The sequence below is a fragment of the Panthera leo genome, chromosome B2, assembly GCF_018350215.1.
Source record: "Panthera leo isolate Ple1 chromosome B2, P.leo_Ple1_pat1.1, whole genome shotgun sequence".
Taxonomy (NCBI): domain Eukaryota; kingdom Metazoa; phylum Chordata; class Mammalia; order Carnivora; family Felidae; genus Panthera; species Panthera leo.
This window is the reverse complement of record NC_056683.1, coordinates 89,864,840-90,441,555: the sequence shown is the minus strand read 5'-3', so window position 1 is coordinate 90,441,555 and position 576,716 is coordinate 89,864,840. Positions and strand designations below refer to the sequence as shown.

The 576,716-nt window shown below is 36.1% G+C and overlaps 2 protein-coding genes, 1 long non-coding RNA gene, 2 other non-coding genes and 1 pseudogene across 7 annotated transcripts; 5 read left to right on the top strand and 1 right to left on the bottom strand.

The window, feature by feature from the left end:
* Positions 1-24,042: 24,042 nt before the first annotated feature.
* LOC122220732 lies at positions 24,043-25,862 on the top strand (annotated as a pseudogene).
* A 74,593-nt stretch (positions 25,863-100,455) lies between these two features.
* On the top strand, positions 100,456-457,302 carry ASCC3 (activating signal cointegrator 1 complex subunit 3). The gene is made up of 42 exons (XM_042939446.1): positions 100,456-100,704; positions 119,804-119,934; positions 122,852-123,002; positions 138,196-138,755; positions 166,241-166,361; positions 170,531-170,735; positions 171,458-171,599; positions 172,405-172,530; positions 198,618-198,818; positions 199,272-199,412; positions 238,049-238,213; positions 248,768-248,944; positions 251,774-251,845; positions 291,140-291,274; positions 312,376-312,567; positions 312,869-313,093; positions 319,571-319,690; positions 322,586-322,750; positions 324,653-324,739; positions 325,617-325,793; positions 329,492-329,717; positions 330,976-331,130; positions 333,526-333,624; positions 335,448-335,616; positions 338,326-338,546; positions 340,027-340,112; positions 341,541-341,707; positions 341,816-341,961; positions 342,085-342,205; positions 344,869-345,011; positions 358,449-358,586; positions 358,664-358,784; positions 359,762-359,894; positions 362,845-362,970; positions 373,911-374,022; positions 374,219-374,353; positions 426,218-426,442; positions 446,910-447,061; positions 448,986-449,133; positions 453,111-453,320; positions 455,411-455,586; positions 455,668-457,302. Exons 2-42 carry the CDS (start codon positions 119,845-119,847, stop codon positions 455,813-455,815), a joined length of 6,609 nt encoding a protein of 2,202 aa, XP_042795380.1. The 5' UTR covers positions 100,456-100,704; positions 119,804-119,844; the 3' UTR covers positions 455,816-457,302.
* On the top strand, positions 426,655-426,762 carry LOC122220791. The gene has a single exon (XR_006202974.1). It is a non-coding gene; the product is annotated as a U6 spliceosomal RNA (small nuclear RNA).
* A 115-nt stretch (positions 457,303-457,417) lies between the features above and the next one.
* Positions 457,418-481,597, bottom strand: LOC122220215. Its single transcript, XR_006202736.1, has 3 exons — positions 481,546-481,597; positions 480,594-480,679; positions 457,418-457,489 (listed from the first exon to the last, which is right to left on the bottom strand). It is a non-coding gene; the product is annotated as an uncharacterized LOC122220215 (long non-coding RNA).
* Positions 481,598-481,748: 151 nt separating this feature from the next.
* Positions 481,749-558,615, top strand: SIM1 (SIM bHLH transcription factor 1). 3 transcript variants are annotated; one of them, XM_042937366.1, is made up of 13 exons: positions 481,749-481,833; positions 484,431-484,582; positions 492,965-493,581; positions 502,965-503,047; positions 506,488-506,577; positions 507,085-507,193; positions 507,338-507,423; positions 508,107-508,306; positions 508,503-508,609; positions 509,274-509,421; positions 532,771-532,939; positions 554,747-555,149; positions 557,624-558,615. In XM_042937366.1, the coding sequence occupies exons 3-13, from the start codon at positions 493,407-493,409 to the stop codon at positions 558,352-558,354; spliced, it is 2,301 nt and encodes a 766-aa protein (XP_042793300.1). In that variant the 5' UTR covers positions 481,749-481,833; positions 484,431-484,582; positions 492,965-493,406; the 3' UTR covers positions 558,355-558,615. The 3 variants fall into 3 exon arrangements, with proteins under 3 accessions (XP_042793300.1, XP_042793302.1, XP_042793301.1); XM_042937368.1 differs by lacking the exon at positions 492,965-493,581; XM_042937367.1 differs by lacking the exons at positions 481,749-481,833; positions 484,431-484,582 and adding an exon at positions 488,491-488,531.
* Positions 530,140-530,243, top strand: LOC122220805. Its single transcript, XR_006202986.1, has one exon. It is a non-coding gene; the product is annotated as a U6 spliceosomal RNA (small nuclear RNA).
* Positions 558,616-576,716: the final 18,101 nt, after the last annotated feature.

Genomic DNA, 576,716 nt, shown 5'->3' with positions numbered 1-576,716 from the left:
AAATCTAACCTTCCAAAGGGAAGGGCCTCTAACTATTATCCTTTGAACTAGGCTTTCTAAGCAATTAGGTCTCCTTAATGACTTAGCCCCATTCTGACATAGCAATATACTTTTCAGAGTTCAATGAAATAAACGTGTAACTTGGAAAGGAATTTGTCACTTAGACAAACCATGAAAATCTCCAAAATTTAACCTTAAATTGTCTAGGACAATGATGGGTACTTATAGCTATGGACCATTCTTTTTTTATGCTAAAATACAAACAACATCATCTTCAAACTTAGTTATTTTGTTAACACTAGTGAAAACTAAATCATGAGAAATTTCATCCTAAATCATGTATTTTTGTGTCTCTGAAGAACGATGATAGCTCATAGGGAAACATAATTGAAACATAATTGAAAACTTGGAACCGATTCTACATGTTTTCTCGTATTTTTCCCCACTAAAGATTTAGGTTTGAGTTCTATTTCCTTTGCTACTTTCACCTGCCTAAAGTCATAATCTTCCAATTGTAACATAAAAAACCTTTTTTGTAACAACCAGCTGTGATACCTCAAACAGAGGACTACACTTTGAGATTCGAAAAAGCAGCAGGAAATGGCTGTCTAAAGTTAAGGAAAATAAAATCTCCCAGCAAAGAACTAAGCAAGACAAGTTCAGAGAACATAATGTAGAAACAGAAATGACCTTCCAGAGAATGTCTAATTTTCCAAAAGAGATTTCATAGATTTTGTTAGACCCTTTCACAAACTACAATCAGCCAGGATTCATCTTGGAAATAATGACAAAGCTTCAGAATGCAGAGAATTTAAGGTCCAGGAATTGCTTAAAATTCACAGTTCTTAAAGAATCTCATATCCCAAATAGAAATCTCTTGGAACTAATTTCTTAAAAATGATCGAGTAAATATTAGTAAGTTAAATTGTGAGATAAATATTAAAGAAATAGACTACCAACAATAGAAATGTTATAACATTCCACTATGCTGCCTCTATCTATTAAAAATTTTTTTAACAATCATAGAATTGGCAGACTAAGTAACAAAAATTGACCTTTATTGAAATAGGAAATAATTTTGAAATGAAGAAGCATTTAAATTAGGTTCTTTAGAAGATATAAAAAAAAATCCTAAATTAACAGCTGCAAGATATTTATTGCTCAAAAAGAATACTATCCAAGCTATTGAATGGCAAAAGATCATTAGAATACTAAAAACAAACAAACACACACCACACACACAAAAAACCCAAAACTAGATTGTTATAGGAATTAAAAGAAATAACATACATGAAAGTACTTTACAAATATGGCATATTCATCACATGAAATGAATTCTAATGATTTTGGGGGAGTTGACACAAATGATCACACATGCAGATTCTGGGATATTTCACACAATCATCAGATTTTGACTCTTTCAATCCAAATGTATTATCCTCTTTTTTTAATTTGCTCAGGAAACATTTTCTTTTTATCTTCAGTACTACATCTCTTGATAATATTTTTAGGACATTATACCAGAGGAGGTAAGATCTATTTGTTTCTGATCTTCTGATCTAGCTCAGCTAAAGGCTTATAACTCTTAGTTTGGATTTCCCTGAAAACAGAGTCTGACATGAGAATCTGTATATGGGTGAGTTTATTGTGAAGAGAAAGACTGAGAAGAACGACAAGTTAATAAAATAGTGAGTTGTTGGGATCACTGTTATAGGCATCAAAGACTTGCTTCTACCAGGACTTCTGTGAAATATATGGAATTGCCCACTTGAAGAGCCACTAGACTGAAACTTCTATTTACTGACCCTACCGTCTCTGGGTTAGTGGTCCCCCCAGAGCATTAAGTCTCTCATACTTCCAATCTGTTATTACACAGAGACAAAAAAACTTCTACTGCATTGGAAAAGATCCTGGGGTAGAAAAAGGATGGACACACCAGGGTTCTCTTAGGATAGGATGCTGCCACTATGAAGCGAATCTGGGCTCACATGAACAGTGCGCAGCAGTTAAGACTATGTTTTCTGTTACTGTATGTTAAATAACCACAACCAGCAGCTTAAAACAACATCCATTTATTAGTCTGCAGTTTCTAAAAGTCAGAAGTCCAGGCATAACTAGATTTTCTGCTTACGGTCTCACTGTACTGAAATCAAATTTGGTTGGGACTGTGATTCTCATCTGGACTCAGGATCCTATTCCAAGCTCCCTGGTTATTATCAGAATCCACTTCCTTCTGGTTGTAGGACTAAAGTCTCTGTTTTCCTGCTAGCTGTCAGCTAGAGACAGAGTTGGCTCCTAGAACCCGCCCAAGATTTCCTTGTCATGTGAACCAACCACCCTAGGTAGTTCACAAGATGGATGTGTGCTTTCTTCCAGGCCAGTAGGAGTGCATCTCTCTGACTTCCTTTTCTGCCAGCAGGGGAGAAAACTCTACTTTTAAAAGATTCATGTGATGTAGTCAAATGAAATCCTTATTTTAAGGTCCACTGATTAGCACTTTAACTGCAATGCCAAAATCCCTTTACAGCAGTATCTAGATTAGAGTTTAATTGAATAATTGGGAAAAGGTGTGTGCACCAGGAACTTGGGGATCATGTTAGAATTCTGCCCACCCCAGACTGAAATCACAGATTGTTTGAGGGGATGTGACAAGGGACACCAAAAGCATTTGTGATAGCAATTTCAGAGAGTGAATTTGTTTTTCCCTAATCTAGGTAAGGGAGAAGCCAAAGCCTAGCAAGATGGGTCTGAATTAAGAAGTATCCATTAAGTTTAGTTTAGGGAATTAACTGGTCATATTTTTCTGGTACTTAAATAAAAAACCAAATAGAGTAGATCTCAACGTCCATCATAACCTAGGCCTTCTGTTATTTTCTATGATATCTTCTACATGGGGTGCATAAACAGGTACATCTGTTAAATAAGAACTATGCCATAAAACAAATTGCTCTGAAGAGCTGTACAACTACTAAAGGAGGTGAAGTGAGATATTTTTTTAAGATTTACTTCCCATTTATCCTGTATTGTGAGCATTATTTGAATGAATTACAACAGACTCAATTAATTTTTTCATACATAATTGTTACATTTTATCTAGCCTATTAAATCTAACATTTAAATTAAAAAACCTAGTTACTATAAATTAAATATCTGCCAATTTTATGGCTATAAGCACATGCTAATCTTCATGCTGGAAGATGAACCATGCAGATTGCAAGAATCCAAGTTATATTTAGAAGCACATTACTAGAGCTGGGTATTCAAATTTGAGTTCTGCTAGATCTTATATGAAGTTCTTCGCCATTTTGTAAAAAGTGCATTCAATAGTGCTAACTATAATTTAACTACTGAAGAGCCTAGGTGACATTACCTATTTCTATGCAGACAATAGTGCTGTGTTTGTGGTTACTACACACAAAAGCAGCACTCTTATTTTTCTGAACTCATTTCCAGTTTTATATGGCATCCCTGGTAATCTGTGCTGTGGCTTCCTGAGCAACTCTCTGAGGTAGTGATGAGCAAAAGAGAAGCAAATAGAAATAGAAACCACAGAGGGCACCACTCTTACTCTCAGTGCATGCCGATCATTGTACTGCCTGCCAGGTTTGAAAGAGGGAGTATCACACAAACTTCCGAAGACTTACTATATACCAAGTGCTATGGTGAGAATTTGATTTACATGCTTTATCCTCATTCAATCTTCTTAGAAACTTTAGGAAATAGATACTTGCGATACCCTTATTTTACAGACAAGGTTACAGAAAATGTGACTTGCATATGGGCTAATCACATTGCAGAGCTAATAATATGCTAAGAAGGATCCAAGTCCAGGCAGCCTAACTCCACAGCCAGTGTTCTGAACCGTTATGCAATAACATCATAAAGGTGGTGAGTAAATTTTCTGAAATTGCTATTCAATGTCTAAAAAAATTAGTGAATTTTTCACTCAGGTCCTTAAAACTAAGACGACTGGAGGATACAGATTCATGAGGTACTATAAAATGCCCCACATAAATATGCCACCAAGTACAACTTGATATGAAGTATTTGAAGACCCCAAGGGTTTTTTTCCTCTTATACAATATGCCATTTATTGAGCCATAGACAGAACTTCTTTAATCAAGTGTTGATTTCCCAAATGAAACAATAACTATAGAATTATTTTCTATTTAAAAATTAAAAAAATGATTACGAGAGTAACTATATCAAGATCATACTTTATTTTCTATTCACCTTTTTCTTAAATGTCAGTCATTTTTGAAAAATAGGACAAAAAGTATCTCATATTCCATATACTCCTACTTGATGAGTGCTCAGACTTCTGGGTCCTATTTCCCCAAACTCACCAGCCAGTTCTCACTACCCTAACTCATGCAAGATTCATGATGGATTTTAAGGGTAATCATTTATTTACAAAGGCAAAAGATAGAAAACTACTAAAATGCACTCACTAGTATTTATCAGAGAGGTTACCCTCTTGAAGGTTGGTGCTTATTTGAAGGAAACAAAGTGTCTTCAAAAATGAAAAGACTACTACATGGTGATTCATAGCTCAAGTGACTTGATTCACATTCCCTAAAAGTAGAATGTTAGTCAAAATGTTTAAATTGCCCATGTGGATTTTATAGGCTAACTGAGGCTAAGAACTGAACCACTGAAATTCAGCATGGATAAATTTCACCAAACTGCTTCCAAATTTAGTGTTATAAATTTCCAATTCACATCTTACACAATTTTGCATAATATTAGAGAACCAACATGTAAGCTTATGCAACTCCTCCTTAAAAGGATCCTGATATTCCTGAGAAAATAATGCTCCACAACTAGAGAAGATAACCCATATTCTATGTTGGTATTAATATACAATCATAACATAAGAATAAAACTGGGTTTTTGTCAATTTTCTCAGTAAAATATTGACATATTCAAAACAAGAATTATAGAATCAGTGAAAGGAATACAATATTTTAAGATACTTGCAATTAAGTTCTTAGCATAAGTGATCCACACTATCAAAAAACCTTATTATGCATGTAATTTTTATAAGTCCTTATTATAGATTCTACAAAGAGATAGTGATCTTTTAAAGAGAGTATAATCTACTAAAAAACCATTAATATCATAGAGCCATGAATGTTATGTATAAGAAAATTATCTCTTTAAATGAAGCGTAAAAGTTGTTTTGTTTTAATTTTAACAGTATTTTTTTCTTTAGAGCAGCAATTAGTTCAAAGTACAAACTCCAAAATATTATACTTAGCTATTATAGTGAATGACAAATAAACATATGTCAAATATTAAATTATAGAGGGATGCCTGATAACCCATAATTTATTGCATTTTGAGAGACAGCAAAAGTCTTCTGTAAAAGACAACTGATGGATGATTTTCCCATTTAGCTTAATATTTATACATTAGGTATAATTCTAGTACCTCTGTTACTTAATGCCATATTAATCCTTATTTAATCATTTTTCTGGAGATACCTAAATCAGGAAGGAGCCATACTTCTGATTCAAGCTCCCATCCAGAAACTAAGGAAACAATCCCACTAAGCAAGTCCAAGTCAGAATACAAAATCAAAAATTTTTTAAATATCATAAACTTATGTGTGTGTGTGTGTGTAGAGACAGAGAGAGAGAGAGCGCATGCACCTGAGTGGTTCAGTTGGTTAAGCATCCGACTTCAGCTCAGATCATGATCTCATATTTTGTGGGTTCAAACCCCACATTGGGTTCTACTTTGACAGTGAAGAGATTGGGACAGTGCGACTGCTTGGGATTCTCTCTCTCCCTCTCTCTCTACCCCTCCCCACTCTTGCTTTCTCTCTCTCACACAAAATAAATGAACACACTTAAAAAAAGAGGTGGGGGGTGGTGCTGCCTGTGTGGCTCAGTCAGTTAAGCTTCGGAGTTCAGCTCAGGTCATGATCTCATGGTTCATGGGTTCAAGCCCCACATTGGGCTCTGTGCTGACAGCTCAGACCCTGGAGTCTGCTTTGGATTCTGTGTCTGCCTCTCTGTCTGTCCCTCCCCTGCTTGCACTCTGTCCTTCTCTCTCTCAAAAATAAACACAAAAAAAATTTTTTTAAAGAGACAGAAATACACATATATTTAAAACTGAAAAAGCTAATGCAACAGATATTATATGTTCTTCAGTAGGCAGACAACCCTGGATGATGGCAAATTTGGTGTTTGTGGTCTTGGGCTTAGAGGCCAGGCCTGTGTTTAAAAAGAGATCTCTGCCTTCATCTTCATATGGTTTCCTTCCTGTGTGTGTCTGTGTCCAAATTTCTCCTTTTTGTAAGGACACTAATTATATTGGATTAAAGGTACACTCTACTCCAGTATGACCTTAACTGATTACTCAACTGCAATGACCCCATTTCCAAATAAGTCACATTCTGGGGTATGAGGCGGGGAGGGGGGAGTTAGAACTTCAACATACAAATTTTGGAGACAAACAATTCAGACCATAACAGTTCCCAAAGGGAAAACAAATCTCATGTAGGCAGGTGTGGTGTTTTGTAATACCGCCCTTCACTGAGATGATTTGACCACACAGTGGTTGGTGTGTTGGTGTGGTCGTTTTGCTGCTCTACTGTCTGCTGATGTGGGCTGCTCACTGTATTCTAATTGTATAGTTAACTGTATAGCTAGCTTTCTGATCTGATGTTTTCTCCAAACCAGCATCTTTTGACCATTCAAGGCTCCCTTCATCCCTTGTATGAGTACCTACATATCATCCCTTATGAATACCTACATATCATCCCTTATGAGTACCTACATATTCCACTGGAAAACTAGGAAGATCTTCTCTGAGCAGTGGTTGCAGCTCTCTGGCAGCTCTAGCAGTTACTGACTTCTTTCTTTTTTAATGTTTATTTATTTTGAGAGAGAGAGAGAGAGAGAGAGAGAGCGCACAAGTGTGGGAGGGACAGACAGAGGGAAAGAGAGATAATCCCAAGCAGGCTTTGCTCTGTCAGCACGGAGGCCAATACGGGAATCGACACAGGGCTCGAACTCATAAACCATGAGATCAAGAGTCAGATGCTGAACCAACTGAGCCATTCAGGTGCTCTGCAGTCTCTGACTTTTTATTGCAATTTCCACACCCTTTTTAAGGAGTTCAACAACTTCTTCTTTAGAATTAGCTAGAAATAGAATTTTCGGTTTTTCTTTCTGTGTGGCAAATTCTCCTCACCTTAGGGTTTTTGTTTTTTTATCACTAAATATTGTTCACTCACATTTCTGCTCTCAGGGATTACTTGTCATTACCAAGGTGATATATTCCTGCTTCAGGATGTTTGTTTGTGTTTATGCTGCTTTTAACAGCATCATCACTGATTGATTGGCTCTTGAGCTAGTTAGTCTGTTAACCTCTACTTCACCAAGGCCATCCCAGAAGATGATAGGGCATTTTTCTTGCAAATGGCCACACCCATCTTTCCAGGCACCACCAAACTAAACTCAATTTGTTCTTAGCTTCTAAGATCCATTACAAAATAGCAACTACGAGCATGTGTTACTTATGTATTAAATTTCTCTTGATATTAAGGGGGCAAGATGTCTGGACCTGAAATAACATGCTTTTTTGTGTGTGTCTGTTTATGGGTATATCCTGTTTTTCAGATATAGGAAATTTAAACATCCAATATTACAGCATTTATAAATATATATGTGTGTAAAATAAAATAATAATAATATATGATATAATATATATTAAACATCTGGAGTTCCATAGATTCCCTCAATGATTAGTTCCAGTTAATACAGATTCTTATGGAGAAGCAGAATAAAAGTTTAAGTGCTCAAGCTGTAGGGTTTAGCAAATCCAGGTTTAAGTCTTATTTCTGACACTGCCCTTGACCTTGAGGAAGTTAATCAACCTCAGTAACCTCATGTGTAAAATGAGAAATAAAAATAGCATTCACACATAAGCTTGTATTTGTGTAAAGCAGTGTTTCCAAAACTTTCTTAGTGATAAAAATCATCTGGAACACATTAAAAACACAAATTCCAAGACCCCTTCCTCCAGGGAATAGTATTTAGAAGACTTGGGTGCAGGGCTCCAAAATCAATATTTTCAGTAAGTACCCCAAAATGATCAGTAAATATTACTGTATTTCACAGTTTATATCCCATTCGGTCAATGTTAGTATTATTTCTGGTTATCAAAATTCATTCCTGAGAGACCCACAGGGTGGAAACTGGCTACTCCGTCTTTAATGTGGGGGTCCATGTCTCACATTTCCCATCCAGATTCTACAGCCTGTGTAAGCCCAAATCACTCCTTAGGTGTTCTGTGAACATAACTGTACATGCTCTGCTATCTCATAGGTAGTAGAGTCTGTTTGCTCCTCAGTAAACTAAATGGAAAATTCAACAGCCCCTTCACCTATTTCCACAAAAGCTACAACAGAGTGTTAATGAGAATAGAACACCTTAGTAAAGAGCAGGGATCTTGAGAAGGAATCACATAGTACTTTCAATGGAATATTACTTGGCAATGAGAAAGAATGAAATTTGGCCATTTGTAGCAATGTGGATGGAACTGGAGGGTATTATGCTAAGTGAAATAAGTAAGGCAGAGAAAGACAGATACCATATGTTTTCACTCATATGTGGATCCTGAGAAACTTAACAGAAGACCATGGGGGAGGGGAAGAGGGAAAAAAAAGTTACAGAGAAGGGAGGGAGGCAAACCATAAGAGACTCTTAAATACTAAGAACACTAAGAACAAACTGAGGGTTGATGGGGGATAGGGGAGATGGGAAAGTCGGTGGTGGGCATTGAAGAGGGCACTTGTTGAAATGACCATTGGGTGTTGTATGGAAACCAATTTGACAATAAATTATATTTAATATAAAAACAAACAAAGATCCTTACTTGACATTCCATATATATTTTCTCATTTCATAGAGAACTCAGTCTTTTTTTCTAAAATTTTCTTCAATTCTCAGGGTCTTCAGTTTCACCTTTCAACACTAGATCCTAATAAGATATTTTTTCTAGAGTTCCCTCCCCCATAAGCCAGGATTCTTTTTGTTGGAAGTTACTAAAACCAACAAATTAACTTAAGCCACAAAGCGGGATTTACTGGCTCATATAACTGGCAAGTTGAAGGTGGATGTTAGAACTGTGCAATCAAGATTCTCAATGACTGACCTGCTTCTCTCTGGATGTTGGCTCTTCTCTCAGACTTGTCCATGTTGTAGGAGATATGGCATCTGGCAGCTAGGAGTCATATCATTAGAACTCACAGTTCAATGGAACAAGAGATCCACTTAATATCTGTTATTGTCATTCTTCAGAAGCAGGATGGATCCCTACCCAAAGTTTGGATCAGATGTCAAAGACATTGCACTTATACACCATGAAAGTATGAAAAAGTCTAATTACTTACTTACACAGAAGGCTTTCTGGGTAGACCAGGGTAGAGTTTCCAAGCCAGTCAAAAAAATGGCTTGAGAGAGCAAGGAAAGGATACTGACTTGAGGCCTTTACTATGATTAGGAGGTGGGGCCAGAGTGAGAGTTCCTGTGCTGGGCAGAAGCTTATGTGGTTTGAATCTTCCACAAGCACTAAAGAAGAAGCACTGGGCTTTCTTACCTTGCCCAGATGTGATGCAAGAGGGATAAGAGAGAGTGAGGCTTAAATATTTGTCAGCAGTCAAACACCAAAAGATGGAGTCAGACTCTATTATAATATCTCTATTTGAGTCACCTGTTCAAATGTCAGAATCATCATTGCATCAAGAAGAATACGATCTTGGGCGCCTGCGTGGCTCAGTTGGTTAAGCGGCCAACTTAAGCTCAGGTCATGGTCTCACGGTTTGTGGGTTCAAGCCCCACATTGGGGTCTGTGCTGACAGCTCAGAGACTGGAGCCTGCTTCGGATTCTGTGTCTCCCTCTCTCTCTGCCCCTCCCCAGCTCACAGTCTGTCTCTGTCTCTTTCAAAAATAAAATTAAAAATGTTAAAAGAAGAATACGATCTTGTGACAGATGTTGTGCTCGTATCTGTGCCATAGGGACAAGATGCTGAAATTGGAGCCCCACCAGATCAAATGTATTGGTGGGGAGAAAATGTGGAGATGCTCTTCTTCTAAGAAGCTGAGGGAGCACACTGAGCAGAAATGTAAACAAGTAAATAAATAAATAAATTCATACCATACACCAATAAAAAGATTATAGAGCAACCTGATAGGATAAAAAGAATGAGTCTCCATCTTGTTATGTGTGGCTGGTAGCACAAGTAATCAGCAGAAGTGCATAATACAAAAAGCACTGAGATTTGGATTCAACATAAAGTAGGTAGGAATGTAAGCCCTTTCACTAGCTCTGAGAACTTGGCAAAAGTAAGAGAAGAAAAGGGAAAGAGAAGAAAATAAAGACTTTTAGAGAGTATCTTACTAAGTGCTAAGTAGCATACTAACTGTTTTACAGGGATTATCTCATTTAACCTCCATAAGAATCTTATGGTTTTGGTTATAACCTCCACTTTATACATATAAAACTTAATATTAGACAAGTTAAATAACTTCCCCAAATACTACCACTAGAAAGTTATGGATCCCAAATTCAACTCAAGTGCAAAGCCTACATGATTGACCACCATGGCTTAACTTCTATAAACCTTAGTTTATTCCACTATAAAATAAAGATAAAACTTACTGCACAGATTTTTTTGTGAAGAGTACATTATACAGAGAGCATTCCATCAGCATCTAACACAGAGTAAATACTTCACAGCCATTCATAAGTTTCATCTCCTCCATATATATATATATATATATATATATATATATATATATATATATGATGGTAGTTGAGGTTGAGAGACATGGTATTTGCTAAGGTCAAAGAAACCTGAATACTTTGGTTAGATGTCAAATAATAAAATGTTCATATTTGGCCAAAAACAATTATCATCATTATAGTTTACATTTCTTCGATATAATAATATATGTAAAAGGTATTGTTATAAAATTTTAGATAATGATTATAAATTTATTATTAAAATTTTTGCAGCCAAAATTTAAAACTTTGACATTTATTATCAAAACAATTATTGATCAGGAGCACCTGGGTGGCTCAGTTACTTAAGTGTCCGACTCTTGATTTCAGCTCAGGTCATGATCTCACAGTTTGTGGGTTGGAGCCCCACATCGGGATCTGCGATAACAGCATGGAGCCTGCTTGGGATTCTCTTTCTCCCCCTCTCTCTGCCCCTCGCCTGCTTATTCTCTCTCTCTCTCCCTCTCTCCCTCTCCCTCTCAAAATAAATAAAACTTAAAAATAAAACCAAAAAACAAAAACAATTATTGATCAATCCTATCAGCTTCCTGATGGCTCCAGATGTTGCTATGCTGTATATTTTTGATAACTTGAGAAAGAAGAAGTTTATTTTACAAGATTTTCATTTTTCCTCTAAAGCTTTCCTCTTTTCTTCATGCTTTTCATACTTTACATCTGATTTTAGAATGGTTAGTCAATACTGTGTAGGCTGTGCAGCAACAAATCAACTCTGTAACGTCTGCTTTTCAGCCAATCCTCCCAAAAACAATTCTAATTTTATTTTCATTATATGATATAAAGCAGATTCCATCTCCTGTTCATCTTTACTTCCAGCTTTAATCTAGTTCTCAAAGAACTCATCTTTAGGCCCAAACATTTATCAAGACGTTTTCCAGATTAAGATAATTCTCTCTCTGAGATGAATTTTTGTGGTAACTGTTAAGGTAATATAATTTTTCTATCTCTTTAAAAATAAAAATAAAAATAGCAGAGAACAACAATAGTGCTATTATCTCACAAGTAGCAGTCAAAAAATCCACCAATGGGGTGCCTGGGTGGCTCAGTCAGTTGAGCATCTGATTACTTTTTTTTTTTTTTTTTTTTTAATTTTTAACGTTTATTTATTTTTGAGACAGAGAGAGACAGAGCATGAACGGGGGAGGGGCAGAGAGAGAGGGAGACACAGAATCGGAAGCAGGCTCCAGGCTCTGAGCCATCAGCCCAGAGCCCAACACGGGGCTCGAACCCACAGACCGTGAGATCGTGACCCGAGCTGAAGTCGGACGCTTAACCGACGGAGCCACCCAGGCGCCCCTGAGCATCTGATTCTTGATTTCAGCTCAGGTCATGATCCCAGGATGGTGGGATGGAGTCCTGTGTTGGGCTCAGCACTGAGCGTGGAACATTCTTAAGATTCTCTCCCTCTGTCCCTCTCCCCGACTTGACTCTCTCTCTCTAAAACTAAAATTAAAAATAAATAAAAATAAATAAATACATTCAGACTTACATTTGAGACCAACATTTAATTCATAATGTATTAAGTCCAATACAGCCAGATCTTCCTCAGACACTGAAGAATACCACTCTTTTGATTGAAGAGTCAAGAATAAAAATTAGATATTAAGATGATTATATATATGATACTAGTAACATAGAAAACACGGAAACAATTACTTTTCATCATGTGGCATACTGTCTTTCTATTAAAGCAGCATAAGATATTTGCTCTTTCAATATCATATTCATCTTTTAGTCAACTAAATTTCCTTTTGTTTATATATAAACTTCCGCCAAGCTAATGTTCCCCAATCCTGTATTTCATACACAGTTTTTTAACCCACTCTTCCAATTTGGGGCAATTCTCAGGTCTGATCCTTTCATTTTAAAATGTGTGAACTGTAATTAAGTATGAAAAACATGATTAAATCTACGTATAAATAAAAAATTGTATAGTCAGTTCTTTTTCCTCTTTTACTATCTATGAGATACATCTAGCTGTTATGTGGAAGAGGGAACAGAAATTTCTATGTGATTCCATGGGATAGAAATAACACTATATGGCTATGAGCTACAGGAAGATAAATTTTAGCTCTATAAAAGGAAAGCCTTTCTAGTATTTTTGAAACTATACAGTAATGTAATGAGATAGTAAATGTTCTGATTCAAACATTACCAGAAGTGTTTGGCCAGATGATCCTCCTAATAGAAACAATAATGATGATGGGGTGCCTGGATAGCTCAGTCAGTTGAGCATCTGACTCTTGATTTCAGCTCAGATCATAATCCCAGGGTCATGGGATGGAGCCCTACATTAGACTTCATGCTGAGCATAGGGCTTGCTTTAAGACTCACACCCATAGCCCCTCTCCTTCACTTGAGCTCTCTCTCTTTTTCTCACTCTAAAAAATAAAAAAAAATTAAAATTAAAAAATATTTTAAAAAATGATGATGATGATGATAATTAGCCATACTATACTGAAGTCAAAACATACGCTATCGTTAAGAGATGCAAAAAAGAGCAGTGCTTGGATGGCTCAGTCAGTTGAGCATCTGACTCTCAATTTCGGCTCAGGTCATGATCTCACAGTGGTGAGTTCAAGCTCCCACTGTGAGGCTCTGAGCTGGGTGTGGAGCCTGCTTAAGATTCTCTCTCCCTTTCCCTCTGCCTGCCCCTCCCCCACTCATGTGTGCTCTCTCAAAAAAAGAAAAAAATAAATTCAAAAAATGAAGACTTTATTTACTATAATATGACTCTCTCTGTGAGCTTTGGAGCTCAAATTCCTGATGATGGCATTGGAGAACAGTTTCTTCTGGTTTAGTAAAAATATTTTTTGGTATAAATTCTGTTAGCTTTTAACTTCTTTCAAATGGATTTATCATCTTTTTTCCCTTTCTCAAGGTGATATCTGAGTATATAGTTGAGCATAAGAATACACAGAGCACCAAAGCTAAAGAGCTTCTCCTTTTGTGCTGTGTTCCCAGTTCTCACTGGACTATGCTAAGATGTGCCCAATGCTGTCTGGTTACCAGGTGTCCACAGTAGCCATTTACTGATATGTAGGTGGCCCTTTCTGGCTTGGTGGTTACTATACTGAAGCCTGTGGATGAAAACTGTGATCTCTGTCATAGTTTCCTATCACTCTGCAGTTTCTCTGATCTTGCCTTAGACCTCTTCATATCCACCAGTTCTCTCAAAGTTTCTTGTCTACTCTGAAACATATGGGAATTTTAGATCCTCAGAAAGTCCCATTCAAGCTGAGGGCAACTCAAAGAGCAATCTTGAGATCATCTAATTAGTACCTCCTTCCACTGATGCTACTTAACTGATGCTTCTACCACATGAGATGCTACACTGTACCAGATATATAGCCTCTCTGTATATTGCAATCTAGGATACACATGAGAAAATTAAGCATTGGTCTGAAAAAATTTGGATTCATACAAATATATCTGGTATTTTTACCTGCCTCTTCCCATTTCCAGGGTTTCTCTCCCAAAGAAAAAGGTGGCCAAGACCTTGCCTCTTACTCCTTGATCTTCTTAGGACTTTTTCTCTGCTTCTTTTTATCAGTCATCTATTTCCACAGTAATGCCGTGTAATAAGTCATCCCAAAAATTAAGCAACTTAAAACAACCATAATATATATTTATTCATACATCTGAAGGCTAGCAGTTGGGGATTGGTGAACCTAGACAGGCTTGGTTGGCTTAGGTCTGAGCTGAAGTGTAGATCCAAATGAGCTTCTCCTGTCTCTCATCCTCATGGGTCCAGTGGACTAGCTAGGCCACATTCTTCTCATGACCATGAGAAGTACAAGAGGTCAAGCGCACATGGCAAGCTTGTTTTTATGTCACATCTGTTAGCTTCCCAATAGCCAAGTACTTTCCACCTACTATAAGGCCAAACCAAGTAATATGGTCAAATCCAATATGCATGAGATAGTGATGTATACTCCGTTCATTGAGATGAGGAGGAGGCAGGTGAATATTATGCAAACAATAATCTAATAAACCACCCTCCTCTTTCCAATACCACAAAAGTTCTCTATTTCCTCTTTCTGCTTGACAAGAAGAGACAGGTGACATTGACACTCCCATTTACCTTTCCAAAGAAAAAAACATTGGGTACTATTTCAAATATATCGTACCCAAAGCAATTACTAATATAATTTAGTTCAGGCCTGAAGTAAGCCCTTTACTAGTTCAAATCATTTAATTCTTAACACAACCTAGTGTAACAATTTATTAGTCCCTATTTTACACCTAAAGTTCAGAAACTTGACCAAGGTCCTGCAGCCAAATGAAAGAGACAAAACTCAAACCCAATTCTAAATGTCTCAATAATGTATCATCAGTAAGAATTCAAGTTCAGCAAGGAAAGCTAGCAAAATGCTTTGTAATCCCTGAAAATATACCATCATGAGAACACTAAGTTTATTAAACTTAATGGCTAAATTTTAACATTTCCTATAGACTTATTGTTTCAATGAGCATTCATCATATCTTCTTAGTGGTCATTGGCATGCCACTAATTTGTTTTGCTTAGCGACCTCATATTTGCTTCAAAATTCATGGTTCATGAGTCAGAAACTAGGACATTTCATTATTTAGCATCATCTAGTCTCCAGATATAAGGCATTGCTATCTGTCATGGTAACTTTATGTCTTAATTTGAAAAAATCAATAAGAGCAATAGGGGCAGAAGTCCTAGCAGTAACAGATCAGGAATGAAATGTACTTGTGCAAAACAAATAACAAAAGGGCCTTCTGAAAGATCCGCATACAAACCATAAAATACCAGAAGTCCCCAAGTCTGCCACCATAAGTTATTACTATCATAAGGTGTGATATCAGTAATGACAACAGCAATGATTCAAGTTAATTGAATTCTGAGTTCCCTTATTGTTATCTTCACACCCAAATAGGTGCTCAGGTCTCTCTTTCTCTAACTGAAATCATCTATATAAATACCTTCCACTCTCTCCTTCCAATGTGAATAATATGTAAGAAATAAAACCAAATTTTTCTTTCTGTAAGCAGTTCAGAATGGCAGTTCAAATGGCTGAGTGAGTCTTGGGCCTTTTGCTCACTTTTTCTGTAAAACTGTTTTCAGTTCAAAATAGTACTTTTCATGTTATGTATCAGGCATTGACCTAGACTCTGGAATACAAAGGTGAACAACAGATAAAGGTCATCACTTTGTAGAATTCCTATTCTAGAAAAGAAATATAGATAATAAATAATAAACAAGTGAAAGATAGTTTTTTATATAGTGATACTTGCTATGAATTATTATGTGATGATGGTTGGGAAGGGAGTGGAAACTTTAGGTTGGGTATTAGGAAATATTTTCTATTACTGAATATCAATCAAGACAGCCAATGATGTTTTTCAGTAACAGACAACCTCCAAATCTCAGTCAGGTTCTCTGTTCCAGGTCAGAACAACCCTCCAAGGTAAATAATATTTGTATAATGATTCAACAACACAGGTTGGTAGGGGGCTCCACTTTTCTGCTACTGCACCATCTAAGGTTGCCCACTTATTCACCTGATATGGCAGGGAAAGAAAAAGTGAAAAGCAGCATAATCAATAGATTTTCACTATCACCCCCCTCACAGTCTGTTGGCCAGAACCAGTCACACAGCCATGCCCAACACCAACCATTCATTGGTACTCTGCCCTTGAGATATGTCCTTAAACTTGGTATATAAGGACCATCTTGCCCTGAGCACTCCCCTCTTTGTGTCCCCAACTTCTGTCCCTCTTAAAGCAGGGTAAAGTGCATCCATTTGTCATACTTGCTTCCAATTCCTAGAAAGCTCTTCCTGACACAATTCACATCCCTCACTTTCTCAGGGAGAATTTGTATTTGTGTTTCATAACCCAGAATACTTGTCATCTCCTTCAGATAATCTTCTGTTACTCCCTAAACCTCAGTCAGTGTCCCCTTCTACACTCCTATTCTACCTACATTTAACTCTGTTATTTGTCACTGCATTACTTATTTCTCTGCAAGGGTCTCCATTATACTGCAAATTTATAGACAGCATGACTATGTCCTCCTAATTAATGTAACTCAAAATAGGTTCTTAAAAACATAAGAGATAGTTGAATATTTGTTGAAAGGAAAAATGGGGAGAAAAAATTAAACTAGAAGAAAGATACTGGGTTTTTAAGTGTAGTTAACTAAGTAACTTTCACACACAAAAAAATGGAATCATGAGAACAAGCAGGTTTGATGCAAGAAGAAAACTAGAATTTTTTTGAGTGATATAATATGCCAAATACTAAGTATATTTATAAGTATATCATAGATTTTCAGTTAAGGTTTGGACATAATGAATTTGAGATACTATTAGAATAATCATGAGAAAAGATAGTTTAGACTGAAGTCCAGTTGTCATGGATGCAAACACACAGACTTGAGCGTCATCTATACAGGTGATGAATGGTGCATAGTGTGGATCTATGCATCTCAAACTCTGCATGGAAATACTTGATAGAAATGGATTCTGGTCAAGAGCCAGAAAGTATTGGGTAATAGTGAAGAAAAAGCACATCTGACATCCTGAAGCAAGACATAGCTGGGAATTCTAAAGGGTATATTCTATGGCAAACAGGAGGTAATGAAAAAGTATGGGGGGAAAAAAAAGAAAAAGTATGAGGCTCAGGTTAGTTCCATTATACTTTTTATTGGTGTTCAGCTTGATTTTGCTGTCCTGACTATGCCCCATATCATTTTTACTTTCCCCACAATTCCATTTTGCGTTAAAGATATCACCATTTCCGGAAACAGTTCAATGATATCTTTATGATGAAGAGGGAATGAATCATGAGGATTAAGAGAGAAAAGGGAGGAGTGAAAGTGAAGAGGGAAGCAGGAGGCAGAAGAGGAGATTTAGCATAGAATCTTAAGAGGCAAAATATTTTGAAGTAGGAGAAAAATAGCCAAAGGGCTAGGGAAGAAACAGTTATGCAGTATAATCAGGGAATGGAGTATAAATTATACATAAATCAGTTATGGAGTATAATCAGGGAATATTTCTAGTGATTATTTCCAAATTCATTAAATGAAGGAGTTAGAGGAAGAGCAAGGGAAGAGGGAAAGCCAATAGGAATAAATGTAAATTAGTTATTACTTGCTTAATGATGAAACAAATAATTTTCAATTTACAATTAGCTACTGGGAATTCTCTGAAAAAAAAAAACTGTTTTATTTACCAACTGAAATGCTGCTTCCCTGGTTTGATTTTTCATATCACTCATTTTTGATGCAAGGACTAGTTGACTATTAGGAAAAATCTGGCAAATATATTTGCTGCATCTGCCTCACTGCAGAAGAATCACGTGTCACTGGAACAGTCAGTTCAGTATATAGTCTTTTAGTTTGTGATGACAGTCCCTTGAGATGAGTGCTTGAACCTCTCTGTTTCATGCCATTAGTAGAACCATATGGGTTGTATTTACCTGCAGGCAGGAAATCTTTTGTCCATGTCAACTGAACTCCAGTCCTGTAAATACTGCTGTCATGTGGGGTTTCCCTTTCAGTTTCTTTGGTTTTGATTTCACTCACCCAGAATTTGCAATATACTGACTCATTCTGGGATAAAGTTTATTTTTTTCCTAAAATCTAAAAACTCTCGAGTTTGCATTTCTAGAAAGTATGTGACCAAATTGTCTTTTAAGTACATTCTGCAGAATAGTCAGGGTTTTTGTTTGGTTGGTTGGTTGTTTTTTATTTCTTTGTCTTGTTTTGTTTAACTCAGGAATAAAGAGAGTCAAACAGTTTTATTTACAGTGAAATTTCTAAGATTTTTTAGTATACTAATCCCCCACCTGACATTAAATGTTTCCATAAGTTATTTGAACTTGGCACTCTTTTCATAAAATACATTTTGGGAAATATTAATCTAGCTTAAGGCATCTCAGTGCAGATTTAATTAGGAAACAGACTTAATTTCTGTCTTTGTAAGACAGACATTAAATTATAATTAATTTAGTAATTCTGAGTGGGCAAATTACTGTAAGAAAAATACAGGGAATCTAACCTAGTCTGGGAGGTGAGGGAAGGTATTTTTGTGAAAGGATTTTTAAGCTAAGACTTGTAATACAGGTTTGAGTTTTTTAGATAAAGAACATTCCAGGTAGAAGAAACCGCAAATGCTATGCCTCTGAGGCAGGAAAATCTATGGCCAATCTGAACAATTGATAACAATCCAGGAGAACTGAAGGGTAAATGACAGCCTTAATGAAACATACTTTCTAGCTGGTAAGGAAGACATGTTCTATACTTTGCCCTTTTAATTCTAAACCATGAGGAATCACTTTTTCCAGCAAATGATGAACTAATTGTTCAGGACTGACACACCACTAAGAATAACCTAAAGAGCAGGAATAAACATAAACATCATCTCTTTGAAAGCACTGGAGAGATATCAAAGCAAACCCTACAGGAACACAACTCCAATGGGGGAAAAGGGGAAGGAAGTTCAGAGAGGTGAGACAAATGTTGAGAACCTCTTAACCTGGAGGCATTAGCCAATTCGAAAGATTCAGCTGAAAGTTTGGAAGCTTAGCAGAGCACTCAGCAGTGTCACAAGGTTTGGGGAACAAAAACTATGTCCAAGCCCTCCAAAGAGAAGGGATACCATCAAAATACAGAAGGCCTTCATTTGGGAAAACTAAAGGTCTATATACCCTATATCTAGAGTGAGTGTTAAGAAAGGCTAACTCCCAGCTTCAAATCAGCTCAATCTTTGTTTAGAGTGACCTACCCTACCCTAACTTCCTACCAGAAGCAAAAGTAAATTTTCTCAGAAGGAATAGATCACCATTTCAAGCCTCAAATTACCTCCACAAATTGTAATTCACAATGGAAGTAGCTAAAGAAGAAAATACAGACTGAAGAAGAAAAAGGAAAAAAATATGGAAAATATAGAACACTGCCCAAGGAACATTTGGGGCTTGGAAAAAATGTCTAACATACCTTGAAGTTTCAGCATGAAAGGAGGGAGGAATGGAACAAAAGCAATAATTCAATAGCTAATGGCCAAAAATCCTTTTTAAAAAATTTTTAATGTTTATTTATTATATTTGAGAGAGAGTGCAAGTGGGGGAGGGGCAGAGAGAGAGGGAGACACAGAATCTGAAGCAGGCTCCAGGCTCTGAGCTGTCAGCACAGAGCCTGATGTGAGCTCTAACTCATGGACCACAAGATCATGACCTGAGCCAAAGTTGGACGCTTAACCTACTGAGCCACACAGGTGCCCCTAACCAATTATCTTCTAAAACTAATGAAAAATATTAAGCTACAGATATAAGATGTACTGTAATTCCTGAGCAGTATAAATGCAAAGAAAACCACATCTAGACATACTGTAGCAAAATATAGAAAACAAAAGATGAAGTCGATCTTAAAAACTAGAGAGAACAGAACACATTACTTCCAAAGATTCAACAATAAGATTGAGAGCTGAATTCTAAACAAACAAACAATAGAAACTAAAAAATATCTACAAAATGTTGGGTGGGGGGGGGAAAAACCCCTGCCGACCTAGAATTCTATTTCCAGCTAAATATTTACTCAAAAATGAAGATGAAATAAAAACGTGATCAAATAAATAAAAGCTGAGGGAATTACACTCTACTAGACCTATACTAAAAGACACACCAAATAGGGTTTTCAGGCAGAAAAATAAGTGGATGGAAGCATGGAAATGAGAAAAGGAATGAGAACTAATAGAAAGGATAAATGTGGAGGTAAATCTAAATAAAAACTTACAGAATTAAACAAAAATTATGTCTTGAGATTATATATACAAACATGTATAAACATATATATAAAGATAGGGCAAAAATAACACAAAAATCTAGGGGATGTTAAATAAAATGTTCCAAGTTTCTTGCATTGTCCAGGAAGTGATAAAACAATAATACTACAGTTTACAAATCAAGAATGCATGTTGTAAAATGTGTGTCAATTCTAAAGAAAAATAAAAGAGTACATAGTTAAGAATTGACGAGAAAATAACTGAGTTAAAATTCTTAACTGAACTTTTGTTTCAGATACATACAGAACTTTCCCTGCTACTTTAAAGAGCTAGAAAACTGGACAAATTATATAAAATAACGATTTTAAGGCATTAGAATAAAAAGCGGCACTACACTGTGATCCCTGAGAAAAGGAAAATAAATGAGTAGGAACTACTATCCCTGGATTTCCATATGGAGTCATTTTCAAGATTACAACATGGAAGGATTTAACCAAACAGAATATGGATGTCTGACTGAATTGAGGAACTAGAAATCAGAGTTTGAGGCAACTGAGGTTGCTGGCAGTAGTGGGACAAAGTACCATAGAAAAGTAAGATATGCAGAAAAAGAGATCCATACATCTGCATAGGATCTCTTGAATGGGCTGCTAAACAACAAGCTGTATATAGATAGGGTAAGAGTGGACAAGAACAGGCAAAAACTATCAAGAACCAGCTGAGCCATTCCAAAGCTCATGCAGGGTTGGGAGACATTCGAGTTCCAACCAGTCATGGTTAAGGAGCTCTTCTGATTATCCAGAGCATTCAGTAAGATTCCAGAAGCGTCATGACTTAGCAACAGAACTAAACTGGCTCTAGAATAAAGACTAGTTTCAATCTACTTTCTTTTAAAAAGATGAAAAGAAAAAAAAATAAAATAAATAAAAAGATGAAAAGAAATAAAGGGGAAGAAAAGAGATGAGAAATTTGAAAGAATGAAGATGATCCACAAGAAAAGACACAAATCTCATCAGAAAGCTGTGCCAACACCAACGCTCTCTGCTGAAGATGTACTCTGGGTCCTCTAGGACAAGGTAAGAGCAGTATTATTGGTAAAAAAAAAAAAAAAAAAAAAAAAAAAAAAAAAAAAAAAAAAAAAAGTTAACAGATTGCTTAGAGCACCACTATCCAATTAAAATTTAGTGCATACCACATATATAATTTTAAATTGCCTAGTGGCTACATTGAAAAAAAAACAGATAAAATTAATTGTAATAGTCGATTTTATTTAAATCGATAACAAAATACTACTATTTCAGCATGTAACCAATAGAAAATAAATTATTATTGAGGTATTTTACATTTTTTTCTTACAAACTCTATGAAATACAGTGCATATTTAGACTTTCAGCAATCTCAATTCAGACTAGCCTCATTTCAAATGCTTTACAGCCATGTGTAGCTAATGGCTACTATTTTGAACAGCACAGACCTAAAGTTGAAAAGTCTGGAGTTGTTAGCTATATACAGGAGTTGTTTAGGAAAGCCAGTTCCTGGGGACCTTGAGCCCATAGGAAATTGTAGCCCCTCCAACTGGGGATAGAAAGTCATAATTCCCTTGGGAAAGTAATCATAGGAACTGAGTTTGGATTCAGCCCTTTTTTATCTTCCAGGGTGATTTCTGGGCAATCCTGTTTGTTATATCATAGAATAATATTGTTAATATCTAAAATATTTAATTAATGTGTCTGTCCCCTTTCATTAAAATAATGTAGCTCTTCCAAAAACTTCATTAGACCATGAGATAAACAGGAACAACCCACTGCAAGAATGTCCAATCTTTCAGAGTCACTGACCACCAGAACTCATCAATGGGAATTATATGCACACTGATGAAGATCATTTCCATAATGGATTATATTTAATAAAGGCACATCATTTATTGGAAAAATTCACCTACTTTACTATGTCTATAGATAGTATACTTATACTATTTTCTACTATCTATGGTATACTATCTATAGACAGTAGTAAAATAGTAGTCTAATAACTATAAATAGACAATGAAAGGGGGTAGCTCCCAGGTATAAAACTGCGTGTGGGGAAAATTTATAGATCTTAGTCACCAAAGGGAGATAGGTCTTTGGTCTCTAACAGTAATTGGCCACATTTCAGTTAAAAGCCACAAAGTCAGAATTACTCAGAAGGCTTGTTTGGGTAAGTGCGTACCATATGGATATCGTCTGGCTAAGGATTATAGAGGTCCTAAAGACTATGGTTAAGTCTCTCTCATCAGTACATGTGCTTGCTGAGTCTCTGAAAGTTTCCTTTCAATTTGATGTTCAGGCATTCTTTAGCAATTTTCAGATTCCTTAGACTGCTTCCTTAACCTGTCTATTTTAGGAGTACACAGGAAAAATAACACAGCATTTCTTTAAAATGAGCATCTAAAACCTCTTCAGTTACTTTCACGGGATTCTTTCACAGAGCCGGGATGCTCAATTCAAGGCTGTGGAAAATGCTCCTTTCTAAGTGGCTTTCGTTGGAAAGTTCATGCAGCTGAGAACCTAAGCACACCCCCAGGTACACCCCCAAATATGACTATGTAACTTTGAACTGGAGGACTGATATCTGCATACTTTTGACTTCAATGCAACAACAGGGGTCAGGAAAAACCTAATGAGGAAATTACTGCAAAATTATTAGCAACAAAGACATCAACAACAATTCTGGTATACAGTATCTATTGAATGCTTATTACATGCAGACATTGATCTAAACATGTCACATTTCCCTGATTCTACTTGTACAACAACCTTCGAAAGAGGTACTCTAAGTTTCCCCTGAGGGAATATTAGGGAGGAAAGTAACTTATCCAAACTCACCACACTAGTAATGGTAGAACTGGGGTTTGGACCCAGACAATCTGATTTCAGATCTCATGCCACTTCTTGCTACACATACTTACTAACTCTCACTTGTAAAGGAGCTAAATCCCACTTACACAGTTGACCTTTGAACAACGCCAGGGTTAAGGGCATCAGACCCTAAAATTCTGTGCATAACTTTTGACTTCCCAAAAACTTAGCTACTAATAGCCTATTGTTGATCAGAAGACTTACGAATAACATAAAGTCAATTAACATACATTTTGTATGTTATATGTATTATATACTGTGTTCTTACAATAACATAAGGTAAAGAAAAGAAAATGTTATTAAGAAAATTATAAGGAAGAGAAAATACAATTATAGTACTATACTAATAAAAACTCTGTGTATTGGCAGTGCTCTCAGTAGTTCCAGGAATCTGCCTCTTGCTTCAACAGTTTTCAAATGGAATAGACTTAGGGATATCCCTTCTTCCAGCCTCCTACCATCATTCAACACCTTTCCCATTTGCAACTTTTGGAACCATCTTCTCAGCCATCCTCTGCCTCAGGACCAGCCAACACCATTTTTTGAACTTAGCTCCTTATTGCCGATCAACCATGAGCTCTCAGATGCCTCAGAATTATTCCACTGGGGTGAATTCAGGCCACCATTAACCACTGGTCAGCATGCATCTGCAGGCTTCCTACACCTACCTTTCTCTGCTTCTGTTTCCACAGTGGCAATGTGACTCTGGAGGGCATTGGCCACTTCCAGAGTTGGCTGAGGAGAAGCAGGAAGGCACCAACGAAAATCAAAGTGGCAACTGCACCCTCTTCCAGGATGTACAGAAGTTGTCCCAAGATAAGTGGGTAAAACCCCAGAAGCCATGGAATTCACCATGGTCCAAGAGAAGGACCTCAACCAGGCCCTTTTGGAGCTGCATGCCCCGGGTTCTGCCTGTGACAACCCCATATCTGTGACTTTCTAGAGACCTACTTCCTAGATAAAGAGGTGACATTCATCAAGAGGATGGTGACTACTTGACTAATCTCCACCAGCTAGCTGGCCCCCAGGCTGGGCTGGGTGAGTATCTCTTTAAAATTCTCACCCGTAAGCAGTATTAGCCATCTCCAGAGCCCAGCAGTCCCATTTGGCATCCCCCTGGTGTCAAGGCTTTTGTCTAACCCTCTCCCAGCAGCCACTAAGCAGCTTTTTAACCACCTGGCACCTTCTCCCAAGCCCTGGGCCAAATGCAAACAAGAAAGCTTTCTGCAGGAAAAAAAAAAATCCACATATAAGTGGATCTGCACAGTTCAAATCTGTGTTATTTAAGGGTCAACAGTACTTCAAAATCAATCCAGATTTCTCCAATAACCCTCTCTGCACCCCATTCTGGATCTAAAACTTAGCTAAGTATCCATCTTCTTTCCTCTCAAAGCGTTACTCATTCACCACACTTCTAGTATTATTTGAATTATCTATTTAATCAGTGTGTCCCACTAGATTTAAATTTCTTTAAGGCAATGATTTTAAAATGAGAGTGATTTTGCCTGCCAGGGAACACTTGGTAATATCTGGAGATACTTTGAGCTCTCACAGCTGGCAGAGTAGTGCTACTGGCATGTAGTAAGCATAGGTCTATGATGCTGCTAAACATTTTACAGTGCACAGGACAGCTTCCCACTAGAAAGAAATATCTGGCCCAAAATTTCAGCAGTGTTGAGGTTAAGAAACCCTTCTTTAAGGCAAGACCAGCCATAATTGTTGTATTCAGCACCCAATGCAATATCTGGTACGTAGCAAGTGCTCAATAGATGCTTGTGTAACAAACTCAAAAGATATTATAGGTTAGAAAAGTATGCTTAATTTTCTATTCACTTGAAAATTCCTTCCCTAATCCTCCCAGATTGAGTCCTCCATCCTTCATGAACTATCATCACCTTGAGTCACCTACCTAGAAAACCTCTTTGCATTAACACGTTTGTTAGATGGTGACCTCCTAATAGGTTTAGATGTCTTTGCATCTCAGTCTCTGGCTATACAAAACAGCTTTTAAATATTTTTAAAGAGTACATAGAGAAATACCATAATTAGGTAACTTGTTAGGAATGCATAGTTCCTCTTAGTCCCAAATCCTATAGGGCATGCAGCCACAAAGGGAAGAGGGTAAGATCATCCGGGTAGAATGAAAGCGGGTCCTGATGTACATCATTATACTTTATTTTCTAGTTTTCTATTAGGTAAGCCTCTAATATTCCATTGTATAGAAACTATTACAGCTGTCCCTACTCAATTTCCTCTCAAACTTACATTTCCTCCATTAAGATTGTGATGTTATTTTTATCTGTCTTTCACAGGTCTGAAAAAGCTTGTTGCTGAAACTGGTGTCAGGACACTCCACAGTAGGGAAGTTCTTGGTTTTCTTGCAGAGGTTTAAGCAAGCATTCTCCTGCAAACTTGCTTCAGGAAAAAGCTGTGATTTTTCTCATTGAAAACAGGAGAAATAGAATCAAGGACCATAAGTGGTTGTTCATGTTTAAGAACAAGAAAGTGAAAGTCTTTCTTGTAAGGCATTCAAAAATGTCTGTTAAATTTTATTGGGTTATTAACAACATAGCTTCTTCTCATTAATGGTTTGGTTTGAAAGCAGCCTAATATTCTAGTATTGGTAGAATAATGGTAATCTTCATGTCCATCATATTTTTGAGAATTATGACCTGTCATACTCTTTTCTTAGCTTAGTATTTCAGTCTTTCTTAGGTTGCCCAATCCTTCTTTCTGGTTTAAGATTTAATTAAAATGTTACCCTGGTGTGTTTTAACCATTAGATTAAAGACCATTTGTCATTAGATCATTCTTTCCATAGAAGAAAATGCCATTACAACTTCTACCTTTAGCTATGACAAAACGGCTACTAGCAGATCAAAACACCAAAAGCAACTAGAAAAGACAGATAATTTTTAAAAATAATTTTCGAGGTATTGGAAAGCTTCAAAGCAGCCCGCACTGCTGCTCCTTCAAAGGAGTCCTGGCACCCAGAGAAACAAAGTACTTATTGGAATGAGCTTGACATCCTATGTTCCAGTTTTCCCCTTTGAGGCATTTCCTAAATCTTTAAGGATTTTGGCACAAGAAACAAGAGACTGGTGAGTAAAAGAAGCAGAAATTAGTGGATGAGTAGAGCATTCAGTGGTCTCAAGTTTCTGGGGAAATACAATTTGAGTTCAGATCTGACAAGGCAACCAGGACTTGAGAGACAAAATATCTGTATTGAGGAAAGGCCAGTTTTTAATCAGTGGTGCTGGGGCTATGGCACACCTGCATGGGGAAAAAAAAAAAAGAATCCTGACCTTTACATTGCACCATCAAAACAAAAACAAAAACAAGTCCCTTCCAAGTATATTTTAGGTTTAAACGTAAAGTTCAAAAGTGAAAGCTTCTACAAGATATCATGGGAAATTATATTAAGGTTGACAAAAATTTTGTGAATAGGACCTCAAAATCACTAACCATAAAAGATTGAGCAATTGGGCTATATTAAAATTAAGACTTTTTTCCCCAAAGGACACCTTTAAGAGAATAAAAAAAGTAAGCCACAGAGTGAGAAAAAAAAACATTTTCAATTCATATATCCAACAAAGAACTTGTGCTAGAACATATAAAGAACTCCTACAAATCACTACAACCCGATTTTAAAAATGAACGAAAGACTTGCACAGGCACTTTATAAAATATGGTATCAAATGGACAATAAACATGAATATGTGCTCAGAATCATCACCCATCATGGAAATGCAAAGTAAAACTACAATAATATAATCATGGCTAAAGTTAAAGAAGGATAACACCAAGTGTTCATGAGGTTTTGGAAAACTCAAACTTTTATACAGTGTTGTGAAAACGGGAATTGGTGCAACCGCTGTTTAGTAATACTGCTAAAGTTAAATATATGCATAATTTATGATTGAGCACTTCTACTCCCATATATATACACTACATAGATGCAAAAACATGCTCATCAAAAAAAATGCTCTAGACACCTGGGTGGTTCATTTGGTTAAGCATCCAACTCTTGATTTCAGCTCGGGTCATGATCTCACATTTGTGAGATGGAGCCTATCATCGGGCTCTGTGCTGACAGCCACAGACCCTGCTTGAGATTCTCTCTCTCTTCTCTCTGCCCTTCCCCCCACTCATACACACACACTCTACTCTCTCTCTCAAAATAAATAAATAAACTTTAAAAAGTATGCTCATCAAAAGACATTTATAAGAATGTACATTGCAACACTGTTTATAATGCCACCAAACTGGAAATGATACAAATGTCTTTCAACAGTGGACTGGACTAATAAATTATAATATATCTTCATACAAAGCAATATTAACTAGTAATAAGAATGAAATATTATTTCAAAAAACAGTAACAATATTGACAATCTCAATGAAGGAAGAAAAGCAAACAAAAAAGGAATACAGCCTATATAACTTATTTAAAGCTCAAAAACATGAAGAATTAATTAGTGGCAAAGAAGTCAAGATAGTAGGCAACATCTTCTGCCTTTGGGAAGGGATCTTAAGAGGTGGGAAAGGCATGAGGGAGGATTCTGAGCTGCTGGTATATTCCATTTCTTGATCTGAGGAGTGGCAGTGTAACCACTAGTGAGAAAATTTCTCTGGGATATACACTTAGGATTTGGCATAATGTTATATTTTATATATGTATGTTATTTTTTTAGCATAAAGTTTATGCTCTAAAAATTACATTATGAGTCACATGGCAAAACAGTGTTCATGTCTTAGGAAAAGCCCATAGAAGTTGTACCTCGGCAGTCAGGTTGCAAAAAGAAATCCCTATCTCAACATTATTAGTTTTTCTCAAATTATTAGTTTTGATTAAGGTAACTTTTCTTCTTCCTATACATTTTCACCACTTGACATTACATTATATACTAAGTTGTTTATTGCTTATCCTCCTTAACTAGTAGCTAAACTACCTGAAGTCAAAAGGTTTGTCAATTTTATTCAGTATTTGTCTATTTCTTCATACTCAGCATCTAAAATAATACATAAAAATCCTTCATAAATATTTATTGGATGAAAGAATGAAGCTAATTATGGCATTAGGGGTCACTGATGCTTTCATTTAAATTTTGTTTGAATTGCACACACACTTAACCTTACAGAAAGTCCTCAATAATTCTAGATTTTAAGCAACTTATATGAGGTGGATAATATGTAATTAAAATTTTTAAAGTTCTGGAAGATAACACCATTATTCTGCTTACTAGCTACAATGAAGACACATAGGGAGAACAGAAAGCATTATAATTTTTTTTTTATTTGAGGCACTTTCTTGCCAGCCAGATTCCTCTCTACAGAATTTTTAGTTTCTTAAAGGGAGAAAATAGTTCTTGTCTGTCATTCAGAGAAAAGGGAAGAAAATATAGCTCAATAGCTATAGCATATGACTGGACTAGTGTTTAAAGTAATGTGATCACCTGCTGACTGCTATATACTCCTACCTAAACCACAGAGGAAAGGTGAAGTAATGGTGGATAGTCTAAATAAGAATACCCCCTTTATGAAACAGATGACATGAGCCCTATCCTTATGGGTCAGGTGGCCTGAGAGTATGTGACCTCTGAGCAGCACAGAGGGGAAACCAGAGAGCTCAGAGAATCTCTATGCAGCCTGCCTGGCGTAAGGTAAGACTAATAAAAGTGGCCCTGAAAGAGTGAGCAGAGAGAAGCAGCAGCAGTGGCTATTGCAGGGCATTATAGGGAAACAGTGAGTCACTTAGTATAAACAATAAAGGAGAGAAAAATTGGATCAGAAAGAAAAGGCAAACAACTAGAGCATTTTCAGGAGAAAGGGAAAATGAACGTGTGTCCATCTGTACCCAGGGAAGCAAAGCCCAATTACATAATTGAGCACTGAGTAAAAACTGAATCATTTTACATAGAAAGATGTGGAACAGGAAAGAGAAGATGAGTGATGAAGGCAGCAAGTCAAATGCTAAGGCAGCCTTCCTCACCTGGGGACAAAGTTAAATGCACGTTTGTTGTTCACTGTAACATCACTGATTTTTTTTTTTTTTAAATTTCTTTTAAGGTTTATTTATTTTTGAAGGAAAGGGAGACAGAGTGTGAGCGGGGCAGGGGCAGAAAGAGAGGGAGACACAGAATCTGAAACGGGCTCCAGGCTCTGAGCTGTCAGCACAGAGCCCCACGCGAGGCTCAAACTCATGAACTGCAAGATCATGACCTCAGCTGAAGTCGGTCGCTTAACTTTTTAAACCAGCCACCCAGGTGCCGCATAATTGATGTTTAATTTAGCTATTTAGTAAATTCAGTTAATATTTCACTTTAAAGCTAATTTTTAAAAATTAGTAAGTCTTCCAAAAGAATTCTAAAAGGCCATTAGTTTATAAATATATTTTTTAATTCCCAAATTCTAAGGGACTGGTGCCCAGTAAGGCTGTACAGAACAGAGGCATGTATCCTTCCTACCTAGCAGAGAGGAAATGGGAGTATCACATGGCAAATTCCCTAAGTAAGTGTGATTTAAGGGATGCCCATGATCAAGATCATATCTGAGGAAGCAGAGTAAAACCTGGTACACATATCTTCTGTTTTTTACCCTGAGTCTGTGCAGTTAGGGTAAAACACAGTACTGGCTGAAACACAGTATTGAAATTTTCATTGGGTCAATAGACACTGCTAAGAATTCAAAATTAAAACTAATATTAGAACCTGTTAGAAGCTTCTTTTTTAAAAATGCAAGCTCACGTAAAGCATACCCTAGGCAGGTTATTAAAGCTCTAAGCTGAAATATTTTTTTTTTCCTGAAGAAGTTAAAATGTTAATGAAATGTCATTACCAGGGGCAAGGGAAAGGAAAGGATTAAACAAACTACTGTTGTGTAACTCCGACTTAAGGGACAATATCCATGATGAACCTATTATCTCTGTTTCCAGGCAAGATATTTACTGAATCCACTTTTTAAACCAGCCAAAATCGCAAAATGCAATTCATTCTTTAAATAATTGGAAATCAGTATTGTGAATGGATTTTGATTGCTAGAAAAAATGTTAGCTTTTTCTTATTAGCAAAGCACAGTCGAAAATGAAGATGGAAGACAAATAAAATATGGACTTGTTAATGGACCCTGGAAAAATAAATGAGGTTTTCTTAATTTCTTAGTGACTGTGGAGAGAGTGTTTATGTCAAAATGAAGAAGACAGCTCTGTCACAGCTCTGAAAACTAAGTAGGAAGCATATAGAAATGGGTTGAATTAAGTCTTTTTTTTTCTCCTTAGCAACTTTTTAAAGACTTTCAAAAATAATTTTTAAAATCCCTAATTAAATCAGTTATTCAGAATTTATTTTTCTTATATTTGTTGAAGCCTTACATATCTAAGAAATATATTGGTTCCAGAGGTGAACAGACATCCAAGGTATGTAATTGGGTATAAAGAGTTGAGTCTTTTTTTTTTTTAATATTTTTATTTATTTTTGAGAGACAGAGAGAGACAGAGCATGAGTGGGGAAGGGGCAAAGAGAGAGGGAGACACAGAATCCAAAGCAGGCTCCAGCTGTCAGCACAGAGCCTGATGTGGGGTTCAAACCCACGAACTGTGAGATCATGACCTGAGTCGAAGTTGGATGCTCAACCGACTGAGCCACCCAGGCACCCCAAGAGTTGAGTCTTAAATCTCGAAATAGATGGAAAGAAGGCTTTACTCCAAAGTGAACCTGTAACTGATTGGAGTTGGTCACTGAACATCTGAGCATTCATTTACTCATGTGTAAAGTAGAGAAAATAATACCAATCCAATAGACCTCAATACTCATTGTGAAAAATCAAAGTAGATAACAGAAGGGACAAGTTGTTGAAAGTGATTTTTCCTGTTTCTAGCATCTCAGTCTTAGGCTGGACATTTGCTAACTTGCAGATGCCCATATGCCCACTACTGGGCTGCCATCAGAGTGAAGAATAATGAGGCTGTGTATTAGGCTTCCCTATAGAAACAGAACCAATAGGAGATCAATCTTTCCGTATGTGTATCTATACATAGATATACATATTTACATGTATGCATATATGTACAATATATCCATAATTATATGTATACATATATATATACACACACATATATGTATGTATAGGTATATGATTAACTATGAGGAATTGGCTCACACCATTATGAAGGCTAAGTCCCACAATCGCTATCCGTAAGTTGAAAACCCAGGAAATCTGGTAGTGTAAATTCTAGTCTGAAGGCTGAAGAAGATGAGATGTCCCAGCTCGATCAGTGAAGCAGGTAAAAAATGATAAATACTTCCTTTCTGAGCCTTTTGGTCTAATCAGGCCATCAATCGATTGGATGCTATCCACTCATATTGGGGAGGGCAATCGACAAAGCCCACCAATTCAAGTGCTACTATCATGTGGAAACACTACCACAGACACATAGAGAAACAATGCTTAATCTGGGAACCTGGGGCCCACTCAAGCTGACACATAAAATTAACCATCACAGGCTGATGTTGAAAGAACTTGGCAATAGCCCTCTCAGTGACTAGGACATTCTTAAACATAGAGACTGATGCTTACTTCCTGCCCGGAGAACTATGAATACAAAAGTCTGGCTACAGCACCATAATGTCAAGGAAAGAAGAGAAGCTGCAATGGAGAGCTTCCTGTAAACAAAGTGGACACCACAAAGTCACCAGACTTAAGCTAATATTTAAGTTATACCATTCCAAGGTGGTATCTAGCATTAAGATGCTGTGGAGTATTGTCAAGAGCAAGAGCTTGAGGGTCAAGGAAATGCTTACAAAAGGTCAACAAGGGAATTCACCTCAGCTTCAGGGAAAGATACTTAGTCCACTTGGGATGCTATAATAAAAATATTATAGACTGAGTTGCTTATAAACAACAAGCATTTACTTCTCATAGTTCTGGAGGCTAGAAGTCCAAAATCAAGGTGCCAGATGATTCATTGTCTGGTGTGAGCCCACGTTCTTCTTCATACATGAACATCTTCTCACTGTGTCCTCACATGGCAGAAGAAGCAAGAAAGCTCTCTGGATATTTTATATATACACAAAATATATAAAATATTATATATATATATATATATATATATAATTAATCTCATTCACGAGGGTTCCACTCTCATGACATAATCACCTCCCAAAGGCCTCACCTCCTAATACCATCACATTGGGAATTAGGATTTTAACATGATTTTGGGGGGAGGGGAACACAAACAGATACAATGCAATGTGCCTTCAGGCCACACACAAATGACCAATATGAAAATACCACAGTTGAAGGCTTATCACATAGAGGACATCTACAATCTGATTACAACAGTCCCAGGGATGTAGAAAGTTGATGATTTTCTACTAATTCTGCTCTTCACTGGCTGTAAGAGCAAGAGTAAGAAGAGGAGGAGGAGGAAGAAGAGCGAAAGAACAGACCATCCTCCCCACCCTGCACCATAGATCTTCTACCTAACAATTACGCGTCAGCTAGAAATAGGAGAGACATTTTGAAGGGTGAAAAATTGAAGTTTTATTTGGACTACAGTAGACCAGAAAACTTTGGTACCTGCTAACAATATCAGAAAAGGGAAATCTAGTATAATGATAGTGATTGGGGAAACAAAACTAGAACCATTTCCAATGTATATTCCATTGAATATACTGGTTCAACAAAGTGGTTACATAGATTATAACATATTTTTAAGTGTTCAAAGCCTTATAAAATATTGAGGACTACATTTATTGCATTTGTAGTTATTGTTACTACCAAATCATAAACACAACCATAACATGTTTATTTTTTCTTTAATTTTGAAAAGACACCTACTATCAACAAGTAATATTTATCATTTAATCTTGTCATTCCTCTTCAAAATTCTTTTTTTTTAAGAAATTTTTTTTAATGTTTATTTATTTTGAGACATAGTGTACAAGCAGTGAAGGGGCAGAGAGAGAGAGGGAGACACAGAATTCAAAGGAGGCTCCAGCCTCCAAGCTGTCAGCACAGAGCCCAACGTGGGGCCTGAACCCATGAACCATGAGACCATGACCCAAGCTGAAGTCGGCCACTCAACCGACTGAGCCACCCAGGCACCCCCTTCTTCAAAATTCTTGAGTGCATTTTCATCTATATAAAATCTGAATGAGTCTCATGTTATATAAAGATGAAACACCAGACAACTTCTTATATCTTCTCACTATTCATTCTTTTTTTAAATATTGATATCAATAAGTACAATTGTACTTCATGTGCTTCAGACTTCTTTCAGAAATAGCTTTTTGAATATTTTTCTAAATTTCACATTTATTAAATAAAAAGTAAAAGCTCCTTTGTTTAGAATTAATGTTTTCTTGCCTTTCTTGGTTGATGGCATAAACCTCCCACTTTATAAAAATATCCTTTTTATCTTCAATCATGAAAGCTTACTGACACGTGGAATCATAACCCATACATATACACCCTTCTTTTCACCAGCCACGACTATCTTTAGGCACAGAGAAGAGAGGCCACTGATCTGAACTTTGCAAATGTCTCCTCCTCAGTTCCATTCTCCTAGGGGTAGATTGTCCTGCAGGTGTGCACACCATAGACTGGAAAGTGGCCAAGAGTGGCTGATTGTAGAAGGTGTGCTAATAACTTACTGGGGCAAGTCAGTCACATGTGTGTGTGTAAGTCCTTCATAGAAACAGAGGTAGGAAGAGAAAGGGATGGACCATCTCATTGGAGCGCAGAACTTCAGAGAGTCTAAAATTTATAACTTCAAATTTGGCCTCTCAGATAATTATGAAAGTCCATCTGTTAAAGGAAGAGGAAGGAACTCATTTCATATAATATTTTATTGGCTTCATTTTTAATCTTAAATATTTAGACATTTGATGCGTGGGCCTCCATTTTTACTCTTGCTCTGGCCATACAATGCTAGGGGCAGGCAGGACTGCCATCATTCTCCAAGTTATGTGCCAAAAGTAAGGTTAAGGGTACACATGGACAGGTCCACTGAGAAGAAACACTGAAAGCGCATCTACTGAGAAGTAGGGTAAATTGTGGCATTGTCTTGAGTTTATTTCCTTTTCAGAGTGTTGGCTAAACCCCATTCAGGTAATTGGTCATATCTAATTAAGGTACCTATGTGTTCTCAATTTGTTATGGCATTTTTCAGTGTTTTTACTCACCCAGAGTTGGATAAAATATTTTTCAAGTGTATCACTTTGTAAAGCTCTCCAGAGTGAAAAACGAGATTAGTACAAGGTCATAATTGTGATGACAAAAGCATAGTCTTATATTTATGTTCAAAATTTCTGTAATGGTTGAAGAAAAAAAACCCACTTTTGTCATTACAAAATGTGATCAGTGAAAATGTATGTCATCCAAACCTTAAAACTAAATTGATTAGAATTTAGCTTTCTAAATTTGTTAATTGATACTCTTTGCTTTGCTTTCACATGGTTTCTGTTAAATTTTCAAGCCCATCTCTAAAAAGTATCTGTCAGGTACTTCCTAGTCAATTTCCCTCTTAGCACATGCTTGTTTTAAGAAATGTGCGCCCCACAGTCCCTACTGAGTGGGCAAGGGGCTGTCTGACACCCTTGGCCTAGTTGATTGGATGAGGGCAATTACCTGACCTGAGCTGGGCCAGTTGTAATTCCTGTCAAGATAAGTGCAAGGACTCAAAAACTCTTGTCAATCTCTGTTGGGCATTTGACCCAATACATATGCAATACCAAGGTAGGGGTAACTATGTTAGGCTTATAAACAAATGGAGCGGAGGAAGTCTATATGCAAAAAGAAATTATGAAGCAGACGCACACAGAGAGGTATCTTAGCAGAAAAACCTCACTGCCTGTAAGACAGAGAAAAAGAAAAAAGAAAAGAAAGCCTTGATTTCTGCTGTTTTCTTGATTCTGCTTCCAGACCGAGTGACTGACAGCTAATTTATTCCTTTTGATTCTAAAAAGAGGCCCTTGCATGCTTATAATAAGTTAGACATTTTAATTATACTGACTTAAGTGGTATATAAGAACAATCATTTTTCAATAAAGAAGAAATAGATTTTACTGTCTCTAATTCTGTAATTCTATGACGACATTTTGTATACAATCCATATTTAGAAATGAAGTTAAACCAAACTCTCATAAGGATCCTATGATATAGGTACTATTATAACCAACATTTAATAAATGAGAAAATTGAGTAACAAGAAATAACTTGTCCACTGTCATTCAGCTAGGTCATTTAAGGTCATTCAGTTAGGAAGCAAACACAGACATTACAGGATTCACACTCTTAAGAACTATATAATTTACAGCATATCAATTGTTTTGCTATGAACTAAATATTTTAGAGAAGGCTTATGGTAACTCATAATTTATTTAGAAATTACATTAGGCAGAGTAAATAAAAATATATATAGCCATTAGAACAAGCCTGAGAAAACTATAAATATTTGGAATTATTAGTTTCATATGCAGATTAAAGTCATAAAACCTTTAACCTTCCTTTATAGAATGCCTCATTGACCACTCTTTCTCAGAAGAGTTACAAAGAAGATTTATGTATGATAAAATCATTATGAAAATTAGGGGATTTATTTTAATTTTCCAATGAATAAGCAAACATGAACTACAGAGTAATAAGACCAAATATTTATTAAGCACTCAAGAGAGCTTGAGTACAGTTCTTGCATGGCTGAGAATCTCTTTCCAGGTTAAAATGATTTCTGTATATAGCCGTCCTTCCTCTATAACATATATTTACTTAACATGAGACAAAAGAAGCTAAGAAAAAAGTGTTGTGTGGCTGAATTGACATTTTAAAGGTTTGGGACTTTTGTGGGGTTTTTTTTACTAAGATTAATACCATCTTAAGATAAAAGCAAATATAATCTCTAAAAGTAAGTTTTAAAAATGCTAATGACCAAGAATGTAATAATAATAAGCAATGCTGTGTTTTGGATCATTAAGAATTAGACAATAATAATCTGCAGTTTTTACTCAGACTAATTCTGCAAGGCTAGGAAAAATAAAGGGCAAAATCTGTGCCACTAAGAGCATACAATCTGGTTTGGAAGACAAAAGGGACCTACATGAAACAAGTGCACACTAACAAACAAGGGTTTGCTTTGTTACTTACTTCTGCCCCCTAACCCATTTGGAAAAAAAAAGAAAAAAGATACAGCTAACTTTAAATAGAAGCATGTAATCCAGCCATACAATATGTGGTACGAAATAAAAGTCTAATAGAGGAAGGAAAGAGTGGTGATACAATAGTCAAGGAAGGCATCTTGTAGCATGAAGATAAGTACTTGCCTTATCCTTACAGGATGAGAATTATTTCAATAAGCAGAAAGATGTGAGGAGTCCACATTTAATTCCAGAGAAGGAGCATAAAATTAAGCTGGAAAAAGGAAGCATTATATTGTGATTATCCTTCCAACATCCATTCTTGTTACCATGTGAGTTAGAAGATAATGGCCCTAATTCCAGTAATAAATACAGGTAATCAGGGTAAATACATCCTTCTTTTCAGTCACTGGTCCAGATTATCCAGGGGTAAGGCAATCAGTAGATGCTGTCCACTGCTTTCTGTGGTTCAAGGAAGGAGTCTTAATTTTGTTGTGGGAGGGGATGCTTTCTCTTACACTGGTCATAATGAAAGTTGAGTCTCTTGTTATCATGAGTATTCTTGAGTAATGAAACATGAAAGGTGTGATTCTTCAAAATGAGAAACAGAGATGCTTTCTACTGAAGACATAGTGTCAGAATGTAACACCATTGATTTGTGATTCTATTCACATTCTTAAAATGTGACATCTAAAGAAGAGTTTGTTTTGGTAACACATAATAATGAAGAAAATACATAGGGAGATTTAAAAATGTTCTCCACTGTGTACAATATTGTCCAATCTACTTGACTTCAATGATTATCACTTCATTAATAGTGAAACACATATTTTTTAAAAGTTTATTTATTTTGAGAGAAGGGGGGGAGAAAGAGAGAGAGAGAGAGAGAGAGAGAGAGAGAGAGAGAATGAGCCAGAAACAGAGGGAGAGAGAGAATCCCAAGCAGGTTCCATTGCTATGAGCTCAGAACTCGATGAGAGGCTCAAACTCATGAACTGTGAGATCATAACCTGAGCCGAAACCAAGAGTCAAAAACTTAAATAACTGAGCCACCCAGGAACCCTGTGAAACATAATTTTTATCCCTCTATCTCACAGGGATATTTTGAGAGTCAGGGTTTATAAAAGGACTATGTTGTGATGCACAATAAGTTTTAGGAATATAAGCATAATTAAACTAAAATGAAAATCAGTGCTAAGCCAGTTAATGGCCAAATTTATATTTCTTTTCAATAAACAAGTTTCACTAATGTGTTCTAGTTCCTAAAATGCCCAGAATACTAGCCATAAAGCTTCTTTAATCAATCAGTTTCTCTGAATCATTTTCTTTTCCAACATAATCGAAACATTTGAAATAGCATAACATAGACAAAGTAAAAATAAAAGAGTAACTTTATGTAACTCTTATTTCCAATAAGGAAAAAGTACAAAGCAACTAATCCACATTTCTTTGAAGTAAGTTATAATATTATTTCAAACAGCTGAATTTCTTATTTTTCCTCTTGATATCTAAAGTTCTTTCATTTCTGGTAGTCAGTGATTTTTAACTGAATTTGGGTCACTTAATGGTCCTCTTTTGTCCCCATTCTAGTTTCCAAATCTCCAAGTTTCTTCATTTCACTTCCAGTCAGCACAGTATATTAAACACAAAATCAGTACTCAATTTGATAGACACAGGACTAATTTTAACAAACTTTACCTCAATCAAACCTTATTCCCAATGTAATCTGTATTTAAATGCCTATATTACTTAGGGTTCTAAAGTTCTTTGCATTTCACTCTCAGCACCTCTTCCTCTTCACACTGTCAATGATAGCTTGTCTATTTTTTCTTATTTTTTATTGGGAAACGTATGCCACTGAATAAGAGGTACCAATTGATTTTTTTTTCCTCAATTGCATCTTTCAAAATGTTTTTTTTTTAATTTTAGAGAAAGAGAAAGTGTGCATGGGGGAGAGGAGCAGAGTTGGGGAGTGAGAAAATCTTAAATAGGCTCCACGCTCAATGTGGAGTCCAATGCAGGGCTCAATCCCATGACCCTGGCACGCCCAAAATGTTTTTTTTTAGTGTATGGAAATAGCTTCATATCTACTAAAAAGAATACTAATTAACCCTTATAGACCAAAAATTCTGGTTTATTGGACTTCCATAACGTACTTAGTTTTTGAACAGATTTTAAAGAGAAAATTTTGCAAGTCAATAATGTTATTTTGCAGTCTCTAAAAAAAAATGGTTTCCTAAACTCTTAGCTAAAGTAATCCCTTTAACAAAAAACATGAAATCTAAAACTTTTGAGAAGCAGAAATTCTCTTTTTTAAAAGGTATGTGTATAACTTCTTGCTGAGCTCTTCAAAATATCACACAATAGCCCATTAATAAAGCCAAACCAAGTTTATTAGGACTCACCGCATTGAGGGAGAGAACCTCCTTGACAGAGTTTGAGCAGTGTCTCAGAAGAAGAATGTCAGAGTGAGATACGTATTAATAAGACTCTGAAGTTTGAGCTCAATTGATTAAAGATGGGTCCTTCTAGGCAGGGAACTGACTAGTATTCAATAAAAATGTGTGATATAATAATTTGGGATTGGTAGACATAGTAAAGCAAGGGTCATGAAGCAAGTCTTGGAAAGTAAATTCCTGTTCGATGAGTAAGCAGTCTACCCAGGTGAGTAGAGTTTTTATCTCCAATAAACTGATCTGTAGTAAAAGTCTGAAGTAATCGGTGAAGTTATTTATTGGTTTACGGAATTATTTCTCCCAGGCAAAATTCTCTTGGAACAAGCAACTAATACAGGTTAGCATAGTTGATCTAAAATCTTACTCAAGTCCTGTTGAAACAGATGATCTTATTAATCAGCCTTCCCTTTTGATCATTCTTCAGCCTGACCTATAGATGGTTATCATAAGGGGAAACGATGCAACAGATGTTTGTAGAGTCCTCATTATATATCAGAGTTGTTTTGGTGCTCATTTCAACCATTACATGTATCAAGTTTTCCTTTTTTTGTGTGTGCTGCTCTATCATTTGATAGAACAGTGCTTATGAAAAGCATTTAAAATTCTAGAGGTTACATGTTTGAACACTGTAACACAAATACTAAGAATACTATGATCAGATTACATATTCCACATCTAAGTCAAAAACCAAGGTTGGTCTAATTAACTCAGGACAACAGACTGCAGCCACAAAAATGCCTACAGACTAGGTGTGGACATATATCTAAATTAACTAATCTTATAATTTCCTTTGTTTCCTCGACCTTCTTGGTAATAATAACGTTCTCAGAAATATCTATAGGATTGTAAATATAATATTTTTTTCCTAAAGTGGTACATGTAATAACTGTGAAGTGCAGGTATGTCTAAGGCTTCTTACTTTTTAAAAACAATTTTTTTTAATATTTATTTATTTTTGAGACAGAGAGAGACAGCATGAACGGGGGAGGGTCAGAGAGAGAGGGAGACACAGAAACTGAAACAGGCTCCAGGCTCTGAACTGTCAGCACAGAGCCCAATGAGGGGCTCAAACTCACGGACTGCGAGATCATGACCTGAGCCGAAGTCAGATGCTTAACTGACTGAGCCACCCAGGTGCCCCTAGGGCTTCTTACTTTATGAACAGAGAAGGAGTTCTATGGATTTCTGGCATTATCTAACTCCCTTTTCAATCTCTGAACCATGGCTTGTTAAGATTTCCCACCATCCATGCCTCTAGTAAAGAGTGATATACAGAGGCTAACGGCAGAAGAAAAACATCCATAATTTCCCTTGAATAGTTAAGGTTTTAGACTCCAGAGACCTGTTTTTTTCTCCTTCTTGAAACAAGTTTCATACCTGTGGTAGGGGGCTGCCCAGTGACAAGTTCTTAGTCAAAATATCCCTATGTGGATGCCTAGGCTTACTGTATAGTTTTGCACTACTTGGGGATTTTTAAGCACTAGGTGGGAGAATATAGAGTAAAGACGCCATGAAGTAGATGAAATGTTATATCTTATAGGGAATACAAAGATATCTTATATAGTAAGCCTTGTTTGTAAAGTCTGTAACATAACATAGGTATTAAATAAATTCCACAGGTTCACTTTCTGAGTCTTACCTCTGTGAAAGTCCAGTTATAAAGAGGTATTCTCATACAAGTGCTTTCTGGGTGTTACAGAAACTTCCCTTCCTACCCTCCCAGATATGACATAATAGGGTGTTTTGGGTTTTGCTTATCTGCCTGATATGCTGTCTTCCACAAAAAAAATAAATAAATAAACAGTGAATACAAAACCAAAAACTACATGTTAGTAACTGAGGCAGATGACTGATTAAACCATATGTTTTATTATAAAGGATTGGAACTAAAGGGACTTATTTGACACTGGGAAAAAATGGTTACAAGCCTAGTAGTTCATTTGATTTTATGTTTTACCTAGCTCCAAATCATGAACAAATCGCATTCAGGTGTTGGACTTATACTTAGGAGTGAATAAGAATACAGAAAGCAACATTGACCTTAAAGAACTCATAAGTAATATAGCTTAAAAATAATTGTGTTTGTTAAAAATTAAGAATTTTAACCTGAGGAAATTATATGGCTAGAAAATTAATAGGAAATTATATGGCTAGAAAAATAAATAACAAAAGCACACAGTTTAAAGAATGATAATTTGTTTCTAAGCTCAAGGCTTTGAAATTGTTGAACAGTCCCAACAAAATGAGTACTTTTACCACTGGAGAATTGGAAACATAAAATTAAGCAATGTGTTTGCTGTATAGTCAGAAACATAGCTGCCAAGAAAGGAAATGCTTTGATCTATTCTAAGAATAAGCAAACAATGACCAGGAGGACATATTCAAACCCCATACGATGAAGGATCCTAACTAGACTTATTGTAGTGAACATTTAAAAATATATACAAGTATTGAATTGTTATGTTGTACACCTGAAATTAATGTAATGTTGTAGGTCAATTATATCTCAATTGAAAAGAAAAAAAAAACATAGAAGGAGACAATTACATGAACTCCTTTAAAAATGTTCATAGGGACTTTAAAGCTTAGGCTCTTGTCCATGTCCCTTATATAGTCATGTACCACAGATAACCTTAGTCACTTAGTAAAAATATCCCAACCAATACTGACTGACTAGTCGTCAATTTGTCCTTATTGTGTGTAGGCTTTCATGTGGAAGTTTTGGCAAGATTCTAGTTAAGATCCTCTAGTGTCACCGAGTATGCACTCTGAAGTATCAGAGATAATTTTCATGGAATTTACAACTGGAATTTTTCCAATAACTCTTCATATGCTGGAGTCAATCACTGGCATTCTATAATAACCTCCTTCAAATTCTCAGAAGACTTGAGTTCTAGGACTATTAAGAGGGCCAGGACCTTCGTAAGGCCTACCTGCTATATTCATTATCTAGGCATTTCCTTTGGTTTCCATGCTACCTGTTTTTGCATGACTTCAACATTTGTGTTAGTCATTTAATAGTCATTTAATCTGTTAACCATTTTTACTGGGTTAATGTCTGGGGTCAAAAACCTTCACTGTTACCAATCCATACTCATTAGGATGGCTATTATCAAAAATATGAAAAATAACAAATGTTAGTGAAGATGTGAAGAAATTAGAAACCTGGTGCTTTGTAGCAGGAATGTAAAATGATACAGCCACTGTAGAAAATAGTTTATGTAGTATTAATACATTTACATTAATATGTTATATGATGTTCAGTGAGATAAGCCAGACATTAAAAGAAAACCATTGTATGATTCCAGTTATATAAGGTACCTAAAAATTTATAGAGACAGAAAAAAGAATAGAGGTTAGTAGAGATGGGGGGAGATGACAATGAGAAATTCTTGTTTCACAAGGATATAGTTTCTATATGGAATAATGAAAAAGTTCTGGAAATAGATCATGATGATGGTGCACAACAATGTGCATGCACTAATGCCACTACATTGTACATTTAAAAATGGTTAAAAAAATAAATTTATTATAGGTAGAATGTTTGTGTCTCTCCCAAAATTTAAATTTTTAAATTTTAACCTCTACTGTGATGGGATTATGAGGTTGGGCCTTTAGAAACATATTGGTGCTCTTATAGAAGAGATACCATAGAGCTCCTTGTTTCTTCTGCCTTGTGAAAACATAGTGAGAAGGCAGTAGTCTATAAACCAAGAAGCAGGTCCTCACTACACACTGAATCTTCTGGCACCTTAATCTGAGACTTCCCAGACTCTAGAACTGTGAGAAATAAATGCTGTTTAAGCCATCCAGCCTATGGTATTTTTTTTTATAGCAGCCCAAATGCACGAGTGTGTGTGTGTGTGTGTGTGTGTGTGTGTGTGTGTGTAACTATATGTATTTTTTAATCTTCTGTTTTTCTAAAGCATTTCAAAATTGTGGATTACCCCAATGGCTTACCTGCTATGAATGTATATATTAACCCTTATCTCTTGACAATTTGCAAGCTCTGGCAAGTTCATGAAATTCTACCATCTGGGCTGAATTTACTTCTGATAACAGGTTATATTCTAACAGTTCATTGAAATCTGTCTGGAATGTCTTGCCTAAAAATTTCCAGTTTCAGAATTAAGAGATGGACAATCAATAAATGATACTCAATGAGGATTTTCTAGGGATGTTTATAATAAGTTTATTCAAGGCATAGTCAGTTCTTGAACAGAAGGTAGACAGTCATGGGATTCCTTTTCTTTGAGTAATGAAAGATTAGTAGGATTTAAAATAATCCAATGATGGATACAGTGTGTGAAGGGGGAGGTGATAAAATTTCATAGGAATTAAGCCTGCTTGCTGAAAAATTTCATGTATTTTCAGTAAGTAACAAAGATTGCACAGCATAAGATACCATCAAGTTAAAGATCATAAAACCAAGTCAGTAAAAGCCTCCGCTTGTTTGGGTGCTGCTGCTTAGACAAGGAGATTATTGGTCTAGGGAAAGGTTGAAAGAAGCATTGGTCTGTGATAATTCCAACTAAGAACACTAAGGGATAATCCAGAGTGTTCATGTATAAATAGGCAGAAAGATTTATGATTAGGAAGACACAACTCATGGAGCTTTTGATGAGTTCATTTTAAGTCATAAAATAGCTGTTAATATTGACATTCTCAGGAAAGAGTTTCATTTGTCAAGGATTAAATAAGTCATATAGAAATGTGATTATATTTTAAAAGTTGGGAACCCACTGCTTGCAGTAACCAGTGAAAAACAGAACCCTCTTAGTTATCTCTTAATAATTTGTCTGGGAAAGTTTTGAGTGATTTGTAACCTATCACGGGTAAAAAATTTACTTCTTTTAAGATACATTATTTTCTACATAATAGAGGGTTCAGAAATAAACCCACAATTATATGGTCAATTAATCTTTGACAATGGAGGCAAGAATATGCAATGAGAAAAGACAGTCTCTTCAACAAATGGTGTTTGGAAAACTGGAAAGCTACATCCAAAAGAATGAAACCAGACCACTTTCTTACATCATATGCTAAAATAAACTCAAAATGTATTAAGGGCCTAAGTGTGAGACCTGAACCCAAACAAATCTTAGAAAACAGCACAGGCAGCCAGCAATAGTAATATATTTCTAGATATGTCTCCTGAGGCAAGGGAAACCAAAGCAAAAATAAACCGTTGATTTACATCAAAATAAAAAGCTTTTTCACAGCAAAGGAAACAATCAACAAAACTAAAAGATAACCTACTGAATGAGAGAGGATATTTGCAAATGACATATTCGATAATGGGTTAGTATCCAAAATATATAAAGAATTTATACAATCAACACCAAAGAAACAAAACAAAACAAAACACAAACAAACCAATTAAAAGTGGGCATAAGACATGGACAGACATTTCTCCAAGGAAGTCATACAGATGGCCAACAGACACATGAAAAGATACTCAATATCACTAATCATAAGGGAAATGAAAATCAAAAACACGAGATATCACCTCACACCTGTCAGAATGGCTAAAATCAAAAACACAAGAAACAACAAGTGTTGGTGAGAATGTGGAAAAAAAGGAATCCTTGTGCACTGCTGTTGAGAATACAAACTGGTGCAGCCACTGTGGAAAACAGTATGAAGGTACTTCAAAAAATTAAAAATAGAACTACCATTGATCCAATAATTCCACTATTGGGTATTTACCCAAAGAATATAAAAACACTAATCTGAAAAGATATATGCACTCCTATATTTATTGCAGCATTATTTACAATAGCTAAATAATGGAAGGAGCCCAAGTGTCCATTGATAGATGAATGGATAAAGAAGATGCGAATATGTAATGGAATACTACTCAGCCATATAAAAGAATGAAATCTTGCCATGTGCAACAACATGGATCCAGAGAGCATGATGCTAAATGAAATAAGTCAGCCAGAGAAAGGCAAATACCATAGGATTTCACTCATATGCAGAATTTAAGAAACAAAACAAAGAAAAAGAGAGACAAAAAAAAAGGACTCTTAACTAGGGAGAAACACCTGAGGATTATCAAAGGGGAGGTGGGTGGAGAATGGGTGAAATAGGTGAAGGGGATTAAAAGTACACTTACCACAATGAGCACCGAGTTATGTATAGAATTGTTGAATGACTGTATTGTACACCTTAAACTATTATAACACTGTATATTGACTATATTGGAATTATAAATACAATCGAATATTATTCAGCCATAAAAAAGAATGAAATCGTGCCATTTGCAATAACGTGGATGGAGCTGGAGAATATTATGTCAAGTGAAATTACTCAGTCAGAGAAAGACAAATAGGATATGATTTCACTCATGTGGAATTTAAGAAACAAAAGAAACCAGCAAAAGGGAAAAATAAGAGATAAAGAAACCAAAAAATGGATTTGTAACTATAGAGAACAAACTGATGGTTACCAGAGGGGAGATGGTTTAAACAGGTGATGAAGATTAAGGAGGGCATTTGTTGTGATGAGCACCAGGTGTAAGGAAGTGTTGAATCACTATATTGTACATCTGAAAATAATATGATTCTATATGTTAACTAAGTGGAGTTTAAATAAAACTTACAATAATAAAATTAAAAAATGTTTAAATAGAAATTATGTTCTAGATAATGCACTCTGTTCTGAGAAAATTGTATTTTATCATTGGAAATGATATAACCTTTTAAAACTAAAATAGTAAGTACAAATAGGAGTCAGTCTTCAAGCTCACCTCATCTTGAGAACACAGTAAAACATCATCTATACATTGGATAAGAAAAATTCAGAGTTCTGAAAGTTCTAGTTAAAAATCTGTGGAAACCAAGAGGGTGCCTCAGTAAACCCCAAAGGCAGAAGTGCCCAAATTGTTGAACTTCCTGGGGTGGGGTGGGGGCCGGTCTTGATCTAAAGGAGCACTAAAGAAAGCAGAACACATGGTTATAATGTTAGTATTGAAGATAAAATAGTATTGGGATTCAGTAACTTGGGGAAGAAGAGTACAAATATGACTCATTTATTTGGGCTTATAGTCCTGAACAAATCTGTATCCTTACTGTTTTTTGGTTTTTGTTTTTTTGTTTTTTTGTTTTTTGTTCTTTTGACTCAGAGAGATGGAGAGTCACAGGGACCAGTATAAAGCATGATTAATCTTGTCTATTTGGCTTTTGATTATTGTGTTGACTTGAGGTATTTCTTAGCTTCTGGTTTTAGATATTATGAAAGTTTAGGATCAGTCTGAACCTCAGTGAGTTCATCCCCCAGAATTCTGCCAATACCAGGGGCTCCTGGGTGGCTCAGTCAGTTAAGCATCTGACTTTGGCTCAGGCCATGACCTCATGTTTGCAGATTCAATCCCCACGTCAGGCTGACAGCCCAGAGCCTACCTCAGATTGGTGTCCCCCTCTCTCTCTGCCCCTCCCCTTCTTGCCCTCTGTCTCTCTCTCTCAAAAATAAATAAAAACATTATAAAAATTTTAGAATTCTGCCAATATCAGAAGAAATTTTTGCCCACAAAGAACTTATTACCATGTGGTAATCTTCAGTCAGGGCTTGATTAGACAAAAAAAATATCAGAGAACCAAAGTTCAGTTTAGGTAGGAAGCTGTGATCTGATTTTCAATTAGGAAGAAAAGTACCATTGGGAGAGCTTTTAATTTAGCAATCCACAACTTTTCTAAAACCTTCTGGTTTCTTATGTAATTCAGAGTCTTCTTAAGCAATCCTTATGGTTTTACCCATCTTCCTTTTTCATCCAGTTTTTGTATATAGAATTCCTCTTAAGAGATGAGCCAACAGATATTGATCCCGAGTTTTGTGTTCTCTGAACTATCTTAAATTTTTTAGACCAGTCTTGCTTGATATGACTTAGGGCTTAAAATCAACCATAAAAAGCTTACCTTTTTAAAAAGGGGATTTAGCTTTACAAGACAGGTGACCTTCCTGGGTTTCTGGATAACCAGAAGAAATGAAAGAGGAGTAGAGACAGAAAGTAATGCGAAGCAAAAGATAAACAAGAGGAATAATAAAATAAAAGCCATTAGGGTTAAGTTGTGATTGGGAATATATTTAAAAAAGATAATTATAAGTTTTTCACATTTCTTTTTGTCTTAGCAAAGAAATCTTTCAGGGTGCCTGGGTGGCTCAGTCAGTTGAGCATCTGACTTCAACTCAGGTCATGATCTCACTGTTCGTGAGTTCAAGCCCTGCGTCGGGCTCTGTGCTGACAGCTCAGAGACTGGAGCCTGCTTCGGATTCTGTGCCTCCCTTTCTCTCTGCTCCTCCCCTGCTTGCACTCAGTCTCTCTCTCTCTCAAAAATAAATAAACATTTAAAAAAACTTTAAGTTTAAAAAAAAGAAATCTTTTTAAAAAGCAATTTAGAGTGGAATTTCTTTTAGAAATTTCTCCTAACTATAAAATCAGTGCAGAAAGTTGGATATCTGGGATTTTGGTCCCCTTCCATTACAGCATGCTTCTCAAATGAACAATGTCATGTCAAAGTTCCTTGCGGTGGCACTATAATCTAAATTATCATTGGTGAAATTATGAAGGATAGTCCCTTAAATTAAAGTGTAAAAACATGTTAGAGACAGAAGATATAACCCAGATGGTGCACAGACTTAGTTTCAGAGTGAGATAAGACCATGAAAGCCTAGCAACAATCCATCTAAAGCATGTTGATGAACTTTGTGTCTTGGGGTCCTCAAATGATTGGCATGCACCTGCCACATCACACAACCTCTCCGTCAGAGTCAGTCAACTATACAGACCTGAAAATCTGTGAAAGCAGACAGAAGTTCTGGAGAGGAGATATCTTCCATAATCATGTTCTCATGGGAAAAATAAGATGAGACTTGCCTTGGTCTTAAAAGATTCTCACTGATAAGTAACATATAAGGTAACATTTGTCTAAATGAATCCAGCCTGAGTGAAAATCTCTACAGTTCTTAGCCCGTCTCAAGCTGGAAACAGCTTGAGAAATAGGTTTATTGGAATCTATGCTCTTTCTCTTTCCTCTTACGACTCTGTGTGTGTGGGTGTGTGTGTCTCTTTCTTCCATATGTGTGTGTGTGTGTGTCTGTCTCTCTTTCACACACACACACACACACACACACACACACACACACAGACAGACAAAGACAAATAGTAGAGTTGTTAGCAACAAAACAGATTTTCAGCAAAGATAAAAGCTTTCAAATCTTATCAGATAATAAAGACATCCATTAAAAAGTCTATTTCCTGGAAAAGAATATAAACTTGGCATTTCTTATGACATGAAAAAAAAATTGGAACAAGATTTACCCTTTCCCCATAACAGTCAGAGATCACTGAGTTTAAAGGACATCAGCAGAGAGTGCTGTTTCTGGATTGAGGGTCTTAGCCCCAGTGGTAAGGTCGGGTCTCAGTTGAATCTCAGTGAAACCTCCAAGATCTATCTTATCTAATAAGGTAGACTCTAGCCACATAGGGACATTTAGATTTAAGTTTAAGGTAACTGATATTAAATAGAATTAAAAATTAGTTCCTTAGTCACACTAGCCATATTTCAAGTGCACATGTGGCTAGTGACTACCATATTGGATATTTATTTCTATTTTTATTTTAATTTATTTTTTATATTTATTTTAGAGAGAGAGAGCAAGAGAGCAGGAGGGAGGGCAGAGAGACAGAGACAATCTAAAGCAGACTCTACACTCCGTGTGGAACCTGACATGGGGCTAGATCCCATGACCCTGAGATCATGACTTGAGCTGAAATCAAGAGTCAGTTGCTCAACTGACTGAATCACCCAGGCACCCCCCATATTGGATATTTCTATCATTGCATGAAGTTCTATAAGACATCACTTTTCCAGATTGTTGAACTTTCCAAAATATCACCAAATGACTTGATAATTAAGCAAAAATAAGTTCATTTGAATTGACTATAATACAGTGAATACCCCCTTGACAGAATCTTAGCAGTGTGTCAGAAAAGAGAAGTTGAAAGTGACTGGAATCGAGTGGTTTAAAGCAAGGTTTTTGAGGCAGGAAACTGGTTAGGATTGAGGAAAGTTTGTGATATAACAGTTACAACATGGTAAATAAAGCAAAATGAGGGTCTCCAAATGAATCTTGATAAGTAAATTCTTAATTAATAAGCAAACTGTTTCCCCAGGCAAGTAGACCCTTGTCTCTGATGAAATTGATCTACAGGCATATTCTGAAACAAACACCAAAATTATTTCTAGTTTACAGTCTTATCTTTACCAGGCAAGGTAAACTGGAGCAAGGTCAACTGGGTCATGTTCACACAGTTTTTATACTGTTTAAACACAAACAAACAAAAATAACACTTTCAACATTATATCAAAACAGGACTTTGGTTTCTATAAAATAAAATAAAAATTTAAAAATATTAAACTGTACCCAAAAACATTATTTGCATTTTAATGTGTAAAGTTAATTTATAATATATATAATATATTATATATATATAATGTGTAATTTTAATTTATAAAAGCATCAGAAAAAATTGTAATAAACTTTAAAATAATTACAATAAAGTGGGGCACCTGGGTGGCTCAGTCAGTCAAGCGTCTGACTACGGCTCAGGTCATGATCTCATGGTCCATGAGTTCAAGCCCCACATCAGGCTCTGTGCTAACAGCTCAGAGCCTGGAGCCTGCTTCAGACTCTGTGTCTCCCTCTCTCTCTCTCTCTCTGCCCCTCCCCCACTCATACTCTGTGTCTCTCTCTCTCTCTCTCTCTCTCTGAGAAATGAATAAACCTTAAAAAAAATTTTTAAAAATACATAAAATAAAATAAAATAAAATAATTACAATAAGGTTATTTAAGCCTTCTACAGGAGTAGGCAATCTGAACTTTCTTTAGACTAATTCGAATGGGTCACAATTAAGAAAGATTTACATAAATGGAAATTGTGTTTAAGGAAATTCCAACCAACTCAATTCTCCATATTTAAGAAAATAAAGGAGATTTCTCCAAACTAGCAGTTCTTTAATAACGTTTTTATCAGGTCTATCTCTAAATAGAATGCAGTCTGCAAGCAAAAGTCAGCTTTTTAAAGAATTTTCAAATAGAATCACCTAAGATTAAGTCTCCACAGGCCAACAAATTAATCCCAATAAAATATGTGGAAATTATCTGTAAATAATAATGAAATGACCCTATTGAGAAAGTTTTCAATTAAAAATAAATAAATCAAAACAAAAGAAGAAAGCAGAACAAGCAAGAAATCAATCTCACCCTTGGAATAGCTGTCTCAGAAGAACATGAAGATCAGCATCTGTTCTCAAGAACTTTTTTTTTTGTCATGTTATATATTGTAGGGATGTAGAATGAAGACTCAAAAACGAAGAGGAAATTTCAAGTGTGGCACATGCAAGATAAGATTTGATGGAGTACTATACAATATAGGGAGGACACAGAACAGAAAGTAAGAGGAGTAATAACAGGTATCACATACTATTAAAAAGAAATAGTCTGTTTTACAGTCACGTGATGTCCTTTAAATCAGTGTGTATTCAGTGTGAGGGGGAAAGGAGGAGGAGTTTCTTTGGCTGGGGATATATCTATATTTAGAAGAAGACTTGTTTAGAAAAAAAAGGGGGGTCTATTAAATGGAAATAAAAACCAGATATGCATTTGAGCCATGTCCCAGCTATGGAGGAAGTGGTCAATGCAGTAACCAAGTACTGGCAGCCAATACATACAGCTCAAGGTCTGTAAATAAATACCCTAACTTGGTTTGTGTCACGCTTTTCTTTGCAATACTCAGAAACCCAGACAGATAGTTTTAGAGTGGGTTTCAGTGATATTCACAACTACTAAATAAGAGTAGAAGAGGTTGAATTCTGCAGGAGGATGATTCAAATCACTATTTAAATGATAGGAATCATTCAATCCTATTGAATGGGCAGAAGCAGCATATTATTGAAATGATGTTCTGGAATATCTGGTCAGTTAACACAAGTGATAAACCTAAGGGATATACATAGAATAAATTAACAAAGAAAATGAGTACAAATGTGATTTATGAATGTGATAGTATAATCCAACCTTAGAATTATAAGAATCAAAGATAAAATCAAACAAGTTACCTAAAAATGTTTTTTATGTGCCTGAAACCTGGTAAGTCTTATAATGCCTCCAAGTGAAAATAAAAAGCAAGCAGCCGTTTTAAGATATAGTTTAATGAAAGGCTTAAGGATCCAGGAAGAATTTTCCATGCTTTCAAAAGCTTTTCCAAAAGAAAAACAATACTTTAACGGGAATAAAAATTAGGATAGTGTCAGATTGCTCAACCATAATAAACCAAATTATAAATCATGAGGCTGTATATTCAGAATTATCAAACCAGTGCTCTTATCCTGACCATTTCTGTGACTGTATTTGTATGTAAAATGCATCATGTATTGCATTTGTGCATGTTCTACCCAAAGGGCTCGTAGCTTTCATCAGATAAAATCACATACCATTACACTTTTCTTATACTTTTTGATGAATATCCATTATGTGCAGTCTTTGTGAAAATATCAAAGTGCCATCTTTCCCTGGTCTATAAATGAGCACGTAACTCAACCTAAACCAACCAGCTTTCCTCTCTTCCATCTGTTATCCCTTCTCCCCCATCTCTCTCCTCATCCCTTTCTGTATCTCCCTCTCTCCCCCTTTTAAAATTTAAGTAAAGTGATACAAAGGCATCAAATACTAGTATCCTAATAAGACTCTTCAAAAGATGCTGCTAAGAGAATGAAAAGAAAAGCTACACACTGGGAAAACACTTGCAAATCACATATTTGATAAAGGATTTGCATTCAGAATATATAAAGAGCTCTCAAAATTTAATAATAAAAAAACAACCTACTTTTCCAATGGGCAAACATATATATATATATATCCAAACAAGTACAGAATATAATTATAATAAAATAATATTTTCATCTATCAATATGACATGTTACTTGTTCCATAGCAAGAAAATGTGAAGACAAGTACTCATACTTTTATAGTAATGTAAACTGGTAAAACTTTTCTGGAAAGAAATTTTAATGATATTCATTCTAGAACTTTGGTGCTCATATTTTGGCCCGTATATTCATTTTTGTATAGATAAACCAAGGAAATAATTATACATGTAGTCAAAGAAATATAGTTGACAATACTCTTTACAGCTTTTTTTTAAGATAGAGAATTGAAATAAACTAAAGGTGCAATATGGAAATAAACATATATAATATAGTACAGAAATGCAATAAATTTGGCAGCCACAAATTTTCTCTAACATGAGAAAATACTTAAAGTTTTCATGTTAAGTAAAAAAATATATATTTTTAAATATGTATTTAAGGGTATTAATACACCCTACCTTGGCATTAGTAACCATCAGAAATGAAACATTGAAAATGTTACCTCTTGTTATTTATAAAATATAAGATTCTGGAGAATTTTTTTAGATTATGGATTTTTGTCTTCTTCATACTTTATAGTGCTTTCCACAATAAACATGTGTTTCCTTTATGTGAAAAAATACATCTGTTTCATTTATTTTCAGTAGTAGGGCTATCATCCAAGTTGGTGGCTTTCAGGCACTGGTTCATCACAGGAGACAATGAGTTTGAAATATAGATCCTGTTTTATATTACTGTTTTCAAAACACAGATTAAGAATAGTAAACTCAGTCAACATATTCTTCAAGAAAATTAAGTAAAGTGCCTCAATTTCTAAAGTTTTATATGAATACATTTTTAAGGTTGAGTTTGGGAGTCAAGGGCAGGCAGGTAGAGTAAATCAATGATGTTTCCTTTGGCATTGGAGGATGAATGGAAAACATGTATAACTCAGTAATGGGTTGACAAATAGATTTTTACCAGAAAAAGATATTAGACTTTGTTTTGCTCAATCTTCTTTTATAGATGGAGCATCCGAGAACTTACTACTATCTCCATGTTTAAAAATCTATTAATTCCAGGAGCGCCTGGGTGGCTCAGTCAGTTAAATGTCTGACTCTTGGTTTCGGCTCAGGTCATGATCTCACGGTTTGTCAGATCAAGCCCTGCATCAGCTCTGTGCTGACAGCAGAGCCTGCTTGGGACTCTCTCTCTCTCTTCCTCTCTCTCTCTCTCTCTCTCTGCCCCTCCCCTGCTTGCTCTCTCTCAAAAATAAATAAATAAACTTAAAAATAAACCTATGAATTCCAGCTCATTACTATTCTCTATCCCTGGATTCAAAATACAAATCACTATTCTGAATTTCATTAAGACTTGGGACACCAGATAGCTTTCCTATTTGTTGTAGTCAAAACACAAATAGGAATCCAATGGCAACCTGCAGAATAAATGAAGGTCACTAATGTGGCCCAAAATACATTGGAATGAGCCTCTTCTTGACTGTTGGAAACCAGCTCCCTTTCAAACTGTGCCTGAGTAATTTCTGACAACCATCCAGGTGCTACCTCCCATGTGATCTTGTGTCCTGTCAGCAGTTTCTTCGTCAGGCTGGCACTGCTACTTTGATGCTGATGACCCTCCTGAGATTGCTTTACCATTGATCATAACTGTCTCTATCCAGTGCCAACCTCCACCACCACCATCTGGCTTCAGAGAAAAAACTCTACTCATTCATTGTCCACTTTATTATAAACATTGGTCAGGTACTTCTTGTTAATTCCCCATAGTACACTATGAACCCCAGTTACATGGGAAATTGAAATTTATAGCATGTCTTTACTGAAAGATAAGGGATAACATAAAGGAACTATAAGGGAACCTACAACTACAATATCCATCAATTGAGTAAATAGACAAACGTGGGACAAGGGGGTTTTCACCACAAAAAAGCAGGGATGGGGGTAGGGAAAGGACCTGTTATCACACAACTCTATTTCCCCTGCATCACTATATACAGGTCTAGTGAGCAGATAAACCAGGCTTTTTCCAAATGTCCAGAGTCATATTCTCTCTTGGTTGCCCATTTCCTTCTCGATAATTAATCCAAGTCTTACAATTCCTTAATCTGAGATTGCATTGCTTTTCTCATAACAAAGTTTTACTACCTTGGCTCACTTTGAGATTCACCATTTCTGCATTTTTAGAATATGTATATTTGCAGCAATGGAGCATAGGTATTATATTACAAGTTCTTATCTTACATTTATTTCATTTATCTAAAGTCTGTCACCACAGCTAGATGGCTAAAATTCCAAAGACAGGAACTAGTATTTCTTTTTCATTTTCTATAATGCTTTGCACAATAGCGTACACAAAGTAGGCTTTTGATATTCAAAGGTTTGAGTGAATATGACTTATTTGACTAGGATAATTTGAGATTTGAGATATGAAGGCAATGGTCTTCTTCAAATGTTTATTCTCTTTCTTTGGTGAATTAATTTAAATGCCTTTGCCCTAAATACAAGAGTGAACATAAATCATTGTAAACACTATCAGGAAACAAGAAGGAATGGAAGCTAGGATTAGAGAAGAAGTAACTAAGTATCCATATGATTAGTTATTTGATTTTTACAACCCTGTGTTATTTCTTTCTTTATGTAGCTTGCTTAAGCTTTTAAAGACAAAATAGTCTTTGAAAAATTCATTCTACTTTAATATCAGTTCAAGAAAATGCATGGATCAGTAGTATCCTAAGCACATTCACCTACTGACTAGGGACTATCTTAAAAAACAAAAAAAATCTAACATTCATTCACTGGAACAAGGACAAATAGAATAGAAAAACTGTTCACCTCCAGACTCAGGCAATTAGTTTTAAGTATGTCTAGATGAGTGCTGTTACAAGAAATAAATGTACTGAACAGTACTATGAGAAAAGATAAATTGCAAAAGACGCCAAGGTTTAAGTAAATATCCTAACAGGAGGCACTTGAAAATAAATCCTCACTACTATTATTGGATGGTTCAAAATACAAAGATCTATTAAATTTTATTTTTGAACTTTCATAACTGTCCCCACGTTAACAGTCCAGGACAATTAGATGGATAATTTTTAAATTAAGACAAAAAGAACAAATGTCCATAAAGTCCTAAACCAATTGTGCAGATTAATTCTAGCACTTTTTTTTCTTTTCTTTCCTTTTTTTTTTAAATAGCAATAAGTCTTCTGTCATGATCAGGAGATAGACTAATCTGAAGATAATCAGATATTTTGTTTAAGGATGTGAATACAGAAACACAAAAAAATATTCTGAAAATAATGTTTGTCTTTCTCCAGAATAGCAGACATTTCCTTATAAATAAAAAGTCCTTTTTTATTTTATTCTAATCGTAAGAGTAATAGATGCACACAGAAACAAAAACTAAAAACCAGTCTTTCTTCCTGCCTCACACTCCCGGTTCTACTCCCCACAGACAATTATTTTATACCATTTCTGGCTTTACTTCTAGAGGTGATTATCTGAATTCTTGGTTATCTTCTAGAGGTTATCTATTTAAGCATATAACAATGTTCTTGTGCCTTTACACCTCTATTTCTTTTATCAACTGTTCTCTCTACCAGAAAAGATGAGCTCACTCCCTCTACACCTGCCCCTCCCCATTCAATTTTTATTACATTGTTTTTTGGATAGGTTTATTTGAAATTTTTACGTAATCTCCTGAGATATCTCATTCTTTATTGACATCTCCTAACTTCTGACTATAAAATGAAACAAAGTTAGTACTTCTTTTTGTACTTCATTCTATTTCGCCTTCCTCCTTCCACCTCCCAACATGGGACATAAGCAGCAACACAGAATAAGCTGCTTTTCAAGTCCTCCTTGGGGAACACATGACAACTATCAGTTTTTTGTTTTCCTAAATAACTAGCACTTTGTTCTCCTATCTTCTTCTGAGTATTGTTTCCTTTTTCCTTCTATTCTGACTTCTGAGACCATCACCTGAAACTAAGCCAATCAGACTCCCTTTCTCAGTGTTATGGACTGAATTGTGACCCTCTCAGGTTGATATATTGAAGCACTAACTCCCAGTACCTCCAAATGTGATTATATTGGGAAATAGAGTCTTTAGAGAGCCAATTAAGTTAAAATGAGACCTTAAGCCTGGGATCCTAATCCAACATGACTGGTGTCCTTATACAAGAGAGATACACCAGGGATGCACGTACATACACAGAAAAAAAGGCAATGCGAGGACACAGCAAAAAGGTGGCCATCTGCAAGCCAAGGACAGAGGCCTCACAGGAAAAAAACCAAACCTGTCAACAACTTGATCTTGGAATTCTAGCCTCCAGAACATTGAGAATATATATTACTTATATTTAAGCTCCACAGCCTGTAGTATTTTGTTACAACAATCCTAGCAAACTAATATGCTCTGAAATCTTACTGTGAACAAAGCTACCAAACACCAAAGGTAGTTGGTGTGATAGAGCAGGTAACATTCTGGGTGTTTTTGGGGTTGGGGATCAGACAACATATAATACACATAAAATTCAGTGTCAAGAAGTAGTGAGTCCTATGAAAAAAACTACATGAGTAAGGGAATATAGTGATGGAGAACAAGGGGCTATTTTAAGGTAGTTGGAAAATAAATGTTGAGAAATGTGTTTTGTGTTTTTCTACAAAGTCTCAAAAGAAAAAAAAAAATCTCTCTAGCATCAGCAAGATTTTATGTACTTTTATGAGTAGCTGGTTCATTTTCACCATGTTAAAACTACGACACATGTAACTGTTCACACTACCCATGTAACATTTGTGATTTACACTTGCAAATCAGAGAGAAAAAACAGGTACCAACAAAGTAAAGACAATTAGACAGACAGCTGACATGTTAACCACAACAATGGAAGATAGAAAGGGGAGGGAAAATATTTTTTAATGATGACAGAAAAAATAGTTATAAGATTATTTAAAATAATATTTTAAACTTAATCCCTCTGTTCCTAAAAGCAAGTGTGTCCCTGTTATGGAGGTGGCTGTATTAGGTTACTGATGTTGAACATTTGAATCAGGATAATAGCAACAAAAATATCATTTGAGATACACCTACAATACACAAATAACCTCTCTAAATCTCAAAACCATCCTAATAGTAGGCATTATTATCTCTACTTTATAAAACAGAACCAAAGACTCAGAGAGGTAAATTATATAAAATCACACAATTAATCAAAAGCAGAGTTAAGACTCAGATCCACTATTACATTTCAAAGCCATTATTCTATATATTATATCACTGGCCCCTCCTAATTAATTCTTCTTGATCTCAATTTGTGTTCATCATACAAACTTGGTATTACAATTACAAAGAATAATTACAATTATTCTTATATAAATTTTCTCTTCAGGGAGCAAAACTGCATACTGATTTTTCATAAAGTTCATGTAAGAAATATATTTGGAATATTAGAGAGTTCATGCAAATTTTGTTTACACAAATCTTTAGAAGCATGTCTATGATCAGAAAAATAAATGTATGTATATTTACAGAAGTATGAATCTAAAAAACCTATTTTGTCTAATTATATGACTAAAGTATTACCTTTAATATGTAAAGTACCAGCCTATCATCAGAAGAACATAAAAACTGGGATTTTTATTTCCAGTAGAGATGAAATGTTACTTACTATCACTCTACCTTGTTTTCTTACTTGATTTTCTTTATGACTCTCTCACACTCCCAGGGCTGTGTTTAACTCAGCCATGGAACATTCTGACCCACAAAGAAGTCAAATGCACGTCCTTGGCCTCATTAGGACAGCTTCACTAATCATCATTATCCAAATTTACATTTTAAAAATTCCAATAGCAATTATTGTCTGTAGAAACTTTTGGTGATTAATCATGTACTGCTTTGTGACAAACCTATTGTTCTTTTGAACTATTAACTATTTTGTTATTTATCTTTCTGCCAAAATCCTTCTTTCCTATTATCACAAAATTATCTCCCTAAAGCACATATACTATGATCATGCTATAGTCCTGCTCAAAAACTATGCAAGGCACATGCTCATGATCCCCTCTGGCTTTAAGCTCCCTGCTTCCACTGAATTGGTACATTTTAGAGATCATGACACTGTTCCACCTGCACATCCTTCTTTCCCACAGGGACCTTGTGGTAAACAGAGTAAAAGACCCCCAGAGATGTCCACATACTAATCTCCAGAATGTGTGAATGTTACCTTGCTCTGCAGTTGTCAATAAGGATGTCACGATGGAGAGATTAACCTGGATTTTGTAGGTGGACCCAATGTGATCATAAGGGTCCTTATAAGGGAAGGAGGGAAGCACGAAAGTCAGTGTGAGAAGGAGACTTGAAGACAGAAGCAGAGGGGCGCCTGGGTGGCGCAGTCGGTTAAGCGTCCGACTTCAGCCAGGTCACGATCTCGCGGTCCGTGAGTTCGAGCCCCGCGTCAGGCTCTGGGCTGATGGCTCTGGGCTGATGGCTCGGAGCCTGGAACCTGTTTCCGATTCTGTGTCTCCCTCTCTCTCTGCCCCTCCCCCGTTCATGCTATGTCTCTCTCTGTCCCAAAAATAAATTAAAAAACGTTGGAAAAAAAAAAAAAAGACAGAAGCAGAGAGAGCAAAGAGAAAGATTTGAGGATGCAACATTGTTAAATTGGAAGTGAAGCATCTAGAACCTGGAAAAAACAGCCAACAGATTACCCCTAAAGCCTCTAGTCCTGATACCTTCATATAACCCTGTAGGACCCATTTTTGAACTTCCGACCTCCAGAACTGTAATAAATGCATAATCTGTCATAGCAGCAATAAGAAAGCAATACAAACCCAGTTTTGGAAATAAGTCCCTTCTCTCCACTTGTAAAACAGGATTCTCAAATCTTTACTGAGGATTTGGAGAGGCAGAACTGGGAGTTTTGTTTCAGAATAATGAACATTAGAAACATCTCTGTTTTAAAAATGTTTACTTACACTTTTTTTTTTCTTTTTCTCTCTGTTGTGCTCTTTTCCCTTCCCTCAAACACTTGTTTTTAATAAATAGAAGTTAATTTTTTTTTCTTTTGTTTGTTTGGCTACTGATAATCCATCTTTGTCGGATCTAATTTCCATGTCAGATGATTCTATCAAACCATTTCCTCAATAAAATCAAAAGAACTCTGATACCAGCTGTTAACCGTTTTTTACAACTGACTGTATGAAGAATAATCTGAGTTTATTATGTAAGTTTTAGTCATAAACGTGGTAATATATAGATTCTCTCTCTTAGATCGTCTTTCTGCTGAAGGTTCCTGGAGTTGCCTTTGAACTACCTCTCAGGAAGAGGTTAATAGATCCAAACTCAGTAGGGCATTATTTTTATTTGCTCTCCTCTAGTGGTAATAGTTTACATGAAATTATATGCAACATCACCAAATACTGTGATTAATGGCATTTATTTTCAAAATGTTTGCCCATAATTTTTTTCTCTGCTTTCTTTGTTTTCCTCATAACCTAAAATGGAGGTCTCTGAAATAAAATTATGACCACGATATAAGTTTTCATAGGAAGAGCTATACCAGATCCAAGGGATTACATCAAATTGCTACATCAACCAACAGTTCTGGTAATACAGACTGTTAGAAAGCCAGACGTCAAAAACAAACACAAAATTTGACAAAGGAGTGCCAGGAATAGTATAGGATACTGTTATTAGCCAATTTCTTGTCATTATTTCCTAACCCATTAGAAAGTTAATAGCAACAGTCACTGAATACAATCAATATGAGTCAGGTCCAAGCTACCTGGAGTATTTCTTTTCTTTTGTATTTAGAAGAAACTTATGTAATCGGTTTGACAAGAAGAAACCAAAAATGTTAACAGTTCTATAAAGGAATTTATTTCATAAATGTCATTCCCTAAATCAAGGTAAGGAAACTATGGCACATTAGCCAAAGTCTGCATTTGATTTTATATTACTTGAGTGGAAACATCCTATATCTAGAAAACAAGGGTTTTCTGGTATTTGATGCTAACATATGCCATTCAAAATGGAGTTTTAATTTTGACTTTTAAAGACTGGAATGGTTGAACCATGATTAATAGTGGCTAATTAGGTAATCAAAATTTCAAAGGGCAGAGATGATATTTAACCATTTAAAATCCCATAGCTCAAATAAATAGACTGACTATATTTATTTATTTATATTTATTATTTATATTATATATAAATATATATAAGTATATAATATGCACATATATAAGTATATAATATGCACATATATATATATACATATATATATATATTTCCAACTCACTTCTACAGAAGCCTTAAGGGCATTATTTTAGTCTTTTGGAGTCCTTTCCTGAAAAACTGACAAATCTCAACTCTCCACCAAATCCTCACATCTAAATTCAGTGGACACAATATATAACCATGAGATTATTATTAAAAGAAAAAGTAAGCCAATAAATAACACAGATAATATTCAATAGACATATCACAATAAACCAAAGGCTCCCAAATAAGCACACCTCAATGCCACATATCATTTTGTATGAAAGTATGTTACACAGCACGTCCCAGCCTCAGTTACGTGGCCCTCCACTGGCATTCTCCACTGAAGTAATCACTCACTTGCAACTGCTAACAACCTTATGTTAGTATAAGCTGTTCTCGAAAGGTTTTGTTGTGTTTTGTTTTGTTTTGTTTTGTTTTTAATTGTCTTCTACTCTAATGGCTCCTATGTTTTCCTCTGCTGGAAAAGCAGATATCACCAAGTTTAATTCTAAGTGTACTGCTGAGGAGCATTCTACTATAATACATTCCATATTTATTTATTCATTCACCTTTTGAGCATTTGAGCAGTTTCCAGGTTTTAGTATCTTGTTATACAACAAGATTGTTGTCAACACTTGCATACAGGTCTTTGTGTGGACACCTATTTTAATTTCTTTTGGTAAATACCTACACATGAAATGGCTGGATTGTATGAAAGGTTAGGTTTAACGTCATAAAAACTGTCAAGCTGTTGTCAAAAGTGGTTGTACCATTTTATATTCCCATCAACAGTGTATGAAGAGTTCCATTTCCCACTTTCTCCAAAATCAATCATTTTAATTTTATTTATTTTTTATTATTTTTCTTCTCTCTCTCTTTAATGTTTTTATTTATTTTTGAGAGAGACAGAGACAGGATGCAAGTGGGTTAGGGGCAGAGAGAGAGAGAGAGGGAGACACAGAATCTAAAGCAGGCTCCAAGCTGTCAGCACAGAGCCCAAAGCAGGGCTCAAACTCGCAAGCTGTAGGATCATGACCTGAGCTGAACTCAGACGCCCAACCGACTGAGCCACCCAGGCGCCCCTCAATCATTTTAATTTTAGCCATTCTAGTAGGTATGCAGTGGTTTTAATGTGGATTTCCCTAATTCGTAATGATGTTGAACATTTTTCATGTGCCTATTTGCCATTTGTAAATCTTCTTTAATGAAGTGTCTGTTCAAATGTCTTTGCTCATTTTTGTGGATTGTTTTTGTACTATTAACTTTTGAAAGTTCTTTTATATTCTGTCTACACGTCATTTTTCCAATGTATGTGATTTGCAAATATTTTCAACCCAGTTTATAGGTGGTTTTTCATTTTCTAAGCAATGTCTCTTGCAGGGCAAAATGGGTTAATTTTGATGAAGTCCAGTTTGTCAATTTGTTAATAGATGGTGTTTTTGGCGTCATATTTAAGAAAGTATCATGTAAACCAAAGTCTTTTCCTATGCTTTTCTGCATCTATTGAGAAAATAATATGATGTTCTTGTTTAGTTTTTTAATGTGGTGAATTACATTGATTTTCAAATGTTAAATCAATTTTTTTTTATTTCTGGAATAAATTCCACTTGATCATGATGTATTATCCTTTTTACATATTTTCCTTATATTCACAAAAACTTTTGTTTAAAATTTTTCATCTACATTTAAGAGGAATAGTTATCTGTAGTTTTCTTTTTTTTTTTGGTAATGTCTTGGTATCAGAGAAATTTTTGCCTCATAAAATGAATTAGGAAGAGGTGCCCCCCTTTTTAGATTTCTGGAAGAGTTTGCAGAGATTTGGTATTATTGCTTCCTTCAATGTTTGGAGAAATTTCAGTGAAACCATCTGAGACTGGAGTTTCCATTGTAGGATGGTTATTAACTGCAAATTCAATTTTTTTAGGATAAAAATCTAATTCTATTTATTTATTTCTTCTTATGGAGTTGGATGGTTTGTTTGCAGGAATTTGTTCATTTCACCTAAGTTTTTTGATTTATTGGCATAATGTTGTTCTTAATTGTTAAATCAAAAACTGTCAAAGGTCAGAGATCTTACCCTACTTGCAAGCTAACAAGTTAGCCTGCCATAGTGATGATACATATAGATGTAGATATAGTTATAGATGTAGATACAGATATAGATGTCTAGATAAAGAAACAAGATTTTTAGGATAAGAGAAACCATTTATTGCTTACAGAAAAATAGCCAGAGCATTTTAGCACCAGTTCCCCCAGCCCCTGCCTCTTTGTAGCAACATGAATGAGAATGAGGTATTACCTGCACATGTGGCAGGGATGCATCACAAGAGAGGAATCCCAAAATTATGAGACCGAATGCTTATAGAGATATTGCTGGCACATATGGCCCTTCTTCCCTCTGGAGAGAAAGAGGGAGTTTTTACCCTTAAATGTAAACAAATCTACTCCAAAGAAGAGAGGGATGCTCATTATCTTTATTATCCTAGAATATATTCTTGTCTTATAAGAATGCTTATAAACAAATGTCTCCAGAGAAGTCAAGTCTCTAAATCTCTGGCTTTCAAGGTCTTTGTTATTCAAACATGCCCCCTTAGTTTGAAGATCTGAACCATGCAGACACATGAAAAATATTTACAGACAACTGTGTACACCAAATATTTCATATTCAAATCCTGTCTTCAGGGGGAGGCCATCCCCAAATCCATTCAGTTATTGTATCAAGAGGCAATATCATTAAACCACTGTTACCTAGAGGATGTCCAGACCTCCTCTTCTAATTTGATTAGAGGAATTTGATTCAGGGGACATAATAATTCCATCTGTGGCTCTGGAATCCATAGGACATTGTCACCATCTTTATATTCTAGAGTGGAGCTCCATATCTAGTTTCCAGTCAGAAGAAGAAGAGAATATAGGAAAGGCCTAGCTTCTCTCTTAAAAGACTGCCATAGCCAGCCTCTGAAATGACTCCCAATGAGTTCCATCTCCTAGTTTCCATGCCCTGTTGTAGTGCTCTCCCACACTGAATAAAGCTGACCAGTGTAACCAATATGACATTGTGGCAATGATGGCATAAGATTTTAATGCCAGGCCACAGAAGATAAAGCAGCTTCTGCATTGCTCTCGTGGGTCATTTGCTTTGGGGAAAGCCAGCTGCCATGTTATAGGGATACTCAGATGGTCTTTTGAGGAGTTCCATGTGGTGAGCAGCTGAGGTATCCTGCCAAGGCCATGTGAGTGAGTCATCTTGGAAATGGAACCCCCAGCCCAGCCCAGATGACTATCTCAACCCTTGATTGCTCCCACTGCAATCCTCAATGCAACCTCATGAAAGGCCCTGATGTAGAACTATACTGTGAAATAAATCCTGAATTCAAACCTCAGAAACTGTTTGGAATAAGAAATGTGTGATACTGTGATTTATAATGATAAATATATATATTTGGTCTTCACCCACTGTTCATGGCACAGAGCTACTAAAATCCTTCTAATTTCCTATGAAACAGGCATAAAGGCATCTTTTGTTATGATATTTGGTCCTATGTCCTCAGTTCCTGAAATAGATCCAAATATCAGTGAAATGGGTGCCGTCTGTTATTTATATAACAAGCCCCCTTCAATTGTACATGAGCTTATGTGAATGAGGTGATTTTTGGAAAGCCTGTAGATAATCTAAGGATGGAGACTGGTTGCCAACGTAACCAACCACATAGATAGAGGGTTGGATTTGAAAGTTCTTCAACCTTCAGGGAGGAGAGAGGGGCTGGAGATTAAGTTCAACCACCAATGGCCAATAATCTAATCAATTATGCCTATGTAATGAAGCCTCCATAAAAACATGAAGGACAGGGCTTGGATTGCTCCCAAATTGGTGAATACTTGAAGGTACTAGGAGAGTGGCATGAACAGAGAGGGAATGGAAGCTCTGCATTGCTTCCCTTATACTTGCCCTATGCGTTTCTTCCATTGCACTGTTTCTGAGTTATATCCTTTTATAACAAACCAGTAACCTAGTAGGTACATTATTATAATGAGTTCTGTGAAGTGCCCTAGCAAATTAATCAAGCCAAAGGAGGGGTTGTGGGAACTTCCAATATATAGCAGGTTGGTTACAAACACAGGTAACAACATGGAATTGTGACTTGAATCTGAATTGGGGAGGGAAGAGCAATCTTGCAGAATGAAACCCTTAATCCATGTGATGTGACATTATCTCCAAGTAGATAGTGTCAGAATTGAGTTAAATTATAGGACACTCAGCTGTGTGTCAGAATGAAATAGTGTAGAAGACTGGGAGTAGAGGAAACACACTAGAGTGTGTGTTTCTCCCTTACAAAATGTTTATTTTTTAGGTTACCCAGCAAGAGTTAATTAATATAATGGAGTGCATTACTTCCACTCACTTTCATTGGTGAGAATTTAGTTCCTTTGACCACATAACCAAGACAGTCTAGGAAATGTAGTCTATCCATATATCTGATAAGAAAGGGAGAACAGCTTTTGGTGGACAGCTGGCTTTCTCTGGAAAACATATTTGATATCTGGACACTATCTGACCTGTGTCTCCAGTTTCTCCAACTATATTGCAGAACTGGAAACCCAAACTTTAGTGACAATTAGCTATTTCTTCCATAACTGACTTATGTTAAATACCCACACTGGTACAAAATAATTGAAGCCAAGAGCGGGGATTAAATTCTACTAGTATGATAACAGCATAGCAAACAAATGGATATTGACAGAGCCGTTCATAGAACATATGTGTAGGGGGGATACTAGGTAGACAATTCCACAGAAAAAACACTACATTTCTCAACAGATATTTATGGAATTAATGAATAATTAAATTTCTGTACAAGAAATATTTAATATAAAACTGTTGATAGTCATTAGATAGATGTACATGTCATGACATGGAAAGAGGTCTGTAATATACTATTTAGTGATAAAAGCAGATTATAGAATAGTCCATATAAAATAGCCTAGTTTGTAGAAGAAAGCAAATGAATATGAATAAATGTGCATGCATGAAAAAGTTTTTTAAAAATGTACCTCAAATGATTAACAATAGTTGCCTCTGAGGACATTCACTTTCTCTTTACATATTCTGTTATTTGAAATTTGTTTATTTTTTAGAGAGAGAGAGAGAGAGAGAGATTCTTAAGCAAGCCCCATGCTCAGCACCCCCAACACAGGGCTCGATCCCATCCATGGCACTGAGATCATGATCTGAGCCAAAATCAAGAGTTGAACTGTCAACTGACCAAGCCACCCAAGCATCCCTGAAATTTTGTTTTTAGTCTCTACTTTATATACACTGCATCATTTAAATTGTTTATAATAAATATCTATTACTTTTATAGAGATATGTAATACAAAGCAAAAAAAAGCAATACAAATAAACATTCTTTGGAAAAATAAAACTGTCTAAAATGCTTCACAAATTTGTCTCTCTTCATGTCATGCTACTACTTCCTTAGTATAGTCCTCTGTCATTTATTACCTAGACCAGGATTCAGCAAACTATTCTTGTTAAGGGTCATATAGTAAATACTTTTGTGCTTGAAGGTTATATGGTCTCTTTCCCAACTACTCAATTCTGATGTTGTAGCCTGAAAGCAGCTATAGATAATACCTAAGCTAATGGGTGTGGTTGTGTTCCAATAAAACTTTATTTACTAGAACAGATAGTGGGCCACCTGTGGGCCAGAGTTTGCTGACCATTCACTTAGACTACTGAAGCTGTCAAATTCTCTCTCTGACTCCAATCCCTTCCACCATTCTCTCCCATATCTTACACTGTTCTATATATGTCATGTAATTTCTTTACATCCTATGTTTTTAATTCTCATTTTCCTGGAAAATTCTTAGATTCCTAGTGATCTCAGATCATTTTTTAAGACCTAGAACAGTCATCATGACCCCAATAAATAACACTGACTGCTTTGCTTCAGTGCTTTCACAGCCTTTGTACATAGCTTGATTGGCACCCTGTATTGTGCCTCCCAGTCAGACAGCATACCAGGAGGTCTGAGGCTCTGCTTTTGAATTCCTGGAACTTAACGTAAGACAGAGCAGAGAGGGCAGGGTTCAGAAATGATTGCTGAGTGAATAAGGTGAGGACGGGGTATCTCTTTGGCCTCTGAGGCTTTCAAATTAGGTGAAAAAAATTGCTCCTCCCTGTAGGTTTTTTTTTTTTTTCCCCTTTACAATCCAAACAGTCAATACCTGGAAGCTTGGATCTTTCTTTCATCTTTCCTTCTCATATTTCTGCACGATTTAAAGCCCAGAGCAAGTAAGACCATATAGCTAATATCAATTTTTTTTATTCTAATTTGTCATCTGACCCAAAACAATGCTTTAAACATTTATAAGTAACATCATTCAGGGGATAGTTCATCTTTGCCTGTTTGTCCTACTTATAAGTATTTTTCCCTAACCCAGGTTCAAGAGATGGTGAGCCACTTGATTATGGGAGTATATTTTTGAAAGGCTAAAAAATATTTAGTGCATAAAGTAATGACTCCCTAGGGTGTAGCCTGCATGCTCAAAATGTGCCCAGGTATTCTTGGGACTTATTTACAGACCTTGTACATAGGAAAAATTTTACCTTAGATACAATAAACTACCAAAAAGCTCATTATATTATTCAATTTAATCCTCTCTCAGCCCTTTAGATGGTATTATCACCAATTTGCTGATGAGGAAACTGAGGCTCAGGGTTGTTAAGTATCTGACCCAATGTCATAGTGAATAAGGAAATTGAGATGCATCTCAAACTCAGTCATTCAAATTGTAATACTTGTGTTCTTTCTTCATACATGGCTTATCCTTCTCTTCCCTCGATTCTTAACATTTATACAAAAACCCTTTGCATATAATTTTAAGTGAGTTATTGAACTCTCCAAGTCAGTGCTAGGGCTTTTGCAGCTGACTGTCCACTAAATAATATGGTTAATTATGCAAACCATTGTTAAAAGGGGCTCAAAATGTTTGCCTGTTGAATATTTTTTAAATGTTTAAAACTAAGAAGACAGTTTTAAGCACCACTATAGACCGAGTTTTTTTGTTGTCCCTGGGTTTTGAGTGGCAGCAAGATGGACTAGTCTGAGATGACTGAGTAAACATCCATCCACAGGCAAGACAGTTGGGGGAGTGGACCTGAGCAGCCCAAACATGGTCAGAGAAGGTTAATGTCAGTTATGATAATGGGAAATTCGACAACAGATGGAATCTCCTGTACAGAACACAGTAGATGTACAGAACACAGTAACAAAAGAACTGGAGATCCACTCATCATCCAAAAGAACCTGAAGATGAAAATAGACACCTACTCATAGGAGTAGGACTGAATCAGGAAAAAAGTACAGGAGAGGCTCTGCTCCACAGGAGCTTGCATACCCTTTTTAGAAACAAGGCTGAGACTCAGGTACAGGGGAATAAAACAACATGCCATGGCCAAATAATCGGGTGCAAAATGAAACTGACAGAAACTGACCAGACTGTTCCCAAAGGCAGAAATGTTCCAAGCAGTCATACAGGTTGAAATCTATAGGTGATGTGGACACAGGTCTAGCAATGAAGAGACAGGAAAACAGAGACTGTTTCCAGTGAGCCTATCTCCTTATATATCCTCTCTAGCTTCCCCTCTCTCTTGCCTGCCTTTCTTCTTGCTCCTTACTGTTTGAAGGCTTTATGTGTCCAAAGTAATGCTTGGAGTATTTTTCTGAAGTATTAAATGTTTATTTTTCTTGTTCTGAATATGTAAGATAATTGAATATTTTATATTTTACTATGAAAAAAATTCAAATGATTTTTTTTTTCCTTTGGATCAGTAGCCCTCTGTAGAATTCCTAACACTGGTTTAACCAATTTTTTTCTTCACTGGACTAAACCCTGCAGTTTATCCAAACTGCACAAATCTCTAAGAGGTTTCTAAAAAATCTCTACACTACAGGGGCATGTGGGTGGCTCAGTCAGTTAAGCATCTGCTTTGGCTCAGGTCATGACCTCACGGTTTATGAGTTCAAGCCCTGCGTCAGGCTCTGTACTGACAGCTTGGATCCTGGAGCCGCCTTCAGATTCTGTCTCCCTCTCTCTCTGCCTCTCTCCCACTTGCACTCTGTCTCCTTTTCAAAAAATAAATAAAAATTTAAAAAATAAGAAAAAATAAATGAATAATTTCTAGACTACAAAAGAATCTAAGTATACATGCCTCCTAAATTTTCACAAATGAAAATATGGTTAATTTTTGTGCCTTCACTTGATGACATATTTTTCACTAATTAAAATTATATTTAAAAATCACTTTAAATTTAAAAAAAAAAACTTAAAAAAATTAAAACTGGAACCCATGACTACAACAAGGTAAAATTTTTGTAATTTTACATGTTAGGAGACTATGGAAAAACAAGAACAACAAAACCATGGTTCACAGAGAGGCAGAGAGACAAATGGAGAATTTTATTTTATTTTTTGGTATTATGTTACTTGAGCATTTAATCATATTACTTAAAATGAAATGTATATCCTTCACCTATACTTCTTGAGATGAGCGCACAAGCTCACGTAATATAGCCTGTTTCACAGAGCCATTACCCTAAAAATGTTTAGCTGTTCCACTGTCATACTTTTAAAATAAAGCATTTCAAAGAATCTAGTGTCTTTGAGAAATGAAGCTATAACTTCATGTATCTAAAAGAAAACAAAAACAAAAAGGTAATCTTTCAAAGACAGACATGATAAAGGAAGGCCATCACTCAACACGGTTAGATTAGAATAGAGTGAGTTCCAGGGAAATCTCTGTCTATGACCTCCTAATCACCTCTGGTCCCCAACTCTATCCTTCCTCAACCTCCCGCAAGAACCAATTTCATGTGGGATTCAAAATTTGTCTCTAATTTTCAGTATTCCTGCCAAGAACACCAAAAGACTAACTTTTTGCCCTTCTGCTTTGTGATATGCCATTTTTGGCTTCTAATTTGAATGCACTTAAATCCTCCACAAAATTAAATTCTGATTATGCATTCACTTACCTCTTATTCCTTAAAAGTAGTTTTCTTTCCTATGACTTTATAGTAGCACACTGATAAAGGGCTGCTTACATGTGCAATTTTATTAAATTAATACACATTCAATGGAAACATTCAGATATGATTATTTTACTATTCATAATATATAATTTGTTTCCTTTGAGAAATCACTTATTCTTCCAACAAATAACTTCAATAAAACACAATAGGGTAAGATTGAATGCATGGATAGACTTTTTTCATTATGAGGAAATATAAATGCTTATTAAGTATACAGACTTTTCCCATAAGAACTTCTTAAGCATCAGTTCTAAAAAGATGAAATAAAAGGTATCTTTATAATAGTATTAAAATTTGTGGCAGTTTAAACCGAAATAAGATTGTGATATGAAAATGTTTACTTTTCACTGTTTATAATTTCAGATTCATTGCTACTATATTGTTTGGCTTCTAGCTATGATCTAGTTTTCATTTGTTTTTATGCCTTATTTATTTATTTTTTAATCCTATGACAAAATACAAAATACTGCACATTTTAAATAACATCAAAGGTTTTTATATTGACAATACTAGAAAAAATCTTGGTATTAATGAATGTAAATTTGAAGTGCTGACTCTGAGGCAGAGGCATGCTTGGCAAATTCAAAGAGAAAGGATGATTGAGGAGGAGAGAGAGGGATGGGGTGAGTATAGAAGGTAAAGCCAAAAAGATAATCAAGGGGCAAGATATAGGACTATAGAGGTCTTTAGCTTTCATTATATATGCAATGGGAAGCCATTGTGGGGTTATGAGCAGGATGGTGACATTGGATTTATGTTTTCAAAGGCTCAAATTGGCTGCTGTGAGGCTACAGGATGTGCAAGACTAGAATCGGGGTAATGAGAGTGGTAGCTTGATGTAGGTTGTATTGTATTGGGTGGTAAAGTGTAGTATGCATCATATATCATGGCCCCTTACTTCTAAATTCTTCAGTGTATATTTCCTAAGCATAGGATCATCCCTTACATAATCACAGTGCTAGTATCAACTTCAGTAAATTTAACATTGATACAATATCTAATTTTATCTAATTTACCATTTGTATTCCAATCTTGTCAGTTGAGCCAGTAATGTCCTTTATAGTATTGGTTCCCCTCAAGTACAGGATCCAGTATTGCGTTTAGTTGTAATGTCTATTTAGGCTCCTTTAATATGAAACATTTCAACAAACTTCCTTTTTTTGTGGGTGCATTTTCAACATAGAGACAACTGACAGGACTGAACATTTATACAGATAGATTTGACGTGGACTCTGAAGGAGGTGAGGATGACTCTAGGATATCTGGCTTCAGATACTGAATGGATCTCATTTATTATGATAACTAATGCTGCAAAGATTGGGGGCAGGTGGTAGGAACAGAAACCTCTCAAGAGTGCCTCTTGTGAAAGAGACTTCTAGTACTCACCCACATTTCCTCTCCTGGACACACTGGAGAATTATACTTCCCCATCACCTGAAAGCTATGTGAAACAATGTGAGCAGTTCCTGCTAACAGGTCATAAACTGAAATAATAGTATCACATCCCAGGAGAAGCATTCTCATACTCCATCTCACTAATCAAGGAGGAGCTATATTTCAGATAGCGCAATTGCAGGATGGTGGAGGCTCCATCAGTCTGCACTGCTGAGTAGTCACACGAAGAACAGTCATCCTGAAGAACTGTTCATTTCTGCAACAGACTTTGCACAACCTAATAAACATTTGTTATGTTAACTCACTGAAATTTTGGGATTTATTACTACCTAGCCTATCTTGACTAAGTCACCACTAGACATTCAAGTGAAAATGAGAAGTAAACATTTGGATATAAGATCCTGGAATTGGGGTCAGGTCAGGTCTTGGAATGTTTGGGAATCACCAACATATTATTGATAGAGGCATGAGATTCCCCTAAGTAGTGAGTGCAGGTATAGATAATCGATTTATAGGTGATTGGTTGATATATACACACATAGTACATATGCCCACACATATATAATGACCTGCTCCTCAACCAGCTGCAATAGACAATTTATGCAGGAAAAGGCATCTAAGTGGCTGTCTAAGACAGCCACTCCAAGTCTTTCTGCAGTATTTTTCAACTGTAACTAAGAAAGTCAGTCTCTCTTAGGTGATGGGAGTCAAAGACTATAATCTGTGAGGGTCGAGAGACATCAGAAGTGATATTCCAAGCTCTGTGAATGAAACAACAATAGGTAAGAACAAAGTGGAAGTAGAGAAAAAAAGAGATACGAGAGTTCGAACAATTTTCAATTCCCTGGTTCTCACTGTTCTTCAGGCCCTTTCATTTATGTCTTTTGAATGATTTGGTCATTTAACACGACTACTAATTACAAGAGCCAATAATTCCCATATTGTCCTGATATAGTTTGAACTAGGTTTATAACTTAAAGCCCAAAGAATGCTAGATAGTAAATGGTTATTACCAAATTAATAAAATACAATAAACTTCTAAATTAAAAATTAAAAGAAAAGAACTACTCATTGTGGGGCACCTGGCTGCTTCAATTGGTAGAGCAGGTGACTCTTGACCTCAGGGTTGTGAGTTCAAGCCTCATGTTGGGCCTAGAGCTTACTTAAAGAACAACAACTAAAATGATTCATGGCTTCTCCTGTTTTTAAAAAGCCATCATTTACTTCCTATCCCTTCCCTCATTTAAAATCTTATTCTAATTATCTATTGGCACATACCAAACCACCCCCACACAGTGGCTTAAGATGGCAATCAGTTGTTTTGCTCATCAATCTGCAATTTGGGCAGGGTTCTGTGGGGAAGGCTTATCTCTGTTGCATGTGCTGTCAGCGGGGAGACCTGACCAAGAAGGCCCACCCACATGACTGACAAGTTGGTGCTGGCTGTCAGCTGGGAGCTCAACCAGGCCTGAGGTTTCTCTCCATATGGGCTTCTCAGTATGACCACAACTTCTTCACAGATGAGACTGGATCCTAAGGACAAGCACATCAAGAGAGACAGCCAAGCAGAAGCTATAACACCTTTTACAACCTAGCCTCAGAAGTCACATGGTGTCACTTCGGCCACACTGTACTAGTCATACTAGACACAACAATCACAAAGTCTTGCCCGGATTCAGTGGAGAAACACATGGATGCCACCTTTTGATGTAGGTGTGGCTAGGTTCTAGAATAGTATGAGGTAAATTATTGCGGCTATCGCTGGAAAAATTAATCAATCATAGATGCTAAATGGTTTATAGAAACTAAGACTAGTATATGTAAATCACAGGAACATGTGCTTTAGTTCCAAATGAAAAATATTCATTCATTCATTCACTCACATATCCATTAATTCATTTATAAAATAAATACTTATTGAGAGACAAAGATTCTACATGCTTTGCTAGATGCTGGAGCAGGGCCAATAGTCAGCCAGTGTGTGCTTAGTATATTCTACTTTTATTTACACCCATTATTCATTCTTATTAGGTCTGTGTGCATTCAGATGTCTTGGTGTCCAGGTTATCAAATATTGAATATCATCCCTTTGCTTGGGGAATAGTCTCTAACCCTTTCTTCCAGAAAGACACAAACTAAGGAAGGAGATTATGGTCTGGTGTTCTGTTACAAACACTGCTAATCTTATGTTGCATTCCTAAGAAGTAGAACCTGTGACAGAGATTCTTGTGAAAGTGATTTATTTAGGAAGTGCTCTCAGAAAGGGAGGGAGGGAATCAGGACAGAGGAGGAAATGGAAGCAAAGCATGTGGTATTGGCTAGAGACTCACATCAGCCTGGTCCCATAGGGAGCTCTGGAATATGACTTGTAGCATACAGTGGGTCCTACCTTGAGGCAAAGAGGTCATATTTTAGTATACAAGTGGCCACTGGCCATGTCTGGTGTGTGTATGTGAATGTATGTGTGGGGGCAGAGGGATAGGTGTAAGTTCCCAGGTGTGGCAACTCCACTTAAGTGGAAGCAATTCTCTAAAGATATAGTTGTCAGTGGTGCATGAGTGGCTCAGTTGGTTGAGTGTCTGACCTTGGCTCAGGTCATGATCTCACATTCGTGGGTTTGAGCCCTGCATAGGGCTCTGTGCTGACAGCTCAGAGCCTTGGAGACTGCTTTGGATTCTGTGTCTCCCTCTCTCTCTGCCCCTCCCCTGCATGTGCTCTGTCTCTCTCTGTTTCTCAAAACAAAACAAAACCTTAAAAAAAATTTGTAAAGATGCAGTTGTCAGCTCTTAGCATCCAAAACTAATAGTAGCTGGGGGTGGATACACCTATCCAAAACAGAGATTTTTTCTTTTTTTTTTAAGTTTTAAGTTTTAATTTAAATTCCAGTTAGTTAATATACAGTGTAGTATTAGTTTCAGGTATAGAATTTAGGGAGTCACACTGTATACAACACCCATTGCTCATCAGACAAATGCCCTCCTTAATACCCCATCACCCATTTAACCCATTCCCTCGCCCATCTGCCCTCCAGCAACCCTCAGTTTGTTCTCTATAGTTAAGAATCTATTCTTTGGTTTGCTTCATGTTTTCCCCCACCATGTTCATCTGTTTCTTAAATTCCATATATGAGTGAAATTATATGGCATTTGTCTTTCTCTGACTTTTTTTGCTTAGCATAGTACTCTGTAGCTCCATCCACGTCATGACAATTGGCAAGATTTCATTCTTTTTAATGGCTGATTAATATTTCACTGTATATATCTTTTTTATCCATTCATCAGTATATGGAGAATTGGGCTGTTTCCATAATTTGGCTATTGTTGATTATGCTTCTATGAACATTGGGGTGCATGTATCCTTCGAATCAGTATTTTTGTATCCTTTGTGTAAATACCTAGTAGTGCAATTGTTAGATCAAAGGGTAGTTTTATTTTTAACTTGTGGAGGAACCTCCATGCTGTTTTTCAGAGTGGCATCACCAGTTTGCATTCCCATCAACAGTGTAAGAGGGTTTATCTTTCTCCTCGTCCTTGGCAACATCTGTTGTTTCTTGTGTTGTTCATTTTAGCCATTCTGACAGGTGTAAGGTGATATCTCATTGTAGTTTTGATTTGTATTTCCCTGACGATGAGTGTTGCTGAGCATCTTTTCATGTGTCTGTTAGCCATTTGGATATCTTTAGGAAAATGTCTATTCATGTCTCCTGCCCATTTTTAAGCAGATTATTTGATTTTGGGGTGTTGATTTTGATAAGTCCTTTATAGATTTTGGATGTTAACCCTTTATGAGATATGTCAGTTGCAAATATCTTGTCCTATTCCAAAGGTTGCCTTTTAGTTTTGTTGATTGTTTCCTTCACTGTGCAGTTTTTATCTAGATGAAGTTCCAATAGTTTATTTTCCTTTTGTTTCCCTTCTCTCAGGAGATGTATATCTAGTAAGAGGTTGCTATGGCTGATGTCAAAGAGGTTACTGCCTGTGTTCTCCTCTAGGATTTTGATGGTTTCTTATCTCACATTTAGGTCTTTCATCCATTTTGAATGTATTTTTGTATATGGTGTAAGGAAGTGGTCCAGTTTCATTCTTTTCCATGTTGCTGTCCAGTTTTCCCAACGCCATTTGTTGAAAAGACTGTCTTTTTCCCATTGGATATTCTTTCCTGCTTTGTTGAAGATTTTTTGACCATATAAGTGTGGGTCTATTTCTTGGTTTTCTATTCTGTGCCATTGATCTACATGTCTATTTTTTGTGCCGGTACATCTTTGTCTGGTTTTGGAATCAAGGTAATGCTGGCATTTTAGAAAGAATCTGGAAATTTTCCTTCCATTTATATTTTTTGGAACAGTTTGAGAAGAACAGGTATTAACTCTTCTTTAAATGTGTGGTAGAAATCCCCTGGGAAGCCATCTGGTCCTGGATTTTTGTTTATTGGGAAATTTTTGATTATTGATTCAATTTCTTTGCTGGTTATTGGTTTGTTCAAGTTTCCTATTTCTTTCAAGTTTTGGTAGTTTAGATGTTTCTAGGAATTTATCCATTTCTTCCAGATAACCCAATTTGTTAGCATATAATTTTTCATAATATTCTCTTATAACTGTATTTCTGTGCTGCTGGTTGTGATCTCTTCTCTCTTATTCGATTTCATTTATTTTGGTCCTTTGCTTTTTCTTTGTGATAAGTCTGGCTAGAGGTTTATCAATGTTATTAATTCTTTCAAAGAACCAGCTCCTGGTTTCATTGATCTGTTCTACAGGGATTTTTTGTTTCTATATCATTTATTTCTGCCTAATCTATATTATTTCCCTTCTGCTGGCTTTAGGCTTCATTTGTTGTTCTTTTTCTAGCTCCTTTAGGTGTAGGGATAGGTTGTGTATTTGAAATTTTTCTTGTTTCTTGAGGTAGGCTTGTATCGCTATATATTTCCTATGACCGCATTTGCTGCAGTGTGATTCCAAAGGTTTTGGACTAAATGTTTTCATTTTCATTTGCTTCTGTGTATTTTTAAAATTTCTTCTTTATTTCCTAAATGACCCATTCATTATGTACTCGGATGACTTTAACTTTCATGTATTTGTGGTTTTTTCTTGTGGTTAGCCTCAAGCTTCATAGCTTCTGGTCGGAAAATATGCATGGTATGATCTCAATCTTTTTGTACCTGTTAAGGCCTGATTTGTGACCTAGTATGTGATCTATTCTGGATAATGTCCCATGTGCACTTGAAAAGAATGTGCATTCTGCTGCTTTAGAATGAAATGTTCTGAAGATACCTGTTAAGTCCATTTGGTCCAGTGTGTTCTTCAAAGGCATTGTTTCCTTGTTTGACTTTCTGATCTGTCCATTGATGGAAGTGGGGTGTTAAAGTTCCTTACTATTATTGTATTATTATCAATGTGTTCCTTTACATTTGTTATTAATTGTTTTATATATTTGGGTGCTTTCGTGTTGGGGGCATAAATATTTACAATAGTTAGATCTTGGAGAGACCCCCTTTATTATGATATAGGGATATTCTTCATCACTTATTATAGTCTTTGGTTTAAAATCTAGTTTGTCTGGAATAAATATTGCTACTCTGGCTTTCTTTTAATATTCATTTGCATGATGTCCATCCCCCTCACTTTCAATCTGCAGGTGTCCTTATGTCTAAAATGAGTCTCTTGTAGGCAGCATATAGATGGATCTTGTTTTTTAATCCATTCTGACACCCTATGTCTCTTCATTGGAGCATTTAGTCCATTTACATTCAGAGAAATTATTGATAGATATGAATTTAGTGACATTTAATTATTTGCTTTGCCATTTTTTTCTGGAAATTTTCTCTGTTCCTTTCTAGTTTTTGTCATTTTTAGTCTTTCTTTCCCACTCAAAGAGTCCCCTTTAATATTTCTTACAGGTCTGGTTTAGTGGTCACAAACTGCTTTAGTTTTTGCCTGGTAAATTCTTTATCTCTCTTTTTATTCTGAATGATAGCCTTGTTGGATACAGTACTCTTGGCTGCATATTTTTCATATTCAGCATGTTGAATATATCATGCCACTCCCTTCTGGCCTAAGTTTCTGTGGAGAGATTTGCTGCTAACCTTATTGGTTCTCCTTGTAAGTTAGGGACTTTTTGTGTTGCTGCTTTTAGGATTTTTTTTCTTTATATTTTGCAAATTTAACTACAATATCTTGATGTTTTCTTGCTTTTGTAGATTTTGATGGAAATTCTCTGTACCTCTTGGATTTGGAAGTCTATTTCCTTCCCCAGATTAGGGAAATTTTCAGCTATAATTTCCTCAGATAAACCCTCTACCCCCTTTTATTTCTTTTCTCTGGGACTCCTATGATATGAATGTTATTACTCTTGATGAAATCACCGAGTTCCCTAAGTCTACTTCACGATCTAAGGTTTTTATTTACCTGTTTTGTTCAGCTTCATTATTTTCCATAATTCTTTTAGATTACTTATTCATTCCTCTGATTCTTCCATACTTGTGGTCATTACATCTAGTTGGTTTCAAATCTGTTATTGGATTTTTCATTTTGGCCTGATTGGTTTTAAGCTCTTTTATCTCTGCGGTAATGGTAACCCTGATGTTTTCTATGCTTTTCTCAAGCCTAGCTAGTATTCTTATGATTGCTGCTTTAAATTCTGAATTAGGCATATCACTTATATATGTTTTGATTAGATCCCTGGCTGTGACCTGTTCTTGTTCTTTCTTTTGGGATGAATTCCTCCATCTTGGCACTTTGTCTAGGTCTCTGTCTTCTGTGTGCTAGGAAAGCCTGTTATATTTCTTGCTTCTGAGACTAATAGCTTTATGAAGAGATCATATAATGTCCAGGGCCTGGCACTTCAGGAAGTGTCTCAGAGGTATGCTATGTGAACTCTGTTGCTGTGTTATGGCTGCTCTCTCAGGTTAGTCCTCTGCAGAGTTTTTCCTTGCCTGCAGTGTATGGACCTTTGCCAGAGTTAACTAGGTGTGCTCTGGCCTGCTTGTTAAAAGAGACCTGATGTGATTTTCACTACAGCTGAAGCTCTGCAGCACTCTATGGTCAGTAGATATGGTGCATGTGGGGGGTTGTGCTGATCTTCTGGGGGAGGGGCCCACAGTACTTGTCGTTAAGCATGCTTGCCCTAGAAAAACAGTACCAGCAGAGTGCAGGGGGAGGGACTTGGTGAAGTAGGTTATTTAGCTGGTGTTGGCACTGTGCTGTTTACTGAAGTTAGTTTATAATGAAGGGTGGGCCAGAGAAATGGTGTCAGCCAGCTCCTTCATCCCTGTAGAGGAGAGTTATTGTTTGCTGCTGTCAGGGAAGCCCTCCCAGAAGAGTGAATAATTTCCCCTTGTGCGTCTTAGGTGTTTTTCAGATTACTGTTTTCATAGTGTCTATGTCCAGGTTGTTTGCCTGCCTGGACCAGCACAGTGCACTTTAGGGTTCATCCCAGGCAGGCCAGTTGAGTTTTAAGAACTGCAAACTTTAGGGACCTGGTGTAATGGAGACCTGCAGTGGTCTTGTGGGGGAGGGTCTTGTTGTGCTGGGATTAATGCAGGTTTGACACAGAAAGGCAGTTGCACCAGAGAGCAGGAATATAGGGTTTGGTGCAAAGCACACTAAGGAGAGAGTGTCCTGGTTAGCTGCCCCCAGCAGATGTCTCTATGCCTAAGCTGAGGTGCAAAGGAGGGAAATAGCACCCACAGGCTCCTTTGTCCCTGGAGAGGCAATGCCACCTCTCTCAGAAGTGCTCCAAGAAGGGGGAACCTGTCTTTCCCATTGTCTCAGGAGATCCTCAGATGGCACCATCTGCCCCCAGGTAACCTGCCTTCCTTCTCCACAGGAGCACACTGTAGCACCCTTGGGGCTCTATACTACCACACTGTGGACCTCTAACACTCCAGTCTTTGAGCCCCACTGGTAAAAACTCATGAAGATCAGCCCCTCTTGTTTTCCCAGTTGATGGCTTTGAGGAAGGGTTTTCCTTGTACAATCTCCTGTGTGTTCCCCCCCCCTCCTCTCTCTCTCCATGACCAGGGCTCCCTCCCCTCTGTAGCACCTGCAATCCATTTCTTCCACACACCATGTCTCCTCACCTCCTACCTTCTGCAATGTGGCCCCCCTCACCCTCTAGTTGTGCAGTTTGTTCTCTCGGTCCTCTGATCAATTTCTCAAGAAATAAGTTCTGATCAAGGCACCAATATATTCATTATATATCTTCTCTTGAATGTTTTATTAAAAGTTGTGTACTTTAACCTGATATCTAGGCATAAACTGAGAAGAGAATTTATCAGCACCTAACTAGAGATAGAGTTATGGCAAGTCTTACATATTGCCTGTTGACTAGAACTCTCCCTGTTTGAAGATGAGGGTAAAAAAAATCAACATAATGTTTATGAAGGGGGATTTCAGGAAAGAGAAAGAACATTAAATTAAACAAATGGTGTATCACTAAAAACTCATTATACACAAAAAAAATCTGGGTGATTTTAATAGTTTTATTCAGATAAAACATATATCATAAAATTCATTGATTGAAATTGAAATAAATATTTTGTATTTACTGAGTTGTACAACCATCACCACATCTAATTTTAAAACAGTTATATCATTATTAAAAGAAATCACATGCCCATATACACTTATTTTCCATCCCCATCTCCCTACCCCCAGCCTTAGGCAAGCATGTTGTATCATGTATTAGTACTTCTTTCCTTTTTATTGCTTCTTTTTTCTGAATAGTATTGCATTGTGTTTTGTTTATCCAGTTGATGTGCATTTGCACTACTTCAATGTTTTTGGCTATTGTGAATGATGCTAATATAAACATTCATGTACAAAGCTTTATGTGAACATTTTCATTTTTTGTTTCTTTTACGTAGATTCCAAAAGGTAGAACTGTACGGTCCTATGTTAACTCAATGCTTAATGTCTTCAGGAATTGCCAAACTGCTTTACAAAGCAGCTGTACCATTTTACACCAGTGTATGAGGGTTCCAACTTCCTCACATCTTCCAACACTTATTATCTGACTTTTTAAAAATGTTTTTTATGTTTATTTATTTTTGAGAGACATAGCACAAGTGGGGGAGAGGCAGAGAGAGAGGGAGACATAGAATCCAAAGCAGGCTCCAGGCTCTGAGCTGTCAGGACAGAGCTCAATGTGGGGCTCAAACTCATAAACCAAGAGATCATGACCTGAGCTAAGGTCCAACACTTAACCGACTGAGCCACCCAGGCGCCCCTGTCTAACTTGTTTATTATATCCACTCTAGTGCATGAGAACCTCACTGTCATTTTGATTTACATTTCTCTGAGAGCTAATGTTGGGTTTGTTTTGTTGTTTTTTCATTTTTTTAAAGTGCCTATTGTCCATTTGTGCATTTTCTTTGCAGAAATGTCTATTCAGATCCTTGGCTATTTTTAATTGGATTATCTACTCTTTTATTATTGAGTTGGAAGAATTCTTTATCTATTCGAGATATAACCCTTATTAGAAATATGACTTGCAAATATGTTCTTGCATGCTCGCATGCTGTGCGTTTTTTTTTCCATTTTCTTGAGGATATCTTTTGAAACACAAAAGCTTTTAGGTAACTTATCATTTTTTATTTTATCACTTATATTTTGCTATCATATCTTAGAAATCATGAAGATCTCCCTCTATATTTTCTTCAGAAAATTTTGTTGTATTAGCTGTTACATTTATGTTTCTGATTCATTTTAAGATATTATTTGGGTATGGTGTGGGGTAGGAGTTCGATGTCATCATTTTGCATGTGAATATTCAATTGTCCTAGCACCATTTGCTAAAAAGACTCTTTATCACTGAATTTTCCTGGCACTTCCATCAAGAAAACTGAGTAATTTTAGAAAAGCATTTGACATCTTCGGTTTGACAAGTCCCTGACCTATATCAAAGAAGAGCAGATTATTAGGAAAAAACAAGGTGACATTAAAACAAGAAACAGAGAATGAAACAAAATGTGTAAAATAAAGAATGAATGCAAGAAAATAAATAACATAAATATTAACATGTACAGTGCAATGCAGAAAAGAAACTATTGAATGTCTAACCTCTTCCAGTATATGTAGGTACATATAGACATATAAATATATAGAAAAAAACTGTAAGGTAGACTTTGACAGATACAGAAGACAGGAATAAAAACACAATATAAGAATTTTAGGTGTTTTTCAATAAGAAATCAGAATAATTATAAGAATGATTAAACACACAGCTAAGAAAGAATCCCTAAGTAAAGAAAAGATGTTAGTACGGAGATTAGAAATGCTAGGACCTTTCTAGGAAAAATCCAAAAGAAATGTGCAGATAGACTTATAGAATGAAATATATTAAAGAAAAGATAGACAGATTCAGGGAAAGCTCTTCATCTGCTCCACAACTGCCTAAAAGTTTAGATAGAGGACCTGCTCCAGGAAGAGAGCTATCACCATACATAGCTACCCTATGGTAAGAACCAGGAATGCAAGATAGGGAGGAACATCGCAAGGCCTGCTTGATCAAAGTCTTATCTTTGTCCCATTGTTTCTGACACCCAGCAAACATTTGTTTACCAAACATCACTCCTTTCCATTCTTCCTGAGGATTGCATTCCTTCTCTTTGAAGATCTGAATCCCTACCCTTTCTCCTTAGTTCAGAATGACCTACATACCTCATTTTTGCTGTCTTTGGAATTTCCATGTCTGTGTGGGTTCCCCCATACATGTGATATTAAATTTGATTTTCTCCCGTTAATCTGCCTCATGTCAATTTGATTCCTAGCTCAGCTAGATGGACCTTGAAGAGGACAGGAATTCTTCCTCCCTGAAAGACTTCAGTTTCCTCTACTAAATAATAAATGTCAGTAGAGAGTGGACACATTTTAAGTTTTGAGTAAACAAACCTATTTATTTATTTATTTATTTATTTATTTATTTATTTATTTTTTACTAAAGACTTTAAAACCTGGGAAAGTTATCTTTCATGTGAGGGCAACTGAAGAAAATATCTTGGAAATGCAAAAATTCAGAAAATACACCATCCATTCACCCTTTCAGAGAAAATTTACTTAAAGATTAAACTCCAGCAGTGAAATAATGAATCAAGATACAGACCTCAAAATGGTGTAACACTGTCTAGGAAGGTCTGATGGGTCTTCCCATACTCATTCTGCACGCCAGAGAAATATAATTCAATTCCGGCTTTCAGGCAAGTTTAGGCTCTGCTACAGGGGGGTGGTGGGGGTGGGAGAGCTTAACCCTGTGATGCTTCACTCAGCTATGTTTATTCAGGTTCTTTTCCAATGAAATGTGTTGTTTCTTGAATTATAACTTATATCCTGCAAGTTAGGAGGCCTCACACATTTTATTGCTGATTTTTTTCCTATGGGGGTGGTAATTACTGAAAACTGCTGTTTCCTTATCCAGAACACGTGACCAGAGGTTTTTTTCTGCAGACCTATCCCTTTGGGGGTAATTTGCTAATGGGAAAAGATATGAGAAAAGATACTGAGTACCTTTCTGATAAATCTTTTGGAGTCAGGGTCATTCAATAGTATAAACAGCACCCAGATCTAAGCTCTGAGGTTGATTGAAGATTTGGTTAGATTTAATATGTGAGCACAATACACTGCTAGATTTCCATCCAAGTAGTCTAATGACCTGCAAGTTTTCTGTTCTGATTCCTTCTAAATCTTACAGCTAAAGCCACTTAATCTTCACTTGAAAGTTCACTTCCATCTCAGATTCTGAAAGTAGTCTTCACTGAAGAGTATTAGGAGGAGCCCTAAATCAATTTGGTTTAACCCAACACATTTATTTTTATACTTATTCTAAGTTAGGCACTGTGCAAGTCACTGATGACAAGATAAATAACCACAAAGATAAATAAACCACAGGCTTTATTCTTGAAGTAGTTGTAGTCTAGTGCAGAGGTCTCTTAAATGCTAAATGTGCGTAAGAATTGCCAGGGAGGTTGTTAAAAATGTAGGACCTGGCCCCACTCCCAGAGGTTCTGATTCATTAATTCTTTTAGATGATCCCCAGTGAGAGAGCTCTCTTTGGAAACATTTGTCTAGGGGCCAAGCACAGATGGATATTTCAATATAAAGTCAAAGTGCTACACTTGAATAATGGTAAATCATAGACTTTGGCACTAGAAGATATGGATTTGAATCTAGCAGTACTTCTATTTGTGTGATATTGGATAAGTTATTTAATCATTCTATATCTCTACAAAATCTTACCTCCTATGGTTGTTATGATGTTTAAAATAAATGAGGTAATTTAAGTCTTAAGAAATAAACTAAAGCTTACTGCTTTACTAATTTTCTGTTACTGTGAAGATACTGTAACAAAATGCCTCATTATAATATAGAGTCTTGGGAATCAGCGTAGGCAAAGGGAGAAATGGAGAGATCTAGAGCCTGTACAGATGAAGAAACAGATGAACCGAGATACCTGCTGAAGAAGCTTGCTTGAAGCTTATCCTGTTGTGTGCAAGATAGGTTCCCTCCCTCCACCCCCCAAAAAATTCATAACATTTACATTCCTAAACCAGTGTTTTTGGACTTTCATTTGCAGAGAATGCCAGAAGTGCTGAGTCTATTCTCAAAGTGTGCTGGGTGCAAGAAAAGAGGCTGCTCAGAGGGTATAGGCACACTTTTACTGCATGAGTAAATGGTTAATAGGTTGGTATATAATAACCCTCCAATAAATAGTAGCTATTATTAGGGCCCTGTTCTTCCTTGCTCCCTCTTACTCCTGCTGTCTCCTTCCCACTCTATCCTTAAGTAGTATTCCAATTAGTTTTCGAGAAACCCTCTTACATTCTTACTCTTTTCCTAGAACACTCCCCTTTTGCAACCCCTAATGTTAAACTAAACTTTAAGAGCACCATTCCTCTCATCAATCTCTCTTACAGGGATCCATTCATTCAACTGGTCATTCACTTAACAACTATTTACTGAGCAAATTATGCTGGGCACCATGTCAGGAAGAAAGCAAGGACAATGGAAAAAAGACATGGTCCCTGACCTCATGGAATTTATAACCTAGAAGAGCAGACACCAAACAAATACAGGAGGAAGTACCTAATTACAAAATGGTAAGTGATAAAATGGAGAAGTTCAGTGCTGTATGTGTATACAAGTACCTATGCCAGTGTGGACAATAAGAAAGTCCCTCTACTTAAAAAAAAGAAAACAAAAAACAAAACTTTATTATATTTGTTGAGCACCTACTATGTCACAGATAATAGTATACCTATTATATATGACATAAAATGTAAGTACACATGTTAAATTAGACATGAAAGAGAACTAACATACATAATAGAGTGTGATATCTGATATATAAAAGATAAGCACAGGGGCATTTGAATAAGTGCTAGGAATCAGGGAAAATGTCCTAAAAGAATAACAATAAATAAAATGAATGGTAGCTATTTTTCCTATGATGCCATATGCTCTATAAAGAGGCATGTAGTGGTTTAAGTGGTGACCTTCTCCCCACAAAGAGATATGTCCACATCTTAATCTGCAGAACCTGTGAATATTGCCTTATATGGCAAGAGTGCATATCACCTTATATTTGAAAGATATGAGTAAGATTTTGAGAGGTAGAGTTTTTCCTGTATTATCTGGGTAGACCTTAATGAAAATATATCCATTCTTATAACTATAAGGCAGAGAGTTTTGAGACCTAAGAGGAGGAGGCAATGTGACCACAGAGATTAGAACCACAAGCCAAGGAACTCCTGGAGCCACCAGAAGTGGAAGAGGCAAACAACAGATTCTTCCTTAAAACCATGGGAGGGAGCACAGCTCTACTGACACCTTGATTTTGGGCACAGGCCTCCAGAACTGTGAGAGAATACATGTTTTTCCAGTCACCAAGTTTGTGGTGATTTGTTATAGCAGCCACAGGAAATGAATATAATACTCTTAAGCCAATTTGTGAATGTAGGGAATTGCTTTCTGGAAGTGAAGGAAATTTTGAGGGGAGGAGATCTCAGTTACTACTGCTATATGTAAAATATCAAAAAACAAAACAAAATAAAAAACCAAATAGGAAAAACAGATAGTAGACATGAAACAAATTATTGTTTTCTGGGAACTCTAAACTGTAGCTGTAGGGAAAGGTAAGAGATGAAATCAGGGTACAGGTTAAGTTTAGTTATGTCTTTGAATGGCACCTCTAAGGAGCCAAAACTTCTCTAGGCCTGTGGTACTCAAAGAGTCGTTCTTCCAGCTGCAGCTAGAGCTGTCACAATACCACAGAGGTTTTTAGAAGTGCAGATTTGGGGGCCACATTCCAAACCCAACTCAGATAGAATCTGAATTTTAACAAGATTCCAGGGTCAATTCTATGCACTCTAACATTTAAGGAGCTTGCCTCAAGGGCAATGCTTTTGGGAAATTTTGAAAGATTTAAAGCAAATAACTGACAAGGTAACATTTGCATTTTGGGTCAAGCAATCTGGTGGTATTATGAAGAACACACTTAGCTGGGATAAAAACCAGAGACAAATGACTGGAGCAGTACTGGTAAGAGGTTATGAAGTTTTAATGAAGATGGTGGTAACAGAGATGGAAAAAATGACACAATTATAAGAAATATTCAGACCCTGGTCTGGTATGTGCTAATGCTATTCACACCTAGGTTCTATGATATGTCCCACTTTTTTGTGCCTCTATTTCTAACAGGATCTTAGAGTAGGAGTATTCCCATCATAGTTTCTGTTGAAGCACAAACAGATGACAGGATGCTCAACTGAGGATGAATCATTTTCCCGTCCACACACAGGCTGACAAAAGAAATGCATTCAAGAAACTGTTATGTGATTCTTTTAGCCTTCAACCAGATCAAGGACATTAAAAAAGAAAAGGAAAGTATCAGAGAAAGTAAAAGAGTAGCTTCTTTGAAGAGCTGCCACTCTGTTGTGAGCACTGTCAAAAAAAAAAGAAAAGAAAAAAAAATCCACATGCCCTAAACAGAGTTATACGTGTTAAGGCACCACACCAAGACTTCATACTTAAATGCAGTTTCAGTCCCAGCTAGGAATGGGGACTGATTAACCTTTAATCAGTCAATATGGAATTTCCCTGACAGCACTAGGAAATCTACTGATAGACCCCACTGTTCCCCTTAGGAGGGCAACTTTGCCTAAAACAATACATTCATTGCCAATAATTTTCTTTTGTCACTTCCTTTCTTCCTTTAAAAACCTTCCTTTTTCTATAGCTCCATGGAGCTCTTTTTTTTTTAAGTTTATTTATTTGTTTTGAGAAAGAGAGAGCAAGTGAATGGGGGAGGGGCAGAGAGAGAGGGAGAGAGAGAGAGAGAGAGAATCCCAAGCAGGTTTACTCTGTGACTGCAGAGCCTGACACAGGGCTTGAACCCACGAACTGGGAGATCATGACCTGACCTGAAATCAAGAGTTAGCTGCATAACCAACTGAACCACCCAGGTGCCCCTCCATGGAGCTCTTTTCTATTTGCTTGATGGGATGCAGATCCATGAATCACTCAATAAAACCAATTTGATCTTTTAAGTTACTCATTTGAATTTTTGTTGTTTAATAGTACCTACCCTCTGCAAGGAAAAGGCATATTAGGTGAGTATGACATTCTAACCTCAAGTCTAGTGAGGAGTACTGCCGGGGGACCATAGTAGAGCTTTGAAATGTGTTTTCTGGAGTTGTAAAATGCAAAGAACTAGTGTCAGACTGATGCCCCCAAAATCTTAAGTGGACTGTAGTCCGAGGTCTTTCTCTACTGCCTCCACCCCAGGAAATTTAGAGGCTACAAGGTTGACTGGTTGCTTGGTAGTGGAGCCAGGAGGGAGCTGTTGGTTTCCTTTATTCCCAAAACTTACCAGGGCTAGGGAAGTAAGCCAGGGAAAAGGAGCTAGAGTGGTTCGTTCTGGATTCTGTCCAAGAAAGCCATCTGAAGGAGTAAGGATTTCCTCTCAAAAAGGAGGTGTAGATACACATCAGGCTTCCAGAACCTGAGCAAGAAAAGATGCATCAGCTAATGAATTGCGGGAGGTGGAAAGGTCTAGTTGGGACCTTCCAAGGGATCCTCAAAGGTGTCTCCAAAGAGAAAGAATCTGTTTTAATCATTTTCCAACACTGGCCCGAGGCCCCCGCCTTTAGACCCAGAGAAGGAAACCACTAAGATTTGCAGTGAAGTAAGAAATTTCCTGTATCTCCTGACCTCCTGACATTCCCTCACTTCCTAAGGGATGCGTGTGGCTTTGGAAATGATAGTGATATCATGTCATGAAATGAAGAAAGAAGAGAGAAGATCCACCCCACTTCTTCAGTTCAGGCTTTCAGATCTAAGTAGCCTTAAACTAGTACAAAGGAGACGAATGAATACTAAATCCAATTACAAATTTTCATTATTACATAGCAACAAATAGTCTAGTATTAAATTAATTACTGAATTATAATAGTATTTGTGACCTACAATGACAATGGACGGTTATATTATTTAAAAGTCAATAACAACAACAATAAAGTTATAGATTCCACCAGAGTTTTCATCCAGGAACAGCTATTCCACCCCAATAAAATATAACGGAATGGTGAGAGAAAAAACCATTTTGGTTATGTCAAAAGCTATGCTTGCTCAATATAGAGATTAAATTAAACTTTTAGTAAACATTGCTCCTCAAAATTCTATTCTTTGAGTTTGTAGACCCTGGCCAGTTGAGTTGGCTCATTTAAGTTGGAAGATGGCTAAACAGAAAAAGACAGAATTCTGGGACCAACATCAACTGTGGGCAGTAGTAACTACTGTTCACGTCTGTGGGAGGTGGTCTCAACATACAAACTTGCTATTGCTGGGCTATAGTCGTCTACTTCCACTGTCTCAAACTACGAGAACATATTATACTATTTCTGCTTTTATAAAAGGAAACACTATAAGTAGTGCTACACACATAATGAAAAAGTGTTGCTTAATCTTGTTTTGCTTATATATGTATTTATAATTTCTTGCTGTGTCTTTGTGAAAGCTTAAAAGGAAAAATTCTCCCACAGAGCACATATGTCAGGATTTTTTTTTTTTTTAAATCATGTTAGTAGTTGTTAAGTAACTAGGTCTGTTCAGAGTTGTGTAAATCTGAGACTTTATGTTTGAGTTGGGACAATTTTTCTCTTTGTTTATTAATTAAGGCCATATTTAAAATTTTTAAATGTGGTATTAGTGAAATCAACATCACATTTTTAAAGAATTTATTGGTAAGTAACCTTGAATGTACATCTTAAGTGCTCATATGATAAAAATTAATTATCTGCTGCCATTTTTCTTTCTTCTGCATAATAGAAAAAAAGAGTCCTATCTCCTAGTTTAGACAATAACCTTTTAACCATAGACAATAAACCTTTTAATAAAGAAGAGAATAAGATAACCCTTGACTAATCTGTCAGCAGTCCCCAGGTTGTCCTTCTTTATGAAATTCCACATATTGACAAAAGATGGCGCTCTTGTATCCAGCATAGCAACTGAAAGTGCTAGAGAAGATAAATACACTTTTCAGATACTGAGAAACTGTCCATTACAACTCACAAGAGCCTCTTGATAGCAAGAAAGTTCAGCCTTAGAGGGTATGCCAAATGGCCTTTAGACATTCTCTTCCAAACAGATTGTCAACCTCCTACAGTCTCAATTTCCTTACCTATGAAATCTACATAATAAAAGTGAGAATAATTAACACTTTTAGAGTTCCATTTAGAAGTGCTTAGCACAATGCCTACAAATAGCAAGTAAGTGAACAGTGAATGCTAGCTATCATTGGTTAAAAGCCAACAGTGTTTGTCTTGTTTGCTACTGTGTCTGCTGACTCATAGTAGGTGCTCAATATGTATCAATTGAATGTGTTGACCTTTAAAGGAAAACAGCCAGTTATTTTACCAGCTAAATGTTTATCCAATAATAGCAGAGGAATTGCAATTTGGACATGCAAGCTATGGCCAATTATAGGCAAGTCCACAGATCAAAGGAGAGAAACATTACTTTGTAAAGAAAAGGAAGAAGGCAGAGGGTGGGGGGCTGCTGTGAATGATAGTCCATTGGAGGAAAGTGAGAGTCCATTGGCTGAGGTGCAATATTTTCACACTGGTTAAGCTTGTTGTTGGGCATGGAGAAATTCTTTTTTCCTCCTGCTAGAGTAGTAAGGTAGGCCTCTTCCTGTTAGGAATGCAAGATACCTCTCTTCATTTTTGGGTCTGCAAATGACAGGGAGTGGTAGGGCATGAAAGCTCCCCATTCTGGCCTCCTGACTCCAGTTTAAATAAGGTTTCCTTTATTCAGTTTCACAAGTGAATGGATGAATGAACCCTCACATCAACCTACAGAATTAGCTAAAGGTGGCTTTCAGTCTGAGCCTCTAGAATTTAATGAAATCTGAATCTTATGCCTGACTTGAACCTTGCCCTTCCTGACCAATGAGTATAATGACTGTCTGCCTGACCTGTGATTTGATTGATTTCAAGTGTCCTTCCTGCTTAAGCTAAGGTAGAATTTCAATCTCTAGCCTACTTTGTCACCTAAATCCTATATCTCTACCATATCTTAAAACGAACAAAAAAATTACATCTCATATCTAAACTAGGAAAGAGCTAAACCCATCAAAATACAATTAAAAATTCATTTTTTTATTAAAAATTTTAATGTTTATTTTTGAGAGAGAGAGTACACATGTGTATGATAGAGAGAGGGGGAAGGCAGAGAGAGATGTAGACACAGAGTTTGAAGCAGGCTTCAGGCTCTGAGCTGTCAATCAGCACAGAACCCTATGTGGGGCTCAAACTCACAAGCTGTGAGATCATGACCTGAGTCAAAGCCAGATGCCCAACCACTGAGCCACCTAGGTGACCCCAATCAAAAATTATTTTAAAGAAAAGCTTGACATTAATAAGTGGCACCTTAACGTTTAAATCTCATAATCTCATTTTATTTATTATTATTTTTTAAGTTTATTTTGAGAGAAAGCGTGAGTGGAGTAGGGGCAGAGAGAGGTAGAGAGAATCTCAAGCAGGCTCTGCTGATAGTGCGGAGCCTGATGTGGGGCTTGATCTCACCAACAGCGAGATCATGACTTGAGCAGAGATCAAGAATCAGACACTTAACCAACTGAGACACATAGGCACCCCTTATAGTTTTACTTTAAATTATACTGGTATTACTTCCTCAGTGATGAATTCTGTAACTAGGTAAATTAGGTAAATTCTGCAATTAGGTAAAGAAAGAATGTTCAAAATATAGGGGCAATTTTTAACAACTTTGGTAGTTTACATTCTCTCTAGGGAGAGTCTCTAGTCTTGTACCCTTACCCAATCCCCAAGCCCCAAAAATCACTGAAATGTTACTAAACAACTTCGTTTTTCTGTCATTATCAGTTTCGCATTATAGTCTACTGAAAAACATTTAATTTTATCTTCTAGCTGTTGTCCAACTTTAAAAAGAGTGCATTACAAGTCAGTAAGCCTGGTAGAATCTTCATTTTGATACATATTGGACAATTAGATGAAAAAGAAAAGGTTAGTAATCCTACTCCAGTCTTAATTCTCTGTTGAGATGCTTCATAATCATTCAGAATGTTGTAAAATATGAACTTACAAAATCAGTAGTTGAGAAAAAAAAATTTTTGAAAAACAATTTAATTGCAGGGTTTGAAAACGACAAATTCTCCAATGAGAAAAGTGAAGATTTAGGAGGTGTGTAGTAAAGAATTAGAGCTTGCCCAAAGAGAAGGCCTGGCTTTTGCCTTCAGCCTTATAAGATGGAGTTTACCTGAGGGACTTGGGTCATACTGAGAAGTATAACAATGTGATTTAGGTTGGGGACTGGCAACACTCATACTGTCCTAGGTTGGGGACTGGCCAGTGACAAAGACCAAAATATGACATAGGGTGGGGGCTTTAGGTCACATAGTATCAGTGAACCTGGAAACTGAGATTAACCAAGTGGGCAATCAATCAATCCATCATGCCTAGGGGATCCTGGGCACCAAGCGCAGAGGAGCCTCCCTGATTGGTGGTACTCCATGTATACTGTTATGTATCAATGATGGAACAGTAATGTCTACTGACTTCATGGCTAGAAGACAACTGAATCTCTGTATTCAAAAGTCTCCTAGACTCTGTTTTACATGTGACTTCTTTTAATCTTAATCTGTATCTTTTCCTTTTAATAAGCCATGGCCATGAGTATAGCTTTCAGTGAGTTTTGTGACTCTATATAAAAATCAACTGAAGATGAATTTGGGAGAACTCCCCCATTTCCCCCTTTTTCCTCCTGCATAATTGCAGTTGGTGTCAGAAGTGACAGTGGTTTTGTGTGTGGACGGTGCCTCTAACTTTGTAATTGGCCTAAACTTCTCACAGGGCATTTTCAGGTTTGTTAGAGTAAAAAAGTCACAGCAAGTTAACTTGCCCATCACTTTGGAAGTACCAAGCTGTACTACAATGGTGCAGGATGGAGGCTGTCTTGACCTGGCCTGCTTTTAAAGTGGACATAACGTCTCTTTGCAATTTAAAGATAAATGACACTTCTAATTATATTACTACATAATAAACACCTTTCATACTTTTATGGGATTTTCCCATAAGAAAAGACTTTTAAAATAGAGGATGGAAAACATCTCTTTGAAGTATCAACAAGCCTCATAAATTAAGGCCAGTGTGGCAATAACATGAAAAAAATGTTAAGGGACATACTATATGATTTCATTTATGTGGATTTCAAAACCAAGAACAGTAATCTATACTGATAGAAGTCAAAATAGTGGCTACTTTGGCGTGGCTGGGCTGAGGTGGCGGGATTTAAATGCTGACTGGGTGGGTTATAAGGGAGGATTAAGGAGTATCAGAAATAATCTGTATCTTGATTTGGATAGAAGTCACATGGGGCAGCAAGTATACTTTAGCACACCTCAATTTTGAAAAAAAGTTACACTTTCATTAAAAGTTTAAGTCCTTTGTCACATACTAAAGGAAACACTAAGTATTTTTTAGGATGTTTATTTATTTATTTTGAGAGAAAGACAGTGTCTGCATACTAGTGGGCGAGGGGCAGAGAGAGAGGGAGAGAGAGAATCCCAAATAGGCCATGCTGTGCAATATCAGTGCAGAGCCACACAAGGAGCTTGATCTCACACCGTGAGATCATGACCTGAGCTGAAATCAAGAGTTGGATGCTTTACCCACTGAGCCATCCAGGTGCCCCAAGGAAACATTAAGTATTAAAAGAAAGTATATTTATTTGACAAATACTTGGTGTCTACTAAGTGTCAAGCTAGTATTTATAGATATGACATAGAGCAAAAAACAGAAATAAACCTGTTTATAGACTACTAAGTCAGCCATTTTTAGGCTACTGCTAGTAACAGTTTGAAATCTTAAAATTCAACATGCCTTTATTCTCTATAACTAATCTTACAAATAAACCTTTCATGATATTGCATATGAAAGGTTTTATAAAATACATTCTATCTATTCTTTTCTTTTCTTTTCTTTTTTTACATATATTCAATTTTGAGAGACAGAGAGAGACATAGCACAAGCAGGGGAGGGGCAGAAAGAGGGGAAGACACAAGAATCTGAAGCAGGCTCCAGGCTCCGAGCTGTCAGCACAGAGCCTAACATGGGTCTCGAACTCACAAAATCGTGAGATCATGACCTGAGCCGAAGTCGGACGCTTAACCCACGGAGCCACCCAGGCACCCCACATTCTATCTATTCTTATATGCCCAGCTCAATTTTCATCTTTTACACAAAGTTTTTTTTTTTTTTTTCATGTTTATTTATTTTGAGAGAGAGAGCAAGGGCAGGGGAGGGGCATAGAGGGAGAGAGAGAATCTTAAGCAGGCTTCGTACTGTCAGTGTAGAGCCCGATGCAGGGCTTGAACCCACAAACTGTGAGATCATGACATGAGCTGGCCAACTGAGACATGCAGGTGCCCCTCACAAAGGTTTTTAATCTTCTGCGGCCAACAGTGGCCTGTATTTATTTCGGACTCCTTTTGTACTCATAAAGTATCACACAACTCAGTACTTAATAGTTCTTGAATAGTCTTGTGAGTGTTAAATTTGTCTCTTTTTCAAACTATAAATTCTTCAAAGTTCCCTGAGAATAGAGATTATATCACACTTTTCTTTGGAAAGTTCACGATGCTTAACAAAGTGTGGGTTATATGACATATGCTCAATTACTTATGGGTAGAATGAATGAAAACTTCATTTTGACCATATTAAAAATGCTTAAGAACAGTTTAAACTTCAGAAAAAATTAATTCTTCAAATAATTAAGATTGAGCCTTATATATTGCTATTTTTTACTAGCTCAATTTTTATGTGCTTAAAAGAGATAAAAGTTAGTCTTGATATTCTGTTCTGTTCCCCATGGCTCAGTTCTGATAAGAAGTGAAGAGAGGCTATCCTTATCTGTTTAATACCAGTATGTTCCCTTTAATTGAGAAGGAAAAGGATTGTGGGTGAAACATTTGTCTCCAAATATGTCTTTATCTCCCATGGTAATAGAACTCCTGAATTTTAACTAAATATATAGTTATCTAAAATAAAACCTACATTTGCCAGCTGCCCTTGGAACTAAGTGTGGTCATGTGACTTTCAGCTCACAGTCCCCAAGAAGTGTCCCTCTGTTCCTCCTCTTGCTCAGACTGCTACTTGGAATATGGTCTTGGTTGCAAGTCATCTCAAATTATTAGATGACAATAATCCCCTAGAAATGGTACAGTAACAAGAAAGTACCTGGGGCTCTGGATGACAAAATCACAAACATAACTATACTGTTCCAGGATTACTGTTGGGAGAGGTGACTGAAAAGACAAAACTGCTGGTTGACCCACGAGCTGAACCCCAGGCAGTAAAAGGCACCTCTCCCTGTCCCCTATCTTTGGAATGTGAGTTCTGTTTGGCTTCCTGCTCCCAGAAGCTGCCCTAAACACAGCCTTGAGATAACCGATGATTCAAAAAGGATACATGACTGAACCTAGTTAAAGCCTCTATATAAACTTCTAAGATTTGGCAGGGGATATAGGGATCCACATATTTTGTTGTACCCTAAAACAAGCCTTGTATGTAAGTTCCCTTTGGTTATTAAAACTGCCACTTACCAGCCTAGAGTGGACTTCCTCTTTCTTTGGTCTCTCCTTGCCCTCCAAACATATGGACCAGTTTCAGATTATACCTGGGATGCTCCCAAGGAGCTTGCAAAACTACAATTACCCACCTATCCTATTTTGTGAGATGAAAACTCTAATGCTACTGTTATTCTGGGTCTCATATACAGCCTAAACAACGCCCTAACTTATCCATTTGGAGAATCACAGAATGGCAACAGTTGGCAGGGTGTGATTCTTCCATTCCCACACAATGCTTTAAGGAATAAATACGTTTCGGCCTCAAACTTTGGGTGGGTGATTTGCTTGCATAAGAAAGGCAAACCTAACTTCTGACATGAAAAGCCTAGCTAAAACTGATTTGTTTTCAAGCTAACTACCCCTAATCTTCTTTCTTCAAAATCACATCTATGCACTCAAAACTTACATTCATATACATACTCACATGTGTAATAAGTTGTCACCTGGCATTTGGGCAACTAATGAGATATCAAGTCAAATTAGTCAATGAGAACTCTGACTTGCAGTTTTCACTTCGTAGGTTATAATGAATGGGTGGTATTGCTTTCTAAAACCTAACCTATGGCGGCATCCTTGAAATTGTTTTTTTGTCTTTATTTTATAATAAGTTATAGAAATTTAGTGTATCTTATATTATAGGAAATAGTTAAGAACATTCAGTCACTGAACAAGCCATAATTTCAAGGCTGCTAAAAGAAGAATACTTTTCAAATTGTATAGTCAACTTTGAAATTTTTACAGCTATACTTTCCTTAATTCTTTAAAGTTTTCCTGTATTTTCAAGTATTGTCTACTCCTGCCCTGTCTCACAGGAAATGTATCTCTCTACCCAGGTTAAGAACAACTTCACCTATGGTCTTGGGTGCATTGTTGTATGTCTTCACTTCACCTCATTGTATCTTTACTTAACTCATCTCATAGGTTCTTTCTTTCTATCAATACCTTGTATGTTTGTTTTTTTATCTTAACACACACAGACAAAACTCTTTCTCTGGATCCTAGTATTTCCTCCGTTGTTCTGCTTTTTTCATGCATGTATTAGACAAAACTGATTCTCATTCTTGTTTTCATTTTCTCATTTCTCATTTACTGTCTTACATTTGCCATCTGGTTCCATCTCTAGCAGGCTACTAAAATTGCTTCCAATTCATCAATTACATAAATCTCCAAAGACATTAACTCAGTCTCCATTCTCCTTGACTTTGAGCAGGAATTAACCTTGTTGATGACTTAAAAAAAAAAAAAAAGATGATTTTATGTATCTTTCCTTATTTCTTCCCTCTTTGGCCACCCTTTCTTTCTCCTTTCCTACCTCCCTTTCTTCTTTCAATCCTAGGTGTAGTACATCTGAATTGTTTTGACAGCTTAATATTTAATTTAAAACTTAAAATATATAAAATATATATTTAAAAGTATACATAAACTGGTCATTGATGTGGTTTTTCCTTTGCTTTTAATAAGTAGGATGTCTTCTAGTTCTCTCTCGTGTTTAGGAGTTGTGAATAAGTGGCTGGGTTGGGTAGGACAGGACCAGGAATGCTAAATATCAGGTTTTACTTTAGGATGAGTAGGCAAGTGACTAGCTCTCTAGATGCTGGCCCTGAATGACAGAACAAGAATGGTATTATTCTGTGCTGTCTACGTAAAAGCTTTCACTTCCTCTGTACTATTTACACAACTCATTTCAAGAAGACTTTTGGGGTCTTTTTTGGTTTCTGTGTTGGTCAGGTGTCTTTGCCTGCTCTCAGTTGTGTATGAATGAAAGAAAGAAATATGTGGGGTACCTGAGTCAAGTGCACCACATTTAGAACATTATCCCCATTTTTAGCTCTTGGTCTCGTTTCTGCTCTCTGCCATGCCTCAACCAACTCTTTTGTAGCTCCTTCATTGTATTTTTTGGCAATGGTTTTGGGTGTTATTCCTAGTCAAACCTCTACTATTACTTTTGTTTTCTGGGAAATTGTTGAAGTTTCATTTACTTTTCTCCTCTTCTCCATCTATCATCCTTCTCTTCTCATAAGTACATGCATACAAACACACATAAATTTACTCTTTTATTTATTCCTCAGTTTTTCTCTTTCTACATTTTTATTTTAGCAGTGTATAGGAAAGAACATCAGGCAAAATGTTTGCGAAGTCCACCATCTTGAACAATAAGCCAAGAATAGCTCTCTATATTTTATAAGCCTGTATTTTGCCACTTGGATAAAACTTACTGCAGAATCCCCTTAGCCAACTGTCCCTTGGTCTCATGACCATCTCTACAAAATTCTTATTCAAAGGGAAATAGAATTACTTCCAGGGTAATGGAAAGAAGTTACATTTCTTTAGTTGTTTGGTAACTTAAAAAAATTCATTTTATTAAAGAAGAGGAGAAAAATGGTGATGGGGTAGGCAACTAATAGTGTCTGCCATGGTAGTGATCTAATTTTTTTCCCTTACCATCATCATTTATTAAAAAGACTACAGAAGTTCATTTTAGAATTGAGTCTATCATTAAACAGCACCCCCCAGGGGCGCCTGAGTGGCTCAGTTGGTTAAGTGTCTAATTTTGGCTCAGGTCATGATCTCACAGTTCGTGAGTTCAAGCCCCGCATCGGGTTCTGGGCTGACAGCTCAGAGCCTGGAGCCTACTTCGGATTCTGTGTCTTCCTCTGTATGCCCCTCCACTGCTTGCACTCTGTCTCTTGCATTGTTTCAAAAATAAATAGACATTACAAAAATTTTTTTTTTAAAAATCAGCATCCCCCAGAGGTTAAGTGCCAAGTACAGGTAAGGAACTGCACTGGGGTACAGCAATGATAGAATTTTAAGACACAATGTTGTAAGTTGGGGTTGGCAAAAAGAAGGGGTGAACAGTGGTCTGAGAATATGTGAAACACAAAAGGCCTAGAAACCAAGGCTGTGGGACACTGGTGAGCTGAGCAGACCTAGTGGACATGCATACTGAAGGAAATACTAAGAGATTAAAGGGCTAGAAATGAATGAGTCTGGAGCATATCAACCCATTCTGACAATCCCTGAGGAGATAAGGCTGAGAATGAGAGGCTTAGCATGCTAAGGATGCTAGAACATATTGATGAAAAAAGACAACCCTTGGATGACTTTGTTGAGCCACTGAAAGTATGCTGGAAACACTTCTACCTTGAGATTTTCTGTTTTTGAGATGATTTTGAGAAAATTAAGGCACTATTACTCAAATGATCTAGTTACATACACACATGTATATAATTTTACATATATGGGTTCATATTGTATATGTATTATTTTGCAAATTACTCAGTTGTACTCCTTGATATATTTCCATATCAAGCAATATAGATTCATGTCATACTTTTTTTAATGCCTACAAAGTATTCTACTTTAGAGATGTGCTATATAGTAATCCCCCCTTACCTGTGGGGGATACTTCCAAGACTGCCCAAGTGGATGCCTGAAACTAATGATAATATCAAACCCCATATACACTGTTTTTTTTCAATACATTAATACTTATGATAAAGTTTAGTTTATAATTAGGCACAGTAAGAGATTAACAATGACTAATAATAAAATAGAATAATTACAATGTACTGTAACTGAAATTATGTGGATGCAGTCTCTCTCTCTCTCTCTCTCTCTAAATATCTTATTATACTGTACTCACCCTTTTTCTTTTGTTGTGAGATGATAAAATGCCTAGGTGATGAGATGAAGTGAAGTGAATGACACAGGCATTGTGACATAGCATTAGGATACTATTGACCGTCTGATGATATCTCAGAAGAAGGATCATCTGCTTCCAAGCAGTGGTTGACCTCAGGTAACTAAAACAGCAGAGAGGGAAACCTTTGATAAGAGGCAGGGCTACTATAATTTATTTAAATCAATCCCCTCTTGTTTTTGGAATATCTTTTAAAGTACGAGTTTTAGTTGGTTGTCCAGCCACCCACTAATTTCAACCCATCCTACTCAATATTGCCAAGAGAATCATAGATTCCCATTCTCTAACTGCCAAAATCCTGATTGCCTAAAGTACTCACTCAATTCCTTAAATTAAAAATTGAATCTTCTTACAGATTAGTTGTTATCTAATTTTAACTTTATTGTCACTACCTTCCAATAAGAACCTTCTATTATAGACAAACAGGTTACTTGTTATCATAGAGTATATCTGCAGTCTTGTTTCCTTGTCTTTGCTCATGGCATACTTCCTGGACAATCTTCTTTCTCTTCATTGGGAATCCTGCAATCAGACTGCCTTTCCACTAACATTCAAAAAAAATTTTTCTAATGTTTATTTTTGAGAGAGAGAGAGAAAGAGAGAGAGAGAGAGAGGGAAACAGAGCATGAGTGGAGGAGGGGCAGACACAGTCTCTGAAGCAGGATCCAGGTTCTGAGCTGTAAGCACAGAGCCTGATGCGGGGCTTGAACTCATGAACCTCAAGATCATGACCTAAGCCAAAGTCAGATGCTTACCAACTGAGTCACCCAGGTGTCCCTCCACCAACATTTTGGAAAACCCTCCAGGGATTACACAGAGGATAAAGATGGTTCTTAGAGTTCAATGAAGTATATTACCCTCTAGGCCAGGGCTGTCTAATAAAAATGATGCAAGCCACCTATGTAATTTAAAACTTTCTAGGGGTGCTTGGGTGGCTCAGTCATTTGAGCATCCAACTCTTGGTTTAGGCTCAGGTCATGATCTCATGGTTTGTGAATTTGAGCCCTGCATCGGGCTCTGTGCTGACAGTGCGGAACCTGCTGGGGTTCTCTTTTTCCTTCTCTCTCTGCCCCTTCTCTGCTCGCACTGTCTCCATATTTCTCAAAATAAATAAACAAATAAACTAAAAAAAAATCTCTTAAAAAACCTTCTTACTAGCCACATAAAAAAATAAAGTTAAAATTACTTTTAATATATTGACTCAATATATGCCAAATGTTAATATTTCAACATAGAAGATCCATGACATGGATCTTATATACTCAATATAAGAATTCAGATATTTTACCTTTTTTTGGTATTAAGTTTCAAAATCTGGTGTATGTTTTGCACTTACTGCATGCCACCACGTTTAAAGGGTAAAGGGCCGCATTTGGTTAGTTCTAGGGCAGTTCTAGGCAGGGTCCATTTTCAATTTCCTTCTTCTCCCTTAAGTCTCTGAAACTGTGATGAGAACAATCTATCATGTGAATTCCTAGCACTTATTGTTAGTACCGCTCATTATTATGTGGTTCCCTGTCATTATTTATCTTTTAATACATTTATCTTGTCTCATAAACTAACCTGTAAATTCTTTGAAGTCTGGGACCAAGGGCTGATCCGATCTCAAGATTGAAAATAACTTTAATAAAACCAGGAACTAAGTCTGCTCTTGATGTATGGCTCCCCTGCACCTAGTGCCTCTGAAATAAGCCTTGGAATCTAAGTAAGGTCAAATCTGGTGGTTGATGCATCCACACATCCTAAGGCAGACAACTTCTTTGACTAGTGCTAGAAGGGGATCTTCAAGATCTGAAATGTTTCTCTCAAGTCTGCTTTTCTTGAGACATGAAACAAATTATGTCACATGATGAGTCTTTATCCAGTACTTTTCAACCAGTACTTTTTTATTTGTCACGTTTTGGGGTTCTCTTTGTCATCAGCTCTCCTCCGAAATAATTCCAACTTTTCTGAGGTTTTGCTTTTTCTTTCTTTCTTTTCTTTTCTTTTCTTTTCTTTTCTTTTCTTTTTTTTAACATGCTCAATCTAGACTGAACGTAGAACTCCGGTTATGGCTTGGCCAATGAGGAATTAACTGGATCACTGTTGACTGCCTCTCTATAAAACACAGTTCCACTAGGCATCAAGACGCATTCGTTATGAGAACGGCAAGTTGGGAAAGTTAAAGAGCCACAGCACATTAAGTCATGCCATCTTCATATCCCTGATGTTTAGTCTAGAACTGTATACACATACACCAGGCAGTTCTTGAGGTTAGTTAATTTTTCTTGATATCATCTTCCTGTCTTTGCAAATGAGCCAGGGAATCTTCAGACATTGTGTTTTTGGTGTGGGCTGTCCCACCAAAGGGCCCGCTAGCAGAGATAACTTTTAAGAGAACTAAGGTGAGGACTAAGAAAGTTTAAGGAAAGCGAACCTGAGTCCAGGGAACCGTATATAAAGTGTCCAGTAGCCGGGAGCTCTGGCTGGTGAAGAAGATGGCAATTACCCGGTTCCTCATATTGCTCTTCCCTCCTGTATCTTAATAGGAATTATTACTTCTTTGTCTTCATCTTAGGGAGAAGAATCAGGGAAAAGACGCAGCGAACTCAAGTAATTGCAAAGAAAGGCTCTGAGATGGTGAGCGAGAGGCTGCAGGTCCGGCCCTGTAAGGACACCCACCTGACCAAGGAGTCCTGGGAACGCGCGCGCCCGCGCCCGTGCCCGTTTGGGGGCGCGCCCTCGGCGCCGGCTGGGTCTTTCTCGCAGCTCTGCGGGCAGGAGGCGGGGCGGCGGCGCGCACGCGGACGGGGTGGGGCAGGAGGGAGCTGACGTGCCGACGTTGGCGCCGCTGCCGGGCGGGTGACGTGTAGGTCCGCGCCTGCTCCGCCCCCTTCCTCCTCGCCGGGTTTGTAGGTCTGTCTGGTGGTCGGGGTTCTGTACTCTTCTAGTGGGAGCGACCCCGGCGAGCCCAGGTTGAGGTGCGGAAGAAGGCAAAACGGTGCAGTTGCCCACCGGAATCTTCAGCTCTCTTCGCTCCCCACCCGGCGTGGGAAGTAAAAATGAAAACGAAAGGGAGGTAGGCGCGGAGGTAGGAGCTGACCGAGTGATGGGAAGCGCGTGAGCTGGGGCCGAAAGGTGAGGAGATGGAGCTGGAGGTGGGAAGGGGAGGGCAGGTGGCGGGAGGCAGGGACTTGGGGGCGGACAACGCTACGGGACAGCCCCCTCGGGTCTCGGAGGGAAGCCACGAGCTGTCATCCCCCCTCGGGGCCTGAAGTCGTATCCCTGGTTTCCGACAGTCTCGTCCACTTTGGAGTTTCTAGGTGGGGGTGGTGATCAAAAAATCATCCTAGCCGTATATTGTACAGGTGTTAGACCACTAGGTGATGACCAGATGGGGAGGTTTTTCTTTCCTGTGCGTAATTTGTTTCCTTTAGTTCCCCCCCCCCCTCCCGGTACAAAGCCGTGGTAACTTTTTTCGTTTACTTCATAGAGCTTTTTAAGAGAAAAATCTGCTTTGTATTTTTTACCCTCACACTGAAAAGTAAATAGTCTGGGTAGGGTGTTGACCATGGTGAATTGAGGGTGCAGTCGACGAGTCTAGAATGTTCATTTTGAAATAAGTAAATGTGTGTGTGTGCGCGTGTAAGGGACGTGTTGTGAGTACGTGGGCAGTTGTAAGTTGTATTAAAAAGTCTTTTAAACTTAAGACCATGGGGGAGGGGAAGAAAAAAAAAAAAGGGAGGGAGCCAAACCATAAAAGTCTCTTAAAAACTGAGAACAATCTGAGGGTTGATAGGGCGGTGGATGGGAGGGGGTGATGGGTATTGAGGGCACCTGTTGGGATGAGCACTGGGTGTTGTATGGAAACCAATTTGACAATAAATTTCATATTAAAAAAATAAATAAAATAAATAAATAAGTCTTTTAATCATAAATTAACTTATTCATTGAATGGAGTGTGTTCGTGTAATCTGCTGTTTGGTTTTTTAAAAGAAGCATAATTTTAGCAGTAACAAAGTTTGATGTGATTGGTATCACGTGTTCACTCCAACTAGTGATCATGTTTTCTTTTTACAAGTAAGGTTAGATTGAATAGCCAGTATCTCCATCACTAGATTTCATGTTTCATGGATTGAAATATTTTTTTTTTTCTCATTTTTGGAGTGTTAGGAAAAGTTAAGAATTCAGCTATTGAGTCTACTCTGCATTGAACTTCTGTTCATCTTTTATTTTTAATGATGGCTGTAATAATAGTCTCACATAAGAAGAGTGCTCTTAGAGATGCCAATTAAGCATAGGCTATATAATTTTATTTGAATGAATTTTTCATGACTTAGCCTTCTTGATCCCTGCTGAACAGTTTTCTTTTATCATTTCATTCATTCATATGTGCCAGGCACTGTGCTAGGCCTAGGAAATCAAGAGAGATACAGTGTCTGTAATTCGGAACTTTCTATGGAAAGTTTAATAGAGGATCTTAACTAGGATTCCTTTTCATGTCGTGGATCTCTAGTGGACCAAAATAAAGCTTTTCATGAGAATAAGTTATTGTTAATGTTTACATGTAACTGGCATCTAAGGAGGGGCAGATTATTGTCCTTGAACGGCATGACTGATTTTTCTTTGATCAAAATGAGAGTATACATACCAATGTTTTGCCAGTTAAGAGAGTGATTTTTTCTTTTTGCCGAGTTGGCTTAAATACAAAGTTCACAATTGGAAATCAGTTTCTACCTGAAAAGAAAGATTTTATTTTTCCAGTTTTTACATTGGCCACATTGGATCTCCTATGTGTTAATGACTCATAATTCATAAGAATTCTGCACACAAAGCATATTCATCAGAAACATGTATGGTACTTATTGACAAGAAAATTTTTTGTCCCATAGTACCTTCGTTGGGGAGGTAGTTAGCGTAAGCCCTTTCAGTGCAATGTATGTCTTCATATAAATACGGCACAGTTTTCAACTTTGAGAAGATATCTACCTGAAATTGAAATTTTAACAAACATAAACATTTATGGAAAGAAAAAATGCATAATTACCAAGGAGGAAAGGTATCTTACGTAGTTAGTAATTGTGAGAAGGTAGGTGTTATGTGTCTATCTCCTTCTATAAAGTTTTTTAAAGTAGGTACTAGATCTTATTTCTTGTATAATGCCCAGCTCATAGTAGATGTTCCTATATAAATGTTTATTCATTCAACATGTACCATCTCATTTAAGTCCTCACTTTGCATATAGATGAGCAAGGGAGCATGTTTGAGTGTGCCTGATGGGTGTTCAGTTTCATTTTACTGCTGTTATGATAATCAGTTATACAGGCTGTTTTATTTATGAAACTCTATTATTCAGATTTAATGCAGTTCAATCCATCTTTGAATATTTCAATTTAATCAGGTCATTCGACCTGAAAGGGGCATAAAAAGTCACTTTGAAGCCCCTCTTTATTTCGTTAATCAGAAAGTTGATACCCAGAGAAGTGAGCTGATTTTTTATCATCAAACAAAAATTGACATCTGAACTCAGTTCTCATTATTTTTATTTTACTTTGTTCCTACTATGTCATTTTGCCTCTCCTCATTATAACTTGAACAGACTTAACTCTTGGAAACCTTTGTAAATTAAAATAGAGTCCTATTTTATCTTTCTGGTTTAGGAGTTTGGGGCTTGTCTACCTCCACTTCTGTGATTCACTCTTCAGAGAGAATTGTTAGGAAGTGCATTTGTTATTAAAAGTTTGAAGCTGACGTGGAAAATAAGGGTGGAATTTAGAACAGGTACATAAGAACGTAGTAAAGTAATTTTTGGTAACAGTAAACATTCTCAGAATATGTTTTAATAAGCTAATTGCTGAGAAATATTTATATTTGAAGGAGATAAAGTTCACACATAGTTATTTAATAACTAAACCAAAGATTCTTAACATTACTGAATCAAAATTTCTGGGGATGGTGTCTAGAAATGTCTTTTCAGGTAACTCCCCAGTGATTCCAATACAACCAATTCATATTGGAAACTTCTGCATTAAACCATATGAATTCAAAAGCCTCTTAATTTTCTATTCTGTCCTATTAAAGCAGAACTTCAAAAGAAGGGAGGGAATTAGTGTCAGGACTATGGAGTAGAGAGGCAGTTTTAATGTTTCCCAGTATTGTTAAACAGTTGCTAGTTATTTTGAAATTAATTCAGTGACTACCAAGTTACTCAGTTCTGTGTAGCTAAGAAGCATTCTTTTAAGAGTGAAGGAAGCTTTGCAAAATATTAGTGCTGTCTGTACCCTGGAGATGGGGACGCAAGAGATAACCTAAAGATTACTTCTAGAAAGAGTCACAAATTAATGCTCTGAGTATATATTCTCAGAGTTCCTTGGTATAGGCTAAGACCCATGCAAGATATTGGAGAAAAGCAAGACATACACTACTGCAGTCTTGGAAATGACTGTCAAGATGCTGGCTTTGTGAGACTGTTGAGTGAATTGACTTGAGGTGAGGAAAAATACTAATACCAGTGAGTGCTGTCCTGGTCAACTTGAAGTAAAGCAGAGGCTTTGTCACTGATTTAGAAAGTGAAAAAGTTGCTATCCCTAGTCACTGATTTTGGTGTTAGTTTGGGGAAAAAATAGCTGTTCCCCAACAGCTTTGCAAAATGACTGATTTAACTCCAGTTTTTCAGAGCTCTTTTTGTATTTATTAGAAACAGAACACTGGAAGAATATTATTGAAATTCTAAATCCGGTGGACATTTTGCCATGTTTCTGGATCGCATTTGATATGGTTGACCATACCTCTTTCTTAAAACTCTCTGCTTTGTTTCAGAAACACTATATTCTGGTGTTTCCTTGGCCTTTATTGGCCTTCTACTAGTCATAATTTCCTCTGTCAAGCTTTTCCACCCATTTATTCTTTAAAGGCTTCTGTTCTTCTACCGCTGCCATCTTCTTACTCTTCACAGATCCTTAGGTGATTTTTAACTATTCCTATTGTATTCCTGATAATTTTCATTTTTATATCCTGAAAGCAGACCTCAGTCCTGAACTCTTCACCTGAGTATTCAATTCCTACTGACCATTTCTACTTGAATGTCATACAGATATCTCAAACTCAACTTGGTTGGGATTGAACTTGTGATATTACTATAATTACTATTAACTTTTCCCTAGTTCAGTATTAATTGTATTGTGAACCTGATCTATAATTGTGGAAGTCAGTCTTGGACTTTGCATCCCCTCCCATCCACCCCTCTTCCCCCACCACAAACACAGATAATTAGAGTAAGCCAAATAGATTTGACTTAAACACTTGGATTTATCCACTTTTCTCTGAATCACTACTAGTATTTCAGTTTAGGAACCCTTCAAGCCTTCATCTTTTTTCTGCATTACTGCCACAGTCCCTGGTATCTTTCTGCTTCTGGTCTGGTCTTTTTGTGGTCTATTCCCTTTACTGCAGTTGTAGTAACTCTTATTAAACACAGCTCGAGTCAAAACTCGCTTGGAGATTTCTTTTACTGTCAGAATGATTTCTAAACAGCATGACTTAAATGGCCCTTCATGACCTGATTGCTCTTCCTCCAGCTCCATTTCTTGTCACATTATTCCTTGACCACTACACTGGGTCATCTTTTTGTTCCTGGAACGTGAAGTATTCTTACTCTCTATGTTGCCCTGTTTACCTGGCTGACTCTTCATCCTTGAAGTATCAATATAAGAAACCTGCTTCTCTTTCCCCGCTTCCTTTCTTGCTAGGTTAGATGTACCTGCTCTGTGTTCTGGTAAACTCTTTACTGCCCCTTTTTAAAATAGAAGTCTTATTTTGTATTGAGATAGCTTGTTTAATCAGCCTGTCTTCACTAGACTGTGAGCTTCACAAGGATAGGTACCAGATTGATTTTGCTCACCATAGTCTATCCAACCTGGATATAATAGAAATTCTAGTTAAGAAATATCAGGTGAGTGAAAGCTGTTTGTACATTCTTCTGAGGTTTTCCTTCTGAGCCTGTTCTTACCCTAGGTTTTCTAGCAACTGTCAACTTTTACCATTCCTTTTTGTTTTGTGCTTTTTTAGCTTGAGATTTAGAAAATACCCAAATATTAATTTCAGAATTAAATTTCTGCATGTATAAGTTCTTGAGTTCTTTGAGAAGGATGGCATCATGAGTTGAATAAATCATGTTAGATTTTATTTCTTCTGTTTGTGAGAAAACTTACTAGTTTGTAAACTATCTTGTCTCTTCTTAAGGACTAAAATTAATTAAATAATTTATATGAAAAATATTTTTGAGGTCTTGAAATAAAGATGTAAACATTAATATATATATATATATATATATATATATATATATATATGTATGTATGTATATGTGTGTGTGTATATACACACATAGATATATACCAGACCTGTAAATACTGCCCTTTTTTTGTGGTCGCTTTGTACCTCCCTTTATCTTTTCTGTCAGTTCATCCATTCATCCATTAAACAAATAGTTATTGAGAACTTGCTGTACCCCAAACACTATTTTAGGTGGTGTGGATACTGCAGTGAACAAAACAATGTTCCCACCCTCATGGGGCTCATATTCTATTGGGTGAAGTTAACAAATAACACAGTCAACATTGTTATGTGTTAGGTACCATGAAGTAAAGTGAGTTGGATGCAAGAGAAGGATCAAGGAAGAGGTGCTATAAGGTGGTCAGAGGAGGCTTCTCTGGTAAAGAGACATTTGAGCAAAGACCTGAGGAAATGAAGGAGCTACCTATGTGGCCTGTGGGAGAGGAGTGCTTATGCAGGGGGATCTACTTGTTACAGTTTATATCACTGGAAGGAAGGCCGGTGTGGATGCCCCAGCATGAGCAAGGAGGAGGGTTATAGGGGATCAAAGCATAGGAGAAGGCCAAGTTCTTTAAGCATTTTGAAGTTTATGCAGAGATATGTGAAACCTTTGGAGGGTTTTGAACAGAGGGGAGCCACAAATGTTACCTGTTTTTGGGAAGAATGATTCTTGTTTATGTCTGGAAATTAAATTGTTAGAGAGTAAGGATGAAAACAGGGAGACTAGGCAATTGTAATAGTCTGTAGGGTAGACTATAGGTAGTCTTATAGGGTAATGGTGAGAAGTGGTCAGATTCTGAATATATTTTGAAGGAAGAGTTGGGAGAATTTGCTGATGAATTGAATGGAGTAAAGTATAACTACAAGTTTTTTTGGCCTGAGCAACAGGCAGAATGGAGTTGTGATTTATTCAAGTGATGTGACCACAGGAGGAGATTTGCAGCAGGAGATCAATTTTGACATTTTTAAGTTTGAGTTAACCTATTAGACATCCAGGTGGAGATGTGGAAGAGGTAGTGGGTATGCAAATCTGGAGTACAGGTGAGATATAGAGAATGGAGATAAGAATTTGGAATTAGGATATAAATGATACTTAAAGTCTTGAGACTGGATGGGATCCCCTGAATGGGATCTCCAGCGTAGCTGGAGAATGGGGTCTGAGCTCTCTGATCTTGAGGCACAGCAATGTTTAAAGTAGGATGAGGAGGAACCAACAGGACAAAAAAGTGCCAGTATTGCTGGAGAAAAAACAAGAGATACTGGTGTCCTAAATACCAAGTGAAGCCACTGTATCTAGAAGGGCTGCGTCAAAAACTGACAAGGATTAAATAAGGACTGAGAAGTAACATTGAATTTGACAGTGTTGAGGTTATTGTGACGTTAATAGCTCTTTTGGTGTAACAGTGGAGGTTGGTTTGATTGGAGTGGCATTTTTATTGCAGATAAGCTAAAAAAACGTAGGGTATTAATGGGAGAGGGCTGTGGAGTCGGTTAGGTTTTAAATATGGAAGCCCCCATAGCATATTTTTAGGCTTCAGAAATGATCCAAAAGAGAAGAAAGTATTAATGAGAGAGGGGACAATTTCACTTCAGCAATTTACCACTGTATGTCCACTGAATAAATTTTTCTTGAACTAATGAATGGATAAAAGTATTTTCAACAGATGCTATATATTTTTATCAGTGTTGAATAAAAAGTGGGATAAAGAACACTTTAGTTAACACCTTTTTTGTTGTTGTTGTTGTTGTTGTTCAGATGGTTGTGAAATATGATTAGATTTCAGTCTTCCTTAATTAGATTACCACTTTACTTTTTCACATGATGAGCCTGGTGTTTCCCAAGTTTTTGCAGCTGCCTTTACAAATGATCTGCTACAATTAAGGTGTGCTGCTGCAGTGGGCTTGTATAATCTTTTACATTGTGTTCATCTTGTCCCCTTTAAACTTTTAAAAAGTTTACTTCAAATATTTGGAGACCTCTTATGAACTATTACCTTAAATGACATTGAAGCACATTGTGGGTGGGAATATTAAATAAGCATCCAGATGCTCAGTGTTCATGTTTAATCTTTCATAAACCTGAGAATTTTTAGATAGTATTTTCAGAACCTACAATTTGGCATTCAGTTTGATGCTTTTACAACTATTGTCTCTCTTAGTAGCCTTCTGTGTTTATTAAAACTTAATTAAAACTTTTAATTATGGAATATTTCAAGAATACTTGCAATTTCAAAAAATAATGTACCAAACGCTAATATAGTTGCCATGCAGATTTAACAAGTTTTAATTTTTACCTTATTTGCTTCAGATCTTTCTCTTTGAAAAATTACTGCTATTGGGTACCTGGGTGTCTCAGTTGGTTAAGTGGCCGCCTCTGGCTCAGGTCATGATCTCACAGTTTGTGGGTTTGAGCCCCATGTCGGGCTCTGTGCTGATAGTGCTGATCCTGCTTCAGATTCTATGCCTCTCTCTCTCTCTCTGCCCTTCCCCTGCTTGCACTGTCTCTCTCTCAGAAATAAATAAAATAAACATTAAAAAAAAATACTGCTATTTACAGGATATAAACCAGGGCATAATGAGGGAGTTGATGGAAAGAAATGGGACTGATTAACTTGGTGAAGAGAAGACAAAGTAGAATGACTGGTATGGTCACCTATAGTGTGAAAAAGAAGGCTTAAATTTGATAACTTAAATATAGATTTTTTCTTTGTAAATTTTTTTTTTTTTTTTTTTTTTTTTTTTGAGAGAGAGAGAGAGAGAGGGCGAGAGGGATGGGGGTGGGGAGGCTCAGACAGAGAGGGAGACACAGATCAGAAGCAGGCTCCAGGCTCTAAGCTGTCAGCACAGAGCCTAGCACAGGGCTCGAACCCACAAACTGAGAGATCATGATGTGAGCTGAAGTCGGACACTTAAGCAACTGAGCAGCCCAGGCAACCCTAGATAGTTTTTGTTTTGTTTTGTTTTTTTAAAGTACATTTACAATCAGAAAGCAACATCCAGTACTCAGTAATCAATTATTTTATGGTCTATACTTATGTGGAAATTTTTATAAAACATTGAAAAACATGTTCAACCGATACAGATGTCATTTTTATTAAAAAGTCAGCAGATATCATGATTTCCCTAGTGTCTTCACTGTAAAAATTGTTAACCAGCAATCTTTAGAGAAATGATTACATTACTATTTAAAAATTTAAGGTCACATGCTATAATTTTTAAAACATCAGAGTGAATTTCATGTTTCTAATGCTTTTTGAAGCATGGTGTTTCAGTAGATTTAAAAAAGGTAAAGGGTATCATTATGAAAACCTGTTTTTCCTCTCAATTGTAGTATGTATAATTTATTGTTAGGAAAGTGGTTTAGAAGTTAGAATATAAAGTATGAGAACTAATGGGCCTAACCCTTTCAAACACTTTTTCAGTTTATGAAGCTGTGAGTAGCAGAGGATGAAGTCTCATAGGGAAGTGATGGTTCAACTCAAAATAAGGGACAGAGGAATACATTCTTGTAGACTATATTTGTTAGGGCACGTTTCTGACTGATATAACAGAAAGTGGAAGACGATGCCCTATTTTGTTTTTGTTTTTTTCCATTAGTATTTAAGTTTTTATTCATAAATACTGAAACAAACAATTTAGACCGAATGTTAAATAAAGCATATGTATTAGATGCAGTGTAGTAACACTATAGAATTTTTGCTCTCTATGTATTTGTTCTAATTCATAATGCCCAGTGTGTTAGTGATTTGCTTTTCTGTTTTTATATTTTTTGTTTACCATATAAATTCATTTGAGTCCTCATTTTAGTATTTTCTCTACTTGAGAAAGAGGGGTATTGAGTGTGTGCCAACTTCTTTTATATAATGTCAATGTTAGGGCTATTTAAGAATATCCTCTACTATGCACAGAACAATAATAAGTAAAGATTAAGGTCATTGTACCCTTTGATAAATATGTTTTGGATTTGGAGTAGATAATCCTAGTTGTTTGAGTATAATAAAACTTGAGTCAGATTTCCAAAAGGAGCTCGTATTCAGTAATGCAATGGTGCTCCATATAATTGTGATACAGAGGAATAAGTATAAGGTCTGGAAAATCCATTCTCTCTACATAGCTAACGCTGGTTCTAGAGCATCACCAGAGCATCACTAAGAGTTGTGGTTTGGTGAATTCAGGTCTTATTAAGGGACAGACAAATTATTTGGGTCTGTCTTCCAGAAGCCCATAGATTAGGGTGGAATGAAGATTCTGCCTTTCTCAGATAATCTGAACCAGGACCTTTTGACTGTTGGGTTTCTGTTCCATGTGTTCTCTAGAGTAATATGTGTACTTGTTTGGTATTTGTGGGATGTTCTTTCTAAGAACTCTTGTTCTTTTTTTTTTTTTTTTTCCAATGTTTATTTATTATTGAGAGAGAGTGAGAGACAGAACATGAGCATGAGAGGGGCAGAGAGAGGAGGAGACACAGAATCTGAAGCAGTCTCCAGGCTCTGAGCTGTCAGCACACAGCCTGACGTCGGTCTCGAACCCACAAACCGGGGACCATGACCTGAGCCGAAGTCGGATGCTTAACCGACTGAGCCAGCCAGGTGCCCCTGACTACTCTTGTTCTTAATCAGTGCTGATATGTTAATCAAGATACTTGTTTTTTCAAGGGCCTTTAAAGGAAAGCTTTCCTTATCCTTAAAAAGTAAAATTAATGTAATTATGGGGATCTCCTATAATATAAAGGCTATTTAGTTTATAGTTAATGAGCCTAATTAGGCCCATTCCTTCTAGGTTGGGAAACCTGGGGTTAATACAAGTAGTTAGTTGGGGGAGGTAAATTAGAGTATGAACCTTACATAAATTTCAACAAACCATTATGTATGTTGATTTATATTAAAAGTATACACACACACATATTTATTTCCCCCTTGCTTTCTCTGTTCTCCATGCTCCACATGTGATTTTTTTTTTTTTTTTAATGTTCATTTATTTTTGAGAGACAGAGAGAGACAGAGCATGAGCAGGGAAGGGGCAGAGTGAGAGAGAGACACAGAATCCAAAGCAGGCTCCAGACTCTGAGCCGTCAGCACAGAGCCCGACGCGGGGCTTGAACTCAGGAACTGCGAGGTCATGACCTGAGCCGAAGTCAGACACTCAACCGACTGAGCCACACAGGCGCCCCCAACGTGTGATTTCTGATTTGATTGGAAACTATTGAAGAACAGTTGCTTCTTGTTTAAGAATGAATTAGGATATAAAGTGAACTTCTTGGATAGAAATTAGGAACAGTTAAAATTGCTTTTGAAAATCCTTCAGTTGGACATAAGTCATCAAAACACACTGTCTTAGTGTGTTGTGTGCCACCATGTCTTTTCTCCAGACTTGGAACATACCAGTATCTTCCGATGAACTAGGTGAAAAAGTTGGTTTGTGCTTAATGGCAATGTTGTATATATATTTTTAAGAAGAAAACATGGTTTTCAAATATTGGAGTCATGCAATGCGGCAAGATGCTCACGGTTTGAGATGCATATGGTGATTGAAACGGATGGATGAAGGGAACTTCCTGTTTTTGTTGCTCATCCTCCATTTACTCTGGAGCAGCTAGCTATTCAGTGTGTGAAATAGTGGACAGAATCTCCAGTATTATTGTTTTGGTGTGTCTATACCTTTTATTTGGCCTGTTTTATATGGTTGATTCAAATAAGTAAATGTGCCCATGGTGGGACTCTATTAACTAATTGATGGCAATAATGTACAATTAAAGAAAAGGCAGAAATCTTTTTTTAGAGAGTACTGTGAAAAATTACCCCCTTTTGAAATGGCATAATAGAGGATTATGTATATATGTAATATATCTATGAAGGCTGATGTCTGAATTCTGATCTTGACTGTGTTAATTTTTTAACAACTCACTTTTTAGAAGTAAAATGTAAATATTCCAGTTTATTTTTCAAGATTTGGCCTGTGGGCATATAATTCTATTTTAGGTATTGAAATCTTAAATTCTCATTTTTATTCCATTCACAACCTACCCATCATTCCAGTGTTTTTATCCCTTACCTACATTATATCACTCTTTTTTTTTCCTCCTCTAATAATTCCCTAGTATCTATGATTGCCAGCAACTAATTGCGGACTTTACATTCATTAGGAAATATAGTTTGGCTATGGTGGAGATTTTGTTATTTGTTTATAATGAAAACTACAGTAACTATATTTTCCTAAAATTACTGCCAAGCAGTAATTTTAAACCCCATTTAGAGTTTAGAAACAGATTTAAAATAAAGGATCGTAAAACTTGCTTTGTGGTACTTCAGAATAATGTGTACTAGAATTCTAGTCCAGTGGTTATTGGTCAGTATCACTTCACAAAGGGAAATATATTACTGTCAGGTTCCTCCCCCCCCCACCTTTTGAATGTTTAAAAGGGCAGTTAACTTGACTTCAAGACCTTTTCTTTTTATCTGTACATATATCTAATTAACATTGTAAAGATTCAGATAATCACATATGGGTACTTCTGGCCGTAAAAATCTTTTGGGTTTTAGTCTTTATATGCTAAGGTGTTAATATTTATTATTAAAGGAATTTTTCATGTATTCATTTGCCATTTAGTACGTCACACTAAATGTGGAATAAAAATTACTGAGGTAACAACTGCTACATAGGACAGTTTATCTTCATGTGCATTTGCTGTAGTCTTATAAATCAGAAATTTTAACCATAAACATTATGATATATCTTTAAGACCTCCAACTTGAATGTTTTTTCCTTTTGTTTGGACCTCAAATCCAGAACATAATTATTCTCATCATTTAGGCACCATTGTCCTCTTATTGCCCTTTTGTTATAAAACTTTAACCCTGGATTATACCAACCTTTTGTTCCCTTGCCAGATTGTTGCCACCCTAAATTTGTGTTTTTTCAGTATAAACTGAATATTCAATGCTTCCTGAAAAATCTTTTTATGGTTAATCAATTTCCTATCTTATCATTGGTGTGAGGTCAGACTTTTGCCTGTCTTCAAAATTGTTTTCTCATCATCTTTTGAATAGTTTCAGTAGATCTCAAAGAAAATAAGTACTTTTAGTAGAACTTCCTTTCACCACCTTTTTCTCTCCCCATTCATTTCTGCTTCACCATGTTACAAATATATCTGCACTTCCATGCATCTCCCTCCTTCTAGAGTGTCTTATCTCAAGACCCATACTTTTGTTCTCATTCTCTATTTTCTCAGAGACTCTACTCCCTTAGTCATAGCCTTTCTTTTGATTATTCAGTCTTTCCCCCTCTCTACTTTCTCTCCCCTGATTATTTGATTTTACTCAGCTCTGTCCTGTATTTTCAAAATCTTGACCCATGTATTTTACTATTTCTTGCCCTTTCTTCTGGGCCAGGTTCCTTGAAAAAATAGCTTGTACCCATTTTATTTCCTCATTTTCTCCCTCTCATTTATCCTTCAACCCAGTGAAATTTGCATTCTCCCCAGTTTTTTGGAAACTATGTGTGCTAAAGTCACCTAAAACCTGAGAATGGCCAAGTACTGTGAACTCTGTAACAGCATTTGAAATACTCTGTTCTCTTGTGATAACACTTTCTTCATAGGACAGCTCTTTGTTGATCTCTTTCTTAGGACTCTGTTCTTAGCCCTCTACTGTCTACTCTCAGGTTTTTAGAGGTGCACGTGGATGGGTTTCATGGCATTCATGCAGCTTCTGAAATGAAGTACAAAATATTTATATTGTGTGTATGTCTCTTTTCTCAGGGAGAGGGTCCACAGGCATATTTATGTCGGACTTAAAGGAACGTGTTCACTTACGGTTTAAACTGCCTTGACTTGACAACACTAAATTCTCTATTTCCAGCCCACACCTCTAGTAGGGCATCCAAAACTGTTTATCCCACTTGATGGCCACGATCAAAACTTTCCAAAACAGAATCAGTCATCTTTCCTCTTCCTGTATGCTATCTATACATCCATGTGCCACTATTCTTTCTCTCCTAAACCTGAAATTTAGGTGTTCTGCTCCTTTCCTCTTCCTCTTCACAGCCTATCCCACCCATCCTGTCTCTCAAATATAAGTATATCTTAAGTCCATCTTTTTCTGCTTTTCCTTGCCTCAATTCCACCCTCTTTATCTTTCACCTGGTGTATTGTAAGAAATAACTTTCTAACTGGTTTGCTTGTCTCCAGTTGACTCTGCCTTTAAACTGTTCACCAGACTTAAATCTGAATAATTTTCTACAATATGTTAAATTTCTTTTCCATGACTCTGTCAAGATAAAAAGCGCTTAAATTGAAGGGCGCCTAGGTGGCTCAGTCAGTTAAGTGTCCAGTTTTTTATTTTGGCTCAGATCGTGATCTCATGGTTTGTGCGTTCAAGCCCTGTGTTGGGATTCCCTCTCTCCTCATGCCTCTCCCCCGCTTGTGCATTCTCTCTTTCTTTCTCAAAGTCATAAACTTTATTTAAAAAATGCTTAAATTGAGACATGGTGTTGGGTCTCTGCTTACATCTTTATTCTTCATGAGTGACCAATTGTACATTATATAGGTTTTTACATTTTTATTATTTTTTAAAGTGTATTTATTTTGAAAGTGAGCAAGCCTGTGCACACCTGAGTGGGGGAGGGGCAGAGAGAGAGGGAGAGAGAATCCCAAGCAGTCTCCATGCTGTCAGTTCAGAGCCCCATGCAGGGGTCAAACTCATGAACTCTGAGATCATGACCTGAGCCAAAATCAAGAGTCGGATGCCTAACCCACTGACCCAGGCACCCTATATAGATTTTTTTTTTTTTAAAGAGTAAGTCTAAGTCTATTATTTTAGTTTTCTCCTTCATACCTTTACCTTTTTTTTCTCTACCAGGCCAGCTCATTAAAGTCCTATAAATCTCAACTTCCATCTTTATCTACCTTCTTTCCCACTCTGTTAGATGTTCCACCTCTGTCTTCCTATAGTTATACCTGCATAATTATTGTAACCCTTCTTAACCATACTGTAAACGTGTTATCCAGGGCAAGTGCAGTCATAACCCAAAATGTTTTTTTTTTTTTTTAATCTTTAGAGACTTACAAGGTGTCTAATGTATATATTAAGTGATCTATAGATATTTGCTGATTAAATAATCAAAGATGTAAAATTTGTTTTCTCATTCTGACCTTTATACATTTCCAACACCCTTAAGTGTTAGTAGTCATTTTACTGGTACAGAGTCCAGTGAGTTTTAAAGAACAGAGTTCTGTAAATCTTATTTATACCCAGTGTCTAACATAGTTCCTGGTAAATAGGAGAAACTCAAATATTTGTGAATAAATGATTTACAGGTGATCATGAGCAAATGAGCTATTACATTTTTAAAGTGTTAGTATTCAGCCTGACGAAGGAGAACCATAAAAACCAAATTAGAAAATCAAGTGCTTCATTTTCTTGACAAGTTTAATTAATATTTATCAATTTGATGAGAGCTCAGGGAGCTGTAAAGTTTCCTGTTAGTGTAGTGTGTAACAACAGTGTGACCTCATTACCAGGCTCTACTGTTAGATCTCTTCTTAGAGATTGGGTGTATTATTTTGTTTGTTAGAATTTGTTAGGTTTATGAATTAGACTTTATCCATTTTTATTTTTATGCCCTGCTGTTTTTAGAGAGGGGCAGGGAATTCAGGAGATTACCATTGGTTATGTCAAAATGATGGAAGTAGTAGTCCCAAATACCCCATTTATTCATAAAATATGACAGAGGCAAAATATTACATGTATCACATGTCTTTTGTTATGGTGTCGCATTTGGAAAACACTAACTTGAGTGGTAAAAGGCAGGTTCTGAAGCAGAATATATTCAGTTTACTATCAGCACCTTTCTTTAAAGACTTCAAGGTTAATGTCAATCATGAATAGAATGCCTGTCATTACAGTCTCTTAACCCAGATAGAGAAATTAAATCCCAGTACTCTAAGTCATGTTGTATGCCTTACTTCTCATGAATAGATAATAGTAACTATGTTCCATCCCTGGGAGAATTGAGAAAAAAGTCACCCAATTCACATTGGGTAAGACTTAATTCTCTCACAGATTACTGTTGAGAAAGGCTCCTTCCTTAGGAGGCATATTGTGCACGTAAACGCAGGTCACTGAATTCTTAGTAGGTGGAGACTCTTTGATCACTATTGATTTGAGACAAAATTGAATGGTGATTTAAGAATAAAAGATAAAGGGTGCTTGGGTGGCTCAGTGGGTCATGATCTCACTGTTCATGAGTTTGAGCCCTGTGTTTGGTTCTGTGCTGACAGCTCAGAGCCTGGAGCCTGCTTTGGATTCTGTGTCTCCCTCTCTCTGCCCCTCCTGTGCACACATTCTGACTCTCTCTCACAAATAAACAGTAAAAAAAAAAAAAAAAAAAAAAGAAGGTGAGATAATATTCTTGTGACAGTTCTCAAAGTGTGGTCCTTGATCTGAACTTGTTGGAAAGTGTAAAATTCTTGTGCCACATCTCAGTGATATCTGATCTACTGAATCAGAAAATTGGAGGTAAGAAGTAGAGTGACGGGGCCCAGTTTTAGAAGTCACCTGCACTAGGTGACTTTGAAACATACTGAAGTTTGAGAATCTCTGTTCCATGCTGTCTATTGACGCTTGCTTTCATTTCTTCATCCAAACACTCCAGAACATACTTACTCAACTGTTAGAAAAATCCTGATGTGATTCCCTGAATCATCTCTCCTAACTAAATACATTCCCAATGAGTAGTTGAAATTTAAAGTCAGCTAGCTAGGGTATTTATTCTCAAATTGGGTCATTTTTGTGATTAAAATTATTCAATGTGATATAGGGCATCCAACCATTTTTTTCTCCCAGCCATTTTCATACCATTTCCTTATTGATTTGCAATGCAATCATTTGTGTTTTTTTACTTTATCTTTTTTGTTTCTGATTTCTAATCTAATTGTATTTTACTCAGAAAATATGACCTACATTAGTTGTCAGCAAACTCATTTGGTCACCCTGAGCCCAGTAATAGTTTTGTACTTTTTGAGTGTTTAAAACAAAAACAAACTCCAAAATATGTGACAAAGACTGCATGTGGCCTTCCAAATCTAAAATATTTACTCTCTCTTCAGGAAAAATTTGTTGACCCCTAATCTATATGATACTTACTTTTTGAAATTTGTTGAGATTTGCTTTATAGCCTAATATGCACAGACCGTTTTAAACTTTTACAAAGGAACTTGTGAAAAATATGTATTTTCTGATCATTAGGTACAGATTTCTGTATATGTTCATTAAATTAAACTTACTAATTTCACTGCTCACATCCCCTATATAACTTTACTGAATTTTGAGGGGCATTGGTTTGACCTATCAATAATCAACTATTACACTTTCACTTTGATGTTGGACTTTCACTTTCTTCTGGAGTTCTATTTGCTTTTTTGTTTTTTAATTTTTTTTAACATTTATTTTTGAGAGACAGAGAGAGGCAGAGCATGAGCAGGGGAGAGGGGGAGAGAGAGAGAAAGAGAGAGAGAGATACAGAATCTGCAGCAAGCTTCAGGCTCTGAGCTGTTTGTTAGCACAGAGCCCGACACGGGGCTCGAATCCATGAACTGCGAGACCATGACCCGAGCTGAAGTTGGATGCTCAACCGACTGAGCCACCCAGGCACCCCTGGAGTTCTCTTTGCTTTAATTTATTTTGAGGCTCTTTCAGCAGGGCATACAAATTGAAAATTTTTATCTTCTTAGATATAATTTTTATTACTATGTGGAGAGGTTTTTTTTTTTTTTTCTTTTAATCGTTAATAATACCTTTTGTTTTAAAGTATGTTTTGTCTGATTTGATATTTTTGGTAAAGCCACCAGTTAGTTTTGCTTCTTATTTATAGGAGGATCTTATTCCATCTAACCTTCTCTGTTCCGTGTTTCAGGTGTAGCTCTAATGTTCACTTGACTGCTGTTTAGTAATTCTGTCAATTTTTTGAGTGTTAAGTTTAATTCACTTATACTTATTGTGAGTACTGATATGTTTGGACTTATTCCTCTTTCTCCTTCTTAATCTATACTTTGCCTTTTTGTGATAGCATACTGGGTTATTTCTTCAGATCCTTATTCCAAGTCAGTACTTTTTTCTTTCGCTGTATCTAATCTATTTAACCCATCCATTGATTGTTTATTAACAAGTATATATTTTTATTTCTAAAAGTTGTATTTTCAAATTTGCCTCATCATTTCTTATTTTATTATTCTTCATTGTTTTATAAATTCTCTCTTATTTTGTTAAACATGTCAGTTATTTTATATATATTCTGACAGAAGACTCAGATTTCTTCCAAGCATTAAACTTTGTGATAACTTCAAGGATATAAACGATCAAGAAGAAAAGCAGAATCAGGGTGTGGTCTGAAGTATTCTATATGGCCCCCCTGGTTCTTTCCTTCCCACGTTGGACACATGTTCTTTGGCCCAAAATAATGAAGTCTCTTAATTGAGGTTTGTGGGACATTTCAACACTGTGGAAAGTATCTGGATTATAAAACATCTGTATTTCAGATTCTGGAATGGAATTTCATAAGCTCTGTAGTTTTTACATTTTGGGCTAGATAATTCTTTGTTTTGGAAAGACTGTCCTGTGCATTATAGGATATTTAGCAGTATCACTGGCCTCTACCTACCAGAAGCCAGTAGTACCCCACAGTCTCCAGTTATGAGAACTCAAAATGTCACCAGATACTGCCAAATGTCCCATGGGAGGCAAAATCATCCCTATTTGAGAACTTACATAGCTTTTGTGACATTCTGTAAGGAGCCATGCCTTAGGAAACTATAGATTGTAGTTTTATTATAATAAGCAGTCTTAAACCAGGATAACCCTCCAAGAGTATTTCATAGATAAAGATTCCCCTCATAGTAAATATTATTAGTCTGTTTGCCAGATGGTTTAGTTGTGTAGTTGTCAGCATGTCAACAAGGAGACTAGATCAGGTCATCTGACTCCTTTCTTTTCCTGGGAGGTCTCCCCTTCCCCAGCTTGTTATTCAGTCTCCCTGTTACCATTATCTTCTTTCCTCCATTTTTTATTCTTTTACTATTCACCAAATAATTATCGAATGCCAAAAATATTCCAGGACTGTTCTATTTGCTAGGACCGATCACTGAAATAAAGGTGGTTTTTTTTTGTTTGTTTATTTATTTTGTTTTTTTGTGTTTTTTTTTTTGTTTTTTGTCATGAAGCTTACTCTTTGTGGGGTGAGACACACATAAATAAACAAAAAATATCAAATATTAATTAGTGCTATAAGGGTAATTGAAATTTTGTGCTTTGAGAGACAGTAACTGGGTAGCTGTTCTGTCTTAGATTGAATGGTGAAGAAAGTCCCATCTCAGGAGGTATCTCTTAAACCAAGATGTGTGTGTCAAGGAGTCACCTATATGAACATCAGAAAAGCATTTCAAACAGAGGGAACCATTAATGCAAATGCAGTTAGATGGAAACATGCTTGATACTCCAAGAAGAGAAAAAGCCAGTGAGACTCTGAAAGCAAGAGATAATGGGAGATGAAAGCAGTGAGCGTAAAACACAATTGGAGAAAAGATGAGAAAGTGCTTTCATCTCTCTCAGTGTGACTGGCAATAGTAATACACTATTGGAGGCCTGTGCTTGGGAATCTGTAGAGCTCATTTTGAAGGGATGTTGTAGTATACCCACAAACAAATGTTTTTGTATTTCTTTTTCCTTTCTTCAGCCATAGAGAATGTGTTATTAAAAAACTTTGTGAGTAGAAAAAGTGTCATGAGAATTTTTCAACATTGGTGGCAATTTTTAACTAATTGATTTTTCTTTTCTCTTGTACAGGTCAATTTGCTGAGTTTGATTACCGCTCCAGCCTCCTCCCAAAAGATAAATATCATCTTGTTTTGTTTCAGTTTCAGGTTTCTCCTTGTATGGATCACTGATTGAATAATAGATGGCTTTACCTCGTCTCACAGGAGCTTTGCGCTCCTTTTCAAATGTCACCAAGCAAGATAATTATAATGAAGAAGTGGCTGACTTAAAGGTAAACTTTTTAAATGGAAAACATAATAAATGTAGAAAGTGAGCAGATATTTGACATTCTTTTTCTCAATTCGGTGTGCTTAAAATGGTGAGTTTTATCTTATTTGGTGTTATACCAAGAAGGGGAATGGGTATACTGCTGTTTCCTATAAGAATACTTAAACACCTATGACTATTGTCAGAGAGAATAATCAGAACTATGATATTGAGTTCTTATGTTAATTTTTGTTGCTAAATTTCTGCCAGGTTGGTTTTTTTTTGTTGTTTTGGTTTTAAACAATTTAATTCAGTAATTTACCTCTGGGTAATCTGAATGAGTTTATGGTGGATCTCTCTCTGGTAAAATTCTTATCAAGTGGACAAATAATGTCTTTACCAGAACATGCGAAATAAGAATATTAATGTCTTAAAATCAGTACCTGCTCTCATAACTGACTTCTGTCTGGTCCTTGAATTTGTTGTGGACTTTATAGTCCTGAAGGTATATAAACTGTATATATGAACAAGTAAGCTATGTAATATATACATGAAGGAACTGACCCTACGTTTGTTCTTTTTTGTTTTTTGTTTTTTTTTCTTTTTAAATCTTTATTTATTAGAGTGTAAGCAGGGGAGGAGCAGAGAGAGAGGGAGACACAGAATCCGAAGCAGGCTCCAGGCCCTGACCTGTCAGCACAGAGCCTGATGCGGGGCTCGAACTCACAAACCTTGAGATCATGACCTGAGCCGAAGTCGGACGCTAAACCGACTGAACCACCCAGGCACCCCTGTTCTTTTTTGTTTTTTAAACAAAAACAACAGTCACTTTGCTGTTTGACTGTATTATAGAATATTAACATTGTTTTCTAATAGGTTGCAATTTTATTGCTTATGGTCCTTTGACAGTTTTACAATTAATACCTTCACTTAAAGATTGATACTAGGAAGAGAAGATTTGTTAACAGTCTTTAGGTAGATTTTTCTTCTAGCAGTGATACAGTTTTACTACAGAGAACAGTTGACCTTCTTTACAAGGGGAGCTGTTTTGCATTTCTGTTGCAATTAAAATAAGGCTATAGTCTATACAATTAGTTAATATTACTGTCTTAAACTTATTGTTTTCTCACCTCACCTAATCAAGGCTGTTTTTACAAGTTACTTTATATTAGAGATAACAACAAGATTTTAAAATCTGAAAATGTATAAGGACTACATGCTAATTCCATGTCATTCATTTATTCTTGTAGTCTTTTAAACACTTTTTTCCCTGAGGAAAAAAAGTGACAGATCTAATGAAACTCATTTTAATATAACTTTTTATCTTGGGATATATCCAATAATACAAAAGAAAGGGAAAAATAAGATGAACTTTTGTATACCTATGACCCATTGAAACAACTTAATTCAATTTATGCCCAATCTTTTTTTTTTTTTTTTTTAAGTTATTTATTTTCATAATCTCCACACCCAGGGTCAGGCTCAAACTCATGACCCTAAGATCAGAATTGCATGCTCTTCTTGCTAAAACAGCCAGGCACCTTTGCGGCCAGTCTTATTTCTATGTTTCTCCATTTTCTTCCCCCTAAACCCAGATTAATTAGCATAAATTAACATTTTAAATTGGAAAACTGAGGCAGGGAAGTAAAAACGAATTAAGCAATATCATTAGTACAACCAAAATGAAAATTACAGTTTTCTGTCTGACCCACTACTTTTTCATTTGGTCAGAGGTCTTCATGAGGTTTAATCCTTGGGTCGAGGCCACTGGTGTAAAGTGAAATTTGTATTGCTTTATATGGCAGTTCTGAAGAATGGAAAGATTTATAGTCTTAAGAATAAAAGTATGTATAGATAAGAATCTCCTCAGTGGGGTTCCTGGGTGAGTCAGTCGGTTGGGCGTCCAGCTCTTGGTTCTGGCTCAGGTCATGATCTTGTGGTTCATGGGTTTGGGCCCTATGTCCGGCCCCATGCTGACAGTGTGGAGCCTCCTTGTAATTCTTTCTCCCTTTCTCTCTGCCCCTCCCCCACTGACATGCACTCTCTCCAAATAAATAAATGAATAGACTTAAAAAAAATTTATTAAAAAAAAGAATCTTCTGGATGCGCAACTGTTTTAGGCTCATACTTAGGAAAACAGTACTAATTTCAATATAGTGAACCCACATTTGGAATCTAGTTATGTGCAGTATGGTCCAAGCTGTGGTAAAAACAAGCAGAAAAATGGAAAAGAGGCGTGTGGGATATTACCAAATGTTATTATCTGAATATCGGACTTTTTCATCTTTTTTTTTTTTTTTCCCTCCAAAGTAGTCTCCAAGCCCAATGTGGGGCTTGAACTCATGACTCTCAGATCAGGAGTCGATGGCGCTTTTGACTGAGGCAGCCAGGTTCCCCTGGATGTTGGGCTTTTTGCTTTGTTTACTTTGCTGTATAAAAATAATTACATAATGAATATTCATGTGATTAAAACTATAAAACATAAAGTTTTTATTAAACATATCTTTTAAAATGTGATATTTTATTTTTTTTAATGTTTATTTATTTTTGAGACAGAGAGAGACAGAGCATGAACGGGGGAGGGTCAGAGAGAAGGAGATACAGAATCTGAAACAGGCTCCAGGCTCTGAGCTGTCAGCACAGAGCCCGACGCGGGGCTTGAACTCACGGACCGCGAGATCATGACCTGAGCTGAAGTCGGCCGCCTAACCGACTGAGCCACCGAGGCGCCCCTTAAAATGTGATATTTAAAAAACATACCTTTTAAAATGTGATTTTTTTTTTTAAATCACATTTAAATAAAGCTCCTTCTCGGAGCTTAGTTAAAAAGCAATTTTGAATTCTTGGTAGTGCCAGGTTGTATAATACAGTGCAAAATATATGCAATAAGTGATGGCTTTGAGGAAACCTTTGACCAGTGTCTCTGTATTATGCTGTTTCAGGTGAAGCGGTCTAAACTTCATGAACAAATTGTAGACTTGGATGTTACATGGAAGAAGATAGTAAAATTTTTGAATGAAAAAGTGGAGAAGAGTGAAATGCAAAGTGTAAATGAAGACTTAAAAGATATATTGCAGGCTGCAAAACAAATAGGTATAGTTTTGTTTCGTTTCGTTTCATTTTGTTTTATAGAACCAGTAAGGTTCAAAAATAGGTTCCTTTTAAACTGTATACCATATGGCGAAAGGCTAAAGTTTCCAGACAAGTATTTATAATTATGAAAGATACTCTTATATATCTCAGAGCTTGGGATAGAGTCGTAGAAGCAGAATTAAATTAGTAATTAGTGTACAATCAAACATGACAAGTTCATAGGAATTTAGAGTTTGAAAACCACAATTATGTTTCAGGTAAGGAGAGGGTAAATGAAAATTTTAACGTAGCTTGAAAGAACCTTAAAAGCCATGTAGCTCAATTTCTTATAGATGCCCATCAACACATAGTGAGGGGCAGCACTGAAGCTAAACTTTGCTTCTATTCCTGTTGTACACTAATATTCTCATCAATTGATTGTATTTGGAGGAAATTATAATTAGAGATTTTAATACTATATATTAATATAGGTTACTTTTCCAAGGTTAAAAAAAAAATAAATGATTCTTTGTTAAAACATCTGAGTTTGTTCATTGGAATTCATCCTCTCATTCTAGACTCTGATAATTAAAAAGCATAGTTAACTCTACTGTAGTTCTAAATTTAGGTTTGTACCCAGAAAGTTCATGCTGATACTCTGGCCCTGTGAGATCTGGCCTCCACCTTTCTCTCTGACCTTGAGTCATCCTTGTCCTCACTAATTATGCTTCATTAGACACTGGCCTTTTCTCACTTCTTCAGTCCAAGTTGGTGCCTGTTTTACTGTCTTTATACGTGTTATTCCCTGTGTTGAGAATGTTCTTTTAGCCTACTCTTAGAGTGGTTAGATCTTTTCTTATTATTTTGAACTCCACTAAAAACTTATGTCTTTAATGAGGCCCTAGCTGACCATCCAATCTCAAGTTGTTACTCAGTCACTCTTTATCATATAACCTCAGTAACATTTTCTCCATAACATTTATCATTATCTGAGATGTTCCTTGTTTATTGCCTGTGTTTTGCTACTAGGATGTAAGTTTCGTAAGAATAGGATCTTACTTTTCTTGTTCAACACTTCATCCTTGGTGCTTAGAATAATGCTTTGTGTGTTTTAGGGTCCTAAAATTCACTTGATAAATAAATGAAGAGGTTTTCATAGATGGTTTTTTGGTAGAGGAAAATTTACTTTCTTTATCATATGCTGGTTGGCAGTTTTCTGGCCTACACCAACTTTGGGGAGGGTGTTTCTGTTAGATCTCATATACTTGACTTATTTATGATCATCAAATTTTAAAATTTGTTCTTCATAGATAGCACACTTTGATGTATTATTTGTCATTGGTTTGTAATATAACATAAAATTTAACGTCATTGTTTTAAGTTGTGAATGTACAAAATGAATGTCATGTGTATTTTTATAGGTAGATTATGTTCTGAAGTTCAAGGGCTTTAATAAGTAAAGGATTTTTTTTTTGTTGTTGTTTAAGCCTAGGGGAAATAAAGCATACTTTGATGAGATTTGTGATAGCATTTGGCATAGACTCACACTTTATATTTTAAAAATAAAGAGGTAGTTAAAATTCATTGGAAAATGGAGGCAAAAAGCAGAGTCTTCAGTATACCTAGATCAACTTGACCAGGGTCTTAACCCTTTGGGACTTCCTATTTTAGGATATTTTCATTTCTGAGATGTTAGGGCCATTGTGGAGAGGGGGTGGTCTGACTAAAGAACTTTTCAAAAACTGTAGAAGAGTGTCTTTCCCCTTCTTTGGTTCAGTTGTAAAAATGACTCAAAATACTGGGGTGTCTGGGTGCCACAGTCAGCTAAGCATCCAACTCTTGATCTTGGCTCAGGTCATGATCTCACAGTTTATGACTTTGAGCCCTTCATTGGACTCTGTTCATGGCCATCAGCACAGAGTCTGCTTGGGATTCTGTCTCTCCTCTCTGCCGCTCCTCCACTTGTGCATGCTCTCCCTCCCTCCCTTTCTCTCTAAATAAATAAAACTTACAAAAACATTTTTGAAAAAATGACTCAAAACACTCAGCAAAAACAGTTAAAATATTGAGTTTATCCAGTACCATGGCTAAATTATTTATTTAAATAATGTGGAAAGTAAGATTTTTTTAAAGATTTATTTAATTAATTAATTTATTTTAGAGAGTGTGAGCAGGGGAGAGGGATAGAGGGAGGGAGGGAGGGGGGGAGAGAGAGAGAGAGAGAGAGAGAGAGAGAGAGAGAGAGAGAGAGAATGAAAGAGAGAATGAATGAATGAATATGAATGAATCTTAAGCAGGTTCCATGCTCAGCACAGAGCCCAACATGGGGCTCTATCCCATGACCTTGACCTAAACCGAAATCAGCATACTGAGCCACCCCGGCACCCTGGAAATTAAGATCTTTTAAAAATAGGTTTCCCTTTAGATTTCTTCCCTGAGTATCTCTGACAAGTCAAAAATCATTGTTTTACATATCAGTCATTAAATGTAATCCTAGGAGTTTTACCTGTTGGCAAAACTTTCTGATACATACTCAGGGACTAATCTATTGATTGATGTGTTTAAGGAATTGATTATTTTGAGATATAGTATCTCAAAAGAATATTTTCATGACAGAGAAAACCTTAGGGTTGGATTTAGGCAAATGCTCTGTTGTGTCTACTTTTAAATGCTATGTTTAAGTTGAATAAGTATTAGCTTTAGCGAAACTAATAGTTGACTAGGAGTCAGCCACTCTTTCTGAATAAAAATACTGCTGATACTGGAAGCCTAATTAACATTAGCAACTTTTTTTTTCTTAATTTTTTTTTTAACATTTATTTATTTTTGAGACAGAGAGAGACAGAGCATGAACGGGGGACAGCACAGAGCCTGACGCGGGGCTTGAACTCACGGACGGGACCGTGAGATCATGACCTGAGCTGAAGTCGGACGCTCAACCGACTGAGCCACCCAGGCGCCCCAGCATTAGCAACTTTGAAAAGATTAGTCTCATGGGAAAAATGTTTTTGTGATTTTTTATATTGCTTTTTAACACAGGTAATTTGGTATAATTGTATTCAAGAGAGCAAAAGAATAAAGAAAAAATAATCATTCCTATTTCAATTGAACATAATAGTATAAGGCACTTGTTTAAGACTATGATATCAACTAGTCATTGTAATGGGTATTTTAAGCTGGTAAGGAACATCAGAGAACATCTGGTCCAGTCTCTTTATTTTGTATGTAAAGTGCTAGACACCTGTGAAGGTTAACTGAATCCCATGATTGAGTCATGGTGAAGATAGACTAGACCCTGAAGTAGAAACATGATGGAAATACTAGATTCTTTCCTTTTCTTGTAGTCAGAGGTCATGTTCTGTCAAGCCAACTTTTCAGCTATTCTTTTTTTTTTTTTAATATGGTATTTTACATGTTTTTTTAATTTTAATTTTTAAAAATTTTTAAAAATTTACATCCAAGTTAGCATATAGTGCAACAATGATTTCAGGGGTAGATTCCTTCAGCTATTCTTAAATGCACTCTTTCTACATTGTTTATCATTGCTTTAGTTTAGGCTTTTGTCATCTCTTGTCTAATTTACTGCAGAAGCCTATTGCCTCAGCTTTCCTTTCTTACTCAACTTCTTTACTCTTACTACACTTATCTTTGTAAAAAGCAATGCTCATTTTTTATTTTCATATTACTCTTTAGACCAAATTCATTTGAATGGACATAATAAAAGTTTCTTTATGAATTGAAACAAGTTGCCTTTTCATTCATTTCCTTGCCTTTCTACCAAATGTAACCTTTACTACTAACATATGCAATGTTGACTTAAGTTCCTGAACAGTGCTTACTGTTTTTTTCTGTCTTTTATATGTTAAAATAACTTTCCCCTTGTGTTCACCTGGTCAGATGTTCCTCATCTCCTACGAAATGGCTTAGGTTTCATTCATGTCCTCTGTTATCCTTTCTAATCTTAGTAGATAGTGTTCCATTAGACTATCATCTATTCCATACTTTTTTATAGTATGGAATACTAGCACCTACTATGGTGGAATGGATACATACAGATGATGATCAATAAATAAGAGAGGTATTGAGAATTCAGCTAATAGTACTTTGTGGTCTTTAGTACTTCTGCTCTTGACGATGGACAGTGTCTTACCAGTGGCAGCTTTTTTTTTTTTTTTTTGGTTATTTTGAAGTATTTTTTTTTCTCTCAGATTTACATTTAATATATTCCCATACCATTTTACAATTTTATTCTCCCTTCAATATTATTTTAATGATAAACTTAGCTTTAGAGAGAAACATAAATTATGGCCCTTAACCTTAATTTAAGTACTCATTGTAGACATAGCGATCTCCTCCATGGATTTTGAAGGATAAGCATAGTCATATTAACCTATGTTCTGTTGGTGGTGACACTTTTGTCAATATATTTTATGTGCTCTAAGTACAAACATTTTTTAAAATAAAGAGGTCAGGATTGAGAGTGTCAGTCGATAAAATGCATCATGTATTAGGCATGTGTATCTGTTACTTAGAGTTTTAAATTCTCATTCCAGGAGGCTTATAAGCCTTCCACAGTGTAGTTAGAGAAACTAGAATTGGGGGTCAAGAATGTAGGGAAGGTAATTAGAAAGACCCATCACTTCCCTACTCAGCTATGTAACTTAATCTCTCCCAGAGCAAGAACAGAATGATCTAATGCTTTTACTCTGTTCTGAATACAAATTAGGACTCAGCCAGAACTGAACTAGTTTTTTTCAGTATTCACATTGTTTCACCATAGACAGACCTGTTTGTTTTGACTTCTCTGATTTATAATCCCTGCTTTATTTGGGTTTTGATGTTTTTATTGTTAATAACTTTGTCTTTAAGAAAAGTATGAATCAAAATGTATGTTGGACAGGAGCGACTTGCAAAGTGTGGTTTAGGGAAATTGGTAATCCATTACATTTTTTGAGTTGTAAAAGAAATAAGATTTTACTATAAAGAAGTGAGGAATCAAAACTGAGAGTAGAAAGCAGTTTATAAGGCAGTGACTGGAAAGGGGGGGGTCTCAGCAGACATTAGGTGTTAGCAATGTCTAGATATTCTGTCTATATAACTAAGGCTTTGCATTTAGAATAATAAAGGGCTGTTGTGTATTGGATGTGGCAGGAGATTTTTCAGGAGTATTTATGAAAAGTAGCTATCTTGAAAATTGCAAATTTCAAAAAAGTTTGGAGTTCCATGTCCCATAAATTGGCTAACAGGATAATTGGGAACAGCTCTCTGCTGAAAATATTAGAAAAACTGTAAAATATAAAATTTGTTTAACTACATCAGAGTCTACCAAAGCAAGAAGAATGGGATCAAGATCTGGAAGCAGACATAAACTCAGAAAATGTGATCCTGGCATTTGGGCCACTTTTTCCTAGAGGTGACTGTCCATTCCAGAAGAGGAAGCTGGATGGAGAAGAGGAGAATGAGAAGATGAGAAGAGCTTTTGACAGATTTAAAGGACTAAGATGACAAAGATGATTAAAATGGCCAAAAGAGAAAATAGAAAATCTGAATATTTGACTTAAAGAAATTGAATCTGTAATTAAAAACCTGCATATAAAGAAATTTGTATGCCTTGATAGCTTGACTGGAGAGTGTCATATAATGTCATTTAAAGAGACATGAGGTTATTGTAGATTAAAAAAGGTTACAGGCATATAATAATTAAATGTAATGTACTGTCATTGATTGAATCCTGAGTCAGAAAAAAGTAATAAAGACATTTTGGGGACCATTGTAGAAATTTGAATATGTAGTCTGGATATCATTAGGTGAGATTAGATCTGAGGTGAGTCAGGATATCCTGAATCTCAGGAGATGCATACTGCAATGTTTATAGTGAAATGTCATGAAGACTGCTATGTACTGGCAAATGGATCAATAAAAAAAAATACATATGAAATGTGTGTGTGAGAGAGAACACGAATGCACATGAGTGCACAAAATATTACTTAATGGATTAATAAATAGTGACATGTGTGATTCATGTAATAAAGGTTTAAAAATCACATTATTTAGTAGATGAAGAAAAACTTTTTTTAATATCTAAAATGCAATTATGATAAGAATTCTTAGCAACTAGGAATAGAACTTTCTTAACTTGATAAATAATATACATTTAAAAAGCCTAGATCAAACATCTTATGCAATGATGCATTGTTAAAAAAGCTTCTCCCTTAAAACAGGAAATGAAATAACAATGCCAATCACCATTTGTTTTTCTCATTGTACTGAAGGTCCTTGCTAATAAGGCAAGAAAGAGTATAAAGATTGATAAAAACTGCCATTATTCACATAATTCTATCTTTAGAAAATGAATTTATTATCAAGGTCAATATAAAAATCAATTTTATTTCTTCTTACTAGCAGCAAATTTTTTAAAATGCCATTTACAAAAACATTAAAAGTCATCAAATATCTAGAAGTAAATTTAACAAAAGATGTGCAAGATTTCCTCATGGGAAACTGAAATATTGAGAGAAATTAAAGAAGACCTAAATAAATGGAATAATGTACAAAGGATTGGAATACTCATTATTATAAAGATACCATTTTTACCTCCAGATTCAGTGCAATCCTAATCAAAATCTCTGCAGGTTTGTGTTTGAGGATGTGCATATGTATGTGGAAATTGACAAGATAATCTGAAAATTATATGGAAGTTCAGAGGCAAAAAGCGGCCAAGTCAACCTTGAAAAATAGAGGGAATGGACTTATTATAAAGATTAGTAAACTAGACAGATGTTGGTCTAAGGATAGGCAAATAGACCAGTGGGATGGAATAGAGTCCAGAAACTGACCCACAGATATAGGGCTCTTTCTTTACCATGAACACCATTAAGTAGTGAAGCATGGTTGTTTTTTCAGTACATGGTGCTGGGTCAACTGTATATGCATATGAAAAAATTATACCTGTACAGATAATTCTAAGCAGCTTATAAAATAAAACATGAGGCTCAAAACAATCTTCTAAAGATAAAGAAGAATATCTTCATGATCTTTATGGAAAATTATATTAAGTAGTAAACAGAAAGCCTTCCTAAAGGGAATGACTGGTAAATTGAATTACATTAAAACATATTTTTTTATTCTTTGAAAGTAAAAAGGCAAGTCACAGAGTAGGAGAATATAGCTTCAATATATATGACCCCAAAGAGAGTTTGTATCTACATTAATTATGAACTTATACAAATTAATAAGAAAAGGTAATCCTATATAAAAAGGAGCAAGAGCCTTGAACAAGCACTTTGCAGATGTAGAAGATAATTGAATGGCTAGTAAACATAAAAAGGTGTCCAACCTTATTGGTAATCAGAGAGATGCCACTAACACGTGCACTGATCAGAATGGTTAAAATTTAAAAGAACAACATCCATACCAATTGTTGGTCAGGTTCAAGAATGTGAAATAAGAATTTGCATGCATTGCTGGGTAGAATTTAAATTGGTATGGCTGCTTTGAATAACTAACAATATCTGCTGTTGTTGGACAAGTGAAATTTTAAGTTTTGCTATATATATCATCCAGTAATATACATATATCCAGTATATCCAGTAACAGTTCCTGCACATATATACAAAAGACCAGTGCATTTATGGCAACATTATTTATAATAGCTTTAAAGTGGAAACAACCCAGTTCACTGTTAAATAGTGGGACATAGATAAATTATGATATGTAGACTACCTTATACCAATAAGGAACTAGAATTGTACATGTAACATTGTAAATGAATCTTACAGTGTTGAGTGGAAGCAGCCAAACACAAAAGGACAGGATGATAATTGTGTTTAGACGAAGTTGAGAAAACTAGGCCCGATTAATCTCTGTTTCAGAAGTCAGGATAGTGGCTACTTTTGAGGAAGCAGGTAATGACTGGGGGTGGACTTTGAAGTTTCTGGGGAGCTGATTATCTCTTTCTGGAAGTAGTTTTCCAAATTACATAGGTACATTCATTTTGTGATAATTCTTTGAGCTGTATGTGTACTGTATATGTTCTTGTTTTATTCAATAAAAATATGGCTTTTATATTATCATTTTCTTGAAATATTTCAGACTGATAAAAATAAAAACATAACAAATACCTGTGTATTCACGATTTAGCTTAACACTTGGCTGTCTTCAGTTTTTCTGTTTTAAGAAATAAAAATGATGTGGTCAGAACTCGTTGTGAATACTGCTCAGCCTCTGGTAACCAGTATCACAAATATAATAAATAAATTTGTATTTATCATTCTCATGCCTATTTTTATTACATATTTATACATTCATAAATATGTATTAGGAATATATTCAGCTCAGATATCAAAGCCTACTATGGTAACAGACCAAGTGGGTTTATGTTTTATCTCACAAACTCCCTCTGTAGGATTCAGCAACTTGGTAATAGTAGAGCCCAAGACTGCTAATAGCTTGCCTTTTCTTCATGTTTGTTGCCTTTTGTTCACCACGTGCTCCACATCTAGCCATCATACCTGTGCACTAGACATCTTTAATTTTTTGAGAGTAGAGTAGTATGTTGTTAGATTTTCTGATAATTGATCAACCTTTGCATTTCTGAATACTACTTGCCTGTAGTTCTTTTTTTTTTTTTTTTTTTTTTTTTCAGATATGTGGATAGGTCCAGTCAGTTAAAATGTTGTTTAGAATATTTACAACTATTTTGTTTCAGTATTTTTTGTTTTGTTTTCAGAATATGATTTTCCTATGGTTTAGGATGGTTTGAAGTTATGAGTTAATAGATGTACAAATTCAGTTCTTTCCTTTGTTGGTGAGTGGCTAATTAATACTACTAATCCTATTTCCTCTGTAACAGTGATGGTAATTCTTATTTTTGTGTAGTTGTGAAGGAAGACTGCAAAGTGTCTAAAGTAAAGCTTGGTAAACATCTGTCAGTGAATAATTTTATTATAACCTACATGTACCAGTAGCTATTGGTAAACAAATAGTTGTTCTTTGTAGTTAAATGTTATGACAGATGTATGTGCCCAGTGATGTGGTGTTACAGAAAGTGCAGGAACAGTGCTTGGGTAAGTCAGGAAGGGATTCATGGAGAAGGGCAGTTGGGGCAGATTTAGATTTTGTTGTAGATGTTCAGGTCAGAGTTGTTATATTTATGTCTGTTTCGCCATAGAAATTACAAAATGGAAGAGCTGAATAACTTAATGACATCATAGATGACTTTGCAAATGTATCAACTGTATAAACAGGAAGCTCAGATTACTTGAGAATATGGCAAAACAACTATAAATTGAATGGACATTGTAGCAATGGCAAGAGTTGGAAATAGGATCAAATTTTTACAGTTTATGAAGTTTATCAGTATATTCTTTATTTACAAATTATTTGTAAGTAATTTACACTGCATTCCTTAGTAGAGGCATTTTTAAGGTACAGTTGATTTTCTTTATAGTATTGTCAAATATATTACTAAGCATCTGATAAATGGATACAGAACTGAAGAAAAACTTTACAGCACCTGTTTTTTTTTTTGTTTGTTTTGTTTTTTAATTTTTTCTCTTGGATGTTAAAGTTTAAAATGCCAGATCTCAGGGAGGTATGTGATTTGCTCAAAGGTACAGTTTATTTCCTTAGTGATGCTCAAAATAATGGTTTCACTATTATAAATGAAATTGACAATTTTATATGAACTTGACGTTTTGATGTTACCTGGTTGCTTGGGAAGTCAAGTTGTAATTTGATGCAGGATTTTGTAGTACTAGAAATGATAATATAGTGGCTGGATGCTGACTTGAAGTCTACACTGTAAGATAAGTATTCACATTTTGTAATTAATAACACAAAATTAAATGGCTGACTTTAAAACATGGAGAAGTGCATTGGACTATTTTTAGTCTCTTGTACTCTTCTTTTTCTCTACCAAGTATGTTTCTCTGTTTTCCTTTATTTGCTCACCCTGAAGGCAATGATTTCTATATAAGTGTAAACTAATCTTAACATTTAAGCAAGTCCTTCAAGTTATTGAACACTTCTTGAATACTGTGCCTACTTAATGTGAGGTTTTGTTGTAGGTGCTTTGATGTAGTTACACTCTTAAATGAAATCCATTATATTAAATTGTATTACTTAGGCAATTTTTAAATTTGTCTTACATAAATTGTTCCATTTATTCCCCCAAAAGCACATGGTAAATGGTTATCTGTATTTATTATAAGTTTGTTTGATAATTTGGTAATTTGAAAGATGGTATAATGCAAAAACAAATGATCCTGCTCTTATAGTCTTAGTATGTTATTTAATCTCATGTATCTGAGTTTCTCTGTAAAATGAGGAAAATACTTGCAAGATTCATTTTAGACAATTTTAGATACTGTACTTGTTAAAAAGCACACCAACAGAGACTGGAAGGGAATATGTAAAGGGAGAGATGTGATTGGGGAATGTAATAGTATATGATTAAGTTGAATCCTTATTTTTGTACCTTTTTATATGTGATGCTATCCTAGGAAAGTTTATAGCACAAATATTTTACATATTTGTGAAAAATTATCATAATTACCAGTTAAAAAATCAGTTAGCTAATCTCCATGCAAATATAACATGTTTATAGTAGCTGGGCTATGTTGCTGATAATAACAAATGGAATGAACTTAAGGTAACACTGATGCTGGGTTATAATATTATGGTATTTGCAATTGCAGATCAAGTGTTCAGTAAAATGAACACTTAAAGTTTTGTATAACATGAAAAAGTAAATTTGACTGTTTTGAACATTTCAATATTAAAATATAAACATATAAGATATTTATAAAATATTTTCTGCTAAACATTGAAGATTTAACTGATCAAGGAACTCATTTGTTAACTTGTAAATGGAAATGCAAGCAGTTGATGGATATTTTTATTCAATTTTCAATTTAAAAATTTCTTATTCCGTTTTAGGAATTCCCCAGCTACTGTGGTGTAGGTTATTTGTTAAAAGTTATAATTTACAACCCTGTAATTCTCAGTATTAAAAGTATTTAGTATTAGAAGTAAATTTTGTATTGAGAATGACTTATGATTATAGTCATCACTCAACTCTGATTTTAAAAATTTGTTTATCAGTTACCAGTTATATCTTTACAGTTTATTGTACATTTCACATCTTATTTTCTCTCAATGTAACTGAAGTAGGAAGGGCAAGTATTTATTACTAATATAGAGTATTCTAATAACCCTCTAAGCATCATATCTCTTTAAATGTGTTGCAGTTGAAGTGCCAGGTGATAGAGCCAGTTTTCTGATTTACAGTCTATCTTGTTTAGTGTTTTATGATAGAACATTTGATACTCAAATGGTTGAGTATCTCGACTAGCTTTCTTAAAGGTCTGGAGATACTAAGTTTCATTAAAGCTTTTGAGAGTTGATTATTTAGTGTATATCTTATTCTTTACTGATATTTTATCTTGACACAACTAAACTTATTAACATCCGCCTAGAAAGATTAGGACGGGCAGTGTAAAACAGAGAAGACTTGAAGATTTGGGAGCTAATGTTAACTGTTCAAGAGTTTTAGCCTACGAAATCATTTAAAAGTTTATCAGTTTTACATTGTACATAAAATATGAGTACTACACTGTACGTAAAAATAAAGAGGTTATTTGTGAACAAATTTAATTTTCAGTATGGTGTAAGAAAAGGACTACTTTTTACAAGTTTACACTCCAGAAGCGCACCACACGTGTTTTCTGAGGTCTCTCCATGTGGCGCAGTTATTTGTGCACTGGTTCAGCTAGTTGATGGAGAAGCGCTTAGGTTTCCTGTCCGTTTCCCTTCTAACGCCATTTCTATTGAGGGGTGTTGGGGCCTGCCAGACCAGTGACAGGCCAGACATCCAGCTGCATTCACTTTCTTCAGATGTTTTCTCCATGTTTTTCAAATACCTTTCATGTAGTTTAGTCACCAAAAGATCTGAGTGCTGGCTTCATGGGTGGGCAAGTGTTAGTAAACTGTTGTGGCCCCTCTGTTGCTGCCAGCGTGAGACCACAGTTGTCTCCTCCACAATCCTGAGCTACCTTCTCATCGGGGTGGTCGGCCAACGGCCAGCGTCCTATGATGACTACGTCATCACGTGCAGACTGTATGCGCTGGAATTCGTGTCGCGTCTCTGGGCACGGAAAACGCGTGTGCGGTTGCTGCAAGGCAGCGGGGCGAAAAGTTGGCCTTGTGTGTTTTAGTGCCCCAGAGAAGTCCATCGTTTTCAAAATGCAGTACTCTCTTCGTTGGAAAGCCAACAGTAGCCATAAATGGTGTTTGCTAATGTTTCTCCAAAACAAACTCCCAGACTCCTGAATATCGCGGTGCTGGTTCACTTTTTAGAAACGACTTGGTGGTGCGAACATGTGTCACTCAAAAATACACTGGAGTAGGTTGTACGGGAGAGTGAATAGTTAGGCAAGGGTGTTAACGTTTATGAAGCAACATTATCTAACTTAGAGAGGGGCGCCTGGGTGGCTCAGTTGGGCGTCTGACTTCTGCTCAGGTTGTGATCTCCTGGTCCATGATCATGTTCGAGCCTGGTGTCAGGCTATGTGCTGACAGCTGAGAGCATGGAGCTTGCTTTAGATTCTGTGTCTCCCTCTCTCTCTCTGCACTTCCCCTGCTCGCACTCTCTCTCAAAAATAAATAAACATTAAAAAGATATTTTAAAGACTGTGTGTTTTGGGGAAATAGATATTACCAATACTCATTTAAAAATTTGAAACCCTGAACAAATGTTTTCGATCTTTATTTCTAAGAGCCTGTAGTTATTTTCTTTTTCTTCAAATGTGGACTCATAACTTATCTTTTCTCTGATACCATGAAGATTATTTTCTAGTAAGATGTATGGATCCACTGCATTATATTTAACGAATGCAGTATATGCCTGTAGCATACTTTAACCAGAGATGTAATAATGGTATATAAATTAATTCCATTTTTGGTAAGAAATTAAGACTATTCTCTCATTTATTTATTTCCTAAAGTGATTTATCATTTATTTAGTAAAGGAGACTTAGGGATAAATCTACTTTCTGGGACTTTATAGGGAGTCATTGTGGTGTAGTAGAACTTTGTCTAGGAGTTACAAGACTGCTCTGAATCTTGTTTAATAAGTAAATACCTGTTTGATCTGTCCCAAATTATTTATCTCTGGGTCTCCATTTTAGCATCTGTAAGATGAAGCTAATTTTGTTAGGAAAGATTGAGATAATTTAATGGAAAAGTTCTTAGTAAGTTTAAGAAAAATCCCAAGGTGCAAAATATTTTTACAAAAGAATACATGTTTACAATGTTAGATATAAAGTGAGTTTGAAAATGAGAGTTCATTTTTATTCAGACCTCAGTAGTCCCAGCCCTGTTGAATTATTTGTAGAATTATCACAATTCCTAAATGATTCAAAACCCAAGTTCTCTAAGCATCATGTATAGACTAAGTAAAATGTAGATAAATGTTATTCAATTAATTAATTTTAAGCATTATTTAACTTATAGAAGTTTTTAGTCATGTATTTTCCTAAATAATAAAAGATTAATTATATGTCCCATACTGTTTTGTAAATTCTTTATAATCATACAAGTAGACTTTATACTTGAAGAAATCAGAAATAATAGCCATGTAAAATTGCTATTAGAAATAATAGCCATTGTAAAATTACTTTCACTCCTAAATTATTAGTCTTCCACACACCTGTGTAAGCATCAGATAAATTACTGAGGCAGTGTGGTATAGTGTAAAAACACTAGCCTGATATCACTGAGGCCTGGGTTTAGGTTAATTCAACAAATTTGTATTGAGACACCTGTTTTGGGGTATGAGCAGTGACAGAGTACAACACTGTTTCAATATTCATGCTCACCTTGAAAGAGGCAGTTAAGCTGGATTCTGAAACATGGGTAAAATTCCAACAATTAGAGGCCTTGGGGAAGGTTACATAAAGGTGTGGAGACAGGCATAGAATAGGACAGGACCTGGTTTTTGGATGTTAAGAAATTCTGAAGTTGGAAATGAATAATGGCGAGTGAAGATGGGAAAAAAGGATGGAGTCAGCTCCTGGGGTGACTTGGAAACAAAGTGTAGAAGTTTGGATTGAATATCAAGCTGTACTAGACTGCTTAAGATTTGTGATCAATAATGATTGTAGCAATGTTTTCAGGAAGATACTAGTATTACATTACTAACTTTATTCCTTAAGCTCAGACACTGACTTTGAGGTCTTCTGAAGATTAAAATTATTTTTTTTCTGCTCTCAGGCTATTCTTTGAATTCTATGACACAAATATAGGTTCTTTCCTTCTTTTATTTGGGAAAATCAGTGATGAGAAATTTATGCTTTAAAAAATAGTGGCAGCTCCTTTACTTACTCTTACTTTGGTAAGGAATTTACTTCTGGCCTTTAAACAATGGATTTTTTTAAAATGTTTTGTAATATTGGCTAAGTTTATTTGAAAAGATTCTATTATGTCCATCCTTGATATTATTAAATGTTTTTGAGTGAAAACTATATAAATCTATTTCTGGCCATCTGAGATTCACAGTACAAATTGGAAAGGAAGTTATAGATCTCCTGACGTTCTAGCTCCAAAAGTCTATAATTCAGATGTATTTTAAACCTTATTTGGGTTTATTTAACCCATGAAAACTGTTCAAAAAAATCACGCTTGGGGCGCCTGGGTGGCTCAGTCGGTTGAGCGTCCGACTTCAGCTCAGGTCATGATCTCATGGCCTGTGAGTTCAAGCCCCGCGTCGGGCTCTGTGCTGACAGCTCGGAGCCTGGAGCCTGCTTCGGATTCTGTGTCTCCCTCTCTCTCTGCCCCTCCCCTGCTCATGCTCTGTCTCTCTCTGTCTCAAAAATAAATAATAAAACATTAAAAAAATTTTTTAAAAATCACTTTTAAGTAAGTTTTTACGTAACACCCAAGTTGTTTTCAGAAAGAGGTAAAGAGTTGTTACTAGCGGGTTTCTCCTTTTTATATAGAGAATGATTACTGATAATGATTTATTGACCTAATATTTTTCTTTGGGAAGTTGGGAATAGACTTACAGGGATTTTTCTGCTCCTAAATTGTTTATCTTTATCAGTATACTTTCACTGTTGGAAGTACCCAGAAGAATATTGGTAGTAGTTGTTTTTGAAGACAGTAACTTGAACTGTGATTCATTTGAGCTAATACTGTTTCTTTCATTTTCGAATAGTTGGAATAGATAATGGTAAAGAAGCAATTGAAAGTGCGGCTGCATTTCTCTTCAAGACATTTCACTTGAAGGACTCTGTTGGTCACAAGGAGACAAAGGCTATCAAACAGATGTTTGGTCCTTTTCCATCATCATCTGCCACTGCAGCTTGTAATGCTACTAATCGAATTATTTCTCATTTTCGTCAAGACAATCTTACTGCTCTTATCCAGATGACAGAAGAAGAATATGGTGATAGAATTTTATTTGGTAAAAATTTAGCATTTTCATTTGACATGTATGATTTGGACCACTTTGACGAACTGCCAATAAATGGTGAACCCCAGAAAACTATAAGCCTTGATTATAAGAAGTTTCTGAATGAACATTTTCAGGAACAGTCTACACCAGAGCTCAAGCCTGTGGAAAAAACAAACGACTCCTTTTTGTGGTGTGAAGTTGAGAAGTACTTAAATGCAACTTTAAATGAAATGGCTGAAGCAACAAGAATAGAAGATCTTTGCTGTACCTTATACGATATGCTTGCTTCTGTTAAAAGTGGTGATGAACTTCAGAATGAGGTATAGTTGAAGTTATTGAAGTTTTATATTAATGTGAATTACTTTAGTAGCCTTTTAAAACATGGATAGTTAGCAAAGATGGTTTAATATTGTGCTGCTATAAATACGTAGCCAAATGGCTTATATAGTAGGCATGCGTGTCTTTCCACTTAGTAGTTATAGGAGGACTGTGAGTGTGATGAATAGCAGAAGACTCCGAGGACAAGGTGTTAAGATGTCCTCTTGTCCTGGTTATTGGGACAGTCCTGGTTAAATCTGTTGTCACATTATAATAATCAGCAGGGCCCCTTCTTCAAAAAGTATATAGGTTTAAATAATAAGTCGTATGGCTACTCTACTAAAAAAGGTTAATGTTTGTATATTGTTTTAGATTTCTAAGAGTTCTTTGATGAAAATTTAATTTCAAAATATTAGACATTTAATATATTGAATGACTTACTGATTTAGAAAAATATTTTTCACTAGTTTCTATGTTTGAAAGAATAAGCTTTGAAAAACAGACTGATCCAGAAATAATTGGTCTGTTTTCTATTATGGAGTAAAGAACTGTCTTAATAAGTTTTTTATATCACACAAAGGAAAATGTTATTTTAATTACTTTCTATGCCATGATTTAGTTATGTTACTCAAAATGATGAATTGCAGCTACATAAAAGTTTATCTTAAGGTGTTGAGTTTTGCTGTCAATATTGGCATTATATTCCTTTCCTTTTATAAATTTAAAATGTCAATACAATTTTAATACTGGATAAATTGTGAGTAACATTTTTAATGAATTAAGAGAAGTGGCATATTGTTGTACAAAGGACACAGGCTTTGAAATCAGACAGTCCTTCCTTTCCCCTTTAAAATTGGTAGTAAGACTTTAGGTAATTGAATTTTCAGAGGCTGTTTTATTGTTGGGCTGTCTCCCAGGGCTATGAATGCAAAGATAATAGAATTGTTATAAACCTTAAATGAAGTATCATATGTGAAATGGTGAGTAGCATTTAGTAAATACTTACTACGTGGTAGCTGTGATTATTGTTATTATTTAAAAAAAATTTTTTTTAACATTTATTATTGAGAGACAGAGAGAGACAGACCATTAGCAGGGGAGGGGCAGAGAGAGAGGGAGACACAGAATCTGAAGCAGGCTCCAGGCTCTGAGCTGTCAGCACAGAGCCCAACGCGGGGCTCGAGATCATGGCCTAAGCCAAACTTGGACGCTTAACGGACTGAGCCACCCAGGTGCCCCTGTTATTATTATCTTAAATCACATGGAGTATCAGTCAGGAATACAGGAAAAATACTAGTTATTTTTTCTTTTACAGAGAAAATTACTTAACAGATATTGGAGGACTGAATCCATGGCAATGATATTATGACTTTAGGTTGGAAATAAGTTATTGTTATTGTATTGTTTTGTTATTGTATTGTTAGTTCTGTGATCAGTCTCATTTATCTTGACTTTTTTACAATTTAATTTATATTGTGGTGGTCTACCTTCATAAATGGATTTTTTTAACATTCTGAAAATAATAGTATTGTTTTAAAAATTGTGATTTATAAAGAAAATTCTATTGATACTTGCTTATCATAATTGAATACATAGAAGTTTTCTTATTATAATTATAGTAAACCAAAGATTATAAATGTATAACTAATTTTATTTTTGAGTTAGCAGAAAAAAAAAAACTATTCTTTTCACTTTTGAATATCGACAGTGAAGTTTGTTATTTCTTATTTCCTTGCCACAGTTTTTAAGTAGTAATTGAACCTGATTGTCGGAGGGAGAATGTTTTTTAGTTCTTAAGATTTTTTTTTTCATAGTCTACCTCATTACAAGGTCATACTGAATTCATGCATCTATCCATTCATATACTTGTATGCTTACCATATATGAAGTACAGTGCTAGTTATTGGACATAAAATGATGAATTAAGATAGCCACCTTTTCTCAGGAAATTGTTCAGTAGGAGGAGACATTTTATTAAGTAAGTGTACTCAAATACCACAGGTATTGTGATACTACAGCTGACCCTTGAGCAACACAAGGTATTAGGGGCACTGACCCGCTGCACAAAGGTCCACTGTAACTTTTGATTTCCCCTCCCCCCAGCAAACTTAACTACTAATAGCCTACTGTTGACTGGAAGCATTACTGATAACACAAAAAGTCAATTAATAACATATTCTGTATATGTATTATATACTATATTCTTGTGATGAAGTAAGCTAGAGAAAAGAGAATGTTATTAGGAAAATCATAAGGAAGAGAAAATACATTTACAGTAATGTATTAATTGAGAAAAAAGCCCACATATAAGTGAACCCACACAATTCAAACCCGTATTGTTAACAGGTCAACTGTATATAGAGAGAAAATGGGGGGATAAAAGAACCAGTCATAGATTGTGTGGAGAGCTTAGTATGGTAGGCAAAGTATTCATAGAGGAGGTTAATCTTGAGCCAAGTCTTTTTTTTTTTTTCAATTATTTTTATTTTTTAATTTATTGTCAATTTGGCTAACAGTGTGTAAAGTGTGCTCTTGGTTTTCAGGGTAGATTCCTGTGGTTTATCGCTTACATACAACACCCGGTGTTCATCCCTTCTCAATGCCCATCACCCATTTTCCCCTCTCCCCCATGCCCCCATCAACCCTCAATTTGTTCTCTGTATTTAAGAGTCTCTTATGGTTTGTCTCCCTCCCTCTCTGTTTGCAACTATTTTTCCCCCTTCCCTTTCCCGTGGTTTTCTGTCAAGTTTCTCAAGATCCACATGAATGAAAACATTTGATATCTGCCTTTCTCTGACTGAGTTACTTCACTCAGCATAATACCTTCCAGTTCCATCCATGTTGCTGCAAATGGCACGATTTCATTCTTTCTCATTGCCCAGTAGTATTCCATTCTATATATAAACCATATCTTATTTATCCATTCATCAGTTGATGGACACTTAGGCTCCTTCCATAATTTGGCTATTGTTGAAAGTGCTGCTATAAACATTGGGGTACATGTGCCCCTATGAATCAGCAATCCTGTATCCTTTGGATAAATTCCTAGTAGTGCTATTTCTGGGTCATAGGGTAGTTCTATTTTTAATTTTTTGAGGAACTTCCACACTGTTTTCCAGAGTTGCTACACCAGTTTGCATTCCCGCCAACAGTACAAGAGGGTTTCTACACATCCTTACCAGCATCTGTTGTTTCCTGAGTTGTTAATTTTAGCAACTCTGACCGGTGTGAGTGATATCTCAGTGTTGTTTTGATTTGTATTTCCCTGATAATGAGTGACGCTGAGCATCTTTTTATGTGTCTGTTGGCCATCTGGATGTCTTCTTTAGAAAAGTATCTATTCATGTCTTCTGCCCGTTTCTTCACTGGATTATTTGTTTTTCAGATGTTGAGTTTGGTAAGTTCTTTATAGATTTTGGATACTAATCCTTTATCCAAATCTTGAGGCAAGTCTTAAAATATACTAGATTTAACTTCTTCAAGTGGACCAGAAAGGTAGGGAACATATTTGAAATGTGAGCAAGAACATGGTGTGTTTAAAGAGCTGTAATCTATGTAGTGAGGGTGGAGATGTAAGAGGAATGTGGTTGAGAGACAAGCGGGGGTGGGAGGGGGGCGGTAGATGAGTAAGAGTCAAATAAAGTAAGGCCTTGTACACCTTGTTGAGGTGTACGGTTAGCCACTCTACAAACCAATAGATACACCTTGTATGGTCTGGTTTATTGATTTTTCAGTGTTTAATGGACAGTTTGACATGTACCAGTGGCTTGAGTAGTGGAGTTTTAAATGATTCATGTGGTGTTTTGGTTTTTTTAACTGTGAATGAAAATAAACAATTATTACGATAAGGTTTATTTTATAGGATAAGTTATTCATAGTTTATACATTTCGATTCCTTCCTGGGAAATTGTACTTTGTTATACCAAATTTTCCTTATAATTTTGAAGTGATGCTTCAATAGAAAAATAGTTTCATTACAATCACTCTTGACCAGTGTTATTTTCACTTTGAGGCGTGCTATACATTATGTGTTGTCTATTGACTTTTAAATTTCTCTTCTTTAAACCTGGAAAGAATGTAATTAAAAGAGTAATCAGTTTATGTGATAGCATGGTTAATTTCCATTTCTTTTTGAAGTTTTAGTTGACTCTGTGGAATAGTAATATTTAAATAACCATGCTCTGTGCTGTTGCTCTAGAAATTTAGCAGAACCATGGGGAAATATTTTTACATGTAATGTAAAAGGGGTATGTAAAAAACTATGTCTATGCTGAAGGCATTTTTCTTCCTTAACATAGGATTTCCCAATTCTGAATTTAGTTTATTGACCTAACGACTGGTCAGTAAAGCAGTTTTTAAGATTTGGCTATTTAAAGTTTATTTTCCCAAGACCTTTATGTTATTGTTGAACTAGTGTTGGAAGGATGGAAATAAAAAGTGTGTGCATATGATGACATTTAGCACAAAGATGCAAGAGAGAGGTTCTAGTCTGAAACATGTGGAGAGAAATAATGCTAATGACAATAATATTAACAATAATGGCAACATTTGAGTGCCTACTGTTTGACATAAGGCATTAAGTTAAATGCTTTATGTGCATCATTTCATGTAATCCTTAACAGCAGTGATGGATTAAAAACTGTTAGAAACATGTCTAAAGCACTGAAAAAGTTACACTTGGAGACACTTCACTTCCCCGCCCATAAGTGATTAAACAGAAAAAAAAAATCATACTAAAGTGAATATAGAAAGTCTAATAAAATTTCTTTTGTACTAATTTATAGTTAAGGTGATGGCTTTTTCAAACATCAAATTCTTTAAAAAAGTTTTTTTTTCATTGTTACCTCTGCTTTGCTGGTACTTTGTGTGTGTGTGTGTGTGTGTGTGTGTGTGTGTGTGTGTGTGTAAATTTCAGTTTGTTAACATACACTCCAATATTGGTTTCAGGGGTAGAATTCAGTGATTCATCACTTACATACAACAACCAGTGGTCATCAACAAATGCCCTCCTTAATCCCCATCACCCATCTAGCCCATCTCCCACCCGTCTCCCTCCATCAACCCTCAGTTTGTTCTCTATCATTGAGAGTATCTTATGGTTCATTTCCCTCCCTCCTATTTCCCCCGCCACCCCATTCCCATATGTTCATCTCTTTTGTTTCTTAAGTTTCACATATGAGTAAAATTATATGATATTTGTCTTTCTCTGATTGACTTATCTCGCTTAACATAATACAGTCCAGCCCATCCATGTTGTTGCAAATGTTAAGATTTAATTCTTTTTTAATGGCTGAGTAATATTCCATTGTATATATATACCACAACTTCTTTATCCATTCATCATTTGATGGACATTTGGGCTCTTTCCATAGATGGCTATTGTTGATAATGCTTCTATAAACATTGGGGTGTTGGTACTTGAAGGAAATATTTTGTTGGCTTCATGTGTTATTGCTTATTAGGAGGATGTAGCTATTTTATGGAAATGTTAGGAAATTTCTCCAAGGTTACAAAATAGTGAATCCAAGATTAAATTCAGACATTCTATCTCCACTGTAGTGTACTTTCTTCACCAAGAAATAAATCTGTACATTTTTCTGTATTTGGTGCTTTGAAACATAAAACATTTTAAAGATATTGAGGAATCTTTGGCATTTACTCTAATTCACAATTTCTTTAGAAACAATGTTTTTCCCTTTTAGAGAGTTCCAAATATGGAATTGGCTGAAGTAAGAGAAAAGGATGAAACCTTATTAAAGATGAGTTTTAGTATTTCTGCAGATAATTAGTTACATTTGAAGTACTTATATGTATTTGTGACTGTTGTACTAATAAAATAGCTTACTTCTTAGATTTTCCAGTACCATCTTCTTTATATTCCGTACCCGGCACCTCTATGGGCTTTTCTTCTTTTAACCTCTCACTCCTAGTAATCTCTCTGTTAAGGCCACACTCGTTATAACTAAGCCTTAGAATTTGATTGGGCTGGAGAGTCTTTAGCCTTCTTTATGCTCTTGAGATATACTTATTTTATATATTTATTTATTTAGAAAATGTTCACTTTTCAAATATTTATATATTTATTTTGAGAGACACAGAGAGCCCACACGTGTGTACATGCCTGAATGGAGGAGGTGCAGAGGAAGAAGGAGAGAGAGACTCCCAAACAGTCTCCACCCCATCAATGCAGAGCCTGATAAAGGGCTTGATCTCAAAAACTGTGAGATCATGACCTGAGCTGAAGTCAGGAGCCAGATGCTTAACTGACTAAGCCACCCAGGTGTCCCTTTAAAATATTTATTTTAGCCATTAGCATTTTAGCATTTTAGCCATCAGAAGTAAATAAGACTTGAATGTTCCATGTTATTTTCTTCATGAGGACTCAACCTGATTGGTACAGATATCTTCCTGTTGTTGATGTTCCATAACCAGAATTGCAGCAATAGGTTTAGTCCTAGTGGGATCATATAATGAACTTTCAACAGAGACTTTACCTTTAAAAAGTAGTAACAGCAAGTCTACTACGTTTTCACTGCCAATTATGTGTGGACCTGGACCAGGCTGTCTCTTTTGACATAACCAGTTTCTTCATAGTCCTGCATGGTAGCGGTAGAATCCTCTGTGTAAAGGTGGAAAACGAAACAAAGCAAAACTGAGGCCCATGTGTTTCCTAAAGTCATAAAGCAAGATATTGGTAGAAATTTGGGGACTTTTTCTGAGCCTAGGCCTGCTGTTCCATCTAGTATGCCATCAGATTCTTTGAAGAGAAGGCCACTGACTGATCAGACTCTTTGAATGAATTTCTTTTCTTACAAAGCTGGGTCAAATTCTGTCCCTGTTTGCTTACTTGTGGTTGACCATAGGCAGATTCCTAAGCCTTTATGAATGTCAGCTATTTGTAAAATATTTTCTTAGAAATTTTGCTTTGGGGAATTGTGAGATAATATATATGAAGTACTTAGCGTAATGTTTCACAGATTATAGGCTCTCAAATGTTGGTTTCTTGTCTTTCATATTAATGAGCATCATAAATTTATGCATATCAAAGTTTTATTAGAGTGTACACACTATAGATCAGCATATAAAATTTTATCTATACCTTGTAGAGATGTTTCAAGTAATAAAATAGCTTAAAGGCTAGGTCTTAATTCAGATAATTATTTTTACAACTTTTTTTTCTATTTTGCTTTTGTAAGTCTTACTAATCCTAAAGAAAATCTTTTTAATTAATTTTTTGAAGTGGGTTCTGATTATCAGTCCTGGATAAAATAGAAAAGATGTTAATAGAAAAACACTTGAGAATATTGGACACCTATTAAAGATGTATCAGAGTATACATATCTTTTGGTACTCTTTCAATATTAAATGCTATTTGCAGAGTTATCAATGCTGATGTAAATATTGATAGAGTTATTGTGTAATCAGTTCTTAGGAAAAGTGAATTTTGAGTTGTATTGATATGATCATAGTTTGCTTTTGTGCATATGGGGCTTAGTCTTTATAGCATTTGTGATTTGACATTTGCTGTTAGCATTATCTCTTGACTCTTTGCAGATGGTGTTACTTGACCCATGCAAGTTCATTTCTGAATTTAACCCTGTTCCAGACATGTGCCTGATCCCAAGGAATAGGAGTTATTATTATGAGTTATATATTATATTATGTATATAAATTATATATATTTTTTAATATGTATTTGCAGTATAAATGATTCCAACATTCTTTGAAATTTTGGTGTAGAATAATTAGCATGGATTAATACAGTGGTTCTTGGGAACATTTTGTTCTCAAAACTCCTTTACACTCTTAAAAATTACTGAGGACCTCTTAGAACTTTTCTTTATGTTGTTTATCAATATGTTCTATTGATATATTAGAATGTATTATTAATACATTAAATGACTTAATAAGTATTATAAATTAATACTAAATCTATTAATATAAGAAAAATCTCTTATATTAATAATAATACTTAATCTGTTGTATTAATATAAGTAACATGTTTATGAAAAAACTTTTCTAAAATAAAAACATACAAGTTTGAAGAATGGCACTGTGTTACATTTTACCAAATTATTTCAATGTCTAGCTTAATAGAGGACAACTAGATTCCCATATGTGCTTCTGTATTCAGTCTGTTCTGATGTACATTATGTAGCCTCTGCAAAACTCAACTCACTTTATTATACTCATGGGAGGATGAGAATGAAGGAGGGAAAATAATATTTTAATAAACTATTATACTAATATTAAATTTATTACATTAAATAATAATGTTATTTATTTTTAATAATAATTTTGACTCCATGGACCTCTTAAAAGGATCTTAGAGATTTCAGACCACACTTTGAGAACCACTGATTTAATGTATATACTACAATTTAACAAGGAGGATATACTGATGGTTTTGGTACCTAGAATACAGGATTTAAAATTTTATTGTGCTGAATGATACCATTAATGCTTCATGAAAAGATTTTTCATCTATTTGATGTTGTACATTCTTCTTGGTAGCTTTAGCACTGCTGAACAGTAAGAAGGACACTGATATCAACCAGGTTGGAAATGAAATAGTGTCTTTTCAGTTATGAGGACCAACTATGTGTTACTTTTTCTATAGTCTTTCCACCAGTGAACAGAAGAGCCCTTCCTCCAACCAACTTTGAACAGAGAGCTGTCACTGGGTGAAATTATTATTTTAAGACATAGAGAATCTTTAGAGTCATAGAATTTTTCCACCCCATGTAGTATTTGTGGATCTAGTGTTCCATCAAAATGATGGTGCCAGTATGATGAGGTCTACTTATTCTAATGAAGATTTTATATTTTTCAAAAGGCATCCTGTCCTTTTCTTGAATAATTCTTTCATAATTTCCTTGTTTTGTTGAACTCATTCCATTTCTGTTGTATCTGCCATTTCGTCCTGAATTTGTACAGTGAGGCAACAAAATTGTAGGTGTCTACTCTTTTATATGACTGTTTTAGACATATGACAGCAGTTACATTTTCTCTTCCTTACTTTTTTTTCTTTTAAATATAAAACTCTTTCAGTTTTCCTCTATGTTGACATTAATCCATTATCAACTTTGCATACAGTTGTTCAGTGCTCCATAGATATACCAGTATTGACTTGTAGAATGCTTTCATCATCTTGTCTTAAAGGATATTACTTTCAGCTACTTTGCCAGTCTATAAACGGTTAACCTAATAATCTCACGGGAAAATGAATTAAGACTATTTTGTCATGACTTTGTTTAGTGAATCCTGTTCTTTTTTGTTGTTACATTACCATGTGTGAATTTTAAGCTTACAGTTAAGTAGTTTTCACAATCCATCATTTTTATCTTTTTTGTTTTCTTTTTTAAAATAAGGGAATTTTGCCTTTCTCTGGCACTTGTGTTTTTCTTCATTATTTCTCAGAGATAGTAGTGATTATACTTAAAATTCTTGCCTGTTTAATAGAAAATGGTATCTCAGTATTTAACTACATTTTGTATTACAACTGAGGTTACATTTTTTTTCATATACTTGGAGGCCTCTTACTCTTTTCTTGTGAGAATTACCAAGTTTTAATTTGATGAAGCTATTTTTTTTATTTATAAGAAAATTTATAATGAGATTAAAAACATTTTTACAGATGTTTTAAGTGTTCAGGTAGGCAAATCTATTCATCTTTTTACATAGGAATCTTCCTTTGGTGTTAGACTGCTTAGAAAGGCAGTCCCTAAGACATGATTGAACCTCCCATGTTTTTGAACTTTTTTTTTCATTTTTAGCCTCACTGGTTTTTATAGAATGTTATTTGGATAAGATGTCTCTTTTCTCTGTATTTGATTTACGGACACATATCTAAATATGTCCATATTGCATACTCTAAAATGATATAGCCATTTTCTCCCAAGGGTTCTTGTCACTTCCACATTGTTTACTATTTTAGGTTTTTCCTTCCTATGTTCACTTGATAAATGGTGAAATTTTCATGAGGAAAAATCAAGAATCATTTGTTCTACTTTGAGCTGAATGTAAAATTGAGGAAAGCTCAAGATAAGTGAAGTATTTCACCTATTATGTCTGTTGAGTTACATAATCTATACTGGGAAGGCACTAGGTATATTTTGTATTATCTTGGTTGTGTGTTTCTTTTGTTCCTCTACGTATGGCTACAGTTGTTAGAATGATGTTAGATGTTAGAATGACTGTGACATGATAAAATCGGTAAATATAAATTTATATCCTCGTAACCAGGAATACTGTTAATTCCAGATAGGAAAATCCGGTTTAGCAGCTGCATTTGTTCAAAGAAAAAAAATTGTTTTTTCTTAACCAGTGGCTATTTCCTGCTTTATTTTTTGACCACGTTTAGGTTTTAAATGTATATATTACTCCAATAAGAAAACAATGATGTCAAAAATCCATTTGTTTTAGTTAAAAACACAAAACAAAAACCTATTGTAGGTGAATGAATGTCCCCCTGTTGGGCAAAACTCTATCCCCACTTGTTAGCAACTTGTAGTTAAACTCACAGTGAAGACTTTTAAATACTCGCTGTTTCTAATCTGTGGCAGTAACAGATTTCAAACCATTTTGCTCTTCATTGGAATGGTTACTCAAAGTGAGACATTTTGCCAAGTTTCATACTTGCTCTCTTATTTTCTGTTTGGCACTGTTTGAGTATGCATTCATTCATTCATTAATTGTCTAATGTGTGTCAAATACTCTTAGGTTTTAGGAGACAAAAAGAAATCTAACAAAGTTTAATCAACCCACTCTCATTACCTTGTATTTAAAAGGGAAATGGAGCTCCCAGACGGCTGGGTCAGTTAAACATCCAACTTTGGGCTCAGGTCATGATCTCGTGATTTGTGAGATCGAGCCCACATCTGGCTGTCTGCTGTCAGCACAGAGCCTGCTTTAGATCCTCTGTCTCCTTAGCTTTTGCCCCTCCCTGCTCGCTCGCAAGCTCTCTCTCTTTCAAACATAAATAAACATTAAAAAAAAAAAAGGGATGAGGTGCCTGGGTGGCTCAGTTGGTTAAGTGTCCAGGTTCAGGTCATGATCTCATGGTTCATGAGTTTGAGCCCCGCACTGGACTCTGTGCTGACAGCTCAGACCCTGGATCTTGCTTTGGATTCTGTGTTCCCCTGTATGCCCCTTCCCCGCCCACTCTCTTTCTCTCTCTCAAAAATAAGTAAACGTTAAAAAAGCAGAAATAGACAAGCAAATTATGTTTGGTATAGTGAATAGTATTATGACTAATTTGGGAGAGCACATACATTTTATATACTGAGAGATATCTATAATATATTGATATGGGAAATAAGTAAGATAATGCATTTTATTAGTAAAATAAAGGATAAATTTCTGTTCTAATAATATTTGAGATTAAAAAAACATTTTAGATATTTCAGTTGTCAGCTTATAAACATAAATGACTATAGATTTAGAAATTGCTCTGAGTGTTCACTTGAATATTTAATATTTAATACATTAAATTGTTCAGCTTTATATATACACGTTTGCACACATATATACACATACATAATGGCTGTAAATTTGTTTAAGGAAATTAAAATCAGCGTGTTTTCTAAGGATCAGGCTATCAATTTGCCATGAAAATGTAAAGTAAGCTATTAAATATACAGTGGTACCTAACTGTAACCTTACACACATCTAATTAATTATAGCATGTGAGGAATAAATAGGTTCACATTTCAAGTAGTTTTAATTAAGTTATAAGTGACCTTGGTTTTAGCTCTGTGTTAGATTAAGTACCTGTAAATAATGAATATTAGTTATTCTGAAAACATAATTAATCTAATTCTCTGCAATGCAACAACAATTTGCGTAATACATTTTTCTTGAGAGAAAAATAAATTCTAAATAAATGCTGTCCTAATTTTCATGGCCTTTTTTATGTATTTAAGATTTTATTTTGGAGTGTATGAATATTTAATAATCTTTTATGCCACAAACTAAGAATAATTTACAGTGTTATTAACACACTCTGCTTTATGTAATTATTCTAATACTCAATTCCACATGGACTGTTAATTCAAAGCTTTTTTCAGTTGCTTCACTTTTAACATTTTGTTTTATCATATTTCATTATTCTTAGTTTTTAATATGCACACCTTTTTCATTTGACATACAAATCTAAAATAGCTTATTATCTCAAAAGAAGATGTTCTCTAAATTAAATATAGTTTTTCTTTAGATACTGTACTTACTATAATATATAGTGTATGCTGTTTAGTACATACAGTGGAGATGCAGATACATCCTTAATTTTTAAAATGAGAGTATAATTAAGAAAGAAAACACCTGGATTTACTTCCATTTATGAGAATGTGAATGCCTCCTTTTTTTCTTGAGGCTTTATTACATGGGCACTGGTGCATTATATGGTTTTTCCCATCCTCCTGGTATGTTTAGAATCCCAGTCTGACTGAGGATTTGTAAATTATGCTGTTTTAATACCTTACTTCATAAAATAAACTTCTGGAGCTTTCTTTTTCTGTTTGCAAACAGTTTCTATAAGAAATGATTATCTCTTTCTCTGGCCTGTTGTCTTTTTGGAGGGTAGACTTTAATTAGCAATTCACATTTTACAGTAGTTGGCTTATTCAGATTTTTTATTAGTTAAATCAAGTTTAAAAATTATATATATATTTTATGGAACTAGCCATTTTATGTGAGTACTCAAGCTTTTAGCTCTAAAGTTATTTATAATGTCTTTCATTTAAAAAAAAAAAGATGTTTACATTGGTTTTTAGTTGTATTGTCCCTTTCTTTCTATCTGCCTTTTCTCTATTTTCTCTTTATTATTAGGGGAATGTTAGTTTTGTTTTCAGAGAACCACTCTTGGGTTTGTTGTTCTTCTCTTTATTTTTCTCCCCACATATGCTTTGTCTTTTATTAATATAGCATGTATTAGTTTTAAACAATAAGAGGTGTCAGTTTTCCAACCTTTAGATACATGAGGGTTGGGACAAGCTCCGTGACTTTCTAGTTACACCCAGTTATAACAGATGTATTTGTTTCACAATGGAAATGGGTTTCTTTAAAATTTATAATCTGTTTACAGCTACTTGTTTTCTTATGCTATCAGTAACAATCATGATAATATTTGAAACATTCTAAAAATATAAGGTGATCTCAAGGACATTTTATTGTATTTGAACAGTGAGAGATCCCAGTGAAAAATTCCAAAAGAGATGTGTATTTTATAACCTGATGACTAATGCTGATAGAAAATGATCTCATATTGATCTTTTTATTACTTGTTTTCTTCACAAAGATTCGTTTATATATGTAAGGCATTTTTAAAAGGTAGTTTTCGTTTAAACCACAAGTAGGATAATCATTCAACTTTGCAAATATTTATCAACATTAAGAGAATAGTCACTTTGATAATAGGCATATAATTCTTTTTTTTTTCCTTGAATCCTATATCATCTTTTAAAAAAAAAATAATGGACTTTTTAAAGACCAAGTTTTAAGCTTACAGAAAAATTAAGCAAAAAGAATAGAACATCAATATACCCTCTTTTGTTTCATAAATTCTTTTTAATGGAAGTATCTGCTCTGTTGATCTCGGAGCTTCATAGTATTACTTATTGTAAAGTCCTCGTCACATTTAAGGTCTTCTGGAATGACTTTAAGTTCCTTGTTGATTTTGTTGCCTATTGTTTTTAGGATAAAATTTCTTCATATGTTTTGGAATTTTAATTCTTATGCTGATGCCAATTTATAATTTCTCTGCCTGTATCCCCCCTACTCCCTGTCTTAAGATTTTTGCAGTAGCTGTGGCCCCGAGTGCCGTTTTGGTAGTAGTTATTTTCAGCCCCTCTCATGAACAGCACAGCCCTATTCCCTTGTGCTGGCTTCAGCTAAGCCTAGCTTCCATGTTGCATGGGGCATTTCTCATTTAGACTATCCCAGGGAGCCAAACTCCTGGCCATGCTGTCCAGAACTGGAACCCAGCTTGTTACGTCATCTCTTCCTAATGTTTTGCCTTTTTTGCTTAATGTTTGGCCCAAGGAGATATTTTTCTTGCTTTTAAGTTTGAAATGTGTCTTTTCTGTTTTTCTGTTTTACCAGAAGAGGCGCTTTAAAGCATGAATTTTGTGTCACTGTTTCTTATTCATCTTAATTGCTAATACTTGTTCTTTCAGAAGGTAGTCTCCTTCCTATCTTAAGCATGAAGGAGAAGAGATTTTTTTCAAGGTAATTTTAAGAAGAAGTTTAAAAGTAAAATCTATTTTAGTGTATGTAGCGTTTTTGTTGTTGTTTTTTTTTTTTTGTTTTGTTTTTTTTTAAAGGAGAAATAACTTGTTATCCTTATAGGATCATCATATTTTTTATTGTGGCAAACTATTTAAGGGTTTAGCTATTTAAGAACAATATACAAATTGAAAACAGTAGAGTAACTAAATTCAGTGACCAATAAAAACTTATTCAATTGTTATTTCTATTTAGGGTTAAAGTTGAAATGTTGATTTCGCTCAAGGTAAAGGAAAATTGATCATCATTGTTATGTTGTTTTAATAAGAATAACAACTATATATATAGCCTGTATAAGTATTATGATGATTCTGGGAAAAAACAAAAACCCCAAGCCAGGAACACACTGCTTATATTATTGTAAATATTTGCTCTATTTTACTACTTTTAGCCCTGTCTCTAGTTTTATATGAGTAGTGGTTCTCTTATCTTTGTTGCTTATGCATTTTGTATATCAGTTGATACATAGAAAAAGTTATGTGTGATATACTATTCTTGGGGATTGAACTTCTATGTAGAGAATTTAGTGCCTTGCAAATCCCTGAAACAGAAAGGACCCCTAATCAATGTTGTGATTTTTATTGTCTGTACCAATAAGGAAGAGGCTAAACATTGTTTGCATATTACCAGCCTATATGAAATGTAATAAATAATTTTCATACAAATATTAAATGTGTATATGAACAATCATAGGTATTGCTTTCTATGAAAAATGTTCCTTTTCTCTTGATACACAAAGAAATAAGCTTACTTAAAGAGTAATATTTCACCCAGTTCCTCCATTTTATAAATCTGGTCATTTAGAGGCTCAAACAAATTTTTAATTTCTGTGGGTTAGCTGCTGTTCTCTTTTGTAACTAGCTGCTGTTCTCTTTCATAAAAGGCTACATATTGTATGATTGTAACTATATGACATACTGGAAAAAGGGAAACTCTGAAGATAGCCAGATCAGTGGTTGCTAGGGGTTGGGAAGGGAGAAAGAGATGAATTGGTGGAGCACGGGGAAGTGGATCTATTCTGTATGAAACTATTAATGGTAGAAATGTCATATAGTCATTATGCATTTGCTAAAACTTGTAAAATGTACAACACAAATATAAACTGATGTAAAACCATGGACTTTAAAAAATCTAATTTGGTAGTCAATATGATACAACTAGACATAAATTATGGTATGTAAATATAGTCTATCTAGCACTCACCTGACCATTTTACAGTAGAATCAAAATATCTTCTAAGCCAGTGCTTTCTTTTTGCAATGATTGAAATATTCTGTTTGCTCTCCAACGTGGTAGCCACTCGTCACTTGTGGCTGTTGAGTCTCTTGAAGTATGGCTAATAGGACTGATAAATTGTATTTTAAATTTATAATTATTTAGAATGTAAAGATACGATGTGGGATGCCTGGGTGATTCAGTCGGCTAAGCATTGGACTTCAGCTCAGGTCATGATCTCATGGTTATTGGGTTCAAACCCTGCATCAGGCTCTGTGCTGGCAGCTCGGAGCCTGGAGTCTGCTTCAGATTTTGTATCTCCTTCTCTCTCTGCCCCTCACCCACTCATGCTTGCTCTCTCTCTCTCAAAAATAAATAAGCATTAAAAAATTAAAAAAAAAAGATATCATGTGGTTAGTGGCTACAATATTAGGGAAGTATCTAAACTAGACAAACAAGATAGAGAAATGTCAGTGATTAATACAGTTAGGTGGCATTAATAGTTTATTGAAAACCTTTATCATAAATATTGGTCCATTAACAATTTGGGATCAGTTCTTTATTTCTTTTTCTTATTCTTTATTCTTTTTACATTTGCCCTATCCTCAGCACTTTAATTGATAATTTGCATAAAGGCATAGTTTTAATTGAACTTAGGTTCAGGGTAGTGTTTACTGATATGACAGATGCCCAAATATGGATTTACAAAGCTATCAAAAGACTAAAAAGAAGAAGCAGGAAGAAAGTGAACTTTATAAGCAATCCATTTGAATTCTGCCTTTACTAATTATAAAAAATACAGGATATGGAAAGCTTGGACTACTAGGAATTCATGTGGTAAAAACCTAAAACCAAATGTTTTGGCTACACATTCAGTTTGAGTTAATAGTGTGATGTTGTGACTGACTTCGGCTATGTTCAGAAAAGTTGAACATCTAGTTCAAAATTCTTGTAATCTCTGTGATCTGCCCTGATAAAATTATATTTGAAATATTATGTTCAGTTTTGGTTTATGATGCTGTTTTTTTTAAAGTTTCAATAAAAGGTACGTTTGTAAAGGAACGTGGATAAAGAATTATGTAGAAACCAAGTTATATGACTAATAGTAAGGAATTGATGTATATTTACCTGGGAAAGAAAGGACCTGTGGGTAAAATGTGACTAGTACTTTGCTTTATCTTTAGATATTTGAAAGGCTGTCTTATAGAATGTTACTAAGATCATTCTCTGTAACCCAGAGAACACAGCTAGAATGATAGATGAAAGAATAGAGAGGCTGATTGGGCTCAATATAAGAAAAGATTTTTTTTTAATTTTTTTTTTAACGTTTTTGTTTATTTTTGAGACAGAGAGAGACAGAGCATGAACGGGGGAGGGTCAGAGAGAGAGGGAGACACAGAATCTGAAACAGGCTCCAGGCTCTGAGCTATCAGCACAGAGCCCGACACGGGGCTTGAACTCACAGACCGCAAGATCATGACCTGAGCCAAAGTCGGACGCTCAACCGACTGAGCCACCCAGGCGCCCCAGAAAAGATTTTTTGATAGTGTGTTTGCTAGCAGTGGCGTGAATTATCTTATAAGATAGTTTGTTGCTGGCAGATGTATGCTGGATGTTCATCAGCTAGGAAATAATTGTCAGTTAACAGCAATTAGTATTGAGCGTTTATTGCCAAATACGGTGCTGATTTCTTTTAACAGATGAGAAAGCTAACGCTCAGGAGCTTAAGAAAGTTGCCAGTAGTCCTATAGCTAGGAATTGACAAAACTGATAACTAAAGTTAGTTCTCTCTGAATGTAAGCCCATGTTCTCAACTGTCCTATTCTTCTTCCCATTACTAATCATTGCTTTTACGAGAGCTTTGTTTAGTTATCCTCTAATGTCCCTTCCAAATGCGTAGATGACCACATTGTAGTTTTTTGAAAAAGTGTATGTAAAAGATGACTATGAGGAAGAATGATCTGGCTCTAATATGTAGCAGATTGAAGTAGAGACCTACTGGTCGTTGGCAGGAAGATTAAGGAAGCTGTGATCTGACCAATTATTGATTGAAGCATTGTTTCAAACTTAATGCTGTTTTTTACAGAGCACCACAATATATTGTGTTTAACTTCACAATTGAACCAAGAACAGTTTCACAGTAGAAATTAAAGTTAGGATATGTGTATGCACATATTACAATCATGAGCATACTTTCTTAAAAACATGTTGACATAAATATGCATATCAGATGTTTTTAATATTTGTTGTGTTCATTTATTTCTTAACAGTAGTTGATTTTTAGATATGTTTGTAGTGTTTTCATTTAATTATTTTCTATTATGATTGTTTTTAAGTGATAAATACATCAGTGTTGTATATAATTAGCAAAAATTTATTAAATACTTCTTCAGATACAGGGAAAATATATGCTTTAATTTTTTTTAATGTTTATTTATTTTGAGAGAGAGAGAGAGAGAATACAAGCAGGGGAGGCAGAGAGGGAGAGAGAGAGAATCCCAAACAGGCTCTGAGATGCCATTGAAGAGCCCAATGCGGGGCTCGATCTCACAAACCGCGAGATCATGACCTGAATTTAAACCAAGAGTTGGATGCTTAACGGACTGAGCCACCCAGGCGTCCTGAAAATATATGCTTTATTTGTAAAGCACTTCATACCTTGCTTGGGACACAAATAGTATATAAGTGTTAGGTATTGTTATCAATATTATTGTGATTCAAATTATTTTTATACTTTTATTTCTCTCTTTATGATTCATTTATTTTAATAATATTAAACACCTAACATTAACTATATGGAAGGCATTGTGTCAAAAACATTTACATGTATTATTTTTTTCACATCACAGCCCTGCAAAGGATGGGAGTGTACTCTTATTCCTGCTATACAAATGAGAACATAGGAAGCTCAGAGAATGTCTGAGGTCCTAAAACTCTTGAGCATTAGGCTAAAGATTTGAGGCCTGGCTGACTTTCTCCTATGCTAAACTGCTATGTTAGACTAGCATTCATAAATTTTTAGATTATTAAATTAAACCGACTAACAAGGAATAATATGAAATAATGATGGGGTTGCTAATTTAGAATGCACTTAAAAAAGTTGTAAAAAATGAGCAGTGATGGTATCAGTGGATTATACATATTTTGTATTCCTTGAGTTCTATAAAACACCAGCAATTTTCAGAAACACCATTCATTTAATAACCTTTTCAGAGAAAGTATTATGAAACATAGGTAGTAATTAAGACATACCTAGATTAGAAAACTGTTACATTGTGAAAAACTTTCATAACAGAATGATACTTTAAAGCACTGGTCTCCAAACTTTTTTGATCATACCTTCTAATAATCACTTTTAATAATGCATCCTTGATATAAATGTAGTTATTTAATTTAAAGTATATACATATACTATTCTGCCTTATGTTCAACATTAAACATACATAGAAATGGAGAGTTAAAAAGGATGCTGCTTTAGAAGTTATATTTAACTTTATTAATGGTATTAAAATTCTAGTCAGAGCAATATGATTGAGTATGCATCAGTATTTTTTTTTATCATAGTTTAGCACTTGTGACATTTTGAAATTCTGGTTCTATGTGCATTTCAATTCAGTACTCCATTTTTAGAACAATGGAGAGCCACTGGAGAGTTTGTTGGCAAGGGGTAGAGGGGAGGTAGCATGTATTAGTCAGACCTACATTTCATATAATTTACTGTGGTTGCTATGTGGAGAATGGATTGGAGTGTTTTGGATAGATGTGCAAAAACCATTTAGGAAGTCTTTTGAGTGGTACAGGCAGTAAAGGTTTGGGAGCTTAAAAATAGATAAGCATAAAGACTTGAAATCTGTTTAGTGGTTGAGATCAAGAGGACTTGATAGTGGATTGGATGACAGAAGTGGTGTGGGTGTTGTGGGGTAAAGAGGTGGTTATGGATGCATTTTAGCCTTTCACTTATATAACTGGAGGGATGGCAGTAATACCATTCATGGAAATAGTGAACACTTAGAAAAGGGTGAAGAGGGTAGAAAACCAAACATAGTTTTGGACATGTAGAATTGTGAGAGGTCTTGAGACCTCCAAGTGGAGATGATAACTGGGCAATTAGATATAATTTTATACATCCTTCCCAGAACTGTAGTCTGTGCACAGAGTAGAGTTCTGGGAAGGATATATAAAATTAAGAGTTTTTAGCATATGTTTGCTAAGGAATGTAAGGGCTTAGATGTGAACAGCTAAGGAGAGAATATGGAGTGAAAGTGAGAGAAAGCCTAGGATTAAGCCTTAAGAAACTCCAACATTTGATAGGCAAAGTGGGCCTGAAATGGAGATAGGAAGGTAGCTCTAAGTGGTAGGACACATCAAAAGAGTGATGTATCAAGGGTATCAAAGGAAAAGTGTGTTTAAAGAAGTATAAGGAGTATTTAGCAGTGTGGAATGATAAGGAAGATGGGGTCAAAATAAAATTCACTTTCTTCATCAAATCTATGAATTAGTATTCTTCAAACAGAATGGAAAATAGAGGTGCCTGGGTGGTTCAGTCAGTTAAGCATCTGACTGTGTTTTGGTTAAGGTCATGAATTCGAGGTTTGTGAGTATGGGCCCTGCATTGGCCTCTGTGCTGGCATCACAGAGCCTGCTTGAGATTGTTTCTCTCCTCTTTCTGCTCCTCCCCTACTCATTTTGCTATTGAAAAAGTTTGCATAGATATATCTTATTTTTATTTGTTTTTCATGTTCTACAATATTTTTTTGATTGTGACCTTAAAAAGTATGACTCAAATTGAACTCAGCACTCTAAAAATGGTTTAATCAATGTAATAGCCTTTGAGTTGCTAAATGGGATTTTTTAAAGTAATGTCTAGGCCCTACGTAAGGCTCAAACTAATGAACTGCTGGAGATCAAGAGTTGCGTGCTTAACCAACTGAGCCAGCCAGGAGCCCCACTAAATGAGATTTTTGAAATATTACTATTAATACATAAATTTTTCCCAGCCTTCATTACATTTTTTATTCATACTGACCTTACAAGTAACCACCCCCCTCACCCATCCTTTCAGGATTTTTCTTAGGAATTTATTTGTAGGACCAGGTTTACCCATCTTACAGAAATTCACATGAGTTTTTGTTGTTGTTGTTTTGTTTTTTACCCTAATTGTGGGGTTTTATATTTACCTCCGTTACTTCCCCTTAGGTCCTGCCAGATATATCAGACAATTTAGAAAATTTATAATCTTGATTCTACCATGCAACTTATTAACACGTTAGCAAATTTGATTTAATGTCTTCACTTTATATATCATTGATAAAATTTTGAAAAGGACAGAGACATGGCCCATCCTTGTAGAAAAACGTTAGTGGCTTAACTCGGTATTGAGATTAATCCCATAATCTACTTAACCATGTTGTTATACAAAAAGATAGTTCGCTCACATCAAGATACCATGTCTACTCTGTATCCCTGAATCATTTTTCAGAATGTGCATTGACTATTTGATATGTAGAATGGTTGATCTTTCTTTTGAAAGGTCTTTTAGAACTCCAAATAGACTTAGTTTTGACTTTTGATGAATTCTTTAATATTGACTATATAGAAACAGAATGGAACTGACAAACCTTTTATAAATAATAAAATTTTATTTGCTTTCAAGCAATTAGCAACTAAATAATTGTTCTTTTTTGGTTTTTGTTTTTATTTACCTGAGAAGCAGAGTTCAGACAGGATATTGACATGACCAAAGTTGTATTTTAAACGAAAATAATATTTTTTTCTCTAAATCTTTTGAGTAAACTGATAGTCCAAGGATGTTTATCATATTTATTCTGTGGTTTCACAGACACTCAGCAAATCTTTGCATATCGCAGTTTGAGAACAAATTTATAGTTCTAATTTAAGCTCATTCTCTCTCAATTTTCATAGGTTTTATAGTATAATTTTCCATGGTATATTATTCAAACATTTATCATTATCTTTTGCTTTTATAATGTACCATTTGTGATTCACTTGATACTGTGTTGAGAATATAACATCCATTGTACCATTGTTCCTTTTGGAACAAAAATGATATTCAGAATATGGGATAAAGTGGGAATTACTTTTTCTGAGAGATTAACAAGCTATATTTATCTGTTAAAAGTATTATAAGAAACAAGGAAGTAATACCATTTTAAAGTTAGTGTGTACATACTCTGAAATAATTTTTTTTGACACTTAGGAATGTAGACTCTTGGTTGATTTTTTAACTTTTTTCCATTCTATTTGATTTTGATAAAGAACTACTTCAATTTAATAATTTAATTTAATGAAAATGGATTTATAAAACAATGAAAATTCTAAGAGAAACTTTATTAAAATACCTTATAATAATAATACATTGATTATAATGTGTTTTAAAAATGTTTATTTCGAGAGAGAGGGAGAAAGAGTGTGTATGTGTGTGAGAGCAGGGGAGGGGCAGAGAGAGAGGGAGAGAGAGAATCTGAAGCAGGCTCTATGCTGTCAGCACAGAACCCAATGCTGAGCTCCATCTCATGAACTGTGAGATCACAACCTGAGCCAAAATCAAGAGTTGGACACTTGTAACCAACTGAGCCACCCAGGCACCCCAATAATGGCTTTAACAACCTCTATCAGGGCTTTAACAACCTCTATTACTCTTGTGGTCTCCTTTAAATTTCATATCTTTAATTTATAGCCAGGGTAGTGAAACTTTCTTTCTTTTCTTTCCTTTTTTTCTTTTTTTTTACTTTTCTTTCGTTTCTTTCTAAACTTTGTAGTTGATGTCTGTTTCTGTACTCATGGCTAACTTTTCCCTCCCTCTTTGTTTTGCAATTTGATAGCTTCTGGAACTTGTGTCAGTGCATAGAGCAGTGATCCAGACAGCTGTACCTTTACAAATAGTCATGCTCAGTGCCAAATTAGTTTGTAGTGCAAATCTTGAATGAGAACTGCACCTGCTCTCACTGTGGATGAAAATGGCAAATGTTAGGGAAAGCATAATTTGGGGATTACTTTAAATTTGGTAACAGCTGATCTCAGAATTCTACTGGGGATTCTTCATCTTGGAAGTCATGGAAGTCCTACTCTTCAGAGCAAAACAGCTCTTTTGCTAGGTCTTAGGTATGTTATTTTTAAGAAATAATGGGCTTGAAAGAGAGAGAGAAAGAAAGAAAGAGAAAAAGAAAGAAAAGAAAAGAAGAGAAAATGGCTCTGTGCTGTGGTGATCCTCCCCCTGAGATGTTACATTACAAGTTGTCTTCCAAATATACCGATGTTTTCCTAAAATTATGGTGAACTAAAAAGTTGTGAATCTCTAATTTATCATGTGTGAATATTGTATTTCAGATTAAGTAAACTTGAAGTAGCTTAGAATATGTGTAAGGATAACTCTACCATGATAATTTATCTTCTTATGGAAGAAATGGTCTCAATTTAAGAATTAACATTCTTGGAGTGCCTGGGAGGCTCAGTCGGTTAAGTGTCCGACTTTTGATTTCAGCTCAGGTCATGGTCTCACAGGTCATGAGTTCAAGCCCTGCATGGGGCTCTTCGCTGACAGCGTGGAGGCTGCTTGGGATTCTCGGCCTCCCTCTCTCTCTGGCCCTCCCTGGTTTGTGCTCGCTCTAAAAATAAATAAATAAATAAATAATAAATAAGTAAAACATTAAAAAAATAACACATTCTTTGAGAGTTGATAGACTATAAAAGACATTTCATGCTGTATGTAGAGAGCATTTCTTACTATAGTTTGTTTGGAGTATGGAAGTATCTTTTAATTTGAATTTGTTGGTTTTAAAATATCACTCTTAACATTAAGCATGGGGCTTAAATTGAACTAACAGCAATTGAGAACATTCACTTAATATTTTAATAAGGAAATTGCATTCAGTCTTTATCTTTCAACCATAAGCAATTTTTTCTGACTACTTTTAGTATTTAGTTTAAGCCATTTTGGTTTATAATTCAATGAAATATCTTCATTGATATATAATTCACATACCATGCAATTCATCCATTTAAAGTATATAAATCAGTGGTTTTTAGTATATTCATTGATATGTTCAGCCATCACCACAGTCATGTTAGAGCATTTTCCTTATCTCAAAAAGAAATCCTAAGCCTTTAGCTTCTCTCCTCCTCCTCCCTCCCACCTTCTTCTCAGGCTCTAAAGAACCACTAATCTACTTTCTGTCTCTAGAGATTTCTCTCTTCTGGACATTTCATGTAAATGGAATCATGTGTATGTGGTCTTTTGTGATTGGCTTCTTTCACTTAGCAAAATGTTTTTAAGATTTATCCATGTTGTACACTAATTCGTTCTTTTTTATGGCTTAGTAATATCTGTTGTATGGATATACCACATTTTGTATATCCATGCTTTGGTCGGTGGACATTTGGGTTGTTTCTACCTTTTGGCTATGTGAATAGCCATGTATGTATAAAAGTTTTTGTTACGACAAAACTTTTGTTTGTTTTCAGTTCTTTGGGGGTATATACCTAGGAATGGAATCAATTGGTCATGTTGTAATTCTATATTTAACTTAGGAATCGGAAAAATGTTTTCCATAGTGGCTGTACAATTTTGTATTCCCACAATGTATGGGTTTCCAGTTTTCTCCACATCCTTGCCAACACTTGTTCTTTTCCAGTTTTTTTTTTTTTAATGGTTCTTGTGGTTTTAGTTTGCATTTCCCTGATGCATAATGATTTTGAGTATCTTTTCATCTGCTTATTGGTCCTTTTTGTATTTTCCTAGGATAAATTCAGATCTTCTGCTCAGTTTTTAATTGGTTGTATTTTTGTTGGTAGTAAGAGTTCTTTATATACTCTGGGTACAGGTTTCTTACCAGATATATGGTTTACCAATATTTTCTCCCATTCTGCATTTTTCCTTGAAGGGGACAAATTTTGTTTTGCTAAAATCCAAATTATCTGTGTTTTCTTTTGTTGCTCATGCTTTTGGTGTCATATTTAAGAATCCTTTACCAAATCTGAGGCCATAAAGATCTTATTCTGTTTTCCTCTAAGAATTTTATGTTTAGCTCTTACATTTAGAATACTGATCCACTTTGAGTTAATTTTTGTATATCGTATAAGGGTCTGACTTCATTCTGTTGCATATGACTAGCCAGTTGTCTCAGCATCATTCATTGAAAAGTCTCATCTTTCTTCACTGAATGGTTTTATTATGATTTTTGAAAACTTGTTTATTACTTTGAATAGTATTTTAGCGGATCCTTTAGTATTTTCTACATAGACAATCTATGAATAGAAAGTTTTACTTTTTCCTTTTAATCTGAATACCTTATATTTCTTTTTCTTGCCCAATTGCTCTGGTTTGAACCTCCAGCACAGTGTTCAATAGAAGTCACAAGTGCAAACTTTGTTGTCTTGTTTCTATTCTTAGTGGTAAGTATCCAGTGTTTTCACCATTAAGTATGATGTTCACTATGGGTTTTTCGTAGATGCCCTTCATCGGGTGGTAAAAGTACCTATATTCCTACTTTGTTAAGTGTTTTTATCATGAAAGGCTATTGGATTTTTCAAATGCTTTTTCTGCATCTGTTGAGCTGATCATGTGACTTTTGTTTTTTATTGTGTTGATATAATGTAATGCATCAATTGATTGTCTTATGTTGAACTGGTCTTATGTTCCTGATGTAAATATCACTTTGTCATGGTGTGTAATTCCTTTTCTATATTGCTGGATGTGGTTTACTAGTATTTTATTGAGGTTTTTGTGTCTCAACTTCTAAGAGATATTGGTCTGTAGTTTTCTTGTAATATATTTGTCTGGTTTTGGAGTTAGAGTAAGACCTGGGAGATGTTCTGTTTTTTGGAAGAATTTGTGAAGAATTGGCATTAAGTCTTTTGAATGGACTCACCAGTGAAGTCATTTAGACTTCTTTGTGGGTTGTTTTAATTCAGTGTTTCACTTGTTATAGATCTATTCAGATTGTCTGCTATTTGCTAGTTTGTCTTTCTAGGAATTTGCTTATTTCATCTAATCTACCACTGCCAGGGTTTATGATTGTTATTTGCTTGTTTATTGGCTTGGTGACTAGCTGGATATTTTAGTGCAGACAATTCCTCTAAGCCTTACCCCACGGTGTTTTAGCTTCTGATATTGTTCCTCAAGGAGGCACACTTTCGGGTATATCCACAGTCATCCTAGATGAAAGTAGTTTTGGCAGGACGCTCTGCTTTTCTTTCCGTGACCTAGCCAGCTATTAAACTTTACTAATTACCAGATAATTGCTCTGGTCACAGAAATGTCGTGGGGCATAAATTGCTCCACAAACTAATAAACTTGTGGCCACTTTGAAGGAATCGGCTCTTCCCCCCCTTGTCCTTCCTTAGTTCTCTTTTGTAACCTGGTTGTTCAATTTGTGACTCTTCTACTTATAGTTAACCACAATCTGTGCTGTTTTTGAGAGGACCCTAAGGCTTCGACTTTCTGCCAAGTTGCACATGAGGCCCATACCTTTGGAAGAGATTGGGACCTTTCTGTTTTATAGCCTAGTTCTTCCCCCAGACAAAATCTTTGAGGCAAACTCTGGAGCTAGGAGTGGGGACAAGGGACAGTTTATCTCTGACTGACACCCTTGCTCTAAGAGCTGAGTGCTGATGGAAGGGGTAGGCAGTAGCCTAAGTCCTTCTTGGCTTGCCTCTCCTGGTGTGGAATTAGTGCCTTATGAGCCAGGGTGAGAGTGATTGGGCCCCGGTATACTCCATGATGTTTAGGCCAAAAGTAGAGGTTCTAGGACTAGGGCCTTGGCCTTATATGTAGATAATGTCAGTTAAATGAACAGCAAAAAGAAAATATTTATTAAATAGTTAGCATTGCACATATACTTAACATAAGTTCCTACTTTAATTATGATTTTGTGTGGAATGAATCTCTGAGAATAGTTAGAATTTGGCTGATATAAAATCTTCACATGTAAAATTAGATATAACATTTCTGGACAGGAGTAAAAAACATCCTGGAACCATACTGGAAGAAATTGAAAGGCTTTCTGGAGCAGTTACTTTGTATAATTATGTGATTGAAAGTCTTTCTTAATCCTAAAACTGGTTCTCTGACTTGAATAAACTTAATCTTTGGCAACTGCTCTGCATGAGATACACATGGAAATTTTTTATAAAAAGTTACATAAAGTACTTTGTGGAACTGTGTTTTAGATTTCAGATTTATTAAGCATTAAAAATTATCAATTAAGGGGTGCCTGGGTGGCTCAGTCGGTTGAGCGTCCAACTTTGGCGCAGGTCATGATCTCACTGTTCATGAGTTTGAGCCCTGCGTTGGGCTCTGTGCTGACAGCTCAGAGCCTGAAACCTGCTTCAGATTCTGTATCTCCCTCTCTCTCTGCCTCTCCCCAACTCGTGCTCTGTCTCTCTCTCTCTCTCTCAAAATTAAATAAAATTTTAAAAAGTATTAATTAAACATTAATAAAATAAATTTAATAAAATAAAACAGTTATTAAGCATTAAAAATGTGGTGTGTCATGAATCATTAAAACGTTTTAATGGTTCTTTAACTCTAAAATGATAGCTGTTATGTGTAGTAAGTTGGAAGAAAATTCATACTCTGGACTCTATTTGCCAAAACCAGAACAATATTAAAAAGCAAATTAATTTTGGAATTTCATTTGGTTATACCTAGGAAAGGCAAGTGTAAGGATTTATAATTCTGTGATTTAGTTATATATATGTCATAATTATTTATACACCATATATATCATAATCATGATTACTTTTACAGATTGAATCATGTGCTTTAGTAATTGCATATTAACTTTGTAAACCTGAAAGATATGTAACAATATGAAGAGTTGCTTTTCTTTCCTAAGTTCCTATTTTTTTCCAAGGTATTGTTTGGGTACTTCTTGCTCTAGCAGTTTGGCTTCATACCTCTGTTGAATAAGGTATTAATAACTTGAAAAAGGTGATTTGAGGTAACAGTTGTTTTGATTCTTCTTTTAAGCTATTTGAACTGCTGGGACCTGATGGACTTGAACTTATTGAGAAACTCCTCCAGAACAGAATTACAATTGTGGATAGATTTCTTAATTCTTCAAATGATCATAAGTTGCAGGCTCTTCAAGGTAAGAAAGTGTTCAGTGGTAATTCCAATTTAAAGGAAGATTCATTGGTTAGCAAATCTTTTTAATATAATTATACATTAATATCTTTTGGTCTATTATATAATTTAGCGATACCACTTTTTAAAGTAGATTTTAGATATGGCAGATTATGAAACAAATACCACAATGCCCTAAATAGGCTGTTATGGTAGAGATTCTATTCTGTTTAGGTATGGCAGTTTTTTTTATTTTTTTAATTTTTTATTTTTTGCTGAAGGTTTGAATAGATACATTTTTTTTTTTTTTTAAGCAACTGCATTTGATATTAACTGTGGGCCAAGTAGTGTTATAATTTCTTCCCAACTTTTTTATTTTGAAAACTTTCAAACCTAGATAGTACAAGGATAGTACAGTGGACACTTGCATACCTTTGTGTAGATTCGACAGTTAACATTTTGCTTTCTTTCTCTTATTATCCTCTTTACACATGCACTCACTCACATATACATAAACAAACACCTACATTTAACATTTTCGATGAACAGTGGCCTGGAAGTTGCAGACATCATAATATTTCACCTGTAAAATCTTCATCGTACATTTAAGAACAATAGCAGTCTCCTACTAAACTGCAATACAGTTATCATGCTCAGCAAATTGAATATTTATATTGTCATGTATCACATGTATTTAAAAGCCCCAGAAGAATTAGAGTAGTTGAGGAAGCCAAAATAATTTTAAAAAATGCTTTGCTTACTATGATACAACTGATGCTGAACTCAGATTTTAAGTCATAAGCAGGAAACCTGAATTTCGTACTTTTACCCAAATGTTCTTTGCCAGCCTTATATATAGTTTGGAATTTTTAAAAAGTGCCTGGGCATAAAAAATTAGACATCCCTCCCTTCTTCAAATGAATTGGCATTTATCATTTTTTAATGTAAGTTATGTTATCTTTTCCTCACATATATGAGTATGGCACTAAAATGAAGTTATGAAAAGAACCTTGATTTAAATCCAAAATTTCTTGGGACTTTCTTATCCTATACTTTGATTACTGGTAGTTTCCTGGAGTTGTCTTGAGATTTTTAGAAACTTAGAAGAATTGAGTTTAGCCACTTTGTCTTTATGCAGGTTTCGTTGTTCTTTAACTTTATCACTTACAAACTGCCTTGCTCTAAGAAGGCTCTCCCACCTGCTAAAGATATTTATCACACATTGTTGGAAACCACCAGAGTTTAAGAGCATTTAAAATGGGTGTCCGCCAGAAAGAAAGGAATGAATATAAATATCTAGTCTTGCAGTGTAAATTCTGACAATTTATTGTTTATTTTGTCAGCCTCCTAAGTGTTGATATAGGGATACATATTGATCTCACCTGTTAATAGTGCTAATTTACTTAACAGAAAGTTCAAAATGATTCCAGCTTCACCTGTGGTGGTTTTTTTTTTTTTTGGAACTATAGGTGATGAGTTAGTGTTGTCTTGCAGTTTAATTATGTTCATTTTTGTATAACATTTATACACAAATTTTATTCTCTTTGGATAACTTTTTAGAAGCAACATAGTTTTGAACCCAAAAACAAATATTAGATTTGAATTATTAAAAAAAAATATTTGAACCATCATTCTGCCCAGAAATGTTATCTACTTTTCTCATACTGCTTTTACTCTTTTATTCTAAGCTAGATCATTATTATTGCCACTATCTAAGAGTAGTAATTTTACTATAGAAAAGTGGGGTATTAGTAGGCTTTAACTTTGTCTAAGGACTAGTGTAAAGAAGCTGACAAGCAGCATGTTTCAGATTTTTTTTTCAGTAGAGTTTCTCGTGTACATGCCTTAAACAGATATTTTCCTTTATTTGCGGGGAGGGAGGTGGTATGGAAAGGAAATATTCTTGAAGAAAAGATTCTTCAGACTCTTATTACTTTATCAGTGTTCTCATCCATTTGTATCTTCTGATCTAATTTTGTGTTGAGGATCCTTCAAAATTCTTTAAAAACTACCAAATTATATTTGCATTCTTTATTAAGCTACTTTAATATGACCATCACATCCCATCCTTTTCTTTATTCCTCCAAAATCGTGGTCTTAGAAGTTGCTTCTTACTATTTATCATTTTCTAGTTTTCATAATGATTTTTTTAAAACTTTTTAATCCAGATGCGCATCACCCATTTTATCTCTTCTGTTTTTATTATAACCAGGAAATGTAGGTGAGAAGTGGGTGGGTAAAGTGGATTGACTGCTAAGGTAAGGATAGTTGTAAATTAAATTCTATTTTTAGGGCTGATGTGAAGAATGTTTACTCCAGGGTGTGTCATAAAATAAAAATTAAGTTAGCTTATGCTATTGAGGACAGTGTTTTGAGTAGTTACACAAGATCTTTTTGGTCACGATTACATTCTAAAAGGATACAAGCTTCCACATTCTTCTTCAGTAAAATTTTATAGAATTACGGTAAACTTATTCATTTCATTTCTACTTTTCAGGCTCTAAAGTTAACTGAACCTACCAAGGAAGACTATACATTTAAACTTTTGCTGCTGTATGACTTACTTTGAAAATTACCTATTATGTTCAGTGTTACAGGATTCCAGTATATTTTCTTTGAGGCTTAAAAAAGCTATTAATGAAGCAGACCTGTTTTCTTATTACATTTGTTTAAAATGTTAATTACATTAGCATAGCACTTAGAGTGTCATCCAGGGTATTTAGTTTCACACACAGAATCCTTAACATTCATTTATATAATAAATACATAGTGTTATTCACATGGTATTATTCACATTCTACTTAATACAGCACCCAGTGCTTATCACAAGTTCCCTCCTTTGTACCCATCACTCATCTAGCCCATCTCCACCCACCTCCCTTTGTCAAACCTGTCTGTTCTCTACCATTGAAAGTTAATTGGCTACAAACTTAATCATTATAATAGATGTATAAGACTTTACCAAAAAGTAAAATATATATGACCTAGAAAAAAACATTTTTTCAGAACTGTACTAATATAAAGGAGATCATATCTCATTTCATAGTTTTTTATTTCTCAGTTTCCTTCTTGAGATTTCTAAAACCATTATACAGAGGGATTACTTCATGTGATTGAGAGTTAAAATGATTTATTCAAAATTATGTATTGAGGTAGTGACAAATGACTGAGAATTGTGAAGATTTGACTTAAATGAATTAGAAGGCTATTTCGCTATCTTGATGCTTTTTTAATTCCTTCCTTGTTCGGTGTGGGATCTTGGAGTTTAATAAAATAACTTTGTACTGTGCTCCTTCAGAGTATGGACCAAGTTTAGTTCTTTATTGCTTCCTAGCCTAGCAGCAGTGCCTGGAACTAGTAGGTCCCCAATACAGTAAATGTGTATTGATTTGGATTGCTTTCAGCAACATTCCTGTGATTTCCTTTAGGGCCACAGTGAGCCAGGATACTACTACTTCAAAAGATTTAATTAAACATGGAAGGTTAATCCTGTTGGAAGAAAAAAATTTCCTGAATATTGAGTTGACCAAACCACAGGTTTAAATTGGACCTTGTAGATGAAACATTGAACTTTCATTGACCTGATTGTTAGTGGCTGTAGCCATCTTCCCTTGTTTTGTTTTGTTTTTAACTGTATTTCCACGGAAAGGTGGATCACAGTCTTTATTTGCCTGGTCATCTTCTAAATATATCCTGAGCTAATGTTAATAAATTGTATTTCATGTATAAGTGAGTAAAAACATATATTCAATTTAACACAGTAAGGCTGTTACACAGGGAAAAGTTATATCTAATATGTAAAGAATATATTTATTTCATTATGTTAACAGTAAGTGCTAATTAGCATTGATAATTATTATATTTATTGAAATTATGTAAACAAATAATTTCAAAATTATAAAACTGAATTTTTAAGTTCCTGATGTTATGTGTAAGAATTTATGACACTAAACTATGTAGTGCGTATGAAGAAAATATCTACTGACTTTTCTTAGCCACTGTCTAATATCGCTTAGATATCACATTAAAAAAAAAAAAAACAACTCTCCATAAAACATACAATTGAATATGACAGTTTTAAAAAAAACTGAATTATTAGAGCATTGTGCTATTTTATATTTTGGTGAAGGGGAAAAATGGTTTTCCTAAAGTTTAAACTCATAGAACATGGTATTTCTTAAATTTGCTTTGTAGACAATTGCAAAAAAATTTTAGGAGAAAATGCTAAACCTAACTATGGTTGTCAAGTTACCATTCAGTCTGAACAAGAAAAGCAATTAATGAAACAGTATCGTCGTGAAGAAAAAAGAATTGCCAGACGAGAAAAAAAGGCTGGAGAGGATGGAGAAATTGCAGAAGGAGTTATGTGCTTTGATCCTAAGGAATTGCGGATACAAAGGTAATAAAAACCAGAAGCTGAAAGATGCTTCTGTTGTAATTGTTACCTTTATGCATTATTTTTTGGTTAGTCTTAACAATTTAGATAACTCGTACTTCTAGTAAGGTTTTCTTATAAGAACAGACTTTTGTTGTATGAAAACCTAATTTTCTGGGATAAGAAAGCAATGATCTTCTTAATTAAAATATTCTTGGTTACATCTATGTAGGTGAGAATTTTAGATTATAGAAGTAAGCTATTTTGGATGCTGTGCACAAACCACTAGGTTAAAATTTGTAAAGCCTACACAGATTTATTTTGAGACTTTTGGGTTTTTTTCTAGCTTAATAAGAATACTTTTCCTTGTGTTATTTAGAAGTAGAAAGGAAGAAAAAGAAACAAAAGCATTATGATATTTGTTCTTTAAATTTTGAATATTATTTTTATAAAGGAACTTATACCTTGTTAAACATCTTTGGATTGTGACAAACAAAATTATAAATAAAGAACACTAAGTTAAACTTAGCAAATGATGTCATCTAAAAATAGTACCTACAAAATGTGTTAACTCCTATGTAGTTACACTGAAAATGTGAGGATTACTAATATCTTTCTTTGTGTAATTTAATTTCCTCCACTTCATAATGGAAAGCTACCTGAAATTGTTATTATAGTGACTTTGTACTGGCTTCCTTTTGCTAGATAAAAATTTTGTATTTATCCTACTGTTTTTATATTTACAGAGAGCAGGCACTTATGAATGCTAGAAGTGTTCCAATTCTGAGCAGGCAGAGAGACATGGACGTTGAAAAAATACGTTATCCCCATGTTTATGATTCCCAGGCTGAAGCCATGAGAACATCAGCATTCATTGCTGGTGCAAAGGTATGTCACTGGTATATGACCACTTTGGGATAATAGGTCTATTCTGAGGAAATAACACATAGATTTTTCCTGTGTCTTTTCTGGCTCTTATACTAGTTGATATACTATGCTAACTTTAATTTCAAAATATTGGGGAAAATGAGATAATGCAGTGTATGGAAACTTCTTGACACATATTAGGTACTCAAAATGTATTTGTTCTCTTCCCTTTTGTTATTTATGGAACTTGTATTTTTGAGTTTTAGTGGTTACATCACTTTTTTAATGTTCTTTACACTATGTATATGGCACAGTTTTCCTAGTGACACAAGTATATTTGTCTTCAGGATACCATCTAATCAATATATACTTAAAACTCATTAACATAATATGGTCTGTGTGTTATATGAGAGATCCAGTATATGAATAATTCGTGTGTGTGTGGTTTTTTGGTTTGTTTTTGTTTTGCTTAAGCTTGTTTTTCTTTAAAAAAAATATGTTTGGGGGAGACAGAGAGACAGAGTGCAAGCAGGGGAGGGGCAGAGAGAGAGGGAGACGCAGAATCTGAAGCAGGCTCCAGGCTCCAGACTCCGAACTGTTAGCACAGAGCGCAGCAGGATCATGACCTGGGCCAAAGTCTGACGCTTAACCCACTGAGCTACCCAGGCACCCTTGTTTTTCTTTAAACTAGCTAAATTTATTTACCACTGCTGTGTCTAAAGACATTAGTGTTCTCTTTCTCTCTTTCTCTTTCTCTCTAATTAAATAATCTCTACCAGAGCAATTGTTTGTATTATTATTTAATTTTAATTTCTGATGTTTATAGATGATTTTACCAGAAGGAATTCAAAGAGAGAATAACAAGATGTATGAAGAAGTAAAGATTCCCTATAGTGAACCAATGCCAGTTGGCTTTGAGGAAAAACCAGTTTATATCCAAGACTTAGATGAGGTGAGATGATCATTTTATAAAGTTGTTATTTTTGGTGCTTGGTATGTTTTCTGAATAGATTTTTATTTAAAAAATTATTTTTAAAAGTTAGTAGTTGGCTAATATAGTAGAGAGCTATATGCAGTTAGTTACTAAAAATTTACAATAGGGGAGTTTAAACTTTAAAAAGTCATTCCTTCACACATTAAACATTTTTGTGTGTATATTTCTGTAATTTCATGTTTATTTTGGCTATTTCAGCTAATATTTGGTTTAACCTATGTAGGCGGACTTAGACTGTTTTAAAGGATTCATGTATTGATATATCAAATGGTCAGTCTATAAAATAATAGAATGCTATTTGGGGAGGGGACCAAATTCTAAACTATTTATTTTTTTCTCAGCTTTTAAATTTTGAGTAATTTCAAACATATGGAAAAGTCGCATGAATAGTATTATCCATATATCTTTTGTCTTCATTTACCATTTGTCAAAATTTTGCCATATTTGCTTTATCTCAAAATAAATATTTCTTAATTTACTTTTAGATTTGCTTAAATTGTTCAACTTGTGATTTATTATTTTCCTGAATTTTTAGTTTTAATAACATAGTTTTAGGAAGGAATTATTTATAATTTTTACTTCTGCTTAACTTGTGAGGGTTTGAGAACTTTTCATTATAAAGCTATGTAGAGAAGTAATCATTCCCTTAAGTAAACTTATCAAGTAGTGCCAATCCAGGATATATTGGAAACTCAGTATACTCATTGTAGTTAAAACAGTGCTGTAGTAAACTTGTATGGCCCTTAGAAGGAACATGCAGAAATATAAATTATATCGAGTGTTGTGTCCTAGTGGTTTTAGAGAACATCAATATATTGAGAGTGCTAGTCTGACTTAGTATTTAAAGTTATTTGAATGATTTCTAGTAATAGGGCACTGTTAGATAAATTGTAATGCAGATTAATGACTAACTTTGTAATCAGGTGTTCTTGGGATCAGATTTATTGGATTGTATGTAAATCGAAGTGAAAATTGTTCAGATAGTCTTTTAAAATGTATTTGAAAACATCTTAATTAGGGTACATATTTGTCAGAATTTAGTTTTGCATATAATTTACTTAGCAAATCTGTGGAGTGTAATTGAAGTTTACACTGAAGGGAAAATTACATTGAAGGTAAAATTGAAGTTTTTGGTGATCAGCATCATAGGGAAAGTCCAAATTCATCAAGTTTTAGAGTGCACAGGAGGCTATAGGAAAAGAATTAGTATATTGAAGCTAACTTCTTCTTTTTCTTTACTTTTTTTTAAATGTTTATTTACTTTTGAGGATGCATGAGCGGGGAAGGGGCAGGGAGAGGGAGATAGAATCTGAAGCAGGCTCCAGGCTCCAACCTATCAGCCCAGAGTCTGATGCGGAGCTCGAACCCACAAACTGTGAGATCATGACCTGAGCCATAGTTGGAAGCTCAACCGACTGAGCCGTTCAGGTGCCCCGAAGCAAACTTCCTAAGTTTACAATCAAAGCAAACATGAGTATAGGAGGGCATATCATCTTATCCCTTTTTATAAGAGGAGACAGTTCTCCCCATAGTTTTGTTTTTTTTTTTTTTTTTTATCAGCTCCTCAATACTCACCTGCACCAAATGCATCCATGCATACCTAAAATACGCACTTTATTTGAAGAAAAATGGCAAAGATGTAAGATACCTGAAGAGTATTCATGTAGAGAGTGAGGGTGTGATCATGTAGAGTATTTCATGTAGGCAGCGTTGATAATGGGTGAGAACCTCTGATCAGTATCTCTTCAACCTTAGAGTTAAGAACACAGTTTCAATCAAATATATATCAATTAATGGTTATCAAACCATTTCAGTCAAATATGTTGGTTATTGAGGCTTAAAGTATATAATCCAGCACTTTTGGCACTTGTCTGCATCCTAGGTTGCTTATTTTCTGTGTACTGTGGGATCTTATCATCTGGGTATTAAACTCACTGAGAAATCAAATATATACATAAGCATGTGCTAAACTGAAAAAAGAATTCTTAATTTAGTTTAAGTTATACCAATTATTTAAAGTATACATATTATTTAAAGCTAACCTTTTCTGTCACCAAAATGAAGTTCCTTTATATATATTTATATATGTGTATGAGTGTGTAATTTATATGTAGTCATTCAGAAATATCAAATAATGGAGGCAAGCAAAAAGAACAGCATAAAAAATAACCACAGCCAACCAGAATTAACTACATTCTACACATATGTGTGCATTTTATTTTGTTTTATAAAATGGCATTATATCACACATACTGTTTGTGTCTATTTGTATATTTATCTACATACATCTTTCCATGTCAGCAAACATATCTGCAGCATCATTTATAATCACCATACGGTATTCCATTTTATACTTTTATTACTTTTAAACTGATTCCTTTTTGTTACAGTTTTAAGTTGTCTTCTACAGTAAGTTTATATATTAGACTAAAATTGTAATTTTATATTGCTGGGTTTCATCTTCTGCATCAGAATTATCTGTAGATCTTTTTCAAAATCCAAGTGACTTGGCTTCTATAAAATTAAAGTCTCTTGAGAAGGGTCCAGGTACCTGTATTTTGAAGATGATTTTTGGAGCACTGTAGGTGATTCTGAAATACAGCAGGACATAATTTTGTACATAATTCTTTTTAAACCTTACCAGTCATTATAAGCATTATCATCATTGAAGTATATTTTGTTTTGTATATTAAATATTAACATTTTTAATGTGAAAAAATTAACATTCATTGTATAATGAATGAATCAGGCTTCTTATTTTTCTTTCATATTCATTTCTAAATAAATACTTTGTTCATTTTAATTTAGGTTATAAGAGTAAGAGTTTTCCTAAATGGGTTAATTTCATCTACAACCTTAATGTTTGTTTGCTGTGTAATGTAATATATTTATGGGTTCCATGGATTAGGATCTGGACATCAGTGGGGATCATTATTCTGCCTACCACACATGAGAGTTTAACTTTTCTTCCATTGAAGAATATCAATGTTTAGAGTTTTTGGCTATTACAAAGTGTGTAAATCTCCTTTGGCTGCCATAACCACAGCCGGGGTAGCTTAAACAATGAACATTTATTTTTTCACAGTTTTGGAGGTTAGAAATCCCAGAAAAAGGTGCTGATAGATTTAGTTTCCAATGAAGACTCTCTTCCTGGCTTGCAGACAGGCACTTTCTCACTGTGCTCCCATGGCTTTACGTGGGCTCTTCTCTGTATTGTGTCTCTTCCTCTTAAAGGACACCAGCTTTATTGGATTAGGACTTCACTCAGATGACCTTATTTAACTTTGTTACTTTCCTAAAGGCTCTGTCTCCAAACACTGTAACACTGGGAGTTAAGGCTTTAATTTATGTACTTAAATTATAAGATGAAACCTAATTCCATCCATAAGATGGATAAAGCTGCTCTAGACATTGGTATACAGGTTTTTGTGTGAACAAAAGTTTTCATTTCTTTGGAGTAGATGCCTGAGAGTGCAATTATTGGGTCATTATTGTAGCTGCATAGTTTTTTTAAGAAAAACTACCACACTGTTTTCTGGGGAACATTTTATATTCCCACCAGCAATCCAGTATGATTCAGTTTCTCCACGTATTCACCAGCATTTGGTCTTATCACTATTTTTATTTTAGCCATTTTAATTTATATTTTTATGTTTTATTTATATTTATATGTATACTTTAACCATTCTGATAGAGTGTAGAGATTTCTCATTGTGGTTTTAATTTGCACTTTTATAAGCAGTAATAATAATTAGATAATACATTCAAATGCAAATGTCATTATAAGTACATAAGTAAATCGTTTGATGTCATGTAGCTTTACATAATGATCCCACCAGATGTCATTAGCATGAGTAGTAATTTAGACCTCAGGAAAAAATATAGGTGTTAGCAGAATGTTAGCTTAGTGGATGCCTTTGTTGGCTTGGATCTTTTTTATATAAGGTAGAATCTATATATATCAGGAATAGTACTCTTGGAGATGGTATCTTTCTCTTTTTACTGACATCATAATTGCATGCCATTCCTAACAGTCCTACAGAACTATAGATAAAATGCTTTTATATCCTTTCTTGACTGAATGTCACATCAGATAATTGTGTCCTGTGTGCAACACAAAGTTGAAGGTTGAAGTAGAACTGTTGCAGAAGAGAGAAATGCTGAGCACCTGAGTTAAGAAAGTGGCATCCTACATGAAAAATGGGATAATGGAGAATAATTTAGGTACCAGTATATATAAGATCTGATGACTGATTAAATGAGAGGAGATGAAGCAGAGAGAAGACTCCAGAATGACATCCAAGTTTTTGTTTGAGTCTAGAATGATATCCGGGGCTTCATGGGTGAGTGATAGTGCCATTTACCAAGTTGAGGAGGGTGAGTGATAGTGCCATTTACCAAGCTGAGGAATAGAAGAAAAGGAAAGGCTTGTATATGTTAAGTTTAGGAGGCAATACACCATGTTAGTTAAGAGCAGAGCCTCTGATTCCAGGCTGACCTAGTTTGACTTGGACTCCCCTCTTTCTAGCTGTGAGACTTTGGGCGAGTTACTGTCCTCTCTGAAATCCAGTTTTCATTTGTAGAATTGGGATAATAGAACCTCCCTTATAGTTTAATGGTGAGAATTAATATATGTAAAACATGTTGAAGAGTGTTGCGTATTTAATACATTTTAGCTAAAATATTAGCTTAAAATGAAAAGTGGAGTGATGAAAACTAACATTGGCAGATAAGTGTATGGATAAAATGAAAAGACTTATTGTTACTTTGGAAATTATATTTATTAAATAAATTACTTCTGTGTTCATTTATGCTATTCAGCTATTCTTTCATTCCAAACATATGTAGAGTATTATTGGATGCTATCATACAGGATCAGGAAGAACTAAACTCATAGTCATTCTATTAAGACATCGAGAGTGGTTTCTAATTAATTGATAGCAGTTAAAGAAACCAGTCATTATAATTATTGACATCTGTGGTTATTCAAGTCAGACATTTTGAAAAAAGTCAAATAGAATAAATATAAAAAGTATTGCTGGGGCATTTGGGTGGCCCGGTCGGTTAAGTGTCCACCTCTTAATTTCGGTTAGGGCATGATCTCAAGGTTCATGAGTTCGAGCCCCACATTGGTCTTTGCACAAGTGCAGAGGCTGCTTGGGATTCTCTCTCTCCCCCTCTCTCTGTCTGCCCCTCACCCACTTTTGCTCCCTTGAAAGAAATAAACTTTAAGAAAAATATATTACTTTTCTTTTGGTTTTATTTTGTTTTCTGAACCCGAGCTGGGGATCTTAAAGTCAGAGTTTGTTGACATGGTTTGGTTCAATCAGATTATAAAGGCAAGAAAGCTAAATAATCACCCAGAAAAACACTTTAGAGTGTGGATCTTTTTCATGAGACCACTTTGAAAAGGATGAAATGTTGCTAAAACCTGGACATGCTCCCAAAGCCTTTCCTGAAACAGCTCACAAGGCTGGTTATTACACTGTCAAGCATATCATCAGTTTCATCAGAAGCATGGCCTTGAATCACTCCTTGCCTTTTTAAGAGGTGGTATCAAGAAATAATAACAAAATATAAAGTTGAAAGTTGAAAAGTGAGTTTACAATCTTTTTTACACTGATAGCGATCTTAGCAAAGAATATTTCATTAAATTTCATGGGGAAAGAAATGATGTAGCACAAATTAAATTTCTACTCATTTTGTCAAATTCTAATTTCCCTTGATACATGCCTACCTTCACCTGGAGACTGGAGCCATGTGAATCCTGATGCTAATATATTTGTTTGCTAGATTTTTGAGCACGTATTATCATTAAAACAAACAAATGAACAAACAGACATGTAAATGTAGACTACTTATGCACCTTTATAAACCCCACAATACATTGTTATTCTTTTTGCTTTAACAGTCTTTTTAAGATATTAAGATTTCTAATAATAAAAAAAGTTTTTTTTATACTTGTGCACCTATCAGGTACCTTTTATGCTTTTGTCTAGATCCAGATTTCCATCTAGTATTCACTTCTTAGAGTGCAAGTTTGTTGATGAATTCTTTCAGCTTTGTATGTCTGAATAAAAATCTTCATTTTGTCTTGTTCTTGAAAGATATGTCATTTGATATAGATTCCAGTTTGAGGCACCTGGGTGGCTCAGTCAGTTGAATTTCTGTCTGACTCTTGATTCGGCTCAGATCATGATTCCAGGGTTGCAGGACTGAGCCCCACTTCAACTACATACTGAGTGTGGAGCCTGCTTAAGATTCCCTCTCTCTATTTCTGTCTGTCTGTCTCTCTCTCTCTCTCTTCCTCCCTCTCCCTCCCTCTCTCTCTTCCTCCCTCTCTCTCACTCTCACTCTCCCTCTCCCTCCCTCTCTCTCCCTCTCCCTCCCTCTCTCTCCCTCTCCCTCTCTCTCTCTCTCCCTCTCCCTCTCTCTCTCTCTCCTTCTCCCTCTCTCTCCTTCTCCCTCTCTCTCCTTCTCCCTCTCTCTCCTTCTCCCTCTCCCTCTCTCTCTATATATATATAAAATAAAGTTTAATTTAATTTAATTTAATTTAATTTAAAGTAAAATTTAGAATTCCAGGTTGACAATTTCTTTTTTTTTTTTGGTCCTTCTAGATGTAGCTGCATTGTCTTCTTATGTTGTTTCTGATAAGAAGTATGCTCTCATTCTTAATCCTCTATGTCATGTGCTTTTTTTTTTTTTCTGGTTGATTTTTAAGATTTCTTTTTTATTGGTTTTAGGCATTTTGATTATGATATGACTTTATATTAGCTTTCTGTTGTCATACAAGAAATTACCAAAAATTAGTGATTTAAAACATCCATTTGTTATCTCAGAGTTCTGAAAGTCTGATTTGGGTAGGCTTGACTGGGATCTCTGTTCCTGGTTTTATAAGGGTGAAACTATTGTGTTGGCCAGGCTGAAGGGGAAGGATTCCCTTACAAGGTCATTCAGATTGTTGGCCATATCCACTTTGTAGGGGTTGTAGAACTGAGGTTCCTGATTCTTTTCTGTGTGTTGTTCTTAGCTCCTAAAGACTACTCACCTTCTCTGGCATATGGCTCACTCCAGCTTCACAGCCAACAAGGGAGTATCAATTTCCCATGTGCTCTAAATCCTTGACTTCATGTGGCAGTGAAAAAACTCTGACTTTAAAAGATTTGTGTGATTAGGTCAGATTCACCCAGATAATCTTCCTTACTAAAGGTCAGCTGTTTCATATAGCATAATGGAATCATGGAAATAACGTCCATCATATTCATAGTTCTGGGATTTATGCAGGGAGTTATGCTGTGGAGTGGTGGCAGAGATTGAGGAGGAAATCTTGAGAGCCAGTTTAGGATTCTGCCTACCACTGCCTCAATGTGGTTTTCTTCCAGTGTTTTGTTGAAGCATTGGTTAAGCATCTTGGATCTGTGGGTTTCTGGTCTTCATCATGTGGGAAATTTCTAACCATTATTTTTTAATTTTTTTACCCCTTCTTCCCTTTCAGGAAGTCTTACACAGATAAATTAGGGTTCCTGAAACAGTCACACAGCTTACTGATGTTCTATTAACTTTTGCTTTGTTTTATTTATTTATTTTTTGAAATTTTTCTATCTTCAGGTTTCATTTTGGGTGATTTCTATTGCCTTGTCTTAAAATTCGGTCTTTTTTTCTGCAGTGTCTAAAATACTGTTCATTGCATTCAGTGTATTTTTCATGTAGCATGTACAGTTTTATCTCTAATGAGTTTGTTGTTGTTGTTGTTGTTGTTGTTGTTTTATCTTCTGTGCTTCCACTTGCACAATCATTTCTGTAGGGGTCAGCAAACTTTCTGTAAGGATAGTAATTATTTTAGACTTTTGGACCATACAAGGTGTCTGTTCAATACTCATTATTGTTTTCTTTTTTATTAAAATACCTTTTCAGAATGTAATGACCATTCTTATAGTCTATAAAAACCAAACCAAAATAAAACAAGCAAACAACAGATGTCTGGCCAGATTTGACACACAAGCTGTTAATTTGCTGACCTTTGCTCTAGTTCCTTGAAGAGTCTGTCATTTGTATTATTTCTTGATTTGTTTTAGTTGATCAATTTTTTTTTATCATAATGTGTTTTTCTGCTTTTTAGCATGCATGGTCATTTTTTTTTTTTTTATGAATACCAAACATAATGATTTTACCTTGTTGAGTACCAGATATTTTTGTATTCTTATAGTCTTGAGTTTTTTCTTGGGATATAACTAAGTTACTTTAGATCAGTTTGATCTTTTCAGGTCTTCTAAAATTTCTTAGGTGGGCCAAAGCAACATTTAAAGGCTAGTTTTGCCCCACTAATAAGACATAGCTCTTCTGAGCAGAGAACATAATTCCCAGTTAAATAAGAGGTTTTCCACTATGGTTGGTAAAAACAGGAGCTGTTCTAGACCCTATGGGGTGAAGTTTGAGTTTGCTTCCTCCAGTCCATTTAAGTGGTTCTTTCCCCTACCTTGGGCACTTTTCTCATACGCTTGTGCTCTTTGGAGATTTCTGGAATTATCAATTCTCTCTTTCTGATTATATATATATTTTACAATAAAAATATCTCCCAAATGGAGAAATTCAGCTTTAAGGGAATGAAGTAGGCCGTGAAGCTTTATTCCATCAAAGCTCATGAAATCCCTGTGTTTTAACAGAACCTTCAGTGTTTATCTATGGATTTTATTTTTCTTTTTGAAACAAAAGCAGCAGATAAATCTGGAAATTAAGAATTATAGCAAGTTAGAAGGTATGTTCCCCCTTTCTCTCTGGAAGAGGCCAAAAGTTTATTGCATTCCAAGTTGTTATCAAAGGAAGGAAAAAGTCCTGTTTTCAGTTATAAATTATTAGAAAAGTGAGATCTGTACTCTGAAGTAGGTCTTAAGTAAAATGAGAAAAGAAAAAGGAGTTGATTCCACCCCTTCTTTTCCCATTCCTTACTTATAATAGTGGTTTGCACTGGACACCCCTCAGCTCCCCACCATCCTTCCTAAAAGACATTTAGCAATATCTGGAGACATTTTTGGTTGTCACGACTAAGAGGGTACTGGCATCTAGTAAATAGAAGCCAGGATACTGCTGAACATTCCACAGTGCACATGACAGTCTTGGGGACATTTACAAAAATGTCAATGATGCCAAGATTTAGAGACCCCAATAGAAAGAGCCATCTAAGACCCTCTGGGGTTTGATACCTGGAACCTTGGTTCCTTTTTTTTTTTTTTTTAAGTATTTTCTAAGCATTGAATAGATCTAAAAATATTACAAAATAGGATTATTAAAAACTTTTAATTTGTAATCACTCCCTTCCTAAGCTTCTTTGATATTGTTGTCACATATTTTAGTTCTATCTTGTTTTAGTTTTATACCAGATATTGTTATTACTGCTATTATTGTAATTGCAGTCAGTAATTATTTGGATTTACCTATATATTTTGCTGTTTCTTAATTCCATCAGTGTGTTCATGTTCTGTGACTTTTCCGTGCCTGAAATGGCAAAATCTCTTAATTTTTGTTAATCGAAAATGCATTTATTTTATCTGTGTTCTTGAAAGATATTTTTGCTGGTAATAGAATTCTAAGTCCACAGCTATTTTCTCATAGCACACTAAAGATATTATTCTACCACATCATATCTTAAAACATGAAAGATGTTATTATATCATCTGCTTTTCTTTCCCCCCCTCTCTCCCCCCCCCCCCAGGGAGAATTCTACCAGATATTTATTTTTATTTTTTTAATTTTATTTTTTATTTTTTTAAGTTTACATCCAAATTAGCATATAGTGCAACAATGATTTCAGAAATACATTCCTTAGTGCCCCTTACCCATTTTGCCCATCCCCCTTCCCACAACCCCTCCAGCAACCCTCAGTTTGTTCTCCATATTTATAAGTCTCTTCTGTTTTGTCCCTCTCCCTGTTTTTATATTATTTTTGTTTCCCTTCTCTTATGTTCATCTGTTGTGTCTCTTAAGGTCCTCATATGAGTGAAGTCCTATGATTTTTGACTTTCTCTGACTGACTAATTTCACTTCGCATAATATCCTCCAGTTTCATCCACATAGTTGCACATGGCAAGATTTCATTCTTTTTGATGGCTGAGTAATACTCCATTGTATATATATACCACATCTTCTTTATTCATTCATCCATCATTGGACATGTGAGCTTTTTCCATACTTTGGCTATTGTTGATAGTGCTGCTATAAACATGGGGTTGCACGCCGGTATTTCGTGGATAAATGCCTAGTAGTGCAATTGCTGGGTTGTAAGGTAGTTCTATATTTAGCTTTTTGAGGAACCTCCATACTGTTGTCCAGAGTGGCTGCACCAGCTTGCATTGCCACCAACAATGCAAAAGAGATCCTCTTTCTCCACATCGTCACCAACATCTGTTGTTGCCTGAGTTGTTAATGTTAGCCATTCTGACAGGTTTAAGGTGGTATCTCATTGTGGTTTTGATTTGTATTTCCCTGATGATGAGTGATGATGAGTGATGTTGAGCATTTTTTCATGTGTCGGTTGGCCATCTGGGTGTCTTCTTTGGAGAAGTGTCTATTCATGTCTTTTGCCCATTTCTTCACTGGATTATTTGTTTTTTGGGTGTTGAGTTTGATCAGTTCTTTATAGATTTTGGATACTAACCTTTTATCTGATATGTTGTTTGCAAATACCTTCTCCCATTCCATCAGTTGCCTTTTACTTTGCTGATTGTTTGCTTTGTTGTGCAGAAGCTTTTTATTTTGATGAGGTCCCAGTAGTTAATTTTTGCCTTTGTTTCCCTTGCCCCTGGAGACATGTTGCGTAAGAAGTTGCTGCGGCCAAGATCAAAGAGGTTTTTGCCTGCTTTCTCCTCTAGGATTTTGATGGCTTCCTGTCTTACATTTAGGTCTTTCATCCATTTTGAGTTTATTTTTATGTATGGTGTAAGAAAGTGGTCCACGTTCATTCTTCTACATGTTGCTGTCCAGTTTTCCCAGCACCACTTGCTAAAGAGACTATCTTTATTCCATTGGATATTCTTTCCTGCTTTGTCAAAGATTAGTTGGCTATACGTTTGTGGGTCCTTTTCTGGGTTCTCTATTCTGTTCCATTGATCTTTTTTTTTTTTTTTTTTTTTTTGAGACATCTGCAATCAATCTTATTTAGGTGTTTTTTTGTTTTTGTGTGTTTGTTTTTGAAGTAAGTTTTCTCTCTGGCTTCTTTTAAGCATGACCTCATGGTTTGTAGGATCGAGCTCTGCGTGGGGCTCTGTGCTGTCAGCTTGGGGTTCTCTCCCTGTCTCTCTGCCCCTTCCCTTTACATTTTTCATACACCTGTAACTTGACAGACATTGTTAAAAATGAAGAAAGAAATACAGAGTATTTCCCCCCTCTCCAGGAACTTGCACTATAGCTGGGGACATAAGAAGACATCTGTGCTGAATATTTACAAACAATATACTGTGGAATGCAGTAAGCACAAAGTCAGTGATGCAAATTTAATCCATTTTATATAGATGGCAAAGGGATTAATGCAGGCTGTAGCTCTTTTGACAATTTCTTGAAGAAAAGGAGACTTGAGTTGTTCCTTGACTGCTGTGATCTGGAGGAATTGAGCCTTATCTGAACATTGACAATGAATTTAGCATTGTTTTTTGTAAGAGAGCTGGTGTGGGTTATACAGAGGAAGAAGCATTTCTTGATTTTGTAATGAAAACTTTGTGTGGATCTGGTATGAAATATTAGAGATTATGTCTTGTCCATATTACTTTTTCCATAGAACTTTAAAATGGTATTTGTGTTATAAAAACTTGGTCACTGTCAGGAGGGCCACTATTTTACAATTATTGTGTGAAGTATTACTATGAAAACTGTAAGGAAAAAGTTAAAAATTTCTCAGCTTACTCTTAAAAGTAATTAGGGATTTTGTTGTGTTCAGACTGCTATGTGTGAAAAGCATGCTTTTGATATACTATATTTTCTTGTTTTGGAGGTCAGTAAAGGTTCATTATGTAAAAGTTTGCTCTATTGGATAGCTTTCTTATAAAGTTATAAATAAGATGCTTTTATTTATTTGTGACTCCCAGCAAGTATTTAAATTATTTGCTTAAAAAGTAAGGTTTAGTTGTTTTGAAAGTGTACTATCGTTCAAATATATGAAACAGCTAGGTCTCATTTGAAGGGAAATTATGTCTATATTTTTCCTTATAAAGAATTAATTTTATCTGTATGCCCTGAACTTCTTCAGGATTGTAGTATGATAAAGTCTTCTGGGAATACTTGCAAACAGCTAACTAGGTGCAGAGCATCAGCTACTTAAAAAAAAACCTACTAAACTAGAAAGAGTTATAACTAACATCTGCACCTCTAGCTAGGAGAAATCTAACAACAGAACTTTCTTTATGACCTACACTTTATTGATTTTATGGCAAGAAATTAGAAGAGAGATTAAAAGCCTCAAGCATATTGTGCTTTCCCATGATGATAATTTTAGAACTCAAATGAATTCAGAAGTCTGAAAAGTAGATGACTTCAACTTGTAATGTGAGAATTTCAAATTACTTTAGAAATAGACTTAGTCCATATCTTCCAATATATCTATGCATTGTGTTTACACAGACCTCTTATGATAAACAGAAATGTTTGGCATGATTGTTGCTATTTATAGATTTTTATTATTTTTCTCTGGAAATATGCATGGATTGGTTATCATTCATCAATAATTATTTCTTTAGCTCCTGATTGATACAAGGCATTATGCTTGGGAGGTATGATAGGCACAAAGCAGTTTAGAATTATGATCCTGCCTTTAAAGGGACTTTATCCAGTTAGGTAAGTAGAACTGAGGTTAAATTTCACCTTTCACCGTTGGCACATTTTGTCATGTGGATCGAGTTACATAGCACCTCCAAATTTCAGTTTTTCTCATCAGACTATTTATTTTAAAGATTATATAAGTCGACACACAGAAAATGTGTAGTGGTGTCTGTGATACAATTTAAATTATCAGTAAATTCCTAGCCTGAGTAATAATTATGTAAACTGTTATCACATTGATAACTGAGCTTTTTGCTGTTTTATCTAACTGGGTACACTTTGAGTCTTTCTGTTAAGATATATTGATAAGGTTGGAATTATTTTGGTATAAATAACTTTTCAAAATTACTCAAAGATGAATATTGAAGGAATATAGAAAATAGTTCTAAATTAATAAAGATAAAGTAAAATGACTCATTTCTTTAGTTAATACTGTGCATTTCATTAGGTATCTTATATTTCATTTTTTAAGCGTAACTCCCTCTTATAACCCTGAAAGCAAGTTTAGAGAGGGCAAGTTTAAATTTCATCCAGTGGTGCAAGTATGACAGTGACTAAACATAGGCTATTTTACCTTTTTACATCCTCAACAAGCTGTTACATTGTTGATCAACTTCATGAGAATAATAATTATATGTTGGAGTAATTTTAAATATATCGGGGGAAATCATTATATAAAGACGTTTCAATGTATTCTTAAGCAATCTATATAATATCATGTTTTATTACATAATTTTTATGATTTCTTCCTTGAAATGTTTTGCTTTTCCTTTCAAATTTTTACATACTATACAAGAGGTTGAAGCAAAACATTTGTCTTTTAGGGACCCCTTACTAAATGTATGCCTTCTAACTTGATACATGTTTTAAACAAGTTTTTCTGAGTAAAATGCACTTTGTTCTTTCCAGAGTAGGTTGTGTTAAATTATTAAACAACAACAACAACAGACGACCAGGGCACCTGGGTGGCTCAGTCAATTAAACACCCAACTTCGGCTCAGGTCATGATCTCACGGTTCATGGATTCGAGCCCCACGTCGGGCTCTGTGCCTGATAGCTCAGAGCCTGGAGCCTACTTTGGATTCTGTATCTCCCTCACTGTCTGCCCTCCCAGGCTCATGTTTTCTCTCAATCTCCCTCTCTCTCTCTCTCTCAAAAATAAATAAACATTAAAATAAAAGGCAAACAACAACAACAAAAAACAGATGACTAAGAAAACATAGTCACTGTGTTGGGAGTGGGTAGAGAAAGTTAGAGTAACAGTCCTCATTCTTGGGCTTTGATAATCACTTGGGATGCTATAAAGAAATGTACAAATTACTATTCCCACCCTAGATAAATGAATGAAAACCTCAAGGGTTGAGTCTAGAAATCTGTCATTTTTAAAAGCATGTACACTCCCTACCCCAAGTAATGAGGATCCTCTCTCAAAGCACTGGCCTCCTCAGCACACCCTCAGCTGAGTTCCTATCCGGCAGTCTTTGACCCGACACTTTTCCTACTCTTTCAGTGGTTTGAGTGTATTTGAAACCCTTCTATGTGAGCTTCAGATCTCATGTGGGGGAACAAGCAGTAAATTTCAGTTTAAGGAAATCATTTATAAGTCCACTTTACTACTCGTTTCCCCATTATATCAGTAATTCTCAGATCTTTCATTTTATAGGAGAGAGTTCATGATGTTACATTGTGTATTTAAAATATTAGACATTTTAAAAGGTACCAATTTAAATAGATATTTTAAAATTTGTGATCTTTAGGAAGTCAATACCAAGTATGTTCTTAAGCATTGGAATACACATGCACACACACACACACACACACACACTTGTATGTTGAACTGACCACTTTAAGTCATTAATACTTTTATTTATATAATACATTATTTTGCTAAGTTATTACTTAAATGAATTCTTGACTTAAAATCATACTGTTATTCCGATATTGTGAGTTTAAATGCAAGTGGAAATAGTCTCTTATTACTTAGAACAATTCATCTGAGGATTCTGTTGATGAAATTTTCTTGTTTAAGGAGATGTATATTTAAAGTGATATCCTTGCTTTATTTAATTAGTTTTGTGGAAAGTTTAAAGTCATGTATACTATAAGAAAATTTAAATTAAGAATTACCCATATTTTAATATCTATTACATTTTATGAGCTTGACCATCTAAGTGCCAAAATACTTTATTTTTTCTGAATATTCAAAGTAAGCTAGTGAAAGTACCTTAAAGGTTAAAGTCAGAGCTGAAACCAGTTATTACCATAAATATCAGCCAAGAAGCTGAAAATGACATTTTCTTTGTAGGATTCAACAGAATTTGACAGAGACTGTTGTGCTTCTATTTTATTGCCATGATTAGAAGTGCAGCTGTTTGTCAGAAGGCAGGTCCCACAATTTGGACTGAAAAGACTGTTTGTAATACCAAATAAATAATGGTGTCTTAACATTTTTAAGCCGTGACACTTATAGTGACATCCTGGAAGTATACTTGGCTACATGTCAGTAGGAGTTCATCTCCCTTGTGAAAATAATATATTAACTAAATAGAAAATACCAGACTCTTAACCTTCAATTTTACCTCTGCGTTAAGCCTCTGAAGTTTGTGTAATTATTATACTGGTTTTTTGAAAGCAGCCCTGTCTTATTATGGTAGTTCCGTCTACCCAAATCAAACCCCTAATTGAGCTTAAACCATGACTATTACTATCCTCTTGTATATTGTTGGCACAGCATTTGGGTGTCACTTCTGAGTGACATCTGACTTGCTAAGTTGTTGTTAAGAGTGCACTAGTAGAAATCCAGATGTGCAATCTCAAGGGTTTATCAGTGGAGTTTGTTATCTGCAGACAAAGTTTTGTTTATCTTTTAAAATTCCCTCTCAAGAACTTTTTCTTCAGTTTTCCTTAGCATTCAAACCTTAGCTGCAACTTAGGAACAAGGAAGGTACCCTCACCTTCCAAAAAGAGATTAGTGTTCCTCTCTGACTCCCATTATACCTTAAGTTCTCATTAAATGTGGTATTGCTATTGTTTGTTATTCTCTTTTTTTTTTTTTTTCTCTCTTTAGGACCTTAATAGCTTCTTATTTATCATTTTGTTGTCATGTAGTAGAGTATATTTAGAAGTCTCATTTATTTAGTGGTGTTTCTTTTTTATTTTTTCATTATGCTTCTTAGATGGAGTATTTTCACTGTGAAAATTTTTAGGAATTGCTCCTTAGGGGCATATTAAATATTTCCAGATACTATTAGAATAGTGTAAATACATTCAGTTAAATAATATGAAAGGGTTATGAATTATGCATTATGATTTCTTATGGCTTCTTGTCACATGTAATAAAATTTGGATCCATTTCATTTTATAAAATACCTAACTTGATTTTTACAAAATCTTACAATCTTACTTCCTTCAAAGATTTAATAGTAGATTAGTCTCCTGAGGCCTTTTGTTGCTAAGATTTAATTTCCTCTACCCAGCTGTCTGGTTCACAATGAATTATTACCATGAACCATTAAAATGCATGACTCTTTAGTAAAGAGAAACTGTCCATGGACTATTTTCTTTTCTCTTAATTAGCAGAATTCACTAATTTTTCAGTGCATTTTCAAGTGGGAGTACAAATTGGAAATTAGGTGTTTGGTAAAGATGTTGGCTTCTGTGTGAGATAATGGAAAAGGGTGATCAGTTATTATGTATTAACACAAAAACATTACATATTTGTATCTGTAAAGACACAAATTATGTTATTTTTATAATTTAAAAAAATTTTTTAAATGTTATTCAAGTTTTGAGAGAGAGAGAGAGAGAGAGAAAGAGTGAAAGTTGGAGACACAGAATTCGAGGCAGGCTCCAGACTCAGAGCCATCAGCATAGAGCCCAACACGGGACTCGAACCCATGAGCTGTGAGATCATGACCCGAGCCAAAGTCAGATACTCAACCGACTGAGCCACCCAGGCACCCCATATTATGTTATTTTTAATACTTTAAGAAGTATAAAGTAGATCTTCCTCTTTTATATGTTTATTGGTAAGATAAATATTTTTATCCTAATAAAAGCATGTTTGTGGAGCTGATTATAAAATCTGTTCACTCTAAAACAGTAATATCTAAAATGTAATGTTTATATTTATAAAACAGAAAGCAAAAGTTCCTTTCTAATCCCAATTCCAGTGAAACAGTTTGTTGTATATCTTTCCATGATGTTTTCTTTAAATCAACAAATACTTAGTTATGTTACTGTTCTGTGGCATGGTGTTTTGTTTTTTGTTTTTCGCTTTTGGATACGTTTTCCTATGTGTATATCCTTCCTCAGTATGTTTTCTATTTAACTGCTATAATTCATGAAGAATATAATATGAATTACTTATACCACTCCACTATTTGTGGAATTCAATGTTTTTGTTTTTGTTTTTATGTAAAAAAAATGCAAAAAAAAAGATGTTTTTGCAAACATCTTTGTGCTTATTTATTTACCTAGCATTCTTGTTCAGTTAGTTTAACTTGAAGAAATTTATGGAGGTGGGTGCACATTTATTAATGTTAATGTATTTATGATATCTGATAGAAAACATCAAACTTAAATGATGTTAGCAGAATAACATATACCCAGCTCCTGTTCTGGAGTTAGTCATTGTGCTTAACGTGGAGTGTCTTAAATATTACTTTATTTATGAAATTCATCAGTGATGCAGCTCACAGATAATAATTGGTTTAATTAGAATGACTCAGCTGAAGTATGTATAGAAAAAAACATCATTGAGTATTTCCTTTGTGCCTAGTACTAGGCATTAGGAAGACAAAGATGAAAAACATAATTCCCAACCCTCAGTGCTCTCATATTCTAAAGGGAAATAACTCCTTATATTAATCATTTAGCACTTTAGAGACTGTAAGTAATTTTTGTTTGATCAGGTGAAGTATTTGTCACTCCTCAGTAAAGGTGAATAAGGAGACTTCATCTGGCCCAGTTTCATATATGGTGGATAACTAGACCTAACTGTTTTAGTTAGTCTAACTGTTTTAGACTTTGTGTTGGAATATAGAAAGAAGTATTAATTATTTGGGCAGTGTTGGAAAAAGAATATTAATTCCATTCTTTAACACATTCAACAAATGATTACTTGTTATTTTTTCCCTTGGTTACTAAGGATGACTTTATTAAGAATAAGAGGTCAGAGGGGTGCCTAGGTGGCTCAGTCGGTTAAATGTCTGACTTTGGCTCAGGTCATGATCTTGCAGTTTGTGGGTTCAAGCCCCACGTCAGGCTCTGTGAGGCCAGCTCAGAGCCTGAAGCTTGCTTCAGATTCTGTGTCTCACCCTCTCTGCCCCTCACCCACTGGCACTCCGTCTTTCTCTGTCTCTCAAAAATGAATAAATGTTAAATTTTTTTTTTTTAAAGAATAAGAGGTCAGATAAAATTAATGTTCTTTCTGTCCCCTAAAGCATCCTCAATGATTGACAGTTTATAATATAGTTTATCTGCATTGCATGACCCTCAGATTATTGAGACCATGTTAATAAGGATTTTGGATGCTGCCCTAAGAGCTTTCCCCACAATGCGGTCAGCTATGTTATGACAATATATTTATCAAATTTAAAACATTATGTAAGTTAGCTGGGTGCTTTCTAGAGCTGCACTTTTTAAAACAGTAGCTACTAGCTACATGTGCTGTTGAGCAGTCCAGAGGGAGGTAGAGGTAAGAGAATGGGCAAAATAAGTGAAAGGGATTAAGATGTACATACTGCCAGTTATAAAATAAATAAGTCAGAGGGATAAAAAGTATAACACAGGGAACATAGTTAGTAGATTATAACAGTTTTGTGTCGTGACAGATAGTGACTACACTTATCATGGTAAGCATGTTGTAATGTATAGAATTATGCAATCAGTATGTTGTACACCTGGAAGTAATATAATATGTGAACTATACTTCAATTAAAAAAATTTAAATAATAAAAGAGAAATATGGTTAGTCTGGATTGAGATGTGCTCTAAGTGTAAAATACACTTATTTCTCAACCTTCTTATGTAAAAAAATAATTTTTATTATGGATTAAAAAGGTAATATTTTAGATACATTGGGTTATATAAAATTTTTATAAAATTTTAATTTTTAAAAACTTTCTAATGTTTCTGCTAGAAAATTAAAATTTATATGGTTTGCATTATATTTCCTTTTTAAATGTTTGTTATTGAAGTATAGTGTGAAATTTTATTTTAGGTCTGCTACTAATATATAACCTTGAGAAAGTCACCATAACTCTCTGAAAATGAATTTTTAAAAAAATCTTGACCTTTCTATTGACCTCCAAAGTCAGATGCAATGCCTGTTTGAAATTTCTTCTTGGACATATAATGAGTTCTTCAAATGTAGTGTTTTTTTCTTTTTCCTCTCTCAGTCTGTCCTCTGAATCTTTCTTATATCATCAATAGAACTGCCATCCATCTACTCTTTTTTTTTTTTTACCCAGTCTCTCACACTTAAATCATTATTGAATCCTATTAGCTGCACCTTAGAAATATAGTCTGTATCCTACCTCAGTTTCCACTCATAATATAAATCAGCATCATTCCTCACCTTAACTACTAGCGTCGTCGTTTCCCGTGTCCCAATCTGTTCTTCTCATGGTGGCTAAGTAGACCTTTAAAAAGTATAGTTGTCATTCCTCCACTTAAGATCATGAAAAGACTTTCTCTTGTATTAAGAATAAAAATTCATAACTCGTTACCATGACCTATAATTTCCCCATGACTCCTATTTCCCTTTCCTGTTAACACCCTCTTCCTCTGTATTACCCTGTTCCCTGAAAGGTAAGTATATGCAAAACTACCTCCAAAGGCTGTAGGAGCCCTAAGACCAAAGAAAAAGGCTGATGAAAAGGCCCAACAAGTCCAGCTTGACAAGAAATGGTTTATTAAGGGGGCTTACAGATAGAACTGTGTCTTAGGTGGTTGCAAGAGAAATAGACCCCTAACCCCATATCTTTTAAGACTTGCTTTTGTAGCCCTAGAGACTGCGAGTACATGCTGGGAGATCATCCAAGAGGAGAATGTTTAAGAATAAGTGTGTATTCATAGTCTTATCTCCAGAGCACTTTGAGGATGTTATGTCCTAATTGTGTACTTAAGGATGTGGTTAAATAAAAGAATGTGGGAGGGGAAGGGGCTATTCTTAGGAAGGTTTCAGGTCACAGAAACTTCATCATGGCAGATTTGTCCAAAGTGCCAATTAGTCTGGTTCACATATATACCATCTATTAAAAATTAATTCATATCAGTGTTTGAAATAATCTATTCATTAGTGAATGTGTATTTTCTGTTTCCTACCTTCGTTACAAATTGTGTTACTACCTTTTTGACCACTTAAACAGTTTGTAGCACAATAAATATTTGCCAGATGAGCACATGATGACCCCAGCTATGAATGAAAGGTGAAATTTTGTTTAATATATCCTGTTATGAAGGCCTAAAATCTTTTATTTTAGAATGATTACTGAAAAGGGTTTTATACACGTACAAGCAGTGAGTAAAGACCTTTTAAATTAAAAAACCTAATTATCTAAAATTATCTAATTACCTAATGAGTACCCAAAAATACTAAATTCCTATTCAAAGCTATTCATATAAACTGTTTTATTTTTAGCCCCGTGACTTGTAAGTGGCTTGTGCTGTGGAACATGGTTTGTGAGGTGTATTTGAGGGGTGGGATTCAGCAAATGAAGCTTGCACAGAGAGTACTGAGTGGCAGTCGACTCTATTCTGAAATGTTAAGCCCAAGCCACATGCTATCAAGAGCCAGATGAAACTTAATCTATGAAAATTATATAGTGTGTGTCTTTGGTATCTATATGAGTTTTCCTAAATATATGCTGAAATTGTAATCTTTACTGTTAGAATAATCTTAAGCATAATCTTATGATACACTAGCTTAGAGAGGGCAGCATGGTCCTGGCTTCATCTTAAATACCTAGTTAATGCATTTTAATTGACTGGCAATGTAGGTACCTTATTCGATTATTATAAACAGTTAATGTAGTATACTTAGTGTACATTTTTGTTCTCCCAGGTAAATAGTATTATCCAGATTATGTTTTAGAGTAAAGTGTGTAGTTGACAGCAGCCTGTGTAGTCAGTGTTTTATAAGGGATATTTGAAACATATATATTTTCCAAGAATTGCATAAATGAGTCATGTCATTTCCTGAATGATTAGTAGTCTGATGAATCCAAAATATGTAGACAAGTGGATTTAGGGTAAGACTTATAATATATTTTTTTAAGTTTATTTATGAGAGAGAGTGGACTGGGGTTGGGGAGAGAGGGTTCAGAGAGAGGGGGGGAGAGAGAGGATCCCAAGTATGCTCTGCACTGTCAGTGCAGGGGCTCGAACTCACAAACCATGAGATCATGACCTGAGCCAAAGCCAAGAGTCTGACATTTAACTGACTGAGCCACCCAGGTGACCCAAAGCTTGTAATATTTAAAATATTTTTTGATCTGCTGATTATGATATGTTTTGAAAATGCTTCTACTAATTAAAAGGGAGAATACTGCTTATTTGTAAATTAAAAGGGAGAATACTGAACATAAAGCCTTATCATAAATGAGCCATGAGACACTCAGTTTTCTGTTTAAAAGCAAATACTAACATGCTGCTTAATTGCAGTTTTAGCTTTATGCATCATTAATATATAAAATCAATACATGTTTCTTTTAAGTTAGAAGAATAGCAAATATTTGGAAGCAGTGGTTGTTAGAGCCATTTAATTAGACATTAGTATGTGAAGTATAAATAAAATAATGAAAATTATTAGTACACAATTCTAAATTTGAGTAGAGTTTTGATAAAACCACACTTTTCTTCTGCTTTAAACTTTTAAGATATTTGTGTATATAATTTATGTATCATTGAAATACAAGAAATCCCTTGTGCAGGTGCTTATTATACCAACACGTTCATATTCAGAACTACTTCATGCAGTAAATATTAATCTCCTTTGCAAAAGTAGGGAAACTGAGGGTCTGAGATTATCTGATATGATTAAATTACACATTTAGGATGAGGCACAGCCTCAACTAATCTGCTGTCACTATAGATTAGATTAGATTTTCTAGATGTTTATATAAATGTAACCATGCGGTGTATATTCTTTTTTTGCCTGGCTTCTTTCATTCAACAGTCATTTTGAGATTCATTTATTTTGTTACATCTCAGTAATTTTTTCCATTTTATTGTTGGGTAGTATCCCACTGTATAAATATGCCACATTATCTTCATTCATCTGTTGATGGAGATTTGAGTTGTTTCTGGATTTAGGCTATTCAAATAAAGCTTCTATGACCATTGCGTATAAGTACAAGTTTTTGTATGTACATATGTTTTTTTTTTTTCTCTTAGTAGAACCTGGAAGTGATATGGCCTGATCATATGTTTAATTATATGTTTGACTTTTAAAAAATTGTCAAATTGTTTGCAAAGTCTTTGTACTATTTTAGATACCTACCAGCAGAATTATGAGTATCAGTTCCTCCACATCCTCATCAACACTTGCAGTGGGCACTTCTTAAAATTGTAGCTATTTTAATAGATGTGTAGTGTTATCTCACTGTGATTTTAACTTTCATTTCCCTAATGACTAATAATATTGAGCATCTTTTTGAGTGCCATCCAGATACTTTCTTTGGTGAATTGACTGTTTAATTGTGCCCATTTAAAAAATTGGATTGTTTGATTTCTTATTGTTGTGTTCTGAGAATCCTTTATATATCCTGGACATAAGTCTTTTGTCAGATGTATACTTTGCAAAGATTTTATTCCATGCTGTCTTCTTTCATTTTCTTAACAATATTTTGAAGATTACAGGTTTTTCATTTGGCTTAAGTTCAGTTTATCAATTCTTTGTTTACAGATTATGGTATATTTAAGACATTTTGGTCAAACTCAAGACCACAAAAATGTTCTCTTCCATTTTTTTCTACAAGTTTTATAGTTTTAAGTTTTACATTTAGATCTATGATCTACTTTTAAATTAATTTTTGTATGGTGGGAGGTATGGATTCAAGGGGTTTTTTTTTGGTTTTTTTTTTTGTTGTTTTTTTTTGTTTGTTTGTTTTTTATATATACATATCCATTTGTTCCAGCATCATTTATTGAATAATACTATCCTTCATCATCTGTATTGCCTTTGAGCCTTTGTCAAATATCCGTTGTTGGTATATATGAGGGTTTATTTGTGGATTCCTTGTTTTGTTTCTTGATCTATTTATCTTTATGCTAATACAATGCTGACTTGATTTCTCTAGTTTTTTTAATAATCCTTGAAACCAGTTGAAATCAGTTGAGATGTTGATTGGAATTGCACTGGATTTATAGATAAACTTGGGAAGAATTGGCATCTTTTAAAGGATTTTCTTTTATTTCTCTTAGCAAAATTATGTAGTTTTCAATATATGTGTTTCTCATCCCTTAAGATTTTCATAATTTTGATACTATTGTAATTGATTTTTAAATTTTTCCTTACTTTCAGATTTTCACTGCTAGTATATAGAAATACAACTTTTTAAAAAAATGTTGAACTTATATCCCACAAACTTCTTAAATCACATATAGTGTTAGATGATATTTTGTAGATTCCATCAGATTTTTTGCATAGAAAGTCATGTCATCTCTAAATGAAGACAGTTTTTCTTCTTTCCTGTGTAAATGCCTTTATTTCTAAAAAAAAAAAAAAATGCTGGATTGCACTGACCAGAACCTCCAGTATAATATTAACTGCTGAGTGCAACATCCCTGTTGTGTTCCTAATTTTAGGGGAAAGCATTTAGTGTTTCACCATTAAGAATAGTATGAACTGTAGCATTTTTGTATATCCCCTTTATCAGATTGAAGAATTCCCTTCTATTTCTAGTTTGCTGAAAGTGTTTTGTCTTGATTTGATTTGACTTGTTTTTAATCAGGAATGAATATGGGATTTTGTCAGATTTTTCCCCTTCATTTATTGAAATGATCATGTGGTTTTTCTGTTATAGCTTATTTCTATGGTGAATCAAACTGAGTTTTCAGTGTTAAACTATCCCTGCATTTTTGTGATAATCTCCACTTGGTAATATTATTATTATGTTGTAGAATTATGTAAGTTTCGTTTATATTTTCTCTCAGTGTTCATGAAGAGTATTGTTCTGTAATTTTTTTTTTTTTGTCTTATTTTGATATCGGGAAAATGTTTGTCACATAGAATGATTTGGGAAGTATTTTCTCCTTTGCAGTTATTCTGAATAGTCTAAAACCACATGTAGAATTGGTATTATTTCCTCCTTAAATGTTAGGTAGAATTTATCAATGATGCTAACTGGGCCAGGAGTTTTCTTTTTGGGAAGGATTTTAATCTCAGCCTGTTAATTTATTTAATAGATACAGGGTTATTAAAGTTGTACATTTATTCTTGAGTGAACTTTGGTTACCTGTGTCATTTAAGAAAGTTGTCCATTTCATCTGTGTTGTCAAGTGTAGTGGCATAAAGTTATTTATTAAAATTTCCCCATTCTTAAAATATCTGTAGCATCTGTAGTGATGCCATCAATCTCATTCTTGGCATAAGTAATGTCTGTCTTCTCTTTTTTCCCCTGATGAATCTAGATTAATCAGTTTTATTGATCTTCTCAAAGAATGTGCATTTTTTGTTTTCCATTTCTTTGATATCCACTTTGATCCTAACTATTTCCTTTATTCTGCTTAGTTCGGTCTTAATTTTCTCTTTTATTCTGGAAGATGTAGTTGTTCATTTAAAACCATTCTTTTTTCATATAGGTGGTTAGTGCTATATATTTCTCCCTAAGTATTACTTTTAGCAGCATCCACAAATTCTGATATGTCAAGCTTTCTTTTTCCTTCGGTTAACAATACTTACCAAATTCCTTTTGATTTCTTCTTTCATCCATGGGTTATTTAGGAAGTGTGTTATTTAATTTCAAATATTTGGATATTTCCTAAGGATATTTCTGTGAAAAGTTTCTAATTTCATTCCATTGTGATCAGAGGACATGTTTTGTCTTTATTACTTTTCCTTTTATTGAAACATGTTTTATGGTCTAGAATATACTGTATTTTTTAATGTTTTATGAACACTTGATAAGATTTTGTATTCTATTGTTAGATGAATACCTGACCTGTCAGTCAGGTCAAATTGGTTAATAGTGCTGTTCATGATAACCTTGTTGATTTTCATGCCTACTTGTCCTGTCAGCTGTTGGGAAGGATGCTGAAGTCATTTGCTGTATTTTGAAGATCTGTTATTAGGTATATTAGCCTTTATGACTATAATTAATTGTTCTCTTTTTCATTGTGAAATGACTGCCTTTATTCCTGGTAATTATTCTTGGGTTTGAAATTTATTTTTTGTGATATTACTATAGCCATTCCAGTTTCCTGCCATTAATCCTATCCAGTTTTTTGTTTGCCTTCAGACATTGTAGTTTTCATTTCTAAAGACTTTTCATATGGGAGACTTTAGGAAAAATTATTTAACCACTCTGTCTTCATTTTCTTCTTTATTAAAGGCACATAATAAAAGAACCTATACCATAAAATTGTTTTGAGAATTGGGTAAATGTATCAAAATGCTCACAAATACATATATATCACAGTATAAGTTCTGAATAAATGTAATCTACAGCTATTGTTCCTACTCTTATGGCTGCTGTTTAAAAAAAGTATTTTTAAATCCATAACATATTAAAACAGAATTTCCTATTGATTTATATAACCAAGAAGTTTCTTGTTTGGACTTTCGTTAGTCATCTTTAATCTAACTAAACTAGAATATCATCACAACTCAAAAAAATACCTGTTTCATTTTGTTTTTGTTTTGTACTTAAGATTGTGTACAAGAATATAGGTGTAGTGTCATTACCATATTTTTCAAATTCAGTGAATATGTAATTCCCAAATGCATTAGAATTATACAGTAGTTGTGAGTTCTCAAATGTACATACTTTGGTTTAAATATAGGACATATTGAAATTAATCATTTTTTTAATCAAAGGAAGTAAATGTTTACATTTAATATTTTGTATGAGTCCTTCACATTACTATCATTTATTATGAGTCATTTATTTCTTTCCTTGTTTCTCTCTCCCTCCCTCTCTCCCTCCCTCTCTCCTTCTCTCTCTCTCTCTCCCTCTCTCCCTCTCTCCCTCTCCCTCTCCCTCTCTCTCTCTCTCTCTCTCTCTCTCTCTCTCTAGATTGGGCAGCTGGCTTTTAAAGGAATGAGGAGACTCAATAGAATCCAGTCAATTGTGTTTGAGACTGCCTACAACACCAATGAGAACATGCTGATTTGTGCCCCTACTGGGGCTGGAAAGACCAACATTGCAATGCTTACAGTTCTGCATGAAATTCGCCAACATTTTCAACAAGGTGTTATCAAAAAGAATGAATTTAAGGTAGGAAATTAACAGGTTAGACCATAACTTTTTAAATTGTAAAATTAAAATCATTTGTAGTTGTTCATGTTACATGAAATCTAGAATAAAAGGATATATTCATGATGTCATGTAAAGATTGCTGCTTGAATTTCTCTATTACTGTGAAAGCATTCCCAGTTTGTGTTAGGAAAATCCTATTACCCCTGTGAAAAGCTGTGAAAATACATTTAGCTTTGAAGCAAAACCAATTTTCAGAGGGATGAGACTATATACAAAAATTTCATTGTCCTTTAAATAGCTGCACACTTATCCAAGAAGGAGAAGTACTTTTCAGATATCACTATTAAGATTTTTTACTCCTAGTGGCTACAATTATATTTCACAATAAATTGTGACTTACATGGACTGCTGTGAAACAAATGACCTTCTAGGTTTTGCTCATTTATCAAGGTAGTGTTTTCCTTGGCACAGATTGTATATGTTGCTCCAATGAAAGCCTTGGCAGCTGAAATGACAAATTACTTCAGCAAACGTCTAGAGCCACTGGGCATCGTTGTGAAAGAATTGACTGGGGATATGCAGTTGTCAAAAAATGAAATTTTACGAACTCAGGTATGTTGTGTACTTAGACTTTTTTAATACCATTATTTTTCAGGTAATAGTGAAAATTGTTAAGCAACTATACCTAAGTAGCTATAAAATATAAACCTAATGAAATGAACTTCTTTTGTCTGTAATTACATCTTACCTCCACAAAAGAGGTTTTTGCTGGTGCACTGTCCTATTTTATCCCTTCTAACTCTATGATTCTTGCTGTATCTTGACTATTGTTAGATGTCTGGTGTAAATTTTAAGTCCATTAACACTAAATGTTTTTTTTAAACAGTAGAGAATGAGAATGTGGATAAGACCAGACTTCAGTTTTAAGAGCAGGAAAATATATAGATTCTTAAATGACCCCACTAGTATTCTAAACTATTGTATAAGGATTGCTTAACAAAAAATAAAAGTTTTTAGTCGTTCTTTATTTCATCAGATAGAAAGTTACTAAATCACGCACTGTGTATAGCACTATATTAGGTGAAGTGCATGACAGCAAAGATATTGAAGATACCCTTCCTGCTTTCAAGGATCCTATACTATGACTGAATAGGCAAAAACTATATTAGAGCTACAACAAGATTATCATTAATTGATGCAACATCAACTAAGGTAATGTTCATAATGCTTTGGAAAAATCCAATAATGGATAACCAAATATTAATGGGATAGTTCAGCCTCAAGGATGATCTGGAGTGGGAACTAGGGAATACACTGGCCTATTAGCCTGGCATCCTTGCCAGTGTCTCAGGACAAATTACCTGTCCTTACTGGTTGTTAAATATGTATTTTTTAAACATTATACCTGATATGTAATTAATACTATTAGAATTTAAAGTCAGGGGTTGGGGGATGGGGATTGGAGAAAGGTGGTCAAAAGGTATAAACTTCCAGTTATGAGATAAGTACTAGGGATACAATGTAAAACATGATGACTATAGCTAACCCTGCTACATGTTATACAGCCAAAGTTCTTAAGAGAGGATATCCTAAGAGTTCTCATCATAAGGAGAATTTTTTTTTCTTTTTATTTCTTTTTCATTTTATTGGTAACTTTTTAATTGTATGATGGATGTTAACTAAACCTACCATAATAATCATTTCACAGTATATGTAAGTCAAATCATCATGCTATATACCTTAAACTCATACAGTGGTATATGTTAATTATTTCTCAGTGAAACTAGAAAAAACAAACAAAAGTGGTTAGAGGAAGCAGATAGACATTTTTCCAAAGGATACATGCAGATGGACAGTAGGTATATGCAGAGATGCTCAGCATCACCAATCATCAAGGAAATGCAAATCAAAACTGAGATATCATCTCACACTTGTTAGAATGCCTACTATCAAAAAGACAAGATAAGAAGTGCCAACAAGTATATGGAGAAAAGGGAACTTATGTGCACTGTTGGTTGGAATGTAAATTGGTGCAGCCCTGGAAAACAGCATGGAGGCTCTTCATAAAATTGAAGGTAGAACTACCTTATGATCCAACAATTCTGCTTCTGGGTGTATATCCAACAGAAATGAAATTAGGATCTCAAAGATCCTGTGTTCATTACAGCATTATTAAAACAGTCAAGAAAAAAATACTTTTAGACTTTTAATTAGTGAAGATCAGACACATATTTCAGTTGTAGTAGATAAAAGGCAGTAATCAGGATTTAGCACTCATTATTTTTAATATCCTTTTTATTTTATGAAATAATAGAGGGGAGTGTATTAATGTTTAGCATCTGTCACAGTTTTTAAAAAATCTCTAATTTAACAAATGGTTTTGTGTTTCAAAAAGAGGTGGCAGAAGGAAAAAGTCAGTGGAGCTACAACATAGTTTTTATATTTAGAATCTATAAAACTTTTTCTTTGCCCTTTTACATTATACTACAATCTCAGATTTACTTATTTTGTTAACATAAATAGATTTTTAACTGCTGAAAATGGTCGACAGTAAAGCACACATTATTTGAATTTTGATCACATATTTATGAGTTCAGGTAATGGCACCTTAGGAGCTTGACCTTTCTTTTCTTTCACATTTCAGCTTCAGAATTAATTTTAAAATGTATAGTGTACTTCTATGACAGTTAATTTAGGTCTTTTGTTGGGTAAATTCTAATCCTAAAATAATGTAAAAGAATTATGTGTTTTTATTATAAAAAATACATTTTCTTTAAATATTTTGTCAGTGGTAACAGCTGAATAGTAAACAAACGAATAATTTTATTATTCTGTCATTGTAAGTTTTAGCTTATATTGCATAACTGTGATACATGGTTAGGTTTTAAAGACCAGACTAATGTGTGGGGTCTTCATTAATTACTCTGGCTAAAATCAATATGGTAATTTTTGACGTACGTTTTATCCCATTGCCTTGAAGGGATATGAGTCTCTTTTATTAATGATAGTGTTCTTTTCTATAGTGATTCTTTGGATCAGCATGTCCTGAACTCTATCAACGGACACTTTAAGCTACTCTAGTTATTGCTTTCAGCCACTAGAGCCGTGCATGGTTGAGAAATTCACTCATGTAGGAAAAGCATCAAACTTACAGATTTTGTTCTGGGTAGTTATGTCTTTTTAGAGTAGGTTTTGTTCTGGTGTTGGCCTGCTTTTTTACATGGGACTCCTGGGTTTTCTCCCATAAAAGTATTACTAGCTTTTATTCCGGCATTTGGAAGGTTCCCATGTTATTGGGCTTTTCACACTGATTTTCAAGCTGCTCTCTCAACTCTGAATCCCACCTCTGAACTCTGATATCTGGCACCTTCAGCCAGTGAGGCTGTGGTTTTTCCCACCTCCTTTTTTTGCAGCTGTAGCAGTGGGTCTGTGATTATACTCTTGGGTCAGTAATTTGCAAACTGGTAATTCTTAATCCCTTTCAATTGATACTACATTTCTCTGTTTTTTACCACTTTCTGATGCTGCCCTGTGTCTTAAACAGTTTTTTTTTTTTAATTGTATACAGTATTTTATGATTATCTGCAGAAATTCCTGCCACTTGTTTGTTCATCTGCCATTATTGGTAATAGATTTCAATTTCCTAATATTTTTATTATTGAGTTTATTAGTATTTCAAACATACTAATTGTCTTCTCCTAGCAGTGAAGGTGGGAAGCATATTTTAAAAATCTAACTGTTCTTTTAAAAGTTTATCCAAGGGACACCTGGCACCACAAGGCTTAGTCGGTTAAGCATCCAACTTTGGCTCAGGTCACGATCTCTTGGTCTGTGAGTTGGAGCCCTGCGTGGGGCTCTGTGCTGACAGCTCAGAGCCTGGAGCCTGCTTCGGATTCTGTGATTCTCTCTCTGACCTTCCCCCACTTGTACTCTGTCTCTGTCTCTGTCTCTGTCTCTCCCTCTCTCTCTCCCTCTCTCTCTCTCTCTCTCTCTCTCAAAAATAAACATTAAAAAAAAACAATTTATCCAACACCCATACATTTTTTTCCTTATAACATTTTTTAGAATCTTGTTATTCCAAATGAATTTTTCTCAAAAATATATTCAACATATTATATGCAAAATGCCTTTTATTGTCATTATTTTAATCATCACATGAGTGGAGACATTCTAATAATTTCTTAAAATGCATTTTTATTTTTATTTTTAAAAATTTTTTAATGTTTATTTTTGAGAGAGAGAGAGAGAGAGAGCGCTCAAGTGGGGAAGGGGAATAGAGAGAGAGGGAGACACAGAATCTGAAACAGGCTCCCAGCTCTGAGCTGTCAGCACAGAGCCCCACACGGGGCTCGAACTCGGGAACAGTGAGATCATTAGCTAGGCTGAAGTTGGACACTTAACTGACTGAGCCACCCAGGCACCCCCTTAAAATGAGGTTTTAATTAAAGGATTTTTCTGTAAATTTTTAACATTTTCTATGAAATTTGAGTGTTGAGATACCACCCCGCCTTTTCCTTGAAACATTAAAAAAAATTTTTTTTTTAACTTTATTTTTGAGAGAGAGAGCATAAGCAGGGGAGGGGCAGAAAGAGAGGGAGACACAATCCGAAGCAGGTTCCGGGCTCTGAGCTGTTAGCACAGAACTCAACGCAGGGCTTGAACTCACAAGTGGTGAGATCATGACCTGAGCCGAAGTTGTATACTTAACTGACTGAGCCACCCAGGCACCCCTCCTTGAAACATTTTAAATTTTATTTTGTTAAAGAATCTAGAGAACCGTTACGTGAAAACAGGAGTAACAATTATATTTTTACATATACAGTTGACCCTTGGACAATGTGGGGGTTTAGAGGTGCTTATCCCCCCCCGCCACCATAGTTAAAAATCCATGTATAGTTTTGACTTTCCAGAAACTTAACTATTGTTGACCAGAAGCCTTTCCAATAACATAAACAGTCTATTAACACATATGTTTATATGTTATATGTATTATATACTATCTATTCTTACAATAAAGTAAGCTAGAGGAGACATAATGTTATTAAGAAAATTGTAAGGAAGAGAAAATACATTTATAGTACTATATTATATTTATCAAAATAAATCTTCATATAAGGGGACTTGCACAGTTCAAACCCATGTCATTCAGGGGTCAATTGTAGTCACTTGAACAAATTTTGGTTCTTTTAACATAATGAACTAAATCATGCTTAAATTTTTAAGTGTATATAATGGAAAGAAGTTGACAGATTTGTATAACACAATGCAGACTTCAAACTTATGGACACATTTGATTCTGAAAGTATGCTCATGTATTTATAGAAGGTGTGTTGCATATGATACATTCCAAGTTTAGCTCCCAGAGTTACTTGAACATACAATTACAGAGGTCATATCTCAAAACTACACATCAGGACACATAGACTGATTTTTTTAGTATGTGATTTTTACTTTCATAATGTCTTGTAAGGCATATAGATTAACTCAAAATTTGACTTTTAAAAAATTTCCTCCATTAAAATTTTCTGAAATTTGAACCATTCTAGAGTATCTGAGACCATACATCTGATGTGTCTTACCTAAAGAAATGAGTTTTGTATCCCGATGGATACAATTTTAGGGAAGAAAGCAAGTCAGTTTATTCCTCTTTTATTGCTTGCAAGTCTAGCCTTAAGAAATTTTCTACAAATGGTAAGTTCAGCTTTGGCAATCAAGTCACTGTTGTGCCAAAACCACGGCTCTTCCTCTGTGTAATTCTGCACACCATTAACAGCCTTTTTTTTTTTTTTTTTTTTTTTTTTTTTTTTTGGTTTTAAACTCTGCATTGTTTTGGTCATTCTCATTATACTACAGCAGGAACTCTCAAAATGCAGTACAGGGATGTTATATTTCCTAAGATTCTTTCCGGGGTTGGCAAAGTTAAAACCTGTTTTTAGAATAACATGATGATATTATTTTCTTTCACTCTCCTTCTCTCACATATATCGTGGAGTTTTCCAGAGTCTGCATAAGGTGTGATGTTGTCATCATTGATGGCTTATGGAATGAATACTTTCTATTCTTTTTTTAAATTTTTAAAAATTTTTAAAATTTTATTTAAATCCAAGCTAGTTAACATATAGTGTAGTAATAGTTTCAGGAGTAGAATTTAGTGATATATCACTTAAATATTATACCCACTGCTCATCCCAACAAGTGCTGTCCTTAATGTCCATAACCCAGTTAGTACATTCCCTCACTGAACACCCATCCAGCACTTTCTAGTATAAGAAATTGAGATAGAAAGAAAGACAGAAAGACAGAAAGACAGAAAGACAGAAAGACAGAAAGACAGAAAGACAGAAAGAAAGAAAGAAAGAAAGAAAGAAAGAAAGAAAGAAAGAAAGAAAGCCCATAAATACAAAAGCTGTTTGGGCCCTCAGTAATTTTAAGAGTACAAAGAGGTTCCAAAGCCAAATCATTTTGAGAACTACTACTTACATAAGATAGTGGATTCTCTTTATAATCTACATTTTCTCAAGTAAACAATTCTATTTCCTCATGCATTTTCTCTTTTTCATAATGTCTTTTTTTATTCATTGACAGTTATCCAAATCTTATCCATTCTTCAAAGCCCAGTTCAAACCCCATGAGTACTTTATTTTCTCTTGTCTGAATCCTATATCACCATTCATTTATATTCATAAAATAAGATCTATTCCATAAAATCGATGGTTTTGGATCTGGTGTGATCTTAGAAATCTGGCCCACTCTCAAAATTGCAATTGCTCTTGCACTGTATCTACCTGTGTTACTAATGCCAACGAAAGAACACTTATGGAAAGACAAGGGAGTTAACATTTGCATTCAAATTATGAGTCAGTCACTATGCTAAGTATATATGTGTATCCTTGGTTAGTTAGTCATTACAAGAACCTTATTGACTAGTGTCTCCACTTTACAGATAGAGAAAGTAAAATTCAAATCTACTTAGATTTATATATTATAGTTTCAAAAGATTTATGACACCCCCCTCCCCCCATTTGCTTATTTCTGAACTTCCCTAGACCTGCTTTGTGTCTTTGGTCAGTATTTGTTAATTCCGTAAGGGCAGGGACCATGTGCTTGCCCTCAGTAATAGTCTATAAATTGAATCTCTTGTGTTTGCTCTTTATTTTCCTCCATGATAAATATAGCCCTACTATTAGTGATGCTAATTTTGTAGACCTGAAACTGTATAGTTTCTTTACTCTAACCCTAGAGGTTAGTATACTAACCTCTTTACCTTGTCCTACTATGTATTCTCACAGATTCTCAAAGATCAGTAGACAGTGCTGTTATCAATGCCTTTGAGATTGGGCTGCAGAGAGAGCAAAGTGGGAATATTGCAGGGCATGTAGGGGTACAGACATACTCAATTTTTAATTTTGAAGTTTTAATTTTTTGCTTTCCCACCTTTTCACTTTTGTCATTTTTCATAGCTTTTAATGATTCCCCTTCTAGTTTTTTGTTTTTTTTTTTTGTTTTTTTTTTTTGGTAAATAAGTTTCCCAATAATTAATATAATTAAATATAATCTTGAAATTCCCCTGTCATTTAAAAAATATTTTCAGTATTGTTGGTCTTTATTTTTATAATATGGGAAAGCAAATTAGTCTCATTTGTAAATTCTTTGTCATACTATTCTGACATATTATTCCCTTGTTCATAAACTTTCATTGGTTCTTTATTGCTTATTGAATTAAATCCAACTACCTAGCTTGTTAAGAATCTTGTATAAATTAAGTATAATACAAGATGTGATTTCTTTTGTGGTTCACTAGGGACTGTCAGGTCTAGTAGCAGTTATGATTTTATTGAAGTTTGAATGTAAAATTTCTTTCTACAAGACAGGATTGTATAATTCTAAGATTTATTGTCATGAGAAACAGCCTACGTAGACAACAAATACGTTGTTGAAGACCAGATGGTCTTCAACTGAAAAGCCACTTTGTACAACTTTAAAGAACTCAGTAAATTTGTCATCATTGAAAACCCCATTTTTATTTCCCAACCTTATTTTCTATTGTTCTTCATTTTGATTACTTTCAGATTTCTCCCCCTAACTGGATCATTTGTGAAGAGTTACTGTTGCACAGTGTTCACTGTTGTTTTTAATAGTTCCATTGAGCAATTGTACTTTTCCTTACCCCTGTCCTTCCTCATCTCAGGTTATCTTTTCTGCATCCCTCTCTAATACCATAGATGCAGTGTTCCTTTGAATCTTACTTAGTGAAAATCTGGTCAGAAACTTCAGAAAAGATTTCTCCTGTCCTGGTAGTAACTCTATATTAAAGCAAGGCATGTGCCCTGAATTCTGAAATTGTTCTCCTATTTCTTTTATATTTGTTTGCTCATCCTTAGGCTGGGGTGAGTTTATCTGTGCAACTTTTGGAGTCAAGATGAGCTGTTTTAGGTTTTGTTTTTGTTTCTCTTTTGACTGGGGATGGAGAGAGACTCTGTTAAAATCTTTTAGGTGTAGGCAACAGCAAAGGGAACCCTGAATTTCTGTTATATTCTGTTATTAGAGCTCCGGTAACCTTGGTTGGGAGGCTGTGTGTGGTGTGCATGCATATGCATGTGCTCGTATCATGCACACTGCCTTGATTTATTCTTCTCTGAGGAGGGTTTTTATTTTACTGAGAATATGTATATACGTAGGAGTAGAGGGTGGGAACAAAGGGGAGTTGAAAAAATGGGTTTGAAATTACATATGCTAGGTTTCCATTTTATCTGGATATTTGTGTGTTACATGTTTAATTTATTGCTGCCTTCTCTATAAAATCTGAGGGTGTCTTTATTTCATCTCCATTCTTGAAGGATATTTTTTCTGGATATAAACTTGTAGGTTGTCAGTTCTTTCCTTTCACACTTGAAAAATGCCCCACTTTTTTCTGGTCTCCATGGTTTCTGAAGAAATATCCACTGTGATTCAAATTGATCTTCCTCTATAGGTAAAATGTTTCTCTCAGTCTTTTAATATTCTGTCTTTGTCTCTAGTTTCCAGAAATTTGATTATGACATGTCTAGTTGTAGATGTTTGGGGTTTATTCTGTTTAGTGTTTCTTTACCTTCTTGAGTCTGCAGGTTTGTCACATTTTGGAAACTTTGAACTTGTATTTCTTGAGTCCCTTGTTCTTTCTCCTATCCTGGGACTCCATGGGCAAGAATGTTAGATCTTTTGTTATAGTCCCACAGTACCCTGAGATCTGTTCTTTTTTTTTTTCAATCTATTTTTCTCTCTGTTGCTCAGATTTGATAAATTCTTTTGATCCATCTTTGAGTTCATGGATTCTTTCATCTATTGACTACATGCTTGCTTCCAGTGACTTTTAATTTAGGGTGTTGTCAGTTTTCATTTCTAAACTTCCTATTTAGTTTTTCTTTGCTGAGACTTTTTTTTTAAATTTATTTCAAGTGTGTTTGAAACTGCTCCTTGAAAGATTTTTATGATAGTTGCTTTAAAATCTTATCAGATAATTCCAACATGTTGGTAATTTCAGTCTTGGCATCTGTTTATGTCTTTTCTCATTTGGGTTGAGATTTTCCTGGTTATTGTTTGTTTTCAGTTGTATGCTGGGCCTTTTGGGTATTATGTTATGAGACTGGTTTCTATTTAAATCTTGTTACCTGTTACTGCTCAAATGATACCCAGGACTCTTTTCACACATGTCCCCACCCCCTCAGTGCCAGTCTCATCAGCATACGGTGAGGTTGGGGAGGACCACATTTTTCCTTAATGGTGTTTGGCTGGTATTGTCAAAAAGTGTTAGTTTGTCAGGGTTTCTCCCTTCGGTACATTGGCTAGAAAAACCTCTAGTATTTTGACTGTTTTGCTTTGTTTTGTTTGAGGGTGAGTTCTGCATTCTTAAGCTTTCTGAGTTGTGACCTTCTTCCACACCAAGCTAGGATGTATTGGAATCAAAGAAAGAAACCCTAAGGAACTCACTGCTAAGTCATTCCTTGAATTCTGAAGTCCCTATAAAGTCCCTCTTTGACTGTTAGAGTCTTCTGATGTCTATTTTATATATTTTGTTTGGAATTTTTACTAATAATAAGATGAAATGTGTCTCCTCCGTCTTCTTAGCCATATAGACTTAAATTATAATGCATTCAAATTTATCAACTTCATCTGTGGTTTGTGCCTTTTTCATTAGTTGTACTTTCTAGGAAATACTACTTTATTCTTCCTACCATTTTTCTTCTGTTAGATTTAAAGTTTTGTTTTTTTATACTTAAGTCTTGAATCTCCCTGAATTTTTATTGCTATTTTGAGGAGGGCAGGGTTCTAATTTTATTGTTTTATCTAAGAAAAGTCATCATGTTTTTCTCTTTTTCTTGGTGAATATGAAATGTCACCTTCATGATATTCTAAATTCTACTGTTTTCTTATAGCTCTACTAAGCTTCCTATTGTTACATTGATGTATATGTCTGGCCTGGCCTCAGGACCACAGTGTTTTAATTACTATTATTTTAAGGATGCCTGAGTGGCTCAGTCAGTTAAGTGTCCGACTTCAGCTCAGGTCATGATCTCACGGTTCAAGCCCTGTGTCTGGCTCTGTGTTGACAATTCGGAACCTGGAGCCTGCTTCAGATTCTCTGTCTCCTTCTCTCTCTGCCCCTCCCTTGCTCAAACTCTGTCTCTCTCTCTCTTTCTCAAAAATAAATAAACATTAAAAAACATTTAATTACTATTATTTTAGAATAACTGTTGAGTGTAAAGCAAATCCCACTTCCTTACTTTATTCTCATTTTCCAGAATAATCTTAGCTGTTCTTGGACCTTTACTTGAGTATTTTCATTTTGAAATCACACTCTTTCATTTCATTAAAGGATCTGCTGGGATTTTGATTAGAATTACATTGAATTTATAGAATACTTTGGGGGGAAAATCGACCCTTTTATCATGTTCTCTCTGCATCCATTACCATTATATATTTTCCAAATTTTAGGTCTATTTTTGCCCTTCAGAAATGTTTTATAATTTTCATTATAGGTTTTATATATCTTTTCATTGACTCATTTAAGATCTTGTATTATTAGTTGCTATCTTTAAAAATTTCTATTATGCGATGATTATCACTGGAGTTAAGAATGTTGATTTTTGTGTATATACATTGTATCCCACAATGCTAAATGGCTCTTATTAATACTGATAACTTATCTATAAATATCGTTGGTTTTTTATATAGATGGTGATACAATCTGCAGATTACAGTGGCACGGTCTCAGTAACTTTGAAAGTAGCCCAGCCTTAGAGGCCGATGTTTTTATCTTTAGATTTTCTATCTTACTGTGTGTGTGTGTGTGTGTGTGTGTGTGTGTGTGTGTGCATGCTTGTGCTTTCATTGTTTGAAACATTTCCTCTTGTATTTTATATTTTTGACCTGGTGAGGAGAGTTTACATCAGCTTATCCTGTTTTCTTGAGTGGAAGTTACAAAATACACTATTCTCTTGTTAATGGACAACAGACAATTAAAAATATCACAGAATAATTATTAAAGTATACGTGAGGGATTGCTAAGAAAGTTTATTTTTGTTTTGAAGGTCTGGAATGTCCAAATCTTTTTCTGAATTATTAAATTAAAAGTTGAAAACAGAGAACCATATATGTTATCTGTCAGGAGAAGAAAATCCACAAACAGAAATATGAAAGTAGTATAAAGTTCAGAAGTACAGAAATTATTCAGCCTATGTCTTATATTTATGGTAAAAAAAAAAAAAAGGTTTTGTTATTATTTGGAAGCAAAATTTACCATAATAAAAGTTTGGCTAATTGAAAATAAACATCCATTTAAAGGAAGCAAGTTTTAAAGTGCTAGTGGTTCTCTGATTGATAGCAGTTCCAGACCTCGCTTTTATATCTTCCTCAAATAAAGAAAAAAATAAAAAAGAGTCTTTAAATATGAATCTCAAATCTCTTATGATGTCTATGTCCCTAAAGTATTTTATTTTGTATTCTTTTCCATGTAGATATATAATTCACAAAGTGTGATTTTTTCATAGAAAAAGAGTTTCTTTGTTCTATAAAATTTAGAAGTCTTTTCAGAGTAAATTTGAATTGTGATATTGTGAAATGTGTAGTAGAAAGTTTTTTTTGACTCTTACATAGTTTGGTCACACTTTTCAAATATCATTTTGTTTTTATATATTTCTCAATATATACTTACCTTTACAAACTTCTCCATCACATGTAAGAAACTCCTATGTGTTCTACTTATAATGAAAATAAATTCAACTCCTCTGATTGAATTAAGCTGACTATTTTATATAATTATCTCTAGACCTAGAGATATGATAAGATGCTTGTATGTAGAAAATGTAAAATGTTTTGCAAAAGATTTCTACAGTTGTGTTGTTACAGGGCTGATGTTTTAGGAGGCACATTTGCAGTACATGAGAAGCCAGGATTGAGTAGGTATTTGCTGAATCATGAACTTGTATTTCTAAAAGTGTCTTAATCCTACATTTTTTAGAGGGCTAATTTGTTCTGCCTCATTAACAGTTTGGAAGGGATAGGTTTATTGGTTTGTCCTGGTTGATTTAAAATGAGTCTGATTAGTCTGTGTCAAAGATGAAAAAGAAGAGCTCCATATAGGTTGCCACTGTGTGTAAAAGGTATCATGAAGGTGTTCAGTGCCTGGGAATGGACATCAGTTGTGAGGAGAGCCACCCTGAAGTTTTGTATGTGACTAAGGTAAATTTTACTGCATGCTTTACTGATGTCCAGTAGTTAGTATAAAGGTTTTATGTTAAATCTAAAACTGAAGACTTATTTAATGTTGTGATTTGGGGATTTTTTTTGTTTTATTATTCTTACTTGGAGAAAAAAATGAAAATGATAGAAATAATTTGAAATTTATAATACTCAAGACCAGACTGTCTCATTGTTTGGGTGATAGAGCAGTATTTTGGGTTCTGCTGAGTGAATGAAAGAGTTTTATAGTCTGGATCTCTGGGCGTGACTCATTATCCATAGTATAATTAGTGTGATAAGAACTAAGATGTTTTCTAGTAAACTTATTTAACTATGAGCATTTTCCAAACTTATTTGAACATAGATCTCATCTTTCACAGAACAATTATTATTAGAACTTGCTTTGAGGGGCATCTGGGTGGCTCAGTCAATTAAGCATCCGACTTCGTCTCAGGTCATGATCTTGCAGTTCTTGAGTTCAAGCCCCATGTTGGGCTCTGTGCTGACAGTTCAGAGCCTGGAGCCTGCTTCAGATTCTGTGTCTCTTCCTCTCTCTGTTCCTCCCCCACTGATTCTCTGTCTCTCTCTCTCTCTCTCTCTCTCTCTCTCTGTGTCTCTCTCTGTCTCTTTCTCTCTCTCTCAAAAATAAATAAACTTAAAAAATTTTTTTTTAAATAAAAAGAACTTGCTTTGAGAAATACTGCCCTGGAATATGTTCACTGAATTAGTGAAGCCACATTCCAGTGAAAAGAATTAATCTTACTTTTAATGATGCTAAGAAATTAACACCAGATAAATGTTCTATGGTCTAAAGTATTTGGTTCTGACCAAAACCAAATGTGTAAAGGTACATTTCTTTAAAAAAAAATTTTAATGTTTATTTATTTTTGAGCGACAGAGGCAGACTGAGAGCAGGGGAGGGGCAGAGATAGAGGGAGACACAGAATCTGAAGCAGGCTCCAGGCTCTGAGCTGTCAGCACAGATCCCGACATGGGGCTTGAACCCACAAACTGCGAGATCATGACCTGAGCCAAAGTTGAATGCTTAACCAACTGAGCCACCCAGGTGCCCCATAAAAGTACATTTATTTTAAACCAAACTTTCTTTTCAGCAGTTAAAAATCTCTTAAAATATTTTATGGATGATTACACCTTTCAAATATTGTAATATTGACATATCTATTTGATAAAATTTATTCAATATAATTGTTAGTAATGGCTTGGAAAGTATTTGTTTTCTTAAAACAAATCACTCAAATACAATAAATATAAAAAGTGTGAATATTTGTACGTTTGTACTGAATAGTTGAATATTCAGAATTTAATCATGGTCTAAAACTAATGGTAAGCTCTTCAGTTTGTCCTGGAGTACTAAGAACTTGCTATATCAAACCATGTACAGATTAGTAGTTAATATCAAATATTTTGAAACTATACATTATGTGCAAAGTTTTTTTTATGTTTGATATGTAACATTAGGCCTATAGATTATATTTTTCTATACAGTATTGCTCTGTGCCAAAACAAGGTCTCAAAAACAGTTATCTCTTTTAACATAGTATCTTTTATGTTGATGGTCAGAGTTCTTTTTTACAAATATGGAGATATTGTTTGATTACTTCTATTACTGTAACCTTCTCCTCTAGATAGAAGGTATTTTTTAATTTGTCCATTTTTCCATGCCCTTTTATGATGGCATTTAATACAACCTTCTTCCATAACATATCACTTTAATTTTAATGGCAATATTTTAAGATAGCTGATAGCCTTTTTATTGGGGGGAATTACTGTTGTTTTTGGTTTTTTATTGTTTTGTTTTGTTTTGTTTCTGTCCAGTATTTTAACAATGAAGTACAGAGATTTTTGGTCAAAATTTGTCAAATTTAAGATATTAGTTAATATCTTAATTTTGAGTTTCAACTCAGGAAATTTAAACATTACCAACTTTATTTTGTTCATGTTACTTGGGACTTAATGAATATTAGTGTATAAGTTTATTAAGCTACAATCTTCAAGATGTTGGATTAGCAAAAATCTTAGATCAAAATGCTTGATTGGTAAAGCCCAGGTCCAAGCTTGAGAGAGCTCCCCAACTTTCTTCTCCAAGTAGGCCCATTCATTTTTTAAGTATCTCCTATTACATAGAAGGGAAATAAGCAGAAAAACAGCCAGATGAGTATATATTTTCTATTAGATCAGTTACTGTCATTTTGCTCATACTCAACTTTATATTTTTCCACGTTGAGAATTTTGCATTTAAACTGGTATTCTGGATTATGAAAGGGCCAGTAATAATTTTAAAAGGACTATAGTCTTAAGCATATTCTGAATTTATATATAGTACATTGAATTGTCTGTTGCATAGGTCTTATAATTTGGTCACACTCTATATAGTGGTCACTTAGGCTATAAATTTTAGTTTGCTCATATAAATAGAATTTGGTTCACTTAACACTCTAGGCATAATTCTGACAGATTAGAGGGTAAACAGATGTAATATACTAAGTTAACATTTTCTCAGCAGGTAGTTTTGTACCTGAGTGCATCAGAGGACAAAGTAACTTCTTTAAGGATAGCGGGTTTGGTTTTAAATATGTTGAGCATGGAAAGATTGCTGGAGTTGTAAACATAACTGAATTAGAAAGTCAAAATAGTCCAAAAAGACTCCAGAAACATTCTTGGAATTAGAAATATAATGTCACTTAACTTGGATTTTCATTATACAATTCGTAATATATCTAGTGAAATGTGTTAAATGCTCTGTACCTATAGATTAAGATTTCCTGAATCTCATTAACTTTACCCTCCTTGTTCTATAAAAGATTTAATCTCTTTTACATGAGCACATTTAAAAAAAAACAGAAAACAGCAGGATGGTATAAACTAAAGGTAAGTAAGAAGGGTAGAAGGGTAAAGGAAAACACAGGCCAGGTTGAAAAGAGAGAAGCCAAAAACAATACTGCTATAATAATGCAGATATAACAAAGTTGAGGGAGTCCTGACCAGGTTTATAAATCATAGTGACCATTTGTCCAGAAGTAATTCTTGAAGATAAGAGGCAAAAATATTTCCCCGGGGCCCTTAAAGAGAGAAAAATCAGTACTGTATTGAAACAAATCTTCAATAACATCTGTCCAGTAGATGCAAAGATAGGTTTTATGGACCTTAAAAAACAGCTCTGGCACATAGGAATCTATGGATATATATATATAAAGAGGAGGGATGTTCTGTGTTTCCTTCTCTTTTAAGGAATTACAAATATGCTGTATGTCTCCATGTTCAAGTGTTCAGTATTGATGACTTCAGTATTTGCTGGGGTTCTCACTGCTTTTTTTGTGTTATGTGTGGGACTATGAAAGTAGCCATGTAAGCCCACACCATCCAGTGTGATCTTAATAATGGGAAAATGTTCTCAGTGGGGTCACGGGCAGCACTTTAAAATCAAATACATTAGTGTTTTTACGGCAAAACTCTTCAGTATTTACACATGTAAATTTACACATCAGGTCAGGTTTGCCCTGAAAAATTTATAAATGCTTCTCTTTCAGAGTCTTTTCCCCTTCCTTCCTTCCTTCCTTTCTTTTCTTTTCTTTTCTTTTCTTTTCTTTTCTTTTCTTTTCTTTTCTTTTCTTTTCTTTTCTTTTCTTTCTTTCTTGTTGATCTAGGAATCAGAGACACAATTACTGACCTGAATTAGAAAGTATAAATACTTTCCATAAATGGGAAATTGCATTCAAATTAACAAATTGGGAGGCCAGAAATACAACACTGCCTCTGGTTAGTTTTGAAAGCATTGGTAAGGGGTCTCTGGTTCCTTTTCTAATATGTTACCTTCACTTTGTCCCCTATTTGTCAGAAATTTAGGACCCTTGGTAAGGAACTCTCATAGGATAAAATAGAAAATAATTGTGGTAGATCCTAAGATTTGAAGCAAACTTATGATTAGAGGCATTTAACTTTTATTTTCTGTAATTAAATTAATGCTAAACAATATAGTAATAAAACAGGTCCATTTTACTATGAAAGCTGATTTTTACTTTTTAAACATATCTTATTACAATTTTTAATAACATTCTGCTTTGTTTCATTTTATGTAATTTATTTATTTATTTTTAATGTTTATTTTTGAGAATGAGAGAGACAGAGCACGAGTGGGGGGGTGGGGGCAGAGAGAGAGAGAGAGACACAGAATCTGAAGCAGGCTCCAGGCTCTGAGCTGTCAGCACAGAGCACAATGCGGGGCTCGAACTCACAAGCTGTGAGATCATGACCTGAGCCAAAGTCAGTCGCTCAACCAACTGAGCCACCCAGGCGCCCCATTTTATGTAATTTAAATGAAAAACTGAGGTCAGTAGTATTTTTATTGGTCATATGAATGAGTGATTGGATGTAACAATGTTGAGGCAGATTTAATGTGGTAAACCTGGATTTATATAAAAGGTGAGCAGGAGGGAATGGTCTAAGACATGTGTTCTTGACATGAGCAGGAGGGAATGTGTTCTCAGACATGTTTAGATCAGAAGCTATCTGATGAAAGCAATGGACCCTGTCCATGGGAAATTGGTTTGGGGATTCAGATAAACACAAATAGTATATAAACAGAAATATTATATAAATAAATATTATGCACAGTTTATTATAATAGTTCACTCCTCTCAGGTGAAGCAGCCCTAGCCCAAGGTGTCCATTCTTACAAAAGGAGAAGATACCATGACTTGGAAATTACAATGTTGGAGTATTTTTGTTGGGTAAATCAGCCATTGGAATCTGTACACTTGAGTTGGCCCTCGGGTTTAGTAGAACACTACAGATTTTAACTCCAATGTGCTGGCACTTCTTGGTTGCTTTCCTGTGTTGAGGATCAAATGTTTTATATAAGAATGGTGAAGTATATATTATTGGGCACTCAATAATACCATTATATTGTTAGCTATGACACAAAGCAGTTGAAAAAGTTTCGTTAAACTTTATTTGGTACAAAGTGTGAAATTGTAGAGACAAAGATCTGGTTAGTTAGTGAGATTCCTATTTTATAAACATTAAAACGATTTTTTTTAGTGTTTATTATTTTGAGAGAGAGACAGCAATTAGGGGAGGGACAGAGAGAGGGAGACAGAGAATCCCAGGCAGGCTCTGCAGCTGTCAGCACAGAGCGTGATGTGGGACTCGAACTCAGGAACCTGAGCCAAAACCAAGAGTCAGACTGAGCCACCCAGGTGCCCCTAAAATGATTCTTGAAGACTCTAGGATAAATATATTTCATGAGTTTTATGATACAGCTTGCATTTTTTACAGATTATTGGCACATAGAAATATGTTAGTTCTGAGAAAACTAGATTGTCTTGGCAGACATAATTTACTTTTGAATAGTCAGTTCCTCTAAAACTGAGTTGCCTTGTTAGGGCAAGGACTTCATAATTCAGACACATCTTCAGGTTTCTTCCACAAGGCATCCACAGAAAGTGAGTATTCTATGTCCTTATTTGTATCTCTGATTTTTTTGAAGTTGTGGATTTGTTCTTATCACTTACCTTTGAGTTTTTTATTTTTATATTTTTATTTTATTTAAAAAGTTTTCTTTTTAATATTTATTTTTGAAAGAGAGAGACAGAGCATGTGTAGAGGAGGGGCAGAGAGAGACACAGAATCTGAAACAGGCTCCAGGCTCTGAGTGGTCAGTACAGAGCCCGACGCATGCTCAAACTCAAACTCAAACTCAAACTCATGAACCATGATATCCTGAGCTGGGTCTGAGTAAGAAGCTTAACCGACTGAGCCACTCAGGCACCCTACCTCTAAGCCTTTTAAAAAAATCTCTGCTTTGAAACAATTTGCTGAATAAAAACATTTTATGTTAATCTGAATACTTTCACTTTCTTGAACAATACCAAATTTTTCTCCATAGTTTGGTATGGTGTGATGTCTGAGAAATTTAGGCTTATGAGACCTGAGAGCTTGGTAGGTTATGGCAATTTGTTAGTTTCAAGTAGTTCTTGATTTGAGAGCAAGTTTTCTTTTGTTTGGGAGCAGTTATTTTAGTCAATATTACAGGCAGTTATTTTCAAGAAGGCTTTTGTTTCAGAAACACTGCAACAGAAGCATGAAGTTTCTGTAAACCTAAAATGGAATATGCATCTGGTTAATTTTAGGAATTGTAGAGAGCTATGCTTGCTGGAATTTTTATGATCTAAATAGTATCCTTTGAATTTATAGTTTGCACACGTCTGTAAAAATTATTTTTGTATATCAAAATGAATATATGAAATCATACTTTTGTAGAACTTTGTGCCATTATAGGCATACATAATTTAAAAAAAATTAACATTCATTTATGAGAGACAGAGGCAGAGCGTGAGCAGGGGAGGGGCAGAGAGAGAGGGAGACACAGAATCTGAAGTGGGTTCCAGGCTCTGAGCTATCAGCACAGGACCCAACGTGGGGCTCAAACTCACAAACCATGAGATCACGACCTGAGCCAAAGTTGGAAGCTTAACCAACTAAACCACCCACGCGCCCCACCATACATCATTTTTAAAAAGAAAACTGAATGTACTTGTAGTCATCATTGATTTGAACCTTGGTTAAAATTACTACATAGAAATATTTATTGCTTGTTGTTATTGGATAATCAAGGTTGCCAGAACATTAGAAGGCATGACTATAGATAGTATGATATATGTTATGTTAGATGTGTATTTTAGGCCATTTCGTATCCTAAAGGTCATTTTCCTTATGTTTTATTGCGCAGTTTTACAACTGGAGCTCTGTGGCGCTTTTTAAGACCAGTGTGAATTAAATATTAATTTTGTTTGAGAATTTTCATACTTTGGATTTTTTTCTCCCTTCAAAAGGTTAATATACTCATTGTAGGAAAGTTTAAAAAATACATAAATTTACAAAGTTTAGCATATTAATCTTTTTTTAGGCAAATATGTAAAGCTTTAAAAAATGAAAGTGGATTGTATATTATTTGTTACATTTTTCCCAGTAAATATTTTTGCATATCAATTAATTCATATTTCATGGCATTTGATAACTACAGAGTATTCTCCTTTTGGATATACTAAGTTAACTGTACACTTCTGGTGACTTTTACTTAAGAGTAACATTTATTTACTCACTAACTTATGGCAGACTGAACACTTAGGGGAAAGAGGAAACTAGGATATCTAAGAAACTTAGCTGATACGGTAGAGAAGAAAACTTTCTCTTATTATTTTGTGTTGATTTTTCATGGACTTCAGGTTAAGGTATCCTTTACATTCACATTTATCCTTCTTCACTTTTAACCATCAGCATGGACTTCATATTTCTTTATGTCCAGAGATTGACTGATCTAGTCTCCTTAAAAGTCTCCTTTGTCTTTTCTATTGTTGTGTGATAGGCTTGTATATAATATCCTCCCCTAGACTTGTAGGTTGGGCTGAGTTATCTAGTTATTCGTATTCCAATTATAATTCTTTTTTTGTTTCCTCTACTCTTCAAATCTAAGTGCAGTCTAATCTTGGAACTGCTATATTTAAAAAATAAAGTAACCAAAAATGATTTTCTATGCTATTTTAATTCTCATTGCTGTACAATTTGTATACTGTAAATATTTCTTTTTTATATATTTTAAACAAAGATTAATCACCTTAAACACTGTAAGTACTTTGTATTCAGGATTCACCTGGGTTTAAGGCAGGCCTCAACTTCAAAAGCTGAGTCTGAAAAAATAATACCAGTGCCCTCTAGTCATTCCTATTTGCCTTAAAAACATTTTCATTATACAGTGCTTTGTTCCTTCAAGTTATAGAAAACTAAAATATTCAAAATGTTTTCCTATTGTTATTTAATATAATATATAAAAATATTTTGAAGATACTGTTTTGCACGTAGTCGGCCTTCAACAAATGTTAGCTCTTTTCTTCTTCTTTATTGGGTTCTTAAGTCTGCTCCTTACCCACTATACTTCACGAGTAATAACCCCAGAGACTTGATTTATGTTACATTGACTCTTCAAACTCTGCCTGGCTGTTAACAATCAAAGAGAAGAGAAAAATGTGGTGACCTTCCCCCCAGTTTTAGAAATGACAGGATAGTAAATGTGAATGGTGCTTGTTTGGCTGTAAGTGGAATATCCTTTGACTTTTCCCTTTGGCAGAACAGTAATCTGTGGAATTGATCCTTGGAGAAAACCTCTTAAAAGCTTGGCTTAAAAAAAGCTCTTATGTTCAGTTTGACCCTCTTTTTATTAAAGGATGAAAGCTATTCATTCATTCCTAAATTTGAGATTCATTCCTAAATTTCTTACTAGAAAAGAAAATAATAATTGTATTCTAAGGAAAGCAGTAGATACTACCATGTTAAATTTAATACATGTATACCACTTGGTCTTTAAACATTTTGTTTTAGCTTTAGTGAGGTATAAGTAGTGTACAAAATAGCTGTACATATTTAAAGAATACAATTTAATGAGTTTTGACATATGTGTATACGAGTGAAACCATCAACACAATCAAATTGATGAACATATTCATCAGCCCTAAAAGTTTCTTCACACCCCTTTGTACTCTCCCTCCACAACTGTCATCCCCAGGCAACCACTGAAATGCTTTCTGTCACTACAGGTTTGCTTACATTTTCATAAATTGTATGTAAGAGTTACTCTATTGAATTGCTTTGGCACTTATTATTGAAACCAATTGACCATATATGTGTGACTCTATTTCTGAATTCTGTTCTATTGATTTTGTATGTTTATCTTTATGCCAATACCACACTGTCTTGACTACTATAGCTATATAATAAGTCTTGAAATCCTGTGAGTCCTCCTACTTTGTTCTCTTTCAGAGTTGTTTTGGTTATTTCAGGGTATATTTTCAAATAAATTCTATATGTTTTGCTTAGTTTTTGCTAACTCTTCCTGTTATTATGCAATTTTATCTAGTATCCATAGAGTAGAGAAAGAACAGTTTATAAAAGTGGTAAGTGGGAGATAACAGCTGTTTATTTTGAATTATTTTGCAGACCTTGAGGCCTCTGAAAAACACTATTATAATGGCAGTGCAACACTGACTGAAAAGAGATTCAAAATTTTTTGAAAAGTAGGGGAAAATTGCCCACAACACCCTAGAATTACAGATCCTAAGTATTTAATTTCTTTACATTTTTTATTGTTTTTATCTCATTGTAACACATATTCTTTCATTACAAGAAATTTAAAAATAGCCAAAAATAACATATCCAATCACAAGTTATTACAAGTACATACTTTCCATTTTTCATTCTTGTGCTAAGGTATATTCATATATTTAATAAAAGGCAGTATGGCATAGTGGTACATGAGAGTTAATTCATTTTATACATGTGAATTGTTTAGAACAGTGCTTGGTATATAAGTTCTTAATAGGCATTAGCTTTCTTTTAATAAAACCATACAAGTAAATTGCTTTATTTGTTTTATTTGACAATATACCATAAACAATGATTCATGTCAGTAGATATATATCTATAATAATGTAATGACATTTAATGATGTTAGGCATCTTTTCATGTGCCTTTTGGCATCTGTATGTCTTCTTTGGTGATGTGTCTTTGCAAATAGTTTGCATGACATTAAATAATCATACAAAGTAGATTACTGATTGTTGGAAAAGGACCACACACACAAACCTGCCATATTCAGTACAAACCATGTGTTTGTATTGTGTCCTCATTTACTAAATTGAGAATATGGGGCAGTGTTGTTCAGTATACTGGCCACTGGCCACATGTGACTTTTTAAATTAAAATTAAGTAAAATTTTAGAAAATTAAAACTTATTTCCCTCATTTTCACTAGCCTCATTTCAGCTGCTCAGTAATCACCAGTGGTTACCAAATTAGATAATGCAGGTACAGAACATTACTGTCATCACAGAAAGTTCTATTGGACAGTGACAATGTAGTGCTTAAAGGAAGCATTGTAGAAATACAGAGAACAGAAGCTGAAGCAGTGTATGTGCATACATATGCTTTTTCTTTTGTTAAGGGGCATGGAGTTTCAGTATACAGAATATCCTGCTGCAGTCAAGAAAGAAACCAATCACTATTAAGCTACTCCCCTGTCATAGAATTTAGGCTTACAGTTTCTGGGCTTCATTCTAAGGACACGTTTACAGATGTCAGGCTTCCTTGATACTGAAGCAATTTTGATACAGTTTTCAGTTGTACAGTTGAGAAATCTCCGTTTCCAGTTTGCAAGGGTCCTGGAGAGCCTTCTCTCCTCAGAAATATACAACATTGTATGTATATTACATGGTTTATTTAATTCTTGCTTGGATGTTTATTTACAGTTTTTAAACTTTTCCTATTAGAAAAATCAGAGTGTGCATGATTGGCTAGAAATCTGTACTAAAAATTAAAACATATAATATAAATAAAATAGCTCAGTAGTTTTGAAAAATTGGCATAAATGCTTAATAATGTTGAAACTTCAAAACAACCCTGTAAGGACCAGCATTTTAACATGTTCATATTGGTGACTAGGAATGGCATTTGCATTGATTTGTCTTTTCATAATTTCTCATTACCAAATCAGTTTGATGTTATCCTTTTTTATCATTAACTATAGTCATACTAGAAACCAGCTTAACTTCCAGTCCCTCTCTCTCTCTCTCTCTCGCTCTCGCTCTCTCTCTCGCTCTCTCTCTTTTTTTAAGTTTATTTATTTATTTTTGAGAGTGAGAGCGAGAGAGAGAGACCAAGTGAGCAGGGGAGGGACAGAGATTAAGGGAGAGATGGAGGGAGGGAGGGAGGGAGAGAGAGAGAGAGAGAGAGAGAATGAGAATGAATCCCCAGCAGGCTCTGTCCTGTCAGCGGAGAGCCCGATATGGGGCTCGAACCCACGAACCTTGAGATCATGACCTGAGCCAAAACCAAGAGTTGGATGTTTAACCGACTGAGCCACACAGGCGCCCCCCAGTCCCTGTCTCTTTATATTACATATATAGGCACTGAGATTGCCATATTGCTGTTAATTCTTTTTTGCTCTGGAAAATCCAGCATAGTTTTATAGCTTACTTATAATAATCATTACCTCTCCCCCACCTCCCTGTCTCATCCACTGGCTCTATTTGGTATGAAGAGCTAAGAGAAAATAGCATACATTTAAACTACATGCTAGTGAAATATGGAATAAAAAACTAAGAGGAAATGAAATGATGCACAGAGTAGACTTTATCAGCATGAAAGTTTGTTTCAACTTTGGGTTTTGTAAAAATCTGAACTTCTGCCATGTGTAACTGACATCAAGATAAAGTCATTTATCCAGCTCACTAAAATACTGTGTGCCTATTTCATGAAATCAGTAAAGAATGCTAATCATTTGAAGTCACTATTCATTGAGCTACTTCTGCATAGATGCAATTTTCAAGCCAATTGAAAAACCTAGTCTCTGATGAATCTAAACATTCTAAGATATGGATTTAGTTTAGAAGTTATTGTGGTATTTATATTTGTTATAATGTTGCTTATTTCCCTTCTTGCCTTCATTTGTTTGGTTTTGGGATTTGTTTTTTAAAGTACTTATTTCAGAATAAGAATAGTAGACAGCAACAGTATTCTTTTCTGGTTTTGAAAGGTGATTCTTGTATTTAAGCTTAATTTTTCAAGTGACTTCACAAACACAATTAGTGTGTTTTTGGTGGCAGTAATGACTTTTCAATCCTTTAATAACAAACATTTTGCTTTTTCTAGTCTTTTTTTCCTGATTTTCATTTCTAATTTTGTGTAATTAAACAATAACCAAAATGAAAATTTTAAGCTTCCTTTTAGAGATCTTAAAAAAGGGGAATAGAACTTGAAATCTGAAAGCAGCCAATCTCTAAAAAGAATGATTAGTTTAAAAAGGTTTAACCATGTGCTTAAACATAATGGAATTAAAAAGCTACCACTTTTAAAATCCATGATGAAATGTCAATATTACTTGCCAGGCCAACCATTTCCTTCATTTGAGCACATGCCATTAAGAAGTAATGAGAGCTCTATTTTGAAGAATGTCTCATTACTTTTATTAGTAAGTAAGCTATAAATTACTCTGAAGCATCTTGGAATTCTTAGTGTTAGGTATTATTTTTACTTTTGCAAGGTTTAACAGCTACTCATAAAATATATTAAAATGCTTTGAGTAAAAAAGCCCACTTCTGTGTATAAACTACTGTTTTTAACTGTTTTGTTCTTAATATAGTTGGATGAAAGGGAGTCCTGAAAGAACTATAATTTTTGAGGCATAAAAATCTGTTTTGTGGATGCAAATTATGTATTATTTGAGACCCTTAGAGTATAATTTAAAAGCACTTGGGAATCTAATTATCTTTGCCTTTACTAAAAAAAATTTGGAATAACAATTTTGCCTAATCCATGAGTGTTACTTTGCAGAAAAATAGCTTGTTTCATTGTATCACAGGAGTGAAGGGGGGGGGGGGGTGTCCTATTCTTAATCGTTTCTTTTTTTCTTTTTGTCTGCTTAATACCACAATTTAGTTACTTTTTGTTTCTATCATGTGATTGTTTTATATTCTTTTTTTTTTTTTTTTAATGTTTATTCATTTGTGAGCGAGAGAGGCAGAGAGGGAAAGAGAGAATGTGATGCAGGCTCCAGGCTCTGAGTCAACAGCACAGACCCTGACACGGAGCTTGAACCCTCGAACCTTGAGACCATGATCTGAGCCCAAGTTGGACGCTTAACTGACTGAGCCACCCAGGCACCCCTGATTGTTTTATATTCTTATGGGACACTGTGTAAAAAAAAGCAAAGTATTAGAAAACATTTTTAAATTACTTCAAGAGCACTAACTGCAAAGTTTATCATGCTAACTTACCCAAATACAGAGCAAAAACCAATAAAAAGCTTCGTGTTTTCTTTCTCTTAAAGTAAAATATAACAATGTATATTATTGTAAAATAATACACTGCATAGCATGCTTAGAAACAATCTACTTTCCCTATAAACAAGGAAGCAAAAATAAATGTTCAATATTTATGAGGCTGATTCTAAGTCTTCTTTTACTCATTAAATTTCAGAAAAATCCTGCCACCTGTAAGATGGGAACTCGCTAACCACAAACATTAATATCATTGTGAAAAATTACTTTTATCTTCCTCAGAAATATGAGATGTACTGAATATTAAAGGATGTTTTATCTATGGTCTTTTGTAATTGCGCGTCCCTTAAAGTGGGTGTTTTTCTTTAATTTTCAAAGGCTATCCAGTGAAACCTACATTTAAAATTTTTGAATAACTAATTATTTTTAATAAAAACAGGCCTCAGTTTCTAGTATTCTTTTTTTTTTTTTTTTAACGTTTATTTATTTTTGAGACAGGGAGAGACAGAGCATAAATGGGGGAGGGTCAGAGAGAGGAGACACAGAATCTGAAACAGGCTCCAGGCTCTGAGCTGTCAGCCCAGAGCCCGACGTGGGGCTCAAACTCACGGACCGCGAGATCATGACCTGAGCCAAAGTCAGACACTTAACCGACTGAGCCACCCAGGCACCCCTCTAGTATTCCTTTATATCTTGTTTTTGTTTGTTTGTTTGTTTGTTTTTTAACCTCAACTGTTATCCTACAGCTATTGAGGTAAATCTGTAAAAAGTAGTTTGTTGCATAAGTAACAGTATGGCAGCTAATGGGCCTAGAAAAGATGAAGAGGCTAACCAACTTTAATTTTCTTATGTTATATTTTCAAACCAAGTTTGAAAATTTTTCTCAGAGGGTAACTTGTAGCTATATTAACTATTTCTTAATGTTTCATTTGTGATTATTTCATCCTGAACCAGGAAGAGAGCAGAGAGATGTAAAATACCTGACACATGGGAAATTTTCAGCAGAATATATTTTTACATTACTTTTCTCTGGGGAAAGATAATGCTTAAATATACTCTATATTTAAATGTAAGGTTGGGGCGCCTGGGTGGCTCAGTCGGTTGAGCGTCCGACTTCGGCTCGGGTCATGATCTCGCGGTCCGTGAGTTCGAGCCCCGCGTCGGGCTCTGTGCTGACAGCTCAGAGCCTGGAGCCTGTTTCAGATTCTGTGTCTCCCTCTCTCTCTGACCCTCCCCTGTTCATGCTCTGTCTCTCTCTGTCTCAAAAATAAGTAAACGTTAAAAAAAATTAAAAAAAAATAAATGTAAGGTGAATACAGTCAATCCAGCACCAGTTCTTATTAATTTTTTATTTTATCTCCTATGTGTTTCTCACATTCATCCATATCCTCTCCATCTTCACTAATGCTTCCTTCACTAATGCCTCTATCATCTCTCACCTTGATTCCTTCTCTAGTATTCTAACTGGGGTACCAGCATCCAACTTGCTCCCTTCTATTCTTTCCCCTTAAGTTGCCAGAAATGCAGTCTCATCTGTTTCATCCTTCCCTTTTCACTCCCATACCCTCTCCTATGAAAAACAACAATCCAAAATGAACGAATGAGGGGCACCTGGGTTCAGTCAGTTAGGTGTCCGGCTTTGGCTCAGGTGATGATCTTGTGGTTCATGGGTTTGAGCCCCATGTCGGGTTCTGTGCTGACAACTCAGAGCCTGGAGCCTGCTTTGGATCCTGTGTCTCCCTCTCTTTCTGCCCCTCCCCTGCTCATGCTCTGTCTCTCTCTGTCTCTTAAAAATAAATAAATGTTAAAGAAAAATCAGAATGAATGAATGAATGAATGAGTGAATGAATAGAAGGAAGGAAGGAAAGAAGGAAGGAAGGAAGGAAGGAAGGAAGGAAGGAAGGAAGGGAAGGAGGGAGGGAGTAGACAAGACGAGACAAGAGAAAGGAAGGAAAAGAAAGCCACTAATAGTTTTCCAGGCTGCTCTACAGTGTGAAGAGTAGCTAGAGGTAGCTGAAAGGCTATGCATCATCTGACCCTTCCCATCTCTTTCCCACCAAACTTCAGTCCTCTCAGCCTCTGTGCCCAGCCCTTTACTCTTCCTGTCTTTACTCTCTTCCATCCATGTTGTCCCCCACATGCTCAATGTACATGCTCTGCTTCTGCCTGTAACTCTCTTTTTCTCCTTCACCTCATTAATTGCCTTTCATCTTTTAGATGTTAAATCAAATATTGGTTCCTTTTTTAAAGTTTATTGCTGAGAGAGACAGAGCATGTGCAAGTGGGGGAGGGACAGAGAGAGAGAGGGATTGAGAGAATCCCTAACAGGCTCTGAACTGTCAGCACGGAACCCAACATAGGGCTTGAACCCACAAACCTGTGAAATCATGATCTGAGCTGAAATCAAGAGTTGGACGTTTAACCATCTGAGCCATCCAGGTGCCCCTCAAATGTCACTTTCTTGATAAAGCCTTTTCTGGTTTCTCTGGTTAGGTCAAATTTTCCTAACAATTTGTTGCATCATGAATAATATCTAAGTTGTCTTTAGTACCTTATCACAAGTAAAATCTTGCATTTCACAGGTTTGTTTTTTTTTTTTTTTTGTATAATGCCTACTACCACTCCACCTGCATTACAATGTAAGCTTTATGATATCAAGAGCTTTATCTGTCTGCCTTTATCTTTCCTCACCATAGCATAGTACATAACTTAGTGTCTGGTACATTACAGTGAGAAGACACAGGATGAAACTGATGATGTTAGAAAATCTAATTGATCCCTATTACGTGTCAAGCATTATCCTAAATATTTTATGTATATTAATGTGTTCCATTTTCATTATAATCCACTGATATGTAGGTTCTGTTATTTCTTCATTTTATTATGAGGGAAACTAAGATTTTTGGTAGTAGATAGATACACAATAAATATTTAATAGAGGCATCGCTGAAAGATAATGTGTTCTCATTAAGCACAATATATCAGAGATACTGTATTGATAAGTGACACATGCCCATAAGAATACTTAGATAGAAGTACTAATAAATTGTGTTTATAGAAATAAAGTTTCAGTCCATATTAATAGGACTACCCACTTTTCTTCTTGGTTGGAGGAAATTAAGTTAGGACACCTCAGCTATTGCATGTGGGACATCAGAAATGCTGGCCTGTTCTGTTGGGAAAGGCCTGGGGTTGGCTTGGTGGAATAGGGGTGGGAGGGCAGGAGAGGAGCATTATAAAAAATCTCTAAGTCCTGATTACAGAATGTTCAAATTATATTCACTCCTCTTTGAGTGATACTCTGAAATACAATTCTGCTTTTCCCAATAAGACAGAGATTCAAGCCACTTAACTTAATCCATGAAGAGCTATTAAAGTCTCATCTTTTCTCAACAACATTCATTGAAGGGAAATAACATCCAGATACTGGGACTGTCATCCCACAAGGCACAGGGTGAGCAGCATCTTCTTTGTCCAGGACTCAGTAAATGACCCTCTTTCTTTGAATATGTTTTGAGATTTTTCCATTTGGTAAATGTACATGAATAGATTAGAGAGGTGAGCATTCCTCTGGCTAATTCACAAAATCCATTATGTGACAGTATATTGAACATAACTTTTAAACCAAGTATCTATATGGAACATAAATTGTATAAATCCTACCATTAAGTATAGAAATATTCTATTTTATTATTAGGCAAGAAGAGTTACCACCAGTATTATGAGTAATAATTACCTGCAAAAAATATGATTCACCAACAGTTCTTGAATATGTACCACATGCCAGAACACTTTAAGACATTGTGGATAGAGTATCTGTCAAGACCGTCACTGTCCTTGTCTTTTCAGTGCCTGGGTCTATTGAGGGAAGCAGATATTTAAGCAAGCAATATAGTATAATAAATACTATGCTGAGATAGAAAATATGGGCACAGAAATGCCAGAGAAGCCTATGGAAGGGAATTATTGGTAGGGCATTATGGTTTAAGAAAAGCCTCCTAAACATTTCAGCTTAACACCTGGAGAATGCAGAGGTGTGTGTGTGTGTCTATGTGTGTGTGTGTGTATTTTCTTTTAGCGTATTAAAAACAGAATCATACTTCATATATTTGTGTGTCTTTGTGTAAAATGCATCATATTTTTTTAACTTAATATCAGTATGTATACATCTACATTATTTCCTTCTAAAAAGCTTCATGAATGTCCATTTGTGTGTGTAGACCTTTTTTTTTAAATTTTCTTTTATATTTTTTAAAATTTACATCCAAATTAGTTAGCATATAGTGCAACAATGATTTCAGGACTAGATTCCTTAATGCCCCTTACTCATTTAGCCCATCCCCCCTCCCACAACCCCTCCAGCAACCCTCAGTTTGTTCTCCATATTTATGAGTCTCTTCTGTTTTGTCCCCCTCCCTGTTTTTATATTATTTTTGTTTCCCTTCCCTTATGTTCATCTGTTTTGTCTCTTAAAGTCCTCATATGAGTGAAGTCATATGATTTTTGTCTTTCTCTGACTAATTTCACTTAGCATAATACCCTCCAGTTCCATCCACGTAGTTGCAAATGGCAAGATTTCATTCTCTTTGATTTGTAGGCCTTTTTTTTTTGAGATTAGAATTCTAGAAATGAGTTGCTGGACCTAGGGTTTGTGCATTTAAAATTTTGAGAGATTTTGCCAAATTACCTCCAAAATGGCTCCACTCCTTATAGCTAATATATCTATTAATGATTGAGGTTTTGCAGTTTGATGATATGAACACTAAATACAACATTGACTCTTCCTACAAAGGGAAAATGCATAGTTTCAAAAAATAACATATTAAGCATTATTAAACAAATTCTAATTAAGATACAAAGCTATTTCTCCATGATAAATTAGTAAAGGTAATGGAAATACCCCATGCAGGTTAAACTACAGTATAACTTCACCTCCCAACCATTGCCACTAGTGTGGTAAAATCATTTTGGCTAGTGATTTGCTTGAAAGAAATCTGGATAGTATGATCAAAACAGTTTAGTTAACTGAATAGAGAATGGCTATTGGAGTCCTGAGGTCCTAGAAATTTGACAGATGTAGCCAATTTTGTTAACTCAAGTTGCAATACCAAAATCACTTGGGGAGCATTTTCCTTCTACATACACTGGCATCCTTTTTAGTAATAGTCATCCTAACAGGTGTTAGGTGATAGCTCATTGTGGATTTGATTTGCATTTCTGTGATTAATGATGTGATTAGCACCTTTGCGTGTACATAGACCAGGGTTCACAGAAGCCTGCTGGTGGCCTGTGCCATGGATGCTTCCTGGGGCTGTGGATGCTGCTTTGGGCTGCTTGGGCCAATGGGTGCTAGGGTGAGCCAGGAGCCTAGGTTTGCGGGAGCCCCCAAGGAGCATCTAAAGCCTGTGGAGTTGGCCTGGTACTGGGGTAGGCCAGCTCTGGGGTCTGTGATAAAAATGGACACTTATTTCCTTCTGCAATGAGGGAAATAATTTCTCTGCACTGGGCTGCCTGGGCTTAAAGGAGGGATGCTTGGGGGTGGGTGGTGACATGAATCTATCTTTCCTACTCTCCTCAGTGCATCTTTTCTTATTTCTGTACTTCACCCATGTGCTGTAATCCCTCACCTGGAATCCTTAGCTCTTGTGAAGTGAAGTGATTTTCATTCACAGATAGTTGTTCAAATTGATTTTTCTGGGGGAGGGGACGAACACAATATTCCTATGCTACTATTTTGCTGAGATCACTCCCAGTTTTTCTTTTTCAATTGGGTGTCAAGAAAGTGTACAGTCAGGTTTTGTGCTTCCTCACAGATACAGTATTGGCTTGGGGCGTATTTGCCTTTGTCCTGTATCACTTTCCTAAGCCTCCATTTTAGTGTATGTGTGTGAATTTCTGTTAAGTCACTTCAAAGCCAATAACAAACAATTGTTTTTTTATCTCTTTTTTGGTGCTGTAGGTTTCTTAGAAATGGAAGGAATAGGAGAAAAAAATGCAGAAAATGTAAAATTTCACATGGATCTGCACTGAAGTCATATTGGCACTATGTATGTAGTTTATACTCTGGTGGGCAGAGGCAGCAGCAGTTGACTGAGTGGGGTCAGCTGCCCACTATCGTTGACCAAATCATTGTGAGGAAGTGTTTGGACCACATTTCTTCTTTGCTGCATTTCTCGTTTAAGCTTCTAAACTTCTTGCCTTTATGTTTGTATTCCTAACCACAGACACCTATCTCTAGACATGCAGTTATGTACAAACTTCTGTAGAGAAGCTCTCCTTTGGATAACCATAACTTGTGATTAAATAGAACACATGTCCTGCCTGTGTTCTTTTTCTAAATAGAAAGGTATCAAATAATTGAAGTAGGTATTCAATAAGGACAGCTGATTTTCTTAATTGTAGTAATTTTCAGCAGCTTATGTCCTGCCGTAATTTGTTAAGATTTTAAAATCCTCCCTTCATCTGTCTCTCCTGCCCAATAGTAGACCCCAAGTAAACTTTTGATTAATTGTTCTTGAATTGGCAGAATCTCTCAACAGTGAATGTCTGGTATTAGTTTGAAGAGATAAAATTGGTATTATTTGGAATCATTTTTGTTGATTACTACAAAATACATTTTTTTTAGCTCATCAGTTTTGAGCTTTTAGTAGTTTGGCATTGCAGTATGAAATTTTAAAGTGTTTTTGTAAGAAACTCCTCAAACTGAGGTTTGCACATGTGGCAGGAAAGAGAAAAAACATTATAGTACCAAGGAAACCTGTTCCCTATGAGTCATAACCCCAGTTATGCAGAATAGAACTTACCACAGGACAAGTTTCTACCACAAATTATTCACATGTCAAAAATCTGTCTTCATGAGTCAGCAGAAGAGGAATCATTGTAAATTGTTTTAGACCCTTCATCTATGAGATTTTAATGGAATGAAATACTGGAGTATTATGGACAAGCATTTAGAGATGAGAGCAAGGTCTTTATGGCTTTTATACACACTAATATAACAATTTCTGTATTTTTCTCTGTTAGTATAATTAGTTAAGTTTTAGAGTAACCAAGCATTGTACTCTTTATAGGCTTATGCTGATGGCTAGACTTAAGTATGTATGGTCTGAGATTGTTGGCAAGTGCTTTCAATCAACAAAAAGAGCTGCAAAGAGAATTCTACTCCAGCTGTAAACACATGTAGTCTAGAAAGTATTTTAAATGTTTCTCCCTTTCCCAGCACTCTATGTTCTGTTCCTTCAAAGGTTTCAGAATTTCTTATTGAATTATACTTTATTTAGTAAATGTTACCTATGAAATGTTAACCAAAAATAGTTTCAGTGTTTTTGCTAACATGAAAACACCAAGATACATGTTAGATTACATTCTTTATGCTTTTGCTTGACCATATCTGTACTTTCAAAAAAAAAAAAAATATGAGGTAAGAATACTTCTGTACTTGAAGATTTTCCAATTAATCTTAATATTTTTATTTTATAATTGAAAGCTGTGGTCCTTGACATAAATAAAACTAGATACTTCAGAAGACTTTGTGCTTTACATGTGTGAGCATGTACTCACACATGTTAATTGATGGGAGAGGAAAGAACATAAAATGTAGAAAAGGAAATAGTTGGAACTAACTGATTTGTTGTAGTGTCCCCAGGGGCAGGTATAATTTGCAAGCTGTCACATTCCATTATGGGGGCTGTTGCCATCAATCAGAGCTGACATTTGTATAGCAGAGGTTAGTATAACTGTAATTATATGTATGTTTATTGAATCTAAACCCTGTGACACTTTACCTTTATTCTTTAAATTAAAACATTCATGTAATTTATAAACTTCTTGGTTGAGTGGGTATGTCATTATGTATTTTAAAAAGGAAAATAGAGTTCCAAAATCCTGCAAACTGTTGCCTGGTCTAGTCTATAACACTAGAATGTGATTTGTAACAATTCCAGTCTGAGTGTTGTCACTATAGAAGATGTGTTAAGCAAACATTCTTGAATATTGCTCTTTAGTTTAGTTAATAGATCCCTAACATTTTGAACTAAATGTACCATATTTCATCAGTTGTAAGACCCATTTTAAGAATTTACTTGATAGTAGAAACAACCATAAACCAAGTAACAAAATGGCAATAAATACATATCAGTAATTACTTTGAATGTAAATGGACTAAACACTCCAATCAAAAGGGTTGCAAAGTTAATAAAGAAACAGGACCCATCCATTGCTGCTCCAAGAGACTCCATTTCAATTGAAAAACACTTGCAGATTGAAAGTGGGGGGATGGAGAAACATTTATCATGTGAATGGATGTCAAAAGAAAGCTGGCATACCAATACTTCTATCAGACAAAAGAGACTTTAAAACAAAGACTATCAAGAGACAAAGAAGGGCACTATATAATAATAAAGGGGACATTCCAATAAGAGGATATAACAATTGTAAATATTTATGCATCCAAAATGGGAGCACCCAGATACATAAAATATGTTTCCTTTCCAAACATAAAGGAAATAATCAATAGTAATACAATAATAGGGGACTTTAACATCCCACTTAAATCAATGGACAGATCATCCATACAGAAAATCAACAAGGACACAGTGGCTTTGAATGACACACTGGACCAGATGGACTTAACATACATATTCAGAACATTCCATCCTAAAACAGCAGAATGCCCATTTTCAAGTGTACGTGGAACATCCTCCAGAACAGATCACATATTAAGCCACAAAACAAGTCTCAAAAAAGTAAAAAAATAAAAATAAAAATTGTACCATGCATCTTTTCAGACCTCAAAACTATGAAAATAGTAATCAAGCATTAGAGAAAATCTGGGAAGAGCACAAATACATGGAGGTTAGATAACATGATACTAAACAATGAATGGGTCAACTGTGAAAGCAAAGAAGAAATCAAAAATTACATAGAAACAAATGGAAAGGAAAACACAGTGGTCCAAAATCTTTGAAATGCAGCAAAAGTGGTTCTAACAGGGAAATTTATAGTAATACAGGCCTACCTCAAGAGGCTGTAACAACATTTTTCTAGATCTGTCTGCTAAGGAAGGGAAATAAAAGTAAAACTAAACTATTGGGACTACATCAAAATAAATGGTTTCTGCACAGCAAAGCAAACAATCAATGAAACTAAAAGGCAACCCACTGAATGAGAGAACATACTTGCAAATGACATATCCTATAAAGGGTTAGTATCCAAAATAAATAACTTATACAACTCAACACCCAAAAAACAAATAATCCAATTAAAACTGAGCAGAAGACATGAACAGACATTTCTCCAAAGAAAACATCCAGATGCCTAACAGACACATGAAAAGATGCTCAACATCACTCATCAGGGAAATGTGAATTAAAACTACGATGAGATCACCTCACACTTGTCAGAATGGCTAAAATAAAAAAACAGAAAAAGCAAGCGTTGGAGAGGATGCAGACAAAAAAGTAACCTTTGTGCACTGTTGGTGAGATTGCAAGTTAATGGAGCCACTGTGGGAAACAGTATGAAGATTCCTCAAAATATTAATAGGACTACCCTATGTTCCAGTAATCACACTTATTGGATATTTGTCCCCAAAATACAAAAACACTAATTCCAAGTGACACATGCACCCTGTGTTTATTGTAGCATTATTTACAATAGCCAAACTATGGAAATAGCCCAAGTGTCCACTGACGGATGGATAAAGAAGTGGTACTTTATATATATATAATGGAATATATTCACTCAAAAAAAGGATGAAATCTTGTCATTTACAGTAACATGGATAGAGCTATAGAGTATAATATTAAGTGAAATAAGTCAGAGAAAGAAATACCATACGATTTCATTCATAATAGTCATGATACAATCATAGAAAACTAAACACTGTAATTTTACTATATACAGATATAAGGAAAGTTTTTAATAGTAATGTTTAAGTGCGTATGGGATGCAGCAAAAACAGTTTTAAGAGGGAAGTTTATTATGATACGCCTACATTAAGGCAGAAAAAGTTGACAACCTAACCTATACCTCAAGGAACTAGAAAAAGAACAAACTAAACCCAAAGTTAGTACAAAAAGGAAATAACAATGATCAGAGCAGAAATAAATAGACATTAAAAAAATAGAAAATGTCAACAAAATAAGGGCTGGTTTACTAAAAAAGATAAACAAAATTGACAAACTTTTAGCTATACTGATAAGGAAAAAAGACTGAAATAAATAAAAAATGAAAGATGAAACATTACAGCTGACACTGTAGAAATACATAGGATCACAAGAGAGAATATCATGAACAATTAAACATCAGCAAATTGGATAACCTAAAAGAAATGTATAAATTCTTAGAAACATACAACCTGCTGACTCATTAAGAAATAGAAAATCTAAATATTAATATTGGATCATATTCATATTAATAGAATGGAAGAGAGGATCATATTAGTAGAATGAAAGAGAAAGATAATCATACGATCATCTTAATGGATGCAGAAAAAAATCATTTGACAAAATTCATCCTCATATACCCCCATGCTCTTTTCAGCATTATCAGCAATAGCCAAGACATAGAAACAACCTAAGTGCCCCTCAGTGGATGAATGGATAAAGAAAATGCAGTGTATATGTACAATAGAATATTGTTTGGCCATAAAAGGGAAGGTAACTCAGACTTTTTAACAACACAATGGACTTGAGGACGTTATGCTAAATAAAATAAGTGAGACAGAGCAACCAATACAGAGAAACAAGTGTGTTCTCACTTATATGTGGAATATAAAAAAGCTGAACTTAAACAGTGGAGTGGTGGTTGCCAAGGTCTGGAGGATAGGGGAGTGGGGTAGATATTGGTCAAGGGGTATAAACTTATGGCTATACAATGAATATCTTCTGACAATCTAATGTATAGCATGCCAGTTTTAATTTGCAATACTGTGTTATATACTTGAAATTTATTTATAGAGTGGACCTTAAATGTTATCACCACACAAACATAACACACCCACATGTAATAGTGTGAGGGGATAGAAGGGTTAATTAACCTTTTTGTGGTAATCATTTTGAATTATGTATCTGTATCAAATCATCACCTGTGCACCTTAAATTTACATATATTACATCTCAATATCTCAAAGCTGGAAAAAAATGAAGAGATAAAGTGACTTCCCTTAGGTCACAGTGTTTTAAAAGGTAAAATAATATTAATGTTTAAGTGTGTTACTAGATTAATTGGTTCTGGCAAGTCTTAGTTCCTTTGGTTCTTTTGTCAAATGGATGAGCATTTTAACTCAATACGCTGAATTTTTGGCATGATCGTAATATGTATATAGCATCACAACTATGCCATTTTCCCAGTGGACAGGATAAAATTGGAGCAGTTTCAAGTAATGATTTTTTATGTTTCTGAGGGAATAAGTACATGTATTTAGAGAAATTTAAGTTGACAGTAAAAATGCTGACAGTTAACCCATGCCCTGATACAAGAGCAGATGGAAATGTCTTGCATGAGTTCCAATTCATTAAGCAAATGTGACACTTTATGTTCTAGCCGTTTTAAGTTCAGGGAACTGAAGTGATGAATAGTAATTTAAATGAAGCCACTTCTCATTATGCTGAAAGTAAAGTATAATAAAATGCTAAAGTGGATTTTAAGATTTCCTTGGTATAGCGTTTTGATATCTGAAAAATTTGATTTTACAGTTTGTTACCGCATTGTTATCTCTGAAAGTTAATTATAAGAAAGTATTAGCATAATATTCTAAGTTCATGTTGAGGTAGGTAGCCAGGCTTCATATTAACAAAACAGATGAACACAGGGGAAGGAAAGGAAAAATAAGATAAAAACAGAGAGGGAGGCAAACCATAAAAGACTGTTACATATGGAGAACAAACATATATGTGGAGAGTTGCTGGAGGGGTGTTGGATGGAGGGATGGGCTAAATGCGTGATGGAGGACACTAGTTGGGATGAGCAGTGGGTGTTATTATATGTAAGTGATGAATCACTAAGTTCTACTCTTGAAACCATTACTACACCGTATGTTAACTAACTTGGATTTAAATAAAATTTTGAAAAGTGTATCCTGTATCTTTCCTAACACTTGCAAGTAATAAGCTTACTTATTTTATACTTTGATAGTAAATATACAGTGTAGGAAATTGTTGTTTTTGAAAACAAATAAGCATGTTTTCCAGGACTTTTAATGAAAAGGGTTGTTAGTAAGTGATCCCTGGGTATATTTATATTAATATATCCTGGGTTATTTTAAGTTTATCATTATTCAAAGTAGAAGTTCATTTTAAATTTGTTGAAAGAGATTTTAATGCATAGTGAATGTTTTTTACCTATTTTAGATCTCAGAATTTATTAGACATCTTTTTATACCTAATTGCAGCAGCACATCTTTTCTATAAAATTTGATGTGATCTCAACATTGCCATTTAGCGTTAGCAAATTAACTAAGTAGCTTTGGATTTGTAGTATTTCATATCTTTGATATGAATTGCTTAATCTGTTTCATTATAGTTTGTTAATGTTCTGTTTAGCTGCTAAACTTTGTGGTCGATATAGTTCATTTCATAATGAAAGCAGTGATATCACTAATAATGCAACAGGTCATATTGATAAATTTAGATCGTGGATAAGAATTTATACATAATTTGCACCAATCAAAAAAAAAGTTATTGTCCCTAGAGCTGACTTAATCAGGCATGAAATAACATAACAAAAATGTTGACAGAATAACCTGACCCTTATCTTAGTCAACCCCCTCAAAGCACAAGATGAATTGTGATTATCATCTGTCTCTCTAATCTTGATCTACTGGCTAAGAAAAGCTTTGATTTTGATTTGTTATCTTGTATTCTTTGATTTATCCACACATTGGCTTCTTTCCTAATGTAGTATTACTATAGTAGAAGATATTAAACTTGTCATCTTTTTCTCGCAACAGGATAAGTTTAGAGTACGCAAACAATTTAGTATGTGACAAGCAAAGAGATTTATAATTACAGTTTCATGTTAAATGGTCTGCTTCTGTGAAGTTCACATGAATGCCTTAGGCTTATCTCCTGCTCTGCATGCCCTAGAATCTTCGGTGACTCACTCTTTGGGTTACCATTATGTGCCAGTTATATGTATTATATATATTACTTTTTGGTATAAAAATACTGTATATATTAGTTGATATTAAAGAGCAATTTTTTAAAAACTGTGTTAGTAGTGAAGCTTCCTTCAAATTTGGATAGGTATAAACAGGTTATTGTTCCTAGAATGGATTCTTGGTTTCCTTTTCATTTCCTTTTAACACTTGTTTCACTTCTTTGTCTCTTTTCAAATAAAGGCCATCATCAGTGTATATAGTTTAAAATATAGACTCATTTGTTTTTTATATCATAAGATACTTTTTAAAGAAGGTATGTATTTTATAACATAACTTCATAACAATTTATTGACAGACTATCTTCATTGAGTTTTAAATAACTGCTTAATATCACAACTTAAGAGGAGTGAAATATCACTCTTGAAGTGACATTGTTTACGGTGAATTAGATATCATTCCAGGATATTTTGAACACTTTTTATTTGATCTGCATAAAGCCTGCTAATTATATTTCTTTTTGAATGGCACAGGTGAAATTTATATCATCCATGTGATACTTTCTCTTTTTAAATTTATTTTATCTTATAGATGCTTGTTACCACACCGGAAAAATGGGATGTAGTGACAAGAAAGAGTGTTGGAGACGTAGCTCTTTCCCAAATTGTAAAGCTCCTTATTCTTGATGAAGTTCATTTGCTGCATGAAGATAGAGGACCAGTATTAGAAAGCATAGTGGCACGTACTTTACGGCAGGTAAGAGGAAGTTATTTTTAAGCTTATTTTGGAGGAATGAGTAAGTTTTTAAGCTTAAATGTAGCATTCAAAAAATATTAATATGTTTTGTTCATGAGAATAAAGATAATTTAATATGGAGAAACCTTTAGCTATTTTGTTTTCATATTAAAAGTACTCTTTCTTCCTTCCAAGTCTTATTTTATTGAAGTCTCTCTAAATTAACCAAAATAAAGACAGGAAAATTTCTAAACTGTTGTCACAAAGCTATGTCTAATATTGACTAAGCAGTATTAAGATATAATTGAACACAGGTAAATATTAGTGATTTCATCCACTTCTCTTCTGTCTGCACTTCTTCCCCCTGAAAAGATATGAACAATTTATAATTTTTCTTATATACTAGATAAAATGAAATGTAATCACCTCATGTGCATAATCTTCATCATTTTTTTTAAAAGACCTGTACACGCTATTTCTAGTTTGAGAGCTTCCTGGCTATTCATAAATAGTCCAAACAAAAGTTGGTTTACCAATGTCTCGTGATTATTTTCTGTCAGCCTCTCTTTTCATTAAGTGAAAAGACAGTGTCTTAGAATGTCCATGGGTATTAAAATGATGTTTGTTGGTAGATTTTACATGTGTAGAAAATAGATGAATACTAGTTTTTCAACATAATCAAGAACTCTAATTCTTTACTCTCCATTTATTATTGTCTTTGACCCATATTCTCCTGGTTTTATTTTCTTTCTGAAATAGCCAGGACACCATGACCAATTTTTCTTTTGTCAGTAACCTTAACTTACTTAACTTATCCCTGACTATCTGGCATAATTCCATCCATGAATCATTTGAATCATATATATGCCTCTAGCCAGATGCTAAGCACTAGCAAAGAAGATCACATAGTGGTATACAAGTCGCTTTACGTTCATAGACTGCATTTACCTGCATCATTGGGATCACCTGGAACTTCTGAGCCACTTTTCTTCTGTTTTCCTAAAGCGAGCATTTCCAAGCTTCACCAGACTTCTCCCACATTTTTCCCTACCCTGTCGTGCCTCATTCTTAGGGCAATGTGTTTACTGAACAGAAGTAGAGTCCTTCATGCTTAAAGTCCCTCAGTTTCCATCCTTTGCCTTTCCTTTCACCACCCAGAATAAACCTCAGCCCTCCCCCTCATATCCATATTCATCATTCTATCCCTTGTTCCTTAGCGACCCCTTCTCTGCTTGCCTTGGACCCATTCCTTTTACTCTGTATGTTATCCCTTTTCTTTGCTGTGTTATCTTTAACTTCTCACTCTCAGTGGACACTGTCTCTTCAGCTTAAAAGAACTGCAAAGTCCTTCTCGTTTTTACCAAAAAACCTTTCTCAAACCTATCCTTCTCCAATAACTCCTATTCAGTAAAACTCTTTTTGCCACCTATCATCTGGAAATATTAATCTGTATTCACTGTTTCTCTTTTGACTTTCAAACCATTGTAATCTGTTTATTGTTGCAACATAGGTAATAAAATGTTTTTACCAGGATTGCCATTTATTAAATCGAAAAGGCAGTCCTCAAACCAATTCCTTTTTTTTTTTTTTTTTTACCTTTTCACACTACTCATTTTTTATATTTGATGTAACTTATCATTTTCTCAATCTTGAAATTTTCATTCCTTTTGGCTTCATGATGCAATCCTGCTCTGGTTTTCTTCGCTTGACTTTTTCTTCCCCACCTACTTAGCTGCTCTTAACGGTCTCCCTTGCTGTCTCCTTTACTCAACCTTGAAATGTTTACATTCTCCAAGTCTCAGTCAGTTGCCATCTTCTTTTTTCATTCTGAATATTTACCCTGGGAAAATAACACTTCTTTGCCTTTGTCACTTAAATCTATGTAGTCCAAATCTTACCCTCTGACTTCTGGCCATATCCAGATGCAGTTGTATGTTCCTATTCTAATATCCCATGGATATCTCTTACTAAACATGTCAGAAGCTCTGCCCTCTTCCCTACATATTTATATATGGCTTCACAGTCTCAAGCCCCAAACTGGGAATCACACTCAAGTTTTCCTTCTTCCTTAACACTCTTCCTCATCCCAATCACTACTTAGATATCAATTATTTTATATTTCATATGCTAACTAGCTCTGATCTAGATCTGTATATGGGAAGTTATACTGCATTTTAAAATGTTTTAAAATAGTGTGTTTCCATCTGGTAAATCCACCATAAAATTCTAGATGGATTAATAATTTAACTATATCAAGCAAAACTCTCAATACATTACAGAAAATATAAGAGAGCATATCTAAATAACCTTGGGGGTAGAGAAGCTCTAAGCAAAATGCAAAACTCCAAAGGTTATAAAGGGAACATGTGGCACATGTGGATGTCTAAATATTAAAAACTTCTGACCAACAAAGACATCTCCAAAAAGTTAAAATGTGAGACAGAGTAACAATAGCATGTAAAATAATGTATTTTATATTTAATAGTTATTATAAATTAGTAAGATATATGAGTTTTTTAGAAATTTGTAAAAAGCGTTTCATGATAGAAATAAAAATACTGAGCATTAGAGAAAAGATGCTTAAAAAGACATGAGATTTTTATCAAATTGGCAAAATTGAAAAAGAATGTAATTTGAAAGCACCCCCTAAAACCAACCCTATGATTTTACTTCTAGGGATCTAATGTGTGGAAATCATAGCACAAACAGATACCTGTATTTTTTCATAAATTTTTTTAATGTTTATTTTTGAGAGAGCACACCCGAGCATGTGCTCACGGGAGAGAGGCAGAGAGAGAGAGGGGGACAGAGGCTCCAAAGTGGGCTCCTCACTGGCAGCAGAGAGCCCAGAGCAGGGCTCAAACTCATGAACTATGAGATCATGACCTGAGTCGAAGTGGATGCTCAATCAACTGAGCCACCCAGGTGTTCCCACAAACATATATATATGTTATATATATAACATGTATATATATAATTAATAAATTATAGTCATACTACAAAATGCTACTTTGCAGCCTTTAAAACAAATGAGGTAGAGCTGTATGAACTGGATCTAAAAGATATGTTCTTATTGAAAAAGGAAGCTGGCCTCTACATATAGCATAATCCCACTTATGTGAAGAAAAAATATATATTTATATTCTCATTCATTCATTCATTCATTCAGTGAACATTTGCCAACCACATAGTTCTAGGTGCTATGGATGTAGTTAATCAGAGTTCTTGCTTACATTTATATTTTAGGTTTGGGTAGACAAGGGTGAATATACATGCAAGGATATGCTACAAACCTTAAAGGTGATTTGATAATAGAAATGGAACTAGAGGGTTATTTGGGACATGCTCACATTTTACCATATAAATTAAAAATATGTGTATACACACACACATAAACACATATGCATAAAACACAAAGGGATGGAATAATAAAAAAGACACAAAAATCGGGTTTTAGCTAATATCCAACTTGATAATTTCAAGGATACAGGTAGTTGTGAGACAAAGGTGAAGCATGGAGAAGTCTGAAACTGCCATCATAGCTTTCCAGGTCCTTTCTTGCCACATAGGATTGGCTCTGGCCCAGATTTTCAAGCATGAAGGGCATCATTTACAGAAGAGAGCTATTTTAATCATGAAATGTGTTTATTTTATACCATGGTACTTATATAGCTTAGTGATGTTTTTCGGGGAGTCATGCCATATGAATCCATACATTCTAGATTTATTTACATTGAGCCACCTAGAGGGACCATGGCCATCAGCTAAAAGCATTATAAAGTTAAGGACTTGCCTGTAACTATAGAACATTAGAGGTCGAGTAAATATCATTAGTACATTTACCAGAAGGTCTGTCATTAGCATGTTTACGGGGGTGTTTGACTAGGACATCATTCTTTCCTGAGCACCCCCAGTTAAGGGAACAAATGGATTGCAGGCCTCCTGCTAATGCTTTCTGTATATATGTACACAGACACATGATACTATGTATTATATATATTTTGAAGCAATTCTAAGTTTATGAATATTATAGTGTATAAATTTCCATATAATACATAAATATTATAAACTATATCAAGTTAAATTTATATAAACTAAATATATAAAATAGATTTTTATTGTATATGTAACGCAGTTATAGAAATATCTATATATGATATAGAAATATATATATTGTGTATAGTATAGATATATAACATCTAAATATTTAATATATTCATCCTACACATGATATCTCCATAATATAATAAACTCCAATTGTATGGTTTATTACTACTATGTTCATAAACTTTTTGATGGCTTGCTGTTTGGTATCTAAAGAAAAATGTTTAAATTCCTTATCTGGACATTAAAGACTATTGGAGCTGTGATCTATTTGTATAATTTTAACTTCTACATATTTCTTAGCTATAATAGGTTCCAGCCACACAAAACTATGTGTCCTTTCCCCATTTCCTTTCCAATACCATTGACCCTCTTCCAGAGATGAAACTCATCTCACTGAAGGCAGAATGTTTTATTGGTTATGAGAAATTCTGTCTTCATTTGTATCCTTTACTATATTTTAATCTCCTTTATAGAAGGGTCTGTGTGAGTCTTCTCATATTTTTTAATGTACTATCACAAAGCTCATAACTACTTTTATTAAAAAGCAAAGTTGCTTTTTTTCTATGTACCTTTTTTTTTTTATTACCAGATGTTCCCAGTAGATGGCAGTGTTTTACATAGCACATCAACATTTGTAACTAAGGGAAGCAACATTAAAAGATGCTCTAATGCAGTGTAGATTGTGTTCGGATTCTGAAATTGTGTGGTGGCTTTAGGGACTAAATTCACAAGATACATGATTGAGAGGAATTTAGAAAACAGAAAGTGTAAGGCCACATCCGTTGTATTTAACAACACTGAACTAATATTAATTGTCTTCTAAACTGTCTGAACATGGATTTTATATAAAGGAAAACATCCTAAAAACTTACTGCTTAGCTTTTGGGCTAATTATAAAAAATAATCTGTAAAATATTAAAACTTTTATAGTTTTTGACACAATAATTTTTAGGTGAATTTATAGTTCATAGTGTAGTTTACAGAGCTTTGAGATTTGGTTTAGGACATAAAGTTCCAAGTTATTCTCATTTAAAAGAAAGTATTTCACATACAGGCTTATTATATATATTTAGAATAATAGGATCATACTTTTAGATTAAAAAATAGAGTCATTTTAAATGGAATTTTAGCAGAAAAAGGTCTATGGTGTTTGCAGAGTATCATGTATTTAACATCGAAATACCTTAAAAATATGTTCAGTAACTTTTATGTTATAATGGTTTCAAAACAAAAAGATCACTTTCATATCCTTTCAAATCACCTTCACTACCTCATAGAACTATTGCATAATTAAAATCATCATTCTAGTGTTGACTGGGTGGCTTAGTTAAGCCTCGACTCTTGATTTCATCTCAGGTCATGATGCTGTGGTTCCTGAGATTGAGCTCAGTGTTGGGCTCTGCACTGACAGCATGGGAAACTTGCTTAGGATTCTTTCTCTGCCCCTGCTGCGTATGCTCTCTCCTTCTCTCTCTCTCAAAATGAATAAATAAATAAAGAGTTTTGTTTAAAAAAAAATCATTGTAATCACTGTAAAGGATTCTCATCACAACATATAAAGGGGGTTTCTTAACTAATAGGGATGTTGATTATTTCCCCGATAGAGGGTTCCTTTGTTTTTAGTTTTTGCTGATAGCCACAAGATTTTTTTAGTGAAAGCAAATTCATGATAAGATATTGTATATGTATTTATACTTTAATTTTTATCCATCTCTATCATTTTTTGATGCTCCCTCTTTACGCTTTTGCAAATAGTCTCTGTATGTGTGGATCTGTGTCTTATTCAGTGGTATCCACATTGCACAAAGTTTAAGTCTTAAGCCATTGTTGATGGATGTCTAATTATGGAAGTATTCCTATTACTCACATTGGACTACTTTGCTTATGCCCACTGAGTCTTCTAGACTAAGCAAACTTATCAAAAGCCTCCTTAGAAACCTGCGATGAAGTTGATCCGTCATGGGATCATAATGATATATTTTAATTACAAAGTGAATAGAAGTTTTTGGCCATCTCTTGGTTTTATCTTTCTAAATATGTTACATTGTAATCAGAGAAAGCGGCCTATATTCTTTTTTGATTTGAAACGGAGTTTTTTGTGACTTAATACATTTAATTGTTAAAAATGTTTAATTGTTTAAAAGTATAATTGTTTTTTGTGACTCGATACATTTAACTGTTAACAGTGTTTAATTGTTTAAAAGTTCCTATAGCAATTTAATGTAAATTCCAATGTACATTTTTAAGTACTGTGGGTAGAAAGTGTACTTTGTATGTATTGAATCAAGCTTGTGAATTATGGCCTGCAAAGTCATACATGAGAGGGTTTTCAGTAGACCTCTAAACTCTGCTCTATCCACACTTTGTCCTCTCATTCATCTTCTTCCTGCTCAGCTTGTTCCAATCCCACAGTCTTTGTACTTACTTTTTCTTCTGTTTGAAGATTTTTATCCCCTGATCATCTCTCCAATATTTCTTCTTTAGCGAGGTTTTTTCCTCATTATCCCACCTAAAGTGTGGCCCCACCCATGCTACCTTCTATGCTATTACCTTGTTTTACTCTACTCATAGCACTTACTGATACCGATACCTGAAATTCCCTAATTTGTTTATGAGTTTATGGTTGTCTCTTCTCAACTAAAATGTCAGCTCCTGATTGTAAAGACAGTTTTGTTTACTGCTATTTCCTGGTGCCCCCCCCCAATACAATTACATACACAATCTGTTGACTGACGAATGAAATGATTGACAAAATCCTCTCTGACTTTACTTAAAATGCCACCCTTGCTCCTTTGTAAAAAAGAATATTTTGTTTACTCCCTTTTCTGACTATCTGTTGTGATTTCTTTTATTCTTGAATCCTTTCTAGTAATAATGAATATCAAATTAGAACATACTTTGTCCCCCTTTTCTTTGTGAAAGCAGGTTTATAAAATACTTACTAACAATCAGTGAATGGATGGTAATTTAACAAAATATGAGTTCCAGGGCTTATTGAGCTGTCTTCTAGATAATATCACCTAAAGGTAAAAACTTTTTGAATTAAATGCAAAAGCATATTTTGAAAATTCAGTTATTCATTTTCTTATTTTTTATTTGTTCTGTAATTTGGCTTATTATATAATTTTTATGGAATCCACTGATTTATAAATTTAATGAAGCAAATGGATCTGTTCCCTTAAGTCTGTAACTCTGCCATACAAATGTTTATATTGATTCAGTTCATGATAATTTCAGTCTGGAGTTTTTTGGGGGAAGGTTGTTTTTATATCCAACTAAATACCTTTAATTTGAAAGTTGTAGTTCTTATTCTTTTACCAAAGTGGTAACAATCATCTGTCTAAGGAGCCATATATATCTCATAGGTATCTCTATAGGTATTTTATTTAGTCCTCAAATATGCCCAGAAAGAACCTCTAAACTCCTCTGTCTAAACTTACAGAATGGATTTTGAAGTTACAGGACCACATTTTCTCTTATGCTTGTAGGAAACATTGGTGTCAGGGAATGTATCCAGGCATTTGGACTCTCCTGAAGTGTGTGTACATTGTATTGCAATGTGCAAGGAGAAATCCGGCATTGAAAATTGCTCACTTAGGGGCAGTAAACTTGAAGATACCAGTATGATGCAAGCAAGTTTTGACTAAAATTAGCTGTAAATAAGAAGGACATAGGAAACTGAAGAAATGATTAAAATACTTACCCAGTGTCTCTTCATGAACCCCCTTATTTTACTGATGATAGCAAGAAAGTGAGAATGGCAAACATTTCTAGATAAAAAAATAATAATATAACGTTAAGGTTAGAAATCTTTTTATATGCCTTCTCTCATAGGTTGACTAACTTGCCAAATTCATTCTAAATCATGTGTAATTTTTAAAATCACATTAGATGTTTTCAATTTTTTTTTTTTTTTAGGTAAGAAATCATTTTCTAAATCAGACTTTAGAAGCCAAGAATACAAAATATGAAAGCAGAAGGGATATGAGAACACAGAGAGAAGGGCTATTATAGGGACATGGGGCAGCAGAATGCCACCTAATATTTCTGCAGAACCCATAGGGCTAAGGTGTGGATGATCCTAGACTGTATCATGCTAATGATAGAAATTAATTCCTCTTAGGAGGGGAAAATCAATTTTGCCTCCTAGTTTAAAATGGGAAGTTCGTATGTGATTAAAATGATTCTTTCTTTTGGCAAATACTAACATCCTGTATTGCTGATGTAGAGAATTTGAATAATATAATTAATGTGGTGAAGTGATCAAACATACAGTATTGTATAACCTATGAATAGATAAATCTCAGGTCTCTATGGGACATTTTCTGTCAAAGCAGAAATTGAACAGATCATAGTCTTTACAGAATACAGTAGACATTTAGAAACAACTTTTATATGAAAAAATTCTGTATAGATAGTTAGATACACATACATACATACGTATATACATGCATACATTCTACACTTTTATATTTGATAAAATGAAGATTAAAACCCAACCAACTGAAAGATTAATCCGCAGCCACTTAGAGGTCAGTAAGTGATCATGGAAGGAAGAGAAGGAAAGAGAGAGGGTCAGCACTCTTTTTTTTGCTTTTTTTTCAAAAATAATGGAAGCTTGTCAAATGCACCCAGAATTGTTATTCAAAGTAAGATTTATAATCTAAAATGAAACAGGAATGGAGACACTATCAATAAGTTAATTATTAAATGTTAAATGTTAGTTTGGTGCAAAATATTCTAATGAAATCGAGTGGAAAAAATAATAAAGCTGAAAAATAAAGTTAATTTTAAAATAGGAAAACAAAATTTTTAAAAGCCAATGGAAAAAAAAAAAACTAAATAAAGCAACCTCTAACAAGTCTAATCACAAATAGAAAGCCAATGAATAAATAAAACTAGAAATGATAAAGACCTTTTACTGAATGTGTAGAAACGTAAAATATGAGGATGTTGTGTTGTAAGTTATGAATTAGACCTGAAAACATAACTGAGAGAGAACTGGACGCTGTTGTGTGCTTATGAGCAGTTAAATGGACATACTTCTTGGCATGTAAACTCTTTCATGATTATTTCTACATTTCTAACCACATCTTCTGTTACCTCCTTTCTCCAGTTCATACTACTAGTCTTGCTAGATGCAGTACCCTAAACTCCAACTCCCGATTCCTTCTGTCTTGCCTGCTGTCCTCTCAGTTTAGATTGGCAGCAACCATTACCCCACTCAGTATGCCTTTCCTGCCGTACCAGAGTTTATTTAGTGATCCCTGCCCATTATTCTCACCATTCTGGGAAACTACAACTATTAATAGGACACATTACGATGTTTTTTGCCATTATTACATATGGACTCTAAGCTCCTGTTCTGTTGGCCCTGTGCCTGTCATTAAGAGCTTAATAGATAATTATTAAAATCAGTTATCAATAGTGCTCAGAAACAAAATGAGACTATTACACTACAGCAGTGAACACAAAAAATGTGGCTTATTTCATGTTTTCAGTAGTTTTTATTTTTCCCAAGTTTTAGCTATTATTCCCTGCAGTCTCTCTTCTGTTATGATTATGAAATGATTTAATATAAAGTGTGTAATGATAATTTGGTAAACCAATTTGAAAATTTCCTCTTTGATGAAAGAATAGTGTGTTAGTTTCTCAGTCATATATTTTACTGATATGCTCCACTTTTACTGATATGATATGTTTTACTGATACGCTTTACTGATACGGTAATATGATACAGCAAAAGGAATACTGTATAATAAGTAAAGAATTATAGACTAAGCAATCTATAATAAGGGAAGGAAAATGCTGATTTAATAAATGAGCCTTCAATAATTTTTTAAAAGGTCCATGGAAATTTTCAATGAATGTATATATACACATAGTTTCAAATATTTCTGTCATTCATTTTAAATTTAAATTTGTGAAATACTAGAAATATTTACCTTAATTATTTTAGACTTTTGTGTTTTTAGCACCTGAAATTATAAATTGATAAAACTTAGACTAAATCCTAATCCATGTATGTCACTTACTTTGTTACATTTTTAGGGAAAAAAAAATTAGTAAGATTCTTCAGGAAATGTAAAATTACATTTTAAATTATTTTGTATTATCCTTGATGGCAGGCTTAGACCAGTTTATTTAATTGTTTATCTTTCAGATAAGGACAGTTATCTGTCTTTTAAATTGTGTTGTTATTATATATTTGGGGGTGGATCTTGTTTTATTATATATTTTATATTATCCTTGATGGCAGGCTTAGACCAGTTTTCTTTCATTGTTTATCTTTCAGATAAAGACATCTGTGTTTCAGACTATGTATTGTTATTACATATTTTTAAGAGGGGTGGAATCTTGTTTTATTGTAAATGTCTCATACTCTCTGTTTATTAAAACTTATTTCAAACCCAGAAAAATCCAAATGGGTTGAATCTACTCATACATTAAATAATATAACCCATGTAGGTGGAATCCACACAGAGTATGATAAGGATTCTTGGGCTCTCTGCGACCTTACCCAACTACCTTGATGTTGCTACATTTTTACATGTTAATCCCTGTATTGGACTTTTCTACTTTGATGGCCGTTTTCGACCAGTTCCTCTTGGACAGACATTTCTGGGAGTTAAAAGTGCAAATAAGGTAAATATATTTTTTAATAATAATAGAGTTTTCTGTTCCTAAAATGTTTTTGTTGATGTATTGTTTAATGCTTATTTGGGATTTCCCCAAAAGACCCTTTTAGTAGGATTACAAATTAAACATCTTAGATAAAATCAAGCACATTTCCTCAACTATAAGTAGTAATATAACTCCTTCAAAAAGTTGCTTACAGTTTGTATCACATTATCAATGTATATTTTGTATTCTTGGCTAATAATACAAGTTATATATATATATATATATATATATATATATATATATATATATATATATATATATATATGGTCATAAATTTCAAAAAGTTACTTTGAAATGATTGAAGGCTAGTGTAAAATAATAAAAGGCTCTCATTCAACCAGTAATATAAATTTTTATATGCTACTTATCTAAAAAAAATAATAAATTTTATGCCATTGGAAAATAATTCCTAATAGCAACTGTTAGTGAGGTATTCTATTTCACTTATGTTTTATAATTACCATATTAATTATATATATGTAAGTGGCATTTCTGAGATTCTTTATAATGCTTTTAAAAGTTTTATAGTATTACTGTGTACCATATACACTATTAGGGTGCTTATTTTAAACTTCTGTTTCATAGTATCATGAAGGAATATTTTACTTTGCTCACAATTTATGCATTTAATATTGTGTTAAATGATACTTTTTGTTTTCTGTAAAAGAAATAGGTTTGAGAGAAGATTCATAGGCCTTATGACCTCTTTATAAAATAAAATGAGATGGAATCCTGTGTTAGTATGTCAGCCCTGGTCTTTAATGTATTGCATTACTTGTCTAAAAAGAGTTTTATTAGTAACATAGGGTCATTTTACCTTACACTATTACAAATAAAATATTCAGCTAAAAAATACCAAAAGTGACTGCCACTACAAACAACAGTGTATACATATGCTTCAGGTACAATGCATAATGTAAGGTGTCTTCAGGGTTGTCATGAGCCATTTCAGACATACAGACAGATATAATAATAGTTATATTGCACATATTTTGTCATTAATTGATTCAAGTGATTTTCAGTATTGCTGCTTGTTTTTTTTTCTCAGTCACTTCTTAATATATATTTGATTATTTAGTATATTTTAAGGTATTCTTAGGGCAGCTGTAGAGCTGTTTCCTTTATAGCTTTAGCTTATTCTTTCAGCTTTATAATTTAAATGACAGAAGATGGTTATCACAGAAAGATTTAGAAAAGAAAAAATTTTTCAGGTGCTTTTCAACTATTTAAATCTTATTTTTTTTAATCCATTATATAAATTGGTAAATCACTTAAAGCTAATTAAATTCAACATATTTTCACCCTAATATGTTAGCATTGTAATCTTAAATCATAAAAAGAATGGTGTCAGGTGACAGAAGTCTGGCACAATTAGAAAAACACTGTTACGTGTCTTACATAGGGTTAATAGTAAATTATTTATATGTATTAGTTATAGATTTTTTTGTTTTATTATAATGTATTATTTTTACATTCAGTGAAATATACAATTGTAATCATTAAGCATTTCCCCAGGGTGTTGATTAATATATTTACTAACCAGTTTTCCATTTGTCATTGTTTTATAAAAAGAAATCCTTGTAGGTTCCTCAGAGTTTCATTCAAAAACACATGATGTGACTCAGTTATTATGGAAGAATATAGGAAGATGGTGTGCCTGACACCTCTAATTTGAAATCATGGCTTTGCCCAGAACTCAACCCAAACTACACTGAAAAAATTATTGCGAGCTGAGGTTGTTCTTGAATCATTAATGGGGAGTAAATTATCTTGTGATTATCTCCTTTTACTTAGTCACTGCAATTCATAAGAGTAACAGAATGATAAAACATTTACTTTATTAAAACAAAATATCTATATCATAGTCATTCCAAATGTGTATGACATTTTCATCACTTCCACACTCTTAATAAATGTTGTGTACGAGATGCAGGTTGGATCACATGCCTGTTCCTTTGGATGAACCATCTTACCTTTTTGGTTGGAAGTTTCCTCATCATTAATAGGGAAAATGAGATCCTTTCTTAACTCATGAATTGGATATTAAATTTCCAATTAACCTGAAAAATGTTTCTGTAGAAAAATATCTAACCCTCTCCATATGTATTACAGAAATAGTATGTTTCCCTTGATTCTAACTGTATATACCATGGCATTCTACTAGTGCTGTTGTGGTGATTTTGAGAATTACACAGGAAAGCTGTATAGTTTATAGAATGAAACAGAAGAAAAACAGCCTGACAAGTGGACTTCCTGGGGAAAGCAAAAATTTTTAAATTATTCTAAAATATCTATAACTGGTATATTATCCTTAAAATTGTCTTTAAAAAACTTGTCATACTTAGAAAGTTAGTATGAGGTATTTTATTTGTACTTTTATTTTTTTTAATTTTTTGAAATCTTTTTTATTTATTTTTGAGAGAGAGGGGAAGAGAGAGCAGGGAAGGGGCAGAGAAAGAGGAGAAAGAGGGAGACAGAGGATCCGAAGTGGGCTCTGTGCTGAGAGCAGAGAGTCCCATGTGAGGCTCGAACTCACAACCCATGAGATCATGACCTGAGCCAAGGTAGGATGTTTAACTGACTGAGCCACCCAGGTGCCCCTTTGTACTTTAAAATTATGTTGTGTTTCTTAATAGGTTGTAATATGCTAGGTATTTATATTGCATTTGTTGTTTCTACATTCTAGTTAATCTGAAAGGAAAAAAATGCCTTATGATCAGCAGTTTTGTTGCTAGTTAGAAAGTTTATAATTGCTTCATTTGATATTATTCATGTTTTAATAACCTTAAGGTGCAACAATTGAATAACATGGATGAAGTATGTTATGAAAGTGTTTTGAAGCAAGTAAAGGCTGGACACCAGGTATGCTTTATTTTATCATGTTTTTGAGAATACTTAATGGTTAAAATTATTAATTTTTATGCTCTTAAAATTTTTCTTGAATTGTGAGATAATGACTGTGAGGTTTTATTTTTTACTAACTTTTTAGCTGAGTGGTTAGCCATATAAGTCATAAAATATTCATAAATTATCATCCCAATATTGCTAGGCCATTTTATTATTTATTTGTTTATTTATTTATTATTTTGCTATTTCATTAAATAGATAAGAGAGAGAAGGATTTCATCCTCTACACTTCTGGGTTTTTTTTTTTAATCTTTTAAAAAAGCAGTCTTCCTTCATACCTCAAAATTTTTAATTTGTACTTTTTTACATAGTGTAAAAATTTTAAATGTTCTGTTATTCTTACTGTTTTCATGAAGTAGTACCAATTCAAATATATATGATATATGTTGTTTTATTGTGCTTGGAAATTAAGCAGTTTTACTTTTAAACTCCATTGTTCAAAATGCTCCAATCAAGATTATTAAAGAAAAAGTGGGATGATAATAATTGCTTGCATGAAACTTCATCATTGCTTGATTGTATGTGGTTCTTTGGATCATTTTATTTTATTATGGAATTTTTTTCTATGTTATTAGCCTTTATGACACATAAAATTAAATACTTTCTGGTCCTTTGGTTTTTAAATTTGTTTTAAGAGCAGTGAAATCCTTTTTTTCCAGACTAAATGTTGTTTCGAGCCTCAGTATATAAACAAATCAATGATGAATTAAACTTGAAGTCATGGAACACGGCCCAGTGAGCATCTTTGATGCATTTTGCCCCTTTAAGAAACAACTTTAGAATCAGGTTTCTAACTAATCTCAAGAGAATGTCCTTAGGTTTAAGAATAACTTTTAAGGAAAAGAAATCATGATTAAATTATATGATATTAGTGACTTACCTTTCCTAATGATTCTTAAATGTCTGAAACTGCTAAAATTATCTTACATTTATTTTCATTGAATCCTCTCACCAGGCAGTGAGACAGGTACTATTATCATCATTTGACATGTGAAGAAAATGAGGTGCTGTACAAAATAAAGTAACATGTTTCCATCATTTTTGTAGTGCACTTGTATATCCAGTCATGTGAGTGCAGCGTCTTCACTAACCATCATGTCATGATCACTATGTGCATTTATTTTATATCAGTGTATTTCTTTGATCTTCATTAGAAAACTGCTTTGAGTTGCATTATTTATTATGTACAAATAAAAGTTAAAGACCAATATTCTTTCTTTAATCAAAAGTATTACCAAATATCAACTACTTACGAGCCAGGAAACTTTTTTTTTTTTTTTTTTTTGTAAAGGGGCATGTAGTAAATATTTTAGGTTTTGTGGGCCTTATGTTTTTCTTCATTGTAGCTACTCATTGCTGTTGGAGCATGAAAGCAGTCGTGGACAGTATATTAACAATTGGGCATGGCTGTGTTTCAATAAAATTTTATTTACAAAAACAAGCAGCAACTGCATTTGGCTTGTTTTCTAACTTCTGTTCTAGATTGCTTCATAAGATTTATTTGTAGTGAACATCCGATGATCCTAAAATGTTATCTAGAGAAACATTTGATAGCATTTCAGTGAAAATCCTGAAAGAAAGAAATATCCTGTATAATCACCAATGTCTGTACCTTCTTTGTAAAAGAACAAGATAAATTCAGTGTAATTAGGTAGATATTACTGCCACGGACATTTATTTCTAACTTTTATATCACAAAAAATTTAAACTATATTATTAGCTAAGGAATGTAGCTATGAAATCCATAAAATCTATTTGTATATGCTATATTAAAAATGTTAAGTAAATATGTTTTTTCAATTTTTTAAAAAGTAACATTCTTTTTTAGAGCAGTTTTGGGCTCACAGGCAAAATTGAATGGGATTCACTCTTGAAGTTTGTTCTGTAGGTTTGGACAAATGTATAATAGCATGTATCCACCATTGTAGTGTCATACAGGATAATCTCACTGCCCTGAAAACTTTCTGTGTTCAGCCTATTCATCAATCCTTCCCATTTACCCCTTGAAACCACTACCTTTTAAATCTTTTTAATCGTTCTGTTGTTTTGCCTTTTCCAGAATATCATACAGTCTGTAGCCTTTTCAGATTGGCTTTTGTCACGTTATCTGTTTGAGGTTTCTCCATGTCTTTTCGTGACTTGATAGCTTATTCTTCTAATCACTGAATAATACTCCACTCTCTGGATATACCACTGTTTATTTATTTATTTACATACTGAATGATATCTTGATTGCTGCCAAGTTTTGGCACTTATGAATAAAGCTGCTATAAACATCTGTGTACATATTTTGTGTGGACTTAAGTTTATAGTTTCTTTGGGTAAACACCAAAGAGTATGATTACTGGGTCATATAGTAAGAGTATGTTTAGTTTTGTAAGAAAGCTCTATACTGTCTTCCAAAATTGTGTACCATTTTGCATTCCTACCAGCAGTGAATAAGAGTTCCTTTTGCTCCATAGCCTCACTAGCATTTAGTGATACCACTTTTTTGGCCATTCTAACAGGTGTGTAGCAGTATCTCATTGTTTTACTTTACATTTCCTTAATGACAAATGATGTTGAACATATTTTACATCTGTATCTTTGGTGAGGTATCTGTTTAGGTCTTAGGCCATTTTAAAATCAGGTTCTTTATTTTCTTATTGTTGAGTTTTAAGAGTTCTTTGTATAAAAGTTCTTTGGATAAAAGTCATTTATCAGTTGTGTCTTTTACAAATATTTTCTCCCAGTCTGTGACTTGTCTTCTCATTTTTTCAGCAGTGTCTTTTACAAACAGTTTTTACTTTAATAGAATCTAGTTATCAAATATCTTGCAGACCATGCCTGTGGTGTTGTATCTAAAAAGGCATCACCATGCCTAAAGTCACCTAGATTTTTACCTATGTTATCTTCTAGGAATTTTATAGCTTTGTGTTTATATTTGGGCCTATGATTGGTTTTGAGTTAAATTTTGGGAAGGGTGTGAGGTCCATGTCTAGATTTACTTGTTGTTGTTGTTATTGTTATTTGCATGTGGAGGTCTAGTTGTTCCAGCACCATTTATTGAAAAGACCGTGTTTGCTCCATTTTATCACCTGTACTCATTTCTCAAAGATCAGTTGGCTGTATTTATGGCTTATTTCTGGGTTCCCTATCTTTTTCATTTGTTTGGCTATTCTTTTTTTTCAACGTTTTTTTTTTTTTTTGGGACAGAGAGAGACAGAGCATGAACAGGGGAGGGGCAGAGAGAGAGGGAGACAGAATCGGAAACAGGCTCCAGGCTCCGAGCCATCAGCCATCAGCCCAGAGCCTGACGCGGGGCTCGAACTCACGGACCGCGAGATCGTGACCTGGCTGAAGTCGGACGCTTAACCGACTGCGCCACCCAGGCGCCCCGTTGTTTGGCTATTCTTTAGCGAATACTAGAGTGTTTTGATTACTATATCTTTATGGTCATTTTTGAAGTCAGGTAGTATCAGTCCTCCAACTTTGTTCTTCAACATAGTGTTGGCTATTTTGTGTCTCCATTTAGGTTTGAACTGTGAGTTAACATTCTTTTTAACATAATTTTTAATCATGATAGGATTTCTTCTATCACAGGACAACTTTTTGTAATCTATGATAAATTTCTTTATACATGCAAACTCTTAATTTTTTTTTTGTCTTTTAAAATAATGGGAATTAAACTGTAAATATTTTACCATGTATGGAACATATAAATAGATAAAGTTTTACTCTAGGTCAATATCAACTCTATTCCTTTTTTTTTTTTTTTTTTTTTTTTTTTTTGAGAGAGAGAGAAAAATAGAGAAAACTTTAGCAGGGGAGAGGGGCGGAGGGAGAAGGGGAAAGAGAAAGAGACTATCTTAAGCAGTCTCCACACTCAGTGCAGAGCACCGACATGCCTAGGTGCTCCACTTATTACTCCTTTTGTAATATTCTTGCAAATGTTATAAAAATATTTAAGACACTACTGGTAGGAATGTTAGTGTTGCCTGTAGAATTAAAAAGAAATTAAAACAATCATTTTTCTTCTGTTGTAGTTAGCATTTAATGACAAGATAAATAGGTACTTGCATCATTACTTCAGAACACAGGATTGCTTCTGATAGAAAAATCTTCTCTTTTTTTTTTTTTTTTTTAGAATTTTTAAAAAAGAGAAGTTCTTGTGAATTCTTTCTTAGTGAGATTGATAAATACATATATCTATGTATAAACATATACATAAACACACATGGTTGTTAATACTAATGTAAGTAAATGGCTTAATAATACCATTACTGCCAGTACTACAGCTATTTTGAGGCCTTAGGAACTACAGATCACTTATCTTTGTAGCATTATTTGCCTTTATCATGCTGTTTATAATTATCCTTTATGTATATTTGTTATATTACTCCAGCCTGTTTTTCATTATTGAATCTTACATTATAAAATATTTCTTTAAAAAATAATCACACTCCTACATTCTCTTATTCCTTATTGTTGGTAAGAGTGGTAGTTGTATCTTCTACTGTATGTAAAAGTACAATAAAATGTTGTAATTTAAAGGATCCTAGGAAGATTGTTTCCTCTTCCTCTTCTGTCATGGTTCTTTTACTGTTACAGAGGCTCACATGTTCCCCTAGGAATCATGATTTATGAAGTATGCTGGCTGGGGGGTGTTTGGTCAGTAGAGATGGGATCTTGCTGCCATTCCTTTCATTCTTATTGTGAAGTTGTTCAGTACATTGCTTTTCAAAAAGAAAGCTGCCAGACGGTAGGCATTTGCAGTTATAAATTCTAAAAGGACAAGTTGGGATGGAGGGCTGGGTTCATAGCACTGGTTTCCTATTTAGAAAGGACAGACTTGGATGGGATACCCCAAGGGAGGGAGGCTTCAGGTGACCAGAGGCTGCTGCTCCAGGGCAGGAAGAACATGGGAATGGAGGGTGAGCAAAGCTGAGGCAGAAGTTGGGTACAAGCATTCCCTTCTCACCTTTGTGTGCATGTCATGGCATCCATGATTGCCAACCTTTTAAGGATGCATGACCTCCAAGCTCTCTTCTTCCCCTGCACGCCTGTCTGGCTAAAAATGCACTGTGGGTGATTGTGTAGACTATGATTGCAATTTGAGAGTTCAGTGAAACACTTAGGGATCAGAGATTGTGTCCAGATATGTTCCTCTTCCCAAACTAGAATTATAACAGGATAACTAGGGCCCTCTTCACACTGTGTACCTTAAAATGTCAGGCTTAAGCTGCATGTCTCACAATTTCTATTTTTGAATGATTAGTGATGATGTTTATTTTCCATAATAGTAGGACTTTCTGAAGTTCTGTAGAAATACCCACATATCTCTTTTACTTTTTTTAATTGTAAAAATAAAATAACACTAAGGAAAATTTTTATAGTCTTACTATTTACCATTTTAACATTATTATTATAATTTTTATGCATATCCACTAGTCATTTTTTATCCAATTGCACATGTAGCTTTTAATTTTGTTCATTCAAACTTAATTATTAGTTGTAATCCATAACTAAATTATACTGTAGTTACAGTTTTATATTCACTGTTTTCTTTAATGAATAGTGAACATTTTTCATTGTTTCTACATGGTCCTCACAGTTTTAATATCGCTAAGAGAGAAAGGGAGTTTTTATTCAGTTTCTAAGTTTCAGACACCATATGAATGTCTTTGGACTTTTAATTTTCCCATCCCAACATGAGCATTATGATCTCCTTTTCTTCAAAAAGAAAATGAACCTACAACATGTTAAGCAGCTTTCCCAGCTAGTACATACAGCTAATAAAGGTTTGCATGAGGATTGAAACACAAGTTTTGTGGAGATGAAACCCACAGCATTTTCAGAACTTTATACTGCTCCTTTGTCATTAAGCTGACATTGGCTGTTCCTCTATTACTGGTTATTCCTATATTAGTAAGTGTTTTTAATGTTTGCAATTTTCTGTTATTAAAGATAGTGCTACCGTAGTGATCATCTTTCTGCCTATTATTTTTTCTTTTGAAACATTTCTTGGGATAAACTTCCTAAAATAGAATTATGGCACAAATGGCCACATTCTGCAGCCTTGCCACATGATCCTATAATACATTCTGGGTGGGTAATAATATTTCATGATCGTAGCAGACCTATGTAGGATTTTAGAAACTTGGTGCCATATTTTCCTGAAAAGTTTTATCAGTATAATGTGAGGTAAGATTATGATCTGCTGTGTTTGCTATTTTGGATTTGTTTTATACTTTTAAGGCATATAATAGAGTGGTAACATATCAGTGAGCTTTTTTTCTTAATTAGCCAGTGATTACTTCTTTTTTTAAATGGTTATTTATTTACTTTGAGAGACAGGGAGCTCATGAGGAGGGGAGGGGCAGAGAGAGAGGGAGAGAGAGAATCCCAAGCAGGCTCCATCCTGTCAGCGCAGAGCCTGACACGGGGCTTGAATTGAGGAACTGTGAGATCACGACCTGAGATGAAATCAAGAGTTGGACGCTAAACTGACTGACCACCCAGGCGACCTTGGCAGCCTTTATTTTTAGATCATGATTACAAAAAACACATTTTGTATACTTGTTGTTCATGCTTTGCTTTGAGTTTGCATTCTCTGTCTTTTTTTTTAAAGTTTATTTATTTTGAGAGAGACAGAGACAGTGCAAGGAGGGAGGGGAGAGAGAGTAGGGGAGAGAGAAGAATCCCAAGCAGGAATTATGTGCTGGCAGCACATGCAGGGATTGATGGAGGGATTGAATTTAGGAACCATGAGATCATGACCTGACCCAAAATCAAGAGTCAGATATGTAATTGACTGAGCCCCCCAGGTGCCCCATGCACTCACTTTCAATTAGAAAAACCTGTTCTTCTCTGTGTTTTTGCTTCATAACTGTGACCCTGTGGTCTTTGACCTCTGTAATTGCATTTTTAAAATGTAGTTTAAGTATGATTAATATAAAATATTGAGGGGAAAAAAGGATTAAAGCAAATATAATTTTTTTTGTTGGTGTATGTCCTTTCATTTTTTAAAATGGACATCTTCCCCTTAATTTCCTATCTTTTTTTCTGTTACTCCTATAGTTTCTCTATTATATTTTGTCCATTCAAAAGTATGACAGAACCTTAAATGGAAACTAACACTGTATTTTAAATAAACAGATCAAAGATGGCATACTTAAAACTTAATCAGTGTGTTCTGTGCAGTGTTGTCCTTTTAGGTTTTGTGTTCTAGTAGGACAGGTCCTACGAAGTTAGACTGGATTACAAGAACATATTATTGTTTAAATTCCTATTATAGTGTCTTGTGCATGGGGTCTCTCTAGTAAATACAATTTGATTGTGATGAATTGCCTCATCTTCAAAAATTTAACATCCTTAGTGAGATGGAGATGACAGGAAATATGAAATGCATCAGGATTATGACTTACTGGTTGATATTTGCTTCTGATCTTGCTAGTATTACAAATGCCAATGCCAGAGCCATAAGTACTAAGTTGTTAAGGCAAATTTTACATTAATGTAATCATCTCAAGAACTCTTTCATGAACATAGTTTGGAAACAGAGCTCCATCTTTTTGATTTCTTTATGACCTTTATTATGTTTGCAACTTGGGGAAAGTTGCTCAAAACTAAAATCTTCTGTTTCAGTCTGAATTTTCAAAGGGATCATTCAGTCTTCTATTTGCAAGCTGCTCTGCCACATACTATTTGGTCAATAAGTTAATTTAGCTTAATGTGTGGCAGCTTCTACTGATAGCCTTTATAATATGTCCAGAGCTGAAATTGCAGAGGAGATGCTTGGAAAGGAAGACTATTACATATTTTGATGTTGGAAGCTGAGGTAGATACCTATTTCAATAAGGCTAAGAGTCGTTGATGTAATCCATCACACTGAGGATTATGTGGAAATTTGTTTTCAGGGACTTAGAACCTCTCACTGAATTATTCCCCCCCCCCCATTTTTTAGCTCCTTGAATACATACCTTCACTAAGATGTGGTCCTCTGCTTTTATTAGAGAGTTAACAAAGAACTTCCCAATAGGATAGTCTCTGAGTCGTGTTTTTTTCCCCACATAATTGAGTTTGACTATAATGTTATCCCAGTCACTGTCTGTCTTTATATAAGGTTCCAAGTAATTTTAATGAATGAATTTGTATCCATCTATCAGAAAATGAAAAATGTATAATTCAACAATCTCTTTACCTTATTATCTAAAAAACTGACACCCAAATTAACTCTTCAGTTATATTATTCTGCCCAGCTCTGGTGACTGAAAGGTCTAACTATACATGTGTGCTTCATTCTAAGAGACTCTTCTATTTAAATGTTTTGTTGTACATATAAGTACAGTAAATTATATATGTGTTTGTGTGCATATATATATGTAGCTGACTGCTTAATAACAATGTGCTAATACAGTTAGTTATAACTATAACTGAATTCTAGAAGCAAAGGTCTCTGCCTCTCTATACTAGATATAGATATCTATATACTATATATACTAGATATAGATATCTATATACTATATATACTATATACTATATATAGTATATACATATCTAGTATAGATAGAGAGGGAGAGACCTTTGCTTCTAGAATTCAGTTATAGTTATAACTAACTGTATTAGCACATTGTTATTAAGCAGCCAGCTACATATTCAGTAAATGTGCTTTTCTTTGTTATTAAGGGAACATAAGTTATTGTGGGGCTGTGTAGCTAACAAACTTTAGCTTTATTTTGTTTCCTTTTAAATACATCTTAGCAGTTAATATATAGTAGTAAGAAATTTTAAGTCTATTCTACTCCTGGAAAATCAATTGAATTTACCATGCTACCACCTTGTGCTACCCTTTCTCTGCCACCCAGTTAAAAAATCCTTCCTGCGACTACTCCTTGATCTGGTTTTCCTGCCTTCAAGTTGTTTAGTATTTTGGCTTTTCTCCCTAATTGTGGTTTCACTAAATACTTTAATCGGAGCTGTTACGTTTCAGACCATTAGTAATAAGACTGAAATAAATGTCTATTGAAAAATGGAAAACTATAACTCTCAGGCAACTGAATAGTTTTCATGCTAAAAATTAACAGTTTCTTCTTAAATACACAAGTGAATTTGTTTTGTTTCTCTCCATTTAGATTACATTAGAATAGAACGAATTTCATGTTCATAAACCATGCTGATATCCTCTGGTCATCCTATTCCATGGGTTTCAGTATACCAATCATCTAAACTTATGTGCTAGTGTACTTACTTAATAGATTTTATGTGCAACATTGCCTTAAAAGTATTAAAAACAGTAGGAGGCAGTTGTGTTCCACTCAAGCATGTGTTGATGACAGATGGAGAAAATCTTTTCATGTTGACTTTTCAACAGTCATACTCTGCAAGACTTCAAGTCTTCTTGGCAATTGGGAAATTAAAAGTTGGCGATTCAGCCTTTAATTTTGATCCATCTGCTCAAACTAATGAGATGTCTCATTTGTAAGCTACTCTTTGTGTTACCAAATGCAAGTACAGCTTTATCATCCCTGTTAATAATTCCTCTCCTCCTGTGTAACTTGCAGAATGGGAAAATAATTGATGCCCTAACCCTATTGAGATTTTTCTTGTTATACAAACTTTGTTACAGTGATAGAAAAAGAAATTAGGAACTGCCTCAGAGATTATGACATATTTATTAGTAACTTGTTCTTTTTTTTTACATTATCAAAAAAGTTAGCATCCTTAATTAATAACTTCTTACTCAAAACCTACTAAGTTTCAAGAATAAATGGCTTTGCAGTATTAAAGAGGAAAAAATGTTACTTTCAGTCTCGGATTCATGCTTAATATCAGCTTTTCCTTATTCAGATTTGTGCCTTGTTTTCTCTTTCTTCATTGTTTATAAGTTCTTAATAGATGTTTCTGTTTCTAATAAGAAATCACCCGTAAAAATTAAGTACTAAATATCTATTAACTTAATTTCTTACTATCTGAAGGGAATTATTTTTCTTAACATTGATTCTTAGTTTATATAAAAATTATTATGTACAACTGACACAGATTTTACCATGCTAACTTTAATGATGGAACTTTCCTTTGGGCTCTTTGCCTAAAAAAGTTTTCTTCCTCCAGATACAAGCATCTTGATTCTTAAACCCATGTTCTGTCATACCTAATTTGTTTAACATGAGTTTTATTTGTGAATTATTTGAGTGCTGCCTTTTTTGCTCTGTCTTCCCAAATTGAGACATAGTCCCAAACGAATATAAAAGCAAGATTCTTGAGAAGGTATTTTAATATCTATGAGCACAACAATTAAAGAAGATATTCCTCCTACATCTTTACCACTAAAAATGGTACTATTAAAGAAACAGTTCAGGAGTTTTTTAACTACAAGAAAATCTAAAAGCAGCATTCCTGAAACCTCTATGGATTTTTTTTTGTTTATTTATTTATTTTGAGAGAGAGAGAGGGAGGGAGGGAGAGGCAGAGAGAAATGCAGAGAGAATCCCAAGCTAACAGTGCAGAGCCCCACGCAGGGCTTGATCTCACCAACTGTGACATTATGACCTGAGCTGAGATCAAGAGTCAGACGCTTAACTGACTGAGCTACCCAGGTGCCCCTGGAACCTCTATTCAAAAGTACACCCCACCCCCATAAAAAGCTCTTATTCATTTTCTGTCAAATTGAAATTTCCTATCCTTCTACATTTCACAGGCAAAAACTAGTTCTTGATACTGTTGAGTTCTCTATTTTACTTTTTAATCAGTATTATTAGGGTTTGCTTAGAATTTTTTATTTTCTCTGTATATAATAAGGTAAAAATCTCATTAGTATATCTGTGTACAATTAATGTGTTGTATAAGAATAAGGGTTGATACTTTCTTTTATATTCTTTCCTTTCATTAACAGCGATTTTCTTTTATAGGGTAAGAAGACAAAGTTGGGATTATTCATTTATCAGTTTATTCATTCCTTTATTAATCTAACAGTGATTTAGTATAGACATTCTATGAGTGAAATACTTGGAATAAAGAAAGCTAAATGTTGTCCTTGTTAACTAACTCTCCCTTGTTCCCATTTCTAATCCTTCATTAACACCTATTTATTTTACCTAAGTGTGTTTCAAATCCATCCATTTCTCTCCATCCCCCCGCCCCCCTCCACCGTCACTTCTACTACCTAATAATGCAGGTAACTATCATGTCATCCATGGACTGTTCTAGCCACCTCTTAATTGCTCTACCTACATCCATTCTGGCCCTCCACCAGCTGCTCTCTCCACTGCACCTTGCTAGAAAGATCTTTACAAAATACAACTCCAGGGTGACACTTGAATCCTTCAAGCTCCTATAAAGGGCTCAGAGGGTCCCTCTATTGTCTGGCCTTTACATTCTTCCATCTTCATCACCTCTTTGCCTCATTTTCCACCTCCTGCCTTCCTGACCTTCTTTCATCCTAATCATAGAGCTGCTTACTTCTATTTATCTCTGAGCTTTGTGCATATCTTGTTCCCTCTACCTCACAAATTTTTTCCTTATTCTCTGCTTAGTTATCCTAAATCCTTCAAATTTTATCTTTGTTAGAGAAGGCTCTGTATACCTCCTTTACTCTTTTACCTCCCTATTATGAACTGTATAATAGCATAGCCCACATCTTCTTCATATTTCTTGCCATAGTTTTACAATTTTTTCTGTCTGGTTTTGATTAATACCACTTTTTATTATTAGATCATTAATCCAATAAAGGGGCTAACATGGTCTTGCTCATCATTGTATTGTCATGGCCTCACAAGTACCTGGAGCATAGTTGGTGCAGAGATGATGTTTGGTAAATAAGCGAATGGGAGAGGTAGTCTTCACAAGTTGGAAGTTATCCTTAAAGAAATTGAGGGCAACTAACTTCAAGGAAAATCAAGAAAATAGTCATTAGTTCTACAGAAAGCTGAATGCCCAGGCTGAGGGTGGAACATCCTGATGATGTTGAATGACATCAAAGATTGCTTTGATTACCTTCTTAGGGGAAAAATTTCCCCCATTAGCTGTAAAGATCAGTGGAAGAATGTTGGTATTCTCCTTTAAAATGTTTCATTACATAAATTTATTCTTAATATTATTTCATCTAGTTATAGTCTTTTAGCAGTATTAAATTATCTCATTTTCTCCTAATTTGAGATATCCATCTGCCTTACTAGCTATTTTTCATGATACAGACATCATTTGTGCCACCAGTTATTTGATGTTAATAAATTCTTTTTTTTATTTCTATTCATTAAGCCCTAGAGAAGTAACTTTTGCATGCTTTTAAAATTTTACATTTTGAAGAGAACAGAAAAAATTCCATTTTTCTGAAATACAGCTGACCATAAGAGTACTCAATTACATTCTTAAAATTTTATATGTAACAGTTCCTTTATTAACCTTGTAATGTTCTCTTCATTTGCCAAGGGAATTTTTTTGGAAGTCAGAAATTTATTAAAAAAATTTTTTTTAAACATTTATTTATTTTTGAGACAGAGAGAGACAGAGAACAAGCAGGGGAGGGGCAGAGAGAGAGAGGGAGACACAGAATCCAAAGCAGGCTCCAGGCTCTGAGCTGTCAGCACAGAACCTGACATGGGGCTCGAACCCACAAGCCGTGAGATCATGACCTGAGCCAAAGCTGGACACTTAACCAACTGAGCCACCCGGGCATCCCAATTAACTTTATTTTTTAAAGTTTTTATTTAAATTTGTTAGTTAACGTATAGTGTAACATTAGTTTCAGTAGTAGAATTTTGTGATTCATCACTTAAATACAACACCCAGTGCTCATCACAAGTGGCCTCTTTAATAACCATCACCCATTTAACCCCTCCTCCCAACAACCCCTCCAACAACCCTCAGGTTGTTCTAGATAGTTACGAATCTGTTTTATGGTTTGCCTATCTCTTCCCTCCATGCCCCACCCCAAGTTCATCTGTTTTGTTTCTTCAGTTCCACGAGTGAAGTTATATGGTATTTGTCTTTCTCTGACTTATTTTGCTTAGCATAAATACACTCTAGCTCCATCCATGTTGTTGCAAATGGCAAGATTTCATTCTTTTTTATGGCTGAGCAATATTCCATTATTTCATTGTATATATATACATCTTCTTTATCCATTCATCAGCCTATGGACATTTGGACTCTTTCCATAATTAGACTATTGTTATCAGTATTTTTGCATCCTTTGGGTAATACCTACTAGTGCAGTTGCTGGATTGTAGAGTAGTTCTATTTTTAACTTTTTGAGGAACCTCCACACTGTTTTCCAGACTGGCTGCACCAGTCTGCATTTCAACCAAGAGTGTAAAAGGGGTCCCCTTTCTCTGCATCATCAACAGCATGTGTTGTTTACTGCGTTGTTAATGTTAGCCATTCTGACAATGTGAGGTGATATCTCATTGTGGTTTTGATTTGTATTTCCCTGATGATGAGTGATCTTGAGCATCTTTTTGTGTCTGTTAACCATCTGTATGTCTTCTTTGGAAAAATGTCTGTTTGTGTCTTCTGCCCATTTCTTATTTTTTAAATGTTTTTTAATCTGTATTTATTATTTTGAGAGAGAGAGTACAAGAGGGGAAGGGGCAGAGAGAGAAAGGGAGACACAGAATCCGAAGCAGGATCCAGGCTCTGAGCTGTCAGCACAGACCTGGATGTGGGCTTGAACCCACAAACCGTGAGATCATGACCTGAGCTGAAGTCAGCCACTTAACCAACTGAGCCACCCAGGCACCCCTCTTCTTCCCATTTCTTAACTGGATTATTTATTTGTTTTCTGGGTGTTGAGTTTGATGAGTTCTTTAGAGATTTGATACTAACCCTTTATCAGATATGTCATCTGCAAATATATTTTCTTATTCCAAAGGTTGCCTTTTAGTTTTTTTATTATTTCCTTTACTGTACAGAAGGTTTTTATCTTGATGAAGCCCCAATAATTTATTTTTGCTTTTGTTTCCCTTGCCTCAGGTGCCACATCTAGTAAGAAGTTGCTATGGCCAATGGCAAAGAGGTTGCTGCCTGTATTCTTCTCTAGGATTTTGATGGTTTCCTGTTTCACATTTAAGTCTTTCATCCTTTTTGAGTGTATTTTTTGTGTATAGTGTAAGCAAGTGGTCGTGTTTCATTCTTTTGCATGTTCTGTTCAATTTTGCCAACACCATTTGTTGGAAGAGACTATCTTTTTCCCATTGCATATTCTTTCCTGCTTTGTCCAAGATTAGTTGACCATTTCTGGGTTTTCTGTTCCATTCCATTGATCTGTGCACCTGTTTTTGTGCCAGTACCGTACTGTCTCGATCACTACAGCTTTGTAATGTAACTTGAAGTCTTGAATTGTGATGCCTTCAGCATTGCTTTTCTTTTTCAACATTGCTTTAGCTATTCAGGGTCTTTTTTGGTTCCATACAAATTTTAGGATTGTTTGTTCTAACTCTGTGACAAACACTGGTGGTATTCTGATAGGGATTGCATTCAATATGTAGATGGCTTTGAGTAGTATAAACATTTTAACAATTTTTGTTCTTCCAATCCATCAGTATGGGATGTTTTTTTATTTCTTTGTGTTATCTTCAATATCTTTCGTAAGTGTTCTATAGTTTTCAGAGTACAGATCTTTTACATCTTTCGTTAGTTTTATTCTTAGGTATCTTACGGTTTGGTGCAATTGTAAATAAGATTGATTCCTTGATTTCTCTTTCTGCTGTTTCAGAAATGCCACAGATTTCTGTATGTTGATTTTGTATCCTGCAACTTTACTGAATTCATTTATCAGTTCTAGCAATTTTTTGATGGAATCTTTCGGGCTACTACATAGAGTATCATTCATCTATGAATAGTAAAAGTATGACTTTTTCATTGCTGATTTGGATGTCTTTTATTTCTTTATGTTGTCTGTTTGCTGAAGCTAAGACTTCTAGTACTATGTTAAATGACAGTGGTGAGATTGACATCCCTGACTTGTTCCTGACCGTAAAGGAAAACCTCTCAGTTTTTTCCCATTGAGGAAGATATTAGCCTGTCTTTCATATATGGCCTTTATGATGAGAAATTTTCCCTCTATACGTCCTTTGTTGAGAGCTTTTATCAAGTATGGGTGCTGTACTTTATTAAATGCTTTTTTTTGCATCTATTCTTCTCCTTTCTTTAATTAATGTGGTATATCACATTGATTGATTTATGAATATTGAACCATGCTTACAGCCCAGAAATAAATCCTACTTGATCATGGTGAATGATTCTTTTAAAGTACTGTTAGATTTGATTTGCTAGTATTTTGTTGAGAATTTTTGCATTCATTCATGCTCATCAGGGATGTCCTATAATTCTTTTTTTTTTAATTAAAAATTTTTTTTCTAACATTTATTCATTTTTGAGAGACAGAGAGAGATGCAAGGTGGGGAGGGGCAGAGAGAGGAGACACAGAATCTGAAGCCAGCTCCAGGCTCTCAGCTATCATCACAGACCCCACGAACCATGAGATCACAACCTGAGCCGAAGTTGGATGCTTAACCAGCTGAGCCACCCAAGAGCTTCTATAATTCTCTTTTTTTAGGGGGGTCTTCATCTGGTTTTGGTTTTGATCAAGGTAATACTGGCCTTATAGAATGAGTTTGGAAGTTTTCCTTCCATTTCTATTTTTTGGAACAGTTTGATAAAAATAAATATTAACTCTTCTTTAAATGTTTGGTAGAATTCCCCTGGGAAGCCAAGTGACCCTGAGCTTTTGTTTCTTGGGAGATTTTTGATTACTGATTCAGTTTCTTTACTGTTCATGTTTTTTTATTTCTTTCTTTTTGAGTTGTGGTATTTCATCTGTATCTAGGAATTTATCCATTTCTTCCCTATTGCTCAATATGTTGACATATAATTTTTCATAGTATCCTCTTAAAATTGTTTGTATCACTGTGGTGCTGGTTGTAATTTCTCCTCTCTCATGATTTTATTTATTTGGGTCCTTTCTCTTTTCTTTTCCATAAGTGGCTTGGGGTTTATCAATTTTATTAATTCTTTCAAGAACCAGCTCCTAGTTACATTGATCTGTTTTACAGGGTTTTTTGTTTGTTTCTATGTAATTTATTTCTGCTCTAATCTTTATTATCTCCCTTCTTCTGCTGGCTTTAGTCTTCATTTCTTGCTTTTTCCAGCTCCTTTAGGTGTAAGGTTAAGTTGTATATTTGAGATTTTTCATGGTTCTTCAAGTAGTCCTGCACTGCTATTTATTCCCTTTTACAACTGCTTTTAGATTTTGGATCATAGCATTTTCATTACCATTTGTTTCCATGTATTTTTTTTTATTTCTTCTTTAATTGCCTGGTTAACTCTTTCATTTTTAAGTAGGATGTTCTTTAACCTCCATGTATTTTTTGTCTTTCCAAATTTTTTCTTGTGGTTGACTTCAAGTTTCACAGCACTGTGGTTAGAAATTATGCATGATAGTTCATGAGTTCAAGCCTGCATCAGGCTCTATGCTAACAAATAACTCAGAGCCTGGAGCCGGCTTCAGATTCTGTGTGTGTGTCTCTCCCCCTCCCCTGCTCATGCTCTTCCTCTCTCTGTCTCTCAAAAATAAATAAATGTTATAAAAAATGTAAAAAAAAAAAAACAAAAAACAGGCATGATATGATCTCAGCCTTTTTGTACTTGTTGAGGCCTAATTTGTGACCCAGTATGTCATCTATGCAGGAGAATGTCCCACATGCACTGGAAAAGAATGTGTATGTTGCTGCTTTAGGATAAAATGTTCTGAAGATATCTGTTATTATATTATCAATGAGTTCCTTTATGTTTGTTATTAATTGTTTTATATATTTGTGTGCTTTCACATTGGGGGTATAAACATTTACAGTTGTTAGATCTTGTTGGATAGATCCATTTGTTACGATATGGTGCCCTTCTTCATCTCTTGTTACAGTCTTTGGTTTAAAATCTAGGTTGTGTGAAATAAATAATGCTACTCCAGCTTTCTTTCAATGTCCATTAGCATGATAGATGGTTCTCCATCCCCTCACTTTCAATCTGCAAGTGTCTTTAGGTCTAAAATCAGTTCCTTGTAGGCTGCATATAGACTAGTCTTCTTTTTTTCTATCCATTCTGATACCCTATATCTTTTGATTGGAACATATAGTCCATTTACATTGAGAGTAATTATTGACAGATATGAGTTTAGTGCCATTGTATTATCTGTTAAGTCATTTTGGAGATTTTTCTCTGTTCTTTTCCAGTCTTTGTCAGCTTTGGTCTTTCTCTTCCATTCAGAGTGCCCTCTAATATTTCTTGCAGGGCTGGTTTAGTGGTCATAAAGTCCTTTAATTTTTGTTTGTCTGAGAAACTCTTTATCCCTTCTTCTATTCTGAATGACAGCCTTGCTGGCTAGAGCATTGCTGTCTGCGTATTTTTTTCCATTCAGCACATTGCCTATGTCATGCCCTTCTGGCCTGCCAAGTTTCTTTGGAGAGATCTGCTGCTAACCTTACTTGTCTTCCCTCGTAAGTTAGGGGTTTCTTTTTTACTGCCTTTAGGATTTTTTCTTACCTCTATATTTTGTGAATTTAATTATGATATTTCTTGGTGTTTCCTATTTTTGTTGATTTTGATGAGAGTTTTCTGTGCTTCCTGGTTTTGGACGTCTGCTTACCCAGATTAGAGAAGTTTTCAGCTATGGTTTCTTCAAATAAACCTTCTGCCCCCTTTTCCCTTTCTTCTGGGACTTCCATGCTATGTATGTTTTTATGCTTTATGGACTCTCTAAGTTCCCTAAATCTGCATTTGTGATCCAAGATTTTTCTTTCTCTCTTTTTTTTTTCCATAATTTTATCTTCTGTATCACTTATCCATTCCTCTGCTTCTTCTGTCCTGGTAGTCATTATATTTAGTCGGTTTTGCATCTAGGTTATATCATTTTTATTTTGTCCTGACTAGTTTTTAGGTATTTTATCTGAGTTAAGGGACTTCCTGGTGTCATCTATACTTTTCTCAAGCCCAGATAGTATACTTATGATTGTTGCTTTAAATTCTGGATCAAGCATATTATATCCTTTTTGACTAGTTCTCTGACTCTGCCCTTTTCTTGTTCTTTGTTTTGGGATGAATTCCTCTGTCTTGACATTTTATGCAGGTCTCTGTCTTCCTCTTTGTGTTAGAAACATCTGTTATGTTTCCTGCCTCTGAGAGTACTGGCTTTATAAAGAAGAGGGCATATACTGTCCAGGGCCTGACACTTCAGGAAGTGTCTCTGGTGTATGCTGTGTGCACTCTGTTGCTGTGTTTTGGCTGCTCTTTCCCTCAGGTCAGTCCTCTGTAGAGTTTCTCCTTGTCTGCGATGGGGAGTGTTTGAAGGTTTCCCAGAGTGTGATGAGTTTTAACTAGGTGCGCTATGGTCTGCTTGTTAAAAGAGACCTCATGATATTTCCACTAGAGCTGAAGCTTTTCAGAAATCTGTGGTCAGTAGATGTGGTGCATGGCAGGGGTAGGGGTTGTGCTGGTCTTCTAGGTGAGAAGCCCACTGTGCTGTTCTCAGGCACACTTGGTAGGTGCAGGGGGCTGGGGCTTGGTGTAAGCAATTTACACCACTGTTGGTGCCGTGTTGCTTACTAAAGCTAGTTTATGCTGAGAGGCAGGGGAGAGAAGTGGCACCCACAGGCTCCTTTGTCCCTGGAAAGGCATTGTCACCTCTCACATGTACCCCAAGAAGGGAGGATGTCCCTCCCAGTGTGTTGCACTCCATCCTCAGGTCACACCATCTGCTCCCCCAGGCTATCTGCCCTCCTTCTCCACAGGAGCCCTGCAGTGCCCTCAGGGTTCCACACCTGCCTTACTGCAGAACTCTAAAACTCCAGTCATCAAGCCCCATAGTTGTAAACTCATGAAAATCAACCCCTCTCATTTTCCCCATCCATGTCTTTGAGGAAGTGTTTTCCTTGTGCGTTCCTCTTTCTCACCTCTCTCTATGGGGCTCTCTCCTCTCTGCAGCACCTTCCATCCATTTCTCCCCCACATTACGTCTCTGCACCTCCTACTTCCCACAGTGTGGCCTTTTCTCTCTCTCTAGTTGTACAGTTTGTCCTGTCAGTCCTCAGATGGATTTCGTATATATTCAGAATGATTTGATATTTATCTAGCTGAGTTTGAGTGACCAGGCAAGCCTAGGGTCCTCCTACTACTCCAGCATCTTAGCCCCTCTCACAAAGGGAATATTTTTCAATGAAGAATATTGGTATTGCCCTTTTCCTTCATTGCTATTAATATTGTTTTTTCCGAATTCTTTGAGGATGTTCATATTCTTCTAACAAGTAAATTAAGGCAAAGGTGCAAAAAGAAAAGTCTTATTAACTACTTTACCCTCACTTCACTTTACCTTCAGTACTTCCTACCCCTGGAATGTATTGTTTTCTCCTGATACATACAGACTAATACAAGTATGTACATATGTTTCGGAATGTGAACTTTTTAACATCGGCAGTTAGTGCTTCTGAATTTACAGCACAAATTCACAGAGCACAGTGGAACAATTTGTGTCAGAATGATGTTTAGAAATTTTGAAGGTATAAACTAAGTTTAGATCTGTCTTTGTACAGACTACAAATATTTAGCCAAAAGATCAAAAGAAAAAGTGCTGTCTGTAATATTGTAAAACCTTAGAAGCAAAACAAGTAATTTTATTTTCCTGAAACTCATTATCTTTATATTAGATACTTTGCTGAACACCTGGGAACATATATAACAAGTCAAAACCGCAGGGTGAAGTTTATGTTCCATATATTTCATCCATCATATAATTGTATATGGTCTCTGTTTTTAAGTGTCTGATTAGTTTAACTTCATTATAGAAGTTAGTAACTTTTCTATCCATTTTCTCATTCCTTGTATCGTCTTTGTTGTTCTTCATGTGTAAAGTAGCAAAATGTGAAGGCAGTACAAATTTCTTTGCCCTCTTACTGGGTTGTTTTGTTTTGTTTGTTTTTTTTTTTTGTTTTTTGTTTTTTTTTAATCATATTACTGTGTAATTTTCTCTCAGTTCCCTTTCATGCCTCTGGAATGCCTTCCATTAAAACAGCTGTAACTCTTCAGCTTTGCACATATGCTTTATGCATGTAACCAGTCTAAATATAAATGCATATTTTCTGATATAACTATGTGGGGTTTTTTTAGTTTTTTATTTTTTTAATGCTTATTTTTGAGAGGGCAGGGGACAGAGAGAGAGGGAGGTACAGAATCTGAAGCAGACTCCAGACTCTGAACTGTTACCACAGAGCCTGATGCAGGGCTGGAACTCACGAACCGTGAGATCATGACCTGCGCCGAAGTCAGATGTTCAACAGACTGAGCCACCTAGGCACCCCTGATATATCTGTTTTACATAAGAAGTGAAGTTAGCTAAAATGTATACAATTTGTTATAAATTTTATTATTTCAGATTTTCATATGGGTCTATAGCCGTTTGAAATAAAATATTCCAGATTTAGGAAGTGAATTTATTAGATTTTTTTGGTAATTTATTGAGGTGATGTTTGTAATTATAGTATTAAATTATAATAAGTTCATAATTTTTAGTTTAAATAGTATAAAAGCATTTAGTCTGTGTTATGGTATTCGGTTCAGTATTTTTTATATTCAGTATTTTTATTCTGTTAAAGTAAAACCCAATTTACAAACATGTTTATTTTATACTATTATTTGAATTATTTATATTGTTATTTAAATAACACTAATACTGTAGACTTAAGAAATACTAAAACAGTGTTTGACTGCTTGTAATCATTTTTCTTTTTATAGTAACACCATAGAAAATTCTCTAGACAGCCATTCAGAATATTTCACATTAAATTGTCAGAAGTTAATTTGAGAGCTATTTATTTCATTTTAGAAAGTGATATATTGAATCTCTTTATTTACTGGTTTCCAGCTGATATTTGGAATTGCAAGCATTTGGTAGATATGTTTAATAATTTTAGTTACCACTACAAGCATTTGTTGACTACATTTGTATAGCCATCTTTTGATAAAATTGAAAAAACAATATTTTTATGAAAGCTGAGTGTAAGATTTTGTGTCCCAGGGAAATCTGATACTATTCATGTATTTACTCAAAGTGCATACAAGGGAGGCAAATATTCAAACTTAATTTACCATTGCAGCTTTTTACTGTCTTGTCTGTAGCTGGGACTTTATGTTTTGTTGTTGTTATTGTCTTATAGCATACTTAAGTGAGAATGAGTGGGGAGAAAGAAATTATGTTTCTATGGTTAATATTATAAATTAGGATTCTGTTTTTTAAGGGAGAAACACAATCGTCCCATATCTTATTTTTTTTCTTGGTTTTATAAGTAGATGGGAAATGCAGCTGTGACTATATTCTGGCAGGTAAAGTGGGCATGTCCAGACTGTAAAACATTCAAGTTAGTGGCTGCTCCTAGAATATGATCAGAGAGCTGTTAAGTCTAGAGGAGGGTTTAAGCTAACTTCATCAAGTATTTTATACACACAAATACACATACACACACAAGCTCAGAAACAGAAACTGGAGACACTTGGAATAGACCTTATATTTATTCAAAAATCATCATCTTTGTTTGTCCCTTCCTAGCTTCCCACTGGGTAATATGAGTGAGAGCTGGCTACCTCAGTGCATATGGGTTGCACCATAGGAGATGAGCTACAAAATTATAAAACTTAAAGCTTATGGATAGTTGTTGCTGGCACATCTGTCTATCCTCCCCTCTGATGTAGGAGTGGAGAGAGAGGAAGAAAGAGGGAGAAAGGAAGGAAGAAGAGGGAGAGAAAGGAGAAGGGAGGAAAAGGACAGAAGTGAGGGAGGAGGAGAGACTGTAGACCAACTGACCCAAGGACCTTATCTTTTACTCTTGAATATAAACAAATGTCCTCTTGAAAAAGGAAGAGAAAGCCTTTACCCTGGGATATAAGCAGTTGTCTTCTTGAGAGATTAGAAAGGAGCTTCTTTCCTTTATTACCCTTAAATGGGAGAAAATGGCTCTGGGGGAGTGGAGACATTCTCTGCCATTCTCTTTCCATCTTTTAGATGGCTGTGACCATTTTTCTAAACCAAGAACTTCAGGGAGGAATATTTTCTAACAAGACCTAGGTTTCTGGAAAGGATATGTACTCTACTAAACCATCATATAAGATAGTCTGCTGTCTACTATTGCTGTCTACTTAGGGGGAAAAAAAAGAATCTAAAAAAAGAAAAAAAGTTTTCAAACCTTACCCAAATTGCATATTCTTTCTCTCCAGTAGTCTTTTTGTCCTCTTGTCCATGAACATCTCAGTTTTCTGACTATGGTATCTGATTTACTTTGTCTTGTGGCTATATTTTTGAGATCATATGAAGCAAAGGCCAGATAAGCTTAAATGGCTTAATGGATGGTCAAATTTGTGGAGGATTGAGGTATTTTACATTTGTGTTTATGAAAGCGGCCTAAAAAAATAGAGATAGTTAAGAGCCAATCTAAGACAAATTACAATTTTGTGATTTTTCCTTTATAGCAGTACAGTTTTAATTAGTCTAGCTAGGAAATTTGATTGAGAGTATATTGGCTTAGTGTGATTTTTTTCTGCCCAAATTTTTAAAAGTATATTCTTTTAGGAAGGATCTCCTCAAGTGTGTAATTTGAGAATGTTAAATGCACAGTTGGGTGTTTAAGAATTATAAATAGTGATTATTGTCTAAGAAAAGAAATGAAAAATACTGATAGAAGGTTTAAAAATACATTTTATGTCGTTATTTTATTGAAATTAGATTCAGTCCGGAACATCTTATAATGGTGAATAATAATAGGTCTTGAAGTCCAGTGGCATCTGTAGAAATGAAATTGTTAGCTTACTAATGAATTTTATTTGCATAGTAATAGACTAGCTAGTCTTGCTTAATTTACTCCACAGAATAGATGTGGCTATTTTGGGTCTGTCAATAATAAATGTCATTGCAATTTGGATTGTCATAGAGGTCAGTAAAATATTTTTCTGTGTGCAATACTATAATGTATTGAAGAAAGATTCTTTATTCTGTCTTAGCAGCCTTTATTGGATTGACCCAGGTTTAGCAATTAATTAAGTTGATCTACATCTGTACTACGGGGACTAATTAGGAGCAGTAGAGTTTGGGCCATAGATTTCAGATTTTGGACATATTTGAGAACATCTTTGACACAGCCTAAAATCAGAGTGCTTGGATTTATAGAACTTCATCATTAAATTATTTTATCATTAACTTAATCATTGCAAGTAGGTTGGCTTCAATATATGTTCCTTATTTTTTTTACTTATGTGTGTATATATCTATGTGAACTTTAAAAAAATTTTTTTAACAGTTATTCATTTTTGAGACAGAGAGAGACAGAGCATGAATGGGGGAAGGTCAGAGAGAGAGAGGGAGACACAGAATCTGAAACAGGCTCCAGGCTCTTAGCTGTCAGCACAGAGCCCGACGCGGGGCTTCAACTCACGGACCGCGAGATCATGACCTGAGCCAAAGTTGGATGCCCAACCGACTTAGCCACCCAGGCGCCCCCATGTGAACTTTTAAAAATTAGTGATACTTAAAACCTTTTCATACTTACAATCAGACTGAAATTTAAAAATGGAAATAGGATTCTAGACTTACAAACTTTAAATTACTGAGAATGGTTCATGATTTAGGGTCTCTTTTTATATAGTCTATTTGCCTTGGTAAGGTAAAAACTCAATGGGTAATATGCCCAGTAGAGAAACTGCTACACTTAATTTTAGCATGTGAACTATATCTGAGTCATCAATCTTAATTCTAGGTATTGAAAAGAATGATTTTTAAAACTAAGATATTAATGCCATTATTCACCAAGTATTTATTGAATATTTGCATGTTCCAGACTGTGCTGAAGACAGAAAACAGAAAGAGACATTTTGTATTAGTGTTGCTTATAATGTGACGAGGGAAACAAAGGTTAATCAAATGATTATGCATAAAGTGTAAATACACAGATTTCATAATTAACTTTCAACCACTCATTTTAGCATCTATTAATGAGTTTTGGACTCCATCATTCCTTTCATTCCACTGCATGTAAGGAAAAGCTTCTCCTCTCTCCTATTTATTATTTTTCTATTCATTTGGATTCTTATTTTACTCAAAGGGTTTATAATCCATTATGGTATTACTTACTTTGATAATCATATTAGCCCAAATTTGGCAACTGGGAGCCCCTTCAGACTGGCTTCTTAGCCCTTTTGACCTTCCCCAGTCCCAGCATTGGAATTAATCATTTCTGCAACCTGGTTCCTTTTTAGTAGAGAATGGTATTTAGAAACCAGTGAAAGTGTGGTTTTTAAAATGAACATTTTCATTGCTTTTCAAACATTTATCATCCAGAAGAATGAAAGAGATGATGAGATTTTAGAGTTTTCAAACCTTTAACAAAAAAGGAAATACAATGCTGAACAGTTCCTTTCAACTAGAAGAGTTCCTTCTGTAGCTGTTATTTTCAGACTCCTCCAGGGTGCTCTGAGGTGCCACAGGAATTGCTCTCATGAAGTTGGGAGCAGGAAAGGTATGCTGTTTGGGAGGGAGAAATGAGATTTGGATCTCTCAGGTCCACTTCAGTAGCTTTCATCTTTTTATATATATGTTGAGCTACTACAGTAGAGTTTGTTGGAAGAAAGAATTCCACAGCCAAAATAAAGTTTTAAACCACTGTTCTGCACATTAGTTTTTCATAATTTGCATAATAAGGATTAGTAGTTTCTGTTCTTGTGGCGATACCAGGTAGACTGAATAGAATATCAATTCCATTCCATTCCATTCCATTTCATGTATGGAATATCAATTTAGCTTTTCTTGTAGGGGTGGGATTTGGTCTTCTACTTTCTCATGTATACATTAGACCTAGCAAACCAGTGGTTTTCCCTTATGGGCCTTGAATACCAACTTGAATACTAATTGGATACCCTGGCTGAAAGCACTAGCCTGTAAGTTTTCAAATGTAGTTATCTTTTACTCATCAGGCAATTGTGCCTCCTCCATCACATATATTTGCATATATGATATATATGCATATATTTGCATATATGATAAGATAGTCCTGTAGCTAAAAATGCTGCAGCACCTCTAGAAACTAGAATTGAGCCAGAAAGTAGAGGGTGCACCTTTCCAGAGTACCTTTCTCTCCAGGGCTGTGGGTCATCCTCACTAACTGTGAACTCACCGCACAGAGAATTCCACAGATCATGCTGTCTTCACTCTCCTGACCGAAATTTAGCACCCCCACCCCCCCGGGTTGGTTAATTTGTGTAAATGCTTTTTACATAAAAAACCATAACAAAATAAATTTTATAGTTTAAATCGTTTTTGCATAAATAGCAGTTATAGGTGTGTCACAAACTTCTTAACATCATGTATGATATAAAGAATATACTTCATAATCATCTTTAAATCGTAACACGACATAAATATTCTATCATTATAATTTGAATCATTGCCAAAAATCCTGTAGAAAGGATTTACTTGAAAATTAAGATGGATATTACTCATTTTTTCCCCTTAAATTATAGGTTGTACTTATTAAACCATATATTTATCATCTCCTGATCAGGTACCATATAATTTTATTCCAGATGGAAGGTATTTTAAAGACATTTAATAGTTCATTATTATGTTTATTTTATCATTGAATTTATGAAAGTTCATTAGTCCACATTTTTATTACAGGTGACAAAACTAAACCTAATAATGTGCCCAAAGTCAGAAATCTAATAAGCTTTGCAATTACAACCAAAACCTGGCCTTTTTACCACCCTTTCAGTGCAAAATTGACATTTTCATTTAACCTGTTATTGCCCTGCCAAGAGAAGAGAATGCAGAGAATATGCTTTTAAATTCCACCTGGAAAAATCTGGCCTCAGGAAATCATCAGTAATATGTATGAAAAATCTATGGCAACCCAGTGACTTTCAGTGATAAAATTTTTTAAAACATTCTTTTCAGAAAGTGTATGATCTTTCAATTATTATAAAATCTTTTTTCACATCTTCAAGAGACAGATGCCAACATATTCCTTTTCAATTATTTCAAGTTTCTCAGTAATTACAGTTCAAATTGATACATCTTTGAAAATATAATGTAAAGTCATATTAAACTATATAATCAAGGTGAAAACACTTTAGTCGCAAGGCCTATACACATTTCCATGATTTCCAGTCATTTCTTCAACAAATTCTCTTCAGTACATTCTTTTTAAAAAAAATTTTTTTAACATTTATTTATTTTTGAGACAGAGAGAGACAGAGTGTGAGTCGGGGAGGGGCAGAGAGGGAGACACAGAATCTGAAGCAGGCTCCAGGTTCCGAGCTGTCAGCACAGAGCCTGACACAGGTCTCAAACTCACAAACCGCGAGATCATGACCTGAGCTGAAGTTGGACACCCAACCGACTGAGCCACCCAGGCCCCCTAGTACATTCTTTTTATATTAAAAAAAAAAAAATAAATAAAGAATAAAAATTAAACTATATCAAATCATAATAACTATCATTTGTGGAAACAGCATTGAGAACTAGTGATGTTTAGCTGAAGAAAGCACAGTCATACTGGAGGTATGGTAGAATTTTTCAAATGTTTGAAGAATTGTTATGTGTGAAAACAAGTGCATTTATTTCCTGTTGCCTTAGAGAACAATACTGACCTTGGTCCCAGGGAGTGGGATGTGTGGGGATCAGATTTGGGATGAATATAAGGAAAACCTTTGTAAAACTAGACTTTTTTCTTACTGAATGGACCACTTTTTATATGCTGGTCCTACTGAATGGACCACATTTTCCAGATACTTTCTAATTACTGTTTGTTGTCTCTACATGACCCTTGTAAGGCAGGTACCATATTTTCTCCATTTTACAGGTAAAAACTGAAGCATGGGTAAATTTGCCAAAGCTTATCTGCTATACAGATGCTGAGTTATGATTCAAACAAAGGTCTAAAACACTGTTGGTATTCAAAATAAGACTAAAATATGTTGTATAGGTTACAACATATATGTTATATGTTGTATATATGTTGTATGTACATACATGTTATATGTTGTATATATGTTGTATAACATATATATATGTTATATGTTATATGTTGTATAGTTTGACATCAGGTAAGAGTTTTGTCTAGATTGGTAAGAATTTTTTCCTAAACAAAAACATTAGTTTGAGTATATCTTAAACTTAAGTAATATTAATATTACTATTAATATTCTTGATTTTTAATGAACAAGTAATATTAATATTCTTGATGTTTTGCTTTGTATTGTATAAAAAAACTAGAAGAAAATTATAACATGCTTAAGACCATTTTAATGCATAAAATTCACTTTCATTAATAGCATATACAATATTGTTACTTGTTTATAAATATAGTGAATAAGTTGTAAAAATGAATTTAGATTTCAAATTATTCAAGGCATAAATGTATATGGTACACTTATGAACAAGATTTGAATTAAGAATTTATAGGGGCGCCTGGGTGGCTCAGTCGGTGAAGCGGCCAACTTCGGCTCAGGTCATGATCTCGTGGTCCTTGAGTTCTAGCCCCGCGTCAGGCTCTGTGCTGACAGCTCAGAGCCTGGAGCCTGCTTCATATTCTGTGTCTCCCTCTCTCTGACCCTCCCCTGTTCATGCTCTGTCTCTCCCTGTCTCAAAAATAAATAAACGTTAAAAAATTTAAAAACAAAAAAAGAATTTATAGATAATTCAAGCATCAGTTGGATAACATAAATTGTATTACCTTTAAAAGATATGTATGCTAGTGGAAAAATAGATATCCCTTGTCTAAAAAAAAGTACATACATATGCTTAATATCTAAGAAAGCATTATTTTTAAGTTAAAGAAAAAGCTTATAGGAAAGGGAAGTGCATTCAAAGTACTATTTTGAAATTTTAAAAACTGTTGTCTTAATATTTTAGACTCTGCTGAAATAGAACTGTCTTATGCTTCTAAGTATATTGTACGGTGTCGTGATGTATGGCGAATTGATTGTAAGATTATATTTTTTATAGTGGACTTAGCTACAAAAATGATAATTTATTTTTGCTGTCATAGTGTGTAATGTACATTAAGTTCTCCAACTTTGTTTTGTTATTATACATTTTGATAACAGGTATCTTTTAGGGTTTAGAAAATGTAAAGTATCGTGGATTTCTTTTAACCAAATATAGCATTTAAAGCTCCCTACAACTCAAACATAGAAATTATAAATATTAAAAATTATTCCTTTAAAGAAATTGATGAAGAATATATTTCACTTTCAGGGTAATGCCCTAAATATAATTCAGTAATGATAACCTGAATCTATTTATCACTTAAAAGCTTAGGTTTCTTGAGAAGAACTGCAGATTCGCAGCGTGAGAGTCCAGAGGTGGCTCTAAATTGCTGAGCGTAGATCTAATTACACAGCTTGGAGCTGCGGAACCACTTCTCTCTACTCCAGATTACTTTTCTGGGTTTATTTGCATAATTTGATGCATGAAGACTAGTCAGTGAATTATACAGTTTTCTATATAGGTAGGACAAGGTAAATTAACCCTATTTGAGGTAGTTTGTATTTTCATGGTACATCTGATAAACATTTAACCACATCATTTTAAACTAAAAAATATGTTTTAGTAGTTTAGTTGCTTGTCAGGAATACCGGATAATAAATGCTAGTTGTTATAGACATAATTAATAAAATAGACAATTTTAAAATTTATTATTTTAGCCCTGTTTTCAGGGCTGAACTGTTACTTTTAGCAATAATAGTTTTCTGGATGTAATCCAGATATAGTAGTGTCAAATTTTCTACCATTATAAAATATAAGAATGCTTTCTTTATTCATGTCCATTAGTAGGACATATTTTTCGTTAATGAATATGATTAATTTGATTCATTATAAATGTAGGTAGCTTTGATTTAGGAACTGTCTTTGACTTCAAAGACCAAAAAAAAATTTTAAGATGCTCTCAAATTAGCTTATTTTAGAAGTTGTTTCTTAAATCACAAATTTTGAACTTTGCAATGGCATTAAAATACATACACATGTAGCTTTACAACAGTATGAAATGACTAACCAGTACCAATTTTAGTTTATTAAATATCAGTGAAATGTTTGCTAATAAATTTTTTAAAACAATCCAGGAAAATCAATTATCTGGTTGGAATATTGGAAGTTAGCTTGATACCCCACATTGTAATAAATGTATCTGTGAAAGTATTAACTCAGCCTATATCTTATTATAATTTATAAACTTTTACATTCAAACTTCTCATAAATATTTAAAAAAATAAATGCTTTTTGTGAAAATGGGTATTTTCTAACATTGGAATTTCAGCTATCATTTATTAAGTACCTACTGATTGAATCATAGTTGGGAGAGTGGTACAGGGGATGACAAGGAGACCTCAAAATTAGTAAGATGTAAACTTGCCCTTAGGGAGCACCCAAGGAAGGAATATAACTTGATGGAAAGAAAGTAGGCTTTCCAATGAGGCTAATTCCCTATTCTGTTCTTGAATGAGTAGCAAGTTATTAAAATTCTGAGCTTCGCTTTTCTCATCTATAAAACACTAATAGTGTTGTTAATAGTAAGATAGAGAACTATGCATCACACCTAGTACTGGGCTGGGCATGTCATAAGCATTTAATCATGTATTTTATTATTATTTTATTATTAGTCCTAGTAGTTCACGACAGTGAAGAAACATATATATATTGAGATTTACAGAAGGCACAAGTATGAACAAAGTGCTGTGGGAATGATTAATTTCCCTAGAGAGAATAGAGGTGAATCATTAGAACTAGGTTTAAAGGTGTGTAGAATTTCCACAGATAAATTTGGCAGTAAGTAAAGAGAAAAATGAGTAACAGCCTGGAAATATACGGCCGTTCAAATGCATGGAGGTTTTGAACAGCAAAAAGAATTTAGAGAGATGACACCAGAAGACCAGTAATGAAGAAACTTGAAATATCATGACTTTTAAGTCAAGTAATTTGTTGACTTTAAGGAAGGACCTCTATTATTTTTTAATTATGCTTTTCTTTTTCCTTTCCTTTCTTTGTTGTTGTTTCTGTTTCTTCCCATAGTTGTTTGTGTAATTAATAGCAGCTTCTGTGTTCCCCATCTTCTCAGATTCCATTCTTTTATCATAGTAACTAAGTAAAGGCTCCAAAAGCAAAAGGGACCGGTGCTGGGCTGCCCACTGTCATGTCCCCAGTGCCAGTCATGTAATTGTTGGATAATGGCAGACTTGCAAAGTTGCTATGTCAAGCATAAAAATAACTAAAAATAAAAGGTAGTCAGTGATAAATGTTTAAGAGGAGGAGCACATGAATTCGTTAGATGCTCAAGAGAATAACATATCTCTTATATATGGAAGCATCAGGGAAATTTTTATTTTAATTTAACCATATTAGTAACATCCATCTCCCCACATTAGGTAAAAGGCTTCTTTTATTTTTCTTAAAGAAATTTTATGAACTTGTACTAACTTTTCAAGCAGTTCATTGGCTGCAAAGCTATATTTTAAAATGTTTAAATCAAAGTTCCCTTTTATAAGATCTGTCTCCAACTGTCATACTCATTCTTAGGAATACCTCTCTACTCTTTTGCTCATCTCGACTCTTCATAAAAAACAGAGCACCCCCCTGTTTCAAATTAACCCCACCCTTTAAATTTTTTTCCTGTTCATTATCATATCAGTTTACAATGATAAAATCATCTCTGGCTTTTCCTATCTTTTGTCTACAGTTGTCTTTTAAATACTTCCTTGAGTCATATTTTCTTTATCATCATATATGATGTATATTTCTTTATAAAAATCCACATTTTGCACAATGATAGCCTTCTCTCTATTCAGTTTAAAAACTTTCTCTAACACAAAAATAATTTATTAAGTACACACTTTTAGTGTTATCATTTTTTTCTGAGTCTTGAATCAATTTTATATCTTAATATATATTTTATAATGAGGTTGTATTTTGCTTTTCCAGATATTCCTGCTCCTGTGTCCATATGTCTGTTTCTGCCAAAAATCTGTATTTACCACCCTTTAGATTTATTCTCTGTACCTTTGACCTCTGTATACTTTACCTTGAAATGCTATTTATTTTCTTCTACAAGAATACCTGTTTTTCTTAAAGCATTTCCAAGTACTCTAAAAAAATAAATAAATAAATTTGTCACTTAGATCAGAAGTACCACCATCACTGACCTTGTAAGTACATTGTTAAATATGTTTCCTTCAAGTTTTTACTTTGACGCCATAAATCCCTTAGCAATAAAATAATCATATCAAATATACTAGTACAGTAGTATATTATACATGTACTCTTCTTTTTAAAATGTGTATTTATTTTTGAGAGAGAGAGAGGTGCAGAGAGAGAATCTTAAGCAGGCTCCACGCTCAGCTCAGTGGAGCTCAGTCCCGCAACCCTGGGATCATGACCTGAGCTGAAACCAAGAATCAGATCCATAACCAATTGAGCCACCCAGGCACCCCTATATATATACTCTTATAATCTCATTGCCATCGTTGATCATTTCTCCTGTTCAATATAATTTCTATTGTAAAACTATTAGGGCTTATTTCAGTGGGTAAGACAAACAATACAGAGTATACAAAGGAACCATCTTTTTATCCTCCCCACTCCCATTTTCATTTTGGGAGGTATTTAAGTTGGTGGATGTCCATCTAGAGATCTAATTTTAAGCACACATACATCCTTTACATATATACTTAGAATAATACTATGAAAATTGTTCTTCAACGTGTTTTTCTTTTCCACTTAGCACTGTATTATGGGCATCCTTCAGATCTGTGTGTCTGTATTTGTGACAGCAAAATCCAGTGATGTTTGTGCCTACTATTGGATTACCAGAGCCACACAGTGCTACTGAAGTTCACCTTTTCAAAAGTTTATGACTGGGGCACCTGGGTGGCTTAGTCTGTTAAGTGTCCAACTTTGGTTCAGGTCATGATTTCCACAGTTTGTGAGTTCGAGCCCCACATCGGGCTCTGCACTGATAGTGCAGAGCCTGCCTGGGATTCTCTCTCTCCCTCTCTTTGCCCCTCACCCACTTGCATGCATGCACTCTCTCTCTCTCTTTCTAAATAAATAAAAATGTTTATGTCTGTTTTTACGTCCTTGTCTATGATTTTCTCAGAAGCCACAGAGAAAAATGCTGATAGATTTAAGAAAAATAACTGTTTCCATTCTAACCAAGATTCCATAAACAAAGTCAACAGATAAAGTGTAGACTAGGACAAAATATTTGCAATATAGAAAAAGACAAAGCATATTATCTTCTTCCATCTACAAAGAATGCCTAGCAAATTGATAAGAAAAACATCTCCAATAATAAAATAGATAATACTCAGAAAAAGGAAATAGTTAAATGAATAGTCATATATATTTGACCCAACAATTTCACTCTATAAAATTATCAAAAGATATATTCACAAATTTGTGAAATGGCTTGTGAACAGTTATTTGACAACATTGCTTTAAATAACAAAGATTGGAATCAACATAAATGTCCATCAGACAAGGACTGGTTAATTAATTATGGTATTTCTAAGTAGCATTACAATGCAGATGTAAAAAGTACACGAAGAAACTGTGTGCTGATGTGAAAAGATCTTCAGGTGATCTGAGTGTGTTCAGCTGTCCAGCACTGGCAGGCCTAAAATGAGAACTCTGTAATTACTTGTAGCATCCCTCCACAGATGTCTCTTGGGTACACAGCCTGCAGAACCAGACCTTTTAAAATTGCATTTACCTGATAACACAGATGTGGTAACATGGCCATGCCAATCAAAACTATTTTGTGCCTACATGCTCTTGTGTTACATAAATATATCTGAAACGCATCTGTTGTGGCACTCCCCGTTAGAACTACAAAACACAGAAAATGATTTGGCTGTGCTCTCCATCCTCCCAAAGATATTGGAATGTTCTAAATGGGTGGAGGAGAAGGGTTTTTTTGTTTTTGTTTTTGTTTTTGTTTTTTATTTTTTTATTTTTTTTTCAATATATGAAATTTATTGTCAAATTGGTTTCCATACAACACCCAGTGCTCATCCCAAAAGGTGCCCTCCTCAATACCCATCACCCACCCTCCCCTCCCTCCCACCCCCCATCAACCCTCAGTTTGTTCTCAGTTTTCAACAGTCTCTTATGCTTTGGCTCTCTCCCACTCTAACCTCTTTTTTTTTTTTTTCCTTCCCCTCCCCCATGGGTTTCTGTTAAGTTTCTCAGGATCCACATAAGAGTGAAACCATATGGTATCTGTCTTTCTCTGTATGGCTTATTTCACTTAGCATCACACTCTCCAGTTCCATCCACGTTGCTACAAAAGGCCATATTTCATTCTTTCTCATTGCCACGTAGTATTCCATTGTGTATATAAACCACAATTTCTAAAGCAAGGGAATTAAAAGCAAAAATGAATTACTGGGACCTTATGAAGATAAAAAGTTTCTGCACAGCAAAGGAAACAGCCAACAAAACTAAAAGGCAACCAACGGAATGGGAAAAGATACTTGCAAATGACATATTAGACAAAGGGCTAGTATCCAAAATCTATAAAGAGCTCACCAAACTCCACACCCGAAAAACAAATAACCCAGTGAAGAAATGGGCAGAAAACATGAATAGACACTTCTCTAAAGAAGACATCCGGATGGCCAACAGGCACATGAAAAGATGTTCAATGTCGCTCCTTATCAGGGAAATACAAATCAAAACCACACTCAGATATCACCTCACACCAGTCAGAGTGGCCAAAATGAACAAATCAGGAGACTTATAGATGCTGGAGAGGATGTGGAGAAACGGGAACCCTCTTGCCCTGTTGGTGGGAATGCAAATTGGTGCAGCCGCTCTGGAAAGCAGTGTGGAGGTTCCTCAGAAAATTAAAAATAGACCTACCCTATGACCCAGCAATAGCACTGCTAGGAATTTACCCAAGGGATACAGGAGTACTGATGCATAGGGGCACTTGTACCCCAATGTTTATAGCAGCACTCTCAACAATAGCCAAATTATGGAAAGAGCCTAAATGTCCATCAACTGATGAATGTTTTTGTTTTTTAACTTACAGTTGGATGGATGACTTGATGCAGGGCTTTCAGCTTTTGATGCAACATGCATCCAAATCACCTGCAGGGCTTGTTGAACCAGATTGCTGGGCCCCATCTTTGGAGTTACTGACTCAGACCTGGTATTGGGCTGTTAGTTTGTAGTTCTGATAGGGTTACAGGGGATGCTGCTGCTGCTGTCGTGGGGACCATGCACTTTCAGAATTTGTTTAGGTCATTAGGACTTAATTCTCTTGAGGAACCCAGGTTAAGAAAGTTGGAAAGAATTGAGAGCAAGCCACGTTATAGGCTGTGCCAGTTAGAATGAAAGCATAAATGTCTAGGACATAAAACTTCTCACCCTCAGGCCTCATTCTTTAACCCTTGCAAGAACAAATACCCTATATTAAAGAATGTCATTCCTCAGCGACATTTTCCATGGAACATCTGTCTGCCATGTTGTCTATGTTTTTCAGATATTTCCTGCCCAGTCTTCCTTCTTAGTGGAAATTTCTAGGAAACAGTCTTTGATTCAACATTTCACAGTTAATCCTTGCCCTCTTTCCTCCTGTTTTCAGATAATCTCAGGTTTAAATATTCCTTTTATTTTTTTACTTCCCATTCATCTTGCACAACACCTTCACAAAAGTTGTTAAAGGATAAGTGGTCTTTTAAATTATTTTGTGTGGTGTTGGATACATACACACTTGCATAAATGAGGGATAAATAGTTAATATAGGTGTCAATTTATAACAGTCATTTACTGATCTCACCATTTAGTCTTTTAGGCCAAATTCATTTTATTGTTTATTACCCCTTCAGTGGTGTTGACACTAACTAGTTCTGACAGAGTTTTCTAAAGTTCCTGTAGAAAGAGTGTTAGCATCTCCTTGGAACATGTTAGAAATGCAAAGTCTTGGCTTGCCCCAGACCTACTTAATCTGAAAGGGTGGTGGAGGATAGGAGCAGCAGTTGTGTTTTTAATAAGCCTTCTGAGTGATTTCGAAGTATTCTAGAGTTTGAGAGCTATTGCTTTACTAAATGCAGTGTTTTCACTGACATTATATACTTCTATTTTTATAATAATCCCGTGACACTAGTGACTATCTGTGGACTGGAGGAAATAAGAATCAAAGAGATTTTTTTGTTTTTTCTAAATCACATTGCTCTTTAATAATGCTTCTAAGTAGAATTTTGGGAATTTTTCAAATAACATGTCCTTCTTTCCTTTGAATACACCAAAACAATATGAGTTACCTAAGCATTCTAGTTTTTTGAATGATGATTTATCTGAGCTTTCATTCTTTCATTACTTTTAATCGTCATCTCATGTGAAGAACAGATCTTTGGCAAAGCAAATAACAGAGCCAGAACTCAAATTCACTTTCTTTCCTAGTCCAGGACTGATTTCATTTTGTATATTTAAAATAAATGACTTTTTAAACTAAAAACAAATATAATATTTTTAAATGTATTAATCTAACAAATGTCAAGTAAAAATGTAAACTGTTTTATAAAGCAATTAAAATTTACCAGTGTTGTTGGCTTGAATCTATTGTTGTAATCTTATTTTAATGGCATATGCCCATTTAACTGCTGTTTGGTTACCAGTAGTGTTTAAGATTAATTTGGAGCTATTTCTGCCAAATGAAACAGTGCTGTCCTCTCTGTTATAATTTTCATATGAGTCTATTTAAATTAATTAACCAAATTAACAAACCATAAAATCAAGTATGTTATAGGACCTTAAACCTTGTAATGGCTTCTGTTGGAGCCTCTAAACAGAAAATTCTTAATAATAAAAAGTTTATTTTACTGAACAAGGAGTGATGGATCATTTAATAAAAAGAAATTGCCACTTTAAGTGTAACTAATATTTCTCTTGGCTGCAGTAGAAAATAATTTGCAAAATGATAAGTTGACAAGTCAGAATGAAATAATTAATGAAGATTTAGGGTCATATTTTATTTTCCCTTATGTTCTTCATATCAACAGGATTTGCATAATGTGGTATTTGAATTATGGAGAATAGAAATCCGGTTGCATTATAAAAACCCATCTGGGAAATGATCTTGGGGCTATACTGGTTATATGAAATACCTTCATATTTCCTACTATTTCATTTATATAGGTAAATAAACATAGGTTATTAGGGAATTTTTAAAATCATCTCTGTAGTGGTGGTTTTATATATGTTTCCTTTTAAACTTGTTTTAACTCAGAAGAAGAAAACTAAGTTGGTGGTCATTATTAACCAATTTCACACAGTAGTGCAGTAGTCATCTCAAAAGTTGTTAATAATTCAATTTTTAGACCTCATCCCTAGATATTCTTACTCAGTTGGTTTTAGGGGAGGACCCAGAAATCTATTTTGATGAGCACCAGCAGTGATTCTGATGAAGAGGTCCTTGGGACTCAGTGTAAGAAACTTTTGGACGAGAACATACTTCTTCAAGCTAACACACTAAAATTACCAAGGATAAATATTTTAAATACTACTCCATCCATCCTGTACCCTGCTTTTGTAGCCAGGTAGGGCTGATTACTAGTGATTCTTTCTCATCAACAGTAGTATAGCCATTCTGAGCCTTGGAACATATGTATCGTATCCCTGGTGCTCAGTACATTGTTTGGTACTCAGTAGGTACTATGTAAATACAGTGCAATGGATGAACAAAGGAGACCCACCAGCTCCATGTTTAGCATTCCTGTGTTATCCATGCTCCATGTGTTACTGTTTTCTCTGCCTCCTTAAGTTGTACATGCCTTTTACGTATGAACCATGTCTTGTTCATTTTTATATTTCTTCTTTTAACAGTATGATACATGGCTGCTAAATACTTCATAAAAATATTTTGTGCTTAAATACATCATACTAGATTGTCATCTCTATGAGGGCAGGGACTTTGGCCTCTCTTTTTTACAGTTTTCTCAGGGCTTGATAGTAATTTTCAGAATTCTCAGAAACATTTGAATGAATGAATGAATTAATTAATTAAAAATAATTTCATTTTAAATGATATTTTCTTAAATTTAATGTTAGGGGTTAGTGAAGCTGTGTGCGTGATAAACCTTAATTTTATATAAGAGGAAAAATCTGCCTTTTTAAAAAGAAACTCGCAATTGAAAAACTTTTTACAAGAGACAGAATGGTAGAAGATGAGAGATTCTGAACTGGTGAAGCTTCAACAGGGCATTATAGTTAACAGAATTTTATATCTAACTTAGTATTAAACAACTTATGTCAATAATGCTGAAAAATGTTACACTGAGCTTAAATGACAGTCTCTTGACATCCTATGAAATAAAGACATTTCCCCAGAAAGCTAGCAAACCTATCAAAATCAGACTTTGTTGTTTGTTTGTTTGTTTTTTGTAGTTGAAAATAAGGAAAACAGAAGACTTTTCCAAGTATTCATGAAACTTACTGAAATAAATTTTATTAGTATGCTCTTTAGAGAGATTCTTATCACATTTTTTTAAAAAACACGTTAGTATCAGCACATAAGTTAGAACTCTGACATAGTATAAAAGCTGAAGCTTTACATCCTTAATGGCTGTGATTAACTAATGTTAAATCTCTCTAGGTGACTTGTGATACTTGTTTTATTGTCTCTAAACGCTTCAGGAGTTTTTCATTGAGGAACTTTGGGTCTTCTCCAGATGATCTACCCTCATTGACTTTGAACACATTCCAAAAGAATATTAGTAATTTAAGCATTCCAATTTCTTTGGTGATTATTAACTATGATTTTACTCTACTCTGAATTTTAATTGATGTGCCATATATGGAACAGTTTCTTTGACAGGGTTGTAGATGTAAGATGATTATGGGTAAATTAAACACTGTGCGCTCTAGATCTTTGTCAGTCTGTCTCCTTTCTGGCCAAATCCCAGGCTTCCCTCCCCTTTTCACTTTTACTCATTATCAAAATGACCTTCTCTTTTATTTAGGGAAGCTAGCATGAGTCTATCCTTTCCCTGACTAAAACCAATCAGTTGCATATTTTTCTAAATGTGTACCATGAAAATAAGACCAAAGTTCTAGCCTCTGGGAAAATATAATTAAGAGATAAATATGAAGAAATATTGAGGGAAAAGCAAGAATTACGACCTCCGTGTTGTTGAGGCCTACGGGGCATACCATGGTAACTCCAGAGAGATTGAGAGGTCTCAGTTTGGTTGGAAGCTGGGGTTAGAATTTGTCTTAATTCACCCAAAGCACCCACACTGCTGATTGTCCTTAGGTTGTATGTTTAGGACTATAATTAAAATGTCAGAATTACCTGACATTTTCATCATATAAAATTCAAAAAGATCAATTGTCCATATGAAAGAATAAAAACGACTTTTGTTATACTAATGGCTCTTTGGGAAGGCTGCGTCCAGCTGAATGTGGGAGTAAATGGAAGCCAAAGGCCAAAGAAAAAAAGATAGGAAAGAGAGAAGGCAGGCACTGCTAGGCAGCAGATACAGAGTGTTCATCACTCTCTTATTTTATATTCTTCAGTTGCATTGACATTCTGCCTGGTGACTGTTCCTGAAAGTACTTTTTTCCACTTCTCCTTGACAAAGCACCCAGATACGTGACTTCCCTCTAATTCAGATTTCCACAGTCACTTTTTGAGTAATTCCACAGGAAGGTCAAAAAACAACAGAAAATTCCAGATGCCTCTCTAGAAGCATTTTCATCTTCAGCAGTTCCCTAAACTCTATTTTGAGTGGTTGTTCTTAGACATGATTTTGTCCAAGGAAGAGTGTTTTTATTGTTTTCAGTTTCCTTAAACATCTTTACGATACTGGAAATTTCACTGACTGTGGGGAAATAAGGCTTTTGTATATTTTTATACTCTTGTCTCCATAATATATGATTGTACTCATGAATCATGTCTTCAAAAGAGAAAAGCACAAATTAAATTCCATGCTTTATATAATCCATTAATTTCAGTTCTGACTTATGCCAATGTATAGATTAACAATGTGTAAAGCCTTATTATTGAATTTTATTTAACTTGCCTTTATCCTATATACACTTTCTTCTAAAACAAGGAAATGTTGGAGAATTCGTAAACTGGGGGTTATATTTTGAAAAATTAATAGTTTATATATAGTGATTTTCAGACTGGTATTAAGCTGTCTCTTAATGAATTTTAGTATTAAATAAACTGTTTTCCTTTATTTTAGGTGATGGTGTTTGTGCATGCTCGAAATGCTACTGTAAGAACAGCTATGTCTCTAATAGAAAGAGCAAAAAATAGTGGTCAGATTTCCTGCTTTTTACCTACCCAAGGAACTGAATATGGACATGCAGAAAAACAGGTAGGAAACAAATGAGGGCGAGATATAAGAACTAAAGCATATAATGTGCCAGATATTACAGATATTTTATATATGAAAGATCTGTGGTCTTTAATTTCCAAGGAGTTGATTTTACATATTTATCATGTTATAATCTTTACTTTTCTCTTGATATAATGATCTTCCAAAGGATCCCGGTGCATGATGTGTACAATTATCACCTCTATCTCTATGATTAGAATTGTGTTTAGTCCTACTCTTTAAAATATAGTTAAAACAGAAAATATTGTTAAGTTCCATAAAATATGTTAACATCTAATAGGATTATTATTTTAAAAAACTAACATTATTATTTTTTAATTTCTCAGTTTTAATTTCTAAGGTTAATATGAACACATGAAAACTGCACAAACCAAAGCTCTTAAAAAGAGAATGTGAAAGTTTAGGGGCACCTAGCTGACTCAGTCAGTAGAGCATGCAACTCTTGATCTCGAGGTTGTGAGTTCAAGTCCCACATTGAGTGGAATGATTACTTAAAAATATGATTTAAAAAAAAAAAGTATGTGAAAGTTTGAGACCCGAAATTTTTACAACAAATGCCTTGCTGCACAGTGTTTGGTCAAAGGACCTAAAAAGCCTGGGTCCTCTAGAAATGCAGAGAACCTCAGGCCCCATACCATACCATACCAAACCATAATCTGAATGTCACCTCAATCCTCAGGTGATTTTATGTGCATAACAGTTTGACAAGCACCTCTCTAGGTAATTTGAGTATTGATAGTATCTAGGATTTTCACAGATTTCATTTAATTATGTGAGATAATGATTTATATCAAGAGTGGATAGACTACAGCCTGAGGGCCAAAGTTGGCCACCTGTTGTTTTTTTTTAATTAAAGTTTTATTAGAAAATAGCTGGACTCCTTTTGTTGTCAATGGCTGCCTTTTTTTGCACTATGAGGGGAGAATTGAATTGTTGCTGCAAGGACTGTGTAGCCCACTAATAAGCCTAAATACAAGGCCCTTTACAGAAAACGTTTGCCCAGATTTAAAGCTGTGATAATAAATTTTCAAATAAAGTATTAAAATTTTCAAATAAATTTTCAAATAAAAAACTCAGTGGACATAAAATGACAGTAACTTCAAAGTTTTTTATATGCATAAGATTTAACTGATATTTACAAAACAGCTGCTAGCTGCCAGATATTGTACTATGTATACACTTTCACATTTATCATGTTAGTAAGATGTACTTAATTGTTATGACTGCACTATGAATGCCATCATTTTATGTTGATATTTTAAATTCTGCATATGATAATCTGATGTCAGTTGTTTTGAACATCAGATTCTTTCAATTTAGAACTATAAAATGTGTTCATTTTCTTCATTTTTTTTTTCTGCTTAATAATATTTTCTATTATATAACACTTATTAAACAGCTTTGTAGTCTTCCAGTTATTTATTAATTATGAATTTATGAGTGCCTTTAAAAAGGTTGGCATTCATAAGTCTTCTTTCATTTCTTTGGAAATAAAAAGCAACTCGATTGTGTTTAAAAGCCAAGCCTTGAGAGCCACCTTGTGGCTTTCTGGTTACTTCATTCATACCTCTCAGTTCTGAGAGCTATTGCTATTGTAAATAATGCCAGTTTATTATTTAATTTCTATAGTAATAGTGCTTAATATTTATCAGCTGTTTACTTGTGCCTGGCATTTTCATTGCTGTATAGATAACTCATTCAGTCCTCACAGACCCTGTGATGTAAGTCTGTATTTTTATTATACCTTGATATTATATATGTGTAAGTAATTACAAAATAACATGAAATATTGAAACCATATAAAATAATTTATATAGACACAGTTTCAAATAATGTTTATTTAAGGCATTGTCACCAAATAGTTTCAAAGGTCATTATGCTTAAAAAAAAAAAAAAAAAAAAAAAAAGACCTGGAGAAATGAAAAGTTTTAATACAGTTAAGTAGACTAGAAAATCTCAAATCATTTTTGTTATACCTTTTTAAAAATATTTTGATTTGATTTTCATCCAGTCTACCTATTGTTATTGGATTTTTTTAAAACAAAAATGAAATTCACAAACATTCATTAAAAAGTACATGTTTTCAAGGAACATTATCCTGTTCATCATTATATTCCTAGCCTTTCATATAATGTTTGGCTGATAGTAGTTACCCCCAGATTACTTTTTTGTTGTTGTTTTTGTTCTTCTGAGACAAACATTATAAGAGACAGCCTCACTTTGATTTTCTCATTTGATCTGCACCACTATTCTGTCCCTTAGAGATTCTTATCCCCACTTTATAGATAAGGTAACTGAAACTGGAAATAATTTTCTCAGAGACGACCATGTAACAAGTAGTAGAGCCATGACTGGAATCAGTCTGACTCCAAAGACTGCCCTTTTTACCACTCTGTATCCTAAGCATTCAAAACCAAATCCGATCTGGGACTTTCTAAAGCATTTAGGGCTTTTTGTTTGGTTTTTGTTTTTAATAAAATGGAAGAACATTTCTTCAGTCCGACCATATCCCCCATTTCTGCTAAGGAGAGATTCAAAAAGCTGGCCCTTCTTCAGTGGATATGATTTTATAACAAAAGATAAAGTAATCTTTCTGAATGCTTTATCGAAGCTCCAGAATTTTAGATTGTTTTTCTAGTGCTAGTTGTATGCTTCTTATTTCTTTAAGTTCCTTTTGAACTTAATGGTATTAACATTCTAGCAATTCTGCGGAGCTATTGTCATGATGGGCGGAGATATTCCTTCCCATGTTCTTCGAAAAATGGGAAATTAAGTACTCAGAACATTAAAATAAAATTAGAAGGTAAATTTGCTATGGTGGTACATAGAAATTTAGCCTCATGACTCCTGTTAATGGAAGTACAGCTAAATCCCTACCGTGCCACACTAGTACTTTACCCTTAAGTGTTTAAATGTAACCGTCTCAATTCCTGACGTAGCGATTATGGTTTGTAAAAGCATTTCTTTACAGCTTTATTCAACACTGTATAACTTTATTTGTATAAATAATAAGTAAAACTCCATGGAGGTATTCTCCTTTTCTTTCTCTGTGTGTGTGTGTGTGTGTGTGTGTGTGTGTGTGTGTGTGTGTGTTTGTAATAAGGCTATTTTTTGCCATAACCACAACTAAAAATGACTCTTTTCTTCCCAGTAAGTAACAATATATTTTAGACTCCTCATATCTTTCCCATCTTTAATATAAAATTTAACCCCCTATGAAAAACCAACTATATTTCCAAATTGTCCACTGAAACAAGAAAATAGGGAAAGGAAAGGAAAGTATACCTTAAGCATAAGCTATGGAGATGGAGGTTGTGGCTCTCTATGGAGAAGGTAGTATATCAGGAATTCCTAATGAGGCCCAAAGCAAGAGGGCACGTTAACAAAAGGTCTGGTTCTGATGTGGCCTCTAGAAGCCCTGCGGCCTTAAACACATAACTATTTTTTCCTCCTCCTCCTCCTCCTCTTCCTCCTCCTCCTCCTCCTCCTCCTCCTCCTCCTCCTCCTTATTTATTTATTTATTTAGAGAGAGAGAGACAGACAGAAACAGCACAAGCAGAGAAGGGGCAGAGAGAGAATCCCAAGCAGGCTCTACACTGTCAGCACAGAGCCCAATGCAGGGCTAAAACTCAGAACTGTGAAATCATGACCTGAGCCAGAAACCAAGAGTCAGATGCTTAACCGACTGACAACCCAGGTGCCCCAAACACCTAAATATTTCTGAAACTTACTTTCTATTCTATCAAATAGAATAATAATAGGGTAAATAACACCTATTCTGGTAGTTATTGAGAAACAAATGGAATGCTATATGAAATTATTTTGGAAACTGAACAATGATAAAATGTTACATGTCATATTATAACAATCTACTTTTAAGAATATGTATTAATAACTAAATTTTAAAATAAACAATATGAATAATTTTCCCTAATTTACCCTGCATATTTTTTGCTCTCCTGCACAAAGACACTTTCTTAAGAAACCACTATTTTCTGTAAAGTACAGCATACCTTAAAGGAATAGTAGCAGCTTACATTTATAGAAGTATATCATTAGGGATGCAGATGTTTTCATTATTAAGCTATTATTTTCAATTATGATTTAATTTCAAGTTGAATGAATATTTCAGTTAGAATCTTCAGATTCTGTTTCACTTGCAATCTAAGCCAAATAAATTCTTTCCTTAGGGACAAGTTTTTAACAGGCTTTAAATATTCTAGTAGTGGGATGGGTATTTCCACTCACCCCTGTGCAGTATTTCTCTGATTTATGGGTAGTGATATGTGGTTGGATTTTTTTACATATATTAGGAATATTAAGAGTTTTTCTTATACGTAGAAATGGTCTATCATACAATAAGCCTCATGAATGTAGTTATTAGAAATATCTATTAAATATATTTAGTATAATGAATCCAATAATAATACGAAAAATCCAACAATATGTTCCCTCAAGCTACTTCAAGTGTCATTTTTTTGACTTCTTTATTATTATCCAAAGCTACCAACTATTTCCTTGTTTTTTTTTCCAATAGGTCAACTTTAACCTTTGCCTAAATTAAAGGAATTTGACTTTGATATAAGTTATCTGATACTTAATAGCTTTATTTATTTCTGCTTTAGCAGTTTTACAGTTAGTATAGCCAAATAAGAATTTTCTCCTCCTGGCATAGATGATATCTATTAGCTAAAGACAGTAGCAGGTGCCTGAGAGCCCCCTTTCTCTTATTTTTAATTTTAAGTATACATAAAATATTTATTTTCTCAGAGTTTATTCTTTCCTTAGCCATGTCAACCTCTTTCCTTTTGGAGGTTAATATAGTAATTCTACTGTTGTAGAATTGCTTGTAACCACATAGAAAGAATGTCAAAAGTGTATTAATATTTTTAAATAAAACCAAAGAAAATTAATTAAAAAATAGAACTGAATGTTTAATTGCATTTTGGAAAGCACGAATATTCTGTTTTCAAAGGGAAGTAGCCTCTTGTACAATAAAGGCTTTGGATCCACACAGACCTGAATATTAATCTGGACTCAGGCACTGTAACTTTTTCAATTTCCTTGAGCCACAATTCCATCATGAACAAAGTGGCAATGATACCTAGATCTTAAAGTTTTTGTAATAAGTAAGGTAACATACGTTGCCTGATACACAGTAGACACTCTGTAAATGGTTACATATGTACTTTGAAGGAAGAGAAGATGACAACTTTAACTAATGACAGATGTAACAACGTTTACATTTTTAGCTTTTGGACAACAAAAAATAATACCTTGAATTGTAAAAGGGAGTAACAGGTTGGGGGAAATATTGGTAACTACATCTTTTTATGTGGATCTACATCTTTATATGTGTGCTTATTAAGTTTAATAACTAAAACACAAAATTTTCAGTAAGTAAATGGGCAAAGAAGAAATAAAATAGGCAAATTGGAATAAAAAATTGTTGGATAAATCTTGCAAATTCAGACCGTATACTCTTAATCTAAATAAATCTTTAAAAGCTAAAAATGAGAATGCCCATTTCTAAAAATGATTCAAGGATTTGGTACATTCCTAGGTTTTCTGTGGCAGTGACCTTTTCAATCCTTTAAAAAGAAATATTTTTTTTTTTTTTTTTTTTTTTTTGGGTAATATATGTTAAGAGCCACGCTTCCTTCTGGATCCTTTAACCTTGAAATTCTAAACCTGGGAATCTTTCCAAGGACATATTAAAAGGAAAAATAATATAAACCAAGAGTTTTATTCCAATACATTATAATGAAAAAATTCAACATAAATACCCAACAGTAGGGGAATTTTAAAGTATGAACAGCAGTTCAATTAAATTTTATATACCTATTGAGAACAATTATTTTAGAGTATACGATACGTCCAATTCTAAGTTAACATGTCAATTTTAATTGATCAAATTTCCTGTGCCATTGAAAATAAGTAGCTGAACATGGTGGAGTTTCTCTATCGTTAAGACACAGATGTTGTTACAGTGTCACAGTGGGTTTACAAATAATATATAAGGAAAGCAAAATATGGTCAGTAATGTAAGAGAAGAACAAACCATTCATAAAAAAGTAGATTAATTCAAAACAGTGATCTTGTATTTCAATATGCAGCAATAAGGGTAAGGAGCATTTGAAGGAAAGAAGAAAGAGGACGTGAGCAAAGGAAACCACTGGATCTGTTTGGACAAATAGAAAAGTGTTCTCTTTTCACTATTATGTATGATGCATGAAGGGCCAGGCACATACATTTTGGTCAGAATGTGAAGGACCTTAAATTACATGCTTAAGTGTTTGGACTTTATGTGCACTGAGAAGCTTTTGAAGATTGTGGAAGAGACAAGTTATATGACCAGAATTCGGGTGCTGAAAAATAGGACTCATTTTCCTTCAAGCAGGGGGAAATCCCGTGGGCCAGGCGTTCATATCAATGTAGTCTAATATATGGCTCACTTTGAATAAACAAGACTCTTTTTAAGGGACATAGAAAGTAACGTTGGATTTTTTTTCCTGATTTCTTTTGTTACTACTTTTAAGTAAATTCTGATTGCAGTAATTTTTGTTCATGTACTTGAAGATGTATTTTAGAAGCATAGAATGAATTTCTTACAACAAATTTATATATGTTGTTAAGTAACCATGCTGTTTTGGAAAACTATGTTAATTGGAATATTGTTGTTCTCTCATTTGAAAATACTTTAGTAGGGGAAGCACTCTAAAGACATGTAGATTAAATAACTAAGATTATTCAATCTCTAGATATACAGAGATTTATATTGATAAAATTTAAGGATCAAAATTACATTTCACAGTGTGATTTTTTTTTTTAGATGTTATTTCAGCATTTATGGCCAAATGGGTATAATGGATATAAAGAATGCAATTTTAGATGAGATTTCTCTTTTGCTATTTAAGGTACTATTTCTGGAATACTCTTATTTCTATATAATTAGGTTGTAGTAATATCAGGGTAGCCTCTGTGGGAACCAAGACCATCTTTCAAGGGATATAACATGGACAGAGCACATTTACTTCCTTTCTCCTAAGTTAAAGTGAACAATTAGCACAGCCAGAATGACATATGAAAATTGGTTATGGGGAATTAGATTAGTCTGTGTCATTGTGAATTGATTATATACCCATGAGCCTCAAACTGTTTTTAGTGATGGCCACTCAGTGAATATTTAGTGAATGTAAGCTAGTCACCAGTGACTGTGGTAGATCAATAGGTATCAAGCTAAGTAAACTCTTCTGTCAACCTGTTTAGAGTGTATTGAGGAAGACACATGTTGTATCAGTCAGGATTCAGTAAAGGAAACAAACCACTCTCAGTACATTTTAAATAGAACAGAATCTTGCAAGAAATTAGGTACTTACCAGTGTTGGTAAGATTGGAGAAGTAGAAGTCAGGGGGCTACCACTGAAACTGTTGAATTGAAGAACCAGCTACTGTGATAGTGATCTAGAAGTTGAGAAGCCACAACTGCTGCTATGCATGTCTTTTCAATGTTCATGAACACACTGGAAAGCCAAATTTTGAGCATATGATACATCTATTATAATTTTCAGCCCTCATTTCTCCAAGATCTTGCTTACCAGGAAAAGACAATAGCAGGAAGATAGTTTTCTCTTAACCTCCATCATCCAGATCTTGCACACGGGCATCTAATTAGCAGAATTGATTTTTTTACATCAAGAACCCTGACTGCAAGAAATCTGGAAAATAAAGGTTTTACCTTCTGGCCCGTGTAATACAGGAAGGCTTATTGAAGGAGCTGATTAATACTCTCTGCTTTAATTGAGAATGGAAACTATTTAGGAAGAAAGAAGTACCTGCTCCTTTACTCTTATGGAGTTTATGTTCTGGAAGGACAGAGGGATTAATCAACCAATTAAATAATTTATTTCAATTACATGTGTAATAAAAGGGATAAAGTTGCTATGGGAAAATAAAATTAGGGGATCTGATCTAGACTTATGATGTTAGAGAAGGCTTGGCTGAGAAAGTGACATTGAAGCTGAGGTTCGAAGGTTAGGAGGTCACAAAGCAAAGGACAGCAGAAGAATGTTCTAGGAAAAGGTTCTGACAGCAGAAAAGCAATAGCACATTGAAGGAAGTGAATAAAAGTCAAAATGAATAAAATATAGAAGATGATGGAGAGTGGCAAATGGCATGTTTGTGGCATAAGATGAATCTATGTTATAGGCGAAGACCAGATCATGAGGACTTTGTAAATCATGTTACAGATTTGCTGTTTTATCTTAAAAACAATGGATTATTATTAGCAGAGTTGAGGAAGGAAGGGGGTATGATCATCAGATTTGTGTTATTAATAAGATCATTATACATGCAGGCAAGGCTCTAAGAGGGTATTGGGAAGACCAGTTGAAGATGTGGATTCACTGGGGAATATTTGAGAAACAAAATTGCTAGGATTTGTGATTAATAAGATATGGATGATTGAGGAAGAGATCTAGAAGTTTTCTGGCTTCTAAAAGATGTCTGGCTTGCGTTGTGGTGTAGGTAGTTGGGTCATTTGTGAAGGAAAAGAAGAGTGGAGAAGGAGGAAAGGGTGGAGAAGGAGGAAAGTTAGTTTGGAGGAAAGGGTGCAGATCTTGAATTCTGTTTGGATATGCTGAGTTTTCAGTGCCTAGATACTTAGAGATGTAGAATAAGTATTGCATAGATATGAGTCTGGTATATCAGAAGCACAGTCCATTTTGGAGTGGGAAAACCATGGGAGTGGATGTGAGTGACAAAAGAATACAGGATCAGTTTCGAGGAATTCTAATATTTAATGATTAGATAGAGGAGAATGAGCCAACAAGGAACCCTCTAAGACATTGTCCTAATCCAGAGGAATATACTGTCCTAGAGGCCAAGGAAAGAGTGTTTCAAAGAGAAGGAAGTGATCATCTATACTGAGTGCTGCTGTGAGTGGTCAAGTAATATGAGGGCTACAAAATAATCATTGTATTTAGCGAGATGGAAGATATTGGTGACATTATTTAGAGCTTTTGTTGTTGCTGCTGTTCACATAGTGGAGAGCAAAAAAAATAGATTAAGTTGGCTGATGAGTGTAAGAATAGAAAATCCAAGTACAGGCATTGATTTTGAGAAGTGAATTTATATAAGTAAAAGGGATGATAATCTAGGCAATATGAAGTAGTACCCAGATGGGTAGACATATTATTTTCAAGGTGGAAGTGATATGTTTGTATTTTGTGGCAACTATTCAAGAGACAATGAAAAGGGATTGAAATTGATTGATTACTCATATAGAAAATAAAAGGGATTACAGATAATATGAGTCCTGAGAAGTAGAGAGAAATGAAATCCAAAGAACAAGTAGATTTTCCTTATATAGGAGTTAGGGTACTCCTATTATAACAGGAGGGAAGATTTAAAAACTGGGTTCTGGTGCAAATAGGTTTTAGGTATATGGCAAGAAGATGAGGGCTTTACTCTGGTGTATTATATTTTTTTATGAAATATATATTAAGGTCATTTTCAGAATCAAGGATAATAAGATGGTTAGAAGTTTGTGGAGGAAAAAAGAAACCTAATATAAATCTTGTGAAACATGTGAAAAGAAATTGACTGTAAAGACATTTCAGAATTGCTGTCCAGTGTTAAGGGCTTGTTGAGATTGTGATAATGGATTTAGAGTGGTCTTAAGTTGCCCCTGTATGTAATTTTTCTTAAGCACTAGCCACCTTGGATTATCCAAGTTTGGCATTTTGCCAGTCAGATATGACAAAAGGGCAAATAAGTTTAAGAAATTGGCAGGAGTGTGATTAAAATGTTGAGCTCTGCTCTCTAAGCAGGAGAAAGAAGGACTAGGGTGGAGGGGTGGGAGCAGGTGCTGCTGATGAGTAGAAAGAAAGTAGAGGAATTGTAATCTCCAAGTGTCAGTAATGATAAAAAATGGACTTCGAAAAAATAGCTGGGCAAGCTTGAAATACAGGAAGCTTTGATCAGAAATTGAGGTGTTTGTACTAATGATTTTAAAAGTGGTACAGTTGTAGATTGATGACAAAGCCTAGAAATAATACCTGATATGATTGAAGTGGGACAGAGGAGATGTCAGTGGAAATGAGGGTGTCAGGGAACTGAAGGGTGAGTGTTCTGGATGTCCGCATGAAAAATACTGTCACCTAGGATGATGACAGGAATTGGGATGGAGAGAAAGACTAGGAGCCATAGGTATCAAGTCTTCATTAGATAAGGTTAAATAACAGGTGACATAGTCAGATGGACTTAAAAGAGCAGGAATTTTTACAAAAGTTGAGTACATAATTGACTGGAAATGGTAATGGGGAAGAGAGTTTTCATCTCCCACCACTTACCAGGGATGGATGGGAGACAGAATCCGTAAAGGAGAGTCAAGTTTCAAGTTAAGCTGAGGTGATAGAAGAGCTTGATATAGTCTGCTATCACTGTGTGGCAGTTCCAGAGAGTAGAGCGAAGAATTTCATACCCTAAGGTGGAGAAGTAATAGAGAAGGTAAGGAATTCAGTCAAGAGCAAAGAAATACCAAGTATCGTGGGGACATTAGTATAATAGAGGATTTATTCCCCATTACCTATTCCTATGCCAGGTGTCAATCAGAATCTGAAATTAAGGCCCTAAAATTTTTAACATGATCCCCAGAAATTCTGATCATAGTCAGTTGATCTAGGTGAACAGATGACTAATGGACCTTATCCTGAGAACAGGGATGGGAGGGACGATGGATTTCCTCCTACAGCCTCATGGAGGAAGGAGTATTACATGACTTGGTATGGATGTCAGAGAACCAATTTTAGATGCCTTGGAGAATAATGTTTAAAGTGGAATAAGAGCTTTGAAAGAGAGAGAAAGATAGGGGAAGATTGCATGTATATTCCTTAGATCTCTAAACTCCTTTGTCCAAAAAGAAGCCAGGTATTGGTTTATGTTCCTAAGTGAGCAGATCCACTGTCTCATGCTGATTATCTTTATAAACATTGAATAATAAAAATAGCCCTTAACCGAAGATGAGGATTTTTCCTAATATTAATAATTCATACTCACTAATGATTGTGAGAAATAATGGCATCATTTGGAGGAAGATATTTGCCTCCTGGTTAAATTTTAGTTTTTATAATGGCAGTTAAGTTATTCTTCCTAATGGATTTGATATTATCCACATTAAAGCATATCTTATCAAGATAAATTACCTCAGAAGGCTTACAAAGGTCACTGTAAATTAGGCAATTTTTGTCATGCTTTTCACCAAGGGCTTGCATCAAAACTGAAGTTGTTGTGTGGCTCCTGTATATATTTTGTCTTACTGGAAAAAAATTTTTGTTTTCCTTTAATATCCTCAATTGCTTGTTAGTTTTGGGGTTTTTGTTTTGTTTTGTTTTTGTTTTTGTTTTTTCCTTTTCTAATCACGGTTTTCATTCCTATATTTGTTTTAGTGGATGTCAGCTCAGGAAGTGATCACATTTTAACCTTACTCATTTTTATTTATTTATTTATTTAAATGTGTATTTATTTTTGAGAGAGAGAGAGAGAGCAGAGGGGAGGGTCAGAGAAAGATGGGGACAGAGAAGCCAAAGTGGGCTCTGTGCTGACAGCACAGAGGCTGACAGCAGAGAGCCTGACGCAGGGTTCGAATTCACGAACTGTGAGATTATGACCTGAGCCAAAGTCAGGCGCTCAACCAACTGAGCCACCCTAGGTGCCCCTAACCTTACTCATTTTAAAAAGTACTCACACTGCCTTTCCATCTCATGGGTAGGAAAAAGATATGGAAGGAAGCTCTGCATATTTTCACTGAGGGAAAATATGTGTGCTAATGAATTATCTTAGCAGCTGTCTATTCCATTCTAATTTTACTGACTCTAAAGCCTTTTATGGGAAGTTCATTTGTGAAAAGTGGAAATATAAAATCTGAGGAAACAAGGCTTAAACAGTGTTTTTTTTAATGTTTATTTTTTGAGAGAGAGACAGAGCGTGAGCGGGGAAGGGGCAGAGAAAGAGGGAGACACAGAATCTGAAGCAGGCTCCAAGCTCTGAGTTGTCTGCACAGAGCCTGACATGGGGCTCAAACTCACGAACCACAAGATCATGACCTGAGCCGAAATTGGACACTTAACCAACTTAGCCACCCAGGCACTCCTTAAATAGTTCTTAAACTATGCACCTGACTTCCTTTACTTTTTTACAGCTCATGTTCTTTTGTGTTGTATTTCCATGTGTAGAAACACTTTCTCCAGTTAATATAGTATTGGATCTTAAATATCTTCCTTGGAGAGTCCAATGCTCTGTTCAGAGAATGTGAACAGGATGAATTATATCTCTGAAGCTGTTCAGAGGTTAGCAAAGCCTGGACTCCAGGTAATGCTTGCCCTGGGAAACCAGATGGAAAAACAGTGGTTATTTTGATACATCAGAAAGCAGCAGTCATCTTGTAACAAAAAGTGTAGCTCCATAACTCATGGTCTTAACCATCTCTTCTCAATTCATTTCTCCAAATTAAATTCCTGTTTAAAAGCTCCTATATATACATATACAGGAGCACCCAATGTGGTGCTCAACTCATGAACTATGAGATCATAACCTGAGCTGAAATCAAGAGTTGGACACTTAACCAACTGAGCCACCCAGGCGCCCCAAAAGGCTTTATTTTTTTTAAGGGAGGACTTTGTACAAATACACACAAATATTGCATGTATTTACATGTGTGTTTTAGTGTAAACAGATTTGGTCATGTTATGGTTTATGTCTCTTGTAATAATACATAGTGGAGATGTTTCCAATTCAACTGAGAAAGACTGGATTCTTTGTTTTAACAACTTCATAGTATGGCACAATGTGCACATTATCTTAATGCATTTACCCAGTCCTATCTTGATGGACACCTTTGTTTCCAATTATTTTTGATTGTAAACAGTGCATGGTAAACATTCTTACTCATACTCTTGGCAGCTGCAGTGATATCCATTGGGGAAATCCCTAGCCATGGAGTATTATCCATCAACACGGTGTATGCATTTAAAATTTTGGTGAATGATCTCCAGTTGCCCACTAGGGAGATTGTTCCAATTTACATTTCCTTGAACAGTAACTTCCTCCCACATAACTTTACCAACACTGGGCAGTGTCAACATTTTTAAGTTTTAAAAAATGGTACTTTAATATCATTTTGACTGACAGTTCTTGAATTTTGAGTAAAGCTCAGCATTTTCCATATTTGTCCACTTAAATTCCTTTTTTTATAATTTTCTTATTCATATTTGTGGTCCATTGTGTGTATATTGCATGTGCTGTCATGTGTTATAGACATTTTTTTCCTAGTTAACTTTTGATTTTTATTTATGAATATTTTTACCTTATGGAAATTATTTACCAATTTATGTATAGTCTTTGGGCTTTGTCTTGCTCATAAAGGCCATACCTACTTTATCCATATATTCCTCCAGCCCTTTTTAAATTTAATTTATTCTTATTAAATCTTTGATCTGTCTGGAATTTTTTCCATATAGTATGGACTCATCATCTTTTTCTGAATACTCCCTGTTTCTTCTGTTGATTTTAATTTTGATATAACATACAGAATTCTCATATTTGCTGGAGTCAATTTCTGGACTTTCTTTTTTGTTTCATTGATTTTGCTATTTCTTCTCTGGTATCAAACTGTTTTACTTACTCTCTTGCTATAATATTTTTAATACTTGGTTGAGAATAGGCATCCTGATTATTCTTCAATTTTAGATATTTTCCTGAATAAATATACAGGTTTACTTTGCAGGGTGAACTTGAGTATAACCTCCAAGAAATCATGTTCATTTTTTAGTTGAGTTAGTTTCTTGATTATGTTAAGTTAGTGAGAATTGGCATTTTTGCCAAGTCAAGTTTTCCTATCTCAAAAGCAAAGCTTGTGATTTCATTTCTTCAATATCTTAATATAAATGTAATTATAAGTATAGTATCATTGAATCCTGAGGTTAAATTGTACTTAGTTTTGGTGTATTATTTTAATGCATTGATGAATCCTGTTTTCTAAAGTTCTTTGCCATTTGGATTGATATTCATAAAAGAGTTTCTCTGTTATATTCTGTTTTTTGCTTCTTTATCAGGTTTTAATATCAATGCTATTTCACTGCTTCTGTAAGATTAATTCTGGGACTTTTATTTCTGTGGTCTGGGCCTCTTAATAGTATTAGAATTAATTTGTCTTTAAAAATAGGAAAACCCAAATGTAAGATAGCTTTTAAATTTTCTTCCATTGTTTTATTATTTTACAACTTCTTATCACTTCTAGGATAAATGTTATAACATTTTTTTCCTAGAAAACCATCCATCCCAAACAGTTTTTTAAATGCAGTGTATTGAATTTTACAAAGTACCCTTTTCTGATTATTTTAAACTGTGATATATTTCTGAACATTTTTTTTTTTAACATTAGTAATTTTTTGTCTTTGTGCTCATGCTATTGTGCTTGTGTACAACTATCTCTTTTTACTGGGGCACCTGGGTGGCTCAGTCGGTTAAGTGTCCGACTTCAGCTCAGGTCATGATCTTCCAGTCTATGAGTACAAGCCCTGTGTCAGGCTCTGTGCTGACAGCTCAGAGCCTGGAGCCCACTTCAGATTCTGTGTCCCTCTCTTGCTCTGCCACTAACCTGCTCCTGCTCTGTCTCTCTCTCTCTCTCTCTCTTAAGAATAAATAAGACATTAAAAAAATAAAAACAAACAAACAACTATCTCTTTTTATTTAAGGGCTAGACAGTAAGTATTTTAAGCCTGTGGGCATATGGTGTCTATCACAATTATTCAACTATAACTTAAAAGCAGCCATAGACAATATGTGAACAAATTAATAGGACTGTGTTCCAATAAAACTTTATTTACAAAACAGACAGTTCGGGCATAGTTTGCCAACTCCTGTTCTTGCCAGTAATAGTCATTGGTGTTTTTTGTTTAATTTTTCTTTTAAAATAAGAGTTTTTGTGTTTACTTATCAATCTCACAATTTTTAAATGATCAGATTCTATTTTAACTTTATTAGGGTATCTGTTTTTCTTTGGTTTTATTATCCTTTAATTTTTCCAACTCTTGAGTTAGATGTTAATTTATTCATATTTTTATTTAGTTAAGTATTCAGCTTTGATATTTTCTGAGAGTATGATTTACTCCGTCCTGTAAATTTGGTGTGTGGTGTTTTCATTAGTTTTTAGACTTAGGCAATTTTAATTTTCATTTTTCCTTTGTTTAAGAAAGTCAGAGTAAGAAAGCTACCTATATAAAGTGACATTAGTGTGTTAGAGTTATTATTTTTTCAGATGTTTTATACCTAGTTCAATCTAACGTCACATCTCACCTGGAATGCTGTACTAGAATAATAAACCGAAATGGTCTCCTCTATCTCTCTCCTTCAAACCCTTGAGTGGCTTTCTACTTTATTCAGACTAAAAGCCAAAATCGTTATAATGGATGTCCTCAAACTCATGTCCCAAACTGAATCTTGGTTCCCACCTTCCAAGTGCCTAGCCTAAGGCACAAGCATTGGCCGTCTTCATCCTATTTTCCCTATCATATAATCAGTGCACCAAGGCATAGATAAACTAGCAACAATTCTCTTTCCTTCACACCTCCCTTCCCAGGCAGTCACCCAGTCTTCCTTACTGTATAGCCTACCTTCACCTCGACTTTATGTGGTATCTCTATTTCCTACCTCCATCTTCTCACTGGGACTGTTGATAGCCTCAGAGCTGCTCATCCAGCCTCTGGTTTCACACAAGAAGTTACCTCTCTAAACAACAAACCTGAAATTGCTTAAGAATTTTACTTGGCCCTTTTCTTCCTATGCTTGGAACCATGTAAAGCCTGATCCTAATCTTCCCTTCTAGCATCATTTTCTTGCATTCACCCAATGCCTCCTGAATAATGTGCTTCAGACACACTGTATTCTTTGCTAGTTCCAGCCTTTATGCTTGTCTATCCTGCTACCTACTATCCCCCCACTTAGTAGTATATCACTTGTCCTTCAAGACCCACATTTCACATTTTCTGTGAAGACTTCTTCAATGAGATCATTGATTCATTCATTCCAGAAATGAGCAGTTAGTGCCAGCTATGCAGAAAGTACTCTGCCAGGTGCTAGCAGAACAAACACAAATAAGCCATAATGCTGTTCTTCCCCTCATTTCAGCTTTGTCCATATACCTCTATTAGAAACATATGAGGCACCTTGGTGGCTCAGTTGGTTAAGCGTCCAACTTCCTCTCAGGTCATGATATCATGGTTTGTGGTTTTGAGCCCCACGTCAAGCTCCGTGCTGACAGTTCAGAGCCTGGAGCCTGCTTCATATTCTGTGTCTTTCTCTCTGTCCCTCTCTCGCGCGTGCTCATGTGTTCTCTCTCTCTCTCTCTCTCTCTCTCTCTCTCTCAAAAATAAACACTTAAAAAAGTAAAATAATAAAATAAAAAGAAATATATCATATTTTATAGAAATCACTTGTGTATGGGTCTCTTTCCATTCTGCAGATTATTCAAAGCTCAGATTTTGTCTTAAATTTCTTTGTATTTCTAGGATCCAGTACATGCTAAATGTCTATTTATCATTTAAGTTATCTTTTCTTTGGCCCTTTACAGTGTCCTTTTTTTAAGTCACAGTCATGTTTTCTTTCCAAATTTGTTGGAAGGTACTTTTCTTAGGAGTGTAAATAGTTGAGTACAGTAATGAATATGAAGTTGTGTAGAACTAAATAGAATCATGTGGTCAAATTATACAGCTGTATTGTACATAGATGAGTAAAAATTATCACTCTAGAGAGTGCCTGGATGGCTTAGTCAGTTAAGTGTACTACTCTTGATTTGGGATCAGGTCATGATCTCAGGGTTTGGGTGATCAAGCCCTGCATCGGGCTCTGGGCTGGCAGAGTGGAGCTTGTTTGGGATTCTCTCACTCTCCCCCTCTCTCTGCCCCTCCCCTGCTCACACTCTTCCTCCCATCTCAAAACAAGTAAATAAACTTTAAAAAAAAATCATTCTAGGTATCTTCCTATAGGGAACTATGGTCCTTAAACTTTAGTGTGCATCAGAATAACTTGAAGAGATTATTAGAAATGTATATCTAATAATATGAAAAGATTTTTCATATTATTAGTCATTAGGAAAAGGCAGATTAAAGCCACAATGGCATACCACTACACACCTCTTAGAATGGCTAAAATAAAAAATAATGACAGTCTCAAGTGTGGACAAGCATGGGAAACAATTGGAATTCTAATATATTGGTGGTGAAAATGCATATGGTACAGCTACTTTGAAAATGGTTTGGCAGTTTTTGTAAAGTTAAACATACGTTTACCATGTGACCCAGCAACCACACTCCTGGTATCCAGAGAAATTAAAATATATTCATGTTTTCTCTCTCTCTCTCTCTCTCTCTATGTCTCTCTCTCTCTCTCTCTCTCTCTCTCTCTCTCTCTCACACACACACACACACACACACGCACATGCACACACACACACACACACACACACAGAGTGAGCGAGAGAGAAACTTCACATGAGGATTCAATGAGGCTCTACTCATAATTGCCCAAAGTGGAAACAACTCAAACATCCTTCAGTGGATGATTGGATTAACAAACTAATATATCCATCCATGCTGTGGAATTCTGCTCAGCAAGAAAAAGGAATGAACTATCAATACAACTTGGATGAATCTCAAAGGCTCATATACTGTTTGAGTCCATTTTTATAACAGTCTTGAAGTCACAAAAGTATAAGGATGGAGAACAGATCATTAGTTGCCAGAGGTTATAAGTGGAGAGGGTGTAACTATAAAGGAATAACAAGGGAATTTTTTAGGGTGAAAGAACTGTTTTATATCCTGACTATGGTAGTTGTTACAGAAATTGAACATATTCAAATTCATAGACTGTACACCAAAAGTGAAAAAATAATAAAATTTTTCTGTATGATTTTTAAAACAAGATTTTTAAAATGTACATCTCTTTGCCTCATTCCCAAGGATTCTAGTTTATTTGTACTCTGAGCTAGACCAGACCACAAGTAGCAAATTTAGCTTCAAAGACAATTAGGAATGAGCAAACCAGACTTATTTTAGGATTGTTGTCACTTCAGGTCTATACTAAACCAATTAAAAAGCAATGCACAAGATATTTTTAGCAAGAATAGAGACAAAAGAGAAATGATCCCTAGTGACTCTATATTCCTCACTGAGACCAGAGGGATTACTCAGATGGTTGCCCGGAACCTGGTTGAACTCAGTTGGTCAGAGTGGGGGTGGGGGGTGCTATGTGAGTACTCTGCTACGTAATGGGAATATTCTTCCCTACAGTTCATTATTCCCTGCCTTCAGCCTCTTATTGTGTCATTGGTGCTGCAAACCAAGTCCTGCTCCAAATGGAGTTTGACTAAGGAATCTGCATTTATTACAAGCACATCAGGACATTCCATTGCAGGGGTCTACAGACAGCAGATTCAACTGAAACAAACAACAATCCAAGCAGTATAATTTGTACAGAGTATCTCCTCCAAAAAATATTTTCTTATTTATTCTGTTAGCTCTGAGTGTCTACTTATGAATATTAGAGAAGAAACTTACTAGATGAAATGTGTCTCCTCTCCCTACCCTTGGCCCATGAAAGAACTCTGTTATATCCTAGAAAATACTCCACAATTGACCTTATCCCAAGTCATCTCATATTCATAAGAGCTGTGTTAAGAAAATAGATCATAACTCTTGTCTGAAAAGATGAAAAAATTTAAAAAGATGAAAGTTTAGACAATATGACCCAAATGTAGTTAATTATAAGGTCAGTGCATGATATGATTTCTAACAAGCTGACCACACTGCACAAAAATAAAAGAGGACTATATTCCCCATGAAAGTTGAAGAAGGAAGTCTTTTTGGGTATATGTGTATTTTGTTCAGGACTCTAGGTCTGTGTGTAAGTTGTTATTTACTGGGATGGCCACTAGATGGAGTGGTTTGTTAATGTATTTCTGTTTTATTTTTGCAACAGATTTCATGGAGTGCTGTTTTCTTAGGTCATTTCCTTAGTTAATTATTATTAGAAGTTTAAAATTTGGGGGTACCTGGGTGGCTAAGTCTGTTAAGTGACTGACTGTTGGTTTCAGGTCAGGTCATGATCTTACAGTTCATGGGGTCGAGCCCCACCTCAGGCTCTGGGCTGAGAGCACTGGAACCTGCATGGGATTCTCTCTCTCCCTCTCTCTGCCCCTCCCCCACTTGCATGCTCATGTGTACTCGCTCCCCCCTTCAAAATAAATAAATAAGCTTTAAAAATGAAAGTTTAAAATTTTAAGTGACTTTAGACATAATCAATGTCACAAAGTCTGTACTAGAATCACAGACCCCTGAAATTCCACTTCCTGTCAGTGTAGTGCCCCTTGCATAAAAACCATGGAAAGCTTCTCTTTCAAAAGATGCTCTTGAAATGTTGATAATTAAATTTTTAGAGCAATAGCAAGCAAATGCAGGACATGATGCCCCATTTATTGACTACATAAATACTTATTTTATGTTAATCTACATTCTTTAATTTTATAGGGAGATTTTCTCCATTGTATAGTGTGAGTCTCAGTGAATTTTTTTAAGATACTCTGCTGTAGCTATTATATAGATTGCTGATAAGTGGATCAAATCCCACATCTGAGTTCACACAAGGTCAAAAACAGACACCAGAAGTGAAGTTAGTATATTCAGGGCATTGTCAAGTTGAGGAACTAAGGTGGTCAGTGCCCTCCCATCAAAATCATCAAGAACACACCTCTAGGTGAACACAGTTGGGTTTATTGGGTCACTTCAATGAGAAACAGTGCATGCGCTAAGGAATCATGCATGGGGATCTCAGAAAGAAGAGGGAAATGTCTTCCAGGAAGTAGGTTATGTACAGAAAATATAAAGACCCTGGTGAAGTGGATGTGGCTTTGTCAAAAAAGGGACTTAGAGAAAAAGTCAACCCTAGTAGCTGGCATTGGTAAGTGAGGTTAGGGAATGAGAATAATTTCTGTAGAGTCTTTTTTTTTTTTTTTTTTGTAATTGAACAAATACTTTTTTAATGTTTTTTTGCTTGTTTGTTTTGAGAGAAAGAGAAAGCGCAAGCAGGGGAGGTGGGCAGAGAGAGTGGTAGAGAGAGAGGATCCAAAGGAGGCTCCACACTGTCACTGCACAGCCCAGTGTGGGACTTGAACTCACAAACTGTGAGATGATGACCTTAGTCAAAGTTGGACACTTAACCAATTGAGCCACCCAAGCACCCAGAACAAACATTTATTTAATGCCACTCTGGGTCAAGCATAATATTGTGCCCTTTAATCCGTAATGTTGGACCAAAATAGATACAATTCCTGGCCTCGTGGCATTTACATTTCACTGGAGGGTTCAGACAAGTGTGATGAACACAGCATGTTAAGTGTTCTATTATAGGAAATACAAGGAGATATAGCAAGTTACTGGGCCTCTGTAGCATTTGATACTATTGACAAAGCCCTGGTTCTTTTTTTTCTCCTGGGTCTTCTCCTGTTTTTCTAACTACTTTTTTTTCTTTTTTCTTTTTTATTTAAATCCAAGTTACTTAACATATAGTGTGATAATGGTTTCAGGAGTAGAATTTAGTGATTCATCACTTACATATAACACCCAGTGTAGAGTCCTGCATTGTAAGGGCTGTGGCCTTTGCCCTGAATAAGTTGGAAGCAATTTAGATTTATGTTTTGTTTTTTTCTTAGATTTATGCTTTTTTTTAATAGAGTATTTTTGGAAGGATAGGAAACAAGAAATAATGTTTGGTTACAAATCTGTATGAAAGAGATGCTTACTTTTAGCCTCATTCCTTTTGGATTTTGTGTCATGTTGGAGATTACCTATGTTTTAAGATAGGTAAAGTATAATTTTTAACAACTTTATACAGAAAAATATATACTTAGGCCTCAAAACAAGAATAATTTTATGCTTACTTTGATGAAGTCATTGAACAAAAATGCTAAATAACAATTACTTGTAAATGTTAAATAATACTCTTTTATGTCTTGTTGATATCTACCTTAGGTGCAGAAGTCAAGAAACAAACAAGTACGAGAATTATTTCCAGATGGTTTTAGTATTCATCATGCAGGAATGCTTCGGCAGGACAGAAACTTGGTTGAAAATTTGTTTTCTAATGGGCATATCAAAGTTCTAGTCTGTACAGCTACATTAGCCTGGGGTGTCAATCTTCCTGCTCATGCTGTTATTATTAAGGTAATAGCTTACCTTACATGGATTTGTGTGTGTCTTAAACCTGTGGATTGATTTATTTAGAAAAATACTGTGATTTGGCTGTTTCATTGACTTTTACTGCTATTCATATAAGGTAAGAATTATTCACTCCAAAAAAAATCTAGTTTATATTGTGAAAATTTAACTCTATCACAGATGATGAAAGGATTAGTTAAAGTACACTTTTAAGATCTTGCCATATTTGCCTAATTTCAGTATTCAGCTCATCAGGATTATAGTTGTGTGTGTTTATGTAAATTTTTATTAACTTTTCTTCATCTAGGGAACACAAATATATGCTGCAAAAAGAGGGTCTTTTGTTGACCTTGGAATTTTAGATGTCATGCAGATATTTGGTCGAGCTGGAAGACCACAATTTGACAGATTTGGAGAAGGAATCATCATAACAACACATGACAAACTCAGCCATTACCTCACTTTGCTCACTCAACAAAACCCAATTGAGAGTCAGTTTCTGGAAAGCCTTGCAGATAACCTAAATGCAGAGGTAAGATCTGGTGAATAAAGGATAGGAATAGAATAATCAGCTGAAAGAATGGCCAAGTAAATATCAGGTGGAATTGGTTGCTATTCTGTAATCTTCAGGAATATAGTTTATGCCTATATAAGATATGACTATATATATATATATATATATATATATAAATAATATATGACTATATAATTATAGTCATAAGGCACAACAGACTGAATGGACTAAATGGCAATATTGTTGGTTAATTCAGAACAGTGTAGGATGCATATGATAACTGATAAGAACTCATTGCTAAAACAGTGTACTTTTAAACTGTGAAGTTTTGTTATAGGCCAGAAATCTAACCAAAGCTATACCAATGAGAGAAACAGAAATAGCAGTAACCACCACTATATTTGGATTACACTCTTAGAAAGTTTTTTATAAGGTTTATAAAGGTGTTTTTTTTTCTTTATGTTAGGTCATTGATTGACCTTTCATACAGAATATAATTGCTTAAATTGAGCTACAGTATTATAATTTGTTTCATGTATGTATGTGCATTTTGTGTTAAGATTTAAATAGCAGACTCTGGAAGTCCAGGTAATGTATTAACTGGTAAAGAGGATAAACATTCTTAATTTAAGAGTCTGTGTGTCAAACATTTAAATAAAGTTTCACTCTTTTGATGACATTTTTTTAATTATTGCCCTGGCATTCAACATTTTCCTGCTTCTATATCCTTTCTTGTCTTTAAAATTTATTCACATAATTTTTTAAAATAGATGGAGTATAAATGTTAAATAGATGAATAAGTGAAATGTTAATAGATGAATAAATGAAATGAAATATTTGCAATCAAATATTGTGTATGAGTGCTATCAGGTACTTCTTAAACAGCTTATAAAAATTTCACTTACATTCCGTTCATTACGATTCTTTTTCGAGGATCAAAAGCACATCCACTATGCAGTCCCCTCTGTTAAAGTACATGTAGTCCAAAAGGGGAAAAAAGATACAAAAACACAGTGATATTTTCTATAGGAAGTGATATTTTCTATAGATGGAGTCAGCAGAAGGAGGAAACACTTTTGGTCTCTGGCTATTAGGAAAAGCTTTGTTCCTGATGATGGCAGAACTTGATCTGAGACCAGAAGATTAGATAAGGTTTGGAAGATCTGGTTCGAAGTTAGAAAAAGTCATAAAAGACGCTAGTCTCTAGTAACATAATTACAAGAAAATAAAAATGATTAGAAAATAAATTTTTACCCTAAAGGCAATGTTATTATAGCTCAGTTTCAGTCACCATTACCTGTTATGATTGCATGCTTTAAATAATTAGGTCTTTGGTGGGTCAACAGTATCTCTGATAGAATAGTCTATTGTACAATCCATGATAGTAATAGTAGGAGTGGCATGAGAACAACCTAAATGCCCTGCGAGGTAGATATTATTGCCTCAGAGAGATAAATAACTAACCCAAAACTACTGATTTTTGGAACTAGTATTCAAACTCAGGTATATTTAACTACAAATCTAGTTTCTTTATGATAACCTAGATTGTTGTTGCCTTATACAGAATGTAGTCAGTTAAAGGTGAATACATTTCCCTACATTGATACTTACCATTTGCCTTCTCTAAGACCAGGACTAAGTTTTCCAAAATGGTAGTCATAATTTCTCTCACTTAAAAAGAAAGGCTCTTTTTTTGCAAGTTTTCCAGGAAAGTATATCAAGGAAGACTATATTCATAAATATAATTACTATCCTTTTTATAAATGGTAAAGTAAACTCAAGGTGGTGATGTTATTGTGCAGAAGACACGGGATAAGTGAAATACTGCTATGTCCTCAAGGAACTCTTTTTTATAGACTGTAAAATATTATCAATGAAAAACTATTTGGTCAAGCCCTGAAAAATTTAGAAAATAAATTGTAGTCAATAGATTTAACTCATATTCATAAAGTATTTATTAGGTAGGTCATTTTCTAAAATGTCAACTAACTATAACCATAATTCCATTTAATGCCATCAAAGGCATTCAAATAATGAAATATATATCTAGAAATTTTTTGCCAATATATTGAAGTACAGCCATTGCTAAAACTTTTTTCTCATATTTTAGTCTACTTAGAATAGCTCCCAATTAAAGTAAATTTTCTTTTAAGGAAACAAATTCCCTTATGGTTGAGTATGAAATTAAATTTGGTAATCTGTGGAAATCAAGTGTGAAATTAGTTTATAAAATGAATGTGTACTGTGTTCTTAAGGTAATGGATTTTCAAGTCTTTAGACTCCCCAGATCTTTGCAAGACTATTCAGTGGCAGTGATCAACATAAATGTCATATTAGATTAGGAATATTGCCTCTACTAATATCTTTTGTAGCATGAATATCTATTCTGACCATTAGTTTAGAAGAACTGAAGAAAGTAATATGTTAAGTAATAATTTTAATATATTTTATGAGACAAATTTGCTGATTGATACCTGATACCTAATACAGCTGACTCTTAATGCTAATGCCAAAAGGTCACAAGTCCCTTTTTTTTTTTAAGTTTATTTATTTTGAAAGAGAGAGAGCTTGCACATACATGCAAGTGAGGGAGGGGCAGAGAGAGAGAGAGAGAGAGAGAGAGAGAGAGAGAATCCCAAGCAGGCTCTGCTCTGTCAACACAGAGCCCAACTCAGGGCTTGAACACACAAACCATGAGATCATGACCTGAGCCAAAATCAAGAGCCAGATGCTTAACTGACTGAACCACCCAGGCGCCCCAACAGCCACTTACTTTTGCACTGAGAGAAACACTGAAGCATGTTTGAGGCTTATTAAAATGTATTCAGCAGACATTACTGTGTACCTGCTCTGTGTTAGGCCCTTGTAGTACATACTTTAAAATATGTGAATATATCTGTAACCCTACATATATTCTATATGGAGTTTTTCTTTTTTTTTTTTCAAGTTTATTTATTTATTTTTGAGAGACAGAGAGGGCACAAGCTGAAGAGGGGCAGAGAGAGAGGCAGAGACACAGAATCCAAAGCAGGCTCCAGGTTCTGAGCTCTGAGCCCTCAGTGCAGAGCCCGACTGCCAGGCTCACAGTCACAAACCACAAGATCATGACCTGAGCTGAAGTTGGATGCTTAGCCAACTGACTCACCCAGGCGCCCCTATATGGAATTTTTCTTGTCTCTACATGACATAGTATAAATACCTTGTCCTTAGATTTAAGTCTTCCATAGTGTAACCAACCTTCCCAATGCTGATTCTGGTTATTCTCCAACACATGTCTTCTGCACAAGACAGACTCTCAGTCTATTCACTTCATTTATAAAGTCCCAATTTTCCCATTTATAAAATAGGGACAATCTCACTAGATTGTTGTGAAAAATTAAGAAGCACCTGTGCTAAGCTGGTATTTAGTAAACTATTTGTATCACTTACCATTATCTGATAGTCCCTTGATACTCAGTCTATTTATACTTACTGTCAGCTTTCAAATCCTAGCTGAATAAATACATAAATGGTAGTATTTTTTTTTCATATATTTGCTAAAGGATACACACACACACAGTCATGCATACACATACATACTGATGATTATATTTATTTTGTTTTTATAGGATTTCAACCAGTTTAAGAAAACACACAAGGAAACAATTAAGATCATCTTAAAGGCTAAATTTAAATAGGTGAATTAGATATAAAGTGATACTTTGAGTCTAACTTCTAAATTACCAAATTTGGGGTAGATTTATTTTTTCTTCTTAACATAGAACTCTATTACGTTGTATATTTAATGGCACTTTTATAAGTTTTACACGTTAGGCATTTTTAATTAAAATCATTTTTGGATAAGTATTATGTACTAGGCACCAGGGATGGTGATTTCATGTACAGTCATCTTAGTTACACGTGTCTCACCTACATGACCAGGGGACTTCTTAAGACCGGAGATCATGCTCCAATTTATTGCTATATCCATTGTACTTTATATAATACAGACTTGTAACTGAGTTACTATGTGATTGTTGAGATGAATGGATATATTGCAAAGAGATTTGAAAAATACTTTTATCATAAAAGGCTCCTGTGCTAAGTAGCCACTAGGTGACAGCAGATATTTACAAGCAAATTTTTGTCTTTGTCACTAGGTGGCATTCAAAGATTAATCTAGAAATATGATGTACCATCATGAATTTACATCAGTTTTTCAGGGTAGTCTGTTTTCTTTTGGTGAACACTTAGATGACTTGAATGACTTAATCCAGTTTGATACCTTCTTCCTCTTTCCTTTAATCTTATCCTTAGTAGCAACAGGTGCTTATTAATGTTTATTTACTGAGTCTGATTTTGGAAATGATAGCATTATTTTATCCTTATCCTTTATAAAATTTTCTATCTCAGGAGTTGTGTTATATTATTTTAAAATATCTATCGGTCATAAGGGAATCCACACTGTTTTGGCCATCAAATAATAAAATCACAAATGGAGAACACTATCAGATTTTTAGCTATATAATTAAACTAGTTTCCTTTACCTCAGCAGGCTAGAAAATGTTTCAGCTGTCTCTCTCTCACTCTTTTTTTTTTTTTTTTTTTTTTTTTGAGAAAGAGAGAGAGAAAGACAGCAAGTGTGCATATGACTGCAGGAGGGGCAGAGGAAGAGAGAGGGAGAGGATCTTAAGCTGGCTCCACGGCCAGCACAGAGCCCAAAGAGGGGCTCAATCTCACTACTGTGAGATCATGACCTGAACAAAAATCAAGAGTCAGACACTTAACCAACCGAGTGCTCGGGTGCCCCCAGCTGTCTCATGTTTAATATTTAGAGAGTGTGGCACAATTCCTTTATTAGTTATGTTTTAGTCTTGCTACTCTTCATTTTGTAGAAAGTCTTACAGTTCACTTTTTAGGAAATGTATATATTTACCTATATTGTGGGTGACTTAGTCATTTGTAAATACATTAAATTTATGTAACTATGCTGATACAATTGACATCAGACATTGTGTAAGTTTAAGGTTTACAGTGCAATGGTTTGATATGTGTATAATTGTGAAATACGTACCACAGTAAAGTTAGTAAACCTATTCTTCATGTAACTATCATTTTGTTGTTGTTATCATGAGAACACTAAAGTGCTACTCTCATATCAACTTTCAAGTACACAATATAGTATTACTAACTATAGCTCCCATGCTGTACGTTAGATAACCGAAACTTACTCATCTTACAACTGAAAGTTTATGCCTTTTGACCAACATCTCCCCATTTCCCCCACCCCTCAACTGCTGGCAACCACTATTCTGCTCTTTGTTTCCATGAGTTTGGTGTTTCTAGAGTCCACGTGTAAGTGAAACACTACAGTATTTGTCTTTCTCTGTCTGACTTGTTTCAAGTTAGTGTAAATTTAAAGTAAATAGAATCCACCTAGTTATTTTTACATTGGTCATTTCTCTTTTTTTAATAAGTAATAGCATGGTGTATAGTATAGTAATGTTTATAGATTGCTAGATCTCATCTTCAACTAACTAAAGATAGCTAAGCATCCATATTTATTTCACAAAATTAGTTATACAGAATTAAAAATTATAGGAATAAAACAAACATAAAAGTTTTATTTTCTTTAATATTGAGTGCTAAAATGAGAGACTTTCTTTTTCCTTTTTTTTTTCTCTCCTAATACAATAATAATTTAGGTAGGAGGCATCTCTCTTCCTTTTATTGAGGTATTAAGAAATTTAGGGGCGCCTGGGTGGCGCAGTCGGTTAAGCGTCCGACTTCAGCCAGGTCACGATCTCGCGGTCCGTGAGTTCGAGCCCCGCGTCAGGCTCTGGGCTGATGGCTCGGAGCCTGGAGCCTGTTTCCGATTCTGTGTCTCCCTCTCTCTCTGCCCCTCCCCCGTTCATGCTCTGTCTCTCTCTGTCCCAAAAATAAATAAAAAAAAAATAAATAAATAAAAAAAAAAAGAAATTTAATTTTTTTTTAGCCATAGGTTCAGGAAGAATTATGCAACTATGAAGTTTCCAAGTTTTGCGTGAACTTTTAAATTAAGGAACACTAAGTAAAGTGATTACCTGTATATCTAGTAGCTAAGGAAATGTATTTTTAAGAAAACTTTTCATTGCAATTTTGTTTTAATACCATTTTCTAATAATTTCTCTTTATTACACAGATCTTATATGTTATATTGTATTTTTAAATTATTAACCTTTCAATGCTGTATATATAGAATTAAACCCCATTCAGGTAAAATAATCAAATGCCATAATATTGAGTAAACTTGGTTTTGGAAGCTAGCATTTCCAATGTACTGTTCTCAATTAAATGAGGCAGGACTGATTTTTAATTAATTGGAGAGGTGTCATGTCCAGTAATTGTACTTACCTTCTTTTAAATACAGCATAATGATGTATTTTAACTTACCCTTTGACAAAATGACCTTTGATGTAATGTTTATATCCAACTTTAATGCATTAGTTTAATTTTTGTTATATTTTTGATTTGCAGATTGCTCTGGGAACAGTTACTAATGTGGAAGAAGCAGTGAAGTGGATAAGTTACACTTATCTTTATGTACGGATGAGAGCAAATCCATTAGTATATGGCATCAGTCACAAGGCTTATCAGGTAGAAAACTCATTTATTGAAAAAAAACAAGCCTTCTTTTTGGTTTTGTAATCTTTTTATGATATGAGGATAAATATTTGCTACTTCTGCCTCATCTGAATAGAGTTAGGTACATAGAAGAAAAACAAAGAGCTTTAATCTTTTTTAGAAAATATGAAGGAAAATTAAATTTGCCACTTGTAATTATTTAACTTTATATCTTTTCCCAATGGTACTAAAAAGTGAGTCTTTATATATTATCAGTTTATTATTCAGGTACATTTCCATTTGATATTGATATTTTGCTGTGATTTTTTAAAAAACTATAATAAATAAAGGTAATTAGATTAAACCAGACATGAGAATTATAGATCACTTTTAATCACAGGCTTATGTTTTATGAAGTATGTTCCTCTTATCAAGTCCCTTCTAAGCCTTTATTCCTAAATTAAAAGATAGCATTAATGAGTTATTAACAGTGTGAAGGCTTGAATCAGTTCCACCGAACACAGTGACAGAACCAGATTTATGTTGTAGCAGCCCTTCCTGTGAACTTTACAGTTGTGTGGTCCACATGGCTTACAGATTCTGTGAGATCTTGTCTTTTCTTAGAACTCTGTTTTATATACTGTAAATGCTTCCTAATTACAGATAAAATCAGTTGTCTAATGAAAACATTCTGTCACCATCATCATATGGATATTCACTAGTGTTAAGTCAAAAGTAGCAAAGTTGAACTGAACTTAAAATTATAGTTTTCCCCATTCACTGTTAATTTAGCTTTTGTATATATTCCATTGTCTTATCAAAGCAGTTGCCAATCTTTTTTGTCATTTTTCCTTTTCCTGTGCTGTAGACTTGACCATGGAAAAATTGAAACTTAAGGGTTAGGAGGAAAAAAAAAGACCTTGCTACAAATAGGGGCTTGTGAAAATAGTCAATGGCACTATGAAAATATTCTGAAAGGATAGAGGAAGATGAAACACAACACATATTTTCATGGGCTAAGCCATTGCAAATCTTGGGGAAAAATAAACACATTAATATTTTTAAGTACTAGATTAATATCAGAAGTCATTTTTGTATAATTTTCTAGTGTAAAGAAAGTGATTTTTTTTTCTTTCTGAGGTACATAGTTTTACTATCTTCACAGTTCAGAGACTTTTTAATTTTCTTTTTAATTTTCTTTTTACTTATATGTTTGTTTTATTACTCAGTAAGAATTTGTAGCCACAAACTCATGTGAACTGACACAAATCATGCTGTCCAACGTATTTTTTAATGGTTTAGTAACATGTGATGAATAAAATGGTTTTATAAGATGAACCTGATACATACAGTATATCATTTATAGCAAATTTTAAGACCTTCATGTTTGTTAATGGCTTTTGATTCCATCTTCCCTACATTTGACTTCCTTTGCCTCATTTTTCTTATTTTTAAATTTGTTTTAGCTATGTTTGGTATATGAACATGCTGCCATCAAAATCTAGGTTAGAATGAATAGTAGGAGTATTGACTCATCAGTTGATTTCCAAAGAATTTTTATACTCCCCTCAGTCCCACTTAAAGGTCGTATTTATTGTTCATGACCAAAGCATGATCTTCAGTACTTGGTGTGTATGCCTGTGTATATGTGTATATACATACACATACTTATACAAACACATACATCACAATATTTAAGAATTTTTGTTAATATCTTGTGTTAAATGTCCTTTCTGCTTAGAAAAGGCTATAAAATAATTTCAAAACTATTCAAAAATTTCTTGTCAACTTCATCTTACTCTTTGCTTTTATTATTATTATAGGCAAACGGGTTTTTTCATCAGCAGTTGTGAAGTCATACTCTTGAAAGGATAATTTTGCATTTATTTGTTTATATCTTTAATAGAGAAGATCATCCTCACTATAATTTCTCCAAAAGCTGATGAAGTATGATATTTTAAAATCCCTAGTTATTTTAGTGTAGGAGGGAGAAGATAGATTGTTTTACTTATATCTGATTTCTGTTCTTAAGACCAAGTAAGAATTTTGGTGAATTTGACTATGATATGCCTTGGTGATGGTTGGTTTTTGTTGAATCTACTGGGGAGTTCTCTGTGCTTCTTGGATTTTAATGTCTGTGTCCTTCCCCACATTAGGAAAGTTTTCTGCTATAATTTCCTCACATAAAGCTTCTGCCCCTTTTTCTCTCTCTTCATCTTCTGGGCCTCCTATGATTCAGATGTTATTCCTTTCTAATAAATCATGGAGTTCTCTAAGTCTTGTATCATGATCTTTTGCCTTTGATTCCCTTTTTTTCTGCTTCATTATTCTCCATAATTTTGTCTTCTATATAGCTGATTTTCTGCTCTGCTTTGTCCATCCTTGCCATAGTGGCATCTATTTAGGATTGCATCTCAATGAATTTTAGATTCTGAAATATTCCTATCCATCTAAAGATAATATAAAGATTGATCACTTTTTTAATCTTAATGAATTAAAAAAATTTTTTTTCAATGTTTATTTATTTTTGAGAGACAGAGACAGAGTATGAGTAGGGAAGGGGCAGAGAGAGAGGGAGACACAATTCAAAGCAGGCTCCAGGCTCTGAGCTGTCAGCACAGAGCCTGATGCAGGGTTCGAACCCACGAACCATGAGATCATGACCTGGGCCGAAGTCGGACGCCCAAACAACTGAGCCACCCAGGCCCCCCAATCTTAATAAAGGCTTACTTTATTTAATGGATTAAAATATGTTCTAGTTATGTACTAAATTTATAAAAATGTATTTCTTTAAAAACAGTAATAAAAATTTTTATTCTAACTAAAGCATCAACAAAAAATTTTAATTTCCATAAATAGGTATATATTTGCAAATGATGACTCTCTAAAGAAATATCCAAGTATTTATATATATTTTTTTTCCTACAGATTGACCCAACATTAGCAAAGCATCGAGAACAGTTGGTCATTGAAGTTGGACGAAAACTAGACAAAGCTCGGATGATTCGTTTTGAAGAGCGAACTGGATATTTTTCCTCAACTGATTTGGGTAGAACTGCTAGCCACTACTATATTAAGTACAACACCATTGAGGTATTATACTCAGTGGAACAAATACAATCATATGTTTGTTCTTAGATGTATATACGTTTCTGGACTTCAAAATATAGCATTAATGTAAAGTAACTAAAGCAACTAATAGAACAAAATGAACTTAACTTATATGAATTCAATAACATAATACAGTAAACACAAGAGAAAATAAGACTTTAAAAAATAAGGACCCTCTTGCCATCTGTTCAGTGAGTATATCCTAAGTAGTAGACACACCCAAGCCTAAAACATTGAGAATTTGGGGGAAACCAGTTGAATGAATGCCTGAATGAAATTAGGGAGGAGGTGATGGCTTCATGGTATCAATGAACAAAAAGTTGAAAAATTACTTGCAGGTTATTGAGAAACATTGGCTAAAGAAGAGTTAGAAAAACTAATGCAATTATCAGTTCAGCCAAGCTATACCATTTGGGCAATTTAAGAGGTTTCATGGATAGTTTGCTTGTTGCCTTTTAACATGATTTTGTGTAAGATAGGATGCCACTATAATATTTACATTTTAAGGAATATATGCATGTTTTTATGTGTGTTTGTAGGCATGTATATGCACCTACATATGTTAATACATGGAAAAATGTAACCAGAGATTATCTGTGAGGAAAGTCTTAATTTCAAAGACCAAGATGGGTTAAAGCACATTTTTACTCTCCTTTTTATAGAGAAAGAGTTTGAATTATTTTTTTATATTCTTTTTTTTGTACCTAATTTTATTTTTTATTTTATTTATTTTATTTTTTTTTTTTAATGTTTACTTTTGAGAGAGACATACACAGAGTGAGAGTGGGGGAGGGTCAGAGAGAGAGGGAAACCCAGAATCTGAAGCAGGTTCTAGGCTCTGAGCTGTCAGCACAGAGCCTGATGTGGGCCTTGAACTCACAAACCATGAGATCATGACCTGAGCCAAAGTCAGACGCTTAGCCGCCTGAGCTACTCAGGTGCCCTTAATTTTATTTTTTTAATGGAAAAGTAATATAAATCACAAAAGTGAAATTTCCTCAGAAATATGAAAACCTAGGCCTGTATGAAATCTAAATTTTGTACTCATTTAACGTGCTTAGGCATATAACAGTTTTCAGAAAACACCTTTGTGTGCATACTAGCTTTTCTTCATCTTTCCCCGATTAAATCTTGAATTTGTAGTGCACTTTAGGTTTCTTCTTTCAACATGTATCATCTCACAACTGTGATCTGATCTTCCTTAACCCAGAACATTTTCCCTAGCTCTCTGCTGCTTCCATCACGGGCTCACGTGCACTCATTTTGTCCGCTAAGTAACGTTTCTCATTTTCCCACTTGGTAGTATGTTGCTGTCCAACTACATCTTGTGCCTGTAGCTCTTTCAAGAACTGCAGCCATTCTTCGGCTTTATCTATATTCTGTATGGTCTTATTAACTGATTTTTTTTCTTCTCAGTCTTCTGAAGTTCTACATTCCCTCACTAGTAATATTACGATACCTTCGCCAGAATTTTCAGGTTACATAATTTTAGTTATGCCTCTTTGAATTTTATGTGATGTAGGATCAGCTTAAAGTTGGTGAATAGTGCAGATTTCCATATGCCAATGCTGAAAATGAGCCAAGACTGGACTGTTATGCTGAACGTTTCTTTAGATATCTAATGTAGGTTTTAATAACTGACTTGATTGATCTTTTTGCTTCTAAAAGTCTTCTCCAGCTAATTATGTTTTAGGAAACTTTTTAGTCTCTGATAAATTTGATGTTTAAAACAATGCTCAGGAATAGTATGCCACAGACATAATAACTCTGAATTGTTTAGGACTCAAATATTCTCTAAGAATGTTTTGATGTATAGTCACTTTTTAATTGAAAATATTTCACTGGATATTCTATTTTAATCAAATATAACACTTACCTTGGTAGACCTTCAATGAACTCTTTGATGCTCACAAAACAGAAAGTGATATTTTTGCTATAGTCTCCAAAGCTGAAGAATTTGATCAAATCAAGGTAAGATTACTTGAAGCTTAAATCAATGCATATAGCATATATACATTCATCTATTTATAAAAGCTTATAGTTAATTGTTATTCCTGATACAGTATAAGCTGTATGGCACTTCGCACTTGGAGTACCAGCAGTATTCTTCCATTTATCAACAATGTCCACTATCCTAGATTATGATATTATGTCATCTCTGACATTATTCTTTGCTCTCTACTGCAAATCAAATATAATTTAAGTAGGTTTTGCAGTAATGAAACTAGCAGAGAATATAGTTTGTAGATTTTGGTTTATTTGCAATATAAGGTTCACTGAAGAAAATATAAAGGACATGCATGATTCAAACTTAGATATAAGTATTTCTGTACCTGTATTATAATTTAATCTTATTAACAGTGGAAACTTTAATACTGTGAATCATAGTACTTCACAGCTTTAAGCTATGAATGTGTTATACCATATAAAAATATATGACTGTAATGAATGCATTTGAAGATAATTCAAGTTTGCCCTAATCCATTTGGGCAGAGGTTTTACTCTGGTCAAATAAAATATGAAATCTCATCAACTGAAGGATGGTGAGGTCAGAAGATTTAATTTTTGTGGCATATCAAATTTTTATATGTCAATGGCAACTTTAATATTGGTGATGAATAATAAATGAATAATAAAATGTAATAAATAATAAAATGACTCAAGATAGTTTCTTACTGTATTTTATTAGCTACCTATGAAAAAATTACTATATATTAGTATGCAAAAGAAAAATGTTGCATTACATCAAATGGAAACTTTAAAAAAATATGTAATGTGGTTTAGTTTCAATATGAAAAATTTCAATAAATCATCCCAAATAATCTTACAGAAACATTGATTCTTCCAGGTCAGAGAAGAGGAAATAGAAGAGCTAGATGCCTTATTAAACAATTTCTGTGAACTCTCGGCTCCTGGAGGTGTAGAGAACAGTTATGGGAAAATAAACATCCTACTTCAAACTTATATCAGCCGAGGAGAGATGGACAGTTTCTCCCTTATATCAGATTCTGCGTATGTTGCACAGGTAAGAATATTACTCCCTTCCTGTTTGCCCTTTCTTGGTTACTTCTAGAGACTCAAGAAATTAATTCATGCTATACTCTGAATGTATTGCATTGTGACATGCTAGCAATTACCATTTTATTGCAGAACTAGTTCTATTTAATTTGCACATCTTTTATGCCACCTATGCTATTAGATCAGAAATGGAAGTGGGATTTGGTGGTTGGTTTGGCCCTTTTGATGTTGCTACTGTTTTCATTGTACAGTTTAAAAATATCAACATTTGTGTTTTTCTGCTTTACATGATACATTTCTTTTACTTACAAAGGCAATAATACATGAATATTTCAAGCAAAGTAAAAGATTGTGGAACCTTTGTAGCTTACCCCAAATGTTAGAAATATAAACATTTTTTTACCATTAAATAAGGCTTAATAACTACTTCATACCACATGTTCACTATGATAAGTGTCTGATATAAAAAAAAAAAATAATCTTTTTTCCCTTTTGGTGATACTTAAAAATAGAGAACTGAAAGAAAATTATTCCCTAAATGACAGCTCATTAAATATATATTTTTTAAAATACTGTAGTGTACTTTTGGGATGAGCACTGGGTGTTGTATGGAAACCAATTTGACAGTAAATTTCATATATTAAAAAATAAAAAAAATAAAATAAAAAAATAAAATAAAATAAAATAAAATACTGTAGTGTAAAATGTTGTAGTATTTATATTCAAGACTTCACGTGAAGTAAAATAGGTTATTTTTTGCAGTATTTACCTTTCAAATGAGTTTTCTCTTCTAGACCTTTATTTAAAAAAATACTCTTAATCAAAAATACCTTTTTCTTTTAATTTTTTAAAGCTGTTTATTTATTTTTGAGAGAGAGATTGGAAGAGAGAGAGAGTGCACACAGGGGAGGGGCAGAGAGAGAGGGAGACAGAGAATCCCAAGCAGGCTCTGCACGTTAGTGCAGAGCCTGATGTGGGGCTCGAACTCACTAACTGTGAGATCATGTCCTGAGCCAAAACCAAGAGTCAGACGCTTAACTGAGCCACCCAGGCACCCCAAGAATACCTTTTTCGAAAGAGAAACAAACCAAGAAACAGACTCTTAATTATAGAGAACAAATGGATGGTTACCAGAGGGGAGGTGGGTGGGGGGATGAGTGAAATAAGGGTGCGAATTCAGGAGTACACTTCTCATGATGACCAGTATGAGGTATGGAATTGTTGAATCACTATGTTGTACACCTGAAACTAATATAACACTGTATACTAACTATACTATAATTAAAATAAAATTTTAAAAAATTCCTTTTTCATCATTTTTTACTGAGTAATGCCTCCTCTAAGTTAAGGAAAAATAAAAGCTTAATCTTATTATAAATATAGAAATGATTCTGCTATGTATCTTAGGTTGGTAGTTTTGTTCAAAAACTTTATATAGAAAAAGTATGTTTGTGTTAAATAAATTAGTATTAACAGCCATAAATACTCAGGGGTGCTTTAAGATAAATATAAACATGAAATATTTGCAAACATGAACCAAGACATATTGGCAAGCAATTTGAATGAATTCAGTAATTTAATCAAAGTAGCCAAGGAACCAGGTGATTTCATATACTCTGTAAAGCAAATGTGGATGTGGTGAAAACTTCCTTTTCTTTTTGCATTTTGGAAGACATGTGTTTCCTGCCATAAAAATTTATATGTAGTCTCAAAACTCTGTGACTTCTATAGGAACCATTGTTTCTAACTTCTTGTATCTGTTTTTCTGAAAAATAATATTGTCATTTTGTGTTTTCTAATGATTTTATATTGAAACAGTTAATGACTTCTCTAAAAGTTAAAGCTTTTCTGGGTTCCAGATGAATAATCTGGCCCATTTATGCTTGATTCAAGATTATGAAGACTGACAGATGGATTGCTTTATAATGTAAAACTTACGGTTTCTTCATGATTGGTGCTCAGAAAGTCAGTCTCAGAAAATTAAGGTTATATCTCAAAGCATCCTGGTTTTTCTTAAATGGCTATTGTGGGTTTATTATTCTTGAATGCGTGGGATAAATTACTTTTGAGTTTATGTTTTAAGTTTAAGCCATCAACAGTTCCACAAACACCCTCTCAGCTCTGTAAAATAGTAATCATCCCTTCTGTATTTCTAAAACTTGATTATCTCAGGCCCGAGATAAATCCTTAGCTGAAATATTCTACGATTTTATAAAGAATCCTATATTTAGCTTCTCTAAACTGCACGTTTTAGAGACTTTAATCATGCTCACTCAATTTATATCATTCCAGATTAAAATGCCTGCTTATATCTCACATGGGATTCCTCCTTCCATTTCTTTTAGCTTTTAGGGAACAACTGTAGGTTGTGACATAGAAAAATAACATACTTTCAAATACAGTTGGGAAAATTAGCCTGGCATGTTCTTACAAGAGCAACTAGGAATGATGCAAGAAGAAAATCTCTTTGGTAGATATAATAATCAAAATGTTCATTTCATTTATCATTCTCTTGGCCTAATAAAACCCATCCTGTAATTTTTAATAGGTATCCAAACTGTCCTTATACGTCTAAGTACCATTTTTGTTCTTAAATTTCTAATACTGATAAAAAGTTGAATTTGTTAAGAGACAAATACATATTTTATATAAAATGTAATATCAAATCCCTTAACTCTTATGATCGTTTTTACCTCATAACTTCGACCTTGTCAAAATCATAAAAAGAGAAGAAAAAGAGTGAAGATTTTAGATAGAGAAATCGAAGTTTTTAAAGTCTTCATTTTCAGATATAGATGTCATTAAATTCTATGAGGTATCTCCAAGTTCATGACTTTAAAAACAATCTTCAGTAAAAATATGCAAAGTTAATGATAGAGGGAAGAGGGCAAAACAAATAGAAACTAACTGTGGAGATGCTTAATAGGCTTCAAACATTGTAGCTTTCTATATGTCTATTAATGAAATTATCCTGACCATCGAATTTAGAATTTTGGAGTTAAATTGGAGTTGTTTAGACCAGACTTTGAATAGATACTGTGACACAAACTATCTGTGTGATCTTGGTCAAATTATTGACCATACCAAGCTCTAGTATCTTCATCTGTAAAATCATAATATCAAGATCAATCAAATGCAGTTGTTATAAAGATTAAATGAGATAATAGACAGATTAAATTAGATACATAATGCTGTTAATATGTTGCTTGGTTTTTAGAGAGCCACTAATACAGATAGCTACACTCATCAGTACTTCCTTTATCACTCTTCTCTTACTAATTTTTCCATCTGACTGGATCCCAAAGTCCTCCTTATTTTCATAAGTAGACTTATAATCATTCCACTATATACCCAAGAATATCCTTGACTGTCTCTTATATTCTAAATGGCCTCAACAGCATACTAAGTACTTTATATACATTTTATCTCCTTCATTCCTAGTTAGGGGGTGTAGGGTGGAGCTTCCTGAAAACTTGGAAATGAGGCTGCCATCTGAGAATTAAACAAGATAACGTCCACATATGAAGGATGTAATTATTCTTATGTAGAAATAATCAAGATAAATAGGGTTATATGAGAATAGATGTTGCCTACAATTAAAGGGTGCAACTTGGCATACTTCTTTTAAAACTGGGTGTGAATGACAAATTTGACAAATTTACAAGTACACTGTACCTAACTACTGACCCTCTTTTTATTCTTCAGAATGCAGCTAGAATTGTTCGTGCTCTTTTTGAAATTGCTCTGAGGAAACGTTGGCCCGCCATGACCTACAGGCTCCTGAATCTTAGTAAAGTCATTGACAAGAGGCTTTGGGGTTGGGCTAGCCCTTTGAGACAGTTTTCAGTGTTACCACCACACATTCTAACAAGATTAGAAGAAAAAAACCTTACTGTGGATAAGCTGAAAGACATGAGGAAAGATGAAATAGGTAAGAAGGAAGCAAAAGTGTTTTAATGTATTATTCTGTACAAATAAAAGTTTATTAGATATAAAAGAGAACTATTGTGCATTTTCACATTACTCAGGATAAATTTTTACCATTTTAAATCACGTTGGTATCAATATGTAAATAACATTTGTTCTTCTGTGTTTATATGATGTTGAAAAATTATTTCTCCATACATTTTCATGTACCTGAACATTTTATTGGACAAATGTATAATGTATTGACTAGTTAATATTTCACATTCAGAACAGAATAGACATTACACATGAAGGGAGTCAGGCTGAGGAGGAATAAGCGGGGAGGGATAAGGTCCAAAGATGTAAAGAGAGGTTGAGGTAGTTATTTCACTTGTATAGTGAGAACACTTTCAAGATAGAATGGTAGAAGGGAAGTATCAATGAAATAGAGAGAACTTGAGAATATTAACGAAGGAAGTTGAGAGCACTCACACTGGAGTAACATGTAAATGTTGTATCAAAATAAGGAAAATCACTTTAGTTCAGATTCTGGTGAACATAGAACATTTTGATCTGTTCATAATCTTGCTTTAAGGAATTATATTACGAAGAACCTAGATAGACAAGAAATGTTGATACTATTAAATATAATCTGTTTCCACTTAATTGCTTGAACTGAAGTAGGAAAATGTCTATAGTTAGTCACATCTGTTTGTGACCCACCCCCCCCGCCCGACCCTGGCATTCCCAGACATAACTATTTCAGAATCTAATCATTCATGAAAATATGTATAACTTGTTAATTGTGTGCTATGTGACCATATTTTATATTTTAGCATTTTTCTGGAAATGAGTTTGGATGGGTGATTTGTGTTTTATTACCAAAACATTTCCTATCATGGTTATAACGTTGAGAAATAGACTTTGTGTAAATTAATGGCTGTTTTCACAAAATACTGAATATTTTTATACTATGTCATGAGCTAACTAGGAGAAGTGGAACTGTTTATAGTAGTTTAAACACTGTCAAGTTTCAGTAATTTTAAGAACCCTATTAATAGCTGAAGAAACCTTGATACTGGTTTTCAGAGCTATGAATTGCTAATTCAAGTTAACTATTACAAAATATTCAAACATGCCAGGTCAAGAATGTCAGCTATTCTACATAGCAAATCATAAAACAAGCAATAAAACCACCTTCTCTGAAATCCCATTTACAAGTCAGATTATATTGCTTTTTTTCTGTCTGAACACATTTCTTCTATGTGATGTTTTCCTTACAGGTCACATGCTGCATCATGTGAATATTGGGCTCAAGGTCAAACAATGTGTTCATCAGATTCCTTCTGTTACAATGGAAGCATCCATTCAGCCCATCACACGGACTGTCCTCCGAGTGACGCTCAGCATCTGTCCTGATTTTACTTGGAATGATCAGGTAAAAGTGGAAAATATCTATATCCATGATAAACAAAATGTCTATACTGCAGGTTCAATTACACCTCCTTCCATATGTCCTTAAGGCATGTAGAAAATCTCTAAAAAGAAGACACACTGAAGATTTATTTTAAACAGTACAGTAATATTTACTATCATCCTCAAGAAAAACATGGTATAATACATTAATATGTCAACCAATGAGACCTTTCCAGAACTCTTAGGTGACCTAAATATTTAGCATTGAACAACAGTTTAGTGATTCACTTTCATAGTGACTTTGCTTATTAACTCTGTCTTCTTTAATTTTCTCTCTGGTATCTTCATTTTTGCCAGTCCTACTTACTCTGTCATTTTAGTCTATTAAAAAAGTCAAGATTCTTCGTGCTAAACAAGCCCTTTAATCCTGATATTTCTCCAACTATCATTCTCTTCTTTTCTTTACCATTAGACTTGTAGAAAGAGTAGTCTGTATTTTCTTCCTGGTCACCAGTTTCTCTCCTGCTGAGACTACTTTCTCAGCGATTACTAAAAACTGACTGGTTGCCATAATAAATGACTTTTTCTCAGATCTTTTTTACTTCTCTGAACATTCAGCACTATACTTCGTCCTTCTTGAGAATGCCCTTCCTTGGCACCCATAACATGCCTGTTTCTGTTTGTATACCTTCGATTCTTCTTTCTAAATCTTAGGTGTTACTGTTTGTGTGTGTGTGTGTGTGTGTGTGTGTGTGTGTGTGTTTAGGAAGATCTACTCTTGATCCTCTTCTTATTCTGTCAAAATTTTTAAAGGTCTGTCTTTTCAGTAGTTACTGTACAAAGAGTACAGTAGAGATTGTAGATACAAAAGAAAGTAAGTCTCAATCCTTTCTTTCAAGAAGCCAGTGGAGGAAGGCAAGGAAATCAGTAATTGTAGTGGCAATTCCTACTTTACATGGTTATTGTAAGGTTCTAATTCAGTTTCAGTAAATGTCTTCTACATTACCTGACATTATTTGTACATCTTTAATATGAATTAATTTTGTCAGTGTGCTCAAAAATTACCCAACCGTAGTCCTAATGCAAATCTACCACTGGTCGTAAACTGTCCTAACCAGTAATTTCTTCAGTTTCCTTGTCTGTAAACATAAGTAATAATAATAATAATAATTAGTTTTTCATAGAATTTCTGTGAGAGCTACATGATAGAAAATTATATTTAATATTTGTATAAACAAAGTTTCACATAAAATATAAATTAGCCATATACTCATATTTCATTTTGTATTTAATAGAGTATTTTTAAAATGCATAAAAGCTTTATTTTTTTTCACACTGTTTACTTCTATCAGTATCCATAGAAAATCTTTTACAGTTTGGTTTAATTCATTAGTATGATAGTGTACTTAATTGTTTTTTTTTGTAAACTCTATCAGTTAGAAGGCTGTTGACTACAAGAATTTTAGAAAACCTAACTGTCTCAAACTGACTTATGCAGGAAAATATATTGTCTTCCACAATAAAAGTTCCAAAGGTAGAATAGGCTCCAAAGGTGATTGAGTCTTTTATTTAATGCTATAATTTAGGGCCCATCATATTGCTGTCCTGACACTCTTGGCTACTTTGCAAATATTTTCATGCTTCCTTGTTCATGCTTAACAGAGAAAGGTAAACACACCCCTACTTCATTAACCCAGAGCATGGACTAGAAGACTTTTTCTTCAGTCTAACTGGGCTGGTATTGGGCATGTGCCTATCCCTTACCACAAGCTGTTTGTTGTAAGGAGGATGCTGTAAGCTGATTGGCTTGTACTAAACAAAATCATCCTGAGAGATGTGGTCACCTTCTCCTGAGTCACATTAGAGAAAGATGAACACTGAACAAGATTGAGCTTTGTTAGGGGGAAAAAAAAAAAAGAGGGAGAGGAATGAATACACGAAATATAGTATATCTAGCTATCCAATGGAATATTATTTGTCAATTAAAAAGAATGAAGACTGATGCATGATACAACATGAATGAACCTTGAAAACATGGTAAATGAAAGAAGTGAATCACAGAAGCCCACATATGATTCTATTTATATGAAATGTCCAATATAGGCAAATCTTTATAGAGAGAAAGCAGATTGGGGTTGTCAAGGTTGGAGACCAATAGGGGAAGATACGTAGTGACTGCAAATGGGTTTAAGGTACCTTTTTGGGGGTAGTTCTAAAATTAGATTATGGAAGACTTTGTACAACTTTGTGAATATATTAAAACCATTGAACTATATACTTTAAATGAGTAAACTTTGTTATGTAAATTATAAATCAGTAAAGCTGTTAGAGAAGAATGGCTGCTGGGTGTGCAGACAACAATATCCCTTACTTGAGTTAAAATATACATAGTATTAGCATCTTATTTTTTTTTCTAGGTCCATGGGACAGTAGGAGAACCTTGGTGGATTTGGGTAGAAGATCCTACAAATGACCATATTTATCATTCAGAGTATTTTATAGTTCTAAAAAAACAGGTAAACATGGGTGTGTTGCTCTATTATTATGTTGCTATTATAGAAAGAAGAAAATATGAACTAAATAATTTCTGTTTTTACCTATTTCTCTACAATTTCATAATGCCATTAAAGCTTTATTATTTTTTATGTTTCTATTTGGTTTTAAAGAAAACAGGAATTGCATGTTATTGTATTCATATATTCAATGTGATCTTAGTTTGAGAAATTGAATTGTAATTTTTATCATGGTTTAAGGCATGACTTCCAGAGGAGTGGAATATGTCAAATGGATGGGATAAGTAATGTAATAGATAAATAAAATTAAATAAATAAAAATTACTAACTTTAGGTTATTTATTAAATAAAAACTAGTAACTTTAGGTGTTATAAAAACAAAATACTAAAGAGTATTGGCTCACAGAGTAAAAAGGGCATTTTATTTTATTTTTTTTTTCAGTATATGAAGTTTATTGTCAAATTGATTTCCATACAACACCCAGTGCTCATCCCAAAAGGTGCCCTCCTCAATACCCATCACCCACCCTCCCCTCCCTCCCACCTCCCATCAACCCTCAGTTTGTTCTCAGTTTTTAACAGTCTCTTATGCTTTGGCTCTCTCCCCCATGGGTTTCTGTTAAGTTTCTCAGGATCCACATAAGAGTGAAACCATATGGTATCTGTCTTTCTCTGTATGGCTTATTTCACTTAGCATAACACTCTCCAGTTCCATCCATGTTGCTACAAAGGGCCATATTTCATTCTTTCTCATTGCCACATAGTACTCCATTGTGTATATAAACCACAATTTCTTTATCCGTTCATCAGTTGATGGACATTTAGGTTCTTTCCATAATTTGGCTATTGTTGAAAGTGCTGCTATAAACATTGGGGTACAAGTGCCCCTATGCATCAGTACTCCTGTATCCCTTGGGTAAATTCCTAGCAGTGCTATTGCTGGGTCATAGGGTAGGTCTATTTTTAATTTTTCGAGGAACCTCCACACTGTTTTCCAGAGTGGCTACACCAATTTGCATTCCCACCAACAGTGCAAGAGGGTTCCCGTTTCTCCACATCCTCTCCAGCATCTATAGTCTCCTGATTTGTTCATTTTGGCCACTCTGACTGGCGTGAGGTGATATCTGAGTGTGGTTTTGATTTGTATTTCCCTGATGAGGAGAGATGTTGAGCATTTCTTCATGTGCCTGTTGGCCATCTGGATGTCTTCTTTAGAGAAGTGTCTATAAAAAGGGCATTTTTAAAAAATTTTCCATAAATAACAGCAGAAAGACTCAGTTTGATGCTGGCATATCTTTAACTGTGATGCTTCATCCATGATTTCTCTTTTTATTGAAGAGAAAGCAAGCTTCAGGCTGGGAACCTTGGGTAGACAGCAGTAGAATTTCACAGCAATGTTTTGTGTTCATGATTACCTTCTATTTATGCTAGTTTCTCTTATTTCACTTAATGTAGTAATAGAATTTAAAGAAAAATATTAAGTAAATAATTTGGTAAAAATTATGAAGTTGAGTAATTTAATGCATGAAGTTTGGGAAATTATGATAATGAGTCAAACTGGTAACTTGTTAATACGTGATGATATGCATATATAAATAATATAAATTGAGTATAAATTTTACTTTCAACAGTATCAGGTATACTCAGAAGGAAACCACCTACACATTTCTAAAGTGCCTGAAAATCTCGACTATTTAGGAATCTAAGATATATTCTTTATCTTTAGTACCTCTTGCTGTAGACATCATTCATTGTCTTAACCATAGACTAAGAAGGCCTTTATCATTAGCGTATTCATATTCATCTGAGACTTTATTTCACATTAGGTCATTAGTAAAGAAGCTCAACTACTGGTGTTTACAATCCCTATTTTTGAGCCTTTGCCTTCCCAATACTACATCCGAGCAGTGTCTGATAGATGGTTAGGAGCTGAGGCTGTATGCATTATCAACTTTCAACATCTGATTCTACCAGAGAGACATCCTCCTCATACAGGTAACATTGAATAGTAACTTGAATCATTGATTTTGCAGAAGTGTTGTGTTAATTAAAGTTGCAATTGTCTATACTTAAAAGTTGTCTGAATCTGAATCAGAATCCAACTTATTTGTCAATATAGTTTGAAAAGAGACTTTCTAAAATAGATCGCTATATATACATTTGGTAGAGTTTCATGGTGGGCCTTAATTTTGTTTTAGTTCCAAAACATTAAAGTAAGTCTAATTCAATCTCATAGTTCTAATAAGCATGAGACTCACTATTTCTGTATTATTTTGCCTTTATCCCTATTTTTACATATAATCATTACAATTTCTCCGTATTTTCTTCCTTTTCCATTGCAAGTGTTAATCTGTGTTCTCTGTGAAACTTTTGAGGTATACTTTTTCTTTGCGTTTATTACTGTTTACTTAAACGTATTTCTAGTATGTTAAATGAATTAATTAAAGTGAATTATAGGTTCTTTTCCCTCCATACAGTGTGCTTCTACACCAAAAAAAAAAAACAAATGCTAATATTAAGAAATTAGATAATGCTATCACTACAGAATAGATTCACTATACCTCAAGTCACTTTGCATCCAACAAACAAGTACCATTTTTATTAGTTCTGTTCCTCCACAGTAATATGATAAAAGGGTATATACTAATCTGCAATATCATGTAACAGTTTTTCATTGTCAACTAACAAAAATCCATTTTAGATTTTTGCAACATGAGCAAGTATGTTTATATTGTGACTTATTAAAGAAGCAAAATTTCATGAATGTTTATATTGATACTTTCCAGTGGCCTATATTCTATTTCAAAAATATCTTTAGGGGCACCAGGGTGGCTCAGTCAGTTAAGCTTCTGACTCTTGATCTCAGCTCAGGTCTTTATCTCAGGGTCATGAGTTCAAGCCCATGTTGGGCTCTGCATGAAGCCTACTTAAAAAAAAATCTTTAGATTGAGCTATTAATTTATTGTATTAAGTTTATTTCTTACTGAGAATTCATAATTGATAATTATTGATTTCAGGAGGCCTTTAATTTATAGAAAATTGAAGGTCAATTTTTTTTTCATATAATTCCTCTGAAGACAAACTCTTTGTTTTTTCAAAATAAAAATGTTAGTAAGAACATTTTTATTAGTTCTTACTAACATATTTTTAACAATCCTTTGGGAAATGAAAGAAGGCATTAATGTGACTTTCATCTTTGCCATTTTTGTCAAATGGGTACCTTGTTCATTATCTTAACATATCTTAAAGGGAAATACTTTAGACTACAGCTTAAAACCACTTGGATATGTTGATAAAACTAAAAAAGTTCGTCAACAGAGAAATAATGAGATTGTAGTATCTACTGATATACTCACTGAAGAGGACCCTTCTGCTTTTCTTCCATCAAATATGCCTATATATGATATCTAGAATCTCAGAATACATGACGATGTTTAGTGCTTTAGTTTAAAAATACATGCTACCATCATCACTAGTAGATCTCTGACTTCAGTACTTGATTTTAACGTGCATTAACATTATATTTTAATGCTCATTTTATCACCTCTCTGTTGAGTGGCCAAGCACATATCATCCTATTTATATAATTAGTTGACTTCTGACTACATTTTAAAAAGCAGTAAATGTACCACCGTGACATCTCAGTTGATACTATAAATGCATGATGTAACCTCAGTGATTCCCAGTTCTATTTGGCTGAGTGTGTGTGTGTGTGCGTGCATGCGGGTGTGTGCGTGGGTGCATGTGTGCATATGGTGCCTCACTGAGCCTAAATCAGCCAAGAAAATTCTTCAACTTTCATAGAAGTCAATCATTTTAATTTATATCAACAATATATATTGACGATCGATATATACCAAAATGTTTATTTTTTAGTTCCTATTAAGAATATGTCTATGCCTTGATTAGCATTGCAAGGTAAGACTTCTTCCCTTCTTGATTTCAGTAGTACAGAAAATTTAGGAGATTATAATCTGCTATAGAAAACATGTGGTTAGCTCTCAAGTACCTATGTAATAGAGTAGAGCTGTGGAGCTAAGATAATATTTTAAAAATAGCTTTTTATTTTTAAGTGTAATTTTTGAGAAGAGAATTCTCCAGGCTTTCTGTTATGTGTTTTCTCAGTGCAGTTCTTTTTTACCCAGTCATTCTCTGGTTTGAAACTCCCCCCTGAGTTTCTTCCTTTAATTATTTTTAGTTTAGTTTACATTGGCTAGAGCAATAGCTCACTCAACCATTCTGGTTTGGTCCATTTTCTAACAGATCAAAGGAAATTTCTTATTGGTAACCATTCTAGCACTGAAGTTTGCAAGTGGTTTTCCTTTTTCTACAGATAGGGGTAGATTTAGTTTTCTTCTATACCATGCATATTTTCGTTCACCTGTTATTCAAATTACTTTCCTGATTGGGAGAAACAATATAGGTAGGTAGGTAGGTAGATGGGTAGATAGATAGATAGATATAGGTATGACATTATATTCGGTATATGGGAACTCCCCCAGAAAAGTGTCCAGTTTGTCAATATTATAGATGTAGTAACAGGGAAAAAAAGATATGTAACAGTATATAAAAATTTTTGTTAAGTCTTTTTTTTCCCCCTCTAAGGAATTAAAGATTATTATAATTTATTCCTGAGAGACAATATTCAGTATTGTGCATTTTTTTCCAGTTTTTTTAATGGCAGTACGTGTTTCATCTTTTCAGAATTACTGGATCTTCAGCCTTTACCAATCACAGCTTTGGGATGTGAAGCATATGAAGCACTATACAACTTTAGCCACTTTAACCCTGTGCAGACACAAATATTTCATACCCTGTACCACACAGACTGTAATGTCCTCCTTGGAGCACCCACTGGGTCAGGAAAGACTGTTGCTGCTGAATTAGCCATTTTCAGAGTCTTCAACAAGTACCCTACTTCAAAGGTCTGTTTGAAAGAATCACATGCTTACATTAAATTAGAAAATGCAGTTCATAATCTGTAAACTAGCCAGTTCTAAATACACATCAGGACACAAGCACTCTCTCAGTGAATTTTCTGAGCAGGAGGTGGGGGTGCAGGGGACCAGATCAGTATTAGATAACTGGCCAGAAGAAAACTTATCTTAAACTTTGGAGTTCTCTAGTTAGATTTCTAATGTACATGTCAATTTCCACGTCTTTTTCTCATTATAAGATACCTGATTCATAGCCATATTTATAAGATAAATAATGACTTTTAATCACATCCTTTTGCTATAAAAGAAATCCTAATCTGGGCATCTGGGTGGATCAGTCGGTTGAGCATCCGACTTCGGCTCAGGTCATGATCTCACAGTTTTTGGGTTCAAGCCCCGCATCAGGCTCTGTGCTGACCGCTTGCTCAGAGCCTGGAGCCTGCTTCTGATTCTGTGTCTCCTTCTCTCTCTGCCCCTCCCCCGCTCACGCTTTGTCTCACTCTTTCTCAAAAATAAATAAATGTAAAAAAAAAAAAATTTTTTTTAAAAAGAAATCCTAATCTTTAAACAAATACAGTTTAATTATACACAAGAAATACAGAGGCAGTTTTATTCCACACTTCTGCAAATGCCATATTATTAATGTAAAGTAATGTGGCAAGTCAAATAAGTCTTAAATTTATGCTTTCCTGAAATGTGAAGTACATACTCATAGTTTAGAGGTACATATTTTTCAGGAAAGCTAATTCATACATTGTGATTGGAATTATGTGGTATTTTCCTCATCATTTATTATTTTAGAAATGTTTTAACTTCCTTTTTCAGTGATTTTCAATTAGCGACTTTTCTTCTCTGCTTAGCTTGAAGTTTTCCTACTTCTCAGTCTATTTTGTGGTTTTTGATCCATTATGAGACCTGTTAATACAATAGTAGAGCTCTCCTATAAATTTGAAACATTTTATGAGGGAAATATTTTTTTTCACTGAACATTCCGTATATAGATTTGGATTATTAAAGACCAATTGTTGTTATAAGAAAAGGTAGAATATATGAGTAGCATTTTCCATAAAATCTCCATTAAAATTTAAACAACCAGATTATTTTTTAGAATTTCAAAAGTAGTAACTTTTTTCATGGAGGAGTTAGAATCTTGATCATAATAACAGGAAAAACTTATTTTCATCAGAATATAAAATACTTAAAACACCTTCAGTGACTTTTAAAAAATATTTAATATTTTCTATGTCAGAATTGTATGATGTCTTATATTTCTGTCTTACTTTGGCTGAGGGTAATTTGAGCAAGTTAGTAACTTTCCTCATTAATTTTAAATTTTAAATTTTCAGTAATATAAGATACATTTTTAAACCACACTGTCGTCTGTGGATGAATTTTACAGGGTTTACCTTTATTTGAAAATGATGTTACTATTTTCATGAGATCTTTTTACCCTCCCCTCTGCTTTCAGGCAGTGTATATTGCACCCTTAAAAGCTCTTGTACGTGAAAGAATGGATGATTGGAAAGTTAGAATAGAAGAAAAACTTGGCAAAAAGTAAGTTCTTGCTTTATCAGAAGATGTGTTTTAAGTAACCTAAAAGGATGAACAAATAAAAGATTTTCACAAAAGTGTTGAATGCTTTTACAGTGATTTTCATAGTCTTTTATTTAAGGGTATTGTAATTACTGTTAAAATGTTATCACTGTTCCCATTGTTTTAGTATCGAAAAATGAAAGTCCTTTAATTATTTAATATGAATACTTGACAAAATAATTCTCTCAAAATTTTTAAATTCTAAAACTAAAGAAAAATAAGTTTTATCTCTTTATTTTCCTTTCATATCATTCACAGTAAGTCCCAGAAATCACACTGAGGGCATTTTGCTTATAAATAATCTACCAAAAAATAGAAATTCATTAAAGAACACTACTTTTTAAAGAATATTTTAGTATTGCACAAGTTTATTCATTGTGGTATTGTTTTTACTAGCAAGGTTGCAGGTAACCTGAGTGTCCAATAGAACATGACTAAATAAATTATAGTACATTTACACAATGCAAAATATTGTATCATTCTATTAAGAATGAACTTTTTATATACTGAAGGAGTGATCTCCAGAGATATTATAGAAAATGTTTTTAAGTAAAGTATCCTGTCTTTTACTTTTTTAAAAAATGGTAAAGAATATATGTTGTTGCTTTAGAATAAGGACCAGGTGATTGGAAGATAGACATACTACAGAGACTGCTCACCACACATTCTTTGAACCACGTGAATATATTACATATTCAAAATAATAAAATACAAAAATAAAAAATGAATAAAAATAAGCAAAAGCTTTGGGAACACTGTACTTGGGGGAACTAGTCTTACCCTTTTTTGTTTTTTTAGAATTAAGTTAGATATAAAAATTATTTAGTGATTACCTAAAATTTAGAGTTGGCCTTCAGATTTCCCTCTTTCTCACTATAAAACTGAGGTCTTCTTAGAATGAGGTAGCATGTATTTGCCCCAGCATATCTTGTTTATGTCCTAGTATGTTTGGATTTACCTATATTATCTATAGAAATTTTTAGTCTAAAAAAAGAAATGAAGCTTACACGTAATTATGTTCTTAGTGAATGCCTCTTCATGTCTTAATAAATTAACACTTTCCGTCATTAGAAAGGTGTTTATTCCAACATATGGAGAAGGAAGTATGAGTTCAGCTCTATAAAAACACATAGAGCAGAGACTTTGTAAACATAATCATAGCAAAGTTTGACACCTTTGCATATCTGCATGAAAGTTAGATTATCAGTGATTTCAATTGATATGTTCTGTTACAATTCTTAAGAAACATATTTTGGACTCAGAAAATTTCAAAAATCAAGGGGAGATAAAGTAGTATTAAGCATTATAAAATTTTATTCTGAAGGATAAATTTTCACCTTTCCAAGGGCATGTGTTTTCTGAGAAAAAGATCATTTTCTTCCTTTCCAGAGTTATTGAACTAACTGGGGATGTGACTCCTGATATGAAATCCATTGCTAAGGCTGACCTTATCGTCACTACACCAGAGAAGTGGGATGGAGTCAGTAGAAGCTGGCAAAATAGGAACTATGTGAAGCAAGTCACTATTCTCATCATAGATGAGATCCATCTGCTTGGTAGGTACCACTGTATCTGATGCCAGTTTACACATTTTGACTCTCATACTTGCAGCAGCCAGCATCGGACTTGTTAAATGATTAACATGTATTATTCCTATTTCCTAGGGGAGGAAAGAGGCCCTGTTCTAGAAGTCATTGTATCTCGAACAAATTTCATCTCATCACACACAGAAAAGCCTGTTAGAATAGTTGGACTATCTACTGCATTAGCTAATGCCAGAGACCTTGCTGATTGGCTCAACATTCATCAGGTATATGGAAGATTGATAAATAGGCATTTAATAGTGTGGCTTAGGTGGCCATATTAATGAGACACTGTTACATACACTTAAATAGGAAAACAGAAAATGATTTCTTTCTCGTTTTTACTCTAGATGGGCTTGTTCAATTTCCGACCATCAGTACGTCCAGTTCCACTGGAAGTTCACATTCAAGGCTTCCCAGGTCAACATTACTGTCCTCGTATGGCTAGTATGAATAAGCCTACATTTCAAGGTAAGCTTCAGATCCTTGGAGTAATTTGTATGGTAGCATTAAATGCATTCGAAATAATTTGGGTTTCTTTGAAATGGCGGTACTGTTCCAACTTCCACAAATGTGTAAAACAATTTACCTCAGCTGTTAAGGAAAGAAAATGTGTGTTGAATTAACTATTGAAAATTGGAGAGATTTTGTAGATGATACTGTGTTGGTAGTAGAAAAATGTATTCTTAAAAAGTAAATCATTCTTAATCTATTAAGTTATAACAAATGATAAATAGGAACTATAAGTGTAAAAAAAAAAATCACATAATCTTAATTTTTACCAGAAATCCTAAAACTTACAAATTTCAATACTTTTTTTTTTTTTTTACAGTGTTCTGCTTCATTTTTTGGTTTTCCTTTTCTAACAGATTAGGCAAGCAGGAAAGATTTAAGAATAACACTCCTATTTTATTGAAACATGTTTTGTTTAGCTGCATAAGGAATATTTATTATATCAATTAAAAATAACCTCCAAAATAAATTCTCTAGTGTGAACTGCTGTTGATTGTGAGGTGACAGTTGTGAGGTGACTTTTTAGCTGCTGTAATTAGCCTGATGACAGAAGCAAAGTATTGATTGTGAACTAGAGACCAATCTTGGCAGTTCAGATTATTTACACCTCCACAGAAGCATTGTACAAAATCACTAATGAACAATAAATCTGCCGTGAGCTGTTCAGCCACACCTGTTCTTGCAGCAGCAAAAATCCATTAAATGTTGAGGTTTAAAAAAAGAGACAGATTCATTCATGATTATGTGTACAAATGATACCAATATTGTACTAATATGTGTATTTTAAACATTGTATTTCTAATACGATTTATCAAAGCACTACCATTTATATTCTGTAATATTCTGATAAACTGTGAGTGAGAAATAAGATAGTTTATTTTTCACGGTATGTATTGTTGTGATTGCTTGTGTTTATGTAAGGAATGGCCAATTGCATACCAATGGTTGAAAGGAAGCATTTGTGTTATATAAATCAATAGTAAATAACTGAAATACTTACACTTCTCTAGATATGATATCAGTACAGAAGCTGTCCTTATAAACTATTTATTATACCTGTAGTGTATCACTGTATTTCTTTGAGTTTAGAAATAGGATTTTATAGCTTTATTTTCTTACTCTTCGAGTATAAATATAGTGAAGTTCATGTCAACATTTTCATTATAATCCTTGTTAAGAAACAAGCCTATAGAAAGAAATTCTGCAGCTCACATTTCAAACAAGAAATTACAGAAGGTTAAATTTTTTTATGTAAAACTGTTAAATATCTCTGTGTTAAGAGATCTTTGTACACATAAGTGTTAATTTCATATGTGCCATCTTATCAGTATTTCGGAGCCAATGTAAAGAAGCCCTGTTTCCAGTTAGGTCAGATGATTTATGTGGCTCTTTAGGTAATTTTTTTTCTTTCAGTCAAATTACTCATGTTTCAAACTATTCATTGCATCTTTTGTGTGTCTACCTTCCATGTGAATCTCTGTCACTCAGACAGAGATTCAGACATGATATTCTCTTCAGCTCTCTTTTACATTCTCTTATCTTTCCATTTGAAACCTTACACATATGTTTTAGAGAAAAGTAAAACCTTCATTCGACATATCTCTGACTAGTTTATTGATATAAAACCTTTTTTTTTTAATTTTTTTTTAATGTTTATTTATTTTTGAGACGGAGAGAGACAGAGCATGAATGGGGGAGGGGCAGAGAGAGAGGGAGACACAGAATCGGAAGCAGGCTCCAGGCTCTGAGCCATCAGCCCAGAGCCTGACGCGGGGCTCGAACTCACAAACCATGAGATCGTGACCTGAGCTGAAGTCGGACGCTCAACCGACTGAGCCACCCAGGAGCCCCAGATATAAAATCTTTTTTTTTTAATATTTTAATGCTTTTATTTATATTTGACGGAGAGAGAGAAAGCGAGCGCATGAGTGGAGGAGGGGCACAGAGACAGAGACAGAATCTGAAGCAGGCTCCAGGCTCTGAGCTGTCAGCACAGAGCATGATGCGGGGCTGGAACTCACGAGCAGTGAGATCGTGACCTGAGCTGAAATCGGATGCTTAACCCACTAAGCCACCCAGGTGCCCCACAAACTCTCTCTTAGTTATTCCATTCACTAGTAATGACAAAAATTAAAGGAAATTTTGGAGCTTTTCTTAGAGAGTTTTCATCACTAGGTAGGACCTAACTCTCTCCCCCAACCCTAGGACCAGTTAACTCTATAATATCGTTGCTTAGGTGAGCAGAAACACAACTCAGAAAACTCAACCTTAGATTTAGTATTCATATACAGCTTTTACTGAAGAGTCTCAGCTTTTGTGTTACCTTCCTCAGCAACTCAGAGTAGAACTGGGAGCTGACACAGTTCAGCTTCCCCTGTTCAGGCAATATGCTCTCGTAGGTAGGTTCAGCTACCTTTCCTTTCCTGTCATTTCTCCAATATGTTGTCAGATCCAAGTAGTACCACAGATAATGCTGAATTTCATGACTAAATTAAGAATTTATTTAAATCAATGATACTAGCTTTCATGTATCATCCATTTCATATCCTAATGACATTCATATTTGGTTGTAAGTAGCTTGCTTACTCTTATTGTCCACATTTTCCACAACTTTTCAATAGCAATTAGAAGCCATTCTCCAGCCAAACCTGTTTTGATATTTGTCTCATCAAGACGTCAAACTCGTCTTACTGCTTTGGAATTGATAGCTTTTCTGGCTACTGAAGAAGATCCAAAGCAGTGGTTGAATATGGATGAAAGAGAGGTAAGCAATATATTTTATTTCTACTTCTTATACATGTCAAATTAGTTTGGATTATAATTAATGAAAATTACATATTTAATGATGTGTAGTTTTACTCTATACTAAAAGTTTAGTATAACATTACAGAAATTTGGGGAAAAATATAGGAAATGCATAATACTGCCACCTTAACACCTTTAATATTGTTATGTATTTTCTTCCAATATTTTCCTGCTAAATAAGTATTTTTATTCCATATTTACTTCCATATGTTTTCCCTTCAACATCATCAGCTATGTATATTATAATATGCATATTTGTCTTTCTATTGGAGTGTTCACTGCCCTCATGCAACTTACAATCAATTTTGCAAAATTAACTTCCTATAAAATGTGTAATATGACCATTTTCAAAAATTTAGAAAACACTAAATGTATAAAAATTAAAAACCTGTTGTTATCCTGTAGCCAAGTAGTGAAATTTGAAGCAATTAAAATTTTTTATGTCTATACAATTCTATTATGTGGCCATTTCATTGTATTTTTCCTCTATCATTAGATAATCATGCACCTTTATTATTATGGTTGGTTTTTATTTAGACTTGTTTCCTCAGTGTAGAGTTCCAACTTAAAATGCAATGGGTCAAATAATGTGTATATTTTTATAGCTTTTCATATACACTGCTAATTATTTTCCAAACCGCACATCCCAGTTAATGTCCCCACCATTGATATGTGTATTGTCAGTAGTGTATGAGAGTAACAGTTTTACTACATCCTCATATGTTGTAATATGTTGATATATTATGGATAAAACATTCATTATTATTTTAATGTACACCTTGATTTTTGTCTGATTGACTTTCTTTTCTCTGATTTGTTTGCTATTGGTTGTCTCTTTCTTTTTTGTGTCTTCATTCCTTTGAGGTTTTATCTTTTGCAGTACAGCATTTTCTTAAAGATTTGTATGAGAGCCTTAACAAATTAAAACATGCACTCCTGAAACTTAGTATGATACCACTTTTTTCCATATATATTTATGACTACGTACGTAGACACACATATTAATCTTTGATCTGCTTTTATTAATTTCGCTGATTCCTTGGATGTCTTTTTGTCTTAGTAGCTTTTTACAAGTAGTTTTTGCATTTTATGTGGTACAATCAGTTAATATGGTTCTTTGTGTTTCCTTCCACTACATCTAAATGTAGATATTCCTGTTTCTCTCCATGGATTTATATATAGTGATTTTCCTTTTTTGTGCTTTCCTAGTTTTTAAAAAATATTTTTTTCTAGTTGGAATTATGATGAAAAACAGATAAAATCAGTAATAAAATTGTTGCATTTTCTGCCTCTTCCCACCATATCACCCCTTTCTGATCTCATGCAGCCTGAAGAACAGTCAAAACAGTGTTTCTAACCCACCAGTGTCCAGTCTCAGCAGCTGGCATATGTTCCCCTTCTACTTCTCATGACTCATCTAGGATTAGTGGACCTGGTAGATGATACTGTATATATATATTATAGTCATGTATTAACTAATAATTTGAAATGCCTGCAGGTGACCTTATTCACTGATAAGTAGCAGACCCCAGTATTAGCTTCATGTAAAAGGTATCACATGAATCCTTTAAGTAGAGTAACAGCTACCCTTTTATCTCTCAAGTTTCATCATTACTTCCTTAACGTTAGTTCCTTAATGTTACTCGTGCGTATATATGAAATATTTAAGATAAATAACTTAAGATAAAAATAATTTTGTCAAAAGATTTCCTGTCTTGTGTTATTCACTTAGTGTGTCCAAATAGTCACCTTGTTGTGTCTAAATGGTATCTTGAACTTAGGATGCAAATGGTGAAAAGTAGATGTAGGGAATATTGATGGTTCATATGCAGCATCTGTCTGGGCTCAATCTTTTTTCTCTTGGGTCTTATTCTTAAAGTGTTCCAAATGGAGACTTTTCTTTGAAGTCAAGGTACAAAGTACATACCTATTGAACACATTTTGGGACGTTTGCTCAAAGTGTATTTGTGTGTGTGTGTGTTGTGCGTGTGCATGTGTTATAAAAGGCTGTGTGTTTAGAACGTATGTGACTCATACTAACCTCAAATGTGAACCTCATGTGCTCTTCCAAACTAGAGTGCACTTACTATTTGTTTTTTATTTTAACGTGTGAGACCTAAGCAACTGGATAGCTCAGCCATTGTGTAGAATTACTTCTCTGTTTTGTTTTTTTTTTATCAGCATAAAAATTTATCACCAAGGTTAATTAGAAACCATAGAATTTGTTTGCATTGTTTCTGCTATTTTGTAGATTTTCACTGCTAAAATAAGACAGCTAGAAATTATACCATTCTTTGGCATTGTATCTCACCAAGCACACTACAATAATAGGACCGTCCAGACTTTGTTTTAGTCTTTCTTCTAAAAGCCATCACCTTTAAAATCAGGATTTCAAAGAGTTTGCAACTGATTGGTATGCAGATTCAATCTGATTATACCAAAAACCTGTAACGTAGGTGTTTCGGTTGTTGAATTCCTAATTACCTTAAAATAGGGGACTTTTTAACACCGTAATCTTTATGAGAGTTACTTGCCATAATATCCTGGACTAGAAGCTTAGTGACAATTCCTGTTGCTGCTTATTGTACAGTTTCAGATTGGTGTTCTGTGGCAGGAGCAGGTAGGTTAGGTCAGCAAAGTCAAAAAAAAAATCCATCTATCTTCTTCACCCAGTAAATTATCAAAGTAAAGTATTGGGAAGCAGAAATACTCCTTCAAGTGTGTCATTGATGTAAAATCATACTGCAGCATAAGGAAACCCCCAAAGTAATGCCCTTTCAAAGTTCTCATCAGGAACACTTTTCTGCGGTGATTTCAGAAGTGTGTGGGCATATGCTACCATGTCCCTTGGATTCTCAGTTTGATGACCACCACTTCCACCGTTAACCTCAAATGATTGTTGGGCTTTTACATCATTCTCTCAACTTTCAAGTCCAAGACAGAAACATTGGAATGCCCGAGCTTCGGCCTCAAGCATGCAGCAGGAATGGGAATATCTTCCCTTCTTTGGCCTTTATGCAGGGGGGAAGATATTCAAATGCTGGCTGGCTGTCAGTAGTCTTTTATAGTCCTTTACCTGCCCAAACTCATCAAACACCATTCTCTTCATACCTACACTTAAAAAAAAAAATAAAAAATTTTCCTTCTAACAGCTAACCCAATTCTCCCTCATATAACCAAAATCCACTATCTTTCCCCAAGGCAGACAACTGAAAATTTCCTCATGACTCTATCGGTCCTAGATTTCTTGGTTATATCCAGTCACTCTCTGGTTCTTTTACAATCTCATCTCAATATTCTCTAGCCAGCGGACTAAATTATAAAGTTACCTACAACCCATACATGCTATATTCAAAAGTGGAGGGTAGAGAGGAAAGAGAAATGAAATTGGTTAAAATAATGTAAAATATGTTAATTAAAATATATGAGATAGCAAAAGTAGAGGCCACAGCATTTATTCCTGCAGCATGGGACCAAACATATTTGACTGGGGAGCCAAACAGACATTTGTGATTTATTTTCTCTACCATCCATCACCTATATGCTTCTTCAACCAGCCCCTGAGCTAATTAAGCTTTTTTTGTCCAGTGGAGTAACCAAAACCCACCTTCCTGAAACACTGGAAATTGGATTTTTATATATGCTTACTATATAAGGCTTTAAAAGTTTTTGATTAATTTTTCAAGTGGATAGTGTAATGTGAGAAGATTTCTCTAGGGTCCATCCAAATTTTTCCCTCTCCTTATTGCTTAGCAGCAGCCCAATTTCTTTATCAGGATTGGTCACCTAAGCTACACTATGACCACATTTTGATTGTTCACCCCATAGAATGAGAGATGTGGCTATTTTAGCTTCTAAGTAAATTGTTACATCCCTTGGATATTAAGCCTCCAAACTAGCCGAGCTAGAATTATAGGGAAGGGAAACAAAATTCTCCAAGTGGTTTATTAGCTGTTGACTGCAAAAGGCATTTGTACATTGACTGTTTGGTTCCTGGAACTGTATATTCTGGCAATGAGAGAAATAGTATTTAATGATTACTAGTTCAGAGCATACACCTCATTTTATAAGACAGCACCCCAACCTTGACAAAGCAGTGTCTCTCAGCTGCCATTCTGGGTCATTAATCTATAAAGCCATCTCTTTCTGGGTGATGAAGGATGCAGTAAGACCAGTGAATCCCATGGCATCCACTGTATTAATCTTTGTCTATAAAGTGAGTTCCTTCATCAGAAACATTATCATATGAGATACTAGATGATGTGTAAAGTGTTCAGTAATCCTACTGTTGAGGCTATTGGCAGCACTCGGTAGGCTGGAACAGAATCCATTCTAGACATCATCCCAAATAGGTGCCCCTCTGTGACAGAGTTCAATATAATCTCCTTACTGCCAGATAGCTATCTGGTCCCCTGGTCAGGGTACTTTAGAATGGGCCTATGGATGTTTGCATTGGTGGCATAATGGCACAGAGCAGTGGCAGTAGCTGGGTCCACCTGTGGAGATGGAAGTCCATGTTTAGCTCATGTGTAGTTTTCATCTCTTCCACCATGGCGCCACTTAGTACATGAACCCGTTGCACACAACACTGGGATCTGTGCACAAAACACCTGATATCCTTAGAAGTGGTCATTTTGCCCACTTGACTATTAATAGCATAATCTACACTTCTGTTAACTTTTTGGTATACATCTTCATGGGATATAGGTAGTCTGTTCTGGGACCATTCTAAAATTTATTCCATGTAAAACTTGTGCCTTTCTTGCCACCTGTCCTCCAATAGCGCTATTGCCATGCTTCTGACCCTTTGACTAATCCAGTAGCTACAGATCAAAGCATGGATCATAATTCACATCATCTCTTCTTTGCAGTAAATTGACAGAGAAAATACTTGACACTTAGCTGTTTTTAGGGTCATCCCCAAAAGGAGCTATATAACACCATATCACAGTACTTCAGATGGTGGCGCTATCTTATGCAAAGTCTTTTGTGATTTGTATATATATGTATTTTTTTCCCCTCAGTCAGCTTGACATGAGAAATACTCCAGGGAGCTTTGGTGGGTTGAAGTTAGGGATAGCACAGAAGGAAGAGGCATACACATGGAGTGTTCATGAACTACCTTTCATGATATTCTTCCATCTGATCCTTTTATTTCTACCAATGATGGACTGCTACCAGGCACACCAACATGTATAGCTAGAGAGATCAGATGGCATTAGTTCATGATCAGTAACTTCAGTTTCAAGATTACCTAGTATCACATAGTTAAGCATTTTTTCTCTCCCACATCAAAAATACCCATAAGAGTATTCCTCTAACTTAAGTCAGTAGGCAGCTCTTACCAGAATTTGTAAAGTGTTCATTTATGTAACATATTTATTGAATATCCACAACTTACCAAGCACTAGGTTAGCCAACTGATCCCAATTCTCAAGGAGCTCAACTAGATAGAAATTTTTAAATATATATATGATAAACCAAATAATGTTATAAAAATTGCTATAAAATGAGAAATGAAATATGATAAGGGGAGGTGGGGCTTTAAAAAGAATGGTCAGAGAAGACTTCTTTAAGGAGATAACATTTAAGCTGAGACCCAAAGCATAAGAACAAGTTAGCTACACTAAGAGAGAAGATAATAGCATTTCAGGTAAAGAGAACAGGATGTTAAAGGAAGTGAGATCAGCTCAGCTGGAACAGAATAAGCTAGGAGGAGAGTAGTATAAGTTAAGTTTCAGAGATAGGCAAAAGCCAGCTCATGTAAGACCTTAGACCCATGCATACAGAGTTTGGATTTTGATTTTAAACAGTATGGGAAAGTAGTCATTTATTCATTGATTAAAGAAATGTCTCTTGACCTCCCTCTGTGTATTGGGTAAATTTTCTACCCTTACGGAATTAACATTCTTGTGGAGATGATAGATAGATAATAAGCAAATATGTCAAAACGTGATAATTCCTATGGAAAAATAAATAAGCAGGGTCTAAAGGGAATAGGGAGTGCTAAGGGTGGTAGTAGAATGTTTTACATTGATATAAGTAAAGAACACCTCTGTGGTGAGGGTATTTTTGAATAGAAAACTAAAGGAAGCAAGGAAATAAACCAAGCAGATATCTAAGGGAGGGGTGTTCCAAGGCATTAAAATATTTTAAGCTAGGAAGATAACATACTCCAATTTCATTTTAAGATCATTTTTGCTGCTTAGTGGAAAATGGATTGAAGTGGAAGTTAAGCATGGAATTAATGATGGTGGTGACCTAGTTCAGTAGGACTTGCTGGTAGTGAAAAATGGAGGTTGAGAAAATGAAAAGAATCAAGAATGGCTCCCCAGTTAGTAACTCTAAACAAAAAAGTTAATATTTTGGATGTTAATTTGTATTTCTAAGATTTTCAAGCCAATTAGATATAGGAAGTCTGTATAACCCACAGAGGATGTGAAATGAACATGTGAATTGGGAACGTTAGCATAGAAGCAGCCTTTACACCCAGGTAAGCTCATGAGACCCTGATATAGAGTGTGCAGGAACAGAGGGCAGGCTTGGAGTGACTCACAGTAGAGCTTGGGTAGAAAATGAAAATGCAAAGGGCACTGAGAAGGTGATGCCAGTAAGGAAAGTCCCATAGCACTGTGTGTGGTTGAGAGGGTTTTGTGAAGGAAGGAGGGCTTAACTACTTTAAATGTTAATGGGAGTTGAGTGAGATAAGAGCAGAGAAAGACCTATGGGATTTAGCACTCAGACATCCTGGATGAAAGTGGCAAGCAGCAACTCTGACAACTGAAAATCATCATGAATTCAGATTTGGTGGAGTTTCTACTAATGACATTTTATTTTAGTTCTTCAGATTCATTTGGCTTTTCATTCAACATAGATACTGACTTCTTCCTATAGGTAAGAAGTTAGTACCAGGCTTTGAAGATGGACTTTGAGATTGTTAAAAATCAGAGATTAAATTGAGTTTAATATAAGAGTGACCACATTTTCAACTGGAAAATATGTTTTATTATCAAACCAAAATAGATTGAGTTTGTGATACAAAAGTCCCACCCCAAGTGCTTTCTATTTTGATCAGGCTTCAGGCCTCTTAGTGACTGACCAGTAGAGAAATTACTAGGCTAAGAATATTACGTGTCAAGACAGACATTATCCACAGATTTATTGAGCATTGGACATCTTAATTTAGTTGGTCCTCATGGAATAGTTGTGTAATTAAGAGCAGCTACAAGATATGAGGCTGTTTATATTTTGCCATAGTTGATATCATGCATGTCTTATTGAAGAAAGAGGCAAAGATCTTACTTACGCTTAGTAATAGTTGATATGCTTATAGTGTACTTTATAGTTCATTAGAAGCTTATATTACATAGTTTAACCATGAATTCTGGAAGGGTTGTTCTTGTTATCCCAGTTTTATAGATGTAAAAACTGAAACTTGGAAGAATTAAGTAATTTGCCTGATAGCATAAAATAAATGGGACTCAGAAACTCAAAATCAGGACAGCTAACTCAGAGCCGTGTTTTTTTCACTCTGCCATACAGTAACTGAAATCCTTGACAATGTTATGACTAGAGAAGATGGAAAAGTCACAGTGTCCATATGTGATTTGAGGGGATGGAAACAAACAGTAAAGTCAGTAGCTACAGGATCAAACACAGGCAACCAACAAGAGCTGTGCTATTCTCAATCATGAGTGCTGGTATTTTAGTTTATAAAGGAAGATACTTTTCAATATTCTTAATTTTTAGGCACAGAAGTGGAAATACTCAAATACTAAAGGAAAAGAAATAGTTTGCTAATTGGGGCTCTTGTAAGTATCAGTCGGTTAAGCATCCACCTCTTGATTTGGCTCAGGTCATGATCTCACAGTTCTGCCTCAGGCTCCATACTGACAGCATGGAGCATACTTGGGATTCTCTCTCTCTCTCGCCCTCTCTCTGCCCCACCCCACCTCATGCTCTTTCTCTCTCAAAATAAATAAATAAACTTTTTAAAAAATAGGTTTGCTAATCATCGGCATAGTTCCCCAGTTGTGTGAGTCTAGTATATGATTCATTATTTCAAATCTTACCTGTTTTTTGCCCACAGTCTAAAATGGTGAGGGCCAGCCATAAGCCAAATGAATGATTTCATTATTTGAGGTAGTTATTTTAAGTAAATCACATTCATGTGGTAATTAGAATGTGACATTGTGGTTGAGAGCATGGACTGGAGCCAGGCCTCCTAGGTTTAATACTGACTGCCTATTACAAGCCATATGACCTTGGTGGGTATTCAACCTCTGAGCCTTACCCCTTCATCTATAAAAGGATAATAATAATCCTATCCTTACAAGATTGTTGTTAAGGATTAAATGCATTACTTTATTTGATGTACTTAGAACAGGCCTGGAACAGAGGTAAATGTTCAATAAGTGTTAACTGTTACTGCTGTTATAGTACAGCAGCATTGAATACCTTACGTATAGACAGGTTCTTTTTGCTGAAATCTTTATGGTAAAATTTGCTATTATTTTTATAATATTTTGCTTATGTTCCTTCACAAATTTAATTCATATTAATATAGCCTTTGTTCATTTAAAATTATACTGCCTTAGCAAATTAATTTTGTAAGGTCCCTTTCATCAGCTTTATCTGCATTTTAAAAGCTTTTCTCATGTGGAATTTAAGAAACAAAACAGATAAACATAGGGAAAGGGAAGCAAAAATAAGATAAAAACAGGGAGGGAGACAGACCATAAAGAGACTCTTAAATACAGAGAACAAACTGAGGGTTGCTGGTGGCGTATTGGATGGGGGGATGGGCTAAATGGGTGGCAAGCATTAAGGAGGGTACATACATACATAACAGACATAAATAAAAGCTTTTCAATATATGGAAATGCTCTCCAAACATGTGTCAGAATCTGAACTCTCCAAAAATGGAAGTAAGCATAAAATGTATATTCCAGAATAAATATGAAGTGCTGACACTTGGATTTCTTACCAATACCATAGTGAATTAAGTTAAAAACATCAATAAGCAAAAAGTCTTTAATATTTCACCTTATGACCCAGTTTTGATATTGCTATTGTTAAGAATTAGGGCAAGCTAAGAAGCAAACATTGAAAAATGGCATTGTGTTTATTTAGCAGACATAGCAAAGTTTTACATGTTATTCTTTAGATTTCATTTATATATTTAATTCACAAGTAGTCATGTGTTTAATCACATATATAAATATATTTACATATTAACAGTATGGTGAATCATTTTGAGGTGTCGTTTTGGGCTTTAGAGAGGATAGCAAGGAATATGAGGAGAGTATTGGCAAAGACTGGAAATTTACTATCTTTAATTAATATTATTTTTAAATTTCTTTTCCCTTGGTATATTGGCAGAATGTTCTAAAGTGTTTCTTTCATTTTAACTTTTTCACCTTCAGTCTGTGGGGTTTATCATACAGAAATGTATTTTAAGAAATTAACACTTGGTAATTATAAGGAAATGTTTTAACTTTAACATCTGTACCAGATGTGATATATTTAATTATCTTTATTCTTTAAAAAAAAAGTCTTCGTAACTTTCATTATTCTTCTTTATGCTGCATCTTTTATTGAGCATTTTAGACAATTGATAAGCATTATTCAGTGGCATATGGTCTGAGTCTGACGTGCTTTGAAAAGAGTACAGAGTTTTCTGATAATGAGGATTCTGTGAAAATGGGAAAACCAGCACAACAGATATGCTTTGAGAAAGTATGGGTTTTTAGCATCTTGAAACAATATATCACACTCAAAGGGACAGAATTGGGCTGTACAATCTGTTAGCTCATTCTTGTCCAATCTGGTCTCCTCCTTTCTTTTGGAGCCAGGATTGTCATCAACTCACTGAATTATATTCTGACTGGAATGTATTTCAGGAACGGAGTAATGTATCTACTTAAATGGAATCCTATATTTCTACAAAAGCTTTTTGAGTATAATAAATTTAAAATATAAAAAAAAAATTCTATTAAGTTAAAGTAATTGGTTCAACAGTTTACATATGTGCCTCCTCCCCCATCACCCTAAAAAAAAAAAAAAAAAAAAGACCACTACTTAGAGGATATAGATCGATCCATTTTTCTTTTATTTATAATATTGAATTGTTTTTTTTGGTTTAACTGTCAGGTAGTCAGACATATTTCAAAGACTGTTGGAAAGATGCCTATACATTACAACAAATGCTGGTTGAATAGAAATGAACTGTGGAATTAAAACTTCCCCTATCAGTGTTTTATTATCATGATTATTTTTAAAGTTCTGTAGCAGCCTTTCTTAATTAAACCTTAATGGCTTAAGACATCCATTGCTTGTAATAAGTGAACTTTTCTCCTAACCATCTAGAATGATACTATCTATCTTTGGAAAAATTAAAAAGATGGCAACTCAAATATTTTTTGTGGGGTTTAATTCTCCCATGGAATCAGTGTTGAGAGAGTCTACTCTGTAGTATTCAAGATCACTGGGTCTTTAACTTGAAATACACAGGATTGTGTAAATGAATTGAGTGTTACATTAGAGCTATTATTACTTTATGTAAAGGATTAAATGTGATAATCTTTGTAAAGTGTCAAGCACATTGCCTGACACATAAGTACTCAACAAATAATATGTATTACCATGTTTTAAGCTTTCATTATCCTAAGTTTCTCAAAAATTTTGTTTGTATTATATTGTGAGCAAGATGAAACATTTCAATGGTATAATTTAATCAACAATTTATATTTTCAAATTTAAACAGGCTGTCCCGGGTAGTATCTTACGCATAATGATTAAGTAACGTTACTATAAATTTTCCTTTTTTTATGATGTTCAAATAATTCAGAATTCATCCACAGTAACTATGTAATAAATGAAGTTGTTTTTTGTAATTTTCCTCATGAGGATTTTAGGTCTTTGCCAGTTCAGATAGGCAAATAGTTCTTTTTAATGCATTGATTTATGTGAAAGTGGGGGCAGGGGGAATGAGAACCTTCCCTGATGTGAAAGGACAGGATATTAATGCCTCACCAAACCTCCTGCCATAGGATTCTTTAGCTTTCCTGAGGTACATGGTATATTTTGGGGGGTATGATTGGCATTGCCATGGAACACTATTAATTATACAAGTTATAAAATTATACTGTTACTAAGTTATGAAATTGAAAAAATAATCCCTGAAATTGTCAGAGCAAGAATATCAGTGAATTAATTCTTGATAATGTAAATTGAAGATATTTATGCAGTGAACTATTGAACAAAAAAAATGGATAATAGGCTGTCACTTGAGAATGGCTAACATATAATTTATGAGACAAGACAAGCACCTTTCTTTATAGCATGCATTTGTAGTCATCTTCCTTATCCTTTGCTAATTTGAAAGGGAAAGTGGATGTTAATGTTAACATTAATTAATGTTAATACATTTCCATATTCTTGCTTAACAGTTTATGAAGTAAATATTCAAGAATATCAGGTGACCATACTGTGTTTATGAAACAGAATGAACTCTTTATATATTGCATTCAGTTCAGGAAAGTTGATAAATAACATGATGTGTATGTCATTAAACTGTTACTTTGTGTCTATGCAGTGCCTTTTATACATTAAGATCTATTATAAAGACAAACTTCATCTTCCTGTTTTTTGAATTATTAGTGTAAAACAATTTATTCCCACATAAAAAAGCTTGGAAAATTTTTTCTGACCATTGAAAATAAGATGAGCAAGAATGAAGGATGTTGACGTGCTTCATGTATGAATGTCTCCACTAAACTGTAGCAACCAGCTGAAGTTTCTCTAGATAGAGATTTTGTGAGCTGCTTATTGGTTTATTCACATCCAGGAGAGTGAATGTGTTGCATGTATACTTGTGTATGTTAGAAGTGATTAATAGTAGAAGGGAAAAAAAAAAAAAAAACAGAAATGAGGTCTGAAGACAGTGTTGGTTATTTGTACTATCTCAGTCTTCAGGCATATAAAAATCATACATATACCCATTTCCAAGTTTATCCTCCACTGTTGTTCACTGTGAAAATGTGGTAGTGAAGCTACAGATACAGTAAAATATGTCATTCTTTTAATTGCTCATACATTCTCAAACCACTTGATCTCTACATTACTCCCTTCATGGAGTTGTCCCAAAAGAAGTTCACCACGCTGCATATTGTGTCATCCTCTGCTTTAAGGACCAGTATAAAGGTCTATCATTAGGCAAAAAGAGATTGAGTTTTCTGTTTAGTTCCTTTCAGAGAATAAGTTTCATAAGAAGATAAGATTTGCTTCTGTTGCCATAAAATCTGTGTTGCGTTAAGTATTTTCCATGTGGAATGGAAAGTGATAGAATATTCAGAAATTATATAAGATATAAGTTTCAGAAACTCTTTAGACATATGAAAACTTAGCTAAACCGTGGCTGGAAATGAAATAACTTTACTTCATAAATAGCTTAATAATAGCTCTAATACATAAAGAGCCATTACAAACCACTAAGAAAAAAAGCTGTCATATCCACTTAAAAAATGAAAAGATAGTTTACAAAAAAATGCTAGTAAATATAAAAAGTATTTAACTGTACTGTTGATTAAAGAAATGAGAAGTAGACAAAAATATACCAGTTTGATTTTTTTTTTTAATTTTTTTAAATGTTTGTTTATTTTTGAGAGAGTGAGAGAGACAGAGCGTGAACAGGGGAGGAGCAGAGAGAGAGAGGGAGACACAGAATCTGAAGCAGCTTCAGGCTCTGAGCTGTCAGCATCGAGCCCGACATGGGGCTTGAACTCGCAAACTGTGAGATCATGACCTCAGCCAAAGTCGGACACCCAACCAACTGAGCCACCCAGGTGCCCCACCAGTATGATTTTTTAAATAAGGAAGCTGAGGCTCACAAAGGTTATATGACTTGCCCTGGGTCATTAAGTTCAGTGAGAAAGGCTAAATTTGAATTGTTCCTATCTGTTTGGTGGGATTATGACTGATTTTTTTTCTCCATTAATTTTTTTGTCCATATTTTCTAAATTTTTAGTACTGAGCCAAAAAGATGGAAGGTTTTTCTCTTATAAGAGATGAACAAGACCCTGAAATATTCTAGTTAACATTACATCCTTTTTAATAGTTGTTACTCATTAAGGGGATATTGCATTTATCCACAGATTTCGTTTTCCTTGATGCATGAGGAGAAGATGGATAACATTTAAATTTTAACTCATTTAGGATATACATTCTCAATAACTAGATTTTCTTTTCAATTAACTTCACTTGTAACTGTAGATGAGGCCTGTATTTTTGTTTATATAGTATAAGAATCAAAACACAAAATTGGTCAAATATAATCTTAGTATGGAAATTGTAAAGCTAATGAACCTATACCTCGTAACTGTGCTCTTATTCGCAGATGGAGAACATCATTGGAACGCTAAGAGATTCCAACCTGAAGCTGACACTTGCTTTCGGAATAGGAATGCATCATGCTGGATTACATGAGAGGGACCGAAAAACAGTAGAGGAGCTATTTGTAAACTGTAAAGTTCAGGTATTTTATTTTTCATAAACAGACATTTAAATATAACTTACACATTATGTTTTAGTTAAATATATTTTATTTTCTAGGTTCTTATTGCTACAAGTACATTAGCCTGGGGTGTAAACTTTCCAGCTCACTTAGTAATTATTAAGGGAACAGAATATTATGATGGAAAAACAAGGCGCTATGTGGATTTTCCCATTACAGGTAATTTTTTTTTTTAATTTACAGATACATTAAGCTTCTATTTTAACCTTAATAATCTGAATTTGCATGAATTAAATTGTAGAGAATTGACCACATTTGAACATATGTTGAGTAAGATTGTAAAGTTTTATTTCCAGTGAGATGCAAATGCTATTCAAAGTATTGAGCTGTTTCATTTACTTACCTAAAGTGTTAATAAGCATCAAAAGCATAACTAATGGTTCCAAATTCACAAATAGATAACAATTACTGATTAGTAGCTATTATGACTTAATAAATTACAGTTAAACATTATACTGTTTAATTTTAAATCTGTTTCACTAGAAATACTTCTATGGGGCTTCTAGAATCAAAAGGCTTGTTGCTATGATTTCTGCATGCTGCGATTTGTGATTCGTGCATATTTTAAAACTTGATAAAAGCATTGTCACTGAATTCTGAAGAGCGAAATATCTGTGTGTATTTCCACTCAATGATTACATGTAAAACCTATATTATTTCTAAATCATTTCTTACCTCAGAGATTCCTGCACTATAAAAAAAAAAAAAAGAACATTTGTACCGTAAGTGGGAAGAGGGTGAGGCCTAAATGCACCCAGGGGGTCCATTCATGGGGAAAAATAATCAAATGAATCTGCTGAAGAGATTTACCCATATATGTTTTGCTTTTTCTTGTTTAATTAAAATAGTAATAACTCTTAGACAGCATTTTAAAGTATTTAGCTAAAGGAAACTTTTATCTTTCTTTCTTATACAAATAGTAAAAGAGTCCCTTTTTGGTGATCCAATTTTCTGTCTTAATGCATTAATTATTTTATTATTATAGAACTCAACAGGCTTCAGAGATAATATGCACACTCTTAAAATATTCTGTATCCTTCGTTATTTTGTCGTGTTGTCGAAACATGCTATAATCACTAAATATACCTTGTGCTAGCTGCCACATTATTGAATACCTCTTGTTCTCTTCTTTATAGATGTACTCCAGATGATGGGGCGTGCTGGAAGGCCTCAGTTTGACGACCAAGGCAAAGCTGTAATTCTGGTTCATGACATAAAGAAAGACTTTTACAAAAAATTTCTTTATGAACCTTTCCCAGTAGAGTCAAGGTAAATTTTGCTGTAAATTAATTTAAATGGATTCATGTCATAGCAATTAATATTTGTGTCATGATATTTATAAAAATCAGCAAAAATTCTAGTTCAATGGAATTATTTGAAATGAAACTGAATACAATTATCACTGTAAGATAGAATTCAATTACAATTTCATTTTTAAAAAAAACTTTTAAAAGAAGCAGTGTTAGTACTGCTTCAATGAATCACATTGATTCTAGAGCCGGACAACCTGGGTTCATATCTGAGCTCCACTACTTACCTCCTTGATCTAGCAAGTCATTTGATTCCTCAGTGCCTTGATGCGCCTATCTGTTAAATGGAGATGCCAGCAACACTGGCTATCTCAGAGGTTAGTTGTGATGATCGAATGTTAGTGCTTGTAGCAGGGTCTATCACATAGTAAGCATTTAATAATAAAGTTCTCGTTTGATGTGTGTTTTTCTTCTCTAGGTGATAAAGAAATATCCAAAATAGAGGGACTTGTAATGAATAATTTGGACTATTAGCTTATTTCAGAATTATCACATAATTCTTTGTAGCACAGTAACTACCCCTTTGATAAAGGCTTCTCTCATTTTCTCAGCTGAAAATAGCCTTTCTCCCTCAGGTTTATGTATTTTTTACTTGCAACATTTATTACTAGTTCTCTTTTATCAGTCTTTTTAAATATACTGTATTCTAACTGCAAAGGACAACACATGTTTCTCATTGATAGTGTAAAGAGTTATTGGAATTTTTATTCTAAGTGCTAATGTTCATTTTTTTATTTAGAAAATATAAAAACGTGGATACAGTTAACATTGTGATAAGAGAAAATTTATGACTCTGTATATAATATATATTATATAAAAATATATATAATAAGATATATATTTTTTAGAAGAAAGCATGAATAATGATCAAAACATCCATCCAAAAATTCGGGAAAAAATTAACAAATTAAACTCAAAGAAAGAAGATAAGAGCAAGAATCAAAGAACTGAAACCAAATATACATTAGAAAAAAATCAACAAAGCCAAAAGTTGTTTCTTTGAAAAGAAGAATGAAATTGATAAACCTTTAACTCTGATCAAAAAAGAGAGCGAGAGAAAGAATGAACAGAATAATATTAGTAATGAAAAGATATTACAGGCATTTAAAAATATTATGAAACATTATGCAAATAAAAATTTAGATAAAATGATAAAATTCATTTAAAAACTTATGAAACTGACACAAAAAGAAATAGAAAATCTAGTCTCTTATTCTATCAAAGTGATTGAATCTGACACTTAAAATCTTTCCACAAAGAAACCTTCTGACTCAGATGCTTTACTAGTGAATTCTTCATAACATTAAGGACAAAATAACATCAATCTTACATGAACTCTTCCTAATACTAGAAAAGATAAGACTACTTGCCAACTTATTTTGTAAGATCAGAATAACCTTGATACCAAAACCTGATAAGAAATTTACCAAAAAAGAATGTTAACAAACCTGTGCCTCTCATAAATATAGATGTCTAAACAACATCAGTAAATTTAATTTTGTGTAAATTATTTTATAAATGTGAAGTTGACTTATTATTTGAAAATAAATTACTATCATTTACCACATTAGCAGGAAAAAAATGAGAAAAATCATATGATTATTTCATAGATGTAAAAAAAAAAAAAAGCATTTGAAAAAATTCCACCCCCATTCATAATAAAAGCTCTTAGCAAACAGTAATATAAAGAAATGTCCTTAATCTGATAAAGAGTCAATTTACTGCAAGCATCATAGTCAATAATGAAATATTGAAAGCTTTCCCTTTGAGATAGGGAATGATACAAGAGTATTTTTCTCACCACGTCCAGTAAGCATTGTGCTTGAAGCCCAAGCCACTGCAATAAGGTAAGGATCAGAATAAGAGTCATAATATCCTTTGAGCCAGGGTAGTGACTAAACAGCACAAAAGGAGGGCTTCTGGGGAAATGGTGATGCTTGATCTTGGTGTTGGTTACACAGGTGTGTTCACATTATGAAAATTACTTGAGTACATGTATGATTTATGTAATTTTCTGTATGTACATTCAGTAATCATTAACTAAAAATTTTAATTTTGTACTTCGATATAACTATTATTAATACTTACCTATCACAGAGTATTTCATAGTTTTTATGCTAACTTCTCTATTAATGGGCCTTTCAAGAGTTTCCTATTTCTTCTTACATATAATATTGCAGCGAAGTAATTTGCTTTCCCATCCTTGTCTGTAAATGTTTCTCTAGCAGGTAATAATGAAAAGTGAAATTGCTGGGTCACAGTGATTATTCAAATAGATATTGGCAAGTTGCCCTCTCAATTGAGTATACAGATTTATACTCTGCCGCTGATGAATTGAGAGTAATATAGAAACTCATTTTTTTAATCTTTCAATTTATTGCCATTTCTCATGTCCTTAAAACATCCTTTGCAAAAACTATTTTTAATACCTGCATATTGTCCCATGTATCATAATTTATTTAGCCTTTTCTGTTGTTGGACACTGCTTCCCTTTTTTAGTATTTTACATAAGAAACTAAAATGAACATTATGTTATGCCAGTCTTTCAGCACATCTGATCATGTTAGTATACTCTATAACACCAGTACAATTGTGTTTCATATGACGAGGAACTTAACACTCACTGAGTAAATGAAAGGAATATCATTACTCATAACTATCACCCCTATCTTGCCAACTCTCCTTTCATCTGCCTCAGTATTATTTCATACTTACACCCATACCCCATAAGTACATTCTTCCCTACTCTCCAAGTTACATCTGCTGTTGCCCACTCTACCTTTCTCCTCTTGGCTCTTATCTTTCCTAAAAGTTACTAGCTCCCTTCCATCAGTCTGCTGTGTGAGATAAAGTGTGTTTCATTTAACCTAACCTTCATGTATGTTTCCCATATCTTGTTCACTGTATAGCTTATTAGGAGTGCTCTCTGACCATTTAAATGCAGAGATTGCTGGTGGTACAATTACATCTAAGCAAGATGCAATGGATTATATCACTTGGACTTACTTTTTCCGACGTCTTATCATGAACCCCAGGTAAGTGTAGGGCAACTATTTATCTTTCTGGTTCGCGCCAAAAGAAAATTATTTTTGAAAGTAACAATCCCTAAATTTTAGTACATAACAAAAAAGTCAGAGCTTTGGACATTCTAGATATACGAATTTGCCCAGAGAATCACATGATGTCTCTAGTATGATCACAATATATTATAATATATTTGAAAACGAATAATTGTATGCACTTATTACTTAGCTGCTTTTAATTAACTTAGGATATCCTTGAGGAGTTTGCTGTCTAGTTAGGGAGACAGTCGGACATCTGAAATCATTAAGAAATGATTAAATGATTAAGCTAGATGGTAGTTACTGACTTAGGTGCAATTGGAATTCAGAGAAGAATGAGGCTTATGCAGTTGTAGAAGGAAGAATTTGTAAGGCATTTGTAATGATTGATAAGAACTCTGCAAGAGGAAATAAAAGTGGGGGGTTGTTGTGGAATGTCTTTTACTTTCAGACAGTATAGGTTAGATCTTCATTCAGCACTTATTTGTCAAATGTTATAATAGAGATTGAGGATAAAAATTAGTGTACATTATCCTCCATCTTCAACAGCTAATCTTTTTTTTTTTTTTTGAGAGAGAACACAACAGGGGGAGGGGCAGAGGGAGAGAGAGAATCCCAAGCAGGCTCCATGCCCGGCGCAGAGCCCCAACACTGGGCTCAATTTCACAACTGTGAGATCATGACCTAAGGCAAAATCAAGAGTTAGACACCTAGACTGAGCTACTCCAGGTGCCCGGGCAGATCTTTAAATGTGGGGGAAAGACATATAAATGATTTCAATGTAAATCATAAGTTCTGTAATAGAATTGTATTTAAGCCCATGAGAGCAAAAAATCCACAGAGATGATACTTCAACCAAATTTTGAATCTGAAATGGGAATAGAAAACGTCAGAGGCACAAAAATACTATATGGGCATAGGCTCTCATGGCTGAAACGGCATTTGTAGAGTGCCAAGAAGTTTGATGTAGCCAGAGCTAAAGAATATGGAGACCAAAAGATTGTCTTGACCAGAAAGTGGGCCAAGCACCAGAGAGTAAATGGCCTGTATGTCATAATAAGGTGTTTGCATTTAGCCTATTGGCTGTGGTGAGGGTTTTTTTTTTTTTTATGTTTATTTATTTTTGAGAGATAGAAATAGAGCATGAATGGGGGAGGGGCAGAGAGAGCGGGAGACACAGAATCTGAAGCAGGCTCTGGGCTCTGAGCTGTCAGCACAGAGCCCAATGCAGGGCTCAAACTCATGAACCATTGAGATCATGACCTGAGCCAAAGTCAGACACTTAACCAACTGAGCCACTCAGGCACCCCACCTGTGGTGAACTGTTAAACACAGTTTAACATCCCCAAATTAGGTTCAGTTTTTTTGTTTTTTTCAATACGTATGAAACTATGGTAGGGAATGGGCTGAAATGAAGAGACAATCAGAGCAGGAAGACCAGTTAGGGAGCTGTTTAAGCTGTGAATAAGACCTTAACAGTTGCAGAAGGAATGGAAGGAGGGCCAAAGATGGGGACATTCCTGATACGAATAAGAGGAAATATCAAAGCATTGTAGGGTCTTGAACAGAGAGATCATGATGAAATATTATTACTAAATCTTACCTGTTGGTACCTTGAGAAATTTGTTTTTTGTTTCAGCCATTTCCACTCACACAGATAGGAGTTTGAGAATATGGTGGCATTTTTCTGTTTCCTCAACTGTTAGGGACTCTGGATTAGATACAAAATATCATTTGGGACATGATTGCGAGATTAACGAGGTAGTCGCTACCTCGTAAAGCACTGCAGCTTTACGGTAGCCATTAGATCACAGGATTAGAATTGTAGAAGGGTATACTGGGATGCACTTTATATGCACTCTGGTCCTACCTTCTTGCTTGATATTAAAGAAGGGGACTTTGGAAACTTGAAGTGACTTGCTCTGGATCCCAGAACTACTTTGTCAGAAAGGTAGAACTTAACAACATAAGTTTTGTGACTCCACTCTACTTTTTAGAGGGATGAGTGAGATAGCAGTGAGAATAGAGGACCTACCTAGAGGAAACTGGAATAGGCATCATTCCTTGTTGCTCTCATTACAAACTACCTTCTATGTAATAATTAATGTGGTAAGAAAAATCCACATGCAACCATAATAAACAGTATTAATTAGGGACAGAACAAGAAGCTTGGGAGAGGTTAGCACAGTGGACAAAGATGAAATCTTGAGGGAATATACTTTGGTTATAACTTAAAGAAATTATATTGAGCCTCTGAGCCCAGGGACTTCTTAGGTATTGACAGTTAGGATATCTCCTGCTCATATGATTATAGTCCATGTAAATAGTGAGTATTCCATAGTTCACAGTGCCTGACCTACTTTACCTGACAGCCATCTTTGCTAGAGGGAAATTCTGGGACTGGGAGTCAAAAGATGTATCATCTTGACATATTGGCTTAGGGCACTTGATTGTTGTGGCAGCTGTTTTTCCTGCCCCTTTGATGCCCCCAAGAAGAGCTGGGTATCCCCTCCTACACCACCAACACCATGAAAGGAGACATTAATCCATACCACCTCTAGGTAAGAAGTTCCTCTCACTTTCATACTTTTGTTGTCACTCTTCTCCCTGTCTGCAGTACGCTCTCTAGCCCTTATAGCCATCTAACAGTCTTAAAAGATCTAACAGTCTTAAAAGTTGATGCATGTATTGATAAATGCACTTAAATTAATTTTCAGGAGGTGGTGGTTTATACACTCTTGACTATCCATATCAAAGTTGCTAGTTCTTTTAGTAGTCACCTGAACATATTTTGAGATACCTGGCTAGGTTAAGACTAAAGCTATCATTATTATGCTGAAGTAGAAACCTGTGCCCAAGCTGTTGCTGCGTGAATTAATCAGTCCAAAACTGGTACAGCAATAATTTTTTTTGAAGGCTTATGATATTTTTCACTAAAATATAACAAGCAATCCTAAAATTTACATGAAACCACAAAAGACCTCCAATACCAAAAGCAAACTTGAGAAAGAACAAAGCTGAAGGCATCACAATTTTTGATTTCAAACTATATTACAAAGCTGTAGTAATCAAAACAGTATGACATTGGTATAAAAACAGACACACAGATCAGTGATACAGAACACAGAGCCCAATAATATGGTCAATTAATTTACTACACAGATCAATGATACAGAACACAGAGGCCAATAATATGGTCAATTAATTTACTACAAAGGAGCTAAGAGTATGTGATGGAGAAAGAATAATCTCTTTAATAAATGATACTGGGAATGCTGGATATTCACATGCAAAATGAAACTGAACCCATATATTTCACCATGCACAAAAATCAACTCAAAATTATTGAAAGACTCGAAGGGAAGACCTGAAACTATAAAACCACTAGATGACATAGTCTTGACAATGGTCTTGGTGATGATTTTTGGATTGAACACCAAAAGCAAAGGCAATAAAATAAACATGTAAGACTACATCAAACTAAAATGCTTCTACATAGCAAAGGAAATCATCAGCAAAATGAAAAGGCAACGTACCAAAGAGGAGAAAATGTTTGCAAATCATATATCTGAAAAGGGTTTAATGTCCAAAATATATACAAAGAATTCATATAACTAAGGGATGTAGGGGGTTGGTAGCAATACCAGTCATGTGAGACCTTAGAGACCGTGGTAAGGACTTTGAATTTCATTATTGATGATGTAAGAACCATTGTGGGGTTTTGAGTAGAGAGGACTGACAGGATCTATTCATATCATAAGTCCAATCAATTATAATCATAAGTGTTAAAAATAATTTAAACTTACCTGTTGAAAGAAATTCTCAGATTCAATTATTTTAAATCCAACTAAACATGATTTATAGGAAACATGAAATCAAAATGATATAGAAAGTTGAAAGTTGAGGATGGAAAGAAGATATGAAGGACAATAACAAAGAGAAAGCAACAGTTGTAGAATTAAAATCAGGCAAAATGAAATTCAAGGCAAAGAAGGACAAAGAAGAATGGTTCATATTGATAACAAGCACAATCACTAAATAGTTATAATAGTTTACAAAATTTTAGGTAACTAAACATAGCATCAAAATAGAGAAAGCAAAAACTGATAGAAGTTCAAGATGTTAACTAAATTATAATCATGTTGAGAGACTAACACATCTCTCTTGAAAATCACACTAATATAAATTTATATTTATATTTATATTTATATTTATATTTATATTTATATTTATATTTATATTTATATTTATATTTATATTTATATTTCTTCCCCCAAAAGGAATATGCCTACTCACAAACACTCATCAAAATTTATTTATAAAAATATACTGTGTACTAGACCACAAAGAACAACTCAGTATATTTCAAAACAGATCATAAGGCTACATTCCCAGCACATAATACAATAATATTAGAAATAAACAAGAAAAAGGATGGCAAAAACAGTCTACCTGCTTGGGATTTAATTACTCTTATTCTAGTGAAAGGTGAAAAGTTTGTTTAAAGTTATAGACTAGAGATATATAAAAATAAAAGTATTATATAACAAAGTCAATGAATTTTAGTCAAAGCACAATACCAAGGAATATCATATCTTTAGAGTATCTACAATATAGCATGAATGCTTGAAAACAAACTAAGCATTCATCTCTGTGGGGGGCAGGGCATAAAAGCTGCCCACGTGGGCTTTCAAATGTGGTGCCTCCCAATCATATGGGGGCCACCAAATGTGGGTCAACTTGATTGGGTAGGAGCTGGAAGCCCGGGTGGTGAAATAATTCACCCAAGTCAGAACAACGGAGATAGAAGTTTATTGAGCACACCATTAAGGAAAGAGTAGGCAGGACAGCAAGGGAGAGACTGCCATGAGGCAATGGTAGGGGGCTGTAGTTAAAGGGAGAAGGTGAGGAGGTATGAAAATGTATGGAATTTTCCTTTTTTGGTACCTGTGTCCTGCTGTAAGTAACCCATTGGTCAGCTATAGCTTAAGATAATCTGAGGTGAGTTGCCTAATGGGCCTGTTTATATTCAGCCCATTGTTTATATTCAACCCTCAGGAGGCTGAGGCCAATGTGGGCCCTTCTACCTTACTCGGGTTCCCATTGTTCAAGTTGGTTACCTAAAAGCAGCCTCTACAATCTCTAGGAACTAGATGAACATTAATAAAACACAAATATGAGAAAGGAATTTATAAAAGTAAAAATCAAAATCAAACACAAGTATACACTATTATTATTTATTATCTACTGTATTTGAGACGTTGTTTTGAGAGCCTAACTCATTTAGTCATGATCCCCATTTTATAGATGAAGAAGCTGAAGCACAGGGAGATTGAGCAACTTGTCCCTAAGTACACAGCTCCTGAGTGGCAGAGGCAGCGCTGGAATTCAGGCACTCTGGCTCCAGGGGCTACAATCTCCATTACCAGGCTCGTTAGCAGGTCCAGAACTCAAATATGCATACCCCTTCTCCACTTCTCTTTCCAGTGTTACGCTGGAAAATGTGTTCTTTATAGAAACCATACTACACAAATTTTGGATGTATAACTCTTTTGTTCATTTGATACCAAAAAAAAAAAATTGTCCGTTTTAATATCTATACCTTTACATCTGGATAAAAAATGGAAACATGTGCCTAAATCAATTTTAATGACATGTATTTTATTTAGTCTGCTATAGTGAGGTTCTACAATTTTCTTTCTGATTGGCCCTTGATTGTATCTTTTTATTATTGTCTGTGTTAAACTCCCCTTTTCTGTAATCTGGAAGCAAAGAAAGGCACAAGAGTTCTGGAAATTGGTAAATTTTTCGTACTTATTTTTAGATGTTAAAAGTTTTTTTTTTTTTAAGTTTATTATTTTGAGAGAGACAGAGACAGTGCAAGTAGGGGAAAGGCATGGAGAGAGAGAGAGAGGGAGAGGAGAGGGGAGGGGAGGGGGAGGGGGAGGGGGGGAGGGGGGAGGGAGAGGAAAGGATCCCAAGCAGGCTCCCTCCTGCCAGCGCAGAGCCTGACATGGGGCTCATACTCACGAAACTGAGATCATGACCTGAGCTGAAACCAGGAGTCAGACACTCAACCAACTGAGCCACCCAAGTGCCCCAATCTGTTAAAAGTTTTAAGAAGGCTAAAATCATTGTCTCAAAGGAAGGGCTTATATTATATGTAGTTTTAATATATCTTAATATATTAACTGTCATAAATTGAGATTTTACTTTTGGTTTAGTGGGAGAGGACTGCATATATATATATATATATATATATATATATATATATGCATGTGTATGTTAAAAAAAGATAATAAGGTTTATTTAAAATAGACAAGACAAAGAGTGCTTTCAAAATACAGTCATACATAGATAATAAATACGACCCAATTCCCCAACCCCCTTCATTTAATCATACAACTATAAAGAACCCCCACCACACCACCACCAAAAGTGGAACTTATGTTGACAAAGATTCTGCCACTGTTCCTGGATTGTTCTCTGTATGTTTATAGTGTGTGTGTGTGTGTGTGTGTGTGTGAGAGATATGCATATGTATGCAAACACATGCACATGCATATGAAGATACATTTACATATATAAATATATACGTAGACACAATTACATTAGTTAGTTCAAATGTACATAAACACATGTACTGGTGCATCATGAAATATAATATATTCCAAATTGAGTTCTGGATTCAATTTGTATGTTCAGTTTCACTCTCTGTTTTCCCCTGAGGAAGCTTTTAAATATTTCTGGGGCAAAAAATGTTGTGGTAGTTTCAGCTGTCCCTGCAACCACTTTCATTATTTGTGTCATTATTACTGCTGCATAATCTGAACATAAAAAAACATGGTGCCGTAACAAATGACTTCCCAGTACTGACAGTTATAGCAGCAGCATTTCAATACTGATGAAAAATTTCCCAGCAAGATCTCTGGCCAGGTTTACAATAACTAAACAGGAAATGGCTGCCACTATTCACATTAAATCCAGACTGTTTGGTGTAACTTTATCTATGTTTTAGATTACAATAAAATCTCTTTCATTCTCAACTGGCAAAATTTTATCCTTCCTGAGGTTGGAAAAACAGAACTTGAGGTTTCATGTGTGGTATTCCTGTTCGTCCTTTGACAAGAGCTCTTAAAGCTAATTTTTTTAAGTTGTTTTACTTTGGGATTGTTTAAATTTAATGAACTTTGTAAATTTTTATGAGAGGGAGAGGTTTGTTATGACTTTTTCCCAATGGACTGCTAATAGAAGTTAGCTTGTCTAGCCCATGTGCTAGATGCTGTCAGTATCCAACTGCCTTTGACTTTCACACCTCCCAGGGGACTAGTAATTGTTGTGTTCAAACAGCCTGTAATTGTGATCCCGCTGGCTTTCTCAGTACGCTTCTGGCTATTAGAATCATTAAACAACTCAGCACCTGTTAACAGCATTGTAAATATTCAACCCTGCTTGTGTGCAGGTTGAGTCCAATATAGAGAAATCTTACAGAGCTCAGCCTCATAAATTAGAGCTTCTGACAAGTCAATTATTGTGAAACTGGGTTTCTCTGTGAAATAAATGAAATAGCATGCTGACAAAAAGGTAGGCTGTCTGTTTATGGCAGAGAGAAGATAATGACTTCATGATCCAATGCAGAGAGCATGAAACTACATTGTATCCTTTATCTATAATTAAACAGTTGTGTAATATTTCTGTTTTAGTAACCAGTAAATTATAAATTTTGTACTGTGGAGAGTGCAACATGAAAACAGACCTTTAACTTAGCTGTTGCTTGATTTTCAAGTTAGTAAAGAGATTATTGAAATTAATGATATATAATGTTTTAAACTAAATACTTATAATTATTTAGGCTAGAAATTACCCAGTGACTAAAAAGTTCATGCTATAGAAGCAAAGGCCCTATAATGCTAATGAAGATCATGTAAATATAAACTCCATTCTTTATTCCCAGGAAAGTGTCAGAATATATTATCTCCTAAAATTTTATGTGACCTAAACAATAATTTCATTTACATTTTGTTCATTTTACAGTGTCTTGTTAAATTATATATCTAATTGAGATGTAGCAAATCTTACTTTTATAAGGATTTTTAAGTGGTTTAAGTAACCTTAGATCAATTGTTACCAAAGAATAATAGTTTAATTAGTAAAGTTATATCACAACAAAAATATGCATTTTAGTATTTGTGTTGGGTGTTTAGAAGACAACTTTTAAATTTTTTTTTTAAATGTTTATTTATTTTTGAGAAAGAGAACACAAGCAGGGGAAGGGCAGAAAGAGAGGGAGACACATAGTCCGAAGCAGGCTCCAGGCTCTGAGCTGTCAGCACAGAGCCACTGCGGGGCTCAAACCCACGAACCGTGAGATGGTAACCTGGGCCAAAGTTGGACTTTTAACCAACTGAGCCACCCGGGCACCCCAAAAGACAACTTTTTAATGACTGAGAATTTCCTACTCTTGAGTGTAGTATTTTAACCAGCACTTTCTATTTTTTAAGTAGTTATCGCTTTCTAAAAATAAATTTTAAAAAGTTATCATTTACATATGCCAGAATACCTGGAAAAAAAAATTTAGGATTTTTTTTAAATTCCAGATTATCCTCAGAAATCATAAGGATAAAAGTGTTGATATTGAGTAAATTAAATGTCAATTCAATTACTTAAGTTGAAGTTTTGCATTTCTTAGGCAAGTCAATATGAGATGTTGGTGAGCACATTAGAAAAGAACAACCATATTAAGAGAAAATATCAATGGAAGTTTTTAAAGTTATTCTAAAAATTGTGTTAATTTTTATCAAATAAGATTGTTAATAATATGATCATCAAATAATTTGTTGTAGTCTTAGAGACATGATTTTAGGTTTTTTTTTTCTTTTTTGCAACTTATTTTAAATGTTTAAGAAATGTTTACCCTGACTGTTCTTTATCTGGATAGAAGCTACAAATCAGTCTTAAAAATTTCCCAGTAGACTTAGGAAAACATTAGAAAGGATATTAGCCCATCAAAATATACCCTGTAACTAAATAAAACAGTGACCAAAATAAATATTGTTAAAAAGAATTTATAATTTTTGAAGGAAAGTCTTTTTCAAAGATGATTTTATTTTTTTTTTTTTTAAATTTTTTTTTCAACGTTTTTTATTTATTTTTGGGACAGAGAGAGACAGAGCATGAACGGGGGAGGGGCAGAGAGAGAGGGAGACACAGAATCGGAAACAGGCTCCAGGCTCCGAGCCATCAGCCCAGAGCCTGACGCGGGGCTCGAACTCACAGACCGCGAGATCGTGACCTGGCTGAAGTCGGACGCTTAACCGACTGCGCCACCCAGGCGCCCCTCAAAGATGATTTTAAATACTATTTGTAAACGTACTAAATTTGTTAAAGCATAAAAATGGTAAAGTTGTCATTAGTTAATATTTGTAGGGGAATATGAGACTTTACGTTTTCAAATGGCCTAGGAAATTTTTAGGCAAAAATGGTATTTTAACTTTTGTTTTTCATGGTAATACTGTTTTCATAAAGCCTTCCTTCTGTAATTTTAATTGCATAAAAACTCATGTAGACAGCATGATCTTGCTGTCTCTCTCAAAATGAGTAACTGAACATTAAAAAAAGCTTTGTACATTTTGTTTAAATTAACAATAGCACTGGTTTCAATACTTACCTGTTCATTGATAAATATTGCTTTATTTTGGTATGACATCAACTTTTCCAGGAAAGGCAGTAATTTCTCTGCAGACTAAGATTGAAAGTAACTATTTCTCATTTGTGAAAATTAAAATCTTCAGCAAGTAATTATGATTTACAGAGTTTCCTAAATAAAGAGTCTATTATTAATCCTTACTTAGTGGAGACTCTCATATTGGTGTACCTAGCTTTTTGTTTAATCTTCTCTTTCTGCTGAAAGTATATCCTGCCATCATTTAAGTCCTGCTTTGTGTATTTTTAAATGAATTTTTGCAGTATACTGACCTCAAATCTTTCCCTTTGAAGAAAGAAAAAAAAAAAATCACCATATTGATCACTTGTGGTTTCCGTCAGGCCTCTCCCATTTGAGATTGTTAACACTTTCTTTCCAGACTATGAATATCCCCTTTCTAGTCCTGTGCAGGTGTACAACCCTTGTTCTGGGCTTCAGTCTGTACAGATGAAAGCCTGTTCTGAGGCCGCTTTACACTCCTGTTACTTGATTTGGATGGAGAGAGGAGATATAACTCTCCACGCTGACCGGGGTGCAGGATTCACCCACCAAGAATTAGAGATCTGCTATGATGTAGGGGCATTCTGTCACCCTTTGGATCTGTTCCCAGGCACAGATTCCTAGTAATCTTAGGGATTTGCCAAGAACCTTTGGAATTAGAGGGAAGAGCATTCAGATGAATTGCATGTCCTTAGGCTTTTTACTTAGAAGATATACAGAGCTGAACCTGTGTGGCTTTTGTCTATAGAAGCTTAGTTCAAATGCTTTCTTGTTAGCTTGATGATGTCTTTCCCCATATTTAGGGTGACATGTAGTCATTAGGCATTTGAAGAACAATCAATGACTAAATTTCCTAAAAGAATTCATCTACTACTCAAATCAATAGTGCTTTGAGTTTTATAAAGTTACTGAGGATGGGTTTTTATATATAAAAGGAAGTTATATATTTATATATGATTTGCTTCTGTTTCTAGAAAGTTAGTGTTTGTTTAATGCAATGCTGAATTTTATCTGCTTATCTTCCATAGTTATTACCATTGTTCATCGGAGTCAACAAATCTTAGTGTGGGAATTTTGACCTGTAAGATGAAACTGGCTGTTGCGGTTGTTTTACTTCTTTGATTTGCTGTGCATGTAATTGTTCTTTGAAATTCTGAAAAGAAGAGAATGAGGGAAAATTGAAGTGCTAATGACCTTGCTTGTTTTCTAGCTACTACAATTTGAGTGATGTGAGCCATGATTCTGTGAATAAATTTCTGTCCAGTCTGGTTGAGAAGTCTCTGGTTGAATTGGAACTTTCCTACTGTATTGAAATTGGAGAGGTATGACTGAGTCATATACATTCTAAATGAAAAGATTGCCCAGCTTTTTAACTGTAGGGCTTTTGCTTCTCATGGTAACTAAACATTTTAACAAAATTGTTGCAATAGCAACCTGCAGTAAGAACTATTAGTTTTATGAATGTATGTGTTTCTATTGTACTTTTTATTTGTCATTTTATCTTTCTTTTTGAAATAGGATAATCGGAGCATTGAACCTCTGACATATGGCCGCATTGCCTCTTACTACTATTTGAAGCACCAAACAGTTAAAATGTTCAAAGAGCGTTTGAAACCTGAATGTGGTACTGAAGAATTGCTTTCAATTCTGAGTGTAAGTTTCATGACATTATTACATTGCTTTTTAATACAAAGAGATTGTATCATATATTATTTCATACATTCTCTTTTAATTTGGGTCTTAAATGGTTGCCATCCAGGGCCTCTAGAAATTTGGTAGAAATCATTTATGAAGTCTTTTCTTCTACCAGACAAGATCGCTACAGAGCAACATATTTGGACCAAGTTTCCCATGTAATTTATTTTCCAAACTTGAATACTTCTAAAAATGGAATGAGTCACTGTTAATATGTAAGTCAGGATAATAGGTATATGCTAGGCTAGCAGTCAGGTGATCACCCTGTCCTTCAATATAATAACTTCTTTGAATTATAATTGAAAGCTTTTCTTATTGCTTATTGAGTCATTCTTCTTGAATTCATGATATTTCTGAGGTTTCTTTACATAAAAACACATGATTAAGTTCTGTGAGAATTAATGTCAGAAAAGCTGTTCAACTCCTTCCCCTTTCTCCTTGCAAAAAAAAAAAAAAAAAAAAAAAAAAAATACAACTAGATTTATCACATAGTAAAAAAAAAAAAAAAACAAACTATACTGTGCTTATTTTTGCTTTTTGGCCAAGAAGCTGAAAACTAAATTTAATATTGAACTTAGTTACTATTAGGAGTATTTTCTCCATCTTCCTTTTGGCATACTACATGTGCATTTTTTGTCTTTGTTGAATTTAAATATAATAATTTCCCACAAAACTTTGTTAGCACATTAGTCAAGATATATGTTACAAAATTGGGGTGCCTGGGTGGCTCAGTCAGTTAAGCATCCTTCTTCAGCTCAGGTCATGATCTTGCGGTTCGTGGGTTTGAGCCCCATGTCAGGCTCTGTGCTGACAGCTCAGAGCCTGGAGTCTGCTTCTGATTCTGTGTCTCCCTCTCTCTTTGCCCCTCCCCCACTCTCTCTCTCTCTTTCTCTCTCTCTCTCTCTCTCTCTCTCTCTCTCTCTCTCTCAGAAATAAACATTTAAAAAAAAAGATATATGTTACAAAAGAATACCATATGTCATCTCACCCCTCCAGTACATTGGTGTTGTTTTAAAGAGTTAAGAACTATTCGACTGTATAATGTCTCTAAGGTCCTTCTCTTACACATTCACTGATTCTGAGATAGTTCACTTATTAGCTTTTTTCTTCCTATTGCTTGTCATTCTCAATAGGCCTCAATATCCCATTCACAGTTTCCAATTTTTCAGTGTTTTTCCTTTGAGAAACTAGTGTGTGGATTTTTTGTGTAGCATAAGGCCACATACATTGTAGTGAGTCAGGAAATAATTTGTTACTAAATGGATGGATCCTGTATTCATCAGTTTTCTGTTGTTTGCTCTATAGAAAAGAGTAGAGAATTAAAGTATACAAGGCAGCTATCAAAAAAAAAAGTTTAGGAACACCTAGGTGGCTCAGTCAGTTGAGCATCTGACTCTTGATCTTGGAGCAAGTCACGATCTCACAGTTCATGAGTTCACACCCTTCTTTGGGCTCTGCACTGACAGCATGGAACCTGTGTAGGATTCTCTCTCCCTCCTTCTCTCTGCCCCTCCTCTGCTCCCTCCTTCCCTCTTCTCTAAATAAATAAATAAATAAACAAACTTTAAAAAGTTTATAAAATTAAAAATTCATTTCTGAAGGAAAAATAAAAAAAATAAGAATTGTTTTTACATTCCTAAGAATGAGGTTTTTATTATTTCCCAATTGGAGACTCATAAAAATAGGATTTATCTGGGTGGAAGACAGTAAAATAATGGTTAATTAATTTGGGCAAGCATCTTAAACTAGTATCTGTTAGATTTAAGAATATAATTTTCCTTTCCTATTTACCTACCTTGGTATATTTACCTAATCTAATATTTTAAAAGTACATGTCTACTTTGGGAACACATGTAATAACAGCTAACACCTTTGAGCACTTTTCATGTGCCAAGCACCACTCTAGGAACTTTACATTGATAAACACATTTAATCCTGACAATAATCACTAATTTGAGATTGATAACATCCCATTGGTTGCACAGCAAGTGAGTAGTTTGCAGTCTAGCAACCAAGTGTCGGTTCTTAACCACTGTCCTATGCTGCTTCTCATGTCACACACACACACATACACACACACACTGATATGGAAGACACTGAGGTGGGGAGTGCATGTTAACTCTGGATGCACATTTTGCATAGTAACCCTTTATCAGATATATCATTTGCAAATATCTTCTCCCATTCCATAGGCTGCCTTTTAGTTCTGTTGATTGTTTCTTTTGATTTGCAGAAGCTTTTTATCTTGATGAAATCCCAATAGTTCATTTTGCTTTTGTTTACCTGGTCTCTGGAGACATGTCTAGTAAAAAGTTGCTGCAGCTGAGGTCAAAGAGGTTGCTGCCTATATTCTCCTCTAGAATTTTGCTGGTTTTCTGTCACACCGTTAGGTCTTTCAGTCATTCTGAATTTGTTTTTGTGTATGGTGTAAGAAAGTGGTCCAGTTTCATTCTTCTGCATGTTGCTGTCCAGTTTTCCCAACACCATTTTTTGAAGAGACTTTTTCCCATTGGATATTGTTTCCTAATTTGTTGAAGATTAGTTGACCATAGAGTTGTGGGTCCATTTCTGGGTTTTCTATTCTGTTTCATCCATCTATGTGTCTGTTTTTTGTGTTATCATCATGCTGTCTTGGTGAACACAACTTTGTAATATAGCTCAAGGTCCAGAATTGTGATGCTTCTAGCTTTGCTTTGCCTTTCCAAGATTGCTTTGGCCATTCAGGGTCTTGTGGTTCCATACATACTTTAGGATTGTTTGTTCTAGCTCTGTGAAAGATGTTGGTGGCATTCTGATAGGGACTGCATTAAATATGTAGATTGCTTTTGGTAGTATAGACATTATAACAATATTTGTTCTAATCCATGAAGAAAAAGACTGGGGGCACCTGGGTGGCTCAGTCATTGAAGCCTCCGACTCTTGATTTCAGCTCAGGTCACAATCTCACGGTCCAGAGATCAAGCCCTGCAGCAAACTCAGCCTGGATTGTGCTTGGGATTCTCTCTGTCTGCCCCTCTCCCAGTTGTTCCCTCTCGCTCTCTCTCAAAATAAATTAATTAATTAAAAAAAAAATACTGGATGCACATTGTTTATAAAGGTTTGTGAAAACCATATGCCTGTTATACTGTGTATCCCCCTCTACCCCACTAAAAGAGACCCCAAAATATACCTAGTAAGAAAAGAATTAAACTGTTATCCTCTCCAGTCTTCTCTGAAATGGCATTGATCAGAATAAGAGGTCTGTCCACACCATTTCAGCAGCTTCTTTCTTTCCACTATTATACTGCCTAAAATCTGTTACCCTGATCTCCTGGTTTATTTTTATTAAAATAAAATCAACTCTTGTGATAACTAAACAAAACAAATCATCTGCAAATATATTTAAGACAAACTCAACAGTATATTTATATACATATTGCTTGGTATACCCCTTAATAATTTCCACAGCAACAGTAATGTAATCTCTTCATCCTGTGGTGTTTAGTCTAGCAAACTCAGCCTGTGCTAGATAGCATCTAAATTTGTAGTATCTCAGTGAGACTGCTTTTTGAATAAGGATACTGAGGAATTAGAACTGTAGGACTCACATTGACAAGATCTGCAGGTACCACTGTTTTGTTAATTTCTTGTCTAGGTATTCCGCTCCATTCATTGGAGAGCATATGTGTAACGAAGAAACATTAAATAGTAAAGCAAGATTGTATTTGAAGTAATTACAGTGTAGTTTCTAGAATTCGTTCTTTCACTGAAAAGTGGGTTTTGGGTTTGTTTTTTTTTTTGTTACCACACTAAAGATTCCTAAATGACTCACATAGCCTCATTATCTTTACTCTCACCTCCCCAAATGCATATTAATCTCCTTGTGGTTTTGAAACAAGGAGAAAAAAGCAGCCAGACAGGAGTTATAGAGAACAGGATGATAAACACAACAGGGCAAAGAAAAGCAATATGAGTGTTGTTAGTGTTTCAAAAGCCTATTTTCATTATCGTTGTTTTTGTTATTAAAATACTTAATAATGTTACATTATATTTTTGAAAAAGCAGTATTAGATATTCACTACCAGCATCTCCTTTTACAAAGATAGCCATTGATGTTTCTAAAGTCATCTTTAAACTTTTAAAAATTAATTTATTAATTATTGTTAAAAAGAATTTTAGTAGTCCAGTGATCATAACTGAAAAGCTTCTATTCTCTTGTGTATTACTTTGAACTTACTCTAATACTTCATCAATTTGTCAGTGAATGAAGTTTTCTCATTATATCGTAGGTTACATAATGTATTGATTTTTGTTTTGTTTCCTTTGGTATTAATGGTAGTGCAGAAATTGTGTTCATTAAGATTTTCCTTGAGGTTTTCTAAATATGTTGCAATGTGATTGGTTATTCTTGGCACAGACAAAAAAAAAAAAAAAAAAAAACACTGAAAGGTAACCAACCATAGAAGGAAAAAAGAATGTTAAGACACTGATTCATTTTCACCAGGCATTTAAAGATACATAAATCTATTATTTCTCTTCACTTAACATCAAACATAGTTTCAAATGATGATCTCTTGATCTTATGTATTCATGACTGATAACTGATAACTGTTTTAGTCCTTTTTTCCTTTAGAGAAGATATGTATTTAGAATCTCACAGTTAGCCATAGTTGTTTTTCCTTAAGTGAATTGCAATTCCTACTCTTTATCTAGTCATTGTGTATATCACTATCAACTTTTTTGAATTTCTTTTTAAGTTGAGATAAATTTTGTTGCCTTAATAATATTTACCAGAAAGTGTATTTTCTTTCAAAAGTAAAAGAGAAAGCATTTAATCAGGTCATTTCATGACCTGCTGCCTCGTATAGTGTTTTCGGCACTACAGACTTCCCTCTTGCAGTGTCCATAGGAGAAGATTGTCAGGTTTGATAAAGAACAAAACAAAACTGGAAACCAATTTGACAATAAATTTCATATTAAAACAAAACAAAACAAACTCATAAAGTTCATTTATACCCTGTCGTCTAAATTCTATTTTGTTGTTGTTGTTGTTGTTCTTTTCTTCTATCCATATAATGGTTGGGGTCAGACCTGTATTTTTCAGAATGGTATTATATTGACAGTTTCACCCTTTTGACCAAAGAATGGAGGAAACAGGAAATTTCTGAGTTTAAAGATGAAAACTGAACTCTTTCAGATATTAAAGAGCCAAGCTGAATGAAATTGTCTTAACAAATATCTTAAGCATAAAATGAAGTATGCATAATTTGTTTATTTTATCCGTAACATCTTACTCTCTCATTGGTCCATATTAAATTCTCTCAGTCATATTTCTATCCACAGATCATATATTGATTCTTTAAAAAATTTTTATTTTGTACCTAGAATGTGTGAGGCTCTTTATAAGGGCGGGAGATAGAACATTACTGACAAATGTGTGTGTGTGTGTGTGTGTGTGTGTGAGAGAGAGAGAGAGAGAGAAAGAGAGAGAGAGAGAGAGAATATTAACACATAAACTATGGACCATGGTAATAAACTATGAAAGATACTTGGGTGTTGCTACTCACTGAGGTCATCAGGTCAGTGTGATGCTCTAAGAATGAGCAAAATGTTGCTCATCGTCCAAGAGTCTCTAAAAACAGAACAGGATAGAGTATATTCCTTCATGTTAATCATTCCTATGCTGTATATTTGCTATATATATTTTTCCTGGTCCCACATCACAAAAACATCATGGAGCAAGTTTGGGCCCAAGTGAGTACTCAAATGATGGAAGATAATGTGATTAGAACATTTCAGTTTAGAAAGGCAAAGGCTTTGAATCCGTGTAACTGAAATTACAATCGTGAACTATATGAACAGAAGCCCTCTTCAGATCAATAATAACACAGTAACTTTTTCAATTAGAAGTTCTGTCTTGGCCCACTAGATACTTGGAATATATTTTTTCCTCAGAATATAATGAAGAGTTTTGTTTTTTTTAAACATGGCAGTGTGCTAAACTTTCAGAGACTAATTCCTATTGGTTATTACTTCATTATATATAAGCCTTTGTTTCAGTCAACACTGAAGAGGCAAGTACACTTCCACTAATGTTGTTTTGTTGTTGTTGTTTTTCTTAATAACACCTCTTTTGAGACTTCTGTTTCCACTTCCTTGTCTTCCTAAGAAATTAAAATGTTTCTAAGCTTACATTTTTAGGTGTCATTATCTTTAAATGATAGTTAAATATTCTAGGTGTAAGGCCAAAGATTGTACTGAGACTATTTCTTTTCACTAGTCTTATTCTATAATAGTAAACCATTTATTTAAATTTTGTCTTTCCAATACACCCATTAAAAAATAGTATTGCCTTTTATTGAGCACCTACTACATGCCAGGCATTTTATATACATTATTTGTAGTCATCAAACAGTGCTTTGTGGTAAATGTTAACTTACAGATAATGAAATTGAAATTTAATGAGGTTAAGTTTTTCCAGGTTCTATAGAAAGTAGCTCTTTAGAACTCTTTCCCTATACCTTACTTCCTCTCCTAGACATAGTTTATCCTCATCCAGTGTTTTTAATTTCAAGTGTAAAAAATTTTTGAAGCATTAAATTTTGAAGCATTAAAGTATAAGGGTATATACTTTTAAAGTCAATTAAGAAGCAGAGTTACTTTTAAAATTATGTGTGGCCTTTTAACTTAGAATTATAGATGTTAAATGCAGATGTTAATTACTGTGACAAAATAATTATTTCAATATCCCTTATTGAAACACATATTTTAAGTTTTAAACGATATGATGCTGTTTGGAAAGTTTAGATATTTTGTAAACACTCTTGCCAAGTTTTTTTTAACACCATGAATTAATAAGCTTCATAATTAAGGCAGCTGCTTCACACTTCTATTGTTAACCAGTGACATTACATCTGTCTTGCTCCATTGATGCCCTCCTCCTACTTATTGAAGCATTTAGCAGTTTTGGCAACAGGGATTACATGGCACGAAGTAAGTAGTCTAATTAGATATAAGTGAAAATCCAGAGGGAAAAGGACATTTAAAAAGTAATTTAAAGAATCTCTTAATGATGTTGGCACCGAAAGCCCAAGTCTAGAGTAGAAAAACAAGGTCATGATTTGATATGTTCAGTGGACTTTCAGGAGGTAGCCTATTTTAAAACCATAATAGAAATGAAAAGATTTCAAAGTTAGGGAAAATTTATTTGAACAGATTTACGAATATGCTTGCCATAGTATTAATAGCTTTGAAAGAAAGCAGAATATGCCCCAAATGTATTCTGTGTCTAGAATTTTCAATAAATTTTTTTTAAAGATACACTCAGTTGTTATGGTTCTTGTGACTACAGAGAAACATGAGATTATATATCAAATATCCAATCTGAAAAGTTGTGAAATTCTTTTTTTTTTTTCCACAGAGCCTTGGATATTAACTAAAAGTGTGGATTTCATGTGTTAATATAAAATAGAACCATTCCAAATTTAGAAAAGTACCAGAGCAATAAGATTTTTATATATCAATAAATTTCCAGGTTTCGCAGGTCTCTGTACTGCTGTCTTTAAAAGCACACAGATTCTTTGCCTATATATAGAATATTTTTAGTAGTATAGCATTTTTAATGTTTGAATTTTGTCCTGTTTGGGTACAACTACAAATCTTTTAGTAGAAAATTGCAGATATATCTTTCTCAAACATGTAATTGGAAGAATAAGAAATATTTTTTTAAAGAAGAGAGAAATTTAAGACAAAATAAATGAAAAGGCCAAGCCAGATATGAATAGCATTAGTAGGGGACCCAGCATGTAAAATTAAAGAGTTCATTAAAGGAAGAATGAAAGGAAGGAGAGGTTAACTGAGTAACAGTGAACACCACCAACCTCGTGGCCTTCCATTTCCAAATAACCTCCTGACAATTGCAGAATCCCATCTGCTTCTCTTTATCTTCCTGGTGGGGAAACCTAATGGGATATCTTCCAGGGTTTTTGAGGAGAGCTTCCCTAACCCTCAGGCTGGGGAGCTGCCTGGCATCTTTTAGAGAGGCACAGATGGCAAATGTCTTGAAAAAAGTTATCTTTCTACTCTTGTTCTCTTTCCCTTGAGACTTTCCCTCTTCTCCATTATTTCTGTTTCTTCCTAGCTTTCTGTACGTATAAGCTGTCCTCAGCACAGAGAAAAGTGAAACATTTTCCTGGGAAAAGACCTCAGTCTCAAATATATCTCCTGTGCTTGAATAGGTTACCTTAAAGATTTTTAAGCTGACTATGTTCTGATGAGTGTAAAATGAATTTATGATATTACCTGAAATTTGTCCTGTTTTAAATTTTTTTTTTTTTTAATTTTTGGCTTCCTAAAATGCCCTACAGAATGATAGCTGGCAAGTATTAGGAATCTAATCATTGATGATTAAGTAGAGTTTTTAATTAAGAAATTATTTTTAGGGGCACCCAGGTAGCTCAGTCAGTTAAGCATCTGACTTCGGCTCAGGTCATGATCTCACAGTTCATGGACTCAAGCCCCGCATCAGGCTCTGTGCTGACAGCTCAGAGCCTGGAGCCTGCTTCAGATTCTGTGTTTCCCTCTCTCTCTGCCTCTCCCCCACTTGTGTTCTGATACTCTCTCTCTCTCTCTCTCTCTCTTAAAATTAAATGAACATTCAAAAAATTTTAATAAGAAATTATTTTAGATATCAAAATATGAATACCTTTAATATTTCTTTCATTATCACCTAGTTTAACTTTCTCATTTTTTGAAGAACAAAGACCCAGTCTTGCACAAGATGAATACAATCAGTATTGAAAAACAATATAAAAACCCAATTCCCAATAGGAAAAGGGTTAAGTTGATATTAGAATTCATATCTCCCACCCACCTTTTAAATGCCTTTTTTTCCCTTTTGCTGTTTTATACTTTTCTTTTTCCCCTGCTTGCATCTCATTTTCCCCTTTTATTTAAACTTACAGAGTACAAATGTACTTACATGAACAGATACACATTAACCTTCTCAGCCTAAGCTATCTATAAAAATATTTTGACTTGTCAACATTTGTCAAGATTTGCTAAGTACTGTATCCAGTATTCAGTGTACTTTGGGGAATACCAAAGAAATAGAAGACAGACCCCTATCTTTTAAGAAGACTTGTTCTAGAGCCCATAGAGCCTAATAAAAAGAAAAGGATAGGTTTATGCTGAATTCATGTCTCTTTGTCTGTTGCTGCTTAATATGGCTTTGCCTGTGCATGAGAAGTATTTAGTCCTACTTATGACATTCAGGGCAGCAGAACTGCTGACATTGTTCTCCCCAAAAGTCAGAGTTACTAGCCTGCTCTATGTTTGGAAGGTATGTAAGTCATGGGGTATATGTAAGTATTTGCAAAGGGAATCTACATTTAGACATTTTTAAATTACAAGTATATTCTTGGATGGTGTCATATAAATTAAGTTATATTTATAAAACTCCAGGGTAGTTTGCTTTTCAGGGAACCCTACCATGAGTCATTTGGCAAAGGAAATCATCATTAATTTTGTTTTGAAAATATTTTGTTTATCATTGGTAAACAAAAATTGCTTAACTTAATGATATCAGACATCGTAACTGTTTAGAATTGTCAATACACATACTATCACATTAAGGAAATTTTTAAAAAACATTGAAAATTATGAGCTTCCTGGAATAAAATCTCTTCCCTAAATTCTAACCATTTGTCACTTCATTCTGTGAGTAAACAGAGCATTGTTTAAACTTTAAAAATAAGTGGAAAATAAGTGGAAACTTTAACATTGGATAAAATATTTTGAAATATAGTTTTCACATGCCAGAAATTAGTTTCTGCTTAAAATGTTTCTAATTTTATCCCAATAAAGTTTTAGTACTCTAAAATTTTTGTTAGGGTCCTATTGTCCTAGCAGGTGAAACAGCTCAGAAATCAATACTAGCTCCTTCCTCAATTAATAACAGTGATCAGAAGTATTCCAAAAGGTTCATGGTTCCTGTCCTAAATATCTTCCCAGTACCAATAATGCCAAAACATTGTTTCAGCTAAAAATTTATACTGCCTTTTATTCTCACAGAACTGCCAAGTAGGTAAATAAGTGTGATTATTTCCAATGCTTAAAGCCAACTCAATGTATTTCAGCATCACTTCTGTATAACAGGACAAAAGAAAAACTAAACATCCTAATTTCTTTTCCAGCCCCCAGTTGGTATAATCAGAGTCTACAATATTACATTATTTTAGAAACAGGGAATTTTAAAAGGAAAAAAAATAATCATAAACTTATTCCTTGGACCTTTTAGATTAACTAACATGCCAAGCTTTTTTCATTATGTAATAATGTAAAAAAACAACAACAACAACAGAATCACTATGTGATTAAAAATACATATTTTTAAAAAGCTGTGACACAATTTGGGATAAAGCTTTTATAAATTCGCTATTGTAAAGGGTATTAAAGTATACCTTTCTTTTCTTTTCTTTCTTTCTTTCTTTCTTTCTTTCTTTCTTTCTTTCATTTATTTGTTTATTTATATTTAAATTCAAGTTAGTTAATGTAAAGTGCAATCTTGGCTTCAGGAGTAGAACCCAGTGATTCGTCTCCTACCTATGACGCTGAGTGTTCATTCTGAAAAGTGCCCTCTTTAAGGCCCATTGCCCATTTAACCCATCTCCCCACTCCCACCCCCCTCTCCAGCAACCCTCAGTTTGTTCTCTGTATTTAAGAGTCTCTTATGGTTTGCCTCCTTCTCTATTTTTATCTTATATATGTTTAAAAACAAGTCATTTTATGTAGCCATCTCCTTGGTTTATCGAATCTTGTTTTACAAGTAATACTACGTTTAGGGGGCTTTTAATGAAAACAATATAATTACCCTTCCTTAATTTGTTGTTATTACTGGCTATATTTCTTTATACTTAATAAAAAAATTTTTTAACGTTTACTTATTATTGAAAGACAGAGAGAGTCAGAGCATGAGCAAGGGAGGGGCAGACAGAGAGGGAGACACAGAATCCAAAGCAAGCTCCAGGCTCCGAGCTGTCAGCACAGAGCTCGATGTGGGGCTCCAACTCACAAACCACGAGATCGTGACCTGAGCCGAAGTCAGACTCTTAACCTGCTGAGCCACCCAGACGCCCCTCTTTATACTTAATAAATAACATTGTTTACCCACTTTATTGGTTGTTATCAGGCCACCACCAGCCCTCATATATTAGCCATTATTTAGTCTATATGGAGATTTATATCTCCTGATTATTTTCTCACAAGACAGTTTCTTTTCCATTAATCCCTCTAAGTAATTCTTTGTATAGTCCTTCTGTTTAAAAGGAAACAGCCAATAGTCCAAATACAGAATGATTCATAACTATGACTTTTGTAGTAACACCACTATAGGCACCTCATGGAATTATTGGAAGATTAAATTAGTTAATATAGGTAAAGCACAGAACAGTCCTTTGCTCGTTCACAGTACTCAGTAAACATAAGCTATTATTGTATTTAGTAATAATATTTGTTATGTACAGATTATGCTCCAGGCATGGAGAATGTAGCAGTAGACTAGGCTGATGAAGTTCCAGTACTCATAGACCTTATATTCGTAGTGGTAAACATGCTTCTTGGTAAACAAGTAAATAAACATGTAATATAGCAAAGTGGATCTAAATGAGGTTTTTTAAAACTAAGGCAAGTGTCTAGAGGTAACTAGAGAAGGCTGCTCTAGATAGGACAGTTAAGGGAAGCTTTCCTGAGGAGATATCTGAACAGAGAACTGAGTGACATGAAGGACCAACTCATGAGAAAGCCTTGGGGAAGAAATTCTAGGCAGAAGGAATAGCATATGCACAGGTCACGAAGCAGGAATCATCTGCCACATTCAGAGAACATCAGGGAAGCCAGTGGGGATGAGGTGGAGCAAGCTTTGGGGAAGCATGGTACCCAAGGGCTAGGTCATCTGTGGTCTTGCTAGAGAGCTTGGATTTTGTCGTAATGTTCAGAGAAGCCATTGAGGGGTTTTGATCAAAAGAGTGATATGATATTTTTTGTTCTGAAACCTCTCTGGCCACTTAGGAGAGAAATGATTTTTACAGAAAGTCAAGAAGAGAGAAAATGGCTTGGATAGAATGGTGAGAGTTGAAATGATGAATAGTGGTTAGACTCAGGATGTTTTGAAAATAGAACCAACAGAAATTGATGGATTAATTATAAGTAAACAGAGGAAATAAAGATGATGCTAGGTTTTTGGCCTGAACAACTCGGTGAAGAGAATACCATTTACTGACGTGAAGAAGGCTGAGTAAAAAGTGGTGTCTGTGTTTATTTGGCGGGGGCGGGGGGGGCGGGAGGGTTGCTGGTAACTGGCATATGGATGGTATTCAGAATTTCAGCCATGGGGTTGGTTGAATCTGGGTGGGATGAGTATTAAAAAGTCTGTGAGCTAGAGAGTATAATGCTAGGCGAATTAAGTCAAACAGAGAAGGACAAATACCATATGATCTCACTCATGTGAAATTTAAAAAACAAAACAAATGAACAATGGAGGGGGAGACAAACCAAGAAACAGACTCTTAACTATTGAGAACAAGCTAATGGTTACTAGATGGAGGCGGGTGGGGGATGGGTGACATAAGGGATGAAGATTAAGGTGTGCATCTGTGATGAGTACCGGGGGATGTATGGAAGTGTTGAATCACTGTATGTTACACCTGAAGCTAATATAACACTGTGTGTCAACTATACTAGAATTCAAGTTTTTTTTGTAAAAGGAAGAAGAGGTCTGAGGATTGAACTGTGGGAACTTGGCATGTTGAGGTTGAGGAGAAAGAGGAGAAGGTGGGTCAGCAAAGACAACTAAGAACACAGGATGACAAGTGGAAAGAAAGGCCTCAGGAGAGTGCACTGTCCTGGAAGCCAAGGGGGGGAAAGGATCTCAAGAAGAGATGGTGTTTAACTGAGTTAAAGATGGTTGATACGGAGGGGCACCTGGGTGACTCAGTTGAGCGTCCGACTGCAGCTCAGGTCATGATCTCATGGTTTGTGGGTTCCAGCCCCACATCGGGCTCTGTGCTGACAGATCAGAGCCTGGAGCCTGCTTCAGATTGTGTCTCCTTCTCTCTCTGCCCTTCCCCCATTCATGTTCTCTCTCTCTCTCTCTCTCTCTCTCTCTCTCTCTCTCTCTCTCTCTCAAAAATAAATAAACATTTAAAAAAAGGTTGTTGATACAGTGTGGACAAGAGTCTGTTCCCTGAACTTGATAAGATAAAGATCCTAGATGCACTATATGCTAACTAACTTAGGTGTAAATTAAAAAGTAAATAAATAAGTAAATAATCCTAGATGTCTTTAATGAGTAATTTCAACGGAATGATAGGAGGCAAACACCTTATTTTATTTCAAAGGACTCGAGAGAACTGAGTTTTAAGAAATTAGGGACAGCAAATATAGTTCATTCTTACTTGGTGCTGGGGAGCAGAGGAATATAAAATCAGTTTCTTTTTTTCTTCTCTTTATTTTAGAGAGAGCGTGTGAGTGGGGTAGAGGGAGAGAAAGAAAGTGAATCTCAAGCAGGCGTGGAGCCCAACACAGGGCTGCATCCCTCCACCCTGGGATCATGACCTGAGCTGAAATCAAGAGTCAGATGTTCAACTGACTGAGCCACCCAGACACCCCCCTCCTTTTTTAAATTTAAGATCTAGCATATTTGTATGCAGATAAAAATGATCCTAGAGCGAGGTAAAAAATGATGTTATCGGAAAGAGCTCAATCCTTAAAAGGGAAATAAGAATCAATGGAATAAGTGGAAAAATTGGACTTAGGTAGTAGAGCAAATTAATCCATTGTAATGGGAGAAAAGACAGAGTATTGGAGTATAGATGTAAGGAAGTTGGTGGGTAGTAGGATAATGAGGAAATTACCCTTGTGTTTGCTTTAGTTTTTTATAAACTAAAAAGCTGAGGCCATCAGTTGAAACTGAGGAAGTGGGGAAAGACCTGTAAATGTGGGCAGAGGCCATTAATAGACTAAGGGGCCAAAGTGTGGTGGAGTGAATATGGTGTTTGCATTTAGGAAACATGGGTTCAAATCTCAGCATGGCCATTTTAACCTCTTTGTGTTAAATGACAGGTCATTTAATCTCTTAATCTCAGTTTCCTTACTCGTTAAAAAATGTTCAATCATACCTGCCCTACTTATCATTACAGGATTAGTGTGAAGGTCTAATAAGGTAAAAGATACATGTCCAAACATATCTGACCTTGATCTAGGTAGAATGTTTTGTTTGGTGCTATGTTTTACTTTATGTTTCTTATTTGTGTTTTGCTTTTGTTTTGTATTTACAACTGTCATACTATAGATACCTTTACATGTTTTAAGGGTTCAGAATACTTGGTCTCTATCAGAAGGGCTGGCCTTATGGGATTCACTAGGAAACTTTTTATTTCATTATTAATATTTGGAGCAATAAAGAAGAGTACAGTCTTATTTCTCTTAATGATCTTACGTACAACTTTGCCCTTACCCTACTATGTAGTTAGTGAATTTTAGCTTTGCTTTTTTAGAAGAACATATGGTAACTTCATTTGCAAGACCTTTGTTTTCTTGATGACAGCATCATTTTCTGAGTTTTCTCTTGCCCCTACTCTCCTACCTCCCTTGTTCCTTATTCCTTTCTCTCCAGGTTAGTATTTTACTAGAGGCCATGGCTCTGGGTTTTAGTGTACCACAGGGGAGTGACAAAGTCTGTAAAAGTAATGATTCCCCACTGCCACATCATCCTACCTCCAAATAAAAAAGCACTACGATTCTTTAATGAGACATTACCCTGGCTTCCAGACCAATGTCTGTGCTGCTAAGAGTGCTCATCTATTTATAGTTGTTAAAAAAAATCACTTAGTAATTAAAAGAATTCATAAAGTAATTATGACTTGTAATAGTGATTATGGCCGGGTGATTACTCCTTCACTAAGATGCTTTGCAAATGGATTAGCACTTCTTTGAATTAGGAACTTGGGCTTGAAATCTATGAGGAAGCTATAAGAAAAATGTTCTTTCTTTTGGGACTAAGCAGAAAGCTGTAAAACAGCCAGGAAGCCACTGGGATCCTAGCTGAGGAAAAATCAGGCGAATCAAATCGGTCATGTTACTAAGCATATATTCATCTGGAACAATTCTCTTCATTCATTTGCAGTTAAAGCTCTGGTCAATTTAATCTAGTTCATTAGTGATGCCAACTCTAAAATGGGCAGTGATATTTAATAGTTTCTCTTCTTGAATAAGGCAAATATTACATTATTTAATCTGATATTTGAGGAAGGAGAACCATATTTAGAGTCCAGGTATTTCCAAAATATAGGTTTTCAAAACTAACACTTTTGATATACAAATAGACAAAGCACTACCTTATTTCATTTTCTGGTGAGGAAATAAATGTCCATTCTTTCTATTACTCTGAACTTTTTAAATCTCTCCCTTCCTTTACTCTTCCTGTACAGTTGTTCTTTGCCTCCTTTACTCATTATACTTTCTCTTGTCCTTTATTTTCTCTTATTGGAAGCTTGTTCTATATCTACTACTATCCTACAGATATTCTTAAACACACATCTTCAACAGTTCCAGCATTTATTTAGCACCTACCATATTAGATACAAGAAGGCAGTAATTAAGATATGATCCCTGCCTTTAGGAAGGGAACTGCCTTATATCTAAGAAATAATTATATTTTGATATTACCTACTTTGAAAGCATAAGGTGGGCGTGCATGAGTGGCTCAGTTGGTCAAGCATCTGACCGGCTCAGGTCTTGATCACAGAGTTCGTGAGTTCGAGCCCCACACTGGGCTCCACAGTGACCGTGTGGAGCCTGCTTGGGATTCTCTCTCTCCCTCTCTCTCTGCCTCTCCCCAACATTCACTGACTCTCTCTCTCTCTCAAAATACATAAAAAGAAAGAAAGTATAAGTTGTACTAGCATGTCTAGAGTATGATGGAAGTCTAGTTATTTAGAACATGAGCTTTGGAGTCACACAGACATGACTTCACCATTGTCTAAATATATGATCTTGGGTTAATCACTTAATCTGTCCAAGCTTCATGCTTCTCTGTAAAATAAAGGAGAAGATTAAATAAAATAACGTGTGTAAAGCCTCAGTACATTGCCTACCATATGGTATTTGAATTCTTTGAATCAGGAACTTTAGTCACTCACCTCTGTTATTAGTTTTCATTAATATTTTAATGTTGATAACAAGCACTAGTAGTTGATATATTATAATTTATATAAAGTCATATCTACGTATGACAGATGCCATCAACCTCTTCTATTCAAAAAAAAATTTACAAGGTAAATTCAGATTCATTCCTATGCCATGCAAGATTGCTGAGTCTGGCCGCAGTGTAGGTCGGAGTGAGAATAGCCTCCAGTCTTCAACTGCTCTTCTCCTTTTGCTTCTCTTTGGAGCCCATGCTATTCCATGTGCCAACAATGCTTCCTTCCCCACCGCAGCCAGGATAATTTTCACGCATTGGCCAACACCCATCTTGCTTATTTGTGTGAAGCTCTAACCAAATAAAAAGAAAACAGCATAAAATCATTGGTTAAGGGATGATTTATTCAACAAGTATTGTTGGGTAAATTGTATAACAATTTGGAATGATATTCAACTTAGATTCTAATTTCATAGCGTATATTAGAATAAATTTCAGTCAGATTAAGGATTAAAGCCAAGAATAATGTTAAAATACCAAATAGATTCAGGGGAACAAGCACAAAAAGCATAAAGGAATTGAAGAAATTGCGAAAGGAAATGGATGGATTTGCCTACCTAAATGTATAAAATATATGAATATCTGTAAAATTTTAAAAGTAATAGTATTTGTGAAAATTACGATAGACAAGAGTAATAAATTTTAATTTTTTAATAAAATAATTGAAAAGAAAACCATGACTCCAATGATAAAAATGAAAAGAAAGCGTTAAATTAAATTTATAGAGGAAGAAATTTATTTTGTTTTTATTTTTTTTTTTTGAATGTTTATTTTTGACAGGGGGAGAGTGTGAGTGGGGGAGGGGCAGAGAGAGAGAGGGAGACACAGAATCCCAAGCAGGCTCCAGGCTCTGAGCCGCCCACACAGAGCCTGACGCAGGGCTCCAACTCGTGAACCACAAGATCATGACCTGAGCTGAAGTTGGACGATTAACCAACTGAGCCCAGGCGCCCCAGAAGAAATTCATTTTTAACAGATATTAAAAACACCCTTCAACCCTCTCAGTGATCAAGGAAATATGAATTAAAACAGAAAATGGCAATCATTTAGCCTATTGTTGGAAATTCAAAAGGGATATTATTTGTTGATGGTGAGAGTGCTGTCAGTTTTGCCCTTCCTGACACTGATAAACAGAGTTTTCATTGACTCAGCCTTTCTAGAAAGAAATTTGATAATGTCTATCAGTTTGGTTTTTTTTTTAAATCCCTTTAAGAATTTTCTGCTCCCTGCTGTTGTGATTCTATCTCTAGGAATCTGCCCTGAAGAAATAAGTTTTTTGTCAATATCTATGTACACAGATGTTCATCATGGAGTTATTTATAATACAAAAAAAAAAAAAAAAACACTGGAAAACTTTTCTAAAAAGACCAAAGGTATCTCTTTTAAGAATAAATCATTTATAGTCACTTAAACATAAACTTAAGTTTTTGAAAGAGAATTAGCACAGTGTTTTTTTATTCTGATTTGTTTTTACATACCCCTGTGTGTGCATTCTAGTATTGAGATATTTATACTTGCCTTGTCAGAAAATAGATCATTTACTAATTAGCTGAATAGTTTTCAAAAAGTCTTGCCAAGAAAAAAGATCTAGTGATGAATAATTCTTAGCAAACTGCAGTCTACCCACTGTGAGAAAGACCAAAATGAATGTTTTTATGCTGAGCCATTATACATATGGCAGAAGCCTAGAAGAATTTTTTCTCCAGTGATGCATTATAAGCTGAATATCTTTTGATTTCTCAACCCAAAGAAATGGATGTGCCCCACTCTTCTCATGCTTACATGTATTCTGAAAAATTTTGTTGTTACTACCAAATAAAATGCATAAATATGGTCTTTATTACAGTAGTAGTATTCATACCATCTGCATTTTATTTTAACATTACATTCTCCAAAAAAAAGGACTCTGCTCATTTTACAATCTTTTCCCCCTGACAGTCCATATAAGCATGTCTTAGAAATTTGATTATGTCAGAAAGTTAGAACTCACTTTGCTTAAAAAAAAAAAACCACAAAAACAAAAAACTGGGAGGTAAGAGGGATTTCCAAGTGTCATGTTCCTCACATACATAAAATTCTACATGTTCTGTTCTGTTATTCACTATTTCGTATGTAATTCAAAGGAATAATGCAGTTTGGCAGAAGCACTGTAGCCTCAGTTCTAAAGTATTTCCATTGGCAAAGGAAAATTTTCCATATATACTGCTTTAAGTTATTAGATTTAGGTCCTTAATACCATCTTTGTAGGTGTTTTCTGTCATTTATTAAACAGTGTTAACAAATTTGTAAGACAAATACCAAACAGGTGTCTTGTACTGACATATGAACAAATAAACAGTCTTGCAGAACCAGTGACTATGCTGGCAGCATATAGCTCTGCTGGGCAGAAAGCACAGAAAGGGTTGTAACCTTGGACTTCTTTTACTGTTTTCATCAGTGAAGGAGAAAGAAGTGAGAGAGGAAAAAGTCAGTAAGACATTGGAGTAACCAGTGAAAACAACTAAGATCAGAGGGAAAGTGATGTGGGTAATACTAGACTAGAACTTAAAAGCAGACTGGGTTGTTGTTGTTCACTGGAAGTATGATATGATGATTATTTAAAATCTCTTTCTAAATATAATTTCTAAATATATACCATATCGATTTCAGAATTCAAAAGAACTTAAATACTATTAAATATTCTTAGAACTGTGCTGAAAAAAAATTTTTCTTTGACGATTGAGAAAACCCATAAAGATATTTTAGAGTCCTGAAGCTATCATTATAAACATCAGTCATCAATACATTATGGACATATTAAAGTGCTAGGGAGTTCATTAATAATTAGAATCCAGTCAAACTCAAAATTGCTATTGGTAAACCATAAGCAATGGCTCTTTCATTTTTGGAGAAGACAAAAGTCCACAGATACTTATTACATCAGTGTGTCAGTAAAATAAAACTAAGTGAAATTAAAGGCCACAGATCCTTTATGTAACACTTGCTTAGAAACTGATTAAACAGGCTTACTTTTTGAAACAAGTAGTTGGTTGCTATATCTGAGAACCTGGCAATGCATATATGCCTAATGTAATGTCATACTGTGCTCCAAAAGTTTAATTTCAAGTTAATTGTCCCATATGAATACCAACTTTAAGAGCTATACTTTTCTTGCCATTTGCGATAACATGGGTGGACCTAGAGGGCATTATGCTAAGTGAAATAAGTCAGACAGAAAGACAAATACCATATGATTTCACTTATATGTGGAATCTAAAAAACAAATAGACAAAGCAGAAACAGACTCATAGATACAGAAAACAAACTGTTGGTTAACAGAGGGTGGGAAGGGTCTAGGGGGTCAGGTGAAATAGGTGAGGGGGATTAAGTGGTACAAACTTTCAGTTATAAAATAAAGAAGTCATGTGGATGTAATGTACAGCATTGGGAATAGAGTCAATAAAATTGTAATAACTTTGTATGGTCACAGATGGTAGCTAGATTTACCATGGAGATCATTTCATAATGTATAAAAATATCAAATCACTATGATGTACATCTGAGACTAATAGGATATTGTATGTCAATTATACTTCAATTAAGAAAAAGAGCTATACTTTATAACCTCTGAACATGTTCTTTGTTTTCCAATGTTTAAAGCACCAGGAAATGCAAACTAAATCAAGGAATTGGGTCAATTTAGCTTACAGTATGTGACTGCATATTATTGAAGAGATAGGTAGATAAATAGAGACACAGATACAAATAGATATACATGCATATATCTGTATTCCTATAAGATATTATGGGACTTGAATATGACTTTAGCCATAAGAATGCTTGTTTGCTTTCTCTTGATTCACACAGAGCAGATGGATGCTTGACTGCCTGCTAATCCACAGCTGGAATGGTTTCAGCAGTTTCCACGTTGCTGGGTTAGAGTGGCTTTTCTAGTGGACTGAGAGGGCAGCAAAAGAGGGATATCATTATTCATCAGTATCCCAGTGGGAGCGCTGCCAGCAGAGATTAATTTTTTCTGTTATGCTTGTAAAACAAGCTCAGGTGGAGTCTCTAATCCTCAGGGCACGGGTGGCAGATCAAGGAAGATGCTACAAAGCTAGTTAATTTTCTGATTCTGGGGGAAACAGAAGCTCTGTTAGATGTATAAATACATGATTGCAAATTTAAGTAGCTCAAATCCAAATGGGATCTTCCCAGACATCTGGTACTGAAAATCTCTATTTTTCTTTGTTGTCTTTAAATATAACTTCTTAAAAGTTTGCCCTGGAGCCAAAATATCGGTAACTCTAAATATGAGGAAGTAATTAATTTTATGAGTTAATAACAAAACATTTCATTTTTACCAACATGAACAATAGAAAAGCTTTCTGCCTAAACAGGCTCAAACTTAAATGCCTAAAGTACTCGCTTAAGTATATTACCGGAAAGATATAACATTAGCTATCTGATTGGCAGGGTTTTCTTTTTTCTTTTTTCTTTTTTTTTTTTTTTTACTGTATATCCAGGATATTTTTTAATGGTTTATTTTTATTCTCCCAATTTATGATATCTATGTGACACCTGTTTCCTGTATCTTGTGTGATCTATCCGTATGTTCATTTTTGAGCAGTTCATCTAGCCTTCACACTGAACTTAAGTGATTTTTAAAATAAACATTACAGAACTAATACATTTAGTAACTGTTGTCTTCGGATTATCTTTAAAAGCTGTTTACTAAGTTCATTACAAAAATGGTACTTTTTTGTTTGGACAGTTTGCTTTTGTTTTGAGAAAACGGCAGGAGATTATTTGAAGCCAAGTCAGAAGACTAAGTTTGTCAAGTCAGGCAATATGATTTGAGGTTGTAAAATTGGTTATAATACAAGATAATATGTGGTTCCTAAAGTCAGACTGTAGACCAAAAGAGAGTTTCAAAATGTTTTGAGTGATGCAAGCCCTACTGAAATGAACTTATAACCTCTCATGGTGTTTATTTTGAATAGCAAGACATACATATGTTCTGGGACATTTATTGAAAATCAGTCCCGCCTGTGACCTTAGTTACCCCTTACACATCTTTCTTTTGGTTAGGTTTTGGATTTTTATTAATAATGAGTCTAAATCTTGTTCTACCAAGAGCATTTTGTAGTACAAGATGAGATAAACATTTTTAAATCACTAAGTAGAAATCAAACACTAACACTTCATAGATGATTCTCCTACAAAATGGAAGATTCATGAAAGGAAGGCTTTCCAGTTATGAGGAAATAGCTAGAGCATATATATGGAATAACATCAACAAGTCTCAGAGGGACTAGAGAACTGACTGAGGAGTCAGGATGAAGTCTAGAGCTCTTTGTTAAATAATTTTGAACTAGTAATGACTCTAATACGTTTAAGTAATTGTTCCCTAAACCTGTGCCAAATAAGCCAGCTCTTACTGTCAGTTACCTCAGAAAGAAACTCAGATATCTTTAAGTATTGTACCTAGCCTAAACAAGAAATCAAAAAAGCCACAAATGTATAGTCTTTTAATTTTTTTAAAGTTTTTGTTTAAATTCCAGTTAGTTAACATACAGTGTAATGTTAGTTTCGGGTGTGTGATATACTGATTCAGCACATACATACATCACCCAGTGCTCATCACAGCGAGTGTACTCCTTAATCCCCATCACCTATTTCACCCACCTCCTCACCAACCTTCCCTCTGGTAGCTATCAATTTTTTTCTATAGTTAAGAGTCTGTTTCTTGGTGTCTCTCTCTCTCTCTCTCTCTCTCTCTCTTTTGTCCCTTTGCTTGTTTTGTTTCTTAAATTCCACATGAGTGAAATGATACAGTATTTGTCTGTCTCAGATGACTTATTTCACTTAGCCTAATACTCAATAGCTCCATCCATGTCATTGCAAATGGTAAGATTTTATTCTTTATGACTGAGTTATAGTCTATTGTGTGTGTATATATATATATATTTTTTTCCACATCTTCTTTATCCATTCATCAGTTAGTGGACACTTGGGCTCTTCCCATAATTTGGCTGTTGTACATAATGCTGCTATAAACATCAAGGTGCATGCAGTCTCTTAATTTTATGTGTCTACCATAACTTACTCAAATGTCTTTTTTAGATAGGTCTTGCAAATCATGTGATTAATTCTGTAGCAGCATTTGACTCTCTATAGGAAATATTGTCTTAAAGGCAAAAAGAAATCTTTCGTTGGATCATTTGTTAATTTTAAGCAACACATTTCCAATCAAAAGAGAAAATTAGAATATTCAGATTTTTCAGAAATTTTAGGGATATCTGTATTTTTCTTCCTAATGGAGACTTTGCTTCATAACAGAATAGTTTATGTATACACTCACTTATGCAAGCTACCATTTCTGCTAGTTTCCCCCGAGAACCTAGATTTTTGCATTTCAAATAAACCAGAAGTTCCCTTAGAATATTTAGAGTTTAGCAAAGAAACTTTCTACTTAGTGAATAAAAGCAATAAAGTCTAATACATTTTAGAAAATATCCTGAGCTGTCTCTCCATATTGCCATCCAGTCAATTTGGCTGACTTTCAGTATGGCTGGTTTCTCTAGGTACTATGGTACTGGTGTCTCATTTTGTGAACTCTGGACCTCAGAGATGTGTTTGTTGATTTAACATCTCTAGGAATAGAATTTTTAAACTTATGAGGCTTTATGTATGACCACTGACCTGTTTTATAAGTTTTGTAGGGGTGCCTGGGTGGCTCAGTTGGTTGGGTGTCCAACTTCAGGACTCAGGTCATGATCTTCTGGTTCTTGAGTTCAAGCCCCACATCGGGCTCTGTGCTGACAGCTCAGAGCCTGGAGCCTGTTTCAGATTTTGTGTCTCCCTCTCTCTGCCCCTCCCCCACTTGTGCTCTGTCTCTGTCTCTCTCAAAAATAAATAAACATTATAAACTTTTTAGTATTATATTAAGTGTGTTTCTTATAGTTTTCAATTTATTAATATCAGCAATCTATCCTGAGGAACAACCATTTATAAAAATTAAAGTTTGTGTTTGTATTAATAATGATAATGCTATCCAGAAAGAATTTTGAGATACGTACAAATATACCCATCATATATTCAAATATGCAGATTTATATATTCCATTGTAGCTTGAAATTCAGAATTTTACAAATGGTGTCATATTCTCCCTCTTAGAAAACTGTTAAGACTTTCAGATCATTGAAATAGATTTAGCATAACATTTTCATACAGATGTATAGAATTACTCACCTGCTTATACATTAGGAGCTTTTAAATAACCATATTTTGATTAAGGTATAAAATCTGTATCCCATTCAAAACCTAATTAATTGGGAGATTTGTTATGTCATTACACTAAATAAGATTAGAAGAGTCGAAAAAGAAACAGTAAGAAAGAAGTGAGGATACTAGTCCCAAAAAATGCTACTTAAAAGAGAGTCTAATATTTTATATTAGGTGGGGAGAAGGAATAAGAGAATTTTATTGAAGATTTTATCTTAAAAGTAAAAATAAAAGATGTAGGGAGAAACTCACTTACCTTTATATTCAACAAAATTTGAGCTTCTATCAGGTATTTGCTAACTTATAAAGGCTGAATCACGTTGATTTTATTTGTGATTTTTTGAGGGAACACAATTTTTCTAACATAATTATATGTATCAGAGTATAATACCTTTCACTTTGGGTTTAACTTTTAGTGCATAACTATAAAGAAAATATTTTTTTCAAAAATATACTTGAGGACCTCAGTTTTTGCAATAACCTATCTCAGTCCTTTGATATTTAAATCATTCGCTTTTGAGCAGTTATAGTGTCATCATTCTTATATTTCTTGTTCAGTTATTCATCGGCCTAATTCTGCCTGATTCTCATTTGCCAGTGGATTTGCATGTTATTGAAGCAACATTTGCATTGATTTGATAAATTAACGCATCTTTTCCATGATGTTTAGTTTGACTTTACAGTCATTTTCCTATTGTTTTACATCATATTGTTGAATTAATTTCATATAATTAGTCAGACTGGCAAAGTTGTTGACTAATGACTAGGGATACAGATCTTATCTTACAATAGGATTACATCCTGATAAGACCATCCTAAGTTGAAAATATCCAAAGTCAAAAAAGCTTTAAATACACCCAACCTACCAAACATCATAGCTTAGCCCAGCCTACCTTAAACGTGCTCAGAACACTTACATTAATTAGCCTACGTTTGGGCAAAATGATCTAACACAAAGCCTGTTTGATAATAAGGTATTAAATATCTCGTAATTTTTTGAATACTGTATTGAAAGTGAAAGAATCATTGCAGGGGAACAGAGTGATTCTTAGTGTATCATTTATTTACCTTCATGGTCTCGTGACTGGCTGTGATCTGTGGCTCAATGCTGCTGCCCACCATCCAGAGTGTTACATCGCATATTGCTAGCCCAGGAAAAGATTGAAATTCAAAATTTGAAGTATGATTTCTACTGAACGTGCATCATTTTCGTACCATCATAAGGTCTGAAAATTGTAAGTCAAACCATCACCAGTCAGAGACTGTCTGGAGATGATAGTGTTAAATCAGGAGGACTGCTAGATTCTTTTTTTTTTTTTTTCGTTTATTTATTTTTGAGAGAGAGACAGAGCATGAACGGGGGAGGGTCAGAGAGAGGGAGACACAGAATCTGAAACAGGCTCCAGGCTCTGAGCTGTCAGCACAGAGCCCGACGCGGGGCTCGAACTCATGGACCGTGAGATCATGACCTGAGCCAAAGTCGGCCGCTTAACCGACTGAGCCACCCAGGCGCCCCTAGATTCATTTTTAATTGTTAAAATGTTTAAGAGGAGTTGTGTTATGACTTTTGCTTTCTGACACAACTTTGCAGCTGTAGAGAGTTAGATAATTAATGCTCAGATGGTTTTATTGCAATAACACCCCCAACATCACAGTAACTCATTTTATTCTCTCTGAGCCTGTAAAATAGGAAATGATGATAGCTATCTTGCTTCACAGAGTTGTTTTTAATATCTAATATGTTGATGAAACCATTTGGCAAACTGGTAAGCATGATAGGCATATCTCAGAGATACTGCAGATTTGGTGCCCAACCGCTGCAATAAAGCAAACACCAAAAGAAAGCAAGTCAAATGAATGTTTTGGTTTCCCAGTGCATATAAAAGTTATGTTTATACTATACTGTAGTTTATTAAATGTTTAGTTCCATTATGTCTAAAAATAATGTACATACATTAATTTTAAAATATTTTATCGCTAAACCATGTACAGTAGCATCTGAGCTTTAAGTGATTAGTAATCTTTTTGCTGGTTGAGGGTCTTGCCTGGATGTCAGTGGTTGCTGACTGGTCATGGTGGTGATTGCTCAAGGTTGGGGTGGCTGTGGCAGTTTCATAAAATAAGACAACAGTGAAGTTTGCCACAATGATTGACTCTTCCTTTCATGAACAATGTTTCTGTAGCATGTGGTGCTGTTTGATAGCACTTTACTCACAGTAGAACTTCTTTCAAAATTGGACTCAATCCTGTCAAACTCTGCTCTCACTTTATCAACTAAGTTCATGTAATATTCTAAATCCTTTATTGCTAGTTCAACAATCTTCACATCTTCACCAGAAGTAGAGTCCATCTCAATAAACCACTTTCTTTGTTCATCCATCAGAAGCAATTCTTCATCTGTTCAGCAATTCATTCCCATCTTCAGGCTCCACTTCTAATTCTAGTTCTCTTGCTGTTTCCACCCCATCTGCAGTTACTTCCTCCACTGAAATCTTAAAGCCCTCCAAGTCATCTATGAGGGTTGGAATCAGCTTCTTGCAAATTTCCTGAAGAAATTCATATTTTGGCCTCTTCCATAAATCATGAATGTTCTTAATGGCATCTAGAATGATGAATCCTTTCCAGGTTTTCGGTTTATTTTGCCTAGATCCACAAAAGAGTCATCTCTATGGCATCTCCAACCTTACAAAATGTATTTCTTCTATAATACTTAAAAGTTAAAATTACTCCTTGATTCATGGCCTGCAGAATGAATATTGTGTGAGCAAGCATGAAAACAAAATGAACCATGGTGTACATCTCCATCAGAGCTCTTGGGTGACCAGGTGCATTGTCAATGAGCAGTAATAATTTGAAAGAAATCTTTTCCTGAGCCGTAGGTCTCAACGGTGGGCTTAAAATATTCAGTATGCCACATTATAAACAGATGTGCTGTCATCTAGGTTTTGTTGTTCTACCTGTTAAGTATAGGCATAGTAGATTTATCATAATTTTTAAAGGCGCTAGGATTTTCAGAATGGCAAATGAGCATTGGCTTCAATTTAAAGTCACCAGCTGCATTAGCCACTAACAAGAAGGTCAGTGTGTCCTTTGAAGCTTTGGAACCAGGCATTGACTTCTCCTCTCTAGCTATGAAAGTCCGAGATGGCATCTTCTACCAGTATAAGGCTCTTTCTTCTACATTGAAAAGCTGTTGTTCAGTGGAGCCATCTTTGTTAATTGTCTTAGCTAGATCTTCTGGGTTACTTGCTTCAGCTTCCACAACAGCATCTGCTTCAGCTTTCACTTTTCTGTTATGGCAATGTGTTCTTTTCTTAAGCGTTATGAACCAGCCACTGCTAGCTTCAAACTTTTCTCCTACAGCTTCCTCACCTCTTTCAGCCTTCATAGCATTGAAGGGTTAGGACCTTGGATTATGCTTTCACTTAAGGGAATGTTGTGGCTATTTGATCTATCAAACCCAATAAAACTTTCTCCATATCAGCAATAAGGCTGTTTCTTAGTTATCATTCATGTATTCACTGGAGTAGCACTTTCATTCCATTCAAGAGTTTTTCCTTTGCATTCACAACTTAGCTAACTTGTGCAAAAGTCTCAACTTTTGACATGCCTTCCTCACTAAGCTTAATCATTTCTAGCTTTTGACTTAAAGTGAGAGATGTGTGACCCTTCCTCTCACTTGAACACTTAGATGCCATTGTAGAGTTATGAATTGGTCTCATTTCAATATTGCTGTGTCTCCGGGAATCGGGAGACCTGGGAAAAGGGAGGGAGATGGGGATATGGCTAGTCAGTAGAACAGTCCAGAATACATAACATATATCAATTAAGTTCACCATCTTCTATGGGCTCAGTTTGTGGCACCCCAAAAATTTACAACAGTAACAAAGAAAATCACTGATCACAGATCACCATAACAAATACAATAATACTGAAAAGGGTTGAAATATTGCGAGAATTACCAAAATGTGACACAGAGACACAAAGTGAGCAAATGATGTTGAGAAAAAGGCACTAATTTACTTTCTTCAAAGCACAATAAAGCAAAGCACAATAAAATGAGGTATGCCTGTATTCCTGCATTTTAATATTGTTATGCCACATTGAAGGGAAGCATTCTGCCTTTAGAAAGATTAAGAAAAAAATAGATTAGATGTATAGAAGGAATGAACTGGCAATTTTTTATTAAATATTAGTAACCTTATTCTTCAATTCATTTTTAACAAGGAAAAGTATGCCTTTTCTGTAAATATTTATTTAGCAAATTTTTATGAATCGTCTTCTCAATGTACAACTATCCTAGGCACTGAGAGGTAGGCCCTTTCCATTATCAAATGATCTGCTCCAGGTCCCCAGAAATAGTCCAAACTCCAGATAGTAGGCAGCACCATTTTCATTCAAAATTTAAAAATGCCTACAATCTACCAGGTACTATGCTATATATATCTTATCTCATTTTATTCTCAAAATATAACAGAACCCTGTGGAGTAAGTATTATCCTGTTTTGTAGAGAAAATTGAGGCTCTCAAATTTTAAGAAAGTCTACAAGAGTAAGTGGCAGAATCAGGATTCAACCTAGATCTGATCCAAAATTGGAGTACTTTCGAGTATATCTTGTCTCTGTAAGCAAAATAGGAGCAAATAACTAAATAAATCCATCCCTTTTTTCAAAAATGGCATCTTTTAGAAGTGTGATTTATATTTTGGTTTATTGTTGTAACGTAAAGATGTACAGAAGACTGGATAGCAGACTAAGGAGTACAGCAGACCCTTGCCACAGGGAAACCCATTTAACTGCTAGAGTGTCATTTGTTTATTTGTTTGTTTGTTTGTTTATTTAACAAAGTCTCCAAAAGCTGGCCTAAGGACTTACAGCAAATGGAGATACACCTATTCAAGAAAATCTGGTAAATCTCAGTAAAGAGAGTGAAACGCTATGGATTTGAGCTTAATTATTCATGTCCCTGCCACAGTGCAAGATATGACAGAAGCTCCATTCAAGGCTTTTGCAGTCAAAAATATGGGGCTTCCTCTCTGTTCTAGGCTACATTTTCACCCCGAAATGGGCAGGCATCTGGCATCTCTCAGCTCCTCCCCACCCACAAACTGTATATTGCAGAAACTCTTTTCCAAGCAATTTTGGCCAAGAACACCAGTCTGTTTTTTTTTTTCTTCCCACCCAGCGCATACCTACAGGGTGGAAGTTGTACTCCAGACATTGCAAACCAAGAATAGGAGACTGATCACTCCTGTCCAACTCGAATATAGGATGGAGGTTCCATACTGAGAGAGCCAAACTGAGAAGACCAGAGACCTATTTTCATTGCTCAGAACCCCATTTATAGAGCATAGATGTCACTCTTGAAGAAGTGGGCCATTAACCCCACCCACAGCTCTTTTGTCTAAAGTAGCACATAAGTTCTGCGAAGGAAAAGAGGTAGACCTTAACTAGACCATAGCTCTAGTTAAGGGACTCACTGCATTTGGAACAAGGAATAGAGAAGTTTGCACCTAAGAACATTAATATAACAAACTTATATGAACTTTTATTACTCTTCTTTTCTTCTGTCAACTTCTATAACAATGAAATTATAAAATAATAACTTACAACATTGATTTTAGTTTGTAACCTGTATAAACGTAATATATATAACAATCACAAGAAAATGAGAGGAGGAAATAGAGCTATATAGGAATAATGTCTCTGTATCTCATTGCAATTTAGTACAAATCTGGAACAGATTCTGATAACTAAGGTGTATATTTTAAATTCTAGAACAACCACTAGGAAAATAAAACATAGGGAAGTGTACAAAGTCATTAAAGGAATTAAAATGCTACACTAGAAAATATTTACTTAATGTAAAAGAAGGCAGTAAAAGAGGAAGAGAGGAACAAGAAAGACATGAGACATAAATAAAAAGAAACCTGAGCCGAAGTCAGATGCTTAACTGAGCCACCCAGGTGCCCCCCAAAAAGACTTTAAAACAAACAAAAAAAATCAATAAAGACAAATTGGAGCATTTTATAATAATATATTTTATTATAATTTCTTATAATCATTTTATAATAAAAGAGTCATTTCAAAACTTCCAAATTCATTCTATGAAGCCAGTGTAACAAAACCAAAGAGTCTATAAAAAAGAAAACTATAGGCCAATATCTCTGGTGAACACAGATGCAAAAATCCTCAACAAAATACTAGCAAACCTAATCCAACAGTATATTTAAAATATCATTCACCACGATCAAGTGGGATTTATTCCTGGGATGCAAGCATGGTTCAATATTCTCAAATCATTCACCGTTGGTACATCACATTAACCAAAGAAGGAATAAAAATCATATGATCATGTCAGTAGATGCAGAAAAAGCATTTGACAAAGTACAACATTCATGATAAAAAAACTCTCAACAACCCAAGGGATACAGGAGTACTGATGCATAGGGGCACTTGTATCCCAATGTTTATAGCAGCACTCTCAACAATAGCCAAATTATGGAAAGAGCCTAAATGTCCATCAACTGATGAATGGATAAAAAAAATTGTGGTTTATATACACAATGGAGTACTACATGGCAATGAGAAAGAATGAAATATGGCCCTTTGTAGCAACATGGATGGAACTGGAGAGTGTTATGCTAAGTGAAATAAGCCATACAGAGAAAGACAGATACCATATGGTTTCACTCTTATGTGGATCCTGAGAAACTTAACAGAAACCCATGGGGGAGGGGAAGGAAAAAAAAAGAGGTTAGAGTGGAAGAGAGCCAAAGCATAAGAGACTGTTAAAAACTGAGAACAAACTGAGGGTTGATGGGGGGGTGGGAGGGAGGGGAGGGTGGGTGATGGGTATTGAGGAGGGCACCTTTTGGGATGAGCACTGGGTATTGTATGGAAACCAATTTGACAATAAACTTCATAAAAAAAAAAAACTCTCAACAAAGTAGGTTTAGAGGGAACATACTTACATATTAAATGCCATATATATGAAAAACCCACAGCTAACATCATACTCAATGGTGAAAAACTGAGAGCTTTTCCTATAAGGTCAGGAACAAGACAAAGATGCCCACTGTCACTTTTTATACTTCAGCGTAGTGCTATTAAATCTAGCTGCAGCAATCAGACAAGAAAAAGAAATAAAAGGCATCCATATTCTAAGGAAGAAGTAAAACTCTCACTATTTGCAGATGACATGATACTATATGTTGAAAACTGTAAAGACTCAACCAAAAAACTATTATAACTGATAAATGAATTCACTAAGTTGAAGGATACAACACTAATATACAGAATTCTGTTGCATTTCTGTACACTAATGAATTAGTAGAAAGAAATTAAGAAAATCTTATTTATAATTACACCAAAAATAACAAAATACCTAAGAATAAACTTCATCAAGAATGTGAAAGACCTATACTCTGAAAACTACAAAACACTGGTGAAAGAAATTGAAGATGACACAAATGTAAAGATAATCCATGGTCATGGATTGGAAAAACCAATATTATTAAAATGTCCATGCAATCTACAGATTTATTTCAATGCCTACCAAAGTACAAACATCATTTTTCAGAGAAGCAGAACAAATAATCCTAATAATTTGTTTGAAACCACAAAAGATCCCAAATAGCCAAAGCAATCTTGAGGAAGAAGTAGAAAACTGGAGATATCACAGTCCCAGATTTCAAGGTATATTACAACACTGTATTAATCAAAACAGCATGGTACTAGCATAACAGTAGACATATAGATCAATGGAACAGAATAGGGAACCCAGAAATAAACCCATGCGTATATGGTTAATCTAGAACAAAGGAGGCAAGAATATGTAGTGAGGAAAAACAGTCTTTTCAACAAATGTGCTGGGAAAACTGGACCACTTCTTTACACCATACACAGAATAAACTCAAAATGGACCAAAGACCTAATGAGACCTAAAACCATAAAATTCCTAGGAGAAATCATATATAGTAATTGCTTTGACATTGGCCACAGAAACATTTTTTTAGATATATTTTGTTTTCTCAGGCAAGGGAAGCAAAAGCAAAAGTAAACTAATGGGACTACACCGAAATAAAAAGCTTTTTGCATAGCCAAGGAAACCATCAACAAAATGACAAGGCACCTACTAAATTGGAGAAGGTATTTGGTAGTGTTATATCCACTTAGGAGTTAATATCCAAACATATAAAGAACTTACAACTTAACACCTCAAAAGCAAATAATCCAATTAAAGACTGGGCAGGGAACCTGAATAAACATTCTTCCAAAGAAGACAAACGGCCAACAGAAACATGAAAAAATGTTCAACATCACTAATCACTAGAGAAATGCAAATCAAAACCACAATGAGATATAACCTTACACCTGTCGGAATAGCTAGAATCAAAAAGACAAGAAATAAAAAGTGTTAGCCAGGATGTGGGAAAAAAGAAGGAACCTCATGCACTGTCAATGAGAATGCAAACTGGTGTAGCCATTATGGAAAACAGTATAGATGTTCCTCAAAACATTAAAAATAGATTTACTATGTGATGCAATAATTCCATTACTGGGTATTTACCCAAAGAAAATGAAAACACTAATTTGAAAATATATATGCGCCCCTACATTTATCACAGCATTCTTTACTATAGCCAAGATATGGAAGTAACCCAAATGTCCATCAATAGATGAATGGATAAAGAAGATGTGGTATATATATATACACACACACATACACACAATGGAATATTGGCCACAAAAAAAAAAAAAAATGAGGTCTTGCCATTTGCAACAATGTAAATGGCCTTAGAGTGTATAATGTTAAGTGAAATAAGTCAGACAGAAAAAGACAAATACCATATGACTTCAATCAGACGGAATTTAACAAAATGAACAAACAAACAGAAACACCCTTTTAAATACAGAAAACAAACTGGTGTGTGCCAGAGGGGAGATGGATGGCAGCGGGAGGGGGACACGGAGACGGTGAAATAGATAAAAGGGATTAAGAATACACTTATAATGAGGATCATGGAATAATGTATAGAATTGCTGAATTTTGTACACCTGAAAACAATATAACACTGTATTTAATTATATTTCAATAGAGTCAATTCATCAGGAAGACATAACAATTATAAATATATCCATATTTAAAATCAATGTCTCAAATACAGCAAAAGCTGACAAAATTGAGAGAAATAGATAGTTCAACAATAATAGTTGGAGACTTCAAAATTGTGCTGTTAATAATGGATAGAACAATTAGAAGATTAACCAGGATACAGGAGACGTGAACAACATCATAAACCAACTAAACCTAATAGAATATTCCACTCAGCGATAAGAAAATACATATTCTTCTCTGGCGCACTTGCATATTCTTCTAAACAGACCATATAATGGACCTTAAAACAAGCCTCAATAAATTTAAAACAGTTGAAATCATTAAAAGTGTGTTCTCTAACCGCAGTGGAATTAAAGTATAGGTCAATAACAAAAAGAAATTTACAAATGTAGAAAGTAAACAACACACTTTCTACATAACCAGTGAGTCAAAGAAAAATCACAACAAAAATTAAACAATCAGATGAATGAAAAAAAAAACACGCTGTACCAATATTTATGGGATGCAACTACAGCAGTCCTTTTTTTTTTTTTTTAACTTTTTTTAATATTTATTTTTGAGAGAGAGACAGAGCACAAGCAGGGAAGGGGCAGAGAGAGAGGGAGACACAGAATCTGAAGCAGGCTCCAGGCTCTGAGCTGTCAGCACAGAGCCTGACGCGGGGCTCCAACTCACAAACTGTGACATGACCTGAGCTGAAGTCGGACACTTAACTGACAGAGCCACCCAGGTGCCCCAACAGCTACATCAGTTCCTAGAAATTCATAATTGTTAATGCCTGTATTAAAAAAGACCTCAAATCAGTACCTAACGTTCCACTTTAAGAAGATAGAAAGAGAAAAGCAAGCAGAAGGAAACATAGAACAAAGAGTATCATTGAAATGAAAAAGAGAATATGACAGTAGTAGAAAAAACAATGAAACCAAAAGCTGGATCTTTGCAAACATCAACAAAATTGATGAATCTTTAGCTAAACTAATCAAGAAAAATAGGACATTCAAGTCACTAAAATCAGTAATAAATAGAGGACACTACTAAAGACCACAAATGTATAAGGGAATACTGTAAATAACTTGCCAAAAAATTATATAATATTGATGAAATGGACAAATTCCTAAAAAGCCACAACTTGTCTAAATTGACTCAGGAGGGAATACACACACACACACACACACACACACACACACACACATACACACACACACTATAACAAGGAAAGAATTTGAATTAGTAATTTTTCATTTTCCCACTAAGAAAACTCAGGCTCAGATATTTGTATTGGTGAATTCTACCAAATGTTTTAAGAGTTATTTCCAATCTTCTATAATTTATTTCAAAAGTGTAAGAGCAGGAACACCTCCCAACTGATTCTATAAGGCCAATATTACCCTGACACCAAAACTAGATAAGGATATCACAAGACAACTATAGACTAATGTTACTTGTGAGTAATAAGTGCAAAATTCCTCAACAAAATGCAAACCAAATTTATGCAAAACAAGTAAGAGGATTCTACACCATAACCAAGTGGAATTCATCCTGGGAATGCAAGGTTGATTTAACATCCAAAAGACAATGTAATTCACATATTAGTAGAATAAAGGACAAAAACTGCACGATCACCTTAAAAGACACGGGGAAAAAATTCATCAAAATCCAACACCCTTTCATGATGAAAACACTCACCAAAGTAGAAATGGAAGAGAACTTCCTCAGTCTGACAAAGGGCATTTTACAAAAAACCCACAGCTAACATCATGTTAAATGATAAAAAACTGGATACTTCCTCCCCAGGGTCAGGAACAAGGCAAAGATGTCCATTCTCAGCATTTCTATTCAACATTGTACTGGAAACTCAAACTAGGGCAACTAGAGAAGAAAAAATATTAAAGGCATCCAATTTGGAAAATAAAAAAATTAAAACCATTTCTAATTGCTGATGACATGACCTTGTATATAGAAGACTCTAGGGATTCACCAAAATACTATTAAAGTTAATAAACAAGTTTAGGAAGGTTGCAGGATATAAGATCAATATACAAAAATCGTTCGTATTGTTATACACTAGAAATGAACAATATGGAATGAATCTAACCAAGGAAGTACAAGATTTGTACACTAAAAACTGCAATATGCTGTTGAAGGAAGTAAAGAGCTAAATAAGTGAAGAGATATCCCATGTTGGTGAATTAGAAAACTTATTATTGCTAAGATGGCAGTACTCTCCATATTCATCTACAGATTCTTTTTTTTTAAATTTTTTTTTTTTCACCTTTTTAAATTTATTTTTGGGACAGAGAGAGACAGAGCATGAACGGGGGAGAGGCAGAGAGAGAGGGAGACACAGAATCGGAAACAGGCTCCAGGCTCCGAGCCATCATCAGCCCAGAGCCTGACGCGGGGCTCGAACTCACGGACCGCGAGATCGTGACCTGGCTGAAGTCAGACGCTTAACTGACTGCGCCACCCAGGCGCCCCTCATCTACAGATTCTTGAGAAGCTGATACCCATAAGAGCCAAAACAAAGAAGAGCAAAGTTGGAGGACTCACATTTCTTGATTTCAAAACTTACTGTAAAGCAAGTGTAATCAGACTAGTGTAGTAGTGGCCAAAAGATAGAGATGAATGAAATAGAACCATGAGTCCAGAAATAAACCCTTGTATGTATGGCCAATTGATACCAGTGTGCCAAGACAGTAAGATGGGGAAAAAATAGTCTTTTCCATAAATGCTACTGAGATAATTGTATATATACAAAAAAAAAAAAAAAAAAAGAATAAAGTTGGACTCCTTCCTTACACCATACACACAAATTGACTCTAAACTTATCATAGACCTAAATGTAAAAGCTAAAACTGTAATACTCTTAAAAGAAAACATAAGTGTAAATTTTCCTCACCTTGGGTTAGGTGATGGCTTTTTAGGTAAAAGACGAGAAGTACAAAAAACAAAAGGAAAAAGTGGACAAATTGGACTTTCTCAATAAAGCTCTTGTGCTGCAAATGATACCATCAAGAAAGTGAAAAGATAACCCATTAAATGAAAGTATTTGCAAATCATCTGTCAGATAAAGCACTCCCATCAAGAATATATAAGAACTTTTTATCTCAGTAATAGATAGGTGGCTCATTAAAAAGTGGGCAAATGATCTGAATAGACATTTCACCAAAGAAGATATACAAATGGCCAATAAACACATAAAAGATGCTCAATATCATTAGTTTTTAGGAAAATACAAATCAAAATCACAATGAGATATCACTTCATACTCACAAGGGTGGTTATAATAAAAAAAAAAAAAAAAAGACAGACAATAGTAAATGTTGGTGAGGATATGGAGAATTTATAATGTTCATACACTGCTAGTGGAAATATAAAATGGTGTGGCCACTTTGGAAAAACAGTTCGGATGTTCCGCAAAATGTTAAGCACAATTACCATGTAACACACCACAGTTTCCCTCCTAGGTATATGCCCCAAGGGACTGAAAAGCTTCCAGACAAAAACCTGTACACAAATGTTCATAGCAGTATTATTCATAATAGCCAAAAAGTGGAAACAAGTAAACATCCATTAACCAATGAATAGATAAGATATAATATATCCATAGAATGGATAACAGTTGATTCCCAAGGTAGCTCTACTACTCACTGGTTTCTCCCCCCTCTTTTGTTATAGAATTTTCTCAGTAATTCTCTTGATATTGTTTCTTGTAAATTTTAAAATAACTTTTTTAGCTTAAGAAAACAATGCACTCCTGAACATGTATAGGTTATCCATAGTCTGGGGAGAAGAAACTTCTTTACTGGGTTCCATCCTCCTCAAATTACTATCTTATTTCCTTTCTCCCATTCACTGACAAAATGAAAAACTGAAATCTCAACCTGCTATTTCAATTTCTTTTCCATTCATTCATTCTTCCTATAATCCGTATTACTATTGTTTAAAATCTTCAGAGGCACCAAGAGGCCCTAATTACTCAATGCTGTGATATTTTTGATATCTTTGATATTTTTACAGCATTTGACAATATCGCTTACTTCTTAATAGTCTATTTTTAAAAATGCACCTTCATATCTCATCCAGTTCTTTTTCTTACGGTTTGACATTAGCTCCTCTTCCTGTGCCTACCTCTAGCTATTCTCCAAACCACGTGTGTGAGAGATAAAATAGCCCTCCTTAATGTCAACCATAAATTGTATATCAGAGTATACTTGTTTCTTTAACATTTAGTTTACAGTTTGCATAGAAATAAAAAAGAACCTACAGTGACAGAATATTTTCAATATTTTCTTCTTTTAATCTATAATCATTGGTAACAAGAGTTACCATTTTAAAAAGAATTTAACATCTTTGAGGTATAATTGACATAATAGCTCAGGTGTACAACATAATGATTCAGTATTTGTATATAATATGAAATGATTGCCACAATATATAGTTGCAAAATCTATCACCATATATAGTTAAAAAAAATTTTTTTCTTGTGACAAAGACTTTTAAGATCTACTTTTAGCAACTTTCAAATATTTAATAGTGTTTTTACTAGAGTCGCCATACTGGATGTTGCATCCCCATAACCAGCTCCTTCCTGTCTGGGTTCTTATCACCCCGTTCCTAAACAGTCTCCTAAGTGATCTTCCTACTCTAATTTCTCTCTCTTTAATGTACCCAACTCATCGCTGCCAGATTATCTGTTTTAAAGCACCATTTCTGCCCTTAAAAATCTAAACTTATGTACATAATAAAGCATTGTTTCCTTAACCTGGCTGTCGAGGCCTTCTTCTTTACCAACACCTTCCATTAGACTATTACAGATCCACCTCCCCCTTTCTCCTGATGAACCTTCTTACTTTCACCTTTAAACATGCTGGGTATGTACCCAATTTCACACCTTTGCTTATGATTCTCACCTGGACAATGTGTCTAACATCCATCCATCCATCCATCTTGGTTCAGCTCCCTCTTAAAACATTCCCTAATTCAGAATTAGTAGTTATTACTATATTTTCTTAAGTTCATGACACAATGTTTGTTTCATTCATTTGTTGATCACTCCTGTATTGTGATTATTTCTTTTACATTGGCCTAATTTGATATTTTACTTGTATATTTGTTATAACATTTTGTATATGTATTGCTTAACTCCTGGAAGAGGAATATTCAGTAGACATTAAATAGAATATTCAGTAGACATTAAATAGACATTAAATAGAAGAATTAAATGTTTCTACTTTGGGTTATATTTTTCAGTTTTTTTCATTTGTTTGTTTTATGTCTGATATAATCTCATAGCCTATAGAAAGGCAAATTATAATGAAAGTCACTCTAATAAGTATGTGAAGTTTTAAAGGCAGAAGCAAGGTAATAAAGGGGTTTTTTTTAGCTCTTAAAGATAGATTGCAAAGTGTGACATTTAACCGTACACACAATGATTACATTTTGCTTCTAATCTCAGTTATTCTCTTTCAGGATTCAAACATGATAGCCTCACGATTTTTAGTTTTTAAAAGAAAAATATCTAAACATTGTTAAGCTATAAGACATCTTTATTACATCCTCAAAAACTGAGGAATTTTTTTCAAGTTTCATAAAAGAGCAATTTTTTAAGGACTTAGCTATAAATCCTGGGAAATAGAAGTTTCTGATAGAATCCTTACCACTGAAATTATTTTAAGTACAACAAAGTTACTGGTACCCACTATTGAAAGATCCCTTAAAAGCCAGCTGTCAACCAGGTGGTCATTCTTACAAAGAAAAGAATAAGGTATTGTTTTCTTGTTCATATTTATTTTTGGCAAGTGATTCTGTGCTTGTCTTAATTGGTTAAAGGCCAAACATAGGTCCATAAGTTTAAGACATTGATACAAATCAGGCACACACACTCACATAAGCCCTGCAAGGAAACATATGTAGTTCTACAAGTAATTACAATTATATCCATCAATATTTATATTTTGCTGTCTGCATACAATAAAATTATTTGATACTTCACCTTAGTGAAGCAAATTGTGTATGTATTGGATAAATATATTATTATTGCTTAATTAACTAGATCTTAATTTTATCATTTTCCAATAACTTTTTTATAACCAAGGCATTTTTTTTTTACTTTTTTCTTTACCTGGAATATTAGTAAGTTAATTCCTAGTATACATTTTACTGAATTTTGAGGTCACTGTAAGTTCCATATAAATCTAGTTTATAGTAGTCTTTTAGAGATTTATGTAATATAGTAGTAAATGATTTATTCAGTTTGAATAATTTTAATAAAAATAAAAATCACAAGTATTAGAAACTATATATTTGACTTTTAAAAACAAGTTATGCTTAGTTTTTTAGTGTATTAATGATTGAATAATCGGTAATTTGATGTAATAAAGATAAAAATATGAAGCATACTTTCTTATCCCTTAATATATCTGAACCTGGCTTGGTAAATGCTAGATTATTTTTCAAATATTGTTATAAAATACATAATATACAATTAATTAATACTTCAGAAAGGCATAGAAATTAAAATGGGTTCCTATCCGGGAAATTTACTGAAATGCTTTTTCTACAGCTTCAGTGGCCAAAAGACAGCACTGGAATGTGAGAAACTAATTTTGGTTTGTTTTAACGCCTCAGAATGTTACAAATTAATCAAGTGCTACTTAAAGTCTAGAACTCATTAACTTTATAAGTTTTACTTTTCCCATGACAGAGATTAAGTTATAGCATAAAGCTTCTTTAGTCTTTCACATCGATCAGCTTGCCATCCCCACTGTACAAGGGCCCTCTTATCTGCTATTTAGTGAGTTCAGTATGTAGGCAGCGATGTGTGCAGTGACATAAAAAGACTAGTTTAGTGTTAGGCAACGCTTATATGAGACCAAACATGAACCCATCCTGGCTGTTTCTTCTGCAATTTGCTTAGGTAAAGCAGAAGAAAAAAATCTATAAACATACACATGCACACATACACAGACAACATCCACGTATTCACATACTCACTAAAGAAAAAGCCAAAGTAGATTGTAATAAGCCTCTTATTTTAACAAATCTAAAAGGTAAGCTGTACAATGTATTTAAGGGCCACAAGGATACATAAGCCTTATACATTGAGTAAAGCTACCAGAGCCCTAACTAAACCCAAGTACTGACGAGTAACTGAAAGACATTTCTCAGCAGTATAGATATGCCAGCTTGTTCTTAGAAGAACAAACAAGTAAGTTAGTGATAAGATGGTATGAACAAAGCATTGTGTAAGAGTGTATATCCCCTATAAACTTAAATCAGTGTAAATATACAAGCAAAATGTAGTAGCTTTACGTACATGTTTTTTTGTTTGTGTGCGTGTGTGTTTTGCTTTTTGTTTGTTTGTTTGTTTGTTTTACTCTACATGGAGTAGCTGAGTTTATGGCATTTGTAGAACAGATTGAGATTTGAGGTGAAAAGGGAAACAAAATGAAAACTATTGAGTGAACAGCAGGGTCCATGTGATGTGATTATGAAAGATGTTTCTTTATTCTGTTTTTTTCTTTTGCAATCTAAACACAGTAGCAGGGGGTTGCAAGCACAGTTCATCATAGGTTGTCAATCACTGTCATTTAACATTTGCAGGGGAAGATGTCTTTATTCAAGGACAGCTGGGCAAATCAGAGACATAGATTTGCAGTTAGTAGCCTGTCCAGCCTACACTAAATAAACAAGGACAGGGCAGACAAACCAGCCTCACACATAAAAATATAATGGACTCCACTGACCTCGCTGCCCTCCATTCAGCTTCAATCCCAGTTGCATAAAAGCTTCACTGCCCACTTTCAATTTCCTTTAATTACCTACATGATGTAGATAAGAAAATGAACCTCACTTATAGTCAGTGATCACACACAGGAAATTAACTAGACAAGTTGTTTAAAATTAGAGAAGTAATTTGGAGGTAAATAGAGTGTCCTACTAGGCAAAAGTGGCTAGAAAAGGTTTTTGTTTGCTTGTTTGTTTTTAAGCAGGGACTTTGATTATTTTACTAGCTCTCTCTGCTGATCCTGAGATTGCTGCTTTTCTAATCAATCTAAACTAAGTAAGAAATCTCCTTTGTAAGTATTCTGAAACATCCAAAATAAAATAACCGAAGGAGAGAAGAGCTAATAAGTAAAGTAGTGAAACAAACATGCCACATTCTAAAGAGCTTAGAAAAATTGTGAACTAGAATTCCAGGAATAACTGATCATGGTTTTCACGGGAGGATCTAGCAGAGCAAGTGGGGATTAAATAGCAGTTGTCTTCAGCCAGTCTTCATTTCAGATTGCTTCTCAAGTCCATAGTCAAACCACACATACACACACAAAATTAAATACCCAGAACGTTTTTTATTTACTCTCATGAATCTAAAATCAGTGTTTCCCATTTTATTCTTGGGATTCATAGCACTCGAATTTTAATTAGAAAATACTGTAGGGTTTCACTATAATACTTCTTTGGAAAAGTTGCATCAGGTGTGTAATATACATCTTTTTCCCCGTCTTTCCACAATACTTTGAGGTAGTTCACTGAGGTGTACTGAAAAGAGCATATTTCCTTATCACACACTGATGTGCTTTTGTGAATATGGATTTAAAAGAAAACTAATTGGAGATTGGAGATTAAAGCCTGCAATATCAAATCTGTGGTTCAGGAGGATACAATTCCTGAATACTTTATCTTTAATTTGTCTCTTGTATTATGAGAACATTGTCTTTCAAAGAACCAATGTTTTCTGTAATACAGTTACATAAAAATTATATGATTACTTGTATAAAAGGAATGTGCAACTACTAGTAAAGCATCAGTAAAAAAAAATAATCTTGTTTCTTTGAGTCATATTTAAGAATCATGATATTTTTAAAAGCAAGTTAATTAAATGTCATTTTAGTTAGTGAAGTACATTTACATAATTGTAAACAAAGATTTACAACTGAAAACTGTAGAACACTAAAACTCAAATAATTGAATCTTGAACTTCACCTTACATCTTGCGTGGTATCAGATGGGGGGATCATTATTATAATAATAATTCCTAACATTTATAGCAAGTCTTACAGTTTTTAAGTGTTTCGTAAATGCTATCACACTGAGTCTTCACACCAAATCCCAATTTAAGGTAAGGAATTTGGAGTTTAGGGAAGCTTAGTTACCCTGAGATGGTCGCATAGCTTGTAAACGCAGAGCTGAAAATCCACCTGTTGTATCAATTCCCAGATCCAGTGTTCTCCCTAGCACCTCACACCATCCCATACTACCCTCATCACCTACAGCATTTGTAAGGGGATTAATTACTTACTACATTCTTTGGACTCTCCTTTAATTCAAACACTGGAAGCATAAAAGGAGAAGATCCTCAAAGGAAGTAATAACTTTTGATGAGAACTCAGTTAATTATGGATAATTTTTAACTACAGAAACTATTATTGGTTTGATATTAATATGTATAAATCAAATATCAATTCCTTTGAAGATCTCAAAAATATTGCATGTGTCAAATTTAATAATGAAAAATACATTACTTATCAAAAGTGTATATTAAATATAAAATCTGTGTAAGCATTCTAAATTGTATTTTCATCTAATAAGAGTAAATGTCCCTTTTTGTAATTCAAATTTGAACCTTAACTTAATCACTCCTACCTTCTTTATCTAAAAAATCATGATTTTTTTTTTTTTTTTTACTTTCAGTCCAGTCTTAAACTACTCAAAGATACCTTACCTGACTCACTGTTATTTAAACTCTCCTTTCTTATCCTTACTTGTCCACTTTCATTTTATGTTATTTGTGGTCAATGTTGATTAAGGTCTGTCTCCTCCACTGGACTGTCAAGCTTTGTGAGGGTAGGGATCATGTCTCTGGTTTTGTTCACCATTGTATACCCAACTATACTGTGTGCTGAATAAAAATTGGGTAAACAAATGACTCAGCACACTAAGATGTCCATTGTGGTTATTAAAATATTTTTAGTTTTTATTAAAGTTTATAGTTTTTTGCAGAGAAATTAATCCTTAGTTTAGAAGATTGCTTTGTGCATTGAGAAAAGGCATCACTGAATTAATTTTTTTTAGTAAGGTCACTGTCTTTGGGTAATCTACAGTAAAGATCTCATAGTCCCCTTATTAGACTTAGAAGGATCTATCTCGTACACAACATTTTTTCCAACCTAAAATGTACTCAGCTGTTAGCAGACTCATGTGATACTGATACTGCTGGCAGTGAGCAAATTCCCAATCCTGGTGAAGCAGGGGATTACAGCAATAAATCGGGTAATTCAAGCAGAATTGGCATGGTTTAGAGAACAGTGGAATCACATCGTACATGGAGTTTAGAGTCTAAAGTAGGCAAATACAACAAAAAGCACTGGTGATCAAGTTTACTCCAAAGCACAATAAGCATGATTGTGAGTAGTCAGTCCTGTTCAGATATACTGCTTCTCAGTGAGGACAGCGGCACTATTTTTTCCTTTAGTATTGGGGAAGATCATTGTTTCTTTAACACCAAATGAAAGAGTTGGCTTGCATTAGAAGTCATGCTTTATGAAGATGTGTATCATGTGCATCTTTGGATGCTAGAATCACACAACACAGAAAGATGTTCACACTTTCAGAGGTATTTGGAAACTAAGACTGGGAAATACCCAGTTTATATTGCTGTCAATCAGTCAGTCCCTCTGTCTCTCCTTCCCTCCCTCTGTAGGTGGGGAGGGAAGAAGGTGGGTAATGTATGTAATCATATTATACAAGATTGTACTGGGGAAGTGGATTACTTAGATAATACTATGAATTAGTACTTTTAGCCAAAATCTTACTATCCATATAATTTTTCTTCAATTGGACTTTTCATATCATTTGTAAGCCTAGTCCTGTTTTCAACATACCCAAAACCTGGAGAGCCAATTCAATTTGCAGTATGAAAATAGCTATTTGATTTTCTTCTGATAAAAGATCAGAAGTTATGTTTAATGAACAGTAAAAAGAAATCTAAATATGAATAAAATGTTAGACCATGAAACAGGTTTAAGGCTGATTTCTTCTCCCTCTACCTCCACCCAACTATCTGTATTATTGCCCTCTCTTTAAGTGCTTGACAGCAAGCTTCTGCTCACTAAGCGTTCCCAACTTCTCTGCTATTAATAGCATCATCATTCTCTTCATCCCTGAGGCTTAAACCTCAGACCCCTCCTTATCTGTTTTTATGGATCTGCTCATATTATTTTCTCTGCATGGAATGCAAGGAATCTCTCTCCCTCCGTCCTCTTCTACAAATTGTTATAAGCCTAGAACAAACACTATCTCTTTTGGGAAACTTTCCAACACACCCAGTTCACTCCAGTGCTCTTCTCTGAACAACAGTATTTTATTCTACACTTAAAATAATTATTTACATAAATTTTCCCCCAATATCATTTTAATTTCCTTGAAGGAAAAGGTCATGTTTTAGATTTCTGAACCATCTTCTTTCTTATCTGCTGTTCATTTCTTTTTAAATTCACTTGGAAAGTCTGTAATAGGTGGATAGTTACTGACAGGGATTTGGATGGAGCCCAGATATTATGTTGAAATGGGTCAGCCATCAGGTGATGATGCTTCAGTACTGAAATTCACCTGAAATCAAAAATAATTGTCATGTATAACTGGTCCTTCTTCAGCAAATGACTTCAGACAGAATAGTCAGGAAAGAGCTGACATGACATATGAAAGGAAAACCAACATGACAGGGGCAAAAAATTATTAATTGTTAATATGCCAACATATGCTTCTTTACACAAAGCAATCCAAAAGAATGAAGATAGTGTTGAAAATAAGTGTAGAGTAGCTGTGATATTTTTGACTAATGCAAAACAAAATAAGATGAAACATGATTTTAAAATATTTATCTAGTTCATAACAGAATGTTTCAGATATTCACTTAAAATGTGTTTTAAATCAACTGACATTATTTTTAGACACATTTTTTTAGTCTCTTGCACTCACAATTTTCCTTCCCACTATAGAGCCTTTGAATATACTGTTCCTAGAACACTCCTCACTTCTCTCTTCATCTAGTTAATATCTGCTGATCTCTGTATCTTAGCTTATCTGCCTTTTCCTCCACGAAGTCTTTATGACTTTCCTAACTAATTTCTTGGCTAAACTCTCTTATGCTTCCATATATTTCTTGTTCATAGCATTTTTCACCTTATCTAATTTGCATTTATTTATGTGATTGGTTGAATAATGTATTCTTTCTCATAAGCAGATCGTCAACAAATATTTGTTTAAATGAATTTATTCTAGTTTTTGAAATAAGAATTTCCCTATTATTATAGTCTGAATTTTTATCATAAGTATATAACTATATTTTTAGTAGTCTCATATATTCTTAGAATACAGTAAAGGCACAGGTTTCTGAAATTGTAAGTCACGCAAACATAGATGAAGACATGTTATACATGGAGAGTAGAATACTCTAATTATTTCATACTACTGAATTCCAAATAAGAAAATCTTAAGGAGTTCCATCACACAATTTTATTTCCTAGGCAAGAATTCTATGCCTATCAAATGCAAATCAAAAGTTATGTCAGACCCCTCCATGAACTTTAACTCTCTCCCCTGTCACTCTGACCCCATCCATAGACAACTACCCATCTGCTTTCTGTCTCTGTGGATTAGTTTACAAATTCTAGAGTATGCACTCTGTTTTTGGTCTGGCTTCTTTCACCATAATTATTGAGATTCATCCGTGTTATGTTGAGTACCAATAGTTCATTCTTTTTATTACTGCTTAGAATTCCATTGTATGGATATAATGCAATTTGTTTTTACCTTCATCTGTTGATGGACATTTAGGTTTTTTTCTAATTTTTTGGTTTAAAAGTAAAGCTATTATCAACCATTGTGTATGATCTTTGTGTGGACATATGTCTCTTTTCTCTTAGGTAAATCACTAGGAATGTAATAGCTGAATCACATGGTAGTTATATGTTTTAAATTTTAAGAAAATGTAAAACTGTTTTCCTAAACAAATATAACATTTTAAATTCCTGCCAGTTATATAGGAAAAGTTCCAGTTTTTCAACATTCTTGCCAGTATTTGGTATATCAGTCGTTTAAATTTTAGTCATTCTAATTTTTATTTTCCTAGTAACTAATGAGATCGCATATCTTCACATAAAGTATCTGTTAAAATCTTTGCCTATTTTACACTGGGATGTTTGTATTCCCACTGTGAATTTTGAAAATGTATATATTCTGGATACAAGTCCTATATTAGATATATGCTTTGTAATTATTTTCAGTCTGAGTCCTAAATTTTAATTCTCAGAATTTTTTTATTTTGATGAAGCTCAATTTATCAGTTTTTTTATTGATAAAATTTTAGGTTATCCTATCCAAGAAATCTTTTCCTATAACCCTAGGTAGGGTTTTTCTTCTGGAAGTTTTATAGTTTTAGATCTTATATTTAGGCCTATCATATATTTTCAGTAAATTTTGAGTGCAAGGTTACAATTGAATTATTTCATTTTGCTTTATTTTGGGTGGTTTTTTTTTTTTTTTGGTTTTTTGTTTTTTGTTTGTTTGTTGCATGTAGATACCCAATTATTCTACCATTTCTTGAAAAGACTATTTCTCCACTGTTGCACCTTTCAAAAATTGTTGTCTAAATATGTATAGGTTAATTATTTCTGGACTCTGTTCTAGTCCAATACAACACGTTTGATTAGATAAGCTTTATAATAAGTCTTGCAGTCAGGTATTGATAACTCTTCAACTTTGTTTCTTTTCAGAGTTCTTCCAGCTATTCTGGCTCCTTTTCATTTCTATGTGAATTTTAAAACCAGTTTGTCAATTTCTATTTAAGGGGAAAAAAGCCTGCTGTGGTTTTGATTGAAATTGTATTAAACCTATAGATCAATTTTAAGAGAATTAAAGTATATCTCTCCATTTAGTTATGTCCTGTAATTTTTTTAGCAGTGTTTTGTAGTTTTCAGGTTTTGGGTTTGTTTTTTTTTTCAAATTCACCTCTAGGTATTTCATATATATTATGCTATCATTTTTTTTTCATTTCTGATTCTTGGTTGCTGATATACAGAAACATAACTATATAATTAATTTTTGTACATTAATCTTATATCCTGCAACCTTGCAAAACTCACTTATTCTAGTAGTTTATTTTCTGGATCATATTGGATTTTCTACCTGGTTAATCATATCATCTACAAATGAAGACAGTTTTACTTCTTTCTTTTCATTGGGTTTCTTTTATTTCTTGCCTGATTGCACTGACTGGAACTTCTGGTGCAATGTTGAATAGAAATACTTAGAGCAAACACCCTTGTATTATTCCTGATCTTAGAGGGGAAGCATTCAGTCAGATACTCGTAAATATATTAGTTGTAGGTTTCTCAGAGATGCCATTTACTAGGTTGAAAAGGTTCCCTTCTTTTTTTAATTTGCTGAGAGTCTTAGTTAGGGATGCATGTTACATTTTGTCAGATGTTTTTTCTGCATCAATTGAGGTGATTGTGTTGTTTTTGTTTATTAATAAAGTGAATTATATTAATTAATTTTTGAATATTAAAACAATCTTACATTCAGTCACTGTGCTCACATAGTTAGATGTTCTGTTGTTGGGAACACATACACTAAAAATTTTTATGTCTTCCAGGAGAATTGACTTCTTTATCATTATGTAATTCCCTTCTTTATCTTACTGATAACTTTCCTTGGTTTGGTAACTTTTCCTTGGTCGCTCTGTCTGAAATTAATATAGCTACTCTTGCTTTCTTTTGATTAGTGTTAGCATGGTACATTTTTCTCCATCCACTTTACTTATATATGTGTCTTCATATTTAAAGTTTCTTATAGACAACATGCAGTTGATTTGTATTTTTTATCCACTCTGACAATCTGTCTTTTAGTCATCTAGATATTGACATTCAAAGCGATTATTGATACAGTTGGATTCATAGCTACATTTGTTCATGTTTCCTGTTTGTGGCCCTTATTCTTTGTTCCCATTTTTGTCTTCCACTCTTTTTCTGCCTTTTGTGGTTTTAATTGAGAATTTATATGATTTCATTTTCTTTCTTAGCATATCAGTTATACTTTTTTTTTTTTTTATTTTTTCGGTGATTGCCCGAGTTTACAATATGCATTTAGTCCTACTCCCATTTCACTTTCTGTTAACATCATACTATTTCACAGGTAGTGCCAGTACTTTATAACAGCAAAATAATACTAGTTCCACCCTCTTGTTTCTTATATCATTGTTGTTATTTTACTTTATATATAAGCATACATATGTATATATATATACATGCATACACACACAAGCATATATATATATATATATATATATATATATATGATATGTACATAAACATACCTAATTAAATACATGGTTGCTATTATCTTGAACAAATTATTATCAGGTCAGTTAACAATAATAAAAATAAAAGCTTTACTTTATCTTCACTTATTCCTTCTTTCATGCTCTCCTTTCTTTATGTAGAAGCAAGTTTCTGACCTATATTGTTTTCCTTCTCCCTAAAGAACATCTCATAATGTTTCATATAAGGGATTTTTACTGGCAACAAATTAACTCGATTTTTGTTTGAGAAAGTCTTTATTTCTCTTTTACTTTTGAAGGATAATTTTAAATGGTGCATTCTAAGTTGGTAGGGTTTTTTCTTTCAACACTTGAAATACTTCATTCCACTCTCTTCTTGCTTGCATGGTTTTTGAGATGCCAGATATAGTTCTTAGCCTTGTTCCTCAATAAGTTGTGTCTTTCCTCTGGCTTCTTTGAGGACTTTATCTGTAATCAGAGTTTGAAGATGATATGCCGAGGTGTAGATTTTTTTTGAAATTTATTCTGCTTGGTGTTCTCTGAACTTTCTGGATCTGTAGTTTGGTGTCTGAAATTAATTTGGGGGAAATTCTCAGTCATTATTATTTCAAATATTTCTTCTGTTTCTTTCTTCTTGTTCTGGTATTCCCATTATGCTTATGGTATACCTTCTGTAATTGTTCATAGTCCTTGGATATTCTGTTCTGGTTTTTCCAGTCTGCTTTTTGAAGTTTTTGAAGATTCCATTGATATGTCCTCTAGCTCAGAAGTTCTTTTCTTAGCAATGACCTATCTACTAATAAGCCTGTCAAAGGCATTCTTCTTGTCTGTTACAGTATTTTTTGTCTTTAGAGTTTCTTTTTGGTTCTTTCTTAGGATTTTCGTCTCCTTTTTCATTGCCCATCTGTCCTTATGTGCTGTCTACTTTGTCCATTAGAGCCCTTAACATACATTAGTTGATTAGCAACTAATTACAGTTGTTCTAAATTCCCAGTCTGGTAATTCCCACATCTCTGCCAAGTCTAGTTCTGATGCTGGCTCTTTCTGTTCAAATTGGTTAGGTTTTTTGGTTTTTGGTTTTGTGAGGGTTTTTTGGGTTTTTGTTGTTTTATTTTGTTGTTGTTTTGTTGCTTTTTTATATACCTTGTAATTTTTTTCTTGATACCCAGACATAATGTACTCTGTAAAAAAATCTGCTATAAATAGGACTTTAGTAATATGCTGGTGAGTTGAACTCACATAGAACTATAGTTCTATGATTATGTCTCAGTCTTTTAGAGAGCCTATTCCTCTAGACTGTGACTTCACAAGTGTTTCTCAGTTTTTCTTCCCTCTTAGGTGGGACAGGATGGCTAGAGTGGACTGAAGTTGGGTACTTCCCTTACCCCAGGTCAGTTAAGCTCTAATAGTACCCTAGCAGGTTAGGCTCTGGTTAACTAGTTTCTACTGAGAACAAGCCTTTTTAAGGAGAACAGAGTTCTTGGGGCACCTGAGTGGCTCAGTCAGTTAGGCTTTCAGCTTGCACTCAGGTCATGATCTCTCAGCTCTATGAGTTCGAGCCCTACATCAGGCTCTCTGCTGTCAGCATGGAGCCCACTTCGGGTCCTCCATCTCCTCCCTGCCCTTCCCACATGCACACAATTTCTCTTTCTCTCTCTCAAAAATAAATGAACACTTAATAATAAAAATTTTTAAAAAGAAGAAAAACAGAGTTATCTGGCATAGTTCAAACTGGTTCCTTTCTCCTCCCCCTGCTGGAAACTCAAGTGGATTTTTCTCTCATCTTTACCATGGGTATCTGGTCAAGCTCCTGGAGGTAAATGTCACAATATTTTTGAGGACCCCTATAAGACTAGATCCTCCTAGAGTTTTTAGCTCTGAGTTGTCCACACTGATCCTCCAATAATTCATCAATTACAGCTCAGGTTTTCTTACTTCACCACTGGTGAGTCTATGTTTCTGTTAGCCATGACTCCCTGAATTTTCCTGTGTCTCCAGTTTTGGGGGCAACAATTCGTCCCATGTCCTCCCCTGTCTTATGGATCCAAGGAAAGTTGTTGATCTTTCAATCTGTTCAACTTTTTACTTGTTCTTAGGACAAAATGGTGGCTTTTAAGCTCCTTACATGTGAAACTGGAAACTTAATTTCAAACCATTTTATTTTAGACTAATTTATTATTTTTTAAGAATTTTTTTTTTTATATAATTTATTGTCAAATTGGTTTCTATACAACACCAGTGCTCATCCCAACAGGTGCCCTCCTCAATGCCCATCACCCACTTTCCCTTCTCCCCCACCGCCCATCAACCCTCAGTTTGTTCTCAGTATTTAAAACCTTCTTATGGTTTGCTTCCTTCCCTCTCTGTAACTTTTTTTTTCTTTTTCCCCTTTGCCCTCCCCCCCCACCCCGGGCTTCTGTTAAGTTTCTCAGGATCCACAGATGAGTGAAAACATATGGTATCTGTCTTTCTCTGCCTGACTTATTTCATTTAGCATAACACTCTCCTTTTCCATCCACGTTGCTACAAAAGGCCAGATTTCATTCTTTCTTGCCATGTAGTATTCCATTGTGTATATAAACCACAATTTCTTTATGCATTCATCAGTTGATGGACATTTAGGTTCTTTCCATAATTTGGCTATTGTTGAAAGTGCTGCTATAAACATCGGGGTACAAGTGCCCCTTATACATCAGCACTCCTGTATCCCTTGGATAAATTCCTACCAATGCTATTGCCAGGTCATAGGGTAGATCTATTTTTAATTTTTTGAGGAACCTCCACACTGTTTTCCAGAGCAGCTGCACCAATTTGCATTCCCACCAACAGTGCAAGAGGGTTCCCGTTTCTCCACATCCTCGCCAGCATCTATAGTCTCCTGATGTGTCCATTTTAGCCACTCTGACTGGCGTGAGGTGGTATCTGAGTGTGGTTTTGATTTACATTTCCCTGATGAGGAGCGACGTTGAGCATCTTTTCATGTGCGGGTTGGCCATCTGGATGTCTTTTTTAGAGAAGTGTCCATTCATGTTTTCTGCCCATTTCTTCACTGGATTATTTGTTTTTCAGGTGTGGAGTTTGGTGAGTTGTTTATAGATTTTCGATACTAGCCCTTTATCCAATATGTCATTTGCAAATATCTTTTCCCATTCTGCCAGTTGCCTTTTAGTTTTGTTGATTGTTTCCTAATCTAATTTATTATAATAAATATAAGTTGATGGTTCTGCTCTTCATCCTTTTCTTACCTAACCAATCTTATCCCATTCCCCCTTTCCCAGCCCTGACTTATTTCTTCCACTCATCCTATAGATCTTAACTTAAATGTCATTGCTTCCAAGAGACTTTCCCTGACTCTCTAAAATAATCAGATCCCCAAGCAATGTCCCTTCAGCACTCTGTACTTACCATATCATAACATTCATTATACTTTGTAGAACTTGTTTTTTTTTCCCTGAGGAACTCTCAGCTTCTGGTTTACTCCTGTGGCCCCACTGTCAAGCATAGTGTGTGATGCCCAGCAGGTCTTTTTGTTGATTGCATAAATATGAAGAGCTTTCCTGCATTTCAGATATATTGTACATTACTAACTTGTGCCTACATGTTAATAATGTTATTAAACAAAGCAAAATTCTAAGGGGCATGATTGGTTACCTTATCATTTTTCTAAACCATGTTTTAAATGTCAATAGTTAAGCTAAGAAGTGCATTAATTATTATACTTCTGGTTCAACACATTTCTCTCTCTCTCTCTCTCTCTGTCTCTCTCTCTCTCTATATATATATATGTATATGTATATACATATGTATATGTATATGTACATGTACATATACATGTATATGTATGTATTTTTTTTTCCAGGATGCAGAAGAATACACAGATTTGCCAGTAAGACACAATGAAGATCATATGAATAGCGAACTGGCAAAATGTCTTCCCTTTGAATCAAATCCTCATTCATATGATAGCCCTCACACCAAAGCACATCTCCTACTACAGGCACATCTCAGCAGAACCATGCTGCCCTGCCCAGATTATGACACTGATACCAAAACAGTCTTGGACCAAGCACTCAGAGTATGTCAGGTATGAAAGTCTAATACCTATATTTTCTCCCATCATTTGTTTTTTTTTTTTTTCCTGTTTTAGGATAAAATATACTTGCATTTAAAATATTTTATCATAGCATTGTTGGGAAAAACCAGGTAAATCAAGAATTTTCAAAGGAAAAAGCAAGTGTAAATGCAATGAGATGACAATTTCAGTCATCCGTTGGATGAAAATTAAAAGTTGGACTAGTGCTTGCTTCAGCAGCACACATACTAAAATTGGAACAACACAGAGAAGATCAGCATGGCCCCTGCGCAAAGGATGACATTCAAATTCGTGAAGCGTTCCACACTGGGGGAAAAAAAAAAAAAGTAAAAACTAAATGCCAGGTACTTTTCTCGGTACTGAATGAACAAGCAGAAGACTACCTGCTATTACGGGCTTTCACTTGAGATGGAAAAAGACAATTAAAAATATAAGTCAAGAGGTGATAACTGCTATTTTTTTTAAAAAGTAATGAAATATAATGAAAATATAGACAAAGATGGAAGGTTCCATTTTGCACTTTCTTGCTTACAAGGTGACATTAAAGAAAGAATTAAAAGCAGACAGTGAGCCATAGGAGGATTTGAGGGGTATATTCCAAAAACTATAAAAAGCTAGTGCCAACTCTCTCATGTAGGAACTTGGTATAGTCAAACAAGAGTCACAGAGACCATTGTAAAAAAGGTGAAAGGGGGCACCAAAAATAAAGTCAAAACACAGTAGATGTGGACATTATAGAGAAAATGGGGGTAGGTCAAGGCAGGGAGTGTGTAAACCATTAAGAATTTTGGACTTTCCTCTGAGAGGGAAGCTGCTAGAACAGTGGTTTACTAGTGGTTATTTTAGTTATATCTATGAATACTTACCATAGTAATTAAAACTGAAAAATTTTCAAATATTATGTTATTTAAAAATAACAATAACAACCCCATTATATGTTAACATAAAAGTAACATGATTTTTCAGGAAAAGTATTTTTCAAGACAATAAAAAAAATTAGTGAAATGTGTAATTAATTACATTTTTGCAAATATCTTTAATGTCTAGCTTAATAGAAGTCAGCTAGATTCACATATCTTTTTGCAATCAGTCTATTAAAATATGATGTTCTATGAAAAAAAAAAAAAAGTCATGAAATCTATGAAGAAAAAGCCAGCCTGACAGAGATACATAGTTCAAAAAAGGGAAGAGTATTTCTATAGCCTTTTCAGGTAATTGTGAATATTCTTTTTTGAAAGTACCTGAAAACTTGACCTGTGGTATTTCTTGAAGGTTAGTTGCAGTGTAGATTCTGAAACCCTATCAATGAACTTTTCATACCTTGAATGCTTTTAGGGTAGGCCTGAAATGATGGTGGCTGGACCTGATTGGTGTGTGTGAGATTGGTGAGAATATGTTGGTTCCTGTATTTTTTTTTTCCAGAACTAACAGAATATGCTAATGAATTAGAAAAGGGTTTTGGGGGGGCACCTGGGTGGCTTAGTTGGTTGAGTATCAGACTCTTGATCTCCACTCAGGTCATGATCTCACGGTTCCTGAGTTAGAGCCCCCCTTGGGCTGCACACTGAGCATGAAGCCTACTTGAGATTCTTCTCTCTCTCTGCCCCTCTCCGCCACTCGTGCTCGCTCTCTCTCTCTCTCACTCACTCTCTGTAAAATAAAATATTTTTTTAGTTAAGAAAATGAAAAGGTTTTTTTTTTCCATAAAATGAGAAGCCAAAAATGATTCCAAGGCTTTTCTCCTGAGCAACTGGAAGCATGGAGCTGCCACTTACTGGGAGTAATTGGAAGAGGAGCAGGGTGGGGGGAGCACTCCTAAGCGATTGAGACTATGAGAGATTTGGTTTTCCCCACTATACCTTTTTTGCACATTTCTGTAATGAAAAACAATTTTTTTTAATTTTCAAAAAACTGAAGGTGTTTTTAAGATAGAGTAAATGAGTCTGTGAACATGGAGTTCACTTACAAAATTAAAGACTTGAAATTACTTAAGAATCTTTCCGGTTATGGAATGCTGTAAAATATTACAATTCCATTAGTAAATTCTACATGTATGTAAAATATCTGCCTCTGTGTGTGACAAGAGGCCTGGAGAGAAGATCTAGAATGTGTCCACCAAAAGGTTAACAGTAACCATCTCTGTAGCAGGATTGTGGGTGATTTTCAATTTCTTCTTTATGCTTTTCTAAACTGTTTGAATGTTTTAAATTTAGCTTCTAACATTGTTATTATCAGGAAAAAATTAATTTTATTATTTAAAAGAATAGGAATATTTCATTAGAGTAAGCACAAACTTTCAGGAAGTAGGGAACTAAAGGTATAATTAACACACAACATTTTTTTACATCCTTTTATAACCACCACATGGTTTACCTCTCTGATTTGCCACTTGATTTGTCATACTTTATTTTTTTTAAGTTTATTTACTTATTTTTAGAGACAGAGAGAGAGAGAGAGAGAGTGCACGCAAGTGGGAAAGGGACAGAGAGGGAGAGGAAGACAGAGAGAATCCCAAGCAGGCTCTGCACTGTCAGCACAGAGCCTGACACAGGGCTCGAACCACAAACCACGAGATCATGACCTGAGTGGAAGTCAAGAGTCAGACACTTAACTGACTGAGCCACGCAAGCACCCCTGTCACACTTTATAAACAAAGTTAAAGTTTCTAAACTTCAGATACTCATTTGTGAGTGGCCCTGGATACTCATTTGTGTTTCCTGTAACTGGTTTTTCCCCCTTCAAATATTGACCTGTTAATGAATCCAGGGGTTAGCAAGGGTTAGAGAGGTTATAAGAGGAATTAAATTTTGATGCTTGCAAGTATACTTATAGATGTACGTTTTATGTCACGTGTAAAAATTATATGATTATACTAATTTTTTATACTTTCTTTTTCACCACTTAGTCATTATGATCCAAAGACTATATAGTAATAGAAATTAGCAATTTCCAGAGAAGTCTATTTCTAAATTTGCTATAAGGGAAAAGGATTACATCAGATACTTTTATTCTCTATTAGATATTTTTACATACCATTTCTTGGGATGATATTTATATTTATTGAATATGTTTGATCCTTCTGAATAGGATCTAAAGAGAAATAGTTTTCTTTTTAATTACAAAAGCAATACACTTCATTGTAAAAAATTTAGAAAAACATTAAAATTAGTCATTCACAGTAAATATTTCTTCATCCTCACAAATATGAGGCTCTTATTGTTAATGGATTTTAAATTTTTTATTTTGAAACAATTTCAGGCTTAGAAAAAATTGATAAAAATAGTAAAATGAAATTTCTGTGTATCTTTTGCCCAACATCCCCTAATTTAACATCTTGCCTCAGTTCTAATCTAGTCTATTAGCTTGTCTGCAGACCTCATTCAGATTTTGTCTATTTGAATTTTATCTCACTAATGCCCTTTCTCTAGACCAAGATCCAATCTGAGATCCCTCATTGCATTTCATTTTTTTAAGTTTTTATTTTAATTCCAGTTTGTGAACATGAAGTGTTATATTAGTTTTAGTTGTACGATACAGTTATTCAACATTCCATATGTCACCTGGTGTTCATCATGACAAGTGCACTTCTTAATCCCCATCACCTATTTCACCCAACCTCCACCCATATACCCTCCCCCACCTACCTCCCCTCTGTTAACCATCAGTTTGTTCTCTGTAGTTAAGAATCTGTTTCTTGTTTTGTCTCTTTCTCTCTTTCTCTTTTTTTCCCCTTTGGACAATTGTTTCTTAAATTCCACATAAATATGAGTGAAATCATATGGTATTTGTCTTTCTCTGACTTATTTTGCTTAGCATTATATTCTGTAACTCCATCTATGTCATTACAAATGGCAAGATTTCATTCTTATGGCTAAATAATATTCTGTTCGTGTGTGTGTGTGTGTGTGTGTGTTCATTCTTTGAGTAAATACTCAAAAGTGCAATTGCTAGATCATAGGTTAGTTCTATTTTTAACTTTCTGAGGACCCTCCATACCATTTACCACAGTGGCTACATCAGTTTGCATTCCCACCAACAGTGCTAGAGGGTTTCTTTTTCTCCACATCCTCGCCAACACGTTTCTTGTGTTATTGCTTTTAGCCATTCTAACAGGTGTAAGGCGATAACACATTGTAGTTTTAATTTGCACTTCCCTAATGATAAGTGATGATGAGCATCTTTTCATGTGTTTGTTGGCCATCTCTATGTTTTCTTTGGAAAAATGTCTGTTCATGTCTTCTGCCCATTTCTAATTAGATTAGTTCTTTTGACGGTATTGATTTGCATAAGTTCTTCATATATTTTGGATACTAGTCCTTTATCAGATATGTCATTTGCAAATATCTTCTCCCATTCCATAGATTGCCTTTCAGTTTGATTGATTGTTTCCTTCACTGTGCAGAAGCTTTTTATTTTGATTTGGTCCCAATAGTATCTTTTTGCTTTTGTTTTTCTTGCCTCGGGGAACCAATGTAGAAAAAATTACTATGGCCAATGTCAGAGAAGTTACTGCCTGTGCTCTCCTTTAGGACTTTTATGGTTTCACGTCTCATATTTAGGTCTTTAATTCACTTTGAATTTATTTTTGTGTATGGTTTAAGAAAGTGGTCCAGTTTCATTCCTTTGCATATTGCCCTCCATTTTTCCTAGCACCATTTGTTGAAGATACTGTCTTTTTCCCATTGGACATTCTTTCCTGCTTTGTTGAAGAAACCCACATTGCATTTCATAATCATGTCTCCTCAGTCCCCTTGAATTTCATGATATTGGCCATCTTTGAAGAATATATGTGTGTGTGTGTATACATATACATATATATATGTATATATATATATATAGAGAGAGAGAGAGAGAGAGAGAGAGAGGGGGGGGGGGAGATGTGTGTGTGTTTATTTTTATTTGTGTATGTATTTAGCAAGAATACCACAAAAGTGATGTCTTGCACCCTCACTATATCATATCAGGAGGCTTATGACATTGATGTTCTCATTACCAGTGAAATTAACTTGTACAATTGAGGTGATATCTGCCAGGCTTCTCCACGACAGTTACTTCTTTTTTTTTTTTTTATAATTAGTAGGTATTTTGTGGGCAGATATTTTGAGATTTGAGATTATGCAATATCCAATTTCCTATCATACTTTCCTACATTATTTTTAGCATCTATTGGTGAATTTTGCCTGAAGCAATTATTACTATTCTGATTTTCTGTTTCCATTTTTCCCAGAATTCTGCTGGAATGAAGAACTTTTTCTTCTCCACTTATTTATTTATTTTATCCATCTGTTTATTTATATAAGTATAAACTCATGAGCATTTGTTTTATTCTGTTGGGTAAAATCCATTGCTTTCATTATTTATTTTGCTACACAGACACGTCTCAGCAACAACCACTGGGCATCTCACACTTGGCTCTGGTATCTCTCTGACATGCCCACATTATGTTTTTAACATCACTTGCAGCCTTCCCTCTTCTACTTTCCCTGTCTCAGCCTTGGAATTAGCGAATTTTCCAAAGAGCCTGGTTCTTTTTATTAGAGAATAATTTAGAGACTAAAATCTGGATCTTTGCTGACTCCATCACCACCTGGGTATTTTGCCTCTAGGCCCTCTCTTTGGGCAAAGCTAGGAGATACGAGTATGCATACTCAGACGTATATCCATTTGTATATCTGCTTATCTCTGTGTATATGTATATATGTATGTGAAAATATTTGTATTTATAAACCCATGAGTTCATTCTAATACCTACAATTCCAATCTAATACCAAAAGGTTCATTTTACTCTTTTTTTATATGAAATATATTGTCAAATTGGTTTCCATACAACACCCAGTGCTCCTCCCAACAGGTGCCCTCCTCAATGCCCATCACCCACCCTCTCCTCCCTCCCACTCCCCATCAACCCTCAGTTTTTTCTCATTTTACTCTTCTTTTTAAACTCCTTCATCCCCCTGCGAGAAACCTGGTTCTCATTAATCAAAACATATTTACTATTTCCTCAATTCTACCATATTCCTAATGTCATTTTAGGATTACTAACCCTTTTTCCTACAAAAATCAAATTTACTAGCTAGGGTGCGATAGTTGTGTATTGTTCTTTTTTGTCCCTGGAAGCTCAGAAGCTCTTTTTCTTTGTACCCCTCTCACTTTTTTCTTTTGCATATTTTATCATGTTATTTTATAAACTATCTTAACTTAAAAATTTATAACATTAAATATTTTTAACACTAAATATTTTTCCCAACATAATTTCTTTTTTTTTAATTTTTTCTTAACGTTTATTTATTTTTGAGACAGAGACAGAGCATGCACAGGGGAGGGGCAGAGAGAGAGGGAGACACAGAATCTGAAACAGGCTCCAGGCTCTGAGCTGTTAGCACAGAGCCCGACGCAGGGCTCGAACTCACGGACCGTGAGATCATGACCTGAGCCGAAGTCGGACGCCCAACCAACCAAGCCACCCAGGCGCCCCACCCAACATAATTTCTAATGACTGCACTATATTCCTTCATATGAAGGTCATACTTTATTTAATGAGTCCCTTATAGCCAGACATTGTGGTGGAATTTTCTTTATTAAAAATTACAAGTATTAGTTATGATCATCTTGAATGTTGAGTTGGCTAATCAGAAGCCACATGGTAAAAAAAATCTTTGTTGTAAAGAGATGGCAACCAGCCATCCTAAATCCTCTGATTCCTGCAATTTCTTGTAAGATTGTGATAGAAGTAAACAAGTCAGGAAAAGGAAAGAATATTACAGTTGCCAATGGAAATTTGGGGGTGAAAATCAAGAGTTGGTAAAATTTTATGTGGTGGCTGATTGACAGTTTTATTATTGTACCCTATTTTTCTCATTTGATTACGTGGATATTGTTGGCCTTAGAAAGCATTGGTTCACACAGTTTTCCAAGCTGCAGCCCTGCTGGCTGATTGAAAATTATACTCCTGCCCCCATGGGACATCAGCATGACCTTGTGGTCTATGCGTGGGACTCAATGCCACCAGCTCTTACCATAAATCCAGCTCTGCTCTGGTTTTAGTATAAGGTGTTAGGCAAGTCACTTAACCCCTCGTTTTTGAATAAGAATAACACCTCACAAGAATAGAGCATTAGTTAATGTTTATAAATTAAACAATTTAAGGACTCAAGGAAGTAGGTTTATTTTAGTACCCTTATTCATAGCAGCTCTTTTATTTCCTTGCTTTATCATAGTCATTTAACTCCAAAGTTAATATTTTTTAAAGTTTATTCATTTTGAGAGAGAGATGGTGTGCAAGTGGGGGAGGGGCAGAGAGGGAGAGTGAGAATCCCAAGCAGCCTCTGCACTGTCAGTGCACCACCACAAGCCTAAGGTGGGGCTCAAACCAGTGAACCGTAAGATTGTGACTGAGCCAAAGTCAAATGCTTACCTGACTGAACTACCCAGGTGCCCCTAAATATTTTTTTTAAGTTTATTTCTTTATTTTGAGAGAGAGAGCGTGCACACACAAGGAGGGGAGGAGCAGAGGGGGGAGAGAGAGAATCCAAGCAGGCTCAAACTCATGATCTGAGCTGAAATCAATAGTAAAATGCTTGACCAACTGAGCCACCTGGGTGCCCCTATAGAAACATACCTTTTATATGAGCCATCATTTAGATTATGAAAACTCTGTAGTCTTGACAAAAACATAGTTATGTAGTTGTATTTCCCTGCTTGAAGTCAGAATGTACCATACAGCCTGCCTTTCCTTCTTATACCCATTTTAAAGTATGTATCAAGGTCATTTGTTCCATTCTTTTGCTTTGGCGGTGTTTTTGTAATGGCTCCTTTTAATATGTTACTGTTACTAGTATTTCCATTCTATCCCACTGAATAAAAATAAAAGTAAAAATTACTGTGCATACCTCACTTTTTAAAATCTTCTTAAAATGTTCTAATTTGTAAATTGAGTAATTACAGAATTGATTGTTCCTACTATTCACCTTTGAAATTCTCTTCTTGATCATGGTACTTGTAATATATATTTAAAATGCAGTAAGTGATATGACATGCTTTCTGTGCTGGGCACACCAAAGGAAAACTTTATGTTTTCAGCTTTTGTGAAAATATTACAAATAAGAAGTATCAAAAATTAAACTGACTTGCCTAAATTTTCCAAATTTGACAGCAAAGCCAGAACTGCTGATGTCTTGATTAGCTCTCTGCTGTTGTGTGGGTTTTTGTCCTGTTTTGTTTGGTTTGGTTTTTATCAAGACACAAAGAAATTGATGTTCATAGAAGTTAAATAACTATGTTACAGGTGATTTGTCAAGGCAGTCCATGCTGAAACCAGTGGAAATTCCAGGACTTTAAATCCTGATCAAATATCTCTGATCTTTTCTAAAAAGTGCTATAAGTCTTTACATTAAAGTCATCTTCAATTTTACTTAAAAATAAAATATTTAAAGTCATCTTCACTTAAATGAAAACTAAATACAATACTGAGCCAAATAGCATAAGAGTACAGGTTTATATCTTAGTCACTCCCACTACCTCCTGGATGGTATTTATAACAAAACTTCCTAGGAATTGAATATTTTCAGGTGTTTCATGGAAAAAGGGAAACCCGGGCTAGAGGAGCCAACTCAGTGAGCTGAGAACCAGAGGACTATGTGTTTCAAAGTGTGACTGTGCTGTCACTTTGCTGGGTTATTTGGAACGTTTAAGATGTTGGTGGTGGGAGGGAGGGGAGGGTGGGTGAGGGGAATTGAGGAGGGCACCTGTTGGGATGAGCACTGGGTGTTGTATGAAAACCAATTTGACAATAAATTTCATATTAAAAAAAAAAAAAAAAAAAGATGTGGTAGACGACAGATTGACCTGTCAGCTAAGGCTGCTGCAGGCTAAATTTAAGAGACCAAAATCTCTGTGTGTTTTAATATTTATTTTAAAGGACTTTAACACCAGTGCCTTTAAAGACTGTAAGATTCTGTTACGAAAGAACACACACACACACACGACTGTAGATTGATTAGAAAGGTATATGGAGACATTTGCTTCCATATTTAAATGGCAATTAATGTATGTAAATACCAAATTCTACCAGAATTATTTGGAGAATTGCACACTATCCCTGCACCCCACACCAAAAAATCCAGTGTATAATGATGGCCCATAGGCAGACCATCTTTAACAATGAAGTGATAACTTTTCTTTGTCCTAGGCTCTATTCTACTTGCTTCGCATTGGATTTGTCGCGACAGTCCAATGAAGTAGTACAGTTATCCTCATTTTACACATGAAAACTAAGTAATTTTCTCAAAATCACATCAAAAAAAAAAAAGTTTTTAGCATAGTTTGGTTATTTGCAATAAAGGTATATCTCACCATTTCCCTTTGTCCTGTAAGGATGGATGTAAAATTGTACTCATGATCTAGTCAGAATTTCTTTTAAAATATGAGAATTTCACAGCAATTTCTACTGTTTTTAAACTAAGAATTTCCACTAGATCATGAATAATATTTTTAATTAATTGTTCCCTTTATACTAAAATCACCTTCTTTTATTTACTTAGTTCCCTTTCAGTGGTCTATATTTCCTTTAACCAGTTCTAAGAGCAAGTTGTTAATATGGTTGATATTTGTAATTGCTGTATTATATTACATCACTCCACAGTTTCCAGTAGATATGCTGTTTGCCTTTTTTATATCAACTGCTTATGCTCTTTCTCAAGTTTTTTATATCATTCTAGATAGACCAGTGAATTAACCATTTACTTCCCCACATTCTCTCTGAAAACCACAAAAATTGGAAACAATGGAGGAAAGACAGATTGCTGATATAACCATCAAGGGAAGGAGAAATGCCATCATAATTACAAAATAACCCAGTAAAATAAATAAATAAATACATATATATGTATGTATATATATGTATGTGTGTGTGTGTGTATATATATATATATATAAAATACAATGTATTACATCTACATACGTATACATATGGACAAAAAGTACATATATTAGTATGCATATATTTTAAATATACATGTTTTATGCATACTAGAACAAGCTATGCATAAGTGTACTATTAAAACACATATACACATATCTTATGTTTCTCTTGCATTCTTCAGTGCTGCTTAGGTTAGGTTCTTGGCTTCTTACACTGGTTAATCACAACTAACAACTAATGGAGCTCCCCTAAAGGCAGACTTTGTCCATCACATGGATTCTTTTTGAAAAGCTTCAAACTTCTAGTAGCAATAAGCAATCTCAGAGATTCCTTGCCTCAAGATACAGAACTACCAATTCCCCCCAAATAGCAGACATCTCCCCTTTACTATCGAGGAAGAGTGGAAAGTTCTGTATTCTGCATACCAAGCAAGGCACATGTTTATATAGATCGAATTCATGTTTTGTTGCCCTCATGGAGGTAGGCAAAGGTAAACAAGAGGGCCTGCTTTGGCAATAATCTAGGGATTCAGTACCTAAAAGGTATGCTCTGGCAGGTAAGGTGTAAATTCTTGCATCTGACCTTTTTTAAATATTTGTTTATTTATTTATTTTGAGAGAGAGAGAGGTAGAGATAGAGGCAGAGAGTGAATCCCAAGCAGGCTCCATGCCGTCAGCGCAGAGCCCTATGCGGGACTTGATCTCACGAACCGTGAGATCATGACCTGAGCCTAAATCAAGGGTTGGACACTTAACCAGCTGAGTCACCCCAGTGCCCCTGCATCTAATTTTAATAAAAGAGCTGTGATTTCACATTATTTTCCTTAATGCCCAGGTCTTTTTGAACTACTGTTTCCAGCCTTTCTTCTCTTGCACACAGAAAGTAATATGTAGCTCATCTGCCACACAAATTAATGTTAACATGCTTTTTGTTCTTTTGGGTCTTATTAGTATCAAAGCAGGGAGAATTCTTTCCTTAATTGTGGGATAACTGACATGCAATATTATGTTAGTTTCAGGTGTACAGCACAGTTATTTGACATGTGTATACATTGCAAAATGATCACCACTGTAGTCTAGTTACCATCTAACATGCTTTAATAGGCTTTATCAATTGTCATGAATGGTGCTAGCCATAAATAAAGGGGAGGAAATCTATGAATTGAATAGACGTATATACTTTTCTCCTTTCAGAAAACCTTCTTCAGTTTGCAAAAACAAATCCCTGAAAGTTTATTGGTGAAATTGTTCTTTAACCCAAACTTCAAACAATAATTTGACATCTTTATCTCTCTATAAACCATTTCCAATAAACTTAGAGTATATTACATCTCATATCAACTTTATCTTCTTTATAACCCACAGCTATTCTGAAAACACATTGAATTTTCAATCTATTTTTTAAAAGATTTTAATTGATAAGTTTAAGATATGTATGTATGTACATATTCAAGTCTGAAAACAGGAAAGAATAGGATAAGGGAAACAAAAGATGATACAATGATATGAATATTTTTCATTGACTTTATTTTTTTTAGAGTACATTATCTATTTAAATTCAAGTTAGTTAACATACAGTATAGTATTGGTTTCAGGGTAGAACCAGTGATTTATCCCTTACATACAACACTTGGTGCTCATCCCAACAAGTGCCCCCCTTAATGCCCATTACCCATTTAGCCCATCCCCCCACCCACCTCTCCTCCAACAACCCTCAGCTTGTTCTCTGTATTTAAGAGTCTCTTATGATTTGCCTCCCTGTTTTTATCTTATTTTTCCTTCCCTTCCTCTATGTTCATCTGTTTTGTTTCTTAAATTCCACATATGAGTGATTTAATTTTTTAACTGAGAAATACTATGACTTTAGCTGGCTCTATATTTCCATTAACAAATGATTTCCATTTGTGTAGATTAAAAAGCATGAAAATATTGTATGACGCCAGGAGATAGAACTGCCATGAAGCAAGACTAACGTAACCTTTGAGGAGTATTTACCTATGGGTGCACTAAGCACATGCTTAGTGGGTTGTCAATGTATTGAAGAATGTCAGTGTCAATTAAGAGAACAAGTTTTAGAATTGTAGAGTCAAATACAGTTAGCAGTAGAAATAGGCCAGGTATTGCTAAGCTTAACAAAAGAAGTACTTGGTCAAATCGCTAATCCAATACTTGTAAGAAATGTTTTGATATAGTAATTGATAGATAAAACCTTCTGTATATTCTTAGAATCCTTTCACACTTTTAAATGCTTACAATTAGACGAAATGAAAAGATTATCTTTAAGTGGGTAGTACAGCACAATAGACTTCAGAAAGCTTCTTCAAATCATTTTAAGAAAAAGATGGGTGGATAATAAATAAATAATTTTTAGACTTCCAAAATTGGATTATACATATTTAGAGATCTATAATCTGAAGAGTTAAAAAAAAAAAGTAAATATTTAAATAGTTAATTGCTGCAACTCAAATTTTTAAAGGATCCTAAAATGAAAATTACACTACTGAGTTTTAAATATATCTGTTTTATGGATATTTTAAGGAATATTAATACTATGAGCGTACATTTGGAGGATTTTGCATCATCCAAGGTAGGCTGGAACCTTATCAATAACTATTTATAATATCACTGACTGTTAAGGTAACTTGGATATAGTTCTTGGCATGTAGTGTATTTCAATATATTATGATGAATGGAATGAATAAATATTTCTCTTTTTCCTTTCAAGTTATTTATTAGGAGAGGATTGAAAAGGGAGATTTATTATGTGTGGATTCTCACAATGTTTTTGAGATTATCTGCCAAATCTGAATTGTCTACCAACAAATGTAGTCTGTTTATTATAAACATTAGTGTGACCTTATCAAATTCATGGAAACAGGGAAGTCTAATTCAGGCTGCTTTCCTGGCAAGACTGCCAGGAGCTCATATCTTGCCATGGAAGCCTGATGAAATTTTCTTAATGGATGAGTATTTAAAAGCAAATAATGCTAATTGAATTTAATCCTGAAGGATTAATCTTCCAAATGCAAAGATCCATACTATGGTGCAAAATCATCATCCAGTTGACTCACTCTGTTTCACATCTGAAACTAATATAAACCTTGTATGTTAACTATACTGGAATTAAAATAAAAATGTAGTAAAAAAAATAGAATCATCATCCAGTTAGTGGTTATTTCTTCATGTATGAGGGCTACATTTTAATTCCTCAGTAGAACACAGGAAACAACATTTAAACAAGGTACCATTTCCTTCCCCAGAAGCAACACAGAGCTAAATGCATGTAGCATTTCCAAAACTAACACAAATGTGTGGATTTTGAGGTGTTAAACACCTTTACTTATTCTTGTGGATTTACAGGCAATCTCCCTTCAAGCACTATAATATAATTTGGAAGGCTATTTCCCCCTGGGTGACTCTACCTGTAAGCTTTTGTATGACAATTTGGTGACGGTTTATTGATGATGTGATGCTATTATGAAGGATCCTTCTACCCCCACCTCCTGTCCTCATACCCACATAACAATCCTTTTCCCGGTTGGGGCTATAGGAAATGAGTAATGCTTAACCCATTTGTGTGATCAACTCACTTAAGCAGCTACTGTGAAATGTTAATCACAACTTTAATTTGTACTGCATTAGCATTTTGATTAACTTGTAGGCTTGCTAGCACACTTGAAGCGCTTTTACTCATAGTTACAGCTCGGAAATGACTTTTTGATTAATTAAGTTTGTTAGACAGCAGCTGAGCTTCCTGAATGCTAACCTTCTGGGGGGAAAAGTTCAGGAGAAAGTTCCAGTGAACAACTGTTGCTATTGAAAAGGATTCTTATAAATGTACTTATAGCATTTTAATTATTGACAAAATATTGTATCATTACTTGCAGCTGACCTCAACCTTTAAAAGAGTATGCCTTTCTGTCAAGAAAAGCTTTTTTTTTTTTTCCTTTCAGTTTTTCCCATCATTGTAAAACTTCTGGGAGCTCTTGAACTAAATAGTGCATTTTCTAGCAGATGTGCAACAACTAATGTTCTAACAAGCTGCTTAGGATGAATTTCCATAGTCTTTTTTTTTTAATACTTTATATTTTAGAACAGTGTTAGATTTATTGAAAAGTTGCAAAGAGAGTACAGAGAGTTCCTATATATCCCACACCCAGTTTTCCTCTGTTAGTAACATCTGACATTAATAAGGTACATTTGTCACAATTAATGAACCCATATTGATACATTATTATTAACTAAAGTCATACTTAGAATTCTTTAGTGTACTTAATGTCCTTTTTCTTTGCTAGGGCCCCATTAAAGGTACCACATTACATTTAGTTGTCATATCTCCTTAGGTTCCTCTTGGCTGTGAGTTTCACAGACTTTTATTTACTTATTTTTTATGATCTTTCCATAGTATTTTGCATTCACATGACATTCCATAAATAGTAACTTCTGTAAATTAATGAAAATCTTTTTCTCCCATTCTAGACTAAACCTTTCTCTTAAGTTCTGTCAATATATTATCTTTATGTCCTCTAATTTGAACAGAAATAGCAACATTATCGAACCATTTCAGCCTTTGTCATGATGTTATTTTCACGTGGTTGTTGCAATCTGTACACTGCAACTAGATACCCAAGCGTGACTAGCAGGAGATGTGAGGAAAAGAGAAAAAGTTCCTTAAAGAGAGCAAAGGATAAAGGGAGGAAGAAGAGAGGGTACGAGTCAGAATGCTAAGGGGACTGTGGGTAGAAGAGCTGGGGCATCATCTGTCCTCTCCATATGTACTCTCTACAGCCACAGACTCTTGATGACAGTGAGCACTAATTCACAGACTTTTCAAACTAAATTTAGAAAATGTTAAATAATGGACCTTAGAGCTGCATCTTATTATCCACCTGTTAATATCATTTGATGTATATTGAATGATAGCTTTTCTTTAGTGTTCAGTGATTCTATTTTCTTGCAATGAAGTTGACTTAATTCGGTCACAGTACTCAAAGTTCCTATGTTACCCTTGAACCATTTAAATCCAGAATTCAGTTGGATTCCAAATGATACATAATACGTGTATGTCAAATATTAAGATGTACTTATAACCAAATTATGGATTCAAATGTATTCGAAAATTACTTTTTCAAAAATTGTGTTGATAAAATTCGTTCAGAGACAATAATTGATCAAACTCCTAATTTTTCTGGAGTTTCTATTTTTCCATTATGTAGGGGGGAAAAGGACACATGTAAACCACTTTAAATTCTTCTTGAAATAATACAGGGTAGGGGCACCTGGCTGGCACAGTCGGTAGAGCATGAGACTCTTAATCTCAGGGTCATGAGTTCAAGTCTCAGGTTGGGTGTGAAGCCTACTTAAAATAAAATTAAAAAAAAAAAAGCCAAGGTAAATGTAAATCATTCAAAGGTAATAAAATATAGTGTAATGCACCCAGGTAATTGATTGGCAAACCAAGATCAAGTCTTAATTTCACTTTTGAGTGGTGTGATTGCATAGTCACTGAACTCACGAGCTTCAGTTTCTCTGTGAAAGGAGAATGATTACTAATCCCTCCCTCACACTTGGTATCATTAACAATCAAAGGTGAGCTATTTACGAAAGTGTTTTATAATCTCTGCACTATTATGCAAGTATTTTCCCGACACCATATACGCATACAGTCTATGCAGGTTGACTTGAATAATATAATTCACTGTTTAGGACTTTTAATGATTGAATGAAATTTTATTTGATATAATATGGAGAGACATGTTGTCAAGCTTGCATTGTTAAATATAATCTATGATAGCAGAAGGTATGAAAATATCTCTAGATTTGGACAAATCTGTCCTTTGCAGAAGTAGTAACACCACTGTGAAAATGTGGTTGAATTTAAATGCTAAGACCAAGTCTGATATATGCTTAGGGAATTCTTGAAATTGATTCAAAATAAATGTTCAGGACATGAGTTGTATTCAAGTCATAAACCATGCCTTTGGCTCCAGGACTCCAAGAGTCTAAAAAATTTCCTTCCAGAGAGTGTCCATTTTCTAAACTTGTCATTGTTTATGGGAGTGAGGGGTGGGATTGATTTTTGTAGTTTGTGGTGGTGGTGGTTTACCTTGGCATAAAGACACATACTGCAGAAGTTCTTTAGTTTTTACCTGGACTTTTCACCTGGCTCCATAGTGGCACCTCAGTTAAAACCCCTGGTCTCCTATGAATAAATGACAGCTCCAACTGTTTCTATTAATTATGACAAGATTTTAATAGTAGTATAATTTTATAAATGAATACAGTACTAGAAATTATATTTCCATTTTGTCACAGCTGGAAATGACAAAGAGTTCTCGATCAACAATCAATTGAAGTTCATTCCAACTTAGTAGGAGAAAGTCTCATACACAGAGTCAACCCCCATCCATTTTCCCCTACACTTAGAATTATCCTAGTTTTGCCCTGTAGTAGGTAGCATGCCAAGTAGAAAGTGGATGAGAGATAAAGGGGGATTAAGTATTTGCCTAATATTAATGCTAAGCTGGTAAAAAATATCCACAGAGTTATATCTCCTCAATGACTAAAACCACCTTTGTTGTTTGGTATTAGATCTCTGTAAGGGACTTTGAGATGAGTTGGGGAACTGAGCCGTGATCTCCAGCTGTTACCAAATTCAGTCCCACTCTGGGAAGGAGCATACCTACTAGGTTTTATCTGTCAGGAGGACTGCTACAAAGGACCATGAGACACAGGGAATCCATCGTAGGCTCAGTCATGCGGAGATACATCACTACAAGTTACTAGGACCCTCAAGTCCATTTACCTGGACCATCCCCTGGCCTTAGCTTCTTTAGGGGTATACCTCTGAACAGTAACCAGGGCTTGCCCACTCAAACTGAGAACCAAGCCCACATCCACCAGTTTGGCCGGAGCCTCAGGGACTGTCATTAGCCTTGTTCCCTGACTATCTCATAATTGGCACCTCCCCTGATGAACTGTTTTGCCCATTCCATGCATCTGCTCCTGACCTTGCGTGCTCTGGGCCTCAAGGCCCTATACTTCTCGATGCAGAAATTCACGCCAAAAGGCCCAAAGGAAATCCTTGTTAGAAAAAATGGACTATTTTAGAGTGTTCTTTTCATTTTATCATGGAAAAACTTTAGAAATAGGCCCCTGTTTGTTGAGATCTGTGTTCCAGGCAGTATATTAGATACCTTACTTAGTACATTACCTCATTGTACCTATATAGTTCCCCTATAAGGACATGTAATAACACCTTGAAATTGGAACAAAATTAGGATTCAAATCTATGTCTATCTGACACCGAAGCTTGTAATATTTTTCCTACACTGCACTGCCTTCAGCAAGTTTGCAATAATTTAGGCAGAAGTTGTTATAATCATTGTAATTGGGTTTTTTACCAATATTCTTACACACACACACAAAATACTCTTGAGTGCACTGGGCTAGAGTTAACAGAATATTTCTAAATTCTTGCTGCCAAGAAATCTATAGTTTAAAGGGCAGATATGTAAACAAAGAATCACAATAGGGTAATGGTGGCATGTGTCCAGAGCAGCAGATGCATAGAAAAAGAAATACCTACAATCCATCTGGAAGAATCAGGGAGACTTCACAGTAAGAAGTAGCATTTGAGGGGCACCTGGGAGGCTCAGTCGGTTAAGCGTCCGACTTTGGCTCAGGTCATGACCTCACAGTTTGTGCATTTGAGCCCCGCGTCGTCGGCGGGCTCTGTGCTCACAGCTTGGAGCCTGGAGCCTGCTTCAGATTCTGTGTCTCCCTCTCTCTCTGTGCCTCCCTCTCTTGTGCTTTCTCTCTCTCTCTCTCTCTCTCTCTCTCTCTCTCTCTCTCTCTCTCCCTCTCTCCCTCTCTCCCTCTCTCCCTCTCTCCCTCTCTCTCTCTCTCAAAAAAAAAAAATAGACATTAAAAAAAGAAGTAGCATTTGAGCTAAACTTGAAGGATGAATCAGAATTTCCTGAGTAAACAGGTAGAGCAGGATTTGCAGAAAGAGAACATTAAGAGCAAGGACAAAAGTGGGAAAATAGCAGTAGTTTAGTATTGCTATTTTAGGAGTACAGAAAGGGGCCAGAATGATAAGCCAGGACGGGCTAGATCACAGACCAGAACTATCATGCAGAGAAGTGCTAGCTAGCATTGTCCTCTACACCATGAGAAGCCATCAAAGAAATGTAAGCAGACAAATGACACAATCAGTGTCATCTCTGTGATAATTTACTTTGGTAACCATATAAAACATGGATTGAAGAAAAATTATATGAGATGAGAATAAAGGGGTAGTTATTAATATTCCAGGTAAGAGGTGATGAAGGCCTACACTAAGGCAGTGGTAGAGGTGGGGGGTGAGGGGTGCAGAGAAAACAGGCCCAACTCGAGAGTGATTGAGCAGAGAGCAACACTTGGCTCAGCACATTTGGGTGGTTGCAAAACCTTTTTTTATCCCAGATTCTTGATCTCCCTACCTGCCTTTTCTCTAAATTAAAACAAGAGAAATAATAGTTTTCAATTCATGACATGGCTTTTCATTTACTTCATGTAAGCAATCACTTTGCATGATTTTTTACATTTTCACATCTGGATCATACAATGAAAAATTGTGGGGAATGCTCATAAATTTTATGAAATCTTTCAACTTCATCATGAAAACTTCAAAGTTAAAAACATATGGTCCATCCATCGAGCTCTTCATGTATGTGAGCTTTTGGTCTGGAATTTATTTCCAGTCAAGTTATAATGTAAAATCGCCATAGTTACCCACATTACAACTTCTAACACCATCATGATCTGCATTAGGTATAATTATTCGTTTCTTTTTTCTTTTCTATTCCCTTACATAACTCAAGAGTTGTGACTTGTGAACTAATGCTGGGTTTTTTTTTTCCCCCTTTGGTCTGAGTACAGTGTTCCTCATGATCTTTTTGTCTCATACGCTTCAAAGAAAAACAGAGTATTTTAATCAACTGTGCAGAGAAACAGGAAGAATGGAAGCCAATTTTCCCTAGATTGATAAACATGTACATTCATACAAGTATACACATTGATATACACATATACATACATATAAATGTATGTATTACATTAGTATGAGGCTTTTTCATATATAGAGGACTCATGGGTGCTAAAACCCCGTTTGACCATTTCATCATAGTAACCATGATATCCAGAAATGTTGACCCATTTCCTTGTAATGTGTTTAAAAAGACAGCAGACTGGTTTAGCCAGATGTTTTTTAAACTATTGTACTCTTTCTTAAACTAGAAAACACAGAATAGGAAATTCAAAACTTAGAAGAAAAATGTGTCTGCCTCGGTAGTATTAAGTAATATGGCAAATTAGTTTTAGTAGCATAATATGCCTTAAAAATTATTTCCAGGAGTGCCTGAGTGTCTCAGTCAGTTAGGCATCCAACTCTTGATTTCTACTCAGATCATGATCTCACTATTCATTAGATCAAGCCATGCGTCAGGCTCTGCACAGAGCCTGCTTGGGATATATATTCTCTCTCTCTCTCTCTCTCTCTCTCTCTCTCTCTCTCTCTCTCTCTTTCTCTCTCTCTCTCTCTCTCTCTCTCAAAATAAATAAACCTTAAAAAATTATCTCCAAAAATATTCTAATAGGTTTTTACAACATTTTCATAAATATTTTATTGTTGGTGAGCTCTTTACCATGAAACTATCATTTTAAGCATTTACTACATCTCATTTCTCTTAGCTTTGTGTCTTCATTTCCCAAAAACAAGAGAGTACGCTCCTAAAACTGTATAAAGTAGCTGCCTCAGATCATGATATTAACTTATGTGTCTTTAAGTCAGCATTCTGCAGAATCTAATTTAATTGAAATAGCTTTGCCTGTGTAAACTTCTCCTTTGTTTAAATAAGATTTCACTGTTTAGTTTTGCCTTAAGCAAATGCAGCCGTTTGTTTGTCCATAAAACAGTAGATTAAATGTATAGGCTAATATGAATAGTTTCTCATCCTTCCACTTGTACCACTGGCAGTAGCCCTATTTGTAAGTGTGTAGTATATTATTTTCATTGAAAACCGAGGCTCTGTCTTTATTCCACTTTTTGGAGAAAATAAATTTCTGGCAAAAAAACTATTGCCTTACTATTACTGATACTAACTTTGGAAAAGACTTCCAGAGATTCACTCTTTAAATCCAGCTTCCAGTGCTCTTGATACAGTGAATTATATAGGTATTTGTTCTTAAAGTAGATTGAGTTTTTCTCTGTTTTATTGCTGGGTACCAGTATTTCCTGGCTCTATGTGCTACCCTACAAACAGCTAAATATTTGGCACTTTACAGGAAGTGGTGTACAAGTGCTATGAGAGTTTGGGGGTTGTTCCTACCAATCCAACTGTGGTTTACTTTCTGGTTTCTATTTTGGTTAATAGTAATTTAGAGGTATCATGCTCATTTTATGTTCGTTTGCCTTTTGTTAAGGTTAACATTAGATCCCCAATGGAGAGGGCAGGGGCCATGGTATTCTTGTAATATGTGCATTTTTCCCCCTGTTCAGGCAATGTTGGATGTGGCTGCAAACCAGGGCTGGCTGGTGACTGCCCTGAATATCACCAATCTGGTTCAGATGGTGATCCAGGGTCGGTGGTTAAAAGACTCTTCTCTTCTTTCAGTACCAAACATAGAACACCACCATCTTCACATTTTCAGGTAATTGTTTTAATTTTCAATGTGACTGGTTTTTTTTATTTCAAAAATAATATTTTCTTTACATGTGTGATCGCTTAAATTTTATGTTATGCCGAAGATATTGGTTCTTTACAGTGAAAATGCCTGTCTCCCAGAGGGAGACATGAGCTAGTGACATAAGGTTCTCAGTTGGGATTTGGTCATCTACCACAAGCTGAATCACAATTCATTTTAACCTTCTATTACATTGTTTTCTATTTACAGCATTACCTACATTTCCATTTTAACTGCATTTATTCCTTTACAATATCAGCCTTCATTTTAAAAGATGTTATGAAACTGCTGTGTAATCAAAACCAAAATGAATTACCAATTTCTCTAATTGCAGAATAGATTTGAGGGATCTGGAAATCCATTGTCAAAGGTAAATCGTACATCCGCAAAATGTCCAAAACTGGGTAGTTGTATATACTAGCAGCTCAAGATATAACCTATATTTAAGAGTTTATATTATCATCCAACTATTTAACCTGTAGGTCCTGTGTACATAGCTGCAAAAATTCTAGCAAAAAAAAAAAAAAAGAACAGTACCTCTTGTAAGCAAGATTGGCAGTATTTAAATAAAAGTGTTTCTTTCACACTAGCATTTCACATCAGTTGAGAAATACGGGGCGCCTGGGTGGCGCAGTCGGTTAAGCGTCCGACTTCAGCCAGGTCACGATCTCGCGGTCCGTGAGTTCGAGCCCCGCGTCGGGCTCTGGGCTGATGGCTCGGAGCCTGGAGCCTGTTTCCGATTCTGTGTCTCCCTCTCTCTCTGCCCCTCCTCCATTCATGCTCTGTCTCTCTGTCCCAAAAATAAATAAAAAAAAATAAAAAATAAAAAAAAAAAAAAACGTTGAGAAATACTTTGCAGCTAAAATGTTGGTTTACGGTCACGTAGACCGAAAAACAGAAGAAAGCAGTCTGGCTGTAGGCTGCCATCATGTACTTGCTGCCTGTCAGCTAGACTATGGCGTGCACTCATTTGAGGCATCTAGACACAGAGGCCAACCAGAACCTCACACACACATGGGGGTCTCCAGGGAAAGTCCCTCAGTTGGCCTCAAGTGTACTGGGTGCCAAGGCAATTATTTCCATGGTGCTTGAGTCCCCAGCATGGGATGTCCTGGAAACTAAAAGGCATATTCAGAGAGTGAGCCATACCAGCAGCAGGTGGCATGAGGAGAAAAGCAGATACCTCATGTCTGCAGCTCAGTTTCAGGAACCCTTCCAAGACAGTACTAAGCATTACGGGAGTTGGGTTTCAACAGTAAAGTAGGTACATAAGAGTACTACTGTGACACAGCACGCAGGGCTGTTATGGAAAGCTGCTTGGGGTCTAGGAGATTTCATCCAGCTCTTTGCTGTCATCCTGAAAAAGCTCTATTAATATAATTTTAATCATATTTTTCTTCTTGTTGTATAAACAAGATAGTAAGATTTAGGTGGACTGTGTTTCTGTGCCATAAATCTCAAAGATTCCCAAATGTACTTTTCATTGTAGGTTCCCAAAAACTTAAGATGAAAACTTTATTCAAGTAATTATATTAGAGACATTTGCCCACATCCTTTAAAAAAAATATCAGGGCTCCAATTCAGTGCTTTATCCACAGGAAGCACTGGTATACATTAGTGCCTTCCTATAGAAATTCACCCCCTACCTGTAAACCCTAAGTAGTTACTGAGCTCACATTTGATTTACACATCTTATGTCATAATAGCCAGACTGCCTTGGATTGATATCTTAGAGAATGCTGGCTGATTTTGAAACATAATGATAATAGCCTTTAAAAAGTCGTATAGTAATCTTAATTTTAAAAAACTGTTGTCATCAGGTAAACCATCATTGTCAGGAATTCTCATTTATTCTAGGAAAGAATTAGTTAGTGTTGATATTATTTTTCAGGAAATGGAGCACAGGCACAAAAGGTGGACGTACTGGGTGCCATGGCTTCATCGAGTGCCTTCCTGAATTGCTCCATGCCTGTGGAGGGAAGGACCATGTATTCAGCTCGATGATGGAAAATGAGCTAACAGCTGTAAAAATGAAGCAGGTAAGATCATTGTTTCTGTGTTTCAAATCTTCCTTATTCTGTCTGGGAAATTGTACCTAGAGTTTTCAAACCTAAAGCATTGGTTTTGGAGTCTGATTCATCTGGGTTTAAATTCTGTCTACCATATGCCACGATTATGAACATGAAAACATCATACCTGTCTCATGAAGTTTTGTGAAAATTAAGCAGGATGTTATTATATAAATTGCTTTATGTAGTTCCATGGGGCGCCTGGATCGCTCAGTCAGTTGAATGTCCAACTCTTGATTTCAGCTCAGGTCACGATCTGAGAGGGTTGTGGGATCGAGTCCCGTACTGGGCTCCACACTGAGCACGGAGCCTGCCTGAGATTCTCTCTCCTCCTCCCTCTGCCCCTCCCCCACTCACACATGCACAAGCACATGTGCACACTCTCTCTCTAAAACAAAAATAAAAATTTTAAAAACAAAATATAATTATGTAGTTTCTAATATAGAATAGAGCTCAATAATATTAAAAATAGTTACAATGACAGTAATTAGTAGCATTGGCATTATTCAAAGTTGATTCTGTATTAAAGTATTAATGTATTAATGTATTAATACTGATTAATGTATTAAACCAGTTTAGAAAGGACTACAGTAGCTTGTCCATCACTAGGCTATATTACCCACTTGGGTATAAATTTCAGTTGAGTAGATTTTCATGCAATTCCCTCAGTTACTTTTTTATGCCCTCCCCCTTTATTTTAATTGCTTATTGTTCCTAGGTTCTAAAGTATTTCTCTAAGAAACCCTTTTTTGTGTACCACATAACTTAGAAAGCTAAATGTGTGTTGTAAAAGACAACATAGGTCATCTCTCTAAACCTAGTCTTTGGAATGGCCAAAAATATGAATGAATGATGCCAGAAGTATTTGGCATATATAGACTTTTAAGTCTTAAGCAGTTTTAGCCTAAACATGTCAAACATTCAGGATTTATAACATAATTAGCATACTGACTTGCAAATGTAAGTATTAAGATAAAGAAACTTCTAAACCATGTCATTCTTTTTTTCCATTGGAACTTAGTTTTGAGCAAGACTTAGAAAAAGTATAACAGGCAGTGAAGTCTGATTGTTCAATTTCTGTTGAACTCAAAATTGGCACAAAAAAACAACCTAAATTTTCATAATAAGTGCCTACCTTTCTAACTAAATTACCATCAAAATTATGAATAAAAACAATATATTGAAATCAAAACAAGGCTTCTGTTAGCAACAACAGATTTCTAACCTAACATACATTGATTTCAAGCCAAGTTTTAGATGTGATGAAAAATTAGAACATTGTTATAATTAGTTCAGGGAGAACTCAGAAGTAAACTTACTTAATTTATTTGCATAAATTGCCATTCTGTTATCTTTAAAACCAAATGCAAATTGGCTCAGTCTGATATGATGATGGTTATTTGGCTCAAAAGTGCTTCAATTTGCAGAGCAATCTGGTGTCGGCTCTGCAGTGAGGCGATCCCAGGTAACATACAAATCCTGAATTATTCCAGAAATTAGTATGTTTAAAGCATCAATTTAAGTGCTAATTGCAGTAGTAATGAGAAAAAGCAGTACGACTGTGAGATTTGCATCTTCTACCCCATCAGTATGCCTGGAACGGCTGCTGACTGGCAGAGGATTTGGCTGCTAATTAAATAATTGTATGCATGGCAATGCTCTTGCCTGATTCAATAGATGAAGATTAATCCTCAGATAAATATGTTTGGCTGGTATTGAAATGTCTTAGCAATTTCTTTAAAAATAGCTTATGTTTTTCTGTATATATGTGTGTGTATACATACACACACCCAACAAGTATGTGTGTACACACCAACGATGAAAAAAAAATATTTAAGCGCTACTGAAAGATTACATATATATGAAAACCAGATTTGACTTTTGGGGGCTTTATAAAGTAAAATCCCAATGAGTTGCTAATAACCGGAAACACCTCTTGGTAACTAATTTAATAGTACGAGTAAAGAAACATGAAGTCTTGCTTCCTGTAGTAATTGTTGTTTGTGTTGTCTCACAAAGTTAAATGCTTTACAGAAATTGTGTATTAAGTGTCCCCTTGATCACTTTTCCACTCTGGCCAGTCTTAGAACATCAAGTGGTATAGCTTCTATACTCAATGACTGTTGGCTCTAGGAGGGGATAGGGCCATCTGTTACCTTGAATGAAGCACAGTGTAGACCATTCTGTACCTTGACTATTTCAAGATCTATTCCAGACATCATTTCAGATTCACAAGACAAGTTATAGGATTGTATTTGGATTGAAAATTTGCATTGGATTTACATTTTTTGAATTCCTAAGGGGTAGTTTGATTCACGAGGGCTACTTCATTTCAATTAGGTGTACTCGGCAGCACTAAAAGTCTTAGCAAACAGAAAATCAAAGCCTATAAGGAAATCTATGGTATATATTTAAGAAATAAAAGAAAAACCAAAATTAAAGTACTCTTAAAAACTAACTTAAAAGGTAACTGATTAGTAACTGATTAAAACAACCAATATATTGAGAAGTTTCTTGACTGATAGTGATTTTGCCACATAGTTATAAATATTAGAAAAATATGACAATAAGTAACATGATAACATTAAGTTTATTTTGTTACATCCTTTCTGTAGACTTAGGAATTCATTCATTCATTCAATAAGGATGTCACTTGATATATGCATACTGATTTCTCAAAATATCTTTCCATTTAAAGAGCAAGAATGAAATCAGTAAGATATTTTCTATCCCTTTAAAATGCATCATTTTAATTGGTATTCTCAATATAATGCCAAAAATACATAGTTATTTCCAGAAGGACCCTAGACTTACAGGATTCTTTATGATATACAGACACATAGGAATGTTTTCCTTTCAGAATAAATTTGGAATATGGACAAAAAAAATTTTTGTACAATAGTCAATGAATGATGCTGAGTGACATCAACAATTGCATCACAACGTTTTTTTTTTTTTTTCCAGGTTGCCTTTATATCCCCAAGTAATGCTCTCTGCCTTAGAAGTCATGTAAATATTAGATCCGATGCTTCTCTAAAACAAACAAGTTTAAAAACAAGCATTTTTAGACTTATTGTTTAGTATAGACCATAGCCACTCAATATCTAGGAGGGATTTACAGTGAAGGAGTCACAGTATAGCTAATGATTAATACTTTTTTAGTTGCCTTTAAAAAGACTTTAGGGGCACCTGGGTGGCTCAGTTGGTTAAGTGTCCAACTCTTGATTTCGGCTCAGGTCATGGTCTCATGTTTCATGAGATAGAGCCCCGCATCAGGCTCTGCACTGACACCAGGGTGCCTACTTGGAATTCTCTCTCTCTACCCCACACCCCTGCTTGTTCTCTCTCTCTCTCTCTTTCTCTCTCTCAAATAAATAAATAAACGTTAAAAAATAATAATAATAAAGACTTTAAACTACAAAGAGCAAAAGCACACTAGTTTGACACACATACAAATGAGTTCAAGAAAAACTGGGAAATCTGAACAAGAGCTGTGGATTATATCATGTCAATATCCTGTATTAATATTGTACTTTAGTTTTGAAAAATGCTACCATTGGAGGAAACTGGCAAATTGGTGCACAGGATCTCTCTGTGTTAATTCTCACAACTGCATTGAATCTAGAATTAATGTCAAAGCAGAAGACCATGGGGGAGGGGAAGGAAAAAAAAAAGTTAGAGAGGGAGGGAGCCAAATCATAAGAGACTCTTAAGAACTGAGAATAAACTGAGGGTTGATGGGGGGTGGGAGGGAGGGGAAAGTGGGTGGTAAGCATTAAGGGCACCTGTTGGGATGAGCACTGGGTGTCGTATGGAAACCAATTTGACAATAAATTTCATTTAAAAAAAAAAAAGGTTGATTTTTTTCAAAGCACACTATTTCTTACTTGATCAGTGCATTTCACATTAACCATCCCTTTATTATCTTTTCCTCTTTTTTTATTCAGGCGTGGAATTTCTTATCCCACTTGCCGGTGATAGATGTTGGCCTAAGTGTTAAAGGCTGGTGGGATGACTCAGTGGAAGGACATGGTGAACTCTCTATCACAACTCTGACTTCAGACAAACGAAATGACAACAGGTGGATCAAATTGCATGCTGATCAAGAGTATGTGCTTCAAGTCAGCTTGCAGAGAGTCCACTTTGGGTTCCACAAGGTATAGTGTTTGGTTTCCATTCTCAAATGCTTCACACCAGACACCGGCATGCGCCACCACACACACATATCTTTTATATTACTAATGTGTCCGTGTCATTCATGAATCCTGCTTTCTCAACTGGCCTTAAGCGGCAAGAGTCAGTCTTCTGAAATCAATCATTTCTCCCCATGTGCCATTTTTCAGCCCCAGAATATCCACCTTACATAATACATTGCGTGACATACTGCTCTCATATGGTCTATGTACTCAGTCCGGCAGAATTCCCTGCAATGCCTTTTGGAGTGCAGATTCCCTGGCCGTACTTATCAGAGTGACTGCATCAGAATCTCAGGGGGAGAGGTCTCAAAATCTGTACCTTTACCCAGCACCCCAAATGATTTTTAAGGACTTGAAGGTTTGGGAAGCACTGCCCTGGGGCACTCTGATATGGAGGGACCGCATTTGGCTGCATGGGAGCAAAGTTTTACCACTTAGCTCTGTGACTTTGAGTAAAACACTAAGCTTTTCTGCGCCTCAGATGCCACATCTGCTTGTTTCCTTCACCATAATACCTGTGAGAGAGCGTTGTCAATGCTCATACAGGTCAAAAATTTAAAGTGTGTTCATTTCCAATTACTGTGCTTTTTTCTGTTACCTATGACACAAATATTAAATATTGGGGCCTCTAAGAATATTAGCATACAGCATGTAGGCAGATTGGTTTTTAGTACCATAATTGAAATAAGAAAGGATTTGTCTTCTGTTTCACCCAGTGCCAAATCTAAAATAAGCCCTCAGGAATGAAGTGGTTGTTCGTGAGTACGGTCCACTCTGTTTCAAACACAGAATGGCAAGTAGCTTTCTGTTGTTACATCTTTTTAGTGCTGTGCTTTCAGGTCCCATCTCACTTAATTTCTAATGCTAAAAATCAGTCAGTGTAAGTTCAAACCGATTGGCCTCTGGCAGTGTAGGGGCTCTAATATGAGCATTTTTAGAAGACCTAATGTATCCCAACTTACAAAAAAATATGGTAGTAATCATACAGATAAAATCATGGGGGAAAACTACAATTTTTCTACCTTAGTATTACTATTTAAAAATTTAATCATGCCTTAATCATGCTAGAAAAACCCTCAGCTTTGTTTCTAAATGCTGTAAAAATGCATTGCTCTCAGACTTCTCTTTTAAAATGTCTTAAGTGCAACATCTCCCTCTAGAATATTTAATGATGTCTGATTGAAAGCATGTCATTATCAGTACATTTTATGCCATAATGCCAGTGTCTTAAAGAATCACTAAAATCTTGTATTTGGTAAAATCGATCTAAAGTAAAGTAAAGTAAAGTAAAGTCTTCAAGTGCTGCCATTATGGCGATATCTGATCTTGGATTGTGGTGATTGATGCATTTTACAAATCACTTGGCTTACAATTTCCCATTACTCAAAGAAAGGATTTTTTAATATTGCCATATTAGAATATATGCTTTTTTATGTGAGTTTGATTCTTGGGTTGAGGGAAGGTATTTATATGATATAGTGCTTACTAATATTATTTTATAATATAGTGCTTACTAATATTGCCATATTAGAATATATGCTTTTTTATGTGAGTTTGATTCTTGGGTTGAGGGAAGGTATTTATATGATATAGTGCTTACTATCTTGAGGTCCAAGGTCTAGTCTTGATTGTCTTTTTTCCCCTAGGTATCAGTTTCTTGTGAATAAGACTTTGGAAGATTTGGTTAACATGATTGTATCTCAATTCGTCCATCTTCAAATAGGGTACTAATATCATTTATAAGAATGATGGGAGAATTTACTAATTTGATATTAAGATTCAGGGCTTTCTATTCTAACTGAGCCAAATATGCTGGTGATTATAGCCACAAAGTAGTGTCTATAATGTGCTTTGAGAATCCTGAAAAGTGGCAGGTGATAGCATATCAAAAACACCAAACAATAAAATTTAAAACATCCCAGATAGATAACACTGAACTGCGTAGATTTATGGCCTTCAAGGAAAACAACCTAGCCTTTTAACCACAACCGAAGGGCATAGAAAGTCTAAACATTATTAATGTCTTATCTCTTTTTTTTTCTGGTTTATAGGGAAAGCAAGACAGCCACGCAGTTACCCCCCGATTTCCCAAATTGAAAGATGAAGGATGGTTTTTGATATTAGGAGAAGTGGATAAGAGAGAACTTATTGCTTTGAAAAGAGTGGGATATGTTCGAAACCATCACGTTGTTTCCATTTCTTTTTATACTCCGGAACTACCTGGAAGGTAAGCAGGGTCTCACCACCCAAGTTCTGAAAGAATTAAATATGACTGTTGTTTTACACTTCATTCTGTTTTTATACTTAGGTATATCTACACACTGTATCTCATGAGCGACTGCTACCTTGGCCTGGACCAGCAGTATGACATTCATCTCAATGTCACACCAGCGAGTATTTCTGCCCAGGTCAATGAGGAGGTCTCTGATGCCTTGATTGACCTGAAAGTGAAGTAACCTGACCCGAACAGTCCATTTGAGAGAATTGGTTAAGAAGTCTGGCTGTTCATCTAGACAAAGTCGAATTGCTTGATGTTTGCCTTGGTGGAATCAACTTCTAACCTCAAGACACCCAGGAAATTGACGGTGGCTGCAGTATTGACTCCAGCAACACAAAGTCAGCTGCGGTGGCCTTTTAACAAACGTTGCCTTTCAAAATGTTGTCTTCATGAGTTTCTTGATATGTAAAATGAACACACGTGTAGGAAAACCTTTTGTGTATATTGAGATGATATTTAGGAATTATCCATCAAATCTTACATCTCATGGTGTAATGTTTACAAGAATGTTGGTTTCTTATTTTCTAAGGAAAACTACACTGAGACATGACAGTGTTAGGATTTGTTGTAACAGATTTCTAGCCCTGCAGCATAAAATACATAAGACAAATCTGTATGGAGACATATAATATGGGTTGTTAGCAAATTTTATACTTTGATCACATGGAGTTTCAAGAATTTCTTATAGTCAAAAATGTTAATAATATATGATGTAAAATTATATTGCAGAGCCCAGTGATGATAAGGAAAGCAAAATATACTGATCTTAGAAAATGTGGATACTATAACTGGTGGAAATAAAATATTTAGAGTGCCACTTCAAGACAAGCTGACTCAATTATCTCGCCTGCTTCCTTCCCATTTGTTCCCCCCACTCTTCTTTTCATTACCTCTGCTTCAAGACTTTACTTCCATACTCTTTCTGATATTTATTTATACAAGGTGAGAAGTACAGTGTAACTTGTGTTATAACATGGAGAGACCACGTAGTTTTATTATCATGATGACTTATTATTTATGGAAAAGAAGAATGAAATATTGTTATGTAGCATGGATCTTGGGTACTACAGTTATTGTAAAACTTCAAATTATCATAAAGCCTTTTCAGCCTGAGGGTTTATTGTCTTCTCTTACCAGGTGTCTGTCTGTCTTCCATCAGTACGGCTGACTATTCACAGTGAAAGTAGCCCTAAACAGGAACTCCATATGCTTGAAGAATATGAACTGATAATAACTCTGAGCCTTCTCTCTTTCAGAAATAATCCAAAATGAGTAGGTAAAAATTATTTCATGACCTTAATTTTTTAAAAAGAAAGATCTGAAGAAAGTTTTAAATTTTTTGATTATTACTAAGTATAAAAGAACTTAGCTTCTAAGATATGTACTGAGCCCTTATATTAGCTTTCTTTTTCTGCTTTCAGAAATCTAAATTCTAAATCTAAGCAAAACAAGGAGATAAAAATTTTTGGTTTAATGAGTTCTACTTAGATCATTTTAAGGTCCTCAAAATTCTAAGAATGATTATTGATTCCAGGTTGTCGATTTTAAGTGATGGAGAATGGTTGCAGGGTCTAGAAAGTTACTCCCATAATTTCAGCCTCAGCTCTTTCACTTTCCGTCATAAGGATTCCATACTACTCCTGGAAAATAAAATTCTGCCAATTTGAGGCCTTTAATGAGATTTCAAGGATTCTACCTCGCTTGAAACTTCTACCCTAGTCTTTTGCATGTCAGTTTGAGAGATCTTGGAGTACTATTCAGAGGTTGCTTCCAGTCTTACCCAAGGTCAAGCACACACAGCCAGCCACATCTGAATGGATGCTTACATTTTTCTTGTTACTCTTCATTTGGCCTGTAATTCAGAAAATATTTTTAAAGTTTCATGAGTAACGCTGTATCTGTAAATTAATATTAACCAGTTCATTACAGAGACATCCTGGAAAAGATGATGGACTGTAATCCATCTTTGGTTGAGCAGAATCACAGCACCTCCCTCTCATTAAAAATTATTTGAATCTCCTGGGGCGCCTGGGTGGTGCAGTCGGTTAAGCGTCCGACTTCAGCCAGGTCACGATCTCGCGGTCCGTGAGTTCAAGCCCCGCGTCGGGCTCTGGGCTGATGGCTCAGAGCCTGGAGCCTGCTTCAGATTCTGTGTCTCCCTCTCTCTCTGCCCCTCCCCCGTTCATGCTCTGTCTCTCTCTGTCCCAAAAATAAATAAAAAATGTTGAAAAAAAAAAAAATAAAAAAAAAAATTATTTGAATCTCCAAACCCTTGTTCACTTACTTGTTATCTTTTATTTGGACTTCTTAAACTACATAGATACCATGCCTATCCATTGAAAACAAATACAGTTACTTTGAATGACTGCACCCTTTGATTCCAAGTCATATTGGAAGCAGTTTTTAATGTTTTGAGGGTTGCAGGACTGATCTAAGATGAATTTTATTCTCGAGGTTTCCACCTTGGAATCAGAAGACTGCACTTTGCAGGATGTGGAGGACTGATCTGGAGCCAGTTCTCAAACTCCCTACAGCCAATCAGGCCCATATTTCCAAATGGCCCCAAAAGTGCTCACTTTTCAGGAGGGAATGGAGCTTCTGAAATAACCACATAATTCCTGCAAATGAAAAGGCTAACACTGAGTAATGCTGACTGCCATAAAAATGAAACTGCCTTTTTCATGGCTTGTAAATCGACACCAAAGACCATCAGAAAAGGGAGATTCCAAAAATGTTCTTCATGGCAACACATCAGAATTGGTGCATATTTTCTAAAAGTAATGGTCTAAAGGGAAAAATCTTTTTTGGATGTCTAAGTCTAGGTTTGTGTCTGCTTTCTAGTCAAATTGATGCAAGGGTTATTAAAAAAAAAAAAAAAAGTACTAACCGTGGTGAACCAGCAAAAAAAATAAAATGGGCGTAAAGTACAGAAGAGGAAGTTTGGATTGGGGTGGGGGGAAACTCTCACAACACAATTATAAAATAATGAATAAGCAGGCTACTGTCAGAGACCTTCATTAATCAAACGTTATCTACTCCAACATTATAGTTGTCTCTCCACCAAACTCCAGATCACACTGGAAACAAATCATTGCACACCTCTTCAAAAATCTGAAATTGATACTACAAAGGGTGTCTAACAGTCATTCTAACGAAGAAAGCCAGTGACTTCAATTAAGCTTTTAAATAAGCTTGTCAGTTACAATACCAAAACAAATAGGTGGTCTATCAGGAATGTGCATCTTTACATGTGTTACTTCAGCTGGCTATTATCAGAAAATAGGCTCTATTTCCCATTACAGCACAGTTTTACCAAGGGTCTAGAAGGAATAGGTATGGAGTGGAAAGAAAAGCTAGGCTTGCAGTATCAAGAGAAGTGGTTTGGGTTTTTTGGTTTTTGGTTTTGAGTTTGTTGTTGTTGTTGTTGTTGTTGTTGTTGTTTTAATTATGTTTCTGTAATACTACCTTGCCCCTGTGTTGTGTTTGGTGATCCAAGCATATATTAGAAGATTTAGGACAATGTATTCCATCAACTCTTCTGTTTCCATTTGTCACCTACAAAACAGAGATGATACCTGCCTGCACTTCCTCTCATAGTATTTGGCTCCATTGTGATAAGGGCAGTGAGCTTCACTCATTGTTGTATACACAGTGTCTGGTACAGCAAGTGTTTTGTCAATTTCATTTAATCTTTTACATGAAAATGCTTAGAAAATGATAAACAGCTGTCAAGAGTAAATAAAAGGTAAATGAAAGCCTAAGGTGATAAATTGTAAACAAACTCATCCTCAGGATAAATTTTATGACTAAGAGCCCACCCCACCATTGCTATTACCCCACCAAAAACAATAAAATCTTTGTGCTCAGAGAGGGATTCACTTGTGTTTCATTCCTTTGTGCTACAGTATTTCCACCTCCACAAATACAAATGCATGAGCAATTTCAGCTGTAGCTCAGCGTACATGGGAATGAGGATTCCTACAGTGGGCCTTTTCTGAAAATAGTTTCTGGGGACGTGCTTTGGTGGGATAGTGAATGGTACATGGAGGCCCCACCGAATGGAAGAGAGGTCCGACTGCCTCATTTCTACCCCTTCTGGTTTCTGAGGATAAACATCACCCTTTCATAGTCTTCCCAAGGGCCATTTCCGATGTCCAAGTCAGCAGAAACAGGGACTATTCTGGAAATAGAACAGGTTTTGAGAACAACGGTGTGGGAGCTCCTCACACTTTCACCAAGTATTTGGGTGCAAGGTATGTGGCACCCAGAATGAAAGACATTTTAAAGCAAGTTTTAAAACTCCCTTAATAGCATCTGTGTACTTTTCCTAACATTGCAAAGCAATACCTACTCTGTCCAGTTTCCCTGGGAGTTGTGTTGCTCCCATGCTTGTAAAAGCGTGAAAATCAATTTGAGTGTATTCAGTAAAAACCTAAACCCTTTCCCTTTAAAAGCAAATATTTGGTTCTTCTTTCAGAAGTAACTATTTTTACACCATTTTATCCAACTTCTGAAACCTAATTCTAGCCAAAAATAAGAGGAAAAAAATATGCCACTGGCTTCCAATAGTGCTGTTTGTAGCAGGAGCCATCAGAATAATATGGACATCTTAGTAAAACCTCAATCTTATTTTCTGATACTTTAGAAAAATGCATTCCTCTAAAAACACATTACCCTTCAAGTGGCCTTTGGAGAAACTGAAACATTGAAGAAATCCTTGGATTGCAGCAAAGAACATTCTCCGTGGACAATTCCAATCAATTATAGAAACATAACGGTACCCAGATCATATAATGTACCACAGTGATGATCCTGGCTCCTGTCCATCTAACAAAATGCTGCATCTCATAAGCATTGGTCCTGCTGCTGTATGCAGCTCTTCAGCCCAGAAAGATTTACTCTCGATTGTTGCTTTTCGTGCTAAAAATGGTTGTACATTTGCATCTTCTATTCCAGTTTTGTCATTTCGTTATCTTTGCCACTGTGTTAATTATTTTTGGATGCTTCATCCTATCCCCAAACAATATATTTGAAACACTCATGAGGATGCATTGCATAAATATTGAATGTGTTAAAGACAGAGTCTGAGGTAATTCAGAATGAATTTAAGTAAATTGATTGGAATCAGCTTTTATTTAGGAAATCTTCTAGGGACAATTCTGACATATTTAAAATAACTAACTGTTCACAGAGATGCAATCTGCTTGTGCATTCCAACAAATCCATGAATCAGCAATCAGGACAGAAATACATCCCTTTAATATGCTACAGAACAGCTAAAAAGAGATTCAGGAAGATGATACCAATTACAGCAATAAAATACCTGGGAAAATTCTTCAGAACAAAAATGTTTTTAATAAAATCAGATAAAGATAATGTAACAATGATGAGGTGTTAAAATGAAAAATGGAAATGGAAAGTACACCCAAGCTGTAATTACATACATGTTTTATAAGTTCAGTAGACAGAAAAATGAGATCTGTTCCACCCTGGTGAACAGTGAGGGAAAGAGAAGTGGCAACTGTAATTAAAAGTCAAATGTCTTGCATTGGATGTGGCAATGATTTCTTGGATATGACACCAAAGGCAGAGGCAACAAAACAAAAAATAGACAAATTGGACTTCATGAAAAGTAAAAATTCTTGTGCATCAAAAGACACTATTAACAGAATAAAAAGGCAACCCACAGGATGGTAGAAAATATTTACAAACCATATATCTGGCAAGGGATCAATATCTACAAAATGTAGAGAACTCCTAAAACAACCAAAACAAAACAAAACCCTGATCCAAAAAGTGGGCAAAGGAACAAACATTTCTCCAAAGAGATATACAAGTAGCCAATAAACACATGAAAAGATACTCCACATCACTAATCACTAGAGAAATGCAAATCAAAACCACGAGATACCACCTCACACCAATTAGAATAAAATAACAGAAAATAACAAATGTTGGTGAGGATGTGGAGAAATTGGGACCCTAATGCAGTATTTGTGGGAATGTAAAATAGTGGGAAAATGGTATGGAAGCACCTCAAAATAATAAAAATAGAATTACCATTTGATCCAGGAATTCCACTTCTGGGTGTATACCCAAAAGAATTGAAAGTAGGGTCTCCAAGAAATATTTGTGCGCCCATGTCCACAGCAGCATCATTCACAGCTAAAACATGAGCAACCCATATGTCCATGAACAGATGAATGGATAAGCAAAATGTGTTATGTACATATAACAAAATATTATTCAGCCTTAAAAAGGGAGAAAATTCTGACATCTGTTACAACAGGGATGAACTTTGAGGACATAATACAAAATTAAATAAGACAGTCACAAAACACAAATACTGTATGAATCCACTTATATGAGGTACCTAGAGTAGTCAAATTTATAGAGACAGAAAGCACAGGGGTGAGAGCCAGGGGCTGGGGAAACGGGGTAGTGAGGAGTTAATAGGTATAGAGTTTCAGTTTTATAAAATAAAACAAACTTAGGAGATGGATGGGGGTGATGGTTGCATAACTGTATGAATGTATTTAATACCCCTGAACTGTATGCTTAAAAATGGTTAAGATGGTAAATTTATGTGTTGTGTTTTTTTACCACAATTTAAAAAGGGTATTATTTTTACAAAGTCAAATATTTTGGAGCAAAGATGAAGAATTACAAGAAAACCAAATGACACTTAAAATGTTTACTAAAAGCTCAGGACAATGCACTATGCAGTCAGAATACTGTATTGCCAAAAGTAAACATTCTAAATAGAAAATTTATCAGATCATTTTACCAATTTATTCTACGGAACATAAATTTGAAACACCTCTTAAATGCTGGATCTGGAAATCTTTGTTTCTAGATATCAAAAATGTAGAAACTAACATAATGGATATCCTTGCACTGTTACTTGAATTTTTTGAGTTATAACATTTTCCATGCCTTTTAAAAGAAATAAAACTAAAGGTATAGTTGATGTCCTGGTACACCTTTTCCCAAGCCTATTTTTCCCTTATATCCCAGAGTTAGTTATTACCTTTCCTGTACATGTTTTTATACTATTACTGATATAACTACATAATTTTGTTCATGCTTTTACATGATTTTCACATATACCTAAAAATATATAGCAGCTGTTGTAGGGAGCCTCCAAGATGGCCCCCAATAATCCCTGCCTCCTGGTATTCACACTCTGGGCAATTGCCTCCCCTTGAATGTTGACCAGACTTGAAGATTAATTTCTGATGAACAGCTTATGGCATAAGTGATGGGATATCACTACCAAGATTAAGTGATAAAAAGACTCTATGTTGTTTTTGCGAGTTATCCAGGTTGACATAGTTTATTATACAGTATGAATATGTCACAGTTTACTGATTGATTTTTAAGTTGATGGGATTTTATATTCTTAATATGTGCTACTGCAAATAACTGCTGCAACAAATATTTTTCCTAATTCTCATTGGATTATCTTTAGTGTCATAAACATGCACATAGCTAAATTGTATTCAAATTAAAGATTTTAGTTCAAGAACCAAAAGAACTTAGGCACAAAGAATGTATGATTTGCCTAGACTAACATGACACGTTTGTGTATTCATAGGGCAAAATTTGATCTGCCAAGGTGAAACTATGGATTTCTCCACAGAAACATATCTAGGTAGGTAATGTTGAAATTATGGAACAAAGGCAGCCACGAAACCATATTCCAGGCCAAGACTGAAGAACACGGACAGCACAATCTCATGATTTCCTGATTATGTACAAAAGTAGCTAAGTTAGCATGCTTTTTTCTTTTCTGCTTTTCTTTACACTTAGATGTAACTGCAGCATTTCCCAGTGGATGCTTCTTTTGTGCCTCAGTGGGAGACCTCTTCACAGGTGGATGCTCTAGGAGACACCTGAAGAAAAAACTCATGAAGCGGAACCCGTTTTCACTGCTCTGCTGAGCCTGGTTAGAGTGGGCTCTGACCCGAGGCTTCTGGGTGGAGCTGCCAGGCCAGAGGTAACTCTTCCTACACCTCAGGGGTTAAGCTGAAGTAGTAACCCTCCTAAGAAATGAGAATATGCCCTGTCATTATCTCTCCTGCCAAAATAGGACTGGTTAAAATGTCATCGTGAATTAACAAGCATGCCTGCATGCTTCATGGTGTGACAAAAGTCTTAAAAGATTCCCTTCTATTTTTGATTTTCAGACTTTTAAAGCTGACATTAAAAATTATTTCTCCCCTACAGCATATTTGGTCAAATGTATCACTTTTTTAAGGCAGGTTTGGTTATTTGTATTAAACATATTTATATTTCTTATCACATACTGATATGAAAGAATCATGCAGACTATTACCTCCCAGTTTTAGCTATAGCCATAGGAACATACTGTGTTGGGGGGGCAGGTATTAAGACTCCCCCATTAAGACTTAAAAGCACTAGGTAGAGAAGAGCCAGATGTGATGAGGGATGCAAATATAGTAACACCCCCTGATGGACTGCCTTGAGTGGCTGTTGTTTAATGCACACTGAATGGGTGATCTATATATAGGGATGCCACACTTTTCAAAAAGCTTGAGCTACTGTTTCACCACAACTTAAGGTTTATTCAAGAAAAACTCAAAAAAGGTCACATATAAAATTCCTTCATTATTGGAGTCATTTCAGAAGCAATCTGTATCTCTCTCAGAATATATATATTTTATCTTGTGTGCATCAACGGAAGAAGACGTGCTAAACAAAACCTTCAACCACAGTCAAGCTATGCAGATGCTTCAGAACACAAGAGGCAACAAAACTCAGCCACTGATGGTTTTCGTGGCTTTCTAGTCCTGTGTCTCTTCCATCCAGCCTTAAATGATGCCTCCTCCCTCGTTTCCCTAACCCCCAGTTCATCAGCCTCTCTCCAGGGGCATTAGTTCACCTTGAACCCTCACCTGCACAGCAGGTAGCCTCATAATAAGAGGTGCTTGAGAAATATCTGTGGAACAAATACAAACTTTAAATAATACAGTATGGGCACCTGGGTGGTTCAGTCGGTTAAGTGTCTGACTCTTAATTTCAGCTCATGTCATGATCTCATGGTTTGTGGGTTTGGGCTCCTGTGTCAGGTTCTGCGCTGGCAGCACAGCACGGAGCCTGCTCTCTCCCCATCTCTCTCTCTGCCCCGCCCCTCTCCCCGCCCCTTCTCCCCTGCTCTCTCTCAGAATGAATAAATAAATGTTTTAAAAATTTATTAAAAGATTAAAGAACTGGGGCGCCTGGGTGGCTCAGTCAGTTAAGCATCTGACTCTGGCTCAGGTCATGATCTCGTGGTCCGTGAGTTCGAGCCCCACGTCAGGCTCTGTGCTGACAGCTCAGAGCCAGGAGCCTGTTTCAGATTCTGTGTTTCCCTCTCTCTCTGACCCTCCCCCATTCATGCTGTCTCTCCCTGTCTCAAAAATAAATAAACGTTAAAAAAAAAAATTAAAAAAAAAAAAAAGATTAAAGAACTATATGATATAGACAATGACACTAACAGAAGAAAGTGAACTTAATAGAGCCTTCTTGAGCACCCATCTGTGTATGGTCATTGTACCATCTTAAAGAGATCGGTTGAGGCGTCTCCAATGAAGGTCAGCAGAACAAATTGAGGTTACAGAATATGCTTCCTGCCTGCAGTTCATTAGGCAGACAAATGCCTTCCTGTGGTGGGAAAGATGATCTGAAAGAGAGCAAAGTAAGAACAAAATCTAGGAAATAAAAGGTATTTTTCAGGCAGTGGGTTCAGTGGTAAAAGTCCCTGACATCTAACAGACCCTGCCAGAGAATATGTCCCAGCCTCCACCCTAGGCTGTTGTTTATTTAACAACATGTCCCCGACTAAATGTGTATTGTCTAAAAAAACTCAGTGCTCTCCATAGAATAATTCTGGAAGGCTACACGAGGAATTTATGAGTAGTGACTTCTGAGGAAGGGACTGAAGGAGTGGCTTAATGTTTAGTACTTGATACTATTTGATTGTTTTTTTGTTTTGTTTTTCCTTGTGCTTACACAGTATTTTTCCATTGAAAATAGTTGTTTTAAAATGTTTGATAAAGGAAGAGAACTCAAAATTATAACCTGCTTCAAACAAACAAACCCCAAAGATTGCACTTGGTATTTCCTTTACAAACGGATTCAATAGCTTTGTGTCTGAGGAGACAGGGGTTTCATGGAGGGTTAAGGAAAAACCTCTCTGTCAAGGACAACTTTGAGAGAAACAGGGTGATTTCCCATCCATGCCTGTGAAGAAACCCTCCTCAAAAGGCAGTACCAGTTCTCTGCAATATTTGTAATAGGCAGAAATGGCACAGCGGGGACCCTCAACTCTTCTACAAAGAACCATGAGCCTGAGTGGATGATCACAAGGATGATTCTTACTTTTTTTTTAATATATTTTTTAATGTTTTTATTTATTTTTGAGAAACAAAGAGACAGAGCATGAATGGGGGAGGGCAGAGAGAGAGGGAGACCCAGAATCCAAAGCAGGCTCCAGGCTCTGAGCTGTCAGCACAGAGCCGGATGCAAGGCTCAAACTCACGAATTGCTAGATCATGACCTGAGCCGAAGTTGGGCGCCTAACTGACTGAGTCACCCAGGCGCTCCAAGGATGATTTTTTTCTTAAAGGATGATTAAAACAAGGGCAGAGTCAGGATTTTAGTTAGGTTGAAAACTAGGGATTTACTTAGGAATTTTCTGCGTAGGGGTTTTATTTTTGTGATTTTTGTACTTCAAAAAAACTCAAGGTGATTTCTTTCCTTTCATTTCTATTATAGGCTGAATTGTGTTCCCCCCAAAAGATGTTGAAGTCCTAATCTCCAATACCTTAGAATGTAACCATGTTTGGAAATAGAGCCCTTACAGAGGTAATCAAGTTAAATCAACTACATCATTTTGACTGTTGTCCTCATTAAAATGGAAATTTGAACACAAAGATAGACATATACGGGGGGAAGACAATATGAAGAGACACAGGAGGGATGCCATACATAGAAGGAGGCAGAGAATGGAGTCAAGGAACATGTGAGGCTTCCAGAAGCTGGGAGAAGCAAGAAAGGATCATTCCCCTATAGGTTTCAGAGAGAGCATGGTCCTGTGGACAACTGGATTCCAGACTTCTAGCCAATGGAACTGTGAGGCAAGAGACTTCTGCTCTACATCACCTAGCTCTTGGTACTTTGTTAGGGCAGCCCTAGGAAACTATACAAACCTTCCCTGTACCCTCTGGGTTTACAGACCCTCAGCACCCACTGCCAGATCTCATTGCCTGTGGCCTCTTGCCTCAAATCCGATGCTTGCATTTTGCCTCATGCTGCCCTCACCTCCACACCCTGGCTCAGCTGATCTCCATGCTGTAAGACCTCTCCCTCCTTCTTAACGTCTCAGCCAGGAGGCATCCCCTTGAGCTGGCAAAGGGATGCCCCTTCCCCTCCCTTTCCCCGTCCACACCCTGCTCCACTCTGTTGCTGTGCCTGCCCGTGATGCTGAAAGTGTCTGTGGATCCATCCAGCCCAGTGGAGAATCACTACCTCCAGGGCAGACACCATGTCCTCTTCATCTTTTACTCCCGAGTCTGCTACTGTGCCTGATGCAAGTCCATGAGTTTTCCTGGGCTGGACTAGCCTCTTAGTACAATTGGTAGAACACTGTCAGGAGAAGTGCATCATTCCAACCACCTCCAAAATAAGAGCCAACACCCAGAATATAAGCAGCCTGTGGTAGACTAGCAAGGAGAGACATCATGAGAAGGAGAAAGGAGGGCATCTGGTCTGCACTTCTGTAACTTTTATTCAGCCCTGCTCAGAGGCCCCATGAGATAAAAGAACCCAGAGCAACAAATGGGACCCCAGGAATGGCATCTGGCCTGGGTTATAAATCTGCACTGTCCAGGGTAATTTTACTCCTATTATCTCTCATTTGTCTACATGGGCATCTGCCTTGGTTGCATTTGGTCATAAGTTTCTTTGAGGCTGTAACCTCCACTTCAGACAGTGTCATTCAGTGTCCTCTGGGATCTGAATAAACAATAGCTGAATTGAAATTGTAAAACCATGAGACTGAACAAATGGGTAGATGTGAAAGAAGTTTCTGGAAGAAGTAGGTGGTCTCATTCCCCCAATCCTTTATTATAAGACCAAAAGAACATGCTTAAAGGACTAATGATTTTGAAGGAATAAAAAAAGAAAAGTGGGAAATAAAAGCCTTATTTTTCTAATGAAAGAACATTTTCTCTTGATCATCCACAAATTATAAGATGACATACATTAGCATGCTATTTCATTAACAAATTACAGTCCATTCTCCACAGTGAAGGAATAAAGAAAAAGTTCACCTAATAAGAGAGGTTAGCTCCTAATTAGGATCAGGCTGCTGAATTTGCCGGGTGTAATTTTCCACTGCAAATTGTTCTCAGGTTGACCTTGGCTGGTATTAAGGACATGGGTTTGAAAACACATCTTTCCTTTGCCAGCACGTCCCTACAAAGCACCAGTGCCTTCCAAAGACCATTACTGAGTCTGTCTCCATCCCCCAGCCTCCTGCTCTCCCATTGCCCTGCCATTTCCTCTAGCTTTAAGGAATCTTCTTGAAGAGAAATTAACATTTACTGAGTACTGTGGGGTAGCAGAAAAGGCACAGGACTTGGCCTGGTAGCGAACCACGTCTTCAGTACTTGTTTAATACCTGTGTGGCTTAAATGAATCTTGGTTCCCAGCTGCATGATGATTTCAGAGATGTCATGAGGATTCAATGTCAGGGGGTGTATTGATATAAAGCGAGTGCTCACACAGGTTATTTCCCTTCTGTTTCGAGTAGTGTCAGCAACTTGACATTCCTCCCCATTCTGCCAGTTAAAACACCCAAAGAAGCTAAGTTGTCAGAAGCAACCAATATATGGTGAGGGCAAGATTTGAACCTCTGACCCCAAAGCATCCAACTCAGCCATACTATCCACCCAAGCACACTGACCTTGAAGATTGGCTGCTTCAAGCTCCCATGTGGAATGTGGACCCTGGAAAATGCTGGCTGGCACTAAATACAGTGGCTGTCCATGTCTTCTGTGCTTTGGGGCTCAGAGAGTGAGTCTGGGGTAGAGGACAGGGCAACCAAGACGACCCTGGGCAGAAATCTCCTCTCTGACTCGAATCCTATCAAATCACCGCCCTGTCAAGGAGGATAGCTTTGTTTCCCCAGTGGCTTCTAAAGAGATTGTGTAAAGCCCTTGAGAGATGAAAGCTCTTTATTTCAATGAAACCACCACCACTCACCTCCCATTCCACCCCACCTCCTCCCCTCCGAATACCCTGTGAGGTCCCAGGTGTGCTTGATCTGTGTGTAGCTGAGGTGGCGATTTCATAATAAGGCAAGGATCAGAGTTTATACAATAACTTTATCCATATTGATTGCTTCATCACATGAATAGGAAACCTGTGGAAAAGTTCTATAAATGCACACCAAGCAATCCAGCTTCCTAAGTCAGCACTTTGGAAAACTTTGGGGCTTTGAAAATTTTCCAATGGTTCCAGAGATGTCAATGTGACTTTCAGACACAAGACAACGGGGGGAAGTGTAGGGAGAGGAAGAGGAAAGAATGATTTTGAGCTTAGGCCACTTATGCTTTCATATTATTATAGCTAATAGGTATCTGGGAAATTTTAGCAGAAGATATCTTGAAAATAGAATTAATAGAATCTCATAGGACTTCAGACTTGCCTTAAATTCCTTTAGGGTTTGTTATCTTTTTGTTGTTGTTGTTTTTTGGCCCTAAATGGGCCACAGTGTCCTGGCTGCTTCAGAACTACCACCCAAGAAAGAAAGGAATCTCAGGAAAATTAAAATCAGTTAAAATCTCTAAAATTTAGAGAGCAAAGATTGCAATAGGTTGTGGATAATTGGGAAATAGAAAGAATGAAAAACATGAATGGGTTTTCTTAGCCAGTATTTACAGAGATGGCAGGTGATGTAAGGGTCTTTTCAAAAACACTAAGAACATAAAAACAGTCTTTAGTACACCAGTGTGTTTTAAAGGGGAAGAGAAAAAATTTGTCTTCTCTTCTTACATCTTACAAGAAATTGTAAAAAAAATTCAACAACCTTTCTTTGGTTAAAAATGTCTTTCATGAATTTGGTTATATAAATACTCAAATTTGCAAGGACTGGGTATAGAGCAATCTGAAGTTTAGCTAATACCCAAAATAGCACTTGAATAGATATTAGTTCCTTCAAAGTAATCATCTCGGTAGACTGTGCTTATTTCAACAATGCAGTATTATTGCCCACAAGTTTTTGAAACACCCTTTCAGAATTCCCTTCAGAACATGAGGTAACTTTCTCCTCAGTGGTGGCAAACATTTGTTCTTTGAGAGAGAATTTGATTTTTGGAAATGACCAAAAATTAACCCAATCAGTCTAGGTAAAGACAGCTTTGTTCAAAAAAAAAAAAAAAAAAAAAAAAAAGATGAGATTATGATTCAAGAGTAATGACTTTGAAACCAGTTCCCAAAGAGTCATTTGAAAGCTGTTTTACATGATAGTAGCCTGTTGGAATAGGAGTTTGCCTTCCCAAGATGGATATTCACTCAGCTATATGAAAGTCATTCTTTTTCCTTTTCGAACCTAAATTGCAGTATTCAGTTTTTGCTAGCTGCTTTTCACAAAGTATATTTTTTAAGACTTTATTGTTTAAAGAATCTCTACACCCATTGTGGGGCTTGAACTCACAACCCCAAGATCAAGAGTTGCATGCTCTACAGACTGAGCCATCCAAGCGACCCCATATTTTATTTATTTATTTATTTATTTATTTATTTATTTATTTAATATAATTTATTGTCAAGTTAGCTAACATACAGTGTATACAGTGTGCTCTTGGCTTTGGGGGTAGATTCCCATGATTCATCGCTTATATACAACACCCAGTGCTCATCCAACAAGTGCCCTCCTCAGTGCTCATCACCCATTTCCCCCTCTCCCTCCAACTCCCATCAACCCTCAGTTTGTTCTCTGTATTTAAGAGTCTCTATGGTTTGCCTCCCTCTCTGAAACTATTTTTCCCCTTCCCTTCCCCCATGGTCTTCTGTTAAGTTTCTCAAGTTCCACATAGAGAAAGACAGATATCATAGGTTTTCACCCCACATTTTAATTAGACATTTACAACTTGAGGATCCTATTTCCCCTTCCACCAGCGATCAGTCATTTTTTTAAATTTCTGATGTAGAAAATTGTCCTCTTAGAACCCACAGAACTAATTAGCTAGTAGAAAGGCCACTGAGGATGTTCTCGATAGACTTATTCTTTCATTCTCAACGTTTTCTGGCATTCATAGACTGTTAAGGTTTAGTGCTAAGTTGCAGCTTTACCACGTTTCTGATGTCAGTAGCACGTGGGAACTAGCCAGGCCTTCTCTCCTCTCTAATGTAAAAGTTCATTGGGAGACATTTACCTGTTTCAAAAGTGCACGCCCATCAAGGTTATCGAGTGCTAATCTGTGCCACCCCATCGCAAGCGCTGAGGAACAAAATCTTTCTACAACCACAGTGTTTGTAAATGCCTTTTGCTCTGTTCCTATGGCGCTTTGTCCATATGCTGGAAAAAGCTAATCATTGGTGCCTATGGGAAGAGAAACATTGACCTCCGTAGATTCATGTGTGGCATCTGTACCCCCGCTGTGGTCCACGCTGCCCCTTTCATCCAACTAAAAAGAAAGCAGGTGGGCATCTTTCCTGTTCCATAGAACACCCAGACTCCAGCCACAGCAGGCTGAGATGGGATCCTGGTGTTTGGGAACACAGTGGAGTCACCCAGGCTACCAGGGGTGCCTGCTCTACAGAGGTCAGCTGTCACAAGCCCATCTAAAGTTGGCATCAGGCTGGAACAGGGTGTGTGTTCCCTCGGGCCATATCGGAGGAAAGTGCTTGGAGGAGGAGCCTCAGGCATCTTAGAAAACTCTAAGAGGCACAGAGACGTGCCCACAAAGAGTCTTTCAGATGGCAGCTCCTGATGGTGGGTGTTCCACTCACTGACCCAGCCTGATATTTTGGGATGTGGTCGGGGTTGTCCAGGTTTTCTCTCCCCTGGACAAGAAGTAGGATGAAGCACTCCACACTGGTCTACTATTAATGTGAGTACTTACCTTCGCTGTTGATGTTTACCTGGGGATTTTTATTTGATTCATAACTTAGTTATTAATGTCGTATATGTAAAGTGAGCTCTGATGTATATATTCTTTTACTTATATGATCAAAGTTTTGTGCCTCTAGATTAGAAAAAGGCATCATATTTATCCCCTTTAAGTGGTTGTTTGGAATTACTCATCACCCAGGATAGCGTATCAATATGGAAAGTGTAGACAGTTTATTCTTCTAACTAGTATCAAGTGAATCATTTGCTCAGGAAGATGAAGGATACAAAGTTACATTCTAAATTGAATCCCTAAGTTCAAAATAATGTTTCTGTATGGTCATTCTACTGACAAATTTGCTGCCATTCTGAAACGCACAGAATCTGCTTTGGAAAACGGGTTTGCTGGGAGTATTTTCCTGCAGGATCATGTGGCCTGTCTCTGGTGGTTGGCTGCCTAAGAAGTAAAGAAAGAGAAAGTACCAAGGAAAATCAAGGATAAACTAGAAGGTTACACCCTATGGTCCTTCCCTCCTCTGCCCCCTGTTGCTTTATTTCTCAATCCTCACTTGAGAAGCTGGCACTAGCTGAAATAGACGTTGTTTGTATAGATAACTCTAATAATTTGTCACAGTATTGTCAGCACAGAGCAAATTTTATTGAAAGAAAGCTGCTTGTAAAACACCTCTCCTCCCACTCCGCCCACACATCAAAATACCTTGTTTTTGACACATAGAAATGGGACTTCAATCGGGTAATAAAATATAGACCCACCAAGCACTGTTGTGTCCTTCCTTTTCCTTTCTTCTCTTAGCCCCTCTGTCCCTGTCTATCTCTGTCTCTCTATCTCTGTCTCTCTCTGTCTCAGTCTCCCTGTATCCTCTTCACTTTTTATATTTGAGTTTGCTGGTTTGTTGGGGAAGAGTAGGGGTGAGTAGATCTTAGGTGGAGACAGTAGTGATGAAAATCTCTAACTCCTGAGTGACACAGGTCAAATTTCTCTGTATGCTGGCAAAGAAACCCACGGTCACTGCCAAAACCACAGAGTAAAGTCTTTTAAAAATCCCCTCAGACAGTGATGTTTTAGAGTTAAGCCTTTTCATTTATATTTGGACAACCACCTGTTGACTTCTCCTGGAGCTAGTCAAGGGCGGATAGATGGCGGGAACCTGGAGCAGAATTAGCCCATTCAAAGGGATTGATACTCCCCTTTGAAGAGGCTGCCATTGTTTTCAAAGGAGCCTAGTCAAAGATCATAAGATCAAGCATGAAAAACAAAAAGGAAAGCCTTTACTTGGGGCAGGGTCTTTCCCTCCTCTTGTGATTATCACAGCATTCTCAGGCCATCCTTTTTAATCCAGGAATCGATTAGGGTAGTCTTTACAATGCATTTCCTAGTCCTGAAATGCAGAGTGGAGAGCCAGAGCAAACACAAAGGAGAAAATCCATGGCCAGACCTGCAGCTCCCCCTCTGCCTGCACGTATTCCAGGGACAGCTCTGCTCCTGCCATGGTGACGCAGGGGAGGATGAAGGCAAAGTGAAGCCAGAGAAAAGGGAACAGACTGCAAAGCATGCTTCACTTAGGAAAGTCTCATTTAAACCAAATCTCAAATTTGTGATCGGAAAGGTGACTGGTATAGGGTGGCATCTTTGGTGGGACGTGGAGAGTTCTAGGCATTGACAGACTCGTCTAATTTTCCAGGCTGCCCAGATCAAGCCACTTCACAAGAATTTTGTACCTACTGTGCTTTAGGCCCTATGGAAACTCAGTGTGAAACTCATCATAGATCCTGCCCAACTCAAAGTGTATGCTGTCAATTATCCTTAACGATCCCTAAAAGAGACAAGAAGACAAAACTCAAAACTGTACATCTGTGTTTAGATGAATAAAATATTCCAATGTCTCTCTTTGAAAATATTGGCCAATCCGATAGCATGAATATGTCCTGTATTTACCAATGTAACACTTATTGTTTACCCCTACAGAACCAGGATTATGTGAAGGACTAAGAAGCATAGAGCAGTTTGGGTAAGAAAGCTAGTCTTGCCCTCCTCCCAGGTGCACTGGGAGGTGCACGCCCAGCTACACCATTTACCACTTCCTTCTATAGCTCCTCCTCCCCCACCCCCACAAACCATTCACTTCAAAGCCATCTCTGGTCCCTGCCCCTGGTCAGGGACAGGAGCCCTGCCACAGCTTAGAATTCATTATCCTTTACTTTCACCCACACCCATCACAGGCAACTCCCCAACCCAGGCACCCAACAGGGCAGGGTGAGCAGGCTCTGAATTGGAGACTGGGGGATTAAAACCAAACCCAGCTGCCCTCAAAGTCAACACAGTCAGTCCTAAATTTGGGTGTCTATGAACTGCTATGGGAATATGGAGGGTATGTATTTGATTTTGTTGGGAGAGAAACGAAAACTTACGTAGTCCCAATTAAATACAGCATCAACTGCAACTAGACCTGAGGCAGAGCCAGAGCAGACAATACAGGATTAGGGCTTCATTGGCTCTAGGTTTCCCATTAGATGCTCAGTTCCTCAGATTTATTTTCAATTCCCCAATTCTAAAAGTGGCATTGGCTTCTGAAGCAGACAATGAACATACACGTCATTTCCACAATATAGCCAGTAGAACAGGTAGGCACTCCTCACAGAAGAGGAGAGTATATTTCCACCTGCCATTCCTTCCCACCTTTCCTTCACTGTCTCTTCCAGCCCAGTTTCTCAACTGTATTTTCTCTTCGGAGGGATTCCATCTCTCTATCCACCCTGAGGGCTAGTGCCAGATTGTTTGTTCCAAAAGGCCATGTACACCTTGACTCAGGCAGACTCTTACAGAAACAGATGGGCACGCTCAGGGTTTGCTGACAAGAATTTAACGAAGGGAATGTGCAGAATTAGAACAGGGTTATAGGGACCACCAAAACATGATGAAGCACTTTGCAACTAACAAGAAAAAGAAGCCCTTACCACCTTCAGATCTGCAAGGGCAAAGGGAGAGAGAGAGATGGTCTCTAATCTCATAAAAGCTACAGATTTAGAAGAGGGGCTGCTCTCCCCCCCACCCCCCCAGAGTGGGGGCATAGAGAAATCTGACCACTTAGAAGCCATGCCAGGATGAGGAAAAGACCATAAACAGTCTAATCATTCTCTCTCCATTCCCCAAGTACTGTCTGCTGGTCGAACTCAACCAGACACTGGAGGGAGCCCAGCTTCCTCCTAGAGCACTCTGTAGAGATTCAGTACCTGGGCACAGAGCAGAATTCAAAGGTCAGAGAATGGATCTGTGGGAGGGATCTATTTGCAAATAGAAAATAACCAAGCATTCAGCTACCATGAGATTGTTCAGAAACCTTCAACCCAATGGACATTTATTGACCATCAAAGATGCACATTAACCTAGTAATTCTTCTGATTCACATCAGACCCTGAGTTTCTCTTACATACATTATCTCATTTACCCATTTTACACATGTTGAAAATGAGGATCAGTTAGATTATGGGTCTTGGTCAAGGCCTCACAGCTGATAATAATAGAGTCAGGATTTGGACTCAAGCGTTTCTGACCCCTAACTCCTGTTTACTCTACTTGGGGAAGACGCACCTGTGAGAGGTGACTGGTGGTATCCAGCAAAGGAAGAAGAGGGGAGATCTGATTATGTCCTTTAGAGGTTGACCCAGTTGGCTTCAAACATGTTGAGGCCATGAACTTAAGTGGGAAACCCAGGAGGGACCGATACATTTTGTGGGCACATGCCAAGTCTGAGGCCCCTAAAGTAAACAACCACTAGGTGTAGGTGTCTGTACACAATGTGGATACAGATCTGGAGTATCTGGAGGTCTCAAGTCCAGAAAGAAATGTTGATAGCCATGGGAATGGGGTAGTAGCTGATGCCTTGGGAGCAAAATGTATCAACTAGAGAGGTTGCTGGTCAAAGGTGAGACAGGCAAGGCCTTCCAAGCTGCTCAGGCCTTGCACTGAGCAGCTCCTGCCTACTTATTGTACAAAATGCCCTTCTCCACTAGGCCCCACACACTTCAACATTCCTTCTCACTGACTCCAGAGACAAACCAGCCTCTCTGGTTAAATTGGCCTGCAGTTCCCCAGCTCTTTCTCCTTTCCCACATTCTGCACCCTGTCTTGCCCATGCTCCACTCCTCCTCTGCCAATGCTTTGACTTGGTTGATAGCTCACTTTCTCCCCCGCTGATGGTTCCCCCATCTCTACCACACAGCACATGCTGTCTTACAGGGCTTGTGTCTCTTGTCTCCATCCCATATGGAGAATTAGATGCTCCAAATATGTCAGATGGGGATGGATCTAAGAAATTTTGATTCAATCACTTGCTTGTTTTGAAGGTGGCCAAACATCAACAAGGCCAACTTTTCTTGTCTGATCCAAATTAGCCCAACCAGTTTGTTGGAATAGTTTGTTATTTCTAAAACAGTACTCCAAACACAGTAGTGGTGGCATTATTGGAATGTATGGGTAGACTTCCAAAGGGGCTCCATGGAAGGGGACACTTTATTGGGTATATATTACAGTGGCTAAAGGCACGGTGGGCTTAGGAAGTCAGGTTGTCCATGTTAGTAGCACTAACTTCCTTGTACTTTGGGGCAAGTCATTTAATTTTTCCAAGTCTCTGTTTTCTGACTTGTAATAGTGGCATCTATTTCATAGGTTTGTCACGCAGGTCAAATGAGATAGTGCTGTAGCCCTGGGCCTGACAGGTCATATAGGCCTTCATAAATGTTCAATATTGCTGTTATGACTACATTTAGCTCATAAAGTCTAGCTTATTAGACTAGAAGAAGCTGCATAGAAAATCTGGTCCAATCACTTCATTCATTGATATAGAAATTGACGATCAGAGATCAGGCCATGATCAGGTGGAGCTCAGATATCACAAAACAAGGCCTGTATTCTTTCCTTTACTGCCCAGCATTGTTCACATCTGTGTATGATGGTTTATAACTGTGAAGACCCATGCTTTTACCTGTATTACAAGCAGTGGGGCAGAGTGATCTAAATCCATTTTAATGGTCTAAAGAAACACAACATTTATATTAAAAAATCCAAACTATGTTGATCAGATGGGAAAAATACAATGAAATATTTAAGACAAATTTTCTTTTTTTATTATTTAAAAAAATTTTAAGTTTATGGATTTATTTTGAGAGAGAGAGAGAGCAGGGGAGGGGCAGAGAGAGAGAGAATCCCAAGCAGGCTCTAGACCATCAGCATGGAGCCCAGCACGGGGCTCAAACTCACAAACTGTGAGATCATGACCTGAGCCAGAACCATTAGTCCGATGCTTAACCAAGTGAGCCACTCAGGTGCCCCTAAGACAAATTTTCATAAAGCACAAGTTAGACTGGTTTGTAGTCACAAAAATCATTGCTGGTGATTCTAATTAATACCAATGCTTATGGGAATGATGAAAGCAAATATACGGAGAGAACACATGAAGTAGAAGTCATGGAAGTGTTTTGTGCATCACGGTTTTTTGTTTTTGTTTTTGTTTTAAGACCATTATCTATGTCACGGGAAAATACTTGTAATGAAAATGTCCACCTATAGGTGGCAAACTTATACTGCTAGCATTCTGTCCTTGAGCGTCCTTGCAAACAAAAGTCACTGGGGATGAAGTGAAAGTGCAATTCATAGCAAGAAAACAAGAAACCTAAATGGATTCAGCAATAACATTCTCACATAAACTTACAATTTAAAAAACCCACATAATTTCACAAAACAGTCGGATTCATCTGCAAAAAACACCTCATGGAAATGCACCAACTACATGTATTCAAAATATATTTCCAGAGTTGCTAATAACATAGCACACCCTAGCGTGGAGTGGAACAGACACACATTTCTCCCTTGAGAGCCCTGATAGCCTCGTGGCCTTTTACACGCAAAACACTTCCAGCAATAGCTCTCATTTACCCAGAGCTCTTGTCCCTGGTTTCACAGACAAGGAAACAAGCTCAGAGACACAGGGCAAGTGGTAGCTGAGACTGGAGCCCAGCTCCTTGGATTCCAAGTCTGTTCTCTTTCTGCCACTTTATGCTGCCCCCATCATAAGGCAGAAGGTGACAAAATGATCCAGGATTTGGGGATAAGACTAATTCTGTTTGGGTTTCTCTCTCAAAATGAACGACAGCTGGTCCCTTCTAGAGCCTTTTACAATAGAGTGGTCTCAGCTGCCCCAGAGCCTGGCCCTTGTTCTGGCTAAACCCAACTCATTCCCTAACCACAGAGGATAGAGAGGTGTTTCCCAGATTGTGGGCCTGGGTTTCCTGAGACCTCCAAGGAAGATAGTAAAGAATCTAATTTATTAACAAGAAATAAATCCTTCTGTTCTACTTTAAAAAAAAAAATCATTGTATAAAATTCAATCTTTTTTTTAAATATCTTTAAAAAAATTTTTTTTTAATGTTTATTCATTTTTTGAGAGAGAGAGCACACGAGCAGGGTAGGGCAGAAAGAGAAGGAGACACAGAATCTGAAGCAGGCTCCAGGCTCAGCACAGAGCCCAATGTGGGGCTCGAACTCACAAGCCATGAGATCATGACCTGAGCTAAAGTCGGACACTTAACTGACTGAGCCACCCAGGTGCCCCTAAAATTCAATCTTTTTAACTGTGTTTAATTAGAATATTAAATGTCTAATTAAACATATAAAGAGAACAAACTCACTCATTGCTCCTTTCAAAAGTTTCCTACATACTATTCCAGACCTATTCCTGTGTATTTACATATATGCAGATATATAAGTGTGCATATAGAGCATTTTCTTTTCCCGCTTCATATATCATTCTGCCACTTGCTTTTTTTGTTTTTTTTTCATTTAACAATAGACCTTGGACAGCTTTATGTAGGTATGTCCCTTGGTTTACTGTAGAAGTTACAGTTTGGATGGACTGTGGTATATAATCCATTCCCCTACAGGCAGGTATTTGGGTTGTTTCAGCCTTTCACTATTACAGATCTGGGGTGAAATCCCTTTACCCATGATGGTGCACATGAATGAGCAAGTTTCTCTGAAGGATAAATTCCTAAAAATGAAAAATCTTTGGAACAAAGCATTTATACATTTAAAATTTTTTATGAACAGCATCAAATTGCTCCCTCACCCCCCACCCCACCACAAAGGCTGACCTGACATTTTTTGTTGACTCTTTCCGTCTTCTTTTCTCTTTCTCTCTCATTAACTTTCTGTTCTCATCCTATACTCTGGGTCACATTTATCTGATATTCTAACTTGAACCTTGAAGAACCTTCCTTCTCCCTCGTTCTTTCACATCCAATTCATCAGAAAGTGCCATTGGATTTGCCTTCAAATATGTCCAAAGCCCCACCACTTCTTACTGTCTCTCCTGCTGTCACCTGCTGGAAGCCACCATCAGCTCTGTCCTGGATCCCTGCGGTCGCCTCCTACACTTCTCCCTGGTTCTGCTCTTGCCTCCTTCCAACTGTTCTCAGCACAGCGAGCAGAGATCCTGTTAAATCAAGTCAGGTCTTTGCACCCCACTGCTCCACACCCCGCCACAGCTTCTGCACTCAGAGTGAAGTCCTCCCAATGGCCTCTAAGCCCTGCATGATCTGCCCCTCACCCCTCTTCTCCCTCTTCCCACTCTGCTCTGCTCCAAACACCAACCTTCTTACTATTCCATGAGCACTCCAGGTGCCCCCACCTCAGGGTCTTTTTGCTCCCTCAGTCCCCTCCATCCAGACACCCGCTTGATCAACTCCTTTTCCGTCAGGTTGGCTTAAGTTGCACCTTTGCAGCAAAGCCTCCTGCACTCTTTTTTTTTTTTTTAAGTTTATTTATTTATTTTGAGAGAGACAGAGACAGCACAAGTGGGGGCGGGACAGAGAGACAGGGAGAGAAAGAATCCCAAGCAGGCTCCCTGCTGCATACAGCCCATGCAGAGCTTGATCGTGACCTGAGCAGAAACCAAGAGTCAGATGCTTAACCAACTGAGCCATCCAGACACCCCAAGCCTCCGGGACTCTTCACACTGCACACATTCCCCACCCCCCCAGCACGCTGCACCCTTTGCTCCTTTTTTTCTTCCCACAGCCCTGAGAACCCTCTTACCTACTATGTAACTTTTTTGTTACGTTCATTATCTCTCCTCATCTGAAGGTGCTCTATGTGAACTGCCCCTTTGCTGAGTACACAGAGCAGTATCTGGTACACAATAGATGCTTAATAAATGTCAGTGGAATTGCAATTGCCATTCCTCACCCTGTTGCAATTATGAAACATCTTCACGGAACTGTGATTTTCACATGGAAACATTCCCTTGTGGATGACGTTGTCCTTATGGCTTTTTGAAAATAAGGTTCAAATAGGAAAAATGGAAAAATTGGACATCATCAAATTTTAAAACCTTTACTACGAGAAAAACCCTGGAAAGGAGATGAAAAGATAACTTTGGAAGAAAATATATTTAAAGTAATATATCCAACAAAGGACTTTCATATATAGAATACATAAAAAAAACTCTCAAAACACCACAGTAACAATAACAACAACAACAACAACAACAACAACAACAACAACAACAACAGAATCCAGTTGGGAAATGCACAAAGGACATGAACAGATATTTCATCAAAAGGATAGAGAGATGGCAAATAAGCACATAATAAGATGTTCATCATCATTAAACATTAGGGAGATGCGAATTAACAGCATAAAGACATCAGCCCTATTATAATGGCTAAAGTAGAACGTAATGATAACACCCAATGCCGACAAGGATATGGAGAAACTGTATCACTCAAACATTGTTGGCGGGAATGTAAATGGTACACTCACTCTAGAAAACGGTTTGGCAGTTGCTTTTAAAGCTTAAAAGTGGACTTCTCACAGAACTCAGCCGTTGTACCCTTGAGCATCTATCCCTGAGAGATAAAAACACATAGTTATACAAAAATTTGTATGCAAATGTTCATGGTGGCTTTATACATATATCAAAAAACTGGAAGCCACCAAAATGCGCTTCAGTGGGTAGTGAATGGCTAAATAAACTATGTTACCTCCATACTACAGAATATTACAATATTACTCAACAATAAAAAGGAATGAACTGGTGAGGTATGTAAACACTTGGATGAACTTCAAGGATATTATACAGTAAAAGTGCCAGTCGCAAAGGTTATATATTATATGATTCTATGTAGATAATCTTGAAATAAAATTGTAGAGACAGAAAGGTTAGTAGTTGTCAGGATTTAGGGAAGGGTGCAGGGAATAAGGGACATGTGTGGCTGTAAGGGAAGACTTGCTGTGATTTATAGCTCCGTATCTTAATTATGGTGATGGTTACACGTGTGCACACATATGTGTGTGTACAACTGGAGAAGGCTGCATTAAGTTTTGTGGATTGTACCACTGTTAATTTCCTGGCATTGTAAGACAATTATACAAGATATTAACATTAGAGCAGGCTGTGTGACAAGTGCACCACACTTCCCTGTGCATTTCTTTGCAACTTCTTGTAAATCCACAATTACTTCAAAATGAACAGTTAAGTTTCAAGAAGAAATCCAGGCCTGCTAGTAAGCACCTCTTCTTTCAGCCCAGAGATGTTTCTGCCTCCTTGATTTCATGGAGATGTCTGCCCCTTGGTACATTCTTTCATATTTTCTTTTTATTTTCAATACACATTTTTATTGGTCTTTTTCTAAAAGAATCACTTCTTCAAGGGAAAGTCTGGAAACAATTGGGTAAACGTTATCCCTATGCAATTCTGGGGAAGATACTCAACTCTCTGTTCTTCAGCCTTCCCTTTGGAAACGTGCAGAAATGTCACCTGTCTCCCTCCTCATGAGAATTCTGAGGATGCCAAATCCACAGAAATTCCAATGAACTCCTTCCATGCTGAAATCATAGAGCAAGTGACAATTGGGTGAGCCTCCCCTCCACTGAGTGCCTTCTACATTCTATTCACAGCACAGGTGATTCCAACCCTGTCTCATTGGTTAGGTTTCAGCTCATTCTAGAAAGATGTGAAGGTCCTCTATCAGCTACAACATTACTGGCCATCGGATCACTGGTAGCTAATAATACTATTAGATATTACGGGTCTAGTGGGTTTACAGTCTCCCTCAAATTTCCAATTAGTCAAAGCAAGTGTGATTTTTCAAAAGTTACTTTTTAAAAAATGTATAAACTAATTGATTAGTAAATACAGTTTTAAAATAAATATATTACAGTATTTTCCCGTGAATTTGGTCAATAGATTTTCAAACTACTTTGAGCATGTTGATGTCAACTTTTTTGTAAAACTCTCCCTTCAATGCCTCCCATCTGCATATGCTCTCTCTCTCTCTTTGTTTTTTGTTTTTTTGTTTTTTTAATCACAGTAACATTCTTTTTTCACTCTCCCACTTCCTCTAGAACACTCTCTCACTAAGCAAATTTGCTGTGTCATTTCCAGTCTTACAGTCCCCGGAAATAAAGCATGATTTGCTGGTCACTCATTAACCACTGAAGCCCCTAAATGATTATTTCCAATGCATCATGGTAAACATTCCTTGACGTTTGTCACACAAGCCTAGAATCAATATGGAGGGTAGAGTTGGCAGGGCAAGCACTACACCATATAGTGCTTTGGTGAAAGTTTTTTTTTTTTTTTAATTTTTTAATGTTTATTTATTTTGAGAGAGAGAGAGAGAGAGAGAAAGAGGGGCAGAGAGTGGGAGACACAGGATCCGAAGCAGGCTCCAGGCTTTGAGGGGTCAGCACAGAGCCCAACCTGGGGCTCAAACTCACGAACCGTGAGATCATAACCTGAGCCGAAGTTGGATGCTTAACTGAGCCACCCAGGTGCCCCGATTTGGTGAAAGTTATAAAAAGGTACCCTCTCTGGGTGGGACACAGGACTGAGTCATGGCTAGATTTCAGGGTTGGCCTGCCTAGGTATGGCACAACCTCCCTAGATGGACCCAGGAGCTCTTGAACATAAGGAACATAAGCTCAGCTCGTCTTCACCTTTGCATTGACTCCATCATTGACTTTCAGTGTTTCTAAAAGCAGTCTCTTTATGCTTTTGTGACACATTTTTCCCTGGGTCACAGCAAAAATTATAAAACATAGATAAGAGGTTTTACAAACCCATCCTGTTCCAAGTTTCTTCCTTTCTTTCTTTTTCTCTTTCTTTCTTCCTTGTTTTTTTTTGTTTTTTTGTTTTTTTGGTTTTTTTTGTTTTTGTCACCATGACAGTGATGCCGATACTCTTTGGGAGGCCAGCAGATCACTCACCTCTAGGACAAGCTCAGACTGTTTTGGTTTTCTTTAATGAGGAACGGGGAACGCTGGCTATCTTTGTCCCCCTTTAGTCTTCCTTTTCCAGTGCAGGGGTCTGTGACTCACAGCCCAAGGCTCCCGACCTGCTGTCGGGGGCCCGAGGCACACATTCTCTTGAGTTGAATGAGAACATTTGACTCTCTGTGTCCAATTTGCCATGGGACACACTTCCCAGATTTCCTACAGTATGTGATACCAGCTCTGGACAGTTCTCATTCAGTGTTCATCTCTGTCAGCTAGTCTGAAAATTGGAACCAGGAACATTTGTCAAATCACTGGCCACATCATGGTTACAGGTGGTGACATTGCTGCTGCTGCTTATTCATGAAACTGGAGGTTAAGACAGTTTCTGAGATGTAAACTAGGGAAAACCCCACATAAACCACCAGTGTTGGACAGAATATCACACAGACAATTTCCAACTGAAATGCCGGTTATTAGAAGTCATGTGGAGTCAGGAGTTGCCATGGAATCCATTTGTTTCTAAACCAGCTCCTCCTGCTGGAATAGTTTCTGATTATCATGTCTTATGGTAGGGAGAGGGGCACAGGGAGACAGAAAGGGAGAGAGAGCCATCTGATATAAAACTAGGTGTTATAATTCTAATGCACTCACGCCCTAAAATGAATAAGAGATTAAAAATTTTAAGGAGACTTAATATCAGCTTTAACACACATTTATACTGCTATCTGGTTTAGAGTGAAAAATCACATTGCTATCATGGTTTCTTTTCTGTGGTTTCTGATTATTCAGGGAGAAAACATGATGGCTTGTCATATGACATTCATCTTCACAAACAAGTTATCAAATCTCCAGGAGTGAAAATAAATATCAAAGTAGATCTAAACCACCACAGGCTGCACATTTGCAGTGCACTTGTTTTCCTCTGTTTTGTCCTATGTATCATTCCGTTTAGATTTTTAACCAGACCATTACAGCTTTTCCTCCTGTGAAACTACTGCCAGGGTGAATCTATCCCGTTTCCTCCAAGTTATTTGTTTAAATCATGAGAAGTGATTGGCTGCCATATGTTAATGCTTGAGCTGTTTTTGTGGTAAAGTCCCCATGTGTTTGTAGGTAAAACACAAAAACAGGTTGATCAAATATCAACTTGGGACAGCTGAATTACAAAACATACAGAATCCATAAATTAACCACTATTTTTAACATATGTACAATATAATTGATTATAATTAGTTGAGAGATCTGTTAGATGAAGACACATTAAAATTATATTTGCATATTTATCTTCTATGTTTTCATTAAAGAGTATTAAATATTTCATATGAGGAAAAAAATGTTGGTAGATGATGCTATAACCCTGACCCTGTATTTCTCCACCAGGGGTGCAAGAAAGCCTCATCTCCATTAAAAGCCAAGTCCCAGCTTTTCTTCCTGTCCAGGGAACTTAACTCACTGCAGAGCCAAGAAGGTCCCACTTTCAAATGTTTCTGGAATGTTAATTCACAGGAGAGAAATTCAAAAGGCCCTTTAAGGTATGAAAAGATGTTCAACCTCTCTAATTAGAAAAAAAACAAAAATAGATTGATTTTTTTTCACCTATCAGATTGGAAGGAAGGAGGGAAGGAAGGAAGGAAGGAAGGAAGGAAGGAAGGAAGGAGGGAGGGAGGGAGGGAGGGAGGGAGGGATGGAGGGAGGGAGGGAGGGAAGGAAAGAAAAGGAGAAAAGAAAGAAAGAAGAAGTTATAATGTGCTTCATTGCAAGGCTATGGGAAACAATGACCCTCACACACTGCTGGCAAGAGTGTTAATTGGCACAACTCTTGTGGAGGGCAATTAGTTAATATCTATTAGGAGTGCCAATTCATGTACCCTTGACCTAGCAACTGGGCTTTTGGGAATCTGTCCTGTTGCTACAGTTGTCCACAGGTAAATGGCACCTGTGCAGTGTTATCCATTACTCATTGTTTTCGATAGCAATGATGGGAAACAACCTAACTACCCCCAATGAGTGACAGGTTAAATAAATTATAGTCGTATGTTCTCAAAATGGAATGCTATACAGATGTTTAAGAAAGAGAACATAAGGAAGCTCATAGAAAGTGAAAATATCAAGGTGAACAACGTATAAAATACCAGTCTTAATGTTTGCTTGAAAATGCATAAGCAACTCTAGAAGATAATAAGAAATTAAATGGTTGTACATCAGTGGACACTAACTGGTAGCCCAAAGATGCATTCACTTGGTCTTCATAGCATTTTAAAATTGGATTTCACCTCATAATCTGACATCCAAGTAAGCACAAAAGTGAAGCTGGCCAGATGTGAAGAAATGGCGCTGATAACCTGTTTGGATCTTCCACCCCTTTTTAGGGTACTACCTCAGACATAGCTAAAGCAGGGTGGAGGGACTCTGCAGTGGAGATACTATGAGCCAACCAGTTTTATACCAGGAGTAGAGCTGTGACTCACAGGTACATATCCTTGTACCAAACCTCTCTCTAGGTTTCCCAGAGAGGCGTAAGAGCCATAGCGGGGACAAGGCACGCACTGCATATCCATTTCTCACAGTGGGCACAGCGCATAGGGCCCATGGTAGTTTCAGAGGCCCATGGAATGTTTTAATTTTCATTTCTTTTACAATCAGAAGAAAAAGATAGATATAAGAATAATGAATACAGGATAGTGAATTCAGCCTGAATGACATTCATCTTTATACCAACACAGTTGTAAAATATAATCTTCAATTTTTTGTGGAGGAAAGGACCCATAAAAACATGACAGATGGGACCAAAGACTGGCAAAGTCTTAATGTCCTAATGGGGCCCTGCACCGGACGGAGCACTTGCTACTTGAGGGGAGGCCTAGACCACATAGACCCAATGGGTACAGGCAGGGCCTCTTCCTCCAGGGACAGTTGCTCTGCACTAACACTGCACACATCTTGGGCCCTTAATGTCTAAGTACTCTGGCAAAATTAGGGGGCAGAAGTTTCTGGGCCAAAAGGAGAACCAAAGCTTATCTGCTTTTTTTCCAATATGTCCAAACTGGTTGATGGACCCAAACTCTTTGGACTTCTCTGTAGCCCAGTTAGAACCCTGAAACCCTGGATCCATCTGGAGATGCCCTGAGCATTTCCCTGCCCTTCTGAGGACAAATTCTCCACTGAAGAGTGGCCTGGCTGGGTTCCCGGACCTCTTTTCCTTCATCCTGAGGCCATCTTTCTCTTCCCTAAGGAGGCGTCCTAATAACCTATCTTCAGCGACCCCACCCTATCACAGCTGTGAGCCTGACCCCTGTACCCTCAACCAGTCACATCATTTTATACCATATGTCCAAGGTCCTACTTGGCACAAGACTTCAAATCTTTCTCTCCCAGAAATTTATCACTTCAAATCTTTCTCTCCCAGACAGTCTTCTCCAAAGACAAGCTGAGAAAAAGCAGACTAAAGCAATGGTTCTCACCTGGGAACTTCTCAGAAAACCAAATTTTTGGGTCCCAGCCCAGCTCTTCTGACTGAGGACCAACAACCTGTGTTTTAACAGGCCCTCCAGGCAATTCCCATGCAAGCTCAAGTTCCAAAACCTCCCAGTTAGGAGCAAGAGTGCCCAGATTTTCAAGGGCAGATTCGAGGTCCCCGGGGCCCAGAGGTGAGCTGCAGTGATTTCTGTTGGGCAAAGTTAAGCCCAGGCATCTCCGAACGGGTCCCTCAACCCTCAAGTCTCTGTGGGAGGTGGTGCCTCAGCTCCTCGCTCTGAGCACATTCTCATCATCCCTGCTCCTGCAACTCTCAGAGCTGTCTCCTCCTTGGGCCACCCCTCCCCTCCCACAATTTACAGAATGCCAACTGCAGAGTCCAACAGGGATTTCCAATTTCTAAATCGGAGTGGCGCCTGAAAGTCCATATTTTTAAAGCCACATTCCGTCACCACCTCCCACCCCAGGTGGCCCTGAGGCTTGGCCAGGTCTGGAAGCCGGTCATTTGTTACGGATTAACGGGAGCGCCCTCTCGAGAATGCCTTACCCACTAGAGAGTGCAGGGCTAGGGGTTCCTCTTCAAGCACTCCAGGCATAGTCCCGGGGTTCATAGGTGCCAGGGAATAAACGCAAAGTTGGGGCTCAGAGAAGGGGAAACTCTGCAGAAGCCTATCCGGGTGGCTCTCAAAGCCAGAGGAGGGTGAACACATGCCCTCTGAATCCACCCAATTCTGATGCCACTCATCCTTTTCGAGGCCACTGACTCCCGTCAGCTCTCTTTCAGCGGTCCTGCCTCACCACCCAAACCCCCTCTCCCCCCCACCCCGCCCCCCACATTGGCCACCAGGTCTCCAGCCCCAGGCTGGCTTGAGCTCCTGAAGTGCAAGAGAGCATGTTTTGTCCTGAAATCCAGAAACTTTGAGGAATCAAAATGTCTTTCAACCCAAAGTCACAAACCAAAGTTCGTCTTCAGTTCTTGAACATTTTTGGCAGCGCTCCTGTGCCCAGCTGTGCTGAAATACACACACAGACAGACACACACACACACACACACACACACACACACACACAGCACCCCCAGCTCAATTTCCGGAAAAAAGAAGTGAAAAAACAACGCGCTTCCTTGACTGCAGGCAGCCACCGGCTCCTGTCCTCAGAATGCGCATCAGAGTTTTCCAGCTACTGTTAATGTTTGAATAATTCGTTTCTTTTCAAGTGTGCAGCATCGGGCACCTGGCTGGCTCAGTCGGTGGAGCTGGAGGTCCATCTCCGGGATGTGAGCTGGAGCCCCACGTTGGGTGTAGAGATTAGTTGAAAAAAATAAAATCTTTTATAAGAAAAGTGTGCACAGCTTAAGAAGTACTCTTGTTTTGCAATGATCAACTCAAGGTGCTATTAGACTGTGGTTTCAAAATCTGGGTGGAAAACATTATCCAGAATACTTAGAGAAACTACCTAATATCCATCACTTTCATTTTTCAGGTTGGTGACTTTTTCTTTTTACTTTCCTTTTCTTTCCTTTTTTCTTTTCTTTTCCTTTCCTTGTCTTTCTTTCTTCTTAAATATTTAACCATTGAAGCTATTTTTTTAAACATTTCAATGGTCAATTCAGTTAAGTGCCTGAGAAGCAGTATCTAGGAAAAAGCCTGCTTTGTTTTACATAAAATATCTTCTACTTTCCAAAACTTCCCGATCAAACAAGTGAATTATACTGTAAATTTTAAAAACATTAAACATGGCTTTTTTTTTTTTTGAGGTTCCTTCTATTCTTTGTCTCCTAGCCCACTTGTCCCATCCAGTCGAAGTTATAAGGGGCCCTTTTTTGTGCCTCAACATCACAATGCCTAAATGTGACAATAAAATGGAACTAGAGCAGGGTTTACTTACATACATGGAATAAAATGTTAGTATTTCCCTAAATTCTCCTTCTCAGTGATAGAGAGTGAACATCTGGATATAATATACTGAGATACTCAAGTGACCATCTTCAGATTTTGCATCTTGATTGTAAGTATAGCATTCATCTTGACCTTGGCCAATGAGCAAAATCCGTGCCTGTGCGCTTTGTACCATTGTGTATATGTGGTAGCCTGTGGAAGCCTGTAAAAGTGCATGTATGCGTTCCTAGCAGTCTGTAAAAACAAAACAAAACAGAAAAAAGTGTGTTACGGAAATGAAGAAGGGGCGACAGAAATCACTCTAGTTTTGCTAAGATACTCGAGCAGCTGGGCTCCCAGAAGAGTTACCAAAAGGCAGGATAGAAGTCTGTGCCCGAGCAAGGTCAGCGTCACAATGCGCCCGGGCGGGAGCCGCTACACTGAAACCCAGCTCCACAGTTTGCACCGGAATTCCGCTGGACCTTCTGGTTCTTTCCAACCCAAAGGTTCAGTTTCTCTAGTTTGGACTTTGCCCGATGTTGGGAGGGTCCCGCGGCCCTCGGAGGCCCCCTCCTTGTGGCTCCGGGAGCGCGCAGCGCTCGGGACTCCGCACGCACAGGCGCGTTGGTTCTCAAATCAGCCACCGCGGGCACGCCTTGCCCCCTAGTCTAGAGTCTTGGGCGGTGCCGGTCTTGGCGTCGGAACGGGCTAAGGGAGGGCTCCAAGCGGGCAGCATCCGGAGTCGACCCAGAGGCAGAAGAGACTCCCAGGGGTACAAGGTCGCGGTTACGCTAGGTAGTTTGCCTTCCTTGGTCGAGGGTAGGAGGATGATGTTTGTTTATAGATCTGCTCTGGTTTCTTCCTGTATTAGGATTATGTTCCGGGGTTGCTAGACAGTGCCCCAGGGCCATAGGGCTACATTTTGAGATATCCGCACAAGAAGGCAGAGGCCTAGACCTCTTAAGATTTGTTTGGTGTTGGTGGGCATGAGCCCATCTCTTTCTTTTCTGGGGCTTTCCCCCTTACCTTGGCAAAGAGGTGGGTAGGGCTAACTTTTTACACTCAAGAAATTAATTTAAAATTTCTCACGCTAGAAGCGAACGCAAATTTTCAAGAACACGTGGGAGGCACCTGCAGTTCCAGTTCACGCCCCTCGCTGGCCTGAGGCTCTTGCAGGGCCAGCGGGAGGGGTCGCCGGGAGGGTGTGAGGCCGGGTCCCTGCGCCCTGGCAGGGGAGGGCGAGCAGGAGCCGCATTCCGGCTTCAGCCTAGGTTCAAAGATTAGAAAAACAGGTGTTACGTCGCCATGCTAATTCACTCACTCGGTAAACGCGGCTCAGACTGTTGTGTGCGGAGGACTTAGCGAGGGGGCCAGCACCACATGGCCGTGCATTCACTTCGTTTATTAAACATTACTCGGTTCATCGACTTCTGAGCTTCTCTGGGACCCTGAGACAGCCCGCTTGGCCCCCCAGGATGTTATGTTTGGTGTGAAAACTTGCACACTCATTTTACCCATTTTGCTTCTAAAGGCAAAATACTGCCTTTCTTCCGGTGAAACGCGCTGTGTATAGGAAGCCGGCACCTCCTGACTCCCCCGCGCTTCTCTGCCGTGCGCAAGGGTTTCAGACCCTTATGAAGCACTAACACACCTGCACACTGTTTGAAGGGCGGGTAGGGTTTACAGGAACCAGTAACTTAACCGAAATTGTCTCCAGAATACAGTCGGAATAGGAACTGCTTCTTACCCTTAAAGTGCCATGGCTGCGCCTGGCCGCTCCATCTTACCAGTAAGATCTGTCCAGATTGAGGGTCGGGGGGTAGAAGGGTCGCGGAAGGGGTTTTTTCATCCTCCGCAAACACGCACCTTTTCTATTTACATGCAGTGGTTAACTTCATTTTATCTTGTCTTTCTGGAATGTCGTGTATAAGAGAGCCACAGTACCTCTCTCTGTAGTCTTCCTCCTCTCTTGCTACGAGCTTATCACTAGGTAGAGGGAACCCTCGCAGGGCCAGGTCTCTAAGTGGCTACAGCCTCCGAAGAAATAACTCCTTCTAAATTAGAGCCCATTAACTAGATTCCAGTTTCGAAACACCTATAAAATCTGTATGTTTAGTATTTCCTTATTCTTTCTATCCATTCACCTCTTCTAGCCAGGTGTTTCCCAGATGTGTAAATATCTCCAGAAAGCTCCCGTTGTCGTCCTGCGAGCTTACTGCCATCGGGCGGCAAGGAGGTGGCAGATGTCTGCATTTCTGAACAAACACTCTTAAAGTTGTTCCGAATATCAGAAAAAATGGCACCTACCCTTCTTCAGAGTATGTGTTTTCTCGGCGGCAATTATTGCCACAAACGAGAGGACGAATGCAACATTATTGGTGTTCTTACTGTCTTTTGTCACCGATGAAACAACTGCCCCCAAGTGTGTACCCACGGGAGAAGAACCGTGGTCACCATCAGCACCAAAAAAAAAAAAAAAAAAAAAAAAAAAAGAGCGGGGAATCGCATGTGTAGGGAGTGATTCCAAACAGAAGTCATTATTTGGGGAGGGGGGAGCAAATAAACTTTCCCCCGTTTCTAGGTGTTGTCTTTCCTCAGATGACAGAGAAAAGGGCGATTCAAATTAGAGGGTCTCTTAAATATAATGTGTCAGCAGTAATACTTAACAAGCGTTTGTTTAAACGGGTCCTGTTGGGGGAATTGTGAATGTTGTAGATTTATTCATGCAAGGAACATTCATTTATCCAATTTTGCTTCCTGAAACAAAACCCAACAAAGAAGGCTTCGCTCTCATTTGAGATATCTATCTCTGTATCAACCACTCTGTCTGATCCTATCTTGGCCTGAAATGTAACCTCTTTCCCCCCAGAGTCCCCTATCTGCGTCCCATAGGACAACTCCACTGCTAAGCTTTCCACGGTGAACAAATCAGCCCCCAAACCCGAGCCATTTCGGAAAAGACTCTTTGGGATTAAAGACAGTTGTATATTATCTTCTCTGGCGACGAATTCGGGGTCGCTGTGGTTTCAGAGAAACGTGAACACCGGCCCCGCGCAAGCAGTGGGCCCTGCCACTTGCCCACGGAACGGCGCGGCCGCCAGGTCGGCCTCCGGGCCACCCGCGCCCGCAGTCTGGGCGACTCCAGCCTTGTCGCCGGGAGCCCCAGCCCCCTGGCCCGACCTCTGCGGCCTCAGGCCGCAGCCCGCCGCTCTCGGACGCGCGGGTCACAGTGGGCCCCGCGCTCTGGGCTGAGTGCGCAACCACGCCACCCCTGGGAGAGCAGGGGGCGAGGGTCCTGCGCAACACGCGCGAGGCCCCTGGAGGCCGGGAGCAGCGGCGGCCGGGCTTGTCAGGAGCGCTGCAGCCACGCGGGGAGCTGAGAGGCGAGCCGGGAGCAGCCGCGCGCAGGGGGTGATGCGGGGCGTGCTCGCGTCACTCAGCCCGGCCGGCCAATGAGCGCGTCGCCCCGCGGCACGCCGAGCCAATCGGAGGCGAGGAAGTTTGTGAGTGGCATTAAGGGTGGGCGGGCGAGAGGGAGCCCGGGAGTGAAGTTGAAGCTAAACCCCGTGAGCTATAAAGAAGTTACAGGGGGGCGTTTTCGGCTTCCAATTAGGAATAATACTGCCTTCGTAGCAACTACCGAGGAGGAGGATTCTAAAACCACCTCACCCGTCCCAAAGACCGCATTCCCCTCCTTTTCTCACGCACCCCTCCCCCAATTCATGACCGAGAAAAGAAAAGGGAGCCGGGGCGCGCTCTGCTCCTCTCTGCCGGTGGGAAGCCGAGAGGCCGGCGGAGTTGGACGGTAGGCATGAGTACAATTAAGAGGTGGACGCCTCTGCACCCTTTGCAGTCAGCGGGGACTGAAGGTAGGTGAAGCGGAAGACACCTTGCGCCCGCCCAGAGGCACCCGCAGCTCTACGGCGGTGGGGGAGAGGCCGGGACGCCTCCCACCGCACCCCTCTCCGTGCCTGCGAGGGGCTGTCGTGAATGTGCCACCTGTTAACCTGGCGCTGCCGTGCCCGGCGTGTTGCCGCCCCCACTGGGCAGGGAGAGCCCCGGGTCGCCTTGGGAGTCCCGAGGGACTTGATGTGTAAGCGCCACTTTTTGAGGAATCCTTGAGACTCGAGACCCAAGTTAGAAAGGTAGCCAAATTCCAGATCTGCCAAAGCGGGGGGACTGAAAGGCGGCCCCAGCGCTGTGGAGGAATTCTGATTTGCGGAAACCTGCTTTCCTGGGACGTGCGCCTGGCCTGGGCGCGGGCACGGGGACCAGCGACTGAGGGTCTTCTCAGGGTCTTCAGAAATATGCATTTTGTTGTTTGGGTAACTTCCCAGGGGGGCTGGAGAATGTGGCTGGCTTGGATGAGAGGATGCGAGCATTATTCGCAGGAGGCTCAGTCTCGCTATTGATTCCTCCATTTCTTATAAAACAAACAAACAAACAAACAAACACACCCAGCCTGGACAGGCGCCTACCCGGCCGTTTTTCGGAATTCAGGCGAGTGCATGAGTGATTGCGGAGCTGCAGATCTCTTACGCTCTGATGCTGTTGTCTTCACAGTGGCCTGAAAGAGTTGTCCGGCATTCCCGTTCTTCCCAAAGGGGCTGGGAGCCGCCTCAAATGCCGCGGGACTGAAGAGCAAACGTCGGGGATTATTATGTCGATTTTCCGGGGCCCGGGCTCCGTCGCGCGGAACAGAAGAAAAGCTTGGCTCCTCAGGGGTCCCGCCGGCATTTGATATCCTGAGACTCCTAGGATTGCCCCGATTGCGTGGATCAGCAACTTTCCTACACTCTCATCCCGTATTTTTAAAGAAAATTATTTTCTGTTCGCTGCGTTGGTCTTTTACTGCCATCAATACCCTGAAGCAAAGATTTCAGCCTCTTCATTCAAAGCATGCCTTATATTTTTGTCAAATATGATCTCTAATTGAAAGTTTATTTTTGCTTTTGGATGCATCTGTGGAGCTCATGTTGTAAGAAGAAAGGGGGAACGAGACACAATGAAAGAGAAGTCCAAAAATGCTGCCCGGACTAGGAGGGAGAAGGAAAACAGTGAATTTTATGAACTGGCAAAATTACTGCCTTTGCCCTCGGCTATCACCTCGCAGCTGGACAAAGCATCCATAATCAGACTCACGACCAGCTATCTCAAAATGAGAGTAGTGTTCCCAGAAGGTAAGTGACTTTGCCCAGATGAAATTTCAAAGGCAGAAGGAGTAGAGATTTGCCAGTGAGTGAGCCTACACCACTGAACAGAGAAGTGCGGTCACACATGCATACATACTCTCTGCAAAGGGAAGTTTAGCATGGCTGCTTGACTGTGGACCTCTCTGAACTTAGAATTCCTGTTCCCTTTTTGTGGCTCTTTCTACTTCCCCATTAATACTTTCTCTCTAGTCCATCGGATATGTTTGGTTGGGAAGCAGCCCAACAGTGCTTTTGTCAACACTTCAGATACTGAGCTCGATTGAAAGTACAACTAATCCAAACATGACTTTCTTTTTTTATTCCTCTTGTTAGAATTGTATCTAGCAGAAAGCAGGAACATTGCCAAATTCTTGTATTTTTGCTACATATAGATAGACCCACGTACATGGAGCTAAGCCAGACAATAATTTCTCTATATGTTTACAATTATGCATTTGAGCACCAGGCATATTTGTGAACAACTATGTCCTGAATTTACCCAGTCTCTTGATTGCTTATAGCAAATTTAGTCTGGGTTTTGAGATATTCGCAGATTCTGAAACTAACTCTGGGGCTTGGTGATTTCCAACTCTGAGCTTGATATTATCTCTGAGATAATAGGCTAGGACCCAAACACATAAGGTTGAATTAAGAAGACTAGCCCACTTAGAAAATATCTTCTAGGTGGAAGCTTGGCAAAACTGATCCTGGGAAAACTGTATTATAAGGCCCAGAAGGAAGAACAGCTGAGCTGGTCATGATTTAAAACAAGTATTTAGATTATAAAGATTCACTGTGTGAGGACAGAGTAGCCTCCAAAGAACACTGTCCATTTATACTCACTAGGAAAAGGACACTTCCCTCTTCCATTTCCCCATCCTTTCCTTTACCCACATTCAAATAATATGAACAAATTTAAACAAAAATTTAGATGTGTCTTTGTCAGAGGAGAGAGATTGGGAAATACAAAGGAGAGAATCCTAAACAAACAAAAAATTCCAAGAGAAAGAACCCTGTTTATTTACAAATCGGAATGTCTTATTTGACCCACAGAGGTTTATGTTATTGTTGATTTGGGGTCCTTGGGGTTTGTTGTTTTCTTTTAAGGAAATAGGGGGAAGGAAATAGTCATTATTGGGCTTGGAGTTTCACTTTGTTTGATTTTGACTAGAAGTTATTATCTGAATCAAAATCTTGCAAATCATGCTGACAAATTAGTCAGGAGCAGTAAAGGAAAACTTTCAAATCATAGTTCAGTTTTACCCCAAAACTACAAATAGTGTTATAGTTGTTGAACAATCTCAGTTGACCGTGGAAACCACAGGAGGAGAGGAATCAAAACCTAAAGTTCCTGAAAAGTTAAAGAAAAAGAAAGGAGGGGGAATTTGTATACTAAAAACCATATTTCCCATTCAGACTGTGCTGAGAATTGCTAGTGGGAAAACTACTATTATGCCACACTGCCTTCTGTTTAAAAAAAAAAAAAAAAGAGATCTCGTTGTCTTTTATACTGTCAGCGCCTACTTTATAAAAATAAAGCTATTGCGAACTCGGCTGGCCGCGCTGTTCCTAACAGGATTATTAGCAGTGATTTGTCAGCCCCTGCGGTCTCAGTGGGCTCCCTTTCTGCGTGATTTCTAACGGGTCTCGTCAATTATCGGTGCCGAAGTCGCTCGCTGTTTGATCAGAAGAAGCATATGGTGTTGCTTGTGGGGCTGCGAGTAATCGCGGGAGGAGAAGAATAGCGGGTCGGCGTTCAGGGCGGGCGCCGGGAGAGGGATAGGAGCGCCCGGGGAGTCGCCGGGCCAGGGGCGCCCGTCTTTGTCGTGCAGACCCGGGCAGGCGCGGCCGCAGGGTATTGGGCTGGTTTTGGTTGTTTTGATTTTGTTTTCTAAGAGAGCAAGCTTTCTTGTTTACTTGAGTGCGAACTCCACAAATTATAAATCGCGTGATAAATAAGAGGAACAGAAAGTAAACTCAGCCAACTTCTCATTTGTAAAGAGAGCACTGGCGAAGACTCCCCCTGGAGTCCCCTTGGTGGCTGGGCTGATCCCCTGTGGCTACTTTAACCGCGACTGTGCTTTCTGCAGCCCCCGTTCACCTTCCTCCGGAGCCCCAGGCCCCTCCCTCTTCTCCCTTCCTCAGAGGCTAGTGTGAGTTTATGGGGAGGAGGGGATGGACGATGTGTGAACTCTGGCCACATCATTTATTTCTCCAGCTACTGTTGAGCTCATAACTCACCGGCAGCCTCCACCCGGTGAGTTAGACAGGGTCATCCGAACAGCTGGCTCCTAGAGATGAGGTTTTAGTGAGGATAGATTAGCTTAAAAAATCCAAAACCCAGACACAGCCCTTTAAAATATAAAACAACAACAACAGCAACAACACACACACACACACAACCAAACATCTTTCAAAGGAGTGATATAATCACAAATGGCAAAACCAGGCACAACCTGCAGAGGGTGCCAAATTTGGGTTCAGCTGTGGACTGAAGGAGGAGAGTAGACAAGATTGGGTCCATGGCAGTGGGGGGAAAGTGAGCATTTTATGTAAAGGTTATCTTTTTAGTGATGAGAAATGGAAAGAATTTGTTTGCAGCTGTAGTCCATTGTTACACCTATCTAATGCCATTCCAGCACATAGTAGGTCTTAAATTTTGTCCTAAGGATGGAGTAAAGACAGCTCTTTCATCATGGTAAGCTTTCTGTCACATGTAACATGGATTTTTGCAATGTATATAATCTAAAATAATTATAAATCTGGTGACATCTTAGTTATAGGCACAACATTGACTATAAAACCCCACTGTTTCAGCTCAGATTACATTTCATCTACAATACCCTTTAATATCAAGAGGCTTAATCAACAAAGAGAAATCTTTCCGTACTTATATTTGAAAAAATTTACAAAATATTCTTAAAATATAGCTAATTCTCCATCACTACATATAGTTTACCCCCGGGTTCTGGTAGATTCTTTGGGCAAACTTCAGTTTTTACTTATCTGAGTAGATAAAATTGAGCTGTTGAAAGAAAGATGAAAGAGGGGGGAAAACAGAGGAATGGAATATGGGTACCTGAAATAATTAAAAATAAAGCATTAGATTGGAGACTTCATACTAAAAAAAAAAAAAAAGGAAGATTACTGTGAAATCGTTAAAACTGTATCTTCCATTGGCAACACATCCTATTCTAAAATAGCCTTGCAAAGAAAAAACTTGAGGCATCTAGAAATGTGTAAGTCTTTGGTGTTACCAAAGCCAGACAGGCAGGATTAAATAAAAAAAAAGATAGTGTGACTTCATGTGCAGTATTGGACAAACTCAACTACAAAGTAATATATATTTGCTATCCAGATAGAATACAGTTTTGGCTAAGGGTGTAGTGGCTTGCTGAATAACCTTTGAAAGGATCAGACATGTTTTCAAGTCTATAACCATTCAGAATCTTGGTAACATCACACTGCCATATCGTTGTCAAGATGTCTTGGGAAAATAAAAATAATCACAGAATTGAAATTAGTAACTGTGCAAGAAAGAGTCTCTACAAAGGCTGGAAGGACAAGGATGATTAAACAAACCTCCACAGACCCTTTCTATAATATTCACCTCAAGACTGAAATCCTTAATCGCCTTATATTTTTTCGAGGCCGGGAACTGAAAGAGAAAAAGAGGCCCCATTTCCCACGTGGATGGGTGATTTAAGGCTGTTTTTCTTGCTGCTCGGGGAAATGATTGAGCATTAGGTTTCCATGTTTATTTTCCTACAGAAGTTTTTCTCATTTAAAAGCCTTTAAGCCCAGTTTACCCTCCACGCTGGTTTTCTCTGTTTAATTCCAGTTTTGATGTTGACTTAAAATGTAGAGTGCAGAACTAAACTCTGCACAGAGCATTTGCAAGGCAGATTTATGTGCTAGAAATTGTAGATCAGATCAATGAAAAAACACTTTTTTTTTTCTTTAAAGGGAACGATCACTAATAAAAACAATACAGCAAAACAATCCCGTAAGCTATAGCAGGATGCTTTTAAGCAGGGTACAATCACATACTTTAAGTTAAAATCGGGTTAAATTTCCAGAGGACAAACGTATTTTCTAGAAGAGTTATTTTTCAATCCTGGGGAAATCCTGGCACCTTGGAGCTTTTGCTGACACAAAAGTGGACACAATTCGAACCCATGGATGATTGCCGCACCTCTCTATATCGGCACAGATATTTCTCAAGAGAATGAGGTTTAGACCCAACTAACACCTTATGCTTTTACCTCTCTACGCATTGCCAGTCTCGGATTTATGGAGTTTTAAATTTTGCGTGGGGGAAGGGAACCCTCAAGGATTTAGCAATGGGCCTGCTAATTAGAAAGTACTAAAACAGTGTTAGAGAAGTGCGGGACAAACTTTCTTCGGGTAGTCCCATCCTGGAGGCGGGTCCTGCGCGGAGTCGCTCTACCTCGGTGGTGCGCGCGGGAGCAGAGACCGAAACCTTACAGAAGACCACCGCGCTTCTGGTACGCACCAAAGCATGCAGCGGGGAGAAGCACGTTATCATGCTGCCCGCAGGCCAAGCCCGCGCGGTGCGGCTCATTCTGTCCCAGCCGCGGGTGGCTTTAGCTGAGGGTGCGCCAGTTCGAGGTCTCCGCATGGTCCAGACCAGGTCTCTGCTCTCCCAAGGTTCAAGGACGTCTCAGCGAGCCTACCCCAAGCAGAAGCTGGACCGGTGCGGGCGTGTGCCCTCCGTCATTAGTGCTACCTGGGCCACTGCTCCAAGGACCGGCCGTTGTTTAAACCTGAAGCCGAGATCCTGCCCGAGCCCGCAGCCAAATAGAACGCAGGCGGCAGATCCCTGAGCAGCGGGGTATTCGCGTCCATCCACCTGCGCCTGCCTTTGGGCTCTGGCATTGCCCCTCCCGGCCACTTTTGAAGACCTGGATCCCTGGGGCGACACCGCTTGACGTTTTTCAGCGTCATGCAAGGCACTGCTGTCAAACCCGCGTCCATTTTCGTCCCACGGTTTAGTTGGGACCAGGCTGGAACACACCTGTTCCTCGTTACTGCTGTTCCTGTTCTTTTCGCTGCAGGCCAGACGCCGACAGCTTGGCTGGCCTGCTCGCTCCCGACCTGGAAGCCTAGCTCCAGCGCCAAAGCACAGCGAGGGTGCAGAGTCAGTGTTGTGACCATCATTCTCCACCCCAGATTTAGTACTAACATTAGTGGATTTCCCGGGTGCGGCCAGGGGCACACAGGGTTGAGAAGAGCCCACACTGCCACTGTGGAGTGCAGACACACGGGAGTGCAGGGGTCTGGGCTGCTGCGCGGGACAAAGCTAGGTCCCGCGCAGCTATCGACACCGTCACGAGGGCCGCCGCACCCGCTAGGTGGCTGGAGAGGGCCTTGAGCGGGGAGGGCCACAGCGCCCACAGTCGACGCGAGAAGCAGCCTCCTACTCAGGGACCGGTCCAGGCGCGCTGTCTAGTCTAAGGGCGACCAATCTCCGTCCCTCTCTTCCTCAGAGCCTCTGAGGCTGCCAGGCCCCTAACACGAAGGCTGTTAGGTTGCTGGACAGGTGCGGTTGCTGGACAGGGGGAGGTTTGGACAACATGCCCTCAGCGAGGACCCGCTGGCCTTGCGGAAAACCCAAGCGACTGAACAAGTCCCTCTGGGACCCGAAGAGGGCTTTTCCCACCTCAGTCACCAAGTTGTGGTCAGATCCCGGGACTGCTCTTCCAGCCCCATTCCCACCCACCCTCATATTGCCTAAAAGGTATATTGCAATCTGTCAGTCGGACGAACCTTTCTGGGGACTACTACAAGGGGGACACATTTCTATTGAGATAGAGTGTTTATTTATTAAAGGGGGGGGGGGAAGAACAGTGGAACAACCCCTTCTCTTCCTCCTCTTCCTGTCTGACTGAAAGAGGCGATGATGCCAGGTCTGTAATCTATATTTTGTCAAGGGTATGAAACTCATTCCGAAGGAAATGCTCGATCAATTTATTTTTGCTGCTTGTAATAACACAGCTGGATGATGCTTTGAGCTCACGCTAGACTGGGACTCATCATTCATTCGCCAAGAACGGGCCTAAATTGTGCCTGTGGGATTAGGTCAATTTTAGTGGATCTACTTCGCCTCATTTGGTTACTAATTGGTTTCTTGTTTTATAAATCGAAATCTCATTTTCAGGAAATTACAAAACCCGTGCAGTCAGTCCATTGAGGTAATCCTTGGGTCAGGGGGTATTTAAATGGAAATGGCTCAACCGCGCACTGAGGGTAAGAGTGAAACTTCGCCTGGGTTTTCACATGAAATGTGAGCTAGCCCTTTAGATCCATAATAGATACATCCCTTCTAATACTACTTATGTAAATATGATAAACCAGACTTTAAGGGAAGGGGGGCGGGGAGAAGCAAAATTTATCTGCTAAGGTTAATGTGGCATATCTTGGAAATCTTCCAAAATAGATTATGTTTTCCTTTGTCTTCGGCCACTTTAGCTGGGGAAAATCCTTTTGTCTAAAACCCGATTTAGTTATCGCCTCCCTCACAGAGCTCCTTTTCTCCTTTGCAAAACCCCGTTCCCTCGGCCTCACCGAATTACAAGAGAATCTTTAGATCTTGTTCCCACTGTAATCCTGCCGCAAAGGGAGCTGGTTTCCTCCTCATTTTAAACAGACAATCAAAGGATTTGTGAATTTTCTGCGGTAGGTCAAGTGCAGAAACGAAATCTCAGCTTACCCCCCTCGCCAACTGAAATTGGGCGCGGGAGCGCGTCACCGCAGGCCGGAGGTGACGGTTCCGGGGAGAGGGGTCTCTGGCCCACTCCAGGATTTTCGGGAGGCGGAACCCTTGACCGGGGCTACAGAAGGTGTCCTGGACAGGCTGAAGGGCGAGCTCAGCCCTAGGATTAGGTCAGGAAAGCCTGGCAGGTAGACGAAGGCAGCCAGTGCCTTATAAAACATTAACCCAGACGAAACCGTGTGACGGAGATTTCAACCGTGAACGTAGAGAAGGCAATGCTCCGTGAAAGCAAAAGGTTCCTTAAAAGGTGTGGGGGTGGGGGCAGGAGAGGGCGAGGGCGGCCCTTAGTAACCTGCGCCAGGCCGGCTGTTTATTAACCTGCTGGGAAGTCTTATTTTTCCCCGGTAGGCGCATACTAATGAGGCCGCAACCTGAGACAACAAACAGCCGAGGCTGGCGCTGGGGGTTCGGAACCAGTACTTAACCCCGAGCCCAGCTCGGGGACTTTCAGATGATTCGGGTCGGAAGGCCGTTCCCGGGCTGTTTCCAGCCGATTTGGAGGACTTCATAATTTTAGAATAAGGGCATTTGTTGGCCCCAAGCGCAGGCTTCGCACCCTTCCGGAAGACAAGATTCCAGACGCAAGGAGGCCTCGGCCAGCTCCCAGCGGGCGGGAGAGCCCCGGCCCTCCGCCCCCGCAAAGCTTGGCCCTTTCAGGCCTTGGCCGGGCCGGGTGTCCACGGGCCAGCGCCACCCGCGTCCCTAGCTCTCCCAGCAGGATCCTATTCCCCTTCCCCGGTTTGGCTCTCCCCAACCAAACCAATCCCCCCACCCCCGCCACTTCTGGGTGGGTATGTGTGAGCTGCAATGAAAAAATGACCGACCGCGCGGTGCCCGAAACCCGGAAGGAGGATAGCTTGGCCGAGACCCGAGGAGCGAAGGGAAGGTGACAAGGCGAAGGGGTGTGTACAGGTGGCTGTGTCGGAGGCCCTCCCGAACAATCCAGAAGGACCAAAGCGATTAGGGCAGTGGAGTCACTCCAGGGAGGGAGGCTAGGGCGGGCTAAAAGAGGCAGGGGGGATTGACTAGAGGCGAGGGAGGGAGAGGAGTGCAGCCGCGGGCGGGGAGCATCAGTGTTTGCAGAGCGGTGGGGAAATCGTTAGATTTATTTAGATGTGCAAACATCCAGAAAGACCCGATTCGAGCTTAAGGGGCGCTCATGGTTACTCGTTACCAGGGTTTTGATCGCTTGCTTTGGAAGCAGCTCCTGGCCAACACATTTTAAGAGTCCAACTCCATGTTTTATTCTGAAAGATCCGCCCTCACCCCCATATTACAATGCGAGCGTGTTTGTCATTGTGTACTTCATAGTGATTCGTACTTTAAAGTAGTAAATCAGTAAATCACACCCCCTTTGTCATGTTAAACCTTGTTTAATGGTGCAAAAGAGTTTACCTAGTTAAATTAATTTCAGCAGCAACACTGTTAAAAAATATTACCTGTAAGTAGTTATGGGTAGTACAACCTCTTCCTCAAGTTTCTTCTGCCTTATTTTTTTTCTTTCTGCAAACATGTAGTATAGCAGACTCCCTTTTAGGTTTTTTTTTTTTTTTTTTTAATCAGCTACGGGTATCCAGAGAATATTATTTTAAAAGGTTTTTTTTTTTCCCAGAGAATTTTCTTTTTTAGGCATCACTAGGAGAAATTTCTGGCAAAGCCTGGAAAGATCTTAACGTGGTAACATCGAGGAGAGGAAGGGGCTGTCTTTGTTAATAGATGATACTTTTGTTAATAGAAGATACGTGGAGAGTAGAGAAACTGAACGGTTCTCTATATCCAAAAGGAAACGAAAATATTGCTAAGATGGTGTTCGCACCTGAAAGTAAACTTCAAAAAAAAAAATCCTACACTGTTTTGTTTTTGTTTCGTTTTGTCTTGTTTTGAGGGGCGAGGTTAGGTAGGATGTGTAAGACTAGGGGTAGTGGGGAGGAAGCAGGGGAATAAGCATTGCTCAGGGATGTTGGTGCTGGAAGCCATCCACAAGCAAACGGATTTCTCCGAAGGGGATTAAAGGCAGAGGCCTAGGGGAGGTAACTGGCTGGAGAGCCCCGCAGCCAAAGAGAAAGAAAGCCCAAGGACCAGCTGGACTCAGTTCACAGCCTCAGGTATTCGCCGCGGCATTCGCTGGAGGCGTGGACATCCTCGGCCTCGTGATAAGGCAGATAATGAAGCTTTGGGGGAGAAATAGTCCCTCCCCCCTCTAAGCACAGTGGTGAACTTTCGCAAGAGTTACCGTTCGGGTGCATTCGGCCCTTGCAAGGCACACACAGGCGGTCCTCAAACCCCGCCACTTGAGGTACCGCCAAGAGGGGTGCTCAGCCAGGGCTCTGCCCTCCCTGAGAAGCTCTCACCCGCCCCCCGAGAGGGAGTCTGACCTCTACGCAGTCCTTTTAAAAGCAGAGAGGGAGGGGCCGAAATTCACAGGCTCGCATCCTAGGCAGTAGTGGTGCCCGGAACTCCGACGGTATCCAGTGGTGCGCGCGAACTTGCGTGCGTGCCATAACCGGGGCACTAGTCTCAAACTGCTAGCCAGGTCGGAGTCCCATCGCTAAAGGGTGTCTCTGTGTCTCCACAGGGCTCGGCGAGGCGTGGGGCCACTCGAGTCGCACCAGCCCCCTGGACAACGTAGGCAGAGAACTGGGCTCCCATCTGCTCCAGGTACCCGCGCGGCGGCACATAAGCTTCGAGGGCTCAGGTGCCTGGCCCCGCGCTGGGCTTCTTGTTTCTTAGGAAAATAGGATCAGGCCCAGACGTAGCCTTCTCGCAGCCCCTACAGCCCCTTGGAAATTAAAACGCTGAGCTCTTAACCTCGTTGGGTGCAGATGGCGCCTCTCGAGGCGGAGAGGGAGGCAAGGTGAATTGGCACGTTGGCTTTAGAGGGGAGTCCGGCAAGGCCCCAAATCAGGACGGCCGTCTCGAGGGAGGGGGCGCCATTTGACACCATTCAGTTGAGAGAACCGAAGCGCGCCGGGCCCGGCTGCAAAACAGCCAGAAATGAAGGATTTACACAGGAATAACGGGAATCTAGTAGAAATGCCCATCAGTGCTTTAAGCGCACACATTCCAGAGCCAGCTGCGTGTGCAGCTCTTTTCATCTTCTCCCTGTAGTTCGCGGGCTCTCCCCTGTCTCTATGAGCTCTCACCCCAGGCCAGCCCAGCCCAGCGCGTGTACAGACCCTCGCGTACACACGTAACACCTCCCCAGGTAATGAGTTTACCCAGTGCGGAGGCACCCATTACCGCGTTGTTTGCAGTACGCACCGTTTTAAATTGCCCGTTGCCCGCTTAAGTCGCATAGCAAATATTTAAAATAGCACAACTCCCGGTGGCATTTTTAGGCTTGACACTTGTCTCCCACCCTCCACCCCCTTATTATTATCCTTGTCCGACACCCTCCCCCCCCCCCCCCCCCAAGATCCTCTTGTGGCAGCCTCAAACCTAAGCAGCATGGCGGGGGAATCTGAGTTAATTCTTCCTCCTGGGCCAGACGGGACCAGCATCCTATGGCAGAAGTGCTGTGGCCTTCCCTGTCCCATGGCTACCTTGTCCCTCCCTCAGTGCCTGAAGCCAAAGAGATTTTAGTGTCACAGAGCAAAGAAAGGCTTGTGTAAGCATTCCCTCATAGGCCTGGTCTTCATACATCTGAATTCAAATAGAAAGGCATCATCACTCTCCTTTCTCAGGGACACTTTTCATCAGTTGTCTCTCAGCAATGCTCTCCCTGCCCCCAATCTTTCCATACTCCCAGCTGACTTTCCTCATCCATATAAACAAGAGAACAAAACCCAAACAATCTTTCTCTCCTTCTAGCTCTTGCCCAGTCTTCTTCCTCTTCTTCATCCCAAACTTCTGGAAGAATTTCATTACCCTCTCAATTTCCATCATTCACCCTGCTGCCCTCACTTCCACACCACTGCTGTCTGGCATCTCTCCTAACTGTTGTGCTCTGCACAGGCTCCACCACATTTTGATATCCAGCATAAGATGTGCATCTCTTATTCTACCTGACTTTGTTCATTGCACAAATATAGTAGGGCCAACTGTGTGCCAGACAGAAAGCCTTGCCCCCATGGAGTTCACATTCTAAGGAGAGCAGCCTTGCAAACCCACATAGGTACATTACATAGTATAACAGGTGGTGTAGGTGCTATGGAGACAAATAAGAAGGGGGAGGGTGGGGACTGTGTTTGAGTAGTGCCACTTAAAATGGGGACATTGCAGAGGACTTCACTGAGAAGGTGACATTTGGGTAAATACCTGACAGGGGTGGCACTATTTACTTGACATTCACCCTCTCTCCTTCAGTTTCTAAAGTAGCACAGCTTCCTGGATTCTTCTCCTTCTCTACTTGCTCCTCTGTTTTGCCTACTGCTGTCTGGCTGTAAATGTTGGTATTCCTCCAAGGTTCCACCTCTGTTTCTCCTCTCACAGCTTCAGGGCCTCATGGGTGATCTGGGCCAACACCACAACCTCAACTGCTTTCCTACATTTGCATGACTCCAGCTGGTTTCTCCAGTCTAGACACCCTTGTGAAGCTTCAGACTTATTTCCTACTGCCAACTGGAAATCTGCATATACCTGAAGTTTAGCATCTCCAAGACAAGAATTAATTACCTCCCTCCTCCAGACTTCCACTCCTACAAAAACTCACAACGCTTCCGTAAATTTTCAGTCTTGGCTAATGCTCTTACCCTCTACTCAATGACCTTGAAGTCACTCGAGTTCAGCTTCTCTCTCTGCCACCATAAACTCCACAGCTAGAACCATCTTTGACTTAAACTCTCCCTCTTCCTCATCACCCTGTGACCACCCAAGTTTAGGCTCAACCATCTCTGATCTCTTCATCCCACTTTTTCCTCCTGTAGGTCATTGTTCACATTCTACCACTGAAAAACAAAACAAAACAAAACAAAAAACAACACACACACACAGACACACACACATTTAAACATGTTATTTCTTTGCTTAGAAACTGCTGGAACCCTGATGCCTATAGGAGCATCTCCGAATTCTTCTGATTGACATCTCAAACTCTCCAAAAACCCAGCATCAGTGTACTTTCTCAGCCTATCTTTGGCACACCAAATTCGTTGAGCCTGAGTACACCAGATGTACCCTACCCCCCACCAGTCCCTGCCTTTGCCACGGCATTCCTTCTGCCTAGGATTCCTTTCCTCCCATCTCCAGTTCAAGCTTCCTCTTCAATGTTCTGCTCAAACTGGTCCTCTGAGGCCTCTCTGATTCTCCCCCAGGCCTCTGGGCCCCCGCAGCACTGTCCACTCAGCTCTGCGGTCATTATATCTGTCTTTAGCCAGTCTCTGCCGCTGGACTTCCAGCAACTTGAGAGCAGGATCTGACTCATCCTTATGTCTCCACTGCCTGGACTGAAGCCTCATTCATAGAGATAAAGGGACAGTGAAAGTCTAAGATTTTCTTTCATGGAAAGCCTGTCAGTTTGATGCATCAGTGAAACACACACATCTACACACTATGGAACTACTCTGTGGACTTGCTACCTGGAAAATTTTCATTTCCTAACCCTGCCTCTCCCAGATTCTTTCTGGAGCTACTGGCCAGCTGCCTTCTGTCTACAAACTTTTCAGACTACCAACACTTCCATATGGCTCAGTGCCCCTTTCCTAAACCCTGCAGGTACTCTTTCCATTATAGGATGCCACCACTATGGAGTCCTCCAAGACTGACTCAGGAAACTATTCTTTTTTTCAGTGACCATCACCCCAAGAACTTAACCTACCTCTTATAATGGGCTGTGATCCTCTGCCCCCTATATTTGTGCGTGTATGCTACAGATATATGTCTGTATTGTCCATTTCAGTGGGTCATGAGTCTTGGAGGGCAGTACCCTTGCCCACCACTTTCTCTGGGTGTCTCCCAGTGTGCTGCATGTCGCAGATGCTTACATATTTGGAATGAACAAAAGAGGGGCTCTTGTGGCATATTTTCTATGCCCTATTTCCTGTCTGCTTCTCTCTACTCCATGTCTCTGTTCTTCTGGCTGAACATCTCTGACTTCTGCCCCCTACCCCAGTTTCTCCCCACAGAGGGCTCTCCATTCAACTCTGTTTCTATCTCCCCAGACCCTGGATGGCTTCATCTTTGTGGTGGCCCCAGATGGGAAGATCATGTACATCTCAGAGACAGCCTCAGTCCACCTGGGTCTTTCTCAGGTAGGTGAGTGGTCCACACCTCCAGCCTTCAATGCTTACAGCCAGAGCTGGAGGCCAGAGGTAAGGGGGTGGTGTTTCCCCAAAGCTTTTGTATGTGCATTTCTGGGACTGGAAATATCTCAGCTGGCAGGTCTGCTTCTCTCTTTTCCTCTACTTCCTTATCCTTTGGCTTCCACCCTGAGCCCAAACAATGCTATCTTTTGGAGTCTATCATAAGTCAAACACCATGGATGGTAGTTACATACCAATGCCTGATGTTTTCACCAGAACATTGCCAGGAAACTACGACTGTTCCTACTACCATTATAATTACTATTATATTATTATTTCCTCTCATAGATGAGGAAACCTAGCTTAGACTGCAGTAAGTAGCCAGCAGCAGAACTGGAATTAATACTCAGGGCTGACTCTAAAGTTCTGGCTCCTGTCCTCACAGGCCTGTAGACACCCTGGTCCAATCTTCCAGCCCCACAAGGGTTGGAGAAGGTGATACCCCCCTCTTTACAGGTAGAGCTGACTGGGAACAGCATTTATGAATACATCCACCCAGCCGACCACGATGAGATGACCGCGGTGCTTACAGCTCATCAGCCCTACCACTCTCACTTCGTCCAGGGTAAGGCAGTTGCTCACCTGCACTACTTGGGTCCCTCCCTGCCACCGCCATTTGCTTCTGGCTTTTCCCCAATTAGCCAAGGTGGGACCTGTAGTCACACCAGCCGTCTCACATCCTTCGCCTCCCTCCTCCCCTCTCTCCCAGAATACGAGATCGAGCGCTCCTTCTTCCTCAGAATGAAGTGCGTCTTGGCCAAGAGGAACGCGGGCCTCACCTGCGGTGGCTACAAGGTGTGTGGCTGAGAGGGATGATCCTAGCAGCGTGTGGGGGAAAGTAGCAGAACCAGAGGAACTCGAGGGCGTGGGAGGGACATTTCTGAGTCCCTGACTGCCCCGAGGGCGTCCTCCGCAGGCATCAAAGCTCTGTCTGCCTGGGAGCACCTCAAGAGTTGTTGAACTTCCTGAACACTTGGGGACTACTAAGTTTTAAGACTTGGTTTCACTGTCTGGGATACTGCTGGGCTGCAGGGACTCTTAATCTGGGGCTCATAATGGACCTTAGGGCTGTGTAAAATGTCTGAAATGGTCGGTAATTTTGGCAGATTCTTAGAGTTTACTCACAGCATCAGATTCCATCTTGGGGTGGGGGGCATCAGGGTTGGAAGAGGGGTTAAGAACCAGAGCTTTAGCTCCAATTCAGGTTCCAGGGCCCCATGGGCAATTTTGATGAGTTAATGATGGCAAGGCCCATGCCTCTGTATTTTTACAAGCTCCCAGGTGAGTTCAGTGTGGCAGGATAGACATTCCTTGAGACACTTTGGAACACCAATAACTTTGGACAACTCAGTGCAGGGGCGTGGCCCGCATGGCGGTTTGTGGCTCAAGGGAGTCACAAAATGTTTCAATCCCTTACCCACCTTTTTGGGATGTTTCCTGGCGGTGGCTGAGTCTCACCCCTTCATCCTCCTCTGCAGGTCATTCACTGCAGCGGCTACCTGAAGATCCGCCAATACAGCTTGGACATGTCCCCCTTCGATGGCTGCTACCAGAACGTGGGCCTGGTGGCTGTGGGCCACTCGCTGCCTCCCAGTGCCGTCACGGAGATCAAGCTGCACAGCAACATGTTCATGTTCCGCGCCAGCCTGGACATGAAGCTCATCTTCCTGGACTCCAGGTGGGTGGTCAGGTGGGAAAGGATCACCCTAGCAGGAGGATGGCCCTGCTCCGTGACCGAGAGCTCTTCCTCGACCTTCTGAGACCATTTTGCAGATGAGGTGAAGTGAGGGCGGGCACCCAGGCCTGAGAGGACCGTGTGGGGTGGGGGGCATCCCCGCATCCTGCACTCATCCCTCGAGGATTGCTCTCCCCAGAGTGGCGGAGCTGACGGGGTACGAACCTCAGGACCTAATTGAGAAGACGTTGTACCACCACGTGCACGGCTGTGACACCTTCCACCTGCGCTGCGCCCACCACCTGCGTAAGGCGCCACTCTTCCCGGCACAGGACGTCCCCCGCGCGGCCTGGGGAGGGGAAAGGGCGTGATTTACGTCCACAGTAAGCGGTCGGGGAGGAGCCCTGGTAGCCGGGTGGTGGTGGTAGGTGACGCCTTTCCCAGTGGCTGCTCCAACACTGAGCCCCACCTTGTTTCCTTAATATCCGCAGGGAGAGTTTCTGAGTTTCTGGGGAAATTCCCCTAGGAGGGGTTTTATGCTCCCCACCTCCCACCCTCTGCAAGCCTCACCGAACATGGGAACAAAAACTGAGGCTAGGCCAGCCATTTGGCTCATATGCACAGACCTGCTTCAGCTTTTTTTTTTTTTTTTTTTAGCTTAATTTCCAGAAACAGGGAATATGAGCCTCGGAGTTCAGCTGCCCAGACGGTACCTTCCTTAGAAAATTGAATGGAGGAATCCAATTTTAAGTGTCCCCCACCCCTTTGCTAATCTCCAGGGGCTGGAGAACTCGATGCAAATTCAGGGGAGAGACAATCCATTTGGGAACCTACCGTTCGTCTCTCCCTCCTGCCTGGGGGCAGTCATTAGGGCCCATGGGGGACCTGCACTCCCACCGCCAGGGTTTGTGTTTGGGCGGGCTCAGGAGCCGGCTCCTTCACCACCCGCTGCCTTCTGTCTTTCCATCAGTGCTGGTGAAGGGGCAGGTGACCACCAAGTACTACAGGTTCCTGGCAAAGCACGGTGGCTGGGTATGGGTGCAGAGCTATGCGACCATCGTCCACAACAGCCGCTCGTCCAGGCCACACTGTATCGTCAGCGTCAACTATGTCCTCACGTGAGTGCAAGTCTGGGACCTTCGCCCACACTAGGCAACCCTGGTCTCCGAGAGGGCGCGGGCGGTGGGCACTGCTGGTTAGGCGAGGCTGGGGCCCCCTGGGATACCGCTTCTGCTCCCCCCCCCCCCCCCCCCCCAGTGCACTCTGTGCTGGGAGACTGCAGCTTGAGCACTTTCATCTTTATGAAGAGGCTTCCCTCGTTACATTCTAGGAAAAGATTTAGGAGTTTTTCCACCCACAGTCTACATTTGCTTTCTGCTCTCTCTTTTAACCTTTTAAGCGAACTCTGCATTAAATAAAACTTAATGTGGCAGAAAGAAAAGAGAGAGAGAGAGAAAGAGAGAGAAAGAGGAAAGGGTAGGACGTACGGAGCCATTTATGGTTAACAAAAAGGACATCTGTTTCACTTTTTCAAATCTGGGTTTGAAGTTCTTAATTTTAACCAGAGTCTCCAATCAAAGTTAAGAGTTCTGAGAGAGTGGTTCTTACGCTGAACCACAAAGAGGGTTTAAGTGACCAGGAGGGTTTGACTGTAACCTCCAGAAAGCCAAGGGACCCGACCCAAGGCTGCAAGGCTTCGCGGGCGCCCAGGCCCTGCGCGTTGTGTGACCGCGTCGCGAGGGAGGAGCCGGCCTGGCAGTGTCACCTACAGCCGACCGGGCGGCCGCAGCGGCCGCGTTTGAGCTTTATTTCTAGAAACAGTAATCGTCAGTGGCCCTCGGTGTGGCACTGCAGGCTGATCACGTGGCCTGGTGTGCGGCTGGTGAAGAAAGCGCCTTCTGTATAATGTTTGAATTGCCCTGGTTTGAAGCCTTTATGAAGAACTCTTTTGTGTGCACGGTTGCCTTTTTTTTTTCTTTTTTTTTTTTTTTTTTTTGGTAGTCGCTGAAATTCTTGTGATTTTAGGGGACCTCAGGGGTTATTTACTTTGGAAGCATTGACACGCCCGGCACTTAGTAGAAATGCTATTTTCACATTAGGAAATTGGTTAAGGGGGTACTATTTGGAATCAGACTATCCTACAGGCCATGAGGACTAGATTCATTCCACGTTGTTTTAAATTGCCAAATTAAAAATGTAGTGCTTGAAAATATTATGCTTGGCAATAAGACTATTTACTCTGTGCCCTGTTTAATAAGAAAATTTAATTCAATAGACTTGGAAAAATGAATTTGGTTTAGATGAGGATTCAATATTCAAGAATAATAGCTGGTTATTAAGAAGAATCTTTTTTATTCCTTTCATTCAATAAATGGTATTAAAATAAACACTATTAGGTTTTTGTAATAGCAAGAAAGCTGTGGATTTTAATACAGAGCAGAAAAGATACAAGTATTTTGGGTATCATGAAACAAAACCATTTTATGAATGCAATTTTTTATATTATTAAAATAAACGTAAGAGAAAATGGCAAAACATAATTCATAAAATAAGCCACTCTGTGAAGCAGAAGTATTAAAGAGTGAAAAATTATGTCTGCTTACCATGGAAAGGAAACGGACATTCTTTAAGAAGGCGCTTTGTATGTCTGAGACATCACAGGCATTATACATACACTCTGTTCTCTGGTGGGTGCCTGTGGTTAGTAATCATTTTTTATCAAACAGCAGGGTATATAGTCACACAGACCCATACAAATGATCAGAATGCAAGTTAGACCTCCCAATGGGTAAGCTTAATTTATGTTTGGAGTCATTTTGGAATATTCTGTTTTGTTTTCCGGTGGTTAAGTGTACTTTTCTTCTGCTGTTGGCCATGTCCTTCTTCACTTCACACACTTCTTTAGAGCTGCAGGATTAGGCTACCAACTTTACATAAGATTAAAAAGATGTAATGAGGATATCGGGGCGCCTGGGTGGCGCAGTCGGTTAAGCGTCCGACTTCAGCCAGGTCACGATCTCGCGGTCCGTGAGTTCGAGCCCCGCGTCAGGCTCTGGGCTGATGGCTCGGAGCCTGGAGCCTGTTTCCGATTCTGTGTCTCCCTCTCTCTCTGCCCCTCCCCCGTTCATGCTCTGTCTCTCTCTGTCCCAAAAATAAATAAAAAACGTTGAAAAAAAAAATTAAAAAAAAAAAAAAAAAAAAAAGATGTAATGAGGATAAGTGATTTACAGAAGGAAAAATAGCATGGCTCATATTTTTCTAAATGTTTTATACCTCTGAATGAAAATAGAAATAAACAAACAGAAGTACACAAGACAAAAAGCTGAAATTGATTACCCTTTTATGAGTCTCAACTCCAATTCTTTGTATAAAAATTCTTAGGACGATTTTTATAGCTGCAAATGTGGAAACTGCCTTAGATGAAATGCCATCGAGTGGCTCTGTGTGTGTTGACAGGATTTTCATAATGAACAGGTTGCAGTTTGTTTGATGTGTATATCACACATCTGGCTGGAAGTTACTAATTTACATTGTCTTAGCAAATTAAATAGATGGCTATTGATTCTCTATGGTAGCAGTGAACTACCACATACATTTGTTTTCAAGGCTAGTTCTCTATGAAGCCTGAGAATGATAAGTGAATTCTTTCCAAATATGCCACCTCAAACAATGTACTTAAAACCACAAGCCCCCCAAATAATTTGACAGGCCAGATGTTTTCCAACTTTAGACATTTTAATAGCATACATTTTGAAAAGATTTTCATATCATGGAAGCAGAGAGAATTTTAAATAAGCGTTGGTTAAATGAAGGTATATTGATGGAAGCTACATTTGTAAGAATCATTTTTCAAATTTCCTGATGATAAATTTATTGTTGAAGTTAAAATATGCCTAGAAATACTGGTCATCATTTTCTGACAAAAGCGATGATGAATATAAATCTTCGGTAACCTTATTCTAATAAGCAGCTACCACTGCAAATATAAGGATTTAGAGGCGGGTGGTTCTTTTACCAGCCTTTGTATGACCATCATACAAAATGTTGGCATTCGAAAAAATCTAGAGAGGAGAAGAAGAGGCTATGATTAAATTTTCGAAATTCTCTTACCTTTTCTCTGGGTGCTTGAGGTTCCCAACGCTTATATAGCTTTTCATGAAAACTCAAAAATATAAAAACAAAACCCAAACAAACAAAAAAAACTCCTTTCATACCAGGACTAACCAGTTCATGATTTTCTGTAAGACATAACCTGTTAGCTTTACGTTCCACATTAAAAAAAAAAACAAAAAACCAAAAAAACAAAAAAAAAACATTCTTACAAATCTTGAGTGCCCACAGGCTTCGAAATATTTGTTAAGTACGGCAGGCCCTGCTCCCTGATTATTTTCAGGAGTATAGATGGATGGAGGCAGTGTCTGGTAACAGTGAATGTTGGGGGAAATTCCAGAAAAGTATGGACAGTACAAGGAATACTGTGTCAAAACTGAGTAATTGTCTTGAAATCATATTTTCTTGAGTTTGTTTAACTAGTAGTATTAATTATTCATAGCCAGTTCAGATGGAAAACATTAGTACTTAACGTGAGGAAAATTGAAAATGTGGAACACCCAATAAACTACGAAAAGTAATTTCTAGAAAAGAGTCTTGATTCTTTTTATGTTTTTAAACTTAGTATGTTATATAAATAAAACTTATAAAATCTACTTTTAAGGATAAACCAATGAAGTATAAACATCTCATTTTAAAATATTTAAAAACATTAATTTTTCAAATATATAGAAGGCTGAAAGAATACTACAATGAATATCTGTGTACACATCATCTATAATAGAAGCCATATTTGTTTTGTCTCTTTCTACCTACATGTATGTAGGTATGTAGGTATGTAGAAAGGGTATGTATTTGTATGTGCATGTTTTTCTCCACTGAATTATTTCAGAGTAAGCTACAGACATCATCATACTTCACCCTAAATAACATTCTCCTGTGTAGCCACTGCATATTTATGATGGCACATTTAAAGGGTTCAGAATTATTGTGTGTAGAAGGTTGCAAAAGTATACATGAGATCTAGTTTACTGATACCATTAAAAACAATCTGTCACCGACATTCATCAAGAGCTCACTGATATATGACCTTAGTTAGGTTGACTGATAGATGATATTTGTGAGGGGACTTCTGTGGGATATAGTTGTAAAAGTTAGCGTATTTTAACCTAGACTTCTAATGAGAATTGTAAGCTAATAAAATTCTGGTATTTTTTTCTGGAAAGTAAAAGAGAGATCTTGAGAGTGATTTGGTAACTTTGGAATCAGACAGATTTAATATCTTCAACCATTTTTTTGTTAGTAAAGATGGCTTCTCTGCTTATTTCCCAAGTTTAGGATGGAACATTCTTTTGGTGCAAAATCTCACATGCTGTTTGAGAGTGATTCACTGAACACATAGAAGGGATTCTCTACATTAAAATTTCTATGTCTGTGTCACAAAGAGCAGAACAAAAAAGAGACAATTTACATTAGTGGTTTATGTAACACTTACTATCTACTAAATAATCCTTTGAATTTGAAAGTTTGGGCCAAATGCCAAAGGAGACATACTTCCTTCGTGTGAAAGAAAATAAAGGGGTCTTTGTATTATAATTATTGCAGGTCCTATAATTTTTGTTTTTCTTTGTATGAAACCATTGTATTTCCTGCAATTAAAAAGAGTTTTTAAGTCTTAACATATTCTATGAATGTAAAGTCAGATGTACCCTTATCACATAGCAGCAAACATTAAAATATGCTCATATTAGCATGCTCTTTCAAGTATATTAATAGTGCTGAGTTAATTTGACATTTAAATTTAAAAGTATTTTTTTTATTAATTTAAAGCCCCAGTGATATTATTGTTAGTACTACCAGGAAATTTTAGAAAATGCTTTTTAAAAACTTGACCAATTATATGTGTAGTTATAAAAATAGGTTTTATTTTTCTGGTTAGCAAAAGCATTCTTTCATATTATAAATGATGTCAAATGAAGTGCCTTTTGACTTAGCAAGCTATGGCAAAATATAAAATGATTTTATTCTCATGCCTTGGATCTGTGTAGCACTTGTTGCACAGATTTAATTTTTTGATCATTAAAAATAATAATCATGCGCTAATGTATACCCGTAAATTAGATTTGATCCTTAATTGTGTTTAATCTTTATTATAATAATATTGAACGTTGAAGCCCCAATTGTCCTTTTCAAGTGATCTTTTAAGTAACTGAATCATTATAGAGATGAATTGAAGACACATTTGTATGAATGGTAATTTATAAAAACTGAAACTATTAATAGTAATTAATAGTGATTTTACAACTACCAAAACACTTTATTAAAAGAAAGATCTGGGGTATTTAGTCTGTTGTGTAGTACATAGTAATACTAGTACTTGCTTATGTAACACATATAAAAGGATTTCATATCCTTTTTGCTTATTGTAATTTTTTAATCAAGATATTCTGTATTTAGTTTTGAATTCATTGTTTATGTTCAAATTTTGTTTTACTATTACAAATGCTAAATACAGCATCATTACAAATGCTAAATATTTTTTTCAAAGTGCTGTCACTTTCATTACATAGTTTGCTCCTTTGACAGCTCTGTACAGGGTTCGGGCAGGGATTTTCCAGGTGAGGAAACTGACATCAGATATGCTAAGTAAGTGGGGAAGCCAGGATTAAAGCCTGGGGTCTTGACTCCTACTGTATCCTAGGTTCCTCTGTATTGGGGTGCGAGTCAGGGAAAGAGGAATGGATTTAAATGGGTAAGGCCTGTAGTGTTCAGCCCACCCAACTTCTGGATAGGCTTTCGTCTGGTCTCATTATGGAAGATTAAAAAGCTGCCTCTGTGTTGCTGCTTCACAAATATCTTCACAAAACAGATATTGACCATTTGGTGGTTTAAAACTAGCAACGCTGTCTTCTCAAGAACATTCAATTAAGAATATGTCTTTTTTTTTCCTTAAGTCTCACTAAGAACATTTTCATTTTGTAAGAAAAAATGTGGCCTGCAAACATTTTAGTTTTCCCTGAGTTGCTTACCTTTAGATTACATACATACATTATTGCTATTACTAATTATTTCATTTCTGCAACCAGATTTAATATTTTATGTTTTTGTTGAACAGATGTGTTAAAACAAATTTCTGCTCTCATTGTGTACCCTACAATGGGTTGGCAAGCTAGGGCATCCTTTTTATCAGCTGGGCCACAAATTACCTCTCATGGCAGTTGGCTATTTCCTAGATGGTATTCTGTGTTTGAGGGACAATGGCAGGAAAGGTTGTCCACTGGGGATTCTGTTGGTGGGGGATGGTAGGGATGAAGGGCCTCCCAGCATGCTCTGGTCAGGTGTGTCATCCTCTGGCCCTTTGACAATCCTGCTACCTGGCTGCTTCCATCTCCCCAGGCCTCTCTGGCCTCTGCACCTTTCTTTGTTGTTGTGCTGAGGGCAACTGAGTCACAGGACCTCTTTTTTAAAATGTTCTTAGGTGGAGACCACATGGTATGTGCTCAGTGATGATCCTGACCACTCTTCTTTGGCTGTTGCGAGGGAAAGAGTTCTGATCTTTGAGTCATTTCATAGAAAAACGTGATCATTACCTCATTGGAGGTGGGGATATACATGTTACTGTGAATGGACAAATTCAAATGAAGCTTTACTTGAACTTCAGAAAAATATGTTTTCATCTTCTGACTTCATCTATTTGCATTGTGAGCACTGCTAGGTTTGGTTCAAGGTGTGGATATGTGTGTGGATGGGGAGGATTATGCATATCTTGATAATTTAGTAAAAGGCTGCACTTATCCAGGGCTTCCTTCTCTGTTCTCTGTTCCCACTGGCTTGTGACATCTCTCCAGATGAGCAGGTAGTGATAGAAATTTCATCTGGGTTGAAGGGCTGTGTCTGTGCCTAAGCTGTCAGGCAAAAAGGATTGGTTGGAGTTTAGGTGACACCTGGAAATGCCTGAGTACCTGTCAGAGGAATTTCACATTCTGTCTTGTCTGAAGGAGTAACTTCCCCAGTTCCTTTCCCCTGCCTCAGGCCTTCTGAGGTCCAGGGAGCTGGCAAGGGTGAGAAAGGTGGTCTATGGTGATGGCAGGGCTAAGGGGGATGAGAAGGGAACTTACTTTTATAGGGCCTGGTTGAGTCTGGGCCATCTGTGTACCATCTGTGACTTTTACTCTGAGAGGCTATATTGAAGTAGGATTGTGATTTTGTTTTTATGAAAACCCACAGTATCATTTGAAGCAACCTGAAGGGGCAAGGTATGGGCTTTGGCGTTAGAGAACTCTGGGTCTGAATATGTTTTATTGCGTAATAGCTATGGGATTTTGAGCATAGCTGTATTCCTGTGAGCCTCTGTTTTCCCATCTGTGCAATCAAGATATTTGAACCCACCTTTTAAGGACTGAGGAGGATTATATGAGATAATGTATATATAGCACAGAGCGTGGCAGACAGCAGATACTCAAAATAACTGTTGTTATTAGCTCTTGATAATTATGTGATGTCACCCGAAATGCTTTGAAAAGAGAGGAGTGGTTCCATTTTTAACTTGAATTGCTAAATCTTCAAATCCACAAATTTAAGTATTTACCTTCTCCCCCCTCCAGTTCCACACATTTCTCCAAGCATTGTGCTCTTTGTGGGTGGCGGTTTCTATAGTTTGGTTAAGTCGCCCTGTTTTTCACTGCTCTCACTGTGTACCCTACAGGTAGCTGTGCTTTGTGCTTGGAGGAAGGGAAGCCAATACTTATTGAGTACCTTATTTGTCCCAGGCAAAATGGAAGGTGCTGTACATGGTGCTTTACAGGGAAAAAGAAAGTTCTTTTTTTTTTTTTTTTAATTTTTTAATGTTTATTTCTGAGACAGAGAGAGACAGAGCATGAACGGGGGAGGGTCAGAGAGAGAGGGAGACACAGAATCTGAAGCAGGCTCCAGGCTCTGAGCTGTCAGCACAGAGCCCGACGCAGGGCTTGAACTCACGGACCGTGAGATCATGACCTGAGCCGAAGTCGGACGCTTAACCGACTGAGCCACCCAGGCGCCCCAAGGGAAAAAGAAAGTTCTAAGAAACCAAGCTTTTATCCAATTTCTAAAGTTAATTTAGTTGGAACCAGTGGTTTGTCAACTTTACCAATGTCAGTAATTATAACTTAAAGTGAATAAAACATGCAACACTGACATTTTTGATGGTGTGCAGTATATTCCCCTTTACTCTGTGTGCACTAGGTGTGGCTGAATCAACAGTGTTTCAGAGAGTATGGCAAACTGCAGTTATTTATTGCATGAATACATGAAGCAGAGGTCTTGGCATCTCTCGAGTTGTTTACAATTTAGTTGGAACTAAATATTTAAGAACTCAGATTAGCTCAGTTCAAACTGATATGGTGCACTTGGGCTATTTGTTGAGAGCACAGAATTCAAAGAAGCTTGAATGGTGGAGCTACCAGGGAAGGGGGAGAATTTAAGGGTTGGAAGCAGAAGTAAGGTCTTTTGAGATGGAACCGTGACATATACTCATTTGTCTCATTGTTTTCTTCATGAGAAAATAACATAACACAATTAGTTTCCTCTTCAAATTAGATTCAGCAGTGCTTGTCTCACTGTTCTCATATGAGCTGGGTTTTCTTTCCTTCTTTTACCTTTATACCCTGAACTTTTTTGTTGGAACTGAATGTGTTTCATCATGATTGGAAACTATTTTCTCTAAGCCTCTTAGCTTTCTCAGATTAGTACTGGTATATATTTATTTTGAACGTGTTCACCTAGCCTTAGTTTTATATATATATATATATATATATATATATATATATATATATATATATGTTTATATATATATGTTTATATATATATGTTTATATATATATATGTTTATATATATATGTTTATATATATGACTATATGTATGTTTATATATATTTATATATACATACACACTTGTATACATATATAATATATACATATACACATATATTACATATATGTACATATAATATATACATATATAATATATACATGTACATATACACATATATTAGCATCTAAGCATAGAACACAGTTTTTAAAGTTTTGAGGATGTCAGTATTCTGAATGGAATGTAGAATGTTATTGAAATGAATACACAGTGTTGCCACATGTATAATGGTTGTATTTCAAAATGGTTTTTAGAAAGCAAATTTAAGGTACACATAAGGAACATCAGCAGATTGGAGGAGATGGGGGTGCAAAGAACCTGGCTCTTAGGTTCTAGGTTTGCAGGGCCAGAAGGCCTCCTCAGTGCTGTGTTTGATATCATTATCCTACTGCTCTTAGAATATGATGCAGTCTAATCCCTAGACTTTTTAGCTAGATGTTTCAAACCCTGATAACCAGAGGAATGCATTACAAGGTACTTGTAAAATGAGATATGAAATGAAATATCACTACTTTATTATGCATCATAGCATATTAGTTAAGAACCTGGGCTATGGGTATATTGCCTATTCAGATTCCTGGGCTGCTACTGGCTATCTCTGTGGCTATGGATAAATTGCTTAACTTTGTTGCCTCACTGTTTTTTAATCTGTAAAATGTGTAATGTGTAATAATAATATCTATTTCATAGAGTTGTTGTAAGCATTAAATGAAATAGATTCTTGGCCCTGTGCCTGACACAAAGTAACACCAAGTAAATGTGAATTATTAGGGTGAAATTATTGCAGTGAAATTAGATAAAATAATTTCTTATTTAATTTCCAATAAACACAAAATAAATGTCTGTGAGGCTGAAGGAGGGAAAGCATGAGTCTTAGGAAGGCAGAGGGATGCCCAAGAATGAGAAATCAGCAATCATTCTGGTACATCTGGAAAGGGTTGTTAGATCCTACTTCCAATGATTAGGACTAGTAAGCCTTGAGGCAGTCATAAAAGTTTTCTTGAGCACCTATTAGGTGTCAGGCACTGTGCCAGGTTCTGGGGATATCAGAATGAATGAGACAGCGTCTGCAGGAAAAGGAAATAAGCGCAAGGACAACCTCTACCCCGGCTTGACCTCCCTATGGGCTTGCTGATGACAGGTTCCTTCCTGGAGGGGAGTGTTTCCATTCACAACTAGAAAGAAGCAGGCCCAGAGTGCCTTGGCACTGTTCAGGTCAACCCTGGGGAAAAAGCTTGCAGGTGTGCTCAGATTCCCTGTGGTTAGATGGTGGGGAGGGAGTGGAGACAGTAAGAGGAGCAGAGCTGCTGGGGAGGGCTGTGCGAGCATGTCTCTCTCTCTCTCTCTCTCTCTCTCTCTCTCTCTCTCTCTCTCTCTCTCGTGGGTGGGGGGGGGGTGAGGGGGATCCAGACTGGCAGCAGAGAAACTGGCTGCAGGCCAAGGAGTCCATCTTAACTCTTACAAAATCGCTGTTTCCCTGGGTGGAGCCTCTGCATCCCATTAGGTCAGCCAGAGAGAGCAGCTGTGTGTGCCAAGGTGATTTTTGTCCTGTTGGAATGATATTGAGCTGCGTTTTGCTCTGCTTTGAATGGAGTTTTTAAATATTTTGTGGGGTTGACTTCTTTTTTTAAATTTTTTTTTTTTAACGTTTATTTATTTTTGAGACAGAGAGAGACAGGGCATGAACAGGGGAGGGTCAGAGAGAGAGGGAGACACAGAATCTGAAACAGGCTCCAGGCTCTGAGCTGTCAGCACAGAGCCCGACTCGGGGCACGAACTCACGGACCGTGAGATCATGACCTGAGCTGAAGTCAGACGCTTAACCGACCAAGCCACCCAGGCGCCCCTGTGGGGTTGACTTCTAATAGGATTTGGAATCTTAGTGAGTTTTAAATGGAAGAATCACACTAGAGTCAAATAGTCTTTGTACATTTATTATCTTTAAAAAAATGTTTCTAGTGATTTTTAGGTTTTTGTAATATTTTAAACTTTTCTCTTGTAAAGGGTAATCTCACGGCTTTTGCCCTGCCCTGGAGAGATGGGGAGGTGACTGTCAGCTGCAAGTGAAGGGGGTGGGGTGGGAAGGTGCTCTGTTTGCTGCCATATTTAGAAAGGTCAGGGAGTAAGATTCACTCACATTTGAGAGACTGCTATTTTGTGCCAGAGGCTCAGAGAAGCCAAGTCATTTAGCCAATATAACACAGCTAATGAGTAGTCATGCCAAACCAGAGACAGGACTCCCGAGCCCACCTGATTTCCTCTTTGGCCTGCTGTCTGTAAGTTGGTAACATTGTACTAGGGTGAGTCGTATGTAATTGCCATTTCTGTGCATTAAAGCAGTTCGATAGTGGTGATTTCCTATGATTCCACCTAATATTTGGGAAGTAATGGGACATTTTGAAGAGATTTTGCAAAAGTCTATGGATAGTTTACTACAAGACTTCAATATGGAGTCTCCACAAAGTGACCCAATTGCTTCACAGTTTGGGTGTGCTCAGAACCCAGTCAGCTGCCATGCAACATGCTTAACCCTTGGGCCCAACACTGTGTCCCCCTCACCAGTTTCAGCATCAACAGTTATGATATTTTCGCAAAACAGCAATCCGTAAGTATTACCCATGGAACACTATTTTATTTGGAACATCTAATATATTACCAGGATTCAAATGGACATTGCTGTCTTTACTGGAAGGGTATTTCTCCTTTGATTGATTGCTAAATGGCTAGAGCTTGTGAAAGGATCTCTCTCTCTCTCTCTCTCTCACTCTCTCTCTTTTTCCTGGGGATTTCTTGTTCAAACAGAATTTGTTGTATCCACATCAGTAAAGCCGTGCTAACATGGGCTGCTGGCCAGACCGTGGAAATAGCCTCATTGTATTGAACTGGATGTCATAATGGTACCCATTAAGGTGGGATTCTCTCTATGTTTGTACTTTTAAACCCAAGTCCCTTGCCACTTTTTTACATCTCTCTGAGAATAGCAACATTCTCTGGTAATGCAATCTGAGAACGTGCTGTCTCTTGCCTCCTCCCACTGAGAACCATTACGAAAATAGAATCCCTGGTTCCGAGCATTTTTAGGGGTTATGGCTTGCTGCTGCTCCTCAGTCATTCATTTTACTCTTTGCACTTGTGATGACTATAATGTGTTCTGGTGGCTGAAGGTAAGAACCCATGAGATGTACTTCTTTCAACACTCCCATTAATTGACATTGGTGTCCAAATATACGATGGGAAAAGAGCAGCTTTTTTTCCCCCCAAAAAACTAACCAAATGCAACACAGGGTTTTTCATTTTAATTTTTATAAGCTGTTAAGAGACTAATAGTGTTGAAAGTCATAGCATTTCTATTAGCTGTTGAAATCTTACTGTAGGCCTGGCAAAGTGAAGCATGTGTTGTACTGGATTTGGGTAATGGAATCCTGCAGGGTCCCAGCTCAGGAATGCTGGAAGGATGAAGCCCACAAAGCAGAGGGCAGAGTGCATGTCCGTTTCATTCCTCCAATTAGAGTAGTTAAAGAAATAACAAAATGCAGGGTAGCATTTTATTGTGAGGGATAATTGAAAATCGGGGGGGGGGGGATATTTAGATACGCTACATGGTGTTTTACATTATAATCTCTTTTCTATTTGTGTCTCTTCGCAATGGACTCAATAGGACCTCCATTATAAACAAATCTCTATCATTAGAATTAGCTTAATTTCTGTTGCTATACTTAAGAGGATAGTAAGAGATGTTGTAGAGTGTAGTCCTCTCTTCAGCAAATGGGATGGTTTTTGCATTCACCCAGCGAGTATTTCCCCAGTGCCTACTGGGTGCCAGGGTCTATAGGAGGGTTAATGGTGTTACCAAGACAGACAAGGTCCCTACTCTCATGGAGGGTAAATTTAATGTGAGGAAATAGACATTACTTATAAACAAACAAATATGTCATACAATGTCAGGAACTGAAAGGAAGAAATCAAGCAGGACAAAGAGATGGGAGTGGTCAGGGAAGGCCTCTCTGAAGTCTCCTGAATGAAGGAAGGGAGGTAGCCATGCTGAGACCTACAAGAAGAGCATTCTCAGCAGTGGGGAGCAAATGCAAAAGCCCCGAGGTAGAAACCAGCTTGGTAAGTAAGTTGATGAACAAGAAGGTCACTGTCACTGCAGCAGAGAGAAGGGGTGAGGGAGAGCACAAGAAGCTGATGCTAGAATAGGCAGGGTCAGACCATGCTGGGTCTTGAAGGCTTTGGGAAGTCACTGGAGTTTTGAGCAGAGGCATGGCATGAACTGCTTTAAGCTATGAAATGGTCATCTGGATGGGGTGGAAAATAGGCTTTGGGAAGGGTAGAGGGTAGAGGCAGGGAGACCAGTTAGAAAATGATTACAATAGCCTAGGTGAGGGAAGATGATGGCTTAAAGACAGAGGTAGGGATGAAGGGTCAGATTCAGGATGTGTTGAGGGTAGACAGCTGGAGTTTGCAGATGGATTGGATATGAGCTGTGAAAACATGAGGAGTCAAGGACAGCATCTGAGTTTTTAGCCTGAGTAATTTGGGTGAATGGTGGGAAGGAGCAGATTCATAGGCAGGAGCAACAATCAAGGGTTGTGTGGAGGGATATTTAGTTTGAGATGCCTGTCATTCATTTGAGTGGAAATGTCAGGCAGGTAATTAAATCTGGGTGTCATGGAGTGGGGAAGTCTGGGCTGGAGATTGGGGGTCATCAATATGGAATTTAAAGCCAGCAGAGTGCATGAGATCCCTTGAGAGTGAGCAATAACTGAGATGCAGCCTGTAGACTAAGCCCTGTAGCTCTCCAGTGTTATGGGATCTGCAGGAACAGGCAGTGTCCCCAAAGAGGCTGAAAGGAAGTGAACAGGGATCAGCATGCGAGTAGTTTGGTGAGATATGCAGTAAGGCTGTACCCTGGGGAAAGTGTGAAGTTTGTCTTTGGAACATCCCCTCCCTTTTCAATAGCAATCCATCTTGTCCATGTTACCCTTTCACCTGATACCTTTAGTTTTTCTTATCCAGAATGACAACTGATCTGGTTTTCAAAGTATGGCCCCTTGACTGGTAGCAGCAGCAACCCCCAGGACCTTGTTAAAAATGCAGATTGTGGTCTGTACCCTAGAACTACAAATGAGAACTTCTAAGGGGTGGGGCCCAGCAAGCTGCATTTTAACAAACTCTTCAGGGGCTTCTGAGACACGTTGAAGTTTGAGAACCATGCTCTAGGGAAAGGAGCTGAAAAAACTGAATCAATGAAAAATAAGGATGAGGTTTACTCCGTTAACTTTTTCTGAGCCATCTGGCTAAAGCCTAAGAAATAAATATCTAACAGTAGATTTTAAGCATAAACCAGTAGACTATTCTTGAGACATCTTTGTGGGGACCAAGGAAACCTCTCAAGCCACAAGTCATAAATTCAGGCAGCTGCCTATTGTATCTTTGGTAATGAACTCTACTGATAACTATATATTCTGTGTAGTATTATACAAGCTCTCTGACTCCAAATATGAAGGCAATTAAAATTTTGGCATTTTGGTGGGCAATCCAAAATCTCTAATGATAAATCACAACTTATTTTAAAATGTTTAAAGTTGTTGAAACACAACTTATCTACCAGACAATTTTAAATAATGCCTCAATAGCAAAACAAATAATAATAATAATAATAATAATAATAATAATAATAGAATATCTGTTGAATTGTGAATTTTTATTCATAAAATACATCTCAAATTTATTTTAGCCATTTAAATAATGGAGTTTAATGTATATTTAGTCAGGCATTACAGTAGTAAGGGCTTAGGGAGATTAGAAATAAATGAATCCAATTAAAGAACACGTCTGTGAGATTTGATATGTCATAGGTATGAATGAACTGTTTGCACAGTAACTGTAAAGAAACCGTTAATGATTAACTATCTAGAAGAGGTTTAATCAAGAATAAATGCTATAGGACGTATTTTAAAATATTTAAGTTAAACAAATGGAGATTTGTGCCTTTGAAAACATCGTGCCATGCCATCATTTTTGCTGTGTTTTTTCCTAGAGAGTTCAAAGCCTGAGGTTCTACTTTTCTATTTGCAGGAATGCCAGTGCCTTTGTGTTGTGTAGAAAAGGGCAGAGCTCTCAAAGGTGCCATGAGGTGTGGCCTTGTGGGGTCTCCCCACTGTATGTGGGAGAGGTTTGGGGACACTTTGGTCTTGAGTACAGAATGCAAATTTCCCAGTGTTGTGGGGAGATTATTTCTTTGTGATGACAAGTATTTTTTCTGTTCCAGGAGTTTGTATGCAGTTGAGAATAGGAGGTGTGTTCTTCTTACCTTCTCTGCCAGTGGCTAGTTTTAGGGTTTAGGAATCAGTTTTGTATGGGTCTAAAGAACTGAGTGAGAAAGCTATTCCTGTGAGAACAGAACCTTAACCAAATATAAGGTGTTAAATAATGGGTTCCCCCATTACTTATCTACCTTAGGTATTCAAAGAATTCTAAGGGGAACATATATTTGAAAAACAGCAGTTTAATAAAATGACAGTGAAGATTAGGGGAATGGACACAGAGGGTGGGGAGGTGAGAAGGAAAAGAGGGGCCAAAATAGCATGTATGAATTTTATTTTCTATTTGCCTCTTTTTTCCCCCCTAGAAGTGCATTAAATTAGCAGTCTTGACTGTGGAAAAGGAGACTGGCATTTTAAAAATTTATGCCTTTGGTGAAAGAGGCAGCACATTCTGCATTGATTTGTTCAGATCTAACTTTTAAAGACCGACACCTCCCTAACCACCCCCCACCCCACCAACCTCAAGAAAATAAGAAACAAAAAAGCTATAAGATCAGTAGCATTTGGACCCTAGATCTGTGGGATTTACAAATACACCTAAAATTTAGTAGCTATAGACATAGAATGAATTTTGGAGCATAAGAAGTTAAGTTTTTCAGAACAAAAGATGTAGTCCCCAAAGTAGGGTTACTCCATTTAAACAGTGACAAATATGTCATCTATAACTCGCAGGAAACTAAGCCGTTGTTAGAAACTACATGGCAAGACTCTTTTTTTTCAATTGTAAGTAATAATTTAAGTTATATTATTCAAAGAAGGAAACAAAGTCATATAGTTCACATGAAAGCCTTCAGAGACAGATAATTCTGTAAGGTAGGAAGGGTGGAAAATAGATTAGAAAGTAAGTGAAATGTATAGGCACCAAGAGAGCATATGGACATTTGGACATTTAAAAATTATAAATGGTGTTCATGAGAAGTTGAACCTATGGGAAAAGAAGTTTAGTGGTGTTCTCTCTTCTGTAATTTAATAATATTCATAGAGAAGACACCCTGAAAACACAAGGCAGAGAAACTGGGAGCCATTTCAGTTGGAGGTGAGAATACCTGAATTTTGCTCCAATTAGAGTTTCTTTTTCAAGAAATATTTTTCTGATTATAAAAGTCATACATGTTTATTATAGAAAAAATTAACAATATACAGAGGTATAAAGAGACGATAAAGAACATGTTTAATCTATTTTCCAGATATTCACTATTGACATTTTAATTTTTTGCCTCCCACTACATGTATATGCATATACAGTACATATTAATTTAAAGAGATAATTTTCATTTTATCAATAGTGTTTTTCACATCACTAGAGTAAAAAAAGTTAATGATTACCTAATATTTTATCACATGGGTACACCATAATTAAGTAATGGTTCTATTGTTGGTTTTTATTTGCTTACTTACAATTAAATGTAAGAAATTATGCTAAGTACCCTTGTGTATAGACTTTTGATACTTATCTCTGATTATTTTCATTAGATCTATTCCTAGAAGTGGAATTACTGGATTTAAGGAATGAACATTCTTAAGACTCTTGATAAACACTGCTAGTTTACTCTCTTATCATTGGTATGTAAGAATGCCCATTTATTTCAACTTGTCTTCATTGAGATTTTTTTGTCATTAAAATAAAATCTTTGTTGATTTGAAAGACAAAAGTGACAAAAAGAATCTGATAGAAACCTTAATTCGTATAGGTTATTACTAGTGAGGCTAAACCTTTAAAAATTGTTTCTCAGCAATTTGTGCATTGTTTACATCCTTTTTATATTTTTCTATTTCAGAGATACTGTATTTATTATCGCTTTGTAGAAGTTCTTTCTCTGGGGGTTTAAAGCACTATTCCTCCTCGCTCTTTCAATACAGTTGCAACAGTTTCAAATAAATGGTTGAGGATAAAATTAATTTAGTATTCCAGTTTGTTTAAGAATCACATATGCCATGCCTGAATTGTAACTTTACAAAAAATAAGTGCATTTTATTAATATACATAACACTAAAACAATAACATATTAATATAACACTAAAACAATAACATGATTTGTTTCTTTAATTTAGGATCTCACAGAATATCAGAATGATCATTATTAATTATAATCTGGGAATTTAAGAATCCCTCCCATAAACTTGCATACTTAGTAGGTATTTTTTTCTTATTTATGTAGAAAGGTTTGCTAGTTTTTTGAATTTTTGGTCATTTGTATTTGAGATGAATAAAAATTTATTGCAGTGAGAATTGTTTTGTTAATCACTTGCAAGTGAGAATCTATTCTCTATAAGATATGGTGCTAGACAGTAAGTAGAGACTATCAAAAGAGAAAGTATTTAGGAGATTGTTGTCAAATACACCATTCACACTGTGTGACAGGAACTTAGGTGTGTTACATGAATGTTAGAGGCAGTGGACAGTGTAGGAACCGAGAGGAGGGAGCAGGAAATCACTGTGGCCTGGGTGGGTAAAGAAGCAAAGTCAGATGCATGTTGTGGCAGGTCTGGACTTAGCTATATTTCAACATGTGTCATGGGTTTGTAGACAGGTATTTCACAATCCCTATCGTGCAGATGGTTGACTTTGCTGCATCTTACCAAAATATTACAGTTTTTTACTGTATTCGTTTTTTTTGTTTGTTTGGTTATTGTTTGCCTATTGTTTTTGGTTGTTTGCCTATTGTTTAGACCTTCGTCTTTGCTTCTTGAAATCACAATGTGATGGTAAACTTTGTGCCTAAGCCATCCCTTACCCTTGTGGTGCCATCCACTCCATAGCATGTTGGATGAGACCTACAAAATAGAGGAGAAAGATATTTCTAGGCAGAGGCAGTGTTTATGTAAAACCAAAGACTTTTTGGGAACTACTAAAATCACCAAAGCAAATGGAGAAAACCACAAGGAGCAAACACAAATCCACTTATTAGTATGAGACTATTATATTTCCAAGGGTGCCTTAGCCTAATTTCCCAGCAGATGTCTTAGTTTGTGAGCCTCTCACAGTATGGAATCCTCCTTATCAGCTATCTCTGCTGGGCTCCATGGGAGCCTGAAAATGAAACATAAACTAGGTCTCTCTGCTGCAGAGGTTTACCTAGTGGCCTGGTGGTAACTCTGCCAGAATATAAAGAAGGTCATGCACTTCGTGTGACAGTGATTCTAGAATCCAATTAAAAAGTTTAGTATAAGACGCAGTCGTTCCTACTTAATCCGATCACAGTTTAATGCAATCCTCTGCTTATTGCAGTCAGCGCCTTTGGAGCCAAATCAATTGCATGTCTTTGTTTCCACGTTTTCTTTGGTAATTTGATCACCTACAGCTGTTTTTTTTTTTTTTTTTTAAACCTCAATTGGGAAATCTGGCAATATCTTTTAAGAATTGCCACATAACATAAAACCAATAGAGAAAGTTCAGAATGACCAGTTTAAAAAACTGACATGACAGAAGCAAAACTTCAGTTGTCTAAAATAGAAGTGCAATAGGATATGGCAGAGTCGAAGAAGAAAAGTTCTTGCAGAGAATCTTGACTCAACATCAAGTGATAAAATACTGTTGATTGTTTATCTGTATAATTATTCCAACTCACCTGAAGGTTGTATGTATGGTTGTGCTGCTGTTGGCATCGTGAGGACACCAGTCTTCCAGTCAAAATGATAGAAATCATATTAATGCATTTCTCTGAAGCTAAAAGCACCTGTTAGTGATATAAATACCTTTTATTTGTTTTGCAAGGGCATCACCCTGAGCTTCCCATATGGCAAGTTGGCATTTACCTCATGAGTGATCATGGCATATTGCTGAAGGAAAGGCTGAGAAGGCCAATGGTGCAAAAATGGCCCCTTTTATTCTATTGGAATTTGAGTAACTCCAAATATGTACATGACTATTATAAAGTTTAGAGTAGACTCAGATGGTTAATTCTGCAAATTGAATGATTTCTGACTGTCCATAATGGAATAAGAGGATTACTTTGGTCTGTGCAAATACGAGTGAGATTGACAAGCTGCAAGTCCTAGTGATTGCAAATTACCTATTTCACATTGCTTTCAGAGCCGAGGTACCTGAGGATGTCTGCAGTTCTAGTACAAGTCATTCAAGGGGGGAAAAATCCAAACAAATGTAAATTGATATCAATAGCCATTTTGAAAAATATGCCAAAGGGCATATGCCACAGTTCCTCTTTTTGATATGCCAGTCGTATCTGGGAGAACAGAGTGAGCTGCCCTAGTGAGGGTAACCTGTGGAGTCCTGAACGTGGTCTGTGTGGCACTTTTCAGGAAAGCTTTAGAAGTAGAGCAGGGCTGTGTCCTGTCCCTCCTTTACTAAAGTCAGCTAAGTCCAATTCCTCACTGTACTCATTCAGAGTCTAAGTGCTGGGCACCCAAGTATTTCATTTTGTCCCTCTCCACAGGGAAACATCAAACAGCTTTACTAGCCATATACCTAACTTTAGAGGATGGGTGTGTGTGTGTGATACCAGAATGTGCCTCACTTCGGGGGAAGGGAGGGCATGTCTGAGTTTGGAGGAGGGAAATGGAACTCATAATGTGATTCCCATCAGCATCTAGACCTTTAATCTATACAAATGAAATAGTATAATAGAATTCTAAAAGTAAAACAAATGCTTTGTTCTTAGTGAATCTGCCATTCAGAGCTGCTCTTGGCACCACATCAACTGTACTTGAAATGTCTTTAAGTGGGTATTTTTTTTTATTGTGCTTTTCATCTTAACCCATCTTTCAAGTTGTTAGAGGAATAGCAAGGCTGAGCTCCTCTCAGAGTGTCGGGTCTGTACTGTTCCAAGGTCTCTATTTGCTTACTTAGCAATGAAGAGCTCATCTTAATAAGCATTTTGGCCACACTGCATTAGAGTTTAGAGACTAAGAAGCAACAGAGTGCATTAAAATGAGTTAGAGGTAGAAAGGAAAGAAATACAACATAAGGAAATGTTTGTAATGAAATGTATTACAGTTGCTACCAAAGTGAAACTACTGTCTTGGAGAAATCAGGTGCCAAAAAAGTGCCACAAACTGTGGAGGTGAAGAAATAATACTTAGTATTAATTGAACATTTACCAGGTTCTAGGCACTGTGCTATGAATTTCTCACATAATATTTTTCTGAACCTTAGCACATCCACAGGAGTTATAAAGAGGAAAAAGAGGTCTCGATGGGTTGTTACACAGCAAGTGGCTCAAATTGTGATCTACCTGACCTCATGATCTTTTGCTAAGTTCTGGTGGATTCTTTGTGATCTTTTTAGATGTGCATCAAAATATTAATATTTTTTTATCAAGAGTATAACTCTTTTTATATTTGTTAGCATTTTCATGTGAATATGTAGAAATTCAAATCATTTGTTGGTTTTAAATCTTTATTTAAGCCTCTTTGGAGTATTTCTATCATTGGGAACTATGCAAGAATTTTGGAAAGGCTTCTTCAGTAGTTGAGATGCATACTTTGGGAGTCTGATGGTATACAAGAGAAAAATGGAGGAATCCTGGTTTGCTCTCTGCTTCTTGACATGAAGTCCCTGTGCTGAAATGTTGCATTCAAAATGAGTTTTAGTGCTTGCTTCGGCAGCACATATACTAAAATAGGAAGGATACAGAGATCAGCATGTTCCCTGTGCAAGGATGACACACAAATTCGTGAAGCATTCCATATTTAAAAAAAGAATGAGTTTTAAAAATTATTTGGCCATATTTTCAGGGGTGCAATGTTTTTGTCTAAAGTAAGTCTAAGTAAGTCCTGTTGGGCAGGGGCTGAATGGCTATTCTGCTACCAAGTGCCCATTTGACACAGGAGATACCCAAGGATGGAGGCTGTTAGAGCCCACCTTGCACACTGTCACATGCACATGATTTCAGGGCAGGTGGGTCAGGGGACTCACGGCCTAAAGGGGTCTTTGCCATCAGAGAAATACTTCTAGGCTGCTGGTTATTAGCAGTCATTGAGGAAAACAGTCCTTTCTGATTTGTGTCTTTGTCTTCTTCCTCTTCCAAATGTGTGAAATATTGTGCAAATCGCCATTGGAATATAACAGAATATCTCTTGACTCTTGCCCTCTAGGAACTTAGAACCCCCAGGAAAGACTAGACACTGTCACTTGAAAAATAAGGTTGGAAGAAGAAAAAAAGAGTTTCTGGTCCCCTCCCTGTTTCCCTCAGGAAGTGGCCCTGGTGTCTTCTTCATGAGCACAGCAACTTAGTCCTTCTGTTCATTGATGTCTCCCCAGGGCCTCCACAGAGACACTCAGTATTGAAGGAATGGATGAGGTTAGAGGCGAGTAGGATTTAAGATAGTTCTTTTTAAGAGGAGTTCTATAGGTATGTGTTGAAAGAGCAGGGGAGGAAAGTATAAGGTCAGTTTGGGGAGAACTATTTTGAGTGAAGTGAAGGGCCATTGAAGGAAAATTTTCAGATACTGTCAGAAAAATAGGTGGGAGCCACATGTTGGAGAGCATTGAATTTCTGTCCAAGCAGTGCCCAGAATCTGTGTTGTGTGTTTTCCTTAGGGGGTGATTAGAGTAGGAAAGTAGACCATCAGTATGATTCAACTTCCCAAGCTTGGAAGGCAAATTACATGCCCATCTTCTAAATTTTTGCTGCTTATGCAGGATAATGTTTTTTTTTTTTTTTTTTTACTTGCACTGAGTTGATGGACTATTTGATATGAAGTCATTGTAATTTGCTGACATATACCACTACACTGTAGTTTGTGGCCATGATATTATTGAACCTGTTTTAGCTGATTTCTATCCCCTGTCACTTGAGGGACTCCTTGCCTGAATTATCCTTTTGCCTTTTCCTGATCTCTTTGTAGAAGAACAAACAGGGAAAAGGAAGAGAAGATAAATGAATGGTTGCTGATCTATGGAAATCTACCAATCACTTTAACATATCTAACTTTATTAGTTTATTACATTTAATATACATATCTTAATCCAAAGGGTATTAAAAATACATGTAAATTTTTTAAAAAGGTGAACCCATTAGAGAAAAGGAAAAATAAAATAAGAAAAATAAAGGAAGCCAGTGGTGTTTGCTGCACAGAACACCTGCCACGAGGACTGGTACAGTTGTTAGAGGTGGTTACAAATCGGATTTGGGACTCAGAGCTTTTTGACTTGCAGTGGAAAGAGGGAAACATGGTGAGTTAGATGATTCACGGTGTTTGTGAGATAAAAAGAAATCAATTACCCAGGAGCAGCCCAGCTAGTTCTGGAACCTGAGAGAAAATTCTCCCACGAGTCCTCATAAAGAAGACTATGAAACATTTTTCTTTTTGGCTGCCAGTGGGAAGGGTTGATACCCTCTTATGAAAATGGAGGAGTCAGACAACATTCTCTGCTGCCTGGAAGCAGGCTGAGATGGTAGCTGGGCAGGGCCAAGCTGTCATCTTCAGCCCCTAATTACCTCAAGCAATACCTTTATAATGAACTCTCCAAGATATACTCTTTATCCCCTTCATATCACAGCCTTCAGTTATTATGTTTAATATTTGTTTAATGTTTCTTCTTCCAAATAGCTTGTAATCTGCAGAAGGGCCGGGACTCTAGGCATCTTATTTATCTTTCATTTCCACATAACACAAAACCTGGCATATATTAAGAGCTTCGTAGATATATATTGAGGATGGAGTGGAAAGAACTGGTGCTTAAAAGAGATTTTTAACTACTTACAAGCCTGGTCTCACTGGTTTGCTAGCTATAAAAATATTAGGAATGTTTACCAGAATGATTAATCTTGAAACAGCTGATGTTCTTCTTGCCAGTAATCAGATAGGATCAGTTTACCAGACAACTCAGTTATCTGCTGAGTTCACCCTACACAGAAAATGTTGAGAGTAGAGTTTATAATCTGTACCTCACCGATGAGGACACAAAAGCTCAGAGAAGTTGAATTACAGATTTATTTCCTACTTATAAAAATAATCCAAAATGTATTTTAAAATCAAGACAATTTCATGAGCATATTGTATCACTTGGCTGTGGTACGTGGGGCAGCTACATCCCTACCCGTTAGTTAAATGTTAGGCATTTCTAAAATAATCAAGGTGTTTGTGGCAACCAGTTATATGGCTAACTTTTGCTTGCTTCCCTTTTCAAATATGGATTACTGCCATTCCTGGTGAGAGAACACATGTATCCATTTCCAGTGGTGGCAGATTAAGGGCTGTGTCCTCTCACCCTGCAGGGACACGGAATACAAAGGTTTGCAGCTCTCCCTGGATCAGATCTCAGCCTCTAAACCAGCCTTCTCCTACACCAGCAGCTCCACTCCTACCGTGACTGACAACAGGAAGGGGGTCAAGTCCAGGCTCTCCGGCTCAAAGTCAAAATCCAGGACTTCCCCATATCCTCAGGTCGGTGCACTGCCATTTTGCAACTTTCTTTTTTTTGTAACTTGGTTTGGTCTTGAAGTTGGGGAAGTATTAAAATGGTTTGGAATTAATTATCTGGTTGTAATAAATTTAAAACTTTATATATCTGGAAAACTTTCTAAAACTATCTTCTTCCTTCTCTTCTTCCTTTAAAATAGGTATGCTAGTAAAAATTTGAAATGATCTGGTGATTAACTGGTTTTATATGAAGATCATGAGAGACTCAGTTGTAGTCGGAACCATAACTGTTATTTCAAGGAGGTTTATCCTAAAAATTTCCCCTCAAGCAAAATATGGAAAACTAGAGCTTGACATAGTCAAATCAATTTTTAGGACAGGGACTGAAGTAGAAGGAAATTAAGAGGTGGAGGCAAAGAATCAAGGATGCATTTCATCATGAGATTTGAGCACAGGAGAACTATTTTGGGAAATAGTCTACCAGATGGGGGTAAGGATAGGAAAAGAAACTCTCCTCTCATCTGTACAAGGTGATGAGCAGATAAGACCCAGAGGAGGTATTCCAGAAACAATGCAAGGTACAAAGATGTGTCTGTATTCTTGGAAGGAAAAAATTATTTTTCTGATCAGTCACTGAGATATAGAAACTAGACAGTCTCAAGATATATGCACAACTCTCTTCTGGCCTGAAAGAAGTAGGACAGAACTGGGGATCCCCTACTGCCAGGATCCTGTGACCATCTCACCTCCTCTGTCCTTTTCTGGTTTTTTTTTTTTTATGTTTATTTATTTATTTTTGAGAGAGAGAGAGAGAGAGAGAGAGAGAGAGAGAGAGAGAGAGAGAGAGAGAGAGAACAAGCAGGGGAGGGTCAGTGAGAGGGGAAACAGAGAATCTTAAGCAGGCTCCAGGCTCTGTGCTGTCAGTTCAGAGCCTGACATGGCACTCAAACTCATGAACCATGAGATCATGACCTGAGTGAAGTCAGACGTTTAACCAACTGAGCCACCCAGGCGCCACTTACCTCTTTCCTTTTCTTTGTGGTGCCACATCGCTGGAGTAACTCAGGAGATAATTGCTGGGCTTATATAAAGCTAAACTGGATTTTGAGTCATTTTGTCAAAGTGGTCTTTATCATTTATGTTTTAAATGTATTTTTAAGCAAAAAATGACTAGTGGTTACAGAAACTGTTATTTCCTTACTTATCAGAGCTCTATTATTCTGTTGATTTCTACAAATACATATACTATTTGAGAAAATGTCATTCATTGAACTAATGCTCACTAAGAAGCTACTATTTGCTAGATTATTTTAGCAGCTTGGTATATAAAGATGAGAAGATCATGAGCCCCAAGAGACTTATGTCACACAGTTTAAAATCTCTCACAGACGCCAGATCTCTTCACTCTGACAAAAGGGAGAAAGTAGGTATGTGATGCCCAGACAATTTTCAGTGTGCACCCTCTATTATGAGGACTGAGCACTTTATGTAAAAAGTACGTTTTAGTTAAAGTCACTGTGGAGGAGGAGTTGCTTCTTTTTATCAAACATCTCAGAAGGTTTTCTTATTACATTCTTGTACCTTGGGGAAAAAAGTTTCACTGTCTCTTTTTACTACTTGGAAGAATGGATTATGCCTTTGGGTAATTCCATCCTTAAATATACAGGAGTGCTGAACACACAGAGGAAAGAGAAATTTAAATTAGGAAATGCTAAGTTAAGAAGGAATTTATCCATTTTTACACAGTAATTAAGGTGCAAAAACAAAGTCCCCCCATTGGACTTCCAAAAACTCATGAATTCTGTTTTCCTTTTTTTAATTTTTTTTAATGTTTACTTTATTTTTGAGAGAGAAAGAGAGAGAGAGAGAGCATGAGCAAGGGAGGGGTGGAGAGAGAGGGAGACAGAGAATCCAAAGCAGGCTCCAGGCTCTGAGTGGTCAGCCCAGAGTCTGATGCGGGGCTCAAACTCATGAACTGTGAGATCATGACCTAAGCTGAAGTCAGACAATTAACCAGCTGAGCCACCCAGGTGCCCCTGAATTCAGTTTTCTTGCATGCACAGCTCTAACGTCTAAAATGTCTATTAGTAAAAAAAAAGAGGTTAGAGTGGGAGAGAGCCAAAGCATAAGAGACTGTTAAAAACTGAGAACAAACTGAGGGTTGATGGGGGGTGGGAGGGAGGGGAGGGTGGGTGATGGGTATTGAGGAGGGCACCTTTTGGGATGAGCACTGGGTGTTGTATGGAAACCAATTTGACAATAAATTTCATATATTAAAAAAAAAGAGAGAAAAAAAATAAAATAAAATGTCTATTAGTTTACTCTAATGGTAGACTACTCATTTTTTTTTTTTTTTTTTTAAATCTTGTAACTGTCAATAGACTTCTCTTTGCATGTGTGGTCAGGGAGGAATTAATTTGAAAGTGCCTGGGTGATTCAGTCAAGTGACTCTCGAATTTAGCTTAGGTCATAATCTCACAGTCATGAGATCGAGCCCCACATTGGACTCTGCATCAGGCTTGACGTTGGGCATGGAGCCTGCTTAAGATTCTTTCTCCCCCTCTCTCTGCCCTTCTCCTGCTCTCTCTCTCTCTCTCTCAAAAAATGAGAAAGTTATACATGTTCCCTAGTTTAAAAGTAATACAGGAGAGTTGAAAATAGAAAAAACACTTCTCTTGCCTCATTTTTCCTCTCTAAAAATGCACTTTCTTCTAGAAGTATTCTGTGATGTATAAAAATCATGCAAATGCACACACATTATGTCCGTATAAGATTTCTCTTTATGTTGTGTGTTGATTTTTGTGGTTAATACTTACATATATGTAGTCCTTGTAATTTTGGCCATATGTCTCATTTGAAATCACAGTCATGAATTAAGTTTACTTACCATTTATGTGCCTAGTAAAGGTTATTCTTTAATTGTGTTTACTTTAGATAGTCATGGTGCTAGGTCAATCACTGACTGAGTTCCTACTGTATGGGCTACTAATATGTAGAGATCAGAAATGGAACTCACAGTTTATGCTCTAGGAGCCACTTCTATAGACAGATGAAGGAACAGACGTTTGCAGTAGAATTGTCATGGGGATGAGCAGAGGGTCTCCCGGGGGCACATCAGCAAAGCATGAAATCCAGGGCAAACTCATCACTGTTTCTGCTGGAAGAAAACAACTTGGTAGTATCATCTTGGATTCCAAATCCTCAGGAATGTTAAAGAAAAAAGATTAGCTACTCAAAAGTCTCATTTGTTTCAAATTATTCTTATATAATAAAGGGATACTTAGCTTTTAATTTTCATGCATCATTGCTAATATGTGTCTTTGGCTCAGTAGATGTTAGCTGAGCACTGAAGGATGCTATGCTGGCCATTGTGGTGAACGAGGGTAGCAGGTGGGTGAAAGGTGCTAGAATATAAATAAGTGGTGTAAGAAATGTCGTTATGTTTTGCAGTACAGCAGAAATAACACATGAGAATAAGTAGCGTATAAGAAAGAGATGGTGTACACAAAGGGCTTTATGAATGATGTCAGCTGCGTGGACTATAGCCTGGATGATGGGGGAATGCATTGTGCCTGACCTGGCTTTGAGAGTAGGATTCAGGTAGACAGGAATAAGGGAAAGGAGAGGACACTTCAGAAAGACCAACATTATGAAGAAATACAGAAAAGTGTTGTGATTGGGACTGGAGGTGAAGTGGGGAAGAATTTGTCCCTGTGGATGAGGACGCTTGGAAGCACTGATTGGTGCCAAATATCTGCCAAACCAAGGAATTTAGTTTGTTTTGGGGAGAACCAGTAAAGTTTTTTTTTGACTTTAACCAATTTATACACACTTTATTTTTTTAAGTGACAGAAATAAAAAATTTTTAATATAATTTATTGTCAAATTGGCTAACACACAGAGTGTAAAGTGTGCGCTTGGTTTTTGGGGTAGATTCCTGTGGTTCGTCGTTTCCATACAACACCCAGTGCTCATCCCAACAGGTGCCCTCCTCAGTGCCCATCACCCATTTTCCCCTCTCCCCCATGCCCCCATCAACCCTCAGTTTGTTCTCTGTATTTAAGTCTCTTATGGTTTGCCTCCCTCCCTCTCTGTAACTATTCCCCCCCCCCCCCTTCCCTTCGCACATGGTCTTCTGTTGAGTTTCTCAAGATCCACATATGGGTGAAAACATACAGTATCTGTCTTTCTCTGACTGACTTATTTCACTCAGTGCAATACCTTCCAGTTCCATCCACATTGCTGCAAATGGCATTATTTCATTATTTCTCATTGCTAAGTAGTATTCCATTGTACATATAAACCACATCTTCTTTATCCGTTCATCAGTTGATGGACATTTAGGTTCTTTCCATAATTTGGCTCTTGTTGAAAGCACTGCTATAAAAATTGCGGTACATTTGTCCCTATGTATCAGCACTCCTTTATCTTTTGGATAGATTCCTAGAAGTGCTATAACTGGGTCGTAGGGTAGTTCTATTTTTAAATTTTTGAGGAACCTCTGCACTGTTTTCAAGAGTGCTGCACCAGTTTGCATTCCCACCAACAGTACAAGAGGGTTCCCATTTCTCCACATCCTTGCCAGCATCTGTTGTTTCCTGAGTTGTTCATTTTAGCCACTCTGACTGGAATGGGGTGGTATCTCAGTGTGGTTTTGATTTATATTTCCTTGATGATGAGTGATGTTAAGGCTCTTTTCATGTGTCTGTTGGCCATCTGGATGTCTTCTTTGGAAAAGTATCTATTCATGTCTTCTGCCCATTTCTTCACTGGATTATTTGTTTTTTGGGGTGTTGAGTTTGGTAAGTAAAGGTTTTTGAACAGGAAATGAGAGCATTAAGGTGGCTGAAACAAGGCACACTCCTCATTTAAATAATCCTGACGCACATCTGTGAAGGTCTGAACTAAAGTTCTCTACGGAAGTAAAAGGCATTATAGAGGAAGAATGGATGAAATTCTTTGTATCCTTGGCTGCTTGTACCTCTGCTCCTTGTAGAGATATTTTGATCATTAAAGATTTATCTTGAAATTGTGTTTTAAAGCTTATTTCTTGCAGTTAGTGACACACTTATACTGAATTTTCCTTCATGGGTTAACAGAGCCGTAATAAATGCATTTTCAGTTCCTAAATGATCAAGCTTCTGTGTTTAATTTTAAATACTTCTTCCCCTTTTCTCAAAAATAAAATGTTATTTCCATGTTCATATATTTTTAGCATGCAGATTCTCATTAGAATTTTCAAGAGGCAGTTTCCAGAGGAAAGCTGAGCTCACAGGGTAACGTCTTGCTCCTCTTATTAGTTATGTAAATGGTGATTTAATGATTCTATCAATGTTCTCTATTAGGCTCTTTGCTCTCTTATGTACTAGGCATATCTAGAAATTTCTCAAAGATGTCTGATGAACGTCAATCAGTAACACTGCTTTTTGGAATTATGCAGGCACCTTCTTTGAACATGTGAGACATGCATAAATTGTGATTCACTGTCACCACCCAGTTTGCAGTAATAGATGAACCTTCAGTACCCTCCCGGTATGAGATGCTCTTGGGAATGATTTTAGACCTGATTATATTATAGTCGCTTAATGAATGACTCAATCACCTTTGTACCTCTATGTATTACTCAGGACAAGAAAGGTCAAAACAGAATTGTTTTGAATGGTTTTGGAAAAATTGTTGTAGGCAATGTTATAGTTAATTTCCAAAGATTCTGCACAGAGCTACTGTGCTTCTGTATAGCGACAACTCTGTTAAGTCCTGGGGATACATTGTGACAGTTGTATTTTATTGGTATTGGGTTTATATTCATGAAAATAACAACTTGTTTTTATGGTTCTGTTGAATTAGAAATGTAGAGTTTATGGAATTTATTTTTCAGACCTTATCTGTTAGCGATTGCTACAATATTTTTCACCTGTTTTTATGGAATGAGTCATGGCTACTCTAATATAGTTGGACGTTCCCTTGCCATGGTTTAATCATGTCAATCATGAATAAATTGTCTCCTTAGTCCCTACACCGCATCCCCCATCCAACCTCCTGATTCCAGTTTCCTTTTAAACTTCTCATTATGGCATGTTTATAGTTGTTATGTTTATTATAGACAGTGTGTGCCCTCTTGTTTTATTGCATCATCCTGCCCTCCTCTTGCTTTTTCCCTAGTCAGTAATAACCAATACACTATATAATTCTGTAATAACAGGGCATGCGTAAGTCTACGTGTGCTTCTGAAAGCTGAAAGTATTTAATGGCTTGCTACAGATACACTGTAACACTTGCAGGTTTTACTCCACATCTGTTACCTTAAATAATCCCACAGAATCCTCTTAATTTTCACTGCCAGCAATCTGGCTTCCTTTTGGTAAAGGTAAAAACTCTCTCTCTGCAAAGGTTCTTTCTTGCTTCAAAAATGCACCAGTGACTGTTATGCCAAGAACCTGACTTTTTTTTCAGTTCCAGAGAAAAGAAGGACCAAAGGTTTCTCAAGTATAGTACTTTTATGACTACCAGGATAGACATCCCTTCATTTCATGTTTTATAGGTAGCATGAAAACATGTTATCCTTGACCATGAACAGCAAAAAGCTTTCAATGCATCTTTCAAATAAATGAGTTTATCTTCCTAGAAATTCTCATTTACATTTTCTGGCCATGTATAAACTTGAGATTAGTCTCCCTCTCTTATAGCAATATCAGGAGAGTATTAGAGTGGACCTTTTTGGTATTTTTAGACCCTCTTCATAAATGAAACTCTGAGTATTATTTTAGAAAAAATTCTGCTCAGGAAGGTGAGACCTCTGTGTTACAGATTTGTTCTTTGGTTTTTACTAACTCTTACATTTAGTTAAGTAACTATTATGTACACTAAAATGCTAAAGGTGGGTCCTTAAGGAACATGTGCATGGTCTTGCTGGGGAGGCAAGGCAACATTTTAGAGAAGAATTGTCAGCTATGGGACCCTACAGCCACAACTTCTGCCTTTTTATTCCCTTGGCACATGGTTGAGACAAGAGCACAGTGGTGTCCATGATTAATGGATGGATGAGCCCATGATGGTAACAGAGTAGGTAGAGAAAACAATAGGGCAGTGATGAGATGTATCAAGTTCTGGGGATACAGTCCTTGCCCCAGAGGGCTTACAGATTGATTGGGGGAGATAAAAATGTAAAAAGGTATTTTAAACCTGGTGTAGTATAAAATGGCATGTGATGTGCCCTGGGGTCTGACCTGCTTTTCCAGCAGTGGACTGGAGGTGGGTGTTGGGGGCTGCCAGTGAGAGAACCAATGGCCTCTAGGCCTAGAGACCTCATGTGTCATGAGGAGTTATCAGCAGGTGCAAATGTTTCCTTGTTTGCAAGGTTTGCAGTGGGGCTATGGGATGACAGTTAATAAAGCCTTTTTTACCTCATGGGTGCTCCCTCAAGGACCAGACCCATGCTTGATCTCCCAGCTGTGCTTCTCTATCCTCTCATGCATTTACCCTTCTTCTTGCGTTGCCTGTGTCCTAGGAGTTCCCTCTCTCTGGAGGATTACAGTGGTATCTTAATTCCCACTCCCACACCCACCCCCGACTTTGGGACATTTTCCTCTACAGTCTGCCCTGCTTCCCAGATTGACCTTAAAAGACCACCAATCACGTCAGTGCTTGGAGACCTGCCAAAGCCCTAGCTATTACTTAAGGTCACCTGTAATTGGGTCCTAAATTACCTGAACCCTGTGATGCAGCCTGCTCACAGAGATCAGTCTGCTCACTATTTGCTGGACCCCTTGTCCTTTCCTGCCTCCATGCTTGTGCTTGTGTATTTATTTCTGCCTGCATTGCCTCTGTTTTTCAAAATTCTTCCTATCTTCCAAGGCCTAGGTTGAATGCTACCTCTTTCATGAAATTTAACTGGATTATATTTCTCCTCTGGATCTCTTTTTAGAATAATTTATCTTTTACTGCCTTTCTAGATATATTGTATCTTCTCATGTCTACTCCACCCCCACCCCAGCTTCTAGTATGTGTCTTCCACATATTTACTCACTAAATGTTAATGGAATGAATGAATGAATGAATGATTACATTAAAAAGTGTGGGGCTACCTTGTTGGTTGCCTGTAGAGGTATAAAAACTCCAAGGAGGGAAAACATTCTGCTACTAAGGAATTTATAACCTACGTAAAGAGAAACAAGATACACATGAAAATAGCCTAAGTATAGTTTCACAGATGCAAAATCCTGCAGCACAAATCAGACACTTAGGTGCTGAGGAAGAATTAGATGTAGGAGAGTAAATTAGATGCGTTGCAAGACTAACACTTTGAATAAGCATTTTCTGGCTCTCACTCCAGGAGCAGAGAACCATCCACATTTCAAACTGACTTTCTAGTCTCCATGTCCCCACTGTCATCTTCAATGCAACAATGAAGATATGTGACAGCTGATATTTGCTTGTGTGTGTGTGTGTTTTACAAAATAATTTCATTGACATTGTGTCTGCACATAGAATGCCTTTGGGATGTCTCTCATCTCAGAGACCTTTCTTTACAGAGTCAGCCCTAGTTCTAGGGCTCAGTCCCCACGATCAGTGGATACTTCCTACATCACTCTCATTCTTCATTTAATAATCAATTTGCATTTTTTTATTATAGGGAGCAGAAAGTAGGTAATATGGCTGCCAATCTGTTGGCTCAGTTCTGTGACACTGCCAAGAATAGCTTGGGCAGCCAGTCCTTTGTCCAGACCCAGAGCAAACCCACAGAAGACCCAACAGTGCTGCAGTAAGGGATTGGAGCAGGTGGCACCACCTGGACCCATCTAATTCATGCCCATCTAATCTGCCAGCTCTAGGTGAAAAATCAGAGGGTGAGGGAGAGCATGGGGATGGAAGTCATTCTGGCTCATGTCCGAAGTCCACCATGGAGGAATATCACCATTAAAACTAATGTTACTGGCCCTGGAAACCCAGAATTTACCCAGTGGGCTAGAACTATTTCTGTATTGTCTGTGCAAGTTGGGATATTCTTTTTTTTTTTTAATTTTTATAATGTTTATTTAGTTTTGAGACAGAGGGAGACAGAGCGCGAGTGGGGGAGGGTCAGAGAAAGAGGGAGACACAGAATCTGAAACAGGCTCCGGGCTCTGAGCTGTCAGCACAGAGCCCAATGCGGGGCTCAAACCCACGAACCGTGAAATCATGACCTGAGTTGAAGTCGGACACTTAACCAACTGAGCCACCCAGGTGCCCCTGCAAATTGGGATATTCTTGATCATTTACAGCTACATATGCCATGACATAAAGGGCTTAATCAAATGTTTCTTCTATGTTTATTACCTCTTGAAAATCTTCAGTGCAGGAGTGCCTGGGTGGCTCAGTTGGTTGAGCGTCTGAATTCAGCTCAGGTCATGATCTCGGGGTTTATGAGTTCGAGCCCTGCATCAGTCTCTGTGCTTGACAGCTCGGAGCCTGGAGTCGGCTTCACATTCTGTGTTTCCTCACTCTGCCCCTCCCCTGCTCTCTGTCTCTGTCTCTGTCTCTCTCAAAAATAAATAAACATTAAAAAAAAACTTCAGTGCAATGAAAATGCCTGCAAAATTTTAGGACTTTACCTTTGGATTTCCAAAAGGATGTGGATTGTGGATTTGATGGTCTGGGAACAGCTCTGTCCATATGGAACCCTATAGGAGATTCCTTATAGAATTACACTGGAGGAAACCTGGCCTCCGGTCCAGGGTGCTGATTCCTTTCCAGCTGCACATCAGCCTGACAGCTAATGAGATGTCAACTATGGTTACTTTTCTGTGAGAAAAACAAGTGAGCCAGATCCCAGAAACATTTTTATAACTGTGGGGGGTGGATTAAGAGAAGGCCTATGACGTTTCAAACCATACTTGAGACACATTTAAAAACTTCCCATGTTTCTACTTAATGAAATATATAAGGGAATTTACAGGTACGAAATATTTCTCACCAGAATATTCTTTGAGCTAAAAACAACTAAAATGTGGATTGAAGTTAAAAGTAATATCACAATAAGTAATAGTTATAAGTGGAACAAATCATAAAAATAATGAGAGAAAATCTTGTGAACACATTTTTAAAACATTGATTTTGAGAAGCTGACAATTTATATTATTTTCTAAATGAAGGAAGAAATGGCCAAAATATTTAAAATTGCTAAAATTGCATTTTGAGTCAGTGCTTGCTTTCTAATTGTTTATGGTATGAATAGAAATATTTATTGCTCGGTTCTTCTAGTAAGACCATTCTTGACTCTGGGATGTGACTCCATTGATATATATTTTTTTAATGCATTCTCTAATTTTTCTCAAGGAAGTTTTTTAAAGCTTAACTCTTTAAGAGCTATATGCAGTTAAGCTGGATATCATAAGGAAAAATCATGAAGATTCTTTTCCAATGCTAAATATTTTGCTACTTGTGTACAAATTATGTTATACTTAGCCTTTCTTGATATGTAGTCAATACAGAAATTATTCTTACTGTTGATTAATATGACAATCGATTAGAAAAGGTGGAACAAGAAATTTCTACCTACCACTTGTAGGAATGCAGGAATGTAGAAAGTAATGCCTACTTGACATCCTGTTTGCAGTTAGTTATGACTTCTGGGTGGTAAAATTTTGCAAGTTAAAAACGGATTCTATTATTTCCCTGCTGTTCTGTTACATTATTACAGGCACGTGTTTTCAGTCAGCTTCTCAGATTAGCAAAATAACCTGCATAATTGTAGTTTTAAAATGCATTTGATTTTGATGTTAGTTTTTCTCTTACCCTTGTGTTTATCTTTGAGAAAACCCCTGACAATCTCCAATTTGTGTAAGCCAAAGTCATTCTTTATAGTAAACACAACTCCTGTTTGAGGGAAGCATCCCCAGCAGTGGGGGTTCTTTTAATGGACATGCTGTATTACTTTAATCTAACCCTTTTACCATCTGTTCTTCCCATAACAGTGAATGAAAAAAAGAACATATTTTATGTTTCAGGGTTACATTAGTAAAAAGTAAGATAAAAGTGATTTAAAAGCATGCATATGTTCTTAGTACAATGCAGTCTGCATCTGTGATGTTTTTTGTCCTGGTTCGGACACAAATCAAGAGGAAAGCTGCTCATGCCTGATAGAGTGAAAGTTTTTCATAGAAAACAGGACTTTACCATAAGAGGGTCTCTCTCTATATTTTACAGCTAAAAATGATAAAAACCTCAATGACCTGCCAGAATAAAAATAGATAACTGTAACATCTATTATTGGAACATCTGGTATCTTTCCTGAGTTGGGTCATCGCTGCCACATCCAGATGAATGCAGAGCACCTGTCTGGAACATCCTGTTGAGGCAGGAATGAATCTCATGACATTAAAGGGAGACTATCTGTTGGTGTGATTGTGGTGGAAGAATGTCTCTGTGATCAGAAGACATCACCCAAGGGTGTGTGGAGATAGTTTACTGTAGAGTTTGAAGACAGCCTCCTTTGTGAAAACATGCTTGGGGACCTGGGCATCCATTACTGCTTAGAGGGTAGGACACTGTTGTCTTGGTAGCTAAACACACACGTCTAGATGAGTCTGGGGAACTGGAAGGAGCAAGGGCTCTGGAATTGCATCTCTCCTCTTAAACTTCATAGTCATGTGACCTTGGGCAAATTTTTTTTTTAGCTTCATTTGCTGCATCTGTAAATGGATTAATACTACTTTTTTAAAGTTTATTTATTTATTTATTTTGAGAGAGAAGAGAGAGAAGAGACAGAGAGAGGGAATGAGGTAGGTGCAGAGAGAGAAGGAGAGCGAGAAACCCAAGCAGGCTCTGCATTGACAGAAGCCAATTCAGGACGCAAATTCATGAACCGTGAGATCATGACCTGAGCTGAAATCAAGAGTTGGGTGCTTAACTGACTGAACCACCCAGGCGCCCCTGGATTAATACTACTTTTAAGATGTTAGCATTTAATAAGATAGTGTCTGTGGGATCTCAGCATAGTGACTGGCACATAGCAAGTATTTAGTAATAGTAGCTATCATTGTTATGGGTATTAGTTAGCAAATGCCAATCACATAGTCAATTGCCTCTTAATCAGTCACAGTTCATTTCCCCTTCCTAAGCAATTACAGTATTAATAGAGAGAGCATAATGGCTCTCTGAACTCTTAAGCTATATCATTTTTCTTTCCATTCAGGCCTGGGTCATTATCTAACTTGCATTAAAGTTGTGTTCTGTGCACTATGTATGTTCTATTCACTAGTATAAGGGTGGGGCTGTATTTCTCATATCATCATGCATACTGCTTTGCGAATAGTAGGCACTCAATAAATATAGAATGGATCACAGGATGAATTATTGCAAGAAGTTCCCATTGGATGCACGTTAAGTCCCAGCTGATGGCTTAGACCTTTAACCAGATGAGGTATCAGTCTCTTCTGGAAGGGATGATTCTTTCATGAGCTGAATCCCAAAGGGGAGCTGGGGGATATGGCTGTCCTTTGACATCCATTTCTGGCAGTCGTCCAAGCTCTTTGCCTGCCAGCTTTAGCCCACCTTTGGTGGGTGGCATTTGGCTTCATGTTTCATGAGAACAAGGGCATCTTTCATTTGACTCATTTTTAAGTTTGCCAACATCAATGCCTGTTTTGAAAATTAAATTTTAAATAAGAAATAGGGATAAATTAAGGTGCAGAGTATTCAGAATGATGACAGATTTTCTTAAAAAAGAGAAACAGAGATTTCAGTAAAATTAACCAAAAATTAACTTTCAGTAAACTTTCTTCATTTGACTGATTTAATAGGGAATTAAATCAGTCACCTTCTTAGCATTAAATATAGGAAAAAGTGCCGTTACTTTTTCAAAGGAAGAATAGCAGATATTCTGTAGCTCCTAAAACATTATTTTGTTTTACTTGAAGATAGTGTAGGTACCAACAATCGCTGGAAGAATCATCTACAGGATTTGCATGTATTCCCATCCATCATGATCCCATTATCTCTCCACCCTTAAAGCACAACTTTGGGCTTTTAATCAAAGCTTGAGCAATAAGAACCAGTGGTACTGGGGTGCCTGGGTGGGCCAGTCGGTTGAGCGGTTGAGCCTCCGACTGTTGGTTTTGGCTGAGGTCACGATCTTTGTGAGATCCAGCCCCACACTGGGCTCTGTGCTGACAGTGCAGAGACTGCTAGGATTCTCTCTCTCCCTCCCTCTCTGCCCCGCCCCCACTTGTGCTCTGTCCCTCTCAAATAAGTAAACTGAAAAGAAAAAAAATAACCAGTTGTGGGGCAGGTGGGTGGCTCAATTGGTTAAATGTCTGACTCTTGCTTTCAGCTCAGGTCATGATCTCACACTTCGTGGGATCGAGCCCTGCATTGAACTCTGCGCTGACAGCATGGAGCCTGCTTGAGATTCTCTCTCCTTCCCTCTCATTGCCCCTCCCCGCCCCCACTTGTACTCTCTCTCTCTCATAAATAAATAAACTTAAACAAACAAACAAACCAGTGGTACCAAAATGTACTTCAGCTTTGAAAATCAGAGTATTTGGAAGAAAAGGCTCTAGTGTTTCGGTGATTGGCCAGTGGCCTGATTTCTTTTTGCATTTGGGAGGTTGATTTCTTTATCCTTTAACATATATATTTTATCTCTTACATAACTGTAGGGTGGTACTGAAAGATATGACCTGTAGATAATGCAGTCTCGGGGGAAAAATCGTTTTTATAAGATGGTGATGTGATAAACATTCTTGTTTACCCAAATGAAAGTTATTAATTAAAGACATTTACATGATACATATATAACATGTTTGCATTTTAAGAGTGCTTTGATATATATTATTTGATCCTTGTTGCAATCCCATAATGTAGATAGTCTGTGCTATTCTGCAGATGGGACAATCAAGACCCAAGGAAAGTGATCTTTTCTACAAGCCACACAGTAGTGCATAGGTATACTGCTACATAGTCACATGATAGTAGATCAGGGTCCTTCCATATCTGAGTCCAATGTTGTTTCTACTGCACTCCATAGTTGATAATTTTAAATTACGTTTTAATGCATAAAATATTAATAGTCAGCAATAACAACAAAGATGTTTATAAAATTAAGTTACAGCTTTGTGGGTCAAGTTTCCTTTTCTTCAGAAAAAAATTTCATTTAATGGTTTTGTGTCTATTTTATAATGAGGCATCAATGTGCTATATAGGGCTTTTTTATTTTAAAATATTTATTTTGAAATTATTTCATACATAAGGAAAAGTTGCAAGACTAGGAATTATTTTTGTGTGCTAAACCTAGGCTCACCAGTACTTAACATTTTGCTTTTTTGCTTTATTATTTTCATTCTCTCTTTTCTTCTCTATCTTCCCTCATTTGTTTTCTCTGAATCCTTTCATAGTAGGTTCCATATATGATGCCTGTTTACTTAAACCTTAACACTTCAATGTGTATTACTTGGTATAGTGATTCTTTAGAAGTAGGAAATTGCAGTTTTTGTTAGAATTGCCAAATTCCCCTCCTTAGAGGTTGTAACAGTTGCCATTCTTACCAGCAATATGTGGAATGCCTGCATCCCCGCACTCTGCCAGGCAACGTATGGTCAAGCTTCTGAAGTTTTGCTAATCTGATGGCTGAGAAGTGGTATTTCAGTGCTGTTTTTTTAAATGTTTGTTTGTTTGTTTATGAGAGAGAGAGAGAGAGAGAGAGAGAGAGAGAGAGAGAAGAGAGAGAGAGAGATGGGCAGAGAGAGAGAGGGAAAGAGAAAATCCCAAGCAGGTTCTGCACTGACAGCAGTGACCCTCACCTCAGGCTCAGTCCCACAAACCGTGAGATCACGACCTGAGGTGAAACCAAGAGTTTTACTGAGCCACCCAGGTGCCCCTTCAGTGCTGTTTTAATTTGCATTTATTTTATTAAGAAGTTAACTATAGGGGCGCCTGGGTGGCTCAGTCGGTTAAGCGGCCGACTTCGGCTCAGGTCATGATCTCATGGTCCATGAGTTCGAGCCCCGCGTCAGGCTCTGTGCTGACAGCTCAGAGCCTGGAGCCTGTTTCAGATTCTGTGTCTCCCTCTCTCTGACCCTCCCCCGTTCATGCTCTGTCTCTCTCTGTCTCAAAAATAAATAAACGTTAAAAAAAAAAAGATAAAAAAAAAAGAAGTTAACTATCTTTTCTTATGTCTAAGAGTTATTTTTATATTTTTCATGAGTAGTCCATTCATAGCTTTTGATCATTTTTCATTGTGCTTTTTTCTCTTTCTAGCTTTTGAATTGAGAAATTGAATTTGTTTTGATTCTCTCATTTTTATGAATTTAGGTGTCTAAAGCTGTGTATCCCATAAATGAAGATATATAATATATATGAATATATGATATATAATAATATATATAATGATATATAATAATATATAAATACATCATATATATTATTATACATAATATATATGATATATATCATATATACGAATATATATGATATATAATATCTTCATTATTTTTTCCCAGAAATTCTGTAATTTATTTTTGTATTTGCCTATTTCCCCCAAGAGTTACTGAATATTTTTTTTTAGGTGAAAGAGCTTTATAAAAAATTTATTTTTTATTCATCGTTTTCAGTGTTGTCTGTAATATTTATACTTTGTGAAATTAACCAAGACTTTCTTTGTGAACTACTATTTGATCAATTTTGATGATTAGTCATGTACACCAAGGTTTATTCTTTATTCTCAGTGTGTAAGTTTCAATAGATAGCCCTAAAAGTTAACTAATTATTCTTTTTAAGTCTTCTGTGGTCTTTAAGAAAAAATCTAGGGACGCCTGGGTGGCTCAGTCGGTTGAGCGTCCGACTTTGGCTCAGGTCACAATCTCATAGTTCGTGAGTTTGAGCCCCGCGTCAGGCTCTGTGCTGACAGCTCAGAGCCTGGAGCCTGTTTCAGATTTTGTGTCACTCTCTCTCTCTCTCCCTCCCCTGCTTGCACTCCATCTGTCTCTGTCTCAAAAATAAATAAACATTAAAAAAATTTTTTTATAAATCTACTTGTCCTATACTGAGAGTGGTTTCTTAGTCTCCTATTTCTCCTTGTATCTTCTATAGTTTTTTCTTTATATAGGTGGTATTGCTGTGTTAATTGATGCGTAGACAGAAAGACATAAAAAATGGTTTTAAACAAGACAGTGGTGTGATTAGATAAGTGTTTCACAAAGGTCTCTGAGATAGCTGGGTTCTGGGAATACCCAATGCTAGCCGATGTTGGGGGCTCCTGGGGTTCATTTGTTTTTCCTGTGTCAGAAAGAAAGTGAGAGTGGTGGTGTCCAGGGGCTCCAGGGAGGGGAGAATAGGGAGTTATTGTTTAATGGGCATAGAGTTTCAGTTTTGCAGAATAAAGAGTTCTGGAGACGGATGGTGTTAATGGTTGCGCAGGAATGTGAATGTTCTCAGTGACACTGAAATGTACACTTAAAATTGGTAAGATCGAAAATTTTATGTGCATTTTACCACAGTTAAAAATAATTTAAAAAAAGGAAGAGCACAATAACAATTAAAAAGGACCAGAAAGTGGAAAAAAAATACTGCTCTAGACATTTGTATATAGGTCTTTGTATGAATATAATTTTCATTTATCTGGAAAAATGTGCAGGATTACATATGGTAGTTGTACGTTCAGTATTTTTTTTTTTTTAGAAACTGCCAGACTGTTTCCCAGAGTAGCTGTACCGTTTTCCCACCCACAATATATAGGTGACCCAGTTTTCCTGTCAGCATTTGCTGTTGTCACTATTTTTAATTTTAGCCAGTCTAATAGGTATGTGGTGATATTTCATTGTGGTTTTAATTTGTATCTCCCTAATAGCTAATGATATGGAAAATCTTTTCATGTGATTATTCATCACCTGCATATCTATTTGGTGAAATGTCTCTTCATGTCCTCTGCCCATGTGTTTTTTTATTATTGAGTTTTGGAAGTTCTTTATAGATTCTGTATTCTAGTCCTTTGTTGGATATGTGGCTTTGAAATATTTTCACCCAGTTTACAGCTTGTCCTTTCATCCTCTTAACAGAGTCTTTTGTAGAGTGAAAGTTTTTAATTTTGACCAAGTCCAATTTGTCAATTTTTTCTTCTATGCTTTGTGTTTTTGGTATCAAGTCTAAGAAATCTTTACCTAGCCCCAGATCTTAAAGATTTTCTTTTTTTGTTGTCATTTTCTAATAGTTTTACAATTTTACCTTTTATATTTAAGTCTATGATTCATCTGAGTTAATTTTTATATAAGGTATGGGACTTAGGTTGAGGTTCATTTTATTTTTGCCTGTAGATGTCCAAGTACTTCAGTGCTGTTTGTTGAGAAATCTGTCTTTGCTTTGTTGTATTGTTTTTGCATATTCATAAAAACGCAGTTGGGCATATTTGTATGGGGTTCCTTTCTGGATTCTGGATTCTGTTTTATATATCCGTGCATGTATTTTTCCAACAATAGCACACAGTTATGATAACTATAGCTATGTGGTGAGTCTCAAAGTTGGGTAGACAGATTCTCTCTCACACTTTACTCTTCTTTTTCAAATTGTTCTAACAATTCTAGTTCCTTTGCCTTTTACATAAACACTATGCATTTATTGAAACTTTTCTGTCTTCTTTCAGTCACTTTCTCTGACCTTTTAATTTGCTCTTTCCAATTTTGTTTCCTTGCATGTTTTCCAGCTTTTCTTCAATCTCCCTCATTAAAGTTTTATTCGAATCTATTCTCCTTTTCACAGCTTGTAACTTATTCTTCACTTATTCGATTTATTTGAATTTGGTCAGTTTTCATTGCATTTTTCCCCGTTTTGATGTTGTTGTTGTTGGGTGGAGTTTGGGGCCCATTTCTTAGTTTCAAAATTTCTGATTCTGGGTGTGTGCACATCCGTGTGTCTTTTGGACGTACTTATTTCAGTTTGGTGTGTTGTCTTACAACTTTCCCTTATGGCATAGTTGGTTATTTGATGAGAATTTTTATCAGATGAGATGGTTATTTCCATTTCATGTTTTTTTCCTACAGGAGTTTTATAGGGAGTTTAATTTTTTCCCCCTACTCCTTAGCATTTCATGAGTTGGGTTACTAATTAAAAACCACTCTGTCTTGTCAGTTTTGTCAAATACAATTGTGTAAATGGATGACGATGCTGGTAGAGAGGGTACAGAGGAAGATGGGATTCACCTGTTACTGTTCTTCTTTCCTGTCTTCTGGATCCATGATTTCCTCCGTGTCCTCCTTTCCTTTCACTGCTATCTGTTTTATGGACATGACCCATTCTCAATTTATACTCTTCTCCTATGAAAACGACACTTGTCTTGAGCTGCTACCTTAGATTTTGCTTGATTTTGAGCCCCTTTCCTGTGGCCAGTGCTGTGAACTACCAGCTACTGACTTCTGTTCTTATTTTGGCACTTACTTGTGGTAACTGTTCTCTTTCTGCAGATGATTTTTGTCTGTTTTCCCAATGTCCTAACCTTCTCTTTCTCTCTCTCTTTCTCTGTGTTTCTTGGAGTCTCTTACACCTGCCCTTACCATACTCTCTGCACCTGCAGGTTCATAGCAGCTGCTGTTTGACTTTTTATTCTTATTTTTTAATAAATAGTTTGACATTTAGCATATTCTCTGCCTCCTTGTAATGCCAATAGGATGGGTCATGGGTGATTCAGTTTGTGCTCTTTGTTGACCATATAAGTATGGGGGTAGAATGGGCAAAGAGGTACATATTCAGATGGCTGACATATGCTCATTCATACTCAGAAGACTCTAGAATATAATAATTTATTGACCAAAAGGCATCATGTGGTCCCTATAAAACTTGTGCCACAAGGGGATACTTGGGGGAAAATTGACATAATAGTAAAATAAAACTTACATAACAACTTTCTTTTTATAACCATGACAATAAAAATTCTTGGACTTGGATTATAGTTCTAAATAATTTATATTCTTTAAATAAGTGAAATATATGGACGGGCATAGGAATCCTACATTTTAACACTAGAAAGGATACCAAATGATGATTATATCATATAGAATTTTAAAGCTGAAAGAAAAATTAGCATCTAATCTAATCCAATGTATCATTCTTCAGGTGAGGTTAAGAAAGACAATTTGCCTAAGGTTACTCTGAGAGTTACTAGCAGGGTGGACCTGGAACCAGGTTCTCTTGGCTCCCTGTCCCTATTTCCTCTTCCATTAAATGGCCTCTATTCTGGTTTGGTCTTTGGTAGGTTAAGTATCACCATGACCCTTTTCCTGTTGCAACAGAAGAAATTAAATCACTTGCCTGAGATTGTACATGTAGTAAGCAGCAGAAGTAGGTGTGAGGATAGACCCAGAGGCTTCTCGCCTTCTTATGCAGCGTTCACTGATTGTACAGCATGCTCCGCACGTATTGGCTGCCTTCCTTCCTTTCTGCTCTCTCTCTTTCCCCTAAGACTTGATGAACACCTGAAATTTTTCAGATCAATTTATGGGTCTGTAGTGTTCTCCACAGAGTTGACACCTACCGCAGTTCATTTTAATGGGATGAATGTGGCTCAGAGATTTGATGGTGCACACAGGTGCAAGTATACAGGTCTTGAGAAACAAAGGTTTGCAGTTAGGCTTTTCCTCTGTGCCTCTAAAGCAGTGTGAGATCTTGGTCTAACTCAACCACCCAACTTTTGCCTGCTTCAAGGGCAGTGCGCCTGCTGTCATGGTTTCCTCACTATTGACAAGAGGCTTATCCATCACATTCGTCTTTGGGTGCTCGTGAAATGTATACCTCATGTATGCCGGGGTTGCCTTGTGTTGAATTTTCTTTGTGAGAGAAGGACAGAATGTTCTTCTCTGCTGCGCCAATAGCACTTCCCCATATGCACTCAGGGAAAGCTTTTTCCCCTCTCAACAAGGCTCAAAAGTCTTGACTGGAGTACTTCAGAAATAGACCTGGTTTATACTTTTATCAAAACAAGCAGAGTCTGGGCAATTCCTGGCTTGGAAGAGCACTGATGATCTGAAATTTTCCTAGGTAAGTGCACAAATGGTGTTACCAAAGGGCAAATGTCGAGCACTCTCATCCCCCCTCGGTAAGGAGATGTGTGCCAACCCTCACTTGCTGAAAGTGAATGTGGTGTCTTAGAAAAAGAGAGGCTGGCATTCATGGGGAGAAAAGACTGATGGCAGTTGGAAGTGTGATGTAGGGAAATGGCGCTCAGGATCCCTTGTTGTGCTCATCTTATGGTTCTACAGGGAGAGAAGTTGCATTCACATTTTTTTTTCTTGGTGGAATATGCTGATAGTCCACGTGTACCTTTGGAAAATAATTAAAATAATAATTAGATATGGTAATAGAAAAATCTTGAGCTTAGAATTTGTGTAGCACTCTTTCCTGAACTTGCTATGTTATTAGCATACTTTGGATTTCCCCCAGGGGAACCTCTGTACCTCATCTCCCTGGCTCTAAGAGCCCCAAGCAGAGCTGCCTGAATTTCTCCTAGGCTCCCCCACAGCACCACACATCCATCCCTCTTTCTTCTGGGGTAAGAAATAACATGTAAGTGGACTCATATTTTAGTTCCTGAGACTGTATTTTGGTTCCTGCCACTTTTCTGGAAATCTAACATTGGATCCTTTTTTCTCTCCTTGACAGTGTCCTCTCTCAAGGGTAAAATTGTAGTTTGGAGTGCAGGCTTTGAGACCAGATAGACTGTGGGGTGGCCATACCATCTTATTAAAACTCCCCAGTGACGCAGTTTCCCCATCGAGGAAATGGAGATATGTTACTGTCCAGGAGGCTGTGAGGATTCAATGATATAATGTATGTACTATGGTTAGCAATTGCCAGGCACACTGTACGTTCTCAATAAATGGCATCTATTATGATCTTGGCAGGTAATCTCTACACGGCACCTAGATTTGTGTTTGGCATAAGTAAGCAAAAACTGGTAGAAATCGTATTACTCTTTAGTGGCTCATGAGGAACTTCAAATTGAGCATACCTCCCAGGGAGGTCTGTCACACCATTTACGTTTTCTTTCAACACCAGATCACACACTCTGGCAACAGGTGAGCAGTGTGATCCCAGCACAGTGTTGCCTGCGGCTGTTTTGCCCTGACGATCCTATGCATATTTGAAAGTTTACTTTAGGAAGCAAGAAACACATCCTAGTGAATAGACTCAGTCTGTATGGGCAAGGCTTTTTAAAAGTATGTTTGCCATTGAATTAGTTAGGCCTTTATTAACTATCCTATTGTGTATCAAGCATGGCCCTCAGAGCACTAAGTCTGGCATGAAGAGTGAAGAGGGTGCAGCACTTTGGAAATTAAACCTTATTTTCATTTTGTCTTTTAATTAAGAAAAAAATTCTGAACAGTAAATTGAAATAGAATATAGAGCTTTCTTGGACTCTCCCTTTGGCACTCCCATTTGAGTAGTGATGAAGAGCTTGGGTTTCAATCTTGACTGCCATCCACTAACCTGGGCCTGAACAAATCATTTTCTCTTTGGGCCTTAGTTTCTCTATTCATGCAATGGGTTACCAATATCTTCATGAAAGGGTTAATATTAAAAAAACGAGGTGAAGTCACTCACAGGAAGTACTTCCAGCAGTGGGTGGTATTTAGTTCCCCCCTGTTTGTTATTATTATTTTCATCTCCTCCTTTCAGCAGCCAAAAGGATTTTCTTTTGAGGCACTATGGCTCTTTAACTGATTCCAAGTCAGAGGTGCCCAGTGTGGTGCTAGAGTTTATAGAGCTTAACCTGGTGCCTTAAGCCCAATGTGACCTTAGTGGTGCTTGCAGAGTAAAAAGGCTATTTTTTTTTTTTTTTGAAATGTACTTTCCTCACTCTTTTTATTTCAGTATTCGGGATTTCACACGGAAAGATCTGAATCTGATCACGACAGCCAGTGGGGTGGAAGTCCCCTGACAGACACAGCCTCTCCGCAGCTCCTGGACCCCGGGGAGAGGCCAGGATCTCAGCATGACGCGTCGTGCGCCTACAGACAATTCTCTGACCGCAGCTCTCTCTGCTATGGCTTTGCGCTGGACCATTCCAGGCTGGTGGAGGAGAGGCATTTCCACACCCAAGCCTGCGAGGGAGGCCGGTGTGAGGCAGGCAGGTACTTCCTGGGAACGCCGCAGGCCGGGAGGGAGCCCTGGTGGGGCTCTCGTGCAGCCTTGCCCCTGACCAAGTCCTCCCCAGAAAGCAGAGAAGCCTATGAAAACAGCATGCCTCACATCGCTTCAGTGCACAGGATCCACGGTAAGGGTAGTTGAAGTGACTCCTGAGCCGGCAGCTTTGAGCCCCTGGGCAGGTTTCTAATATTCTAGGTTTGACACTGGAGTGACTCACCCAGTGGTCTTCTCCTTTGAAATTACACACCAGCAACTCACACTAGGGGGGTTTTACAAACCAGAGCCACTCATTTGAAGTGTATTAATTTTTGGTAATGTTTGCCAAATGCATTTATTTTTGACAGGTGAGTAAAAATGATTCCCATTTTAAGTATCATAGAAAGTGTAGAAATTAAGGCCAATTTTTAAGGAAGTCTGTTGAACTTGAAATTGGTATGCACTTAAATTTCTTGCATGTTAGTTTCTTCTGTACTCTGATGCTTCAGATGTGGACCTTGGTAGTTTTGGGGCTTGTGTAGTAGTGCTTCTCAATAAGGACACCACTGTTGGGGAGGCCAGGCTTTGCTTCATGGCCTGTCACTCACTTCACAGGTGATTTACCCTTCCTGGCCCTCTGGGCATTAAATACTGATAACCACCCCTTTCCCCCATTATTAGGACAACCCATTGGTCCCTATGAGTAGAGGATGAAGTGATAGAGAGAACCCATGGAAAATTTCCCCTTGGGATTATGACACAGTTTTACGAGCACACAGAAATGGGCACTATGGTTGAAGTCTTCAGTGGCAGTAATGCTCTTCTTTGTTCATTTCAAAGTTCACTGGTGAAGAAAAGCCCTTTCTGTCCATTCCAAGTGTGGGTCCAAGCAGGTCTCTTACACCCTCCCTATTTCATTACAAGTCAGTGTCCTTTAGACTGACCTGACACGATGATGTTACTCTTCTTGCTGGGTCTTTAGGATGAGAAATGTGTTAGACAATGTTGTACTCACCTATAGTCTCCTGTCAGATACCACCCAGGCACTGACTGTCTTCTTTGAAGGATCTTAATTTGTTTCCGTTTTTGCTTTTTTATTTTTCTGCTCTTGCTTTGAGTATCTCTAGTATGGTAGACCGGTAATGGAAACCCAGGGCAAAGGGCAATTGCTTGCCAAAGAATGGAGTGAAGTGAAAATCCTGGCTTAACCTACATGGTCTGGAAGAAAATATTAGAAATAAAATAAGAAGAAAAAGGAAAAGGAAAGCAATGAATAGTGTGATCCAGGGCTTCTCTGCTGCATTAAGCAGTTTACAGCTTTCGTATGCCCCTTCCTGATTTTCTTCTCTCTTTTTATATTGACTTCAGAATGCTTTGAGACTAGTGGAATTTATGGAATATATTTTGGATGCATTATTTCTCTGTATTAGATCTCTCTCCTTGGTTCAGAACAGATTGTTATTAACATTTAAAACATTTATTTGTTTGTTTATTTTTTAAAAAAGATTTATTTATTTAAATTCAAGTTAGTTAACAGACAGTGTAGTATTAGTTTCAGGAGTAGAACCCAGTGATTCATCACTTCCATCTAACACCCAGTGCTCATCCCAACAAGTGCCCTTCTTGTTGCCCGTCACCCATTTAGCCCATGTCCCCACCCAACACCCTGCCAGCAACACTCGGTTTGTTCTCTGTATTAAGAGTCCCTTATGGTTTGTCTCCCTCTCTGTTTTTATCTTTTTTTTCTTCTCTTTCCCTATGTTCCTCTGTTTTGTTTTGTTTCTTAAATTCCACATATGAGTGAAATTGTATGATACTTGTCTTTCTCTGACTGACTTATTTTGCTTAGCATTTATTCTTCACCTTATTTCAGAAACAATCTAAGATACCAGAGTTACTGTATGAGTATATGTGAAGCTAAGATATATACCTCTAGATTTGAGAAAAAAAATATTTATGTTTTTGATTGGGACAAGATATATGTGTATATATATATATATATATATATATATATATAACACACACACACATATATCTCCATACATACACATATGAATATATGTATTTAACCCTCAAATAGTTATAAAACTAGCATTAGAGCTTTATTGTAACTCTACTTATGATACACTTAATAATTTTAACATTTTAGATGATTTATTTAGAATTGGGAAAGTAGTCCAGTCTATATCATTGTCTTCCTCAAATCCAATGGAAAGCGTTTTCTAAGTATCAGTTTAACATAACATTTCTTTAGAAAATAACATAAACCAAATGCTATGCGTTTTAATTTTATTTTTTACAGTCAGGCAGGTCCAATGATATGCATACATGGAGAAGTATAAACACGCTACCATTTTGCTAATTGACATCCACAACCCATGAACAAGGTTCACCTTCTAAAAAAACTTGTGATAAACTTCCTCTCCACTTAAAAGCCGCTGAAAACTATGAATGCCAGGACGATTGATTGACGCTTTGTTTGTCATGAAAGCCTGTGTCTGTTTCAAATATTGGTGCATATAGTTAAAATGAAAGATGAAGGATTCTTTTAATAGGAAAAAGAAAATGCCCTTGCATTTTGGGGGGTGAATTTTGAGACCACTTTTTACTTTTTCTAATTTCTAGGGCGAGGTCACTGGGATGAAGATAGTGTGGTGAGTTCTCCAGACCCTGGATCTGCCAGCGAATCAGGTGACCGATATCGCACTGAGCAGTATCAAAGTAGCCCACATGAACCTAGCAAAATTGAAACTCTGATAAGAGCCACCCAGCAAATGATTAAAGAAGAAGAGAACAGATTGCAGCTAAGGAAAGCCCCCCCAGACCAACTGGCCTCCATTAATGGAGCTGGGAAAAAACACTCCCTCTGTTTTGCAAACTATCAACAGCCCCCACCAACAGGGGAAGTCTGCCACGGCTCTGCTCTTGCCAACACTTCACCATGTGACCACATCCAGCAGAGAGAGGGAAAGATGCTGAGCCCCCACGAAAATGACTATGACAACAGTCCCACTGCACTGTCTCGAATAAGTAGTCCCAATTCGGATCGCATTTCAAAATCCAGTTTGATCCTAGCTAAAGACTATCTACATTCGGAAATGTCTCCACATCAGACCGCGGGAGACCATCCCGCCGTCTCTCCAAACTGCTTTGGTTCTCACCGGCAGTATTTCGATAAGCATGCTTACACATTAACTGGATATGCCCTGGAGCACTTATATGACACTGAAACCATTAGAAACTATTCCTTGGGCTGTAATGGCTCACACTTTGATGTAACTTCCCATCTAAGGATGCAGCCAGACCCAGCACAAGGACACAAGGGAACATCTGTTATAATAACCAATGGAAGCTGATGTTTTTCTAAAATATTTTGTTCTTTAAGGATCTCTGAAACATATTTATAGTTTAATACCCCATTACTAGCATTTACTATGCCACAGATGGTTAGAGAGGATAATTTAAGTTACTGGGTATTTGACATGTGTTCCTGTGAAATCAAAGAAAAGAGCACTTGCGTTCAGGGTTACACACAGATAATGGAGCTAAAGTGAATACATAAATTGCCCCTCTAATTATATGGGAGCCAGAATACATAAATTTTGAATTGAAAAGTACTCTTGTAGATTAAGTGAGCATATACACCACATGAAAGACTGGTGGAGGACAGCATGGCATAGTGAGGATCCAGTAAACCTCATACACACAGACCAACCACGATCCACAGACTGCTGTGCACACTTTGCATGCAGAAATATAGACTATACACCTTAAATACAACCCAAACGGGTAAGTTTTCTTAACCTTAGCACATTAAGTGTATTCAAGAAATTTTCCTTCCTAAAATAACTGAGAAAGAGAGAGATACATCTTGTAAACCGGTTTCTTAATTGTGGTTTTGACCAGCCAGCTCATTTGGTTCAGGCATAAATTAGGGAAATGGTTCTGGATATGGTACAAGAATGAGTTTCCACCTGGTATCCATTATAAGCAATCAGGAAGTGGTGATTTTTCACCTTACTTTTGAGTTAGACAAGGAACAGGATCACACTGACATAGCAGTGAGGGTTTTCTAAGTAAAAGCACCGAGATGTTGGGACACACTTCAAAAACCTAGTGTGCCTAACTGGAAATAGTTTACTAAAGATGGAAAGGCCAGAGGCATAAGAAATGAAATGATATCTCAACACAACAATTTAAGGCTCAGAATATGTAATCAACATATTTGAGGCTTATGAAACCAACCGAATAAAATCCTCAAACCAATTCACCAAGAAAAAAAAGGTTGATCACTACAGAAAATAAGTAAGGGAAGCCAGTGAAGTGCTACATAGCAGCGGTGTAAGTGTTTGAAAAACATTTCAAAGCACAGATGTGCAAATGTGACAACATGTGGAGAGCCTCAGGAAAGAGCCTCAGATAAAAGCATGGGCTGATAGACAAGTGGTTAAAAGTGCACGAGTATACTAGTGCACGAGTATACTTCGATTGAAAGAACATGCAAAGCGCTCATTTTCCTTATTGTTTGTAAATGGCAAAAACAACAAGCTTGGTGTTAAGTTCGTGTGATACGGTAGAAAGACCAGCAGACTGGAATGCAAGATCTCTGGGTTCCAGTTCTGACACTGCCTGTAACCCATTTGGGGAATATTGATGCCTGGGCCCTACTTTCTTTGTCTGTATGGCTATTCTGATGTTTCATGGTTTTGTGGATCGTTGGTGCAGCAGAAGTATACTTGTTAACCAGTTAACTCTGTGCTGTCAGTTGTCAAGACTGATCACTCTGGCTTTTCTGCCCTCATACAGAGGTCTAGGTGCTTTGTAACTTCAGCAGGTACAGGGGCTCTTTTAAGCATGTATAGCTGTGATCAACTTTCTGGTTCAGCCAAAATGTAGACAGTAGAAACTGATGAGGGAGCAGAAAAAAAGTAAGATTTATTTAATGCGCTGTTCTCTAGGAATCAAAGCAAAGTGACACAAGTGATTAGAGAAATTTCATAGGTAGTATTTCCTGGGCGTCCCATGTCTCAAACTCTTGCCATATGCAAGGAGGGGAATGTATTGGAAGAAACTGACTTATAATTTTGAAGGCAGAACATGACATTGACCACTCAGGGATTAGTACTCTATGTTCATCATTTAATACAGTTATTTGACAGTTTATGGGTAGGTGACAATCTGAATGATGATAATTGGAGAGAAGAAGACCAGGATGTTTGTATAGAAGAAAAGAGTCTACATGAAATTGAGTAAGTATTTCTTGGGTATGACATAGCAACATTTGTCTTCTAAATGGAAAAAGTTTCTCACAAGTGAGAAAGTTAGTGGTTATCATATATACTGTCAAAAAAAAAACTTCAAAGAACAATAAAAATGACATTTTGGGCCATAGAAGCAAAAGTGTTCAGTGATTTTGAGACAAATATTTATGAAAAAACCCTGGATTACATAAAATACATTTTTGTTCAATTTGAAGCATGAAGTAGGAATGCTAACGTGTTTGGAGAATTCTGTAGATGGGTAAATGGTTCAAAGACACAGGTATCTGAAGAATATGGTGTATTTTGGAAAGGAAATCTATACACATGGGTTTTATTGATGGATATACATTCTACCAAAAATGTCAGAGACAGATGCTATAAAATAAATAGAACCTTAAGAATCAAGGGAAATGAACTGATGTGAAAGAATGTCATTAAAGAGATTTCACTTAAATTTTAAAATGATATAGTTAAGTGATGAAAAATAAATTATGAACTTTACAAATGGGGGTAATCAGAAGGAATAACGCTCTTTAAAATGATATGACCCATATTTTTAAGTGAAGACAAAATTAACTACATTAGATCTTAATTAAAAAATTTGGCCCAGTTTTAAATACAAAGCATTTATTTAGTTTACAGGTCAATAACTTTATAGTAGCAGATTTATTACATTACATATAATGCCTTATAGGCCCATAATATTATATAGCTTACCTTTTTTGCAATGTGGCATAATTATTACAAAATGACCTCAAAATAAGATGAGACAGTTTATGACAAAGTACCTTTTTAATATACACAAAAATGTGTTAAAATTTATTTATAATCTACATTATCTTGTTCTGTCCAATAACATATTTCCTCATAATGAAGATGGCATCTGTGTCTTCTTAAGATATGGGATGTAAAATGCATATGTTCCCAATAACTTAAAGTTAAATTGGCTTTAGTTTCAATCCTTGATTTCCATAACTTTGCTAAATGTTGAGAATCATGATACTAGATTGAAACAGAGAAGTCTGATTTTTATACCACCTTTGGGATTCATAAAAATGTGCTATATCCAATTATTAGTATCATATGTAGCAATTCCATTAGAGGATACAAAGTTCTTGCTTTCTAGGAGTAGTAAGAATATCTTTATTGCCCATTTTACGTACCTGTCATACCCAATTTGAAAATTTGGATGACCAAAGAAATAAATAAATATTTTCCCAATGTTTCTTGAGAAAATTCCATTAAAACCTTTGAGAATATACAGATGTGATGTGTTATTTTTAGATGCATGATATTAATGTTATAATCACTACAGTTCGGACAATTCAGCATACTTCAGTTTCACAAGTCTTGTGACATACTGTGCTGAATATAATGGGCTAGCTTTTCTAAGCTGTAATTGTCTGATCCAGGATAATATGACACAGTGCTGATGTGACATTCAAAATGAGACAGGATGCAATAAATGATTTGCTTGCCTTCAGTGTTTATACAGAAAACCCACTTATTCTCTCTTGATTATATTTTATAGGGCTAGAATACTTCCATCGGGTACTATTCTTAATTCTCTCTACACCCTGCTGCCACATGCTGCCTTTGGGCAGAGAATCCCACTTAAAATGAGCTTTAATGGGATCGTCCAGAAAAGGATAATATGCTCCATTTTCTTTTCTTTTTTAAATGAGGGATAAGGATCTATTCAATAAAAGGTCATTTGGAAAATATGCATAGCTATTTTAAAATAAAATGAAAGGCTTTTTACCCCCCAAGACCTAGACCAAATAAGTTTGATAGAAGACACTACAGCTGAAGAGACATTCTGAATACAGATATGTTATTTTATAGCTCTCTCTCTTTCAAGAGTAGGACATTACTAAGATAGTCAGTGCAATTCTATTAGTACTAGTAGTATTTGGATGTGACAGAGTGAATGCTGATATTTGGAAAATTGAGGATTTGGCTATTTGGGGGGGTCACTTAGTTTTCCCAGTGGAATAGCTACACTTTAATATACTTTCTTTGATTTAAAAAGTTTGAATGTCCAGATTTGGTTCCCCAGTTCAACTCAAAGCATAGAACATAGATATACATTCTATTTTCTGAATGATTTAACAAAGAATGTGAATCCTATGGCTCTCCAAATAAGTGATTCAATTTTAATGTAAATGTGTTTTTGTGAGTAGGAATTTGACTCTAAGACAGCAAATCTATTGGTTTGTTCTCATTGGGACATGCATTGCAGATAAATTATCGTTCTAAACTTTAAATGAACAACAGAACAACTATGGACACATGTAAAGGGTATGTTACATAGAAAATACTCTTGGGGGAAATTTCCATGTGGTGCTCATTTCTTGTGCATAAAAGTTGTACGGGTAGCGCTCAACTTAAAACGTGATACTGTGCTCATATCCAAATGGGGATTTGTTCAGAGTTCCTTCTCTAGCACTGTATGCAGAAAGGCCATACGTGTGAGTATGTATGTGTGTATGTATGTGTGTGTACACACGCACATACATACACACACAATTGTAAAGCAAGTAACAAGATTCTGTTCTACTGTGCTCCTTAAAAACTGATGGTTCACATGAGAAATCCTAATAATTTCAAACCAAACACTTATAATTTTATTTATTGCAATTTTGCTGCATGGGACTTTGCTTTCATACACCTACATAGTGGAGAGTTTGTCCTAGTTTGCTGATCTGGAACACATTTAATCACAGTTGAATTTACACCCAACAACCCTGATGTGTTTACATTTCAAAAGAAATGAAATTGGCGTGGAAAAAGTTTTAGAAGTACTGTAACTTTTTTCCGTTTTTTTCCAAAGGGAATTATTTCAAAAAGAAAAATGAAATGTACGAGTAGGCACTTCAAAAAAAGATAAAATATTTTATGTTTGTTTTTTGACTGACATGCTATAAAAAGGCTTATATTTGTGAAAGAAGATACTGATTGCCGATATTTCAAGTACCATCTTGCAATGTATAGTTTTTAGTGACATCGTAGTATAAATCTGTAATTTGAACTTTTGCTTTGGAATGTAAAGTAGAAAATATTAGCTATGTTAATGATATCTTGCAAAGTGTTCCCATTTATAATTATTTATATTGTAAATAGCTTTCTGAAGTAAATTCGAAGTTAATGTGCATAAAATGTATTTATTATGTGAGGAATTTTTTTGGTTTAAAATATAGTTACCAATATGCAGTTTGAGTCTGGATTATTCATTGCATGATAAGTCCATAGGATAAAACAGACTGTCAACTAGAAGATGGAACTGTAAAGAAATAAGAACCATTTGAGCTCTAGATTCTGTTGGAACAGATAACACACACATACACACACTTTAGGACCCTAGCAATAGAAGCTTACATATATACACACTAACAAGTAATGGGTCTGATTTTCACTAGATACTAGAAAATGATTTCTCAATTTAGAACATCTTAAGAAGGACTTCTTTGGTCTCCACTTTGTTAAAATAAAGCAAGAAATTTAAAAGTACAGATTACATTTTTTTAATGTCTATTTTTGAGAGAGGAGACAGAGTGTGAGCAGGGGAGGGGCAGAGAGAGTGAGGGAGAGACAGAATCTGAAGCAGGTTCCAGGTTCTGAGCTGGACAGGCACAGAGCCTGATGTGGGGCTTGAACCCATGGACCGAGAGATCATGACCTGAGCTTAACCTACTGAGCCACCCAGGCATCCCAAAAAGTACAGATTACATTTTTAATGTTCAAGGGAAAAGAAAACCCAAATAGATTTTTTAGTTTTCTGTCACTTAAAAACATATAAAAAACATATCTTGAATAATTTGATTTTGGAATCCAAAGTACTTTTTAAATCTACAATTAGTAATTTAGGTCAAACAGAAATAAATTTCCAGGTAGTTCACAGCACCTGACATGTTTTTTTTTTTCTTTCAGGGATTTTTGATATACTTTGGTGTATTCTAGAAATTGTCAACCTTAGCCAATTTGACAAACTTGCACAATATATTATTAATTCAATAGAAATGTTTGTATTTCAAAAAACTTTTTTTGACAAAGTTGTCCCAAGTATTATCACCATTAATATTATAGCATTTATCAGATATTTTCCAACATGATTTTGTAAATAATTGTTTTAACGTTTTTTTTTTCTAAAAGTAAAATTGTTTTTACCTACTTTATTTGAATTTAATCTACATTTATGGGATACTAGTATATGCCTCAAATGGGATAGACACCAAGAATCTTCCTCATTGTACAGCATTATAGCAAAGCACATATAGAGGCTTCTTGATTTTCCTTTTGTGCTTTGAAACTGTAAATTCTTTACATAATCATAAAAATGACAAGCATTTATTGAATCACCATGTAACAGACACTGAACCAAGCTCAGATTATCACTGAAGTCTGAAGAGAGACCATCACTGAAGGAAATATCAATATGCTTCACTTCATTAATGAGGAGAGTGAGACTCAGAGAGGTTAAGTAACTCAGTGGCACAAGCAATAAGTGATGGAGATGAAAATTGAACCCAGGAAGGTTTACTCCAGAACTTTACCTTACTTCATTCTGCTTTCCTTATGTAATTAAAACATAAGTGAAAGAAAACATTGTCTAAATGGTGGTTGCATAAAACAGACCACTCATTTCAGTCAAGGGTGGCTCCAGTAGCCCATGTATGGTCTTAGGGCTGGGGATGCTATTTCTCCATCATTCCACTGACACATGATAACCAGCCCGAAGGAGACAGAGGCCAAGTCCGCTACCCCCTTATGTGATACTTTGCTTCCTGCCATATGAACGTTCTGATGTTTCTTTTACATGAACGTGATACCAAGAAAAGTCTAGAGCACAATTTGTTACAGGTAAAGTATTTTAACAGATTTCCTATTATTTGAGAATGTTTTGAGGCTTTTTCAATAAAATACAAGTGGCTTAAATAGTAATTAAAAACTATACATTAAAAAAACTATACATTTTTTACCCAATGTTTTCAGGATATGCACCAAAATAAAAGTATTACTCATAATTGTCATTAAATACTCTGTCTTGTTTCATGAAAAATTTTCCTTCCTCTTTGCATAAAGACCCACACCATCAAGAACAGATGCATCAGTATTGCCTGTATTATTTAAGGGCCTGGTTTCGAGGGTACTTTGCGGGTCGAGCTTACTGCTTACTGGGCTGCTTCAACTACCGCATTATGTGTTTTCCTCATTTGAAGGAAACTGCTCAAAAGTGATCTGACAGGAAGGCCGCCCTCTCAGAACACAGATGATTCCTATAAGAAGTCTTTAAGCACCAGCATGAGCCTGCTGGGATCAGTCTGTCTCTGATGATGATGGTAGTAACTCCCGGGTGCCAGCAACCCACGCAGCCTGTATGGCCATCCCTGGCCCTTGGCTTCTGCTTCACAGTGTCCTGAGAGTCGATCCTTTGTAGCCCTTCTTTGCCTTTTCATAATTATGCTTTATAACTTAACATGTGCTGTATTTACTTATGGAATTAGATCCAGGGTGGGAGAAATGTAAAACAGCCCCTGCTTTGGGAGTTTGTAAATAATCTTTGCTTTGTTCAGCTTCCCCCAGGTCAGGCTCCTGTGTGGGGAGTAATTCCATATGGGAATCTTACTTGAGTGCCATCTAAGTCAACCTGAAAGGAAATCTTGGCAGTATCTCCTGAGCCATAAGGAAATCATTCTCAGTTTCTGGTGAGGATTTTCTGATAGCTTTGTGTGATATATATATATATATTTTAAAGCTGAACCAAAAGAGTCTTTTTATGGATAAAGTCTTCAGAGTTCACATGGGAACATATAATTGGGATCTAATGTGAGAAGAATCATTCAGACAGTAATTGAGGCTCGTTATTCAGTGCATTTCTACATTTCTAATTTCAGCCCTTGTGTTAGTCGCATGCCCCATTAGTTAGGCTAGACAGGTTTATCTATGGCGTCATGCTAAACCTTTTAATTTAAAAGGTCAGAGACACATTTTTAATAAACATTTGCAATTCTGTTATATAATTAAAGTTTATCAATAGCTAAGAAATTTTTTTTCAGGGCGGCGAAGAGAACAAGTGGAGACACTAGCAAGTTTTTACGTCATTTAAAAACCTCTTTCAGTCACCTGTATACCTTGTTTAAATACCTACATCTGCTATATAATTAACCCTGATATTTTTTTCCTGCATAAAATTAAAATATGTAGAAGGTGGCTTTTAATGTAAGACATAGAATGTTTTATTCTTGAAATTTATTTTTCTTCCACGGACACTGATGCTGTTCCATTTAATGTTCGCAAAAGGAAATAAGATGCCTGAAAAATTCTAGCACCCTTTCACATTCCCTTTGGTTGGTTTATGGCCAGGTCTCCTTCTTTTGAGACTTTATGGCATATTGCATTGCTCTGAATTTTTACTTTTGTCTCCAGCTTCCCTCATCTCACAGACATGTTATTTTGCTTCAGTGACCATCTCTGAATGAGCACTTAATTTTTTTTTAAGTGTATTTATTTATTTTGAGAGAGAGAGAGAGAGCAAGTAGGGTAGGGGCAGAGAGAGAGAGAGAGAGAGAGAGAGAGAGAGAGAGAGAAAGAGAGAATCCCAAGCAGTCTCCACACTGTCAGCACAGTGCCCCATGCGGGGCTTGAACATACAAACTGTGAGATCATGACCAGAGCTGAAATCAAGAGCTAGATGCTTAACCACCTGAGCCACGCAGGTTCCTCTCTGAATAAGGACTTTAAATATATATATATATATATATATATATATATATATATATAATATGTTTATATAAATACTATCTTTATATTTATAAATATATGTATAGTCATGCCACTGGCACACCTACAAAAATTAACAATAATTTCTTAGGTGACACTTTTTAAAAGGAAGAGATGGAGATCAGGCATGAAGTTTTGCCCTTATGTCTTACGGTCTTGATGCCTCTTTGGACCCTTCTTTCAACCCATCCACAGGTCTCTTTATCTACTTACCCTCCTCTCCTTCTTTTCCTTTTTGGTTTCTCCCAGCTCCTCCCCTGGATTTTTACATATACTATTATTCTTTTGACACGTACTTAGGTATATAAACACACACGTGCACACACATGTGCGTGCACGTGCGCGCGCGCGCGCGCGCACACACACACACACACACACACACACACACCCAGATCAGCCCATTCCTGCTCAGCTACTCTTGGCTCACCTCTCACAGCTGCTGTTTTAAATCCGGAGAGCAATCTGAATCCTACCCTGAGTTGAAGACCCAGGGCTCTGGGGTCCTTGCTTTCCTGAAATATCTCAATTTCTTATCCCCACATCTCAAAATATATCTGTATCTTTGCATTTCTCTGCCTGCTTATCCATGAACCAGGTGACGTTGCTCTGTCAAATGAGGAGATTACATTAAGGCTTTGGATTCCCCACAAGCTGTTGAGCATTGGAAGAAGCCATGCCTGTGGAGCCCGCGGCGCAGAGCAACTGCTCAGTAGATGTTGGCTCTGAGAATATGCTTGTGCCATTTTCCACTTCCTCTCATTCATCATCCAGTCAGCGTCCAATTAACACTTAGCATGTGCCTCCGTGTATGACATTCAGCTAGCCACTGCCAATACAAACAGCACATGTAGAGGTTCACGGTTGGGGTGGTGGTGAGGGAGAATCCCAGAGCCCTTGCACTCCTCCACTTCCTCCAGTGCTCCCCCTCCACTGAAGCCTGCCTCCCGTGACCTCCCTTGCCTGACCCCCAGCGCAATCCCCTCCCACCTCAGGACTCTTTATCCCCAACTCCCATGTTGATGTTCTTAGCCACCTTGGCAGTTACCCCCTCACATTCTGTGGTGTGCTTGTCTGGGCCCTTTCATTAGCAGCAAAGACCCTCAAAACAAGGACTGTACCCTGTCCTTGTGTTACTTACCTGCAGCCCCAGGCCCCAGAACTGTGTCCCATGAATCATAGAAACATGGTAAATATGTGTCAGAAGAGTGAATAAATGCTCCTTTGGAGATGACGATGATGTATCTCAGGTTATTTCATTTTATTCCACAGTATTATTATCATTTTATTTATTTAGACAGCGCATGTGCGCACGCGTGCACGCTAGTGGGGGAGGGGCAGAGAGAGAGAAGGAGGGAGAGGATCCCAAGCAGGGTCCCAGTGGAGCTGTTGGCGCAGAAGGCAGGAACCGTGAGACCATGACCTGAGCGGAACGCAAGACTCAGAGACTTAACCTACTGAGTCATCCAGGCGCCTCTGTAATACTGTAATGACACAGTTATTATTAAACTTCCTGTGACTGGTGCTACCCAACGTTAAGACTCTGGATCCTTTAAACATCGTTAGAGTTGCTTCATGTTTTCTCTCTTTTCTTGGGGCGAAGGGGTTTGCAACTTCTTTCAACCTTCTGCTTTTGAGACTTGAACAGCCTCATCCACGTAATGATTTTTTCCTAGGACTCCTATACTAAAGGAGATGATATACGTGTGATACTTTATATCAGTTCCTGGCTTAGGGCAAGTATGAGCACATTTGTGTCCCACCTCTCTCCACCCCTGCCAATCTACTTTTCCCCCTGATTTGCCTCTAGGTCTCTTTCTGTATTTCTGATGCATATTACATATTACATGACACAGATCCATTTTTAAAAACACTTTTCTCAGATCTTCCCCTGTCATTGTATGAGATACCACCACAATGTGACTTCCTTACTCTCTTTCCAAAATCCCTTTCTTCTCCCTCCAATTTCCCTCCTCCTGTCTCTACAATGTATCTCTCACACTGTTGGCGGGGTCTTCTACAGATTATATATCATTCATCTGCCTAGAAAGCTCTTTTGTGTCCCTATTATATCTGAATGAAATTTAAACTCCTTGGTTTGTCACACTAGGTGCTTCCCAACTGAACCACAAACTACCTCCGTCATTGCTCCATCTGGCCCCCCAGATACCCTAGGTTTCTGCTGCACTGAGTTTTACCTCTTCCTGGAATGTGCCATGACTTTCACCCCCCTAGGCCTTGGCACGGGCTGTTCTCTGGACTGCTTTATAACTAATCTTTATTGGGAAAATTCCTCTTCACCCTTCAGGGCACTGAGATCTCATGCGATGCCTGAAGCCTGATTCCCCTTTGGGAAAGTTTTACACTTCCTTTCTGGGCTCACACAGCACTTGGTTCATATTTCTGTTACAATATTTATAGAACATACTGTGAGTTATAGGATATTTCTTGAATTATGAAAACAATAGTTAAAAATTGACATAATCCAGAAATGTGGACAGTAATAAAGAGAATACAATTTTGCAAACTCCTTTTTTTCATTCAACAATGTACTATAGGCACCCCTCAATGTCAGTTTCTGTGTATCTCTTCTATTCTCTTTAATGGACATACAATATTTTATAGTATGGATGTGCCATGGTTTATTTATTCTCTTTTTGATAGAGACCTACTTTCTAATTTTTATTTATTATTTTTACATTATATACATATATAATAAACATCTCTGCAAATAGATCCTTTTGCATCTGTGAACAAATTTCAGAATAGATTTTTAAAAGTAAAATTGCTGGGTCAAAGGGTATCTTCAATTTTGATAAATACTCCCAAATTGCCCTCCACAGATGTTGTAAAAGTGGACTCTCCCCCCAACAGTATATGACACTATATTCTCATCTTTTAATACAATTTCTTATCTTGTTTCAAATAGGGCTTGTGTATTTCTTGGCTCTATTCTTTGATACTGAATAATTTTGTGGTCCACTAACACATGGATCTTCTTATGTAACTTTTTTCTCATTTGGAATTGATAGTGTATAGGAAAGTGCTTAATTTTTGTATATTTTATACTAATGATATTTAACTCATTACTTCTAATAATTTTTAGTTCATTCTTTTGGATTTTGACAAGAATATTTATTTTTCTACATTTGCAATTAATTAATTAATTAATTTTAATTTTTTAAAATGTTTATTAATTTTTGAGAGGCAGAGAGAGACAGAGCATGAGCAGGGGAGGGACAGAGAGAGAGGGAGACACAGAATCCGAAGCCGGCTGTAGGCTCGGACCTGTCAGCACAGAGCCCGATGCCAGGCTTGAACTCACCAACCATGAGATCATGACCTGAGCCGAAACTGGACGCTTAACAGACTGAGCCTTTCGGGAGCCCCTGTAATTATTTATTTTTGACTTAATATATTAGTAAGTTTGTAAACCTCAATAACAGATACTCAGTTTTATCAAATGCTATTTTGGTATTTAAAATGATAATATGTTTCTTTCTTAATTTCCTAATTTGAAACATTCTTTTCAAATGTTGAAAAATCCTGCATTCCTGGCCGAAACCTGCTCACATTATTCTTTTCATATACTCTGTACTCAGTGTGCTAATGTTTAACTTCGGAACTTTTCCTCTGTATTTTCAGTTGTCCTCAGCTTCTTGCATTTGTCCATATTTGAATATGGGCTCTTTGAGGGCAGGAACCGAATGCTGTTCAGCTGTAAATGCCCCTCATCTCACATAACACCCGGCATGTAGTAGATGCTAAAACTATGCCTCTATTTGTGCTTTGAAGAACTGGATTCAAATCCTAATCCCACCTCTTACTAAGTGATGCAAGCTGACACTTAATATCAGTCTGTTTCTTCATTTGTAAAATGTGATATTACTTCCTCTAAAGGTCTATATAAAGATGAAATGGAAGAACATATATCAAGTATTTATCACAGGGCTAGAGCAGAGAAAGTAATTAAGATCGGCTCTTTTCCTTTTCCTTTTGAAATAGAAAAATAACCTGAATTTATCTGTCATGGGAGAGTTATCAGGGCAATATAAGAGTTTTCCAACTGATACGATTATGGGTGACCCTAAGCCTCCACATTCTCACTGCAAAGTGAAATGATGCACGTCAACCTTTTGATTACTGTCATTAAGTAAATATTTGTTGGACAGCTTATAATTACAACTTGAGAGAAACTTAATATTGGATAGATGTCAGGGACCCATCTGTAAGAAATTTATATTGAAATTATAATTCATTATTTCATGTTTCTGCTTTACTTCCATGTGGGCACACATCCCACACATCTTTTTTTGCTGTTTTCCCCAGTTCATCTCGAATATGTTCTGAAAGGGCAGAGTTGATGCTGATTTGTTAAGTCACCAGCTTAGCAGCAAGCTGGAGAATTTTTATAATGAGAGTGGTCTAATTTGGCCTTTTTATTTCTACAAGAAGAGGAAAAAAAAGTAAATGGCCTGTTCAAACCTGAAACTTCCTTCTATAAACTTAAATATTAATGTTTTCTCATATACAGAAGAATAAATTCTATTGCTTATGCATGAAGTTGAATCAATGCCTCAGTAAAGCCCTCTGGTGTCATCTCGCTGAATGGTTTCAAATAGGAATACAAAACCCAGATGAAACTGAGATGAGATAGTAGAAATTGTGACAAGGCTATTTTTGAAATGATGCTCTTAGGAAAAGCTGCTGATTGAAATCAATATCTCAAGACCCGGAATTTGAAAAGACCATTTCTGAGACCTGAGAGGGTCACTGAATAGAAGTGTCAGTTGATGGTATTCAGACCATGCAATTGCTTTCACCAAGGTGCCTCCGTGTTTACTTAAGTGACTTGTGGTAGCTGGTGGCTGAGCATACATTGAGAGAGTATCCCTCTATTCAGGCTCAGGGGAGGAGGAGACTAGAGAGGATGTCGTCTGCGGTTTAAATGAGGAAGTCCTAGTGTGCTATATCGGAGGAAATGAATTGAACTGGATTTTCTTCTTCACTTATCCCCTGGAAAAAAATCTGTGAAGGATATAAACCTTTTAAGTATTAAGAAAAGTCAGTGTACCCCAAACCTTGCAATATTCATTTCAGACCAAGTCCTATTTAATAAGTTATAATTGGTCACAAAAAAATTCATTTGCACAGATCTCTGCTAATGCTTCCAATTTTCCCCAAGGCACATGGAATCATTCTCTTTTCGTTAAGTGTAAGATTTTATTTGTGATGATGTCCTGGAGTGTGGAGTAGCACAGAGGCTATTCATGCAACTTGCCTTATATAGAAGTTGCCAGGTCACTTGATTACATTAAGATTTGAGGTAATTTTGTGGGGATAAATGTAGTTTTTAATGACGCTATTAGCCTTCCAGGTTTTACTGCATTAGATTTTAAAAGTTAAATTATAGGGAAATTTGGATTGTCTTTTTTTTGTAACATCAAAGAGAGTAAATTACATTTTGAATGTCAAAGAGAGTAAGTTACATTTTAGTGTCGCTAGCACATGTATATCTTAATTATTAATGTTGTTCACTAGGTTTAGGATTGTTCACTTGAAAGAAATTGAATACTTTTAATTCCAAGTACTCAGAACCCACTCTCCACTTTCCTGTCAAACCACAGCACTGCTCTGGATTTACATGCATGTCGTAGGTACTGGTGACCATCACAGATACAGAGTAACAATCCCCTCCCGCACCCCCAGACTCTGTTCCATGCTGCTGGCCTGAACATTCTCTTTAGGATCATAACCTTGGCCAAGACGAGTATAAATTAAGCTTTGGAAATTGAATCAAAATTTTTCAATGTCAGAAGAACATCCTCATCAGTTGCCTCGGTTTTGTAAGATCATGTTGAAGAGACAGTGGAGGCGGGGACCCTGCGGCTGCTGCCAGTGTTCTGAGAAGCTCTTAGAGTGGAGAGGTTCTGAACTCAGTGACAGTATGTGAAGTAAGACAGGGTTGGGTTGTTAGGACCATTAGGAGAGAAACAACAAGCAGTCTTGTAGGTCAGCCAGTTGTATCCTGTATACCAACGCATCTGATCTCGAATCAGAGCCTGATTCTCGGACATTTACGTTACATTAATGCTGTAGCCACTGAGACCCTGCCTGCAACACCCAACAGTGTAAGTTTGCCTTCTGGGTCTTTTACATGCACGAAAAAAAAAAGTTGATGAGATAGGCTGAAAGCCTAGCTGGAGAAACACTCCACCATCTCTGCTCTTTCTTGCAATCTGAGGACTCACAAAAACAAGCAGTTTAAATAGACCTCCAAGCCAAGCCTTGCTAATCACATTCTATCACACCAGCCATGTGACCTTGAGCAAAGTGCTTGATCTCCCCAAGTATCAGTATCCTCAACCATAAAATGGGGGAAAAGAAGAGTCCCTCCTTGAAAGGATTGATAAAAGGATTAAAAAATAATATCTTCAAAGCAGGAAAGCATGGCCTAATTATACCTAGGGCATAATTAGCTGAGTACTCAATCAATATTATTTATTATGACTAGTACTATGATTATTGTGGTCATGATTATTTTGACATTGTACTTTGAGCTGAATTCTGTAATGTATATTTCTAGGATTAAACTGATGTCAGAATGAATATTTATGGATGTTTTTAGTTCAGGAGTTTTAAAGGACATTGCATCTCATCAAAAGCAGTCTTCATAAAAAGAAAACAATGTTGGGATGTATGTGATAGTTTTATTTTTATTGTAGTTCTTTAGTGGAATTCCAATATTATTCAGCATGTTTTATGTTTACAGAATTATTTAGGGTATAATCAAGAATGCCATAATACTGTCTTCATAAATGGGCACTGTTTTAAAAACTAGGCATAATTAGCAGGAAGATATTCATAGTGTAGATCTGACATTATTATGACTGCAATATAAATTCCACGAGGTGGAGAAGACCCAGAGAAAGAAGGCTACAGATTTATCATAGTATGATGCATTTGCAATATGGATTGTACTTATCTTTTTATTTGCCACAGACAATGTAAATTAGGAACATCTGAACGAAGATTCAAATAATTTAGCATCTGCAGCCCACTATAAAATATGCTGTTGTGATGCCTAGAGTGGAAACAGAAATTTACTGTTTTCTACCTCTAATGATAGGATTTTGCTTGGGGTCCCAGAGGTGGCCTCCTACCAAAGACGGACAGGGAGCCATCATGAAGAAAAAGTGGAGACATGGCAGTGGGTCACTTATCATTGTCTCCTCCTCTTCTAAAGGATATATTGTTCTTTGGCCAACATGTCAACAATGAACAAAACCCTTTGAGGGGATGAAGTTTGGGGTAATGATGTCATCAACCCATTTTCTATCTTCATGTTATTTATTCCCCTACTGCTGAAATTAAAAGCTTTAAGAAATGTGACAGCAAATGAACATTTAAGTTTTTATAGATATTAGCGATTCAGTGGGGTGTCCTTCACAGCTGTGAACACTTCTGGTTGGATAACTGGCCCAGTATGTAAGCAGAACTCTACTGTGCTCAGAGCGCGGAGTGCATCGCCACCTGATAGACGGAAGAAAGAGGAACCACAACAAGCCCAGAAACCTGTCATAGATTTTCATGATTGCTTTCCTCCTATACCTTACTATTTTCATTTGATAGATGGGGGAGCTGGGGCTCAGAGATTTTTAAACGACTTACTCTAGGTCACTTCCCAGACTTTTCATTTGGCACCAAAGATGAACTACTACAGTTGGGCTGTGATTAAAGCTGTGGACATGTATCAGGGTGGTGAGCCCTGCCCCTCGGGTGCGTTGGGAAAAGCTACACTCTCCCAGTGGCTGTAGGCGAGGCTGCCATGATGAGTAAGATCAAAGTGGGAGTGTGAGGTGGGTGACCAGAGAGTTTTGAGGGAGGGAAGGGGAGTGGGAGAGAGAACAGGAAGAGTTTGTGTCTCATTGTGGAACTTAATCTGCACAGCTGAAGCAAGGAACGCGCAGAGCTTTCAGACGTGGTGACGGAGAAGACCAATGGAGGACAGCGCTTTGCTCATTCAATCTGAGTGTCTGGGTGCATTTCTCAAGTGGTTTTCCAAGTTTTCTCATTACACCACAATTTGGAAAGTTTGAGTAAAAGCTACAGGCTGTAAGGCCTGAGAGTTTGTCTCACTTTTGTTTCATCTGTGTCTGACTGAGGCATTTTTACCGCTGGGGGCCAGAGGGCTTCTCCTTGCTGCACCCATTTAGCAACCAATAACAGCTGGCTAGTTTTGATCCGATTATAGCTACTAATTTGCAAGTGGCTCTGAGCAGACCTGAGATATCCCAAGACTTTCCCTTAGCTGTGTGTCTTAGGTTCAGAAAGTGGAAACATGATGTCCCTCTGGCCTCCCAGGCTACTATGAGAGACTTGGCTTAATGCGGAACTGATTTCTTTCTTTGAGCTATAATAGCAAAGCAAGCACTTCAAAAAGACCAATCCATCTCCCCTCCATAAAAGGTTAATACCCTTCAGTGTGCAAAAAATAAAAAGGAACAAGGTTTTCACTCGTTTCATGGCAAGCACCACCTGAGAAAAGCAAAAAGAACCAAGAACATTTGAATATCCTCTCTTGCAATCCATCCGTTATCCATTTACCCGACACTACAAGAGTTGGAGAATGTGCATCCTCTCTGTGGCTTGCCTGTGAGCTTGAGCTTTGCTTATACTTGGTGGGGGGAGGGTGGTGGTGATGGTGTCAGTAGTGTTGAGGAGGGGGAGTATCCTCCATGAAGCAGCTCCCCGCCCTCTCCAGGAGGCTGGCTGTGTGGGGCTCCTGGGCGCTTGCTGTGCAACTTGACATCAAAGCCAACTCCTCCATGGAAAGTAGGATCAGGGATCTTGGAGAGGAGATGCTGTTTTCAAGAGGCATGTGAACATGAACTTCTGAAGAGCCTTCGGTGCTGTCATCCTCTCCCACCCAAACCCAGTTTGGGAGATTACACCACTGGGTTATTAGTTTCTTTTTGCCCTCACCAACTTTCCACGCTATTCAGTCGGTCCGATGCTCTGAGCATGTAGTCACTTTTAGAGGGAGGTTTTCTGGTGAGGAGAGGGGCAGGAAATAACTAGTAAATAAGTGACTTATTCTCATAACTCTTTTTCCTTTGTTTAGGAGTAGACAACGATTATTGGCTTAGAGTACCAAGTTGTAGTCTTTCAACACAGAAAAGGAATGAGAAATATTTAACACATTACATTGACTGTCAGTTTCAGAGAATTCTACATCCCTTAGTTGTTTAGGACTGGTTTCAGTTGACCACTTGGACCCTGGAGCAAGGTTCCCTATTCAAATTCCAGCTTTGTTCCAAACTCGCACTGTGACCTTAAGACAATTTGCTTAACTTCTCCTGGTCTCCATTTTCCCAACTGTAAAATGAAGACAATAATAGCGCCTCCCCTAAAGGATCTAGAAACTATCTGGCATGTAGTAAGTACTCAGGATGGGTTAGCTGGTATTTTCTTATTATAAGGTATTAGAAAGCTTAATTCAATTTTATTTCATGACACCATGTTGTCAACATTATATAGGTAGCTTATTCTTCTTGCTGGAAAATGATTGAAACAAAATCTCCTAGACTCAACAAGTAAAGTTTTCTATAAAAACCAACTCGTGTTCTTTTTTGGAGTGAAAAATCTCCCCCATTGATAACTATAGCCTCTATAAAATA

Coding starts and splice junctions, on each gene's coding strand:
- ASCC3 (XM_042939446.1), top strand. CDS start 119,845: ATGGCTTTACCTCGTCTCACAGGAGCTTTGCGCTCCTTTTCAAATGTC. Junction 426,443..446,909: donor AAGCACTCAGAGTATGTCAG/GTATGAAAGTCT, acceptor CCCCCTGTTCAG/GCAATGTTGGATGTGGCTGC. Junction 447,062..448,985: donor CACCATCTTCACATTTTCAG/GTAATTGTTTTA, acceptor ATTATTTTTCAG/GAAATGGAGCACAGGCACAA.
- SIM1 (XM_042937366.1), top strand. CDS start 493,407: ATGAAAGAGAAGTCCAAAAATGCTGCCCGGACTAGGAGGGAGAAGGAA. Junction 507,424..508,106: donor TCACCTGCGGTGGCTACAAG/GTGTGTGGCTGA, acceptor CCTCCTCTGCAG/GTCATTCACTGCAGCGGCTA. Junction 555,150..557,623: donor TTCAGTGCACAGGATCCACG/GTAAGGGTAGTT, acceptor TCTAATTTCTAG/GGCGAGGTCACTGGGATGAA.